At 37.6% G+C, this 468,091-nt stretch overlaps 2 protein-coding genes and 1 long non-coding RNA gene across 22 annotated transcripts; 1 reads left to right on the top strand and 2 right to left on the bottom strand.

Moving 5' to 3' along the window:
• Positions 1-87,454: 87,454 nt before the first annotated feature.
• Positions 87,455-363,371, top strand: EPB41L2 (erythrocyte membrane protein band 4.1 like 2). 20 transcript variants are annotated; one of them, XM_044000762.1, is made up of 24 exons: positions 87,455-87,592; positions 211,638-212,125; positions 214,080-214,295; positions 252,797-252,901; positions 267,374-267,416; positions 287,535-287,610; positions 295,750-295,968; positions 299,659-299,746; positions 303,594-303,746; positions 304,258-304,355; positions 310,191-310,363; positions 318,044-318,210; positions 319,611-320,252; positions 323,276-323,308; positions 325,514-325,660; positions 327,156-327,257; positions 329,693-329,860; positions 331,079-331,132; positions 331,349-331,903; positions 334,188-334,310; positions 336,843-336,941; positions 338,537-338,617; positions 346,887-347,000; positions 362,956-363,371. In XM_044000762.1, the coding sequence occupies exons 2-23, from the start codon at positions 211,652-211,654 to the stop codon at positions 346,992-346,994; spliced, it is 3,924 nt and encodes a 1,307-aa protein (XP_043856697.1). In that variant the 5' UTR covers positions 87,455-87,592; positions 211,638-211,651; the 3' UTR covers positions 346,995-347,000; positions 362,956-363,371. The 20 variants fall into 20 exon arrangements, with proteins under 20 accessions (XP_043856697.1, XP_043856696.1, XP_043856699.1 ...); XM_044000761.1 differs by having other exon boundaries at positions 87,480-87,592; positions 331,349-331,672; XM_044000758.1 differs by lacking the exon at positions 87,455-87,592 and adding an exon at positions 193,379-193,516.
• LOC122753391 lies at positions 360,681-373,582 on the bottom strand. Its single transcript, XR_006356282.1, has 3 exons — positions 373,522-373,582; positions 366,096-366,184; positions 360,681-361,058 (listed from the first exon to the last, which is right to left on the bottom strand). It is a non-coding gene; the product is annotated as an uncharacterized LOC122753391 (long non-coding RNA).
• Positions 373,583-428,158: 54,576 nt separating this feature from the next.
• Positions 428,159-428,506, bottom strand: LOC122753156 (40S ribosomal protein S26-like). The gene has a single exon (XM_044000304.1). The coding sequence runs from the start codon at positions 428,504-428,506 to the stop codon at positions 428,159-428,161; it is 348 nt and encodes a 115-aa protein (XP_043856239.1).
• Positions 428,507-468,091: the final 39,585 nt, after the last annotated feature.

The raw sequence follows: 468,091 nt of genomic DNA, 5'->3' as shown, positions 1-468,091 counted from the left end.
AGTAGTTGTCTTTAACAGTTGATCAGCATTACAACATTGTTGTAACTGTGTACAATGATCTTTCTCAAAATCATATGATATAATTTGTTTAGCATTCCCCAACTGATGAACATCCTCTTAATTTCTAATTCTTTGCCACTGCAAAAAGAGCTACTATAAGTATTTTTGTGTATATATATATGTATATATATACACATATATATATGTGTATATATATACACATATATATGTGTGTGTGTATACATATATATAAATATATATATCAAGGAGAAAAAGGAAAAGGACCTATATATATACATATATATATATATATATATATCAGTTATACATGTGACCTATATATATATATGTGTATATATATATATATATATATATATATATATATATATATATATATATATATATATATATATATATATATATATATAGGTCCTTTTCCTTTTTCTCCTTGATCTCTTTGGGATACAGAACTAGTATTGGTATTTCTGGATCAAAGAGTATGCACAGTTTTATGACCCTTTGCACATAGTTCCAGATTATTCTCAAGAATGGTTAGACCAGTTTACTAGTCCAACAATTGTTCATTAGTATATCTGGTTTTTTCCCTTATCCCCTCCAGCATTTGTCATTTCTGGTAGGTGTGAAGTAATACTTCAGAATTGTTTTAATTTGCCTTTCTCTAATCAACAGTGATTAAGAGTATTTTTTTTCATATGACTATAGATAGTTTTTCTGAAATGGATAGTTTCTGATAGTTCTTCTGAAAACTGCTTGTTCATGTCTTTTGACCATTTATCAATTGGGGAATGGCTCTTATTTTTATAAATTTGACTCAGTTCCCTATATATTTGATAAATTAAGCCTTTATCAGAGAAACTTGCTGTAAAATTGTATTTCATATTACTTCATTGTCTATGGTTCCTTTTAGCAAAATGTAGTTTCCCCAATTTTTTTTAAGTGGGGCAATGAGGGTTAAGTGACTTACCTAGGGTCACACAGCTAGTAAGTGTCAAGTATCTGAGGCTGGATTTGAACTCAGGTCCTCCTGAATCCAGGGCCGGTGCTTTATCCACTGCACCACCTAGCTGCCCCCTCTGATTTTGTTTTTCAATTAGATCTGTTTTTGCTTTTGCTTTGTCTGAAATCCTGATTGCCATCCCTGTACTCTTCATTTCAGCTGAAGCATAACAGACTCTGCTCCAGCCCTTCATTTCAATTCTGTGTGTGTCTTTCTATCCCAAGAATATCTCGTATATAAAACATATTGTTGAATTCTGGTTTCTCATGCATTCTGCTATCCACTTCCATTCTATGGGTGAGCTCATCTCATTCACATTCACAGTTATGATCACTAACTGAATTTCACTCCATCCCATTTTCCTCTATCCTTCTCTCACTCTTTTTATACTGTCCTTCTTCAAAAATGTGTCTTGCTTCTGGCCAATGCCTCTCCCAATCCACTCTCCCCCTTATTTCCCCATCCCATTTCTCTTACCCCTTTCTCTCCTATTATCTCCCTATGAAGTAAGATAGATATCTATATACAACTGAATAACTTTCCTCTTTGAACCAATTCTAATGAGAATGATGTTCAAGCTCTGAACCATCAAACATCCCCTCCACTATAAAAGTTCTTCCTTGCACAATCCTCTTTATACCTCTCTCCTCCCTCTTCTCCCAGTGCATCCCTCTTTCTCACCTCTACATTCCTTTATTGGAGATCATTCCAACATAACTGACTTACATCCATATCCTCTGTCTGTGTATATTTCTTCTATCTGGACTAATAATGTTGTTAAGAGTTACAAGTATCATATTCCTATAGAGGCATGGTGAGCAGTTTAACTTCATTGAGTCTTATGATTACTATTTTACCCTTTTCTGTTTCTCTTCAGTTTTTAAAAAATATTTAAATGTCATATTTTCTATTCCTCTCTATTCTTTTCATCCCGAATTAATGGAAGTACTCTATTTCATTAAATATCCATTTTTTTCCCTCCAAAGGACCATACACAGTTTTGCTAGATAGATTCTTTTTTGCTGTAATCCTAGCTCCTTTGCCCTCCAAGACATCCTCTTCTAAGCCCTCTGCTCATTTAATGTGGAAGCTGCTATATCTTGTGTGAGCCTCCCTGTGGCTCAATAATATTTGAATTATTTTTTTGAGTGCTTGCAATCTGTTCTTCTTGATCTGGGAGCTCTGGAATTTGGTTATTATACTTCTGGGAATTTTTGTTTTGGTATTTCTTTTATGAGATGATTGGTGGATTCTTTCAATTTCTATTTCACCCTCTGTATCTAAGATACCAAGGCAGTTTTCCATTATAATTTCTTGAAATATTATGTTGGGGATCTCTCTTTTTTTATCATGGCTTTTAGGTAGTCCAATAATTCTTAAATTATCTCTCCTCGATCCATTTTCCCAGTCAGTTGCTTTTTCAATGAGATATTTTACATTTTCTTCTACTTTTCATTCTTTTGATTTTGTTTTATTGTTTCTTAAAGTATCATAGAGGCATTAGCCTCCACTTACCCAAGTATAATTTTTAGGGAACTATTTTCTTCAGTGAATTTTTGTACCTCCTTTTGCATTTGACCTATTTTGCTTTAAACGGAATTCTTTTCTTCAGTGAATTTTTGTGTCTCTTTTACTATTAGGCCAATTCTATTTGTGTTTTTAAGGTGTTATTTTCTTCAGTCATTTTTGTGCTTCTTTTACCAAGCTGTTAATTATTTTTTTCATAGTTTTTTTTTGCATCATTTTCACTTCTTTTCCCAATTTTTCCTTTACCACTCATCTCTTTCTTTAACTTTTCCAGGAATTCTTGCTGGCCTTGGATCCAATTAACAGTATTCTTTGAGGCTTTGCTTGTGGCTGTTTTAACATTATTGTCTTCTAAGTTTATGTCTTGGTCTTCCCTATCACTGTATTAGCTTTTTATGGTCAAGTTCTTTTCTGTTGTTATTTGCTCATTTTCCTAGCCTATTTCTTCACTTTGAACTTTATATTAAAGTTGGACTCAGCTCTTCTGGGGATAGGGAGTCACTGTGTCAAGCTTCATGCTTTTCTCTGTTGCTACTTTTAGAGCTAGTTCTGGGGGGTCTGCAAGTTTTTGGTGCTTCCACAGGGTGATGTTATCCTGAAAGAGATGTGGTCACTGTTCTCCTGGTGTAACCTCTGGTCTTTACCAGGAAGGGCCTCATGTTCTCCTGCCACCATACATGCTAGTGCTCCTCTTGGCCCTAAAACTGTGACCAGGGCCCTTACACCCTTATAACTGATTACAAGCACTCTTTTCCACCCTGAAACTGTATATGGGCAATAGTCTTGCCAATTAATGCCAGCTGTGCCAGTAAAGGGTCCTCTATAATCCTTCTTTGACCAGTTGTCCAACCCTCTATCATCTCTAGGCCAAGAGCTCTCAGAGCTGGTACTGCTACTGATATCATGGCTGCCTCCAAGACTCACCATTGGTGCTGCTGTCATGCTCTGGGCTTGTGTCCGTTCCAGTGTTACAGACCTTTCCAGCAAACCTCCTAAGTTGTTGTAGACTGGAAAAATGTCTCCCTCTGATCTTTTGTTGGCTCTGCTGTTCCAAACTTTGATTTGAGGCACCATTTTAAAGTTGTTTAGAGGAGAATGTTAATGTTCAGCTGGGTCCCAGCCTGTACTCCACCATCTTGGCTCTGCCTAGGAAACTGTTTTCCAATGAGAACTCAAAATTCAATTCACATTTTATGAATAAGATCTATTTCCATTTATTTGTTTATTTCAGGAGGTGTTCTACATCTGCTAATTTCATCAGTGTGAGAAATTCCTTGATGTGGACATTCCCTCCACCAATGCAAATCACCAATTTGTCTCTACTTATAGTCTTAGAACATTGCTTGATACACTGAGAGGTTAAGTGCTTTCTTATGGTAAATCACACAGTTAGTGTTGTAGCAGATAAAGAATCTGAATCTCTGACTTCTAGACTCTAAGACCAGTTTTCTGTCCACTAGGCTATTTAGTTTGTACAACAGAAAGAATTTTTAAAGTAAAATATCTTAACAGAAAATAGCTTAAAATTCCTTTAAAAAACCTCACCAAGATATTAACTTATTCCTATTCCAAATTTAAAATCTCTTTGTACTGAGGAAGGAAGGAAGGGAGGGAGGGAGAAAGAAGAGAAGAGAAGAGGGAAGAGGGCAACATAAAATAGCAGAAAGATCAGTGGATTTGGAGTCAGAAGACCTGGGTTTTGAATACCAACTCTTTATACTTGCAAGCCATGAGACCATTGGCAAGACATTTAACCTCTCTTCACACTCAGTGTTCTCATCTGTAAAATGGGAATAATGCTAATAATTATACTACCCAACTCAGAAAGTCATAAGAAACACCAATCTTAAGGTACTCTATAAATGTAAGTCATATCCAAAAAAGAGAAAATTACCTATTTGTACAAAAAGATTTATAGCAGCTCTTTTTGTGGTGGCTAAGAATTAGAAATAAAATGAATGCCCTTCGATTGGGGAATAGCTAAACAAGCTGTGGTATATGATTGTGATGGAATATTATTTTGCTATAAGAAATGACAAGCAGGATGATTTCAGAAAGGCCTGGAAAGACTTATATGAACTGATTTATAGTGAAATGAGCAGAACCAAGAGAACATTGTGCACAGAGATAGCAATATCTGATGAAGAACTGTGAATGACTTAACTATTCTCAGCAATACAATGATCCAAGACAATCCCAAAGGACTAATGATGAAGCATACTATCCACCTCCAAAGAAAGAACTGATATTGTTTGAACACAAACTGAAGCATGCTATTTTCACTTTCTTTCATTTTTTCTTTTATTAAAGTTTGCTTATACAAAATTACTAGTATGGTAATGTTTTGCATAATTGCACATGTGTAACCCTCATCTCATTGCTTATTGCCTCAGGGAGGGAGGAAGGAAGGGAGGGAAGGAAGGATAAGATTTGAAACTCAACATTGTAAGTGAAAATGTTCATTATTTTAAAATATTTTAATAACAAAAATAAATAAATGTAAATCATTATTAACGTGGAAAAGCATCTACTCATAGCTGTGTAAATGCTGCAGCCGTATCTAGCCTACTCATGGCCCTTTGTAGTAATATCATATTCCCTTAGAAGCCCAACAAAATTAGACAAGTCTACACTCTTAATTGAGAAAGCCTTGGATCTTACAGATCAGAAATTAAAATGTTCATCTTCTACTGATCTTTATTCTCTGCTTGCTGATTGTTTTGCACAACAGAGAAGTGATATATTAAATGTCAAGTCTAGAATGGCTCTTACATTCATGCCTGAAGCCCTTTCTGTACCAACTTCACCTGCAGCTTCTTTATTTTTTTTAATTAATTTTTTTTTTTTTAGTGAGGCAATTGGGGTTAAGTGACTTGCCCAGGGTCACACAGATAGTAAGTTTAAGTGTCTGGGGCCAGATTTGAACTCAGGTACTCCTGACTCTAGGGCCAGTGCTCTATCCACTGTGCCACCTAGCTGCCCAATTGCTGCAGCTTCTTTATGGGGTGGTCATAGCTCACCTTGTCTAGATGTGACTTATCTATGTTAACTCCAATGCTGCAGGATCATTTCCTATAACACATTCTGTATATTGGGACACAAAACCTTGAGAGATGATAACCATCATATTATACTAGAGATAACTAAAGCTCACAAGCTAGTCACTTCATCATTTGGAAAATGAGAAAAATAATACCTATAATACCTACTCTGCAAGTTTATTAATAGTATTGAATGGCATGATATATATAAAGCACTCTATAAAGATTGAAGTGCTATATTGATGATGATGAGCTAATGCTTGGAATGAAGATTATATTGACATGGAGAAGTCAAAAACACTTAAAATGACAGCACATCTATAGGTACATGTTTAAATTAGATGTCTAAGGGAAGACAGATTAGAAAGCAAATACATAAGGAGCCTCTAGATAAACTATATAATCAAATGGTTTTATACTATGTAATAGAACATGATGTTTATGTTATTTGCATTAAGAGATAAATATGGAGCCCAGGGTTACTATAGTTATTCTTTTTATTCAATCAGGCATTCTGGCAGTGTTTATACTATTGTTGTAGATTTTAGTGCAAATTGCATTTGGGCCAGGCCCTTCAGTCTATTGGAAGCTAACAAGTAAGAGGATGATAAAGCGCCTTATTTGTGGTCTGTAAGTCCCAAACGGAGTCCTTGGGTAAACAATAAAGACCAGAAAGCTGCTCAGGTGGAAGACACATTTCTTTGGGACACAACTGAAGTAGGAAATAACTTAATCTGATATTAACTGTTATCTTGAGGGTAAGCTTTTGGGGGGTATACACTGTTACACCCATGCCATGACCAAGAGACTGAGCACTCAGAGAATCTCTTGCCTAGCAGCAAGTAGGGAAACATCAAATCTACCCATTTAGGTTTCAGGAAGCTAGAAAAGGGAGTTAGGGAACATAATAAATCAGTTAGCAAGTGTCTCTAAAGCATCTACTTTATGCAAGCACTGTGATAATACAAAGGAAAAATGAAACAGTTCTTTTTTCCCCAGGGTAATGAGGGTTAAGGACTTGCCCAGGGTCACACAGCTAGTGTCAAATATCTGAGGCTGGATTTGAACTCAGATCCTCCTGAATCCAGGGCCAGTGCTTTATCCACTGCGCCACCTAGCTGCCCCAACAGTGCCTTTCTTGAAGAAGCTTTACACATTACATCATATTGGGATCATATGTCCTGGACCTCTCCCTAAATGGCCCTATTCGCAAAGTCCAGCATCTAAGGGAATTGTATAAGAAAACCTCAATATTCATCTTATAAAATCATGGCCCTTAAAAGGGATCTAGTCCAACCCTGTCATTTTAGAGATTAGGAAACTGCAGCCAAAGGAGATTGTGACGTGGCCTGTGGTTCTCTACCCAATTAGGGGCCGAGTGGGACCCTGAGCTCACATCTTCTGATGAGATCATGATGCATACCCAAAGGATGGGTTACTCTCCCAGGCAATAGTCAACCCTAACATCTTCCCAGAAAAGCCTAGAGAAGAAGAAGGTGTCCAACTTTGAATGAACTTAACTGTCGCTACGGCAAATGATTGAGGAGGGAGATGATGGTGCAAACTCCCCAGATGAAGGAATTTCAGCAGAAAATAGAGGATGGGGATGGGGCTAGGAACATAGAATATAAAATGGCCGTATGTAAAAAAGCACACTCACCCACGGACTGTGACAAATTGAGATAATTTTCCGTCGAACTCAACATCCTGTTCCTTGCCCAGTGCCAAATGATTACAGCCTAAACTGGGAACTTGATAATCCCACTTTTCAACCTTCTTTTGACTGAGTTTGGCCTCCCCTTTTTGATTGATATGTGACTGATGACTCATCTGCCCTCTATACAATAGTGGCTTGTTGTACTGCAACTCTGACCCCAACCTGCACAGGACTGTCTTGGCTGCATTGTTTTCCTCCCTCTCCTCCATTTCCCCAGCCAAAGAGATAACAAAGGATACTGTTTACTTTCTTTCAGGCTGTTAGATGGCACAGTGGACAGAATGCTGAAGTCAGGAACACAGGTTCAAATCTAGTCTCAGATAGTTATTAGCTCTCTGACCCTGGCTGAGTCATTTAACTGCTGCTTACCTCTGTTTTCTCATAATAATAACACCCACCTCATAGAATTACTGTAAGAATCAAATGAGGTAATATTTATAAATTGCTTTGTCAACCTCAAAGCATTCTATAACTACTGGCTATTATTATCATTTCTCATATAGAAGCACCAGGCTTTCATTTGTTTTGTTGTCATTTCTTCTTTTGTGATCTGATAGAAATTAGCTGTATGGTCTATGAATTCTACTCTTAGCTTCTTTCCCCCCTAGAGGAAGAATTAAGTTCTTGGCAAAGCTAAGTTCTCTGGTGATCTTCTGTCACTGATCCCCATTCTCTGAATCTCTTCTGGATTCCTCCTTTCAGGCTACAAACAAGCTCAGGCCTTCCCTTTTCCCTGACCCTGATTCCCAACTCAACTCTTATCCTATCTTTCTCCTGCCCTTCACTACTAAATTTATACAAAGTTTACTTTACACTTGCTGATTCCCCGGATTCATCATTTCTCAGGCTATTGCAATTTGGCACCTATCCTCATTGCTCTCCTGAAACTTCTTTGTCCAAGGTCACTAATAACCTCTTCATTACCAAATCCAATGGTCTTCCTTCTGCCTGATTCTCTTTCATTTTTTTCTGTGGCATTGGACACTGTTTATCCACCTCCTTTCTGATATCCTCTCCTTCCTTGCCTTCTGTGATATTACAGTTCCATGTTTACTCCCATGTGACCTTGGCAAAAATATTTAATCTCCCTGGGACTTAGTTTCCTTATATGTAAAATGAGAGAGTCACACTAAATGGCCTCTGAGACCCCTTTCAAACTTGTGATCCTATGTATTCCCTTATCTGAACATCCCTCCACTGTTTCATTTGCTAACTCTTCATCCTCCTCCCATACTCTAAAGGGGATGTCTTTCCATACTAATTTATTGTCAAAAGAACTGTGAATTAGTCCAAAAATTCTAGAAAGCAACTTAGAATTATACTAAGGAAGTGACTAAAATGTCCATACCATTTGACCCAGATATCTCACTGTCAGGCCTGTACTCCAAGAAAGTCAATGATAAAAAGAAAGGCCCAATATGAAGCAAATTATTTACAGCAACACTTTTGGTGATAGCATAAAAGAAAGATAGAACAAAAGGGGCTATATGTGCCAAAAAGGTGATAGCAGCATTTTCAGGGCGGGGGCAGGGCAATGAGGGTTAAGTGACTTGCCCAGGGTCACACAGCTAGTAAGTGTCAAGTGTCTGAACTCTGATTTGAACTCAGGTCCTCTTGAATCCAGGACCAGTGCTTTATCCACTGTGCCACCTAGCTGCCCCCACCAGCATTTTTTAAAAATAGCAAAATGGAAACAAAGTCTACTCCCCCATTTGAGGAATAGTTCAACAAATTGTGATATATGAACGAAATGGAATATTATTGTGATAGAAGGAATGATGAATATGGAGAAGACAGAGAAGCATGGGAAGACATATACACCAAAATATTTATATTATCACAGTTAGAAAAAAGTTCAAACCAAATGATGTGATATTATGACAAAGTTTGGCCCTATAGAGGAAAGGAAAAGGTACTTTCCCTTCTTTGAAGAGGTGGAGGGAACATTGCATACAATGTCAGACTTTTTCCATGTATTGGGCAATTTTAATTAACTTTTTTTCCCTTAATTTTTGCTATAAGGGACAGCTCTCTGGGAGGTGAAAGAAAGGGAAAAACATTGAGAAATATAGATGGTTAAAAAAAAACACAAAAGATTCCAATAAACTTGTTTTTAAGGCACAAGTCTCTCAGTTTCTTTCTACTCTGTCCTTTGGTGATACAATTTATTCCCAAGGCTTCAATTATCAGATGACTCCTAAATTCTCTTCAGAGATGCATTTCACTATTTCCAACTTCATGATGATGCTTCCAACTGAGTGCACTGCTAATACCTAATACCTCAAACTGAACGTATCCAAAACTGAACTCATTGTCCTTCCCCCATTCAAAAATTCCCACCTCTCTCTCTCTCTCTCTCTCTCTCTCTCTCTCTCTCTCTCACACACACACACACACACACACACACACACACCTTTCTCTTCCTAAAGATGGCACCTTTATCTTCCCAGTTAACTAGCATCCCAGTTACCTATCACTTACCCACCCTCAGAACTAATCAGTCACCAAGTCCTTTCCCTTATTGTCTGTTCTCTTTCCCATATTCATCACCTACTTTCCATTCCAGCTGTAAATGCCTTAGTCTAGGCCCTAATCTCTTCACACTAAAACCAGTTAGTAGCCTCTTAACTATTCTTTTTGTCTTCAATCTATCTGCTCTCCAATTTATCCACATCATTGCCTGACTAATCTTCCTAATGAACCACTCTGATAAATCCCCTAATCAAAAACCTTTAGAAGTTCATCACTGGCCCTCCATAAACTTGCCCCAACCATCTGTTCAGCCTTATCCCATACTTCTCTTCACAGGCAGACCAGATGACTTCATCTTTCTCTCATTCTGCCTTCTGTTTATATGCTTTCATTCGCAACCTCCCTATACCTGGAACTGACTCCCCACCTCAACATTTCCCCTTATCTTACAGTCATAAGTGTACATCTTCTATCAAATTGTGAAATTCTTGAAAGCAAGTCTGTGTTGGATCCTCTAAATCCTCATCACCATGCACAGTACCTATTATGTATAAGTGTTTGTTGAATTGAATTAAACTTAGCTATAAAAATAAAGTTTAAAATTAATATAAAACAATTCATTCTAAAAAGCAGTAGGTAACTGGAGATTTTTTCATAAAATGATTTTCTTCTTATGTCTTCTTTTATAACTGTGTTTTTGTCACTTTTATTTCATAATTCTTTTTACTATTGTCAAGTTTTTATAATACAGTAAAACCCAAATTCACTTATCTGCTTTCCATTTTATTTCAATAAAGTTATAGATTTTTAAAAAATAAATTCTGGATTTTCTTTTATTACTGTATAAGTTTTAGCATGCTAGAGGGGTCCACACTTAGGAGAATGGAACTTTTGTTAATACATGGTAGCTCTTGGGGGTGGGTCAGCTAGGTGGCACAGTGGATAAAGTACCAGCCCTGGATTGAGGAATACCTGAGTTCAAATCCAGCCTCAGACACTTGACACTTAGTAGCTGTGTGACCCTGAGCAAGTCACTTAACCCTTATTGCACCACAAACTAACAAAAACAAACAAACAAATAAAATACCATGGGCACTCTCTCCCATCCCCAATGGGCAGAATTATAGTACAGTTTCATCTTTCCCACCTTTTTCTCTTATTTCACTGCTAATATCTGTCCCAGGCAATGCCATTAACTTTCACTGTCCACAAAGTTCACATACCCATCCTCATATTTTTCATTTTTCTCTTCCCACGATAGGTAGAAATTTATGTTCTAACCATAAAGTTTCATTGAAGTTTTTATGCTCAAAGAGTTAGCTTAAAAACAAACACACATGTGCTATTTTCAAAACAAGATGCACTATTAATATGAACTATTAAAAGAAACCCATAATGACATTTTCATCTTGTTGGGGTAGGATTACAACATAAAGTACATATGTTGACCACACCTGTTTAAACAATCCATCTGCCTATGTGGTAATAGCATCAATCCAACCGCATATAGATAAAGATCTTGAATTAATTTAAGAATTAAGGTACAAAACTTTTTAAATGGTCCAAGTATCAATTACACCAACTTATACTGCATATAATAAGTTAACAACATGTATTTATTCTAGCAAATCTAGTTCAGTGAAGAGGAGTCTGTTGTTTTGGTAGCCATAATTTGTTTAAGTTGTTTAATTAAGGTAGGACCACAAGTGCTCTCATAGTAAATGTTTGGTTGTAGAGAGGACAGAATTTTCTTCCTGATGTGAAATTTTAATCATAGAATTTCCCTTTTAATGTTTGTTTTTGCCTCTTATAGAAAATTAAAGTTTGCATTTGAGTTTTCTCCCCTTAAACCTCCTTCACTTATGTTTCCAGGCAGGAAAACCCCTATTTGCCACTTTTGATTCCTTCATCCTGTGACTTGGATTTATATGTCCTCCCTCTGACTCTCCAACAAACCAACTTCTCAAGATTTATTTTTTTCCACAAAAAAGGCCCAACAAACTCTTAATAGTGGTAGAGCCAGTCCTGTGTCATTGGCTTCAGATTATTCAGTCTATATTATGACTATCCCCTCATTCAAAGGTATCCCAACACTCTGATGTATTTGTGATCCATCAATGTGGACACTCCCTCCAATAATGAAGATAGTAACCCATTCACACCTGTCCATCCCATGTCATTCTTGTACACATCTACTTAAGAATAAGGGCAAAAATAAGAGTCAATATCAGCTACTCTGCTTTCCAGAGTATTAGTTGTCTCAATTTCTCTTAGTCAGAGCTGTGATTTCCTAACATTTCCTAACATCTCCTTATCATATCCAGGAAACTCTTTTAGATGACAAATTGGAGAGCAGTTGCAGAACCACAGTGGGAAAGAGAATTTCTTACTGAAAAGTTCTCAGTACTAATGAAATCCCAGGCCTAAACTAAATATCATTTTCTTATGCTCTATTTTATATATAATTACACATGTATATAATTTTGTGTATTAATTTGTATATAATCATACATGGAGGCCTCCCCCAGCCCCATAGGATATAAAATCTATAAAGGGAACTGTTTTGTATTTTGTAACCATAGCACTTAGCACCAAACCTTGTACATACTACAGGTTTAATGTTTTTTGTCTTTCATTTTCAAAGAAGACCAGTAACATCATTTAACATGTGCATGAATTGGCTTTAAGCGAGGCAAAGCTGTGCAAAGTTGTCAACCTCACTCTCTCTTCCTGGGTCATCAACGTCCAGTGGCAAGACAAAAGTCAGGATGACTGATGATGGCCCAGGGTGCAGTGGATGACTTGGCATCTTTGATGTCTGACTATGCTCTAAGTTTCTATAGCACCTGCTTTTGCTGCCCTCGTGGCCATTGGTACAAACTATTCTCACCTGCCCATTTTGCCAGGGGAAATCTTCACATGTTTGGGCTAGATATTCTCCTAACTGACAAACTCTTGTCGGTTGCTCTCAGCCTGGTTTAGCCTGTCTGCTGAGACAGTTTATTGGGGTGTGACCTCTGTGCATGCTACAGCTTCTTGAAGCCAAAGATGAGAGTTGAACATCAGATAAACACCAAAGGTGGATGAGCCGCCCTGCAAAGGGCTCAGCAAGCCCTCACACCAGAGATTTTAATTCTCCCTGAACATGTTTGTTAATTGATTGATGCTGGTCTAGAGATAGTCTTGAAAGAACACTGGACCAGGAATCAGGACACCCGAGTTTCACACAACATCATTATCATCATCATCATCACTATCACCCCCTGACATTTATGTAGTTCTTTATAGGTTTCTTTCTTTCTTTCTTTTTCTTTCTTTCTTCCTTCCTTTCCTTCTTTCCTTCTTTCCTTCTTTCCTTCTTTCCTTCTTTCTTTCTTTCTTTCTTTCTTTCTTTCTTTCTTTCTTTCTTTCTTTCTTTCTTTCTTTCTTTCTTTCTTTCTTTCTTTCTTTCTTTCTTTCTTTCTTTCTTTCTTTCTTTCTTCCTTCCTTCCTTCCTTCCTTTCGGGACAATGAGGGTTAGGTGACTTGCCCAGGGTCACACAGCTAGTAAGTGTCAAGTGTCAGAACCTGGATTTGAACTCAGGTCCTCCTGAATCCAGGGCCGGTGCTTTATCCACTATGCCACCTAGCTGCTCCCTGATTTAAACTGTGCGAAGCCCTTAACATGTATTGTTTCATTTAAGCCTGAGAATAACACCCATGAGATAGATATTAATGGTCTTATTTTCCCCATTTTACTGATGAAGAAACTTGGGCTTAATGATATTAACTAAATTGTCTATGATCACAGAGATAGTAAGCAACAGAAGCAAGATTTGAATCTATGACTTCCTACTCCCAATTGTTCTATTTAGTAGCCATAATGAATTAATGAATAAAATTTAACAAAAGGGTAAACTGAGGCAATTCTCCACACAAGATAACAGTTTATTAATGGGACAGAGAACCTATTGTTTTAGTGGGGCAATGAGGGTTAAGTGACTTGCCCAGGGTCACACAATTAGTGTCTGTGGCTGGACTTGAACTCAGGTCTTCCTGAATCCAGGGCCGGCACTTTGTCCACTGCGCCACCTAGCTGCCCTGGGTGAACCTATTAATAAACGGAGTCAGGGCAGCTAGGTGGTGCAGTGGATAAAGCACTGGCCCTGGATTCAGGAGGACCTGAGTTCAAATCCGACCTCAGACACTTGACACTGACTAGCTGTGTGACCCTGGGTAAGTCACTTGACCCCCATAGCCCCGCAAAATAAATAAATAAATAAATAAATAAAAATAAAAATAAAAATAAAAAAATAGAGTCTCTGGTCAGCCTCCATTTGTGCCAAAAGACCAAGTGTGAGGACTGACAGAGGTGTGTTTTCCTCCTGATTGGCCTGACAATACATCATTTGGACCTCCCCTGGCAAAGGCAAAACAATCCCAATTGGTGGATGTTTTAACAAACAAATGCCTTGGGGTCTAGGAATGATCACACTGCACAATAAGGCCCTTCATAATTGAAGTCTGACAAAAATGAAGAAAAAGATGGACTACAGAGTGGTGTTGGTTATTAAATAATAAAGCATAATATTAATTTTCCTTATTCCCCCTTTGATTCACTGACACTGCCTCCTCAATGTATCACTAATGTGACAATTAGAAACCTCAGGACTAACTCACCAGGGTACAAAAAGATCTAACGTTCCTAAACCCTCTATCAACCCCTTAGATTGGCATTTATTTATTTTCTTCTTCATCAGAGATCCAAGCTCCACAAAAGGAAGAAACTTCAGTTTTATTACCTATACCCGCCCTGTGATATGTTAATAAATTGCTATGTTGATATATTTAAGAAATTCAAATAACAACTAGCCCTCTTGAATCCCCTGATCTGTACAGAGCGTAAAACAGCACAACTGCATGTGTAAAATTCTGAACCCAATTTTTAGAACTTGTTATTAGAACATAATCAAGACTTTTGTATCCCATTGGAATCATTTGACTTCATTGCTTCCTTAAAACATTTTTTCAGGGGGCCGCTAGGTGGCACAATGGATAAAGCACTAGCCATGGATTCAGAAGAACTGTGTGACCCTGGGCAAGTCACTTAACCCTCTCCCCCCCCCCCGCCCCCCACCGAAAGAAATCACTCCAAATATTCATTTAAGCTGCCCATTTTCCCTTTGGGAGAATGAACTGCTGCTAAGGATCTAATCCTATTGATGAGAACATAGGTAACAGAACTCTTTGTAAGTAGATAACTGCTATGCCTAAGTTGACAAATGAATTTACCTAACAGATGCTTATTTTACTTTGATTATAATAAAAGACCTGGGATGGGATATGTAGACAGACTAAGTAATTAATTCCAGATTATATCAAATGAATTGTCTATAGTAAAGCATGTTTCATTATTAACTATGTTAAAATAAAATAGTTATTTTAGCCACACAGGCCACTGCTCTTAAACACTCTCTAAACATGAGGACATACATAAGGTAACCCTTGTATAACTTGCTTGCATTTCAGAACATGCTCGATATATGAGTTTATTTCGATGATCTAACATTACATATGAATGCATAACTACCATCTAGCAGATGACAAACCCAAATACCCATCTATCTAGTTGTTTTGAAAATGGAAAGGACTATAACTTCAGGCTCAATAAGTTAGATATTACTTACTTGCATCTTATCATAGTAATTTAGATGTCTTCCAGCATTAGTCTATTACATAAAAATTTAATAATATGTTCATATTTTCTATTGCCTACCTGCCATGATCACAGACATTTGCTCCCCTATCTTGATGTCAATTCCAAGTAAGAGTCATATGCACAGTCAATTGTATTGACAGAATGTCACTGCTAGGTTCAGAATTTTAGCAAGATAGGAAAATTTTCTGTTCAATAGGAAACATTGCACTGGGGAAATTGAGTCAGGAGAGTCCTCCCCTCGGCCCATGCAAAAAGTCCCTCTCCCAGCTTTCCCTGAGACAAAACTCCACCTATAGTTCACAGCTGTCAGCCCATAGGGCTGCTGGCATTATGCATCATTTGGCTCAATAGTATTTCTTAACAATTATAACTATTATTATCAGATTCAGAATAATATTAATTACAGTCCTGTAAGATTTAGCCTTAAACATCATGGCTTAGGGTTGGATTCAGTTATTATTACTCTCATGTTGTTGAGAATAAGTATTATAGGATGACCTCTTAATTAAGTCCCTAAGACTGGAGCTTCTTAAGATCAGGTTGTAACTTCAATATGTAACCTCAACATATAGCATTCCAGGTTTAACTTCATACTCTTCATAATCACAAATCACCACATAAATTGCTTCTATTATATAAATTTAGTAAAGGAGTGTTTGTAATACAAGAGGAGAATATCATTTTCTCAGAAATCATATTCTGGTGATACACACAATATGGGGAAGCAGCCCCTGTTGCCTGAGAGCAGTAAGTCACAGTATGGGTGGAGGAACCAAAGAGCTGGCTCACAATGCCTGAGGCTGACCTTCCCCTCTGATCTTACAATAAAAGGCTTGCTAAAAATCATCATAGCCAAGCTCTGGTCCCACAGGGAACCTTTTTAAGTTCACTCCAAATCTCCAGAAGATGAGAGATTTTCTTACCAAGTTAAGATGTGACTTCAATACAGCTAAATAGGGTTAAATATTGAATACAAACAATTTGTGTTATCAGAGCCTGTAGGAGGAAAAAAAATCATTGAAGAAAATTGAGTATGAAAGGGTGAGTAGGGCACATATAAATAAAGATGATTGAAGAGGGCCATCCACTAGAGTAATGGCATGGGCAAAATGTCTTTGAAGAACAGGCTCCAAATCTGAATATGCATAGTTTGGAAGGATGTGTTATTGTTTGTTGTTCATCCTTCATTCTCCAAGAGGACCAATGACATCACAAGGACCATGTCTTTATGTGTGTGAATTGTGTTTAAGTGAAACAGAGCTACACAAAGTCATCAGCCTCACTCCTCCAGAGTCTTTGGGGTACAGTGGCAAGACAGTAGTCAAGATGACTGGCCATGGCCCAGTGGAAGGATGTGAGTAAACTAGTCTAGATAGAAAAGGTTCATATACCAGAGTGGTGTGATGAGGCTAGTAAGTTAGGCTGGAGTCATATCGTGGAGGACTTTGAGTGATGATCTTGCACAGGCCTCCCTCACTTAAATCCAATCCAGTGCAACAAGTCATGAAATCATCTGATGTCGTGGTCCTCTTTGAGAACAAAGGATGAACATATAGAGAGCATAGTGTTTAGAACAGTCCATAATGCAATTCAGTAAATGTTAACTAAAGGACAAATAAAAAATATTCAGTTTTCTGTTTCAGTATCATCAGAGGAAAAATAACAAAATTATTAAATGTCTAATACATTTAAAAGGTAGAACCTAAAAGAGAAAACAAGGTATAAAACACTGAAATGTCATCTTTGGGAATATAGTCAGTTCTGCTACAAAGCAACATTTGAATTCTTAAAAATCACTACACAATGCAAATCACACAATAAACATCATAGGGTTTGGGGGGAAATGGGGTTGGGGCACAATACCCAAAAACTTCGTCATTGACATAAATGGATAGGAACCTAATTAAAATGGTAGCACAGTTTTATACAAGTTAAGTGGTTTAAAGATACATAAATACTACAATAAATAGTGGCAATATCTGGGGCCTCAGGCCGCTTGCTCAGTACTTGAATTCCCACAGGTTCAGGACTGGCAAAAATCGACCAGGAAGAGGGCAACCTCAGGCTACAACTTGGGAGTGGTATCGAGACCATTACTAAAGGTGGGGGGAGTAGAGTTCATGGGTACAGACCAGCCCTCCTCTCTCCACAGTTCGTGCTGCACCAGCAGATACACAACAAATATTGCGGCTAGGTGCTAAAATGAATAGAGCATCGGGCTTGGAATCAGGAAAACTCATCTTCCTCAAATACTAGCTATGTGACCTTGGGCAAGTCACTTAACTCAGTTTGCCTCAGTTCCTCTTCTGCAAAGAGTAAGCTGAAGAAGGAAATGACAAACCACTCCAGTATCTTTGCCAAGAAAACCCCAAATGGGGTCACAAAGAGTCAGACATGACTCAACAGTAACAGTGGCATTTTCCCTTGCAGAAGACCCAAGTTTGTTTGTGGAAGTGGGCATCAGAAGGGTTGTACTTAATGAATTATTGTTAAGTGGTAGAAGGAAAGTTATCTGAAATTAGATGAAAAGTTGTAACACTAGATATGGCTCTTTGTCTTCTTGTTTCTTCTCTAACTGTAAGCGGTTTTCTGCTTCCACAGATGTTTTTCCTGGACAAATTTGTGTTGTGCCCAAATTGTTCCCTTATAGATCAATCATGTTGGAACAAATTCATATTTTCAAAAGCAGCGTTATAGAAGAACTGACATTGTTCATCTCCTTAGCTTACATTAATTTCTTTATAGTCATTTTTGTTTGTTTAATGAAAAAAACAACACTGGGGAGATATACTAAAACATAGGTGATAAAATCATGGAAAGAAGTTGTATATTAATTTTATCATTGTGTTCTTCATTGTTTTTTAAAATTTCTTCCCCCCCCCAATTATCAAAGGGGAAGATGGTTGTTTTTATTTTTTAGGGGGAAAATCCTTTTTTTTTTCCTTAAAGCACGAAATTAAAAAAAATGAAATCAAAGCTCTCATATACATACCAAAAATTCTTGGCATTTTTCCCACTTTACAAAATACTTTTATAAGAACAGCTCTATAAAGTAAGTCTGATTGTCACCATTTTACAGATAAGGAAATGAAGAACAAAAAATTTTAAATGACAAGCCCAGAGTCATCTTGTTATTGATGGCAGAGCTGGGACTAGAACCATGGTCTTCTGGCTCCTAATTCAGGACTTTCTTTACTACACTATCTCAACCTCTGTTCTACTGTTCTGAAGCTTTTGAAAGGAGCTCATTAGCAGTCTGCCCTGTACTGCTTTTAAAAATAAGCAATAACCCCTAGCAGAGGGTGTTTATTGAGAAAGCTAATATTTTCTGGTTTATAGTTAATTGAATAAAATTATGATTAATAATAATGCATTTTACTAGGATGGATTAAGTTTAGCATTTGGATATACTATTATTTATAAAAATAATACATTTTTGTTTTATTGCACATAGGAAGAAAATAACCTGTTATGCTTTTGCTAATACCTCTATTTATTTGAGTTGAGAACATCTTTGTTTTTTATGTGTGTAGACAATTAGTCCCCCAGACCACGGCTTGGGAAAGTGTCCAGATTGAGGATTAGGTTAAAGACTTTTAATAGGTCTTCCTCAATATGAGCAGTGCCTTTCACTTGGTATTTCATCAAAGTCACAAGATTTCTTGGGTTTGTCTATTTTCTTTGTAGTTTTTTTGTAAGTTTTAAAAACAATTATTACAAAAGTCTATGAATTTTCACAGACTACAAAACACTAAAAATAGAATTAGAAAATATTTTCTTTTTAATAGATTAATTACAGTGCTTTCATTTTTTTTGTTTTCAGGCAAGATTTTTTTTTATACCAAAAAGAAGATATTAAATGTTGCCTCCAAGTTCATATTCAGGATTGAGAAATTTTTTCACTTTTGATTCATTAAATTTGTCTTTTTTCTAAAGTGGCAGATAGATATTCCATGTTTTTAATCTGTTATAATTTATTTCCCACATTGTTGTAGCCTTAAGTTGTAATTCTGTTCTTCCGCATGGGTATGTGTGCACAGATTCATAGCCAATGGATTTCAATATTTGGGCTATGAAATTTTCTAATCTTATGTTATCCTGAGGATCTTGCACTTCTTTTGTTAGTTTTCAGAGCAAATATCACAAAGGACTTCAATGGCCAGTTTTGCACTCTGTTTGCATTCTGATCGTTGTGATTATATAAGAATATAGTAATCTTTTTTATTATTTTTTGGATGAGGAAGGAGTTCTAAAACTTCAGACATTCGGGACATGGAATTGGAAAAATGGATAATTCTGCCTACTTCAAGTCTCTCCCTGATCTAATGCATCCTTGAATTATCCACTAAAGAAATTTTCCTAAAGCACAGGTGTGATCATGTCATCCTTCCCCTCCACCTGCTACCAAGTCATTAAATCCCAAGGACTTCCTATTGCCTCCGGCATCAAATACAAAATCTATTGTTTGCCATACAAAGCTGTTCATACTTTTAGCACCCTTTTGCCTTCTCAGTACTCTTCCCAATGACCGACCTGGCTGGCTGTCCCACAAACAAGACACTCCATCTCTTGTGTCCAAGCATTTTCTCTGGCTGGCCCCATGCTTGGAACACTCTCCCTCCTCCATTCCAACTACTGGCTTCTTTTAAGTACCATCTTAAATCCCACCTTCTATAGCAAGACTTCCCCAACCCCTCTTAATTCCAGTGCCTTACACTGTTACTTATTTCCTATTTATTCTGTATATAGCTTACTTTGTGTATATTTCTTTGAATATTTTCTCCCCCATTAGATTTTAAGCTCCTTAAGGGAAGGGATTACCTTTCACCTCTATCAGTATCCCAAATGCTTGGCACATAGTTGGCACATGATAAATATTGATTGATTGATTGATAAATCTTTTAGCTTGTAGTAGGTTGATCATGGTACTGAATCTTTGGGGACGTTTCTCCATTGGAAACAATTGCATCCCAGCATAATGTGCCCCCCTCTACTTCATAGTTACTATTGCTACCTGTATTACCCTCCATCCTATCTCCTTGATGTTTACTCTACTTTTTCCCTCCTCTACTTCAGCCCCAACCACTTATGAATTGTTAAGAAGATGTCAGGTATCATTTGAGGATTCGGTAGTGAACACTTTTTCTACAGCAGCATTTCCAGAGCAGAAGTGGACACTTTGCATTCCTACACTTTATGTCCTTAAGACTCAATTTTATGGTAAAATAACCGAGAGGAGGAAGAGGAGGACAATACAATTAATGCGATTTAGAGTTCCTGCATTCCCTGTCATGACTGCCTGAGATATTAGTTAGCATCATAACTTACAATTGCATGATGATCCCATAATAATATCACCTACTGCCTTGATTTCCCAAAATAAGGAATCAGTATGGGTACCTTGGTGCTGTGTCTTGAAATGCCACGTCCTGGACTCTATCAGTTTATACTAAGCTGCTTCTAACCTGAGAACTGGAGAAGTCTCCACATTACAAGTCAAAAAAGAAGATTTTTGCTTTAATGCTTTAATAATTTAAGGTTTGTGCCCAGTCTAAAATTACACAGACAATTAATTGCCTCAATTCTATATTTTACTTCATTAATATACCATAATATAGCACAAAGAACAGTGGATTTAGAGGCAGAAGGGAACCCTAGATTCAGGCCTTGCCTCTAAGAGTTACCAGCTGTGTGTTCTTGGCAAGTCACCAAGCTAGAGTTTCATCAGCTATAAGAAGATAACAATCTCACACTATACCTACTTTAAGAGTACTGTTGTAAGGAAAAAGCTTAAGAAATGTATTGTGAGGGAAGGTTGTTAGGAATGAACTATAAAATCATTAGAGAAATGTAAGTTTTTATTAATGGTGAATTTAGTCCAATTTTTCAAATTAAGACAAGCATTTATTTTATTTTGGTTTATACCTTTGTGCCAAATCATTTATTTCTGACACATGGAGTGTGTCAGATTCAGATTCTAAAGGCAACTAATTGGTTGTCATGGGATCAGGTTCTCACTGTGCCTCATCTCTTAACACCCCTTGCGATTTATAATAGTAAAAAATTATTTTAAAAACTTGGCTCAATCAAAAAACAATTTATATAATTTTAAAGGCTTAAACCTAAATTTTGAGGCAAAACAAGACTCCAAGATAGAAAGCTACAAGTCTCACTTTTAAAATTATTTTAAAATGTGTGTTGATATCGTTTGTTTCTATATCACCTTCATATATTTATTCTTACTCCTTTCCCTCCCCTCCCCTCCCACCAAAAAAGAAAAAAGAAAAGGGGGCCCGGAAAGTAGCTTAAGAATAGCCAACACAACATACATTTCTGGCACAACCAATGTGGGAATTTGTTTTGCTTTATTGAATATGTTGATTTTAATTTTTTTCCCATTGGGAATTGGGGGTGAAGAGGATGGAAGGTAGAAGGATGACTAGGAGGAATCACGATAGGGTAGGAAAAGAAAAGAAAAGGGAATAGAAGGGAAAGAGAATTATCAATACATCTTTTTTTTTTTTTTAAATAGAGAGAAGAGAACAGGAGGGCCAGAAAGAAGGCCAGACAAACAAGACAGCTTTAAAAGCTATAGATTCAGGGGGCAGCTAGGTGGTGCAGTGGGTAAAGCACCAGCCCAGGATTCAGGAGGTACGTGAGTTCAAATCTGGTCTCAGACACTTGACGCTTGCTAGCTGTGTGACCTTGGACAAGTCACTTAACCCTCATTGCCCGCCCCCCAAAAACCCCCCCAAAACACAAAAAGCTACAGGTTCATCTAGTTATATATTTAAAAAGAAAAGCAAATTATATATAATAGAGAGACCTACAGTTGCATGTCTAATCCCCTTTTTATGTTCGATGTATATACAATATCCCCTTCTATTTGGCATTTGTTATTCAGAATAAAAATTTAAATTATTTTTAAAAAACAGTTTTAAGATAACAAAATCTACCAATACAACAAACCAAATTCTTATCCATTCCCATAATTCATCCATGTGTATAAAAAAGGAAGAAGGGTATATTCCTATATCTCTTCTTTTGAGTCAAGCTTAGCCAACCTAAATGATTATGCAGCATTTAATTTCTAGATGTCATTCATCTCGTTTATATTGTGTATATTGAGTTTTTTGCTTTTCCTTACTTTGCTTCAAATAATGTCTTCCCATGATTCTCTGTATTCTCCATATTATTTCTTATAGCACAGAAATATCCAATTACACCCATGAACCACAATCTGTGCTTCCCAATTGATGAATATCAACTTTGTTTCTAGTACTTTGTCTTTAAAAAAAACTATCAATAGAAATATATTGCTCTGTATAAGGCCCTTCTATATGTTTGGCCTCCATAAATTGGCCAAAGCCCAACGGGGCCATAATTGGCAGTAGAAAAAAATTTTTATGGAGATAGGTTTAGAAAAATCACTGGACACCCTGGGTGCCAAATTAGAGTTGGTAGCTGCCCAACCAGCATTTCTAATACCTAGGATATCTAAAGTGGCCTTCTTGAGAAGGGTGCCAAAGGTAGAAGTTCCTGAATGGTGAAGGTATTACCTGGAGGGGCATTTTTCCCACAGCAGATCTTTACAAGGTTATGTGTCCTATATTAAAACAACAATAACAACTCAAAATAACCAGGACAATTCAACTTGGTTACTTTCTTTAGTATTTCTCTATATCAGACAGCCAGATGGCATTGAGGGATAATACTTTGTACTAATCACTTAGGAAGACAAGTAGTGCTTTAAGAATTAGACATAAACAGCCATCATCCTTTCCATTATAAGATGTAGTTGTGAAGTTTTTCATAACAAGCAAAATAAGCTTCAGTTCTGTGAAACACCATAAAGATGTGAACTATTTTAATTATTGTTGCCAATATTTTTTATCTTCAGCTACTTGCTAGATGTTTCCATTTATGTATCTTGTAGACAATTTACATTCAACATGGCCAAAACTTGCTTATTTTCCTCTTAAATTTGACCTTTTCTCTTACTTTCCCATTTTTTTAAATTCAGCATGATTTGAAATTTCAGGTATCTATCTCTTCCTTTCAACTTCCATAATTACAACCCCAGTTCAAGTTCTTGTCACCTGTTTCCTATATTATTTTAATAATTTCCTAACTGATCTCCCTCCTTCCAGAGTCTCCACGCTATAATCCACAATTCATACTTCTGTAGAAATAAATTTTCTGGGGGCACCTGGGTGGCGCAGTGGATAAAGCACTGGCCTTAGATTCAGGAGGACCTGAGTTCAAATCCAATCTCAGACACTTGACACTTACTAGCTGTGTGACCCTGGGCAAGTCACTTAACCCCAATTGCCTTAAAAAGTATCCTGGGCCATATCCAGTCATCCTGATATATATCTTGCCACTGGACCCAGATGGCTCTGGAGGAGTGAGGTTGGTGACCTTGCACAGCCTCCCTCATTTAAATCAAATACACTGCAAGTCATGACATCACCCAGATGTCACGTTCCTCTTGGGGAATGAAGGACAAACAAACAACAACTGGGCACACTATGATCCTTCATGTATTTTATGTTCCTGACAGACTGAACTATTAACTGTGCTTCAATGTGTTTCTATCTTCTCTCATTTCTTCACATCCCAGCTTTTCCATAGAACACTCCTTGACTCTACAGCTATAAGCGATTACTTTCTTTCTTGAACTTCTCATACCCATTTGATCTAACATACCTAATAATTTTCAAGTTTGCATTTTAAGATATTTGTGTATTTGTCTTATCCTCCACACTAGTTAAGAAACTTTCTAAGGTCAAGAACTGTGTTTTTCATCTGTGAATCCCCACTACATAGTACAGTGACCTGCACATAGTAACTTTTTAATAAATGTTTAACTGAATTTGATATCAATAAAATATCAATAAAATCAAGGGCCACATTATAGATACACTGATAACAAAGCTCACATGGAAGAACAGTCAAGAATATAAAGAGAAATCATGAAAAAAAGGAATTAAAAGAAGGAATTTCATCCTTACATCTCAAATTGTGTTATAAAGGAATAATTATAAGAATTATCCAATACTGGATAAAAATGGGGAAAAAGTCAGTGGGATAGATCAGGTAAGACTTAGAAGAAAATATGTACAATGGAATAGTATCCAATAAAGCTAAGAACATAAATGACAAAGAAAAAATGATTATTCAATAAAAACTCCTTGCAAAAATTGGATAGCAATTTGGTGGAAAATGTGTTTAGATCAGCTCTTAAACTATATATTCAGATACAAATCTCGGCACATAAGAGCCATTTAATGAATGTTTGTTCATATCATTGGTTCGGTATTCCCCCCAATACTGAAAACAACTTTTAATCCATACTTGTTTGTCCTGTGAAACTCTGATCCATGTCTTCCCATAAATGTGACACTAGGAACCCATCTAATATTTTGAGATGTTCTGGACATTCTCTTGACATTTCAAGGATTTAAATGGGTCATTCAGAGTGTAAAACAGTTATCCCTCTTTTGTTTTCTTTTATCCATCCCTACAGCTATTTGATGATATTCTTTCTACCACTTCTCCCTTATAATTCATACTCTACATTCTCTGTGAGGTGTTGCAGACACCTGATAGCCACTATGCATCTCTTCATTGCCCTTTAGGGGATTCTCAGCTTCAATTCTTCAAAGACATCACCAGAAGGATATTATTATTTTATTTTATTTTATTATTGGTGGGGCAATAAGGGCTAAGTGACTTGCCTGGGGTCACACAGCTAGTAAGTGTCAAGTGTTTGAGATTGGATTTGAACTCAGGTCCTTCTGAATCCAGGGTCAGTGCTTTATCCACTGTGCCACCTAGCTGTCCTCAGGATATTATCATTTTAAAAGATGATCCCTTGTTTCAAGGAGAACCTTAAAGAGCCTGGCAATTTCCACCAAAGCGAAGCAGATCGTTCTTCCCTTTCTGCTCAATTCTGCACCCAATTTGTCATCTCTTTTGGCATCTGTTCAAGGCATGTATCCTGATGGATGGAGTTCATAGGCTTGCCCATCCAACCACAGCATCTCAGAGTATAGACAGTGTATTTTATATATATATACTAGTTTTTTCTTCTATGGACTACTAAATCAAGAGGTTTTTAAAAAGATAATAGATCTCATTTAGGAAGTTTTATAATATTCTAGGGCTTGAAATATTTAGCACAATTTTATATGCAAACAGGATTGTCTGGAGGAACTCATCATCAATAGGGAGTCCCTCTTCACCTTGAACTTTATGGTGAATCTCCTTCATGACTATGGTCAATGAATTTGGCAAGCATATACTAATTCTGTCCTTTATGTGACACTTGATATTAATAACCAGCAGGGCTGTTGAATGGGATTATCTCTGTTGTTATATCTTTCAGATAAAATTTTGACCTATTTATGGAAAATATTGGAAGAGAGCTTTGAAGGCAGCATGATTTTCTCCTGAATTAAATGTTTTTATAATCAATAAAAATAAGTAAGGGAGTTCTTGTATTTTCTACATCTTTCGGTCAATCAGTGTTGGTAATGATGTGGTCTGCTGTACAACATCACTTGTGAAAGTTTCCTACATTCCTTCTCCAGAAGATTTTACAAAGGAATCCATCTTCTCAAATAGTGTTGTCATTGTGTAGCATATTTCTCCACTTGGACAATAGGTCAAGTGTTTGCTAAAGCAATTTGGGGCTCTCTTGATCACCTTTTTAGGCTAATTGACTCATATTGGTTAAACTTCAATATGAAATTTTTAAAATGAGTATCCTTTATCGACTTCCCTATTTTGATGTCAACAATTTATTTAGATAGCATAAATTAGAATTGTCATACTAGCATACCATATCTTTTCCCCATTTATATTCTTTCTTCTAGCTTCATAGTAACTTTGATCTTTGTTCTAACAAATAATGGCCTGACTGTGCATAGACATTTTTTTCTTGTTATGACCATCCTTTACTTTTTAATTGTATTTTATTTTTTCCAATTACACATAAAGGCAATTTTAACATTCATTTTAAAAATTGCGTTCCAAATTATCTTTCTCCCTCCCTCACCATACCTTCCCTAAGATGGTAAGAATTTAATATAGGTTATATATGTGAAATTATGTAAAACATATTTCCATATTAATCATGTTGTGAAAGAAGAAACAGACTGAAAGAAAAAACACAAAAAAATCAAAGTGAAAATAGTATGCTTTGATCAGCATTCAGACTCCATCAGTTCTTTCTCTGGATGTGGAAGGCATTTTTCATCATGAGGCATTTAGATCACAGTATTACTGAGGAGAGCTAAGTTATTCATAGCTGATCATAGCACAATGTTGCTGATGCTATGTACAATGTTCTCGTAGTTCTACTCATTTTATATCAGTTCATGTAGGCCTTTCCAGATTCTTCTGAAATCTGCCTGTTCATCATTTATTATATAACACAATAGATATTCTATTACATTCATATATCACAGCTTGTTCAGCCATTCCCCAGTTGATGGGCATCCTCTCAAGTTCCAATTCTTTGCCAACAAAAAAGGCTGCTATAAATATCTTTGTACATGTAGGTCCTTTCTCCTTTTTTGTGACTTCTTTGGGATACAGACCTAGTAGTTGTATTGCTGGATCAAAGTATAAACACAGTTTGATTGCCCTTTGGGTATAGTTCCAAATTGCTCTCCAGAATGATTGGATCAGTTTACAACTCCACCAACAATGCATTAGTGTTCCAATTTTCCCACATCCTCTCTAGCATTTATCATTTTACTTTTTTGTTACATTAACCAATCTGATAGGAGTGAGATTGTGCCTCAGAGTTATTTTAATTTGCATTTCTTTAATCAATAGTGATTTAGAGCCATTTCTTCACATGATTATAGATAGCTTTGATTTATTTGTCTGAAAACTTCCTGTTCATATCCTTTGACCATTTATCAATTGGATAATGACTTGTATTCTAATAAAGGTGACTCAGCTCTCCATATATTTGAGAAATGATTCCTTTATCAGAGACTCTTGCTATAATGATTTTTCCCAGCTTTCACTTTCCTTCCAATCTTGGTTGCATTGGTTTGGTTTGTGCAAAATCTTTTAAATTTCATATAATCAAAATTATCTGTATTATATTTTTTAATGTTCTGTGTGTCTGGTTTGGTCACAAATTCTTCCCTTCATAGATGTGACAGGTAAACCATTCCTTTCTCTCCTAATTTGTTTATGACATCTCCCTTTATGTCTAAATAATGTACCCATTTTGACCTTATCTTGTTATTTGATGTAAGATGTTGGTCAGCACCTAGATAATTCAAGAATGACTTCTACATAAGTAATGGATAATTTCTAAAATTATAATATAATCACCTTCACTTTTGTACTTTTATTTGGTGCTTTCCCATGTCTACCAACTTACAATTCTGTTCTTGAAGAAACTATTTGTAATGCGTGGGCATAAAACTTTAGGTGACAAGTCTTTGGTCTCTCTCATTCTTTAATCTTGACTCATATTTTCTAGTGTATTTTTCACCATTCTCAGCTTTATTTCTTCACTCATATAACAGACATTAATCAAATGCCTAGCATTGCCAGGCACTGCACAAAGTACTAGTGATAGGAAGAAAACATAAAAAAGTCCCTGACCCACAAAAGCGTGGACACGGATAAATGCAAACTACATACAAAGTAAATTTTTTTTAAATGTAGGGAACATCAGCAATAGTGGAGATTAGGACAATTCTAATCTAGGAGATGGCACTTGAGCTGAACCTTGAAGGAATGTAGGGATTCTAAGAGGTGAATATGAGGTAAGTACATTCCAGACATGGAAAACAGCCTGGGCAATGGAGACAGGAATGTCATGTACCAGGAACAGCAAGTTGACTGGTTTGGTTGTTGATCAGAGTAATTGAAGGAGTATTAATCAGTATAATCCTAGAAAGGTAGGTTATAGCTCAATTATGAGGAGCTTTTAAATATCATACACAGGAAGAAAGTAAGGAAATAAATATTTATGAAGTGCTTATTGTATGATAGGCACTTTAAAAGTATTGTTTCATTTGGTCCTCAGAAAGAGTGTTTATTCTATCCTAGGAACAATAGGGGATCATTGATGATCTTGAGAAGAATGACAGGATCAGAATGGTTCTTTCAGAATATCAATTCCTCAGTCATGTGAAGTATGAATTGTAAAGGGGAGACACTTGAGACAGAGAAACTGAGTAGGAAGCTATGTTGCAATAGAATTGCAATAGAATAAGAGAGAGGGGATGATGGTCTGAATTAGAGTGAGTGGTAATGGTGTCAATGGAGAGAATGGGATGGCTATAAGAAGTGTTATAGAATCAACAAGCTTTGTCCACTGACTGGATATGAAGGAAAAGGAAAGGGGAGAGTTGAAGAAGAGTACAAGTTTTGGAGTAACTGAGTGACTGGAAGAATGGTGTTTTTACACAATAAATATATAGGGGTGTGTGTGTGTGTGTGTGTGTGTGTGTAGAGAGAGGGGGAGAGAGAGAAGGAGAGAGAGAGGGAGAGAGAGAAAAAGAGAGTTAGAAAATAGTTTGGTTTTTTTTGGGGGGGGATAATGAAAGTGAATTCTGTTTTAACATGTTCAGCTTAAGATCTCTGTGAGATACCCAGTTCAAAAGGTTCAGTAGATATTTGGTGATGTGGGACTGTAGCTCAGGAGAGAGACTGGGACTAGATATATCTAGATATGAGAGTCATCTCTGTAGAAATAATTGAGCCTATAGAAGTTGATGCATACCAAGTAAGGGATCATGGAGAGAAAAGAGAAGGTGCAGGAAAGAGCTTTAGGATATGCTAACATTTAGTAAGTGTGACATGGATTATAATCTAGTGAAGTAGGAGGAGAATCAATAGAGAGCAGTGTCATGAAAACCTAGAAAAGAAAGTTTCCAGGAAAATAAAGTACTTAACAAGGTTAAAAAAAAACTCCAGAGAAATAAAAAAGAATGAGTTTGTAAGAAAAGATCATTAGATTTAGCATTTACATGATATCTGATGACTTTGGAGAGAGCAATTTCAGTTGAGTGATGAGTATAGATGATTTTTTCCCAAGGAGTTTGGCTATGAAAGGAAGAAAAACTATAAGACAATAACTAGAGAGGAGGAAAGGATTTAATTAGGATTTTTAAAGGCCATGTTGAGGATAAATTGCTTTTTGAAAAATCTTTTAATAGTATTTTATTTTTTTCCAATTACATGTAAAGACAATTTTAACATTCATCTTTAAAATAAATTTTTTAGTTCTAAATTTTCCCCCTCCTTTTCTTCCCTCTCTCCCTAAAACAGTAAGCAATTTTATATAGGTTTTAATATGTGAAATAATGTAATATATTTCCATATTAGTCATGTTGTAAAAGAGAAAACTTTGCAAAAGAAAAAAACACAAAAAATAAAGCAAAAATATCATGCTTTGATCTGCATTCAGACTCAATCAGTTCTTTTTCTGGATGTGTAGAACATTTTCCAACATGGGTAATTGGAAAAAATCCAATCCACCAAACATTTACTAAGTACTTACTATATATAAGACACTGGTCTAAGTACCTGTAAATATTTCAGTACTGTGGGTTACTTCTTCTAACAATTCAGGTCACAACTTCATTCACAAAATTTCAATTTGCGTTACTCTTGTCTGTGTCCTCTTATAATTCTGACATAGCAGCCTACGCAAAGTTCTAGGAACCTTCTTCTAGATATCTTGATATTGAATCAAGAAATATGCATTGTCCTACTTTAGTGGCATGACTAACTTACCTTCCTTTTTGGTTATACATCCCCTTGGATATATCCTACACAATTCTTCATTGGTAATATGGCATAGCTTACTCCTATTTTCTTTGTGACCTCTGAATTGCCCTTTGGGTAGCACTCAACTTCAGTTCTTCAGAAACTATGGAAATCCATGATTCAAAGCAAAACAGCATCACAATATGGCTAAAATCTATGAAGAATTCAATAAGGTCCTTTAAATTGAATCAGTATATGCCTAGAAAAGCATAGTGGTGTAGTAAATAGAGAGCAGGACTCTTAATCCAGAAGGCATGGGTCTAAGTCTTTCCTCTGATCTATATTGGCTATGTGATCCTGGGTGGCTAGGTGGAGCAGGGGATAGAGTGCTAGACTTGAAGTCAGGAAGACTAGAGTTCAAATTTGACCTCAGACACTTATTAACTATGTGACTCTTGGCAAGTGACTTAACCTCTCCAAACTTAACCTCATCTGTTAAATGGTAGATAATTATAGCACTTACCTTCCAGTTTTTTTTGTTAGGATCAAAACATCAAGTGCTATATGAATGCTAGTAGTTATCATTGTTATTATTGTTGTTGTTGTTTAACCTCTTGGTACCCCAGGCAATTCTCTCTAAACTCAGAGACTTTTAGTGAGTTACCCATGATCACACAGCTAGTGAAGGTAGGAGAGGCAATTGAGACCCACTTCTATGCTGACTACAAGTTTAGCATTCTTTATCCTCAGTGATTAGCACAATGCCTGGCACATAGTAGGCTCTTAATAAATGTTTATTAACGGATTTAAACCTTCCAGATCTGTTTCTGCTTATTTACTGTATCAGTCTTCTGAGCAGCTTAAAGAATGTCAAATTCACATTAGTTTATTTTTATCCGGATTTTTCAAAGTTTTATATTCCTTCTGACCCTATCCTGTGGCGGAATATGGGGCACAGCCTGCTACAACTGGGAGATTCTTGAAGTATAGAAAGAGACTTCAGGAGATGGGGAAGCAGTGAAAGGCTTCATCTAGAAACCATTTCTCCTTTAGGAAAGGGCTAAAAGCTCTGGAGCCATGGATTGGAGCAGGGGTCCAGCTACCAGAAAAATAAGGTACAAAGAAGAGAGAACAGAAGTGGGATGTGGGGTCCAGATTAAAAATGTGAATTAGTTCCAGAAAGTCACAGAAGTATGAGGAGATAGAGTATAGAGTGAGGCAGAAGTCTCAAATCCATGGAGAACATGGAGGATCTAAGTTTAACCAAGAGTCCAGGACAATTTGCCACTTTTGCATCTTGAAATTGTATGTGTGTTTTCTATGCTTGGGTACACAAGGCTAACCCTGCCTTCAATGAGCATCAGCCAGACAACTCCCCACTGCTGCTAGCTTTACCCTCACTGGTAGATATTGAGTCCAGTATTGTTAGTCCCATCATCACATTATGCTTTACTTCAGTGAAATATTCATGCATTTATTAATATTGAATTAAATTCATGAACAAAAATGTCAGCATAAAAAAAATCTCAGTTAGCTGTCATATGATTGGACACAGTGAGCAAACAGGGAGCTCCAAACTGGTAGCCTGTCTGAGACTACAAAATATCTTGCTTCTTTCTTCTTGAAATGTTTCCTATAGCAGTGAATCCTCACTTCTAGTTAAATATCCCACTGTTTTTGTTTTGGCAAAACAAAGCAGTGACTTTTGTATTGGACCTATGATTTCACTGGCATAAAGAAATCCCAATGAGAAAACTTCCATGGTACTACATTTGAACTCACAGGGATGCTACAGGTGATTTACAATTTTCAACCTATGTAATAAACAGAAATATTTGAGTTTTTCTTCTGGCCTAGCTGTACCAAGAAAAAATTATGGAGGGGCAGCTAGGTAGCACAGTGGATAGAGCACAGGCTCTGAAGTCAGGAGGACCTGAGTTCAAATGCAGCCTCAGACACTTGACACTTACTAGCTGTGTGACCCTGGGCAAGTCACTTAACCTCAATTGCCTCACCAAAAAATAAAAATTTAAAATTTAAAAAATTGTGGAGATAGGGGCAGCTAGGTGGCACAGTGGATAGAGCACTGGCCCTGGAGTCAGGAGTACCTGAGTTCAAATCCGGCCTCAGACACTTAACACTTACTAGCTGTGTGACCCTGGGCAAGTCACTTAACCCCAATTGCCTCACTAAAAAAAATAATAAAATAAAAAAAATAATAAAAAAATTATGGAGATAGTAAGGGTACCGTGAATCTAGAAACTCTGGGAATCTCTGAAATAGACAATTTATAGTCTTAGCTAATTGTTTCTCAGACTTGTGTAGGGTCAGAAGTATATGTCAGAGGTAAAAGGTGAATCCAGCTCTCCTCTATTCTAAGGCCTAAATTAAATCTGATCTTCCAAGCTGACTCCCCCCCCCAAAGTTATGTAAAAAATTAATTATTAATAACTATAACTAACCTGGAAAATTATATAATTGGATTTATGAAAAATTATAACTAAATGAAAAATTATAGGTTTTTGAGAAATTATAATTGGGCCATAAGTTCTGCTGCCATCACCATTAAAATGTAGAAATATTTTTGATGAACTAGGGCTAATTTGGGGGGCTAATCTGACTGGAGGACTAATTTGGGGACCTTTGACTGTTTGGCTATCTGACTGCGTTATTTTAATATGTGGACCATTTATAAAGTTCCACCACACTGCTCTACTCCCAAATTGATAAACTAAAGATTAAGAAGGCTCTTAACTAAATAATCAAAGCAGAGTTTATTTATGAAATACTATTTAAAACTAAGAATACAGGGAAATAAAATGTACAACCTGACTGCGTTGTGGTGCATCTCTTTCCACTGCTCTCTTTCCCACCTGCTGTGCCTCGAACTTTTTTAATACTATAAGGGCCTTAGCCGCCTCCAGCCTCAGGGCACGTTAAACTTTCCCTGCTCAGCTACTTTCTTCTAACTCCTCTTAATCTTCACTTTTTCCAACCTGTACCCTGTGCTGACAGCTTCTGTGCTCTCCAATGCCTCCTGGTCAGTCTGCCCTCTGCTGCCTTTGCTGCCCCTCTAATCTTGTCTGCCTCTCTTAATCTTGTCCACCGACCTTTCCTCCTTGCTCCTAGTCCTGCTTTACTGTTCGTCTCATCGCCCCTTTTCTCTCTTCTCCAACCTTTCTAATCTTGTCAGCGGCTGCTTGACCTCTTCTCTGCCTCGTCTCGTCTGTCCGAATGACTCCGTCCTTGTCTGCCCCCCTGAGTCTAACTCCCAGGTCTGTATATACCTTTTCTTCTCTCCACTCAAATCTCAGGGCTTCTGCGCCCCCACACCAAGCTAATCTGCTAGCCCGGGCTGTGGCTGGTGCGGGGGGGGGGGGGGTGCTCCAGCTTCATGTGCCTCAGCACAGGCTATGCCAAAGCCCAGCATCTCTCAGATACCTCCGCTCAGGTCGGAGGGAGCTGGGGGCTTTTTTCCCCCAGCTGTCTGACCTGGCATCTTGTACAGCCCATGGGGCTTTTTGACTCAGCTGAAGCTGAGGAGGAGGGGAAGAGACCCTGAGGGCCTAAGGCTTTCTAATCTCAGCCTAAAGGTAGGGTCCCCAAATCAAAATAAATTTCCACAGTTATGAGACTTACACTTTGTCATTTCAAAAGTTCTTATAATGGGCTAATCAGTTTATTGAAAATTAGGCATAAAGGCTGAGGGGAGACTTAATACCAGTCTCTAAACTTTAAGAATATGTTATATTATTATTGCTCATTATTATTGTGTGACCAATTATTGAATAAATGTCAATAATCAGATATTTTATTTTCACAGAAAACATTCTAAGAGCAAATAGACTTTAGTTACAGCAGGGAGTATGTACGTTAGAAAATAGGAAGAATGTTCAGTGTCCAATTATGATACTCTGAAGCATTTAAAGATAGTGCCACTTCTGAAGATTTTTTTCCTATTATGAAGCAACCAGTTATCTTTCAAGAATGATTCAAGTACAGTCCTGTTTAAAGCCTGAGGCAGAAAGAGATGAATTCCCTCCTACCCCTATTAGTCTGTGATATAATCTCTAATAAGGGGGTGGTTTTTTAAACACCCTGTCAACTTGTTTTGATAACACAAATGACCTTAAGTATGGAGATGATGATGTTGTAAATGTGTCTCTTGAAGTGGGTTTCACCGGGGTGAAAAACTGCTTCTTTGCAAGACTTAAGCTGGTGTAACAGGTATTCCTTCATTTGGTCTCCAACTGCAGACATTATCAGATTTGTCAAAGTTATTAATCCATCCATCCATTTGTTCAGTATTTAGTAAATAATAATTTCATGTGCTGATGTTGAAGTAATACTTAAAAGGTAGGTTGTACAATTTGGGGCATTAAGAATATCCCTAAACCTAGTCACATATTCAACTAAGTTTTGAGGCTCCTACTACAAAATCAGTGCTAATGACACAGATGATGTTGGTATTGGTCATATGTGTGTCCTGGTGCTAAGACCTATACAAAGAGGACTTACATAGATCCAGCCCTCTCTTAATTTATAGCGTTTGATATATATTAGTGAGGCAGATAAATAATTTAAGGACAGTCATTAGAATAAAAACACTACAACAAAACAAAATGTAATATTTGCGATCCATGGAGGAAGTTCTGGAGTTAGGTTTATAAATTGAAGAAAACCTGGGGAAGTTTAGAGTACCTTCTAGTAGGTTATGCCCTATAGATGGATCAGAGTGAGTTAGAAGGGTCCACTCAAGGCTTCTTGGGCAGGACTGCTCTGGTCTTTATAAAACTAATGGTAAAGGATAAAAGGAGTTTCCCATCAGTCTCTACTCTTAATGACACTACTGCATGTGGTCCACTGCCTTATCCCCAAAATACCCTAGGTTGATCCAGAGGGAGAATCACCATTAAAGCAATTAGAATTCAAAGATTTAGTATGGTGTCTATTTGCTATCAAAATTTATGAGAGGAACAACTGAGATGGCACCATTTACTTTCCCATTAAGAATCTTTGCTCTCTGTACTTTAGGGAAATGTTTGAAACAAAGTAGACAGACGTCATATCCAACCCAAGCTAGTTCTGGCACTTACTAGTGATAAGATAAATCCTTAGCTCCATCAAAGGATGGGGGAAGATGGATAATTCTTTTCTAAAAAAGATGAGGTCTAAGTTGTAAGGAAAAGACATGTAGGAGAGCTAGGTCTGGCCATAGGATAGCAGAATTTCGGTGATGGGAGGGACTTAGGAGGTCATCAATTCTCACTCCTCCCTGAGGAGCAAGGCCTTCTGCAACATTCTTGATACATGCTCATCTAGCCATTGTTTAAAGACCTCTAGTTATGAAAAATGCACTACCTCACCAAGCAAGTTATTTCACTTTTGGACGACTCTGAAACCATCTCTCTTCATCTTCCTTCACTTTCTCCTAGTTCTCTCCTCTGGGACCAAGCAAAGCAGAACAATTCCTCTTCTGCATATGGAAGTGGGTGAGGAGGACAAGCTTCTTCATGTGCTTGCCTTTGTATTTTTAGCATCCAGCTAGTGCTTTATACTTTGTAGGTATTTCATAAATGTTTGTTGAATGCAATTTATTTCTTTTTGTTTGTTTTGTTTTGTTTGTTTTGTTTTGTTTGTTTGTTTGTTTTGCTGGACAATGGGAGTTAAGTGACTTGCCCAGGGTCACACAGCTAGTAAATGTCAAATGTCTGAGGATGGATTTGAACTCAGGTCCTCCTGAATCCAGGGCCAGTGCTCTATCTACTGCGCCACCTAGCTGCCCCTGAATGGAATTTATTTCAACATGATATCTTCAAATACTTGAAGTCATCTATCAAGTCTCCCCCAAATCTTCTATCTAGAAGACTAAATCTGCTTAATTCCTTCAACAGATCTTAGTATCGCATGGGTTCAAGTCCCTCACCATTTTTGTCTGCCTTATTCGAAGTAGTCCTAGCTTCTATCTCCCTCTTCCCTTGTCCTCTGTTCAGGATTTCCTAAACTCAAGTCAATATGACAATATAGTGAGGCACAACAATCTACAGCCGCCACCCAAAATGAATGTGTGCAGAAACCTAATTTAATATGCTGTGTGACTAGAAAACAATTAGATTTTAGATAACTAATATTTTATATCAGAACGTTCCTATAGACTCATTTTGTCAAAGGCTAGGAAATACACAGAGATTGAGAAACAAAATATATAGGGAGTAGTAAGTAGTTGATATTTTAATGCAATCTGATTCTTCAAAGCTCCAAATTACCCTGATATGCATGTGTGGTCATGGGCAAATATACTGTATTTGAGGGACTAATTTGAAAGATTGAGAAGATGATCAGTCCCTCCAGCCTGTTCTCCTGCACTTAGCAGCAAATTCTCTATAAATGGATAATTTTATGTTGAGCATTACAACCACACCACAATGCTGAAAGTAATGCCCAATGTACAAATCACATAAATTCCAAAGGGGTTTAATAAAGGATATCATACAGCTAGCCACATTTCAGATGGATAGTGAGCATAAGAAACACAGTTGTCTCCAAGGCCACCTTAGATGTTTCCATCTAAGGAGTGTGCTTGTCCATGCCTGAAGAGTTCTTGGTCTTATCCCAGCCATTGACATGCCAGTACAGGCATATGTATCTGTGTAAGGGTTTCAAGGAAAATTATTTGTAGTGCAATTTGAAGCTGGGTTGTTCTTGCTTATATAAGGCCTCACTTTTGATCAATACATTCTTACCATATGATCTGACTTTAAGCATTCAGAGAATGCTGATTATTGGCAGGATACAAGGTGACTGATTTTATGGATAGTTTTTCTAAACTCATTATTGACTAATACATGTTCATTATTCTTAGAAAGATTGGACACTAATAGCTGTTATCTGGATGAAAGGCCTGTCCTAGAAAGTTTCTGCTGATTATAAAAGGATGACCTTACAAGAAGCTACCATTATTTTCATTTGTTTGTCCTTCATTCCCAGATTGGAGCATGACATCTGGGTAATAGGACATGCAGTGAATTGGATTTAAGTGAGGGAGGGCTGTGCAAAGTCACCAGCCTCCTGGATATCATCACCATTATCTTAGACTCTGGGGTGTGAGGTGTGGGGGTCAGGGGTGAAATTGGGGAAGGAAAGTCTAAATAGTAAATTTTCTTTAAAAAGTTACTGAGGAAAAAAAAGCTGTTTTTTTTATAGGCAAGTGTCCTCAAGTATCCTTAAAATTTAAAAAATGACTAAAATTGATTATTGTACTTAATTAAAATTTTTATCTACTGAAGCAGGAAATTAACCAAAGTGGAAGTTGCACTGGCAGTTTCAGCATACACTGAATAATAAATGAACCCTTCCATTGGATTGTAAGCTCCTTGAGGGTAGGGACTATCTTTTACATCTTTTTGTATCCCCAGAACTTAGGCACTTAATAAATATTCATTGATTAATCATAGATCTGGAGCTGAAGGGGACCTCAGCATTTTAGCAGAATAGGAAATAGGCACAAGGAGGTTTTAGTGCCCTAAGATTCCACAAGTAGTAAGGATCAAAGGTGGGATTTAGACCCAGGTCTTGTAACCCCAAAGCCACAGCTCTTTCCACTAAGTCATGTTATCCCATGCAAATGTTTGGTCCAGGGGGGCAGATAGGTGATGTAGTGGATAAAGTACCAGCCCTGGATTCAGGAGCACCTGAGTTCAAATCTGGCCTCAGATATATACACTTGCTAGCTGTGTGACCCTAGGCAAGTCACTTAATCCTCATTGCCCTGCAAAAAAGGAAGAAAGGAAGGAAGGAAGGAAGGAAGGAAGGAAGGAAGGAAGGAAGGAAGGAAGGAAGGAAGGAAGGAAGGAAGGAAGGAAGGAAGGAAGGAAGGAAGGAAGGAAGGAAGGAAGGAAGGAAGGAAGGAAGGAGTGAATTCACCACCATTGAACAAATGTTTGGTCCATCATTTCATCTTATTTCTATAAGTAGAAGTTTTGGCCACTGTGTGGATGGATTAGAGGGGAGAAGCAGCTGGAAGCTCAAAGTCCAATCAGGAGGTCATTGCATCCAGGTGAGATGGGAGGGTCTGAACTAGCATGCTGATCATATGCGGGGAGATGGTTGTTATGAGGAGGAAAATTCCCTTAAAGGGAATATTCTAAGACATATACTAGTCCTTGAGTTGCCTCTCCTTAAATGAATAATCCTTAAGAAAAGTGGATGGAAAGAATCATCAGAATCCCAGCTTCTCATACTGAATCAATTACCAGGCAATTAGCAACCAAAGAATACACCCCACCTCTATCGTCTTTTGGGCATTCACCCAGAGACATTAATAATTTCACCTTCCCTGATAGGGATCCCACTTTCATATAATCATCTAAAAAAGAAGAAACTGAGAAGCATGCCTGCCAAACCTATCAAACTCAGGTGAACCTCACCCAATTAGAAATATCAAAGAAGACATCAAAATGGAGAGGCATCAATTTGGGATTCATCTCTTAGCTCAGTTATCTCTGACTGGCCCAACTGGCCAACAAAAAGCTTTAATCAAGAGAATCAAGCTAACCAATATTACCTGCTTTACAGACCCAAAGCATGATAGGAGTTGGGTGTGTCCAGAAGTGTTGGGAAGTTCACATGAGAAAATAGATGCAAAATTCTTAATGGATATAAAACACTTAATGGATGTAAAGTACTTAAAGTGTCATATAAAAGTCAGTAGTTGCTGTTGTATAGTCACCAGTCCTCCAGTCTATCATCCCCCATGCCTTACTCCTGCTAAGTTCAAGCAATATTTATAGAGCAACACAGGAGTGTGGTCGCAAATCTTAATAACCGGGCTCTATTGAAAAAAAAAGTATGCACATACTTTAGAGTTTAACCCACATTATTAACACTTTAAAAAGTCTAGATAAGTCACAACACAATAAACCAAGCCTTGATTTGCAGCGATGGCTAGTTTCGGAAGTGTAAATGCTCACACTGAAAATTTAACTTGCAGCTCTTTCCAAGGGGTGAGTCTTATTGTTCTAGGTCTCCTTTATATTGTGCAGTGGATTTTTGTGACCTGGCTGAAAAATAGAAGTGTAAAAGCCTCCTAACTGGTCTTCCTGCCTCCGTTCTCTCCAATTTGTCCTCTACATAGCTGCTAAAATAATCTTCCTAATGTACATGGCTAGCTGGGTCATTCTACACTAGAAGTTCTAAAATAGGATATATAGTATTACAAAGAAAACCAATTCTATAAAGATAGAGATGCAATTTTTTGTTCCATTCAAGTTCATGGACCCTCTGACATTTATCAATGGAAGTGCCTCAGGTTAAGAACCCCTGCTTTAGAATGGCTAGTTACTTTCATGGTTTTATTGATGCTACAACAACAACAATAACACACATTTATGTAGTACTTTAAGGTTTGCAAAGTGCTTTACAAATAATATCTCATCCTCACAACAACCCTGGGAGTTAGATGTTATTATTATTGTTCCCATTTTACAAATGAAGAAATTGAGGCAGACAGAGGTTAAATAACTTGCTTAGGGCCACATAGGTAGTGATTCTCTCAAGTAGCTTTTCCTGATTCCAGCACAGCTAGGTGGCACAGTGGACAAGAACACTGTCTTGAAATCAGAAAGACTCATCTTCCTGAGTTCAAATTCAGCTTCAAGAACTTACCAGCTGTGTGCCCATGAGCAAGTCGTTTAACCCCATTTGCCTCAATTTCCTCAGCTGTAAAATGAACTGGAGAAGGAAATGTCAAACTACTCCAGTATATTTGACAAGAAAACCCCAAATGGGGACATGAAGAGTGGGACATGGCTTAAAAACAACTGAACTTTTGGACTCCGGGTCCAGTACCATATATACTGTACCATCTAGCATCCCATAATAAAGTACAGATTACTTAGATTAGCAGTTAAGGCCTTTTAAAACCTATTTCTACCCGACCTTCCAAGCTTATCATGTATTTCTTTCCTTCATAACTCTGCTCCAGTCAAATTCTCCTATTTGATGTTTCTCAAACCTTAGCATTCTCTCTCCCAACACAGTTCCATTAAGGTGCAGCATGATGCTATATTTCCTATACCTAAAATCTACCTCTTCCTTTCCCCTAACTCTTAGAAATTTCAGTTTGCTCAGTCAAACCTCAGTGCCACCTACTAGGGAAGCCTCTTTTGATCTACTTTGTTATTAGGACCTTAGCACTCCTTAAACTTCTCAGCTTACATAATATAAGCCTTCTCCCTGAGTAGAATAGTAAGTCCCTTGAGGGGATGGTCTGATATTTGTTTTGTTTTTGTATCCCCAGAACCTAACATAGTACTTTGCAAATAGGAGGGGCTTCATAAATCCTTTTTGGATTGGGTTGTGGAACACATTGCTAGTAAGTAACATAGCTGAGTTTCAAACCCAAGGGCTCTGACTTCAGATCCTGTACTACCTTTCTACCTTTCTACCACATCATAATTTTAGGTGAGAAAAGTATTAGTGAATGGAATTTCATGTCTTGGTGGGGCAGTCAATTATCTTTATTCCTATTATCTCAATAAATGCCAGATAAGTATAGCAAATATTGGCATACTATGTTACAAAAAATGTAATCCTGAATCCAAACAACGAGAAAATTAAAATAAAGGTATATATTTTTTCTACTGATAGAGAATTACCAAGGTAGGAGATGTTATTATTGATTCTATTTCCTGTGCTATTTCCCAAGGTCCTTTCCTGTAGTTGATTTATAATTTCAAATGATACCCTTCTTTTCTGAATCTGAATACTATATCTATGCTCCAGAGGAGACTGCTTTTATGAGTGAGAGAAAATTACAAATAAGCAAGCTGTCAAATATTTACTTTTTAAAATAAATACAACACACACCCAAGAGATCCTGAAATTTCCAAAGTATGCCTTAAGTTTGGTACAAATTATGCCCAGTTTCCTATATGTTCTCCATCTGAAATACTGTACAATAACTGAAGTTCAGACTAATAACCAGATGTATTGTGAGATCTTGAATCATCTTCAGGATCATTTAACATTTTTCAATTTAGTTTTAGTGTTATGCTTCTAATTTTTTAAAATTGGTAATTCCCAAAGGATATATATGGGAACTCTAAATTAACTAGGACATTCAATTAACTGGGACACACTATTCCCCAACCATTTTAAGTAAATGGGAGTTCATTGTACACTGACTTGCTAAGCTATATTGGGTAAATATGAGTTGCTGACAAACATTTGGCTGTTACTGCAATCAACTTTAGTGAATGTATAGTGAGAACCATTAAGGGAAATTGGTAACAACAGGAAGTAAAATTGGTTCCTACAATTGTAACTTACAAAATGAAAACAGTTATATATTCTCTGCTTCTTTGGAATGGGTAGTTCTCTTGAATGGAATGAAACCATCCGTGGGGAGCTGTCCACTGACAGTTAATTTATGCCCGGGGAACATTGGGCCAGGATGCATAAGAATATACACGGGTCTACAAGTAGCTGAATGCTGCAAATTATGTTGAGCTCTCTAAAGCTCAGACCCTGATGTTGGTATTGCCTCTGTGTATATGCCCCATATGCAGCCTTTGCCTCTTGCATCTGGCCCCGCAACTCAGAATTCTGTATCTCTGAAACCAGTCCCTGGTTCTGCATAAGCACCCAACGTTTCCTCATAGCATCTAACAACCATAGGTACCCCATAGGATTCTGTCTTGGGCTTTCTTCTTTTTCCTCTCAATACTACTTTACTTCATGTTCTCATCAACTCTCATGGATTTAATTATCATCTCTATGCTGATGATTCTCAAATCTACTTATCCTCTACCTGGCCTCTTTGCCGACCTCCAGTCTTGCATTTCTGACTGCTTTTCAGACATCTGGAACTAATTGTCTGGTAGACATCATAAACTCAACATGTCCAAAACTGAGCTCATTATCTTTTCCCCTTCTTATAAACTTCCCTGTTATTGTCAAGGATACTGCCATCTTTCCAGTCTCCCAGGCACAAACCCAGGCATCATCATAAACTCTTCACCATCTCTGTTGTACCTACCCCCCAAATCCCATCTCTTGCCAAGACCTGTCAATCTCATCTTTGCAACATCTCTCAACTATGTCCCCTTCTATTTTCTGATACTGTCACCAACCTGGCCTTCATTTCCTCACATTTGGAATATTGCAATAGCCTGTTGGTGGGTTTGCTTGTCTCAAGTCTCTCCCCACCCAACTCATCCTCCATTCAACCATTAAAGTGATTTTGATAAAGTACAGCTCCATCCAACTATGTCATCTCCCTTTGTAATAAACTCTACTGACTTCCTATCACTTCCAGGACAAAATACAAACACCTCTGTTTGGCCCTTTATAAACTAGTATTACCAGTATTCTTATACCTTACTCTCTGCCATGAACTGTTCAATCCAGGGGCACTGGCCTCCTGGCTGTTCTATAAACTAGATACTCTGTCTTTTGACTTGGAGCATTTTCTCTGATTGTCCCCTATGCCTCGAATGATCTCCTTTCTCATCTCCATCTACTATCTTCTCTGGCTGTCTTTAATTCCCAACTAAAATCTCATCTAATAAAGGAAGAATTTTCCAACCACTCTTAATTCTAGTACCACCCCTCCATTAACTATTTCCCAATTATCTTGTATGTAGCCTATATATATATATTTGTTTATTGTATCCTTGGTTATACTGTGAACTCTTTTATAGTACAGACTATCTTTTGCCTCTTCTTGCATCCCTAGTGCTTAGCACAGTGATTGTACATTTTGGGGGCTTAAGAAATGTTTATTGACTGGCTGATTGACCGACTGACTGATTCTCTGTACATCCTCCAGATAACTCATCAAGACTATAAATTGTAGAACTACATAGGTACTGGGGGCAGCTAGGTGGCACAGTGGATAAAGCACTGGCCCTGGATTCAGGACGTCCTGAGTTCAAATCCAGCCTCAGTCACTTGGTACTTACTAGCTGTGTGACCTTGGGGAAGTCACTTAACCCTCATTGCCCCACCAAAAAAAAAAAAAAGAACTGCATTGGTAGAGGTGGCTTCCTCATTGCAACTTCCCTACACTGATAAAATCATCTAGCCACCTGGGTATATCTATCTGGGAATTCATAGCTCTTCAAAAAAATAAAACAGCTCTCTCTCTTATTGGCTGAGAGGCAACCTGGTATAGTGGATATAGAACTGACCTTGGAGCCCAGAAATCCTATCTCTGACACATACTAGCTATGTGACTTTGGGCCAATGACTTAACTTCTCAGTAATTAAGGCAACTCTCTTTAGAGTAAAAGTCGTAGAGAAAGCACCACCCTGAATTGGTAAAGGAAGTTTCCTTATTCAGTTCTTTTTTTTGGTGAAATCACTTTCACTGGAATTATATATTCAATAATTAATGGTTGGATTCCACATTCTTACCTTTAATTCATTCCTTTTTTTATTCTCTATTTTCTGTTGCATGTTGTGGTAAAAAGTGAAAGCTTTTAACAGTTGGTTAGTGATAACTGAAGGACGCCAGTTTTTGAAGGACCACCCTTTCAGGGAGGAGACCGTGATGAACGGCCATGCGTCCGCTAAGCACTCCACTTCCGGGGTGCGAACTTAAAGGCAAGGAGAGAACGGAAGTGGTGCCTTTTCTCTCCTCTCTCGCTCGCTCGCTCGATCTGCACACACACACACACACACACACACACACACACACACACACACAGACTTTAGTTTGACAGCATGGTCCTTGGTGATCGGCTTGGTCCTCCGTAACAGCACGTGCTTGACGCAGTTCTCAGCCTCAGAGGTGGTTTTAGAATTTTGTGAGTTCTATATGGAATATAGACTAAGCTTAGACCTAAGACTATTTATTTGTATTTCTACTTTCCTATTTCTCTAATCAACATCACCTTGTTTATTGGCTAATTAATTCCCAAACAATAAAAGCTAAGTAACCCATCTCTAACTAAAGCTCAGAGGCTTCTTTCTCTTACTGGTCTGGGATATATATAAGCGAAAGGTTAAAGGGGAGTTTAATGCTCTTGTATCCAATTTTAAATCTAACAATGTCAATGACATCACTGTTTGATATAAAATTTTAGCCCAAAGAATAATTGTTTCCTCTCCAAAAGTGCTCTTTCATGCCTGTTTCTGAAAGTTCATTTTTTTTTACTAAAACAACAATGACAATAACTTTTCTCTAGCTTCTTCTGGGATAAGGCAAAATAAAATCATATTGACAACCACAAGGTATAATATGGCTATGCTTCATTTATTTGGAGGTCAGACTTATGGCAACTTCAACTATCTAGATAAGGGAGAATCCATAATTAGATGGTAAATGAAACCTAAGCAGAAGCAGCAGCAGCAACTTAAAACTAAGCAATGTCATTAAAGATAGGGACAAGAATAATACACTATGACCAGGTGGGATTTATACCAGGAATGCAAAGCTGGTTCAACATTAGAAAAACCATCAACATCATCAACCACATCAATAACAAAACTGACCAAAATCATATGATTATCTCAATAGATGCAGAGAAAGCGTTTGACAAAATACAACACTCATTCCTATTAAAAACACTAGAGAGCACAGGAATAGGTGGAGCTTTCCTTAAAATAATAAGTAGTATCTACCTAAAACCATCAGCAAACATTATATGTAATGGGGACAAGTTAGAGGCCTTCCCAATAAGATCAGGGGTGAAAGAGGGATGTGCATTATCACCTCTATTATTTAATATTCTACTAGAAATGTTAGCTATAGCAATAAAAGAAGAAAAAGAAATTAAAGGAATTAGAATAGGCAAGGAGGAAACAAAACTTTCACTCTTTGCAGATATGATGGTATACTTAGAAAATCCTAAAGAATCAACTAAAAAAATGCTTGAAATGGGGCAGCTAGGTGGCGCAGTGGATAGAGCACCAGCCCTGGCGTCAGGAGTACCTGAGTTCAAATCTGGCCTCAGACACTTACTAGCTGTGTGACCCTGGGCAAGTCACTTAACCCCAGTTGCCTCACTAAAAAAAAATGCTTGAAATAATTAACTTTAGCAAAGTTGCAGGATATAAAATAAACCCACATAAATCGTCAGCGTTTCTATACATGACCAACAAAGTCCAGCAGCAAGAGATACCAAGAGAAATTTCATTTAAAGTAATGGTAGATAATATAAAATACTTGGAAGTCTACCTGTCAAGACAAACCCAGAAACTCCATGAACACAATTACAAAACACTTTTCACACAAATAAAATCAGATATATGTAATTGGAAAAAAATATCACTCATGGACAGGCTGAGCTAATATAATAAAAATGACAATTCTACCTAACTTAATTCACTTATTCAGTGTCATACCAATCAGACTACCTAAACATTATTTTATAGAGTTAGAAAAAATACTAACAAAATTCATCTGGAAGAACAAAAAGTCAGAAATATCAAGAGAACTAATGAAAAAAAAATGCACAGGAGGGTGGGCTAGCTGTACCAAATTTGAAGCTAAAACATAAAGCAGTAGCCATCAAAGCTATTTGGTACTGGATAAGAAATAGAGCGGTGGATCGATGGAATAGGCTAGGCACAGGAGACACAGTAGTAAATGACTATAGTAATCTACTATTTGAAAAATCCAAAGACTACAGCTTCTGGGATAGGAACTTAGTATTTGACCAAAATTGCTGGAAAAACTGGAAGAACCTAGGCATAGATCAACATCTTACACCTTATACAAAAATAAGGTCAAAATAGGTTCAAAATTTAGACATAAAGGGTAATACCATAGATAAATTAGGAGAGGAAGGAATAGTTTAACTCTCAGATCTATGGAGAGGAAAACAATTTATGTCCAAACAAGAAATAGAGAATATTGTGAAATTCAAGATGGAAGACTGATTACACTAAATTAAAAAGGTTTTGTACAAACAGAAGCAATGCAGCCAAAATTAGAAGGGAGGAAGAAAACTGGGAAACAATTTTTACATCCAGTATTTCTGATAAAGGCCTCATTTCTAAAATATGTAGGGAACTAAATCAAATTTATGAGAATGTAAATCATTCCCCATTTGAGAAATGGTCAAGGTATATGAAGTCAGTTTTCTGATGAAGAAATCAAAACTATCTATTGCCATATGAAAAAAATGCTCTGAATCACTATTGATCAGAGAAATGCAAATTAAAACAACTCTGAGGTACCACCTCAAACTTATCAAACTGGCTAACATGACAAAAAAGGAAAATGATAAATGTTGGAGAAGCTGTGGAAAAATTGGAACACTAATGCATTGTTGGAACTATGCCCAAAGGGCTATGGGACTGTTCATACCCTTTAACCCAGTGGTACCACTGTTAGGTCTGTATCTGAAAGAGATCATAGAAGAGGGAAAAGGACCCACATGTACAAAAATATTTATAGCAGCTCTCTTTGTGGTAGCAAAGAATTGGAAATTGAGGGAATGCCCAACAATTGAGGAATGACTAAACAAGTTGTGGTATATGAATGTAATGGAATACTATTGTGCTGTGTAAAGAATTAATTGTTATTTGAGGGTTTTATGGCCCTATCTTTTGGCTAGAATTTGAAAGAAAAACCTTGGCGTGCACTGGCCTGGGGCTCCACAAACTGCATGGTGCTCCACCCACTGGTAGTAGCCCTTGCCATGGTGCTGGCACCTCACATCACCACCACTCGCCAATGCCTACATGGGCCTGGCAAAATTATAATGATTGGAAGCCTAGTGAGGGCAGTCATGTAACTGTCAGAGTGGCCAGCCAATTGGCTGGGGACTGTGTGGGGTGCTGGGAGAAGGGAGGTTTTTTTTCTGGCATTCTAGCTGGAAGCTGGAAGGTGCTAGAAGAGGCTGTGGTGTATTCTCAGGTGATTCCTGGGCGGTGGTGGTTTTTCAGGTTGTATAATTTCCCTTTCCCCAATTTATTTCCTTTCCCTTGATCCTACTGATCCTGTTTGTGTGTTTTGTTTTGTTTTGTTTTGGTGAGGCAATTGGGGTTAAGTGACTTGCCCAGGGTCACACAGCTAGTGTTAAATGTCTGAGGCCCGATTCGAACTCAGGTAGGTATTCCTGAATCCGGGGCCAGTGCTCTATCCACTGCGCCATCTAGCTGCCCCTGTGTGTTGTTTTTTTTAAGTTCATTCTTGTTAAAATAAATCCTGTTCTGTTTTGAGGGAGGCTGCCCGTCTCCTTCCTTGCCCCAATATTGCGGTGAGCCACTTAGCTAACACTCCCCAATTAAAAATTGGTCCCCACAGCTGTAAGAAATGATGAGCAGGAGGAGTTCAGAGAAACCTGGAAGGACTTACATGAACTGATGCTGACTGAGAGCAGCAGAACCAGGAGAACATCGTACATAGTAAGAGCAACATTGTGTGATGAACAGTGATGATAGACTTGGCTCTTCTCAGCAGTGCAATGATCCAAAACAGTTTCAAAGAACTCATGATAGAAAATGTTCTCAACATCCAGAAAGAAGAACTGTGGATAATGAGTACAGATTGAACCATACTGTTTCTACTTTGGGGATTTTTTTTCCTTCTTTTTGAGGGTTTTTCCCTTGTGCTCTGATTCTTCTTTCACAAGATGACTAATGCAGAAATATGTTTAGTGTGGTTGTACATATATAACCTATATGAGACTGCTTTCCATTTTGGGGAGGAGGAAGGGAAGGGAGGGTGGGAGAAAAATTTGGAAATAAAAATTCTATGAAAACAAATGTTGAAAACTATTCTTATATGTAACTGGAAAATAATAAAATACTTTTATTTGTTAAAAAAAATATAGGGACAAGCAACCTTGTTTTTGTTTCTCCTTCATTTTTAAAGAGGACCAATGACATCCTGGGATGATGTCTTGATTGGTGCATGAATTATACTTAAGTGAGGCAGAGTTACATGGTCATTGGCTTCACTCTCTCTTCCTGGGTCATCAAAGTCCAGTGGCAAGACAAAAGTCAAGACAACTGTCAATGGCCTGGGATTCAGTGGATGCTTGGTGTCTTTGATATCTGGCCAAGCTCTTAAATGCTCCACAGCTCCTGCTCCTGCTACCTTCATGGATGTTGGAACAAATTTCTCATCCTCATATTCTACCAGGGGAGCGCTTCACATGGTTGAGGTAAAAATTCCTCTAACTCAAACGACAGTGTTAATTACCTTCAACATGGTTTAGTTTGTCTACCAAGATGGTTTTACTGGGGAGTGGCCACTGTATGTGCCACAGATTTTGGAACCACATGTGAGAATGAGGTTACAGGTAGATATCCAAAGGGGATGAGCAACCCTGAAAAGGGTTCAGCAAAGCCCTCACACCAGAGGTGCTAGTTCTCCATGAATACCCCATACACCCCAATAAGCAATCTAATAAATTCTTAGTCCCTGTGGTCATTCACTGATTAATATTCTATAGAATATGTCATTCAAATGAATTCACATTATATTTAAGTACCTACTATATGCAAAGCATTGTGCTAATCAATCAATTGACAAACTTTTACTAAGTATATATTATGTGCCTGGCACTATCTGTTAATTAATAATAGAGTATATAGCTAGGTGTAAGAAAGACCTGGGTTCACATCCTACTTCTGACTCTTACTAGATTAATGGAACATCAATAAACAGTCTTAATCCAGTTGAACAACAAAGGAAACCCAATGGACCAAACACCGAAATGATAATTAAAAGATTTTTTTCCCTTTATAACAGTTTAGCATAGACATATTGCTTAACCTCCTAAAAGCCTCAATTATCCTATCTAGCCATACATTACTGACCTTCTTCCATCTCTGCTAGAATGCTTTAAGGATACATGAGATAGCATGTGGTGTATCATGAGTTTCTTGAAGAGGTCAAGGAAGGCAAAGATTATAGCTAGCTGAGAGTGAAGATAAGGAAAGGTTTCAAAGAAAAGGTGAGATTATGAGCTGAATCTTGAAGCATGGGCAGAATTTTAACTGCAGAGGGAGAGCATCTCTGGCAGGAGAAACATCATGAGCAAAGATACAAAGCTAGAGAATTATAGGGTGTGTTTTGGATAATCTAATTTTACTAGAATTTGGATTCCAGAAAAGAAAATATTAGGGCATAAGACTGACAAGATAGTTTTGAGGCATACAGTGCCAGGCCAGAGTCTGGATTTACTTTTTTGTTTTGTTTTTTTTTTGTTTTTAGTGAGGCAATTGGGGTTAAGTGACTTGTCCAGGGTCACACAGCTAGTAAGTGTTAAGTGTCTGAGGCCGGATTTGAACTCAGGTACTCCTGACTCCAGGGCCAGTGCTCTATCCACTGCGCCATCTAGCTGCCCCTGGATTTACTTATGGTAAATAGCCTGCCTTAGTGGAAAGATCACTAGATTTAGAATGAGGGGGCCCTTTCTTGAATTATACTTCTATTACCTACTACCTTTGTGAACTTGAGCAGGTCTACTTCTCTTGTCCTCGATTTCTTCTTCTGTAAAATGAGGAGATTGGGTTAGGTGACCTATAAGGTCACTTCCATGTCTAAAGCTATGATTCAATATGGAAGCCTTGAATATTTTTGAGCAAGGACCATATCAGAAAGTTGAATCTAATAGTGATGTACAAGAAGACTAGAGGGATAAGAGACTAGAGGTAGGAGAACCAGTTATGATGGTGAGAGGTAACCAGGTGGCAATGGGAATGGAAAAAGAAAGATTGCAAAGGTAGAATTCTTAAAACTTGGAAACTCATTGGATGTGGGGAGATGAAATCGCTCAAAATTTATGAGGTTTTTGAGACTGGGTGACTCAAAAAGAATTAACAGTTATAGGGAAGTCTGGAGAGTGTACTGGCTTGGTGGAGAGGAATAGGGGAAAGATAATTATTTAGGTTTGGATGATACTGAGTATGAAATGTTAGCTCAATATCTTAGTAAATTTAACCAGATGGCAATTAGAAATGGGGAACTGAGAGGCAGCTAGATGGCGCAGTGGATAGAGCACCGGCCCTGGAGTCAGGAGTACCTGAGTTCAAATCCGGCCTCAGACACTTAACACTTACTAGCTGTGTGACCCTGGGCAAGTCACTTAACCCCAATTGCCTCACTAAAAAAAAAAAAAAAAAAAAAAAAAAAAAGAAATGGGGAACTGAAGTTCACTGTAGAAATCTGGGGGTTAGGGATGCCAATTTGGTCTATGAGATGACAGTTGAAGTGGTGGGGGATGATGAGATCATCTAAGGAAGAGGTGTTCACCTTTTCTGCATCATGGACCTCTATGGCACTCTAAACTTATGGCCTTTTTCTCAGAAAAGTGATTTTAAGTTTTTAAAATAAAATACACAAGATTACAAGGGAAATCAATTCTACTGAAATAAAGATATAATTGTTTTTTCCCAACATAGTTGTAGACATCTTTAAATATAGCCCCAGATCCCTTAGGCTGTGGCCCCAGGGGTAAACACCCATGATCTCGGGTGAGAGGGCTGAGCAGAAGCAGGTCCAGTACTGAATCTTGAGGAATATGTACATCTAGGGAATAGAAAGGAGAGGAACCCATAAAAAAGACAAAAGAATCAGAAAGGCAGCAAGTGAAATTCCATTAGATTGTAATCTCCTTGAGAGCAGGGAGATTGCCTGTCTTTGTATCACTAGGGCATAGCACAGTACTTGGCACGTAGTAGTAGTAGTAGTAGTAGTAGTAGTAGTAGTAGTAGTAGTAGTAGTAGTAGTAGTAGTAGGCCTCCACCAGTCACAGACGACCATGGATCAGCGCCTTGAAGAGCCACAGGCCACAGTGTGGCTGTGCAGTCCGATCCGGGAGCCACAGCTCCTGAGTGACTTATAACCAGTAACTGCCGTATCCCGTGTTGTATCTACCCCATGAGGAGTAGCTGGAGTGTCCTCTCCAGAGGGCTGGCCTGGGTGAATCAATATGGAAAACATGCTGTTGTCCATGCAGCAGGTTTTCCTTCTCCGTGACATTGGTGGACCCAAAGGAGAGGTAGAGCCAATACAGTTTGGCACCAGTGCCACCGCAGGAGTTGCCAGAGGGATGTGATGTCCAACATCCAACTGCCTAAGGGACTCTGACTCCTGATTTTTCCTCGGGGTTAACTCCCAAAGCCTTTTCCATATATGGGTATAGCCTCAAGGCAGCAGAGGTTTAAAATCAGGGTTTCCTTCCCCTAGGCGGGTTGCCTGCCAAGGCTAAGGAGCCCCACCTGCCTGAAGAGACTGGTTTTAAGGCGCTAGTGACTCGCCTTCACCCCTTCTCCTGTTAGTGGAAACAGTTCTGCCACGAGAAGGCCAGGAGTTGGGCTTCGGTTGTCAGAGGCTATTTGAGACGCACGCCATTGGAGCATTTTATAGAGAGTGGGAACTTATCCCCACTCCCACCCTGGCATGACAAACCTTTGAAACCGGCACATAGTAAGCACTTGATAAATGCTAGTTGATTGAATGTCTGAGTGATCACTTGACTCTCAGGGTAGTCTGTCAAGACAGAGTAGTAGGTTAACAGAATCAAAAACTAGAGAGATCAAGGAGGACAAGAGCTGAAACTGTATTGTACATTCAGGGAACAATTATTGGTTTACAGATGATCTATCCTTTTGATTTTCCAACCATTTGCTCGTGCTACTTGTTATTTGTAATGGAAAATCACTAGACTGAGATTCAGAAGACATCTGTTCCAGGTCCAGCTCTGCTATGAACTACTTGACCTTAAGTAATTCATTTAACTTCTCTGGGCCTTGGTTTCATTAAATACTTATAGAGGCTGAACAGACTTGATGAGCCCTTAAGATCCTTTCTAAATCCAAGAATCTACCACTCTAAGTCCTTGCTTAAGTATGAAAAAATCCAGGCTTCTCCTTTAATAACTTCCTGACAACATGTGAATATTTGGGACACAGTTCTACTGGGGCTTAAATTGCCTCATATTCCAGCTCTCTGGCTACACCTGACTTCTATCAATTATGACCAAAGCAGATAAATTAAGTAAGAAGTAGAATGAGTATATTTTGTGCAATTTATGCCTCTTTTGCAAATCAAAATAGGTGGTCACAAAAGAGTTGTTATCGGGAGCCACCCTTCCCTCACTTGGGAAAGACTCTGGAAACCTTTTTGGCTCTGAGATCTAATGGAAGATGATGAGTTAGTTAGGTGTTAGGTTATGCTTTGCCAATATCCTACTGTGTGAAGCTGGGCAAAAGCACTCTAACTTCTGTGAATTTCCCCTATCTGTTGAACAGGGAATTAAGAAAAAATCCACCTAGTAAATAACTTGGACTTTAGGATTGTTATGGCACTGAATTAATGAAGGTTCTAGTCAGAGGTTTTTATAAATCACATTAGTCACATGGAAGTTAAAACCATCACAATGAGGCCATAAAATATTCAGAAAAAGCCTCCCTCCTTTATGAATAGGAGAGTCATACTCTGTATGAAGAGCCAAGCTGCCCCTTTTCATTTAGTTCAACCATAGTATTAGTGGAAAGTATTGTGTAGGTAAAAACAGAACAGTGGACGGGAGTGAAAGAGAGAGAGAGAGTGCAATGGGAATTTTCTATAACAACAGAGATGAAGCCCATGAAAATTTTTAAAAAGTGTTCTCCTTTATATAAATGTGTTTGAGAGGCAACTTGAAATAGTAGTCAATCTTGAAGAAGGGAATATATGAATTTAATTTTTTCCTCTCACTAGCTGTGTTAGGCTGCATAAATCCCTTAACTTCTTTTTTTGTGGGGCAATGAGGGTCAAGTGACTTGCCCAGGGTCACAGAGCTAGTAAGTGTCAAGTATCTGAGACCAGATTTGAACTCAGGTCCTCCTGACTCCAGGGCCAGTGCTTTATCCACTGCACCATCTAGCTGCTCCCAATCCCTTAACTTCTTAATGATTTAGACAACTCTAAGTAGTGTGGCAGATAGAAGGCTGAACTTGGAGTCCCGAATGAGATCTAATCCTGTCTCCCTCAGACACTTAGTAGAACTGTGACCCTGGGCAATCACTTAACTTCTCCTTACCTTAGTTTCCTTACCTGTAAAATGGAGATAATAATGTCACCTACCTCCCAGGGTTATTATGAAAATGTAATGAGATTATATATGTAAAGTGCTTTATAAAGCCCTTAAAGTATGATAGAAATTCAAGATACTATTATTGTTTGTAGAGATGGTGCATTGGTAGAAGGAGTTCCAACATCTGGCAGTTTCCTCTACTGGTGAAATCATAACTCCAATACAAATCCCTATAAATATACATATACATATACATATGCATATACATATACATATATATACACACACACACATATATATGTATTTTTTCTAAGCTACTTATTAGGCCATAAGCTCTTTGAAGATAGAGGGAGGGTGAATTTATTGCTAATTAGAATTTGCCTCCTCAAATATTTTGGAGCCAATTAATGTTTTGAAAGAATAATGGTGTGCTTCTTATCAGTGTGGGCTAGTTCATAGATTCTTAGATACAACAGTAGAGGGTGTGTAGTTCCCGTCTTTAAAGGCCATTATCCTCTGATAAGTATAATGTTGCTGGCAGATACTATAAAGCATAGAGATTATTATACTCCTGGTATTTGTGACTCATGCCATAGCATAATTCCAAACAGACAATGTAAATGGACAATAAGTGAACCCAATAGTGAATTGGAGGAGAGCATGAGAACCATTTGGATGCCTTTCAGAAATTGCAAAGTGTTTTTAATGAGCTCTTCCTTGAAAGACCCATCTTTTTAATAAGATCTTAACTAATTTTCCTTTTCCTTCTTATTTTCTTTCCTTCCTTCCTTCCTTTCTTTTTCTTCCTTCCTTCCTTCCTTCCTTCCTTCCTTCCTTCCTTCCTTCCTTCCTTCCTTCCTTCCTTCCTTCCTTTCTTTCTTCCTTTCTTTCTTTCCTTCTTTCTTTCTTCCTTTCTTTCCTTCTTTCCTTCCTGACTCTCCCTCTTCATTTTTGAGTTTTTTGGAGGATGGGAGAGACATGGACATGTTTCTAGGCAGCATGGAAGCAGCCAGTAGACAGGGAGAGATTGAAGTGAGAGAGTAGGGATGACAGAAGGGGCAAAGTGCTGGAGAAGAGATGAAAAAACAGGATCACTTGTCCATGTAGAAGGTTTGTCATGGCATGGAGAAGGGCCACTTTTCATGTGAGTCAGGGGAAAAGGAGGAGATAGTGCCAGAAGGCATCTGAGTGAAGAGAGCTGAGGAGTAGGGAAGAAGAGGGAGCTCTTCATGAATGGCATAAATTTTTGAAGTGAAATGTGAAGCAAGGTTCTTAGCTAAGAGTATAAGGGGAGGCAGAGCCATGGAACTTTTGAGGAGGGATGAAAAAGTTTAGAAAAGCTACTGTGGTGAGTGAGATAGTCAATTAGGGAGGTATAAAAAGATTGCCTTTCACAGACAGGGAACAGTTGAAATTATGTAACATAAATTTGTACTGGACCCAGTCAGCATGATTTTGTGATTTTCTCCAGCTTCATCCAGCAGCACATGAGTAGGAGCAAAGGCAGGGAATGGTGGGAGTAATCCAAGGTTAGGGCTTAGGAGGACAAGTTCTTTTTAGGATAAGTGGTTAAGAGACTTGAGAGAAGAAAACAGCGTAGAGTTGAATTGGTTCACCAAGATGTGGAAGGGAAGAGTGTACAGAGCATTAGGGATGATGACCTGGAAAAGAACTGAGGAGTGGAATGATTGGACATCACAGTGAAAATGAAGAACAGGGTTAGGCAGGGTTAAAAAAAAAAAGGGGAGAAGTGGAATTATGGTAGATTATGAACAGATAAAGGACTTTTAGAGTTCTGTGAGAAAATAATGATTAATGATGAGTTTCTTGGTGATGGAGGAGGCAAAAAGGGGTTGACAGATAAACTGAGGCTTGAGTCCTTATTAATAGTGCCTAAAAGGGTTAACAGAGAAACTAAGGTTTGTATTCTTACTGTAACCAAGAGGGTTCAAGTCCCTACCAACCAACACCATCAACAGAGACAGTAACCAGGGACCATTAACCATTAATAGCCATTAATATTCCTAGATGACAGAACAGCTAGAAATCAGATCTTATGTAGAGATCATAAACACAGAGACCCTCTGGTATTGATAAGTTTAAGCATGTCTTTAGGAGCATGTGCAGAAAAGGCCAAATGTGTCCTTAAGTTCACCTTATGACATGTAAACCCCAAAAACACATCTCCAAGGAAAAAGGTACCCCCCTTGGGGGTTGGTTTAGAACCCCAGGAACTCCAAATTAGGATAAACCCTCCCCTGTACTGCCTTAAGGTGAATATTAGGATAATGAGGAGATAATCAATTTTTTCCTTGCTATAAATATAACCATCTTTCTTCCCCTGAGATACCTTATCTTTTTTTTTTCTGCTATGGTATTCTCTGGCCTAACAGTATTCTAATAAAACTTAGGAAACTGAGTCACTGAGTCTTGTAATTCTTTTGGGATGTCTCATGATCAATTTGATCAATTAAATCCATCCCATCATCATTGGGGGGACCCAGATAAGTTTTAGTCCTTTTTCCCTTCCACCCCTTCCCCCTTCAGAAAGTTCAATTCTTGAGGAAATTTTAATCTTGTTCAGGGCCAGCCCAAGGGTAAAATAGAGATAGAAATTGATTCTTTTGTTTAGCTAAAAGGACTGATGGGATTAAACCCTACCTAAAGACTGGATTTAACCCTTTGCCAAAAGGTCCCTCCCATTATGTCATTACATCAAGATTTCATGGTAGAGCTCATTTTAATTTGGACCACCCCCAAGTCATGTCAACCAATGTAATTGAATGATGCTAACCAATTAGCTTTTTTTTTAAGGCAATTGGGGTTAAGTGACTTGCCCAGGGTCACACAGCTAGTGTCAAGTGTCTGAATCTCGATTTGAACTCAGGTCCTCCTGAATCCAGAGCCAGTGCTCTATCCACTGTGCCACCTAGCTGCCCCTTGCTTTCAGTTTTAATAATTTCTTTTCTTTCTTTCTTTTTCTTTTTTTTTTTGCGGGGCAGTGAGGGTTAAGTGACTTGCCCAGGGTCACACAGCTAGTAAGTGTCAAGTGTCTGAGGCTGGATTTGAACTCAGGTCCTTCTGAATCCAGGGCTGGTGCTTTATCCACTTTATCCACTGCACCACTTAGCTTCCCCCAGTTTTAATCATTTCTTCTCCCATTCCTTCCATCATCTGGAAATCACTGAAACCTGGCTCCCTGCTGATGACACTGCCTCCTTAACCCTGTCCAGTAATGGATGAACTTTAACTCATTCCTCTCAGCTTACTGGTCAAGGCAGGGGAGTTGAAAGACTTCTTGCTCCCCTTTGATACTTCTAGGCTCTCCCCCTACCTCCACCACTCAGTAACCTCTCCTCCTTTGAGGTCCATGCAATCCATCTTTATCACCCAGTTAAGATTCTGGTGTCTGTTGTCTACAGACCTTTAGCACATTCTGTTTCCTTCTTCAATGAGTTCAGTACCTGACTTACAATATTTATTTCCTCTGCCACTCCTGCCCTCAAAGTAGGGAACTTCAATATATATGCTGATGTTCCCTCAAAAACCCTAACTGCTAGCCTCTTTAACCTACTTACTTCTTAGGACCTACTTTCTCCATCCTACTTCAGCCACACACAAAGAACTCTTGCCATCATTCATAAATGTACCACCTCCATGTTTAAGAAGACATGGAACATTGTAATCTCCAGAAATCTGCAAAAGAGACATGGAATGTTGTAATCTTTCCCTTCCTGGACTTAGACATCACTCATCTTGCATAGCTAAATTCAACATATCTCTTAACTAAGTATTGTTCTGTAGGGTTCTTTATAGTTGGTTTGTGTTTTATGGTTTCAAAGATAGATCTTATATCTTCATAAAAGACTGTGAGGTGGGGCAGCTAGGTGGTGCAGTGGATAAAGCACTGGCCCTGGATTCAGGAGTACCTGAGTTCAAATCCAGCCTCAGACACTTGACACTTACTAGCTGTGTGACTCTGGGCAAGTCACTTAACCCCCATTGCCCTGCAAAAAAAAAAAAAAAAAAGACTGTGAGCTCTGTCATGTTAGAGGTTCTTCCCATGTCATTCCCCTACTCAAATATCCAACCCTGTCACTTATGGGATAAAATACAAATTCCTTACAAGGTCTGGCATTTTATGGTCCTTTACATTCTGACTCCAACCTCACTCTCAAAGAATTTCACATGATTCCTGTGGAGCAGCCAAAATGGATATTTCCTCTTCATTTTGCACTAAACTGTAGGCCATCTCCTGCTACCACTCAGAGGTACTCTCTCACAGATGGTGTTAAGTGTTAAGAGGAAAGTACTCTGGTAAGCTAATTCACACTAAGGTGTGGATGACACTTCCTAGGTGGCTAGCCTTCCTGAATGTATTTACATTTTCTTAAAAAGCACCTTATTTTTAAAAATCCATCTCTAAATGGCATACTTTTACTGTATGTGACAAAATTAAGTGAAGAACTTAAGGCAGAGTGAGGGAAATTTGGGGACAGTTGAGTGGGGTCAAGGAAATGTTTCCCATAGGCAACTGAGTAAGGTTACCCCACCTTTCCCCTATTACACTGGTCTGATAGGGAATATTGTTATAGTTATTCCATTTATACAATATCCCATTATATAACATTCTTGGTTAAAATGGATTCAGGATGTTGATTTTCCTTAAAAAGTAAAAAGAAAACAAAAAAATTGGGGGAAAGGAGGGGAAGTGAGAATGGGAAGAGAAATTAGCAGAAGTAATGGATAGAACAATGGACCTGGGGAGCATCAGAAAACCTTTAATTCAGGTGCCACCTCTGGAAATTTCTATCTATGTAATTCCTAGCAAGTTCCTTAGCCTGTATGAGCTCAGTTTCCACATATCTAAGGGAAGTTAATACCTGTAGTATCTACCACGTAGGATTGTTATGAGGCACAAATGAGATAATCTCTTCAAGGCCTTTGCAAACCTTTTTATTTTTAATATCTTTTTTGGGAGGGGAGAATGGGGGTTAAGTGTTTTTTCTAAAATCAACCTGCTTAGCATTTCTTATAGCACTATAAGAGTCCATCACAATCATATACCACAACTTATTCAGACATTCTCGAACTGATTTTTCCTAGCTCAATAAAATAATTTTTGTTGTTTAATTGGAATGGCAGGGGGCAGCTAGGTGGTGCAGTGGATAAAGCACTGGCCTTGGATTCAAGAGGACCTAAGTTCAAATCAGACCTCTGACACTTGACCCTTACTAGCTGTGTGACCTTGGGCAAGTCGATTAACCCTCATTGCCCCCCCCCAAAAGAATATCTTTCTTGTTAAATAGGAAAGGTCAACACCACTTAACCCTCATTGCCCTGCCTAAAAATTTAAAAATTAAAAAAAAATTTAATTGGCCCAAAGGGCTATAAAGCTGTGCATACTCTTCAACCCAGCAATATCACTTTTGGGTCTTTTTCCCAAAGAGATCATGGAAAGGGGAAAAGGACCCACATGTACAAAAAATATTTATAACTGCTCTTTATGTGGTGGCAAGGAATTGGAAGTTGAGGGGATACCCATCAATTGGGGAATGGCTGGACAAGTTGTGGTATATGAATGTAAATGGAATACTATCGTGCTGTAAGACACAATGAGCAGGAGGAGTTCAGAGAAACCTGGAGGGTCTTGCTTGGGCTGATGATAAGTGAGATGAGCAGTACCAGAAGAACATTGAACACAGTATCATCAACATTGTGTGTTGATCTACTGTGATGGACTATATTCTTCTCACCAATGCAATGATACAGAAGGGTTCCAAGGAACTCATGATGGAGGAGGATCTCCAAATCCAGGAAAAAAAGAACAAAAAAAGAACTGTGGAGTATAGATGCTGAATGAACCATACTATTTCTTTTGTTTTTGGTGCTGTTGTTTTTTCTATTGTGAGGTTTTTCATCATTGCTCTGATTTTTCTCTTACAATATGACTAATGCAGAAATATGTTTAATGTTATTATATATATATGTATGTGTATATATATATATATGTATATATATATATATATATATATATATATATATATATATATATATATAAAACCTATATCAGATTACCTGCTGTCTAGGAGAGGGGGGAGGGAGGGGAGGGAGGGAGAAAAATCTGAAATTGGAAAGCTTGTATAAACAAAAGTTGAGAACTATCTTTACATGTAATGGGAAAAAATAAATAAATAAAATACTTTATTAATAAAAAAATTAATCGGAATGGCACTGAAGTAGATTAGATAGAATTGTCTTTCTTATTATATTGGTTCAGACTACTTATGAAGAATTCACATTTCTCCATGTAAGGGGCTAAATTTCTAGCTATACTATCTAATATCTAATGAGTGGTCACCAATAAATTATAAGCTTTAGCAAGAGTATTTAAGTGTTTAAATATTTATTAAAGAGCATTAGGATCAGAGAGAAAGGTAAAAATCTAACTATTTCTAAGAGACCCCATCATCTCACCCACCATGGTAAGGTCAGAAACCAAAAGAGGAAGAAGCCCTCTGCCAGCATCTGCTTCCTACTTCATGCCTTCCTCCCAGAAATGGGAGGCTCCTCAAGCTGATTGGCAGGTAGCTTTGATAGACAGTACCCATGAGCAAATGTTACTTCCTGATGCCAAGGAACTGACCACATGGCTTGCCCTCAGAAGCCTTCTCCTCATGGTGGAGCTTTCCTACAATAGCTCTCCAGCAGGTGGCATCATTCCAATCATTACATCCAATTATTTAAAGCTGACTTTATTTGTATAAAAAGTGTTTTATAGTTATGTCCACATAATTCCTGGATTTGTTCTGGTAGGTATACTACCAGGTGTTTTATGTTGTCTATGGTTATTTTAAATGAAATAGCTTTTACTATTTCTTCTTTCAGCAGTTTGTTGGTGATAGAAATACTGATGGTTTGTGTATGTTTATTTTATATCCTGCTACTTTGTTAAAATTATTGTTTCAACTAATTTTTAGTTGAATATGTAGTATTTTCAAAGTATACCATCATATCATCTGCAAAAGAAACACTTTTATTTCTTAATTTCCCATTCTAATTCCTTTGATTTCTCTTTCTTCTCTTGTTCCTACTATAAGCATTTCTAATACAGTATTAAATAATATTGGTGATTTGGACATCCTTTTTTCACTCCTTATTGGAAAGGCTTCTAGCTTATCCCCACTGCAGATAATGCTTGCTGATGGTTTTAGGTAGATGCTTTTTATCATTTAAAAAAATCATATACATGTACATATACATATGCATATATATACACTTATATATGCATATATGTATACATATATATATACTTTCAAGTGGTTTTAATAGGAAAGAGTGCCATATTTTGTCAAAAGTTTTTCTGCAATATATAATCATATCATTTTTCTTTATTTTGTTATTGATACAATCAATTAAATTAATAGTTTTCCTCACATCGAACCAGTCTTGTATTCCTTCTATAAATCCCACTTGGTCACAATGTATAATCATTGTGATATATTGTAGTAGTCTCCTAGCTAGTATTTTTTTTTTTTTAGGATTTTTACATTAATATTCACTAGTGAAATTAGTCTGTAATTTTCTTTCTCTGTTTTTGTTCTCCCTGGTTTAGGTATCAGCACCATATTTGTTTCATAAAGGAAGTTTGGTATGACTTCTTCTTTACCTGTTTTTCCAAATAATTTGTTTAACATGAGGCAGCTAGGTGGTGCAGTGGATAAGGCACTGGTCCTGGATTCAGGAGGACCTGAGTTCAAACCTGGCCTCAGACCCTTGACACTTACTAGCTGTGTGACCCTGGGCAAGTCACTTAACCCCAATTGCCTCACAAAAAAAAAGTTTAACACTGGAATTAGTTGATCTTTAAATGTTTGCTAAAATTCACTTGTAAATCTATCTGGTCCTCATGCTTTTTCCTTAGGAAGCTCATTTATGGTCTGTTCGATTTCTTTTTCTAAAATAGGTTTATTTACATATTCCATTTCCTCTTCTGTCAGTCTAAAGAGTGTATATTTTTGTAAATATTCTTTGATTTAACTTAAATTGTTAAATTTGTTGGCATATAATTGAGAAGAATAGCTCTTAATAATTGCTTTAATTTCATTTTCATTAAAGGTGTATTGACCTTTTTCATTTTTTGATACCAGTGATTTGGTTTTCTTCTCTCTTTAAAAAAAAATTAACCAATGGTTTGTCAATTTTATTGTATTTAAAAAAAAACAGCTCCTAGTTTTATTTGTTAATCTAATGGTTTTCTTATATTTGGTTTTGTTGGGTTTTTTTTTTTTTTGGTAGGGCAATGGGGGTTAAGTGACTTGCCTAGGGTCACACAGCTAGTAAGTGTCAAGTGTCTGAGGCTGGATTTGAACTCAGGTACTCCTGAATCCAGGGCCGGTGCTTTATCCACTGCGCCACCTAGCTGCCCCTTTATATTTGGTTTTAATAATCTCATCTTTAATTTTCAGTGTTTCTGATTTGGTGTTTAATTGGGGTTTTTTAATTTGTTCTTTTTCTAAGATTTTAAAAATTGCATATTTAATTCATTGATCTGTTTATCCTCTATTTTATTGATGTAAGCATTTAGAGATATACATTTTTCCTCTGATTACTACTTTTGCTGCATCTCATAAGTTTTGGTATGTTGTCTTATTGTTATTATTCTCTTTAATAAAATTATTTTTTCTATGATTTGTTCTTTTATCTACTTGTTCATTAATTATTTAGTCTTTTGGGGGGGCAGGGCAATGAGGGTTAAGTGACTTGCCCAGGGTCACACAGCTAGTAAGTGTCAAGTGTCTGATGCTGGATTTGAACTTAGGTTCTCCTGAACAGGGGCAGTGCTTTATCCACTACACCACCTAGCTGCCTTCTATTTATTCTTTTTTGTCTCTCTCCCAATCCCACTTTAATGTGTATTTCTATTGTTCTTTATTAAATGTAATTTTTATTGCATTATGATCTGAAAAGGATACATTTAATAGTTCTGCTTTCCTGCATTTTGGCTATAAGGTTTTTATGCCTTAATATATGATGAATTTTTGTAAAGATTCCATGTATTACAGAGAAAAAGGTATATTATTTTCTATTCCCATTCAATTCTATCCAGATGTTTATCATATCTAGCTTATCTAAGATTCTATTTATTTCCTTGACTTTTTTTCTAATTTATTTTTATTTGGTTAGATTTATCTAGTTCTGAAAAAGAAAGGTTGAAGTCCCCCAGTATTATAGTTTTGCTATTAATTTCTAATTGTAATTCATTTACCTTTTTAAAAAAATAAATTTAGATGCTATATCATAGCATTTAGTACATATATATTTAATATTTATATTATTTCATTATGTGTAGTACCTTTTAACAGAATGCATTTCCCCTGTTTATCTCTTTTAATTAAATACATTTTAGCTTTAACTTTGTTTGAGATCATGATTACCACCCCTGCTTTTTTAAACATCAGCTGAAGTATAATAAATTCTACTCCAGATCGTAATTTTTAATTTATGTGTGTCTCTCATTTTAAAATGTTTCTCTTGTAAGCAACATATTTTTGAGTTCTGGTTTTTGATCCATTCTACCATCCATCTCCATTTTATGGGTGTGTTCATTCCATTTATATTCAAAGCTATAATTACTAACTGTGCATTTAATCCATCCCTATTTCCTTATTTCTTATTTCCTTTGTTTATCCTTCTCTCTCTCTTTATACTCTAGCCTTCTCAGTAGTTTAATTGGCCTCTGATCACTACCTCCCTAATTCCCATATCCTTCTAAGAATCCCCCCTTAACCTATCCCCTTGTCCTCCTATTTCTCTGAAAGTTAAGAAGATATTTATATCCTACTAGATGTATATGTTATTCCTTCTTTAACCCAGTTTCTGTGCTGCCAGCATTCCATTCTATACTCCCCTCCACTGTAAATGTTCTTCCATTCATGCCTCTTTTTATGAGATGATTTGTTCCATTTTACATCTCCCTAACCAATTTTATTTTTTAAGATCTTCCCATAATAATCAACTCAATCCCAAGCCCTCAATATATGTTCCTTTAAACTATCCCAATAATAATAACATTCTTAAGAGTTACAAATATATATTTTCCCTCATAAGACAGTAAACAATTTAACCTTATTAGTCTTTCATGTTTACCTTTTGTGTTTCTTCTGATTCTTGTATTTGAAAGTTTGATTTTCTATTCAGTTCCATTTTTTCCTCAAGAATGTCTGAAAGTCCTTTAACTGACTAGATATCCATTTTTCCCTTTCAAGATTATACTCTGAGTAGGTTATTCTTGATTGCAAGATCAGTTCCTTGACTCTTCAGAATATTATATTCCACTCCCTTTAGTCTTTTAATGTAGAAGCTACTAAATTTTGTGTTATCCTGACTGTAGCTCCACAATATTGGACTTTTTAGTTACTTGTAATATTTTCTCCTTAACTAGGGAACTTTGAAACAATTATAATGTTCCTATGAGTTTTATGATTTGGTGTTTAATTGGGGTTTTTTAATTTGTTCTTTTTCTAAGATTTTAAAAATTTTATTTTAAGATTTTAAAAATTGCATATTTTGAAATCTCTTTCAGGCAGTGATTGGTAGATTTTTTACAATTTCTGTTTTACTCTCTGGTCTAAAACTCCAGGGAAATTTTCCTTAATAATTTTTTTTTTTTTAGTGAGGCAATTGGGGTTAAGTGACTTGCCCGGGGTCACACATCTAGTAAGTGTTAAGTGTCTGAGGCCTAATTTCTCTCCCCCTTAAACTATGTGTATTATTCGTAATATATTCAGAAATAGCCATGAAAATATAATACATTGGACTATGGAATAGAGGGATCTGTGTTCTAATCATAGGATCACAGATTTTGAAGGCTGCCATATTCTTAAAATTGGCTTTGTTGATGTATTTCATAGTTTTAATTAAGTTATCAATCAATAAACATTTATTAAGTGCCTCTTATGTGGTAAGTACTGTGTTCAGAATACATTTTATATACTACAAATGTATCTTTAGGTATGCATTAGATCATTTTTTCCTGAAGTAATTTCACATTTCTGGGTAGAATATTTTTAAAAGGTCCAGGCTTAATCTGAGAACTTTTAACCCAATGGGAAATGGTGTTGTATTTTCACAACCATGCCTTCTAAGGTTCAGACAATAAAAGCAGTGTTTCTAATGAAAGTGCCTTCTTAGATGTAAACAGCAGGATAACTCTACCTAGAGCTTTAATAGCTTACATGTGTTTTGCTATTTTGCCTTCAACATTTTGATAATTATTAAAGTACTTTGTTGGTTAAACTTAATTTCCATTTCAATCCTCTGTTCCCTGTAGTTAAATCTGATGATAAAGAAAGGAGTTGTGAAGTTGTTACATCAAAGCATTTCAAGAAACTATAAATGGGTTGTTTAAATATAGGACTATGACTTTTCTATTATATGAAGAAGGAAACAATCGAATGGCAGATTTTTAAGCACAAAAAAATGGAGAACACTGGCAAAATTACATTTCACAAGCATATCTCTTTCTCTAAATATTTAGAAACTGGCCAGTGAACTTTATCTCCTGAAAACTCCCACTGACTTCAAAGGAGAATGTCCCTATGAAGAAGGGACAAAGGTCAGTTTCTTAACTGTCAAATCCAAGTCTATTGGTGACAAACAGAATTAAACAATTTAATGGGATTTGAAGTAAGGTCAAGGTCAAGGACAGCCTTCCATCTTCTAAGAGAGGAAAAATAGTAGATTTGTAGGTCAGAGAAAGAGAGATAAGCCTTTCCTGGGGTTAATTTTCAAAATTCAATTAAATGCAATAGGTCCTTCTCAGTTAGAAGAGGAGACAATGAAAACTGGATAATAAATGATGGAGGTAATGGAAATATCCTAAGCAATGAGAGAATCCATAGATGAGAGAAAGGGAGACGATAAAAGGGGAACTGGGGAAAAGAAGTGGTGAAAGGGAAATTTGTTTTGTTTGTTTAAGGCTGGGCAATATCTGAGTTGTAAAGACAGTAAAAAGAAAGGACTCGGAATACAGAGAGTAAATAATGAGGAAGCGTTTTGAAAATGGGCACTTTTGTGTGCTATATCTGAGGTTTTCCCATTGTTTTTCTGCCTATGGGCTCTTCATTTGTGGCTTCAGTTTCCTCTGCTTTAACCAGCATCATCTCTACTTCCTGATGTGATATAAATAATAAAACCTTGCTGGCCTTTTAGAGAAGAACATTTCTAGTAGCTCATAGACTCATGGGGCAGCTAGGTGGCACAGGGGATAGAGTGCCGGGCCTGGAGTCAGGAAGACTCATATTCCTGAGCTCAAATCTGGCCTCAGATACTTTACAGAAATGTGACCTTGGTCAAGTCATAATCCAGTTTGCCTCTGTTTCCTCATCTGAAAAAGTGAACTAGAGAAGAAAATGGCAAGCCACTCCAGTATTTTTGCCAAGAAAACCCCCAAAATGGGATCTTGAAGAATGGGAAATGACTGAAAAGACTGAACAACAACAATGCTATAGTGAGCACAATGTAATGAATGCATAATATCCAGCACCTGGAGTCAGGAGATGGGGCTTCTAATACTACTTTTACATATAAGGTTTATAATCATGGACAAGTCAACCTCTCAGGATCTCAGTTTCATCTATAAATGGAAATAATAATATTTATACTACTTATCTTCTAGGGACACTACAAATATAACACTTTGCAAACCTTTAAATGCTATGTAAATGGAGGGATTATGATGATATGATGTCCAGTAAATGGGCTTTTAGTGTAGTAAAGTAGTAGACTATGGGTTTTTTTTTTTTTGGTTGTTTGTTTTAGTGAGGCAATTGGGGTTAAGTGACTTGCCCAGGGTCACACAGCTAGTAAGTGTTAAGTGTCTGAGGCCAGATTTGAACTCAGGTACTCCTGACTCCAGGGCTGGTGCTCTATCCACTGCACCACCTAGCTGCCCCTAAAGTAGTAGACTATGGAAGGAGGTAAGACTGTGAAATTATCTTAGTAGACAGTTCTGCCTATTTAGGAAGATCTCTATTGTTTAAACAGTTAAATATTTTATTCTGAAATGTTTTAGAGTTGATTTCACCACATTTTTATTTAGGTTTAATTTCTTATCCTATCCTATGGGAATCTTTAATAAAAAAAAATAATAATCCAGGGCAGCTAGGTAGCGCAGTGTATAAAGCACCAGTCCTGGATTCAGGAAGACCCGAGTTCAAATCTAGATTCAGACACTTAACACTTACTAGCTGTGTGACCCTGGGCAAGTCACTTAACCCTCAATGCCCTGCAAAAATCAGCAGCAGCAGCAGCAGTATCACCATCATCCTCATCCTCATTGAGCTAAAAACAAAAGGAAAAAAGAAATTCCTTATTTTTCTGAACCTTCATTAATCATGTCAACTGTGCTCCTTTGGAAGGATAATGAAACAAATGATTTAGGAAAGATTTCCTTTCTTTGCTGAGGTAGAATATTTTTCTGAGTATTCATACTACACATGAATTATTTTTTTCACTGATAGTACTTTAGTGTTTAGGCATACTTTATCAACCTCTTATCATATGTAAACTTTTAAGCCCCATATGTGAGTTATTATTACTATTATTATTATCTGTGATACATAATGGTAAATATGCTAGAGTCTGACATTCTTTCTGAGGCTTGGTCAACAGAGGGAAAAATGATTTATACCTGTTGTGTGATTCAAAGATAAAAAAAAATACAGAAAACTGGTCAAGTCACTGGAGGCCATATAATAACCTAGGCATTTTCCTCCAGCAGGCTTTTCTTTTAAAATTGAATGTACAAAGTAATAGATTATACATTTCCTGAATTAGAGTGTTCTCTGACATTGCCATTGAAAATTATGAAATATGGCATTTTGTACAGGAGACCTGTGGGTACATGTGTTTTTGAAAGACAAAAATCACTGGGTTTTGCACATTTGTTGTTTTTTTTAAATGTATACAACTGTCTTCCAAAGCTGGTATTCATTTGGATAATGGTTACAAACAGGTTGGAAACACAGGATGAAAAACCTTTAGTGTTAGGCCAGTCCTAATGAACTTCACATTAAATATAGTTGACATGCTTGCTCATCTTACTATATAGAAACGAAAATACTTGAAATGATAAAGATTGTGTGTGTATAAGAACACACATGTGTATGAGTCTTTGCAGGAGTTTATTTTGAAACAATTGGGAAAGGATATATTTTAATGAATAAGTCTTACTTATTCATTAGCATAGGGAAAGGAGCTACTTACTTGGTAGCATAGGGATAGGAGCTGTGCTTGTGTTTTCATTGGTAAGAGAACACTCCCTCTAGGACTGAAGGTTGACATCTTCTCTGAAATTTAGCCAGCATCAAGGAACACAAACATTTCAAAATACAAAATGACCAAGACTATGAACTCTTGTTCCATATGTTATGTTTGTATATGCATATGCATGCATGTATGTACATATGTATGATAAATTTCACACACATATGATTTGTGTCAAAATTTAGTAACAGAATTATTCTGTTTGTTCGTCCCCTCCTGTACTTTTTTGGTTCTTAAAATATTTAGCTGATGTATATCCAACACTATCCACTAATCGACCTCCCCTTCTACACAATCCCTCCCCATTCTCCATCACAGAGAAATCTACTTTTTTAGTTAAGTATGTGTAGCCCAGAAAACCAAATAAGTATATAAACTCTGTCTGAAAATGGTTATTTCATTCTGGAATTAGTTCTGTGTCAAGAGGTAGTAAATATGCTTCAGTTTCAGACTTTTGAAGTCACTATTGCTGATTTTTTTAAATCAGAGGTTCTGATGTCTTTCAAACTTGTTTTTCTTTATATTCTTATTGTCATCATATAAATTATTTTGGTTCCACTCATTCTATTCTGTATCAGTTCATACATGTCTTCACATGTTTCTCTGAATTAATTGTATTTGTCATTTCTTGTTTCTTTACTTCCTTCCTTCCTTCTTTCTCTTTCTCTTTCTCTTCCTTCCTTCCTCCCTTTTTCTTTCTTTCTTTCGTTGAGGCAATCAAGGTTAAGTGAGTGCGTGCCCAGGGTAGCACAGTTAGTTTCTGAAGTCAAATTTGAACTCAGGTCCTCCTGACTCCAGGCCTGTGCTCTATCCACTGCCCCCACAGTTATCAATTTTTTATGGTTTAATAATGTCCCATTATATTCACATAGCACTATTTGTTCAGTCATTGCTCAAATGTTGGGCACATTATTTTGTTTTTGACCTTGGTTTTTCAAACGTCATGCTAGGGGAGCATAAGCTCTGACAAGTCTCATAATCCCAGACAGGCTTTAAATACAGCATCAACATCATCATGCTGTCTGCTTTCCAAAAAGCAACCTAGATAAGTATGTAGTAGTTTTAAATGTCCTTTGATTGGGGAATGCTTAAATAAATTGTAGCATGGGAATGTAATGGAATATTATTGTACTATAGGCAATGATTTATGTAATGAGTAGAGAATGAAAAGATCTATAGGAACTGATGTGGAGTGAAGTGAGGAAAGGAAAAAAATCATGACTACAACAATGTAAATTAACAACAAACAAAAAAAAGAGGAATGTTGCAAAATTACAAAGAATAAATGAAGCTCCAAAGGAAAGAGACAGAAGATACTACTGCCCTACCCTTTTGTAGAGGTTAGAGGTGCACAAGTATGATAAATTGCATATATTTTCATTTTTTCAACATGTTGATCAGTTTTCTGGGTTTTTTCCCCTTCTTTTGATTTATTTTGTTTATAAAATATTATTTGGCATTCTTGAAGGGGGAAGAGAAAACTAAGAAGGAGGCAGTATGTGGATCCTTTTTCTTTCTGAAGGGACAGTAGCAGAGAATGGAAAAGGGAACAGAGAACAAAGAATAAAAGTTGTAAGGCTGTACATAAACATTAGTTTAATTACTAGTATTATAAAATGTGCCAATGACTAATGAATTATAGAATGACAAAAAATCCCAATTGGAAGGGACTTCAGTGGTCATCTAGACCGATTCATTTCTGAACAAAAATCCTCTTTGACCTAGGTTACAAGGGATGAATCATCTAACTTGGGTTTGAAGACTAGCTCCCAAGGCAATCCAATGAGTTGACATGACTAAAACTCATCAATATTGCCATTTTTCCTAGGGTGGAAACAAGAACATAGAAGGAAGTTGCAGCTAAATTGAAGGATGATCACTTATGAGTTCAACTTGGATAGGGAAATACCAGTGATGGGAGAGCTGATTTTATGATGAGCCCAAGGGTAACAAGAAACATCACTTCATGGGACACTTGGTCATCTCATGTTGTGTTGTACTGAGCTTTGGAAAAAAAGACCACCATGAAGATAAGTGTATATTACCTATAAACATCTCTTTTAGAGAAAGATGAGGTAGAGAAATTCTATGAATAACTCAGTAAGATGCTAAAAACATATACTTCAATATTCAATGCTTTCATGCCAAGGATGGTACAAAATACATTTGAAAATACGTCTCAGAATTAAGGGACAAAAGAGACCAAAATCTTATAGGGAAGGGAAGTGAATAAGCATTGATTAAGTACTGACTATGTGCCAGGCACTGTGCTTTATAAAAAATAAAGCACTTTACTAATATCTTGTTTGATTTTAACAACCCTGTGAATTGCCATTTTCATCCCCATTTTATAATTGAGGAAACTGAGGCAGGTAGAGGTTGAATGCCTTGCCTGGAGTCAAACCAGTGCTCTGCCCACTCTGGCCACTACATACTCTCTCTCGCTCTCACTCTCTCTCCAGATATATTTGTATATATACATATTTGTATATATTTGCATATGTGTATATAAAAATATATAATTTATAATATACAAATGTATAATATATATGGAGAGAGATATATACCTACATATACACACATACATATATACTATATACACATATACCACATATATAGGGCACTACACATGTACCACATATAGACATATGCTACACTATACACACAAGCATGCACACATGTGTTTGTGTACATATACATGTATATACATGCACACACCTCAATTTTATTATATATACATATGTGGATGTATATGCACACACATATATATACATACATATATATATATACACACATATATACAATGCATGTCTCATATCAATATAATGTGAATACTTTCTTTAAGTAAACATTCACGGGGCAGCTAGGTGGCACAGTGGATAAAGCACCCGGCCTGGATTCAGGAGGACCTGAGTTCAAATTCGGCCTCAGACACTTGACACTTACTAGCTGTGAGACTCTGGGCAAGCCACTTCACTCTGATGACCCCCCCCCAAAAAAAAAAGAAAGAGGAAAATGAAAGAAAAGAATAGATTCCAGAGGCTATAATGCTAGAGCTGTAAGGGATATTTTATAATTGAAGAAACTGAGGCTCGGGGACCCTAAATGACTTGCCCAGGGTCAGTGGTAGCTAGACTGCTGCACTGACCAGGTTCCCTTCCTCTGATGTCACAAACTCCCAGATGACATAGTCCTTTTCCAAAGGTTCCTGCCACTACTTTCAAATCACCAACCATTTCTTCTACTTTGTCCTGATTCTGTGGCAAGAGAAATGAAGAGCAATAACTGTACAGCTGAAGAAGTCGTCTCCAGCTGTGGCTGAGACAGGCGAAACTCATTAGAGAAAAATCCTACATGAACTAGTGCCTGAAGGACAGTATATTGTTATTTTCCTTGGCTCACCAGCTTATGAAGGAATGGAAGAAGAAGAAGAAAAAAACCTCATGGGAAATCCACATGGCGAGAAGCATGGGATTCCAGGAAAAATACATAACTTCCAGGGAAAAGATAAACATTTTCCCACATTGTCAAAATATTGACATTTGCAATAGACATATTGCTAAATTCTTGATTTTCTTTAAAATGCCAATTATATATAAAAGTAACAGCTCACATTAATATAGCAGATTACATTTTGCAAGGTAATTTTGTAATAATCCGGTGAAGTAGGTAATGCTAGTTTTTATTGTCCCAACTATTCTTATGAAAGGGCAGGGAGGTGATAGGGGCCTGGAGTCAGGAAGACTTAAGTTTAAATTTGGCTTCTGACACTAAACTGTGTGACCGTGGGTAAATCACTTAACCCTGTTTGACTTGGATTTTTCACTTGTAAAATGAGCTGAAGAAGGGAAGGGCAAACCACTCCAGTGTCTTTGGGTCATGAAGAGCTGGGCACAACTGGAAGTCCAATCTGACCAATCACGTCTATGAAGAAACTGAGGTCCAAATTTATAAATGACATAGCCAGGATTAGAACCCAGGTTATGTGATTCCAAGACTAATGCATTCCACTCCTCATCCTCTTTCTATTCTTTGTAGGCTGCAGTGACACTGCTGATATATAGATGATATATAGACTGATATATCTCCATGCCAAGAAATCCATATGAACTTTTTTGTGGCTTTGTCTCTTCATTACTCTGGAAGCTCTCTCAATTTTTTTTCCTTATAGACCCACCACATCTGTGGTTACTATGTCATGTTGGTTGTTGCCATTATCATTTTACCAAATTCTGCCACCATGTATACCCTTCATAAGATCATCACACCATAAATCTAGAGCTGGGAGAGGCCTCAGAGACCATATATTTCAACCCTCTCATTTTATAAATGAGGAAACCGAGGCGATAATTTGCCCCATGGGCAGACGGGTGGTAAACATCAGCAGAAGAATCTGACCACTGACTCTGACTCCAGAGATAGTGTTCTGTGGACTGCCTTCATTCACTGCACTTTAATGACAATAGTCCCCCACTGTCACACCACTTTATATAGTTGATGAGTAGGCACCCAGCTAGGTCAGCAAAGCAGGCTAGGAAAATTGCCATAGGGGTTGGGTGCTAGGCCACTAAGTTTCTTTCTTCAATTAAAAAAAGTTTTATTTTCTTTTTGTTCTTTTTCTTTTTTATATTTTTTGCATCACTGTGACTTCTCAATGACACCCCCCCCCCGACCCTGCACTGGAACAAATACAGTCAAGCAAAATAAATAAAAAACATTTGCCTGAGATAAAAATATAAATTTTATTCTTCACTTTACTTCTACCATCTTTTTTATAGATAGGGAAGAAGCATGCTTCGTCATCATTTCCTCTGAAGTCCTGAAGGCTCACTGCATTAACTAGGAAGACAACTAAAGCCTTTCAATGTTGTTTTCCTTAACAATATTATAGCCATGGGGGCAGCTAGGTGGTGTAGTGGATAAAGCACCAACCCTGGATTCAGGAGGACCTGAATTCAAATCCAGAGTCAGACACTTGATAGTTACTAGCTGTGTAACCCTGGGCAAGTCACTTAACCCTCATTGTCTCAAAAAACAAACAAACAAACAAACAATATTATAGTCATAATGACAATTGTTTTTCTGTGACTGGTTACTTTTTTTAAGGTAGTTTCTAAGGGTGCAGTCCACTAACCAACTTATTTTCTCCTTCCACTCACACCAATTGGTTGTACATGGCAACCAGTCTATAAGGCAAATATTCTTTGGCCTACTCAAACCTTGCTGTCATCCAGACTCTGAAAATCTCTATTCCCTGGAACTAAGTGGCAACAAATCATGTTTAAAATGAAGTTGGTCAGTGGATAAAGAACTAGCTCTCGATTCAGGGGTACTTAAGTTCAAATCTACCCTCAGACACTTAACACTAGCTGTGTGACCCTGGACAAGTCATTTAACCCTTATTGCCCTGCCCTCCCCCCCCAAAAAAAAGAAGTTGGCTGTTGATTCTGCCTTGGGATTTGATGCTAAATATGGCTTTAAGGGACAACTGGTAAAAATAAAGCAAAACAAAAACAAAGCAATGTTTGAAAATCATTTATTCACACTAATAATTCAATGTATTCTCACATATGACATTAGCTTGGCAAAGAGTTTAAGATTGTGTTGATGCTAACAATCTTTTCCTAGCTTTATTTTTTTCTTGAGTTTAATATTATTTTATTTTATTTTTTCCAATTACATGTAAAGATAGTTTTCAACATTCATTTTTGTAAGATTTTGAGTTCCAAATTTTTCTCCTTCCCTCTTTCCTCCTGATACCAGCAAGCAATCTGATATAGGTTATACATTACAATCATGTTAAACATATTTCCACATTAGTCATGTTATAAGAGAAGAATCAGAAAAAAAGGAAAAAACACAAGAAAAAAGAAACAACAACAACAACAAAAGTGAAAATAATATGCTTCAATCTGCATTCAGACTCCATAGTTCTTTTTCTGGATGCATAGAACATTTTCCATCATGAGACTTTTAGCATTGTCTTGGATCATTGTATTGCTGAGAAGAGCTAAGTCTATCACAGTTGATCATCACACAATGTTGTTGAGACTGTGTACAATATTCTCTTGGTTCTGCTCATTTCACTCAGCATTAATTCATATAAATCTTCCCAGGTTGTTTTGAAATCTGTCCACTCATCATTTCTTACAGCACAATAGTATTCTATTATATTCATATGCCACAACTTGTTTAGCCATTCCCCAATTGATATGCATCTCCATATTTTACCATCATGAAAAGGGTTGCTATAAGTATTTTTGCCCATATAGGTCCTTTTCCCTTTCTTATGAACTCTTCGGGACCTAGTAGTGGCATTGCTAGATCAAAAGGTATGCACAGTTTGGTTGCCCTCTAGGCATAGTTTCAAATTGCTCTCCATAATGGTTGGATCAGTTCATAACTCCACCAACAATGTATTAGTGTTCAAATTTTCTCACATCTTCTCCAACATTTATCATTTTCCTTTTTTGTCATATTAGCCAATTGGATAGGTGTGAGTTGGTACCTCAGAGGAGTTTTAATTTGCATTTCTCTAATCAGTAGTGAATGAAAACATTTTTTATATGGCTATAGATAGCTTTAATTTCTTCATCTGAAAACTGCCTGTTAATATCCTTTGACCCTTTCTCAACTGGGGAATGACTTGTATTCTTATGTTTGATTCAGTTCCTCTATATATTTTAGAAATGAGGCCTTTATCAGAAATATTTGCTATAAAAATTGTTTCCCAACTTTCTGCTTTCCTTCTTTTTTTTCTTTTTTCTTTTGCAGGGCAATGAAGGTTAAGTGACTTGCCCAGGGTCACACAGCTAGTAAGTATCATGTGTCTGAGGTCAGATGTGAACTCAGGTCCTCCTGAATCCAGGACCAGTTCTTCATCCACTGTGACACCTAGCTTCCCCCTCTGCTTTCCTTCTAATCTTTGTTGCACTGGTTTTGTTTGTGCAAAACCTTTAAAAATTAATGTAATTGGGGCAGCTAGATGTCGCAGTGGATAGAGCACTGGCCCTGGAGTCAGGAGTACCTGAGTTCAAAACCGGCCTCAGACACTTAACACTTACCAGCTGTGTGACCCTGGGCAAGTCACTTAACCACAATTGCCTCACTAAAAAAAAATTAATGTAATCAAAATGATTCATTTTGCATTTCATAATTTTCTCTATCTCCATCTTTGGTCATAATTTTTTTCCCTTTCCAAAGATCTAACAAGTAAACTCTTCCTTCCTTTTCTAATTTGCCTAGCTTTCTCCTAGCTATCTCCTAGCTTTCTAAAGGGCAACCTGCCTCTTGGGATACGACTTTATACATCTTTATTAATTAGTGCATTGTTTTACAATGCCTCACTCAGAGAATTGGTGCCCAAGGGTGGGGACGACCACAATGGCGCTTAAGCACAACATGGAAGAGTGGAAAAAGCATTGGTAACAGAATTATTCTTTTATTCCCATATCAGGAGTCATCTGAGCTCTACCACAAATTAGCAGATTGGCTTTGGGCAAGTCACTCTATTTCTTTGAAATGTAGTTTCTTTATCTGTAAAATTACAATGTTGGGGATAGTGGGGTAGGCTGGTAAAAAAAAACAACAGAGTACCTAGGTTTAAAATGATAGTTGTGCTGCTTATTGTTCATGTATGTTTATTTCTCTGAGCTTTGATTTCCTATGTTCAGTTAAGCATCACTGATTACAACTCTGGAGGTCAATAGGACTTAGATGCAGATGAATATGTGACTAGAATATTTTAGCTTAATATCAACTTTCAGATCAATCAGCCAATAGATGAAAAGTGATTTACTGAATATCAATTGTGTGATGTTACTACCTGACATAGATAGATAGCTGGACATACACATTCATTTTCTCTCTCTCTCTCTCTCCCTCCCTCCCTCCCTCCCTTCCCTCTAACACAGGCATATGAAAAGTTAGAAACTGGAGGCAGTCAGTGCTAAATGACTCATAGCAACCAATGATTTCCAAAACTTTTTGGTGGTGCACCCTATCAGCAAAGTGTATGAGCACAAGGCCCAGCTTGTTTCACCTAAATGAAGTCTTTCTTGCTTTCTCTAGATGCAAGTTTCTTCCTCATCAAATTATCTTATATTTTATTTTGTAGATATTTTATATATATATACACATATTTATATCTCTATCATCTATCTGTATATGTATATATTTGTATGAGTGTATACATACATATATGTGTATATATACATGTCTATCAGTATATGTGTATCATGTCTATTTGTATGTGTATATATGTAGATATATTACATATATATCTAAATATATGTCTGTCTATCTATCTATCTATCTATCTATCTATCTATCTATCTATCTATCTATCTATCTGTCTGTCTGTCTGTCTGTCTGTCTGTCTGTCTGTCCGTCCGTCCGTCCGTCCGTCCGTCCGTCCGTCCGTCCGTCCGTCCGTCCATCCATCCATCCATCTATCTATCTATCTATCTATCTATCTATCTATCTATCTATCTATCTATCTATCTATCTATCTATCTATCTATTATCTATCTATCTATCTATCTATCTATCTATCTATCTATCTATCTATCTCTTCTTCTTGTTGTTGTTTTTTCTTTGTTCCCCAAAAGGACCATGACGTTGGGCTGATGTCATGACTTGCACTAAATTAGATATAAGTGAGGGAAGGCTATGCAAGGTCACCAACCTCACTCTTTCCTCCAGAGCCATCTGGATCCAGTTTCAATATGTACAACAGGATGACTGGATATGGCCCCAGATGTTTAAGGCAATTGGGGTTAAGTGACTTGCCCAGGGTCACACAGTTAGTGTTTGAAGCTGAATTTGAACTCAGGTCTTCCTGACTCCAGGGCCAGTGTTTTATCCACCTAGCTGCCCCCCCCCCCTAGCTATTTATCTATCAATCTAGACTAAACTTTTCAAGGTTAGAAACTGTTTTACTTTTATCTTTATATTCCAGTACCTAGCACAATACTTGGCACATAGTAGATATGTAATTCAATTGACGCTCATCTTCTACCAACATCCTGACTTCCCCACCCCCAAACTTCCTTGGAGCTGTTGCCACTTCTGCCATCATGCTTCTTGCAGAATTCTAGTGGGTCCTAGTCTGATCACCCCATACCTGGCTATCCTGGCTCCCGACTTGGATTCCATCTCTCCTTCAGCTACAAATTCCTTTCCAAACTTTGGAGTGGAATAAGAAAAGGAGAGAGGAACCAGTAGCCACTCTGCTGCCACAGCAATACTAAGATAAAGCAGCCTCTACTTGAAACCAGGTATGCCAGAGACAAGGACATCCTCAACTCTTATTTTCTTCAGGCACTCTCACTGATCTCTTCCATGGTGGCTGTTTAAAAGCCAGTGTTTTCTTCCTCCTCTAATTACCTATAGCACTTATCTATATCAGTGGTCCTCAAATTTGGATGTAAACAACAGACTAAAGGATGAGGAAGAGAGCAGTGAGAGTGCCAAATTTGGGGACTTCTAATGTAGTTAATAAGTGCTATAGGTATCACGAGGAAGAAAAAAGCACTGGCTTTTTAATAGCCACCATCCTTCCAATAACCCAGGTTCTCATCTTTGGAGTCATCCTTGACTCTTTCTGTTCCTTCTGCACCCCTGCCCCTTCTTGTTTGACAACACTTTTCACATACACCACCTCCTTTTTACATACCTGATCACCTCCTTTTTCAGACTAATTTTTTTTCAAACTATTCTTAACCTCTCACATAAATTATTATAATATATTCCTAATTAGTCTCTCTGCTTCTAATCTTATCTCCTTTCTAATCCATCTTCTTTTTAAATCGTAGTGTCTCTAACAGCTAGCACAGTGGCTCAAACTTAGAAGTGTTTATTGCATAGAATTTAATTGAAAGATATGAGATGGAACAATTAGAAAGATAAAGGGAGAATCAAGGTAAGTTAGAGTCACTGGGTCCAAGAGAATACTGAGTTTCTAGGAGATGGTAGTCAATAGTGTCAAATGCTGGAGAAAGATCAACAAGACTGAGGACTAGAAAAGAAAAAAATCAGGTTTGGCAATTAGAAGATTGCTGGTGACCTTTTAAGAATGCAGTTTCAGTAAGATAGCGACAGAAGAAGTCAGATTATCGGAAGTTAAGTTGTAAATAAATAGTGAGGAAATGGACTTTGTCCATGGAGGTAGACTTCATTTGGTGCTAGGTAATGAAGAAGAGAGAAATCAGATGTTAGTTAACTCTAGCAGCAGTTTTAAGTGAAATCTTTAAAAAATGTATTTATTTATCTTATTCTTAATTTATGGAATAAAATAAGCGTTTCTATGACATAGTATAATAAGAAAGATGATTACACATGAAACTCCAAATCTATTATGTTCAACTTGCTATTCCTTTTAAATATATAACAAATTTATCAAGTAAATTTCTTTTCCCCCTTTTCTACCATTACACACAAGTTCATGTGTGTATAAGCACATATATGTCTATGTAAAATCATTCTGTACATACTTCTATTTATCAATTCTTTCTCTAGATGCAGATAGTGTCTTTCTTCCTATCTTTTTTGGTTAATTTAGGTATTTCTAACAGTCAAAATATCATTCACTCAAAGTTGTTCTTAAAACAATGTTTCTGTTTATGCAATGTTCTCTTGATTCTGCTCACTTCATTCTTCATTATTTCACGCAAGTTTATCCATGTTTTTCTGTGATCATCAAGCTCATCATTTCTTATAACACAGTAGTATTTCATCACAATCATGTACCACAACTTGTTCAGCCATTCACTACTTAACAGGCATCCCTGCAATTTTTAGTTCTTTGCCAACACACAAAGAGCTGCTATAAATATTTTAGAACATAAAGGTTATTTACCTTTTTCCCTAATCAACTTGTAAATAGACCTAGTAGTGGTTTTGCTGGGTGAAAGTATATAAGCAGTTAATAACTCTTTTGGGTATAACTCCAGATCGCTCTTCAAAATGGTTGGATTAGTTCACAATTCCACCAACAATAACTTAGTGTCCCAGTTTTTCCACATCTCCTCAACATTTGTTGCTTCCCCTTTCAATCATTTTAGTCAATCCGATAGGTTTAAAATGATATCTCAAAGTTGTTTTAATTTGCATTTCTTTAATCAATAATGATTTTGAGGGGCAGCTAGGTGGCACAGTGGCCCTGGATTCAGGAGGACCTGAGTTCAAATCCAGCCTCAGACATTTGACACTTACTAGCTGTGTGACCCTGGGAAAGTCACTTAACCCCAATTGCCTCACTAAAAAAAATATTATTTCGAGCCTATTTTGTATAACCACAAATTGTTTTGATTTCTTCATCTGAAAACTGCCTGCTCATATCCTTTGACTGTTTATTAATTGGGGAATGACTCATATTATAGATTTTACAAAGTTTTTTTTATATAATTGAATTATGAGACCTTTGTCTGAGGAAAGCAAAGGGGAGACTTGTGCATGGGTGAAGATAAGGAAATAATGGAGAAGGATAGATGGAAGTTATTTGATAGGTTACTTGTTATGTCCTAAAAGTAATTACCAAAGGAAATCACCTTCTACTATATGAAAAAATAGAGGCCATCTGTTATAAGCTTTGTCTTCATCCTTTGTATTCCTTTAAGCACATTGACTTCATTTTCTTTTCTGTCCTTCTTTGCTCAAATTTCTGATGAAGAGAGGTCACTTCTCAGCATGGACATCTTTGTTTTTTTATTTTTTATTTTTATGATTTTTCTTGTGGGGCAATGAGGGTTAAGTGACTTGCCCAAGGTCACACAGCTAGTAAATGTCAAGTGTCTGAGGCCGGAATTGAACTCAGGTCTTCCTGAATCCAGGGCCAGTGCTCTATCCATTGCGCCCCTTAGCTGCCCCTAGCATGGACATCTTTATTTCTACCCTTGATTCCATTCCCTCCTGTCTCTTCCTGGAGCTTGCTTCTTCTATTATTCCCTCTCTCTCTAATCTTCAGTCTCTCCTATCAATTAATTCAAGAATGCCATTGTGTCAATTAATTCAAGAATGTCATCGTGTTTTCCATCTTTTTTCCTTTTAATGGCAGGGAGAGAGAGAGAGAGAGACAGACAGACAGACAGACAGACAGACACACAGAGAGAAACAGACAGACAGAGACAGACACAGAGAGAGAGAGAGAAAGAGAAAGAATAAACATGTCAACACTCATGTCTCTGCTTTCTTTATTCCTGTTCTCTTCTCAATTCCTCATAGAATGGGGTTTGAACCAGATGGGTTCTAAGATTTCTTCTACCTCTAAATGGTCCTATGGCTTTGGATCTTTTTTAATGGTAATTCAACTTGAACTGTTCTCTCCAATATACTAATTTTTTTTCACAGCCATCATCTTTTAAAAATCTTTTTCCAGCATTTGGCAATTGGCAACCTATTGGCTACCCTCTATTTGTTAGATATTTGTGAAATAGCTCTCTCCTGTCTGAACATTTCTTAGGTTCCTTTAATGCATTTCTGTCTATTTCTGTTCCCCTTACTTTGAGTGTTTTTTTTTTTAAGTCTAGACCCTGGGTCCTTTTCTTATCTCTATAATCTTTCTCTTGATGATGTTATCAGCTCCCATGAGTTCAATTATCGTTATGCAGATGATTCTAAAATCTGAAATCTAACAATAATCCTTTTTTCTGAATGACAGCTGTTTCCAGCCTCCTAGTTATCCCCAAATATCCAACTGAAACATAATTTGTTATCTTCACCTTTAAACCAACCTTCCTTCTAACTTTCTAATATCTGTTGAGGATATCACCAGTCATCTAGTGACAAATATTTTTCACCTTGTAGTCATCCTTTATTTTTTCATGCTGTCTCATTTCCCATATCTACCTCTACAACATCTCTTCCATCCATTGCCATCTCTCCATTCACATGATCACTGGAGAGAGATTCAGGTTGTCATGACCTCTTGCAGAGACTACTGAAACAGCCTCCTAATTGGTTTCCTGGAATCCAGTCTCTCTGCTTTCCAATACCTCTCCCATACTGCTGCCAAAATAATATTCCTTAAAAAAGTAGTCTGACTGTCACTATCCAGCTTAGAAGTTCATAGCCACGAGGATGAAATATAAACTGCTCAGCTTGGCATTTAAAGCCCTCCACAATCTGGTTCCAGGCCTCTTACACATCACACCCTTTTGTGCACTCTCCATTCTGGCCAAACTGGCCTATTTTCTATTCTCTGAAGTGGGCATTCCATTTCTTGCTATTATCCTACAGAAAGTCTTTTCTGGTTCCTCTTCATATTAGTGTAAAGAATGCTAATGATGGAATTGCATCTACCAATGTATATTAACTGTTATGCCATTTAACAGTCTTAGAGAGCATGGAAAAGTTAATTGACTTGCCCAGGATCACACAATTGATGTGTATCAGAGGCAAGACTTGAATGTAGGCCCCCTTGACTCTGTATCCATCAGGGCACACTGTTTCTTGTATTATACAAGGTACTTAATAAATATTTGCTTGTTTATATTTGAATCAAATTGGACCCATATCATTTTACAGTTGAAAGGGACCTTAGCCATCATCTTATACAATTCTTGTCATTTTACAGGTGAGGGAACTAAAGCCTAGAGAAGTTAAGTGATTTGCCCAAATTCACAAGTTAATAAGTTTAGTAGCTGAAATTTGAACTCACGTCTCCTGACTCCAAATTTAATGCTTTTCCTACAATAGTCCCTTGGCAATACTCCTTGATTCCACTGGGAATGGCCTGGATGGCACAACATCAATTCTCTCTCCCATTCTTGGATTTGTGACCTTGGCCCTTAGTATAGTGCCTGGGACAGAGTAGGCAATTAATAAAGCACTTTTGGGGGTGGGTGGGACAATGAGGCTTAAGTGACTTGCCCAAGGTCACACAGCAGTGTCAAATGTCTGAGGCCAGATATGAACTCAGGTCCTCCTGAATCCAGGGCTGGTGCTTTATCCACTGTACCACCTAGCTGCCCCAGGAAGCACTTTTTTTTGACTGGCTGATTATGATAAAAAGACAGAATAGAGGAGTGGAAAGGGCATTAGAGTCATACATAGAACACCTGGATTTTTTTTTTTTTTTAGTGAGGCAATTGGGGTTAAGTGACTTGCCCACGGTCACACAGCTAGTAAGTGTCAAGTGTCTGAGGCCAGATTTGAACTCAGGTCCTCCTGAATCCAGGGCTGGTGCTTTAACCACTGCGCCATCTAGCTGCCCTGAACACCTGGATTTTAATCCAGATCTGCCAGGAACACACAGTAACATACCCTAAGACCTTAAAAAAAATCATTTTTTGAGACTTAATTTCCTCCTCTACAAACAGAGGATAAAATTTAGACCTACAATATCGCCTCAGAAACTGTTAGAATTAGAAGAGAATTTAGAGATTACTTAGTCTACCCCAACCCTCTAACCCCATTTTGCAAATGAAAAAATGGAGATATTGAGAGATTAAATGACTGGCTGATGGTCTCACAGCAAGCAAGAAGAGATAGAGCACAGACTAGACTAGATTTCCTGAATAATAGATCAATATTCTGGTTTCTATATCACACTTCATTTTTATGTTTCGTAGGGTAGCTTAGAGAAAAGTAATATGTGAGATATATTACATTAACTTCTCAGTGTTAAGGTTCAAGCAGTCAAGTCTACTTAATAGTTGTTTTAAGTAATAGCTCATGGAAGACATCATTTGCTTTCATAAGGTCAATGAATAATTGTGCATATTATTAGATGGGGGACTCTGTGGGAGCGGATAGGCTGGGAATGGAAGTGTGGTGGGCAGAAGGAGGGTGAGGTAATATACAGAGAGAGATTGGGGAATTGACGGAGGGGTGAATCTATATAGGCTATCTTAGTGTACACAAGGATGGAGGCATGGGTGTAAGGATATTGATTTTTTGGTAAGTTCCCTGAGCAGATGTTCTCCAACTCAGAGTGGCCTCTGGCTTTTTATGAACCCAAGTCCTTATGGGGACTTTGGCCTGGGCACGGCTTCAGGGAGAAGATAATAAAACCAGTTAGTTGTTCAGTAGGCCTTAGAACTCTTCAAATAGATTTATCGGGGGACAGAAAAAAAGAGAAAGACTCCAGGGGATAGTGAGAAGGTAGGAGAAGGGGTCAGAAAGGACAGTACTTTGAGATAAATCATTTTCTTGAGAAATAAACAGAGCAACCCCCCAGGATTCACAGGAAAAGCTGATGCTTTGAGAGGAAGGAGATGAGAAGTTATCCTTTTCCACAACCCCTGAGATTTTTGGTGAAAACAAAACATTGTAGATTTCCTCTTTTGGTCCTTGGTTCTAGAGTTTTGATACTTTTAATATTTTTCCCCACTATCTTGCTTCTGGCTGAATTCAACCTACATTTTCCTTTCACTCAAGATTCAGGGTCAGGCCAAGTAGGCTTTGATAGAGTGAGGAGAGGGAAGAAGCAGATACAACCAGTTAGTTGTCCGGTAGAGCATTACACAGAAGGGAAGCTGAGGTCATTAAGCATATTACAGAAGGGAGGCATGAGGAGCAGTAAGGTCAGAGCTGTAAAGAGGGCATGCTTTGTAAAGAGGGTTGAAATAATAGTTACTATTCCCATTACCCTGGATAGGAACAAGCTGAACCACACAGTTTAGGACAGAACTCCTACTTCTTTCTCCTTCATCATGCTAGGCAGGACCTTAGGCATAGGGACTGGGGGAGAAGTGGAAACACTAGAATGGGAGTCCAAAGACCTAGGTTTGAATCCTGATTATGACATTGACACAAATTCTGCAACTGTGGACAACTATTTGATCCTGTCACTTCCTTTAAAATGGGAGTACTAATACTTGTAACTGCTATAGTCATTGGGTTATTTTGAGGAAAGTGCTTTGAAAAGCTTAATTAATTTGATCTTTCCTCCTCCTCTCCCCCCTCCACCAGCCCCAGCCTGAAGACAGCCAAAGTCATGAATATCAGGTGAGTAGATATGAACCAGACGGTGGAAGGTCTTGTAGATAATGGGGACTGACCCGAGTCTAGAAGGATCGGTAGGATTTGGATAGATAGAGAAGAGGAAGAGAGCATTCCAGGCTGAAGGCAAGGTCAGAAAAAAGAGGTGTGGATGCTAGGAAATACAATAGGTTGGTAAGAATAAGGCTCTTGTAGAGGACATTGTGAAATAAGGCTGACATTAGGTTGCAACTAGATTTTTTTTTTTTTTTTGTGGGGCAATGAGGGTTAAGTGACTTGCCCAGGGTCACACAACTACTAAGTGTCAAGTCTCTGAGGTTGGATTTGAACTCAGGTCCTCCTGAATCCAGGGCCAGTGCTCTATCCACTGTACCACCTAGCTGCCCTCTGCAACTAGATTTTTTTTTTTTAAGTGAGGCAATTGGGGTTAAGTGACTTGCCCAGGATCACATAGCTAGTAAGTGTCAAGTGTCTGAGGCCGGATTTGAACTCAGGTACTCCTGACTCCAGGGCCAGTGCTCTATCCACTGCGCCACCTAGCTGCCCCTGAAACTAGATTTTTAAGGGTCTTTTTTGAGTCAGACTACAGAGTTTTAACTTTGTCCTGCCAATAATGGGGAGCCATTGGAGGTTTATGAAGAAGATTGATGATTTAACTGGTATATTAGGAAGTTTAATCTGGAGGTAGTAGGCAGTAGAGATCTGAGGGAGAAGGGTCGAGAGGCAGGAAGTCCTTCAAGGAGTGTATTATAATAGTCCAGGTGTGTCAAGTGATAAGGTGGACATGATGAAGAAAACAACCCCAGTTATGAAATCAAACTGATATGGATAATGGGGGAGAAATTAATCATGGACAGATAGGTTTGAAAGCCTTCCATATTAGATGACAGTCAAAGTAAGGAGTGAATGAATGTTCATTCTGAGTACTTATCAAAGGAAGAGAAAGAAATCACAGGCAGATTCAATACATGGAAAGAATTAAAGGGAAGACAACTAGCCCCAAAATAAAAATGGAAAGCAGTCAGAAAGGTCAGAGGACAAAACAATGATTAAAATTAATGGCCAGATTAGGAGGAACATCAAGGAGGAGAAAAGTATATGGTGTTGACTTGGGTTTTTTAAATTTAAAATATATTTTATTTATTACATTAAAGATTTTCCAATTACATGGAAATTTTTTTAACAATAATATTTTTTCAATTAAGTTCCAAATTCTTTCCCTCCCTCCCTTCCCCTTTCCCCTCCCCTCTTCTTAAGAAGGCAAGCAATTTGATATCAGTTACACATGTGAAATCATGCAAAACATATTTCCATATTAGCTATGTTGCAAAACACAGACAAAAAATAAAGATAAAGAAAGTTTTAAAAGGCATGCTTCAATCTGCATTCAGAGTTCATCGGTTCTCTCTCTGGATGTGAACAGCATTTTTTATCATGGCTTCTTTAGAATTGTCTTGGATTGTTGTCTTGATCAGAGTAGCTAAGTCTTTCACAGTTGATAATCCTTACAACAGTGCTATTGCTGTGTATAATGTTCTTTTGGCTCTGCTCACTTCATTTTGCGTGAATTCATATAAGTCTTCCCAGGTTTTTCTAAAACCATCATCCTGGTAATTTCTTATAGCATAATAGTATTCCATTCCACAATCATATACCACAACTTGTCCAGCTCTTCCCCAATTGATGGGCATTCCTTTTAATTTCCAATTCTTTGTCGCCAGAAAAGAGCTGCTATAAATATTTTTGTACAAATGAATCCTTTTCCCTTTTCTTTGATGTCGTTGGGATACCAATATGGTATTAATTTGGAGAAAGGTCAAGGTTAGGAAAGAAAAGAGTCTTTGACTTTGGCTGAGGGAAACCCCACAAAATTTTTGGTTAAGGGAAGACCTTATCAGAGGTAAGTTTTAATCAGAGTTAAGTGTTTGGAAACTATATTGGAAGAGGAAAAGGAGTAAACTCCATAAGGAGTAGGACAGGAAAGAACAGATAGGCGGTAGTAAAATTTCTATGATGTTTTTGATAGTGAAGGGTCAGAAGATTTGGATCTAGAAGAAACCTTTGAGATCATCTAGTCCAAACCTTTATTTTACAGAGGAGAACACTGAGAATAAGAGACTTAGCCAGGGTCACTGGATAATAGTAAAAGCACTTCAAAGTTTGCAAAGCAGATGCTATTATTATCTCCAATTTACAAATGAAGAAACTGAAGCTAAGACAATCTTACAACTAGGTTATAGAATTATTGAGCATTTAAGGTAGGGTTTGAACCTAGGTCTTTGTGACTTGAAGGCTCTCTCTCATCTCCAGGTCCACTATTTTTCCCACTATACTGAGATGAGATAGTAATCCGAAGGAAGCAGTTGGTCCCCAAACATTAAGTGATTACTGTGTTCTGTTCAGGATTCAGGTTACAAAACCGAAACGATATTCCCTGACTTCAAGTAGTTCACATTCAAATGGGGGGATTGAAGGTAATTTCAGAGAGTAGGGTACTAGCAACTGGAAAAGCCTTCTGTGGAAGGTGGCATTTAAGCTGAGTCTTGAAGGAAGCCTGGAGGACTCCAAGAAATGGAGGTGAAGAGGAGAGTATCCCAGGCTTGGAGGACAGCTAGTCAGAGCAAATTCATGAAGACAAAGAAATGGAGTGTCAGTTGAGAATAGCAGGTAGGGCCAGTGTAGTTGTATTGCACAAGGAGTAAGTAAGTACAGTGCATGACCAGTGGTTAGAGTGCTGGGTCTGGATTCAGGAAGACTCATTTGCCTGAGTTCAAAGGTATCCTCAGACACTTACTAGATGTGTGACCCTAGGCAAGTCAATTAACCTTGTTTGCCTCAGTTTCCTCATCTGTAAAACAAGGTGGAGAAGAGAATAACAAATCATTCCAATATCTTTGCCAAGAAAATCCCAAATGACAACAAAAGTGTAAAAAGACTGGAAAAGCAAGAAGGTCAGGTAATCATAGGCTTTAAATGTTAAACAGAGGACATCATATTTGATCCTAGAAGCAAGAGGGGACAACTGGAGTTTATCGAAGATGAACATTATATGGTTAGGGAAGTCACATTAGTGGCTGATGAGAGGATGGATGGAAGACCGATTAGAAGGCTGGGATAGCATTAGGGTTAGGGATAGGGCAAGAAGGAAATAGGTGGCTGTGTGAGTAGAGAGGTGACATATAGGAGAAATGTTGTGAAGGTAGGAACAAGATTGGACAACTAGATTAGATTCATGGGGTGAGAGTGAAGAGTGACGACTCTGTGGTTTGCAATGCCCCCTGAGTGATTGGAAGGTTGATGGTGCCCTCCCAACAGTAATTGGGAAGGAGGGGGGATAATGAGTTCTGTTTGGGATATCCAGTTTGAGATGTGGAACTACGGCTCAGGAGAGAATCTGGCTGCATAATATAGAAATGGGAATCATTTGCACAGAGATGATAACTCTTTCTCTGGGAAGCCAAGTTCTCGAAGGATGAAGAATTAAATAAAGGGCAATTTAAAAAGCCAGAAGGGAGTATCCCATAAAAGAGAGCATCAGAGGGAGTTGTAGTACACTGGAAAGAATACTCGTTTTGGTACCCTGAGACTTGGATTCAAATTCTGAATTTCTCAATTCCCTTCTGAGCCTCAGTTTCCTCATCTGTAAAGTGAGTAGGAGATTGACTGATTCTAAGGTCCTTTTTGGTTCTAGGAACCCTACGATTTTTGCAACAGGAAAAGAAAAAAGTTTCTGTCTTGGCATCCCAGAGACTCGAACCAAGATGACTAGTGGTTTGTGCAGACGGGAGCGAGGTTGCGGAGGAGGGACTGCACCCCATCCCAGGGCTCAGCCTTTATGGGGGTTTCCGTGCCAGTGGCGTGTCCTGGAGGGGTTGGCGGTGGGGGAGCGGGAGGGGTTTCCGCTGCAGGGGGCGGGGCTTTTTTGGAGGGCGGGGCCGAAGCGCGGACTCTTCTGACGGCTCCAGCCAGGGAATTTCAATTTGAAACCTGCGGGAGGGAGGGAGAGAGGAGGAGGAGGAGGAGAAGGAGGAAGGGGAGGAAGAAGAGGAGGCTGCTGCGGAGGCTGGCGACGCGGGGCGCAGGAACTGAGCCAGCTGCCGGTGGGCATCGTGCGGGGTAAGCGGCCGGGAAAGGAGGGAAGGAGCCGGCGCCGGGGCCGACTCGTGGCTCGGCTCGCTGGGGAGGCTCTGATTTCTCCTCGGGCTGCGACTGGGAAAGGGATCGCGGGCAGGAAGCGGCGGCGGCCGGACGGTCCCCTCGCGGGGGCGGAGGGAGGGACGGGCGGGCGGGCTGGGGGGATGTTCTGCGAGCCCTGTTGCTCCAGGCCGGAGCCGCCCCCCGCTTCCCTTCTCCGCTGCGGCTCCTCTTCCTCCCTCCCTCTTTGCCTCCTCCTCCGGAGCCTCCAGAGGGGGCTGGAGCCGCGCTTGCTGGAGCCCGGGGGCGGCTAGGCGCGCGCGGCGGGCATGGGGGCCGGGGCCCCGGCGGGGGTCCGTGCGGCACCCCGGGGTCCTGGAGGGGACTGAGAAGGAGGAGGAGGAGCACACGCGCTGTGCCCTAGCCCCGCCGGTCGGGTCCGGCGGGGGCGGGGGGCGCGAGCTCGGCCCCCCAGCGCTGCCGCGCTCCAGCCTCTGGGCTTCAGCGCCTCCAGCTCGGCCAGCCAGCAACTTGATCTCATTTTGTGTGTGTGCGCATTTTTTGTCCTTTTTTTTCCTCCCTCTTTTGGAGGGGAAACTTACCTCCTTTGCCCTCTGCCTTGGCAAAGAATAGCGTCTGTGTCTGGATCTTCTTGCAACGCTTCTCTTCTCCTTCCCCCCGCCCCCAAAAAGAAAAAAAAAACCTCCCTGTGCAGCTCAGACTGTATACACAAGAGCCCCCTTCTCTTTGCACGCGCACACATATAACCCACACAAGAGCCCCCTTCCAGATATGTAATCCCTGCTGTGTGGGAGTATGTGTGTGCGCGCGTGCTCATGTACGAGTATGCAAGGAGGGGAGCTCTTGTGTTTGTATGTGTATGTGCAAGGAAGGGGACTCTTGTGTGTATGTGCAAAGAGATGGGTTCTTGTGTGTACACATATGTGTATGAGTGCGTGTGTGAGTGTGTATATATGCAAGGAGGGGGTCTCTTGTGTGTTTGTGAAAAGAGAGGGGTTCTTGTGTGTATAATGGGGTGTACACATATGTGTGTGAGTGTGAATGTGAATGTGAGTGTGAGTGTGTGTGTGTGTGTGTGTGTGTGTGTGTGTGTGTGTGTGTGTGTGTGTGTGTAAGGAGGAGGGCCTCCTAAGGCTTGTGCCCAGGGGAGTCACAGGGGAGAAAAAGGAGAAAAGCTGCAGAGCCAGCCGCAGCAGCAGCTGCCACCCTGCACTCAAGTCCCCACCTGGCTTACTAGGCAGAGGGCAGACCCTGCCTCCCAGGGGAGAAGTCGTTTACAGACTCAGATTCAACCGTACCTCACCTAAGGCACACCCCGGGTTTCTTGCCCCACCACAGCCCTTGGATGGAGAGTGGAAGAAGCCAGGGAGAGAGCTGATGAAGAAAGGAACATATTTAAAAGAAATAAGTTTTCTGTCTTTCAACCTTTCCCATCCTAGAAAGAAATGAGAGAGAGAAAGACACAGAGACTGACACAGAGAGAGAGAGAGAGAGAGAGAGAGAGAGAGAGAGAGAGAGAGAGAGAGAGAGAGAGAGAGAGAGAGAGAGAGAAAGGAAGGAAGGAAGGAAGACTCCTTTGGGGGTAGTGAAAGGGTTAGCAGCAAGTTTTTTTTAAAGGTAAAAGCAAGAAAGATGTAGGAAGGTCAGGACTGGGGGTAATCCAATAGAAATTCCAAAGTTGAGTCAATTAGTGTTTTCTGTATTTGGGGTGAGAAGAGCTGGATTCAGATCCTCATTCTACCACCGAACTTTAGGCACATTACACTCTCTCTGGGACTCAGTTTCTTAATGAGGTGCTTTCCTTATTGACTCTACATTTTTCTCAATAATCTAAATGCTAATAAAATTACTTAGATTTCTTCTGTTCAGTTTTCAGGTGCTTAAGGCAGTCTCATTCCAGCCTGAGCACTCGTGGGTTACTCTCAGTCTAGTAATCCAGGATGCCAAGTTGGAAAAATGCTGTTCCCAGCTCTCCTTGCTTTCCCAATAGCAGGGATGTTTGACTGTGGTGGGGCATAAATCATTATGCTTCCCAAGGCTCCTGACCTGCTCTTGAGGTCAGATTTTTTTGGTTTAAGTTAGAAGAGCTCTTGCACAGAGTGTTAACATTATTTGGGGGACTGTCATGAGTGTGGAACTTTAAAGATTTCATTATTTGTATTAACAACAATCATAAGTTCTTTTCCTAGTTTTCAGCAGCACTTCTATTGGAAAAGGGAATGAGCTTGAAGAGTATATGTATAGGTCCTTTCCCCCCATCTGTTGATTTTCCCATTGCACCAGCTTCTCTTTTTTGGGAAACCTGAGTTCTAGTCCCTGTTTTATCATAAAACTGGCTTTGTGACCTTGGGCAGTTATTAAACCTCATGTGTGAAATGAGTGGATTGGGCTGCATGGTCTCCAGAGTCCCAAACTAACTTTTATTTATTTATTTTAACTTTAAGCATTGTGGAAAGTGTAAAGGTCTTTCTGTCTCTGTCACTCTCTGTCTCCCTCTTTCTCTTTCTCCTGTTTTTGTCCTGTATTCCCTCTTTTCTATCCTTTCCTTGTCTTTTCTTTCCCTCTTTCCTCTTTCTCCTCCCTCATTTATTCTCTCTTCACTCCCTCTATCTCTATCTCTCATGCTACTTGAACTCTTCTGACCTTTTTTTCTTGCTTACCTAAATCCATTTTCTTTTGTTTTCCTTTCTTTCTCTTTTTTTTTTTGGCCTTCATTTTTCCTAAAGTCCTTCCTTTTCATTTTGCTTTCTGTGTCTCCATTTTATTCTAAGAATTGTCAAGAAACAGTACTTGTATTCCAGAGCAGTCCTTTGTGAATTTGTCACAGGAGGGGAAACTGAGTCGATTTCTGTACATCAGAGTTCTAAGACTTAAAAATTCTCCAGAGAAACTAATACTGCTTGATCCTATTCAGTTTCCCCTTTCAGGCTATTCTCTGGGCAAAATCACTAGACTGCTGTTTGGGCTACTGGTGGGGCTGAATTGCAATGCAATCTTGAATTGTGATAAGGGCCAACCAAGCACATCAATCAGGCTCTTAAGTTTGACACCAACTTGAATATCTGGACTGTCACCTGTCCCTGCTTTGGTCCTATATTCCAACTTGAGACCCCACCCCCAAATCTCTGATATCTATTCTCAGTCACTCTTTTGAGCCGATTAGAGAGCTGTGTATGTTGTAATACCTTGGAACAATGGCATGGATTTAGGACTAATTTAATCCTACCCAGTCTCACAGTCACTTCTTGGGCAGATTTCCCACTGAAGTCAGTAGTGGTCTTGTGTGCAGAAGGACTGCAGAGAACAAGAGACTGCTCATTTAGAGTAATGGGGAAGACAGTTTCTTTCCTTTCTAAAACATCCCTTTTTTAAGAACGACCTAGACATAATGGTGCTTTAATCTTCACCTCTAGTCTTGGTAGTTAGGGCGCTGTGTGCAAAGACTTTCAATGGAAAATGTCCTGGTGGGGAACCAGCCTTAGACAACTTCTGAGATCTATGTTAGATGTGAGGCTAGTTTTAAAAGATTAAAAGTACCAACAGGGAGAGTGGGAACATAGCCTCTTTTAAAGAGAGAATTTCAGCAAAGTGAAAGCTAGTTCATATAAAATCTATTGCTGCCTAAAGATATAATGGTCTGTCTATCTATCTAAAATATACATATCTATGTAGCTATATGTTTATGTGTATGCATAGATGTATAGACAGGTGTGTATATATAGGTACATGTATATATGTATGTGTATATGTACACACACACACACACACACCTTCAATGACATTATCAATAGACTCTCATCCCCATGAATAGTTGCTGCTTTTAGATCTGGAGTTGGAGAAGAATATTGAATGACTCTCCCAGTCATATGTGACTGATTACATATGGATCCACTACATGGGAAGATAAGACAAGGTTTTCATGGTAGTTTTGACCCAGCTTCCGGACATGAGGGTGGCTTGGTCTTTTGCATTTTCACATTCTTGTGGTTTGCTGTTTCCAAATTACCAGCTCTCAAGAAAAAAGAGTTCAGAGAACTACCCAGTTACCAGAATATAAAAATAGATTTTTAAAAACCAGAATCATGTCTACGTGTACTGCCCAACCACTTGCTTTCAAGTAAAAATACTTGCGTACAGTGATGACAAAGCAGTCCCTAACCAAAATATTTATTGGTAAAATCACTCTGTAATTAGTAATATTGCGTGTCGTTATGGGTAACACCAGGTTCCCCTTTAAATCACTGCTATCCTGTTACTGTGGCTTGAAAGCTACAGAGTGTGCATCTGTGACATTCTGTTCAGTGGGCTGAATGAAAATTGGTCTACAAAGCTTAAGGAATGTAGGTTTTTGTCTTACATACAGCCAAGAACTGTGTATTTTTTAATTGTTTGACTTGGGCTCTGTCACCACAGTGGAAAACATGAGCAGATTTTCTTTACTCCAGAACTGAAGCAGCTGCTTTAAAAGCAATGTGTGTGAAACTTTGTGAGAATATGGATTTCCAGTTTTTTAAGAGAAGACAAAATAGTTTGTAGTCCATTACAGAGTAGATGGTCCATTTGGCTTTACTCAAAAACCATGTTATTATTTATTTTGAGATAACAACGGAAATGTGTCTTCCACCCTTTCATTTGGAAACTTATTTTCAGTGACCTTGTTTGCTTTTTAGATTTAGTAGTGCATGGTCACTGGTTTTCCTTACAGATTAAAACAACAACAACAAAAAACAAACAAACCTCAAATATTTATGCTGGCTCCTATAGTCTGCAAATATTAGGAAGCCTTGTTTTTACTGCCCTCTCTCAAGTTTAAACCAAAATTATCATCTTGGCAGTTATGACATGGTATCCCTCTAAGTCCAAGGCGAACTTGGCATTGGTGAATGCCAAGGCTTAGCCAAAACCAGCATCTCAAGAGATATTCAATAAGGTTTCTAATAATCCGGATGTATAGAATAGTTTCTAATTCTTTTCTTCTCCTTGGAAAGCCCAGGCTAATATTTACTTAAATTTTCTTAACCCAACTCTCTCATATTTACTTCTGCTTTTTGAAATTCTTTCTTTCCTGCCATGGCCTAGGTCAGGTATCAGCCCTGTCCCTGATTTTTCCCATTGGAATTGATTCTACCCTCCTTTAATCTTGATTCAAGATTTGTTTAGCCCTCCTTTCCTTTGCACATAAATTCTAATTTTCATTATTTATTTATTTATTGCATTAATTACTTATATTCATGTTTTATCACTTATTTTAGGTTGTTGTTGTTGTTGAGTTGTTTCCAACTTTTCATGACCCCATTTGGGTGGGGTTTTCTTCAAACAGGGTTAAGTGACTTGCTCAGGGTCACACAGCTAGTAAGTGTCCAAGGTCAAATTTGAACTCAGGTCTTCCTGACTCAGGCTTGGCATTCTATCAACTGTGCCACCTAGCTGCTAGTGTCCTGAAAACTGAATTCAGATATATAGCAGTCAGATTTAGAAAGATAGGTACGTACACACACACACACACACACACACACACACACACACACACACACGTTGAGAGACAGGCAGAGAAAAAAAGACAAGAGTTCTCTGATAGCTAGTGGCCAGTTACTGGTAACTAAAAGAGAAATCTTAAATGTGTCTGTGAAATGGTGTGGATGTAAAGAAAAGTCCATTTTTTCAGGAAAATTTCTCAAGATTAGTAATTGTTTTTGTGTTTTAAAATGTTTAATGTGGGGGTTTCTTGGTTTGTGTGTCCCTCTTGACCTTTTCTTCCCCTTTAAACTGTTGTAGTTGGTTTAATTTTTGGTGACTTTTTTCCTCCTTTCTTTGCTGGAACCTTTTTTTTTTTTGAGTAATTTGTTGGATAGGTGTGCTACATATTCCTTCCTCAAGGGTTTCCATCCAGGTATTTCTGGTAAGTTTGACAGTTTATTTGAATGAAGATTTAAAATTTCCTTTTTAAAAATTTTCCTTTGAAATGATATAAATCTCAGGTACGCACATAACCAGTCAGCGAAGGAGCAAATCCCATACAGCCTAGTAATATTTTCTTACGCCTTCTCCCCCTTATTCCAACCCCCCCCCCTTTTTGGCCTTTTTTCCAAGTCTTGAAATGGGACTTTTGTTAGGATGGAAAGAAGTGGAAATACCCCTTTTTTTTTGTTTGTTTACTTCTTCCTTCACTTCTGGGTGGCTTTTGCTTACCTCAGAAACCTAATAGACTCATTTCACTTGAATAATTTTCAAAAGGATCTTCATGGGGATGTGGGGTAGGTTGAAGATTTAAGGGTTTGCTTCAGATTAATTGGAATAGTACCATCACTGAAGTAGTACTTGAGTGACACTTTGCATGCCAAAATCTGATAGTCTTTCTACATCTCTGGATGTTAGAAGATCATTAAAATGATGGTACCCATCTTCTAATTTCAGATAGAATTGCACCTCAGAAATGGAGTATTGATTCTAATTCAGTCCCCTTTGGCAATCATGCTGGTTGTTGTTGTTGTTGTTGTTTGTTATTTGTTCTCAAAGAGGACCAATGACATCAGGAGGGTGATGTTGTGACTCGCAAGTGAATAGGATTTAAGTGAGACAGAGCTGTGCAGAGTCCATCAGCCTCACTCTCTCCTCCAGAGTCATCAGAGTCCATTGGCAAGCATGAGTCAGGATGACTGGTGATGGCCCCTACTGGTGGCTGTAAACTTTAGCCAGGTGATCATTGTGTTTAAATTAGACCACTTAACCTGCCCCTTAATGTTTTGTCCTTAGATGAAGAGGTTAGTTATAAACTTTTGTATGTAGAAGTCTATAAGGATATAAAGTCTTAGTATACCCTTCAGCAACCTATTATCTAGGCTAATTAATCCCTGCTCCTTTATCTCTTCCCTGTGGATTGATTAATCCTCTTCATTTATTGTGCTTTAGCTATCTGTTGTTGTTCAGTTGTTTTCAGTCATTTCTGACTCTCTGTGACCCCATTTGGGGTTTTCTTGGCAGAGATACTGGAGTGATTTGCCATTTTCTTCTCCAGCTCATTTTACTTTGAGGAAACTGGGGCAAACAGGGTTAAGTGATGAGAGAAAAGACCATATTTAGACCCTTCTCAGAGCCCTAAAGGCAGAGAGTGAGTCTGGTTTCAGGCCCTACAGCTTTGTTGCCCAAACCTCCCAGCAGGGGGCTGCCTGGCACAGGAGGCTCTGAGGAGCCAAGGTTCCTGAGCCTTCAGCCCAAAGCAGGGCCTGAAGAAAGGCCTGGGTTTTGTGGGAGTTGGGCCGGACTGGGAGTTCACCTTGAGACACCCAAGGTGATTCCCACGTGACTTGGAGCTCAAGCCCTGATTTGAGATTTGTTTTGAAAGGTTATGTTTACATAAGCACTGCTTAGTGGGGAATGGGGACATTCTTACTCCAGCATAGGGTTGGGGCCTAAGGCCACAATCTGATTGGCCAACCCCCAAGTCAGGTTTTCTCTTTTGAAGAGTTATGTAGGTTAATACAGCATTGTTCTGAGGAGCTGACACTCTTGCCCAGAATGGTTAAGGCCTAGTATCATAGTTTGTAAAATCTGATTGGTGTACTGGTATCACCTGATTGGTCCACTTGGTACAATTTGATTGGTTGTTATTGTTATGCCATATGTTGATAGGGGGATACTATGTAAATGAGGAATAGTAAAATGGCTTAATGTGATTGGTTGGAGGGGACCCCTTGAGGGGTATAAATAGAGGTGAGGGATCTCACTTCAGTGCACTCTCTGGCACGTTCAGGAGAGTGTCCATCTTCTCAAAGATGAATAAAGAAGTCTTCACCCACAGACTGCTGCTTGCTTGGATTCTTTGAGCAGTAACCTGCTAGCAACACTAGAACTGCCAACACTTGAGCTGCTAACCCTCCAGCTTCAACACTAGGGCTGCTAACACTAGAGCTGCACAACACTATTTGAGCTGTTAGCCATGCTTCTAACAAGTGACTTGTCCAGGGTCACAGAATCTGAGATTCATACAATTCTGAGGCCAGGCTTGAATTGAAGAAGATGAGGAGTCTTCCTGACTCCAGCACTAGCTACTGTACCACCTGGCTGCCCCCAATTTAGTCTTAGATTTTACTAATATCATTTGGTCTTCTTCCAGATAGAGTCACTTGTTGTCCAATGTTGTAGAATTTCAGAATTGCAAAAACTTTAGAAGTCATCTAGCCTGATATATTTTTTTTTATAGATGAAAAAACTGAGGCCCAGAAAGGTATGGTCTGGCCAAAGTCATATAGTTAGTTACAGCTGGTCAGAATTCTTGGTTTTTTTAAGGCCTCTGTTCTTACTAAGCTACCTTAATTGTATTTGCAGTTAATTTTTCCTCTCTAATTGTATTTATTCCTATTAAATGTTATTCTTTTGTCACTGACCACCCTACCAAAATTTCAGTTATACTGAACTCTAAATTTGTCCTTAGATGAAATCATATTGCTGTTGAACCTAATGGTTGATAACCTTTATTGAAATTAATTGGACTGGTCTCAGGAACAAATCTAATTGTGTGTGTTTTAAAATAATTGCCTTGTCAACCTGTGGAAAACTAACTTTTCAGGAACATTTTAGTTATCTGTTTAGAAGAAGAATGACTAGGACTTGAAATGACAATTTTTTACATAATTTTCATTTTCAAATTCAGCCATTCTTTGTAACAAAGAAGGAAAAAAGCAGTTCAATAAAACTAACCAGTGTTGCCCCATTGTAAATGATGTTGACACTTGTGGTTTTAGATAACTTACTTATTACACATAGCCTTTCTTTGTCTGTGATTTGTAGGGTTTGTGGCATAGCATTTTGTAGCAAATATGTGCTTTTTAAAAGATTGACTTTATTTTCAGGGTTTTTTTTTTTTTTTGGTGTACATTTATAGAGTATCTGGGAATTTTTAATTTATATAATATCATTGATGCCACTTTTCAGTTTTTCTCTTTGTTGGTCATTCATCCAGTAGCATGCATATGGCAAAAGTTTTTGTTCTTAATTCAAATAGGCATATCTAGGACACTGCCCTGCATGGTATAAAAGAAAATAACTACTCTTGGAATCTTACTATTAAACACACCCACAAACCCTTGTTAAACTATGGATGAGAATGAAATGATTTAATGTGCAAAATTGTACATCTCATAACTTGCTTTTATCATTGATAAAAGGCATAATGAACAAAAACTATAAGGGAAAGAGCTTTTACTGATGTTTCTAGCCTTTTGAATATTTTAAAAAAATATTACCTCTTTGATAACAGAATTATCTCTACCTTGGATGTAGTAAATGTCAGTTGAGGATCTTGAAAGACTCTTACTAGTTGGTTACCTCTCTTGTTACCCTTTGTATTTAAGGTATTCTGACTAGATATAAAGCTGGAAGGGACCTTATAGGTCATCTAGTTCAATCACCTTATTTTACAAATGAGGAAACTGAGGCATCTGAAACAGAAGACTCAGGAAATTGAGTGTTAAGTAATTTGCCAGGCTTCACACCTGTAATAAATGCCACTCTTCCCATTGCATTGTGACAATTACCACTTTTAGACTTTTTGTGTATTATTGGAGACTTTTAGTGTGTCTGTTACAGTTAATAAATTGCATGATCCCTTGTTCCAAAAATATTCTTAATCATTTCCTGGATCACATATACTAGTGTGGTCTCTTGACTTCATACGTTTCAGGGCTACATCACACTGGATGAGGTATTGTTTTAGTTTACTTCATAGTAATAGTTCTGCTTTCCTTGCTTATAGGAATTTTTAAATTTCATGAAAGCTGCATTTGCCATCTTCACTGTGTCCTAGACAGTTATATCATTTATTGCATTAACTTTTTTTTTTAGACACCATTTTCTGGGGGAAAAGTGCTACAATGCCACTCCACCTCCAATTTGGAGCATTTTTCCATATGTTTGTTTATAATTTGCAGTTCTTACTTTGATAATGTTTCATCTCTTCTGATCACTTACCTTTTGGAGAATGGCTCTTGTTAGAGGATTGACAATCACATATATACAATTTGAATGTCAGACTTTTGTCATTGACGCTTGATGCAATTTTTTCCCCTTCAGTGGTTTTCTTTTGTCTTCATTGATTTTATATGTGCAAATTTATAAAAATGTAATGAAAAATTGTCTGTTTTGTCTTTTACTATTCTACTGTTTGGATAAGAAACATCCACTTAATATTTGTTATGTTCTCTTAATTTTTTTTTTTTTTAGGCAATGGGGGTTAAGTGACTTGCCCACGGTCACACAGCTAGTAAGTGTCAAGTGTCTGAGGCCAGATTTGAACTCAGGTACTCCTGAATCCAGGGCCGGTGCTTTAATCTCTTAATTTTTTAATGTCAATTTTTATATTCAATTTGCGTATCCACATTGAGCTTCTAGTATATGTTATTAAATGTTACTCTAAGCTTAATTTCTGCCAAATTAAAATTTTGATGGAACTTCTTGTGATAAAGGGAATCCTTCCCCTATTAATTTATTTTCTTGAGTTTATCAAACACATTGGCATTGTTCTCAATGTTTCTATCTTGCGCTTATTTTTCCTTTTCCATTGATCTGCTTTTTTCAGTTTTAACCAGTGCTAAATTATTTTGAAAATTACTGCTTTATAATCTAGTTTGGAGACTGGTTGTTATCTTCATGCCCTTTCATTTGTACTTTTTAATTCTTTTTTTTAAAGATTCTACACCTTTTCTTCTTACAAATGAATTTTGTTATTGTTTTGTTTAATTCTATAAAGTATCCTCTCCTTAATTTGTGTAAATATGTAAGTTCTAAAGTAGTCATTTTTATTTTCTTTACATGGTCCAAGTATGAACAGTAAATATCTTTTCAATTATTTGTCACCCTTTGTTTCTATAAAAAGTGTTTTGTACAGTTCTTACATGTATGTCTCAATAGGTTAATACTCCAGGGTTTTTTGTAGTTGTTTTGAATAAATTCCTTTTTATTGTTTCTGACCAGTTTTTTTTTTAAGTACTGTATAGCAATGCTGATAATTTTTGTGGATTTTTTTGTTTTATGTTACCTTACTACAGATCTCATTCATCTCAAATAGCTTTTTCACTAATTTCTCTAGAGTTTTCTTAGTATACCATTCTGTCATCTATAAATAGGGATAATTTTGTCTCCCCTGCTAAGGCTTATGTCTTCATTTTGTTCTTTTGCTTTTTGGGGTTATAGTTAGTGTATCTAGAACTAGGTCAAATAATAGTGGAGAAATGGGGGTAATGTTAATTTTTAATGATCACATCCATATAGAGGGTTGGACACATCAGCAGTGCTCTCCAGACCTTTATCTCTGTTGAGTGTGATATTAACTAAAATGATTCCCTGAGTCCGCCAAAAGACACGTATGCTTTCTGTTCTTTAGTCTGTTTTGTTCAAATATCAGCTGTCATTAGGTCTGTTCTGTGATGTCTAAATCTGTGATGTATATGTCTTACTATTCAGGATAAATGTTACTGCATTGTTGAGTATAGAATCCTTATTCCTCACCTCCTTCATTTTAAAAGATTTGTGATTTCACCAATATCTCCACTAATTTAGATTGTATGCCCTCCATACTTTAGGTAAATTAGTTATGTAAATGAGTTGGTGTCGCACCCCTATTTCTTCTTCTCCCCCCTCCAATCTTAGCATGCCCCTCTTCTGGTGACGAAGCAGAAAAACTTAGCTAGCCTAGGCCTCTGAGAGAGACACACCCATTTGTAGGGCCTTTCTAGCCTTGTTAGGACCTAGCACAGCTTACACTTCCCTTAGTGTAACATCTTCATGCCATGGTAATGGCACTTTTGGAAAGATGGCTAGAGTGTATGGAATGCTTTAAGGTTTGGAACATACATATATCCCATTTGATCTTCATAATGACCCTGTTAGGTGCTGTGATTATTCTTATTTTACAGGTGAGGAAATTGAGGTAGACAGAGGTTACCGGACTTTCCAAGGGTCACCTCTTTAGTAGGTATCTGAGGCTAAATTTGAATTTTTTGGTGTTTCTCCCTCTCCTTCAGTTAACAAGCATAAAAAGGGTAGTGAATGAAAATGTCTTTCAGTTTCTTGGTCGTTCCAGCAATGCTCAGCTCTTCTATATTTGCAGTCTCCTGCAATGTAAGAAGGTCTGTTCTTGATTTTTTATTTTTGTATTTTCAACTAACTAGAGTGAAAAATTATATCTTGCCTGGGGTCATAGAGCCTAGTTTAGAGACTAGAGCTGCTCCTTCTAGGTTCAGCAGCCTTCATTCTCCTACAATTCACACTTACTTGGTGTTTAATGGAATCCCCAGTCTGTTTTTTTGTGAGAGGTAAAAAGAGGATACTTGCTGACCTTTGGGGAACTTCAGTGCCGACAGGATCCCATTGCCCTTATCTGCTAGTACATGCTTAAAGCTAGGCACAGGAAAGGGCTCCCAAGCCATGAAGTAAAATATCATTGGCCAAGATGGCAGTTGTCATTATTTGTGTTGTCTTAGACAATAAGCATAGGCACAAACTCTTAATTCTTAGGCTTCTGAGTGGAACTGAACGGTCTTGTACTAAATTTGCATCAGTGCAGCATTGTCTTATAATTTGCTACATCTACAAAATTGGTAACTTCTAAAATTCAATGAAAGAAAATTATACCATAGTCCCTGGTACCTAGTAGATATAGCTTGGTAAGATTTATTGACTGACTATAGGGGAATGAGCTTATTGCTTATTATAAATAAAAGATTTCCTAGTGCTTATGGTGCCTGGTGCATAGTAGATGTTATATAAATGCTAGCAATTATTGACAAAACCAGGAAGAAGGCCTAATTAGGAAACAATACATTAAATCCTATGTGAAAAAGGAAATGTGACAAGGGCTTAAACCTTCAATTGTGGTTCATTTTTGTCCTTAGACACTGGGGCTCCATCGCATCCTGATCTTCCATTGTTTCTGTTCTAGAATTTCTTACGAATTCAATATAAATCTTCTCCAAAGAAATGATACAATTTTTTAAAAAAGCTTTTTATTAACAATACAGTGGAAGTAGTAAAAGTATGGGGAAAGTTTACTATAGGAAATGATGGATATATTGGTTTTTTTAGACATCTCCCATAGAGGTGGCATGTTTGTAGAAACATGAGTGGTCCACAAAATTGCAAAAGTATTTTTGTACAATTAATAACTCCTTATCTTATTTTTTAAGACCAAGATTATTTGCTTTAAATTATTCAGAGGTAGTAAATGTGATTGCTTTCCTTTATTTCCCCCTTTTTAATTTTTAACTAGAAAAATAAAGGTGTGGAAGATATTCTTATTTATTAAGTGTGCAGTGAAGAGGTGGATTTATAAAACTCCATGTGTAGTACAGATGTGGCTCAAGTTTCTGGCCACTTTTCTTTTAATTGAAGTTAACTCATTTTCAGCTCTCATGTTTCATACATTCTTAATGTGAAAGCCTGTGGAGCAGGCGCCTGGGATAGGAGTTTCTCCTATCTGTTGTCTGTTACTTCTTATGGTTAAGCGTTTCAGTCATGTCTGACTCTGTGTGACCCCTTTTTGGGGTTTTCTTGGAAGAGATCCTGGAGTGGTTTGCTATTTCTTTCTCAAGTTCATTTTGCAGATGAGGAAACTGAGGCAAACAGGGTTAAGTGACTTTCCCAGAGTCACACAGTTAAGTTGTAAGTATATAACAACACAGAAACGTAAAGGTTGACCTGGTGTTCTTAAACTCTTGGTTAAATTTTAAATCTTTTATTTAAAAATATGTTTTATTGATGCCTTTTTTATGCCAGTGATTTCCTAATATATTATATTCCATCTGCCCTCCCTCCAAACAAAGAAAAGTAATTATGCAAATGCTGTAGACAGACCTTAGAGTTAGCATTCTGCTCTCATAGTTCTTCCACTTGGGCAGAAGGTTCTTCCTCATCTATGTGTGGGCCCAAGACTTTAAGGCATTGTTTGAAACTACCACATTTGCTAATTTCTTACCAGTAGGGAGAATTCTTCCTGACTCTGGGTTTCAGTTTCTAGATCTGTAAAAAGAGATGGTTGGACTAGAGGACTCCTAAAAGTTTCTTCCTTCGTTTAGTCTATGATCTGATCCGCAAATCTTGAAATACTTTTTATTTACTAAAGTAATACATATTCCAGAATTCAAGTTCTTATAGAAAGGACTGATTGCCATGTTTTGTTAAATATTTGAATGCCTTTTAGTTAGTGAGATGAGTTCTTTAAAGAAGAAAAAAAGTGGCATAGCCCTGGAAGTTCATATATGTAATAGTAATGGAATATCTAAGTGTAATTGAAAACCAAAAAAAAAAAAATGTTGCCACTTGTGTTTAGCTTTTCCTCAGAACAAATTTTCTTTTTCTTTTTCTTTTTTCTTCTTTTTGCAGGGCAATGAGAGTTAAGTGACTTGCCCAGGGTCACACAGCTAGTAAGTGTCAAGTGTCTGAGGTTGGATTTGAACTCAGGTCCTCCTGAATCCAGGGCCAGTGCTTTATCAACTGTGCTACCTAGCTGCCCCCAGAGCACATTTTCTAATGACAGTATATTAGAGTTAGACCAGCTGAAAGTTTTTCATAAATGAATGTTTTGAATCTTTGTTTGCTGATCACCTCAAAGGGAAGGAGACTTATCTCTCTGGCCTTATAAGGTTGGGGGGAATATAAGTGTCTTAAACATCAAATACATGTAAAATTCAACTGTTGTGATCAAAATCTGAAATAACTTGATCGAGACGTAAGACATCTGCTTGATGGCTCACTGTTTTTGAAGTTTCACTGAAGTTTTTTCCCCCCATTCCCCCATTATTAAGTGTCTATACTTATACTAAGGGAATTAGAATAAATGGGGACCCTGACTGGGGAGTTGTGGAACATGTTCCTTATAAGATAATCAAACAAAAGCTTGTGTAGAGCTGATAGATGAAAATAATTCTTTCTGATTTAGATGCTCAGGGAATCCTTGTTGAAGGTGGCCGGTATTTGAATGTAAACTTCCCATTAGTTTGTGAGCTCTTTTAGGGCAGGGACCATGTTTTTAAATTTTATTTGTATTTCTAGTACATAGCACACAGTACATAGTAGGTGTTTAATAATTAAGGTTGACTTTCTGAGGTAAGCCTTGAAGGATGGGTAGGATTGCAGTAGGCAGAGATGGGATGCATATGGAGAACAGGATATTCCCTGTATTTCCTCTGGTTTGGAGAGTAGAATACATATATTGTGAGTTGGGGCGCAGCAAGGTGGCACAGTGGATAAAGCACCAGCCCTGGATTCAGGAGGACCTGAGTTCAAATCCAGCCTCAGACACTTGACACTAGCTGTGTGACCTTGGACAAGTCACTTAGCCCCTATTGCCCTGCAAAAACCAAAACAAAACCAAAAAACCCCCCAAAAGGCTGAGTTAACAGACATGGCTTTCCTAATACTTTTTTGATATTTGATGTCTGCTGTAAAACTTTAAACTTCACAAATGCGGGATGATTTAGAACTGAGGAGGAAACTAATTAATTAATTGATTATGTTGGGATTGGCATTTATTTTGCATTAAGACATTTTGAAGAAGTGAACCTGATTCTGAGTAATAGAATTCCCTGTAGACATTGTAAGGATCTTATGGGCAGGGACTGTCTTTTGCCTCTTTCTGTAGCCCCAGTACTTAGTGTAGTTCCTGGCACATAGTAGGCACTTAATAAGTATTGATTGATTGAAATTGCTTTTCCTTTCCATGTAACCCCTCCACCTATGCTCCCCTATGGTCTTATGAATTGTTCCCTAGCTCCGTCTTTTCCTTTCTGTCTGAAAATTAGCTCTGATCAGTTTATCTTAAAGAAAAACATTGAACTGGGAAATACCAGTTGCAGGCCCTCAGTGAACTTGCTTTTTGAACTCTGACAGATCTATAGCTTCCTTGAGCCTCTGTTTCCATCCTCTGTGAAATGGGAACAATATCAGCCCTGACTATTTTCCCAGGGCTGCTGTAACAAATGAGCTGATATATGTGAAAATGGTTTTAAAATTGTCAAGTGCTGTATAAATCTAAGATGATAATTAATTTTCTACTAACATGTTTTATACTCCTTGTTTCCCATTCTGTTATGGCTTGTGCCCTCACTACTCCATGGAAAGCACTGGTCTCCGTTGTCCTTTCTCATCCTTGGATCTAGTAGATTTCTGTTAATCTTCACCCCCCCCCCCCCGACCTTTTTTCAATGTTTCTGTCTGCCCCTTCCCTACTTTGAAGCTTTCTTGTCTGCTGGCTTTCAGAATCTTTTTCTCCCTTCTTCTCCAGTTTGTATAAAGTTTTATAAAGTTTCTTTGTCTCCTTCTAGGATTTCTTTTTTCTTCTAACCCATAAATAAATGTGGGCTCATCTCCAGACAGTCTCTTAAACTTTCATCTCTCTCTTCTTCTGGATCTTCCCCACCCCTCTCCGAGAGCTCTTCTTACTCTGTTGACTTCCAAATAACACCTCCCTGAAATGGATGAGTTCCAAATCTAGGTCTCTACCTCTGACCCATCTCCTGGTTTCCTGTCAGGCGTCTGTCTCCAGCTGGGTTTGAAATTTTCACCCGATTGTCTCACCAGGCATGACCTCACATTGCTGCTGATAGCTCTCCTCTGTGTCTCGAATAGCCAATCTTTTCCATTCCCTTGATGGTGGTTCAGAATGTCATCCCCTTATGCCTGGGTGATATGCTGGATGACTAGTCCCCTCCTTGACAGCCCTGTTGCCCTTCTCTCTTCTCTCCTAAATCCATTCTTTATACTGCAAGCAGATGGATTTTCCTTAACTGTTGATATGCATACTTGATCCTGGGCTCAAAACTTTCTGTGGTTCCCTACCCATCACAGTTTGACCCCTAATTACCTCTCCGACTTGCCTTCTTATCTGTAGGGGAAGCAGTGTGATCTATGTAATGGATCTAGAGGGCTGGAGTAAATTGCTCTATGAGTGACGGCGCACAAATCACAGATGTTCTACCTGCAAAATGGGGTGTAATAGTATTTATAATACCCACTAAACAGGGTTTATTGTGAGATTCAAATGAGATAATGCATGGAAAAGGTTTTGCATACATTAAAGCCCTATATAGATGCCAACTATTGTATTTATTGTTTGTTTGTTTGGTTTTTTTTTAGTGAGGCAATTGGGGTTACGTGACTTGCCCAGGGTCACACAGCTAGTAAGTGTTAAGTGTCTGAGGCAGGATTTAAACTCAGGTACTCCTGACTCCAGGGCCGGTGCTTTATCCAGTGTGCCACCTAGCTGCCCCCCAACTATTGTATTTATTATTGCTACTACTGTTCTTCTAGAACCAGGTTAGTTAGCATCAATGAACAAATTTGGCACTTGAGAGAGAGTGCAGGAACTGGTTTTTTTTTAACCTTTTTTTGTATAGCACTTAGCAGTACTGGCACATAGTAGTTGCTTAGGATGTTAAAAAAAACCCCAAACCCCGAACCACCCCATATTCTTTTCCTGTAAAATGTTCCTTTCCACTTGCATGGCTTTTTCTGGATTTCTTTTGCCTTTTATAGCTTGTGCTACTGATATTTAGCATATGCATTTTGGTTTTGTTATTCATTTGCTTCTCAATATAGACTATAAACCCCTTGAGGGCAGGTACTTTGTCTCCCTGCCAAGCATAACATCCTTCATTTTATAGGCATTCCCCAGCTATCTGGTTAGTGGGAAAAGGCCTTGGTATCAGGAGATCTGGGTCCTCCTACCTCTACCACTTACTAGCAGTTTGTGTCCGACATTTCCTCATCTGGAAGGTTTGGACTAAGTGATCCCAACTAACATTCTGTGACTTGAGACCTTTTTTTGTTGATAAAATTATTTCTTTATATTATTTAGCTTGTTAACCATAACTCATTTAACCATGGGCTAAGTGGAAAAACTGAAAACATTGTTTAATATTGTTACTGAACATAGTTTTTAAAGTCCAAGGATTTGGCTCATTGGATGTGTTGAGTAGGTGTGTTAAAAAGATCTCATAGGATTTAGAACTGGAAGAGACCTTAGAGATCCTCTAGTCTGGCTTCTTCATTTTCCAGATGGGAAAATTTAAGAGAGACTTTACTGAGGTCACAGAATACAGATGATAAACAGTTGACCAAGAATTGAACCCCAGTCTTCAAATGATGCATCCAGTGTTCTTTCTTTTAGCTATAAAATGGTAGCATTAGGGAAGGAATTAACTGGCATGGCTGAATTAGTAGGCTGGTAAAGTCTCATTAAACACAAAGTTGTTTTTACTAAGAATTTGGTTTTTGGAACCTAGAGTAGTAGCATATAGTGATATAGGGATAAAGTTTTGAAATACAAGTACTTTTTTCCATTATGTCTTAAATCTATCAGGGATATAATTACTCTAAAGTAAGTCTCCAGTAAGAAATACCAGATAAACATAGTGCTCTTTGTGTCTGGCATGAAAATGCACGTTTAATTTTCTTACCTGTACTCTTTGATTTTGCCCAAGAGAATCCCCAGTACATTGTTTGGTTTTATTTGCCTGCCCATCAGTCCTGACTCTTACCCATATCCTTATGACATTTCACTATAGGGTATCCATCCAATATACTAGAAGTTTTTTGTTTGCTTGTTTGGCTTTTTTTTTTTGCGGGGCAGTGAGGGTTAAATGGCTTGCCCAGGGTTACACAGCTAGTAAGTGTCAAGTGTCTGATTCAGATTTGAACTCAGGTCCTCCAGAATCCAGGGTTGGTGCTTTATCCACTGTGACACCTAGCTGCCCCATACTGGAGGGTTTTACAATTACTTTCCAACATTGCAAAGGTACTAGTAGAACAATCTGGTGTCTCTTGCTAAGTGACCAGACCATTTTCCCTTCCTGTCATAAAGTCTTTGAGGATATCTTAATTGGAGTTCTTGCTGAATTTTTTAAAAAATCTTTCCCCTTTTTCTTCTCCTTGTCATCTTTTTTCTCCCTTTTTTTATTCATAAATGCCCTTGGGAGGTCTTTAATTAGTTGTATAACTTGCCAAATTTTCTTTAGGCTGATTTTACTCTAAACGGAGATTTTTGTTTTATGAGATAATACTGCTTATAGTTGTCTGTCTTCCTCTTTCCTAAGATTTGCTAGAGAAATTTATATTCTAACCCCATGTTGGCTTTGGCAGCCATCTTTCCCCATTTGTTAAGTTAATCAGTTGTTTGCTAACCCCAATGCTCTTTGGCCTTTTTGTAGTAGCAATTAATTTATATTGCTTTATATTCTGGATGAAATTTTTATAATAGGTATCAATGTCATTTTTGTTTGTTTGTTTGCAGGGCAATGGGGGTTAAGTGACTTGCCCAGGGTCACACAGCTAGTAAGTGTTAAGTGACTGAGGCTGGATTTGAACTCAGGTCTTCCTGAATCCACTTCGCCACCTAGCTGCCCGTCAATGTCATTTCTGATGATCGTTGTCCATTTTTCATAGCCAATAGTTTGCTTCAATAATTTGAAGTTAGATTTAAAAAAATTGTACGCCAACTTTTTTCTTCATTATTCTTTCCCTTGCTTATTATGATTTTTGGTCTTAGTTGTGATGAGTTGCTAGCCTGATTGAGAACATGCAGTTGACTCAGGGATAACCTATATGTCAGCAATAAGTCTTTTCCTATCTATTAAAATGTAGTCAATTTGTCATGACTCTCAAAGGAACAAAAAAGATAAAATTTTATAGGAGTGTGCTTAATTTTTTTACTCATTTTCTTGGACAGAAATTAAAATTGTATAGCATGACAGTGAAGGATGACTGATTTTATTTTTATTTCCTAAATTGTGTTTACATTGCTGCTATATAAAGCATAGTATCACTATTCATCACCCACATTTTTATTTGGGGATTCAGGATCTTGCTTAATATCAGTAAATATCTTGAAATATTATAAATATAAAGTGGTGGGATATTATCTTGAAACACCAGTCACTGAAATTATTTTTTAAAACAAAAGCTCTCTTTTCTTATCATTTGTCTTTTCCCTTATTGAAGCATATTATAAGAAAAAAAAGATGTGGGGTCTGGGTAGTGGCAACTCACTTTAATGGAAAATTACTCAGGACTTAGGTTTAATGCTTTTTAAAGATTTACTAAACCCTTTTAAAGGGGGAAATAATAATGCCACCACAGTGGAAAATGTGGAAATATGTGCAAATTCCAGATGTTTGACTTAAGGTTGGACTGTGAAATTGCCAAGGGAGGAGGGGGTGCAGGGTATGGTAGAGGACATGAAATTTCTGCCACATCATCAAGTTGACAGCAAAAATAAAGTTTCATTTTCATTGATTCAGTGATGCCTCTGCTCTGAAATTTTTATATATGGCAGCTGTGACCACGATCCCTTGGCCCTTTCAGTATTCCCATGATCCCCTGTCACTGTTGTATCTCCATACTCTGTCTCATGATATTAAGAAAGGAAGAGAAATTGTTTTTCTTTGAAAATCCTGGAATGAAATCATTGATTTATAAAGTTGGAAAGAACTTCTGAGCTCATCTAGCCTAGCCTCCTTTTACATATGAGGAAACCAAGACTGGGGTGTCTGGAGATTGGCCTAAGTGACAAGAGTTGGGATTTGAATTCAGGTCCTCTCTCTACACACTTGTCACTTTCCCATATGATCCTGATGCTTTCTTTCTGCCATGCTGTCTGTGTGACCTTTGACTTACCCAACCTCAGTTTTTTCATCTAAAAGATTGAAGGCATTGGACTAGATGACTGCAGGTGACCAGGTCCTGTGGCACCAAGTCTTGTCTCATTACTTCTGTAGCTCAGTCTTAGGTGGCATCACTTCAGTTTATATATGATCTACTTCTTCCTCAAAAGCCCTGTGAGGTACCTTGAGGATGGTAGAGCTTAATTAAGCCTTGCCTAGAAGTTTTTTGGCTTTAGGTACTTTTTGGTCCTCCTCCTCATATCAGTGTCATCTCAAAGCTTGGGAAGAAGTGACACTGAGATTTGTGCTTATCCAGTTCATAGATCAACAGCTGGGAAAAATAGAGAAATCTTGTTTCAAGATTGAGTAGAGAAAAGGAAGACACTAGAGCAGGGGACAAGGTCTTCCAAATAAATGGCACCGGTATTAGATTTTCTTGGTACTTAAATTCCTAGGAGTTTTCACTTCTGATAAATATTGACGAGTTCCAGAATGCTTTAGTGGTTTGACTTGAAGTGAATTTTTGAAAAAAAAGTATTGAAAATTTTTATTATCTACCTAGGTATGCATGTATAGGGACTGAAACCTTTATAGGACTATAGACTTAGAGTTGGAAGGAACCTTAGAATTTGAGTCCCCTCATCTTACAGATCAGGTGACTTTGGCTGAGCCAGGTTAGGTGACTTGCTCAGTGTCATACTAGATAAAACATAGATCAAGGCCTACTATGTGCCAAACACATAGAATATACATAAAAGCAAAAAGCAAAGACATTCAACTCCTCAAGGAGCTCACATTCTAATGAGGGGAGACCAGATAATAATTTGATAATTCAGTATATTTGTAAGGTGCTTATTATGTGCCAGGTCTAGCGATACAAATAAGAAAAAGAGAGAGTCTCTGCCCATGAGGAGATTACCATCTGATGGAGGAAGACAAGATATAAATGGGAGATGCAAAGCAGAGGAAAGCCATCCTTTGCCTTAGGGGAGATAGGGGTTCGAATCACGTTTGGGATAAGTGTGGTAGTATCTGAGGTGCCACTTTGAACCCAGTATTCCTGGCTCTAGGGCAGTGCCCTGTCCATGTTCATGACACTAAAGCTGCCTTAGTTGGAATAGTTAGAGAATGAGATGATCTAGTTAATTTAGTACAATCTTACTTTTGTTTGTGTCCTTGTTAAAAATCTTTCTAATAGCATTACTTCTTGTAGTATTTCACATTCTTGTGTCATTGAGTTGTTAATGAATATTACTAATTTGCTTTGATTTCTTTGGGGGGCGTTTAGTGCCTTCAGGTCCTCATTCTGATCAGTGATCAGTCTACAGCAGAGGTGTAAAACAGCCACATGAGGCCCACAGTACTTCTGAGTATGGTCCAAACCAGATTAAGATATAATTCGGAAATATTTGGGGGCAGCTAGGTGGCGCAGTGGATGGAGCACCGGCCCTGGAGTCAGGAGTGCCTGAGTTCAGATTCGGCCTCAGACACTTAACACTTACTAGCTATGTGACCTTGGGCAAGTCACTTAACCCCAATTGCCTCACCAAAAAAAAAATGTAATTGGGAAATATTTAACAAAATAAATGAAAATAAAACAAAGCATAGATAATATTACATTTTAAAACTCCATCAATATGTAGCCCACAGGGATCATTAAGTCTAGTTATTGGCTCATTGCTATTTGAGTTTGATACAACTGGTCTACAACACTAGCTGTAGATGTTGATAGTAATAAAAGCTAGCATTTATATAGCTCTTTAAGGTTTGAGAGAGGTACTATTATTGGCCCCATTTTACAGATGAAGAAAGAGAGAGAGAGAGAGAGAGAGAGAGAGAGAGAGAGAGAGAGAGAGAGAGAGAGAGAGAGAGAGAGAGAGAAAGATTAAGTGTTTTGCTCAGGGTCGCTCAGCCAGGAAGGGGTGTGAGGCAGAGAAATTGTGTCTTCCTGATTCTAATTCCTGAGTGCTATCCAATGTCCCACCTAGCTACTTTTTTTTTTTTTTAAAGTAAGGCAATTGTGGTTAAGTGACTTGCCTAGGGTCACACAGGTAGTAAGTGTGTGTTAAGTGTCTGAGGCCAGATTTGCACTCAGGTACTCCTGACTCCAGGGCCGGTGCTCTATCCACTGCGCCACCTAGCTGCCCCACCACCTAGCTACTTTTGTTGACCTGAAGCTGTAGTCACTACAAGACACATACTGGAGTTTGTTTCCAAGTCCCTGATGTTTTGTTTCCTTATCATTTACAACTTTCTGATAAAAACAAATTGCAGAAAAAAACATTTTAGATTTTTTTCTTTGTGTGTTCTGGGTTACCAAGATTCATTTAATTGAAGAGATCTTACTTTTACCATAAGCAGAATCTCTAAGGAACATTTTATAATATTGAATAAAAATGCTTTTCAGCTGAAAAGTTTTTACCACTGAACTTATTGGATTGGTTTCTCCACATAGGATGACTTCATGACCAGTTTGAGAGGATCCTTTTCCCCTTTCTCCATCTCCAGACACCCAAATGGGAAAAAAAAATGATAGTTGCTTGGATGGATACCTCTTGGGTGGGAAATTTATTTGGTGACATGGGAATGACTCCAACACGTGTTAGGCAAAATAAGGCTTGTGATTTTATTGTCAGATGTCTCACCTTGAATGAGTACTCAGTTTGTGTTTTGTGATTTGCCAAGGCTGTAAAGAGAGAGCTGTTCTTGTCTTCTTCCTCTCCTACGTGCAGGCCCCCCTTCTTCCTTTTGGAAATCAGACTAGACTGGAAAGTCTTCTGTAACTTGTAGCTGGATATAGTATTTGTTTGCAAAGGAGAATTGTCTTCCAGATTTTCTAAGTGATTCCATCTGTCTTGATGGGGCGGACACTGTTATTTGAAGCCCTTACTTCTGGGTTGTTCTGGGAAGATTTGGAAAATGAGAAACATTGTAAGAAATTTCAATGATAATAATACTAGATCACTTTTATATAATATTTTAAGGCTTTCAAATAACTTGGCTCATAACCACCCTGTAAGGCATGTAGTGTTAGTGTTAGTCAGATGAGGAACTAAGTGATATAAAAATAATTTTATGAGGATTGAGGAATTTAACACAAGAGGCCATGTGGTTCAGTGAGGGGCATACAAGATTGATACTGCCTATTGGATATCTCAAACTGCGTATCCTGTGGACATCTTAAATTCAACATGTCCAAAACTGAACTCATTCTCCTTTCCTCCATATCCTTTCGCTCCTTCCAATCACTGTTGTTACTATTGAGTGCAGCACCATCTTCCCAGTCAGCCAAGCCTGTAACCTAGGTAATATCCTTGACTCCTCAGTGTTTCACCCTCCATCTCCAAACCATTGCTAAGTTCTGTTGATTTTACTTTTGTAACATCTCTCCTGTATGCCCCCTTCTTTCCTCTGCCACTGCTACTACTCTGATGCAAACCCTTATCATCTTAAATTTGGATTATTGAAATAGCCTGCCTCAAGTTCAATTTCAACTCAGTTGTCAAATTGATTTTCCTACAGCTCAGATCTGATCATGTCACCTCCCCCTCACCAGTAATCTTCAGTGGCTCCCTAACATCTCCAGGATTAAATGTAAAGTCCCTTGGCATTCAAAGACCTTCATGACCTGGCCCCCTCCTGCCTTTTTGTCTTCTTCTACTTTACTCCCACAAACGCTTTCATCCAGCTGATACTGGCCTCATTGCCACTCTTCAAAGAAAACACCCCATCCTGTAACTCTACATTTTCATTGTCCCCCATACCTATAAGTCTTCCTCTTCTTCTTCCTCCTCCTTCTCCTTCCCTCCTGTTTTCCTTGGTTTCCTTCCAGTCTTGGTTAAAAGCTCGTCTGCAAGAAGCCTTTCCCGATTCCCCCTTAATTCCTCCCTGTTGTTTATCTCCAATTTATCTTGTATAAATCTTGTTTTTACCTAGTTTATATGTATCCGATATTAGACTGGGAGCTGCTTGAGAATTCTTCTGTCTTTGTATCCCAAGGGCTTAGCTCAGTGCCTGCCGAGTACTAGGTGCTTAATGAATGCTTGTGGATCATGAGCCTGTTTTCCTATGTGTAAAATGAGGATATTACAGTCCAAAGAGTTCTTCTGAGGCACAAATGAAACATGAAAAGTACTTTTTAAACTTTAAAGCTGGCAGGAATAGGAGCTGGGCCTGTGATTTCATATAGGATACTCCTACCGATGCAGGTCCACATTTTTTCAGCTAATACTGTTAGTGACTTAGCAGCTGAAGCACAGCCAATATATCAAAGGGTCATCCAAGCTCTGAGGCTCTCTTTCTGTCTACTATACCATACTATCTTTGGGGCAGCCAAGTGGCACAGTGGATAGAGCACTGGCCCTGGAATCGAGGACCTGAGTTAAAATATCACCTCACACACTTTACTAGCTGTGTGACCCTGGGCAAGTGCCTTAAATGTCCAGGGGCATTTCCAGTCCTCCTGACATATACATATCTTACCACTGGACCCAAATGGCTCTGGAGGAGAGAGTGAAGTTGGTGACCTTGCACAGCCCTCCCTCACTTAAATCCAGTTCAGTGCAAATCATGACATCACCTTGATGTCATGGTCCAATAACCATACTATCTCCCTGTTATATAAAATGTCAGTTTATTATAATTTTTGAATGTGTGTTTTGCCTGTCAAAAACTTAGCTTGAATACATGAACAAGATTTGGGCCATGTGAGGGTCCCTTTCCTATGAGTTTTGTTGTTGTGTCCTGAGAGTCAAGAGACCCCTTCCTGGCTTTGCACAGACCAGATTTATGACCTTTGGTTAGTCATTTGACCACTTCTGGCCTCACTTTCTCTCATCTACAAAATGAGGTGGTTGGGCCGTTTGATTTTCTTAAGGCCTTCCCTTTACATCCATTGGTTCCCTAATAGATGAAATTATTCTGTTTTTGTTTTTGTTTTGGCTAATACTGGACTCTAAAACCTTCCCATGGTCAGTGAACTGTGGCTGAAATACTTTATAGTTTTAATTCTCCTACTTGTCAAATTACCACCATTCTAGGCTGTGCAATAAAGGACTTTCAGTGTGCCAGAGTATGGTTTCTAAAGTACAGTTGTGAAATAGAAATGTTAGGGAAAAAAAAAAAAGATCCACAGAGGGAAAGCAAAGAAAGGAGCTTTGCATTCTAACCTTTGCCTTGTGCTCCAGTGCCGAGTACTCTCCTCTACTGGATGAAGAAAGTCAACTTTGCAATGTTGGGTCGACATGCTACTGCCTTATTTCCTGGAGCTTTATTTCCTCTTATTTGAGTAAACAGTTGGGGTTCCATTGAGTTTAAAAGCATTACTCATTTTGTGAGGGATTGCAAAGGAATAACATCATCGTGCTTGCATTGGGTTTCTACGCTAGAGTGGTCATTGGCTTACATTTTTGTAGAACACTTTTCTAAACATGTTAGAATAAATTGGATTTTTCTTTTCCTTGAGTGTAATTAAATGTGAGTAACTATCACCCTCAGGAACAGCAGTTCCTTTTAAAATTTGGTGGTAGCTTTTTGGGTCAGAATCAGTGTTTCTCAGTCATATTCTTGTGCCTAAACAGTTATTAACATGGTGACTTCTTTTTTGGTGATGGTATTGGCTCTGTACTGTTAATTCTTGAATAATTGAAAGGCTTATTGAATAGTGGGCATCCATACAAATGATACAGCTGCATGCCAGACTAATAAAAAATGAAACTCTGTTCCTTAAAACCAATGGTCTTCGAAGGATAGAAGGCCAGATTATAGAATTTTGAAGGAGCTAAGTTTCAAAGCCCAATTAAATGATTGTATTATAGTCTTTTGAATTCCTTGGAAGCAATGAGATTTTTTTTTTCTACTTCAGTGTTATGCATGGTTGAGTAGGGAAATAGTTTCAGGATTCTTACTGGATATCTTTAAAATATCCATGAAGAGAGCAATTTTTTTTAAAAAGGGCTCCAAAAATATGGGCAAAAATATTCTTTATTAATGCTTCAACTTTGAAGATGATGCATGTTGCCATAACTAGTGAATGAAGTTCTTTCTGTGAATTTTCCAGATGGTGGCAACCACAGGGAGATTTGATTCATCATTTCTTTCCCATTCAAGACATTAATGAATTGTGAATTACTGTAATTTAAATCAATACTGCTTCCCCGAATGAGAAAATGCTCTGATAGCAGAACCAGGATTCTTGTTCTCTGTTGTACCAGAAACAACAGTGTCTGCTCCAATTGTATGTGAGCATTATGACAGGAAAGGTCTGTAAATGTCTGGCAAAATAACAAATCCATCATGAAAAGAGTCTCCATAAAATCTCTAAAAGAAATTTTAAAAAAGAAAAAAGAAATAAAAAAATTAAAAAAAATGTAGGTAATTGTAGGTTTTGAACCTTGGTCTTCTGACTCTTAGGTGCAGTGTTCTTTCTGAACGCTCCTCATCCTACCTCACTTTTCAGAGTATGTAAGAATAGTTTGAAGCTGATATATCCAAAGAAACTTAAAAGAAAATTGAAATATGCTTCACTCCTATTTTTTTCAGCCTTGATACCTATTGAAAAGAGGTCAGTATTGAATTTTAATGCCATTTAAAGAAGGGACTGTTGAAATTATTTTGTTGTATTGGAATAAATTTTAAAAAGTTCAGTGTAACTTACATTCAAGGTTTATAAAGTAAGGTAATGTAACTATTATTATCATTTCCATTTTACAGATGAGAACCTGGAAACTTTTTTCCCCCTAATGTAAATAGATTTTAGTTGAAATATTTTTTTTTATGATGGGAAACGACCTGTAGTTGAAGGCTTAACTGACTCTTGTAATGGTATTAATGTCCTTGAATTGTCTTAGAATGAAAAATAGGATTTCTTATACTCTGTGTTGAAACTAATTTTTTTAGACCTTTCCTAATAGTTGCCACAGTGGCTTAATTTTTAGTCCGCTGGGTTTCTCTTGAGTAATATTCTTGGAGGAAACCTTTTAAAAGATGGCATTATTGAAGATAATTCTTGTGCCTGATTGCCCTTTATTGACATTATTTCTAAGGTCAAGAAGATAAAGATGGCATTAAAGAATTAATGAGAAATGTGAGCACTAAAAATAAAAAGCCTTTTAATGAAACTTTGTGATGATATAAGCTGGGGAAGGAAGCTTAAGAATTTAAGGCAATTTCTAGAAACATTATGCTTTCACATGGTAGTGGCACTCACTTTTCTTGCCAAGTATTTTTAAAAAATTGGACCACACCTTTTTTTAAAAAATTTTTTAAATTCCGGAGAACTGGAATTTCATGGATTTAGAGCTAGAAAAAGAACTCTGAGATTTTGTAATTTTTACATATGAGGAAACTGAGCTTTAGGGAGGAGAAATGATTTTCTACAGTCACACTATTAGCAAGTGTCACATCCAGGCCTCTTCTCTTTCCAAATCTTTCAGAACTAGAATCCGAGGATCAGGGTTTGGCTCTGAAGAATAAAAACAGTTCATTTCAGCCAGTGGGCAATGGAAAGATGCTTGGTAAGGATATGATGGTAGTCAGTGGCAGGCTATTAATGAAGAATTACGTTTAAGAAGCGAGGTAAAATGTTAGTGGAAAAGGAGGTAGGCCAGTCATGTAGTGATAATGAGACATAACTGGTGAACAATTCACATATTCATTGGTGACTATACCTTGTCAAGAAAGCTCAAGGGAGTCCCCTGTCATGGGGAATCTGTCCAGTATGCTGTGTCCCATTCATATGATCTGTTGACCAAGCATGGATATCACTGTAGCATAAGGGCTATCAATTTCTTCTCTCTTATTTTTCTTACTGCACAAAGATAATCTTCTTTGCTTAAGAAGTTGTATTTTAAACATTTACTACCACCACCACCACCACCATCATTACCACCACCACCACCATCATCATCACTAGTATTTACGTAACACTCACTCTGTGCCAGACACTGTGCTAGTACTTTACAAATATCTTATTTGGTCCTCACAACAACTTTGGGAGGAAGGTGCTATTATTATCCCAATTTTACAGATGAGGAAGAGGTTAAGTGACTTGCACAGGGTCACACAACTAGTAAGTACCTGAGGGCAGATTTGAATTCAGGTCTTTTTGACTCAAGGCCAGATAACTCTAACTGCTGGGCCACCTAGTTGCCCCTTAAAAAGTAAAATAGAATCTGCTATTACTTATAATGTAGAAATTGCATGTGAGTTTAACCAGCTGATTCTAGGGTAAGATCACACAATATACTTCCATTCTGTAGAGCAGTTTGAAACTATGTCCAAGAAGTTACTAAATCATATATACCATTTGACCTGAGATAAAGAAAGAAAAGACATGGCATGTACAAAAATATTCCATTTCTTATTGTGATAGAAAAGAACTGGAATTGGAGGGGTGCCCACCAACTGAAGAATGGCTGAAGAAATTGTAATATATGAATATTCTCAGGAAGACTTTTGTGAACTGATAGAGTGAAGTGAGTAGAATCATTTACACAAAAGCAGTGCTGTTAAAAATAAGCAATTTGGAAAGCTATAAGAATTCTGATGAACGCATTGACCATCCATGGTTCAGGAGGACCAATGATAAAGCATGTTATCTACCTCCTGACAGAAGGGATGGATTCTGGGTGCAGAATATGACGTATTATTTGGACACAGGCAAAGTAGATGCTTGTTTCCCTTGTCTATGTATATTTGTTACATAATCCCTCCCCTCCATGATGAAGATGGATGAGAGGAAGATACATTTTTTAATTAAAAAAATAAAATTCAATTTAAAAAAGATTACAATGTACTACCATATATTCCTGACAATTCTGTGGTGATTCCAGACCTTTGTCCATTATAATGCTCTTGTATCATTTCCTTAAATTACAAGTATTAGTTCTTACTGATTTGACTTCAGATTGAATAAGCGTGGATCAAAAAGCCCATTTCAATTTTAATCTCTTTATTAAATATGTTCATCATCGCAACACTAGTATGGACAATGCATTTTTAGACTCCAAGGAAGGTGCAAAGAGAGATAAAAGAGATTCTTTACGTAAAGTGTCTTATTAGCTAGTAAAAATGGAAGGCTAAATTCTGGTTTGAATTACAGGAATTTATAGTCATAGGGGTGGCATGTAGTAGGCGCTTAATAAATCTTATTGATTGACTGATGTTGGAGTAGTGTCAGATGAGTCTGGGAAAGGTAAAGGGTTTCTGGGAGTGCTTTGAGTATCAGGCTATGAAGTTTTAGTCAGTCAGTCAGTCATCTTTTATTAAGCACCTTCTTGTGCTCAGCACTGCTACACTCAGGGCATACAAATATGGGGGAAAAGACCCCAAACAGCCATTGTTCTCAAGGACCTTACAGTTTATTTAAGGGAAGACATACAGAAAACAAAAAGGGAGAGGGGGAATAGGAAAGTAGGGGATGTTGGAAAAGTCTAAAGGAATGGAGCCAGCTGGGTGGGAAATTAAATTCAATTAAATAAACATATTGATTGCATACTACTGTGCTAAGCCTTGGGAATATAATTGAGGAAAAGAAAGATAGTTCTTGCTCTCAAGGAGTTTACAATCTAATAGGGAAAGACAAACACAAAAGGAGGCAGGAAAGGGATGGGGCACCAGAGGTATATGGGGAAGGGGCATCTTGTTCAGTGGAGTTTAATCCAAAAAGAACAGCAGATTCAGAGTGGAGTGAGCCTCAGAGTCCAGTTTCTGCCCTCTATCAAGGAAGTCATTTGGAGGAATTTGCTACTCTGTCCTGCCCTCCAGTCAGAGGGGAGAGGAGGCTGAACTGGATGGTCTCCAGGGCTTGAATTAGTAGCATGGTAAGGAGGTTAGAAGTGATGAGCTTATTATGGGAGAGGGCATCTGGAATCCAGGTGGGGTGGTAGATATCTTAGAATGGACTGAAGAATGATGAATTTTTAGATGCATTTGTTTGGTAGGCCCCGGGGACCATTGAAAGTCTTTGAGCAATTTAGTGATGTAATTAAATGTGTGCTAATTTGGTATATTGGGTGGACTGGAGCTTTTTACAGTTAGTGGCTTCAGTTTTATTACCCCCTTTCTCTGAGAGAACAGCTTTTTACAGGTATGTGGACTGCAGCAATCAAGATTATTGATGCCAAGTGTAAGTGATCATCTTTTGCAGTTGTGTAGTGGGGTGTGAAGAATCTTTTGTCCCTGTTGACAGTGGGAAAGTGAAACCCATAAGCTGGTTAGGCATATCCATTCTCTCTTGCTCTGGGATTTGTGTTTAGTATCCATTGTTCCTATGGAATACCTCCTTATTCTAAAATTAACAGATTTTCTTAGTGGAATCAGAACACCAGGCATTCCTGGTAGGGAAATATGTTTAGGTATTGTTGAGTGGTCTTTTCATTCATTTAAAATTGTATTTTGTCTGGTTCTGGATGAGTGCTTGATAAAAGTAAGATATGATTCCTGTCCTGACTTGTTAAACTCTTATAGGGGCAGATAATAGTATATAGAGAAATACAAATCAGAATCTGATAAACTTATATTAAGAGTATATGAGACTCCAAGATTCTATGAGCTCATATAAACTTCACAATAATGTTAGGATAAGTTTTTTCCTAGGATTTGAAACTATCCCCCTTCCATTTGTTAAGGGCTAAAATTCTAGCCAAACTGTCTAAAATATCTAATGAGTGGTCGCCAATAAATTATGCTTTAGCAAGAGTTAGACTTTTAAGCATTTATTAAGGAGAATAAGAATTTGGTAAAGAGAGAGAAAGGCCTAGATTCCTATCTATTAAAGGGAGAGCACATTTCTAGCTCCGCTCTCCACCAGAGTCCAAAGGCAAGAGAGTGAGACTGAGCGCCAGTCTCTTCCTTCCTCCTCCCACTAGCCCAAGTCACTTCCTGACGCCAAAGAAAAGACTCCCTGGTCTTGCCCTCAAAGACCTTCGCTTCATGGGTGGAACTCTTCTACAGTAAGTCTCCAGCAGGTGGCATTATTCCAATTGTTACATATTGATAATAGCTTACATTAAATGCTGTTTTAATGTTTGCCCAGTATTTGATATGCATTATTCCATTGGATTCTCACAGCTGTGTGAGGTAGGCGGTGTTATTATCTTTATTATACAGATGAAGAAACTGAGGCTGAGGGTAAGTCAAATATCAAGTAAGCCTCTGGGCAAGGATTTGAACTTGGATTTTCCTGACTCCTAGTCTGGCACTCTATTCTGTATTCAATCCTAGTGAACTGTGGCATGGTAGAAGAAGTTGGGTGATCTGGTTTTTAAGGCCCTGCTTTTGCCTATTAAATAAATGGGTGGGGTTACTTGTAAGAACTTGGGAACTACTAGGCCGAAGTTTCGTCATCTGTGAAATGACAAAGTTGTACCAAGGGAAATTGACAGACATTTATTGAACGCCTTATTAAATGGTACCAAGGCCCGTGCTGAGTGCTGGGGATTCAGATACTGAAATGGAATTATTCCTGCCCTCAAGGAACCTAAAATTCTATAGGGAGAGTCTTGTACATAGGTATATTCTAAAATAGATAAGGGGTAATTTTGGTGGGTAAGGGTCTACTAGCTGTTGGGGATCAGGAAATATTTTATGTAGAAGGTACCCATTGGGGTGAACTTTGAAAGAAACAAGGAATTCTGAAGGGATGAGGAAGGTTTGAATTCCAGGCATGAGGGGCAGACAGTGCAAAGGCACAAGGATAGGAAATTGTTCTAGGTGACAAAATACCAAGAAGGCCAGTTTGGCTAGACTGCAGGGTGAATGAATAGGGGAGTGAGGGTGTAATCAGGCTAGAAAGGTAGGGGCCAGGTTGTGAAAGTACTTAAAAGCCAAGGAGAAGAGATAATATTTGACCCTAAGGAATCTACTGGATGCTCTTTGCTTTAAAAGGAAAATAATTTTGTTAACTCACGTTATTTTTTAGCCAATCAATAAACATTTATGAAGTGCCTACTATGTGTCAGCCGCATTCCAACTTTGAAGCTCCTTCCAGCTTTAAAATTCTATTATTTTTTTGATTTTAATAAGTTAATAGGTACAAGAAATGTAATATTTAAAGCTCCTTTCATTGTGCTGGCATTGTCCTTAATTGATTATTAATCAGTTGATTATTGATTAGCTGTGGATTTGGGCTCATTAGAGATAGACTTTTTAGATAAGGATATTGGTGAATACTTTTGAGAATATTGAGGTTTTAGGGACTTCAGTGATAATTACTTTTTTTTCTTGATCTGTAAGGGTATGTAGAGCTCTTGCATGTACATGCCTTATCTGTAGCAGTTTGCAAAGTCTTGGAGATTTGCCGGGAGCAATGAGAAACAACTTGCCTAGTGTCATCCAGTTAGTATGTGGCAGGAATGAGACTTGAGCTGAAGTCTTAATGAGGTTACATATATTTAGCATTTTACTATTTACAAAGCTCTTTGTCCCCAGATGTTTTATAAATTGTCCACTTACTTTTGTCTTCAAAAATTACTCTTTCCACTGAGGTAGAGTTTTATCCTCTATTTCCCCTCCCCACATACACTTAAGTACACTGTCTTCATGAATCGGGTTGGCCAAAAACTTTCTATTTCCTGATAGTCTGATAACTTTTCTTTATGTCCAGCGACTTCCAAATTGTCTAGGTTGACTCTTGAGCAATGTAGACTGTCTGTCACCAGACCTATACTTCCCAGCTTAGTAGGACCTGTCAGATCATTTATTCGACCTACATAGCCTCCGAGAACCTAATGCTTTGCCTCCAAAATGAAGCCTTTCAGTATAGGACTTCATAGATCACAGAATCTGAGTGGGGAAGTACCTCAGCAGCCATTGAGCCTTAGGCACCCTGAAACAAAAATCTCCTGTTAGAAAACAGTCATAGTCATCCTTTACTGGAAGACCCTCATCACATCCTGATCAAATCTAGCCCCTTCTGTTTTAGGATAGCCCTAATTGTTAGGAAAATTTCTCCTCAAACGAAGCCTAAATTTGCATCTATTTAACTCTTTTGCTTTTAGTTCTCTCCTTCTGAGCTGGGTAAAACAAATGGAGGTGAACTTTGGTATGATTTTTAAAAAGTGGATAGAGGGCCTGGCTACATTGGGGTTAGGGAGACCAGGGTTCAAGAACTGCTTTTAACACATAGTGACTGAGTGACCATGAGCAAGTCACTTTAACTATCCTCTCTGTGCCCCATACTCAAAGACCATAAGTTATAGATGAATTGCTTATCTGCCCCACACAAATAAAGAACATGAATCTGTCTCCCTATATGCATATATTTATTATTATTATTATTAATATTATCATCTTTATTCTCACTAATAGCCCAGGTAGTGCTGTGAATTGGTATATCTATTCTGAAAATAATTTTAAATTATTCATATGTGACTAAAATGTCCATACCCTTTGACCCTGAAATTCCACTGTTAGTCATATATCCCCAAGTTGATCATTGAAAAGAATAGTTGCCCTTTTTTATGGTAGTAAAGAACTGGAAACAGATTAGATCTTTGTTTATTACGGAATGGCTTAAATTATGCTTTGCGAATGTAATGGAATATTATTATGCTGTAAGAAACAAAGAACATGATGAATATCAAAAATTATGGAAAGACTTAAATGAACTGATGCAAAGTGATGTTAGCAGAACCTAAAAAACCAATATATACAGTGACTACCACAATTCATATGGAAGAAACAATGCCCATAAAACTAAGTGTGGAGTTATATAAAAAACAAGCCTAGATCTCAAAGAAGAAATATGAGAAGACACTCCTCCCCCTTCCCAGGAAGCCATAGATTTCATATAATGTAAGCTTTTTTTGATGTGTTGACTGATTTTCTTCCTTTTTTTTTCTTTAGTTCTTTGTTAAAAGGGACGATTCACTGGAACTGGGGTTGGTGGTACAGAAGTAATTGGAGGCAGTATAAAAATAGAAGATATCCTTAAAATATTTCTAAAAATAAATAGCCCAGTGGAGAACAGAATTACTATTGGATAGCCACCCTTTCAATAGCAATATTTGTTGATGGCATTATCTTTTTTTGATCTTTGAGGTGCCTTGCTGTTTGAATGAGCCATGATTTTATCATCAAATCTCTTTATTCAATCATGCTTTAAATTTGAAACTCTTATTTCAAACATTGCCATATGGTTTAAGCAGATGTTTAATTTCCTTTTCTTTTTCCACTCCATTCCACTTAAAGTAAATGTCCTAAGTATAATGATCAATATTATGTGATAACACCTTCTTCCTCCCTAAGAATGACTACTTGGAAATTAAGAGTATTTCTCATCAATATTTGGGCACTGGGTTATTCTTTTAAGTTGTCATTTATTTGATGTTATGTTTGGAGAAGGGTTGAAATATGGTAGACTATACACCATCTCTGTCATTGTACTGGCTGTTACCTATGCTTTGTAAACACACAGCAGCTTCTTAGAATCCTTAGTTAATTTTAAAATTCAGATCAAGTGAGGTATTTTAGAGGAAACCTTTCTTGATTTCTTCCTCAGATGCTAATAATGCCTCCCCCCCAATTTACTTTGTATTTATTTTTAAAATGAATTTCATATGCACTCATGTGCATATATAATACATTATATTATACTAATTGTATTCCATCAACACACATATATACATACACATATCTATATGTATATACACATTATAATACATATCTATACACACACACACACACACACAGTCTCCTCACAATGGAAGTTCCTGGAGGCAAGGAACTGTCATTTTTGACTTTACTTAGCACTCAGTAGATGTTTATTAAATGCTTGTTTGATGCATTGAAACTCTTCTTTTTGGTATTTAAGCCCTTTTACATGCTGGTGCTAGGGTTCTGGGCCATTATTATCTTCCACACACTCTACTTTAGTGAAATTGGCCTACTTTCTGTCCTCTTTTCAGTCTCCTGACTGCCTCTGCTTAGGCTCTGTCTACCCCTATTTCTATAATGCCCTATCTCATTAACTCCATACTATCTCTTTTCGGAATTCCTAGCTTCTTTCAAAGCCCAGTTCAAGTCCATTGGTATGCTACCATGATTTTTCTCTAGTTACTGGTGCTTCCCTCCTCCATTACTTTGTATTTACCTGGTTTGGGTACATGTTGGCCCCTTCCCAATAGAATGTAATTTTCTTGACCCTTTCAATCACCACTTTAATTTTTTTGGCTTCGTACCCCCAGTGCTGAGATGGTTGTTGGTTTCTTAATAGTTGCTGAAAGACTGAATGAAGTGGTGCTCTTTATTGAGACCTGTTCTTGCCACTCTCATTTAGTCTTATACTCTGATATACTCTAATGATACCTTCAGACACCTGCTAATCATCTTGTGGCTCATCAGTGAGTAGTAACCCCCTTTGATGCTCTAACCACTTCAATCAACATATTTCCTAAGCTTCCCCTGAGCTCTTGCCCTGTGCTAGAGTTTAACATCTCTTGCCACCTTTGGAAGGGTTGATCCTTGCTTTAACTGTGTGGGTTAATTTATCAGGAGCCTATATTGTATACATATAATTATGGCTTTCTACAAATGCATTTTTTACAAGATGAGTCTTGTCAAGTCATTATGTAAAATGATTCCAATTAAGATAATTATTTAATACTTAAGTAAGTTTTTGAGAAACTGCCCCTCTAGAAACGCAGTGTGTTTTACCAAGTTATCATTTGAAGGGCCGTTTGCATGTAGGTTTTGTCAGGATTTTATCAAAAATGAAACAAAAGCTCACATAACTTTGTCACTAGCTTTTTTGAGTGTGAAAATTTAGAAGTAAGGAACACAGTCTCAGATGTTCAAGAGTCACATGTTCAGGGATGCCTTGTAATAATACATTTGGCTATCCTATACCAAGCAGTGTTTTTATGATTTTTTAAAAAGCAATGTAATTTTTAAAAAAACCTGACTTTTAAAAAAATTTCATTATTTTCCAGTTACATGTAGAGATAGTTTTCAACATTTGTTTTTATAAGATTTCTAGTTTCAAATTTTCCTCCCTCAGCAATGTAATTTTAATAGACTACTATAGTTGCTACAATAATTTCCATACTTTTTGGTGAGTGATATGTAAAGCTAATAAGGGGCAGAATTTTAGATGCAATCATTTTAACTGCTGAAGAATAATGCTGTGGTTGAATCGTGGAGCATATTTGTAGCTATCATGTTCTTGGCCTTTTAAAAAAATCTTGTGTGCTTGATAAAAACAGTTAAAGACCTGTATCCAGTAGTTAGTCCATTTTACTGATGCTCTTTTTTGGGGGGGGGTGAGGCAATTGGGGTCAAGTGACTTGCCCAGGGTCACATAACTAGTAAGTGTCAAGTGTCTGAGGCCGGATTTGAACTCAGGACCTCCTGAATCCAGGGCCTGTGCTCTATCCACTGCGCCACCTAGCTGCCCCGTTAGTCCATTGACTAGATGAAAAGTTGTATTCATTATTCCAAAGGAGACTAAACTTGGTAGGTGGAGGGCTACGTAGAACTATGGACTTGGAATCTGGAAGACAAGTTCAAATCCATCTTCACACACTTCCCAGCTGCGTGTCTTTGGCCAACTCACAACCTTTGTTAACTTGAGTTTTCCTCATTTGTAAAAAAGGATAGGGATAAGAATAACCCTTTACTTTCTTGGCTTGCTGTGAGGATAAAATGAGATATTTGTTAAAACCTGTTGCAAACCTTAAAGCATCATAGAAGTGTTAGCTATTGTTATGTATTATGTGTATTAGAACTCAGTTAGATCCTCCTTCTCTGACATTCTTTTCCTCTTCTCCCCAAAGTATTTTTTTTTGTAGAAAAAGGAGATAGAACAATGAAATGCTAATACAGAACATAGTCCTTGGTCATTTGAGTTGGCAACCCTAATCTATTTAAAGAGCAAAGAAAAGGCAATTCAATTTTGAATGTCAAAGAGATTTTCAGGTAATAACTTTATATATTTACAGAAAATGCAATATTCCAAACAACATTTCTAAAAAAATCAAAAACAACACTGAAGGTATTGCCTTTATACTGGTGTGAAAGATCTTAAGTCCCTGGGAAAAGCAGCTTTTATTTCAGAAATAAACTTGGAAGATTGAAATGAGAACCAGTAATGAAACCCTAGAAAACGCTAGAGTATTTCTATGGAAGTAAACTGCAGAAAAGCTTGCTTATTAACATTTCAAAGGGTAGTGATAATTTACTCTGGTGCCCCATGGCCCAGGTGAATGCTAAGGGTTTTACAAATGCTTTTCACCTCTGAGTAACACACCCTCTGAGGCTATTGAAAGGGGAAAAAAAATTATTTTTAGGTCCTGGGCATACAGAAACATTAAACTAGTCTGTGGTGCTGATCAGGTTTCAGAGAAACACTGAGAACTGGTTTTGAATCAGTTATTTGCCTGATAACTGCTAAAAAGGGGGTAGTTTGGTTGTAAGAGGAAATTCCAGGAAGGTAAGGGAATGTCTTTCTCACCTTAAAACTCGAATTGAGGAAAAGAAATATGTAAAGAAGGAAAATATGTAAGTGGATCAACTGTTTCAGTCTGTTGGTTTTTCGAGGTTCCTCACCCTCATCCTCCAATACTAGCTACCAGTAAGTTTTTACTGCTAGCAAAATTATAGGGCCAAGGGACTTGTAGCAGGTAAAGACCTTGCATATTATCTAATCCAATGGAAAGGTCCAGATGTGAATGAATGTCTTGCCAATCAAAGCCCTCCATCAACTAAGTTGAGTTCATTCTTGTATGTCTGAATGAAAGAGCATTTGAGTGTTAACTATGTACTAAGAACTGTTGGGAAACCCTGGGGATACAAATCTTGTAAATGTGGGATGTGTGCATTTATCTTTGGGACATTCAACATCCTCCAGGAAAAAGGAAGGGAATGCATATTTATACTGTGACTGTTAAGTGCCAGGAACTGTGCTAAGCACTTTGCAAATATTTTCTCATTTGATCCTCACAACAACTTTGAGGGGTAGGAGCTGTTATACCCATTTCACAGTTGAGGAAATGAGGGCAAGCAGTAAGCGATTTGATCAGGGTAACTAACACAGTGTCTGAAACTGAATTCGAACTCGGGTCTTCCTTGCTCCATGGCCAGCACTGTATGCAGTATGCTACTTAGCTTCTTCCTACAGGTAATGATTTACCATTCTAATTAGTGAAACAAATGACTTTTGGCAAAAAGAGTGAAATTCGACAATTCAGTGACAATGACCTTTTCCATCCCTTCTGATTGAGTACTTAAAAGTGTTGTTTCCTTTGCCTAAATCTCTGTCAGTACAAAATGCTCAGAAACTGCACTAATTTAGCTTTCAAGCTATTGAATCAAATCTGCTTGTTTGGTGATACATTTTTAGTTCACTTTTTTCCCCTAAAAAAATTACCTCTTGAAAGCCTGCTTTTTTTTTTTTTTTTGGTACAGTCTCTTTTCTGTGTTTCAGAGATTGGGATCTTTTTACTTCAATGCTTTCTCCCCTGAAGAACAAGTAGTCACACTGAGGAATGACCTGATCCATTAGTGACGAATAATACATGACCAGCAGGCTGCCTCAGAAAGGAAAAAAATGAGTTATGTGTGCTGAATAGGAGACAGGGCTGACCCGATGTCATATGAGGCTTATATGGGCCACTTCTTTTTTATGGAGCATAACAGTGATGCTGTGGTTCTGTTTTGTTTTTTAGAAGTAACATTTTAGGGCAGGTGGGACTACTTAAAAGAGATGTAGGCATTGCTCCAGAGATGCTTAGAAAAAAGTCATTGCCATTCAAATGTGGGAATTCAGGCAGTGAGCCATAGTGGCTAGAATGATTGGACTTAGAGTCAGGAAGATTTCCATGCAAATCTTGTCTTTGAATGATGTGTAATCTCAAGCTAGTCAATTAACCTCTTTGGGCTTAGCTTTCCCTGTGGTAAATGGGGATAATAATTGCACCTAATTCATCGATGTCTTCAGAACCATATCAGCCACAAACACAAGCCATTTCAGTGACATAGCATTTGAGTGTGAGCTGCCCACTAGAATCTGAAATCCTTGAGGGCAGAGACCATCTTTTTGACTTTCTTTGTCTCCCCAGTGCTAAGTACAGTGCCTGACATATTGTAAAGGCTTATGAATTCTTATTTTACTCATTGACTGTCACTTTAAAGGAAAAGGCTAGAAGGCTGCTTGGCCCGTATTTTAGTTAGAGAGATGATTATCATTCAGGTGCAGTTGGACCTAAGTGTTTTCAGGTTCTTTCCAACTCTGGGCTTTTGGGGATATTTAATGCTCTTGATCCCTCCCCCTTCTTCTTCAGCACCTTGTAGTATCATCAGTTATACCTTTCTTCTTGTATCTTTAATCCAGTCTTTGAGGATTTATTGTCTTCCCTCTGCAAACATACTCAGATATCCTTTATCTTAAAAAGAACCAAACAAGCCCTAAAGCAACAACCTGAAAACAACCCTAAACTGTCCTATGTCCCTGTTACCGGCATGCATGCATGCATCCATCTATCTGTCTTTGTGTCTGTCTGTCTGTCTATCTATCTATCTATCTATCTATCTATCATCTTTCTAATCTACCTATCTACCTTACTCTCTCTTTCCCTCCTTTCTTTCCTTCCTTCCTTCCTTCTTTCTTTCCTTCCTTCCTTCTCTTTCATCATTACAGAAATTATCTAGTCACTACAGAAAAACACTGGTCGTCTTGCCTCTACTTTCTCCCTATAGCCACTCTGAACCTTAGTGATATCTATAAAATGGGGATAATAAGCACTATCTATCTTTTAAGGTTGGTGTGAGGAATTTAATTGGACAAACATTTCTTAAGTGCCTACTATGTGCTAGGAACTAGGAATAAAAAAGAGAGAGATGACATATCACTTGTCCTGTAGTGGAGACATGCCCATAATACACAGATAGTTATACGGTAGAGAGTGATGGGGACAAAAGCATAGGTAATGGGGATATACCATATATACAGATAAATATAATACAAGATTGAGAGTGATAGAGAGACAAAGGAGGGATTTAAATTGTTCAGGGAGATCTTAAGAGGGAAAGACCCTTTTCAGCTAGGGTCAAAAGAGAAGACACTCTAGGAGAGGTAACAAGCTAAGCTAAGCTTTGATGGAAGATAAGGATACTGAAAGACTGAGATAAAGAGGGAATATATTTTAGGGATCAGGGTCAGCAGTCACAGAAGCAAGAGACAGCATGACAAGTTTGAGGAATGGTTTACAGTTCAGTTTGCTTGAACAAACAGTGCTTGAAGGGGGAAATAACATGTAATATGTCTGGGAAAATAGGATGAATTAAGATGACAGAGGGCTGAAATACATTGATTTTCTCCTAAAGGCAGTAGGAAAGCCTTTGACAATTTTTGAACAGGGATGTGATCCAGGCACCTGTATGACTGTTGGATACTTTCAGCAGTAGAATGGTTGACCCTAGGAAGAATGACCAAATCAATAAGTTGAATGTTAAACAACAAAAAAGTAGAGGGCACCGAATATTTTGTTTACTGCATGATTTTGCTTTGTGGAAAGGCATGGGGAAATGATTAGTGGGCCCAGAGTTTTAGGAGAGATCTGAGTTTGAATTCCTTCTCTGACACTTCCCTGGCTGTATGGCCCCCATCCTGTTTGAGTTTGGGGGGTTTGTACAAACATCATACTTCTGTTTCTTTTGTCTCAGAGACTACTTTATCTGAGATGTTTTCTTCAGATTCAGATTAGTCATGTTCACCCACCTCCTCCACACCTGCCCACACTATGCTGCTTCTCTAAGAGTAAATTTACTGTAAGAATTAAATCATATCTTGTAATAACTCCTTATGCCATGATCTCTCAAGAATAGTGTTTCTAAGACTTTTTTAATTGACTCTTCAAAGGGGCAAAAGCTCTTCATAACCCACTCCACCCATCTGTCACTTTTTGCTCAGAAAAGTAAACAGATATCAAAAAACCCTTAGGGGAAAAATCAACCTTCAAATGACCAGAATTTATGGCAAAAATAATGTTGCTTTGGGTAGACTACCAGTGAAGTAATGTCTGGTGTCAAATATCATATATTACTTATGCCAGAAAGAAATATGCACAGACTGAAATGATAAAAAAAAAAAGTCGATGTACTATTGTGTTATAAGTGATTGGTGATATTGGTGCATTTCCCAGGTTCTTTGGTCCAGTGGCAGTAGCAAAGGACAAATCTATTTTATAAAGAATGTCTGCCAGATTTTTAAGCTGTCATAACTAATGCCAACTTCACAAAAAATATCTTTGAAAGGGGACCTTCTGTTTTCTTGTCTTCTCAGCATGTCAGTTTTTGAAATGAACTGACTGCCAAAGGAAGAGCATCTCAAAGGACCAATTTAAGCTTTTCTTCGGGGTGCATTTTGGAGTCATGTTGGCATAGTTAAAATTTTCATCTGTTATTTGGCAAGAAAACATGGCAGTAATGGGTTTTTGGCTCTTTGCTTTCCTCGAAAGGATGTCATGAGGCCCCTGGAGCTGGGTGTTGGACCTGGCTAGTTCAGTTGGAGATGCCAAAAGCTTCACAAAAGCCGTCTTCTTGATTGATTGACCTTGAGGGTTTTGGGGTTTTTTTTGGTAGTTGATTGGAGAAACATGTCAATAATGATTTAAAAAAAATATTTTATTTTATTATTTATTTATTTAGGTTTTCAACCTTTGTTTAGATAAGATTTCCAATTTCAAATTTTTCTCCCTCCCTCCCCCCCCCTAGACAGCAGGTAATCTGATATATAACATTAAACATATTTCTTCATTAGTCATGTTATACAAGAAGAATCAGAGCAAGAAGGAAAAACCTCAAAAAAGAAAAACAACAGCACCAAAACCAAAAGAGATAGTATGGTCCAATCAGTATTCATATTCCACATTTTTTTTTCCCCCTGGATTTCAATAATGATTTTTTTTTTTTTTGCGGGACAGTGGGGGTGAAATGACTTGCCCAGGGTCACACAGCTAGTGTCAAGTGTCTGAGGCCGGATTTGAGCTCAGGTACTCCTGAATCCAGGGCCGGTGCTCTATCCACTGCGCCACCTAGCTGCTCCCATCAATAATGATTTTTAAAAATGCATTTTGCTTTTTAAGGAACATGTGAAATGGAGAGAGCTACTTTATGATTCTATTCTCACATTGAGATTTTTTTTTCATGAGTGTCTCTTAGCATTTAACATTGCCATTACCTGATTGAAAGACAGACTTAGGGGCAGTTTCAAAAAATTACTTCTGAGAATTTTTTATTAGGTAGGTAGACAATCTGATATTTGGAGGAAGTGAAATGATTTTTTTTTAAACTTGGGAAATGTTGTGGTTTGTTTTTTTTTAAACTTCAGATTTCACGTTCTCCAAACCCTCACCAATTTCTTAAGAGAATATCTGGATTGTAAGTAGGTAAAACTTCTGTGTCGCTATCCCAAAATGGAATTTATTTGAGAGTTGTAGGGAATTGTTCACTCCTGATTAGTTTTACGATGTGAGGGTCTCTTCTTTGGGAGACTGTCATTCGGGATTGGGAGAGCCAGGTAGGAGCAAATTTGTCATGATGACACTGTAAAAATAAATAGACTGTGTTTAGAGGCGGGAATCTTTTTCTAGTTGAAGATAAAACAAAACAGTCACTTAGTTTATTTCAGTGACTGTAAAAGGATTTCCGCAAAGACAATTTGTCGTCTTTTAGTTGTGCTACATGCCTAGACAGTGCCCAGCTTGCAAGGAGGCTGTTGTAAAAGTTGGTTTGTAAATCCCAGCTTTTTGTTTTTTTTAAAGCCTGGAATGCATTGCTCATAAAAGCATCGATATGTTCAAGGTTCTCAGGCCTTTCTACAAAGGCTTTTTAAATCCATAATAGCTGAAATGGAGTAGGGTACTCATAATATGATAATAGGTCCTATTTGTTGAGGGCTTTATAGCTTATTAAGGAGTTTCCTCACAATAGTCTTAGCACATCCTAGAAGCAGGGACTAGACCTGTGAGGTCATTAGTGGAGCATGTGAAGAACTTTTCTGCTGATGCAGATTATAACACCTGGTCTCTACCATTTAGTTTTGAGAGTATTCCAGGCTAGAGGTATCAAATACTTGGCCCACTGGCCTCCTGTGGCCCACTACACTTGAATACAGGCCCAATTGGATTAAAATGTAATTAGGAAATATTAAACAAAATAAATTAAAATACAATAAAACATAGACAATATTGCATTTTAAAATGAAGTTGATATGCTGCCTGCTGTGATACATAGGTAAGATTTAGTGGCTCTGTTTCTATTTGAATTTGACACCATTGGCCTAGGCTTTGGAGCCAGGAGGTTAAGCAATTTGCCTGTGGTGACAAAGTCAGTATGTATCAAAGGTGGGACATGATCCTAAGTCTTTTTGGCTCCTAGACCATTTCTCCATCTATTGCCATATTACTTCCCTATTTTATGTAAAAAGAAGTGGAGGCTCAGGGACATTGACTTAATTTAAAGATGTAACCTAAAATGTTGACTTAAACTATTGATTCATATTTTATAGAATATGACCAGGAGCGAACATTTGTTATACCTGCTATATGTGGTATGTTAGATTCAATTCAATAAATATTTTTAAGTGTTATGTGCCAGGCACTGTGCTAAGTACACAAATAAGAAAAAGACATAGCCCCTGACCTCAAGGAACTTACAATCTATCAGGGAAAGACAACACACAAAAGGAAGCTGAAAAGTGGGGGAGGCACAGGAAGGTACCCTGCATCTGTCGAGTTGAAACCAAGTAGATCTTGCTGATGCAATGTGGATAGTTAGTTGAAAAGTTTAGATCCCAAACTTCTATAAAGTAAGGCTTTGGAAAGAGTTGAGTGTTCTGCTCCTGAGCCCTCCAATCGGAGGGAAGATGAGGCTGAATGAATTGAGAATGTATTCAGTTTCTAGGCAGGCTAGCGTATGAAATTGATGGTGAAACTAATCAAATGACATGTTAAAGTAATGAATCAACATTTGAAACTTCCCTGGAATGTGTGAACACTTTGGTTGTTAATGATTTTTACAGGTAGTCCCCAAAGGATGGATCTGGCCCACGTCAACACAGTGCTTTGAGCCCAGAGGTTCCATTGGTAAACTATTATGTACAACCATGTTTGTCTAGAAAGTTACAGTCAGATTTTTGTCTTTAGATGTTTGGGAATATATACTCCCACCACTGCCTTCCCCTCCACTCTCAAGAAATAAGAACAGAGTGCTTAAGACTTATGAAACAAACATTGTGGTTAGACCATTAGCAGTGATGGCCAGGGAGTGATTGGGAGGGCCACACTCCTTTCTCCCTTCCCCCCACCGCATGTCAGGCATGCCATTGGCCACATGTGTTTGAATTTGCCCTGGAGTGAGGGGAGACTGGAGTTTGGGTTATATACAGGATGTGATCTCACAGCAGCAGTGGGATTTGTAGCAAGAAGGCAGAAAGAAGGAAAAAAGGAGGTAAAACCTAAGTATTAGTCTTGGGACCAGAAAGGGAGTTTCACCCTAGCTGTTCACATGTTCTTTGTATATATTCACAGACTGAATAGCAATATTCAAGAATAGTATTAGGGGTATGTATTTTGTATTTACTAACTTGTGGCTCCGGAGAAGAGGGTGAGGCTTGTGACTTTGCACAGCCCTGTCTCACTTAAATCCAGTTCACTACAAGTCACTACATCACCCCCCACCCCATGTCATGATCCTCTTCCAGAATGAAGGACAGACAACAACAACAACAACAACAACAACAACAGTTTGTGTACATTTTGTGTTGTCTTTTTCCCCAACCTCCCTGGAAGAATATAATGTTTTGAGGGTAGGGAGTGTTTAATTTTTGTCTTTATTCAGCACCTGTGATATCATCAGTGTGGGGGACTCCCCTGTGTGGAAACTTCTTTCACTGATGCACATCGGCAACTTTTCTGTAACCTTCTTGGGGATCTCAGAGGTTAAGTGCTGGCTCATGGTTGACCACACAGCCGGTATGAGTCACAACTTCCTGTCCTCTAAACCCCCCCTTGTGTCTCTGTCTTAAACATACTAGACACGTGATTTTTATAGCACAGAAGCATAGATTAAGAGCCAGAAGGGACCTTGGAGAGGCCATTAAGTTCAGCCCTTTCATTTTACAGATGGGAAGAGATCGACCCATCTCTTAAGACAGGCTTTCACAAATTATCTCTGGCCAGTCACCTGTTCATAGTCATACAAATGACATCTGTCAGTTGTATGGGCAGCTATCTGGACTGGTGATAGTGAATGAAGTGGAAAGATGGTTAGTGACTTATCCAGGGTCCCAAGCTAATTAGTGGAGAATGTTTAACTATGAGTATGTGGTTGACTATAATCTGTGAAATCCCATTTTGAGAGAAAAGTAGTTCTATGGGTCAGTAGATGCTGATGTCTTCTATTCTTGATGGCCTATTTTAAAATAGTGATCTTTCCCATTCTTCTGCTGCCAATTCCCAAGTGCTTGTAAAATTCAGTTGACTATGGTATAGATTCCTTATGTTTGTATTTATTTAATCAGGGCTAGTCACGTTCCCAGACTTCATTTTCTCAAGTGCCGTTGATACTTCCTCACATACATAATTCTGAACTGAGGTGATAGAGTTCCAGTGTAATAGCTCTAGTCTTGCCACAGTTAAGAACTTATTATCATAGAAATGTTGGCAGTCTGTTCGATTTCACATCTGTTTGTTAACATTAATTTTCTTCCTCTTTTTTTTTGCAAGGCATGAGGGTTAAGTGACTTGCCCAGGGTCACACAGCTAGTAAGTGTCAAGTGTTTGAGGCCATATTTGAACTCAGGGCCTTCTGAATCTAGGGCCAGTGCTTTATCCACTGCACCACCTAGCTGACCCCATTAACATTAATTTTCATTTCCTACCTAGATATACTCCCTTTGGACTTTTCCATCTTTCTCCAAAGCTCAAAATGAAGAAGACCCGAGGTTAAGTTCTGCCTAAAACACATACTAACTCTGTGTTCCTGAGCAAGTAACTTAATATCTGTGTCGTAGGCAACTCTAATACTATGAGATGCTTGCAGAGAAGGTACTGATTAAAAGTAAGAGGGAATGTCCCTATAACAACTGAAATCATGGTTTTCCTATCCTAATCTGTTTGACTTAGTGTTATTTCATGCCAGGTTCTCTGTCAGATGATTTTTTTCTACTGCCTTTTTTTTTTCCTGTTCTATGAGTTGCTAGAGCTTGTAATATTGCATTTTGTTTCTTGGGAAAAGACTGTTTAGTTGCTTTTACAACCCCTTATAATCTGGTTCCAACCTCATTACTCAAGAGAACTTGTTCTCCCCAAAGTTATCAGCGATCTACTGACTGACAAATTCAGGGGCATTCTTTCTCTCAGTCCTCATACTTCTTGACTTCTGCAGCATTTTGATACTTTTGACAGTTCTGTCTTTTTGGGGGTTTTGTGATGCTGTTTTCTTTGGGTTTCCTTTTACCTATCTGACCACTACCCTTTCTCAGTCTCTTTAGTTGGATCATCATCAATATATTGCCCCCTAACTGCAAGTATAATACAAAGTTTTCTCCTCACCACCGTCTCTCTTCACATTCTCTTTTTTGTCTCTTAATGATCTCATCAGTTCCCAATGGGTTCAATTATTAACTTAAGGCAGTTGACTCCCAGACCTATCTGTTTAGCAGTAGTCTCTCTCTTGAGCTTTAGTCCTCCATCATCAACTGCCTATTGGTCATTTAGAATTGAATGTCCTTTAGGCATCTCCTATTCAACATGTATAAAACAGAATTCATTATCTTTTCCCCCAAAACCACCCTTCTTCTGAATTTCTCAAGTTTTTTTTTTTTTTTTGGTCCTCCACGTTGCAACCTAGAACTCATTCTTGACTCATCATTCTTCCTTATCCCACAAACTCAAGTCAAGTCCTGTCAATCCTGTCTCTGTAATGTTTCTCAGATTTGCTCTCTTTTCTCTACTCATACTGCCATCATCTTGTTTCAGGCCCTAGACCACTGTGCCTAGACTATTGTAATAATTTCTTACTGGTCTCATTCCCACAGGTCTTTTTCTTCTCCATTTTTATCCTCAATTGTCAAAATAATATTTCTAAAGGACAAGACTGATCATGGTGCTGCTCTGCTCAGTAAACTCTGGTGATTCTTTTATTTCATCCAGGATCCACTGCAAATTTCTCTGTTTGGCATTTAAAGCTCTTTAAAGCCCAGCCCTATCCTTAGCTTTCTAACTTTATTATGGGTATTTTGGTGCTCTTATAGTCTAGCCAAATTGTGTCTTTTTGCTCTTCCTTACACCTGACATTCCATTTCTTATTTCTTTACCTTTGAATTGTCTATCCACCCCCTAGTTTCTTTCAAAGATTAGTTCTGGTGCCTGTTTCCTGACAAGACCTTTCCTAATCTTATCCAGTAGCTAGTACCTCCCCTCCAAAATTGCCTAATATTATTTTATACATATTTTATACATAACAAATACACATTATCTCCCCTGTTAGAATGAACTTTTTTGAGGGCAGAAGCTGTTTGATTTTTGTCTTTGTATCCTTAGCACAGCAACTAGAATATAGATAGGCACACTTAATGCTTATTGATTTGAGGGCTCTTTGGGCCTCTTGAACTGGATACATTTTTTAACCCTTTCTCAGAGAAATTTGTCAAGTGTTCAAGTCAGTCTTTCATTTTGGCAAGGAGTGCAAAAGTACTGTGTTCTAGAAAAGTAATTGGAATAATTGAATCTTCATTGTGGTTTACTTTACTGATGTGAAAAGTGGCCAGTTGTGAGAGAATCAGGCCTAGAACTTAGGTCTTCTGACCATTGTTCTTTAGTTAGGCTGCTTTCCACAGTTGCATAAATCACCTCTGTAAGTCAGATCTCTAAACACAGTTTGAAGACACCCTTCACAGATCCTTTTATAGAGCCGACTTTGTTACACCTTAATTTAATTCTTTTCTTAGTTGGAATTTTCAGTCATCCAAGCTTAATTAAAACAAGTCCTACCTGTGTTTTTATAGACCTCATAGGAAACTTTTGTTGTTCAGTTGTTTCAGTTGTATCTGACTCTTTGTGACCTCATTTTTAGGTTTCCTTGGCATACTGGAGTGGTTTCATTTCCTTCTCAGGCTCATTTTACAGATGCAGAAACTGAGGCCAACAGAGTTAAGTGACTTGCCCAGTGTCACCCAGGCCAAGACATTCTATCCACTCTGCCACCTAGATGCCCCTCATAGGAAACTATATACAGCATCATGATGAAAAAGTTGTTCATAACTTTTGTTAAATGCATTCCTGCATCTGCTGTGGGCAGAATTGAGTGGTTTAGTTCTTTTTGAGCATTGTATAAAAATTGCATTTATTACTCATCCCTGGGATCAAAGTTCTTAGAGATAGGAAGATGAACTTAAATCTGGGATCACTTCGTTATTGTTCTTCATAATGACACTAGGACTATGAGGTGGGACATTTTGGCTCCTGAGACACTTGGTTTATCTGCTGTTAGTCACTGTTAAATGGCTGAAGTCACCCTTAAGAGCTGCCTGCCTTTGGCAAACATTTGTGTCTCTAGGGATTTGTGAGGTAATTGGTTGAGAACAATAGTCAGGAGGTTTACTGCCTAGGCAACAGCTGAGAATGGATCTGCAGTTACTCCAGAGGGAGACTAGAACTGAGTCACTGTTTCACCCATCCTACTTTAACAGGGGAGCCAGTATGGGTCATTGTCAGATTCCATGTACTAAAATATATGCCTATGTGCTAGTGTGACACCTGTGTTTGAGCTAATAGTGTATTTCATATTTAAAAGAAGTGGTTTTAGTTATCACAAGTATCTGGAATGCCAAGAAACCATCCAGAGAAGATATTTATTCCTAGTATTTGAGAACCTTTGCTTTGCTCAGGCTTGTTTTATTAGAGGTGCAAGGGACACTAGACTTGAGCTAATCTAGAAGATTTCGATTGGGATTGGAAAGGGGCCATTGAGAAATCAAGACAAATCTTTGTTACAAACATGTATTATTAAGCAAAACAAATGATCACATTGGCCACATGAGAAAATAGATAATGTGTGTGTGTATGTATGTATGTGTGTGTGTATTGTGTGTATGTGTGTGTGTCCATTTTTTTTGAGATGAAAGTTCAATCATTGTGAAGAAATATTAAATGTCTGCTATACTATCCCTATTCCAAAGGAGTTTATAATGAATCTTTAAGAGAGATTTATAAAATGATAAAGATATGAGACCAGTTCATGGTGATTTTTCATTATAAACCAGGAAAGTTTTGAAAATCATGAGAAAATTTTTGTAAATACTTGATGCAGAGACATTTTTTTTTAAAAAGCCTTTTGGAAGTAGGATGAATCTGGCAGTGATGTGTAGGGAGAGATTTAGGTAAAGAGAAACTGGGAGGCCATTTCTATAGTTCAAATAAGAGGCTATGAGGACTTAGATTAAACTAGTGTAATAATAACAAGGATTAGATATGCTAGAGGTAAAGAAAAGATAATTCTTAAGTTGAAAACCTAAGGCAACCAGTGGAATAGTTTCACACTGACAAATATGAGGAAGTTGGAGAGAAGATCCAGTTTTAAGGAAGTATATAAAGAAGATAATTTTGTTTTTGTTGTTTCTTGAATGGTTAATTTGTGGTGATAATAGCATGTGCAAGTATAGAAACAGTCTTTAGTTATCTAGAGCTTTGGGAGGTCCAGGCTAGATGTTGCTATTCTTGATAATTCCCAGATATATAATAGCAGCATGACTTTTTTAGACAAATAGCTTAACTTTTCTGAGGCTTTGTTTCCTCATCTATAAAATGGGGTCAATAATTCATGCTCTACTTACCTCACAGCGCTGCTTAGAGGCTAAATTGAGGCAATGTAGGCAAAAGCAGTTTGAAATGTTTGGAAATGCAAAAGAAACTGAAGTCTGAGGAGTGATCACAGTTGCCAAGGGAGGGGAGATGAACTGGACTGATTCTTAGTGCCTACAGAGGAGAAAAAGAGAATGAAGAGCTAGAAGAAAGGTTAGAAGAGTGAAATAGTAGTATTACAGTGTAATATGAGTAGGGTGGTACCGAGTTTTAAGAAGTCAAAGGTTGCAAGAGGTCATGTCTGTACAAAAATATTTATAGTAGCTCTCTTTGTGGTGGCAAAGTATTAGAAACCGAGGGGGTACTCATCACTTGGGAAATGGCTGAACAATTTATAATATATGATTGTGATGGAATACTATTGTGCTGTAAGAAATGATGAAAGCAATGGTTTCAGAGAAATCTGGAAAGATGTGAATGAACTGATGCAGAGTGAAGTGAGCAGAACAAGGTGAACAATTTATACCATAATAGTAGTATTGTCGCAAGCAACTTTGAAAGACTTAAGAACTATGATTAACACAAGGAAACATGCTACTCACCTCTTGATAGAGAGGTAATGGATTCAGAGACATAGATCTATGCTTGTATGTATGTCATCAGCATCTGTCTATGTCTGTGTCTATGTCTCTGTCTATGTTGACACATATACATCCATACATATGTCTTTTGGATGTGGTCAATGTGGCAATTTGTTTTACTTGACTTTATATGTTTGTGTTTTGTTTGTCTTTGATTTCTCAGTGGAGATGGGAGGAGGGGAAGGTGGGAGGGAGAGAATATGGACATAAGAATAAAATTTAATTTAAAAAAAGGATGCTAGAGCTGATTAATAGATATTAGTGAAGTAGAGAGAGGAGAGGAGGAGGGTATTAGAGAATACCAGCTTGCTTACCAAAGAAAGAGCAGTTGGGTGTGCTCTACAGAATGACTATTAGAATGGGTGTAATTGTTGTTTTTGTCTTTTATTCTTTTTTTCCTAGCTTCACCACATTCTCTATAACAGAAATTCTAGGTTATAGAAACTAAGGAAGTGGCCCAAGAAGCATCTGAGATGTAAACAGCCTTATTATGTGTCCCTTTTCCTCTGTCATATATGGTGCCTCCCTCCAAAATCAGTTTCCTCTAAGTTGGAAGAAGCCAAATGTTCTTTGTGGGTACAGTACAAACTTCCCTTTCCTGAAAAGGAAGTCACCTCTACATATCATTAGTTGAAGATTTAAATGACTGTTTACATTTGGCAATAGGCAAATCAACTTATGGAGATCAGTCGGCTTACAATGGGAAAAAAAGGCTTTTTTATTCTATAAGGCAAACATATTTTCCATTGTGATGTTGATTCAAAATGATTGTTTTTACCCTCACATTTCATTTATTGGATACAAATATGTAAGGAATGTTCGGTCAGATATTGTTCTGTATTTTTCATTCCTGTACTTAGTCCACAAGCATTTACGTGCTTTGTATATGCCAGGCTCTGGGGATACAGAGAGAAGCAAAAGCAAGGACCCAGGTCTCAGAGAGCTCATATTCTGAGGAGTGAGACAACATGCAAATAACTGTGTATATGATGCTTAAAGAACTGTTGGGTGCACCACAGAAATCTTCCCCAGACCTTTATTTGGACTCATCTCAGCAGTGTCTAGACTTCTGATTCTTATGATGTCACCTTTTTTATTTTTGTTGTTTTATTATCAAGTAATAGAATACAGTCATCAGAGGTATATCTGGAACTCCAGATTTCTATTCTCTTCATTGTGATGATGATCCTTCTATTCTAGGCATTGAGATTATTTTTTTTCCATTCAGTATTCCAGGGCTTGATTTTATGTGTTATCTTCATCTACAGTTTGGGTGGTATTTTTGTACATCGTCTAAAAGCTGTCTTGTATTCTTCAGAAAATTTGTAGTCGTTATCCTTAGAGAGCATTCTGAATTACTAATGCTTTACATCAATTCTAAAGTTAGGTGGTGTGATTAGGAAAGAGCAGCTGGATATTTTATCAATTTAAAATATCCTCTCAGTCCATTTTCCTCCATAGGGGATTTGTAGTTTCTTCTTGCCACCTTCTCCCTACTGCCTTCCCCCCAATAAACTAGATAGCTAAAGTTATCCTATTTCCACTTTTTCTTGAATGATAGGCATTTGGAGAAGTTTTGAATATCACTTAATCATTTTTAAGTAGTGAAAGGAAATAACATAATAGACTATTGCTCCCTTTTGCCCCTTTAATTAATTTTTTTAAACATTCTTCTCCTTTTAATTTTTTAGTTCCAAATTATCTCCCTTCCTCCCCCTCCACCACCACCTACTGAAAGGGCAAACTATATAAATATTATTATATATGTATAAACAGTTATATATATGAAATTATACAAAACCTTTATTAGCCATATGACAAAAAAGCAAAAAAAGTGATAAAATTATACTTTAATTTGTTCTAAAAATTCATCAGTTCTGTCTTGGGAGATTGATAGCATTTTTTCATGATGAATCCTTTGGAATTGCCTTGGATCACTGTATTGATCAGAATAACCAAATCTTTCACGGTTGATCATTACAACATTGCTGTTATTGTGCACATTGATCTTCTTACTTCACTTTACATCAGTTCATCAATTCACTTTACATCAGTCTTGGCTTTTTTTCCTGAAATCACTTCCTTGTAATTTCTTATAGCCCAAGAGTACTTCATCACAATCATATGGCATAACTTTTTCAGCCTTCCCCTTTTGATGGGCATCCCCCTCAATTCCCAGTTCTTTACTGTGACAAAAAGAGCTGCTTTACATATTTTTGTACAAATCAGTAACTTTTTTTCCTTTGACTCTTTGGCGTATAGACCTCATAATGGTATTGCTGGGTCAAAGGGTATGCACAGTTTTATAGCCCTTTGGGCAGTGTTCTCCAGAATCATTGGATCAGTTCACCATTCTACCAGTAGTTCATTAGTGTATCTCATGCCCTTCAGCATTCATCATTTCTAGGAAGTGTGAGGTAGTAACTCAGAGTTGTTTTAATTTGCTTTTCTCTAATCAGTAGTGATTTAGAGCATTTTTTGTGACTATAGAGAGCTTTGTATTCTTCTAAAAACTGCTGGTTTATATCCTTTGACCATTTATCAATTGGGCAATAGCTCTTATTTTTATAAAATTTGACTCAGTTCTCTATGTTTGAACAATGAAGCCTTTATCAGAGAAACTTGCTGTAAATTTTTTTGATATTTCTTTATTGTCTATGGTACCTTTTTTTGATTGGGTCTATGATTACCTTTTTTCCCCTGAGATCATGATTGCTACCCTGTCTTTTTAGTTCAGCCAAAACATATTAGATTCTGCTCCACCCCTTCATTTCAGCTTTGTGTGTCTTTCTGTTCCAAGTATGTTTCTTGTATACAACAAATTGTTGAATTCTGGTTTCTAGTCTTATTTGCTTTCCACTTCTGTTCTATGGGTTAACTCATCCTATTCATATTCATAGTTATGATCACTAATTATGGATTTCCCTCCTTCCCCTTTTACTCTTATTATTTTCTCTCTTTTTATCCTTTCCCTCCTCAAAAAGTCTGCCTTGGATCTGAATACTGCCTCCTCCAATCTGGCCTCCCCCTTTTGATTACTTTCCCCATATCTCTTATTGCCTTCCCTCCTATCTAACTATACTGGACTGAGTGTGTATATTTATTTTTTCCATTTAATGAGAGTGAATTTCAAACATTGCCTCCCCCACTCATTTTTCCCTTCATTGTAAAAACTTTTCCTTAGACGTCTTTTTTATGTGAGAAAAATTTCCCCATTCTACCTCTCTCTTCTCCCAGCACACATCCCTCTTTCTCACCCTTCCTTTTTTTGAGATCATTCTAACAGAATCTATTCACATTCATGCCTTCTGTTTATAGACTCCTTTAAAGTGTCTTAATAATTTTAAAGTTCTTAGTAGTTAACATGTATCATATGTATAGTTTAATTCAATTCATGTTTATCTTTTTATGCTTCTCTTGAGTCTTCTGTTTGAATCTCAGAATTTCTTTTCATCTATGGCCTTTTCATCAGGAATGCCTGAAAGTCCTCTATTTCATTAAATGTCCATTCTTCTTCTACCCCTCCCTGAAGAATTATACTCAGTTTTGGTGGGTGGGTGATTCTTGATTTTAATCCTAGTTCTTTTGCTTTGAATGTCATATTCTAAGTCCTCCACTCCTTTAGTATGAAAGCTGCCAAATCTTTTGTGATCCTGACTGTGGCTCCATGACATTTAAATTGTTTCCTCCTGTTTGCTTGCAGTATTTTATCTTTGACTTGGGAGTTCTGAAATTTGACTATAATATTACTGGGAATTTTCATTTGGGGATTTCTTTCAAGTTACTGGTGGATTTTTTTTTCTATTTCTGTTTTACGCTCTGCATCTAAGAAGGTCATTTTTCCTTGGTAATTTCTTGAAATATGATGTCTAGGCTCTTTTTTTTTACTATGGCTTTCAGTTAGTCCAATAATTCTTAAATTAGCTCTTCCTTGATCTATTTTCTAGGTCAGTTTTTTCCCAGTAAAATATTTCAGTTTTTCTTCTTTTTAAAATTTTTTTTGACTTTGTTTTATTGTTTCTTCATGTCTCATGTTGTCATTAGCTTACACTTGCCCAATTCTAATTTCTAAGGAATTATTTTCTTTAGTGAGCTTTTGTACCTCTTTTTCCATTTGGCCAGTTCTACTTTTTAAGGAGTTATTTTCTTCAGTGAATTTGTGCCTCTTTTACTATTAGGTCAATTCTGATTTTTAAGTTGTTATTTTCTTGAATTTTTTTGTGCCTCTTTTACCAAGCTATTAAATTCTCTTTTCAAAATTTTCTTTCATCACTCTATTTCTTTTCCCACTTTTTCCTCTATCACTTTTATCTCTTTCTTTAACAGTTCCAGGAATCCTTGTTTGGCTTGTGTCCAATTAGCATTTTTTTTTCTTTGAGTCCTTGATTGTATTTGTTTTCATCTTGTGGAAATTTTACATTCTTTTCAGTTTGTCTTTGTCTTCCCTGCCTCCATAGTAGCTTTTTATGGTCAAGTTCATTTTTTGTTGTTTGCTCATTTTTTCCAGTCTAATTCCTTGATTTTGAGTTTTATGTTAAAGTTGTGTTCTGCTTTCCTTGGGGTGGAGTGGCACTGTATCAAGCTTTAGGCTTTATTTTGTTCTGTTTTCAGAGCTAATTCGGGGGTGTGCAAGTTTTTGGTGCTTCCAATGGGATGTAATCCAGGAAGAGGTGTAGTCACCAGTCTCTTGGTCTGCACCTGGGACATTTTGGGTCATGTTGACAACAGTATTACTTCTATATCTGTGACATAGTAGAAGGTCTTCTCAAGTTGTGGCTGTTTGATGATGAGCTTTCTTTAAAGCTTGTTCTCACCAACCCTACAATGAGACACTAGAAAAGCACTCAAGTGGAGGTTTTAAGAGACATTATTATTTAGAGACATTCAAGCTCTTGCTCCCTAAGTCCTTATTCATCTCAAGTTTCTCCTGAAAAGAGAATCTGTGGTCAAGCCTTTCACTTGTGTCTGACTCTTTGTGAGCCCATGGACACACCAGGTCGTACTATCCACCACTATCTCTCAAAGTCAGTACAAGCTCATGTTTGTTGCCTCCATGACATTTACCTATCCATCTCATCCTCTGCTGCCCTTTTCTTTTTGCCTTCAATCTTTCCCAGCATTAGGGTCTTTTCCAAAGAGCCTGTATTCCCATTATATGGCCAAAGTATTTTTTCTTCGGTATTTGACCTTCCCATGAATAGTATAAATTAATTTCTTTAAGTATTGACTGATTTGATTTCCTTGTTTTCCAAGTCCCTCTCAAAAGTCTTCTCTAGCACCGTAATTCAAAAGTGTTGATTTTGTGACACTTAGCTTTCTGTATAGTCCAACTCTCACAGCCTTACATGGCTACAGGAAAAACCATATCTTTGATTATACATTTGTTTGTTGGCAAGATGATATCTCAGCTTTTTAGTCTGCTGTCCAGATTTGCCATAGCTTTCTTTCCAAGGAGCAAGTGCCTTTTAATTTCATGGCTGTAGTCACTGTCTGCAGTGATCTTTGAACCCAAGAATATAAAATCTGACATTGCTTCCACTTCTTTTCCCTCTAGTTGCCATGATTTTAGTTTTTTTAATGTTAAGCTTCAAGTTAGCTTTTACACTCTCCTCTTTAACCCTCATCAAGAGGCTTCTTAATTACTCTTCACTTTTTGCCATCAGAGTGGTATTGTCTGCATGATGGAGATCAGTGTTAACTTCTCCTGGCAACCCTAATTTTGGCTTTTGATTTGAAAAGAGAATAACAGAATCAAAAAATAGAAGAGCATTGTGTCTTTGTCCTGGTAATTTAGGAAGCAATTGGGTATGAGTGAGGGCTTCCTAAAGGTAGGGACACCTGAGTTGAGCATTGAAGGAAGCTAACGATTCTAAGAGAGAACAGGTGTTGGAAGGATTTACATGGACTGATGCTGAGTGAGATGAGCAGATGCAGGAGAACATTGTACACGGTATCAACAACATTGTGTGATGATCAACTGTGATGGACTTCACTCTTCTCAGCAATACAATGAATGATCTAAGACAATTCCAAAGGACTTATGAGGGAAAATGCTCTCTATATCCAGAAAAAAATAACTGGAATTCTAGATGCAGATTGAACCATACCCTTTCTACTTCTTTTGTTTTTCTTTTTTTGAAGTTTCTCCCTTTTGTTTTGATTCTTCTTTCACAACATGACATGTAGAAATATGTTTAATCTGATTATACACATATAACCTATATTAGATTGCTTGCTGTCTTGGGGAGGAGGAAGGGAAAGGGGGAGAAAGAGAAAAATTTGGAACTAGAAATCTTATAAAAACCAATGTTGAAAACTATCTCTACATGTAACTAGAAAATAATAAAATACTTTTATGATAAAAGAGAGCACAGGTGCCATGAAGATGCTATACCTTTACTTAGTGGGTCAATGATAGGTCTTTACCCAAGGAGCTCATGGTTAGAGTACTAAACAATTGACTATGGTTTTGGTGAAAATGGGAAGTATCTCTGTTTATATACATTTTCCCTTGGCTTTTGAAGTTCAACATTTCTTATTAAATAAAAATAAAAATAATTGGCATCATATATAAACTGGAATAAAATTATTTAGACCTTTCTTGTTTTTAAGTTTTCTTGGCTTATGAACAGATATATCTTGGAATGATAGTCATTTAAATCCGGAATGAAGTGATCCTGATAAGTTTCAAAGAGGAAGTGTAACTTGCTTTCCTTTAAGAAGACAATATGTAAGAATAAGAGTTTACATTTATATAGCACAGTTAACTTTTGAATGGTAGTAGGCACTTAACAAATGGTAATAATAATAATAATAATAATAATGATAGCTAACATGTATATAGCACCTACTGTGTGTTAGGAACTGTGCTAATTGCTTTACATATATTATCTCATTTAATCCTTATAACAACCCTAGGAAGTAGGTTCTATTATTATCTTCATTTTGTAGATAAATGAGACAGAGGTTAAATGACTTCGTCCAGCATCACACAGTCAATGTGTGATTTTTTTTTAAGGGAAAAAAGTAATGTTAGCTTTTTATGTAAATGGATGTTGGTATCTCATTCTACTGCAGGCATTTAGAGATCTGTGACCTCATATTTTGCTTTCTTAGCCAGTTATGTTTCTTTCTTCTATGGAGATGGTCAACTTTCAATGATCTATGTCATGTAATGATGTTACCTGGTTTGCTTTAAAATTCTTTCTGGCCTAATTTTTCTTGGCAGTGTTTTATTAATAATTGCTTCAGCAGGAAGGTATGAATACATGTCACTGTGAATACATGTTGAATACATGTCACTGTCAAGTCTGGCTACTTGAGAGATAATTTAACCACTCTGTGGTGATGATGTTGTAGTTCAGAATATTCTTTGAAGTAGAAACATGGTTTTAATTACAGCCAAAGTATTTCTAACACCATCAGCAGGCTTGATACTTCTCATTTTCTCTAATATTTCATTATTTCTGCTGATGCCTTCTACTTTTATGAATAAATTTCCAGGCACTTGGATAACTGTAGAGAAAGAATCACAGGATAGTAAAAAATAGGTTGAACTCATAGGGATCATCTAGTCCAGTCCCTTCCCAGAGTGGGGAAGTGATTTACTTTTTTGTGTGTGTGAGGCATTTGGGGTCAAGTGACTTGCCCAGGGTCAGTAAGTGTTAAGTATCTAAGGTCGGATTTGAACTCAGGTCCTTTTGAATCCAGGGCCGGTGCTCTATCCACTGCACCACCTAGCTGCCCCCGGGATTTACTTTTTTTTATTTAAAAAAATTTTTTGTCACCTTCTTGTGAATTGCATTGTTTCATTTGGCCACAACAGGTGGGGCTCATGTAACTGCATCATAGATTTAGAACTGGTTTTGCTAGGTCATCTATTGAAGTTCTCTTATTTAAAGGACTAGGAAATTGCAAGATGAACAATCACCCCATAATTTCCCTCCCTCCCTCCTTCCCTTCCTTCTTTCCTTCCTTCCTTCCTTCCTTCCTTCTTTCTTTCTTTTATTTTTTGTGATTCTGGGTTTTCATATGTAATATTGGTTCTGCTTAAAACAAGATAGGATTTTTTTTTGGGAAAAAGTCTTCTATACCTTGTTTTTTAAAACCTGTGAAATTGGTTCTTAATCTTGACACTATGCTCTGTAGAAAAGCCTTACTGATGCAGCATCTAGAACTGAAAAGTCTAGGTAGAATGAAGGCAGCCTTTTAATTTGAATTGTGAATACTGGAAAGGTTTTTAATTTTCAAAGCTGAGATAAGTTTTAAGTATAGGTCCCCTCCACCCCCAACACACACATTTGCCTTTTCCACATCTTGTAAAAATGCTCTCTTTTAAAAAACAAAATACATCTTTTAAAGAGATTTAAAAATTCCAAACAAGGAAGATGATCTCTAAAATGAAAGGGAGTAGAGAAAAGGAGCACTCCTTTCCCACATGTGTAGCTAGCCAATTTGGAGGTTGCTGTTCTCTAGCCACAAAGTACTACAAATTGTTCAGGCCTTTTGGCAGCATAGCGGAAAATTGCCCTTTTCCCCCTTTCTCCCACACAGTTACAGAGAATTCCTCGCTGTAACCCAGCTTTTACAAACTCCTGGTTTCATTGAAGCCAAACTTACAAAATTTCTCATCTAGGATCATGAAGGGGCTCTATTGTTTTTCCAAAGTATAAAAAGTCAACTTTACAAGGATACTTAAAAAGTACAAACTAAACAAGTCATAAATACAGGTTCAAACAACTCTTCTGGTAATAAAGACATTTGATCAGGGTAAGAGAGGAATAGAAGCTGGTGTGATAATTGATCCTTTTCCTCCATAATATCTGTAGAGTAATATTTTATTATTAACACTTAGAAATAGTTTTAAATCAGTTTGGTTTTGCAAAAGCTTTCCTCAGGATTAAGAAACACAAACAGGTGGTATAAAAGAGCTAATTTAATTGATATCTTAACCTCAAATTCTATGAACTAGAATATCCCTTTCCTGAATCTTTACAACACAAACTATAAGATACTGGGGCCACTGGGTGACACAAGTCGATGGAGCGCACCGCACTTGAAATCAGGAAGACTTGATTTCAAATCCAACCTGACACTTATTAGCTGTGTGATCCTGGGCAAGTCACTTAATTTCTCAGTTTCCTCATCTGTAAAATGGGAGTAATAAATAGCACCCAGGATTGTTCTGAGGATGAAATGAGACAATAATTATAAAGCACTAGCATAGTGCCTTGCAAAGAGTAGGTGCTATAAAAAATGTCAGGTATTATTATTAGCTTTTATTAAATAAATGAAACACAACATCTTCCTAGCCTTCCCACTCCATATTCCTGGAGTAACTTCGTGGCAGGTCTTCTCTTGCTGCTGCCAACTTGTTTGGAAGGCAGGAAGGAAACAAGCATTAATTAAATGCCCACTGTGTTTGAGACACTGTGCTAAGCACTCAACATTTGATTTTTATAATAACTTTGGGAAGTAGTATTAATGATATCATCCCCATCTTACAGTCAGAAAACCAAGGCTCTCAGAAGTCAAGGGTCACACAGCTGATTGAGACTGGATTGGAACTCAACTGTTTCTGACACACATCAGTGCTCTAAACACAGTACCATGTGGGTGTTTGGAAATTTACCTAGTAAGTACTTAAATTTAATTTCGAGGTACTGTCACTTTTCAGTCACTCTCTTTTAAGTTTCCCTTTTCAGCCATTTCCAAACCATACCACCTAACAGTCATCCTTATTCCCCTCTTGGTAGAACTTGGATGCCGAAGGTTACCTCCCCCATTGCCCACCTGTTGCCCCTTTGTAAGTTGTTTCCCACCATTATGTGGTAAAAATTATTTGTGGTAAAAATTATTATTGGAGTTTTAGCTGACTCATTTGGAAGGGGCCACACCTGGCCCACCTTGAAGTTACATATGCTACTGAGGTCAGAAGAACTCTCCATAGGCAGGTTTTGAAGGACCTCCCCTTTTGGGGGAGGAAAGATTGAAGTTCAGCTCCCTGAAGGGAAGCGGAGGCTTCTTACGGAACGCGAGAGAGCTCTCTGGCTTCTCCCCTTTCAGTGGTGCGAGCAACTGTAGACTTTCCAGGTGTCGGTGAGTTAATTACAAAAAACCCTAAATTCCTTTGAATTAGCTTAATTGGAAACAATCTGGGGATTGCATAGGCTAAGTTTAGAGTTAAGAATGTTTATCTGTATTTCTTTTTCCTGTTTTCTTGTCTTTGATTTTTATTAGTTTCACCTCTGTTGTTTAATTAATTCCCAAGTAATAAAATCTGATCCTTTTGTGAATTAAAGCTTAAAGGCTCCTTTCTTATTGGCCTGGGAGAAATATCTAAAAAGGGCAGTTCAGAGGGGAGGGCGGACCTAAAAGGTCCCTCATATTTCTGGGACCCCAATATTCTGGCGAGTCACCCAATTAATACTCCATTCATCAAATTTTGGCCCTCACAATTAGAATGTAAGTTCCCCAAGGTCTGAGGCTTGCTTGCTTGTACACATGTCAATAGTCCTTAATGCAGTACTTAGCACCTTGTACATAATAAAAAAATTTTCATTTTCTTAGTTTTTTTATCCATTTGTTCTCATTTACTTTTCATTTTAAACATGGCATGGACTCTTCCCTCTAGTTCTGCATTTTCACTTTGCATTATTTCATAAAAGTTTCCCAACTTTAAAAATTCTCCCATTTTATCCAATCTTAATCAGCATTTCATTATATTACTGTATCACAATTTAGTTAATTATTCCCCTATTATTGAATTTTTAGGTTACTTTTAGGGTTTTTTTGTTTTTGTGGAGGGGAGCAATGGTTACAAATACTTTTTCTGCCATAATAGTGCTTTTTTGTTGCTGATGACAATTTTAGGGAATGTTGCAAACAGGAGTTTTTGGATCAAAAGGTATGATTACTTTTGTAACATTTATTGAGTACTGTTGAGTAGTCTCCAACAACAACAGTACAATTACAACAAGAACAACAATAGCTAACATTTACATAATGCTGACTCTGTGCCAAGCACTGTACTAACCAACCAGGTTCTTGCAGTTCCATTAGAAGTGAATGAATGGGGCAGCTAGGTGGCACAGTGGATGGAGTGCCGGCCCTGGAGTCAGGAGTACCTGAGTTCAAATCCAGCCTCAGACACTTAACACTTACTAGCTGTGTGACCCTGGGCAAGTCACTTAACCCCAATTGCCTCACTACAAAAAAAAAAAAAAAGAAGTGAATGAATGGAGGGCAGCTAGGTGGCATAGTGGTTAGAGCACTGGTCCTGGATTCAGGAGGACCTGAGTTCAAATCCACCCTCAGACACTTGACATTTACTAGCTGTGTGACTCTGGGCAAGTCACTTAACCCTCATTGCCCTGAAAAAAAAAAAAGAAGTAAATGAACGTGTGATTTTTTTTGCCACAATTCCTCTAGTGTTGAGTTGCATTGTTTTTAGCTGTTTTTGTCCATTTGGTGAGTTAAAGTTATTTTAATTTATATCAGAGAAGTGATTTCCTCTTGCCTGACAATTTCACATGATTATAAACTGTTAGAGGTGTATTTTGATGATCCTTATAGTTTGAGTAGACAATGTACCACGTCTTTAATGGTCTTGTTTATTTATTTATAGAGACATGGAAGATGGGGTTACCTAGCTTATTAACATATTTATGGTGAACATGGGAATTATGTATGTAATAAGGAGCATCAGTCATTGTACAGTTAATCTATTTAAACTAACTTAAACATAATGAAAATAATAGGCATTCCTTTTGTATAAATATAGACGAGTCAAGTCATATACAATCAGCCTCTTCCTGGGAGTATGTCTAGCTTTTCTAGTTGTACTTATTCTGGGAGCCCTACCTCCTCTTTGGAATTCCTTCCTACTCTCCTTTGTCATAATATTTCCTTGATAGAAAATTTTTATGATAGCATGACCTTGTGAAGATTCTGCAAACCAGAATTTGAGATGTAACAGGTGTCAGAAGTCAATTAGTCTAACCCATCTCTGAATATGAATGACTTGGCAAGTGATTATTTGATTTCTCCACAAAGACTTCCAAACAGTAGGAGCACACTGCTTCCCAAGGCATCCCATTCTACTTTTGAACAGTTCTCATTGTAAGGAAAGTTTCCCTTATATGGAACCAAAGTTGGCTTTGAAACTTCTATCCACTATAAGTTTTCTGTCCTGAGGTGAAGTAGAATAATCCCAGTCAATCAATATATCACTCAATCAATAAATAAACATTTAAGTGCCTCCTATATTTCAGACACTGTGTTAAGCACTGCTACTTCCAGTTGAGACCATTCCACTACTGTCATATCACTTCTTAGGATTTCTCTTTTTCCAAACTAAGCACAACCCAGTTTTCCTTCAGTTGATCCTTGTTTGGCATCTCAAGTCCCCGTCCTGGATTTTGAGTATATTTTAAATATGTATATTTATATTGGATTGAGATGATGAAATTTAGTTTTGACATTCTTTCCTATCCAATTAAAGTACTGGGCTTAGGTATTATATGGGTCAGGACTATACTTTTTCTCTCAAATCTGACTTTTTATCCAAACTAAAGTGCAACCTAACCTATGATCACATGCTTCTTTAATCCAACAAGCATTTATTAAGTGCTTATTGTAGTGCCCACTGGATTACTAGTACTGTGTTAGGGACTGGTAAACAAAACTTTAAAAACTGAAAATAAATCCCTGCCCACAGGGAGCTTATATTTTACTGGGGGAAATCAACATATACATAGATAAGTAGATAGAAATTATATATGGAGGGATTGCTAAAAGTTGGGGATATCAGGAAAGGTAATTAAAAAAACAACCATCAAGCCCAAAATGCTGGGGTGATATAAATGAAGAAAATGTATTTAGTTGAAAGAAATATAAAACTTTATAGCAAATGCATGTTATATAATAAATTTACATAAAAATTTTCACAGTATATTCTGTATTTTCCTTTTAAAGAGCTCATTTTAGGGATGTGGCCTAAATTTGGGGATAATCTATATTTGGAGAAGTACAGTAACCTAATAGAATGTTAGGTTCTTACTTTCTCCCCTTCTCTCCCTTCCCCCTTCCCCTCTTCCTTTTCTCAAAATTAGACCATGTTTAAGAAATTAAGTTTACATCATTATTGGAATGGTCAGTAGCCAGTTGGAAACTGGAAAGGTTTTCCATAGAATACTGATTTTGATTAATCTTTACTTCATCTCCTCTTTATCAGCTCCTTAGGCCTGGGCATCAGAATGCCCTTGGTTTTGTGATTAACTGCAGATGACTTTTTGCCACATTGGCTGCCTTTGTTTTCTGCATATGATTCATCAGTGGGATTTTAAGCTAAATGGGACCCAGATGAATTCCCACTTTTTGAGCAGTCTTCCCCAATTTTGTATTAAATGGCATGGTTCACTTTATTTTTAGAAATTGAATAAGTCACGGTTGTTGAGCACTCTCTCCCTTTAATGTCTGAAGTGGAAGAATGTGAATGGATTTTGTGGGCCACTGTGGAAAGCTGAGTGAAGCCTGTGAGTTCAAGTTCAAGATGAGGTTTGCCAAAATGCCCCTGTCTGACCTGTAAAATGGTTCTCATCCTGGGCTCTTCTGTGGGAGTCTGCCAAGTTAAGAGTCTGCAAGTGGTGAGGCAGAAGGGCTTTATTAGGATTTTTTCAAAGGACAGTATTAGGTAAAGATTTGTTCAGCTATCCTTCCTATTAAAAGTAAAGCAAAATTTGGATAGTGTGACGATGTGGACAATTGAAAATGAGGACATAGTTCTCGTGCTGCCTACTTAAATTGTGAGTAAAATGGAAACAGCTTTGATTACACATACAAATTCTAAGCGCTGCTCTTCTACTTTAATAAAGGGTTTTGCCCAATCTTAATTCTTATCTTCCTTGATATAATTTATCTTCCTTTTTAAAATATAAGTGAAGAATATTCAAAGCTTCTTCTTAGGAAAATGAATGAAACATTAAAGGATGTTTTGATTCAACAAGATAAGAACTCTGAAAGATGGATGGGTCTTAGTTTGGAATTGACTGCTTTTGTTGGGGGGGGGAGAGAGAGGAGGGAGTAAAGGAGAGAGAAAGAGGGAGGGGGGATAGAGAAAGAGGAAGAGAGGGAGGGAGGAAAGGAGAGAGAGAGGGAGGGGGAAAAGAAAGGAAGAGGGGAGAGAGGAAAGGAGAGAGAGAAGAGGAAGGGGAAAAACAGAAAGAAGGAAGAGAGAGGGGGAGGGAGGAAAGGAGAGAAGGAGAGAGAGAGAGAGAGAGAGGGGTGGTGATGGTGGTGGTGGGAAGGACAGGTTCCTGTATGGCTGCCAAAAAGCTTGAACAATTTGTAGTCGCTTGTGGATAAAGAATAACTTCTCTTAGGAGAGAACAGCAGCTCCTGGACTGGTTCTCTGGTTATGTGTGAGAAAATTCTTTTTTTTTTTCCCCCTTATCCTTGTAGGTTTTTACAGAAAGTAATATTAAAACTTTAACTGAATAAAGCCGTATCTCAGCTTTAGTAGGGCAGTGTAGAATCCTTGGGCAACATCCTTTGAAAGGAATATGTGTAGAATATGCTTTAATACTTTAAAATCCGAAAGAAAGAAAAACAAAACAAGACCAAAACCACAAAACAGCAACAACCCAAATCCCAACAGATCCCAGTCCTTCATTTTGCTCCTGTTTTATTCACCAGTGTAAAGCAGGACAACGTGTACTTTTCTAGTTAGGAGTTATATGTTTTTTAAAGTTTTTTTCAACTTCTTGAGCTATATATTTCTGTAGATTTCTTTTAACCACATGAATTTGATTATTCAGTGTGTCCCCTCTTTGTTAGCTTGAGCAAGATGTTTTGTATTACTTGCACATTTAGAAGAATAGTAAAATATATGAGATCAATTAAAAAATTTGGATGGCTAAAAATTTTTCAGTACACATCTGGCTATGTGCAACTAATCTAGTTCTGACACTTTTTAGGATGATGAGTTTTCCATCACTCTTTCTCACATGACTGCTGTTATTGTCCATATCTTATTGTATTTAATCATTGATGGACTTTGTGTAGCCTGAACTTGGAGGTATCATCAGATACACCTAATTGTGGGCTGCTTTTAAAACACCTCAGACTTACTTAATTGTAGAGTTAGAACTCAGTTTTACTTTTGTCCTATCTAGAATATCTGGGAGCAGCTAGGTGGCACAGTGGATAGAGCACTGGCCTTGGAGTCAGGAGTACCTGAGTTCAAATGCGGCCTCAGACACCTAACACTTACTAGCTGTGTAACCCTGGGCAAGTCACTTAACCCCAATTGCCTCACTTAAAAAAAAAAATTGGCCTCAGACCCTTACTAGCTCTGTGACCCTGGGAAAGTCACTTAATCTTCTTAACCTCAGTTTCCTCATCTCTAAAATGAACTGGAGAAGGAGATGGCAAACTATTTCAGCATCTCTGCCAAGAAAACCCCAAATGGGTCACTCAAAGATCTTTTATCCTTTTTGTATATGAATACAGTTCAAAGTCTATTTAATGTTATGTGCGACATTTCTTGAGATTATTTGTGTCCCTGTATATACATGCACACACACACTGTTTTCTTGCATACATTTTTCTACAAAGTAGAAACCTTTTACTTTCCATACATTTTCCCCTCAAAATCTTGTATTACTTTTCTAATTTTGTTGTTGTTTTCCTAATCTGCTGTAATCTACTACTTCACTTTGCTCCTGTGTAAATAGCTCCTCCATCTCCTCTCCCTTAACAGCTCCTTTTCCCCCCTCTTTTTTGTGTGGGGCAATGAGGGTTAAGTGACTTGCCTAGGGTCACACAGCTAGTAAGTGTCAAGTGTCTGAGGCTGGATTTGAACTCAGGTCCTCCTGAATCCAGGGCCGGTACTCTATCCACTTTGCCACCTAGGTGCCCCCCAAAAGCTCCCTTTTTATGTTTTGTGTCACCCTATTAGAATGTAAACTCTTTGAGGGCAAGGACTATATTTTTCCTTATATTTTTTATTGCCAGCTTTACCACAGTGGCACATAGTAAACACTTAATAAAGTCCTTTAATTTCCTCCCTCCCTTCCCTCCTCCTTCCCTTTCTTCCTTCCCTCTGTCCCTCTTTCTTTCTTTCTTTTTTTCTTTCTTTCCTTCCTTCCTTCCTTCCTCTCCATTTCTCTTTCTGTTTCTTGCTTTCTTTCTACTCTTTTTCCTTTCTCTCACTTTCTCCTCTTCTCTTTCTTTATCTGTCTCTTTTCTCTTTCCCTCCCTTTCTCTTCTATCTCTCTTTGTGTCTCTCTCCCATCTCTGTGTGTGTCTCTCTCTGTGTTTCTGTGTCTTTGTCTCATCCCTCCACCCATCTATCTTTTTTTTTTTTTGGGTGAGGCAATTGGGGTTAAGTGACTTGCCCAGGGTCACACCGCTAGTAAGTGTCAAGTGTCTGAGGCCGGATTTGAACTCAGGTACTCCTGAATCCAGGGCCGGTGCTCTATCCACTGTGCCACCTAGCTGCCCCTCCACCCATCTATCTTCCTGGTAATGGAGATGCATTTTTTTCTTTTGTCTCGATATTGCTCTGGGCACTTGGGGTAGTGATATTTTAGTAGGTGGTACTTCCTCCAGAGAAATACTCTTCCCCCGGGGCACCCTCTAAATGCCTGATTGATGCTCTGTAGTCTCCTGTTTGTGACCTGGTCTAGTAAACAGTAGCACCAAATCCTAAGTGCTGCTTTTTGTTTCTCTCCTGAGAGTAACACGAAAGGCTTTTTTAGAGTCTGATTCAACCTAGAGATAATTATGGGAAAAACAATTTGTTTATGAGCAAGGCCTTTCAGCAGCAACTCAGCAGTGCTTATCTCTCGTGGCCATGCCATGGGACTGGTCGCTTGCACATTGCACATGCCTGACTGCGCTGATGTTTAAATGAATGAACAGATTGTGTTTGGACAGTAGCCTGTTATGACTGATGACAATTCAAGGGACACAGCAAAATTGTGAGAGAACTGACCCCATGAGGAAGGGCATCTCAGGTAGCAAGTCATATTTACTAAATATCAGTTGAATAAAGGAGAGGAAACTGTAGGTCATATTATGATGGTAATGTGAATCCTTTTTGCCACTTGTGAATGGTTTGCAATTTTGTGCCTCTGTGTGTGTGTGTGTGTGTGTGTGTGTGTGTGTGTGTGAGAGAGAGAGAGAGAGAGAGAGAGAGAGAGAGAGAGAGAGAGAACGAATTTATTAACAATCTGATCTCCATATGACTTATATTGGTCAGAGTTCCTTTGTATGTGTTTGGGTGAACAGTATAGACTACACACACACACACACACACACACACACTCTAACAATCTCACTTCCTTGTTCCCATTTTATTTGTTTTCCATGAGCTAATCCTCCACTCTACAATAGCTACACAGAAAGATGGTTCATACACTTGATCTTGCTATCAGCTACAGATATTCCACTTCCACTTTCATGAACTTTAAAATTCCTTTTTCTGCTCACAACTTGTCATTCCACTTCCTCTGTCTTTCAACTCTCCTTTTTGTAATGTCCAATCTATCCATCCCTCATTTTTTCCCAGACTCTCCTCTGAACCAGCTCTTCTCCCCTTCCTGCCTTATCGTGACCCCATTGGTGAACCAATTTAACTCTCTACTGTTGTCTTGAATAACTTTGTCCCTTTATCCTATCCAAGAGTTTGCCCCTGCCAAACTCCAGTCTTGGATCACTCTGACTATGCTTTGCTTCTGCCCCTACTTATATGCTTCTGAACAAAGCTGAAGAAAATCATGAAATCATGCTGTTTGGATCTATTACAAATTTATGTTACATAATTTCAATGGGACTTCACTATGGCAAGGAACTCTTTGTATTTCCCTAATAGAGTCACTCATTACAGCAGCTCTTCTAAACCTTTTCATCCCCCTTATGGCTCCCCAGTGTTGGATACCCTCAACTAATACCCTTGCCTCATATTTACTGAAAAAATGAAGGCCATTCACCAAAAGCTCCTTCTTCCCTCTTCTCCATCCATCTTAACTCTTTGCAGTCTGCCTTCTGATCTCATCACTCAAATGAAACTGCTATCCAAAGTTACCAGTCATTTCTTGAATTGACTAATTTAATGGCATTTTCTCCATCCTTATCCTTCTGGATCTCCCTATAGTCTTTGACATAGTCGATCACCCATTTCTCCTTGATACTCTCTTCTCTCTAGGGTTTTGTGCCCCTGCTCTCTCCTGGTTTTTCTGCTACTTGTCTGATCCTTTTCTTTCTCCTTTGCTGGATCTTCATCCATGTTACACCAATTAAGGGTGAGTATCCCCCAAGCCTTCATCCTGAACCCTCCTCTTCTCCCTCTCCATTATTTTACTGCTTATGTTATTTATTCCCATGATTTCAGTTTTTATCTTTATGCAAATAACTCTGTGATCTAGCCCTAATCTCTCTCCTGAACTCCAATTTTGCATCTCCAGTTGACTGGATGTCCTGTTTAATATATACAAAACTCTATCCCCACCCCCAATACCCTCACTTCTTCCTAGCTTCTCTGTTACAAAGTATATCACCACCTTTCAGTCACCAAGGTTTACAACCTAAGTGTCATCCTTGACTCCTCATTCTCTTTTACCCTCATATCCATTGCTTGCCAAACCATATTGTTTCTACCTTGGGTAACATCTCTTCAGTATGCCTCCTTGTTGTCTTTAACATCATAGCCGTCATGGCGCAGGCCCTCATCACCTCTTGTCTAGACTGTTGCCTCAAGTTTCTCCCTCCTCTGATCGATCCCACACTCAGCTGTCAAATTGCTTTTTCTGAAGTGTATACCAGACTGTGTCACCTCTATATTCAGTGATCTCCCTTTCCCTATTCTGGAATCAGATATAAAGTCCTCTGTCTGTCTTTAAAAACCCTTTGTAACCTGGTTCTTTCCTAACCTCTCCAGTTTTCCTGTACTATACTGTCTCCATGTACTTTGTGATCCAGTTACATGTTGTCTCTTCCATTAGATTGGAATCCCGAGGGGAAGGAATATTTTTTGCCTTTTCTTTGTATCCCTATTGATCCCTTAGCATGGTGTCTTGCACTGTAGGTGCTTAATGAATGTTCCTTAACTTATAGCTTGCCCCAGGTCATAGGGAAGAGTGTATCAGAAGTGGAATTTCCCTCTAGAGCCATTGGTTTTGCCAAGATAAAATTTTAGTTTGAGTAATTTTTTTGATTCTCTGGATTTCTTTATTTTTTCTTGTTGTTAAGAACTTGTAAAGGTGCTTCTTAATTGAAAAAAAATGTATGTGTTAGGGGGCAGCCAGGTAGTGCAGTGGATAGAGCACTGGCCCTGGATTCAGGAGTATCTGAGTTCAAATCTGGCCTCAGACACTTGACACTTACTACCTGTGTGACCCTGGGCAAGTCACTTAACCCCCAATTGTCCCCCCCCCAAATGTATGTATTGAAGGAAAATTATAAGATAATGGAAAAAGACTATTTTGAAAATATTAAAATTATAAATTAGCTTTTATTGCCATCCATAAAGAGCATTTATAAACTTAGTCCCATTTAAATGCACCAATGTTCAATATTTGAAAGAATAATATTATTAAATATTTAATCAAATAAATACCTGTTCCTTTATTGTTTTGGGTTTTTTTTTGGTTAACTTGAAATTTATGTATTAATTTATTAAAAAGGTATACATTTGGTCAGCTCTGTTTCTGTGCCTATGGAAGGAAATAATGTGGGTAATGAGCTGACACCAACAATTGTATGATCTTATCCAATAACAAACAGTTTTAGGGATAGTATAATATTATGAAAAGACAATGATAGGAGAAAGGGGGGCTTCAATTATATCCAAGTTCTGTCACTGGAAAGCTGTTTGACTCTGGATAAGTCCCTTAATTTTCCTTAAAGTACTTAAAATAAGTACCTTATTTTATTTTTTCAATAAAATGTAGGATGTCAGACTCTTAAGATGCTTCTCATCTCTGAGATTTAGTAAGTCTTCAACAGGTTGACAGTAAGAAGTGACTCTGAAGTGTTCTCAGTCACAGGGGAAAACTATTCTGCATTTTAAAAATTGCAATGAATAGTTCACCAGGTGAATGTTTTAATGCATATTGTGAATGGGGAAAGGTATAAACTCTCTCTTCAGCCTTGACTTTTTTGGGTTCCATGTCTCCCATTCCATGTTTGACATGTATCCCTGGATCTCTTTAAATTAACACATCCCCAAATTGAGCTGATCACAGGATCATGACTTTAAAGCTGAAAGAGGGACTTTAGAGGTCATCTATTCCAAGTTCTTATTTTACATTTGAGGATAGTGAAACCCAAATATGTGGATGACTTGCTCAAGGTTACACAGGTTGTAAATGGTAGTGCCGGGATTTGAATCCAGGGTCCCTGACTTGAAATTCAACAGCGATTCAGCTGCACTATGTTGTACCTTTTCTCCTAAATCTTCCTTTTCCCATAACCCTCTCATTTTTTGTGGATGACACTTTACCCACTCACTCAGGTTTGAAATGTCAGAATCACTCAGGATACTTCCTCCTCTTTCATTCCCTGTATTTCACAATGTCACATCACATTGTCAAATTTTGTTGATTCCATGCCCATCACTACTCTTTTTTCCTACTGTGATTGGTCCTATCCTACCCTAGTATGTTCAACTCAAGTGCCTCCCTCCTTAGTTAAGCCTTCCATGAATTCATGTTATGTTCCTCTCTCCACCTTACAAGTAATCATTCCATCTTTGAAATTCTCAGGCCACTTTGATTTTTTCCTAGGCATTCAATCAGTAATACTCTAAGTTACCTGATTGCCATTTGTGCACATGCCCTTCTTTCTTTTTAGATTACAATTTCTTTAAAAAATACCTTTTTGTATTATCTGCACCTGGTACCCTGCTTGGTACATAGTAGATTTTTTTTTTGCAGGGCAATGAGGGTTAAGTAATTTGCCCAGGGTCACAAAGCTAGTAAGTGTCAAGTGTCTGAGGCCAGATTTGAACTCAGATCCTTGTGAATCCAGGGTTGGTGCTTTATCCACTGTGCCACTGAACTGCTCTGCACCACCTAGCTGCTCCATAGTAGATTCTTAATATTTGATGCTGAATTAACTTGAAAGATGAGTAGGTAGTGTGATTTTTTTTTAAATTTCAGAAGAGATGAAGCATGGGATTTGGGAAACCAAGAAAAAAAGGAATGTATATTCTTCCTTTGCTTCTAAGTGAGCAGCTACTTACCTAGACTATAGATCCTATGAGTTCTTTGCCTCAGTTCTCATCGCTCTAACTGGGGCATAATCATGTCTTCACAAGGTGATTGTGAAAGCATTTTTGAAAAGTCTACATATCTCTGAGAGAATTTGAAGTTCAAATTACATTAGCCATAAAATTACAGAACTAACCATCCTTCTTGTTTGTGTTTATAAGTGCGCCAAATATTAAAAGCAGGGCTGACAGCAGCCAAATTTTGACCTCCCAAAGTCTGGATCTTGATCTTGGGTATTTGTGGTTTATATAAAATGTTCCAGCTTGCTTGGGTAATCCTTGCGTGGACAGCTTAGAGGGATGTGTGAGATTCCCTTCTGGCCCACAGAAAACAATATGTTATAAGTTAAATAGCATTGGGTGGGCGTTGAAAGAGCCGAGGGATTGTGGCTGTCGAGAATCTTGCCAACTACATTCCAGGGACAGTTCTGAGCCATGGTTTAGAATGACATCATGTCCTCGTGTACCAAAACATTTCTCTCTTTTTCCTCTACCTTCTTTTTGTTACTTCCTTTAAACATTTTCACAGATTATTACTAGAATTTGTGGTGCAAAATTGAATTCTAGTGGGTTGGGATAGCTGTACAGAATGTCTTTTTAAAACTTCATAATCTCAGAAATTCTAGTTTTAGGTTACTTTGGTTCAGTAACTCCCAAGGGATTTTTTTTTTTTCTGAGGGGTTGGGGAGGGCACTTCAAACTGGGTGGGAAAAATAGCAGAAGAAAAACAAAATGTTGAATTTTGCCATTATGCTCTTGAAGTCTAGTCTGTGATGGACCCACTTCCCCAACAGAAAATTCCCAATTCCCAGTAAAGTCTCATTGAAGTTGCAAATTAGTTCAAAGGTTCAGGCCCATTGTTCTAGTGTTGGCTTTATAGATGGTGTGAGGGATTCTAGAATTTTAGAATTGGAAGGAACCTTGGAGATCATCTATCATGGAGTCTCAGGGTCGGGAGAGACCTCTGAGACCATTTATTTATTCTATGGAAGGAGCTAGGAGACTACCAATTCTTTATTGGCAGGAGGGCAGCAGGGTGCAGTAGAGAAGAGAGAGCATTGGATTATGCAATTGAAGTGTTTTTTGGCTATAAATATTTTTTGTACAATTTTTTTCTCTTTTTCACAGTTATTATTGTTCACTGTTTCCCTCCATCCTATTCCCTTCCCCATGATATTTGCTCTATTTTCTATCTTCTTTCACCCTATCCCTTCTCAAAAGGGATTTTTTTTTTGTAATGCAGTTGAAATTAACTTCACCTCTATGGTTCTCTTTCCTAATCTGTAAAATGGTAATCACAGTAATTTTATGACATGCATAGTAGACAGAGAGGCCCTCAGAGTCTGGAAGTCCTGCTTTTGACATAGATGGGTTGTGTGACCCTTGATAATTCACTTAACATCTCAGTGCCCCAAAGAAAATTTTTTACTTTTATGTTGCAGAGGAGGTTCTAGCCTGCCTTGGCAGAAATGATTCCCTCATTGGATGTTTCCTACATCAATAAAATCACATTTTCTGGTAAAAAATAAAAACAAAAAAACCAATAACACTAATCCAACCAAATTTACACATGATTGTAGTGAAGGTGTTTTATACACCTTAAAATATTGTATAAATGTGAATGTAGAAGAATAGTTATTAAAAATGAGGAAACTGGGGCACAAAGAAATCTATACAGGTATGACTGGTATAGTTTCATCAAATTAACTGCTCCATGTTCTGGTTTACCTTGGATAAATGATGATGATAACTAAAATTTGTACATTATTTTAAGTTTTGCAAAGTACCTCACCACATTTTATGTAGTTTGTTCAGGCTTGGGAACAAAGTTTAAATGACTTAACAAAAGGACTACCACAAAATCAAAGTTGATAGGCTCAAGATACATGGTCCGTTGGCCCTTTAAAAAACAGAGTTTTGTTAACTTCTAGGATCAAATGAGAGAGATTGTGAAAAACAGAAATTTGTACATTTTATTTTTAACATTAAATAGGTTTTTATGGATAATTTTTGTTTTTATGTCACTTTTATTTCCAAATATAACTATTCCCCCCTGCAGTCATGCCTTTTAATAAAATGCTTAATTATTATTTTTGAAATTTAAGTTCAGAATTTAAGAAATATGACAGTTGAGCAAAATACGCCACTTGCAATGTTCCACACCCATAGTTTTCCATCTGCAAAGTAAGGTGGGAGGAACATTTTCTTGTATGAGGGCCAAGCTGGATTGTTATAGTTACATAATGTTGTATTTTACTTTTTAACAGAAAGTTTTAAGCAGGAGGAAGCAAGAGTGTTTCAGGAAGTTAAGTGCTTAAGTGACTTGCCCAAGGTCACAAAAATAGTAAGTAACAAACCTGGAATTTGAATCAAGGTACTTTGATTCCATATGCATTGTTCTCTGTACTGTACCCTGCTGCCTTCCTAACTAAAAGAATTCCACAGGAATCTCCTGGCTCCCTCCATAAAATGGGAATGTTGGATTAAATGGCTCTCAGAGGTCTCTTTTGGCTCCAAAATTAAGTGATAGATGATTTCCAGGATTCTTTCCAGCACTGAAATTCTATGATCTCTACTACCAGTTATAAAAACAGCATTGGAACAGTGGGCCTGAACTTTTGAACTGATTTTCAACCTAAATGAGACTTCATTGAGAACTGAGAGTTTTCTGTTGGAGAATAACACAGACTGAACTTCAATATCATAACACGGAAACTCAATTTTGTTGTTTTTCTTCTGCTGTTATTCCCACCCAGTTTGAAGTCCTCAGTTGCCAGTCTCTGCCAGTGCCCAAACCTGGAATTTCCCAATCTTAAATCACAGCTCTAGGCCCACTCTACTTAATTCAGTTGGATTCAATAAAATTTTAAAGCACCTACTATGTACCCGATATTGTGCTAAGTGCTGGGGATAGAAAAAGAGGCAAAACACAGTACCTGCCCTCAAGAAGCTAACAATCTAATGGGACAAAAACCTTTAAGTTTCAGCTAAAAAGGTCCATCTTTTTAGAAGCTACCAAGACTTTCCTTAACCTTAGGCAGAGTAATATTCCATCACATTGGTGTGCCACAATTTGTTTCATCATTCTCTAATTATGGGGGACATACACTTTCTTTCCAGTTATTTGTCACCATGAAAAGTATTGTTTATTTATTGTGTTTTATATGGGATATTTGTTTTATATTTGCCGTCTATAGAGCATGCGTCCTAAGTACCTTACTGTATGGCAGGGAAACATGGACTACATACACTAGACAAGAGAAGAAGCTTAACAGCTTCCACATGGTCTGCCTTCAGCTCATCCTTGGCATATCTTGGTCAGATAGGATCACCAACTCAGAAGTGCTCCAACTTGAGCAACTTCCGAGCATCTACACGCTACTGAAACAAAGACGGCTGTGCTGGCTCAGTCATGTGCACTGCGTGCAAGATGGGCGCATTCCTAAAGACCTACTCTATGTCGAGTTAGCCTCAGGCCAAAGACCTGCTGGATGCCCCCAGCTTCACTATAGAGATGTATGCAAGTGAGACTTGAGGGCTCTGGGAATAGACACTGGCAGCTGGGAGGAGATGGCCAAGGACCTCGCCTGATGGAGTTCAGTACTCAGGAGCAGCTTGTGTGCAGCTGAGATGGGCCTCCAAGGTCTGGAAGAAGAAAAACGAATGAGACGCAGGAACCGATGGGCAACAGAGAGCGCAGTTTTCTGATGTCCTTGTTGCGGAAGGAGTTGCGGCTCCCGTATCAGACTGCAAAGCCACACTGTGGCCTGTGGCTCTTCAAGGCACTGATCCATGGTCGTCCTTGATTGGCAGAAGCCTACAATTTGTTTTTATCAGTGACATCCTTGAGACCTATGACTGGCAGTGTTATCTTTATTTCCAAATTGCTTCCCCAAATGGTTATACCATCTGGCAGCTCTACCAACAAAGCATTTCAGTATGGCTATCTTAATACAACCTCACCAGCACGGACTGTTCCCATATTTCATCATCATTGCCCATTTGCTGGGTGTGAGATGAAACTTCAGGATTATTTTGATTCATTAATGGTTATGATTCCTCTTCCTCTCCTTTTGTGCTCCTCCTTTCTACCCCTATCCCCCCATATCAATGTCAGTGGTCTCTTATTCTTTTCACTATTCCCCTTAGCTAAACTATAGCTCAGGCTCTTATCTTTTCATGTGTGAGCTGTTTTGTGATAACGTCTTAGTATACCCAGTTTACTCCCTCTTTCCCTAAATCCATTTAGGACATCCACTGCCATTATTGTCCTACCCCCCAAAAAAGCACTACTTATGTCATGATACTCCCTTGCTTTATAAAATCTTCAGTGAATCCCCTGTTGAGATAGAACCAAATTGTTTACCCCAGCATTAACTCTGATCTTTGCTTGTCTTAGATTCAGTGACTTCTCGGGTTTCCTTCCAGCTGCAGGTCGAGGATTCTAATCTCTCAATACTTCCCTACACAAACTCTTTATATCCCTTGTTAACGATGATGATGGTGGTGGTGATGATGACAATGCCGTTCACAGTCTTGGCGTGCTCTCCTCCTCCTCCTTCTTTGTTCCACTTCTGCCCAGCCTTAAAATTACAGCTCACTTTCCACCTGTCCAATAGTCTCTCATGATCCATTCCAGTCACAGAATCAAAGGACTTGGAGCTGGAAGGGACGTCAGAGAGTTACCCAGCCAACCTCCTTCATTTTACAGACAAAACAACTAAGACCTAGATTGTTGTTGTCTAATCATTTTTCAGTTGTGTCTGACTCTTTGTGACTCTGTTTTGGATTTTCTCGGCAGAGATGCTGGAGTAGTTTGCCAATTCCTTCTTTCTGATTTTACAGATGGGAAAACTGAGGCCAACTGGGTTAAGTGACTTGCCCAGGGTCACATAGCTAGTATGTATCTGAGGTCACATTTAAACTCAGGAAAATGAGTCTCCCTGACTCCAGGCCCAGAACTCTGTCTACCACCTAATTGCCAAGATCCAGATAAGTAAAGATAAAAAGCCCAAGGTAACACAGTCAGGATTTGAATTCAGATTCTTTGACTCCAAATCTAGGACTCTATGATTGTTCATTTCTCTTAAATCTTATGTGTGTGTGTGAATATATATGTGTGTGTGTATGTAAATGTACATGTATATGTATATGTGTGTGTATATCTATATCTATATCTATTACTATTAAGGTGGAAATTAGTCACAACCTTTTATCATCTTCCATCCTTACCATTATAATTTGACTTTTCACATAACAATAGTAGCCAGCATTTATGTAGCCCTTTAAGGTTTGCAAAACATTTCACATAATTTATCTTACTTGCCCCTCAAATTAATTCTTTGAGGTAGGTGCTATTATTATTCCTGTTTTCCAGATGGGGATACTGAGACTGAGAGAGGTTAAGTGTCTTGCAAGGGTCACATATGCATTCTGTATGGGAAGTAGAATTTGCTTAGGTCTTCCCAACTCCAAGTCCCGTACTATCCTAATGAATATTTAGCTGCCACATATTTCTCTTTTCAACTAGATTATAAGCTCCTTTAGGACAGAGTTATTTTGTTCCTTTGTATTTCTACTTCCACTCCCACCCTGCTACACACCTATGGAGTCTCACATGCTTATTATAATTAACTCAGAAGTATTTACTGAATAGATTTCTCCATGTTGTTCAAGCTAAGATAAGTCATGTTCTGTGTCTTTTGGGGACCTCTTCTTCAGGGAATATTTAGATGGCATTAGCAAAACTAGGATTGATGTATACAATTTAATTTCAAAATCAGCAGCCAGTTATTCATGTTATCAGAGGGGAAAAGGGGTGTATGAAACATTGACACCCTCATAAGCATATAAACATATTCTGTCTCTTTTGTTCCTGTTCCTTTTTGGCATTGCTTTTACTTTTTTACAATTTGGGGTTTTACTGGGGAAAATTGTTGGGTAGGTAATCTGCAAAAATTATGTCAATTCTCACTTTTCTTGGAAAACAAAAATCTTCCTATGTAAGGAATATCTAGCCTATTGAATTGTGCAGGAAGAATTCCAAGTAAAATCAGTTTGTGCTTTTAATGGCTAGAAGAAAATGGGGAGTGAGTAGAGAAAATCATTTAAAATTTAGAAAAGATATAGTATACTCTGTATGTATAACTTGAGAAAGTTATGTGGGGCAGAAGGTCAGGAAAGCGAAAGGTAGAGAAAAAAAATCAAAAGAAAAAAAGAGCATAGCTGAATATTAGGATGGGATGGATCTGAATATTATCTGGCAATTGTATTAGAGTTAATAGTTCTTTTGGTCCCCAGCCAGAAGCTGTTCAGATAAAGGGTGGGGAAATCCCTGTGGAATGACAATTTAAGTATTGGAGAAATATGAGGAAATCTAGTCTAGGTTTAAACAACATTGTAAGAATTACCATCAAACAATCCTATTCCTGTCTGCCTTATATTAAAAGATGTACAAAATAACTTGGTTCCTCATTCCTTAAAGATACATATCTTCACTTGGTTATATAGGATTTGATTATTTTTAAAAAAATTTTTGATAGTTCAGTATTTTATTATTTTCCAGTTAAATATAAGGATAGTTTTCAACATTTGTTTTCATAGGATTTTTAGTTACAAATTTTTCTCCCACCCTCCCTTCACTCCTCCCCAAGAAAGAAAGCAATTTAATATAAATTATATATGTGCAATCACATTAAACATTTCTGCATTAGTCATATTTTGAAAGAAGAGTCAGAACACAAGAGGAAAATCTCAAAAAGAAGGGGAAAAAACAGCCCCAAAGTAGAAACAGTATGATTCAATCTGCATTCATAAACCACAGTTCTTTTTTCTGGATGTTGAGAACATTTTCTATCATGAAGTTCTTTGAAATTGTTTTGGACCATTGCATTGCTAAAAAGAGCCAAGTCTATCACCATTGGTCATCACTCAATGTTGCTGTTTTTGTGTACAATGTTCTCTTGGTTCTACTCCTCTCAGTTAGCATCAGTTCATGTAAGTCCTTCCAGTTTCTCTGAACTCCTCCTGCTCATCATTACTTTTCACATAGATTTTTTTTAAAACTTTGTGTTCTAAATTTTCTTCTTCCCTCCCTCCTCGTCCCTCTCTATGAAATCCAACAGTTCAATGTCATACATGTGAAGTTATGCGAAACATCTTCTCATTAGTCAGTTTGTGAAAGAAAATAGACAAAGAAAGAGGAGCTAACAAATTGTACTTCATTCTGTATTCAGATACCATGAGTTCTTTCTCTATTGATGGTCTGTGTTTTTCATACATCCTTCTGATATCATCCTGCTCATCATTTCTTTCACAGTTACTATTGCTAACTGTGATGATATTTACTCTATTTTCTATCTTTCCTCACCCTATCCCTCCTCGAAAGTATTTTTCTTTTTAATGCCCCCTCCCCCTCCCCCAAACTTTGCCTCTCCCCTCCTATCTCCTTCCTCTCCCACTTTCCCTCAGGGCACAATATATTACTATACCCACTTGAGTGTGTATGTTATTCCCTCTTTTAGCCATTTCTTTTTTTCTTTTAATAAAGTATTTTATTTTTTCCCCGTTACATGTAAAGATAGTTCTCAACTTTTGTTTATACAAGCCTTCCAATTTCAGATTCTTCTCCCTCCTTCCCCTCCCTCCCCCCTCCCCTAGACAGCAGGTAATCTGATATAGGTTATATATACATAATAACATTAAACATATTTCTGCATTAGTCATGTTATAAGAGAAAAATCAGAGCAATGAGGAAAAACCTCAAAATAGAAACACAACAGCACCAAAAACAAAAGAAATAGTATAGTTCATTCAGCATCTATACTCCACAGTTCTTTTTTTTCCCTGGATTTGGAGATCCTCCTCCATCATGAGTTCCCTGGAACCCTTCCGTACCATTGCATTGGTGAGAAGAATATAGTCTATCACAGTAGGTAAACACACAATGTTGATGATACTGTGTACAATGTTCTTCTGGTTCTGCTCATGTCACTCATCATCAGTCCATGCAAGACCCTCTAGGTTTCTCTGAACTCCTCCTATTCATCGTTTCTTATAGCGCAATAGTATTCCATTACATTCATATACCACAACTTGTCCAGCCATTCCCCAATTGATGGGCATCCTATCAACTTCTAATTCCTTGCCACTTTTAGCCATTTCTGATGAGAGTAAGGTTCATTCACTCCCCTGCTTCCCCTTCTTCCCCTCTACTCCGTAGGCCCTTTCTTTTTTCCTTTTATGTGAGCTACTTTTCCCCAGTCCGCCTCTCCCTTTCCCTTTCTTCCAGTGAATTCCTCTTACCCCTTAACTTTATTTTGAAGATATCATCATGGGTCGGATAGGTGACACAGTGGACAAAGTACCAGCCTTGGATCCAGGAGGCTCCAAGCCCATATCCTGCCCCAAAGATAAGCCACCCCACCCTACCTGCCCCACAAAAAACAAAGATAAACAAAAAATAAATGCTTTACAGATATCATCCCTTCACATTTAATTCACACCTGTGCCCTCTGTCTAAGTATATTCCTTTCAGCTGCTCTAATACTGAGAAAGATCTTAGGACTTAGAAGTATTATCTTCCCATGTAGGAATGTAAACAGTTTAATCTTTTAATATTCCTCATAATTTCTTTTTCCTGCTTACCTTTTTTATGCTTCCCTAGGGTCTTGTATTTGAAAGGCAGATTTTCTATTTAGTCCAGGTCTTTTCATCACAAATTCCTGAAAGTCCTTTTTTTCACTTAAGTCCCATTTTTTTCCCTGAAAGATTATAATCAGATTTGCTGTTTAGGTGATTTTTGGCTGTAGTCCAAGTTCCTTTGCCCTCCAGAATATCACATTCCATGCCCTCTTGTCCTTTAATGTAGATGCTGCTAGATCTTGTGTTATCCTTACTGTAGCTCCACAGTATTTGAATTCCTTTTTTCTAGCTGCTTGCAATATTTCCTCCTTGACCTGGGATCTCTAGAATTTGACTGTAATATTCCTGGAAGTTTTCCTTTTGGGATATCTTTCAGGAGTGGATTCTTTCAACTTATATTTTACCTTCTGCTTCTAGAATATCAGGGCAATTTTACTTGATAATTTTTTGGGAGATGATGTCTAAGCTCTTATTTTGGTCATGGTTTTCAGGTAGTCCAATGATTTTCAAATTATTTCTCCTGGATCTATTTTCCAGGTGAGCTGTTTTTCCAAGGAGAGATATTTCATATTGCCCTCTAATTTTTTATTCAATTGGATTTGCTTTACTGTGTCTTGGTTTCTCATAAAGTCACTAACTTCCATTTATTCAATCACAATTCTTAGGCAATTATTTTCTTCAGAGCTTTTGTATCTCCTTTCCCTTTTGGCTTTTCAAGCTGTTGACTTTTTTTCTCATTACTCTCCTGCATTGCTCTCATTTCTCTTTCCATTCTTTCCTCCCTCTCTCTAAATCTACCTTCTATCTCTCTTATTTTCTCTTCAAAGTCCCTTTTGAAAGCTTCCATGGCCTGAGACCAATTCATATTTTTCTTGGAAGCTTTGAATGTTGGAGCTTTGACTTCATTATTATCTTCTTCTGGGGGTGTATTCTGGTCTACTCCTCCCCGAAAGAAGCTGTCTATTGTCTGCTGTTTTCTTTGCCTGCTCATCTCAACCTGGAAGCAGATGTCTGATTGAAATCTGGTTTTCTATGGTCAGAAGCTTGGTGTGCCTATGCCCCTCCCTCACTGGATGCCACCACTTAATTTTGCCCACTGGTTCAAAACCAGGGTGCTTCGCCCCAACACCAGCAGAGACTGCAGCCACTTCACACTGGCCGACCACTGAACCTCAAGCCACTGGCACCAAAGATTCTGAGACGTTGGAGGTGTGGTTTGTTCTTGCCTGGGTCCAGACTGGATTTGATTCTTCTTAATCAAGTCTTCTTTTCTGTTTCTTTGGGTTGATTGCCTAAAATTATCTTTGGGTGTATCATATAAGATCTCTGGCTTTAATTGCACCTCATCTCTAACATGAATGGATGAGATAAGATTATTGCTAAATTCCTAAATTCTTTCTTTGAATCTAGCCTGAATTTTAGCTAATATGCTTTTTGCTTACAAGTGCTATACTAATGTCCTTATAAAAGATAATAAATTATGGGAAGCTAAGGGTTTTTGTTTTTTAAAAGATTGACTTTCCCATCTCACCCAGGCTGGAATTGCAGGGCTCACCCATAGCACAGTCCCACTATTGATTATCATGTCAAATTTGACCTTCACCTTTTTCTGACCTGGACTGTTTCCCTCTTCCTTTGTCAGTCTGGTGGCTCTCTGCCTTTGAAGAACTCACCATAGCATTGTGTTGGTGTGGCTTAGATGCACTGCAGCTGAAAACTCTCAAGCTCAAGATATTCATCAGTTTCAGCCTCCTTGTAGGCAGGTGTTCACCTCTTGGCCCTGGTAGTCAAGTTCACAAAACTCCATTGTTTTTCAAGAACAGTGATAGGGCCTGGTGTAATGGAAAGACCACTAGATTTAGGGTCAGAGATCTTGGGTTTATATCCTTGCTTTAGTACTTACTACCTCTGTGATATTAGATATGATACTAAATTCTTGGCCCAAGTTTCTTCATATCTATAAAATGGAGAGGTTGACTACATCAGTGGTCTCAAACTCAAATAGAAATGTTGCCACTAAGTCATAGACAAGCATCCTTTGCCTGCAGCATTTGATTTACAAAATCACATGAAATTATATTTTGTATTATATTAAATTATATCTATTATATTTTGTATTTGTATTATTGTATGTTCTATTGTATTTTTATTTAGTTAAATATTTCCTGATTACATTTTAATCTGCTTTGGGCCTTACTTGGCTGGGGTTCCAAATTTCCATCCCTTCCAACTCTAAAGGGATGTAGGTATGCTTGTCATACCTACTGGGTATGTTCAGCCTAGGGATGAGAAAACTCATGAGCAAGGCATAATAACTGTTCTGACATTTGCAATAAAGATTAGATTGATTCTGTTTGGCCTCAGAGCAGAATTAGAAATCACAGGAACAGGAGATGCTAGGTAGAGGCAGCTAGGTGGTGCGGTGGATAGAGGATGAAGTCCAACATGAAGTCAGGAAGTTTCATCTTCATGAGTTCAAATCTAGCCTCAGACACTTGCTAGCCATGTGACCCTGGGCAAGTCACTTAACCTTGTTTGCCTCAGTTTCCTCATCTGTAAATAAAGCTAGAGAAGGAAATGGTGAACTACTTTAGGATCTTTGCAATTTGGAACTAAACCCCAAAAGACACCAAACTGTTCATACTCATTGACCTACTGATATCACTTTTACCCCAGGGGAGATCAAAGAAAGAGAAAAACAAATTATATAAAGCAAATATCTATAGGAACTTTTTTGGTAGAAACACAGTACTTAGAACGAAGTGGTTGGCCGTCAGTTGTGAAGTATTAAAGAAATTATGGCATAGGAATATAATGGAATATTATGCCATTGGAATTGATGAAAGAGATGGTTTTAGGGAAACCAGTAAAATTGTATAAGCTGATGCATAGTGAAATGAATATAATCTGGAAAAGAATTTATACCATAATAACATTGTTTAAAAAAACAAACAAACCCAAAACAACACTTTTTTTTTTTTTAAGCGAGGCAATTGGGGTTAAGTGACTTGCCTAGGGTCACACAGCTCGTAAGTGTTAAGTGTCTGAGGCCGGATTTGAACTCAGGTCCTCCTGACTCCAGGGCCGGTGCTCTATCCACTGCGCCACCTAGCTGCCCCCTCCAAAACAACACTTTGAAAGGTCTAAGATCTATGATTGTCAACAAGTCAATGGCCAACCATAATTCCGAAGGATTGGTCATGAGATAAACTTGTCTCCTGAAGAGAGAGATGAGTCGAATGAGGTATAGATTTTTGGACATGGTTTAGTTTGCTTGACTATGCTTATATGAGGCCTTTATTTTGGGAGGGGGTAGGAGTTGTGTTACCAAAAAAAAAAAAAAAGAAAAGAAAAGAGTAGAGGATTATTTCAACATTTAAAAAATGAATAGAAAAGTCTAGAACAAAGGTCAATAGGAAACAGAGAAGCAGGACATCTTTGGAGATAATGTGCTGAATGCATTATATGTTTAAAAAGAAAAGCAAGTCATTCATAATATTAGATTTTCAGCTTCATGTAGAGTTCTATTTTTGTTTAGTGTTGTATATGGAAATGCTTATCTTATTTGGCATTGTTTAAATTTAGAAAAAAAAAGAAGAGAAAAGACAACAATAAATAAATTGTAGAATTGCCAACTGGGTTGTCCTTCTGCCCCCATTGAGTGAGGGTCAGAGTGGTATAGTAGATATAGATAGGCAGATGGTCTTGGAGTCAGAATAATCTCCATTCAAGGCTTGCCTCTGACAGGTACTGACTGTGACACCCTCCCCCGCCCCCGGTTGTTTTTTAACATTGTTGTAGTAAGAATGCCTCCACTAGAAGTCCCTATGTCAATGAAATCAGTTCTGACCCCACCCCCCCAAAAAAAAAAAAAGATTAGTGTGAGGCAATTATATGTGTTTTTGGTTCAGTTTTCATTATCCTTGAGTTTTAACTTCCATGTATGGCAATGTATCATGCAAATTGTAGTTGTTATCTGGGGTCCTAGTAAATTCAGGATAATTTTAGGAATATATTTTATTATAGGAAAAAGAAAAAAACATTTTAGAGAGAAACTGCATGTTTATATTTGTTTGTGTGTTTACCAGGATTATTAATCATTATTTCCTGACATGAAACTGGGCTGACTATCACATTAGCTCCTTGTTCTTAACTGTGTCAGCAGTGCTATTTAAGGCCTTTATCCCAATCAAGGTGTCCTTGGATTGTACGGGAGCAGTAAGGCTCTGCTCCTACTATGGTGATAATAGTACATGAATCGTCAGAGGCTGGGGCACACAATTCCAGGGAGATTAATGGTTTCACATCAGATCCAGTAGGGTGGATCCGTCCATGTGAGTTGGCATTTCCTTCAGAATACTTAGTTTATGTGATGTAGTGTATCTTGATATTTTTGTTTATAGTTTTGTGGATCTAGAACTGGAAACATTCACAGCCTATCTAACAGGATGTCTGTATATCACAAAAGGGAAATGAAGAAGAGCGTACATAGTTTAGCCAGTGGGGATTTGACAGAGTCAGGCCAGATGGTACAGATTTTTGGTTTCAAATATTTGGAAAGACTATGTGGATGGTTTCAAGTTTCCAGGCAAATTATATATCCTTCATTTTTGCTTATATAGGCACAGCCCTGTAGTTCTGTGTAACTTTGTACAAATTAAGTTTGAGGCTAGAAGGAGTAAGAGTTATATATAGTGTATGCTAGAATCCTAGTAACTGTATATACTGAGACTTCCACTCACCTCTTTGATATGATTCTAATACTGCCTCAAGCAGGGAGGGTGAAGAGCTGTGTCCTTTGCCTCCTGACCAGGATACATCTTGATTTGGTAAAAACCGAAATACATCATCGTTAATGATTTTTTGTATGTTGAGCATTTTTGTATTATTGATGCTTTTATGTGAATGTTAGGTTTAAGGGGCAATGTGTAGTAGGGCTGATTATGAAAGGGGAGAGGTGCTATAAAGAAACCCACATGTGTTATTGATTGGAAAAATGTGTTTTACTTGATAGACTAATGGGTAATAAATTCATCCCTGATGTATAAAAGTTGGTATTCAAAATGAATGTTCCAGTCTTGTGTAAATATGAAAAATCAAGTTATGGACCATGCACTTAGCACTGTGTTCCATCAGGTCCATAAATGTGTATTGATTATTATGAAGTATACCCATATATACTTAACATCTAATATCTATTGTAGAATGGCATTGGGTCTATTCCTTTACGTATCCTAATACCCACAAAGAGTCCTTTTAAGTAAAAATGTCAATCATTCAGTTCAATGTCGAATTTCTTAGCTAGCCGCTCATATTTGTAAAATAAAAGTGTTTGAAAGTTAGATGATCTCAAAGCCCTTTTCAACTAACTGTTGTATTCTATGATCTTACTTCAAAAAGCAAGATCCTGCTTATCCGGACACATACACATATAATGAAAATATCAAGTATGCATTATTTTATGTCTGTTTCCCAATGATAATAAGTCAAGTACCTTGTCCTTCTAGAATCTTGAAACAAAGTTCATCAGCAAAAGAGAGACTAAATTGGGAGGTGAAGATAGAGCTTATTTAGGGATTTGCTAAGACAAATCTTGAAGATAATAAAGACTTCATATTACTGAATTTTTATGCAAGAATTTTATCAGCAAAATGAGGGTGGACAGATTTGGATGTTTTATAGAATATTATAGAATTTTATAAAATGTAAGGATTTTATAGAATATTAAAGATGACCATCTTTTATAGTAAAAAAAATGAGGTCTCATGACTAGGACCCATTTTCTGTTATGTGGAAATACTGGTTTATATCTTTTAATGTGATTTTCTTAAGCATTCCTTTCTGAAATTCCATTAAAATGAAAAGAATTATTAACATGATTATTATAGGATAGATGAATAGTAGCAAAGATGATCATTACTACTATTATATCTACTATTTACCAACCCCCAAAATCATTCCTGATTTACGATTAGTCAGAATGGCATAAAATTTACTATTGAGCATTGAGCATTTTCTTTATTTTATTTTTTAAGGCCTGTAGGAACTGTGGTATAGTTGAAGGAACATAAGGTCTGGCGTTAGAAAAGTCCTAGGGTTCTGTTCCCAGTACTTTCTTGTTGTGTTTCTATGTAAAAATAGTTACTTAGGGATTTACTCTCTAAGCCTCAGTTTCTTCATTTGTAAAATATGGAAAATGCCTGTAGTGTCCATCTTACGAGATTGCTTTAAGTCTCCAATGAGATAATATAATTAAGGGTGTCTTGTCCAGTACACTATATAGGGGATTCATATTTAGATATGTGTTAGAATGGATATAACGACTGAGGTTTCTTCCAGGTCTGAGATTTTGCTATTCTAAAAATTCGCTTGAAAGTAACACCTCGTGAAGATAATCAGAAGGACTGAGCACATGTTGCTTTTAATATAAGTATAGAAACTTTGGCTTAAGATGTTCTTATAATATACAAATTTACTTTCAAAAAAATTTACTTTCATGTCATGTTTAAATATTCATGTTGTTATGTTGACTTAAATTTTTTTTTAATTTCTCAAGATGTTTTTTTCTAAGAATGATTTCAAAGCCATTTCCTAGAAAAATGTTTTGAGCTTTATTGCATCATTAATTTAAAAATGAAATGCTTAGGCTTGTCCATTTTTTGGCATCATAAATATTTATTAAGTGCCTGTATTATGTGCTAGACCCTGTGCTAGGTGCTAGAGATAAAAACAATAATGAATTACACTATCCCAACTTCCACGGAATTTAATAGAAAGAGTGTGAGACACTGAATCAGGAACACCTGAGTTTGAAGGCCACGTCTGACTCTTATTAGTGTATGTGTTTCTGGGCAAGGCACTCGAATCTTTCTCGGCTCCTCATTTTCCTAATCTGTCAAATGGGCATAATAATACCTGTAGTATCTGTGACAAAGGGTTATTTTCATGGAACTCAAAAGGTGAGAGATATAAAACGCTTTGAAAACTTTAAAGTTCTTCATAAATGTCAGCTATTATTATTAATTTTTATTTGTTCTCCAACTCTCAACAAAACAACAACAAATGACCCCAAAGTGTTTTATGCTTGGGCTAGTTTTGCTGGAACAACGTGGAGGAAATAGCTATGGAAATCTGTTTTGTTTGTCTTAATTTCCTGTGGACGTTATCCAACAGCAATATTGGAGCCAAGAGAGTACATATGAAATCATAGGTTAGAGGCTAAACCACGCCCTTACAAAGAAGAAACTGAATAAGTATGTATGGAGTTAAGCCAGGATTTGACAGTTTGGCATGTCGACTTTCTAGTAATTGATGTTGTATTTTATTACAGAAGTCAAGCTGTATGCTGTGCACTCATTCCTCAACCACTTACTGAGACTGTGTATGATATAGCTGCTTGATATACTACATTAACGTTCATCACTGAAGTAGGTACTAGGGTGTTCCCAAAGTCACAGTGAAGTTTTTAGCTTAATAGCTGACTCAAACTTTAATAGCTTAAAACTTCACTGAAGCTTTGGGAACATCCTGTATATATATATATGTGTATGTATAGATAGATAGATGATAGATAGAAAAATGGTAGCTGGATGATAGAGATGATAGATGATAGATAAGTAGATATATAGACAGATGTTAGCTAGATAATAGAGATGATAGATGATAGGTAGATGATAGATATAGAGAGGATAGATGATAGAGATGATTGATGATAGGTGGATAATAGGTGATAGATAATAGATGATAGATAGATAGATAGATAGATAGATGGATAGATAAATAGATGATAGATAACACACACATAGTTCTTGTTAGAGCTTCACAACAGCTCTGTGAGATAGGAACTAGAACATAAGGAATGATCATTATCTCAACAAAAATTCTAATATTTGATCCTTTAATCTTGACAGTGGTCAAAGGCTTGATTTAAAGAAAGGTTAAATTAAAGCCATAGCTCTCACTTAGGTAGGACTTTTTGTGTTTGCAAAGTACTTCTTCTCAAGGACCCTGTAAGACAGGGAGTACAAGTAGCATATCCTTTTCGACAGATGAGGAAAGTGAGTCTCAGAGAGGACGAGAGCCTTGCTTGGGGTCACGTGGCTAGTGAATGTCGAATTGGGCTTTGAAACTGGGATTCCTTTTGAGGGTAGTATGGTATAGAGAGAAGACAAATGGTTAGAATTCTGAATGCCAGTGTTCAAAGCTTGGCCCTACCCTTTACTAGCATTCTGATCTTTGGTGTGGGCTTTTATGTCTCTAAGTGATCTTCAAAATTAGGAATTTGAAATCGATGCATTTTAAAGTTCCTTTTGGCTCTAAATTTGTAATTCTCATGTTCCCTCTGGCAGAAAACAATTTTATATTCTCCGAATAAATGCACTATTCAGGATTACTACTGCACTTACTGCAGAATAACTGCTAGGGCAAATTCTTTCAAAGTCTGAATGAATTTGTCTTTTAGAGTTTCAAGTAGGAATGTTAATATTGAATATGAAAATGAATATGAATAATTGGATGTCTGAAAAATATTTGGTCTTTGATCGGGTCCAAGACTCATAGCAGCCTAGTAGATGGCTCATTGGATAGAGCACTCACTGGGCCTGGAGTCAGGAAGACCTGAGTTAAAATCCAGACTCAGATACTTACTAGGTGTGTGAATCTGGTCAGGTCTTTTAACCTCTGCTTGCCTCAATTTACTCAACTGTAAAATGGAGATAATAATATAGTATTTAGCTCCCAGGGCTCTTGTAATGATCAAATGAGATATTTATAGAGTTCTTAGTACTATGCTTGGCACATAGTAGGAGTTTAATTAATGCTTATTCTCTTCTGTCCTTGTGCATTTATTTTTTTGGTCTTTAAAAAATAGTGCTGTAATAGACTTCCTACCACCAAGTTTGTTTTGAAGATGCAACAGTTGAATCTTGAGAAATGTTAATGAAATTGACTCTTAAAAGCATATGTTTAATTTTTAAGTGAAAGCCTATATTATATATAAAGTCTTTTTAAAAATTATTTTATAATCTGTTTATAAGTGTAGGGTAGAGGAAAGAGCACTTGGGGCCTACCTTGGAATTCTTGGCTCTGCTTTTGTTAGCTGTGTGACCCTGGGCAAGTCTCCTCCCTGAGTCAGTTTTGTTACCTATCAAATGAAGAATAATAATTCTTCTACTTGGTACTTTAAATCTGTTAGGTAAATGGTAAAAATATTATTAGTCTTATTTTACAAATGAAGCTGAGGCTCAGAGAGGTTGGGACTTGCTCATGATCCTACATCTAGGATTCTATGAATTTATCTGGAAGTAGGATTTTAATCCAGATCCCTAGAATCAGTTATGCTTCCTGTCTTTACAGGACTATCCATATATTAAAGTAGCATTTGAACAAAAAGACTGTCCACAGTGCCTGGCACATGCTTATTGCCTGATTCATCATTCAGCTCAAACCCCACAAACTGAGGTTGAGTGTAAGTGATCTGCCCAGATCTCATATGTAGTAAGTAACCATTCTGGAATTAGAACTAAAGTCCACTGGTTCCAAATAGAAATTTTCTTGATTCTAACCCTAGCTCTTAAGCCACTTTGCCTAGTTGCCTCTTATGGGAGTGAGGTAATTTCCCTAATTTTCCAGGAGATCTAAGTTTTGCACTAATATTTGAAATGTGTCTGGGTTTTTTTTTAAAGCAATACTTAAGCAATAATTTATTTTATTTTCTTTGACAGAAACTTGTGTGGCTTGAAGTTTGTTATAATTTCTCCCCAGACTCCCCCCCACATGCTCAGTTTTGTTCTGTGTTAATTTTTACTGCTCTGTTTCCGTTACTAGCCTTATATGTAGCATCCTAGTGGCAAACATTGTTCCCTTTGTTGGGGCCAAAGAAGTGCCTTTATAACTGGGCATGAGACATGCTACAGATGACAGTTTTGCAACTCTGAAAAATGTGTTCCTCTCTTCCTTTGTACTCTGGTCAGGGCTGCTTTGAATGTTCAGTTGTGTATGTTTAAATTATGGCGTGGCATTTTAATGAAGTTGCATAGATAGCCTGACAGTGATGCTCATCTTAGTTAGATAAACAAAACAAAATATGTCTCTTTTTTTGACCTAGTGCAGATGGGTTGTCAGTTTCTTCCTTCTTCATCCTAGTGATCTTTGTGGTCACACTACAGACTTTTTTGTAGATTTTTTTGGGGGGTGGTACACAGATATTTGCTAATGTAATATGAACATTAGTTACATCTGACCCATTTAACAAGAAAATATTATGCCTTTCTCCAGAGCTGGCTTTTCAAGTTTATCGTTTTTGACTGTTAGAAATAAGCTTCTTGCTTACAAGACTTTTGTTTCTGAGTTTTACATGTTCTAACAATATTTCAGGTGGCAGCTATGCATTCCAATTTAATAACCTGCCTTATCCATTTAATTAAGCGAAGAATAAAAAAAAAATCTGCTCGGCAATTTCCATCATGAAATCCACTTGAAATCGAACTTTTAAGTTGCCAAATAATAACCTCTAAAGTAAATGCCTATAAACATAGAGAGCATTCGGAGAGGCTAGGTGATTTTGGAAAGGGTGCCAGGCTCAGATGAGCCCGACATTGTATATACAGTAAATACTTCCTTTGTGCTGGGACTTGTAACTCCTGTATCACAATTCACTTCAGAAATGTGAAGCAAGATTCCTTTAATAAGGAATAACCCCTATTAAGAAAATAATTGAATAATTGAATTCTTCAGAAGGAGATTACTATGGCTATATCCTGAATGTTATGCCTTGGGACACCCATCATTTAGATATACTTAGTGGAAAGGTCAAAATTAATAGAAGGTTTGGCAGCTTATTGCTTGCAGATTTAAGTAGCGAAAGAGTATGGACTATCCATTCTGGGTATTCTCTGGTAGAATGAATGCAAAAGAACACGTAAATATCAAGAGAAAGGAGGGAAGGGAATAAGTGTTTATATTATAAAGAAACATTTAATTGTAAAGCAACTAGCCCAGTGCCTGCCACATAATAAATGTATGACTATTAACTTATTATATAGGACCTACTATGTGGCAGGTAGTATACTAGGTATTTTATAATACTAACTTATTATATAGGACCTACTACGTGGCAGGTAGTATACCAGGTGCTTTCTGAATATTCTCTCATTTGGTCCTCAAAACAACCCTGAGAGGGTAGCTGCTTTTATTATTGCCATCTTACATTTGAGGAAACTGAGGCTGATGGAGGTTAAGTGACTTACTTGGGGTCATACAGCTAGTAAGTATTTGAAACTAGATTTGAACTCGGGTCTTCCTGACCCCAGGCCCAGTGCTCTAGCCACTATGCCACCAACTGCCTCAGAAGAAGCCATTGAAACAAAATAAAAACTGAATACATGCAAAACTTAGTACAGTGGTTGAAACACAGTTGATGGTTCATAAGTGTTTATTGACTGACGAATTTGACTTTGACTTGTTTGAGAAAGCTCATTTGCTTTTTAGTCTCATCTGTTTTATTGATAATTTTTGTCTTCATATTATGATAATATCTGGAAGAACAAAAGACCCTGCAGTCCCTTCCCTCAGGTTGCTTCCTCCCTTGTAATAAGTAAAATTAAGGAAAAATAGGTAATATTGTGATTGTAAATGACCGTGTAGCCAGCATCCTCTCACCTGCCTCTCGATAGTGATGAGGTAAGTACATTTCATCTTCAGTCCTACACAACCTCCAGTGATTTCTCAGTTATTCAGTTTGATTTCCTCTTAGTGATTTTTTTCATTTACATTGTTAGAATCATTGGGTATATTCTCATGCTTTTCTCTATTTCTCCTATTTTCTGTCTTCATGCACCAAATGATACTCTATTACATTCAAATACTGTGACTTCCTCAGGAAGTCAAAGATAGAAACAAAAGTCCAATATAGACCAAAATCTTTCTAGCGGTACTCTTTTCAGCAACAAACAAAACAAACTTGGAAACAAATTGGGTACCTATTGATTGGGGGGAATGACTGAAAAAGTAACTGATTTATATGAATGTAATAGAGTACTATCATTCAGAAAAAAGTGAAAAAATATGAGAAATTTAAACCTACATAGTTCTGTATGAACTGATGCCTCATATCCTCTGTAGTGATATTTCAGGACTGAAGGGTATGAAAGGGTTAGTCATTTTCCTTGCCTAATTGCAAATTGATATCCAAAATATTTGGACTAGTTTGCAGCTCTGCCAGCAATGCATTGGTATGTCACTCTTCCCAAAACACTTCCAGTGTTGCTCCTTCCTCCCATCTTTATAAATGTTTACTGGTTGATTGAACAGATATTGAAATAGTCCCAAATTTGTCCTAGAAACAAAGCCCCTGGGGCAGCTAGGTGGCACAGTGGATAGAGTACCAGCCCTGGATTCAGGAGGACCTGAGTTCAAATCTGGCCTCAGACACTTGACACTTACTAGCTGTGTGACCCTGGGCAAGTCACTTAACCCCTATTGCCCGGCCAACCCCCCCCCAAAAAAAACCAAAAAACAAAGCCCCTTCCTTTTTCACAACACCAACCTAATTTTTTTGATGTTAAATGACTGTGAATAATGGCCCAGTTGGTCAATTAGCATGCATATAAAATGCCTAATATATAGCTTCTGAAGAATCAGGTTGAGGATCACCCAGAGGGCAATAGTAATAGATTTGAGTAGGCTATATGAATAGCATAGGTGCATCATTCATCCTGGTTATCCTCAAAATATTAAGAGATTTTGAGGAAGGCCAGCCCCAAGATGTTGGTTGAAACCCTTGTAGTGAATTTCTGAGAAGATATTGAGGAGGATCCACAGGAAGAGCATTCGTGGATCCATTGTGAATCTACTCACATTGAGATCACTCATGTATCCCTGCATTATCCCTGTATAGAGACAAAATTAGCCTTGAAAAATGACCTTATAATTGGAACTGTACTTATTTTATTTTTGATTCCAAGTCCTCTCCCTTCACCTCCTTCCCTACCCATCGAGAAGGCAAGAAATATACTTATTATACATATGAAGTTTAAAAAAAATATTATTTTCGGGCAGCTAGGTGGCGCGCAGTGGATAGAGCACCAGCCCTGGATTCAGGAGGACCTGAGTTCAAATCCGGCCTCAGACACTTAACACTTACTAGCTGTGTGACCCTGGGCAAGTCACTTAACCCCAATTGTCTCACCGGAAAAAAAATGTTATTTTCAAGTTGGAGCTGAGCTTAAGCAGAATGGCTAATTCTGGATGTAGTTGGATCCCCTTCACTAGTGGCCTTCAAGCAGACTCTGGATGACGACTTGTCCTCACTCTCATTCACTCTGTCTATTCACTCAGTTACCATATCATCTTGTTTTTTGCCTCTGTAACATTTCTTATTTACTTATCACTACTCTCCTAATTCCTACCCTAGTTCAGGACCTTATCTCCCCGCCTCCTCACCTGGACTCCCTCCAGTAGGCGCCTCATTATTCTCCCTGCCACTAGTCTCACTGAATCCCAGTCCATCTTCCACACAGTTCCCTGAATGACTTTGCAGTAGGATAGATCTAACTTAACCCCTTCCTCCCACCATCAACAAATTCTGGTGGCACCATATTATTACATACTCTAGGATCAAGTATAAACTTTGCAGTTTGGTAGAACCATTGTCTTTCTTATATTTTCATCACATGTTCTGTAGTCCAGCCACATTAACCAACCTGCTTGTTGTGCTCAGAGGTAACTGACTTTTTAATCTCCAATTTTCATACATTATGCTATCTGCTTTTCCTAATAGTCATACCCTCCTCACTTCTACCTTCTGGATTCCCTAGATTCTTTCAAGATTTAGTTAAACACCATCTTCTATAAGAGACCTTTCCTTATCTCCTCCTTCCAACTCTCCATTCTAGTTTCTTCCACTCTAAGGTTACTTTTCTTCTATTCTATTTAGTTTCAGGGACTTTCTTCCCCTTCTTTTTCTTTGTATCTTCCTTGTTCAAGACAATACCTGACACATTGTTAGCACTTTGTAAATGTCTGTTGAATGATTTTGCCACATTGTAATCAAGTTTCTCTTTTGGGTGTAAGTTGGACTAAGTGGCTACTGATGTCTGTTTCAGCTCTAATTTATCCCTCCCCCCCATTTTAAGATGTGAAAGTGAAATATCAGAATTGTTTTAGTTTGCTTTTCTTTTATGTTTTGCAGATTTTTCATTAAAAACAACAACAACAACAAAATCATTAACTGGGAAGACACCATATTCAGCCAATAATTGACAATTTTGTGTGCATATCATATTAATTTCCATAAGACTAAAATGGAAGAAAGAACTATTTTTTTAGATTTTCTCTGGGATCACAAAAATACAAAATGAACGTCACTGACTAGATTAATTGTCATTCTGACATTTTACAGATGGAGAAGCTGAGAGCCAGGGAAGCTAACAATCCCTTCTTCCCCACATCATATAGCTCATAAGTATCCCAAATGGGATCCAAACCTTGGTCTTCCCAGTACTCTACCTGCTATATCACACTGCCTCTCAGTTAGGCCAATGAGCAAGGCCTGGTTGTCTTGATGGAGCCCTCAGGCAATCAGGATTAGGGAATATAGGAATACAGGCAGATGCTAAGCATATTTTCCTTGTCTGTAGGCCCTCATCTGATTGAATTCAGGAAGGAGATCCCAGGGAGCTATTTGAAGGAGGTGAAGTGTGTGCTGAGATGGTGCTCCAATTCATCTCTCCCTTCCTCTTTGTAAATATGTATGTGGGGTGGAGGTTGTCCCTTAATTTGCTCAGTACCCTCAAGTGCCCCAGTGTGATTACCACCTGAGACTGGGTATTTTCAGAAGAATGCTGTTAACAAACAATAATAAAACAGCAAGAACTGATCCCTTGTCTGATGATAATAATTTTCTTCTACTATGTATCTTTGTAAGGGAACATTCCCTTAACAGCAAGAATAACTACTCTGGTTAGTTTTGTCTCTTAAAGCAACCTACCCAGGAGCCCAATTTTTATTTCCTCATTTAGCTTTAGTTGTAGCATCTAATATTGCTAGTTGTAGTGTTCTTAATTAATTCTCTCTTGCTTGTGGTACTACTGTAGTATGTCTATGTATGTGCTCGTGTTTGTGGTATTGTACGATTAGGGGTTTTTGTTGTTGTTGTTTGTTTACTAATTTGTTAAGTGACTGCTTACAATGTTGAGTGCTTACAGGCCAGAAAGATGCAAAATGCAGACTTTTACAGTAGCTTTTTAGCAGTGTCACCTTTTGAAGACAAGATTATATAATTCCCCCCCCCCGCCCCCAGAGATGGAAGGAGGCAAAGATCACATATGGAACCATCGTATTTTTCTCCTTTCTCTAATGACATAAGAGTATTATAACACATACAGACTTGATTATATTGAAACAACATTGGATAGTGGTTGATATAAAATGCTTTGTTTAGTGGCTAACGGTCTTGGTCATCATATGGTTCTAATAAAATATTTCTTTAATTGAACTGAATTGAATACTTTAGGCTGTTACCAGATTAATCTTCCTAAAATCCTCTTTCTGTCTTGTCACTTTGTTGAATAAAACCCTTCAGTTCCTTCTTATAATTTATAAGTCAAATTCAGTCTTGTTAACCTGATCTACCATTGAACCCTTTCATAACTTTTGTGTTATATTGAACATATAACATACACCAATCTAGCTAAAGGTGTGTGTGTATACATAAAAATTATTATAGCTACTTGAAAATGTCGTGTACACACACACACACACAAGCACACACACAAGCACACCCCTTTAGCCAGATTTATTATTTCTTTATACATATTATCCCCTTTTGGGCCTCAAATTCATGCTGTCATCTTTCTCATTTTTTTAATAAAAATATTTTATTATTTTCCAGTTACATGTAAGGATAGTTTTCAACATTTGTTTTCATAGGATTTTTAGTTACACTTCCTCATTTTGAATGTTTTTTACTTATATCAACTTATCTATTCTTCAAGGCCCTCTTCATAACCAGTTTCTTCCATGGAGAGGAAATTTTACCCCTGAAATTCCTTTGTTTCTGACCTTTTTGCAAACTATCATAACACTTCTCATTCTGTTTATTACACCCTCTTTCTTCCAGAGCCATCTGGGTCCAGTGGCAAGATATACATCAGGACAACTGAAGATGGCCCCAGATGTTTAAGGCAATTGGGGTTAAGTGACTTACCCAGGGTCACACAACTAGTAAGTGTTTGAGGTGAGGTTTGAACTCAGGTCCTCCTGACTCCAGAGCCAATGCTTTATCTGCTACACCACCTAGCTGCTCCTAAGGAATTGTAGGGGCCTTACAAATATGAGTTGGTAGAGAATATTCAAGTAGCATTAGACAACTTATCAAGTCCAATCCTTTAACTCAGTTGTCACCTATAGTTCTACATCATATGATAACATTTTCAAGTAGCTATAATAATATTAATTTTTAAAATGACTATGATTTCAACAGGCCAGTGTGATCTGATAGCACCAACAACATAATTTCTAAAACGGTGACCTTAAAACTAAGATAGCCAAGTCCATTGTCTAGTAAGTGGTAGTTAGCATACTGAATTGTTGATCTTTCCTTGTTGGCACAGAGATTTTACTGTTCAGTCTACCTAGTTTTTAGAAAATAGTCCAAGTAGGACACTTACCAAGTAATTAGTTTGATTTATTTCCTTCTATTGTGTTTTTATTTGTTAGAATCAGCTTTTGTTGGAATAAGGGAAGGACTTTATACTCTCACTGAAAGAAGCGTAGTCTGGGAACATTTGAGAAACTGTGACACCAGTGATAAACTGCAACTCTCCTGTACTCAAGCTTTACATTTAGAAGTATCAGGACCCAGATTTAGGAAAGATAATCATGTGTCAGAAGGCATAGTGACAATAAATCAGTGCACTGGTCATTGGCTTAATTTTCACTGTAGAGGTAATATTTATACAGGAATATTTATAGCTGTTTCTATAGAAACTCAGTCAAAAGCACATCATTTACAACATTTGGAATTAAAGGCTATTGGTACTGGAATACATTTTCTAATTTATAGTGGACTTACTCATAATTTGACTTCATTTTGATTTTTATTTCTCTTGCTAATTTACAGTGATCTCAAGTTTGGAAAACTATCTGAATGAATTTATCATGGTTTTATTGATCTAGATTGGATTAATTTAGTGTAACTCAAGAGTTGTTTTTTTTTTAAATTAAATTCTGCTAATCCAAATATAACGCATTACTTTTACAACCTGGATAATTCGATTTTAAGAAGGAATTACTGTATTTTAAAACAATTTATGTTCAGGTTTTTTTTTTTTTAACGGACCTCATATGCTGTTTTGTACTTTTTCCAAGTTTCATCCGCACTCTCTCTTTTACTACTTGGCTATATTAGAGTAACCATGAAGCCCAGAAATTCATCTTTTTAAATGAGGCCAGAATTTGGGGAGCAAGAATGTAGGCATCCGAAAGGCAGATCCAAGGGAGAGGGTGGGGAGGGTGGGGAGGAGAGGGGAAGGAGACCTGACTCTTGTTTTGGCTTGCTGGAGGTTTTTACTTAAAGGGGAGCAATGCTCTTGGACTAGTTAGAGCTGAAGTGGCAGATGTATTACAGCTGTGACCCTTTGGTTTTGCTCCAGTGATAGTATTTGTGTGCACTGTCAGGCCACTTTAAAGACTCACCCTGGATGTGATTCAGCTCTATAAAGGGAGTTTTGTTTTTCTAAGGTTTTATATGTTATCATGTGGTAGTGGTAGTGGTGATGGTGGTGGTGGTGGTGGTGGTGGTGATCCTCCGTTTCTAGCTTCTTAAACAGGCATTTTAATAAGATGCATGTTGCGCGGGCTGAAAATAGGAGACTGGTTTATGATTATTGTTTCTGTGTAAAATATATGAACCTGGGCCCCTGGCCAAGTCCTAAGGTATAAACACAGCTAGCAGCACATTCTAGAGGCTGAAAGTCATCTCTGAACTCCGATTATTGTGTTCCTTTATTGACATTAAGGTCGATTTTACAGTGCCTGGCAAGTAGTAGGCACTTAATAAATGTTGATTGATTGATTTCATTTAGAATCTTTAAGTTAAGCTATTCTGAGATAGATCTCATAACGTTGCAAGGCCAGTCATTAGTGTGGTAAATTGAGTGGTTCAGGAAATTTCATCCTAAATTTTAAGTAGTTTGCCTCATCCTAAGTATAACATTTGTGAAAAGAATTGTTCAGTTTGACATTGGAGCCCCAAACCTCAGATTTCCAAGGGCCATATAATCTACCTCGTATCTGAGCAAGAATCCCTTCTACAACACATCCAAAAAAAGAGTCACCTATCCTTTGCTTTAATACCTCCAATGAAGAGCCATAGCCCCTTGCTCCCCAGATTCCCCATTCCATTTGCAGAGCTCTTAATTGTTTAAGAGGGTTTTCACCCTACATCAGGCTTGATTTTGCCTCTATAGCCTTTGCCCATTTTCCTACTTCTGTTTTGGGGCCAAACAGAAGTATGTTCTCTTTTTCAGCCAAATGAGATACTGTTTATAAATCAAGTGCTGAGGTATGGTGCCTGGCCCACATTTAATGCTTAATAAACACTTATTCCCTTTCCCCTTCTTTGAGATGATGGAGTTTAAAATGCTGAAAGAGAACTATCAATGACTCCTCGTTAACTTTCACCAAGATGAACATCCTTGGTAACTTTAAATGATGTAGCATGATCTGTGACCCAAGTCCTAAGAAACTTATGAAAGGACCGTATTTGCTCACTTACTTCTCTCCCCCTGCACTTGTATTTTCATGTCAAAACTGGCAAGTTGGTGGGCACGCTATCTGGAATGAACACCTGGCTTCTAATATACTACTACATTAAAGAATAATTAAGGGAGAAATTCAAATGAAAAACCTGATGAGTGAAGATAAACATGTGTAGTTTGTTATCCTGTGACACTGAAGGAAGAGTAAGTATTAAGAGCAAAGTAATACTAATATTAAAGATTTCATTTCTTTTCAAGTTCTAGGTTTAGGAAATAAGTTTTTCAAAGGCCAGAACAAAAAGACTGATTTATGGGCCAGGATTTCTAAGAATTAGAAGTACATTAGAACCTCAAATAAATGCCTGGATATAACCATCAGAATGTGAGCTTCTTGAGGGCAGGGACTGTCTTTTGCCTATCTTTGTATCCATATCCCCCAGCACTTAGCATTCATAGTACCTGTCACTTAGCAGAGGCATAACAAATGTTTATTGGTTGACTGACTGAACATAACAGTGACAACTCAACAAAAGGTAGAGGAGAAGATGAGATAAGAATGAAGGGGAGGTGAGATGGGGAGGGGGAGATGGAATTGATGAATAAATGTTAATACAATTTTAACCCCCTCTGCAGACTATGCAGTGGCAAATAGCTAAACATGGTGGACTCCAGAAAAGACTTTTAACTGTTAAGTGATGACATTCAATACGCATTTATTAAGGCAATACTTATTAAACCTTTACTATGTGCCCAGGTATTGTGCTCCTCTGGGAGCTTACATTCTAACCAGGGAAGAAAACAGATAGAAGGTGGTGCTTGAGGTGAATTTTGAAAGAAGGTAAGGATTCTGAGAGGCAGAAGAGCGAGGAAGGAGAGCTAGCCAAGGGAATAAGTTCAGTAGTCCAGGCAAAAGGTGATGAGATCAGGAACAATAGTGATTGCCCTGTGAGTTGTAAGGAACCAATCAGTGGGAGAGATGTTGTGGAGGTAGACTTGGTAAGACTGGGCAAACGAATAATTATGCGAAGGTTAGTGTGTGAATTTGTGCTTATTTATCCAAGCAATATGGGTAAATCTGTGTAAACCCTTTAAAGCTGTGGCAATACAGCATATTTAGTGTCATCTTATTATGGGGGACACATTGGTACACCTTTTGCCCACGTTGTATGGGGAAACAACAGAGGTCTTTGAATGCTTGTTAGTCTTTGAATTTTAGTCTAGTGAATTTTATACATCTGATGTGGATCATAGGAGCTACAGGTTCCAGTTGTTTTAAATAATTGAAGAGAGATGGTAGAATAAAAACATTTGGAAAGTACAATGAAGACATAATTTTTGGACTTGGCCATTCTGAGAATTTGTTTTGCTTGACTATGCATATTTATAACAAGAGTTTTGTTTTACATTCTTTTGTTTTCAATGAAGTGGAGGGTGGGAAGGAGAGAAAATCTTTAACTGAAAAGATAAAATTAAATAAAAGAAAATACAATGATCATCATTTTTGTTTACCAGACTTATTACTCTGCAGTGTATGCCACTGTCTAGAGGCAGATTAACCTTAATCATACTTTTGCCCAAGTCCATTTTTTGTACATTTTAAAAAATATAGTTTGGTATCAGTAAACATTTCTGGTCTCTTTTTTAAAATTCAGGGGTTCTTAAAGTAGGGTTCTTGATTTATTTATAAATATTTTGGTAACTATTTCAACATAGTTGTTTTTTCTTTGTAGTCTCATATATTTTGTCTTATGCTTTGAAAAACATTATTTTGGGGCAGCTAGGTGGCCCAGTGGATAAAGCACCAGCCCTGGATTCAGGAAGACCTGAGTTCAAATTTAACCTCAGACACTTGACACTTAACTAGCTGTGTGACCCTGGGCAAGTCACTTAACCTTCATTGCCCCACCAAAAACACCTACAACACCAAAAAAACATTATTCTAAGAAGAGATCCATAGGCTTCATCAGATTGCCAAAGGAGTCTATACCATAAAAAGGTTCAGAGCCCCTTTGTTAAAGGTGGCATGGAGGTGACCTTGGTTTCTCAAAGTCCCTGCTGGGACAACAGACTTTGTCAGGACCTTTCTTCTAAGCTGAAGAACCTTCCAGTCAGGTCTTGTTATGAGCATCAGAAGGTTTGAAGAAGCTCATGGCTTTGATCCAAGTCGTGGAAGGAGGCCTTCTGTGAAATCCCAGATGCCCCAGGGGTATGGCTGGTCAGGAGCCCTAAGTTTGTTTATAAAGTCCAACTTTCCTACAATCCCTGTGCGTTCCTTTTTACTGTTTAATGAAAATAAGAGGTCATCAAGTTGGGGGGGGCTCCAATTCCATTAGTGTCGTTGCACTTTCTAGCCTTATGTGATAAAGCCTGTGTGAGTCTAGTAGTACAAATAAATATGTGCTGAAAAACTTAATTTTGCTCTTGGTTCATGTGCAGCCATGCAAATTAATGCACACTTAGAGCCTGGGAGAAATTTAACTGGGTTTTAGGAATGAGTTGTGTGGGTAAAGAATGGCTTTAGTAGGAAAAAGAAGAAAAAGTGATTGAGAACTTTAGTACTGTAGTTCTTTAGGTCCCCGATATCTGTTGTTGCTAGATACATCATGTCTTTTCTACTGTGGAGGGCTCGGGGTGGAGGTAGGGGCAGAAACACAAAACAGCAAAGTTTTTTCTAGTTGAAGAGGCATAAAATCTTTGGGAAATGTTCAGTCAATTGTGCTGTGAGATGGTTGGTTGATAAGGGAGGAGGATCGAGATTCTTGGAGCGCCTGACTGAGGACTTTTTTTTCTCCCCACCGAGCCTCAACTTATGCTGTTTTTTCCTTTCTGTGAAATACAGAGGTGCTCTGAGACAATCCTTAGTGATATGCCTTAAAATTGTGATGTCAGTATTTTTTTTTTCCATGTGGAGTGGATAATTGCTTTTCAGATGGAGGCTTGATGAATAGAGGTGGGAAGTGTGAAGAGGAGGGAAGACTGAAAGAATCTCTGTCTCACTAATTTTCCTTTCAGTGTCACTGATGACTTTTGTACTTACTCTAGCATTTTCCCAGCAATGGTCTGTGGGCCGAGAGTGACCTAGCAGATTGCTGATGGCCCTCGTCATCCCCCTTTCCTGTCTCTGCCTTGTCTCTGTGTGCCATAAAATGGGGGGAGGGTTAGAACGAATCAGACTGAAGAAACGTCAATCTTCAATTTTCCTGTGACAAAACTGAATTTTTAAAAACCCACCTATGATAGTGTGATGTCAAATTCAGATCTGTCATTTTAATCATATCCATGACCCATGAATGTTCTTTAATAGATGGAGGCAATTATTACATGGACAGCTAGGTAGCAGAATGGATAGAGTGCCAGGCTTGGAGTCAGAAAGACTCTCCTTCCTGACTTCACAAATCTAGCCTCAGACACTTACTAGCTGTGTGACCCTGGACAAGTCACTTAACCCTGTTTGCCTCAGCTTCCTCATCTATTAAATGAGCTAGAGAAAGAAATGGCAAACCAGTCCAGTATCTTTGCCAAGAAAAACTCAAATGGCGTCATGAAGAGACAGACAGGACTGAAAAACGACCAAACTGGTGACCAACACCATATCAAAGAGAAAGTTTTTTAAAAAGGCAATAGAGTTTGTAAAGGTGAATGATCAATTCAGTAAAATAGAATTGAGAAGAGAGAAAAATACGCATGGCAGAGTAGTGGAATGCCACCAATAAGTAATTGCTTTGGTGATAAATGTATAGTTAGAATAATTTTGACAATCTTATTCTCATAACTTCTATTGAAACATGCTCTTGCTTTTTATCATTCTGTCCTAAATTTGCCTTCCTTTTTGCCTGCCACATTCTTTCTCTATGACTTGGTATGTGAGACATCTTTCCTGCTTAAATATACAAAATATTCCGCTTGTGATAAACTTTTGCCTTTTATTCTGTAATTTTGTAAACATACAGACAAGATGAGTCCCCCTCCTCCCCCTTTTTTTTCTAAAGTTACAGTTTACTCAGCATGAGCACTCGTGATTTTTGTTTTTTGTTATTTTTGTAAAAAAACATTTGAAGAATTACCAAGGATATTTTCCACTGCAGCACAGTGAAGTAGGCAGAGGTATATAGGAAGGTTATAAAAAAGAATGAAGTTATGAATATGAAAATCTGAGTCTTGGACTTGATGATGATGTTAAAATGTAACAGAGCTTCTTTAAGGAAGATATAGGAATAATTCTGCTTTTTGGAGTGTACCAGCAGAGGATTGTGTAAGATGTTAAAAGAGAAAATTAGTTATTTCTTAAGTCTCTCTTATAAGATCATAGGTTTGGAGTGCTAAGGGATCTTAGGGACTATCCAGTCCATGTCCTTCACTTTACACATAAGAAAACTGAGGCTGACATGACTTGTCCAGGCTCAAAAGGCTATTAACTTATGGCATAGGATTCAAACTCAGTTTTTTCTTGTTATCTGCCCCCAACCAGCCACTCCCTCCTCCCTTGAAATTGGCTCTTTCTCTCCTTCCTTTCTCCCCTTTTAATGGCAATATATTTCCATTGGTCAGAAAGTCACAGCCATATATCTACTTTTATTCAAATAGTCTTTGGGTCAGTGTTAGTTGATAGCGGTGGATTTCATGTGTCATTATTTATTTTGGATTATAGATCTACAGTGATGACCTTTTAGAGCTCTAAACCCTTTCACATAATGATAGGTCTTTGTTGTATAAAACTGACTCTCATGTGACCTAATGTAAAAGTATTATTTTTGCAATAAAACGATTGGTATGTATATAGTAGGTAAAAACGATTATTTAAGCTAAGAGTTTGAAATCATTTGGGCATCCAACTATGGTCCTTGTTTCCATGGTACCTACTGTGGTGTTAAAGCATCTCACACCATGGCATAGTAGTAAGATGAGTGGAAGTTAGCAAGATCTCAGAGGTTATTTAGTTGGAGCACCTTTATTTTGCAGATGAAGAAACTGACACCAACACAAGCAAGGTTCCCTAGGTCACACAGCAAACTAGCGGCAGCCAAGACTAGAACTTTGGATTCAGTGTGTTTTACACACTGGCACAGGGGCCATTGTACTTGGACCCATGGCTGCTGCCAGGCAGTGAAATGTCTTTGAATGTCATCCTCCAGAGGCAGTGTACTTTTCTGGGAAAAGTGAGTATGAGCCCAAGGGGAAGAGAATGCCTTACAACCCACTGCTGCTGCTGCTGCTGCTGGTAGTTTGCCCTAGACTGTGAAAAGGGGGTTTCTTGTGGCTTTGAAGCATTTCCTCAGGAAAAAAAAAGCTGTTTAATGACTAGAACCCCCCTAGTTATTGGTCTGCTGTATTGCATACCAAAGAAATAATCAGAACTTACATTTTAAGTATATTTTTAAAAAATCAAAGCGGCAGGAAATTGATTCAGTGCCATTATCTTTTTTTTTTTCCTAAGTGAGGCAATTGGGGTTAAGTGACTTGCCCAGGGTCACACAGCTAGTAAGTGTCAAGTGTCTGAGGCGGGATTTGAACTCGGGTCCTCCTGACTCTAGGGCTGGTGCTCTATCCACTGTACCACCTAGCTGCCCCAATTCAGTGCCATTATCAAAAACTGCCTTTGTGTGTACGTTGTAGGGTAAATAAATAGATGAAATCTGTTATTAGTGGAGAATGAGGGTGTGAAAGATGATTTGATGGTACCTTGTTTGTACACTCTTTTCATTGCTATTAGTAGGGTAGATTTTAGGAACCAAAACATCCCCCCCAAAAAAGGGAGAAAAAAGAAGTCATCTCTCTAAAACAAACAAACCAGAAGAAATTCCCTACTGTAGTAGAATGCATTACCCTTGAAAAGGGACAAAGTTGTCCCATTCCAACTGCCTTTATTTTAGCTAACAGAACTGATAACAGGAAAAGAGTGCTCTCTTGGACCCATGAGAATTTCCTTGCTGAGGAATGAAATGAATTGGAAGCAAACTGGGGGTTTCCACTGAGCATGCCCTTCTCCAGCAGTGTCAGGGTTTGGGTGGGGTTTGTCGAGTTCATTAAGCTTTTCAAAGAGACTGCTGGATTTCCATCGGCTTGCCACAGCCCTCTAATAACAGGGAACAGCAGACAACTGACTTGATGTGCAAAAATAAAACCTACGTATGTATCTTTGAAGGGGAAATTTTTTAGGAAATTACTTTTGGAGGGCCTTCCTTTAGGAAGGAAGTTTGTTATGAGAATTTGAATCAATACCCAGAAGGCTTTATAATATTGTCTCTAGCCAGGGTAGATCAGAAGGGGGGTGCGTGTTGTTTGATGAGGGAGTTGGCAAACATCTCAGTGGTGTAGGTCTGTTTGAACAGTATATATTATGTTTTACCATTCTTTTAGAAGCCAAAGTTGTTTCATGCCACCTGTTTGTGTGTGTAGATACAGATGGTGAATTTTACTAAGTTGCCTTTAGGTATAGCAGTTTTCTAAAGTTTGATGAACAGTATACGAATGGGAAAACTCACCTGTTTATATGTTTTGTTTGCATTTTACAGTTGATTTTGTCATGGATATCAAAAGTCACATTAAAAATACAGTATTTCTTGACCTCAACAAGGTTTACTGAACATGTAATATTTCTTGCTAAATTGAAGTGTATGCTGCCTTTACAGAATATTTCTCCTTTTTCTTTGCTTTAGATGGAAGGGGTGGGGTAGCGAACTCACAGTCACCAAGCTGAGCTTTATAGTTAGCTAAGAAATCAGACAATAGCTCATTCAACTTTATATTGAATATATTATATATCAGTATATATATATATATATATATATACATATGTCAGATAATATATCGGTAAATTGGTGATGATTATCAGTAATATCATACTGGATGTTATGGGGTCGGGCATTTGTCATACAGTAAATGGCAAATACCGAAACAATGATGTTTATCCATGCCCTTTTACTTTCATTACTGAATTTCTAGTCTATTCTTGACGATGAAGAAACATGAATACTACTTCTTTTGTTCAAGCTCTGTCATCCGGATTCTATAGGAAAGCCAGCTTGATTTCTGGATCTGCTCTTCATTTTATTTACAAATTCCACCTATATGACATCCTTACTGTCATCAAGCCATGCTTTGATTGTTGCCTTCTTGCCAAGACTGAAAGCACAGCCTTTGCCATATGCATATGTGTATATGGTCACTACCTGGGTCATTGTTTATTATTGTCATGGTAGGAATTTCTCCTGCACCTCAGAAGTAATTACTGCTATTTCTTCTGTGTGTAGGAGGGAGGTTGAAGTCTTCCACATTTTGCTCTGATGATCGCCTGTACCCTGAAATGAGTAACTCTCTGGAGTAGGGACTTTTAAAAATGATATCATCTCTGCTTACTGCAGAGCCAGCCAAAAAAAGGGCCTCTTATTAGAATTCATACCATACGAACATGTGGTAATTATGAGGCGTTTTGCTGACCAGTAATGTAATCTAGGACTGAGGACATGCTATAGAGGATAGAAATCTTGAGTTCTCTTGACTTTCATATTCCTAGTTTGACTTGAGCTTTGAAAAGTTGGAGCTCCTATCACGTGATATCCTTCAACTGCCACAAGGCAACAGTATGTCACCCATCACAATGTCACCTGAGGAATTATTATATTTTACTTTTCTGAAGTGTCAGCTAAGCCCTATATGCAGTCCTTAGAAGGAAATGCCCTTGGCTTTTCTAGTTACTCGAACATATTCAAGGTGGCTAAAGAAGGTGTTTTGGTATTAATAAGGAAATCCAGTAGTAGTGTTTAATTTCATTTTTTTAAGTGTGAGGATGGAAAGAGCCCCTTGGGCATTCCAAATGTGATATGTGTAATTTCATTACAGTTACGGTGTTTCCTTTCCTGCCCTGGGAAAATTGCTGTTATCATTTTCAGACTTTGGAAGAAGGTAACAATAGCACTCTTGTGGCCCCATCTGCTGACTGACCAATGGAGTGGCATTAATATGGGAATTGGCTTACCTTGAGGCAGCAAGATACAAGTTAAATCTGTATATTAATCTAGAACATAGGTGATTTTTTTGTATCATGAATTCCTTTTGTCCTAAGAATCCCTTCTCACAATAATGTTTTTAAATATATAAAATAAAATAGATAGGGCTTACAAAGGAAACCAGTTATGTTGACATAAAAAATGTGTTTTTCTCCTACCCAAGTTCAAGGACCCTCTGAAATCTAGCCAAAGATTCCTAAATGATCTTTGTACCCTGATCTGGAAGAAGTAGTATTTATTATTCCTTGGCTTTGATCCCTGTCAAACTTGTATTTATTTTACTGCTCCTTTAATTCTGTATCTCATTTAAATCCTCAGAAGAGAATTGGCAAAGATGGTAAAGTTTAAAAAGTGAATTATGTTTTATTGATGTTACTGAGGTATTAACGCCCATTGACACAAGAGCGCCTGAGCTTGCGTATTAGAGCATTTGGAAGCTTGAGCTCTGTTGAGCTCTATCCAGCCTGGCCGACTTGTCATAGTGTGGGAAGTTGATTGGCTCTGACAGCCTTTTGTCATATGACCTCTTAAATTGTTGACTCTGCAGCCAGGACACTTATCCTCTGCAGTTAACCTTGATGGATTTGTAGGGGGTTTGGGGAGGACCTTGTTAGCTGCTATTGACTGTAGTATTTTAGATTTGAATTCACACTGACATCATGTCCTACATTTTAGATTTTTATTAACAGGTTGTCATTGGAATGAATTGATATTTCCTCCACTAAAGTTCTACTCCTACTCTCATTGTGTGGTGGAGATGATTCTGTCTTCCCAAAGGCTATGCCAGTAGATCTCAGGTTCTCAAGTGCTCAGCTAAAAAAGTCTCTGAAGAGCATGAGCCCCAAAGGCAACCTATGTCTGTCATTCAAACCTATTGTCTGTCTGCATCAACAACTGAGCTAAGTTAGGAGATGCTTATCTTGGGCTTGGCTGTTGGAGGTTGGATATTTGTACCACATCCCTGATCCTGGGGAGGTTATTTGATAGCTCTTGATTTCAAGTTTCCTTATCTGTAAAATGAAGGGGTTAGATAGTAAAGTCTAAGGTCCTCTCCAACTCTAAATCTGTTATCTTGTGATCTCATGATATGGTGTTATGATCTATGACAGTACAGGGAATTCTCTTACAGATGGAGCCAACAAACTTTGAGTATCTTTTTTAAATTTAAAATTAAAAAAATCGAGTATCTTTTAAATACTCTCATCAAGCTTGTTGAATTATTTGTGTTTATTTGTGCCTCTGACAATGCAACTTCCCTAATTTTTTTTATGTTGGAGGGTAAAATAATATGGGTTGCTTTCAAATCCACCCAGTTCTCTAACTTAATTTCCAAATATGTAATTGGATGGCAGAATAGGTAGGTGGTACAGGATAGAGCTCCAGGACTGGAGTAAGAAAGATGTATGTAGTTCAAATCTGGTCTCAGATACTTACTAGTTGTGTGACCCTGGGCAAGTCTCTGTTTGCTTCAATTTCTATATTTGTAAAATGAACTGGAGAAGGAAATAGCAAACCATTCTGGTATCTTTGCCAAGAACCCCCAAATAGGTAATGAAGAGTTGGGCAGGACTGAAACAACTGAACAACAGCAACCAAAATTGGCTGGTACATTAATTTATTCATTAATTTAATTTATTTAAACATATTCTAGAATTTAACTTTCCTTCCCACTTCACCCCTCCTCCCTTTCCATTAAACAATACAAACCCCAAACCAAATCCGGATAACACATAGCAATAGTACAGCAAAACTGATTCCCACACTGGACATGTCTCAAAATTCATGTCTCATTCTAAATTTTAAATCTATCCCCTTTCTGGAACCAGGTGAGTGTTGTGTTTCAGTTTTAGTAATTAGGACTCATGATTTATCATCGTATTGATCAGAGTTCTAAAATTTTGAAAATTGCTTTTTGCTGTAATGTTCATGTGATTTTATAAATTGTTCTTTCCCCCGGCTCTTCTTACTTCACTTTGCCTCAATTCATGGAGGTCTTTCCAGTTTCCTCAAAAATTGTCCATTTTGTCATTTCCCATGGAGAAATAATATTGCATTAAATTTGTATACTATAATCTGTTTATCTGTTCCCCAAAAGGTGGTTCCTCCCTTATTTTCCAAGTTTGGGGGCTTACCCAAAGAATTGCTAAAAATATTTTTGTTTACATACAAGTCCCTTCCCTCTTTGGCATATAGGTCTACTCCTTATATTGCTAGGTCAAAGGGTGTGCAGATTTTTATAACTTTTGGGGCATAGTTCCAAATTACTTTCTAGAAAGGCTATGCCATTTCACAGTTCCATATCCATGCAAGTTGAATGGGTTGGAGGTTCTCCCTGAAAAAGAGAACCATTTGTTTCAATACCAACATTTTTCTTGTGATGACATATGATTATATCATGGATCACTATTTCTTTCTTTTTTTTTTAAAGAATGAATTTAGTCTCGATGACTTATTCTTTTTTTATTATTTATTTTAAAATTTATTTTGCAGGGCAATGAGGGTGACTTTCCCAGGGTCACACAGCTAGTAAGTGTCAAGTGTCCGAGGCCGGATTTGAACTCAGGTCCTCTTGAATCCAGGGCTGGAGCTCTAGCCACTGCGCCACCTAGTTGTCCCCGATCACTATTTCTTAAAAGAATTGAAATGATGAATGATACATATATTCTTGTTATAGTATCCTCATGATCTAAAGAGAAAGCAAGGAAGGTGTCTCCCAGCACACTGGGAGAACCCCCTGTGATAGACTTAAAGTAGGATGTGTACAACAGTTCCCCAGCATGAATGGGTTGTGTTTTATATCATTGGGGACAGTATCCAAATCAGTAAGATCACAGATTCAGTTGAGTAGTATTTTAAGAGGTTGCTCTTGCTATTACTGTTTATTGTGGTTTTACATACACACATGTACACACACACACGCCCAATCTGTATTCCCCTTAGCTGGGCATTTAAAATTCTTCCACAATCTTGACTGCTGCATTTCAAGCCATATTTCATACAACTCCCTTTCATGAACTCTTATAGACTCCTTGCAAATCTTCCAACTCAGTACTCCATTTCCCACTGAAATGTATTCACCTAAGCAGTTTTCTATGCCCAGAATAAATTTTCTCATCACTGTTTCTCCAAATTCTTATCCTTCTTCAGCACTCAACTTGGGTGCCACTTCCTCCATAAAACCTCTCATTCCCCCCACCCCCACTTCCAGTAGTTAATGTTCTCTTCTGATTTTCCTTGTATTAGATTTAGTTGAATAGGTATTATATTACTTCAATAGAAAATAATCTCCTGAAGGACATCGATTTTGTTCCTCTGTAACTTAACTCTGTAACCTTACTCATGTTGTTTAGTTGTTCTCAGTCATGTATAACTCTTTGTGGCCCCATTTGGAAGATGAGTTTTCTGGACTCAAGGCCCAGCACTCTCTCCACTGTGCCACTAGCCACCTTGCACATAGTAGGTGCTTAATGGTTTTTGAAATTTGTTGAATTGTCCCCAAATTTAAAAGTAGGGTATTGGTGGCTATATTATATGTAAAGAAGAATCAGGGGAAAAATACATTTTTGTTTAGTTCTAATGATTAGCCTATTCTGAGTTGAGTATGATTAGATTCTGGTTTAATATATGCTTGTTTATTGTTAGTAAGGATGTGCTTGATGAGTCAATTACAAATGCCCTCAAAGTAGCCTAGTTTTTAAAACTCATACAAAATTTTATTCTTAGTCTCTCTTCCTTAGCAAGTGGTGAATAATGGTGATGGGAATAAATGCCTCTGAAATCGTTACAGCAGTCATCAAAAACGATATTTGTTGATAAGCCAAGGGATTAGAGTCAGATATGACATTCTAATAGGATTAAGTAGCTTTTTTGCTCCTAAAATTTAGTAAGTGAGGCAAGCATTTTTAAAGTTTAAGGCACAGTGCTGAACCAGGGAGATACACAGTTAAGATACAATATGTAACCTCAGGAAGCTTATTGTCTAGTGGGAACATAAAACCTGTACACATTTATAATAATGAGAATGTGCTTTGGATAACTACAATGTGCTAAAAGATCTGAGGCTTTCCCTTCAGTTCTTCACATGAGGGAAATGGAGCAGATGTGATTTAGGGGAGAGGTAAGGACAGGAAGTATCATATCTTTGTTCTTGCAATGACAACTTTTGTTTCCTCTTCCCAAATTATCGACTAGGAGGAAGTTGCAGAGTACTATTTGTGTGTGTGTGTGTTCTCCCATTTCCCCCTCCCCAAATATTGCTCTAGAATATTCAGAGCCTGACTCCTAGCCTTCTAGACTATACAAATAAATAATTTCCTTAGCCTGCTTTCATGTAGGTCAGTAACAATGAAGAGTGGATATTTGCCCTTTTCTCTATAATTGGTGGAAAAGAGAGGGAAAGAGAAATCTACCAAGAATGCTTAGCATACGGGAGGCACTAAGGAAAAATAAAATCTCTCCTTGAGGGCAGGGATATCTAATTTTCCCATCTCTCATGCTACAACAGACTTGATTCACTTCATTCCACTGCAGAACCCAACTGATTCTGTCTCTCCGAATTGATGGTGGGCAAGGTATTGTCGGGTTATTTTTCATGAAATTTTCTCATTTATAGTCTGACAGAAATCCATTTCCTCGAGGAGGTAGAGACAGTCTTAAATCATTATACAGTAGGAATTAAGTTTCATTTCATACCTTTCCTATTTAAAGACTATGATTGAGTTGGATTAGACCGAACAATTGAATCAGATTCATTTTGGGGGCTCATTTTTGCCCCCAGAGCTATGTGGTAGGGTATGGAAGTAACATTTCAGTTATTCATGGGACGTATTTTCCCTTAATTTTCTATTTATGTATTATTTCTCTTTAATAGAATATAAGTCTCTGGGGGACAGGGACTCTTGTTTGTCTTTGAGTTATTATACATTATTCCCTTTATAGTCCCTGGTCTAGCCAAAATGGCCTTCTTTCTTATTTGTTCCAAACAGCACTCCATCTATCATCTCCATGCCTTTGCACAGGCTGTCCCTAATGCCAGGAATTCAGTCCATCCTCACCTTTTCCTCTTAGAATCCCAAGTTTCCTACTATATTTGACCTTTTTTGATCTCTGCAGTACCAGTTCATTCCTTCTTGAATTACCTCATATTTAATTTGGATTATTTCAGATATACTTATGTATACTTATTGTTCCCACCCGTAGAATTAAATTTCCTTGAAGCCAGGTCCTATATTCCTAGCACTTAGCACAGTGTCTGGTACATAATGTAGTTCATGAATAACCATTGAATTCAATCATATTAAAATTGTCTCCAGCATCTTTATCATACCAAATGTGATTGGCCGTGGCTACAGTCTTTGTAAGCTCTGTTGTGTTGGTTGTTTCCTGTAACTGTTCACATGAAGAAAGTACTTATTTCTACACTGAGATAACCTTGAGTCAGAAGTATATCATTAAAAAGCATTTAACTTGGAGAGACGTCTAAAATCTAGGATCATCTTGACAATCATGTACTTGAATTCAATCTGAGGGTTGGAGTGACTCAGAGTGAATAAGGCTATATGGAAATCAGATAGCAAACTTATGGTATTATTTAACATTTAGCAAATAGTTATTTAAGCAGCTTCTGTTGGGGGAGTTAAAAAGTGTAGGCAGTACATGGTTCTTGCCCTCACATAGCACCTACATGTCTTGTTGAATGTTGGTAAATGATAACTACTCTGAGCATGGTGGGCATGATGTACAAAACCACAGAGTCAATCAATTCCTGTGGAGACTAGTTGTCTTTACTCAGATTTGTGGCTGAATGAACACTGGCATTCTCCCCGTGATCATCTGGCTCACAAATGCACAATGGCCTTGAAAATGCAACTGAGGGTGAGGAAAAGTAACAACATACACATGGATTTACAGGGAAATGTGTTTTTTCATGATTATATTTCTATAACCTATGTCAAATTGCTTGCCTTTGTAATGAGGAGGGGGTGGGGGGAGAATTTGGAACTCAAAATTTGAAAAAAGAAAGTTAAAATTGTTTTTAAATGTTATTGGGGAAAAATAAAATATTAAACTAAAAAAATCCCAAAATATACACATGGGGTCATTGTTACTTTTATTCACATACATTTGAATAGTATTTCTCATTGCCAAAGTGAGAAGAAGCAGGATGTGCTACTTAACAAAGTATTAAATGCCTACTATGTGTTAGACACTAGTAGGCAATTGTTATACAAAGAAAAATGGAGAAGGTTTGCTTTAAGAAGCTAACATTCCACTATTGCACACATTGCTACAGTTTAGTAACAGTGTCCCATGATTGGAATGATTGCTGTTTGCTGATGCCTCTGGTTCACATATGATGAAGAGTGTGTCTCCAGGACTCAACCAAACAGGTGCTTGTGTGGTCCCTTCATTGGTACACAGTTCTGTTGTCACCATACTTGATATGGCATGCAGATCTTTTTATTTAAGCAAATATGATTTTTATTTGATTTATCTTAAATTAGGTCCTTTTGAAAATAAGTACTCCACCCTAAATGGGAAAAAAGGACCCCTTGCTCAGGTGAATGTTGAGTACTTTTTTCTTTTTGAGATGTTGGGATATGAAATTTATAGTTCTTTTAATAAACATTAAGTAGAGGTGTTAGATTTTTGTCTTTGAGCTCAGGGAATGTGAACATGTGGAAAAAATGACAAGTTTTCAAGACCTTGGTATTTAAAGACAGGTGTGCATAGGCATATAGCCAGGTGATGACTAATGATTACATGTGAGTTTCCCATATAAGCTTCATTATGCTTATGGGTTCTTTTTTGTTATTTTCTACAGATTATGCATAGAGACTAATAAAGTAAAGTGTGACATACAAAATAAATGTGAAAAATGTGTTGCAATGCTTTTAAAAATCTGAGGTAGTATCAATTTTATATTTTTTTCTAGCAAGATAATTCCTCAGTGGATAGAGTGCTGGGTCTAGAGTTAGGAAGACTCATCTTGAGTTCAAATATGGCCTCAGACATTTACTAGCTTGTGACCCTGGGTAAGTCACTTCACTCTGTTAGCCTCAGTTTCCTCATCTGTATAATGAGCTGGAGAAGGAAACAACAAACTACTTAAGTATCTTTGCCAAGAAAACCACAAATGGGTCATGGAGAGTTGCACAGAACTGAAAAATTTGAACAACAAAAGAAAGATAACTTTTATTGAACCCCTGTCTTGATCCAATTTTCTTATTTTTAAAATATATATAATAACCATATAAAGCTAGATAGAGTAATATTTTAATATTATTTAATATATCATATACACTATAATATATTAGAAATATACTAATTTACCAGTTATCTACATTGGAGTGGCTCAATAGCAACAACAACTAACATTTATATAATACCTACTATGTGCCAGATATTGTGCTAAGTGCTTTATAATTATTATCTCATTGGATCCTCCAACCACCATGGGAGTTAGATGCTATTATTATCCCCATTTTACAGATGAGGAAACTGATGCAAACAGAGTGACTTGGCCAGGGTTATAAAGCAAGTAAGTGTTTGAGGCCATATTTGAATTCAGGTCTTCCCATCTCCAGGCCTGTTGCTTTATCTACTGTGCCACCTAGCTTCTCTTAGATATTAATTGATATGTTAACATCAATTTGTATATTGAGAATATATCTATACATGCATATATATGCATATGGACACACAAACATACATACACACATACACTACACACACACACATATGGATGCATTCACACTGCTAAAATGTAATCTAGCTTCCCTGATAATCTAAATTGGTAGGCCTCCCAAATCCATTTGGAGTTGGGAGTCTCCAATTTCAGGGCCTATCACAAACAATACTTCATAGAAAATAATGAAGACATACTATAAATAATTGCCTTGGGGAGAGTTGGGAAGTTGTCTGTCTTCTTCATGTCTTCTCCCTGCTCAGAACTCCCTTGTTCTTCATCCAGTTGTTAACAAACTGTTTCAAAGATAGACCAAAATTGCTGCTTGAGCTAGACATTTTGTTTTACAATATTTTTTTACACATTGCTTGGTTCGTGGCTTTTGGTTTAGAAGGCCTCATTTTGGGGATGTATAGGAATCAATGTAAGAGCAGGGACTTTGGTTTGTTGTTTTGGTTTTTTTTGCCTGACTTTGAATCCCCGGCATTTAGTATGATGCCTGGCAGAGAGTAGACACTTAAGGAAATGCTTGTTAACTTGTCGACTTTATCTTCTCTGTTTAATTAAGTCAGTAGACTGTAAAAGATTCTGTTTGCAACATCTATAGGATAATGAGACCTGACTAAAGCTGTGGTACAACTATATTCCATAGTTCAACCGACTCTTTTGCCACTCACCAGAAACTCATAGTTATTAAATCCTTGCCATTAGAGTAGAAAGGAACCTCAGAGGTAACAAGTGGGGTGGGGCGGGGGCAGTATTGAGAATTTGTTTTTTTATATAGTCTTTAAGCCTATTTAATCTTTTGTTTCTCTAAGGCAGGCTCCATCTCACATCTGTAATTAGTTCTATGGAAATATGACTTGAAGCAAAATCACAGTAAGGGGGATTGTTTCTACAAACAGAGCAGAGCAGAGTGGAGATACCTGTAGAAAGCTTGAAAACTTTATGTGGGAGTTTTCTTGGTATATGAGATGTAGGTGGATAGGTAGTACAGTGGACAGATGACTGGGCCTGGCGTCAGATACATATCCACTGTCAGACACTTACTAAGAGTTGTGAGCCTAGGCAAGACATTTAACCTCTGTCTCAGTTTTCTTAGCTGGGCAGCTAGGTGGCACAGTGGATAGAGCACTGGCCCTGAAGTTGGGAGGACATGAATTCACACCTCATCTCAGTTACTACCTGTGTGACCCTGGGCAAGTCACTTAAGCCCAATTGCCTTAAACAGCTGGGGTCATCTCCAGTCATCCTGATGTCTATCTTTTTTTTTTTTTTTTTTTTAGTGAGGCAATTGGGGTTAAGTGACTTGCCCAGGGTCACACAGCTAGTAAGTGTTAAGTGTCTGAGGCCGGATTTGAACTCAGGTCCTCCTGACTCCAGGGCCGGTGCTCTATCCACTGCGCCACCTAGCTGCCCCCCTGATGTCTATCTTGCCACTGGACCCAGATGGTTAAGGAGGAGAGAGTGATTTTGCACAGTCCTGCCTCACTTAGATCCAATTCAGTACAAGTTATGAGATCCTTCCTGATGTCATGGTCCTCTTTGACAATGAAAGACCAACAACAACAACAATAACAACAACAACAAAAACAGTTTCCTCATCTGTTAAATGGAAATAATAATAATACCTACTTCTCAGGGTTGTTGCCAGGATCAAATGAGATAATTTATGTAGACAGTGTCTGGCATTTAGCAGGTGTCATAGAAATATTTATTCTGTTCCTCTTCTCTTCTCCTAACACGTAGCAAACTGACAAGGTTTTGTGGGGTATGGCAGTTATTACATCTTTAAGCCTCTGTGTGGTAAATCTTTAAATTTGAGGGTCCCGTAATTTTACTCTGTCCTTTATAAAGACAACTAATTAATTAATTATATGATAGTATAAAGAGTACTGGATTGAGAATCAGGAGGCCTGAGCTCTCTGCCTCGTTCTGCTACTAACCAGTGGTGTAATCTTAGACAAGTCACTAAATTCAGTTTTACAAATATTTAATAAATGCTTCCTTTGCACTGACCAGCCTGCTATGCCTCCAGTATACCCCTTTTTGTCTCCACTTCATAAAAATCTCTTGTTTCAAGGAACAGCTGAAGCACCACTATTTATATTATTGATTCTCAAAGGGTAGTCCATGGACCTGAGAGGCTCTTTTATGGGGCCCACAAAGTCAAGATTATTTTTCTTAATAATACTGATGTTATCTATTCATTAAAATACTTCTCGCTTTTCCAACTACAGTATACATTTGTGTGAAGCTGGATTTTCTTTATATATTTAAATATATATTCTTTACATATTTCTTTCTTTCTTTCTTTTTTTTTTTTTTGGTGAGGCAGTTGGGGTTAAGTGACTTGCCCAGGGTCACACAGCTAGTGCATGTCAAGTGTCTGAGGTCAGATTTGAACTCAGGTCCTCCTGAGTTCAGTGTTTTATCCACTGTGCCACCTAGCTACCCCTACATATTTCTTTATATATTTATATATTTCTTTATGTATTTATGTATAAAACAGCATATCTCAACAGCTTGACTGCAGAAGTAGATATGAGAATCTGTATCTAGCTGCCTTTTATTAAGCCATACATTAAAGAGATTTGCAAAAATATATAAAGCAGGGGGCAGTTAGGTGGCTCAGTGGATAGAGTACCAGCCCTGGAGTCAGGAGGACCTGAGTTCAAATGCAGCCTCAGACACTTGACACTTACTAGCTGTGTGACCCTAGGCAAGTCACTTAACCCCAATTATCTTACCAAAAAACCCCTAAAACAACCCCCCATATATATGTATATATATATCAATATTCTCACTAAATTTTTTGAAAATGTTTTTTTCATTACAATGCAGCTGGGGGGCAGCTAGGTGGCTCAGTGGATAAAGCACTGGCTTCGGATTCAGGAGGACCTGAGTTCAAATCCAGCCTCAGACACTTGACGCTAGCTGTGTGACCCTGGGCAAGTCACTTAACCCTCATTGCCCCCCCCCAAACCCCCAAAACCAATTCTTATTTTCTGTAATGGACTTATGTAAAATGAATTAATGCAAAATATCTAATAAATTTAAGTTTTACTCTCTAATATGGTAAATAGCAATAAATATAACCCACATTAAAAACTCTTTGGGGTCCTCAATAACTTTAAGAGTGTAAAGGGGTCCTGAGACCAAAAAGTTGAGGAACTATTGTGCCATACAAATCTTTTTTTTCATCCATCACCATCCTCCAAGTGCCAGTGCTCTCCTTCCCAAACTATCTTGTATTTAACTACTTGGCATTCATTTGTATGTATTCTCTATGTACTTATGTATGTCCTTGTCTCTCATTAGAATGGATCTCCTTACCACTAGGGGATTGTTTAATTATTTGTATTTACATTCCTAGGGCTTAATACAGTGCCCCCTGCATATAGCACATCCTTAATAATCTTTGTTGATTTATGAATGGATGACTTTATTAAGTTCTTACTATATGCCAAGCACTGTCCTGGGGATGGCTATAAAAAAAAGAACACACTTCTTGTTCTCAATGAGTTCACAATCCCTAATTGAGGAGGAAAAGAAAATCCCTAATGGAGGAAAGAGGTTGGTAATAGGACAAATAGAAAGACCCAGAAGTCCTAAGGAGTCCTCGGGGATATATCAGGATACCTGTCTTACAGCAACAGCTCACTACCATTGGGAAAGGGGGCCTATACTGGTCAGAGCGGAGAGGGGATTTTAGTTCCTCCTGTCAGGGTAGGGATGGAGGTTCCTTGCCTAGGTAAGGAGGGAAAGGGGGACAGCACATTGTCAGGAAGGTTGAAGTTTAAGCTCTTGAGGGTAGGGAGGGAGAAGTTGAATCCAGCTGTTAGCTATTGCTGTGGACCTCCAGGTGCCCCGGATGCAGTCAGAGATTGATTGATTCCTCTGAGTAGGGATATAAAAGTGAAGTAGCAGAATTCCTCCCTTTTAAAAGTCCCACTCCTTGGAGAGTTGGGCACAGAAGAAATAAGTATCGAGACAACTATGAGAAGGTAAATCATACACATGTAGAAAAATTCTAGCTCATATGAGAAGTTAAGGAAGGAGACCATCCTTGTAATTGATTATTAGCATTGGATTCATTGAGAAACCAATAGGGACCTGTGAAAAGTGGAAGTCGTAAAAAAAAGTGGGAGTTGCTTTTTATTGTTTATAAAATTCCTCCCAAATTTAAGATTCTCTGCCCACAGGTTTATGGTTTATTGGGATTTTTAGATAAAAAGGAAGCTCAGCTAGCAGCTGAGTCCATTCCCCACGCAGGGACTTTATAAATAACCTCATTCCTGACCACCCCTCCCAATCCTCACTTTCCATTTGATAATTTCAAGACTTCTGAAAATTTGTCAAGAAATTCAAAAGATTTTCCTCTTCCCCCAATTATTGGTAATTTCTAGTTAGAAATATTTTAATATAAGTTTTTTTTGGGGGGAGGCTTATCATGGATGTATATTATGTTTTTTAATCAGTGGCAAATTTTTAAAAGAACCCACAGAACTAAGTAGTATATGAACACGGTGAAGTTGATAACTTGATAACTAACTAACCTCTTTTTTGAAGAAGAATGGTTTCATATTACAAAGCTGCCCACCTAACCAGTACTGTTATTTTATTAATGGAAACTTCTGCATGACTGAAGGTTAAGTGATGCATGCTTTTTCTCATGGTACTGTTACAGTAATGAAAACTTTTTATAAACACAGATGAAGCATGCTAACATGCTGATTGTGTTGAAACCACATGATCGCCTAATGAGCTTGCTGTTAATCTCCAATCTTCTTTTTAGCTGATGATAAAAAGGCAAATGGAAACGTAGGAAATATTTTACTTAATATATAACTGTACAAATAATAGATTTTTAGGGGAAAGCAATTAGAGATTGGTAGGAGAAAAAAGGCCTGGGAATTAGTAGAAATTTGAAGGTATGATTTCTCTCCCCATCCTGGCTATTCATACCTTGGACTTGTCACTTAGTTATCTAGACTTCAGTATTCTCATCTGTAAAGGGAAGGGGGTGGGGTGGGGTGGATGAGATGATAACTTTAAAAATTGTAGGATTCTATAGTCCTAGGCGAAGCAGCTGAAAGTATTGCGATTGTATAGAGTTAGGGTTTCTTTTAAAAAAAAAAACCCACCATAGTAACAATTAGGTTTGAAAATCTCGGGCAAAAAAAAAAGTTATTGTATCAACAAAATAATTATTGAATAGCCTTTATTATATAGCACTGTAAGACTCATGATGACATAGTTATTTACCTTTGACCTTTTTAACTGCTTTAAGAATTTGTGCTCTAATGTTAACAGGATGCTATTCAACAGTTCAGGTGAAAATGCTTAAAATGGCGATTTTTTTCATTTTTGTATATTTCTATTTCATTGGGTCATTGATTTACAAACATTTGGTAACTTGATTTTAAGATGAATTTAACTGAAGTTGCTTTGTACAGTTTTACCCTGTAATGAAATAGCTACTTCATGATGACTTCTTTTTTTTTTTTAAACTTTTAATTCACATCTGGCCCAGCTAGTTCTAGGTCCCCATCCATTAGCTCATTAATGCCAAGGCTGAATAAAATCTCTTCACGTGATTTTTCTTGTGATATGATCATAATCTGAAAAGCTAATCTTTTTCTTTGTCACTTACGTTGGATGACAGTCTGCATTTATGCTCCTCCATATTTCATAGTTCAGAGTGGCATTGACCTTCTTTAAGAATGAGTCAAAGGGGGGCAGCTAGATGGTGCAGTGGTTAAAGCACCAGCCCTGGATTCAGGAGTTCCTGAGTTCAAATCTGGCCTCAGACACTTGACACTTACTAGCTGTGTGACCCTGGGCAAGTCACTTAACCCCCATTGCCTGCAAAAAAAAAAAAAGAATGAGTCAAGGAGAGGCAGCTAGGTGGCACAGTGGATAGAGCACCAGCCCTGGATTCAGGAAGACCTGAGTTCAAATCCAGTCTCAGACACTTAACACTTACTAGCTGTGTGACCCTGGGCAAGTCACTTAACCCCAATTGCCCCCCCCCAAAGAGTCAAGGAAATAAACATTTATTAAATGCTTATTGTGTGCCCAGCACTGTGCTAAGTGCTTTACATATATTATCCCATTATAGCTTCACAGCCACCCTTTAGTTAAAATATTATCCTTTTCTTACAGTTGAGGAAACTGAGGTGGACAGGTTAAGTGCCTTGCCCAGAGCCTATAGCTAGTGTGTCTAAAATTGAATTTGAATCCAGATCTTCCTGAGTCCTGGTTTAGTACTCTATCCCCTGTGCTACCTAAGTGCCCCTAAGAAAGATAAAGTACCTCTGCAGATTATTTTGTGGGGTAATAAACGAATTCATAAGAGAACCTTTTTTGAATCATGAAACAATTTCACATTTCAGAGTGTGAATAATTTCCTAGTCCAGAATAGATTTTATGCTATACTGCACACTGAAAGCAAATGACACCTGCATATATTTAATATAGCAATAAGAAACTTGAGGACAGTGTTTTATTGCTGTTAAAATATTTTGGCAAATTGTCAACATTAGCCCTTTTTTAGAGACCTAAGTCTCATAATGGGATTGTTGGTTATCAGGTAAATTTGGAAGAGTGTTGAATATTTATCCGTAGTACTATTTTGATTTGAAAAGTCTGTGTGATAAGATGCCCGTTGATATTTTATGGTAAGGCAAAATTGGTGACAGAACTTGGGAGTTAGGTCTGGATTCTGATCCTGACTTTGCTATTAAATTAGTTTTGTAATCTGAGGCCAGTCATTCTCTGTAGGCCTTAGTTGCTTCATCTGTAAAAGGGAGGTGTTCTTTCACTATAATTTCCTGTAATCGGTTCAACCATGATACAGTTAACTTCAGACAAAAAATATCTAGTCTCAACCTTGAGTGAGATCTACTGTATTAATATACAAACCAGTGCCCTTCCAAAAAATAAAATCAGGGTGTTGGGGAGTTAGTAACGATGAAGGGGTTTTGATATTTCCAAAATTGGCATAGGTTGGAATAGAAGGAAAGATGTTCTAGAATGGATTTTAAAATTTGATTTTAAAAAAATATATAAAATTTCTGATTTTATAGTTTTCTTACCATTAAGGAAGTCAGTAACCATTTATTAAGTGGATGTCATGTGCTAAGCATCAGGGATACAAAGAGAGGTAGAAACACAGTCCTTGCCCCAGAAGGAGTTGGCATTTCAAAGGGGATGACAACATGGAGACCTATGTACACACAAGATAATTATGGCATATAAAATCATCTTTCATTTTCTAATACTTCATATCTTTAGAGAATTTGAGGTTTGCTTAAAAATGGGCAGATTGTAAAATTTAAAAGTCTTAATACTTGTAATTGTCCCCAGCAGAAATTTCAAGTTGTCTTATAGAGAGGAATAGAATAAAATTCTAATTCTTTATATAGGCAAAACATCTTTGCCTTTTAAGAGTTCATTATAGTTATTATTTGGATTTGAAATAGGATGAAAGAAATTTCCAGTTTTATAATAATAATAATAACTAGCATTTATAAAATACTATGTGCCAGGCACTGTGCTAAGCATTTTACAATTATCTGGTTTGATCTTCAACACAAACCTGGGAAGCAGGTGCTATTATTATCTTTACTTTACAGATGAGGAAAGTGTAGCAATCTGAGGTTAAGTGACTTGTCTTAGGTCACACAGTTAGTGTCTAAGGTCATATTTGAACTCTGATATTCTCGACTTCAGCATTTAGGAATTAATTTGTATTCATATAGAAGAAGATACTTGAAGATACTCAGGGGAAGCTTGGCTTGGTGGATGGAGAGTCAGCCTGCCTCAGAGTCTAGAAGATCTAGGTTCAAGTGCTTATTCTAACACATTTTGTTTTATGCATTTTGTCCTGAGAAAAGGTCCTTAGGCTTCCCTAGACTCTCAGAGGGGTCCATGACATAAACACTGCTCAAGCTAACCATAAGTAATTGCTACTCCTGTGAGTAATAGATTATTTTAAAATCTCCATTATCTCTTTCCTGAAAGTAGATTTCAACATTCTTCCTGGAAAGGGGAAATGAAATACAGGGAAGTTGCTCCCCAAATATCTGTAGTTTACATCTATGGCCCATGTGACCCTAGGCACACTTAACCTCACTTAACCTCAGTGCCCCTAGGTTACTGTCTAAGACTTTAAGTATCAGACAATCTGCAGTGGTTGAGGATTTCCTCAATTAGTAGTTCCTTCTACTACTCTTAGGTATCAACAAGAACTAAACTATCAATCAGTCAGTCAATAAATATTTATCAAGCACCTACTATGTGCCAGGAACTATAGTAAACATTAAGAAGAACCTGAACTCACTGATCTATTTTTAGGATTCTGATGCTTTGGTACCTCTGGTTCAAGTGTGCCAAACTTCAGGGTTGCTTTCATCTGTTTTTGTTCATTTTGAGGGGAGGAGAGTGGTTAATGTTCTCCCCTCCATCTCTCTGCATGACCCTCTCCCTTAGGTTAATGTGGAGAGTAAATGCAAAAGTAACACTTGTGCTTTGATTTTTTTATCTTTAGCATCCACGGTGACCATGACTACTGAAGTCGGTTCCGAGTCCGAAGTGAACAAGCAGGCTGAGCAAATAGGATCAGACGCCGCCCGGGAGAAACCTGATGAAGAAGCATCAGAAAGTCAACAGAATCCATCCTCGGAACCTGGGGAGGAGAAAAGTCCAACGTCTCCCACTGCAGCTGTTAGCAAAAGTAGCCCCCGGAGTCAGAAGAAGGAGAAGGATCCCTCAGAGAGTCGGGGGATCTCTCGCTTCATACCCCCATGGCTTAAGAAACAGAAGTCGTATAACCTGGTAGAGGCCAAAGATGGAGTTGAAAGGAAAGAGCCCACCGAGGCTGTCGTGGAAGAGCCCGTAGTTGAAAAAGATGGATCTCTTGCAGAAGAAGGGAGCGTGGCCAGGGGTGATGGGGAAGAAATGCTTGAAAGAAAACGGCAGGACGTCAGAGTCGATGATAAGGATGAGAAGCATTCAGTCAGCAGTGCTGAGACACAGGTATATTTTAAAAATATGATTTGGAGCAAAGAAAGGGATGACTGAGTGATGCAGCCTGAGAAATAAAAAGGACTTACCAGTTCTTTAAACATTCAGAATTCCTCTGGTCTCTTCAAGAGCATCCATAATCCTTTAGGAACTGGTCTCTACCTGGAGACCCTTAAGAATAGGATTATAGGATATAGGAGCCTTAGAAATTATCCAGTTTAATTGCTGTATTCTGCATATGAAGGAAACTACTGTCTAGGGGAGGAATGTGACTTAACTAAGTATATACAGCTAGTGGCAAAACCTTGTAAGCCCTTGGGCACATTATTTTTTTTTATTGTCTCCTTTAGCCCTCAGTTTCTTCTTCTGTAAAAGGAGAAGAATTGGATTAGATAAAACAAGATACATTGTCTCTAAGGTTCATTCTGCTTTAATTCTGGTCATCATCTGGTTGGTTGACTCCAAGGCTTTTCCTCTTGTACCACTCAGTGATAATTTTCAAATTAAGGTAACTTTTAAATTAAGTTGTAATTTGGGATCAATTTGAGCCTGCTTCACCTTAGTATAATTTAGATGTTCATTTGAATAAAAGGAAGAAGGCAGCATGGTACAGAGGAAGGGACACTCATTGGCTCTGAATCTAGGGGGTCTGGGTGCAGATCTTAACCTCTGTCACTTACTACTTTTGTCACCTTGAACGATTCACTTAATTCCTGGACCTTAGTTTGATCATTTCCTACCTGTAGTAGGAGAATGTATGAATAGATGGCCTTTTAGGCCCCTTCTCATGCTAGATCTTTGATACCTTGAAAGTAAAACAAACCTAGAAATTCCTGTTGCTCCTTTGTCAATTTTTTGGCATTGCTACTCAGATATTTTGGCTCTGTAAATTAAATTTCTTTCTTGTGGTTTGAATGATTAATTTTTAATTATCAATATGTTTTGCATTGTAGTGACTTTAGAACTTTATTCTTTAATGCCAAAATTATAGATGGAATTAGCTGACAGATAGCAAACAAAAGTTATTTGGGGAATAATTTCCCTGTATTTCATTGCCCCTTTCCCAGAGGAATGTTGAAATCTACATTCTGGATAGGGATAATGAGGACTTTAAAATAACGTTATTTACAGTGGTAGCAATTACTTATGGTTAGTAGCTTAGTGCAGTCTTTTTTCCCCCTATGTTTTTCTGTATTTTCTTTTTTCCCAATTACATGTAAAATAATTTTTAACATTTAAAAAACCCCACAAAACTTTGAATTCCACATTCTCTCCCTTCCTCCTCTGCCCCACCCTGGAGAAGGCAAGCAATTTGATATAGATTATACGTGGGCAGTCATGCAAAACATGTTTTCATATTAGCCATGTTGTAAAAGAAAACACAGACCAAAACAAGAAAAATAAACTTTAAAAAAAAAAGGTATGGTTCGATCTGCATTCAGATTCCATCAGTACTTTCTATGGAGGTGGACAGATAGCATGTTTCATGAGGAGTCCTTTGGAATTGGCTCAGATCAGTGTATTGCTGAGAAGATCGAAGTCATTCACAGTTGATAATAGTACAGTGTTGCTGTTACTGTGTACAATGTTCTCCTGGTTCTGCTCACTTTACTTTTCATCAGTTCATATGAGTCTTCCCAGGTTCTTCTCTAAGATAGTTTCAGAACAGTTGTTCTTAACCTTGTTTATGTCATGTATCCTTTTGGAAGTCTGGGAAAGCCCAAGGACCCTTTTTCAGGATAATATTTCTAAATGTCATAAAATAAAAGCATAGTATTACAAAGGAAGCCAATTATGTTGAAATATAGTCATCGTAGCATTAAAAAAAATCAAACCAAACCAAGTTCACACATCCCAGGGTTAAGAACCTCTAGTTTAGAGGTAATTAAATTCATCAGAATGGTTACTTTTGGGAAGTTTGGCCTTTATTGTATTCTAATGATTCATTACATTGGTTTCTCAACAGCCTGCTAAAGAAGATAGTAAAGAGATAGAAGTGGCAAAGGTGGAAGGAATCCGGGAAGACAGACAAGAAGGGGAAGCAGCTAAAAGGGAGACTAAGGAAGTTCAGACTACTGAGCTCAAGGCAGAGAAGGCAGCCCAGAAGGCTTCGAAGAAGATCAAAACGGTGCCGTGTAAAGTGATGCTCCTTGATGGCACGGAATACAGCTGTGACCTAGAGGTAAGGCAGCAAGCTTGGTATAGAGACCCTTATGTGCACCGTGAAAGCAGGCCTATAGTATTCCTCGATTTGCTGGATGGTGCAACAAATACAGTTTTGGTTGGTTGTTCCTTTTTCCTTTTCTTTCTTTCTCCTCCCCCACCCCCCCCTTCAAAGTTCTAATGAGATGGTTTGATACAAAGTCACATTCAGAGGACCAGAGAGAGTGAAAAGTTAGAATTTTCTCCATGAACAATTAATCTTCTGAGCTTTAGGACATACCCATAAGATTATCCCTGAAGGAGAAATTTCAGAGCTAGGTAGACTTTTAAAATTGATGCAGTTTGAAGCAGTGCCACATCTTAGAATGTGAAACTGATAAGCACTAGCGTGGAATGGCACAGTGTTCATTTTATATTGTTCAGCTAATGAAACACCCATGCTTTCAGAGCACAGAATGCATAGAATTGTGATTAGTTCCAATTAAAGCTAATTGTGGGTTTTGGTTTTAGTTTTTTTTTTTTTTTTAAAGATACAACAACTTATTTTGTAGGATTTGATTTTTTGGTTGTTTTAGATATTTTAACTTAGGTTTTCTAATCTGTTTAAATGTTTATCTTTTTTTCTAATTTATTTGCCTTTTCAGTTATTAAGAGCAAGAAGTTGTCATGATGAAAGACTTGTGTGTGTGCTTAGCTATTTTGCATTTTAGGGTTTAATTTGCTGGAATTATATTTGTTTCCATGGTATTTAAAGCAAAGAAAGTAGTTTGGAAAAATAGCATATGTTGTTCAAATACTCATACCATCTTTGTTTTAAGGTTGCAGTAGTAAATTTGTAAAATTTTATCTCTACTTTTGGATTGTTGTGAGGATAAAATGATAAAAATATTTGTAAAGCATTTTAAAACAACCTATCTATGCTAGCTATTAGTAAGTTAGAAGGGCAGCCAGATGGCTCAATGGATAGAGCATTGGGCCTAGATTCAGGAAGACCTGAGTTAAAATTTGGCCTCAGACATTTTATTAGCTGTGTGACTCTGGGCAAGTCACTTAACTGTGCTTGCCTCAGTTTCCTCATCTGTAAAATGAGCTAGAGAAAGAAATGGCAAACCATTGCAATATCTTTGCCAAGAAAACCCCAAACAGTGTCATGGAGAGTTTGAAAAGACTGAAGGACAACATTAGTAAGTTTAGCATTGTTTTTGTTGAAGTAAAGTATGAGTTTCAGAACTCTGCAAGAATTACAGGGAAGTATTATAGATTGATTTTTTCAGTAAGATTTTTAAAAATAATTTTGACACTTTATTTTACATAGTACCAGGGAAAATTTTTCTAGTCTACTCATTTTCAAGTATTTTTTAAATCAGAGCTTTGTTCATGGTAGAAAAAGAATTGAAAAAGCCTAAGCTTTCCCTAACCTGCCCCTAAAACTATGAATTTAACTTGCTTGTATTACGCTTTTCTCAACTCAACTTTGATGTGTTTTTTTCTATTTTTAAGCCCCCCCCATGACTTTCCTTCTTTCTCTCTTTCTTTCTCTCTTTCTCTTTCTTTCTCTCTTTCTCTTTCTTTCTCTTTCTTTCTCTTCCTTTCTCTTCCTTTCTCTTCCTTTCTCCTTTCTTTCTTTCTTTCTCTTCCTTTCTTCCTTTCTTCCTTCCTTTCTTTCTTCCTTTCTTCCTTCCTTTCTTTCTTTCTTTCTTTCTTTCTTTCTTTCTTTCTTTCTTTCTTTCTTTCTTTCTTTCTTTCTTTCTTTCTTTCTTTCTTTCTTTCTTTCTTTCTTTCTTTCTTTCTTTCTTTCTTTCTTTCCTTCCATTTTAAAAATGAGTAGTGTTTCACAAATGTAAAGGCTTTAATATCACTACCAAGGATGTGGTTAAAATGCCCCACTTTGGAGTGATTTTTTGGCATCCTTTAGATGGTGGTGGGTAGTAGGCAGCAATAGGCCAGGAGCTGTCAGAAGTGGGAGTTGGGCTAGGAAAACATGGAGGGCAAAGCAGTATGCTAGTCACACATAGGAAAGCTGGTTGGTACAGAAAAATGAATATGCAAATATATATTGATTCCAGAGGTCAAGGTCAGGGTCAGAGTACAGAGTGTAAGATTAAACCAGAAATCTGGTGTGGTGTTTCACTTAGCAAGCCTGGGTTGTGGGTATTCACAGAGCCAAATTGGGTAGGAAATCATGGGCAGAACCTGAGGATCAAACCAAATATGAATGAACAGAAGTATAGTATTTAATCTCATCCTCTGAGCCATTCTGCTCTCTTGTCTTGTTATTTGGCATCCTTTAAAAAATAAATTTTTTTTCAGTTAACAGAACCCAATTTTTTCTCCCTTTCAACTCTTATCACTACATATTAAAAAGGTAAAAAAGAAAAAACAAACTTTATGCATATTAGTTACAAAGTTAAGCAAAATCAATTCCTGTGTTGGCCATATCCAAAAAAAAGGTCTCGTTTTTCATCCTGAGCCCATCAGCTCTCTCTCTCTCTCTCTCAGGAAATGGGCGGCATGTAAGCATTCATCTTGATATGGGCAGATAAAAACTGACAGAAGTGAATATTGTTCAAAGTGAGAAGATCTCTGCAGATGCATGGAGCTGATGTTTTTTAGCACAGCTAGAGAACAAAGTCACCTGGAAAGTCTTCTCAGGTCTATCCCCTTGAAGCTGTAATTGGCTAGCTATTTTCAGACCATCTAAGAGGGCAATAGGTGATAGGTAACTTTTTCTCTCTTTCCAATTTATTTAGAAGGTCTTTATTAGATGTCATCTTCCTGACTTCAAATCTGGCCTCAAGACACTTAGTTAACTGTGTGACCTTGGGCAAGTCACGTAAGCCTGTTTGCTTCAGTTTGCTCATCTATAAAACGATCTAAAGAAGGAAATGGCAAACTACTCCAGTATCTTCGCCAACCTAACCCACCCAAAGAAAACTCCAAATGGTGTCACAAAGACTTGGACATGACTGAAACTACTGAAAAACAAAGAAAAAGTGCATTTAATAAGAGAACAGATATTAGGTTGGTTTAGCTTTCTAAAGAGTTTGCTTTTAAGTATCAAACTTTGGCAGATTTTATGATAGTCTGATAATTGCTTCTGTGTATTTTTATAGATTTAAATAGAGGATATAGCTGGCACTGAGCAGGCTAGTAGTAGTCTCTGATACCTCAGGTTTGATGTCAGCCTCAGACACTTAACACACACTTACTAGCTGTGTGACCCTGGGCAAGTCACTTAACCCCAATTGCCTCACTAAAAAAAAAGAAGAAAAAAAAATATAGTCAGTCAGGATGCCATTGATTCAACTGAGCATAAATAGCATCCCTGCCTCAGTGTTGCTCACAGTGGTCTGTATATCAATCACTGAGGAGTGGCTGGAGTTCCCAGTACCATTTTTTTTTTGTACTTTGATAACCAGGAAGCTACTTTTTTTTAATTAAAAAATTTTTTTAATTAAAATTTTTTAAGCTACCTTTTTTTGTTTTTTTTTTTGTTTATTTATTTATTTTAGGGCCAGGCAATGAGGGTTAAGTGACTTGCCCAGGGTCACACAGCTAGTAAGTGTCAAGTGTCTGAGGTCGGATTTGAATTCAGGTCCTCCTGAATCCAGGGCCAATGCTTTATCCACTGCGCCATCTAGCTGCCCCAAGCTACCTTTTTAAAGGAAAAACTAGCCTAACTTGCTTTAAGATATTGCTGCCACCACAAAAGGAAACTGAGATGGAGAATTATTAGCGTACTATATTATGTGAAACTGCTACTGATGACCTTCAGCCTCGGGAAGCTGAATGAAATGAGGAAATAAATTTTCTGTTACTTGATGATTTTCATAATGAGATTAATTTCCATTTTTTCACTGGCACTAATGACTTCAGAAATCACTAGTCATATTGTTTTTTCAGGAGTCCAGCTTGTTTCTTTGCTTACTGGGTATGTAATTGTAGTTTTTGATATTATCCTATTTATAGAAAATATTCAGTACGGAGGGTGTGTGTATATGTGTGTATTAATGTCCAAGTATATAAGTACATAAAATACTGCTACACAAATGAAGGTTAGCAATTGTTCTGCAATTACATTGAGGAGAATACCAGAGGGTACATTGGAGCCAAGAGGAGGGGTCAAGCTAGATTCTACAAAGAACTGATTTAATTAACACAGCATTTTCAAACTTCCATGTTTTGTGTGATGTGAATAGGGGCCCATATAAATTTTTTTTTTTTTTTTTTTTTTTGCGGGGCAATAGGGGTTAAGTTATTTGCCCAGGGTCACACAGCTAGTAAGTATCAAGTGTCTGAGGCCAGATTTGAACTCAGGTAGTCCTGAATCCAGGGCCAGTGCTTTACCCACTGCGCCACCTAGCTGCCCCCCCATATAAATTTTAACGTTCATGTTGTTTTTCTTTCCAAATAGTTAAATATGGATTTATTTATAGCACTTTTGGAAACAGTTTTTATTATGAAAAGAGATATAGTTGGCTTGAATGTGCTTAAAAATTTTTGTGCTCCATGTTATCTTGAATGAGTGTCCATTTCCACCAACTCATGGGACTAACTTTTATATTTCTTTGGCAATATACTTAACCCCAGAGCATTTTGCCCAAACTAATGTGGGAAATGCTCAATTAAAGGGGGGCAGCGACTTTATACTTAGCACTTTGCCACTTCCTGTGAGGTGTATCCAAAGAATATCTTTGTCATTCAGGAGCTTGTGATCTTTTGGGAGAAGGAACTTTAATCCACTAAAGTCCTGTTCTGATGCTTCATTCTGGCCTGGTGGTGATTCCTGGTGCTTCTGCAGCTCTCTCAGAGAAGTATTAGCTGTGAAAGCTGCAATGATTTCAATTATGGGTTGAATGTTCCTCATCTGAGGATCATCCTCCTTAAGTTTGGGGAAACCTCATCACCAGAAGTGAGAATTGAGGACATTGAATTGAAGTATTATTTTCAGCTACTCGAATTCATAGAGGGATTACAATCTGCATCAGTAAGGGAAGAGTACCTATATTGTTGGCATCTTTAATGAATGACTGAGATGCATTATATTAAAGAAAGACAAGGCAATACAAATGGAAGAATATCCATAGAAGTGGAACAAGAGAAGGGAAGGGTATTGTGGTTTGGAAGGTCACAGGGGATGGTTCATGGAGGTCTGCAGCAGTTGATTAACATGCAATTTCCAGAAGCATTGGTCTTATTGATTTGATTACTGTTCCTGGAGCAAAATGTAGGAAGAGGAAGGGGGACTGGGGGAGTGGGGGGGGATGGGGTGGGGGTGGGAGTGGGAGTGGATGTGGGTGTGTAGGGGTGACTTACACAATGGCCAGGGTAGGTGATTGGCTGAGATGTGAAGCATGGCTTGCTCTGAGACTGACTACATATATGGCTTTGTGAGATTGTGCTCACTTACCTCACCATCACTGATCAGGACAGCCCAGGACTAAGGAGCTCCAAAGCTGAGTAGATTACTTCTTCCCATGCATGGTCTCTGGAGGTCCAAGTGGTTTGAAGATTGCTATGGCATGAAAGATGGCAAGAAAATGGCTGGTTGATAAGTTAATAGGCATTACTTAAGTGCCTATTGTATACCAAGCACTATTGCTAAGTGCTAGATTGGATACCCCAATGGAATATGAAGCTGGATCTGGATGTGAATGAGTGCTTGAAATCTTGAAGTATATGTGTGTGTATGCATATGTGTGTGTATGCATATGTGTGTGTATGCATATGTGTGTGTATGCATATGTGTGTGTATGCATATGTGTGTATGCATATGTGTGTGTATGCATATGTGTGTGTATGCATATGTGTGTGTATGCATATGTGTGCGTATGTATATGTGTGCATACGAAAAAGTTAGCAACACAAAACAATGTACAATAGTGTTAAGCAGAACGAAATGCCATAAAACATAGGATAGATCAGAGGTGTCAAACCTACCATCAGCTTGTGGTTTTTGGCTTTTTGCCCCTTTTGCTTGGCTGAATATGTAATTAAATTAACAAGTCTTTGTGAAGGGAAACAAAGACATAGGTATTGCTGTAGGGGAAATGCTATAAAGGGAAAACAAATATGCGATCTCTTTGAGATCACTCCTACTGTGGGCTAGTGGGCCTAGTAGGTAGGAATGAGGTCATTGTTGGCTGGAGTTTATTGGTGTAGACTTTATGGAAGAGTTAGCACTTTGAAAGATTGGTAATTGGAGCTTGCTAGAGGGCATTCCAGCCAGAAGAACAGCACACACAAAAGCTGGAATGAACTTAATTTTCTTAAGAAGCACTGCAGAGACCCTTCTGGAGCACAGGCACAGGGTACTAGCATAGGAGGCACTTGAGTGAATAAATCAGAACCAGGTTTTCACTCCATTGGCAAAGTAATTTAAGTTTAAAATTGATCTTAAAGGAAGTTGGAACCATTTTAATTTGAGCAGGCAGGGTAGTGAAATAGCAGTGATCCCAAGACACTGGTATTGTAAACCCAGAAAAGCAGAGAATTTAGACTAATAAATTTATGTTGCAGATAGTGTCAAATCTTGAAATAATTCAGGGCCATGAGTTGAGTAATAAAGCATCTTTAGTTGAGATAAGAGGGTAGCAAATCTGCCACCCTGGGGGATGTCTCACCAGCCCACTCATAAGAAAAGGTTCTTATGCTTTTAGGAGGGGAAGAGGGAGGGGGTTGTATGAGATAGCAAGGCCTGGTCATGACATTCCAGTGACCCTTGCCAATCCAGACAAGGAAAACCACTTCATTCTGACTGTTTTGAACTTTCATGCCAGGAATCCCAATAGAAGAGGGCAATTACATTAGAAGCCGAGATCCAGCTTAAGCTAGGTTCCTTTAAAAGGAAAAATCTCCGGGTTGGGGTGGGGGGATTTAGGGTATGGTTTAGCTCAACCAATTCAGAAGTAAATATCTTAAGAGCAAAAACATAAAGACATTACTGAAATTCTGATGTTAATGGGATCATTAAGGGAGTGGCAAGTAACATTTGGTATTAACAATTTTCTGTCAATAGGTATGTTATAGGAAGGTTTTAGGAACATTCATTATATAAAGACATGCAAATCAGTTGCGATTCATGAATTTCTGCATTATGTGTTTCCTGTGAGCATATTAAAATAGATCAATTTCTTACAGTTACTTTTATCCAACTCAGTACTCTGTGGTGCAAATGACAGATTAATATAACACTAATTTTTTATACTTAAGATTTATAATTCTCTGAGATAGTATTGATTGGGGTATCTAAACCCCTGTTATCTCATTCTGGCTCTTTGCATCTCCCTCATCCCCTAATTTCCTCATTAGCTCTGGTTTCCCAATTTTCTCTCTCTCTCTCTCTCTCCCTCTCTCTCTCTCTCTCTCTCTCTCTCTCTCTCTCTCTCTCTCTCTTGCAGGGCAATAAGGGTTAAGTGACATGCCCTGGGTCACACAGCTAGTAAGTGTAAAGTTCTGAGGTCAGATTTGAACTCAGGTCGTCCTGAATCCAGGGATATTATTTTATCCACTGCGATACCTAGCTGCTTCTTTTTTTTTTTTTAATAAGTATGTTAGTTAATAGTGTTGTATTTCCCTTGCATCTTGGCCTTTTTCCCATCCATGCTTATAGGTGCCTCTTAAGACTGCCTTCTAGGTAGCATCTGCATCTCAGGTGCCATTATGGATCTTGCTGATAAAAAGTTTACAAATAAGAGTATAGAATTTACACATTCAGGAATCCATTATGACACTAGCGTGAACATACATTAATATAGAGACTAGCAAGGAGTTGAATCTGAAGTTATTCTTTAAAAATCGTAGGACTAGATGGTAGGAAGTGAGAATTATCAGAATCTACAATACACAGTTATATGGCAACAAAAGAAATAGGTAATCACCTACAAAAAATATAAAATTCTTAAATGAACAGATCACCACTTAGAGATCTTAAATGTTCCAATGAACTAAGTATGAGAGAACAATTTCCTGGTCAGATGTGTTTGCAGAGAAGCCTGTCAAATTTTTAAAGATAAATTAATACCTATGTAACATGTACTAGTTTTAAAAACTGAGAGTAAAAGCACCTTACCACACTCCTTTTATGAGCCGAATATATTCTTACTATCTAAACCAAGGAAGCATATAGCAAATAAAGATAATTAAAAACCAATATTAATGAATATAAAGTAAAGATTTTAAAATAAAATCCCTTCTTAACCCTTCCAAAAACTCCACCAGACCTATAACAATTTAACAACCAAAAATTCACTGTGGTCAAAGTTGTAAATATATTAGAGATGCAAGATATAATTATCTTAAAGATAAAAATATCTACAGCCACATCATTTCATTTATAGATGTAGAAAAAGCTTTTGGCACTGAATAAAAATTTTCTATAAAGCCAAAAGCTACAATTTTATGCAATAGAGAAATAATAGTAGCTTTTCTAGTAAGTACAGGAATAAAATGAGATTACCCCCTTTCCCTATTGTTATTTGACATAGTTCCAGAAAATTGTTTTAGTAATAGGAATAAGACGAAAAAAAGGAATTAAGCGCACAAAAATAGACCAAAAAGACAAAATTATCCCTACTTGCTGATGACATGATGGTTTATTAGAGAATAAACCAAGACGATGTTAAGTGATTCAATTAAAAGCTTCATCAAAGTTGTAGACTACAAAACAACCCTACCCAAATCACCACTATCACAATATAATAACAAAATCCAAGAGGCAATTGTAGAAAGGGGCAATCCATTCAAAATAATACAGAATGTATAATATATCTGCTTGTCAGTCTATGAAAGCATAGTCAGTATCTGTCTAGATAACAATTTATAAAGGGAACAACTTAAATAGTTGGAGAGAATAGTTGGTGTTCATGCCTCAGCCATGCCAATATCATAAAAAGACAATACTTCCAAAGTTAATTGTAGTTAAACTATCAAAGTTAAACCAGTTAAACTATCAAAGAAGTCAGTAAAACGGTAGGAGAATTCATTTGGAAGTTTAATAGTTTTAGAATACCAAGGGAAATAATGAAAAAGTAGGAATTAAGGGCAAATGGTACTTCCAAACTTCAGATTATATTATAAAGTAACAATCAACAAACAGAATAGACAAGGAAGAATTAGAAATAATTAAACAATAACTGTCATGTTAAACCCCTCAACATAAATTACTCATGAAATTGTTCCCTATTTCATATGAAAAATGGAAACCTAGAAAGCAATCTGAAAAAAATTAGATTCACCCAACATCTTCTACTATATTCTACAACTAATTCAAAATGAATAATCTGAATACTAAAGATCTTACTATTAAAAAACACGAGGGGCAGCTAGGTGGCGCAGTGGATAGAGCACCGGCCCTGGATTCAGGAGTACCTGAGTTCAAATCCAGCCTTAGACACTTAACACTTACTAGCTGTGTGACCCTGGGCAAGTCACTTAACCCCAATTGCCTCACTAAAAAAAAAACAACAAACAAACCAAAAAAACCCCACTAGAACAGAAATATCCCATATCTTTCCTACTGGGGTACAGGGAGTAAAATCTTATTTAAACAAAGAATATAGAGTTGACTAAAAAGGATATCTATCTATCTAGATATAGATGTAGATATAGATGTAGGTGGTTATACATACATATATATATAATTTTGATTACATGAAATTGAAAGCTTTTGCACAAACAAAATTACTGCAACTAGGATGAGGAGAGAAAATCATTGATTGAGGGGGGGGAATCTTAGTTATCAGATGTTTCTGAAAAAGTTCTGTTATGCCGGATATATAAAAAAACTAATAGACCCCAAACCATTCCCTAGCAGATACATAGTCAAACACTTGAACAAACATTTTCCAGAAATAATTACAAATTTTAATGTAATATGAAAAAAACCCACTCCAAATCACTAATAATAAAAATCCAAATCAAAACAGTTCTAAGGTTTTATCTCACAACTAGCAAACTGGCAAAGATGATCAAAGGTGAGGTTTGTCAGTGTTGGCAGGATTGTAGAAAAAAGGGTTACGTTAATTGGTCCAGCTGAAACAATGATTCTGGAAATTAATTCGGAATTAGCTTAACAAAGTGATTAATGCACCTAATTTAACCCAGATGTTTCACTACTATATATGTATACCCCAAGGTGGTCAATGACCAAACACTAAAATATTTGTCATAGCACCTTTTCTGATTGTAAAGAATTGTAAATGAAGTAGAGAGGCCTGTTGATTGGAGAATGACTAAGCAAAGTATAGTTGAGAAAATATAATATTATACTACTGTGGTTTAAGAAATGAAAATGATGAGTGCAAAGCAAAAAATTTCAGTAAACTGATTCAAATTATGATGTAAGCTGACTCAGGAAAAAATGCACATTTACATCAAGGTAAATGCCAAAAAACAAAACCACAAATAACATGTTAAAATGATACATGAGCAAAATGTAGGGTTTTTTGGTTATAAATAAATATAAGTAAATATCTCAATCATCTTTCTTGTTTTTATACCATTGTTTCTGATTTTCCCTTAATTAAACCCTCCCTTAACTTCAAATTCTGCATCAGTTTACCTAAATGTGCCATTTGGGACCAATTTTTAGAGTTATTTGGTATTTGGCTTACTTATTAAAAATCATCTATCTACCCATCTACCCACCTATTTTAGTGGATAGTTATTGTTTTTTCCAATTACATGTAAAGATAGTATATCGCAAAGATTTTGAGTTTGAAATTTTTCTTCCTCCCTTCCCATCCCCCTTCTCCAAGACAGCAATCAATCTGATATAGGTTATACATGTGCAGTCTTGTTAAACATATTTTTAAATTAAATGTTGTAAAGAAACAACAAAAAGGAAAAGCCATGAAAAACAAAAATTAAAAAGATAAAAATAATATACTTCACTCTGCATTCAGACTCCATAGCTCTTTCTCTGGATATGGAGAGCATTTTCCATCATGAGTCTTTTGGCATTATCTTGGATCATTGTATTGCTGTCTATCACAGTTGATCATCACACAGTCTTGATGTTACTGTGTGTAACATTCCTCTGGTTCTGCTTACTTCACTCAGCATCAGCTCATGTAAGACTTTCCAGGTTTTTCTGAAATCTGCCTGCTAATCATTTCATAGCACAATAGTATTCCATTACATTCATATACCACAACTTGTTCAGCCATTCCCCATTTGATGGGCATCCCTTCTTTCTTTCTTTCTTTCTTTCTTTCTTTCTTTCTTTCTTTCTTTCTTTCTTTCTTTCTTTCTTTCTTTCTTTCTTTCTTTCTTTCTTTCTTTCTTTCTTTCTTTCTTTCTTTCTTTCTTTCTTTCTTTCTTTCTTTCTTTCTTTCTTTCTTTCTTTCTTTCTTTTTTTAAATTAAGTGAGGCAATTGGGGTTAAGTGACTTGCCCAGGGTCACACAGCTAGTAAGTGTTAAGTGTCTGAGGCCAGATTTGAACTCAGGTACTCCTGACTCCAGGGCCGGTGCTCTATCCACTGCACCATGTAGCTGCCCCGATGGGCATCCCTTCAATTTCTAATTCTTTACTCAAAACTTTAAATGAATAGATAATTACTTAAGTACACAAAACTGCACATGTATAACCTATATCTGATTGCTCACCACCTCAAGGAGGGGGTAGGGAAGGAATGAGAGAGGGATAGAATTTGGAACTCAAAACTCTAAATAAATAAATAAACAATTTCCACAAAAAGAGCAGATATGTGCGTGCGCGCGCGCGCGCGCGCGCACACACACACACACACACACACACACAGAGGTTTATTTTTGTGAGTCCTTTTCCCTTTTTTATGCTCTCTTTGGGATACAGATCAAATAGTGGTATTGCCTTTGTTTTAGAGTTCATTTACATAGTTTTCATCATTCTGTGCATTCTATTTCTCTTTATTTCACTCAACATCAGTTCAGGCATGCCTTCCCATTTTCTAAAATTTGTCATATTTTTCATTTCTATTTCATCCATTCCCTTCATTGAGTATAGCCATTCCCTTATTAAGTGGCACCTACTTATTTCCAATTCTTTGCTACAACAAAAATTGCTGCTATTAATATTTTTCACATAGCATATTTTTTAATACCATATCTTTCTGACTTTTACCTGCTTGGGTTCTGTTTTCAGTATACAATTGGCTCAAAGAGTATGTGTAACTTACCTCCCTCCCCCTTTCAAATTGTTTTTGAGTGGTTGGATTAATAGATCAACAGCAGCATTTCAGAGTACCTGACTTCCGTAGCCCCTGTCATATTGGTTGCCACTGTTATTTATCATCTTTACCGATTTTCTAGGTTTAAGAATATACTTATAGGGGCAGCTAGGTGGCGCAGTGGATAGAGCACCGGCCCTGGATTCAGGAGTACCTGAGTTCAGGTCTGGCCTCAGACACTTAACACTTACTAGCTGTGTGACCCTGGGCAAGTCACTTAACCCCAATTGCCTCACCAAAAAAAAAATATATATATACTTATATTTTATTTTGCATTTTTCTTAGTGTTTCAGAGTGTGTTCATGTGGTCACTAATAGTTTGTAATTAAAACAACAACAACTATCCTTTGATAATACATTGATCCTTTGAAAGATAAGGAATCTTTTTTACAAAATAGAAATAATTTAATTTATCACTACTTAGTTTTATATAGGAACAAGTTTACTGCAGAAGGTGTTCATTTGCTTGCAGAAACAAGCACAAAACCATCTGTATTTGTCAGAAATCCTGGAGTTGGATTTCAATATGCTTCTCAAGGCTAGCTAGGCATAGTTTACAGCTAAGTAAAACATGAAATTTGAATTCCAAATTTATCCAGCAGTAGTAAAGTGGATATATGACATTTAGATAAATTTCATGAATCTTGTATTCCTCTTTTGTAAAATGGGGATGATACGTACCTTACAATTGCGAGGATTAGTTGAAACAACATAGAAAGTATTTGGTAAATATGTTACTGTTACCACCACCACCACTACCAGAGTTGATAGCCATAAATAAAGGAATTCAGTATATACTGTAGTAAAGTGCAAGTTTCTAGTTTTTTTCTTACCCCCTTCCAATATGCCCATCCAGGATAACCTGAAATCTCATTATCGTGCTGATTAACTCAGCTTTGGATACTCAACACTTTCTCAACTCAGCCTCTTCTTTCCTTTGGTTTGGAGACTTTCTTTATAGAAGACAAGGATTTGAATTTTCCAGCTAACTCTTTAACTTTCCATCCACAGTTCTATTTGGTATGGTCTATAGGGAACAGGATACCCTTTCCCCTGGCTAACCTCATCCTCACCACTCCCTTTCTAGCTTTCTTTTGTGTGTCTTCTGCCATTTGATTGTCAGCTCCTTGAGGGTTCGGACTGTTTTCCTTTTTATTTGTATCCCAGCCTTATTAAAGTGCCTAGCACACAGTAGGCTCTTAATAAATGCTTATTGAAATAGGAAAAACATGGATCTTGTCACTTCTTAATCTTTTTTGAGTGATTAAATGCCTTTCCAGATCTAAAAGAGTAGACCTTTCTATCTAGGTCTTATTGTTTTAACAGAAAGAATGCTAGTGTGCCTTCTGGATGAGCTATTGATTTGCACTTCTAAGACTCCCTAGGTCACTTTTTTGAGTCAGGAACTGTGCTAAGTGATGGGGGTTGGGTACAAAGACAAAAAGGAAATTCTCAGAAACCCATGAAGAGAGCAAGAATATGGTCAAGGCTTGTTATATTATTTCAGAACTTGTAGCTAAATGTTCAGAGTGTTTTAGTGGAGGTGAATTTGTGAAGGAGTATACGGTAAAAGCTACTGAAATCCCCAAAAGTTAAAACTTTTCAAGATATTTCATTGTTACAAAATGCTCTTTCAGAAAGAATGAACAAAATTGCCACTATCCATGAAAAACTTAAAGCAAAAGTAGAAAATTGTCTTGACTTTTTTTCATTGCAATTGATGAAAGTCCGGATGTTAGTGGACTGGCTTAATTAGCCATATTTATTCACACATGTGACAGAGCTGTAAAGAATAATTGCTTGATGTTCTTTTCTTTGTGATTTCTTTTTCCTATTTACCTTTTTATGATTCTCTAGGGTCTTGTATTTGAAAGTCAAATTTTCTATTCAGTTCAGGTCTTTTCATCACAAATGCCTGAAAGTCCTCTTTTTCATTGAAGTCCCCTTTTTTCTTCTGAAAGATTATATATGGTTTTGCTGGGTACATGATTCCTGGTTGTAGTCCCAGTTCCTTTGCCCTCTGGAATATCATATTCCATGCCCTTTGGTCCTTTAATGCTGCTAGATCTTGTTTTATCCTTATTGGAGCTCCACAGTATTTGAATTCCTTTTTTTTCTAGCTGCTTGCAATATTTTCTCCTTGATCTGAGAGTTCTGGCATTTGGCTATAATATTCATGGAGGTTTTCCTTTTGGTATTTCTTTCAGGAAGTGATCAGTGGATTCTTTTAATTTTTATTTTAGCTTCTGTTTCTAGAATATGAGGGCAATTTTCCCTGGTGTCTAAGCTCTTATTTTGGTCATGGTTTTCAGGTAGTCTAATGATTTTCAAATTATTTCTCCTGGACCTATTTTCTAAGTCAGCAGTTTTTCCAAGGAGATATTTCACATTGCACTCTATTTTTTCATTCAGTTGGATTTGCTTTACCGTGTCCTGATTTCTCAAAAAGTCAATAGCTTCCATTTGTTCAATCCTAATTCTTAGGCAATTATTTTCATCAGACAGCTTTTTTATCTTCTTTTCCATTTCACTTTTCAAACTGTTGACTTTTTTCTCATGACTCTCCTGCATCGCTCTCATTTCTCTTTCCATTCTTTCCTCCCTCTCTCTACATCTTCCTTCTATCTCTCCTACTTTCTCTTCAAAGTCCCTTTTGAGAGCTTCCATGGCCTGAGACGAGTTCATATTTTTCTTGGAAGCTTTGGATGTAGATACCCTGAGGTTGTTTTCCTCTTCTGAGGGTGCACCTTGATCTTCCTTGTTGCTGAAGAAGCTTTCTATAGTTCTGAACTTTCTTTGCTTGCTCATCTTTCACTTGACTTTTAACTCCCCATTGGGAGGCCCTTCTTCTAAACTACACTACTGTCCCCAGCTTCAGAGGGTCCCAGGTGTTTTGGTTTGAGGGAGGGCAGGTTTTTCTCTCTCTCGCCTGGCCTGTTCTCTGATCCGAAGATAACCTCAAGCCAACTTGCTAGTTAACCAGCCAGCAGAGCTATGGTAGTTTTTAGCTTCCACAAGCCTGTACCCCTTCCCCACCTGGACCTCCAACCGCTCAGGATTTCTTCCTGGTGCCCCATTGGGATTGGACAGCTGAATTCCTCCCTAGGTCATCCTGCTGATACCCCTGCACTCCCCCCCCACCCCCCCACCCCCCGTCAGCTGTTCAGTCCTCTCAGGCTACCGCAAGCTTTGTTCCAGAAGATGCTGGTGCTGCAGCTGATTCAGAGGCTGGGGGGTTGAGTTCCTCTGGTACTGAGTGCCTGGGGTCTCTGTTGGCGCAATTGCGAGGTTGGACTTTACTCACAGCCCAGCATAGCCCCCTTTAATCTATGTAAAGCTGGAAAATAATCTCAGCTCATTTTTGTGGGTTTTTTTGCTCCAGGGGTTCTTTTTTTGCTGCTTTTGGGGTAATTGTATCAGGAGCTCTGTGCGTTTAATGTCTTTCCTCCGCCATCTTGGTTCTGACCTGCCAAGTTTTATTTACAGTATGGTTTTGAAGGAGCAGATGGACCAGCAAGTTCAGAACTGAGTGGTTCTCATGGCACTCCAGCATCAGCTAGCTTTACCTGAATACCACCAGGGGCAGGAAGCTTGCTACCTCCAGAAGCAGCCCAGTGCCTCTGGGCTAGAGCCCACAACTGCTGGTCTAACCCTCCCCTTTCTCAGGTCCCCAGTTCTATGCCCCACCTGCAGTTGTATCTGCTACCTCACACAGAATGGGGAGGCCCTCCATTCCCAGGGCCCTCATCTTCCCAGCCTTAAATTGTCCATGACCTCATCCTCCATCAGAGGTGACATGCCCTTCTACTTTATCCAAACCCCTAGGTTTCAACCCAGCCTCCCATTCATCATACTGCATCAACTACTGAAACAAATAATGGCCTTTAATTAAACACCTACTGTGCAACAGATGCCAGGGATACAAAGAAAAATCTGTGCCCTCACGGTGCTTGCCTTCTGTTGGAGAATGAAAAATGTTCACAGATTTAAAAAAAAAAGAAAAAAAAAAGGAAATTTTCCCTCATCTCAAGGAGTTTATATTCTAAAGCAGGGAAAGACCACAGGTACAAGTATAAATGCCTACAGAATGTATATAGATTGAACACTGAGGAGTCTGGGAGATTAGACACTAGGAACCGAGGACATCAGGAGAGGCTTCAAGGAGAAGATGGCACTTGAGTATGGAGGGGATTTTGAAAGGCTGAGATGATTTCTCTTATCTCATGTCATGTTGGACTCATTGATTTTTAAGATAGAGAGGAAGTGGGGCAGCTAGGTGGTGCAGTGGATAGAGCACTGGAGTCAGGAGTACCCGAGTTCAGGTCTAGCCTCAGACACTTAACACTTTCTAGCTGTGTGACCCTGGGCAAGTCACTTAACCCCAATTGCCTCACTTAAAAAAAAAAAGATAGAGAGGAAGCATATGTAGTGCAAAGAACCTCAGACTTAGAATCAGGAATACCTGAGTTAAAATCCAGTCTCAGACATTAGCTGTACAAGTTACTTAACCCCTGTTTGCCTCAGTTTCCTTTACTGTAAAAATATGGATAATAATAATAACACCTACCTCATCAGGGTTGTTGTAATGATCAAATGAGGTAATATTTGTAAAAGTGCTTAACACAGGGTCTACCATATATTAGGTACTATATAAAAAAGCTTATTCCCTTCTACCTTCCTCCTAATTGGGAACATTAACCCCAGAGGAGAAGTTATTAGTAAGACTTGGATAGCATCATAATTAAAGCTAATAATTGTGCCAACTCTTTTCTCTGGGAGTTTAATAGTGAGGTTGTTTTAGCTAAGAATTAAGTATGATTAGATATACTTGGTATCATGGAAATGAAGTTAGAAAGAGCTGGATTTCTTTTCCATCGACTCATTGGGTGGCTTGGGGGAAAAGTCACTGAATCTGCCTTTGTATGGTGCCAAGGCTACAAAGGAAGGAGAGAGAATACTTGCTACCCTTGTTATAACCCTTGGTTCTTTAGCAGTCATCCATTTCCAGGCTCTTATTTTTAATACTTTGCTAAGAGTACATTTCTACAAAGCCTTACAAATACAACTGTATTTGGAGTTGCTCACATGTTCCTTTGGCTTCTCAGAGTTGTCCCCACGTGTCTGCATCGAGTGAGAATTGAGGGTATTGTTTCTGCCCACGCTGGAATGTAGGCACCATTTCTATTGGGTGTTCTGAATAAGGGGGAACAGTAATAGTGGAGGGCCTCTTCTGCTTTGTAATTCATTACTGATAAGAACTTTTCTCTGAAGAAGTCTGTCTTAAGATTGCCTTGGGTACATGTGTACATTTTTACTCCATCATAATCTGTAAGCTATGCTTTAGATTTGTAGATTTCCTTTTGATTCTTCCTTCTTCCCATTCCCCTACCCCTACCCCTACCCCCATCCCCAACAATGATGCTTAGAAAATTTCAGTGACTTATCGTTACCTACAGGATAAGATTCAGGCCTCCTCAGCCTTCTCATTCAAGGCCCTCTGAAAATGTAACCGCAACCACTCTATCTCTTTCTGCTCTTCTTCAGTTCAGCTGCTCTACTCATTATTGCATGAACACATCTTGGGTTTTCTTGAATTTTTTTGTTTATACCCCAACTCCCTTTACTATAGTGGAAAAATCACTGGATTTAGAGGCAGAGGACCTAGTTCTGCCATTTACTAATGACTTTGTCAAGTCACTTTATCCCTATGGGAATTTTTTTTTTCTGTTTTAATTTTTTTTTTAAGTTGGGCAATGAGGGTTAAGTGACTTGCCCAAGGTCACACAGCTAGTAAGTGTCAAGTGTCTGAGGTCGGATTTGAACTCGGGTCCTCCTGAATCCAGGGCCGGTTCTTTATCCACTGTGCCACCTAGCTGTCCCCCCCTTTTTTTTCTGTTTTAAAATCATGGTGGTGTATTAAAGGTATCCTATGATCTCAGGCCAATCTTTGTCCTTTCCAACTATCTGGCACATAGTAGGCATTTAGTAAATGTTTATTGAATTGGAAAAAAATAGATCCTGTCATCTCTTAATCTTTTTGGAGTCATTTAAGATGGATTTCAAACCTTCCTTTCTCTATGAATCCTTCCTGGTTTTACTCTAGCTTGCGGTGATCTCTCTGTCCTACAAATTCCTATAACACTTGACTGTCAGGGGATTTGAATCTGGAAAGGGCAATAGAAGTCATTTTATAAGTCAGGAAACTGAAATTCAGAGAAGTTAGGTGATTTGGCCAATATACCAGTAAAATGTTGTGCTGTCCTTTTGGTAATTAATTGAACAATGCCTTGTGCCATCTTTTCTGTTGAATTAATACCTATCACTTGTGTGGTTTTAACTTTTCCCATGTCTTGTCTTAACATCTGGATGTTAGTTCATTGAGGGTGGGGCCAATATCTTATATTCTCCCCATCCCACCCACCCCAAACAATATTTAAATGCTTTATGCTTAAATGTACTTAATCACTATTGTTTTTATTTTATCCCATACTCCTTTCCACTTATAAAAATGTGAAGTCATGCCTACTATTTACTATGCCTCCTTACATCATATTTGAAAAGAACTTCTTTTCTTTAAAAAAAGATGCCTTCATATAACTCATTCTATGTTTTTGAGGCAACTCTTTCCCCCTATTCCTTTCCCCCCGACTAGCTTTGGAAGAATAGAAATAGTAGCTACTAAGAGTTTAGAGGGGAGCTTTGAAAACATTCATTAATTTTAAAGAGCATTAAGCATACTTGGGAAAGCAGTGTGTAATGATTGGAATGATGCCACCTACTGGAGACTTGCTGTGGGAAAGCTCCACCATGAGGAAAATGCCTCAGAGGGCAAGGCCATGTGGCTTTTCCTTGGCGTCAGGAAATGACGTTTGCTCATGGGTGCTGTCTATCAAGGCTACCAGCCAATCAACTTGAGGAGCCTCCTATTTTCTGGGAGGAGACAGGAACGAGGAGAGGGAGCCTGCGTGGAGAGCTCTTGCGTTTTTGGGTTCCTGACTTGGGGGTGGTGGTGGCGGCAGCAGAGGACTTCACAGGAAATTTGAGGAAAAATAGGAATGCTAGGCTGTTGGAATTCTGTTCTCAATCTTTTTCTTTCTATTTTCCAATAAACCCTTAAAAACCTAAACTCGTTTTATCAGTGATTTTAGTCAGTTTCCCCCAAAACTGGGGGAACAGATTAGAATCCACATTTAGAATCTTAAATTACACAAGTGGTAAAATGGGTGGAGAAGCCTGTCCTAGAGAAAAGCCAAGTTCAGAGCTGTTTTTTGACTTGGGTGACCCTGACCAAATCACTTTTAACTAACCATTGCCCCAGGCAAGCCTGTCAGAATATAAATTTCAGGAGAGTTACTGATCTGCTTTGAAGAAGAGAGGCTACCCAGGATAAGCTACCCACACCAGTAAATTCAAGTCTAGATCAAAAACATCATTGGCTTTTTTGTTACTGAAAAATTGGGAGAAGGGACAGTGAATCAATGCAGTCCCTCCAGGTACCTTTCTCTCAATTTCATTTTTATTTTTCTCTCTCCTTACTTTCCGTAGCTGTTCTGGTTTTTGTTTGAGGTTCCAATGTAACACTTAGGTGAGATACCAGAAGAATGAACCTAGTCTGTAGAAACTAGACAAGGTAATCTGGTCCTTCTTCCTTCTGGATCAAATGTGTTCAACACTAGAAAAACCAAACATGTCAAATGACACCAAAAAAAACCCCAATTTTACTTTAAAACAAATATAATTCTTCTTCCTCCTTTCTCTATTTTCTTTACCTTATGGGTTAAAAAATGCATTGCATTTATTGAAACAGTTGGTCCTTTAAATTTAGGTCTTTCTAGTGTTAAGCCTTAAATCTGAAACTTTAAAGGAAAGGAGATTTTATAGTTATCTGTATAGATATCTCTATCTCTAACTCTAGTTCTCTTATCTCTATCTTTACACACACATCAATACACATGCATACACAGGTATATAAACACCTACCTCTTAATCATTTGGTAAATCATAATATCTTTATCTTCATTTTTCTACTATTCTGCTTCTCTAAATATCATGGATCTTTTCACATGCAAAGCCTTTTTTGAAATTCATTACTTAGAGGTATTTTGCCCTAAGATAATGAGAAGGTGATAGATTAGGACTCAGGTTTTCACAGATTTCTTCTTTACCTTTCATCGTCCTCCCCTCCCCCCAGCATCAGGAATGGAATGGCTATGAGAATTAATCTCTCCAAATTTGATAGGTTTTAGGGAGAAGGAGATGTGGCTATTTAAAATAAAGTACTCTAACTTCAAATTCATTTTTTTTTCCAACTGAAGAATGTGACCCATGTGAAGATCATGGAGAAAGTAAGTCCCTAAAGCTTTTAGGTCATGCAATCATTAACAGAAGCTCTTTGTTCACGCCATCATCTTCGCTTTTTCTGTTTCTTGATCTCAGTTTTGTTCCCCTTTACATCATGGACTTTTCTCAACAGGCAGCTCATACCATTTTGCTGAACCTATTGTGTTCAGAACACCTCATTTCTCTTTATTGCCCCATTCCTTCTTCCTGTTATCTTTCCTCTGGTTTGCTCAAGAAAAGTTATTGTTATGTATTCCCATCCTCAGCCTGGAGATCTCATCATGCTTTAAAAAAAAAAATCTTTTATTTATGGAAAAAGCTGAGGAGCTTGATGGGTCACAAGAATTTGAGAAATACTTCTATAAATATATTTCTGCCTTGTCTTCAAATGCTCTCTTGAGAATAAGAGCCATATCTTTTGTGCATTCTTTACACTGCCTAGCATGTTGCCAACACTCAGAAATAAAATCTCCAAGGCACAATATAAACATGCACAGAATGCATCATTCAGATTTACAGTACTATAGGAATATGTAAAATATTGGTCCTTTGAGTCTGTATGAAATAAATGTAGTGTTTTTTTTAAAGGCTAGCTATATGTATATGTGTATAAAGATTGTGTGTGTGTGTGTGTGTGTGTGTATGTGTGTGTTGGTAAAATCCATTGGTACATTCATTTCTATGCTATAAGTGGTGTTGACCATTGTTGGTTAAGATGAACCAGAGCGTATTTATATTTTCCATGGCTTGCACAATGCTGATGAAAAGTAATTGTCATTGTTGTAAATACCAAGAACTCACTTAAATGTTTATTGTTTCTTTTTGTTTTTGTCACCTTCCTTTCCCAACATATTTTTCTCTTCTCCCCCCATACCTTTTTTTAATATAATTTTTTTTTGGTGGGGCAGTTGGGGTTAAGTGACTTGCCCAGGGTCACACAGCTAGTAAATGTCAAGTGTCTGATGCCAGATTTGAACTCAGGTCCTCCTGAATCCAGGACCGGTGCTTTATCCACTGTGCCACCTAGCTGCCCCCTCTCTATACCTTTCAACAAAAAATACACAAGAGGAAAAAAGGCAAAACTAACCAACCATTTAGCCAAATCCCATATATTCTCTGCAATAGAACATACTTAGAGTAGATGAAATACATGAAGCGATTAAGAGGGCATTTTGGGGTTCTCTTGGTGGCAGGTGGGATTCTCTTAGAGGCAAAGCTTCCATGGTGAAAATTCTCTTCACTGGAACTGAAAGCCATAGACAGTTATCTAGGGCAGTGATGTCAAACACGGGATACAGTCTGGGCAAAAGCATGCAGATGGGAGAGGCAGTGCTATTTGTGAGAAAGACATTAGTTTGGCTAGTATTGTAGAGTGCATAGGAAGGGAAGTAACACTTAATGAAGACAGAAAAACAGAGTGGGGTCAAGTTGTGAATAGCCCTTAAAGTGAGAAGGAATTGATAGTTTATCCTATAGCAGAGTGGGAACCAGTAGTGCTTTTTGAGTGGAGAAGTGAGATGGTCAGGTCTTCATCCAAAGCGAATCACTTTGGTAGCTCTTTGGAGGTTAGATTGGAAGCCAATTAGGAACCCATTGAAATAATCCTGCTTAGAAGTGATGCAGGATGGGGCAGCTAGATGGCGCAGTGGATAGAGCACCGGCCCTGGAGTCAGGAGTACCTGAGTTCAAATCCGGCCTCAGACACTTAACACTTACTGGCTGTGTGACCCTGGGCAAGTCACTTAACCCCAATTGCCTCACTAAAAAAAAAAAAAAAAAAAAAAAAGAAGTGATGCAGGTCTGAACTCTAAGGGTGTGGTAGTGTTCTGTTAGTTGAGATGGGGTTGGAAGCCAGGGATGTTGTAGAAGTTGAAATGGAGGAGATGTTTTCCATGACTACTCATGTATAACTTTTATTGAATTGCTTGAGTTTTAGGGGGTAGGAAGTGGGAAAGGATGGAGGAAGAGAAGTTGGAACACAAAGTTTTAAAAAATTGATGTCAAAATTTATTTTTACATGTAATTTGGAAAATAAAATTCTAAACAGAAAAAAAAGCTGAAATGGAAATATTTGCCAATTGATAGGATATATGGAGTTAAGGAAAATGAAGAGTCAAGGGTGACACTGAGGTTATACACCTGGGAAACTGGAAGAATAATGGTGCCTTTGACAGTAATAAGGAAAATTGGAAGTGGGTAGGGTGTGGGGTTATAGTTGGCAGATGAGATACAAAATGGCAAATGCATAGAAAGGCACAAAATGGTGTTAAGTGAGGAAGGAATCAGATGGTGTTATAGAGGCCTACTTAGTATTACCCACATATGACATTCTTTCTATTTCCATGCCTTTGCTTGACTGTGAAGTGTTTAACATTTATATTAATAGCATGAATAAAGGCATAAATGGCAAACATCACATTGGAGGATGTCGCGAAGCATAGAGGGTAGTGGGGACAGCACACTTGATAAATGTAACGTGAAATGACAGACAAAAAGCAAATTCAATCTTTGACTTCATTTTGTAGTATATATTCTAGACCTCACATTTTAATAAGGACATTGGGAAACTAGAAAGGATCCAGAAGAGAGGGTAACCAGGATGTATCATAAACTTTCTTGCTGGTTTAGGCCTAGCAGATTTAGGCTTGATGCGAGGAAGGCATTTCTAACAATTAAAGATATTCAGATATAAAATGAGAAATCCTAGAAGATAGGTTTCTTACTCAGTATGGGCCTTCGACCATTTTTTGGTGGATGTTTATAGAGCAAGACCTGTTTTGTGTGTATCATGTACTCCTTTGACAATCTGGTGAAGCCTATAGACCATATCTCATAATATTATTTTGTTGGCTACCTTCCTAACTGAAGGGAATCTCAAATTTCATTTTGAGGTTAGTAAAAATAATGATGTAATTGTTTTCTCTTCCAATTTTATGAACAACTTGAAATTTATCCATGAACCAGTATAATTCTTTAATTCTGTGCTAATTGGTACTTAATGGTGGAAAAAGGAGAAAATTAAAATGGTTATTAAATAATTTTGTGTCCCTATTTATCATTTTGCATTTTTAGCAAAAAATTAATATAAAGTAGTTATAGCAGCACTCATGTGGTATAATTTTTTGGTGTCTTTATTAAGCAGGTAAGAAAAATACATAAAAAACATAAAATTTAATATGTCTGCTGGGAGATTGTTTCCTTTCTCTTTTAAATGTAAAAAGCCAGTTCTATGAGATCATCTGCTAAATTTCATAAATTCTTTTAGGATGAGAGGGTATAATACAATGTGAGTATGGGTACAATAAAAAGTATTTTGGACTTGAGATATTAAATATTTTAGAATAACATTAAGTAATTAAAATATACATATCATTAAGTCATTTCATACTATGCTCCATATCCTGTGGTGTTTTAATCCTTTCAGAATATTTTCATATGTGCTCTTCTTTAAGATCCTGGCTCCCCTCAAAGATGACAGGGGTAGGGGGCAGCTAGGTGGCACAGTGGATAGAGTACCGGCCCTGGAGTCAGGAGTACCTGGGTTCAAATCCGGCCTCAGACACTTAACACTTACTAGCTGTGTGACCCTGGTCAAGTCACTTAACCCCAATTGCCTCACTAAAAAAAAAAAAAAAGATGACAGGGATAACTCCCTCTAGATGTCATTAATACATGGTAGACAAATGATGTCCTTGATCTAATAGATTAGTCCAAAACATCCAGTTGTCCAGTAATTTGCTCTCTAAATTTCCAAGGACGTTTTCATTGTCTTAGTTCAGATACTCCAAATTAAAAATGCAACTGCAGGTATATGAATGGTGTTACTGAATGAATGTGAAAAAAAATTATTAAGCACTTACTTAGCATGTGTAAAGCACTGAGGGAAAAGCAAGGCAGTCTTACCAGCTCTTCAGAAACTCACATTTTAACAGGGAGAGACAACTTCCATTGTAAATTTTAGCTATAAATTACTTGGTTGTGTGACAAACATTTATTGTTCTGTTATTTTTCTAAGCTCAGAATGGGCTCCAGTGATATCTTGATATATTGTTTTATGTACCTTATGTATAAAATAAACTTTCTCTTTCATAAATAGATTTCTTTAGCATCAATTATAAAATAGATATGCAAAAATGGAATCAAATTTCCTTTTATTTCTAAATCATAGATTTTTCCTCTAGGAAAAAAAGCCAAACCTTTAATATAGCTCCCCCACCCATTAGACTTGCTATCTGGGGGAGAAATCAGAATATTTAATAAATATTAATTTAATAAATAAGAAATTAGCTGTTTTTTTTTATTGTGAATGTGTACAGTAATTGTAACTGAGAACAAAATATTGCCTCGTTGAGGTCCATAATGTGGTTTTTTTAACGAATGGATTAGAATGATTTATAAATAATGCCCATTTTTAGGATGATATATTGTTGCATACTGCATGAATTCTTGTTGAAACAGATGATTCAGTTATAGTTGGACTTCTTTTGTTAAAGATTCTGTCCAGATCCCCAAATTTTGTTCATAGGTTTGGGGCAATTTTTTTTCTTAGTACAGATAATCTGTAGGTCAGTCTTTGAAATGGAAGGATAGAAAGAAAATAATCATTTATATAGCACTTACTTTGTGCCAGGTACTGTGCTCAGTGCTTTTTACAAATATTACCTCACTAGAGAATCACAGTAACTGTGTAAAGGCAGGGGGTCACTATCTCCATTTTAAAGTTGAAGAAACTGGGGCTAAATTTTTCTCTGAAGCTGACACAGCTAATAAGTGTCTGAGACTAGATATGAAGTTAGGTCTTCCTGACTCTAGGCCCATTGCTCTGGTCACTGTCATTGTGCCACCAGCTGACAAATGGACAAAAAACTAGATAATAAAGCTGTCTGCTAAAGCCCTGCTTGTGATTTGGTTATCATTTGGGCTTCTGAAGCAATGTCAGTGGAACACAAGCTCTACTTGGTGCTATATATCAAAAAGGCCTGCCAGTGAACCCCTGTGTCTGTTTTCTGAGAACCAGCCCAGTCAATTTTGGAGAAGCTTATTACTAAACACTAGAAGTAGAAGGTTGGCCAATAAGCAGTTAACTGTTTTCATCACAGTAACCCGGGAAGAACTGGCTATTAAATTGTACCTCACACCAGTGAAACCAGATCTTTCAATGCACTGAAGTTAAATACAAAATAGCAAAGATTAAACTAATGGGTGTTACAGTTTGTAATCTGTCTAGGAGATCACATGTTGGAGAAACCACATCTTTCTATCTCTTTGTTGGTTGCCTTAGAGAATTTACTCTTTTTTTTTTCTTGTCATTTTTGAAGATAGTAGAGATTACTGACTATAGGAAGAATAGGCCTTATTCATATGGTTAGATGATATTTCACTTATAAATCCCAATTCGGCAGATTTGGGGATATCTGTCTTTTTAGTTAGGAAGCTCAGCTCTTCTTTGGAAAGCTGGGTCATGGAACTGACATGATTTTTTGAACATCCTTCCCATTAAATAGAATTTCCAATTGGATGCGGTGGCTTTGGTGGCACCTGCTTCAGCAAAACTAAGGTTCTTCTTGCATCTGTCTTTGTTTTAATGCCAGGTTTCTTGGCATCTTTTATAGTTTGTCATTATTAAATTTTCTGTAGGTCCTCTGGAAAGCTAGATTTACTCTTTAGGGAATTTTAAAAAATGTGCATGTTTACTGAAGAATCTTACAGATAAGGATTCATGGAACTTTGGGATTCACAAACTTTGGGGAAAAATCATTACTTTCACTAACATTTGGTCTTTTTTAATCCTGTACATTTTATTTTATACATTTAAAAATAGGATTCTGAGGACGGGTCAATGGGCTTCACCAGACTATCACAAGGATCCCTCCCCTCCCTCTCTCTCCCCCTTCTCTCCCTCTCTCCCCCTTTCCCTCTATCTCACACACACCCACACCACACACACAGAATTTGGGCAGAGTGCTTTGTATATGAAAGACACTATCCCTTTACCCCCAAAGTGAAGAGAGAGCCCAAAGTTAAGAAATAGGCAAATACGCAAACAAAAAAGAGCCCAACCACAATGAGTTGCTTGGGTGATAGGGAAGAACAAAACTCAAACTCAGGAGAAGACAACGACTTGAAAAAATGTGTAAGCAAAACCTCAAAGAAAAAATGCAAATTAGACACAAGCCCAATTGAGGGGGCAGCTAGGTGGCGCAGTGGATAAATCACCGGCCTTGGATTCAGGAGTACCTGAGTTCAAATCCAGCCTTAGACACTTGACACTTACTAGCTGGGTGACCCTGGGCAAGTCACTTAACCCTCATTGCCCCCCCAAAAACCAAAAACCAAAAAAATCCCAAAACAAAACAAAAACCAATTGAGAGCAGTAGAGGAAAGAAAAGGAAAAGTTAATTAACAACATGGTTTTAAAAAGGTACAAAAGGTACAAAATCTTACTAAAGAATGTAACTCTTTGAAAATTAGTCTTGGCCAAATTCAAATAGCTCCATGAGACATCAAGAAATAATTTCAAAAGCCTGAAAATTTTTAAAGAAAATGTGAAGTATCTCATAGGAAAAACAGCTGCTCTGGAAAATAGATCAGGGAGAGATAGTTTGAGTCACTGGACTACCTGAAACCATGAACAAAAAAAGGGAGCCTAGATATATTTCAAGAAATGATAAAGGAAAATTGTCCAAATATCTTAGAGCTGGAGGGCAGAGTTGAAATTGAAGGAATTAACTGTTTATCACCTAAAAGAAACCCCAAAAGGAAAACTCTCAGGAATATTCTAGTCAGAATCCAGAGCTCCTAGGCCAAAGAGTCATGGGAATCATGATCTCAGAGAAAGCAAGAGAATCTAGGATCACATCTACACTATGATGAGGCCAATGAGTAGGACGTAATTGAAGAATTAATAATATTAATAGAAGTTTAAAAAGCATGTAAAGTTTTAAGAACTGTTTGTAAATGAGGATTCATCTAGTTGGGTCAGAATTTGTAATTCACAGAGAGTGATCTGTGACAAGGGATAGACAGGCAGGTTGGTGCAAGATGGGAGAGTGCCTTAATCACCAATGTGAGGAGCCTCCACTTTGGGTAATGGGAAGCTGTTGAAATATTTTTCTTTGTTTTTTGGCAGGGCAATGAGGGTTAAGTGACTTGCCCAGGGTCACACAGTTAGTGTCAAGTGGTTTTTTGAGGCCGTATTTGAACTCAGGTCCTCCTGAATCCAGGGCTGGTGCTTTATCCACTGTGCCATCTAGCTGCCTCTGTTGAAATATTTTTAAGTGCCTTGCTATATGATCACATCTATCAATGTGAAAGATGGCTTGGGGGATGGGGTGAAGAGGTTGAAGGTACTTTTCAAGTAATTATGACTTGTCAAGAATGACTTTACTTAGTTTTTGCCTTGAATGCACATCACTGATATTGTCCTGTTATTTTACTAATAATATAACTTGAAGACCCAGATTTTAAATTTCATGCTAATTGGGCAGCCAAAACTCTCCTTAAATAAAAATTCAGCTTTTTTATGCTCTTGAAAAGTACATAAAACATGTTCCCTCTAAATACACTTAAAAAAATTCTTTTGAATGATCATACATGTTTAGGGCCATTTACATTTTGGTGATAATACAGATTGAGGGGCAAGGATAAAAAGAAGTCCTTGAGGAACACACAGACACAGACACAGACACAGACACACACACCTTTTTTATATTCAAAATAAGGACTTGAAGGTATAATGTTTGTGTTTTTCCAGTTACAATTAATTCACACTAGAGTAAAAAATTGGATAATTTCAATGTGTTGCACAATGCTGGCAACCTAGTAGCCATTATTTACTTGAAACAGATGAAGATTTTGTTGGACTTCTTCCTATACCGCATTGCTGTTCCAATTAAACTTTTATTACAAAAGACATTTAAAGGAAGCCTGCAGAAACACATTTTATGCACGGCTGAACAATTGATATGGATTAAAAGTGACAGGTTGTGGGTTTTATTGTTCCTTATAGCTTTGGTAAATCAAAATCAAATGGTCTTGTTCCTTATTTGTAGGTGTATACACATGTGCAAACATATACGTATACATTTTTGACATAAAAGATTGAATTTGGGTTTGAATAATGATCCAGTCATTCTACCCTTATTAAAAATGAGTGGGAATATCAGAGCATGACTAATTTGATATTCATCTATAAGACTTTATTATTTATGCTAATTAATGAGGTAGTTGGTCTTTTTATAGCATCTGAACCTCACATTATAGTTTCAAGTAGTCAGTAGAGGAATATGTATCTTTTTCTTGAGTTATACTCCTAGTGTATTATATAATTACCATTAATAGAGTACTTCATGCTTTACAAACTGCTTAATTTAGAACAATCTTATGAGTTAGATGTTATAATTATAGTCATCCCTATTTTATAGAAAAGGGAGGGGGCAGCTAGGTGGTGCAGTGGATAAAGCACCGGCCCTGGATTCAGGAGGACCTGAGTTCAAATCCGACCTCAGAAACTTGACACTAGCCGTGTGTGACCTTGGGCAAGTCATTTAACCCTCATTGTCCAGCCCCCCCCCTCAAAAAAAAAGTTAGCCGACGCCCAAAGTTTAAGTACTTTGCCATAAGGTTGTAAACTAGTCTGGATACCAGTTGCTTTACTCAATTCAGCAGGCTGAATTCATTAAACTCCAAATACTTAAAAAAAAAAAGATAGTGAGGATATAAAGATATAAATAAAAGACTGTTTCTGTCATCAAGGAAGATAATCCTCCTTACCTTAGACTCTTCACTCTGTAAACCTACATTCCACCTCCTACCACTCACCTTGCACTTTCCATATTTTTGAACCTTCCCCTCCTGTTATCTTGTGTATACTCAAGGTGTCCCAAGAGTCTTTGTGTAGGTTTAATAAAAGTGTAATAAACTAATTAAGCAGAGAGAATGTTAAGAGCCTTGAGGGCAGAGAACTATTTCTTTTTTTCTTTTTTTGGCATCCCTAGTGTCTAACATATAATGCCTGGTGTATAGCAGGTACTTAAAATATCTGATTGCAGGGATTTAGTCTACAATATGTAAATATATAAATTCAGTATAATTTGAGAAGAGATAGATCACTAATATAGCTAGCTGGATCCAGAAAGGTCTCCTTTTGTAGCCCTTAAACCTTGTTGCATGTTTAAGTTATTATTGTTTATTAATTATAGGACAGTATCTTAGACCCATTGTGGTTTTTTGTTTTGTTTGTTTTTTGCGTGGGGCAGTGAGGGTTAAGTGCCTTGCCTAGGGTCACACAACTAGTACGGGTCAAGTGTCTGAGCTCTGATTTGAACTCAGGCCTTCCTGAATCCAGGGCTGGCCCTCTATCTACTACTGGGACACATAGCTGCCCTCAGACCCATTGTGTTTTAAGGCAGCATTTCGTAAAGCCTGCGGCAGAAAAGTGAAGAGTATAGAGTTTTTCCAGCTGAATTGCTGGAGTTGCTTTTAGGATTGGCTGAGGTTTCTTCTAGCTCCTCCCCTGAATCTTTGGGCTAATTCAAAAGTTCTAGAGTGGAACCCAGGTGAGGGGAAGCCTGGTAAGTGTCTGACCTAGGAAGGTTCTGACAGGCACCTGAGAATACAAAAAGGGCTCAGTATTCAGTATTCAGTATTATCATCAGTATTCAGCAGTAACTTTAACTCTCACTCCTCCCCCTCTCTCCTTCCCTCTCCCTCTTCCCTCTCCTCCTCACTTTTCCTTGTTCACTTTTTCTCCACTTCTCCCCTCTTCCTCTCCCCTTCCCTTTCTCTTCCTTTTTCTCTTCTCCCTCCCTTTCCCCCACTCTACCTAGTTTTGAAACCCTCCAAAGAAAATTTACTGGTTTTTGGAATCCTGAAAAAGCTGTTTTACAAAAATCGTGGTTGTGGACCAGAGATTAGCTTTGGGATTGTGTGTGGGTGTGTGCGCTTTGAAATGGAAAATTAACACTTTTTTTTTTTAATGACCATGCCATGAGAACAGTATTCAGAATTACAGCTTTGCTGCTGTGTTTATTTCAAAATAGGGGCAGGTTTGTTTCCTGGTTTTGGGAACCAAAGGAATTGCACTTGTGACCAGAGCTAAGCTGCTTCTTGTTTGTTAGGGAGAATGAAATACTTAGTTAACTTGTTCCAGAATTGATTTTGAGAAGTTATTAAAATATATGAAAATTTAATGTTCTCATTTTGGTAGACGGAGACAGAAAAACATCTTCTTTATCTATGAATTTCTATCCTGCCTTGTATAGCCATGTATAGCCACTATCCCTATAATTTATAGTATAGCATGTGCCAAAAGCATATGTTCTCTGTGCAGCAGGCATTTATATCATTAATTATGCTTGCTAAATATTTTGTGTCTTCATCAAGTTCAGGATGTCCCCAAAGTCATAGTGCAATTCTGTGCTTTAATGGCTTAACACTCATTGCACTGAAACATTTAGGACATCTTGTAAAAGCATAGAAATTGCTGACTATACCATATTTTCATTTAAGGTCACTATAGAATAGTTTGTATGGTGGATCCATTGGCAGAATATTCTGGGCTAGTGTTTATATTCTTTTTTTTTTTTTTTGGTGGGGCAGCGAGGGTTAAGTGACTTGCCCAGGGTCACACAGCTAGTAAGTGTCAAGTGTCTGAGGCCATATTTGAATTCAGGTCCTCCTGAATCCAGTGCTGGTGTTTCATCCACTGCGCCACCTAGCTGCCTGTTTATATTCTTTTAATAGCCACTTTTTACTTTAATTCTTGGCACCTTAAAACAGATTGAATTGCTATTATGTCCTTCATGTTAACAGTGCTCCAACCTTCTATTTTTCCACTGTTCTGTCCTTTATTCTCCAAACACTATAGAGTAAAAAAAATGGTTATAGTTAAAAGCTTGGTAGAAACACTAAATTAACTGTGAGCTTTTCTTCTGTGTTCTTCTCCACCTTCCACTTTTTTAGTGTTTTATTATATATACTAAATTATCATGAAACTGAAAATTGAACAAGAATTTAGGTAAGATCATAGAATAACATTTAAAGATGACAAAGATGAAGAAGGGGGAGGGGGAGGATCATTGTAGGATTAATGTTGTTGTCAGACCATCTCAAAAGCCCTGATATTTCTTGCTCTGTACAGTTCCATTTGAATGTTTCTCCCCTCCAGACTGAATAACAGTGTCTCAGTTGTTTTGTTTGCTCTGCACATACCTTTCTCCCCTTGGCCTTTGGTATTTGTATAGTATAGCTTTGAGTTAGGGCAGAATACATAGCTTGAAGATCGAGCTGTGTGTGTATTCCATTGTGAGCTTTCCGTCACTCTTCTCCTAAGCGCACAATAACTGTAGTGTCGAAGGAGCCTACACAGAGACAGTTGATGGTGGTTTTATGGAATTGCAGTGGTGTGTGGCATCTGTAGAAATCTGCAGGCTAAGCAATTGCAAAAATTCCTCTACGCCGAGAGGCCTCCAGAAATGCCATGTTTTGGTCCCATTCACGAATGCCACAAATAACAGGACAGGCATGGAAGACTTCACTCAAGTTCAGAGGCTTTAGACTGCTGATCTTCAGTATGATGCCAGCAACCGATTTCACTGCCCTTTATTGAGAGAAATTGTTTTTTCAAAGCAATCTCACCACCCCCTGGTGGAATTTCACAGCCTGGTCTGGAGATCTCTCTGTGTCTCTCCCCCTCCCCCTCCCCTCTTCCTCTCTCTCTCCCTTCCCCTCCTCCTCCCACTACCACTTCCCTCCCTCCTTTGTTTCTTGTATAATGGAACTAGTGCCAAAAATCTGGTAGCCAGAGAGTAGAAGGAAGATTTGCTTTTTAATTATCCACAATCAAAACATATGAAGATGCCTTGTTTACATTGTGGGGAGTTGGAGAGTTGGGGTTGGGGCAAGAGAAGAGAAATAGACAGTTAAAACTGTTGTTATCTGATATAGGGAGCAAACTCTCTTGTGTTGGACTTTAGCAAGTTTTACTATCAGCCATATGCTCTATTTTCCACCCAGAATTAAATCTGGAAAAAACAACAAATGCATACCCCCCCCCCCCAAATTTCACACATTGACACAATTGTGTTCTAAACAAGTGTAGCCTATTCAAAGCAAGTGTTTTGATAGCACAAAGTCAAAACAAGCCCCTGCAGCCCCTTTCTTCCATCGCGAGTTTTTCCTAGAACCTCCGTTGTGAAGAGGGGACTAACCATCCTTCATTCTCTGGTCTTTTGCCACCATTCCCCAACTGCCTCCTCATTATGCTCTTCAGTCATGAAGAGGCTGGAACAATTCAGGTACAAGCAGGGTGATAACAGAGATAGCACTAACTTGAATGTCAGGAGACTGGGTTCTTAGCTTTGATACCAAAAGGCTGTAGAAAAAGTATCCAAGTCACAACCTTTCTGGGCTTCAGTTTCCTCATTTGTAATATTCAGGTGGTTGGACTAAATAATCTCCAATATCTTTGTCATCTTTAAATGTCATTCTATGATCCTACTTACCTAAATTCTTGTTTAATTTTCAGTTTAATGATAATTTAGTATGTATAACAAAAATCTAATTTTAGAGCTTGCCTGTGATCTTTGGCCAACTCACTTAACTTTTTTTACTTGTCATTTTCCTCATCTATAGATCATTTTAGGGAGTCTTCGTTGCTTTTTATAAGACTAATTCTGTTCAACTGTGTGGCCCTCCAAGTGAAGGGAGAAAGAGGTTGGCTGCCAGTTGAGAAGAGGTCCTCCTACAGGGCTGAAATTGCACTGGGTACCACCTGGAATGACTTATGCTTCAGTGTGCCCAGCAGGGTCTTCCACTCAATTTTTCTTTCAGGGGAAGTGATCCTGAGTTTTCTAAGCCTCTGCCAGGAGAGCACAGATTCTAGAAGACTGTCCCAAGCTTCTTATATGGGCTAAGTTAAAGATTGTATGTCTAAACAGCTATGAGCTTGGAGCATAAAGTTCAGAGACCCTTCACCATAGAGTGGTGCTTTTTTCAGAGGTATGGGAGAAGGGAAGAACTAGGGATAGACCAGAGCTAAGATCATTCATTAGGGCAGAAAAGGCTTAGACTCTGTGTTGGTTAAGGGAATATTCTCTGTTGATGAAATCAGGGACTATTGATGTACCCAGCATGCAGTAAAATCAGTTCAAGCAATACTTAATAAGCACCATTCTATTAATAGCCTTTGTAAAGTAAGGTGCCTATAACTGAATATGCTGTAATATGATTTAATATATTACAGTCTGATAAAATACAGATGCCATCTGCCTAAGATAGAATAAAATGGTATGATCATCTTTCATGTTCTGGACACTCTTAATTCCAAGTTAATTTTTTTGATTGCTATTGACTAGTATTCACCTTGCAATCCACTAGAACACCTGAACCTTAATCCACACAAACTGTTGTCTTGACGTGGCCCCTCTACTACTCATATATTCATCTCCAATGGGTTTTTGGTTTTTTAATGTAAATTGAATGATGAGTTCCTTTCCCATTCACATCAGTCTCTGTCTCCTCCCTTTATTCTTCCTTGTCAGAATTTTCTTCAAGATCATCCTATACCCATCTTGTACCGACTCCTCATAGAATTTTAGTCCATGGGGCTAGTATTCCTCTGAACCAGCTGAAATCTATTCTTACCAAAATATAGGGTGTGTGTCATACTGGCTTTCTTTCCCTTTTCTTGCAAATTCTAAAATGAATCAGTCACTTCCTCCCCAGCCACCTAAATGTTAATAGCTGTTATTATTTATTCATTACTTCATCTATTTATTAATTTATGTGTTTGCTTGTTTATCTGTGACTTACTTAATTACTAACTACATTATCACCTTGAGAGAGGAGCTGTTTTTTTGTTTTTGTTTTTGTTTTTGCTTTTCTTTTTACCCCTGGTGCTTAGCCCAGAAGAACAAAGGCTTGTTGACTTGATTTTCCCTCTAATTATAGTTGTTTTCTAGAACCATAAATTTCCTGTTTCTGATGGCTGTAATTTGCATGTTTCCCTCAGAAATTCTTGGCAAATAATTATTTGGCTCTGGAGTCAGAGGACTTGGCTTCAAATCTCATAACAGACACTGCCTTATGTGACCTTGGACAAATCACTTCACCTCCTTGGATCTCAGTTTCCTCATATGTAAAATGAAGGGCTTTTTCTAAATGGCCTCTGAGGTCCTTTATAGCTGTAGCTCTATTAAGCCTATGAACCAAACCTTTATCACTGAATACTTTCTTAAGAAATACATAAGTACTTGACTCATTAGGTTGCCCTGACTAATAAAAATGGGTCTTTAAATTTCATTAAAAAACATCTCCAGGGGTGAATCCTAAACATATAATTGAGTCAGGAGCTATAATAATCTACTACTAAAGAAGAATTTCTTGGTTGCTTGGAATGCAGAAAGTGAACAATGATCCCTTTTACATGGTACAGTACTTGTAGTGTGCTTTATTATAATTGATGTTAATGTGTGACAAGGATGTAGGTGGTTTATTGAATATCTTTTTTTTAAATATCTCTTTGCTATTTGTAGGAAATCCTTGGTCTCCTCTTGAAATGTATAAAACAGGGATTTTACCAAATATTTGAGAGAGGGTGAGTTGTTATTCTTTTTTAGATAAAGAATCATCTCTACTTCTTAAAATTTAATGAACATCTTTTGTAAGCCAGAGAGTGTTTTAATCACATATGAATGTTAAAAGGCATTTCAGCATGATTAGAAAATACATTGTTGAGGTAACTGGCAGATCCTACCCCTGTAACATGGTAGGTAGACCATTGAAAGTTTTCAGAAGCACCTGACCAAGGTTATATAATTATATAATATTGTATATTATATTACTATTATATAGTTAGGTCACAGGAGACATTCAGGCCCAGGTTTTCCTGATTCCATGTCTAACACTCTGTCCATTATGCCATTTGGCCTCTCACGTCAATTTGTAAATTGCATAAAAATTGGAAATATGTTTATAACGAATTCATTTTCTTCGAGTTGGGAGGCTTGTACCAGTTTGAAATTTACCAGTCATTTGGCCTACTGGAAATTAATTTATAATCTAGATGATGAATATATATTTAAATAGTATACATATACAGAGAATGTATCCTAATGCACTTATGTATGTATATCATGTTCTTCCAATCTAAGTCTTACAATGAAGTTATCATTGTGAACGTTAACTGTAGTACTTGACTAACAGCCTAATATGGCAGTCTTCTTGTGTTTTCTTAAGATTCTGATGCATATTTAAGTGTCATCATCAAAAACTGATGGGAAGGGGGAAATATCAAATCTCTTTGTCTCAGGGCTTCTAGGAATGAATTTCTGACCTCTGACCAAAATAAGGCACAGGCTTTTTTTTTTTTTTTTAAATAAAGGGAGAGAGAAGACAAATGAGAGTAAAGTACCAGCTGCACTTAACTTCTATGAGTTAAGTTCAGTGACATTTGAAAATGAAATCTTTTTAAGCTCTTACCCACTGTAATGTGTTTAGGAAATATTTTTGAACTTTATTGTACTAAACTGTGAACACTTGGATAAGATGGTCTCACTCATTTAAAAAGTACCAGAGGCTGTTTTCCTTTTTCCTCTTTTCTCTTGGAGCCCAGCAGAGTGTTTGTATAAACTCATTAACGAAAAGGAGGAGTGTGTCTGGCTTTACTTCTCCATTGGGTTTTCCCAGGGGGCACACATCTTAATTGGAAATGAGCTACCCCTTTGACTGTGTTCTGTCATTGATTGGACAATAAGCTTTTCTATGGTTGTCAAAGGCATTTATGTTCCTGTTGATAGCAGTCTGCTTAAATAAAACAATCTATTTGCCAACAAGTGTATGAAGAGTATATTAAATGCTTGAGAGGCAGACAGTGTAATACCCCATTCCCAATAAATTTACCCTTTTTGAATGAATACAGGAGCTATATTGTTTTGTTGGGAATTTTAAAGGGATGTTTCTATATAGCTGATTTAAAAATCTTTATATTCTGTAAATATGAAGGAACAAAATCGATCCTCCATGCTTGTTGAATTTAGATGGACCTCTTTCCGCAATCACATTGTCCAAAAGTGATTTTTGTTTTGTTTTTTGAAAGGGTAGGGGGTGGGGAGAGAAGTGTCCTTGGGGGTATGGCATGAGTTACCAGTGTCTTTGTACTTTATAGCACAGAATAACTTGGTTGTTGCTGGTGGTAGTGAGTTGAGAGACACTGAGCATATCTCTACCCTAAGCTTCTCTCTCTTAAATCCTTCCAAAAATTCTTAATGTTTCTTTTCATGAGTTCCCTTGGGACCCGCATCTGGTACCTAGGAAATGGGATACATTCCTCATCTTTTTTTTTTCCCTTTTCATATTTTCTGTTGTATAAGTCAGTCAATACACAGAATTTGTGTCTTGGTGTTTTATGATGAAATAAAAATGAAAATTTGGGCCAAATCCCATTCTATTGTGTCCCAGAATGACCACACCCAGAGGTTTATCTTCTATTTTGTGTACCATGTTTTTGGAAGAATTTTCTCAAGTTCTAGTGCATTCTTGGTACAGGGGCCATGGTAGCAATGTAACTGAAGGTCATCCTGTCAGAGAATCAAGTGAAGGATCTGAGAATGGGAGCCCAGAATGTCTCTCCCAGAAAAGAGATGCCTTTGAAGGATCTGATAGTCTGATAGCCTTTTTAAGGACTGCTACGCATTCAATTAAGGAGAGTAGACTTCTTCTTGGCTTTAGATTACAAAATTAGAAATTGCAGAAAGGAAGATTCACATTTAATGTAAGGAAATATCTTCTAATAATTAGTGCCATCCCAAAGTAGAATGGGCCATTTTGGGAGGTCATAGGTTCCCCTTCCCTGGAAATCTTCCATTGAAGTCTATTTAACTGTTTGAGACCACATAGAAGGGATCCCAGTTCAGGGACTAGTTAGACTTGGTGACTTTGGAGGACTTTTTCAACTTTGGGATTTCTTTTTTTTTTTTTTTTTGTAGTGAGGCAATTGGGGTTAAGTGACTTGCCCAGGGTCACACAGCTAGTAAGTGTCAAGTGTCTGAGGGTGGATTTGAACTCAGGTACTCCTGACTCCAGGGCTGGTGCTCTATCCACTGTGCCACCTAGCTGCCCCAACAACTTTGGGATTTCTTGATGATAATTGTCAGTGATGATGATGATAACAATAACTAATGTCCTTAAAAAGGACCTGTGATCTCATCAGTTTAGTTCTTCCCCAAGTGAGGCAGATCATGACCCATTCTGTGTGACTTTAGTCCCTGTTCTCCTAAAAATTAGCCTTGGTGGTGGAGTGAGGGGTAGAGGTGGGGGTCCATCCAGCATTCTGGGCTTTCATTGGTGTTTTTACCTCTCATAGCCATATAACAGCCACCATAAAATATTAGCATTACAAAGATGGTCCTTTGCTTTCATGTGATTTTTTCCATAGTAAAAGATCTCTTTGGTTTTCTGAAATCAATCCTGGCTACTTTCCCTCCCCTTTTTCAACTCACCACTGACTATAAAGTACTTTGAAGTGTGTAACTCCATACAAGAGTGTCCCAAAAGTCTTAGTACAGTAACACTTTTGGGATACGTTGTATATTACTTTAGTTGATCTTCATAAGCATTCTGTGAAGTTGGTGCTGTAAATTCCTATTTTACAGATGTGCAGACTTGGGCTGTGAGAGGTTAAATGAGACTTTTGCTTTGGGTCCCAGAGCTAAACAGCATATGAAACAGGGTTCAAAAAAATCAAACCATTATATCAACTAAGCACCTTTTGTGTAATAATCCTTAAAATAAAACAAAGCAAAAATGCATGGATGAATTGGCACTTGATCTTTTTTTTAATCCATTTAAAATCTTGCATGTAAAACTATATTCTTTATACTTTTGTTAATATTAAATTTGTTTTAGAAAGGTAAGAGATCACTAAAGGTGTTCATTTGTTTTTCCCCCTTTTCTTTCTCTTTTTTCTTCCAGAAACGAGCTACAGGTCAAGTACTATTTGACAAAGTATGTGAACAACTCAATTTACTGGAGAAGGACTATTTCGGGCTTTTATTTCAAGAAAACAGTGATCAGAAGGTAAGAAGAATTGTTTTTATTTTGTCTCTTTGGGAAAGGTAATACTTTCTCTTTGAAATAGTTTATTTTGTCTTAAACAGACATTCTTAGATTTTATTTCTTATTCATTGAATTTTAAAGGAAAAACATAGTCAACAAAATGGAATGTCTAATCTGGCATTTATCACCAAAGATCAGAAGGAAGGATGCAATGATGATAGATAAAGTTATATTGCAGAATGCTTTTCTTCCTTTTCACCTTTACCTTGCGGCTTCTCTGGCTTTCTTTAAGACCCAGCTCAGATCCCACTTTCTGCAAAAGGACCCACTTTTGCAGAAGGCACTTCCAGCTCCTACCCACTCTTAGTTCCTTCTTGCATTTGTACCGTATATATTTTGTTTGTACTATATACATACTTGATTTCATGTCTCTTCCATCAGGATATAATATCCTTGCAAGAAATCTGATTTTGCCCTTTTTTTGTATCTGTATCACTTAGCAAAATGCCTGACACATAATAAGCACTTACTTGTTTACTGACTAACAAGGACTAAGATCTAGGAAGGAATATTCCATCATCCTGTCAACCAGGGTTTATGCAGGTAACAAAAAGAGGGAGGGATAAAACAAACACAATGGGTGAAAGAATCAGGATACAAAAAGATCTTGACAGATAAGAGTATTGGGTTGAATCTAATAAGTAAAATTTAATAGGGATAAGTATAAAGTCTTACATGTAGGTTAAAAAAAATTGACTTCACAAGGAGAATATAGGAGAGTATGGTTACATAGCGGTTTTTCTGTGAGTTAATTTGGATATTCTAACAGAAAACCTAATAACAGTCTTAAACTGTGTTACAAGAAGCATGTCTCCTAAGAATAAGGAGATAATCCCTTAATAACCTAGAGACCATCCAACCTTCCAGTTGCTGAATGGCTTTAAGAGGTGTAATAAACTTGGAAAACCTAATGGAATCCATTAGTCTGTTGTCTTATTTTTTTTTACTCTGTATAAATTATATATTATTGTTAGGAATCATAACCTGGTTATAATCTATTATGGCTTGGGATTCGTATGATATAAACTGTGGTTTCTTGTACACCCCAGCTCCTGCTTGGTTTGTATAACTGGAATTCTTGTACTTTTAAAATCGACTTTGAAGGCTTGAGAACACCATGCATCCAATATACAAACAAATTAATCTTTCTATGATTGGATTACTCTGGGGGATAAGCCAGTTATGTCTTCCAACTTAATTGCTGTCATGCCCAAGGGATCCTGGGACCATAGGATTAATAGTGGATAGGGGAACGGTTAGGGAACTGGCAGCTTTTACCAGATGGTAAGTAGAGAGCTATGTGAGGCAGGCCCGGGATGATAGCCAGGCCATGCTACCTGTGGAGCATTTCTGGGTGCAAGTGGGAAATTGACTGGATAGGGTTGGGGTGGGGGTGGGGGCTGGAACAAAGTAAAAACCAGGCCAGGGTTGGTAAGCATTGGGAAGGCCGATTGAGAAAGAAAAGTAGGGTGGTTAAATCATCAAAAATCAAGGATTGGGGCAGGAGTAAGGAAGGGTAATTGAAGAGGGGAAAAAAAAAGCATTCTCATGTTGTAGCATTGGGAGGAGAAATGAGGTCCGGCAAAGTTCCTGCAGATAGAGGAGTCTCTTGATTGTCTCAGATGGCCCTTGAGGTAACTCCTCTCATCCTTAAAGGAGTGCCTCTCAGCCAAGCCTTAATACCTAGCTAGAATCTAAAACTTCCTTAAGTAACTCCATGTAGAAACTGAAGTGCAGGCACAGCTGGGTGGATCAGTGGATAGAGCACCTGCCCTGAAGTCAGAAGAACCATCTGAATTCAAATCCAGTTTCTCACACTTACCTAGCTGTGTGACCCTAGGCAAGTCACTTAATCCAGATTGCTCCCCTCCCAAAAAAAAAAAAAAAAAGAAAGAAAAGAAACTAAAGATCTGGTCTCTTAACTGTGACCCCATATTGGCACATTTCTCTATCTTGGTTTTTGTTTTTTGTATGGATGTATTCAAGCAACCTCTGTTGTAATCCTTACCCTGTATTTCTCATCCCTGAATGGCTTATAAAATTTCCTACAAGTGGTTTCAAGTATTTAAAAATCTGTTTCAGGTAGCTAAGTGGCGCAGTGGATAGAGCAGCAGCCCTGGAGTCAGGAGGACCTGAGTTCAAATGCGGCCTCAGACACTTAACACTTACTGGCTGTGTGACCCTGGGCAAGTCACTTAAACCCCATTGCCCCACAAAAAAAAAATCTGTTTCTCATTTCAATTAGGAAGACCTTGGTTCAAGACTGGTCTCTTCCATATATTAGCTATGTGACTCTAGGCAAATCACATAACCTTTTATTATTTTAGGTATCTAAGTTGCAGAGAAAATGACTACTGGTGGTGATAGAGGCTATTTCCTCACCCCAGGACTTCCAATGTCAATGAAATCATGAGTCCAATCCCTTTCCTTACTATTTGCCAGGCACTATACTCGTTTTGGGGGATACAAAGACATAAATGAAACATTTCCTTCCCTTAAAGAATTTACATTCTGTATTTCCAAACAAATAATCTGCCCTCGTAGTTCAGTCATTTTTCAGTCAGGTCAGACTCTTTATGACCCCATTTGGGGTTTTCTTGGCAAAAATACTGGAGTGTTTTGCCATTTCCTTCTCCAACTCATTTGACAGATGAGGGGAAAGAGGCAAACTTGCCCTGAATCACTCAGCTAATAAGTGTCTGAGGCCAGACTCAGGTCCGCGTACTCCAGGGCTGGCACTTTATTCATTGTGCTACTTCCCTGCATTAAATATTTGCCTACTGAATTTTATTTTTTATATTTTCCTCCTTGATTTTCCCCCTTATGTTAGATTTCTGTGCAGAAACTTAGTGTGTCTATCTGGCAATATTTTGCAATAATTAAAGAAAAAAGTCATAAGATTTTCAACTGAAATGAAAGAGGTATTAATAAATGCTTTTTTCATCTCCTCCCTTCTTTCTTTCTTTCTTTATCTTTTTTTTTTTTGTGGGGCAATGGGGGTTAAGTGACTTGCCCAGGGTCACACAGCTAGTAAGTGTCAAGTGTCTGAGGCCCTATTTGAACTCAGGTACTCCTGAATCCAGGGCCCGTGTTTTATCCACTGCGCCCCCTAGCTGCCCCCTCTCCCTTCTTTCTTGGTCTTTATGACACTGTTCTCTCCTAGTTCTTGCCTTATCTGCTATCTGACTATTAACTGGGAGATATGGGATGTTAGCTAGTGGGGATGAACAGAGCAAGTGAGGGTTTTTTGAAGATGGGGGAGACATGGGCATGTTTGTAGGTAGTTGGGAAGCAGCCATTAGACAGGGGAAGATTGAAGTGAGAAAAAAAAGGGATGAAAAGCAAGGTCAGTCTCTTGGAGATCTAATGGAATGGGATTACTTGGTGTGTAAGATAGGGTCACCTCTTCATTTGAGGTAGGGGTGTGGAAGAGGAGATGGTAGCAGAAGGCATCTGAGTGATGTGAAATGAGGAGAGAAAAAGGAGCCTGAAGTGAATGACCTCGATTTTTTTTTTTCAATGAAATACAGATTTCAGCATTAGGATGTTGAAGTATCTCTAGATCACAAAAAGCACTACCACTTTCCCCGGGTGAGACTTTGATTTGTTTTGGCAAAGGCTTGTTATTTATCATTTCAATTTATCATTAAAAAAAGGCCAACCAAGGCCACTGTTGTTTGTATGAAGATTTTCCCATTGAAATAAAAATCTCAAGCCTACCTTTGATGTAACCAGAGTTGCTTTTTTTTCAGCAAGACACTAAGTTGGAAGAATTTCAGTTCACACTGTGTATAAAACATCTATTTCAGTGTTAGATCTTTTTAATGTCTGTTGAAAACCATTATGTAAATTCTGCTATGGAAAATGTCATTTAAAATTGTGGTGGCATTGAACAGCAATGCTTCACTCTAGAGGTGGATTCTATGTCCATATAACTCTTGTGTTCATTTCTAAATTTCATTAAGAATTTTGGACTTGCTTTAAAGGACAGATGTTGCCTTGAAATTTTGATGTTGGCATTTGGCCCATGGATTGTTATATAGTTTTGCTGCATGGTGTATTGGAAGAGAAATTCATTAGAGGTGTTAGTTGATATTAACAGCTAACTTCCTATAAAAAATAATTAAAACACATTTAATGGTTACATCTTTTAAAAAAAAATTGGCAGTAGACTAAAAGTAAAAATTATATAAGAAGAATAAACTTTCCTTTGACAATACGTACATACATTGCACGTAGGTCTCATTTTACCTTGAAATACCAAAGATTCGGTTATGTAAACATTCCAGAAAGACAGATAGATGTAGCAGAGGAGGCTTCCTATTTCATGAGAGCTAAGAACACTGAACCTTTTTGCCTTTGAATTAGGGAAAAGGTACGTTTTATTTGCTTAGTAAGACCCTTCTATAATTAACTAATAGTAGGGCCTTTGGTTGAAGAATGCCAGTCTTCTGTTTGCTTTTAACCTAAGCAGATATATGCAAGTTGTTAGACTGTTTAATAATCTCTTATATGGTTTTCTTCCAGTATCAAATGTTAGTCACTATTTTCCTCCCCATTTCTTACCCCAAACTCTCCTGATAGAAGCTATACTATAATTCCTTATATTTCCATTTAATTTACCTCATGTTTTGCCTGATCTTATGAAAATTGTCTGCAAGCAGTGTTTATCTTAAGTTGTTTCAAAACACTTTTAAATTTGGAGAGGCAAAAATAAAGGAGTTGGCAGAGTGGGTTTCATTGTATATGCAGAGGTAACAAACATTATTTCATGGGACAGTTATTTGTTTTCTTTAAGGTGTGCATAATTAGCATAAGGAAAAACAGCCCCAGGAAAATAACTGTAACTTATAAACCAACATCTGTTTCAAAGTATGCAATAGGGAAATTCCTTGAACTCAAGAATCTTCTCCAAACTTTCATACTTAATGCAAAGGAGAGTCCGGGGGAAGATGGAAGAAAATAAATTGGAAAGCAGTCTTGTAGATTATACAGAGAGAAATCCCATAGCTATATATCATTATTACTTTAAAAATTTTTTTTTAATTTATTCCATTAAATCTTTCTCAATTACATGTAAAAAAAATGTTGACATTCATTTTGTAATATTTTGACTTTCTCTTTCCCTCTTTCCCCTACCCCACCTATTGAGAAGGAAAGCAATACAGTATTGCTTGGACATATGAAGTCATGCAAAACATTTCCATGTTAGCTCATGAATATTTTGTTAAAGAAGTAAAAAAAGGCCTTCGACGTAGTAAGCACCTCAAATCATGAGGCAGGAGCATAATTGTCTTAGGCTGAAGATGACTGGTTATTGATGTGGGAACCCTTTCCACATTAGCTGTCTATGTGGATAACACCAGCTTGTCATAGGTTGTCATAGATTAAAGGTTAAAATCAACACATAATAAGAAGAAAGGATTAAAAGATCTTTTATGCTTTCATCTAGTCTACTCATTGGAAAACAAAAACAAAAACCTGATAAAGGTAGAAACAAGGTGGCCTCTGACACACACTAGGGGGAAATAAAAATGGATCTTGAGCAGATGAAGTCTGGAAGAGCAGTTGGACCAGAAAAGTAAAATAAAAAGAAAATCTGCCTTAAGTGAATGGAACAGAAGTATTGATTTGCAAGATATCTGAAAGAGGGGAAGATACTAAACAATTAAGGGGAAAAAAGTCATGAATGAAAACATTTTTATAAGCATTTGGTTTTAGAATTATTACCCAAAAGGGGAGACCAAGAAGACAAAGGGAACTTCTAAGACAAATGTATGCTTTTTCATTTTTACAAAATCTTTATGTGAGCAATCTGTACGATTATCAAATATACCTTTGATGGAAAATTTGAGAAGGGAGTAGCAAGTAGCCTTTTACAAATGATACTTTACTGAAGACCAAATCTTTATAAGCTACACAACTCACCAAAAATTTTAGCGAATACACAGTGCCACTTAGCTTATTGTTTGTGTAAAAATAATTATTCGATTCACTAGAGGCAGCTGGATAGAGAACTGGGCTTGGAGTCTGGAAGAACAGAATTCAAATACAGCCCCAGATAACTGTGTGATCCTAGGACAAGCCATCTAAGCTCTATATGTCTGTTTCATCATCTGTAAAAATGGGAATAATAATAGCACCTACTTCTAGGGTTGGTGTGAGGATAAAATGAGATCAGATTTGGAAAGTGCTTTACAAACCTCAAAGTGCCATATAAAGCTGTGGGGGAGGGAGGAGCCACATTAAAGGATCTTCATAAAATCACTAGAATTGACTTTAAACAAGTTTTTAGCACAGAACAAGAACCTTTGGGCGCTTGAGCATACAATAAGTATTCTCAGTGTCTACTCTATGTCACATATTCGGATAAAACAAGATTATGCTGTCATAAGCCTTTAAATGAGAAAATGAGGAATAAAGGATGTGGTAGACCCAAGTATATTTATTAACAATTAATATTAAGCCAAATGCAATATTGAACTGATACTATGGGTCTGGGGAACCCTCCTGTTATAAAATAGGCAAGTAGCAACCACTGAAGTGGCAGATATAGCTGCTGCAAAAGTGAGACACCTATTCATTTTTCCTGGGGAAAAGCAGGGACATCAGTGCAATTCCATCCTCTGCAAGGACCCTGAATATTTCTGATTCTTCCTAGGGAGTGGTGGTGCACACAACAATATACCCCTAGGCTCCATTCTCTTTCTTTTTAAGCATAGAAAAGGTTACTCCTTTTGTTTAGCATTTCAAACTCTTCTATGCCTAGTCCTTTCCTGTCCTTGCCTTCTGTCACTCCCTTCCACACATTGTACCTTGTAGTCTCTGGGTTTTGTCCTTCCCCTGGCTATTCACCAAGCTTGGCATGTTTTCCTTTCTCACCTCTACCTTTGAGCATCCCTTGCTTCCTTCAAGACTCAGCTGAGATACCACCCTCCTCCACCTTTTGCCACCCACCAGCTGCTTGAGTGTATCCTTTTAAGTCTACCATCCATCTACTTTATACATGTATGGTATATCTAATACATATGTAAAGTAGATTGGCCATTGGCTCTGGCCAGCAGGGATCCAGTGTATTTTACTTTGTGGGGATATATTTAGATAGAGAAAGCTAAGTGGGCCAATGGACTGAGCATAGAACTTAAGAGTAAGGAGGACCTGAATTAAAATCCTACCTCAGAGAGTTATTAGCTTTGTGACTCTGAGTAAGTTGCTTAATATCTCCGTGCCTCAGTTTCCTCATTTGTAAAATGAGGATAATAACAGTACCTACCTCACAAGGTTGCTGTGAGACTTAAATGAGTTAACGTGTGCAAAGCCCTTTGCAAACCTTAAAATGCTATGTCAATGCTAGCTATAGATATGATCTGGGATTTGACCTATATCCTTTTCTGAGGGGATTTTGATTTCTACCCTTCCAGAAGGTAAGAGGAGACCCTTGGCTGAACCACCCGTATTCTAGGGGGTGGATCAGGTAGGATCCAAGTAGTAGTGGCAGGGTTTACCTCTTTAATTCTCTTGTGGGGGGGGGGGGGCGGTGAATGGGTATAGAATTAGACCTATTTATTATTTGTCAATTATTGGTAGTCTAGTGGTGTGATGTTCTTTAAGAGTAAGGCTCACTCAGCCAACATAGTCACCTCAGTCTGTGTGCATCAAATGCCACAAAAAGCTAATTGGATGGGCAGCTAGGTGGCGCAGTGGATAAAGCACCGGCCCTGGAGTCAGGAGTACCTGGGTTCAAATCTGGTCTCAGACATTTGACACTTACTAGCTCTGTGACCCTTGGCAAGTCACTTAACCCCAATTGCCTCACCAAAAAAAAAAAAGCAGCTAATTGGAGATATTGTATAGATTTGAGTAGATGATAAAATACACAGCAGTAAATGAAATGAGCTCTGTTTGATTCAAGGGTAAAATCTTACCTCAAGCAAGAAGTGAGGGATCTCCAGGATGAAGACCTCTCTTAGCAGATTCTGGGGAATCGAGGGAAATGCTGGTGGTTGTTCCCTCACTTATCTGTCCTTTCAAGGAGGTCTCACATCTGTCATTTGTCCGTCATCCAAAAGTTTTCACCTTGACTCTTGTCAGTATCTCCAGAACTCACCTTTTCTCTTTCCTCAGAGGTCTCTCACATCAAGGGCTCAGAGGTCTTTCAGAATCATTATGCAGCGCCCCAGGGCTGTCCTTCAGGCAGCTGCTCCCAGCCAACTTTGGACAGGGGTGAGATATACATGTACATATATACATATTTATATAATGTATATATGTATATACATAGATCTGTCTTTAGTCTCTCTATCAGTCTCTTAGTATCTCATATCAGTCTCTCTCTTTGTCTCTCATATCATCTATCATCTGGCTACCTATCTTTCTATGTATTTATCTATCATCTGTCTACCTACTTATGTATCCTCCCTCCCTCTCTCTCTCTCTCTCTCTCTCTCTGACAGACACACACACACCTCTCTGTTTACATATCATCTATCTCCCTATCATATCCTGTCTGTCTGTCTATATATCTCCCCTACTTCCAGTAGAATCTGAGGAAACTGTCTTTTCCCTTCCTTTGTATCCCTAGTACTTAGTACCATTCCTGGAACATAGTAAGTGTTTAATAAAGGCTTGTTGATTGATCGGCAGTTGAGGGGATGTTCTGGATATCACTAGGATATTGTTGGATCTCATGACCCTTCTCACACTTTTGTCCTTGAAAGGTTGTAGTGCTTGGAGATCTCCATGCTTCTTAGCAGGAATGGAATATATTTCATGGAAGAGAGTGTGATTCAAAGGAGGAGAGATGAAATGAACTAATTAGGGCTTATTCCTTGGAGTGCTGCTTTTCTATCAGGTGCCTCTCAGAGTTTTTGATTCTGAAGGATGCAGGGTCGTGCTCATAATATTTAACAACTGGTTTCTGGGGCACGGGTGGGGACATTGTACGCGTGACACACTGTTAAGTTTAATGTGCATTATTAACATTTCTCCATCATTTTCTTAAGTCTGAACAATCAACAAAATAATAAATCATTGATTTATAGTGTTTGCAGATTTCTGAAACGTAAATACTCACATGGAAAATTTAACACCCTACTCTCTGTTCAGGAGCTGGCTCCAACACACACCTGGGTGTGACAAGTAAAGAGACCTCTGTCTCCTCTCAGCCCCATCGAGAGGTGATCATTCAGAGATGTTGCTGAAGAATTTGGTTGGCTTTGGGGCATAAATCAGTGGCTTTTCAGTTCTGTGAGTCAGTACTCTTTGCTATGCAGAAACTGTCATTTAAATGGCACTAAAATTTTATGTCCTTCAGTGATATGGGACTGACAGCAGACTGTAAAAGGTGACACATGGCTGGGATGTCCTAATTCCCTGGGATAATACAACCAATCTTTTCTGCTTGGATTCTCCTGCTCAATATTCTATCATCTATAGGACTACTATGATCCATCACCACCCTATATCAGACTGGTTTCTACCACCCCAAACTACCTGCTTAATGAAAAACTGAAGGATTAGAGGAATCTTTTCTGTAGGTCTGGATGGCCATTTTCATTTACTTATTTCCCATTCTTTGTGATTTTTCAATATCTCTGGGTTTCAGTTTTTTTATCTGGAAAATTAGAAGTTTGATGAAATGATCTCTAAAGGTCCCTTCCAGCTTTAACTCTGTGATCTAGGATGATGGATGTAGGAATAAATAATTGTTTTCTCTGGGCCCCAGCTCTTCCTCTGATTCATTTTCCCCCTGCAGTAGCTGTTACCTCCTCAGATTAAAACACCGCACACCCCAACCCATACTCCTCCCTTCCACGTCCAGGCAGTGCTAAATCCTGAGTGATGGGGCTTTTCCCCCTTTTCCCTCATTCTTGTGCACTCATCACAGCTGTCCATTTATGAGCCAGCTGTTGTGCTGGTCTGCAGCTGCAGGGTGTGGAGAGTGAATGCTAAGCCCTCTTCTGAGTGCAGAATTCGAGCTGCTCCCTAACCTAACACCAGGGCTCCCTTTAGAGGCTGTCCCATTGACCTTTCGCATCAGTAATCCATGCAGCTGGGGAGTGCAGTATAACATAAAACCAGACTGAGTTCAATGGCGTGTTTATTAGGATTTTTTGTTAAAGTGGCTAATCTAAAGTAGAAAGATGTGCATCTCTGGATCTTTGAAATCTTTCCCAAACATTCCTCAAAATGTAGTTCAGCTGATGTTAGCAGAAGGAAAGTCCAAACAGGCTTCATATGTTATTCTTAGTTTCAAAGTATTTTTCCCTTGCTCTCCCACCCCGAAAGTGTGAATATGAATAAGTTAATGTTCTGCCTTTTTTCTAAAAGTTTGAGAATTCAAAATTTTTATTGCTTATTTTTTTTCTTTGTGACTGTATAAACTTGTATTACTGTTGTTAGGTTGTTTCAGTTGTGTTCTATTCTTCATGATCCCATTGAGAGTTTTCTTGGCAAAGGTACTGGAGTTGTTTGCTGTTTCCTCCTCCAGCTCATTTTACAGATGAGGAAACTGAGGCAAACAAGGTTAAGTGAATTCTTCAGGGCCACAAAGCTAGGAAGTATCTGAGGCTGGATTTCAACTCAGGTCTTTCTGACTCCAAACCTGGTACTCAATCCCCTGCACCACCTAGCTGCCTCTCCTGTGTTGCTTATTTAAATATAATTTAGCTATTCCTTCTAAAGCTTAGTGGAAGGATAAGATCCAAATTGTGGCTAAAGTAACATAAACTGCATCATAGCCTCTCAAAAAGAAAAAGAAATGAGATTAAGTATGAAAATGTGTAGAACTAGATTTTCCAGAAAGGAGGAGAGTGTGAGCTAAATTTGTCAGAACATTAGGGAGAAGCTTGAGACTTGAACTTGGCTTTGAAGGATAGAGTTTTGTTAAAAGGAGGGGAAAAGGGAAGACATTCTTGGAAAAACAGGATAGCATAGAGATGAAAATGGGCATGGATTTTGTCTTGACACCTAGTAGACTGTATAGTTAGAATAGAAATTGCATACTGTCAATAATGGGAAATAAATTTGTAATCAATATTGTGTTATAGTGGGAATATGATTATGGAAAGCCTTAAAATTAAAGGTAAAGTAGAACAATTTTGATTTAATAGATTTATTTGGGCAAAGGAATAAATAATCCATCTTTGTTCTGTTCTCAGTATTTAAAGTCATATGACCAGTTAAAGCATCCTAATTACCACTTGCATGAAGAATTGAAATAGCCTCATTATTGATCTCATTACCACCAGTATATCCCCCCTCTTCATTCCTTCAAATTGCTGCCTAAATAATCTTCCTAAGACCTAGGAGTCCCCTCTCATACCCCTGGCTCCCTCTTGCATGTAGGACAAAATAGAGACTCTGCTCTGACATTTATGGTCCTCTACAAAGGAAGACTTTTCTAATCTTATTTCACATTGTACTCCTTTGTGAACTCTCCATTCTAGCCACACTGGCTACTAACTGTTCTCTAGACCTAACATGCCTTCTTTGACTTCCTTTGCATTTGTGCAGGTGTCTTCTATGGATGGAGCACATTTTATCACCATCTTTGGTGTTTGATTTCCTGTCTTCTGTCCTGACTTACTTTAGGTGTGACCCTGCCTCAGTGAATCCCAGCATGACTCCCCCTAGCATTAGTGTTCTCTTCTTCATCATATATTACTATAGCACTTGGTTTGATACTTTGTACCTCCTTCATTTCCAGTTTTCTAAAATATAATTATCTGGGTACGTTGTATTATTCTGTATTAGGTAAGCTGCTTGAGAGCATTGCTTTATTTTTTTTCTTTGAATTCTTAACATTTAGCCATAGGTTCTAATAAGTGTTGAATTGTTGATGGGAACACAGTCCAGGAAACTCTTGACTGAAGTTACAGAAGAAAAAGGAGTCAGTTTGAATATTTGGGGTGGGAGGTGGGGGTAGGAGATGGCAAGGCAGCCAAGTGAACATCTTAAGTGATCAGTCAAGCGATGTCAGCTTGGCCCAGTTCTCTGTCATACAATATTTGGCTAAAAAGAGGATATGGTAAAGTCTAGCTGACTTTAAGTAGTTGGATGGAAAGAGTAGAAAAAAGGAACCGGGTTAATTTGAGATTTTTTAAATTCAGTTTACTTCAGATTATGTGAAGGTAATGTAGGGAAACAATTTCTGATGTATGTATTGGGAACAGCTAGGTATGGACCTGACCTCATATGTTTGCTGTATGGCCCAATTTGGCAGGTCACTTAACTTTTCTCAGTTCTAGTTACTTCATCTGTAGGATGTCTATTATTGTAATAGCACCTGCTTCACAGGATTTTTGTGAGGATCAAAGTCTATAAAGTACTTTGTGAATTTTTAAGTACTATATTAATGAGAATAATTATCATTCCTCTACCTTCTCCACCTCCTCTTTTTCCTTCTCCCCCTTCCCCTCTTCATTCTCTCCTTCCTCCCCTTCTTCCTCCTGTCTTCCTCCTCCCTCATCCCCCCTCCTCTTTCTTTCCTTCTCCCCCTCCTCCCTCTTCCTCTGTCGTCATCATCCTTCTCCTCCTCCTCCTCCTTCCTTTCCCCCTTCCTCCTTGTCCTTTCTCCTTTCTCCCCCTTTCTTTCCTTCCCTTCTCTTCTTCTCCCCTCCTTCCTTCTCTAGTACATATTATATTATTAAGAAGACTAAGAGGAAAGATTGGAGTCCTGGGCTTGATCTCTGATTTCCTAAATGTTCCTACATTCTATAACCTTTGTCTCATATTCTTATTTAGAAATTGATGATAGTAACTTCTGCTCTACAACCAGGCTTTGTGTGACTAGATCAAAATATATGAGAGCATTTAGAAGGACATAAGAAACTGCATTCAGATATAAAGAAGTCATCCTTTGAAATGTGGTATAATTGATTTATAGTTACATGTTTAGTATAGAAGTTGTATGGTGGATTGAGAACCAGTCTCCAGGCCAGGAAGATCTGGGTTTGAGTCCCTCCTCCATCATACACACTGTTACTCTTTCCCTGGGAAAGACACTTAATCTCTAATTACCTCCTGTCATCTCTTGAAGACTTTAAATTGCCAAGCAGTTTCATATCTTCATTGATAGCCCTAGGTTCCTTACTGGAAGTTCCCTATAGTGATGAAATCTTAGGTCTAGACTCACGCCCCCCCCCCCCGAAAAATAAAACCAAACCATCTGTAACTTCTGCTTTATAACTTCTGACTATTTATATGTGAAATTTTGCATAAAGCATGCAGCTACTTATAAACTGCTACTATTCATCTCTAAACTAGCATGCTTTGTCTTAAAAGCCAGATGTGTTAGTCTACCCCTCCAAAAAAATCAATGACTTATTTTTGTGTAGTTTGTCAGAGAATGTTGTATTTTATGACCAGTTTATATTTGGGGAGAGAACAATCAGTTCCAATTATTAAATCCTCCTTTTGACTTCATATTAATGTAGAATACTAGAAGAAAAAAAGATATATATGTATTTTTTTTCTTCATACAGAGAGAGTCAGGGGTAGGTATATCTTAGACATTTTAAAATAATTTTAAAGATGTTTTTATTTACTCTTTTTCTCTTTACCAAACTTAATATGGGTAGGGTGCTGGATTTTCTTAATATGCCATCTGGGCGATCATCATATGGTAATCATTATAAGATCCTCTGCTATTTGTTTCCTTATCTACTACCCATATTCTAGGTTTCAACCAAAACTGGAAAACATCTATTCACCCCCTCCCTCCAAAGCATACACTACATACTTTCTTACCTTCCTGTCTTGGCTCAGGACTATCTTTTGCTTCTTTCTGTGTCTTCAACTTTTTTAGCTCAGTGCCTGGCACATGCTGGATGCTTAATAGGTGTCTATTGACTGACTGAATGTCCTCTTTATTGCCTTTAAAATCTTAACTATCCTTTAACACCTAAGCCTCCTGCATGGAGTCTTCCCTCAATTTCTTTGTCAGCCACTATCTTCCCCACTTAGACTTTCCATATCATGCAGTAAATATCCAAAGTACTTGTTTAATATTTTGTAGTAGTTAATGATGTTTTATCAATTTCCTAGACCATAAATTTTCCTGTCACAAAACTAGGTCTTGTTTAAAAGTTCTTTCTCCCCTAGAACAAGGCACAATGTAGTCATTTAATAAAATGCTTGAATGAATGAATCTGTGAAACTTAATTTATCCAAATCCCTGTATGTTCTATATAATTAATTTTATATCAAAGACAAAAGAATATGGTATAATTATATAATTGTGAATCTAATCTAACCTGAGGAGCAGAAGACTTCTGAAAGTTATTTATTCTTTCTATAACTTATGTGGTTCATCTTGACTTGAACTTTATTATTTATACTTTATTAAAACATGCTGGGCCATTGTACTTTCCTTACTCCCTTTTGTGTTAGAATACTGAAGTGCTAATTTTTGTTTTTGTTTTTTATTTAAAGAGCTGGCTGGATCCTTCAAAGGAAATCAAGAAACAAGTTCGAAGTAAGTATTTAAACACGTGTCAGTGAACTTAATCCTCATATGTGTTTTACAGCTTATAACAAAATATGTAAGAATCTAGATGAGAAAAATAAATAAAGCTATCAGTATTGTCAAATGCCCTGCTACAGTGATTAATTGCTTTCATTCAATATTTATATAGTTTTAGAGAGTTAAAATGTAAATTGCTATATATTTTCTTACTACTGTGCTTAGTCTCTTTAAAGAAAGATGCACATTCATGTTTGACAACTGAATATGGATTCCTTGTCTCCAACATAGCAGAGGGTGTAAAGTGGTGCTGGAGTGATTTCCGCAAAAGGACAATTAAAAAATTAAAAAAGATGTACTGGGATGTACTCTGAAGCCACTGTGGTCAGTATTCTTGGTCTGCCTCCTCCTATGGTTCTTCATTTTCTGGGTGCCACCTGACCCTCTTTGTATGATACTGAGCCTTCACTGGACCCCACAAACTCCCTCTTCCTCTTCCCCTTCTATACTGGGATTTTTTTTTTTTGCATTTGTGGGAACCACAGTCTAGATTCCATGCTGATTCTCTGTTCCCTTCTTTTGCTTGGCTTGTGGATTGCCGACTGAAGAAACCCACTACTCTCATATCTTTGCCAAAAAAAACAAAACCAAACCCAAATGCATTATAAAGTAACTGAAAAAGTAGAAATATATGAGGTATAATATATATGTAAGTATATATAGGATATATAGTATATACATATAGTTATTATATATTATTCTATGCAATTTGTATATGAATATATAATTATATATTATTCTATTCTATTATTATAACATATATAGTATAAGTGTATAAGGTATATAAGTATAAGTTAGTATAAGTATAGTTGGAGAGGAGAGAGAGACCGTGAACCAGCCAAAAATTTAAAGTGAGGTCAGGTATGAGTTGTACTGGATTGGCCACTGAGTTCTCTTCTGACTCTGAGATTCTGTGTTTCTCATGGGTTTTTTTTTTTTTTACTTTTATTCAGATTATTTTTGTATGTCATACATTTCAGAGTTTTAGGTTTTCTAAATCTTGGAAGACAAGATTCTTTCTGATTATGAACTGCTTTTTTATGGTCTGGTTGTTATTGAAGTGTTCTGGGAGTTATTTTTAAGACTTTTTGCCCTTGTGGCTTGGCAAGAATAAGGAAAGTAACAAATAGGATTTGACTATTTCAAACAAATTTTGAGCCAGTTCTTTAAGTGATATCCTGAATTGTCAGAATCATGAAACCCAAGGAGGAATAGAGTGTATATGTATGTTAGCTTTCATTTCCTGCTTGTTTTGAAATCTTAGTTTTAAAACTGCCCTTTATTCTTTGCCCAGCTTCTGTCAGCACTGATGAAAATATTTTTGTTTAATAGGCAAGTAATAAAGGTGAATAATTTAATTTTTGAGAGGTAGTTAGAATAGTTGGCACTCTGCTTGTGTTATTTAAATGTGTTGATGGCTGTATTCTTATATTAGGACATTGATTTAATCACATGTATGTTTGCATGTACTTGTACAAATACATATTCTGCATTTATATGTTCATTAACATAACAGTTCAGGAACATGTGAGCTTTCAGCTTCAGTAAGGCATGAAAAATTCCTCCTGACTTAGAAATATATTCTAAAAAAAATAAGCAAATTCCTTGGACTAAATATGGCTTTATGAACATGTTTACAAGAGATTTAGGCCCATGATTAAACCCTGGAATCCATTAGATGAGGGGGCATTTAAGTGTCTTGATAACTTTCATAGTGTCAGCAGAGGATTATGGATTAATTGTCAGTGTGAGAAGACTGACGTCATATGTTGCTGTTTAATACTTATTTATGCCTTGCACAGTAAAAGAAATCCTTAGAACACAAGTCAGGTGGACTTTACTGAATTTTTCTGTGTTTGACTGAGTAGTGATAGAAAATTTTAGTACTGTGCCAGAAAACCCTATGACGTTGACATGCTGATTCCTTTACTTATCTAAGCCTTCAGGTTTGTCTCCATTGAATTCTCTTCTTCCTTCTTTCCCTTAATGTAGTTTAATAGTCATCAGTTATTGGTTCCCAGGCTTTATCTCACACCCTCTCCTGTTCTTTTGGCTTTGATCATCACCTCATTCTGTATCACTTTATTTGCAATAGAATAAAGGTGACACTGAAAGATCCCTCTGCCTCTATACCGGAATTCCATATCTATTCCAGGTTTTGACCTCTTTTGATCTCCAGTCCTAATATTTTCAATTGTTTTCTGGATTATTTTTTGTACTTGCATGTACCGTAGTCTCTTCAAACTCTATGTGTCTAAAACTGAATGAATTGTGTATACCTTTGTTCACAAACCCACATATCTCCCTTCAGTACACACAAACTGATTCCCTTTCTCTCTCTTTTCTATAAATCACCAAATTTTGTCACACAACCTATTCCTTCCTTTCCATTCTTACTGCTAGTACCCTAGTCACTTTGTCTGATTTATTACAAAATTATTGTAGCCATTTTCTTTGACATTACTGTTCAGTCTCTTTTGAGGCATCTTGCCCACCACTAGTTAGATGGAAATGTCACTTTCTCGGTGTACAATTTTTTATAATGGTTTCCTATAGTTCATAAAAATGTTTGGACTCTAACCTATCATTTGAAACCTTCTAGAATCTCCTCCCAACCTACCTTTTCAGACTTTTTTTCACCATCTCTCACATCAAGGATGTCTTTGATGAACACATAAGAGAGGAACAGATTTTTGCAAAAGATTATAGTAGAATCTATCTTTCATTACTTCTTATATAGGATATTTATATGCAGTGATATTTGTGGCTGAGTACAAACCATTGACTTGATAGAGCAAAATGCAGCCTTTAAGACCCTCTTCTAACAAGAAACTTCTTATGTATATTGTAATAATTTACAAGATTTTATGATTTTTATGACTACAGAGATAATTTTAGTTAACATTCCTCCAGGGATTGATGTCAAAGAAAGCCTAAACTATCAGGGACACTGTCACTTATGAAACCCAAATTGAACAGAGATTCCTGATAAATGTTGAAGTCCTCCAGATCCGTTTGCAAATGAAATTTTAGCACCAGGAAATTGAAGTCCTATAAAACTAAAGGATCTTCTTAGGAATATCTATAGTAACTCAAAAATTCAGTCTAATAATCCAGAGAGAGAGATCTAAGTGGATCAAGAACTGTCCTTTTTTTAAATGAAGTTGAAAATGCAACTAGTCTACTATTTATCCAAGCTTGACATTAGAAATTAATAAGATTATGTAGCCAGAATTGAATAGAAATAGAATGTCATGGTGGATCATATTGGAAAAGTCATGTAGCACTTTTGTAGTTGGAAAAGACATCAAAAATTTGTAAAGGGAAAAGATACACATGAATACATAAAATAAAAGAATGTATGCTATTTATCAGTAAAATAGAAAAAGAAGCAGATCTACTAAGCAATATAGCTAAGAATTACATCTATTAGAACCAGAGTAGGGTTACCCTCATTTATGACTTCAGAAACCCATTGGTTCATCTTTCGGTGTTCCCCTGCATGAGCCCTGTATTCCAGTCAGACTAATACTCCCATTCTCTTCTCAAATATACTCTACCTGGGGCAGCTAGGTGGTGCAGTGGATAAAGCACCGGCCCCGAAGTCAGGAGGACCTGAGTTCAAATCCGGCTTCAGACACTTGACACTTACTAGCTGTGTGATCCTGGGCAAGTCACTTAACCCCAATTGCCTCGCCCCCACCCCCTAAAAAATGTACTCTACCTATTTCTGCCATCTTCTAGGGGGTGGCTAGGTGGTACAATGGACTGTTCCGTCAAGGAAACATTTTGTTTCTTGAGGAACAACAGGGGGGACTGTAACGATTGGAATGACGCCACCTGCTGGATACTTACTGTAGAAGAGTTCTTGGCGGGAGGAAGTGACGCAGACTAGTGGGAGGAGGAAGGAAGAGACTGGCGCTGACTCTGGGGCTCTTTCCTGAGGATGCTGGCGGAGAAGGGAGCTAAAAATGTGCTCTCCCTTTAATAGATAGAAATCTAGGCCTTTCTCTCTCTCTTTACCAAATTCTTATTCTCCTTAATAAATGCTTAAAAGTCTAACTCTTGCTGAAGCTTATAATTTATTGGCGACCACTCATTAGATATTTTAGACAGACTAGCTAGAATTTTAACCCTTAACAGGACACAATGCTGGGCCTTGAGTCAGGAAGCCCTGAGCTCCAATATGGCCTCAGACACTTACTGTGTGATTCTAGGCAAGTCACATAACCCCAATATCCTCAGTTTCCTCATTTGTAAAAAGAGAAGGGTAAACTACTTTGGCGCCTTTGCCAAGAAAATCCCAAAGGGGCTTACCAAGAGTTGGACATGACTGAACATTTCTGCCTTCTTGCCTTTGCTTATGCTATTCCTCCTGCAGGGAATAAAAACCCTCTTCCACACCTCATGTCTGGCTTTTACCAATCTTCGGGGCTCTGATGAAGTCCCGTTCCTTTATAGGAGTTATTCCTTGATCTCTCCAGCATCCTATACTATTTTCTTCTATTTTTTAATGTTTAGGATACTGGCATTCATATTCAGTTCAATGAATATTTGGGCATCCTACTATTTACAAGACCCCTATATTCATTTTAGATAGGGAAGAAAAGGTAATAGCCGTTCCCCTCAAGGAGATTTCATTGTACTTAAGGGATGAAACCTGTATTATACATAAATCATTTCAATTTGGGAGTCAGTGAGAAAACTGATGAACCACTCTTATAGCCAAGAACTGGTTTCAAATACAGCCTCTCTGACATGTATACTAGCTATGTGACTGTAGGCAAATGATTTAACCTTTCAGTGCCTTAAGATAAAACAGTGGCTAATCTGATCTTTCAAGATAGATACCTTCATATGTTTAACAATTCAATAAATGGCTCTCATATTGCAATTTAGAAGGTTTGTATTGTAGATAGCTTTGATGCCAGACGTTACATCAAGCTTGAAATATGATTTAAAATGTAGAGTGTGGTTAATGGTCTCCTTTTTGACAGAATTTATATTGATCATGTGTTCTCTCTGATCTGTTTATCAATACCAGACAAAAGAATCCAAGTTTACTTGTGTAACAGGTTCAGTTATATTTGGGCCATTTTATATATCTTGGTTGAACCCAGAAGCAAATGTTGAATTATTCTTCAGGTCTTCTGGGAAACATTAGTTCATTAATGTAATATTTTGGTAACTATATGTCAAATAGAGCAGAGAAAATTGGTTATGCACTTACAAAGAATAGAGCCATTGAAGTCTTTCAGAGAGGTGAACAAGAGAACTTAAGATCAATACAAGATTCCTGAAACTCAAAGGAAGAATCTTTGGAGAACAGGTAGGGAACGTCCTTCCTCATACTCACCACGTGATCCATGACCATAAAGCCTAGGCCACAGTGCTGCTTCCAGTAGAAGCTTCCATCAGACAGTTTTTTTGTTTGTTTAGGAGGTTCACCAAGAACTATTTTTCTAATCAAATTCCTCTTACTGACATCCAACTGACTCCCAGCTCGTTGTCAGAACTGAAGTAACAGATAAATTATTTTGTACTTTTCATTTGTGTAGCTACTGGTTCTTGGGTTGATGAGTGGTTTTTGTTTGTTTTATCCCTGGGTGTAGCTTCCTAGAATATTGCTTCGATATAGATTCACAATAGAAGCCTTCTTTGTTAATCCTGCATTAATAATTAACATGTTAATATTATACTAATTTTTTCTCTTTTTTTGGTGAGGCAATGAGGGTTAAGTGATTTGCCCAGGGTCACTCAGCTAGTAAGTGTCAAGTGTCTGAGTCTGGATTTGAACTCAGGTCCTCCTGAATCTGGGGCCAGTGCTTTATCCACTGCACCACCTAGTTGCCCACTAATTACTATTAATAGTCAAATTCCTCTAATAAGAAGGGTGGGGGTCACTTTAGCACACTAATCTCTTAAAGGGCATTTGATATGTGGCAACAATCGATTAAACATCCTACCTACAGTCAGCAAAACTGTATACTTTGGTTAAAGTAAATCCTTTAAGTTTAGGGATTCAGATCCAGATCCCCTGACTCCAAATGTCATCATCTTTCTACTGTGCCATGTGTTTGTATCCTCAGTCTCCCACAGGGCTTTGTATCTAGTAAGTGTTGAATAAATATTTGTTGAATGTAATGCTTTGAATTGGATAGCTTTAGACTAGAGACCAGAAGAGACAATTGAGTACTCCATACAGTCATCTCATTACATAGAAACCATAATAAAAAGCTAAGAATCTGATACTGAAGACTTTTAGGACAAAAGTTTCTATGACTTGAGTCTAATTATCTGTATGTATTTGTATGTGTCTTGGTGTGTCTTATGTACAACTGGTTCATGTATCTTCATATATGTAATGTAAAAATATATACACAGGCATGAGCAGAGCTACTAATGTCTATGATTATACATGCATATGATATGCCCATCACTTTTTATATCTCTTATATACTCTTCGTATTCTAATTTGTATCCAAGTTCCTTGTGTATCTGACTTATATCTCCAGCAAGTCTTTGTGTGCCTAGGGGGAAGGGACCAAATCTCATCTGCATTTGTAAGACCATCTGGGCTAACATGGTACTTATATAATGGACCTTTAATAAATGTTTGTTGAAACTAATAAATATAAAAGCCAGTGACAGAGAAATGGCCCTCTGCCAGCCCCATATCTAAGTGGTGGTGCATTTTGTTTCCCATTGGCACTATTAGTGTTTTTCACAGATGGAAATCTCTGAAGCCTCAATACTATACATACAGTAAATTGTGCCTTACAGGTCCAGAGAACAGCTAATCTACTATTTGCTTTTTAAAGGGATTTCTGGATTTTTAAAAAGGAACCTAATAGGGTTAGCATATAAAACTTAGAACCAATTTTAGACTAACAAGGGGACTTATAGTCAATGCCTTCATTTCCCATGTGTGAAAATCAAGGCAGAGAGGTTAAATAACTTAGTCATACAGTTCGTTAGAGGCAGAGAACAACTAAGAGCCCATGTCCCCTTTTTTTCTAACCTTGTGTTCTTTCTTTTCTTAACACGTTGCTTTGCCAATAAATTATAAATAACTCAAAGCATTTATACTTGAGCTGCCCACAAGGGACCAGACACAGTCACAGAAACCATTCTCGTAAGGAATTCTGAAAAATATTATGCTAATAATAAGGGATGAATATTTTGGGGGGCCTAAATAAGATAAATATTATGACTAAATGAACTGGGTTAATGTCTATATAGAGAATGTCCTTCTGAGCATCAGCTTGGTGTGGTAGATAAAGTGTTACCCTTAGAATTGGGGAGACCTAGATTGAATCCTGCACCAGACATTTAACTAGCTATGACACTGAAGACGCATCAGTTAAATGCTCTGAGATCCAGTTTCTTCTGCTTCTCTTAAATGGAGATAAAACAAGAACTCAAAAAATTGCAAGGATCAAACAGCAGGATAGTGTAGGGTGCTTCGCAGACCTTAAAGTACTAGATAAATGTCTGCTGTTATTGGTAGTTCATGAAGACAGGAGCCGTTTTTGTTTTGTCTGTGTCTCTGGCACTCAATGTGGTGCCTGGCACATGAGACACAATAAATGCTTGTTGAATTGAATTGAGATATAGATATGGAATGCAGGCCAGACAAAGCCCTCTATAGCATCGCACAGTTGGTGGTACAAAAAAACAACTAAAGGAAAGTAAAGAGTGACTTAAAATATCTATCTATCTATCTATCTATCTATCTATCTATCTATCTATCTATCTATCTATCTATCTATCTCTGTCTAGAGAGACAGACAGACACAGAAAAACATTAAGTTTATAGAGGGTTTGAAAAAGCCAAAACATACAGAAGTCTTAAATTTCTTCTTGGGGAATCAGTCTTATCACCACCCAAGGAAGAATATTTTAAGTTATTCAGGAGTGTTATTGAACTTTTTAAGATCTTATTCCTTATTAACCTTATCTTTAGCCCACAACTCTGAGCTGAATTATGGAAGTAACCTATAAATAGTAAAAAGACACAAGCTAGCCTTTATGTGGCTCAGACAGTGACTCTCTAGTATGGAGAGGATGAATCTGACCCCCCAGTGGGGATACTATGAATCATGTTAATTGTACAGTGTTGGGTTTTGCTTTTTTCCCCCCTTCCTCATTAAGAATGTGTCTCATGTTGCTTCTGAAGTATTTTGGAGGTAATAAGAAGCCTCAACAAAATGCTAGACTTTTCAGTGTGGTACACTGACTAGTATTAGTAGGAGACAGAAAGTCCTGTCAGGAGCAAAATTTTTGCCAGAACAAATTTACTTTACCTCAAGATGCTAACAGTGTCAGTATTTCCAAATGATCGCCCATTTAAAATCCCTAATAACCAACCTTTAAACATTTTTCCTATTATTGTGGCTGGAGTGGATTAGATTGTCTTCAGGAAATTTCAAAACTTCCTCAATGAACCAAAATTCTCCCATCTTTTTATTTTTATTTTTTTATTTTATTTTAATTTAATTTAATTTTTTTTTGCACAGGACAATTGAGGGTTAAATGACTTCCTAGGGTCACATAGCTAGTAAGTGTAAAGCGTCTAAGGCCATATTTGAACTCAGGTCCTACTGAATCCAGGGCTGGTGCTTTATCTACCGTGCCACCTAGTTGCCCCCTCTCCCATCTTTTTAATATCAATGTTTAATTGTGATGGTTGAGAAACACTGTAGTCTCTAAAGAATTAAAAATCAATAGTGAACAAAGGTGGTGGATGTGAACAGGCTGTGACACCTAATAAAAAATACTCAAGATAAAAACATATGAATAAAAAAATCCATTACACAAAGAGTTATATAGATAGCTGGATAGCACAGGCACTCTGCTTTTACAAGATCAAGACAAACTGAAGAAGGTCTTTAGTATGCTGGATGGACTTCACGTAGAAAATTCAAAGGAGAACGTGGACAAGAATTGCCCAGAGTGGGCAGACAAGGATGGGTTTCGATCTTTTCAGTTGAAGGGAATATCCACATTGAAAAGGTGATGTGTCTACTTGAGTATGCTGACAGTGAACCAAATATTCTAAGCATTTGCTCTTTTTTCTACACATATTAACTAGTCAGAGGTGAACGATGGTGAGGGAACTATTATTGTTATTCTCCATGACTATAGATGAACAATTTATAATTTCTATTCAGAAAGCATGAACTGGGGCCTCTGGGAGGTCGAGTCAGGCAGAATTTGAACTTGGGTTTTCCCAACTTCAAGGCTGGCCATATGTCCCTTTCTCTCGTACGAACTTTAAAGCACTGTATAAATTTGAGATCATCATTATTATTACTGTAATTATTAAAATATGGGTGTTGAACTAGATTATCTGTAATATTATAAAAACTTAAGGAAGATACATTCCCCCCCAACTCTTTTTCCCTTTAATGACTTCAGATATAATAAATACATATTTTTATTTAGTTTGAGATCATAGTTATATTTGTTCTTTTGTTGTTGTTGTTCTTAAAACAGCCTTTCTTCCTGTCTTTTAGGGGCTGGGCACTTTATGTGGCACACATCTTAGCATCTCTGTCAAGTAAATCTAGCATCAAAAGGAGGCAAATTCTATAGACTTTGGTCTTCAGGTTTAAGGCAGAGGTTTTACACTGTTTATAGGCTAGTCTTATAGATGTAGTCAGTATGAGCAAAGGCCTTTTCAGTTAGCAGTATTGGGGACTTTGGACTCTACCAGTGTCTTTTTTGGGGGGGGTGGGGGAGTGGGGGTGGGAAGGCAATCGAGATTAAGGGAGTTGGCCCGGATTACACAGGTCTGAGCCTGGATTTGAGCTCGTGTCTCCTGACTCCAAGGACTGTGTCCTAGTCGCCCCTCTTTTAGTATCTTAAAGGTGGTCAGTGGGAAAAATGAGTAGGCTTTGTTCTGCTGGGTTGCAGAGGGCAGAACTATGAACAGTGAGGTGAAGTTAAAGAGAATGAGATTTAACATTTTAATATATTATATATAATGTTATATGTTAAATATATACATTAAATTATATATACATGTATTTATAATATATAATAATAAACGTTGCTAAAGTACATACTATGTACTAAGCACCATGCTGAAAGTTTTACAATTATTCTTTCATTTGATCCTTACAACCCCCCTGAGTGGTAGGTGCTATTATCATTCCCATTTTACATATGAGGGAACTGAGGCAAACAGAGGTTAAATGATTTGCCCAGGTTCACACAGCTAATTATAGGCCTGACAGTCTGTAATACCTAGCTGTAAGCATCTAATAAGTAAAACTTCATTAGTGGATGGCTAAGTGATCTGTATGATCACTTGTCAGGGATGTTGTAAGCGGGTAGGGAAGGCGGCCTGTTTAGAGCTTATTGACTACAGAGGCTGTCTTTGCCTTTTTTTCTTTGTATATCCTGGGCTTAGCACAGTTCCTGGCCTGCTTAATAAATACTTATTGAGGGAGCATCTGGGTGGCACAGTGGATAAAGCACCGGCTCTGGATTCAGGAGGACCTGAGTTCAAATCTGGCCTCAGACACTTGACACTTACTAGCTGTGTGACCCTGGGCAAATGACTTAACCATCATTGCCCTGAAAAAATAAATAAATAAACAAACAAATAAATAAATGAATAAACAAATAAATGCTTATTGATTGACTATATAGGAATCTTATAATTTACAATGCAGTTAAAGCTTCTCTAACAACAAAGGTACAGGCCTGCTTTTAGCACACCTCTGGGCAAGATTTAGGGGATATTTCCCTGGCATAATTAAGAAGTGTCCATGCGAACTTCGTTTTTGTTTTGTTTTGGGATACTGGATCTCTTTGTTGCCCAGCCTATAGAAGGCCAATGACCATTCATAGACCTCACTGCGGATCATCACAGGAGTTTTGTCCTGCTCCATTTCTGGGTTTGGCCGGTTCTCTCTTCCTCAAGCAACCTGGTGGCCTCCTGTTCCTTGAGGCTCACTATATTGGGGCTAGACTTAGTGCAGACACTCTTTTGGCCTAGCCCAACTCCTTAGCTAGAACTCCTGAGCTGAAGAGTTCCACCATTTTTATCCTCCAGTGGGAACTATACCACCATGCCTTAATGGCTAAATACTTTTGGAGCCAGTGGTCTTCTAGTGGCCTAAAAACTTGTCACAATGAAAAAAGAATAGGAAATGTTGCCTCCCACCTAGGAAATTTTTCTCAGTTGTATGTGGGTGGTCCTTATATGTAACCACTTTTTAACTTGGTCTTAAATTTTTTTTAAAGCTTTAGTAACTTATTGATGGAAGTAGAATAGCGTTTTTATAATAAATGTATCAACTTAATGAAAGCTGTCTGGTTATTAAAAAAGACTATTCTATTTCATGAACTCCCATTATGTTCTGATTCTAAAAACCAAGATTCTTTCCAGGAATGTGGCTTATGGGGAAAACAAGGCATGAATTTATAATCCAGCATCTTTGGTGAAAAAGGAAAAAACAGCTTCTTTCTTCATGTGATTCTCGAGTCTGTTTAGACATGATTCATCTATTGAAAATATCAACTTGTTTCCAGTCTGGAGTTTGCTTAGGAAGAAGCAGTCTCCAATGAATTACCCTTTAATTCTCTATTAAAGACCAGATTCTTCAGATGAGAGAGGCCCAGTGATTAGGAATGACACTGGAATTTCAGTGAATGAAATGAACAAATTCCATTTCAGACTAAGAGCTAACTCTAATGTGTTAATGTGAGGAAAAAGCAATTTGCATTCTTTGAGGAAGAGCTCTATTGGTGAAACTGATAAAGGAAGGCAGATATAGAAAATGCATGTTTTTCTTTAGTTCAGGATCATAGGTTGTTATCTTTATTCAATTTGTGGTTTTTAAAGAAGTCTTTCTTCCTTTCTACATCTCTATCTATTGTTGTTCTTCAGCCCCTTAACCGGTGGTGGTTGTGGTATGATAAGCAGGTATCCATCCACATTTCATAGAACAAGGGTTAAGTTCTAGCTTAGAAAAACTGTTGTTCTCCCCCCCGCAGCCTCCAAAGTCACACTTTTTCATTTTATTGTAACTTTGGACTCTAAATTCACTTTTTTATTTTTTTTAAATTTTTTAGTGAGGCAATGGGGGTTAAGTGACTTGCCCAGGGTCACACAGCTAGTTAAGTATTAAGTGTCTGAGGCCGGATTTGAACTCAGGTACTCCTGACTCCAGGGCTGGTGCTCTATCCACTGTGCCACCTAGCTGCCCCCTCTAAATTCACTTTTTCTCTTACATTTTTTCTTTTTGATACTTGGTTAGAAAAATCCTATCTCCTGAAGGCTAAGGATAAGGCTGCTCCCTTGAGGTGTGGCTCTGGTTTGATAAAGCAAAGAGCTTGTTTTCCAGGACTTTTGCCTCAGGCCAATGTATGTTGTTTTATTTTGATGTTATACTGTATAGGATGTGCTGGCCAGTTGTGGTTGGTCCTTTGTTTTTGAAGAGGACCATGACATTGGGAGGTGATGTCATGACTTGCAATGAATTGGATTTAAGTGCAGGAGGGCTGTGCAAGGTCACCAACCTCACTCTCTCCTCCAGAGCCATCTGGGTCCAGTGGCAAGATATATATCAAGATGACTGGAAATGGCCCCAGATGTTTGAGGCAATTGGTGTTAAGCGATTTGCACACAGGGCAGATGTGGTTCTACCACAGTGGTGAAAGGAAGAAGAAACCTAGGGGCCTGGTCTATTTATCTGCATGCATTGTATTTGGAAACTTGGTGAGTGTAACACTCTCTACTGTACCCAACAACAGGAAACAGATTTGAGGGTTCAGGTTAGGGGCAGGTCTGGAAATGGAAAGGTCTGTTAGCCTACACAGAGCAAGGTAGCAATAACTCATGGTTTTAGACAAAAAAGAGATCTTAGAGACAATCCAGTACAAGCCTTTGTTCGACCAGGAAGCTGACACTCAGAGAGACTGAATAACTTGCATAAGATCACACAGCCAAGAATTGACTGGGCTACAACCAAGAGCATAAACCTAGAACTAGAAGGAAAGTCAGTGACCGTCTAATCCAAGTCCAATCAGCCTCATTTTATAAAGGAAGAAAATGGGGCCCTGGTCCACACAGGTATTAGGAGGAGAGGGATATTTGACTCCAGAGCAGTCAGACTACAAACTATAAGAGTCTCTTTCCACCCACACTATGTTTCAACCATTTATGATGTCTTGCTATTTTGATAGTGCCATTAAGGAATTAAAATCAGTGTTTTACATTTTGAAGGATTACGTTTGGTTTTGATTTGGTGAATGCTATATTTATTTATATTCCACCTCCTTCCATTTCCCCCAACCAGATTTTTTTACTACCAAAATTGGGGGGGAAACTAAGTCTCTGTTGGTACTGACAAGACAGTAAGAACAATTAAAAATGGGGGAAGGGGGGATTTGTAGCCCTTAGACTTCTTTCTCAAAATTTTATTTGGGATGGGAGAACAGTGAAGAATAGTATGTAGGTAAACATGGTGATCCCCCAGAAGCTCAATGAAATATATCAAGTGAGGTTAATTTAAAAGGAAACCTTGGCTCTGTATTTACCTTTAGGGTGATTTAAAAAAAAAATTTCCTTCCAGCCTTCATAGGTGTAGAGATCAAGATTGAAACTAGATCTTTAATTCCACTGGTAATGTGAACTCTCAGGTGAGGAAATTCCTAACTAATGCAGATCAGTACCTTCTTTTGCAACTTAACAGTCATACAGGGTTATTTAGAGCATAGGTGCCAGACGTGCTCACCCACAACATCCCTGAGGGCTCCCAAACCAGATTAGAATTTAACCAAATATAACAATGAACAAAATAAATAAAAAATACAGTAAAACATAAATAATGTTGGTATGTGGTTTGTCACAAAGGGATCATTATATAGTTTAGTGACTACTGTTTCTATTTGACAGCACAGATCTATAGCCCTGAGTAATTAAAGGATTCAACCAGTCTTCTCTGCTGTGTCTCAGTCCACAAAGATGTTTAATTCTTAGCCTATTTTCATCACTTCATTAATTCATTAATATTACATTAAATATAGTGACATGCCTGTTGAAAGTAAGGAATGAGTATTACGATTTACATGTTTAGAACTTCATAGGCACCAACCATGATCATACTCAATGAAAGTCAAGATTAAATTGGAAATATTCATTTCTTTAGACTGGCCACTAAAGAAATGATCTGCTTGTTGAAGATAAAAAGAGCTTCAGGACTACATGTGTTTTTTAGATAGATAGAAAACCTACTTTAATGAAGAGATGAGTAATTTGGGAGTTGGCATAATTTTGTTAAGCTGGAAGAAAGCTTCTGATATTTTTGGTGCTTAAAGTTATTTTATAGAACAAATAAGTTTCAGTAATCCTCTTGTTACTTGTTTCATTCTGTTAATTTTATTAGTAAAAATTTTATCATAATTAGTACCAAAGAGAATGTTTGTTCAGTTCCTGGTTTGACTTTTTACAAAGTTTCTGTTGTTGAAATAGAAATTAATGAGGCTTTATTTATTGTATATAAATTTCGAAATACATTCTATGTGTGAGGTGTGTAGGTATGCTGGCATCATCATCTTCCCAATTATGAGATGATTGAGTACTTCAGGAGCCCTCTTATGCCAGTTAGTCATGTTTACGTTTTAGAGGTATCTTCTTGATACCTGAGTATGGTGTCCTCTTATTGCCTCTGGTTCATTATTTCTGAGCAAGGGATGGAATTTTTCTTTAAAACATTTGTCATTTATGTCCTTGAGGTCATCTAGTACTCTATACCATGAATAGGATTTTTTTCTGTAATATCTCTGACAAGGGGACATCCAGTCTTCACTCAAAGATTTCCAGTCAGAAGTGGCTTGCTGCTGTACCTCCTAAACAGTTGGGCAGCTGGGTAACTCAGTGGACATTGTGCTGGGCCTGGAGTGAAGAAGACTCTTCTTTCTGAGTTTAAATTTGGCCTCAGACACTTACAAGCTGTATGACCCTGGGCAAGTTGCTTAACTCTTTTTGTCTCAGTTTTCTCATCTGTAAAATGAGCTGGAGAAGGAAATGGGATACTGCTTTAGTGTCTTTGCCAAGAAAACCCCAAACAGGATCATGAAGAACTGAACATGAACATGACTAGAAAATGACTCAACAACAGCAATTAAGAAGTGTTACCTTCTACTTAGCTGAACTTTCTAAACATTCCTCATAGTTCTGTCTCTTGGAATCAAATAAAACAAATCTCTTCCAAATGTCAACCTTTTAAATACTTAAGGTAGCTGTTTGGTCTCCCCTTTAAATTTTCTCTTTGCTGGTATGAACATCACAGGCTTCTTCAACTAGCCTTTCAAAGACAGGATTTTGATTCTACTTTAATTTCTTGGCTTGGCTTTCTAAGAGTTTATCCTTACTTCATCTCTGCTCCAATTCATCAGCAAATAATCATAATGCTACTCAAGCTCATCTCCATATTGTATAGTATTTACCCCATTTCCAGTTAGTACTGGCTTTCTTGTTCTTCCTTGCTTTCTTGATGTTTCTTGAACATGATATTCCATCTCCCAACCTCCACCTAGAATGTTTTTCTTCACCTTTGAGTCCTATCTTCCTTCAAGATGCAATTCAGATACCATCTTCTTTGATATACCTTTCCTGGTGTGTACCCCCATTCTTGTTCCCCCCACCCCATCCCCACTAGTGCCATCACTCTGAGATTATCTATCATTTATACTGTGTCTATGCATATTGTCTCCGCCATTAGAATGTGCATTCCTTGATGATAGAAAAACCATTTTTGTCTTTTGGGGGGGCATACAGTAAGCACTTAATAAATGCTTGTTGGGCAGCTAGGTGGTACAGTGGATAAAGCACCAGCCCTGGATTCAAGAGTACCTGAGTTCAAATCCGGCCTCAGACACTTGACACTTACTAGCTGTGTGACCCTGGGCAAGTCACTTAACCCCCATTGCCCCGCAAAAAACCAAAAAAACCCAAACAAAAATAACTGCTTGTTGACTGAAATTTTTTACTTTTTAAAAACTACTAACTTTCCTTTATCTTTGATCTTTGTTGGAAACCCTCTTATTGTCTTCAAAGAAAAAACTCTAGAACTATCAAATATGAGTGAATCTTACTATCTCTTCTGTTCTTTGAATATGCAAACAAACCAAAAAAAACCAACCAAACCCACTTCCACATTCTAACCTGCATCTGCTCACTTTTTCACTTTCCATCTCATTTCCAGATGGCTCCTGTTCCCATGTAAGCCTACCATCTCCTCAGTGACAACTTTATTCTCATGCCTGTGGTTTCTTTACTACCTCAAACTATGATGAATCTTTCCTCCTTCAACCCATGAAGTCATCCTCTTACATCGTTGAATCACCCTTATGTTCCCCCAGTCCCCCATTCATATTTTAGCTTTTTGAGGAATATCGAGCAATTGCTTTGTTTGCAGTGATGTCAGAATTGGCATCTACTTTGAATTTCAGATTATGCTTGATAGTAATATTTTTCTCTTGAAGCCTTTATTCTTCCTTGATGTTTCTGGATTATTTAGATAACTGTTGACCTTTTGGATATATTCTCCATCTGGTTGCATGACAATATATTCTCATGACGGCCCCCTCCTATTTAGTGCTTTTCTCTTCCCTTTAGTGGTCCCTCACTCTCCCTTTTCTCTCAGTTGTGTATCTTCTGTCCTTGGCCTCTTTTTGCTCCTTCTACCCATAATTTCCCTAGAAAATCCATCTATTTCCATGGGGGAAGGATGCTTATTATGATTTATAGGCTTGTAAGATCATAGGTCAAGAGCTGCTAGGAACTTCAGAGGCTTTTTATTTAGTCCAACTCCTTAATTTTTACAGGTGAGAAAACTGGGGCCCAGAGGAATAAAGGGACTTGTCCCTTTGTGGATTTGACCACACAGGTAGCAAGTAACAGAGCAAGGATTTGAACCCAGTTCTTCTCACTCCCGAGCCAATGTTCTTTTTATTGTACCACACTCTATCATCCCAAATCTGTATCCCTAGCACTGAACTATTTGATGAAATTCTGTCAGATGTTTCCAAATATCTATTTGATAGATCTACCTGGATGGCCCCCTGATATCTTTTTTTTGGGGGGGGGCAGGGTGAGGCAACTAGGGTTAAGTGACTTTCCCAGGGTCACACAGCTAGTAAGTGTCAAATGTCTGAGGGCGGATTTGAACTCAGGTCCTCCTGAATCCAGGGCTGGTGCTCTATCCACTGCGCCACCTAGTGGACCCAGGCCCCGATATCTTAACATCAATATGTCTGTAATTGAACTTATATTCAATTCCCAACCCAACCTTATATACTCCCACTCTCCATTCCTCTTGCTATGTGAGTCATCTTCACAGTTACCCAAACATTGTAACCTTGGACACAGTGACTCCTAGAATAAGAGGACCAGGGTTCAATGTCCACTTCTGTCAATTTACTACTTGTGTGACTTTGGGAAAATACCTTAAGCTCCATGGGCCATAGTTTCCTTATCTTTAAAGTAAGGGTATTGGGATAGAGGGCTTCAAGGTCTCTTCCAATTGTAAGATAGGAGCTTATTCCCTCTGTCAGACATTTCCTCCCTCAAACATGTAATAATTTGCCAAGTATAGGATCTCAGATTTAGAGCTTGAAGGAATTTTAAAGGACACGCCTTCTTCTGATACCCTCATTTTACAAATGGAGAAACAGGCCTTGAAAAGGTCGCACACAAAATAAACGACAGCTCGATTTTGAAATCAAGCCCTCTAACTTCAAATCTAGCATTATTTCCACTACACACACCACATTGCCTTCTCAACCATAGCAATTTGTCTTATATCTTTATTTACTTATTTGCATTTCCATTGCAACCACCATGACTCTTCTCATTTTGAGTATTGAAATAACTAATTAATTCTTTACCCTGATCAGGTCACTTCTGCAGCAGGAACAGGTGTGAACCATAACTGTTAATCTGGATGATATTTCTCATAGCTCATTGATTAAACTTTGCATTTATCCCATTGGACTTACAGGTCTTAACTTACATGAAATTATAAATTCCTTAAAGGCAAGAACTGCATGTTTTAAAAACATCCTGTCTCTTAAGCATAAACAGTTTTTAAACTAATTAACATTTCATTGTACCATTCATTTTATGATACCTAATGAACATCTATTTTTCATTCATATTGGCTTCTTATTTGTTTAATACCATCATACTGCTGAGAGAAGGCAGTGACACTGAAGAAGGTCCTGTGATTGGGGAAGAGATAACTATGCTTGATGCTTGTAATTGGTCTCCCTCCCATTTTTCCCCTTTACCTCAGTTTTAATTTTCCTTGACTTTTCTGCAGTATTTGTTGCTTCAGACATTTCCCTCTAACTTCTCTTGGATTCTGATATTAGTTAAATTCTCCTGTTGCCTGTACTCCTATTTCTATTATTCCTCCTATATATCCTTTGTTGGTCTCTCACTCCCCTCCCTTAAATGTGTATGGAAAGAGGACATCCCCAAGATTCTTTCCTCGGAACTTTTGTAGACAAAAGGTGGCAAACACATTGACTTTCTTGACTTCAGTTAGCTCCGTGCAAGTATATCTCTGTGTATTTCTATCTACACTTACCATCTACCCCAACAGCAATAATTCATTCCAGCACAAAATCATGGACCTACTACTGCTATGATGAAAGGAATGTAAATATCTCACCTTCCCCATTCCCCATTCTCTTACTGACTCCTTTAATTTCCTTTACCCTTTAAGTTGTCTTTGATGTTGACCTTGGGGTGTGGGAGGATGGACAGAGAGTGCAAAGGCAATAGGTTGAATAAGAGAAGATTGAAGAGATTCCTCATATCCAGATACCTTCAGCTAAAGTCCTTGGAGGAGACTTAAATTGGCTCTGCAGTGTTGGATTTTTTTAAGACAGTCAGGGTTAAGTGACCTGTACAGGGTCACACAGCTAGTAAGTGTCAAGTGTCTGAAGTCAGATTTGAATTTAGGTCCTCCTGACTCCAGAGCTGGTGCTCTATCCACTATGCCACCTATTTGTGTCATAAAAGGAATTCGTTAGGACTAATTCTTTGCCTATTGACAATATTCTTTTCAAAATTATTTCTGGCTTTGCCTTTTCAAGCTACAAGGTTGAGGAAGACAGTTGCCATCAATAGGACCCACACATTGAGTTATTGATGAACTGTTAAAATCCCTTCTTTAACACCTTATTATTTCTTCTTCACCTCACCTTACTCTGTTCTGTCATTTATGAGCTTCATCATCATTGATATCTTCCTCCTCATCATCATCAGTGGCATTTATATAGCATTTATAGAATTGCAAAGCACCTTACCAAGTATTTTATCCTTGCAACAACCTGGGAGGTAATAGCTATTATTACCCCCATTTTACAGATGAGGAAACTGAGGCAGACATGTCAAGTGACTTTCCTAGGGTCATACAGCTTGTAAGTGTCCAAGTCAAGATTTCAATTAGAGCCTTTCAGATTCTAAGTCCTGTACCCTGTCTATAACACCTAGCCTCTTTTAGGGACCTCTTTCCTAGATCATCCTTCATGGCCTTTTATCATTTCCAGAATGAATGTTAATCCTTTGAGCACTCATCAACATTTTGGAAATCTCAGAACCTCTTTTTCTTTTTCTTCCCCTGACCCCAATCCCCTTGCCTCAGCCTAGTCCTTAAAGAGACAAAATGAAGCATCCAATGATCCTACACATTCTTTTTTCTTTTTAGAACTGAATTCTAGAATCTGTATAATACAAGTAATTGTTATAGGCCATAGTAAGTTTGTATACTAGGTTGCCATAAGAAATCTTCATAAAGAAGTACTGATAAATTAACATGAGTCACACCAGGTTATTAATGAGGTTATTCCATATCACTATTGTTTCTTTTTTGATTCTTAGACCTTTTTATAAATGGTATTCATATTTTGGTTTAATTAAGTGTTCAGTACTGAAGATGTAATGTACTTAGATGACTCTTTCCTCCTCTTTGGAAATTGTAAAAGGAAATCTATCATCCAGTCATTGACATTGTTAATAAACCTGCTACTTAATCATTACAGATCTTCCCTGGATATTCACCTTTAATGTGAAATTTTATCCTCCTGATCCTTCACAACTGACTGAAGACATCACCAGGTACTTGCATTTTAGAATAAATTTCACTTTCAAACTAAAAATGATAGTGTTCAATTCTGTGCTTTAGAGAAATGGGAATTATTTCAAGAGAAATTGTAAAAAGACAACTTTTTAATAGATACTTTTATTGAGATTTCTTTGGAACACATGATAAAATAAGTACCTTTAAATTGCTGAATAGCTTAAGACCTTAAAAACAATTTTTCTCTCTTCATAATTGTACTTTATGTCTTGCTTTACAGTATAGTATGATAATATTATTGACCATTAATCTTCAAAGTTGATATCGCTGATAATGTGGTTTCTTTTGCCACATTTTCCATCAAAATAGGATACAAAGGGCAGGGGAGAGAAGAAAAAAGCGGGGGGGGGGAAGGAATTTATATGATGACTTTGTTGTATATTTGGAAGGAATAGCAATTTGTACATGTGGTAGTTTTGTAGTTTCATGTGCCATCATCAGTTTTTATTTTACTGTGTTATAGAAATGCTTGTTTTGTTCCATGAATTTAAAATAAATTTTTAAAAATAGGAATGTAAAGCTTCAGTGTTTTGTAATGCAGTGACTTTCCTTGTAAAATCAGTGTATTCTGCTCTGTAGTCTAGTGGCATTTCATAGGCCAGGAACTGTTCAATTAGGCTTTTTAAAAAATCCTATAGAAGAAAAGCCTAATGGAGAGATTTAGTGATTTAGATGTGTCATATAATCGTTCAGAGTTTGATGGGCCAGCTATTCTTTTCTGATGATTGCCCAGATTACAATTACTAACTCTCTTCTTAACCATCTACCTGCAACTTGACAAGATGGTGGCCAAAAAAGACTGCAAAATTTCTTTTTCTTTAGATTTTATAAATAGGATGGATTCTCATCAGTTTGCAGTAGTTTAAGAAAGTAATAGTGAGGGAAGGAAATAGATTCCTTTGCCTTCCAAAGTAATCTTTCATTCCCTTTCAGTTTCTTCTTTCTGGTAAGTTAATTTTAAATATTGTTTCATGCTAAGTCACCTTAAAAATTCCATAAATAAAGTATATCTTGATTTTATATCGTAGAAAAAGGCTATGAGTTTGCATCTTGACCTAACTACTTGTTACTGTGTGATAAATTAAATTTATATCTCTAGCTCAATTTTTTTTTTTTATAAAATGAAGGGATTAGACCAGAGATGGTATCTAAGGCCTTTTTTTCCTTTTTGCTTTAACCCTATGAATAGTGGATATACCCTTAGAGCAGAGGTTCTTAACCTGGAGTCCAAGGACACCCAAGAAATCTGAGAATAGGTTTCAGGAGTGTCTGTGAACTTATTATTATTTGATGGTTGAATTCTGTAACAACTAGATCCTATATTTATTGTTTTTCCATTTCTATTCTGAGTTTTGCTTCAGTTAGAGACAATTTTGTTCACCATCCATAGTATTGGATGGCTAGGTGATGCAGTGGATACAGTGCCAGGCCTGGAGTTAGGAATGCTCATTTTCCTGAGTTCAAATATGGCCTCAGACACTTATGAGCTGTGTGACCCAGGGTGAGTCACTTAATCCCTATTTGCCTCAGTTTCTCAACTATAAAATGAAATGGCAAATGACTAATAGCTTTGCCAAGAAAATCCCAAATGATATCATGAAGAATCAGACATGATTGAAATGACAGAACGATAACACCTTCTTAGAGCTTTTTTCCTTTTCAGTTAAATTTATCAAACACTTTCAACTACTTGCTGTGAATTAAGCACTGAGAATTTTTTAGTGAAGCCTATGATTTCTTTGGTGCACAGAGCTCATGGCAAAGAAACAGCTAGGTGGTAAGGTAGGTAGAGCATTGTCCCTCAAGTTGGTTAAACCTGAGTTCAAATCTCACCTCAGGCAGTAACTGTGTGACCCTGAGCAAGTCACTTAACCCCAATTGCCTTAAAAATCCACAGCCATCTCCACTTGTCCTGATGATATAGCTTGCCCCTGGACCCAGATGGCTCTGGAGGAGAGAGTGAGGTTGGTGACCTTGCACAGCCCTCCCTCACATAAATCCAATTTACTGCAAGTCATATTACCTCCCCATATGCCTGTTCTCTATCTACTAGGCTAAGTTGGCCTCCAATTCAACATCTCCAGATGCCTTTCAGACATCTCGAATGGGATGTCCTGTAGACAATCTTAAACTTGTATTTTTGAAGTCAAATTCATTGTGTTTCCCCCTAAATCCTACCGCTCCCCCTACCTTCCCTATTACTGTACAGAGCAACACCATCCTCCCAGTCCCTCTCAACTATCCCCATAGCCAAGCTAGTTGCCAAGGGCTATCAATTTCACCTTTGCAACATGTCTCAAATATGCCCCCTTCTCTCCTCTGACACTGCCACCACTCTGCTGTAAGTCCTCATCATCTCATGCCTGGACTATTGAATAGCCTGCAGGTTGGTACCTGCCTCAAGTCTGTCCCCTCTCTAGTCCATTCTTCATTAAGCCACTAAAGTGATTTTCTTAAAACACAAGTCCAAGCATGAAGCCACTCAATAAACTCTAGTGGCTTTCTGTTACCTCCCACATCAAATACAAAATCCTCTGGCATTCAAAGCTCTTCATAACCTAGCCCCCTCCTACCTTTCCAGTCTTCTTTTATGTTATTTCCTGACACTCTTTGATTCAGTGACCCTGCCTGGCCTCCTGGCTGTTCCACAAACAAGACACTGCGTCTCTGAGTTCCAAGTACTTTCTCTGGCTGTCCCCCATGTCTGGGAAGGCTCTCTCTCTTCTGCTCTGCCTTCTAGCTTCCTTTCAGTCAACTAAAATCCCATTATTTTTTTACAAGAAACCTCTTCCAAGCCCTCTTGATTCTAGTGCCTTCACTCAATTATTTCCTATTCATCCTGTGTATAGCTTGCTATGTATATATTTGTTTGCATATTCTCTCCCCTCTTAGATTGTGAACTCCTTGAGGGCAGAGACTATCTTTTTCTTCTTTTCCTATCCTAAGCTCTTCACTTAACATAGTGGCTGGTACATAATAGGCAGTTAATGTTTATTTATTAATTGATTATGCTATGCTGCCTCCTTTATCATCATCATCGTCATCATAGCAAAAGTAATAGCTAATGTTCATATAATGCATTAAAGTTTACAAAGTACTTTTAAAAATATTATCTGTTGTCTCATTTTATCCTCACAATAACCCTGGGAAGTAAGTGCTATGTATTATTATCCCTACTTTATAGATGAGTAAACTGAGGCAGAGAGGGCCTATATATCTCTATCTCTATCATTTCTCTACTAGACAAAAAATGGTTACAGCATTGGTCTTATATGAGATTCATTATTCTAGTTGTGAATGGCTTAGGTGTGTCTGTGTGTGTTTGTCAGGTTTTTTTTTTTGAGGCTTTGCACATGGCATAAAATAATTGCTGTCATCTTCCTTTGCCTGTAGGTCTTGGAAAAATATTCACTGTATATTTATTTGACACAGTTTGCTAAGGCCCATTCTTGCCTCCTTTTGCTGTCACATATTGGCCATGGATAGGTACCCAAGGGGCTGTAATGCTAGCATGAATCACTGATGATGCAGATTCCTCTCCAGGAGTGCATAAAAGGCTATGCGTCTTGACTTTCCCAGCTTGTAGCTGAAGGGGTGGGGGTGGGGGTGGGGAGATGCACCATTACTAATCCAGCTCTGATCTGGATTTGCTTCAGCTAGTAAATAATGGCCTTTTTAACTGCGTAGTAAGCTGTTGGAGCATTGAATCCGACACGCTGACATGCATAGAATACAGAACTTCTAAGCAAGAGTGCTTTTAAATAATAGACCTTAATTAGGGCTCAGTAAACCAACACCCACTCTGTATACATACACACTCCCTGCTGTAAATTGTTGGGGGATTAAAATCTCTTGGTTATAGTTATTTTATAGTATCAGTAAGTGCTTTGGGTCTTCATGTAAATGGGCTTGAAAAGCAACTCTGTCAGCAATTAAAAGAGTTATAATCCTGAACGGTACACAGAAGGCCTGGTTTATGGGCAATGTCTGTGCAGTTCTGAAAAGAGCCACTTGCTTGTGTGTCCTTTGTTAAAGTGTTGGATGCTGTGCTCTGTGGATCTTTGTGGTTTTATATTGCACACCTCTGTGACACACACACGTGCACACACACACACACGTGCACACACACACGTGCACACACACGTGTACACACAAACACACATACACTTTCTGTGCCTGGCACCTGTTTAAATTCAGTGCATTTTTACAGGATTGGAATGACAAGTGGAATATGTACAGAATCCAGCAATTTAGAAGGCTTTTATGAAGGTGGGGTCACTGGGGAGGGTGGCTGCTTATTCAGAATTGTTCTTAAGAAGCATAATTCCATCTGTGTGAAGTTTTCATGGCCCAGACAAATGTTTGGATTGGCCTGTTTGATGCTACTCCCTGTATGCAACATTCTATCTCCTGTTTCCTTTCTTTTGCATGCAACCTGGAGCTGTACCTGTCATCTAATTGGTGCTTAATAACTGCTTATTAAATGGATGAGTGAATGAATGAATGAATGAATTGTGAGAAAGCAAGGGAAAGAATATATCTGAAAACTGTACAGAAAGAAATGTAGAATTGCAAAGATGATACCCAAGATTGTGGATGTGAAGGAGTTCGTAAGAATGGCATAGGAATAGCAATAACAAAACTGTGAAAGGCTGAAGGTTTTGAGACAATAACAGGCTTTAGTATTAGGTGCCACTAACACCATTTCCCCTGGGTAGGGGGGGCGGTATCTTATAACAAATGGAAAATATGCAGAATTGGGCAACGAAAGGGACCAGTCCTTGAAATGTAGCTTAGGAGAAAAATAATAAATACTTGGTAGTTGAAATATAATGTTTCAGTTAACAAATATTTATTGATCCATCTTGAATAAAATTATGGAGGAAGATAAAGGAAGGGAGGGGGTATCTGCTCTTAATCTGGTAGCAGTAATAAAGCTAATATACAATTGTAAGCTTTTTGAGGGCAGAGAAGACTGTCTTTTGCCTCCTAGTCCTTAGCACAGTGTTGGGCAAATACTAGATGCTTAATAAATGTTTCTTGATTGGTGATACAGGACAGAATATGATCTGTCTCCTGAACTACTCTCCTTATCAATTGTCTGTTAGACATTTCCACAAGTGTTCTGCAGACTTCTTGGATTTAACATGTCTAAGATGGAACTCATATTCCCCCCCAAAACCCATGTTTTCTCCAAACTTCCTTATTTCTGCTGAAGCACAGTCATCCTTTCAGACATCTTGGTTTATAACCTTGGAGTCATCCTTTATCCTCCCCCTATCCCTCACTTCCATATGTCATGTGTCAAGTCTTCTTTATTGTACCTCCATAGTATTTTTCATTTCTGTCTTCTCTTCTCCATTGACACAGACTCAACTGTAGTTTAAGTCCCCATCACCTCTTGGCTTCTATGCTTCTAGTCTCTGGACATTCTACAACCCATCTGTCACATGGTTGTCATGCTGATATTCCTAAATCATAAATCTGACCCTACTGCTCCCCTATTCAGATGTCTATATCATTGCCTGTTGGATAAAATACAAACTATTCTCTGGCACTGAAAGCCCTCTACAACATGATTGCCACCTACCTCCCCAATCTTATACCATTTTATTCCCTTTCACATACTCTTTTTTGCAGTCACATTGGCTAGCTAGCTATTTTCTTATACTAGAAAACCCATTTCCTGCCGTGGTGACTTTGCCGAACTGATCCCTCTGTGTTTGGAATAGTCTCCTTCTCACTCTTTGCATGTGCATCTTGAAGCTTCTAGTTTCCTTTCAAAGCACAGTTCAGGTGTCAGCTCATGCAAAAAGGCTTTTCCTGGTGTCCCCTCCTAGGACTGAGGTAATGTTCCTGATGCCTTCTCTTACTTGACTTTACTTTTGTACTTACTTATCAATACACATGTTTTATCCTCCCTGGGAAGCTCTTAATGGGCAGGATATGTTTGTTTTGTTTTGGGGCTCTTTATTTTCAGTGCCTATGAAAGTGATTTGTATCTAGAAGGTACTTAATAAATGCTAACTGCATGGAATCAAAGAAAGATAAGTGTTTTGCTATACAACACTGAAGGCCTGGTTGAGATAAGATGCTCTGACACTGTTGCCATGAATGGAGTAAGTACTGAGGGTATTTTGAGAAATTATCAGATTGTGACTAAAGGGGTAGGGGGGAATAAGTATTTGAAATGGTTAACTGTAGAGTCAAGACTATGAAAATAAGATTGACTGGAGCAACAGTGGTGGATGGAGGAATGGGTGGTTGTGGGGGGAAAGAGGAAACAGATAATCTGTTTAGGAGAAGTGAGACAGAGAGGGGGGGAGGGAAAGAGAGGGAGAGAGAAGGGAGGGAATGACATTTTGATTAGAGAATGGGATCTCAGTTTAGAATTGAGGAGGGGGTCACATTAATTAAATAATGATGAGCACCATGACCACCACTATGGGTAGCTTAGGGTAAAGTTAGTAGTCCACAGGAATTGAGGTCATTGAACTGGGAGACTAGAGTGTTTGAGGGTGCTTGTTCAGTATATATTAACATATATATTAGAATTTTTACTTACAAGGGCAGGAACTAGTTTGGAGAGAAAGAAATTAAGTCAGGTGTTCACTTCCCAAGGAGTGAGTTGGAGACCAATAACTAACAGTACCTAGCTAGGTTCAGGACTACTTAATGTAGATGGACAGGTTGCCTAGTGATGGTAATTTGAAGAGTCTAGAAGTTGCTTCAAGGAGCAAGGGACATACCAGTTTCTTCTCCTTTTACACAGTATATCAAGGATATGAAATATAGAGCTCTAAGCTCTGATGAGAGATTCTTAGAGACAGTGAGGTATGTTTGTACAAGAAGATGGGAAGAAGGTAAAAAGAGAGCTCAAAGATGAAAGAAAGTTTTATTCTCCCTGGGAGGAGGGAGCAGCCTTTCTAAAGGCTAAAGAGGAAAAGGAGTGGGGAGTGGGAGAATTGAACTGGAGACAAAGAAAGTTAGTAATGAATGGCAGCTATCGTCTGAGAGATGAAAGCAAATTTGTGGGGACTAGGAGAGTAGGAACAATAAATGTGCCAGCCAGAGGATAGTGTTGGTGTAGTATTTCCTCTCTTAACAACAGTGAACTGGTTCAGACTTAAGGTGTAGTTCTCTAGGGACTGGACAACAATTTAATAGTTATAGCCAAAGATGGTGGTGGTTGGAGATAACGCACACCTATGTAATACCTATGTAACACATATGTAATATAGTATCAATAAGAATTCACAAGCAGGATGGTTTCAGCAAAACCTGGGAAGACTTATATGAAATGATGCAAAGCGAAGCAAGCAGAACCAAAAGAACATTGTACACAATAATAACAATATTGTATGGTGATCAACTGTGAATGATTCGACTATCCTCAGTAATACAATGATCTAAGACAATTCTGAAAAACTTATGAAAAATACTTTCAATCTCCAGAAAAGAACTGACAGAGTTAGAATGCAGATTGAAGCATACTTTTTTTTGCTTTCTTTATTTTTCTTTTCTTTTGCAATATGGCTAATAATAGGGAAGTTTGTTTTGCATGACTGCACATGAATAATCTATATCAAATTGCTTGCTTTCTCAAGAAGGGGCAAGGAGAGAATTTGGAACTCAGATTTTGAAAAACAAATGTTAAAAACTGTTTTTACATGTAATTAGAAAAAATTTAAAAAATTAAACCATCGTGGGGCAGCTAGGTGACACAGTGGATAGAGTACTGACCTTGGATTCAGGAGGACCTGAGTTCAAATCTAGCCTCAGACACTTGACATGTACTAGCTGTGTGACCCTGGGCAAGTCATATAACCCCAAATGCCTCACCCCCCCCCAAAATTAAACCATCATATCAGCAGTACATAATAAAATTTTATAGTTTGCATTCTGTTGATTCTATGTACATACAGTACATGGACAGCTTGTACAATTTATAAGCAAAAGATGTGGAATTGAGTATTAGCTTGTAAAATTGAATTATTGTCATAAAATATTATCTTTGGTATGAACATTTATTCTTAATGTAATCATGTTTGAAGAATATTATTCAAAGTCTGTAAGTACTGTGAAAATAAGTGATTTTCTTTTTTTTCCCTCCATAGATATTTCCTGTGCCTTCAACTTCGACAGGATATTGCTTCTGGCCGCCTACCCTGTTCTTTTGTGACTCATGCTCTCCTTGGTTCATATACACTGCAAGCTGAGCTAGGTGACTATGACCCAGAGGAACACAGCAGTGATTACATCAGTGAATTTCAGTTTGCACCCAATCAAACTAAAGAGATGGAAGAGAAAGTAATAGAGCTGCACAAAACTCACAGGTCTGTCCACTTTTATGCTGGAGAGGGAGAATGGTTAGGGTTAATTCTATTTACCTGCTATTAGCTTAACATCTAGATACTGACAAATGGAATATTTTGGCTTAGGGTAACCACCCTATGAATGTCTTAAGGTAAGGCTATCTGACCAATTCCTAATGAATGAAGAAAAAATGTTAAATGAATTTTTATTTTTTGAAAAAGCTAACTGCATCCTTTGCATATTTCATTTTTATATTCATTTACAAATATCCTCTACTTATCCTTATTAACAATATTGTTTTAAGTATTTAATTTTAAATTATTTGTTAAATAGGTTTGGATAAATTATGAACCTTCAATTTGTGTGGGAATATATGTGAAACATAAATGGCTGCAATATATATATATATTTTAGTGAGGCAATTGGGGTTAAGCGACTTGCCCAGGGTCACACAGCTAGTAAGTGTTTAAGTGTCTGAGGCCGGATTTGAACTCAGGTACTCCTGAATCCAGGGCTGGTGCTCTATCCACTGTGCCACCTAGCTGCCCCCTTGCAATATATATTTGATAGCCTTTTATCTTGGCCAAGGAAGATCAGAAATAAAGCTTCCTGAGGAAAGTTCTTTCTCAGTGCCTTCTTGTGATATGGTGGTGACCCTGGGTTCTTGAAGACTGTGTTAGAATATTGTAACTCAGCCAAAAACTAAAGTTTCTCTCATGCTTTGAAAGGCTTTGAGTAGTATTGGACACAGTCTTAGTTCAAGGACCAATTTCAGAGATTTATCTCCAGTAGGCCAGCCATTAGGTGATGAATTCTTTGGGAATGGCAAGGGCAAATGATAGCCCTTAATACTCTCTGGCTTTCTTACATTCCTAGTGTGATGGCAGAAAAGTGGAAAAATAGGGCTCAAGGTGTGTTAAGGAAGAATCATACAACTTTTAGGAAAACTATAAATGTCTACTGTAGACTCTGTAAATGTGAAACCTTTGACTAGTGACTAGCAAATTGATATTTTAGAAGAAATGAATCACATCATATTGATCATATTGATAATATTCCTGTGATCAATTAACCAGAAGACAAAAGGAAGTTGTAGCTGAAGGGAAAGATGCTTCATTGGCTCTTCTTGGAGAGTCACTCTGAAGAGTTGGTTTTTTCCAAATGCAATAAGAAACAATGTTTTTTGGGACACATTTCTATCTTCTAGTGCTTATATTGTGCATAAGCGAAAATAGCATAATGAGAAACTTTGTACTTTCTCCATTGCCATCTATTGCAATGGATAAATTGGAAGAGAAACTAACCCCTAACCCAAAAAAAGATAATTGAGAAACATCTAACTTCTGACCCATTTGCCTGTTTTCTCATCTTTATAAAATCTAAGAAGGATCTACACATGTAGTAAGGATTTTTGATGAAAATAAGAAGGGAAAGAGTCAGGTTATTTCAGTTTCTTACAGAAGCTCATATTTTTACAGTTATATATTTGACTGAAGGATGTAGATATTATGATGTCACCTTGTGTTTACTCTTTTCTGAATTTCAAAAAGAAAAATAAACATGTTTTAATCAGTAAAGTATACTTAAGGAGAAGTTCCTCCTCTCTTTTCTGGCATGGTCCTCCCTCAGCCTCTAACCCCTTTGGCTGGCTATTGAAGACTTTTAAATGTATAAAATAAATGCATTAGACTACAAAGGAAACCAGTTAAATTAAAATACAGCTGCCAAATATTAGTTCATGGATTTTCCTTAAAAGCTGCAGCAAGGAGTCTCTCATACATAAATAAATGATAAATGCAACCTCTGTTCAACAAGTTTCTAATTATTAACATAAAGGTAGGAATGACAAAGGAAGATAAATTCTAACAGAGTATTTTCCACAGCCATGGAGAGTGAATCCAAAGGAAGAGGCAATCATTGTAGAAGATGGTAGGGAATGATCCTTTTTTTTTTTTAAGTGGGCCAATGAGGGTTAAGTGACTTGCCCAGGGTCACACAGCTAGTAAGTGTCAAGTGTCTGAGGCTGGATTTGAATTCAGGTACTCCTGAATCCAGGACCGGTGCTTTATCCACTGCGCCACCTAGCTGCCCCAAATGCTATGCAGATTTGAGGGCTTGTTATTGTTTTGTTTTGTTTGCTGGGCAATGGGCTTTAAGTGACTTGCCCAGGGTCACACAGCTAGTAAGTGTCAAGTGTCTGAGGCTGGATTTGAACTCGGATCCTCCTGAATCCAGGGCCAGTGCTTTATCCACTGTGCCACCTAGCTGTCCCGGAATGATCCATTTTTGCAGATACCATATTGTACACTGTACCCCTCAACCCCAGAATGTTATAATGCTTTCCCAATGAGATCCATGGCTACTTAAAAGAACTTGTCCCTTAGGACATTGATTCATCCATTAAATAATAAATAGATTTTTAAAAGTCTAATAGACATGCCCTGTCCATTGAATTAGTTTGTCAGGAATCTCAATATACATATCAGAAATAGATGGCTGATTGAGTAGGAAGAGGAAATCTAGCTGGATTGCCGTTGGGAATTTGCACAGTGTGCTTAATAATCGCAAGTAGCTATCTCCAAGCAGATATGGAAATCTCTCTTTTTTAAAGCAAATGTTTCCCCAGTGATGTAGTATGTTCTGAATATTAGAACATCACAATTTCATAAGAATCAAAATTATAAGAGACAGAATTCAATCAGGAGATTCAAGTTTGGTGCAAGCAGTAGGTTGCTACACATTTTCATAATTAATTATCATAAAATATGGAATGGAAATTGAAAAGGAGGTAGGATGGTCTTGGAGTGAGGGGCAACAGAGAGACAAGCCTGACAGCTGCACTAGTGCCACAAAATGTAGAGAGACCCATCAGAAGGTTTCCAACAGTTGGCTGATCTCCATGGGGGATCTTTGCAAAGAGGATATTAATAAGAATTCTAAAGGAGGAAAATGTGTTATCTTCCCTAGTGGATATAGTGCTTATATCAGCGTATAATAATATATCCATTCAAGTACAAGGAGTGCTATGAATTGAAGATTTTGTACCACTAGAAGTAGAAATTAAAATGTTTGAAGGTTTTTTGTTTTGTTTCTAAAGCACACCAACAGCAGAGAAAATAATCTGTGGTAATCGATACTGGCATTGATTTAAGTAATATAGAATCTTGAATTTCACTTATGATATACCCATAATAATTATCTCATTTATATAATGGCTTCATGTTTTCTAAGTTTCTGGATATATTACATTTGATCTTCAGGATAGTTTTAAAAGAGCATTGAGTGACTGAAAACACTTCTTGAACAATCCACATTCTTTTATTTATCTCTTATTGTAGTTTAAAAAATTAATTTGGTCTTGCTTTGGAATATCTGACTAATTTTATTTTCAAATAATCTAATTAAGAATAAAATGAGGGATTTAACACTTGTTCACCTGGGACAGATTTTAAAAAAAGTAGTTAAGTTGGACTTGGATGACTTAATGAGGTTTTATTTTCCATAAAATACAACCTCTTCAGAAAATTCGGACTGTGGCTTCTTTTTTTTTTTTTTAACAAAACAAAACAAAAAATCAAAACTATGTTTAGGATGTCATAATAAGAAAAGAAGATTAAAGTGTAGGGAAAACATGATTTGTATATATTTCTATAAAACTGAAAATGTTTTTTGGTCATGGATTTTATTCCTATTTTCCTTGTGATTCTTAGGGGCTTGTCTCCAGCACAGGCTGATTCTCAGTTCTTAGAAAATGCAAAGAGACTTTCCATGTATGGTGTAGATCTACATCATGCCAAGGTATTGTCAACTATTTTTTTTAAAGTTTCATTATGAATGTGATGTTCTAAAAGAAATAAAGGCATTGAACCCTTCTTCATAACAAAGAAAAACAGTTCAGCAAAACTGATCAATAGTGACTTTATCTGATATGTGCTAAATTTTGTCTCACTATTTTCCATTGGTTTAATCATCTATTCTCTGAATCCAAGATTGATCATTGCAATGAATCAATTTGTCTGCCTTTTCTTGTTTTTATTTACCTTATTGTATTTATTGTGTTTCTTTGTCTCTTGGTTCTGTTTACTTTATCTTGCATCATTTCATGCAAGTCTTCCCATATTTCTCTGAATTCCTCGTATTCATCATTTCTCAATGGCACAATGATACTCCATTCTATTCTCAAGCCATATTTTTTGCAGTTGCATCCCAGTTACTAAGTACCTGTTTTCCCTATTCTTTTTTTTCATTTTTTATTTTTTGTTTTTTGGCGGGGCAGTGGGGGGTTAAGTGACTTGCCCGAGGTCACATAGCTAGTAACTATCAAGTGTCTGAGGCTGGATTTGAACTCAGGTACTCCTGAATCCAGGGCTCTGGTGCTTTATCCACTTCGCCACCTAGCTGCCCCTCCCCATTCTTTTGATAAGCACAAAAAATATGGCTAAGCTACCCTCCCAACTTTCCTGTCTGGCTCCCTTCTCTCCCTTCCTCCTTTTTTCCTTTCTCCTTCTCTTCCCTGTCTCTTCTCCCTTTCCTTTTTTGATACATACCCAGTAGTCAGATGTCTGGGTTAAAGAACATAGTTTAATGACTTTTCTTACATAAATTACAAATTGTTTTCCCTAAAGGTTGTACTATTTCATAGTTCCACTGACAGTGTCTTATTGGATCTGTCCTTATACAACACCATTCATTTCTGTCTTCTATCATTTTTGTCAAGTAAATCTATTTTAGAGACTGGGTGTGCTTGTGTATAACCTAGTACACCACTCCTTAGGCTCTTTTTTGAAGAGATAAAGGATTTGAGCTTTAAAATAACCTAAGCAGCCTTAGAGAATTTGGGTAAAGTTAAAAAAAAACCACAAGGAGAGAATAAGCATTTCTATAGCGACTAATATGTGCTGGGCACTGTGCTAAGCACGTTAATTGATTTAGTGTTCACAGAACCACAGGAGGTCCATAGAAAGAAAAACATGTTTACTTAAAATCCAACCACCTTTTTTTTCTTCCAATCACCTTTATTAATACATCAGATATTATCGTTTTGGACATCTTCAGGGTGGATGCTGAACTCATATGGAAATCATTTCACATAAGGAGGATTGCTTTCTCATTTATGATGAGATCACATTTATTCATTTAATAAGCATTAACCACCTGTTATGTGCAGAGAACTATGTTAGACATTAGGGAAAGAAATGCAAAATTCAGATAAGATAAAATTTCCACTGTTCTGGAGCTTGCGATCCTAGCATGCACCAAATTATATTAAAAGTACTGCAGAACAGAGAGCTCCCTGAGATGAGAGGCTGGGTGGTGGGGTGGGTGTCAGCAGGATTCAGTAGGAATATTAGGGAAAGCTTCATAGAAGAAATAGACCGGGAGCAGCTAGGTGGTGCAGTGGATAAAGCACTGACTGGCCCTGGCTTCGGGAGGACCTGAGTTCAAATCCGGCTTTACACGCTTGACACTTAGTAGCTGTGTGACCCTGGGCAAGTCACTTAACCTTCTTTGCCTCAGAAAAACAGAAAAGAAATAAACCTTTAATTTGGGCTTTAAAAGAGGAGTAAGAACTTAAAAATTTGCACAGATAACCTCTTGTTTCTGTGGTCCTGGCAAGTAATTTTTGGCAGCCTGATTTGGAACCCAAGTGGTTTGTATAGAGATTATTCTCTTTTATCCTCGCTGCTAGTATTTTTAGGCCTTTTTGATAATTCTTTGCCAGAAGAGAGTGAAAAACACACCACATGGGTTAGATCCCTCCCCCCCAAAAAACCCAACTATTTTAAGATGGATGGTTTAGTGCATTTCTAAGTATATACATGAATTATAGAAGAATAATTGAAGAGAAAACATTTGGCAATCAAAAGTCATGAAATGCCATACCACTACATTTATTTTTGTTTTGTTTTGTTTTGTTTTGTTTTTAGCGAGGCAATTGGGGTTAAGTGACTTGCCCAGGGTCACACAACTAGTAAGTGTTTAGTGTCTGAGGCTGGATTTGAACTCAGGTACTCCTGACTTCAGGGCCGGTGCCCTATCCACTGAGCCACCTAGCTGCCCCCTACATTTATTTTTATTTATTCATTCATTCATTCACTCACTCACTCATTCATTCATTCATTCATTTATTTATTTATTTATTTTTTAGTGAGGCAATTGGGGTTAAGTGACTTGCCCAGGGTCACACAGCTAGTAAGTGTTCACATAGCTGCCCCGGTTCACCTAGCTGCCCCTACATTTATTCATTCATTTATTTATTTTTTAGTGAGGCAATTGGGGTTAAGTGATGCCCAGGGTCACACAGCTAGTAAGTGTTAAGTGTCTGAGGCCGGATTTGAACTCAGGTACTCCTGACTCCAGGGCCGGTGCTCTATCCACTGCTCCACCTAGCTGCCCCCATTTTTTTTTAAAAGAAACATTAAAAGCTTTTTTTTTTCCAGTGCCATCTTGAAATATGAATTTTTATTTATTGGATTAAGATTGAGACTAGTGATAGTTTTGGAATTTGGTTTGTTTTGCTTGCGTGTTGTAAGGAACAGAACCTGTATCATATCGCTTATTGATTGTGAATATGTGATGGCTCCGCGTAATTTGGTTCAGTTTAGTTTTTTTTTTAATGAAATCTAAGTCTATTGCTTTATGAAGTATTAATGAATGACATATTTACAGGATTGTACATCTTGTATCTCATATGATATTGAAACTGTCAGGCCATGTTGCTCATTTTTGTCTCAACTTCCTTGGTCCCTTTAAATCTTTCTGGCTGATAGTTATTTCAGGTTGTCTTCCTTTTCCAAACAAAAGCCTTAGAGGGAAGCCAATATGAGTGAACTCAAGAATAGTTTTCAATCCTTTAAAATGTGCCAGCCAAAGGAATGTTGCAATGACAAGTGGATGTCAGCATTGTATTACTGGTGACCTGCTTGGAAGGATTTGGGGATTCCATTACACTAGGGGAAATTGCAACTCTCAGCTTGCCTTGAAGGGAAGTTTGGAATGAATGATTGTTTTTGCAGAATGTAATACTGAGATCATCTCCTACCTGTCAGCCAAAATGATTCATTGATGGTTTAAAAAAAAAAGACACTAAAAACCCTCTACCAAAATGACTGAATTCAGAGTCAGGGCTGCCAAGCATCCTTTTTGTCACCCTGCCACAGTAGACTGGTAGATATTCCAATAAACACACACATTTTATCTTCTTGCCCCTTTCTCTGTGGAAAATCTAGCTCCATTCCCCCTCAAATCTCCCCCATTCTTGCCCTCTTAACCCTTACGAAGGAGTTCAATAATTCACTCAACTTATGCCTCTGAAAAAGTACTGAAGAGGCCTGAGATTACAATAGCTCTTTGAAAAATAAAATATGATCCTTGAAAATGGATAGATGCTAGGATGCGCCATGTTTTCTATGGTTTCAATCTAGTTTTCTGCTCTTGCTGTTATTTAAAGGTGAAATCTGTAAAAATCACCATTTCTATTCTTCACTTTAAAGGAGCTAGTTAATGGAATGACCATATATCTAAATGAGAGAACCTATGTAAAGCACTTTGCAAATCTGAAAGCACACTATACGTACTAGCTATTATTATTTTTGTTATTATTGCTATTGTTATTAACTAGTATTTAATACTTTGTGTTTGGTAGGATTCAGAAGGTGTGGACATCAAGCTGGGTGTATGTGCTAATGGGCTGCTTATTTATAAGGACAGACTCAGAATTAATCGATTTGCTTGGCCTAAAATCCTGAAAATCTCCTACAAGCGCAGTAACTTCTACATTAAAGTCAGGCCAGCAGAGGTAAGCAGTGTGGAGCCAGTTTTCCTTAGTGTCTTTAATTAGGTAATTCACTATTTCTCAGTTTTAATTGCCCTTATAGTAAACAAGTTCTTTATATTTTAAAATGACTTCTTTCTTACAATAATTTAAATCTAATGAATAGTTGGTCATTTACCTAAAATGTTTTTTTTCCCTATGTTAATCCTTTCTCTAAATCCATTCCTGTAATTAGAAAAAAAGCAATAAGAAAACAATATTAAAGTTATGTGAAAGGATTGATAACTTCCAGCTATCATTGAAATATAATAAGCTTATCTGAGTAGGTTTATATGTCTATTAAGATAGAAAATTCTGTTGTTATTATTTCAGTGCAAAGATACCATCTGGTGTAGTAATACTATTAAGATTAAGAGAACCAGCATTTTCCCTTTCTCAAGAGAGGAGAATTACTATTGATAGAAACCTAGAAGCCCTGGTACTGGTCAGTGATGAACTTTTAAATGTGCTAATTTGTTTTGTGGATTCATTCCAGCTGGAACAGTTTGAGAGCACCATTGGGTTCAAACTGCCAAACCACCGGGCTGCTAAAAGGTTATGGAAAGTGTGTGTGGAGCATCATACTTTCTACAGGTAATTTTAGGAGATACAATTGGTGGAATTACTCTATCAGGAAAGAATATATGGGTTAGCTTAATCTTTCTTAACTATGTGTGGATACAGTTTTCTCCCTTTATATTCAGTTGAATATAAGGTAGGTATTGCAGTATGTAGTTCATAGAGTGCCGAGCCTGGAGTCAGGAAGACATCTCCCTGAGTTTAAACCCAGCCTGAGACACTTACTAGCTGTCTGACCCTAGGCAAGTCACTTTCACCCTGTTTGCCTCATTTTGCTTATCTGTAAAATGAACTGGAGAAGGAAATGACTAGCCAAGAAAACCCCAAATGGGGTCACAAAGAGTCAGACATGACTGAAACAACTGAACAACAACAAAAATTCATGGTATTTTAATTGACGTGTCAGTGTACGTGCGCACGCACACGCATTTAAGCTCTTAGTATTTTTTAATCATTGACTTTACCCTAGTTTGTTGAATGAATATTCCAAGGCCTAAAAGAGGCTTCCTTTTGCCATCTAAAAAAAACCAAAACAAAACAAAACTGACTTCTAAGTAATGAATTTGTTTAGTAATGATGTGTGCTACTTCTATCCAGTACCATTTCATTCAAGCTTCAGAGTTTCATCTCAAAAGTCTAATTCTCTTATAGTTATTTCTGAGGCAGTTTTGTTCTGTCTCAGCAGATGATACAAAGCCTTAGATATTTTCATCATGACCACTACAGTGAAGCAGTAAAAATGATAGATTTCTTATATCCCCTCCTTTCTTCCCCAGTGCCTCCATAAAACCTATTTTGGGAGTTTATTTGTAAACATCAATTTAAGATCTCAAACCCTGGAAAAAATATTTTATTTAAACTTTTTTTTGTAAATTTCATTGGCCTGGGGGCAGTAGGTGGTATAGTGGATAAGGCACCGGCCCTGGATTCAGGAGGACCTAAGTTCAAATCCAGCCTCAGACACTTGACACTTACTAGCTGTGTGACCTTGTGCAAGTCACTTGACCCTCATTGCCCCACAAAAACAAACAAAGTTTGATTGGACTTTCTATAACTAATAGAAATGTTAATTTTTCTATTAAAAAAAACAACTAGTAAGTTTTTTTTTTAAAGGAAGGGGAGAAGCCATGAAAAGAATAGCACTTTTCACTTATAGGCAATTAAAAAATAGGTAGATTTTTCCATTGATATCAAATCAGACAGAATACAATGCTACTTTCTCTGCACATGGATATATTTACTAGAGGGATGCTTTTTGAAAACTTTCACATCACATTTTGTTGGAAAATTAAAAAAAAATTGAAGAAACATGAAATTTTGCAGTTTTATACTCAGTTGCCTCCTAGGAATAAGGCATTAGCTAGTTGTTTCCTAACAGTTTTTAAATGGTCACACTGATGCTAATGTATGTGACTGTGACTTTATTAATCAATAGGACTTTAAACATCCCTTTTATTTCTTTTTTTTAATGCGAATCTTTTGCATTGTTAAATATTTTGCCAATTTAAATATATACCTTAATAGATGAAATGTGTCTAAGTAGATTTCCTTTCTAACTTCTTCCTTTGCTCTTGCTCAAGGAAATTTTTAGAAAGCCATATGAATTTTAGTGATTTTATCTTAGAATATCTTGGATATCTTAGGATACTTTAATGGCTGATGGATATATTTTATCACAATATATAACAAAGATGGCCTAGGAGTGAAAGATGGCCTGTTTGAAGAAAACAAATGTTTTGTGACCCAGACAGGATAAATATTACTGAAATATTGTTGATTCGTGCTCTCTTTATGTTTTCTAGGAAATACTTCAGGTAGGTTTATATTCATATTTGCTGACTATAACACCTTTTAATTAAAGAAGCAGCTAATCTATTTCTGTGTTCAGTTCCGACTGCTTTGTTCTTGTGTTGATCAGCCTATGTATTGATTCAGAGGTCTCTGGACACAAGAAAACACTTGGAATAGTTGAGAAACGATTCCCCTGGGACTTGCTATGTCATTAGGAAATTTCTAGTCACATGTGTCAGTTCCATTCTGGAAGTTTGTGCATGAAAATACAATATCCATTGAAACAGGAAGCTTCAGAGGGCTTTTTATCCCAGTTTGAAAGACTATAAATTCAATTGTGCAGAAGTTATGTCTTTTGTGGGGTTTTTTTGTACAAGATGATGACTCACAACCTCATGCAAAACCCAAAACATTTCTCTATATTTTTAGGCCTGAGAATGGATCTGTCATGTTTACAAAATGCCTTTAATGAAATGTACCTAGGCAGAATTATTGTAATGTGCTTTGAAAAGAAAACCATTTTTCCTGACCAATGTAAAGAAATTGCATAGAAGCAACATCGCGGGTTGTATAGGATGCTCCTTATTTTCACATGGGCCTTTTGATTCAAGTTTTTACCTAATTGTGCATCCTGACCTGTGTAGGTTGTATTCCACTGCCTTCCTCCATAATTGAAAGGATTTCTTTGTGTTCTTTTGTATGATCATTTTTCCTATTTAAACTATTGTATAATTATACTTAATTATGGTGGGATTCCAGTATTAAATGGGAGAAGGATGACTCAGAATCACCTGTTTCTTTCATATCTTAATAAAAGGAACAGGAAGGGAGGGAGGAGGGAAAGAAGGTGAGAAAGAGGGACAGACAGACAGACAAACAGACAGGATATAGTTATAGACCTGGACTGTGTTGGAAACACCCTAAAAGAAAAACTAAAATATTGTTTATAAATGTCTTAGAATTTCCCATATGGTTAATTTGAAAGCTATTTAACTCAACAAGTATTCATTAAACACCTACTTTGTGCCAGGCACATGTATTTGGATATCTTTGTATCTCTCTCTCCCCCACCCCCCACCCCAGTTCTGGAGATAAAAAGAAAGACAAAAACAGTACCTCACATCTAGAAGCTCACATTTTAAGGGAGGAGAGAGCATGCCAACATCTACGTACATACAAGACAAATACAGGGTAATTGGAGGTAATCTCAGAGGGAAGGCTCTACTAGTTTAGGAATAAGGAGGATGGAACTGGGAAAGAGGTCTTGCAGGAGGTAGAATTTAAGTTGTATCTTGAAGAAAGCAAGGAAAGCCACAAGGTAAAGTTGAGAATGAAGTAATTCCCGGCATTGGAGGTGGCCAGTGACAAAGCATGGAGTTGAGAGAAGGAATTTTACATAAGGAATAGCAACAAGTCCAGTGTTGCTGGCCTTTAGATTGTAAACTCATTGAGCGCACCGATTGTCTTTTACCTCTTTTTGTATCATTAGCACAGTGCCTGGCACATAGTAGGTAATTTATAAATGTTTATTGTATGAGTGAATGAATGAATGAATGAATGAATGTGGAGGGGAGTAAAGTGTAAAACTGGAAAGGTAGAAGGGGGCCAGTTTATGAAGGGTTTTAAAAGCCAATTGTAGTTGCAGCTAGGTGGCACAGTGGATAAAGCACCAGTCCTGGATTCAGGAGGACCAGAGTTCAAATCTGGCTTCAGATACTTGACACTTACTAGTTGTGTTGACCCTCAGCAAGTCACTTAACCCTCATTGCCCCACAAAAAAGCCAATTGCAGGAGTTTTTCTTTGATCCTGGAGGTAATAGGAAGCCACTAGAATTTTTGACTAGAAGAATGTTATGGTCAGACCTGTGCTTTAGGAATACCTGTTTGTCAGCTGAATAGATGATGGAATAGAGTGAGGAAACATGAGATAGGGAGACCAACTAGAAGTCTATTACAGTAGGCTGGGACTGAGGTGATAATTGAGTAAAAGGAACACATAGGGGGCAGCTAGGTGGCGCAGTGGATAGAGCACTGGCCCTGGAGTCAGGAGGACCTGAGTTCAAATCCGGCCTCAGACACTTGACACTTAGCTGTGTGACCCTGGGTAAGTCACTTAACCCCAGTTGCCTCCCCCCCCCCCAAAAAAAAAGGAGCACATAGGAGAATTGTTGCAGGTAGAACCTACCTTAAAATGCTATATAAAATCTATCATATCATTATTATTACTATCATTATTAGAAAATTAGAGGCCCAAAACAGTAGCAATCACTCAAAACTGGGTTATCAGATTTGGGGCCAAAAATTCAAAAATATAATTCAGTTTGTCTTAATAACTGGCTTGATTTTGATGTTTGGCTATTCTAGAGACTTTTTGGCATTGCATAGGATGAGAACACTGAGCATGTGGAAGGCTGCCAGGGGCTGCTTGGCACATTGACATGCTCAATCTCTTACTGCTTGGAGGCACTTTCTCATCACTGATGAACAGGCACTAGAAGAATTCTAAAATTCAAGCAGAAATGGGACTAGAATCCTAGTAGAGCTGTGTAGAATCATAACATATATATACTATGTCTGAGAGGTAGGGTGGCCTTGGGCAAATCATTTTGCTTTTCTGAGCATCCATTTTCTCATCTGCAAAATGGAAATAAAAACACCCACCCACAGATGTTGTAAAGATCAATGAGATAATGTAAGCAAATTATTTTATAACTGTAAAGTGCTGTCAACACGTTAATGGCTGTTGACAGATGAAGGAAAATGTCTTTGCTGCATTGTTCTCACATTGTATAAAATGGTTGGCGAAAACCCATTAGTTGATGGAGAAATTCAAGAACTGCTTTCAGGCTAATTTTGAATTTCATAGTTAATCTCTTTGGCTTATTCTTGACCAGATTGTAGTAGCTAGTATTTAATAGTGCTTTCATGTTTGAGAAGTGTACCCCAAGGTCACACTTCTGTGTCAGAGGTAGGATATGAACCCATATAATCCTAAGTCTAGGTCCTACACTCCACTCACTATGCCATATTATCATAATGGATATATATTTGAATTCATAGCCTAGCATTCCTGATATAGTCTGGCTAGGTTACACAATTCTCATGTACTATTAGCCCAAAAGTTTTGTGGAGGTATTTTTCCCATTTAAAATTGTATCAGTGTATAATAGTCTACAATGTTGACTTTATCATTCATTCTGTGAACCCAGAGCTTAAGTGATGGAATCGTTCTGGCAAGCAAACATGTTAGTCATCTGTGCTGGTCTACTTTGATTCTGTTCTTTTTTTTCATGGGAAAGAATTATTCGATGGAATAGATCCAATGAGTTGGCTGGTCTTTTTGTAGGAGAAAAAACTCCAGACTTCATGAATAAAAAACTAAAAACAAATTACTTGGCAATTTTATAGCTGAGAGCAAAGATTCAGTCATTAAGATCATAGCCCGGTAGCATATAGAATCATAGGTGTGTAAGACCACTGTGATGATGTCCTTGATTCCAGCCTTAGATATTTATCACAGTTCAAAAGCATAGGAAAGAATGTTGAGTTTTATTCATTTTGGTAGAAGCAATTGGAGGTGGCTCCATGGATAGAGTTCTGGTCTTGGAATTGGGAAGATCTGAGTTGAAATGTGGCCTCAGACACTAGCTTGTGTGACCCTGGGCAGTGACTAAAACAGGTCTGCCTCAGTTTCCTCAACTGTAAAATGAATAATAGAGTTTACAGGGCTTGTGGGATCAAATGAGATAATGTTTGTAAAAATGCTTAGCATAGTACCTGGCTTTTAAAAAAGGGTTTTAAATTTTCTTTTCTTACTGTTTTACTTCTTTATGAGGAAAATAAAATGGGAGGGCTGGGAAGATTTGGTTTTCATTTATAAGCTTGCTTTAGAGCACATAATATTATTTGCGAGTGATTGTCTTCTCTGTTTTTAAAACTGAGTAACCATACTCTAGTTGAAAAGTTAGATGTTTAGTAGAGGATAAAACCTTTAAAAATTAGTTTTCTTCTGAACTGTAGCTGTAAATTCTAATTTTCTTTTATTTGTGTCCTGTATAGGCTTGTATCACCAGAACAGCCACCAAAGGCTAAGTTCCTTACTTTGGGATCTAAGTTCCGATATAGTGGCCGTACTCAAGCACAGACCCGACAGGCAAGCACCCTCATAGACAGACCAGCTCCATATTTTGAGCGTACCTCCAGCAAACGGGTCTCAAGAAGTCTTGATGGAGGTAAGAAAATAAATAATTATGGAGAAGAAATTCTTATTCTTTTTTCCATTATAACTCCTTTGGCAATCTGGCCAACTCTATGGGTCTCCTTCCCAAATAACGTTTTTAAATGCATAAAATGAAATATATAAGATTACCAAGAAAATCAATTATACTGAAATCAATTATTTTTAAGTTCACAGATTCCAGGTTAAGAAACCTTCTGAATAAGTACATTAAGCCCTGTTGTTCAGATAACATGGTTGGTTTTATCAGGTATATCATCAAAGTTGTCAAGTTTTAAGGAATTAGAAAATTATGAAATATATTAATGGCTCAAATGTTCTTTCTTTTTTTCTTTTCCTTTTTTTGTGTGTGGCAGGGGAGGTTAAGTGACTTGCCCAGGGTCACACAGCTAGTTAGTGTCAAGTGTCTGAAGTAAAATTTGAACTCAGCTCCTCCTGAATCCAGGGCTGGTGCTTTATCCACTGTGCCACCTAGCTGCCCCTGGCTCAAATGCTCTTATATAATTCAGTATTTCTTATATTTGAATGGTATTTCATGATCTTTTTTTTTCCTTAGTGGAATTATTGCTAATGATCACTAAGTCTCTGTGATACAGAAGTGACTGCTAATAACAATTTCCAGTTGACCGGAGCCTCAGTAACCTAGAATTTGCTCTAGCTGTTTTGGCTGCAAAATATTTTTACTTCTATGAGACTTCAGTATATATGTAAATAGTGGTAAAATTGTAATCCCTGGCTTCTGTATCAATGACATCTTTCTGATAACATAATATAAAAGGGGTTGACATGTTCATAGTATGAATAGCATATGCAGCACGTAAAACTGCAATATATAATGTGGGATTTGATATTTTTGTTAACATGGAGTGAGATCGTATAATTTAAAGATGCAGGTTTTTCACTAAAATGTTGATGGATTAGTAAAATATATGGATAACAATATAATTCTTGTCCTTATATTTCTGGTTCAAAAAAGTACATATACTTTAATGTGCAGTATCTTAAGATCCATAATCAAGTCAAGGCTGCCATTGCTATTGGATAAATTGTATCATTCTGCTCCCCTATGGCTTTGCTCACCATCCCTGTGGTGATTTTCCAAACCAAAAAGTTCTAAATTGTCCCCCATGCCCTGGGTTGGATATCTCCCTGTATTAGTGAGCTTCTCAAAGGTGAGACTGATTCTATTTTTGTTGTTTTTATCCCCATCACTGACTGCCTGGCACATTGTAAACACTTAACTTTTTTTGTTCATTCATTCATCTGTGTTCCTTCCCTTACATCCTTTCTCTTTCTCTCTTTTTTTTTCCTTCACTTTCTTTTCTCTCTCTTTTTTTTTGTTTCTATCTTTTCTTCTCTTTTCCCAGGTTTCTCTCACGTAGAAGTAGGTTGCTATTGCCTTTCCCCACCTATGCAAGAGTAAGATTATAATAGGTACAGATAGTTTGTTACCCAAAGAAATACAATCTCCAAATACAGTTTACAATCCGTGAGGGAATCAAAAGTGGGATTTAAAATCGGTAGTCTCGCGTGTGTTTTGTGTGGGTGTATGTATATATGTGTATGTATACATGTATATGTATATATGTATGTGTGCACGCATACACATACACACACACACATATACATATGTACATATATACATATAATTGATTGCTAGTTCTCACTGGAAGCCAATAGGATTTATAGAAACTAAATCACTATAAATATATTGTTTTGTAAAAGCACCTTTTTGATAACCTTTGTAAAATATGAATACAGTCTTCATTTAGATTATTCACGTTTCTCTAATGCTCTAAAATTTGCAAAGAGCTTTTCTCACAACACCCTGGTGAGATAGTACAAGTATTATTTTCCCCCTTACAAAATGAAACTCTGAGAGTTTAGGTAATTTGCCAAGGTCACAGAGTAAGTCAATGTCTGAGATGCGATTTGAACCTAACTCTCCTGAATCTAACTTTCTTAAAACACTTTTTCAACATGGATTCCCTTATCGCATTTTATTAGTCCAGTATGTAAAACAGAGGATACATAAGGAGATTTCTTAGGTACTCAGTATCCCAATATGTTAGCAAGCATTTTAAAAGCACCTACTATGTGCCAGGCAGTTAACTAAATTATAGGGGACACGAAGTCAAATGAAACAGTCCCTACCCACCATTTTCAACAACGCATTGTTCCTAAATCCTCTAGCACAGAAATCATTGGAGAATCTGCCATTTTTTTCAAATTCTGAAACCAAAAACTGCAAAAAGGTGTTCTAGAATAAATGATTGTCCTTAAAAATAAATTTTTTCAGCATGATTTTACATTTAACACTAGAGAACTTGTTAAACCACCCTCTAATTCTTTAGTTGAGACATTCCTTTCAAGCGCCAAAAGTTACTTGTTTACTCCTTCCACACAGAATGCCTACAGCATGGGAAATTGCTATTCTTTGGTGTTCTGACTTAAAATGCTATTTACCCTGGAATATTGTCTTTCTTTGAGTCTCATTTTAAACTATTCTCCATTGCCGCCAACCAGATAATATTATAATAATAGTTTACCTCTTACAAAGCACTTCTATGTGCCTTATCTTATTTGATCTCCATGTGAACATGTAAGGTAATCTGGACAGGTACCTGTCCTCATTTGTTTGAAAGAGGAAAAAACTGAAACTAAGTTAAATTAATTAACTTTCCCAAGGTCCTATAATTAGTACATTGTGGATCTTGGACTAGAATTTTATCTATTCTGCCTCCGCATCCAGTGGTATCTTTATACTGTCATGATGGGCATATGAGGCATCTCACCTCCTCATAGGGAAGCCCACCATCTTGTGTGGCCAGTAAGCCCAGAGGGCCACAGTAGATGTGTATCTGAAAACAATGAGTTTGCAAATAGAAGCACCAAACATTACACAGTGGTTCATTCTTTTTTCCCCTTTGTGTTGAATGCAATAAATCATCAGATGGGGTGTGTTCTCAAAAAGACTATTGTGGAAGATAATATAGAGGGCTTTTCATGCAGATGTATGACTAGACATACAGTGAGCAACTTGGGGGTAAAGTTACCTTTACTTTCTCCAAAACAAATTTGAACTGTAGCAAGCACTCCCCTGCCCCCGTACCCTCTCCCCACATTTATCAGTATATGTTCTAATTGACAGGGCAATTGGCTTTTTTTGTTTTTCTTTATTTTAGAAGCATTGCTGATTCTCCCCCTGTGTATTGGGCTGAGTCTTGGCCCAGTTGTGGAATGCTACCATTTTAAAGGACTTTCTCCCCCTCCCCCCCCCCCCCGCCCCTGATTTCTTGTCCCAACAGGAAGGAGTTTTCTATTTCTTTGAGGACTAGTACTTGCCCACTGCCTGAACTGGAGTGGTGCCACCTTATCTTCCTAGGTGATCTTGCCCTAAGTCCTGAACACTCACAAGTTCCCCAAATGGCAGCATCCCTGCCTTCCCGCTACCATCACCACCACTACTCAGCTCGGCAGAAGGGAAATCAAAATCTTTACTAGATAAATCTTTATTAAACTCATTTGCATCCAAGCCAACTTGACTTAAAATGAACTATTTCCAAAGCATTTGGTCATCAAAGTTCTAGTTTCTGTGTACACAAGGAAACTTTGAGAAACATGGGTAGAAGCACATTGATAAATTTTGGTGTCTTCCGATATTTATCTTCAAATATTAAATGACAAATGTTTGTAATAAAGTTGGAACATATTGCATGGATGTCACCTATATTAATTTGTCTTATGTATTGATTTGACCCAGGAAGGGGAAGATGGGAGGAACTTGATCTTAAATGAGCTAAAGCCAAAGAAGCTCTTGTAAAGCAAGTGAACAACTTCTCAGAATCTAGCAAATTAGAACCCAGAAACTTGTAAATAAAGAAGGAAAAGGGAATTAAAAATAAACACTTTTTAAAATGAGGATACAAAGATTTAAAATATTTCTTATTAGAAAGATAAATAACATTCAAAACATACTGCACTGGGGGAGAGAGGGGAGGGATGGAGAAAAATTTGAAACAAGAAATTTTATAAAAACAAATGTTGAAAACTATCTCTACATGTAACTGGAAAATAATAAAATATTTATATGGAAAAAATTTAAAAAAATACTGCATGACCCATTCTCCATTTCATTTTATACAGGTTAGATAAGATGAAAATTGAATACTCAAGGACATCCTCAAAGGAAAAATTAAACTCAAGATGTAAGCCTAAGTTGAGAGTTGGGGATGGATAAATCATTTGTTGCCTCCTCATCCCCATCTTTGCCATAGTAATGATGAGTATAGGGGGATGGGATATGGAAATGGGATGACTTGTTCTCTTATCAATATCAAAACCCTCTCCCTCTCCCTCAATAGCTGCCTACTTTGTGGTCTAGTATTTTAATTGTAGTAAGACTAGGTGCCAGAAAATATGGAGTCTGGGACCTAATTTGTTTAAAGACTACCATAAGTTTCAGGAAAAGGGTGCCAACTGCATTGGCAGAGGGAGTTTCCTCATTTGGGAATTCCCCATACCATTGAAATCACAGCTAGAGAGGCTCTAGCCCTAGCCCTAGCCCTGTGAATATCATTAAGTATTAGTTAGAGATGTTTAGTTCTGTCTATCACAGTGAGCTCTGTAACCTTTTTAGTCCCAGTTTCCTTATCTATAGAATGAGCGGTTGGACCTAGATGGCTTCTAAGGTCTCTTTGAGTTCTAAATCTACAATCCTACTAGAAAAAAAACTTAGTAGGAACAGGATGGGGCATTGATAAATTCTCCAGTGTCCCTGTGACAGCAGACAGCCTCTGGGGTTCATGCCATATAAAGACCAGTTAAGGGACTGGAGAAGAGGTGACTTCAGGGAGGCATGGTAGCTGTTTTCAAGTATTTGAAGGGCTGTTAGATTCATTCCACTTGGCTCCAAAGGACAGAGTAAAACAATAACAACAAAAGCGTACTCCAACTCGGTACCAATAAGGAAAAGGAAGATGACAGCAAATGCTGGTGGTTGCATCGATTCCATGACCCATATTGATATTCCCTTCTAGCACTGAGTCAGGTTGTCTTTGTTAGCTCCGTGTCTGTATAGATGCTATGAGCTCGAAGCTGCACAGAGGCAGATTTAGACTTCATTTCAATGAAAGCTTCCTAACAATTAAAGTTGCCTAAGAGTGCAGTGGACTCCTTCTGGAGGTAACAGTGGGAGCCCTTCCTCTCCCCCCGACTATGTGGTTGTTCAGTCATTTCAGTCGTGTCCGACTCTTCATGACTCCGTTTGGAGTTTTCTTGGCAAAGACGCTAGAGTGGTTTGCCATTTCCTTCTTCAGCTCATATGACAGTTGAGGAAACTGAGGCAAACAGGGTTAAGTGACTTGCCCAGTGTCACACAGCTAGTGTCCGAGTCCAGATTTGACTTCAGGAAGATGAATCTACCTGACTCTAAGCCCAATGCTCTATCCACTATACCACCTAGCTGCCCCACTGTAGGGGGAAGCAAAAGCTAGGTAACCCTTAATCAAGTCAAGTTGTAGAGAAAATTCTTAAGGTATTGGTTGGATTATATGATTTCTGTGATCCCTTCCAGCCCAGATTCTGTAAACCCCTCCTATGGGCTCTTTGACCCCATTGTGGAAAGCTAACAGAGGAAAAAATAGTTAAAATATCCACGCGGAAATTGCTTCAATTAATTGATCATAGCCGATCCAATAAGTATTTATTGAGTTTCAATATTGAATTTTTCAAGGCTAAGATGAGAATCTCTTGTTCTGGGTGTTGCTACTAATTTTCTGAATCATCTTTTGCCATATGAAAGGCAAATACTTAAGGATGACCCACAGAAGCAAAGTGTTTGAGTAAACAGATAACAACCACAGACCAGCTTTGGTATTAATAGTTTTGGTTTCTCAGGTCCTTTCCAATTGAGAGTAGAGAATGCTTTATCTTTTCAATATGGGTATGAATATTTTCAATCTCTGCCCCAGTTCTGTTTAAAGCATTATCTACAAATTATGTTCTGATCCTTTTCCCTTGTGTTACATACTCAGCTAGTCTTAGAGCTCCTCCTGTTGACCAGTGCTATATTAAAACAAATTAGGCCTCCAAGATTGATCTGAGTGACTGATGATGATGTTAAGTATAGCGTATTTTAAGCTCAGAATGATGTTTTAATGCTTTGTCTACAGAAAAATAAATGTATCTTGGCTGTGACGACTCTCTGGAGATTGATTCTATAGGAATTTATTTAGCATTTAAATATATACCAGGGGCCTACGATGATGTAAGTGAACTGATCCCTGATAAAGTTTACCTTTTATCGAGGTTGGAGGGCAGGGCCAACATGTACATGGGAGTATATATACAGATTACTCCCCATGCAGGAGGTGAGCCTTGGCCCAGGCCTGGAAGGAAGCTAGGGATTCTATGAGGTGAGGAAGAAGAGAATTCCAAGTATAGGAACAGATTGTGCCCCGACATGGAACTAGAAACAGCGATGTTGTGTTGGATGGGAACAGGGAGCAGGCCAGGTTGGCTGGAATGTGGAGTGTGTGAAGAATAATGATCAGGGAGAACCGTGTCATGAAGGGCTTTAAATGCCCAGCTTAGGAATTGGTATTTCATCCTTGAGGTTGCCGAGAGCTGCAGGACCTTACTGAGCAGAGGATTGATGTGTTTGTACCTCTGCTTTAGAAATATTGGGGCAGCTAGGGGGCACAGTGGATAAAACAACAGCCCTGGATTCAGGAGGACCTGAGTTCAAATCCGATCTCAGACACTTGACATTTACTAGCTTTGTGACCCTGGGCAAGTCACTTAACCCTCATTGCCCTAGCCCCCCCCCCAAAAAAAAGAAAAAAATATCACCTTATGAGCTTTGTGGAGGATAGGTTGGAGAAGGGAGAGAGTAGAAGTCACAGAGAAGAGGTAGGAGATAATACAGTAACCTAGGCTAGAGGATGAAGGCTTGATCTAGTGTGGTGATTGTGTGAATAAGAGCCTACCATGTGCCAGGCATTGTACTAAATGCTGAGGATACAAAGAGAGGCAAAAGACAGTACCTGACCTCAAGGAACTCCATCTAATAGGAGAGAAAACACTCCATCAAATGTGTACATACAAGCTACATATATAGAATAAATAGGAAGCAGTTTACAAAGGGAAAGCATTAGAATTAAGTGGTTGGAAAAGGAAGGGAAGGAGAAAAATTTGGAACTCTAAAATTTATGAAAATGAATGTTGGGGGCAGCTAGGTGGCACAGTGGATAGAGCACCAGCCCTGGAGACAGGGGTACCTGAGTTCAAATCCGACCTCAGACACTTAACACTTACTAGCTGTGTGACCCTGGGCAAGTCACTTAACCCCAATTGCCTCAAAAGAAAAGACGTTGAAAACCACTCTGACATGTAACTGGAAGAAATAAAGCTATGTTACCGAAGGGAAAAAAAAAGAGTGGTTGGTTGGAAAAGGCATCCGTTAGAAGGTCAAATTTTAGTCTGGACTTAAGGGAAACCAAGAGACAGAAATGCGGAGAGTGCTGTGTGTGTACGCGTGTGTACACACACATATGCATTTCCTTTCTTTCATGGACATAAATGCAGACAGGTGTTTCTAAGTTTCTAAAGTCCAGCCTATGGTATTTTGTAACATACATGATATCAAATATAAATCCATGTTCTTTTTCCCTAGCACCCATTGGTGTCATTGACCAAAAGGATTTCTCTGGCCCTGCTGGTGATGTTTCTGTTTATGGCCCTGGAGTTGCCAGCCAAGCCACATTTCAAGATGGAGATGGCAAAAGGGAGGTCAGAAGCCCAACCAAAACTCCACAGTTACAGTTTACTACTGAAGGAAAGGTATGATCAATTAAAATGACACGATTTAAAAAAATACTTCCCTATGCTGGAAGTTCTGTAATATTAGAAAAATCAGAAATCAAAGCATCTTGAGATTACCACATCATTTTCTCTGAGAGATTTCATTGCCAAATATGCCAAAAGATTATGGATTTGGAGGGGTCCAGTTGGACTCTAGACTCTGTTCATGGAGCAACATGTTTTATAAATTCCTGCAAGCTAGTAACTAGATTCTTGATTTATCTTCTTGAGCCCTCTAATGACAAACACTGTGATGGGTTGTCCATCTGCATTGAGTTTTTGTTGGGGAGACTTCAGGATTTCCCATGACTAATGGTCATGTGCTTTTTTTTTCATTTTTCCCTCATGAATTAAGGCTGCAAAATATGACACGATGTTGAGCTTTGCCTCATGTATGATTTTGTATATAGGCTTTTGAGTGCCTTCTGAGAAACATCTGTACAAAGTTTATTAATCACTTCATTCTCAACAGAGGAGAATTTCCACTTAGCACTTATATTTTCTAGTTATGTGCTCCAAGCGGAAAACTTTTAAGATATAATTTCCAAAAGCGATCCTGTATTTTAAAGATGGAGGTTGAATGGACTGAAGAAACCAAAAATCAGTCATTTACCAAAACTAAAATGTTGGGATAGATTGCTTAACTCTTCTTTCTTAGTGAAAAGATGAATTTCTCATGTTATCATTTCGAAGAATTTGTGACAGTCGTGGGATCATGGTTTGTAGATCATTTGGTTTTTAAATATCAAAAACTCTGTTAACGAGGGGTACCACTTTAAGCTATTAGGAAGTAGCTAGTACCACTTTCAGAGCTATTCAAAGCAGTCAATCAGGGAAGTTCATCATCAGGTCTCTAAAATGGTCAGCCTCATTTTTTTTTTTTGGTAGGGATGGATCAATTTGAACTGAATTCTACTTTTTTTGGGGGGGGGGTGGTCAGTTCTTTATATTTACAAGGGAAATTTTAGGAACTTTTCAGGTTTGGCAGTCCCACCTGCTTATCCTTCCTGTGCTATTCTGAACCTTGGCTTTCCTGCTAATGCTTTGAATCTCTATTGGTACCTATCTGTTGAAAGTAATTACAGTATGACTCAGTGACTCATTCACAGTCAGAAAAGCTTTTTGTTGCCATCTCTAAAATAATATTTAAATCATTAGTCATCTAATATTTTTATATAATAAAAATAGCCCAGTTAGTCTTTTAAAAAAACACCAAAAAATGGGTCATTTATTTAACTATTGGAAATACTCTCCATTCTGTTAGGTAAAAGTTTTCACTAACTATCCATTTCTTTTTTCTCTCCTCCCTCACCCCCACCTCCCATGCATTTCTTTTCTTCCCTAAAAACATACATTTTATTTTATTTCATCATAAATAGTTCATTTCCATATACCCACCATCACCACCCATCCACTGTGTTTCACCTCGATCTGCAAACCTATTGCCAATCCCTGAAATGGAAGTGCTTTCCGACATTTCAGAGGAAGACCTCTTTGGGGAGGTGGATCAAACCACACTCGAGAGCTTGGAATTCAATTCTCTAAGTGAAACCTCGGGGCATGGTGATACTGAAGTATCCCCCCTTGATTCTATCTTGGATCTTCCCCTATCCCCAGCTAAGCACTGCTGTTCTTCTCCAATCCATGGGAAAACTCTTAAAGGTGCTGACTACCAAGATACTGAGTTTGGTTACTTTCCATTCAATTTCTGCAAATGCTTTCCCTCTAACTTCCCTTCACTGCTTGATGAAGATGGGTACCTCACTTTCCCCAGCCTCCCCAAGGTTTGCGTCTCCTTCCTCCCTGCTGACCTACAGCATTATGTTCCTATCACATCGCCTTCATTTATTCCTTCTTTTCTCCTCATCTTTGGGCTGCTGCTTTCTGCTTTCCAGTCCGTTCCTTTCTCACTCACCTTTTCCCTTCCTCTCGCTCTATCTCTCTGCTACCTGGAGCCTAAGACAACTTCATTAAACACCTCTTATGACAATGACCTGCATGACAAAGCAGAGGAAGAGGAGGTGTGTAACCCTGTTGTTTAATTGCTTCTACATAGACTGGAAATCGTCAGCTTGATGACATCGAATATAAACTTGCTTATAAACTCTCTCACAACTTCAGAAAAGTAGAACCTCATTCATTTTCACAAGTAAATATATTCCTGCATGAGAAGTGAATGTAAGAAATCTGTTGATTGCTGGCCTATAGCCATAGCTACCTAACCCATACATGATTTGCTAGTAAATTTGGGAGTACACCCATAGGCAATCCTGGTAATTAAAAACCAAAAACAAACAAACAAACTCTGCCATTGCTTGAATGATTTATATTGGCTCTATTGAAGGATTATTCTTTCCTTCTCTTAAATAGACACAATCAATGAGTGCTAGGTCTTTAAAAACGAAATTTGGTTTATACAGGGTGAGCCAGAAGTCAGGAAGGGGCTTCAATCTGTACTTTTTGTTTCTAATTTGCAATTCATAGCATCATATACAGTATTTATAGGAAATAAATACGTATGCATATAGGAAATAAAGAAAAATAATTTTCAAAACGTTATTAAAACATCAGAACCCTTTGTGACTTTTGGCTCACTCTATATGAAGAATCTGCTGTGTAGACAAATGTTTACTTAGTAGAATTTCTTAATTTCATTCTCCCCTCCCTCCCAGCCTCCACCCTCCTTGTTCTTTGAAGATTTGGTCTCCCTATCTTATCTCAAGCTAGAAGTATAGCCGACACTAACGAGCTTGATAACACTGCTAATTGTCAAGGAAGCTTTGACCTGGTTTCTGATCTGGTCTGGTTTGTCTAAGGCTTCTCCACCCCAAACACCTCTCTGGAGTTCACCATATTCGTGCTAGACTTGGTGTAAAACACCTGCTGGGCTTTTAACTCAGAACTCCTGTGCTCAAGAAATCCACCAACCTCATTCTCCCCTAGTAGAAAGTACTATACACACATGAATATGTTCACTTCTACTATTTCTGGATATGGTTATCCTTTTTTGGCTTTAAGAGTAATTGTGGCTCCTCCCCCCCCCTTTCTTCTGTCCCTCCCTAACCTTTAAAAAAAGTATGAGATTTATCGTACAGTATTGATTTCTCTTAAATCTGCAAGATGTAACCACAGCCATAATCTTGAAACACCCTAGCCCCTTGTATTATTGGACTTTGGTGGATTTCAGACAAGTTATTTACAAAAATCATCCATGAAGATTAAATTTTCAGTGCTGGGTAGTCCAAGAAGGGAAAATGTTATGTTGTTATTATTTCCTTAGCATAGAATTTTAAAAATAAATTTATTGGTTTTTTAGATAGTGTGGAACATTTTGGTGTTTTATCATAGGACTGGGAATCTGGCAATTTTTTTTGCCTGATTGTTGGTTGACTGATAATTTTTTTAAAATTATACCGAAATTAACCAACCACTATTTTGTAGAGTCAGAAGATGCAGCATATGACTTCCTTTTGATAAGTACTATTGGTTAATTTAGTGCCTTCATGTCATTGTTTACTATAAGCAAATAGTGTTTACTGGCTATGAAAAATTGGAAACATTTATTATAGACTTAAAATGCAAATGTGTACAGAATACTATAATTTTAAAATCAGTCTTGTGTATTGTGAAAAAAAATGGTATTGTTGAAAGTCAGCTGAGTGAATAATCCAGAAATGTTAGTGGTTAAGTGTTTAGAGTTAGGTTGGGATAGATCCTAATCTGATTTTTTTTTGGGGGGGGGGTAGGGGAATTGTTGGACTTCAGTTTCCACATATATAAAAAGACAATACCTTCTATTTAGCTTATGGGTGTGTTGTCACCACATGACAAATTATGCAAATCTTCTTGAGCTTCTCAGAAGATGGTGCTGTTTAAATTCAGGATGGTCTTTGTATTTGCCATTAGCCAGATACTGAGTTTCTTATACTCTGAGATACTTCAGTACATTATGATTCATATTTTAGCAATTACATGCTATCTAGTTTTCACTTTTTAAAAAATTCAGGCTTCTTAGACTCTGCTATGTGCTCTGCACACAATAAACCTTGAGTAAATGTTGAATTTTACAATAATGAAGCAAATGTTTGCATCCTTAGAGAAAAGAGTGAGAAAATAATATTGTTCCTTTGATAGCAAAAGTAGTGAACTTCTCCACTTCTATTTCTCGTTTGAGTCTTTTTTTTCTTCATTTGTTTGCAAGGATTTCAAGATTTCCAAATACATTCTCTTAGGAAGCTAGTGAATTTTTCAGATTTTCCTAATGTGTGACATTATTGAGGTTTAAGATTATTTCCTCCAAAATGAACGATTTTTCTTTTATGATGTTCTTAGTTGTCCTTTATAAAATATCCTAACATTTTATTTAAAAGCGGAAGCTTTTAGAAAAGATAAAAAATAAGCAAGTACAAAGTGTTGTTTCCTTTTTCAAATATAGCATTCTCAAATACTTGACAACACATGGAACATTTATCCCTAAGAAAAAAGGCTAAATCCCAATTTTATTTCAAGTCATGTATTCTCTCTCTAACTAGCTAACTAAATTGGACATTTGAAATTAGAACTGATTGGGGGAGGATTATGATGTAGTTGAAAGAATGCTGGATTTGGGGTCTGAAGACCCGAGTTTGAATCTAGATTCAGCCATTTAGTGCCTTTGTGACCTTGGACAAGTCGCCTCAGTTTCATCGTGTGTTAAAGTTTCTAGTTATGGTGTCCAATGAATTGTGCTGGTTTGCACTCTGTCCAGCTTCATTCACATATGGGAAAGGCATAATTTGGGGGCTAAAAGAGAGAGAGCAAGACAATGGAGTTTCCATCTTGACCATTTCATCCTTGCAAAAGATTACCTCAAACATTTGTACAACTACCATAGGTGAAGAAAGAACAGTGTCTTAACGTTTACAGCTGCTTCTGAGACTGAAACAACGCAGGTTGGTAAAGTTAGAACTGGGTATTTTAACAGTAAACAGAACTCAATTGATTGGATTTAGAAGTCACACTAATACTTCATTTTTTCCCGGTCATTTGCTATGTGCCCTTTTAGGCGGGGACTGAAGAAGAGGAAACACAGTTGGAGGTGGTGGATGCTTTTTTGTTTTTTCCCCCTTCCTAAAACTAAATAAGTCATAGTTGCCGCTTGCCATTATTATTGTTTGGGAGACGCTTGCAGAGTTTATTTGTGAGGTTGATTTGAGTGGTGGCTTTGGTTTTTGCTCTCATTTATTTTTAAAGTCTCAGATTATCAAACTCTGGCTCATTTCTGGTGCTTGTTGATACATTTATGTTTATATTTGCCTTTTTTCCCCTCTGTGTGTGATTTAATTTCACAGAAGAATTCCTTGAGAGTAGAAGGGGAAAATATTTATGTCAGACATAGCAATTTAATGTTGGAGGTTTGTATAATCTAAGAAACCCATTCTGTTTTCATGGCTGCCAGGCTGCTAAGGATGGGAGGTCACTGAAGGCTGGCTGGCAATCCTTTATGAGCAAGCACAGTGCATGAAATGCATGGGGAAATGCAACTTAGGAGTGCATGGTGTCAATCTTGTTCTCTTGCTTCTAAGAATATATCTTTTGGAAGTTCTTGAAGTGGCAACTGGGAAAAAATATCAACAAATGAAATTTTGATCAATAAACCTTTAAAAAAGGATGTGGGTTTGTAAATAAACCTACTTGTCTCTCTACAGATATCTTCATATAGATTTTAAAGTATCTTCTATTCAATTTGTGTTCCCATCAACAGATATAGGCTGTCTAAGATACTTGAAAATTCATCACTTTACCATTTAACTGGTTGATCTTTGTCCACACTCTTTTGTGTAGAAACCTTGGAACTGGGAACATAAACATAAACATTTATTCAGACATTCTCTTGGAAGCATGATAATCGATAAGATTTTATTGATTAAAAAAGCCAAGAACTGAATCATCCTGCAGGGACCACTGTTGAATTCCCTGTGTCACAGCAGAACTTAACTTTTTTTCCCTTCATATTTAAGACAGACTATATGATATGTATACAAGAGGTTTGCAAATCAAAGTAATCTGACTAACTAATCTCTTTGGTTGCTTTTTGGCAGCTTTGATAATTGCTAGAAATGTATTATTGCATAACTTACTAAAATCCTTTGAAGTGTAATGCATAACATTGCTTTGAAGAAATCCAAGAAATGTGCCTGATCTCAAGCCACAGTAATTTTTCCATGCCATGCAAAAGTGTTAGTTTTTGTTTTTTAGTTTTTCTATTTCTTAAAAATAGTGATATGAATCCCTAAAACAGCTACTGTGCTTGTGCATGAATATGGAATACCTAATTTTGGGAGATGCATGATGGTTTGCCCCTCTGTATCAGGGAGAAGGACTAAAGACATGATAGAATACAATTTGCTCCTTGAATTTTGAAAATTAAGAACCACTCTTAAAGCTAAACTAAAAGCATTTTGCTTAGTAGCTACTATTTACTCCTATAAGAAAGATTTGCTGCTCTCAGAATGAGCAGCCATCAAACTGGAGTAGCCCAGTTTTTGTTTTGCCCTTGCTTGGTCACACTTGGTAGCCTGTGATGATGGCAGAATGCTGCTTGTGTACTTTATAACCAGGGTATGCTTGGTTTTAGACAGATTCCCTACATAGAATCCCTGAGCAAAGATGTAACCATAACCCCTGGCAGCAGCTACTTTCATAGTTTTAGCTCATTAAGGTATCAGAAACAGTCTTTAGAATTTGCAGACTGCAGAAATGCAGTCAGCTCTTGGTTATTTTGATTTTTATCATAATTTTTTAAAAAAACATGGCACCATCCCTCCAGCCTCCCACTATATGATCAAGAAATTCAAATCAATTTAAAAAATTAACCAAAAGCAAATTATTAGGGTTGAAGAGAAGGAAGAAGAAATGGGAATCATGATTCATTCCAATTCAAACAAAAAAAATTAGGGGTCATAGAGTTCTTTTGAAATATTCAGAATCTTTAGCACAAGTAATCCAGAGATCACTGTAGTTTCTTAGAATGCAAAGGGGGGGGGAAGGAAAATTTAGAAGCACCTTAAATATGAATGGGGACAAGAAAATTAGCTGCCTCTTTTTCAAATTTTGACAGATGGTAATTCGTGAACAGCAAGATGGCTTTTGAGACTTGGCATTTTTCTTGTTTTTATTTTTTCAATTAAATAAATTTGCTTTGTCATGTTTTTGTTTTTATTTTTCCTACTGGGTTTTTTCTTTTGTTTTTTGTCCCTTTGGATTTTTTTTTCTTTTTTCTTTTTACGTTGCACATTGCTAGGACCTGGATAAGACCCAGGACGACATACTGAAACATCAGGCTAGCATTAGTGAACTCAAGCGCCATTTTATGGAATCCACACCTGAACCACGCCCCAATGAGTGGGAAAAGCGGCGTATCACACCTTTGTCCCAACAGACACAAGGGGTATGTCATTAGATACTTGTGAGCATGTGTTTTGTTTGGGCCATTCAGTAAAATTCAAAATGTCTGGCCTGCTATGTTGAAATCTCCATCAGGAAGGTATGAAATATTTCCCTTTCAATTTTTTAAGTTGTTCTAACAATTTCTTAAAATACTAAATATATATTAACAATTTTATATTCACAGACCCCATTCTTAGATATGAGTGTGAGAAGATAGACCAATATTTTTCTTTAAAGTTCAAATAGTTGCCACATGGTTTATCCAAAATCATTGAACCATAAATTAAAGACTACAACAGGATATTGCAATAAGTATTGAGGGTTTAAGAGTTTGGTAAGAAGTTTAATAATTAAAGACAGTAAATAAGAAATTTCTATTTTTATGATATTCCTATGACTATCTCTTAGCTAACAGAAGTAACGAAATGCATAGAACTTCTGTACCTATCTATATTTTGAAGTGAGGACTTAGTGGTTCCAAAACATTTTCTACCAAGGTTATCTTAACATACTTTGCTGATCCTTTTGTCCTCATTACAAAATAAGAATTTAAAAAAAATTACTCTTTTTATCATGTTTCTCGTTTCTTTCAATAGACTATAACCCCATTAAGTACAGAGACCATTTCATTTTTGTCATTTCCCCAGAAACTATACTGGTGCACAATGTATGTGCTTTAATAAACGCTTTTTGAAATGAAAACAATGAGCCTCCATTTGTTCTAGCTCCTATTGTGATGCCCCAACAACCACTGTGTCACTCACAAATGACCTTCATGGGCATAGGTATTAAACTTGGGGAGGCAACGATTTATTATGCTATTCATTCTGGGTTTTTTCTCTTTTTTAAAAAAAATGTGTAAATATAGTATCCCCTCCCCCCAACTCAAATTTTCTATTGAATTAATTGCAATATGTCATAATTCAGATTGAAGTTTACATAATCGCAACCAGTTGTGGTCCAGATATTTGATATTTCCATATTTTGAAAACCAAAAAATATATGAACTATGCAACCAGAAGCTTTATGAAGTCAGAAGAAAAATTCATTTATCTGAGAAGTAAATGAATAAAAATAGATGAGCAATAATACTCCATTTTTATAACTGAAAATTTTTAGTTTGTTAATTAAGTTTTAAGGCACATAGGTGGCTGCTTAGGATTGCTGTCCATGACTATTATATTCTTCCTTTCAGGTACTCTGAAGTGGTTGATAAAATGAATTCATTGTTTTACAGTAGGATGGATATCTTTTGTTAATGTATAATAATAAATGTATGTAAATAATGTATAATAATAATAATAAGTGTAATAAATGTATGATGTGATGGTATGTTTGTATATTAGATTAAGAAGGTAGAAGACTCCTCAGAAACCTACTGTCTCATCTCCCTGAAATGTTTGTTCTACTCACCTACAAGATTGTTTCATGTCTGTGTTGTTATAGGTATTCTGTATTTGCGTTGTGTTAATTGTGTTCAATGTTTAAAATAATAGAGAAAAGATCACCTTTTCAAAATGGATATTTTGCCTGTGAAGGACAAGCAACAGATCCCAGCAGCCCCGATTGTTGAAGAAAAAGCTCAGGAGACAGACAAGGTGTTCACCTTGCATCCTTGCATCTACCCTTGCTTTTTTCCCTTTTCTTTCTCTGAGCTATTGGAGGCCTTTTTCTGCTTCTGTGAACTATTTTTTTTTTTGAACCGCTGTAGGATAGGACTTTTTTTAATTTTTGCATTTTAAAAGTTACATTTTGATAACTACCATATCAAAACAGTCTTTAAATAGCAATGGTCCTTCGTAAAATGTGTTGTTGGGGTTTTTTTAGATCATGGTTTATGCATTGAATGCATAAGTGACTATCATTCAACATGGCATCCAAAGCAATCCCTGGATTTCAGTGAAGTGACTAGCCCTTGGAAAAAGCATGACTTCTAATGAAAATGCCTGATGTTTTTATAGCACTTCCAAGCATTGCATTGACATTGTCAAAGTGGTAACTGTGGAAGCTAAGAGATGGGAGGGACTGTGTTCAAAATTAGGACTACACTGGGGTTAAATTTTCATTAAGCTAGAAAAATAGTAGTGATATACTATGGCAGCCCAGTGATGGGGCCTACCAGTGCTAGTTGACAAGTTAGAATTCCCTCACTTTCTTTTTCTTATTTCTAAAGTGCTTTTTGTGTGTCTTATGTATTGCAGAGCAAATGTTTACCTTGTTTTGAGGGCTGTTAGCATCAGTCTGCCATGTACAGATCACCCAATGGGAGTATGCAAAAGAAGTAGCATTGTCTTGCTTTTGGGAAATTTAGTCTGTTTGAAGGGATACTTGGAATTACTCAATCCCCTTTGCCCAGGAATAACTTAGGAAAAGGGAGTATTTTGTAGAAAGTCACTTTTCTCTAGGACTGATTAGTTCACTTGGTTGGAACACTCTGCTAATGAGCACAGGGTTCCCGGGTTTAATTCTCATGGATTCTGTTACCCCTCAGTAAACTAGTTAGCTGTTCCTCTAACACAGAATGCATTCATAATTCAGGGCAGACATTAATATAATTCCATCAGAAAGAATTTAGAACACATGGCCAGCTTGCTAATGGTGAGTCAACAACTTTGAGCGAGTTACTTCACTAGGGAAGGTGGTGCCTCAATTTTCTCCATCCATAAAATTAGAGTTTGTACCAATAATAGATCTCTAAATACACAGCTTTCACATTCTTTCAGTCTAACTTTATATGCAAAGAGGTTTAGATCAGTTTTAATGAGATCAAAAGACTTTTACAGTGACATCTTTAATGATGACATTACAGTTAAGTGAAATGGTAAAAGGAGGAATAGCAATTATTTTTTCCATGTTGGACAGGGGTTAGTTAATTTTCCATTATTCATTTAAAAGTCATATCCTTTATCTTTGACCATACAAAATATGGTGTTAGAATGTAGCCATTTACAACTTTAAATTGTATTTTCTGTAACAATGGGGATTTAAACTTTGTCATTTTATCCAGTTTATCCCCAGAAATTAAACAGAATTCTTTTCACCATTGTATGTTTTTTAGTCTGAAACCCACCCATTCTTATATACTTAAACTTTGCTCAACACTCATTAGGTGAATGCAGGTAAATGAGCATTAGAGATGTAATTTGGATACTTGAGATCTAGTTCTTGCTCTCACACCAGTTCTGGTAACTTGGACAAATATCCTGATGTTTTTGAACTTCACTTTGCCTATCTCAAAAATGGGGTGGGTGTGATACTTGCAATATCCATCTTAGAGATTTGCTGCAAGCATAGCATGCTACAAATTATACAGTGCTAGGCAAATGTAAGCTTTTATTATTTCTTGAAGGTGCTTCTCATTTTCTTCTCCCTCCCCTTTCTTGGTTTTCATCATCTGCCTGCAAAAGCTATTTTATTAGCGTCTTCTGTTTGGTACTGTGGAAAGATCATCCTCCCTGGAGTCTAAAGACTTGGATTCAAGTTATACGTGTGATACTTAAGTGCCTTTGTGACCTGGGGCAAGCCACTTAATGACCACGGGCAACTAAGCCCAAGAATTTGCAGGATGATTAATCCACGTGCCATTTCTTTTTCAGGCATATATAATTTGTTTGTGGTTTCCCTTCCATATTGTCCCATATTTTCTGATTCTTGAGGCGGGGAGGGGGGTTTCCAATTGGATTCTCAGCAGTTCTTTACAGTATTAATTTACTCATAACATTTACTGAATGCTTACTGGGAGTAAACATGGAATGTTGGGGGGCCAGCAAGGAGTCTAGCCTGAGGCAGTGTTCAATTTGGGAAGTAGTGGACTTTATCTTACAGGCAATATAGAGAGACATCAAAGATTTTCAAGCAGGGGAGTGAAATGGTGAGGCCCAGAGAAACCTTTCAGAATGAGAACTTCTTTCTTTCTGTTTTATACTGTTCTTTTTGTTTCCTGTCTTGTGTAACCTTTCCTTTCATAGGTCACTGTTGTCTGTATCCTCTCTTTCATTGTTAATTCTTTGCTTTCCCTTTTCTGACTGTCTAGAGCCTAGAAGAGGAGATAACATCAATTTTATTTAGTAAAGAGGGCTTTTCTGCTAGCATGAAAGCCACCTTCACATCAACCGGCATTCGGACAGCAGAGGGCTCTGTTGTGAATTATAGTGTACCTTCTGAAATGCTTTCTTCCTCGCCCTTCTCACAGTTGCTTGAGGTGCATTTTGCTTTTTTTCCCCTCTCTCCTGTATTTTAAAGCCACATGTGAAGGAATAGGATTTTTGAAGATTCACTTGGTGGGGAGGAGAGTGGGTTTTTATCAGTGAAATATATTCCATTTAGGAGAAATAGTATTAATGACTATGATGCATGAAAAAAGAAAGGTGGGTAGAAGAGTGGGTATTTGGTTCTTAGGACATAGTTCTATTCCCCTTGGTAGTTAGGTATTTGGGAGCCATCTTGGGAAAGCAAAGCATCATCCAGTGGTAGCATTATCTTCACCAGTTATCATGGCAACAGTCTCTTCCTCCTAATGTAAATTTCCTTGCCTTGAGAAATGAAACTGTGCCCCCCCCCCCCGCTGAGTGAGCAAGTTTTTAAAGGAATAAAAGCTCTTTAGGGAGAGAAACATCCTGAAATAGAAGTTTACCACAGCAGTGATCCAAATACGTCATATTGTAGAGATTCCAGTAGTGAAATAATCAAGTTTTTTTGAGCACCTGATGGGTGTCTTGATTACTACCCACCAAAAGTAAATTGTAATTGTCCATAAAGACTCTTTAAGGATATTGGGGAGTTTATCTGAAACATTCAAAGCTGTTTCAGTTTCATTTAGGTGTAGAACATTATCATTCACACTATACTTTCTAGGGTCCCTTTTTGCTATTCTCCACCGAAGCCTGTATGAATTAATAACCAGATGTGGAATTTATCCTTTTTTTTAAATATTAGTGGAGTTTGCTAAAACCAAATCAGTTATAAGGCATTTCTTCAAATAAGAGCATTTTCCTGACATTGCCTTAATTTAGGTCAGGACTCTTGAGGCCAGAGTGTTCCTAACCCACAAAAACACAAGATTGTTTCCAGAGTAGTTGAGAGAAACCCTGAAGCTGTTACTGCTCTCAGATCAGCTGGCTTTGGTAGGATTTTAGTGTTGATACATCAGCTTAAGATAGTAGAGGTGATGGGACTTCCTTGTAGGATCGAAAGGGGCTTTGCCTGTTTTGTTTTTTTGAGGGTGGGGTGGTGGTGGTTAATGAGTTAGGTTTTGAGGCTTCTAGTGCTTGTATGGACTGCACTTTGTGTGATAAGAGCAAAGGGTTCCTGAAGGTGTTGTTGCTTTCTGTTCTGCCTTTTGTTGTGTCATATTTGTTTTGGTGGATGTTGAGGTAAAACATTATTGATTTTGTGTCCTTGGTTGCTTTTTGTTCCACAGAAACGTGCTCCCACAGCAGAAGGGCCTTGTTCTGGAGCCAACGATGCTGTTAAGGTTCTCCCATTTTTCCATGTTAATTCCATTGCCTGCCATGTCTGATCATCCTCACATTTTCCCCCTCTTCCCTTTCAGTCAGCCCATCACAATCATCCTTGTTTTTCTCCATGACATGAACCTGCCGTCAGTTGATTTTTGTTTTCATCCCTCCCCCCTTTTTTTTGGTTTATTCATATATTTTTTGTTTTTCCTCATCCATTTTTTTTTGTATAGAGTTCACATGAGACTCTGAATGTAGTGGAGGTGAAGAAGCAGGCAGAGTTTGGGAAAGAAGAGAGAGTAATCACAGAAGGCGTGAACGGTAGAGACAAAGTACCACCCGGGAGTGATCCTGGGGAGATTCGTAAGGTGGAGCCCCTGACACACAAAGACTCCCCCTCCCTGTCTTCAGAGAGCAGCAGCAGCAGCAGTGAAAGTGAGGAAGAAGATGTAGGAGAGTACCGACCCCATCACCGGGTGACCGAGGGTACCATCCGGGAAGAGCAGGAGGAAAACGAAGAAGAGGTGGAGGAGGAGAAGGAGGAACGGGCATCAAAGGTAGTACAGTGTGTGGAAGCAGTGCCAGAAGCCAGCTCAGTAAAGCAAATCACAGTAGAAACAGTGGTCCAGGAAAATGTAGTTTCCCAAAAGGTCTCTGGAGAGAAGAGTTTAAAAGAAGGAGATGAGCAAGACATGAGAGAAGAAACTGAGGAAGAACAGCACAAAGTAAACGGAGAGGTGTCTCATGTTGACATTGATGTTTTGCCAGAAATAATTTGTTGTTCAGAGGTAAATGGGAGTGCCAAATGGGAGCTAAATTATAGAGCTATTTACCAGGTCAAAAGCACCTGCTTTTCTTCTTCCTCCTGTCCTCCCATTTCTTGTTCAGGGATTTCAGCAAGATTCAGATCCTTCTCTCTCTAATGGAAGGGAGAAACCACTGATGAGCAGGGAAATTTCTACCAGCTTAATTCATGGTTTCTAGCTTCTTTGCCAAAACTGGATGACCTGGTAGGGCAAACTTTGCTACAGCCACCATATCATGCCCTTTATTATTTTTTCTTTCCTTTTCCACATTTAAATTTTTCTTTGCATGTTCTAAATATTTCCAAATATGTCTTGTCTTTGGTCTCTGCTGATTCTTGACACTAAATGTCCTTTAAAAAAATTGATTCTATAAGAAAATTGATCTTTGTTTGAATGTGGAGAAATGTGGTCCAAAGGGTGAGTGGTTGTGTTTTCTTGCTCTTGTTGTTGGGTTTGGCCTTTGCAACTAAACCTTCTCTCAGTCTTCAGCTTAATGTCAGATCTACTTCTTTCATCTCCCAAATAACTACAGTATTATGATTGGAGTGGAGCTAGGGAGAGATTGTCCAGGTGAAACCATGTTAAGGAGGGTAGCAGTTCTTATTACTGCCCTACTCTGGTAGCATCTCCTGGCAGTTTCAGAGCATTGCTTTGGGATGTCATCATGGTATTTGTGCTTTGAAGGTTCTGTGGATTATGTGCTTTGTCTAAGAACCTCCTTCCAACCCTCAGAGCAGCCAGAGAGCCTCTTAAATCAGACCACTCCCTCAACCTTAATTCTGTTCTACATTCAATTCTGGATTATTTGCAGCAAGATTAAATGTTTTATGGATTGTCTGCAGCAGCTCTGTGTCTTTCCCTTTTCTCCCCCTGTTGCCATCAACTTCCTGGACTTCTAGTAATTCTACTTTGGGTGGTCCAAATTGTTTTGTGCTTAAAGGGGAATATTGACTCTATGGACTGTATATCTCTGCATCCAGAGTTGAGTTAACAAGACGTTTAGATTTTTTTCTCAGATATTTATAAACATAGCTTCCTTTTGTTAGGGCATATGATCCTCAATTGACTATATATTGGGTTTTTGTTTTTTTTTTTTTGGTGAGGCAATTGGGGTTAAGTGACTTGCCTAGGGTCACATAGCTAGTATGTGTTAAGTGTCTGAGGTCGAATTTGAACTCAGATCCTCCTGACTCCAGGGCCAGTGCTTTATCCATTGTGCTACCTAGCTGCCCTGTATATTGAAATTTTAATGAGGATTTTGGTTCTATTTTCTTTTTAGGTTATGCTCTTATTTCACGAACATGCATTTTGAGAGCCTGTGACTTTATTTTTTGTGGCATTATTATTGTTGTTGTTTGTTTTTAATATGTAGTTGTTAACATTTAAACAAACACAGATAGGCCTTTGGGAATGTGATTTCTAAGAATTAATAGTGCTGCTACTTTAATTTACTTCCAAGGATACATAGGCACTGCAGATCCAGAGCTGAGTCTAACGCATGCATAATGGACTAAAATTATGGCAACTCACAGGGCTGTTTTAAAGCACTCTGGGGAAGAATTCTAGCTAAGCATAATGCAAAATGGATATAGTAGCTTTCTTCTGATCCCATTTAAAATTTAACTGTTGTGATGTTGAGAAAACACAGCTTTTCTTTTTTCTTTAAACAAAGGACTCTGTGGTTAATTCTCAAGAAAGCAACATTTTCCTCACTGTACCCTTTGTACATGGGAATGATAAGAAGAATATGGGGAAAGAGCAAACACAAATTCACCTGAGCCTCCACAACATCTGCACGTGAATGCACCTTTATACAAACTGTGATACAAGCAGTGAAATCTTTGACATCCGCCATATTGACTTGTAAAAAGTGGTCAACTTATAGAACTATAGCCAACTATTGTGGATTTCATTCAGCATAGGTTCTTGCATTCTGCTATTACTTGCTTAAGCCTAAGGGGGTGAATCAAGGTGTGATAGGTTTGACACCTTCTTGATTGAGGGAATGTGTTCTCAGTATATTAGATTAGATGAGAGATGTCAAACCACTTGTTTTTGTTTTTGTTTTCCTCTCCTTCCTTTCTATTTTATTTCTTGCTGTATTGGGGGGAAAAATGATTTGCTTAAATGCCTTCCCTGCTGATTCTTTTTGCTCTCCTGTGTGAATGCATGTGTGGATGTTTCTTCTGACTATTTTGGTGGCTCCACTAAACAGCTTTATATGATTACCTTTAGAATTTATTGTTTCCTTCCTTTTTCACTTCAGCCACCAGTGGTAAAAACAGAGATGGTAACTATTTCTGATGCTTCACAAAGAACAGAAATCTCCACCAAGGAAGTCCCAATTGTCCAAACAGAGACCAAAACCATCACTTATGAATCTCCACAGGTAAAAAAAAAGTTGTAAGATTCAGTGGTTATACAGAAGGGGAAGGGTAATACTTAAATATTTTTGTACTTTATTTTGTCTTATTTTTCTCTGATTTTTCTGGTGATTTACATGTTGATGATAGTACCTTCCCTTCAATGAGGAAGCTAGATGTGGTGTCATTGGTGTCAAAACTCAAATAGAAATGCATCCCTGTGGGCCAATACTTACTTAGAAAACTACAAATTTAATGTTATCATCTAGGTTTCTTTTCCTTTTTGTTTTTTAAACACTTCCCAGTTACATTTTAATTTGGTGCTTGAGTATGTAAGACTTTCTGTAATATGAAACACATATTGCAACTTGTTTGTCAAGCATATATTTTTAAACTTGAGGTTTTTCTTCAAGCAGGATTCATGAAAGTATTAGAAATGAGTGTAGGGGCAGCTAGGTGGCACAGTGGATAAAGCACCAAGTCCTGGATTCAGGGGGACCTGAGTTCAAATTCGGCCTCAGACACTTGGCACTTACTAGCTATGTGACCCTGGGCAAGTCACTTAACCCTCATTGCCCTGCAAAAAAAAAAAAAAAGAAGAAGGAAGGAAGATAAACAGGGCTTCCCTCCAGAGGTGACAAATATGCAGGAAGTATGCAATATTTCAAAATGTCACTATTTAAAGCATACAAAATAACGATTTTATCCTATAAGAAGTCTTAAATTTCTGAGACAGGAGTTAATAATTATGTATGATAATTTATACTCTTAATCATTGCTTAGTGTAGGGTTTGTTTTAAATATATAGTTTTTGAAATGAGAGTGTGGGCATATATTTGATATTAACTACAGAAACATAAGCAGCTAAGTTTTTTTAGGCAATATTTCTGTTTGGGTAGAGAGAGGGGGGAAGTAATACAGAGGTTGTTTTTCTAAAAGCCAGCATAAAAAAGTTTGTTTTTTTGTTTCTACAGTCAACCCATTTCACATGTCAAGGATTTTAGCCCTCTCAGTCCACTTCACTTTTTACCCTGGTATTGATTCTTATGTTTATGTGAGTGTCCTAGAATTGAAGTCACATTAATTGAATTTCATAAAATGAAGCCTACTAAGTGTGCTGAATTACCATCTTCACATTGGCTTTCTTTCTCTTGTCCTTACTAATGTCTCTGCCTAGAGTGGGTAGCCCTCCCACCTTTGTGTCTCTTTTCTCCTTGTTACTATAAGGCAGAAGAAAGTCTGTGAACCTCTGGGAGAGCCCCAAGACCGTTCAAGGGGCTCCATGAAGTCAAAACTACTTTCATAATAGCACTAGGATATTATTTACTTATTAAAATACTGCTCCCTCTTCCAACTGTATATCTGAATTTTCTTTATATGCTTCATCTAAATATATCACGACAGATTGAATGCAGAAGAAGCTATGTTCTAATTAATAAATTGGACATTAAGGAGATTTGCAAAAATATTTAAAACAATGACTCGACTATTTTTTGTTTTAGAAAATATAGTTATTTTTCATAAAAAAATTATGGTGTCATGTCATGGATTTATTGTTGTTCTTCAATGAATGAATAAATATTTTACAGACTTTTCAGTTTTAATTTCTAACAAGATAAATATCACTAGATCAGTTGCCCACATTAAAAAAAAATCTCTTTGGGGTCCTTAATAATTTTTAAGAGTATAACAGGCTCCTGAGATCAAAGTTTGAGAACCACTGTTATAAAGTGTTTGACAGCTAGTGTACCAAACTACTACTTAAGTGAAAATTAGCATAGTATTAACTATATAGATGTAGAAATAATACAGGCACAAAGTTCCATCATAGAACCTAGCTAAGAATCAAGTCTTGGAGAGTTGGAAGTGTTTTGGTCTTGGTTTTGGTTATTTTTTAGATTGCCTATCATTTGAGATCAGCCCATTGCCATCCTTCTCTCTTTAAGAGGTCTGTTTTCTTTTAAGTTCCATCAAGTACTCTCTTTATTTTCCCCTGGTCACGTAATAAACCTTTATATTTGCTTTCTGACGTTTCTTTCCATCAGCTCAAGTGGGATGGTTTTCTGGGCACAGACCTACCTTTGTGTCCTGAGACCATAGGACTAGCTCTCTAGAACTAGAAGAACTAGAACTGGGTTAGAACTAGAAGTAGAACTGGACCTCAGATGTCACCCTCTCTTTTACAAATGAGGAAAACTGAGACTGTCAATAACTGGTCCCCCAATTCTTGAAAACCCTCTCACTATTCTAATTCCTTACTTCTAGGTTCTTACTGATTATCTTCCTGTCTTCCCTTTCCTTCATCCCTTACACAGTTTTATTTGGTAAACCCGATTTCTACCATATCTTTATTCTATAATTCAACCACCAGACAAACTCCTGGCCAGTGGCTTACCCAATACAAATTGCTGTGTATGAACACATTTATTTCTATAGACTCTACATGTTTGTAACAGAAATATATTTAAAGCTACTTGTTCAGTGGGGAGTGTTTTTTTCCCTTACAACTAATGCTCAAAGTTAAGTACTTTTGATTTTTTCCCCCAAACTATCTATAGATTGATGGTGGGGCTGGTGGTGACACTGGCACATTATTGACTGCACAGACCATCACTTCTGAATCTGTGTCTACAACCACAACCACACACATCACCAAGGTAAAACAATTAAAATGAATCTAAAAAGAGGGTCATTTTGTAATAATTTACCTCCTTTGAAATGTGCTTTTTTTCTTTTCCCACCCTCCTACTATGTAACTTCAAAGTGATAATGCTAAGAAGAGTAAAAATACCCTAATTTCATTTCCATCACCTAAGAATTCAGGTTTTGAAGTAAAATTTATCTATATCACATAGACCTCCTGAAAGGGTGAGAGGATGAAGATATTAAAAAGTGTATTTGTTTACAAAAATGTGGCACCATAGACTTTGTACGTATAGCTTAGTCTTCGGAAACAAGGAAAACAGTGATTGAAAATATTGCTATAAACAAATGCTTTGAATCATGTATTTTTGGTAAAGTCATTTTGGTTTAACTACCACTGTGATCATCTGGTAAAAACATATACTCAAAGAATTTTTTTTCCTAGAGTTATTTTCCAACCTTTTTTTTTTTTTTACTATTCATTTTTTTCCATATCATGTTAGTGTTTTTTAAGATTTCAAAATATTCTTGGGCATTTTTCCTTGTCCCTAGGCACATTTGCCAGAACTCTATCATTTTTAAAAAAATCTTAATAGTATTTTATTTTTTTTCCAGTTGCACATAAAGTTAGCTTTCAACATTTGTTTTTATAAGATTTTGAGTCCCAAATTTTTCTCCCTCCCCCCTCCATAAGAAAGCAACCAATCTGATATAGGTTATATACGTACAATCATGTTAAACAGATTTCCACATTAGTCATGTTGTGAAAGAAGAATGAGAACAAAAGGGGAAAACTTCCAAGAAAGAAAGAAAAAACAAAAATGGTGAAAATAGTATGGTTCCAGCTGCATTCAGATTCCACAGTTCTTAATTCTATCATTTTAAAAAAGATTCCACTTTCAAATCTCATGCTATCCTGTATAATGATGGTTTTTGCGCCAGAGTCCTTTAAAAACACTGCCCCTTGTGGTTTCAGGAAGCTGACTCAGAGATTCAGACACTTAAATGTTTGTTTGCCTTTGAAAGGACTATGTGACATGGAGCTATGTTGCCTGTAATAAAATATCACAAACTGTTTGGCAGTAAGTAGATTAACAAAATCCTTGACATTCCCTGTGAACTTACTAAGATATGGAAACATGTGAGTGTTTTCTCCCATGTCCTGCCCTTTCCACCCCTCTTTCCATTCATATCCACATCAACTAAAAAGTGAATTGGATCAAATAAAATGTTTTAAACACCAAAGTGAAACTAATGTGCTGAACCCCCAACCAAACCCCAGTACTTGTTTTAAACCGAATTTCAGACCAAGCCAAAGTTTGCCCATAAAGTAACAACAAAAACAGCAGCCTAGTTTATATGCTTATTCTAACTTCATCCAATTCTGGACAAGTACATCTTAAGGCCCACTTCACTTGGAAACTTATTCCATCTTTGGGTACAACAGTGCTTTGTAATAACTTCAAACATAGAGTCCGTTAGCTTCATTCTCCCAGTAGGGTTGAGTTGCCTGGTAATAAAATATATTGCATCCCATTCACTTATTTTTGATTAAAGAGAAATATGTTTTAGTGATTTATTCTAATCTATTTTCTCTTATGGCTTTTAGACAGTAAAAGGCGGAGTATCTGAAACAAGAATTGAGAAACGAATTGTCATCACTGGAGATGCCGATATTGATCATGACCAGGTAAGTCCATAGGTTGTCGAAGTAGGAGTTTTCATATGTATTCATATAGGTTTGCATTTTTCCAATACCCAATTATCAGAAAATCTTTGACTCAAAAATCCTCAGCAGTAATTCTCATATTTCATCAAGGAATTGTTTCAGCTTACCTTTGTATATCCAGTGCTTATTACAGTGCCTGACACATAGCCTGTAATAATAGCTTGTTGATTGATTGACTAATGATTAATGATTAGTTCTATCTCTTCACCTACCCATACCTTCCTTCCCATGCCTGCTTGTTACTTCTCATAGTAGTGGACTGATAGAAAATAAGTCTCTGCCTGAAGTCTGTTCTATAAAATAAATATTTATCAAACTGTATTAATATGTACCTGACAATTATAGTTTGACATTCTTCTCAAAACACATATGAAAGAAAACCAAACCAAAATGACTTTGAAAAATAAAGCAGAATATAGATACATATTTTAGGTGAATAGCCTGATTTCTGTTAGGCCAAAGATTCTTAAGTTAGCCCCCCGTTTCACAGTCTGGTATGTCCTGTGGACTCTTCCTCAGAATAATATTTAAAAAGCATCAAGTAGGGGGCAGCTAGGTGGTGCAATGGATAAAGCACCAGCCCTGAATTCAGGAGGACCTGAGTTCAAAACCGGACTCAGACACTTTACACTTACTAGCTTTGTGACACTGGGCAAGTCACTTAACCCTCATTTCCCTTTAAAAACAAATACAAACAAACAACAACAAAAAAAAAAAACAAGCAGAAAAAAGCAGGGGATTATGAAGAAAACAAATTATATTGAAATATGCAGTTAGCAACTTAAAAAAAAAAGAAAGAAAACAAGATCATGGACCCCAGTTTAATAATAAATAAGTTAGACCTTTCTTAATTTTTCCTTGAGCCAAGGGTACATCGACTAGTACCTATTTTTACACTATACTTAGACTTCTTAGAATTTCAGCTCTGTATAAAAATAAGTGTTTAACACTGAATAAGTACAGTAAGTAGAATGTTATTTTCCCCTTACTGTTACTTCCTGTACCTTTGAAGCCAGAATAATCTATCATATCTTTTTGGTTAGTGTTAGGCATTCACATAGTTGTATATTTTTTTGTTCTGCTTTTTGTTTGTAAAATGAATGTACCATTGATTGAAATCTCCCTATTTGATTTTGCTTGATGATTTTTATGGGAAAGCATTATTGAAGAGCAGTTGGTATGGCAAGTAAGACCATTATTTGTTGAACAGTAATTTATGTGTCAAAAACAATGTATGTCACCAGCATTACAAGAATTAATGGTAACATATTCATGATGGTTACTAATAAATTAAATTAATTAAATTAGCTGCTGGTGTGTTTCTTAGCCACAACTATTTGAAAAGCTTATTTGAAAAGTATTTTTCTATACACCTGAAAAATTGTGCATCTACCATCATCTTTGTTTTTATCATTATCTTTGTTAGTTTTGTAGGAAAAACGGAACATTACATTAATTGAGTCTGAGAAAAGCATGAATGAACTTCTAGTGTTAACTTGTGGCCACATAAATGGTTTTCAACAGGTGGCATACTGGAGACATTTAAAGGAGCTGAGTAGGTGATGAGAATATTGGATATATGTGGTGTTTTTAATTTGCTACATTTACAGATGCCTGAGCTCTTTTACAGAAAAGTGAAGTATGGGGGCAGCTCACTGGCACAGTGGATAAAGCACTGGCCCTGGATTCAGGAGGACCTGAGTTCAAATCTGGCCTCAGACACTTGACACTTATAGCTGTGTGACCATTGGCAAGTCACTTAACCCTCATTGACCTGCAAAAAAATAAATAAATAAATAAAAGTGAAGTAATGCATTGCTTATTGCTGTAGCTTGGGTCAGGGACAAATCAGAGTTAAACAGCTGTAAATGAATAGAATCTGACTTCCAAAGTAGGGAGTTTTACGGTGATTAGTATTATAAGAAGACTTATGGTTTATGAAAGCATGTATTTGTGACGAGGGGTAAGGGTGTGTGTATATATGATATATAAGTTATACACAGTCTCATTAACAACAAATAAATGTATAAGTGCCAGCTGTGATCAGAGCACCTTGCTCAGCAATGAGGTGTTAAGTACAAGGTTCAGATAAAACCTAATTCCTACCTTCATGAAGTTTATAGTCTAGTAGAGGGGTAAGACACAAAGCTGGAGAAACATAATACATGGTAGCACACTATAAATGCACTAGAGTCCTAGGATTTGAGTTGAAAGGGCTGTTAGTTGCCATCTGGTCCAATCTATACACAAAGTAAATCCCTACTATAATATATCTAAGCAGTGGTTGTCCAGCCTCTCAAGGAGGGAGAAGCCAACCCTTCTTTAGGCTGCCCTTTCCACTTTTGGGTGGCTCTAATTGCTTACAAGCTTTTCCTGATATTGAACCTAAATTATTCTCTTTGTAACTTTCTCCCACTGCCCCTGGTTCTATCCTCTGAGACCAAACAGAACAAGCCTAGTTCATTTTCCCCACATGATAGCCCTTCAGATACTTGAAGGCAGCTATTATATCCTACATACATGCACACACACATACACATAGATATATGTACACACTTGTGTATGTATATATGTATAGGAAACAATGTAAGCAAAGGCACGGAGATAGGAAAGTATGGAATACATGTGAGTGCTGGTCCCTTATATGAAATAAACCTAAAAAGATAGGATTTTACCAAATTATGAAGGATGTTGAATACCAGGATAAGAAGTTTTCATTTTACCCAAGAGACATTAGGGAGATGCTAATGGGTTCTGAGCAGAAGAATGGTGTGGTCAGATCTATGGATTTAAGAAAAGCAGGGAGGAGACAGTGGTCACGCTAAGGGGTAATGATGGTCCAAACTAGAGTGGAGGCAATGGTTCCTCCAAAGAAGGAATAGAGTGAAGAGAGATTTGGGTATAATTCACATGGATAAGTTATCACAGGGAAGAGTCAGAGAAAACCCCAGGGTTACGGCCATGGTGTCATCAATAAACATAATGAAATCAGAAGGAGGAGCAAGTTCTGAGGAGAAGATAATAAGCTTAATCAGCGGTGGACATGTTGAATCTGATGTACCTATGGGATTCCAAGGTGGGGAGATATCCCCGTAGCATTGGGAAATGCAGGTCCTGGGCTTGGGATAACTTGGCATTGGATATATAGGGTTGGAGTTATCTGCATTGATGTGATAATTGAAACTGTACAAGAAGACTAAATTGCCAGGAGAGTGAGGGTAAAAAGAGAAGATGGAGAGAGAAGGCCAAGCCCAGAACCTTGAGAGACACTCCAGTGCACTGAATACTTTTTAAAATGCCTGCTATGTTTAAGGCAACCATGCCAAGCATTGAGGTTACAAAGATAAAAGGTAGAATGCTACCTTCCTTCAGGAAGGAAGCACAGTGCCTGGAACATATACGTTAAGTACTTATTAAATATTGATTGTTTACTTGATTGATATTATTTATCAGTAAGACAAAAGCTAAAAGTGAAAAAAGCATAGCATATTTGATAATAGACTTTAGAGCAGGAAGGGTCTTCAAAGACCATCCAATTCAACCCCCCCCATCTTACAGATGAGGAAACTGAGGCTCAGATAGTTGAGGTTACTTGCCAGGATCACACAGGTGGTAAGCAGCAGATCTTGGATTTGAAGCAAAATACTCTTGCTCTTTCCACCATTCCATTCGAGTTCATATTTACCTAAATTCCGAGGAAGGATGCACATTCCTATCTTTATATAGAGAGTGTTGGGGGAGTGCAGAGATGGCCATCTCCCAGTTATAAAAGTCAGACTCATCCACCAGTGTGATCCAGGAGCCCTTCCCTGGCTCCTTTCGCAAAGATCTGAGCTACAGAGAAGCCAATAGAGGGAAACAGGAGGGTTAATCAGGAGGGAAGATTACCAAGAATATGATATTTGGAGAAGCCAAGAGAAGAGAGTATCTGGATATAGGGTGATGGTCCACATCCAGATCGAGGAGAACGAAGGCAAGTTAGGCACCGAGCCAATTTTCTTAAAGTGGACAGAAGGGAAACCAAATTCCATGTGGTTGAATGGGCGGGGTTGGAGAGAGGAACTGGAAGCAGCAGCGTTGGGCTGCCAGATTTTTAAAGCTATAAAGTAGCACTTCTTCTTGACTGTAACCAGAGGGCATTCTTTCCATTTGAGCAGTGTGTCCCTGGGAAAGGTATGGAAGTGATTATATGACCTGTCAGCTCAGGTTAGTGTGAGTGAAGATCCTGCACTTCCCAGCTTCAGATGAGGGAGGGCCAGATTCCTGCCCTTTAATCTTGCCAGTCCTATAGGCCAAGTTCTGGGGTTGCTTCCACAGTAAGGTCGGGAAGAGTTACCCCTGGAGATTTCTTTGTCCCCAAGCAGAAGTTGATTTTCCTCCAACCCTCTCCAGTTTACCCCTGCAACCAAACTCCTTAGATCTTCAACATAGCTCCCTTCCCACAGGAATTTTAACTCAGAAAAGATTTCAGCAGTATTCTTTTAGCCTTTTTTTGGTGTTTACATGAAAGTTCTAATCTAGGATTCCTATTTTGCAACACATCTTAGTGAAAACCAGATATGCAGAAATATAAAATGTATGTGCCAAATAGTACATATGTATAACTTTAATATTTGGAATGTGATATAATGAAATATTGACATTAATTACTGTTTAGGGATACTTCCACTATTATATGATGACTTAAGATCTTGTTTTGAAATTGGAAATAAATACACAGTTGAGGAAAATATCTTAGACTCTCAGGTTTTCTGATAGGGTCATTTAGTTCAGCTCCCTTTGTTGGCATTGTTCAGGTATTTTTCAATCATGTCTGATTTTTCATGACCCCATTTAGCACTTTCTTGGCAAAGGTATTGGAATAGTTTGCCATTTCCTCCTCCAGCTCATTTTACAGATGAGGAAAATGAGGCAAATAAGGTTAAGTGATGTACACAGGGTCACACATCTACTAAGTGTCTGAGGCCAGATTTGAACTCATAATGAGTCTTCCTGACTCCAAGTCCAATACTCTATGTACTGAGCCACCTAACTGCCATCTAATCCCCTTTAATGGTAGGCAAATCCATTCTAGAACTTTGCCTAAAGCAGTCATCCAACCATTCTCAAGGCATAGATATTACTACCTAACGGGACAGCCCCTTTTGATTTTTTAACATCTTTTCATTGCCTTTTTTTAAGCCTTTCTTAAATTGCACCAAAATCTATATGCCTGTAGCTTTTATACTCACTAGCCTTCCCTGAAATCTGTTTTTTAAAAAAGTCTAAACCGACTGATTTAATTTTCATTTCTTAATTATAATGTAGCATAGGCTTTTTTAAGGAAATTTAATTTCATGTTCTATTGTGCTTGTCTGTTCTTGAAGTCCATAATTAAATGACCAAGCTGTTGAGAATTAAACATCCTTTCATTGCTGATGTTGGGAAGCTCAAGTAGTATCTTAAATAATATCACAAACCTCTTTCCCAGATCTTTTCTAAAACCTAAGGGTACGTCAATAGTGAACAAATACAAATCTGTAATAAAGAAATAGAATTCTGTATTCACTTGGTAATTGTTGTTCAGTCTTTTCAGTCATGTCCAACTCTTTCCAACCCCATTGGGGAGTTTCTTGGCGGAGATACTGAAGTGATTTGCCATTTTTTCTCCATCTCATTTTACAGATGAGGAAACTGAGGCAAATAAGTTTAAGTGACATTCCTAGGGTCACAAAGCTAGTAAATATCTGAGGCTGTATCTGAACTCAGGAAGATAAATCTTTCTGATTCCAAGCCCAGTTTTCTATTCACTGCACCACCGGGTTCCAAATACCAGAACCCCACATCATTCATTCTATGTTTTTTTTTTTTTTTTAGTGAGGCAATTGGGGTTAAGTGACTTGCCCAGGGTCACACAGCTAGTAAGTGTTAAGTGTCTGAGGCTGGATTTGAACTCAGGTACTCCTGACTCCAGGGCCAGTGCTCTATCCACTGCGCCACCTAGCTGCCCCTATTCATTCTATGTTAAATTTTCAAATCTTCATCAGGGAGGAGACCAAACAGGCACAATAGTTGATCTATCCCCACAGCAAGTTGCTAGGAAATAACATCCAAATTTGTGATTCTTAAGTGTCATTTGGACATCCGAAACTGGATATAGATTTACTTCCTCACTCTTTCCCTGATTTTCCCTCTCTCCCATCACACACCCACATCACACACAACCAAAAGATTTTTAACATATTACTGTATCTGTGTTCCTTTCCAAACCCACTCCTCTGCCTAATTTTTCACTTTATGCTGATGGCACTAACATTTAAATATATTTAAACTTCTTTTAATTGTACTACATTTTCCAAATCTGTTTTTATAGATAATACTCTTTGTACAGAATAACTCACAACTCAAATCATTCTATAAAAATTAATTTTTTGGCATTATGCAGATGCCAGTAGACTTAGTGAAGTAACATATGGTATTGGACATATTGTCATGCTACATTTGGATCCATGTTTTCCTAATAAGATATAATAATCTATCCTTGGTTGGATTTCTTTCCAACTTTAAAAATTAAAGAAAAAATCATTAATTTTGATCTTATGGAATTCTAACTTGTACCACGAGATTTCCAAGAGTAGTACTTTTTGTACTTCTCATGCCAAAAATCCTCTTTTGTGTTTTCCTTTACCCCCCAAAGTTTGGATGCTTTTTTATGTGCATGGATAAAGAAGGCTTATACTGAACACTGATTTCTGAGTGTCATACTGAAAAGCGTTGGACTAAGTAAGCGATTTCTAAGATCCTGTCCAACTCTTGCATTTTATTATTCTGTCCTGATTAATTACCTCTCTGTGCTTTTCTGTATTTCCACAATAAAGGGGGTGGTGGGGTGGTCTGAGGAGGAAAGCAGGGAAACAGATGTAAAGAATTGTATTGTTGATTTTTGCAAAGAAGCATTACCAGACATGAGCACTAGGGGGCACCATAACCCATTCTTTCTCTCCTGTACATGCATACACGGACATGAGCCTCTAATTTGGAGAAGTGTGGCAGCACACTGTGCAGTTTGGAATCAGCCAAACCTTTAAAATAAGTTTTATTAATGCTTTTGATGTTTTTTTAAACAATCATAGATATTTTCCAACATATTTGTACCATTCCCATCCCTAATAAAATCCTCTTCATTAAAAAAACAACAACAGTTAAAATGTAAAAACCCACTGATTTTTTGATAGCAAATGGAACATGGAAGGTAGTGTAGTATAAAATAAGCTCTAGAGCCTGAAGTCGTGGGTTCAAATCCCACCTCTGATATTTGCTACCTATATCATCTTGAGCACTGAAATCACTCTTTTCATTTCCTTTGTCTGTAAAATAAAGCCATCCAGCTAGATTAAGCCTTTGCTTATCTTTCCAGTTCTAGAACTAGAATTCTCTCATCCATATCCTTAAATGCCTTCCCTAGCAAGGAAAGGGTAGTGTGCTTATATCATCATTGTTTTCTAAGACCAAGATTAGTCATTCAATCTGAGCGTAGCTGCCTGTTGACTTTTTTTCATTTAAGTCTTTGTGGTCAATTTGTATATTGTTCTCCTGGTTCTGCTTGCTTCCTTTACTCTGCATCAGTGCATGCAGGCCTTTTTATTGTTTCTCTAAATTCCTCATATTCATCATTTCTTATGGCACAGTAAATTACTGTTACATTCCTATGCCATTATTTTGTTTGGCCTTTCCCAATAGTCACCCATTTTATTTTCCCTTTTTTTTTTTTTTTTTTTGGTGCTACTGCAAAAAGTGTTTCAATTAATACTCTGGCGTGTGTGTATTTATATTCATGTAGTTACCAATAGATAAGACTTTTCTTTCTGTCTTTGATGACATTAGGGTCCATGCCAATAGTGGGATAGCTGTGTTGTCAAGGGACATAAATAGCTGTTGTTGTTGAGTTGTTTCAGTCATAAAAGACTCTTCATGGTCCCATTTAGAGTTTTCTTGGCAAAGAAAGTGGAATGATTTGCCATTTCCTTTTCCAGCTCATTTTTACAGATGAAGAAACAGAGGCAAACAGGGTTAAGTGACTTGCCCAGGGTCACACAGCTAGTCAGTGTCTGGGGCCAGATTTGAACTCAGAAAGATGAGTCTTCCTGTTTCCAAGCCCAGCACCCTCTCCACGGAGATCCTTTTAAAATATTGTTTTCTAATTTGAACACTGATAGACTAACTCCAATTATCTGTTTTCTACCCCTGTTAGGCATTGGCACAGGCAATTAAGGAAGCCAAAGAGCAGCACCCTGACATGTCAGTCACAAGAGTGGTGGTGCATAAAGAGACAGGAGTTGCAGAAGAAGAGGAAGAATAAATTAAGGTAAGAGAACCTGCCAACTCCAAGGTCATTTTTATGGCTCTTCCTTTAGAACATGTTAGATTTAACTCCCTTTTAAAATGTAATCTTTCAAATTGACCTGCTTGGATGATTTGCATTTACTTATGCACCATGTGACTTGGTAGGTATACCTGGGTAGCCCTCAAGACAAATGAGGCATTTCCAGCAATTTTGTGTGTGTATGTTTGTGTGTATGCACGTATGTATGTGTTTAACATGCCTTTCTAAAACTCTTCAGTATAAGACCACTGACTTGACCAAAAATCCACTTTGGATATGAGGTTCAACACAGTTCATGTTTTATTCAATTAGAAATCTTGCAATAAAGGAAGGTAAGAGAATTCTACTAACTCCAAGGTCATTTTCATTTAATTCCAGAAATCTTGAAATCTGACAAACACATGCACACACACACAGATGCAAATCTTTCCACAAAAATAGTACATATATCCTAGAAAATTAATCATAAGTCAAATTAGACATAAAATGCATTTGCATAAGTATGTATAGTGGAAAGTATCCATACCTTAGGAATAAGGAGACTTTATTCTACTTCAGATTCTTCCTTTTTAACTACTTATATAGCCTTTGGCCAGGTCTCAATCTCTCTACACCTGGTTTTCTTGAACTGTAAAAATCGGGTTTGTGATGAGACCACAGATATGAAAAGGGCTTTGAAAAGTGTTAAGTGCTTTTAAAATATAAGGCATTGGGCTTTTTTTAGGCTGGATTCTCTGAGCCAGTCACAAATACAAAGGTAAAAGTCTAGTGACCACTTAGCACTGGTAAGACTCTGACTTCATCTGCATGACTTCTTAAAAATGAAAGTAGCCCTGTATAAAGGGGAAAAAAGGCAAGAGCTTCCCTAATGAATTCAAAATATTACAGAAACTGAATGTATACAATTTTCTGCATGACTCATAACTTGCTGTTTCAATGATGATCCATCTGCCACATGAAGTATGATACATCTGTGAAGCATCATGTTAAAAATAAAACCCACAAAAAAATTAAATTAAATTAAACCACCTGTGGCAAAATTACCTCCTGATCTGTTTTTTAAACCCAGGTTTTTCAGATGTTGCATTTACTGAAGGCAGGATAGATACATCTAACATAACTCTTTCTCCTTGTGGATCCCTATCTGCTTTTCTGAGTGCATCCTTTTCCTTCTTCAGTTACAGCCTTTTCATAAACACTCAAATGAAAAAAAGTATTGAATTTCAAAAGAAGTATCCAGAGAGATGGTTCCTACTTTTCCTTACTCATTCTACCTCTTCTCACCTGTCTGTCTCTTTCTCTGTGTGTCTGCCTCTGCCTCTGTCTCTGTGTCTCTGTCTCTCTCTGTCTCTCTGTGTCTGTCTGTCTGTCTCTCTCTCATATCTCAGATTCCTTTCCTTCTTCTCCAGTTAATTTCCCCTTAAAACTCCTACATCTTCTCTCCCAGCTGCATCTATTGTTATTGAATTATTTTCTCTCTGGGTTTCTAAATTACAAAAAAGAAACAATAGCTCTTATTTCTTTTTTCCTTTACTTCAGTTCTGATAAATGTAAAACAAGGTAGAGCAGCAGAGTTAAAAAGAATAAGTTATGCTCCAGCTTGGGAGCATCAGATAAAGTGTCTTGGTGGGGGGGGGGGTCACTTGAGCCTTAAAGGGAGAGAAGGATTTTAACATCCAATGAACAAGCATTTATTAAGTGCTTACTGTGTGCAAGGCATTCCACCAGGCTCAGGAGTTAAAAAGGCAAAAGTGAAACAGATCCTGGCCTTAAGGACCTTGTGTCCTGCAGAAGGAGAACAGTATGACGCATTCCCAGTTGTTGTTGGTCCTTCATTTTTTTCGAAGAGGACCAGTGACATCACAGGTGATTCCTTGACCTGTGTATGAAATGGATTTAAGCAAGGCAGAGTTGCATAAAGATAAAGTAAATATGGTGTAATTTCTGGAGAAGAGGCACCAGTTGCTGAAGAAGGAAATACAGAGTTAGGGGAAGGCATTCCAGGTGTAAGGGAATAGGAGAGGGGATGGCCTTTGTGAGTCCATGGAAGGCGAAATTTGGGAAATAGCTAGTAGTCTAGTTTGACTGTGATGTAGAAAGCTAAGGTGAATAATATGAAATAAAGTTGGAAAAATTGGTGGGTGGGAGCCAAACCGTGGGAAGCCTTGAATGTCAAGCTAAGGAGTTTGTACTTTATTCTAGAGACAAAGGAATTCCAAGGTAAGCCCTCAGGGCTCATGTGGAGACCTGGAAGGCTTATCCCGTACAATTCTATTTCTTTGCTTTGGTGATTGTTGATAAGGAAAATTGTTCTCAAGTGTTCTTAGCAATCCCCTGGAAGCAAACACATTTTGTTGTTGTTCAGGGTTTTTTTTTCTTGGCAAAGATACTGGAGTGGTGAGCCATTTTTTTCTCCACCTCCTTTTACTGATGAGGAAACTTGACCAGGGTCACAGAGCTAGTAACAGGCAGGATTTGAATTCAAGATTCCAAGGCCAATACTCTATCCATGGCACCACCTAACTGCCTCAGGGAAGGACTTTAGGGGAATAACAATTGGCCTTCTAAGCCATTGGAACACCATTTAGGAAATTGTTATATTCATCCATTTAGGATATAAACATATTTGGTCAAGTTTAAATGTTTTACTTAAGTGAATTGGTCTGTTTGCATGCCCCCCCCCCCAGTTTTTCTGCTAATCCATTAAGGCATCTACTTTTAGGTAGCACCTCTCTAATTGGGCAAGCCAATTACAACTTTAATTGGGCAAACCAATCCTAGCTCTACTTTTGTTACAGAGGAGTAGCGGGTAGGCTGATATCTAGAGGACAACAATGCCAAAGTAGACAGAGACAATAAAAACCAAGAAAAATTTAAGCACTGTAGTTAAAAATATAGATTCCTCTTCCCAAGATGATGCTGTCTCATTTCAAGGAAGCTCTGAACCTTGGATGAGGTACTGTTGAGAATTCTGACACTCAAGGTTACTCTGGCCTTTCAGCCATGGAGAAACAAGGGAAGGATAAAAAAGTCATCTCATGGATCTTGAGTGGGAATGGATGTTAGGGGACATTAATACAACCCCTTCATCTTATAGATGATAAGATTGGGGCCGGAGACTTACTGTTCAATTTGTCCAAGGTCCACTAACTCCAGATCCGATGCTCTTTCTATTGTCCCGATAATAAATTAATTCCTGTATTCTTTTTAAGTCTTTTCATACCAGTCTCCCATGACTTATACCAGAAGAACACATTTAGGTGATAAAATAGGACAATACCGCTATCTTACAGCTATGTCTACATTGGCTGGATATTTAGCAGGGGCTTTTAATCTGGGGCCTGTGTATTTTTTTTTTTTTTTTAGTGAGGCAGTTGGGGTTAAGTGACTTGCCCAGGGTCACACAGCTAGTAAGTGTTAAGTGATTAAGGCCGGATTTGAACTCAAGTACTCCTGACTCCAGGGCCGGTGCTCTATCCACTGCGCTACCTAGCTGCCCCGGGGCCCATGTATTTTGATGACTATTTCAGTATGATTAGTTTCCCTTGTTAGCCTGTGTCTTTTATATTCTGTGTGCTTAAAAATTATTCTGAAAAGGGATCTACAAGGCTTTACCGGCCTGCCAAAGGAGAGAGAGGATTCATAACAGACAAAAAAGTTAAGAGCCCTCATTTTATAGACTTGTTCCAAAGCCACACACTTAGAGAAGGTAACTGAGCTTAGTGGTTCTGTCTTTGGCCATGGAATGGGAGGAAAGCCAAGTAGAGACAAGAACCCATGATATTAATCCCATTAGCACTGTGCTTTAACCAACTGAGCTCATCAGTCACACTTTGAAGTAAGTCCAACTAAGTCTCAAAGTAATTCATAGGAAGGATGAATAAACACTATCAGGAGCTAATTTCCAACCCTTATCTTAGCCAATAATTTTACCCTCTTTGTTTATCTAGCTTTTATCAAAACTATTAATAAATGCTATTTTAGGAGTAAATATTAATCCTGTGATTTCATGGAATTCCCAGATCAGAAAACTCTAACAATACAAGTCAGCACCTTCTCTACAATTTACCATCTAAACTTCTTAAACTATCTGTGATTGTGACCCCATATGGGGTTGTGTAACTGAATGTGAGGGTCATGAAAAAATTGGCAACAGTAAAAGGTTACGTATACCTATTTAATATGCCAGTATACCCAGGGTCACATAGAAATCTCTTGGGCAGAAAGGGGTTGAGAGTGAAAAAGTTTAAGAAGCCCTGTCTTGGAGCACCTAGAGGTTAATTGCTTGCTCTCGCAAGTGACACAGTGGATGCAGTACCAGGCCTGGAGTCAGAAAGACTCACCTTCTTGAATTCATTAAAACCTGGCCTCAGACACTTACTTGACATGTGACCCTTGGCAAGTCACTTGACCATGTTTGCCTCAATTCCCTCATCTGTCAAATAAGCTGAAGAAGGAAATGAGAAACCATTCCAGTATCTTTGCCAAGAAAACCCCCAACAGGGTCATTAAGAATCAGACACAACGGAAACAACTGAACAACAACAATGGGTCACACAGCTAGTACGTCTCAGGTACACAATTTGAATTCAGGTCTTTTCAGCTTCACAGCCTAGTCACAATCCACATTGCCTCTCAAATACTAATTTTCCGAGTTCAATTTCCCTTCCACTGCTCTATTGTGTATACCCTGATGGAAGTGTGAAAGAGCATCAGTGCTGCAGGAGTTATCTGGAATGCGACTTTCCAAACAGGAATCACTTCCTTGTTCAAACCAGCATTTCAAAGGAAGGATCACAGTAAAGATGCTGGAAAATGAACCCGAAAGCCAAGCAGAAAATTAGCATGAGGAATCTAACCTGACAGGAGCAAAGAATCATTTTGGCTGAAGTAACCCTCACTGATCAGGAGATGCTCATTTACATGTGTGCTCTGATTAGCCTTGCCCCCACCTTTGAGGAACAATGCAAATCTATTGATTTACCAAATGACTGTTTTTCAGATTATGAACCAGCATTTTCTCCAGCTTGCTTGTATTAGTCTCATTCTTGGAATTAGGATGATATGGAAACTCTAATACACTTTTAGTCAAACCCCACATGAAGCCTGACTCAAGAATAGAATCTAGAGTAAATGGGGGGAAAATGGAAGGTAGTTTTGATTTTATAGAGTTTTTTTTTTTCCCCTAGTTTTCCTTGGTAGGAGATAATTTTAGTGTTTATATGTAAGTCTAGTAAAGGCTCGCTGAGGTTCCATTATGGTGCATGTAAACCGTAAAAGAGACCTGAAATCAGTAGACACTGACACTGGGCAAATCACTTCATGTCTTTGGGCCTCTGTTCCCTCATCTGTAAATGGAAGGCTTTGGGCTCAGTGACTTCCAAGGTCCCTTCCAGCTTCAAATCTATGATCCTGTAGACTCCCCAGTGAGGTTCCCTATGATAGGTGATAAGTTGGAAAGATGACCTAAAGGTGATCTGAACCTACAATTCTATAACTATTTTAAATATGTATGTAGACTCTGAATTCTACTGATTATTTTGGACCTGGTTTTCATGATCTATGTAGGTGGCAATGTCTCTGATTATTCATCAAGGGGAAAAAAAAGAGGAGGGAATGAAATGTGAAATTATCAAGTGTTGCATAGCAAATGGGGGCAATATTTGGTTGGGAATAAAGTTGGAAATATTGTTTAAAGGAGATTCTTGTCTGTATTCTCCTTACATTCCCTTTCCTTATGCTTATAGAGAGTTGGGTGGTTTAAAATGTTTTAAAAATTGGCTACTTTCATTTTTGAAAGTTCATTTCATATTATGTAATTCATACTTATGAAATGTTCATTTCATAAATTTATTTGTATATGTGATTTATATATACGTGTGTGTATATACATATAGTTGTACACACACAGAGTATAGGCTGGCTAATAGAGGATGACATAATACCTGTGTGATTGCTTAAGTACCAGATAAATTATTTCAAGCATGGTTTTAGTAATTTTAATAATTGTATAGTATTATAATGCTTTATTCAAAGTGCTTCTCATATCTATAATTCTCCTTTTTTGCTAATAATAATCCCATGAAATAATTAGGATAGGCGTTATCTTCTTTTCTTCCTTCCTTCCTTCCTTCCTTCCTTCCTTCCTTCCTTCCTTCCTTCCTTCCTTCCTTCCTTCCTTCCTTCCTTCCTTCCTTCCTTCCTTCCTTCCTTCCTTCCTTCCTTCCTTCCTTTCTTTTTGGTGAGGCAGTTGGCGTTAAGTGACTTGCCCAGGGTCACACAGCTAGTAAGTGTCAAGTGTCTGCTGACAGATTTGAACTCAGGTCCTCCTGACTCCAGGGCCATGCTCTATCCACTGTGCCACTTAGCTGCCCCATCCTTTTCTTTTTAAACAAGGAAACTGAACCTCAGAGAGTTTACTTCCCCCAAGTCAGAGATTGGACCACAACCCAAATATTCATTTAGTACCACTTTTTTTACTCTATATAATAATGCCTTTTCCCTATAGAAAAGTGTCCATTGAGAACAGTTTACATCTCTCAAAGTGTGTTTGAAAGGAGATAAAAGTCTTTTTCCCCCACTTTTAACCCTGGTGTGTGGCCATCAGTGAACAACTACTGACTGTGGTTTTCGGCTGTGGGGATAGACTTATTTCAGTGGTTATACACATGATGCTTTTTCCTATTATATTTATTGTTGGGGAAAAAAATTTAAGATTTTTCAAATGTTTTATTTTAAAGAGAGGCCCCTAAAGATCTGAATCCAACTGAAATGCCCAGAAGACCTTCCAAGCACTATTACCAAAGTGGATTCCCTTTGAAAGCCTTGCCACTTTGCCTAAGGCTTAGAAGTAGCAGTGGAGAGAGAGAGAGAGAGAGTGTGAGAGAACGAGCAAGCTAGCTCCTAGGATATAAAGCATGTACAGTTTAGTCAATGAAAGAAAGGAGAGAAAAAAGGACCTGACTTTCCCTCCCTACCCCCTTCAATGCCTTTCCTTCTCAAGCAGACAAAATTATAGATCAAAGAAGGGGAAGAGACAGAATGGGGATGCCCTTTCTAGAGACAGAGCCTCAAAGCTCCTTTTGTAGTTAACCTGATCACATGATCTCTCTGTCTCTATCAGGGCTTCTTAAACTTTGTCCACTTGTGACCCCTTTTTGCCCAAGAAATTTTTATTCTGCCCCTGGTATATCATTATATAAAATAGGTATACCTAACCTTTTACTGTTGCCAAACTTTTCGCAACCCCATATGGGGTTGCAACCGACAGTTTAAGAAGCTTTCGTCTATATCCACTCCTTTGGAAAACAAATACGTTTTCTCTTTAAATTTTTAGAGTAGTTTATTTAACTCTCACCAAATGTTTCCAGAACCCTGGAATTATCTACTCTTAGAGTTGGGGGTAACCTTTCCTCACCTTATACCCATCTTACAGGTGAAAAGACTGAGGGCCAGAGAATGTTGAGGATTAACCCAAGATCACATGGATAATTGGGTGACAGTGCTGGGCTTCAAACATTCAAATTTTTTGATCATAGGAGTATGGATTTAGAGTTCAAAAGAATCTTAGTGGTCATCTCTGCCAACTCCATTTTACAGATGAGAAACTAGAGGCCTAGAAAAATTATTATCTAAGGTAGGGATTTCTTACTTGAGGTCTATAAACTCATTTTTTAAAATACTTAATTATATCTTAATATAATTGGTTCCCTTCATAATCCTGTGTCTCTTATTTTATTCACTTTATAACAGTATTCTGAGGAGTCCATATACTCTACCAGACTGAGAAAAGATGTTTATGACATATTAAAAAAAAAATTAAGAACCCTTGGACTAAGGTCACACAGTTTAGAAAATGGAAGAATTGGGATTCACACCCAAGTCCTTGTATTCCACATCTGATTCTTTTCACTGTAATCATCTGTAGCCCTTATTCCCATGCTTATTTTCTTTCCCTGCCAAGGAAGATACTTCAGAGTAGTGTTTTCACTGATTCTTTTTTTTTTTTTTTTTTTTTAGTGAGGCAGTTGGGGTTAAGTGACTTGCCCAGGGTCACACAGCTAGTAAGTATTAAGTGTCTGAGGCCGGACTTGAACTCAGGTACTCCTGACTCCAAGGCCACTGCTCTATCCACTGCGCCATCTAGCTGCCCCCTTCACTGATTCTTAATCCTTCACTTGGAAGGACCTGGCACTACTCGTTTTAGAACATGGTCATTCTTGCATGCAGGTTCTAAAATGCCATTAAACTCACCTGTTTTACCCAGTGTTTCCATATCATATATGTTTAAACCACCATTTTAGAAGTATTTGTCCCTGGGGACGAGGGAAAGAACACTGATCTTGGAATTGGGAGACCCAGGTTAAAATTCTGGCTCTAACTTACCTAGCTTATATGACCCCAATTAGTCACCTAGCTTTTCTGAGCTTCAGTTTCCTTATATGTAAATGACAATTAATAATCCGTGCTTTACCTACCTCATGGTTTTATTGTGAGAAAATTTCTGCAAATCATGAAGCACTAAGTCAGCTGCATTCTTGATGTCTGTGCTTTTTAGGATAAATCACCTCTCTGCGTGTCAGATTCCTTTCTCTGCTTATTTGCCAGAGATTTCCATCTAACATACTGAGAAAATTAAGTACAGATGTACTATGAGAGCTGAAAACGAAACTGGAAACTAGCTATATTGACAAAGAATTTGGTCCTAACAGGGAGGTGATGGATTAAAGTCTGGCTGAATTGGTATGTTTGTATAGTGTCCTAAAGGGGGAGATAGAGGCCAGGGAATATGTATGTATGACTATCACATGTACAAGTGTTTGCCTGTGAAATTGGGGGTATGGGGGTAGGGGAAGGGAGGGAATAAAACTAGGTCATGGAAACAGTGTTGTTTTTACTGGACCAGAATTCAAACCAAGGCGATATATTCCAACATCTGGGATCTCAACCTAAGCACAAGAGGACCGTGCAGATGTTGGTGAACAGTACAATCACATTAGATTAATGAATACTCCATATAAAGATAAGGAAATTAAAGTGCTTCTACAACCCCCATAGGAAGAGACTCAAACTTTAAAAATGATAAGAGTTGATGAAAATCCTAATAGTGCTCTTAGGTGAAGAAACCATTACTTAATTTTCACTTTGAGACATAGGTTGAGCAAATTGAGATTGTTTTTCTCCTTCACTGAAATAAGAAAATATGAGCTACTCTGTAAATTTAAGTCCGGGAAATAGAAGCATTTCTTTATCTGTAAAATGAACAAATAGATTATTCCAAATGACTTTTAAGATGAGATTCTAGGCTTTTAGTTTATCGCTTCCTTGGCTGCATGCAAGGCAGATCACTGAGGATGTTGTTTACTTAAGGGTTGCTGCACTGACATTAATGCCCTATCCTCACATCAGTAGATATGTTGTGCCTAAAGGTGAAGATAGATAGTAGACAGATATACACACATATATAAAACCCATATATGAACATATGTGTGTATATATGCACACATACTTGCATTTTCATTGGGATAGCTCTACATATCAGTCAACCAGCATTTCTTAAGCCCATAACAATATGCCAGGCATAATGATGCAAATTGATATAAATACAGAAATAAAAGTTTCTGCCCACAGGGAATTTACATTCAAATGCAGAAATAACATGTTCTTGGGGGCAGCTAGGTGGCGGCAGTGGATAAAGTACTGGTCCTGGATTCAGGAGGACCTGAGTTCAAATCCGGCCCCAGACACTTAACACTTACTAGCTGTGTGACCCTGTGCAAGTCATTTAATTCTCATTGCACCAGGAAAAGAAAAGAAAAGAAATAACACATTCTTTTTATGTATGTGTGTATGTAATATATGTATTTGTATATGCACATTTACACGTATACCAAACACAGGAAGATACTAGATGCTGGGAGAATTAGGAAAGACCTCCTTCAGAAGGTGATACTTGTGCTGAAGTTTAAAGTAAACCAGTTAGCCAAAGTGAAAGAGTTGAAGCATTGAAAGCATGGAGGTTGGTTGGTTGGTTTTAGCAAAATCACTTTGGTAGCTATATGGAGGATGGACTTAGCTGACTAGACTTTAGGGAAGAAGATTGAATGGTAAGTTGTTGTGCTGGGTTGTCTAGGTAAGAGGTGATAGGAGCCTGACTCAAAGGTTCTTGCCTTGGTGGAGAAAAATTCAAGAGATTTGTAAGCAGGATTCACTCAACTTCTCCTCCACTCCCAAATCCACTGACACAGTAAATTAATGTTTCACCTAGAAAGGTTGGAGAATGAAAAGTTCTATCTAGTGAATATTTGGATTGACTAATAGATTTTTATTTAATTGTAATAGCTAATACTCATAGGTACCCAGGTGAAAAAGACTTATGAGGAAACACATTAAGACAACTGAACATAATTCTATTACTGTTTGAAGGTTCTTTTTTAGTGCCACTTATTTTTATATACATTCAAAGGTGTGTATGTACATATATACATATATACTTAAATAATGGGAGAAAACATTTTGCTTTGGTTGTTCGAATTCTGGATCAACTTCTAATTTACATTTATAATTTTATCCTCTCTACTCCTATCTCCCTTTCGGCCAATATTGTCTGTTCTACTTCCACATCATCACTCACATCTGTTCTCTTCTGTACTTGCATACACTTTCCCCTAAGCCTGACCTTCATCACCTCCCCTGGACTATTGCAGTGTCTTTCTAATTGGTCTCTCTTGGTTCTAGTCTCTCTCAACTCCAGTCCATCTTCACATAGCTAGAAAATTGATATTCCTAAAACATAGGTCTGGTCATGTCACTCACCTGCTTAAGAAGCTTCCTGGGTAATTTACAAATTCCTGCATTTGTATTCTAGTTCCAAACGGTGTTTCCAAACTGACTTGTCATTACTCTGTTCTAGCTTCTGCTGTCCTATGTTCTATCCAAACTGGACAACTTGCTGTTTCCCATACATGACAAGTTGTCTCTTGGCTCCATGTGGGCTCTCCCTCACCAGCCTTAAATGTCCTCTTTCCTTACCTTAGACTCCCTAACTCCCTTCAAGGCTCAGCTCTACTGAGTCTTCCTGCAGGAAGCCTTTTCTCATTTCCTATTTGTTAATGCCCTTCCCATTACTGTATATTCACCTGTTGTTTCCATGCCTTTGCCCTGAGCTCAAAAGCATGCTAGTTCCCTGAGAAGAAGGGCTGTTTAGTTTTTGTCTTTCTAACCCTAGAACCCAGGGTAAGACTTACATAGAATAGATGCTTAATAAAGGTTTACTGAATTGATTAAATGTTTATCCTGTATATACCTGGAATAATAGATTTTGAAGCTTAAGAGTCTGTACCTTTCTCTTTGTTTTTTTCTTTTTTGTGGGGCAATGAGGTTTAAGTGACTTGCCCAGGGTCACACAGCTAGCGTCAAGTGTCTGAGGCCAGATTTGAACTCAGGTCCTCCTGAGGCCAGTGCATTATCCACTGCACCACCTAGCTGCCCCCTTGTACCTTTCTCTTAGTGCCTTGTTTATTGACTTACTGGGAGCAAGCTTGGAATCCATCATGTGGTGGTATAGAAATGCATGTTTATAATAGGGACTCCTTACAAAACAAAGTTGTTTCTTTTGTTTGGGGACCTATGTTAGTCTAAACTCTATTTTCTTCTATGGAAGACGTTTGAAGAGTCCTAGAGCTTTAGCCAGACACCGATCAGACATTCCCAGGGTTCGTTCCTCCTGATAGGGCATAGAAAAAATTTTAGTTATAATGGAAATACAGTTAACATTTGAGGAAACAAGATACCTTGTATAACTGATAAATCCAAATAAACCTCATATTGGCTATCCCTTTTACACATTTCTTTCTCCTCTCACCAAACCACCCCAAACCCTTTTTCCAAAGCTCCTCCTCACCAGAAAAAAAATGGATTGGCTTGAGTTTTCTCCTTTGATCTCATCTATTCTATCCTCAAGTAGGTACTAATGAGTAAGTGATTTAATGATTTAAAGACAGGAAGTGAGAAAAAAAAGAATTAGCATGTAATAGACCCCTAATGATCACAAGTCTGGATTTTGAAGGAGGAGCTATCTTTTGGAGACCTAAATATTGGAACTTCTATAATTTTTTTCAAATATAAATTTTAACCTAAGAAAAACTATATTTCATTTTACTTTGGGACTACGGTCCTTTGAAGTTATTCAGAAAGAGAGTCTATAATTACTTCTCAGGGACTCTTGGAAAGGAGCTGAAATTCTTGTTTATGAAACTCAATGTGTAAAAGACCCCCTTTTCTGAAGCTCTCTTTTCCTTTAGTGGCAGTATTTTATCCTTTCTTTCTTCTTCTCTCTTTATTTTTTCATCTGATTCCTTTTTCTTTTTTTTTAACATAAATGCAACACATCATCAAACAAATATTTTAATCTACAAAGAACTAAAAGGAAGGTTGCAGAAGAAACCATGAACTTCTGTTACAACATACTTTTTAGGTACTTTTTAAGAGACAGTATACAGCTGTGTGTACATATATATGTATATATACATACATACACATGTGTGTATATCCAAAAGTCTAGTCTTTTTTTTTTTTTTGGTGGGGCAATGGGGGTTAAGTGACTTGTCCAGGGTCACACAGCTAGTAAGTGTCAAGTGTCTGAGGCCGGATTTGAACTCAGGTCCTCCTGAATCCAGGGTCAGTGCTTTATCCACTGCACCACCTAGCTGCCCCAAGTCCCGTCTTATTGCAGTTTTAAGTAATTAAAACTTTTCTCTCTTCCCTTTTCTTTTCTCCCCTTCTCCCCCTCCTATCCCCCTTTCTTTTTCTCTCCTTATACACATGCACCTGTACACATACACATATGATAGGGACTGAATGTGAGGAAGTTTCCATTCTAATGCAGGTCAGCCTCTTTGCTACTTATATTTAGAGATTTTCCAAGAGCATTTTGAGATTGTGACTTGTCCATTGTCACATAGCTGGTATGTGTGTGTGTGTGTATACACATATCTAAGTATGTATATATAAGAATATGTATGTTTGTGTGTAAGACTATGTATGTGTGTATATGTGCGTATGTGCATATATGTGTGTGTATATGTAAAAATATAACAAAATTATTCTGTGTATTTATTTTTTCTTATGTGCGTTTTTATCTACTCTCATGTTCAGAATTACATCTTTAATCTGTATCCAAGCCTTGTTTTTGTTTAGTTGCTTCAGTCATGTCTGACTCTTCATGATGCCATTTGGGATGGTCTTGTTTGTTTTTTGTTGTTTTTTTTTTAATTTAGTGAGGCAATTGGGGTTAAGTGACTTGCCCAGGGTCACACAGCCAGTAAGTGTCTGAGGCCGGATTCGAACTCAGGTACTCCTGATTCCAGGGCCGGTGCTCTATCCACTGCGCCACCTAGCTGCCCCTATTTGGGGTCTTCTTGACAAAGGTATTGAAGTGGTTTGCCATTTCCTTCTCCAACTCCATAATAAATAGATGAGGAAACTGAGGCAAACAGAGTTAAGTGACTTGCCCAGCATCACACAGCCAGGAAGTGTTTGAAGCCAGATTTGAACTAGGAAAGCTGAGTCTTCCACACTCCAGGTCGGGCATTCTATCCACTGTACTACTACCCCCCCTCCCCCATCCAAGACTTAGGCTGATATTTACATTAGCCAACTGGGCAAGCTTGTCGAATTAAACTTTATTTTGTGACTTTTGCAAAAAGTAAAAATATCACTTTGATGATACTTTCCATTCCCCAGTATCATCCAAAATATGTACCAAATTGAAACACAGTAGTCTTCCCCTTCTAAATTTCCAAATTCAGTTACTAGGAAAGAATAGTTAGAGGGAATATTCTTTGAGCCCCAGGCACAACACCTTGGAATTATTTCTTCCTTGTTCTGAATTTTCATATTAATCGCCAAGTTAGTTATTTTGTTGAAGTACTTCTCAGATGTGCCGTTTCTCAATTCCTATGGTCCCAGGGCCTTATCAACTTTTCATTGGCCCTTCTTCAGAACTGGTCTTCATATTCGCCAGATTCTCTCCAGTCATTCCTATTTGATTGTAGATAAAGATATAATTAAGTGCTTACCATGTATAAAAGGTTATCAGATAAAGCCTATTGTTTTTAATTTAGCTTTCAAGGAGAACTCATGTTCGAATTTGAAGATTCATGTTCAAGTGCTGCCTGTCACAATTACAAAAGACCCAAGTACTAATTTATTTTATTACAAGAAAAAGCAGAAGGGGGCAGATTGGTGGCACAGTGTATAAAGCACTGGCCCTGGATTTCAGGAGGACCTGAGTTCAAATCCGGCCTCAAACACTTGACATTTACTAGCTGTGTGACCCTGGGCAGGTCACTTAACCCTCATTCCTGAGAGAGAGAGAGAGAGAGAGAGAGAGAGAGAGAGAGAGAGAGAGAGAGAAGAAAGGAAAAGAAAAGGAAAAAGCAGAAACTTGTTCTTGCTCTCTTGTAGAGAGAACAAAGGGGACGGACAATGCAGGCAAAGCCTTGGGTATTTAAGGATGACATCAAAAAGCAAAGGTTTCATGGGAGGAGTGGAAGAGGGAAGGAATCAGTAGGGGATAGCTGGAGTAAGAAGAGGGAGCAGGAGGTCTGAGGAACTGTTGGACCATGGAGGGAGGATGTTCTGCTTATCTGAAAGGGTCCCAGATGTATAGTTCATCAGTTTGGGTTAGACTAGCTAGAGTTAGATTTGTAGTAGACTTGACTTTAAGAGCACACTGAGAGTTTTAATAGAGTTCAATTGCAAAATACATGTATTCATATATATATATGTGTGTGTGTGTGTGTGTGTATATGTATATGTATGTATATATACACATATATACACACATAGACATGCATATATACATATACACAGACACACACACACACACATATATATATGTGTGCATATATATGTATATATTTTTAATATGAAATTTTAGATGTCATTTGACTTCTCAGTATTCCCAGGCATCTATTCAATACTAAATTGCAGAACTAAATTCCCTATCTGTATTAGAGTTTCCTTACCTGAGAGTTCTCTCTATAACAAAAAAGAAACCAATAAAAAATACCCTAATCACTGTTAAGGGCTAAAATTCTAGCTAGTCTGTCTAAAATATCTAATGAGTGGTCGCCAATAAATTATAAGCTTTAGCAAGAGTTAGGCTTTTAAGCATTTATTAAGGAGAATTAGAATTTGGTAAAGAGAGAGAGAAAGGCCTACATTCATCTATCTATTAAAGGGAGAGCACATTTCTAGCTCCGCTCTCCACCAGAGTCCAAAGGAAAGAGAGACAGAGCACCCAGCTCCCCCTTCCTCCTCCCACCAGCCAAAGTCACTTACTGACACCAAAGAAAAGACGCATGGTCTTGTCCTCAAAGACCTTCCTTTCGTGGCGGAGCTTTTCTACAGTAAGTCTCCAGCAGGTGGCGTCATTCCAATCGTTACATCACGACATGGTTCTATCCCACACACTTGCAATAGGCACATTTCTGCCATTGTATATTTCCATTAATTTCCCCATTCATCTTCATCTGGGAAAATCCTACCCATCCTTCAAAGTCCTGATTATCCTTCTTCACAAGCCTTTCCTAATAATTCCAGCTGACAGCAGTTTCACCATCCTCTGAACACCTCTCACACTTACTTTGCCATACTTACTACTTTGTCAAGTAGTCTAAAAGTACTAAGACATACCCTCTTGTTTTCTAATTATTTTAAGTGTTTGTGTTTTATCTCCCTAAAAATAAGCCTTTTGAGGGCAGGGGTTATATTTCATTGCTAATTTTTTATTAATGGTGTTATAGAGCAGTGCTGGTTAAAAGGATGCCCAAATAAGGGCTTTTTAAAAAAAGTGCTGCCTGTAATGTTGAAATTTGATAAGTATCGATGTCTTTGTATCCTGAATAAACTTTACCTCTCTCTTCTTTCCCAGAAATGCTCTTTTCAAATTACATTCAACTCTGTGAACATGAAGAATTCTGACCATTCCTAGTCTTGATGCCACACCACTACTCCAATGAATTTATACCACAAGCGGTAACAATGACCAGGCACCTGAAGATTAAAATGCCAACACCAAACCTTACCTTAACATCTCTGGTCTATACTGTTTCCTGACATCTTAATTATTATTCATCTTTTTTTTTATTTTGTATAACCACTTCCTAATATTCTTAGTTTTTATTTTTTTTATTTTTATTTTTCAAAGTTTAGGATTTGTCTTTGACTTTGTGTACAACTACCTGCTAATTATGCCTGCTTTCTGAACAAATGATAGTGAACAAAGCCAGCCTCAGCTGTCAGGTGCTGTTCACTTGAACAGGTGCTGTTGTACAAAAAAAGGAAAATTTCTGACTAATTTAGATAGGGGATCCCCCCCCCTCCAACTTGACTCTTGTCAATTGAAATCTTACTGGAATAATTTACAGATTTTTCAGATTGAGGTCAATATACTGCCTAAGATAATATTACAAAGTAGGGTGGTTGTTTTTTAAAAGTTTCCTACATTTTGAAAAATTTTGGTCATGTTTGAGAATTTCACTTGAGATATATTTTATATTGAGCCCTCTCAACTCTTTCATTCCAAATGCTCTTTACTTTCAAAAGTAAAGAGGCAGATTCTCCAGACCAGAGAGAGTCATGAAGGAGGCTCGTGAGCACAGTTTTTAGAGACCTTGTTGTATTCCAGTGCAGATAATAATACTCAGCTGGTTCTCAGACATGCAGTCTCCTGAAACATTCCAGAAGAGAGAGGGAAGGAAGGAGAGACATTTCTTCCCTCCTGTTAAAAGACATAGGCAGCTTAAAACCTTAGTGCTTTTCTCTTAACAAGTCCAAATTTCAAAATCTTCCATTATTTGCACCCTTGTGTAGAATGCTTGCTTTTTATTAAACCTCTTTGTCTACATGTTTAAAAAAAAAACACAAAACTGACCCTCTTTTGTTGCTGAGAAGGTAGATCTGTTTCAGATAGTGTGTCTGATGATTCATGCAGGTTTTAAAGGATGCTGAGGGAAAGGGATGGGTGCTGGGTGGTTTAATGGTGGTGATAAGAAAGCTAGACCAATCAAAGCTATCACCAGAGACACCAGAATGGGGATTTAAGATTAACTGTGTTGAAATTTCATTTTGTTTTTGTTGTTATTTTGTTTTGTTTTGTTTTGTTTTTGGCTGTTGACTCTGTCTATAGTTACAATGCCAGATTAGATTTATAGCAGCTTGAAATTGTATTAAAGTGATATTTTGCTTTCTGTAATACTGTTATAAAATAAAATTTGTTTATTCTCAAAATTTGTTACCTCTCTTAATCTTAAAGGATTGGAAAAGAAAGAGTTGATGTTTTTAATCACCTCCCCTGAAAATCTATCTCTTAGGGTGTGAAATTACTAAACCTTTGTCAGGTCACCACTATTTCAAATGGGTTGAAAGCTTGTCACCGTGCCATTTAAAGTATCCAATTTTAGTTAAGTTTGGTTAAATAATCCACATTCATTTTCATTTGCTTCAATGGATTGGGGCTCTCCTTTCAAGAAGAACTCTACTACTGAATCCTTCAATAAATGGCCTTTCATGCCTTTGAAATTATTTCCATTGATCGTCACCTAGGAAAGGGGATCAACTGACCAGTTACTCAATAATAGATTGTTATACAAAGCCATTCCACAGTGGATCATATCAGAATTGGTGGGTTTACCACAAATATTCCATTTTTATTCCTCATTCTCATTGAGGACAGCTTCTCTGTTGCATATCCTCCTTCCTATGTTATATGACTTGATTCTTTTAGGCAAATTTCCACAGTGGTACTAAAGGGTCAGGACATCCCTCAAGTTTTTGTTTTATTTATTTACTTTTTTTAATCAGGAGGCTCTTTGAGTGGAAGCAATTAATTTATTTAATTTCATTTGGATTTAAAAGATTGAGTACCTTTTGGCATGATAAAAGATAATATGGGAAGGTTTTCATGGTAAATGCTCCTTTACTCCTTTGTGAGAAAATAATTAATAATGGATTCCTTGGGGGACCCAGGGATCAGTTTCTCAGTCCTTTCTAACCCTGACCCCCCCCCCCCCGAAAGTCCTGTTCTCCTTGACCTCTAGCTCAGTGAAGGACTGATGGGATAAAAACCACACCTAGGCAATAGACTTTGCCTTTGTCCTTCAGCAAGGGTCCTTTACATTCTTCTCCCTGGTGTCATCTATAGAATTCATTTTAATGTGGACCACCTTCAGGTCATGTCAACCAATAGAATTGAATGATGCTAATTAGCTTTGATCAACCTGCCTCTATCTAAAGAGGATAAAAACTCTTGCAAGAGGCCAGGAACCCTCTTTTGGTTCTTGACTTTTGGCTCTCTAGCTTGTAGGTCTTCCAAACTCTCTTAGATCTCCTTGAGCCCTCATGCTGTATTTTCTACCAGACAGTGTGGGTTTGGAGAAGGAGAAGGAGGAGGAAGAAGAGGATATCTAGCATGGGTGCTTTAAGACTTACAAAATGCTTTACAAATATTGTATCCTCAGAACAATCCTGGGAGGCAGATGCTATTATCATATGCAAACATAGGCTAAGTGACTTATCATTAAACAAGGTCCCCAAGAATCAAGCTTCAGGTTCACCAAACTTGGAAAATACAATGATACCTGAAGTCAATGTATAAATAAAGATAATTCTGAGTGACTGCTGTTCAAGGAAATATTTGTATAAGAAACTGATTTCTGTTGGTCCCACAAAATGTTTCTTTCATTGATGTGAAGTGGATCTGCATATAGTAAATCCCATCATACAAACTATAAGCCTAACTTTTATTCCCCCAATAAGATCAATAAGAATTAAAGCAAAGCAATTAACCTTAATATGAGATTATTAATGAAAATATAAATCGGAAACAGTGTTGATCATGGGTTTAGAGCTAAAAGACCTTAGCCCATCTCCTCATTTTGTGCATGAGCTGAGGCCCAGAGGCTTGCTCACACAGGTAATAAGTTTGAACTCATAACTTCAGATCCAGTGGTCTTTTTCACTGTCCCATATTTCTTCTCCATGATGTTGATGATAATAGTACCATATACTCACCTAATAAAAGTTTTATTATTTCATTTGATCCTTACAATGCCACTGTCAGAAAGGCAGGGATATCTATATTTTTCATGGCCCATAATAGTCTGAAAGAAAAAATTAAGTAAAATCTTTAGTCTGTGTAGTTTGGTCTTCATTATTATTAGCTTTAGAATTTCCTTTTGATGTGACCTATTATTTCTCAAGATACAACCCAGTAGCATTTAGAAATTAAATGCATGAAAATTATTCTTTCTTTAAACTGATTTCTGTACTATTGTGTTGTAAAAAATGTTAAAGGAGATGGTTTCAGAGAAACCTGGCAATACTTGTATGAGCAGATGTAAAGTGAGCAGAATCAGGAGAACAATTTCCATAATGATATAATGACTGTAATATTGTAAAAGAAAACTTAACTAGTGAACCCAGTGGCTAGTCAGGATTCCAAAGGACTTGTGATGAAACATGATAGAGAAATAATGGACTCTAGGCTCTGGATGATGGGCAGAGATGGTGTAGATTAGGCATATTTTTTCTTTAAATATGGCCAATGTAGAAATGTATTTTGCTTAATTATGTATATTTGTTGCAAAGTTTTTTTTTTCCCTTTTTCACTGGGGATTAAGGGGAAGAGAGAAAGAAGGTGGGTTTTTCATTGGAAAAAAATAAATTTAAATTAAAAACAAATTTGAATTCCCCATGTTTTATAGGGGAATGGATTTTTCACTGTCAGTAACCAGTTGCTTAGGGATATTTGGTCAATCTTCCACATTCTTGTTTAAAAAATCCATGAAATATAAGTTCATACCAAAAAGACACAATAAAGGAAATCTAAAGGAATAAAAAAAAGATGGCGCTTTTCAGCCCTGTCAATTTCTAGGCATTCACTGCTTAAGGGAAATGCCATTTTATACATTCTGATAATCAACTCACCATCCCCTAAGCACTAACGACGATGGCATAAAGCAGCAGGGGCTTGAGGAGGCATCATGAACATTCTACTAAAATCTGACCCTGAAGTTTGAAGCACCAGAGAATTGGTTTTCAAGGCCTTTGCAAGCAGGCTTATTAAAATATGATCACTACCTTCACTGATAGGTTATTCTGTCAAAACCTTACAGAGTTAAATTAGGATTACTTTATTTCCTGAGCATGAGTCTCCATATTTACCTTTAATGGCTTCTAAATTGCACCTAAAATAGGCTGAAGGTCTCAACCTGGCCAGACTAATAGGTATAAAATAAGGCAGTATAGCATCTTGATGAATAACAAGTAAATGTTTTAGAGATCATGCCCTGGTTTAATTTCCCATACCATTGAATCCATTAAAATCGAGGATTTATTTATCCTGGCCATGAACTTGAGGCTTCTGAGGAGTAGTAATAAGATTAGGTTTGCCATGAGAGCTGAGAAAGATGAGTTTCAAAATGGTAATTCGCCTTGAAGCATATTTTGTCACATACTGTGGGAAGAAATCAGTTCATTCAGAAAAAGAACCTGACAAATTAACCATGAGGGGGGAAAAAATGGAAGCCTACCGCCATTCTCATTAGATGCATAACTCTTTCAGACTCCCTTTCATACACTCTGTGGTTCAGTCAAACTGGCCTCCTTACTATTCCTTGTACACAATATTTTCATCTTCTGCTTGCATGACTGTTCCTAAACTTATTCTTAGAATCCCTAGCTTCCTTCAACATTCAATTCAATCAGTCCTACCATATCCTGCATATGACATTTCCTGGTTCTTTCCAACGATTAGCACCTTCCAGAATTACTTCATTTTTTGGTTTACATTTTCCTTTTTGTGTGTGTGTGTGTGTGTGTGTGTGTGTGTGTTTTAGTAAGGCAATTGGGGTTAAGTGACTTGCCCAGGGTCACACAGCTAGTAAGTGTTAAGTTTTTGAGATTTGAACTTAGGTACTCCTGAATCCAGGGCCGGTGCTCTATCCACTGCACCACCTAGCTGCCCCCTACATTTTCCTTTCTTGATAGAATGTAAGCTCTTTGAGGGCAGGAACTTTCATTTTTATCTTTGTATCTCAAGAACCTAGAACAGTGCCTGACACATTACAGTCACTTAATAAAATATTGAATGATATTTTACAGATGAAGAAGTTGGCCCAGAAAAGGGAAGTGGCTTACCCAGAAATGATATGGGTTTGTATTAAACTATTCATACTACTAAAACATACTTTTGTGAAAAGTAACATACTGCTGAGAAAGTTTGTGATAATGGAATAGTTTTTTTTTTTCTTCGAGCCTGTCAGTGAGTTGGAAAAGGATTTTATTTCTAATTTTGTGTCCTCAGAACCTAGCCCAGTACTTGGCACAGGGTAGGCATAAATATGTTTGTTGAGACTACAATAGTTTATTCAAGAAATTATTCATTATGACAAAGTTAGAGTCATATAAGGGATGCAAGAATGATCCAACATTAGAAAATATTTAACATAATCATATTAAAAACAAAAATATCCCTAACTATATGATTATCTCAACTGATGCAGAAAAAGCCTTTGGCAAAGTACAAGGCTCATTTATACTGAAAACCCTAGGAAACATAGGCATAGAGGGATCTTTTTAAAATATCAAAAGTATCTAAAGCCAAAAGCAAACATTATATATACAATGTGAATACACTATGAGCTTTCCCAATAAAATGCAAGAATAAGGCAAAAATGTCCTCTCTTCCTACTATAATTTGACATAGTTTTATAAATGCTAGTAGTAGAAATAAGACAAGAAAAATAAATTGAAGGTATAGGTAAAGAGGAGATAAAATAATTCCTATTTGTTGATGACATAGTGGTATACTTAGAAAATTCTAACAACAAAAATATCAATTGAGAGAGTGAACAACTTCAGCAAATTTGTGGGCTCCAAATAAACCATCAAAAGTCAATAATATTTCTAAATAACAAAATCCAGGATGCCATCATAGGAAAATCTCATTCAACAAATATGAAATGGATACAATATTTGGGGATCAGTCTACCAAAGCATACAAAATACTTACATGGAATAATTTAAATAGTTGGAATGCTATTCAGTGCTCATGGCTGAGTTGTGCCAATATAATAAAAATGATTATAAAACCAAAGTTAATTAGTTTTATGCTATACCAGTCAAACTATCAAGGGGGTACTTTCTAAAACTTAATAAATAGCAAAATTCATTTGGAGAAACAAAACTTGGAATATCTAGGCAAATAATGAACAAAGTAGGAACAAAAGGGGAATAGGACTTTTAGACTTTATAAAGCAGTGATAATCAAAACCATTCATATTGGTTAAATATAGAAAAGAACATCAATAGTATAGACTAGACAAGAGGTAATCAGAAGTAATGGAGTTCTTTACACCCCCCAAAAAATAAATTAGGAAAAAATTCCTTATTTGACAAAAATTTATAGGAAAACTATAAAATATTCTGGCAGAAATTGAGCTTAGACCATAATTTTATACCATATTGCACAATAACTTTAAAATGCATACATTACCTTAGTATTAAAGATGTCAGTTTTTAAAGTTAGTAGAAAAGTAGATTATATTATATACTCAACCAATCACAAAAGAGAATCAAAATAAATAATTTTGAATACATGAAGTTGAAAAGTTTCTTCAAAAAATTATTGTAAATCATTGTATTACAAATTATTGCTGTCAAATGGGGAAAAACACGTATATCAAAATTTTCAAACAAGAATTTTGTACCCAACACATATGTACAATTCTCTATCTGTATTTTTGTATGTATAAAGATCGAAATACCATTCCCCAATAAATGAATGACTAAAGGTTAGGAATTATAAATCACTAACAACCATATGAAAAATATTCCAAATTACTAATAACAAGAGAAATTCAAATGAAAATAATGCTGAGGTTTCACCTAACACCAAATAGATTGGTTAAAATGACAAATGATGGGGTTAATAAATGTTGGAAGGGTTGTGGGAAGATACGCATACTAGTGCATTGTAGATAGATCAATGAATGAATGCTGCCATGAAACAAACAAACAAAAAAACCAATTTGGATAAGCACATATCCTAAAGAATTCATTGCTTAGAAGAAAATCCCTACAAACACCAAAATATTTGTAGCAGCACTTTTTGTGGAGCAAAGTACTGGAAACAAAGTAGACACCCATCAAATGGGCAATGACTAAACAAAATGTGTTGGAATATAATGGAAATTTACTGTTCTGTAAGAAACTATTTGATGAATACAGAGAAGCATGGACAGATTTACATGAACTGATAGTCAAGTAAGTAGAGCTAAAAAAAAAAGATGACCATAATTATGGAAATCAATAACCACAATCACAAAACAACTAGAAGAGAATATTGTAAAATGACAAAAATGAGCATGGAGCCAAAGAAAAGATATAAGAAGACACTTTCCACCCCACCCCCTACCCCATCCTTTTGCAGAGGTGGGAAGGCCACTAGTGTGGAACATGGCATTTATTTTCAATTCTTTTTTATGTATTGATCAGTTTTGTTTATTTTGTCTCTTCCTCTTTTTTCCTTATTAAATAGTGTTAGTTATATAGAATGGTTCTCTGTGAAATGGATACATTTAGGGAGGAGAAATGTAGATAATATAAACATCGAATATATCAACACAAATTCATTTTTTAAAATTCTTGATTCATTTATTGATTAAAACATATGACCTTCATTTCAGAAGGTGCAGTGCTAGCTAAAATTTGGATGGAATTAGCTAGGACAATACTTATAGTCTTTACCACCTTGGAAAAGGGCTTGAAGTACAGGCTGAAGACCTTGGAATCATCTATTGAACATTAAGAGGACAATAAGAATCTCTAAAAGGTGTAAACTGGTTATCTCTTGGATGGCAACAAGGAAAATAAACAGGAGAAGGGTCATCTAGAAAGGAGTGCAGCAATAGTTCAGACCAAGTGAGGAAGAGTGCATAGAAGAAAGTGCTATGATGTGGTAACCAATTGGATAGTCAGAGAAAAAAGTAAAATAGGGGGCAGTGACATTCTAAGCATAGCCACAACCACTACGATAAGAAAAAATAACACTGGAACGGGGAGACTGCTCTCATTTAATTCACCAAGAAATAAACAGTCTCTCTTTGTGATGCTGATGAGTCTAAAATTCTTGGGACGTTTTTCAGGTTATCCCCATGTCATTTTTATGAACCTTAAAACAGTTGCTTCAAAATTTGGAAAGCACTTTGTGAAACCTCAATAATTCATCCTGAGCAACATAAAGACCTTAGAGAACATAAAAACTATCAACATCAGAGGCTACAGAGATGTTTGTGTAGCTGCTCCTTCCCTCTAATAGTTTCTTCAATTTGGTCCCTAAGTGTTTTGCATAATTGCATATAGTGATTACAAATGGATGGAACAATGGAATCTTTTGAACTTGCTTGCTTTTCATTGAAAATCTATGGTATCCCCAAAAAACAAACAAACAAAAAGAAAATCTATGGTATTTTGCTGCTTATGGACCTGTAACATAAAATATTTATGAACTGATTTCAGTAGGAATTGTTTTTACCGGTACCTCATTGAGCAGGAACAAGAAAAGCCAGATGTCATTTGAAACTATAGAGTTGAGCCTATTGCTGGGAAAATATAATTAAAAGACTTTTGCTTTATCCCAGTGTCTGAGGTGTACCCTAACATATTTTCCTTGCCCAGCCAGAGGTGACAATTTCATATCCATATATCAAAGTTAAAGAATGGGCTTCCATGGTTATAATTTATATAGGAAATATAGTAACACCAATGGCTGAGCTACAGGTTTGGCTGACAGCTGCTTGGAATAGGAATAAGAAGCTGTCTTCCTTGCCTTCTGTTAACGGAAGCATTTTTAAATAAGCTGATTTCCACCAGGGGCTAAAATGAGATCTTTCCCAGAACTGAAAGAATATTGCTATTCCTTCCATATGGCGTGAACACTGTTATTCTAAATAACCTCAGTCTGAAAGCCCCAGTAGACATTTTCATTGTAACCCAGCATTAATAAAACACAGAAATGAGTCTCTTCCGTTTAACAGTGAGTTTTATATTATGCAAGAAGTGTAAATGGGGGACTAATAGCTCACTGGATATATTTGAAGAATGCACCAGAGGAAAAAAAGCATATCATGTGATTAAATACTCTTCAATCCCCTTCCTGCTCTAAAATTCTGTGGCTCCATCAGATGCTGTTGGGGTATAGTGAGGCTTTGGGGTATAGTGAGGCTAGAGATTCCTCTTAAAAATAATGTTTCCTCTCCTTTGTAAAACTACCATCATCCTAGAAGCAAAAACCCCTGTGACCCATGTCACTGAAAATCATTTCAGAAATGTAAATGACTTTCACAACTAGTCTAATGAATGATTCATTGTACAGAGTTTGGATTGTGTTGAGATTGACACTTAATGGCAGCATAAAAAATCTATTCTATGGTAATTAGAAAAATTGTGAGACGCTTTCAATTTAACAAATTCAAATAACCAATCCTATTAAAATCTACTACATGCTAGCCACTCACTGGCTGCCGTATTGAGAATGAACCATCCAGGTTTTCTGTTTAAGAGGCAAAGCTTTAAATTTGTTTTCCTCTCACCAATATTGTGGGTATCCTACTGCCTCTCCACCACCAACCCTCAAAATATGATAACCTCTCAGGTCCCCCTCAGCCTTTAGGATTCTGTGATTTGGAGTTGGGTTACAATACAGTGGAGACAACAATGGTAAGTTATACAGTTAATAAGTAAAGTGATCAGTTCACTGTTGAGAAATTCCATTTATTTTGAGGAATTGCTTTTTTTTTTCCACTGGGGTGTTCTAATTTAGGAAAGCACAAAAAGGAATGCAATACATGCAGCAAGATTGTAATAATACTATTAAAGTAGAAAAATATTGTTTAAAAAAAGTTCAACACAGGAGAGAAGGCATCAGGTCCAGTCTTGGATGAGGTTGTACATAGAGCTTTTTCTGACCTTCTCATCTTTTGCTAAATATCTGATGTTACTGTCACGTTTTCTTCACATGTGAAATCAAAGTAATATCCTGTGCTTCTTTTAGATGATGTAAATATTAATTCAAGAAGATATGCACACACATATACATATGTGTGTGTTTTTTAAAAACATAACACACCATTGAGACTCTCCAGTATGAATGGTATTCTGTAAATAATGTGTATAATTACACTTGTCCCTGGGAGTTATAAAACCACCAAACTCAAATAGACTCATTAGATATTTTCTTCCCTGAAGCCAAGTATTGAAGAAAGAGGGAGAATTCTTGTTAAAAATTCACACTCTAATTTAGTAAACCACTGTAGATGGTGCATCAGAAAAGCTTTTGTTTAGCTGAATCTCACAGAAGATAAAAATAAAGTGATGATGCCCTGCAGATGACAGTTGCTGTGTATATATTGGATGGCACATAGGGCAAACCTCTTACCATTTTGTTTCCCTCGAGGTTTTGTTTTATATACCTAGATGTGAGCAATTTGTTGCTGGTTATCTGCCAGCCCAGCACGTATCCCTTTAAACTCATTTCCTTTTTGTGGCTGATCTCTGCATGTCATGTTGCTTCAGTCTCTGGTACTGGAGATAGTCATCTTGCTTAATGTCTCTGGGATCAGAAGCCTGGGCCACTTCTGCATTAACTGTAGAGAGGGAATAGCCATTGTTACCTTGGAGAGAACAGAAAGTGCTGTTTGATTCACAGACTTGAGTTGTTAATGACTAAGCAGAGAGAATCCAGACATGGCTGGCCCTGAAGTTCCAGGTCAGAATTATACCAATGCCTGGGTCTCCAGAGCATGCTCAGGCTTATTATGCATCCTTAACATGCCGAAATGGACAAATTAGTATGCCTTTCTTTTTCTGCTCTCATTCCCTCCCCATCCTCTCCCAAAAGAAATTAGTCACATTTCTAAAGAATGGGCTTGATGAAATTACCAAAGACAAAAGAATTGCTGCCTGCTAATTGCATTCTATGTTAGAATTCTTTGCTTCACCATATATTATTTCATACTGCCTGTGCACATTGCATTTGTTCAAAGCCACATTTCCCCTGTGTTACAGACCCTAAAGAGCCCCTTAATTACTGGGTTCAAGCTCTCTATCCTTTGGTCTAGTTTGGTCATCACAGACTGTATTGGAACTATTATCTCCTCCAAACCCTTTTGTCTTCCAGGGCCATCTATCACACCCTTCCTTACTATTTACCTTCTCAAATGTATTTCACCTTTATCAGAGAGTATTTTTTTTAAGTGAGGCAATTGGGGTTAAGTGACTTGCCCAGGGTCACACAGCTAGTAAGTGTCAAGTGTCTGAGGCCGGATTTGAACTCAAGTACTCCTGACTCCAGGGCCGGTGCTCTATCCACTGGGCCACCTAGCTGCCCCTTATCAGAGAGTATTAAAAGCCTTTAGGTCGATCCTGATGTTTAGGCTCAGGACAGTGTTGTCCTATCCTCCAGCTGCTTACAGATAAAGAAGAAAATTACTGAAATAGCTAAAAAACATAAATAAAAGTTTTGTTTTTTTAAGGGTTCCTACTAGGGTGGAGTGTGGAGGGGCATTTGTTTTGAAGGCTCAAATTTGTTTTTGTTTTTTAAAGATGGTTAATTTTTTTCCTGATCTGTTTTAATAAAGAAAGGCTTCCTGCAGGAGGAATCATCTAAGGTGTTGTTGTTATTGTTTGTCCTTCCTTTCTAGAAGAGGATCACAACACTGGGAGGTGATGTCATGACTTGTGAGTGAATTGGATTTAAATGAGGCAGGACTGTGCAAAGTCACCAGCCTCACTCTATCCTCTACAGTCATCTGGGTCCAGTGGCAAGTTATAGATTAGGACCACTGGAAATGGCCTCAGATGCAATGAGAGATCTTGGCCTTTTTTCATCTAAGGTAAACACTGAATAAAGGGCTAGGAAATAAATGGCAGATATCATGGAGACTGTCCAGAGAGTGAGATTATACAGAAGAGAGAGCTAAGGATGAAATAGAAGGACCAGGTCAAGAACATCTGGTTAATCAATCATTCATAAAAAATTGATATACCCAGCAAAATTTAAAGCCTTTGCAAAAGCAAAGGGATGGGAAGTATTGTTGCATATAAGGAACTGCAAATAGGCAAATTTGGCTAGAATGTAGAATATAGGAAGGAAACTAATTTCTTCCAACCAGGCAAGGCAGGCTGGAGCCATATTGGAAAGAATGTTACATGCAAAATAGAGGAATTTTTATTGTATTCTAGAGGCAAATAGGAACCATTAGAGCTTCTTAAGAAGAGAAGTAACATAATCAGACCTAATCTTTAGGAATATTAATTCCTAAATCTGTGTGTATACACACATATGTATCTTTGTCTGTATGTATGTGTATACACACACACAGATGCTATTTGTTGTTCAGTCATTTAGCTGTGTCCAATTCTTCATGCATGTCCCATGGATCATACTGTCCATGGGGTTTTCTTGGCAAAGACACTAATGTAGTGTGCCAATTCTTTCTCCAGTGGATTAAGGCAAACAGAGGTTAAGTGACTTGCCCTGGGTGACACAGTTTACTAAGTATCTGAGGCCAGACTTGAACTCAGGTCTTCTTGAATCCAGGCCCAGTGCTCTATCCACCTAACTGCTTCCATATATGCTATAAGAATATTAATAGTATATGAATGTGATGGGAAATTATTGTACCATAATTTAAATGAAATGGATAAGTTTAAGAAGATCTATATGAACTGATACAGAACAAAATTAGTTAAACTAGGAGAACAATTTATATAATGACAACCTTAGAAGAAAAACAATTTTGAAAAATTTTAGAGCTATGATTAATGTAATAATAAGCCTAGAAGACTGGAGATGAAACATGCTACTTATCTCCTGCCAGACTGGTGATAAACTTTAATTTAAAAAAGATGTATGTTTTCAGGTGTGGTCAATATGGGAATATACTTTGCTGGACTATGAATGTTTATGATGAAGGTGCTAGTTTTAGTTTAGTTTTGATCAAAGGGGGCAGTGGTTATATAAATGTATATGTATGTGTATATGTATATGTATAAGTATACATACCCATACCTATATGTACACACATGTTACATATATATACATATATACATACATATATATGTATGTATATATACACACACATATATATACACACACACACACACATATATATATAATTTTTTAAGGAAAGGTGATGTGTATAACCTATATCAGATTACTTGGTGTCTTAGGGAGGGGAGAAGGAAGGAAAAAAATTTTGAATTCAAAAATCTTATTAAAAAACATTGAAAACTATCTTTACATTAAAAAAGTATTAAGTAAAAATAAATTAAAATAAAATAAAAATAAAGAAAGGTAATAGAGGCCTGAACTGGGGTGGTATTTATATAAGTGGAGAGAAAGGGGCTGATATCATGGATATTATAGCGGTAACTGAGGAATGGGCATTGGACAGGATGGGGGATGAGAGGCAGCTGAGAGGAAACAGTCAAGGGTGACTCCAAGGATAAATTTTAATCTCTCTTCCTATGGACCATTGATTTTATAAATATAAGAAGAGGCCTGAAATAATCTTGGTCTGCAACATGAAGTCACCAATCTAGACCTTGGTAAGGACTGAAAAAGGAGAAAGGAGGAATCCACATAAAAATGTTAATTTCCAAACATAAAGGCTCTTTGTAAATCACAGTGTCAGAAAAGGCATCTCACTGTGATGTCTCATCTTGTCATTAGCAAATTAAAATTGATTCATCTTCAAGCAAGTCATGGAATCTCTCCCTCACTCCCACCTTATAATCTACTAGGACACAGAGGTTCTTCAATTCATTTCAACCTAATAAGCAATTCTTTTGCTTCTCCCCTCCAGGGGGCTAAGCTCCATGGAAGATTAAATAAAAAGACAGCCCTGCCCTCAGGTCCTGTCTAGCTCTAAATCTATGCTTTTATGACTCTGTAACTGATTGGTGACTGATTGAGTGAAGTGACTGCAGAAGTGAAAATAGCCTTGAATTTAAAGATCAGAAAAATAGCCTAATTAATCATTTAATCTCAGTGCCTCCTGTTCTACTATTAAGATGTGAAAATTCAACAATATTTTTAAAGGTCCTTCCATCTCTAGCATTCTGTGTTTTTGTGAATTTCTTCTTAGAGCTTGGCATAGTAAATGGTACACAGTAGGCACTTAATAAATGTTTATTGAGTGATTGATGGATTCCAAGGCAACAAATATGGAATTATGAGATGGCGTAACACGAACCAGAAGTACAAGTGCTAAGTAAGGGATTCAAAATCTAGTCAACCTAGGCAAAGGCACAAGGACAGGAAATGGAATGGGATGTACAGAGACAAGATAGTAAGCCACACAAAGTCTAAAGAGGTCAACCAATCTTTATCTATTAGTCTTTTCCAACCAACTAGCCTTGCATGCTAGATGCTGTCAGAGAAGAAAATATAGTCTCTGCCTTTGGGGAATTTTGCATGGAAACATGACTTATATGCTTACAAAATAATCAGAGAGCAGTACAAGAGAGTATGTGTGATCTCGTCTATATTCCATGTATTACATTGTATATTTAATATCAGTATAGTATTTAGCATATTAGCTTATATACCTCTTCAATGTAGTACATTGTATTATAGCACTAGATATACTATTCTATCATGTACTATAAGTGTATATATACATATATGTATGTATATTTATTTGTATATATACATGTATATGTGTATATATATGTATGTATATACACACACATATAAAGTTATAATCAACAGGCTTTGAACTGGGTGACTGGAAAAATGGTGGTATCCTCAATAGTAATAGGTAAGTTAGGAAAAGGGGGGAGTTTTGGGGAAAAGATAACAAGTTCTAGATTAGATAGTTTTAAACATGCTGAATTTAAGATGTCTATGGGATATCCAGTTTGTGATATCTAATAGGCAGGTCTGACCATTTTACTCCCACAACTAAACTCCAGTGGCTCCCTATCACCTCTAGAATCAAAGACAAAATCCTCTAAGTGGCATTCAATGCCTTTTATGACCTAGTACTGCTCCACTACCTTTCCAACCTCCTCACACTTTATATCCCACCAATATACTCTTAGATCCAGTGACACTGGCCTCCTTATTCCAAAAACAAGACACTGTATCCCTTGGCTCTAGGTTTCTTCTGTGGCCTTCTGCCATGCCTCAACATCTCCTCTCCCTCAACATCTCCATTTCTTGGCTTCCCTGACTTTCTTCAAAAGCCAATTAAAATTCTAACTTCTATAGGAAGCCTTTCCCAGTCTTGCTTAATTCTAGTGCTTTCTTTCTGTTACTTATTTCCTATTTATCCTGTATAGAGCATGTTTATACATACTTGTTTGTTGTTTCCCCCATTAGATTGTAAGCTTCTTGAGGACAAGGACTGGTTTTTTTGCCTTTGTTTCCCCCAAAACAGAGCACACAGTTCCTGGAACATAGTAGGTGTTTTATAAATGCTTATCGGGGGCAGCTAGGTGGCACAGTGGATAGAGCAATGGCCCTGGATTCAGGAATACCTGAGTTCAAATCCAGCCTCCGACACTTGACAATTACTAGCTGTGTGACCCTGGGCAAGTCACTTAACCCCCATTGCCCTGCCAAACAAACAAAAACAACTTTGGTTATATAAATGCTTGTTGACTGAATGAATGATAGTTGAAGATGGGAGTCAGAAGGTCAGCAGAGAAGTCAGGATAAGTAGATTTGAGAATTATTGCATAGAGATGATAATTCGATCCATAAGATCAATTAGCGAAATCATATAGAAAAGACAAGAACCCCGTTGGATACCTACAGTTAGTGGGCATGACCTAGATGAAAATCTAGAAAAGAAGACTGAGAAGGAAGTAGGAGGAAAAACCAGAAGAGGTGAGTGTCATGAAAACCTAAAGTTTCAAGGAAAAGAGGGTTATTGACAGTGTTAAAAGATGAAAAGAGATCAAGAAAGATAAGGACTGAGAAAAAGCTATCATATTTAGCAACTGTGAAATTATGGGCAGCTTTGGAAAGAACAGTTTTGATTGAATGATGAAGTCAGAAGCCAGATGAGAGAGTTAAGAAGAAAACTAGAAGAAAGGAATCAAAGCCACTTACTGTAGGCAGCCTTCTAAAGAGCTTAGTCTCCAAAGGGATGATATAGAATGATAGCTAGCAAGAAAGGATGAATAAATTGAGGATTTGTTGAGGATGGGGAACAGGAGCATTTTTATAGGCAATAGAGAAGTAACCAGGCAAATCAAAGATAAGTAAGAGAGGCAGGGTGATAGAAGAGGTAGTCTGTAAAGGAATACATCATGAGTGGCATGGCTGAAGGAGAAAGTGGCAGAACACACCTGGGTGATATGAGATGAAAGGATAGGGGCACAAATGACCTCAATTTTTTTCAGAAAGAGAGAGACAGAGAGTGAGAGACACAGAGAGCGAGAGAGAGCAAAGAGAGAGAGAGCGAGAGCGAGAGCGAGAGCGAGAGCGAGAGAGAGAGAGAGAGAGAGAGAGAGAGAGAGAAGGCAGTGAGTGGTGTGAGGACAAGTCTAATTTTTAAGATATTATTTTCTTCAGTGAGATTTTATACCTCTTTTTCCACTTGGCCGATTCTGCTTTTTAAGGTGATATTTTCTTCAGTATTTTTTTTGTGTGTGTGCCTTTTTCACTAAGCTGTTAATTGTCTTTTCATAATTATCTCCCTTTGCTTTCATTTCTTTTTTATTTATTTTTTTATTTTAGGGAGGCAATTGGAGTGAAGTGACTTGCCCAGGGTCACACAGCTAGAAAGTGTTAAGTGTCTGAGGCCGAATTTGAACTCAGGTACTCCTGACTCCAGGGCTGGTGCTCTATCCACCTAGCTGCCTCTGCTTTCATTTTTTTATGTATTTTTCCCCTACCACTCTTATTTGATTTTGATAATCATTTTTTTAGCTCTTCCAAGAATTCTTGTTGGACTCATGTCCAATTCACATTCCCTTACCCCGTTCCCCCACCTCAACCCCTTTGAGGCTTTGCTTAAACCTGTTTTGACTTCAAAGTCTTTTTCTAAGATTGTGTCTGTCTTGTTCTTCCCTGTCACCATTGTAGCTTCTTATGATCAGATTCTTTTTTGTTATTATTCACTCATTTTTCCACCCTATTTTTTGATTTTGAACTTTATGTTAATGTTGATCTCTGTTCTCTGTGGGGGTGGAGGGGTACTGTTGAAGCTTCAGGCTTTTTCTCACTGCTGTTTTCAGAGCTAGTTCTTGGGGTTGAGAGTTTTCAGTGCTTCCAAGGTTGTGTGATGTGCAGAGAGGTATGGCCCTCTTGAATTGAACCCTGGACCTCACCTAGGAAGGGCCCCCGATTCCTTGGGATTATGATTGATACTGCCCCTCAGGGCTTTCACTCCCTCTTAACTAAAAGTGATCCTCCCTGCCCTTGAAGTATGACCCAGAAGTGGGTATAGGCAATAGAACTGCCAAACAGCATCTGGTCTTGTTTCTAGTGCTTACAGTCTCAACCAACAGTGGTTCCAGACCAAGAGTTGTGTTCCAAGATGGCACTGGCTGCTTACAGTCTCTTTATGACCAGTTGCTAGGTCCCCTTACCATTTCAGGCTTGGGAGATCCTGGAGCTGCTGCTGCTTCTGCCACCACTACCTACTCCTACACTGATGTTTCATCCAGGCTTTTGGATTACTGTACTCCTATCCATAGGAAACTATGTGGTGCAATGGCTAGAGCATTGGACCTAACTTCAGGAAAACCTGATTTCAAATTCAAATTCAGTCACTTACTAGCTGTGTGACCCTGGGCAAGTCACTTAGCCCTGTTTTCCTCAGTTTCCTTATCTGTAAATTGAGCTGGAGAAGGAAATATCAAACCGCTCCAGTATCTTTGCCAAGGAAACCCCAAATGTGGTCACAAAGAGTCAGACACAACTAAACAACAACAATCCTAACCAGCCATCCCACAGCTTCCAATACCACACTAGATGGAAATATTTACTCAATATTAATTTTAATCTTACATTTGTTCATGCCTTATTCCATTGCTGAAAACTAATATTTATTCATGTAGCTGAGTGACAAATCACCTATTCATATATGTCTACAGCAGTGTTGTCTGTTTTAGAGAGTAAATTGCTGAAGGTAATAACGTTATTTAATAATGAACAAAAGCAGGGGCAGCTAGATGGTGCAGTGGTTAAAGCACTGGCCCTGGATTCAGGAGTATCGGAGTTCAAATCTGGCCTCAGATACTTGACACTTACTAGCTGTGTGACCCTGGGCAAGTCACTTAACCCCCATTGCCCTGCAAAAAAAAAAAAAAAAAGAACAAAGGCCATACTCACACTTTGATGATGATTACTAACTGTGGACTTTTTGAATATTTAGTAACCTTTAAAGCAAGTGCTTTGATTTAAAAAAAAATCAAGATCCTAGATGTTCTGGGAGGAGGGTGGAGGTACAGGAATTTTGGGAACATCACAAAGAATGGCCCACCCAAAATGGCCTACGCATTTGTTGGTGGGAAGACTTGGTTCAGGGAGACTTTTCAGAAATTCACTACAGCAAATCCAAGAGCTACTCTGGGTTGGAGCAACAGAGTGACAAGCCCAGGAAGTCAAAGAATTTTCTTGCTTACTCCTTTTAAAAAATGTTCTCTGCATCCTAATTAAATTGAAATGCCCCATTACCTCCTAAGATTTGAAGTGGTGGGATGAATGTTGAATAATTAGACTGCCTTCACACACTTTCCATCAGGCCTTCAATTGCTTTGCCTCTCTGGTCCAATGGACTTGGGCAGACATAGTTGAGAGAGACAGGCCATTCCCTGGTTAGAATTCAGAGCTTCTTCATTCTGTGCCCCCACCCGAGGCCATCAACTTCTTGACAAGCCAGCTAATCTGTCTGTGGCACTCTCTTTCCAGTGACAAAAAGGAGATGATTGCACTTGTCACAACCCTGTTTTGAAGATTAACGAGATAACGTTTGACCATCTGTTTGAGATCCCGAAATGGAAGGTGCTATATAGAGATACAAACTGGTGATATTTTATTTTAGGCTGAATGATCTCATTTGCCCTGAGACTGAAGAGGCTGTTACTGCTTGCCTTTAGGGGAAAAGGAACATAAAGGGAATGGCAGCTAAAGCTCTGTATTCTTACAGAGGCTTTCAGATGAAGGAAGAGCTAGCTCTAACTCAGTTTATGGACAGGCTACCTGCTAATCTCATGATTTGAGATCCTTTACAATCATCCTAACTCACACCCCTTTATCTCATTACATAGTAAGTCAGTGGTGAATTTTCAAAAGCCTTCCCATCAAGCAGTTTCACTATATTCATAGGCTCATGGGTGTGGAACTGGAAGGGTCCTCAGAATCCATCTAGTGCAATCCCTTCATTTTGCATATGAAGAGACTGAGGTTCAGAGAGCAAATTCCTTTCACTAACACAAGAAGCAAAGGGTAGAGCCTGGGCTTAAACATAGATTTCAGGAATCAGCTTATTCTAGTGTTTTTAATATAATATTGTGCCATCTACAATAAGGATGTTACTAATAAGAATTTGATCAGGACTCTTAGGGATTATTTTGCTTTGGGAGAAAGTTGAGAGAATAAGTATAACACTTTAGAACCACAAAATCTCACAGTTAGAAGGGACAGGGGGAGAGGGGAAAAGAGGAAGGGAGGAGGAATACAATTTGGAACTTAAAACTTTAAATAAAGATGTTTATTATTTTTTAAAAGTTAGAAGGGGGCAGCTAGGTGGCACAGTGGATAAAGCACCGGCCCTGGATTCAGGAGGACCTGAGTTCAAATCCAGCCTCAGACACTTGACACTTACTAGCTGTGTAAACCTGGGCAAGTCACTTAACCCCCATTGCCCTGCAAAAAAACCCAAAACAAACCAAACCAAAACAAAACAAACAAAAAAAAAGTTAGAAGGAAAAAAATTAAAAATAAAAAGTTAGAAGGGACTTTAAAGATCACACAGTCCAACCCCTAAATCAGAAAGCCCCTCTGCCACATCCACAACAGGTGATCTTTCAACATGTACATGTTATGGTAGAGTGGAAACTCCTTGATGGAAGGGAATGGTGCTATTTCTTTGTATCCCAACACTTAGCACAGTTCTTACCACATTTGTTGTTTAGTCATTTCACTGGGTCTGACTGTGATTCCATTTGGGGTTTTCTTGGTAAGGATACTAGAGTGGTTTGCCATTTCCTTATCCAGATATTTTTTTTTTTTTTTTGCGGGGCAATTGGATTTAAGTGACTTGCCCAGGGTCACACAGCTAGTAAGTGTTAAGTGTCTGAGGTCAGATTTGAACTCAGGTACTCCTGAATCCAGGGCCGGTGCTCTATCCACTGCGCCATCTAGCTGCCCCTATCCAGGTCATTTTACAGATGAGGAAACCGAGCAACATGAAGTGACTTTCTGAGGGTCACATAACTAGTAAGTGTCTGAGGTCAGATTTGAACTCTGGTCTTCCTGACTCCAGGCCCGGTGCTCTATCTACCGTGCTACCTAGCTGCTCGCTGACAAGAAACTACAGGTGCCCAAGTGTGCACATTCTGGTCACTTTGGACTCAATGGTATGGAATATCTCTTCCTGCCCTAAATCTATGATCCTAAAATCTTCTTCATTTCATCAGATTAGAGTCCTATGGGTTTATGGGTGTTAAGGGCTAAAATTCTAGCTAAACTGTCTAAAATATCTAATGAGTAGTTGCCAATAAATTATAAGCTTTAGCAAGAGTTAGACTTTTAAGCATTTATTAAGGAGAATAAGAATTTGGTAAAGAGAGAGAGAAAGGCCTAGATTCCTATCTATTAAAGGGAGAGCACATTTCTAGCTCCACTCTCCACCAGAGTCCAAAGGAAAGAGAGTAAGACAGAGCACTAGTCTCTTCCTTCTTCCTCCCACTAGCCAACGTCACTTCCTGATGCCAAAGAAAAGACTCCTGGTCCTGCCCTCAAAGACCTTCGCTTCATGGGCAGAACTCTTCTACAGAAAGTCTCCAGCAGGTGGCGCCATTCCAAATTGCTACATGGGGGAGGGGATAGAGATAGAGAAGACATCAAAGAGCTTTAGTATAGAAGATCACTCATCCCTCAAGGGTACATATCAACTTTTTCAAGGGCCCTACTGACTGAGTGCTTAGCTCTAGCTTGAATAGATTCAAGATGGAGGAAGAGAGGCCGCTCTGATAGTCTCTTTGATTTGGCACCTAATTGATCAAAGCCCTACACTGAAGAACGTTCTCTGCCTCCATTAAGTTTTATCAGATGACCCTTTTCTGGTGCTATAATCCTAAAGTTACTTTCCTCAGACAAAATGAAATCCTAGCCCTGGTGATGCCAACCAGAACGGGACTTTGGCTTGGGGAGATATTCTCAGTATACTCAGCTGCAAAGTACAAAAAATCCCAATATTTTATTCAAAGAATTGTTGTCCCTCATTTGCTGAACTCCTTGATTCATCCACTTGTTAAGCCCTGGACTGCTGAGAATGAAAAAGGCTCTGAAAGCAGAGACTCATGAGTCTCAATTAAAAAGTAGAGATGGGGGGGGGGGCGGGGAGGGTCGGCAGCTAGGTGGCACGCAATGACTATTTTTTTTTAAGTGAGGCAATTGGGGTTAAGTGACTTGCCCAGGGTCACACAGCTAGTAAGTGTTATGTGTCTGAGGCCAGATTTGAACTCAGGTACTCCTGACTCCAGGGCCGGTGCTCTATCCACTGCGCCACCTAGCTGCCCCGCAATGACTCTTGAGAAACAAAAAGGAAAGTAGTGAAGGAAATGGGGAGGAAAGAGGAAGAAAGAGTTCCTTTCTGATTGCTTTGGCACCCATCTTGAGTTCTAAAAATTTCACTAGCCATTCATTGAGTATTTAACAATGGGCAAAGGCCCTATGCCACATTCTAGAGGAAATGCAAGGAGACAGTGCCATGGTTATTAGTGCAATACAACACACAGACTATATATATAAAATTCAAAATTGAACATAGAGCATGAGTTAGGACTGGACGTGTGATTTCATTACTATAAGGAACATCTAGGATGGGGAAATTCCTTCATTGATTCACCTGCTCTACAACATTTAGTCTTGGAAAAGGGGTTATTAACATGGGTTCCATGAATTTTTTTGCTGTTGAAAAAATATTTTCATAATTTGATTTCAATATAATTTGTTTCTATTATAATATCATATATTTTATACATTTTAAAACATTTTGAAAAGGGGTTCATAGGTTTCACTAGACTGTCAGAGGGTCCCAGACACAAAAAAAGATTGATTCCCCTGTTTTAGAGAGTCATCTAGAGCAATGAGAGTAATATAAGAGGCAGGAATTAAATGCAGGTCTAAAATACCTCTAAGACAGGCAGCTATGTGGCCCAGTGGATAGAGCACGAGGCCTGGAGTCAGGAAGACCTGATTTCAAATTCGACTTCAAATACTTAGCTGTGTGACCCTGGGCAAGTCACTTTGCTTATGTTTGTCTCAGTTTCCTCATCTGTATAAGGAACCTCTTAGGATTGTACCTCTTAGTATTGTTTTGAGTCAAAAGATAGAATATTTATAAAGTACTCAGCACAGTGCCAGTCACATAGCAGGCACTATGTTAATATATGTAACTATGTTAATAGTTAACTGTCATTAGCTATTATTATCCAAGGCTGGATCTATATCAGTGGCATGCTGGAGCCAACTCAAATGACTGAGCTGGATGACTAAATGCTTAGTGTGAGCATTTACACACCAAAAATCAGCACATGGTACAAATCAGGGGTTGATTTATTGTTTGGATGATTTCTAGACTTCAAAAAGTGATGGAGAAAATATTAATAATGCAAATTAAATTTAAAAGTGTTCCATGTGGAGTTCTACCCATCTTGGAAAGCTAGTGGTTAAACATTTATCAGAACACCTCTGCTCTATCCATCACACCATACTGCTTCAGTGAAGGCATAATGGAATGCAGATAAAATGCTATGCCAGTCCACGGTGGGGGCAGGAAAGAGGAAAATGACATTTGAGCTGGCATATTTCAAAAATTTAAAATTCACAGAGAAAGGAAGGCATGAGACAAGTTAGGGACAAAGAGTCTGGTTTGGGTGGGGCAATAGTACAAAAAGTCAAGAGTGCTGAACAGCAAATCATTTGGGGACAGATGTGGGGGGTGTGTGTTTTGTTTTGTTTTGTTTTGAGTAGGAATCACCCAATGTGAATCAGCTCAAGACAACACACTACTTAGGTCTACATAGTTAAGAGGGAAGAGGAGACATGACTTTGAGTGTATGGCATCTCTGCCCTTTATTCATCTGCAACACTGCTGTCCTACTAGTCAAACTTATGCTAACTCCATCCCACAAATCCACTCCTCTGATGACTTGAAGCTCCTTGGACTTTCCAGCCCCTAAGATGCAGCAGCGCTTCACCTTGAAGCCTTAGTCCCCCACTGGAATCCATACACTGGAAGTAGCCTCTTCCACAGCCTCTCCCTCTGATTGGATGGTTCCTTCCAGAATCTCAATTTAAGGAGGGAAACTAGGCAAGCCATATCTCATTCCTTTCCTTGATGAATATGCCGCTAGATTCATCCCTCTCCCCATTTTTAGCTTCCTTTTATGTGTTGTCCTCCCCATTAGAATGTAAGCTCCTCAAAGGCAGGGACTATCTTTGTTTCTACTTGTAATTGTATACCCAGCACTTAACAAAATGTGCTACGGCACATAGTAAGTGAATAATAAATTCTAGTTGATGCCTGCCTGTGAAGTTCACCCTTCCAAAGAGAACCAGGTCCCCATGGGCCCAAACAGCAAAAGTCTCTTCTCTGGGGTCAGTCATATCACAGAGCACAAAGACAGGGTCAGCCCCTAAGCCTGGATCACTCTCAGGCATGTGGGGGGGTCTTTCAGTATTCTTAACCAGAGAAGCAAGTGGAAAAGTCATCAGGTTTGTACAAGGGCAAGAGCAGTTCACCCCCTCTCCCCACGGAAGCCTAGTCTCCCAGATCACTGACACCTCCTTTATAATTGAGACTTAGTACTCCAGAGATAGCATTGCACCAACCAGATAAGAGAGACTGTTTTGTATTTCTAGATCTGATGGATGGGGATAGATATAAATTTAGGCATAGTTAGTTCCTAGGATAAGCAGAAGAATCAATGATGTTGATTACTCTACAAATCAGTTAATTGGCAAACATTTAATAAATACTTATTATTTACCAGTCACTGTGCTAGGTGCTAGGCATACAACAAAAAAGTGGAAAAAAAAATCTCTTCCCTCAAAGAACTAATAGTTCAATCATTCAAGACAATATGCACATGTGTAGGTATATAAAAATACATTGTTGTTCAGTCATTTCAGTTGTGTCTGACTCTGAGATCCCATTTGGAGTTTTCTTGGCAAAGATAATATAGTGGTTTGCCATTTCATTCTTCAGCTCATTTTACAGATGAGGGAACTAAGACAAACAGGGTTAAGTGACTTACCCAGAGTCACACAAAAATACATATACAAAACAGGATCAAGAAGAAAATTTTCCTCTTCATTTCAATATAACCGGTTTCTTTTGGAATCCTGTGTACTTTATTTTAGGCATTTAAAATTATTCTGAAAAAGTGTCTAGGACATAAAACAGGTTATGAAACTCCTTGTTCTAACTGAATTCTAAGAAGTGAGAAGAAAAATTATTCCTTTCTTTTCTTCTTTCCTTCCTTCCTTCCTTCCTTCCTTCCTTCCTTCCTTCCTTCCTTCCTTCCTTCCTTCCTTCCTTCCTTCCTTCCTTCCTTCCTTCCCATTCATCACCAACTTAGAATACTTCTGCAGAACATCCTGAAGGGACTATGGTTTGAGTTTTTTATAACAGGTAGTTGTCTAAGTAAAAGTACAATAACTTCATGGGAAGGTGGCATTTCATATAGTAGAATTTTTCTCCCAGTATGTTGTCCAGATTCAGGGGGAAATGTAAAAAGCAAGATTCAATGTCATATGCAGAGACTGTCTGCCTCAGCCCCAATACCCTGGTGTCACACTGAATTAACTGACCTATATTAAACATCACATAGAGATCAGTGACCTTGAAGTCCATAAGGCTATTTTGGCATGTTTGTGTGCCTTATTTAATGCTTGGTAGACTTTTAGAGAGGATCAGGGTTGGTTTTTTTTTTTTTAATCTAGCCAAAGAGGCAGCTGGAGAAAAAAAAAATTGGGACAGATAAAAGTATTGTCATTGACTGTGACATGTTCATCCTTTTTACCATTCCTTGGGGCCATCTAGATGCAAGGAAGACTGGGCTACACATGAATGATAGCTTCTATTTCAGTAGCTTTGAAAGAGAGACTTGGAAATGAGTCTGTTTGCCCTGTGTAGCTATTAAATTGATTTGGTGGGTTTTGAGGGGGAAACCACTGGTGTTTTCTATCTTCTATTCCCTTTTCTCACAATTCTTCTCCAGGACTCAATAATAATGAATGGCTGGATGGTCAAACCCCTAGCAGGATGATCTTGGGAATAGCGATGCCCAAAGTGGCCTAATAGGAAGATGTAGCACAAATATCATGCACAGTTTGGTTGTATCTGCGTGGGTCATTCAACCCGACAATTATTCATAAAGATGAGATATAGAACATGAAAGACAAAGGAGATATTTTAGCATACTCAATGTAACATTCAATTATGACTCAATTATCTGTGTGATTCATTTCTTGAGATGTCTTGAATTTCTAAATTTATATTTTATGCTACAGAATTAAGTAATTAAGGCAATTCTTATATTCCTATGCCAGGTTAAGAAATATTAATTATTCACCAGGAGACATCATTTAGACTAAAGAAGTCTTATTATTTTTTTAACACTTTAATGGCAGCTAAACAACATATTAGGAAGTTTTAAGAATGATTATCTCCTAATCCTAAATTCTGCATGTTTGCAAATTATGATCAAAATGGCTACCATAATATATGTATCTCTATTCTGTTTGTGTTTATGAAGGTTCAGAGCAAAGATTCTTAACCTGGGGTCTGTGAATAAATTTAAGGGAAATCTATGAATTTGGAAATGAAAAAATGATATCTTTTCAATATAATTGGTTTCTCATGTATTTTATGTCATATAACTAAAAACATATTTGGTGAAAGGACCCATAGACTTCACCAGGCTGCCAAAAAGCTGTCTGTGACACTACTAAGATGAAGAGCCCTTCTTTTTGAGGTAAAGTGTTACAGTGGAAAGAACACTACTCTTCAATCAGAGAACCTGCTGAATCAATTTCATCCCCTAATACCTATAATGCTTACCTGTAGCTAAGGCAGTTTTATCCTCTGCAAACTCAAGGGCTTAGACTAGATGGCTTCTGAGGTCCCTCCCAAATCTAGATTGGGGAATCTCATAAATCAGTATTATTATTAATGTTGCATTATTGTTATTGTTATATATTAACCAGCATACTGAATCACAGTCCCAGCCCTAATTACAATAGAATAAACATTTATTTTTGATTGCTAGGATACATATGCCTATGGCTATGCCAAAAACACCTTGGGTTTTCTAAGCTTTTTGTTTGTTTTAACCATAAGATCCCTCTGTCTTGGGAGGTTTGCAGATTTGTGGCTTGTTTTCTGTCTTCTTTGTCTTAGCAGTTAATGAATGCCTACCCCAGGCCTGCATCTCAGGAGATATATTCTCAAACAGGGATTCTGAGGACCAGGTTCTAAAGATCACGGAGAGATTTCAGGGAATCCATGAACATGATGGATCAGGAAGAAAATTTTCCTCTTCATTTCAATATAACTGGTTTCTTTTGGAATCCTATGTACTTTATTTTAGGCATTTAAAATTATTCTGAAAATGTCTCTAGGACATAAAACAGGTTATGAAACTCCCTGTTCTAAAACCCTGGAAATCTGCCCCATTACATTTCTAGGTATTCTGAAAATGGGCTTAATGCAAAGTAATTACAAATCAAAGTAGGTACTGTAGGTGCCCTTTGTCCTCTCAGAAGCTGGGCTAATTGCTTTGGCCTCGTGTCCCTTGTCACTGAGCAAAGCTCCTTTACCATCCCTTCTCCCCCTTAACCCTCCCCCCAACTTTGGAATAGTATTTCACTTACACTCGATCAATTTGATCCTGAAGTAAGCAATGAGAAGGAGCAGCAGCACAGTCACTGGCAGAAAGATGCCAGTAAACAGGAACCAGCCTGGGAGTTCTTTCACAAAATCTTCCACTGGAGACCTCATAGCCAGTGGCATCAGCATCTGCAGACCTCAAGAGCTGAGCCCAGGATCCAGTCTGGAATGGACAGACCCCTCAGTTTTAGGCTGGGTTTCCACTTAATGTCCTCTCTCGCCTTCGATTTGTGGATCCCATTGGAGCCTTCACTGGACTTTGGCCTGTTTAAACAGCCCCATGATTTCTAAGAGGAATGGGGTGGAGGTGGGGGAAGTTACTCTGTAACTCAACTGCAAAGTTTTAGGACTGAAACACCTCAGGACTTCCCAGTGCTGAGTCCTTTATCTGATGAGAGTAAAGATGAATGGGAGAGGAAAAGGGGGGTGGGGTGGGGAGGTGGGGGCAGAGATTGTCACAGGCAGGCTGGGGTTCTTTTGTGTTGTTATTCTGGGCAAAAAAAAAAAAAGTTACCTGCCTCTATTATTGCATTATCAGTCTTCAGGGAAAGAAAGATCCCCCCCCCCACCCTTTACAAATTTCAGAACTAAAATGACATAAAGAAAGGGTCCATATTTCTAACCTCACCTGATGTAGGAAAAATTGGCTATTCCCATAGACATTCAAAATGTAAATCAATATATTTTAAATAAAGAGAATAGGAATAAAACCAGTAACATCTCTCTCTCTCTCTCTCTCTCTCTCTCTCTCTCTATATATATATATATATATATATACATATAATTTACAAATATTTCTATATCTCTACCTCTGTCTATCATCTATCTATCTATCTATCTATCTATCTATCTATCTATCTATCTATCTATCTATCTATCTATCTATCTATCTATCTATCAAATTTCCCCACAGGGACTGTCTTGTCTTTATTCTCTTCTCTAACATCCATTTAACATTTTTTTAATTAAAAAATTAAGGGGCTCCTGCCCCTTACCCACCCATTGAGAAAGTAAGCAATACGATACTCATTATACCTGTGAAGTCATGCAGATTATATTTCCATATTAGCCATGTTGCAAAAGAGAAAGAAAAATAAAGAAAATGAAAAAGGTAGTTCTATTTTATTTTAACATTTTTAAAATTTTGAGGCGTTTTTAAATGTTTGAGATAAAATTCTTCTTTTCCTTATTACCTTGAGTTTGTGATGTGGAAGTGTTAGTGAGAGGTGGGGGATTTAATATTAAAGGACCTAGGCTGGAATCCCACTTCTTCCACTTACTACCTGTATGACTTTAGGAATTTGACTTAACTTTTCTGGGTTTCTCTTCATTTGTAAAATGAGGAAGTTGCATGAAGCAACTTCTGTGATAGGACCTCTGTCTACCAGCATTCCTTCTTCTCCTCCCAAAAAGGATTAATTTTTTCTAAAAGATACTTTTACATCTCCTGATGCATCTTTCTAATCACCTAAGGACATTAAAAAGTCCCACTCACATGGAATAAGGGTCCAGGTGCCATACAATATTAGCTTTAAAAATATTCCCAGGGGCAGCTAGGTGGTGCAGTGGATAAAGCATTGGCCCTGCATTCAGGAGGACCTGAGCTCAAATCCAGCCTCAGATACTTCACACTAGTTGTGTGACCCTGGGCAAGTCCCTTAACCTTATTGCCCCACAAGAAAAAAAAAAAAGAAAGAAAAAAGAAAAATTTTCCCAGACTTTGGCACAATGCTTAGCACAGAGTAGCCATAGTGCCTTTTTTAGTCCCCAGATCAAACCCAAGCTTACAGGTTGCTATTGACATTCCTGTCCCTAACAATGTCTAAAATCTAGCGCAAAGTCCTATGAATCTTTTCCTCTTATCAGTTAGCTTGGGTTGGACTTCACTCTCTGTTCTACTCACTCATCTCCCATCAACCTCAAAAGTCTGAGAGGGCACTTCACAACATATATCATAATAAGCCTCAAATAGATACGCCCATAAATGTGAAAGATCAAATTATTTTTTAAAATGGAGCCAAAGGGGAAAAAATTATTTCCAGAAGAATGAGTAGATATGCATTCATTCAGATTTGTTCTAAATGCTGTCTTTTCCACGCATCCACCAGTAGAAAAAAACTAAGGAGCTAATAACATAATTTGTAAGACCTGTGGACTTTCATTTTCAGTTTTTAGAACTGAAAGCACTTAGAAAGTTAGTAAGCTTCTAATTTCTTTTATCACGGATAGGGATAGAATGTATAACCAAACAGTGGGTAGATGATATTTTTAAAAGACAATATATATGTCTAATAGTAGCCATCTGTAGGCAAGGAGGAGGCAGTAGGGAAGAAAAAAAGAAAAGAAAATTGATGTGATAACTTTATTATGCATTTAAAAGGCATAAAAAGTTGTACATAATAGATTTGGTATTTCATTTGCAATCATCTTCGTTGTTTCTTTACTGTGTTATGTAAATGCTGGTTTTATTTCATAAACTAAAAATAAAATAAATAATCAAAGAAAGAGAATAGTTTGATTACTGAAAATCAAAAATGTTTTTGGATGAACACAACCAATGCACTTTGAATAAGAAGAGGATTAATAAATGGGAGGGGGAAATCTGCACCAAATGGTTGATCAAGGTCTAATATCAAAGATATATGGTGAGTTGACACAAATATGTGATTAAGTGTCATTCCCAGGGCTGCTAGGTGGCACAGTGGATAGAGCACTGGCCCTTGGAGTCAGGAGGACCTGAGTTCAAATCTGACCTCAGACACTTGACACTTACTGGCTGTGTGACCCTGGGCAAGTCACTTAACCCCAATTGCCTCACCCCCCACCCCCTCAAAAAAACCCCAACAGAGTCATTTCCCCCTAAAATAAATGGTTAATGGATGAAGGCAAAAGGTTTTTTTTTAATGCAAGATATCAACAACTATATAAAAATAATTCTTCAAATTACTAATAGATATTTCTTATGACCAGTAATACTGTGTTTCCAGCAGAGTACTAAGCACTGGGGATACAAATACAGGCAAGCAAAGTCATTCCTGACCTCAGGGAGCTTCCATTCAAATGAGGGAGGACAGCAAATGCTAAATAACTGAGTTTGAGATTTCACCTTATGGAGAGTCAGGAAACCAAGATCAAACTGGAGCTATGATGCCAAGATGATAAATGATTCTAAATAGTGATTGTTAGAGGAGCAGTGGAAAGATGTGTGACAATTCTTATTGTTCCTTTCATAGCCTGCCTTCCTGCCTGGAATGATCACTCTCTTCGTCTTCCTCCTTTCAAGTCCTATGTCCCACAGGAAGCTTTTCCAAATCCCTCTTAATTGTTGTGCCTTCCCTCCACTGATTACATCCTATTTATCCTGCATACAGCTTGTTTGTACATAGTTATGTATATATTGTCTCCTCCATTAGACTGTGAACTCCTTGAGACAAGGTTGTTTCCTTTGCCCTTTTTTTTTTTTTTTTTTTTTTTTTTTGGTATCCTTGGTGTCTAGCACAGCACTGAGCACACAGGTAGATAATAAATATTTGGTGAATTGAACTGCATGGACTTGAATTCTACCTAAAACTCCTTTCATAGCTCTCCTTTCCAGTCAAACAGCCATCATCCGGATTAAAGTCCTCTTGCTCTAACCTGGGCTATTATACTAGGCTCTTTACTGGTCTTCCTACTGCCTATCTTTTCCTCTTTCCATTCATCCCTTCATATGGCTGTCAAAATAATCTTCCTAAACATATTTGTCTGGCCTTGTCGCTCTCCCATTCAAAAAGCTTCAGTGGTCCCTCTACCTTTTTTCTTTGGTCCATTCTAGCAATTTAATTACAGTCTGTAATTTTTACTCTTGCATTTTCTCAATTGTTTCTTCCTTATATTTGCCCTTTTCCTTTCCTACTTGGCGAGATTTGGCTTTCTGTTCAAGGATCTTTTTGCAATCTTTGTCCAGTTTTAGCCTTGTGATAACCACCTTGCTGGGTCCCTCTACCTTAAGGATAAACCACAAACTCAGCCTACCTTAAAAAGATCTCCCTAATTTGGCTCGAATTTCCTTTTTGATTGTTGTTTCATACAGCTCCCCATATAAACAGGCTCTATGTTCCAGTTCTCCTCCATGTATAGGGTAGGCTGTCCTCTATGACAAGAATGAAGTCCCTCCCAATCTCGAACTGTTGAAATCTTCATTTTCCTTCAAGTCCCAGCTCAGGGATCACTTTCTTTATTAAAACTTCCCTGATTCTCCTCTCTGAGAGTGACAAGACTAGAGAAGACAAGTTCTGACAGTAGTGTTCAGAATTAACCAATCAGTTATCTGACATCCCCAAGCTGAAGCAGCTTGCCCCCATCTGTATGATGTAGACCCCACTTTCTCCAATGGCACTCAATTCAGATCCATTCTCAGGAAAGCTTGGCTGGCATTCCTGTACAGTGAACCAAATAGGCAGTTACCGTGTCTCAGGAGTGGCATCTTAATTTCAGAACACCCAATTTAACACAGCAAAGGAGGAAATCAGCATTTATTGTACTTGTTTGCAATCTGGAAGGCTTTTTTTTTTCTTTTGGATTTTGTCACATTGAGTGACATGGCTTTTAATACTTGTGTGTGTTTCTGAGAAAGCAAGAGCTCTGGAACTTGCTCAGTCTCAACCAGATATGGATGTTTAAAATGCCAGTCTCCTTGGTACACATCTGAGCAAGTGATTGGACTGGGGGATGAATGGAATTTCCATCTCCTAGGAGGAGAATGCATCTTATGTTCTTTCTTCTAGCTGAAGTATTTTGATGATCCTGGAGCTTATTTAGAAGGGTTCTGTCTTGAGAGTTCACTCAAGTATTTCCTTATTTAGGGCAAATATTTTATCATTGGATCCTCTGGAAATAGAACTATTAGGGACTCTTGGGCTAGCCATAAACCAGAATTCTAGGACATGTAAACTTTATCTGTTAAAGCCTTAGATCCCAATCCTTTCAAATTTCTGTAGATCAGTTGTTCTCAAAGCATAGGTCAGGGATCCCTGGGGATCCCCAAGACTCTTTCAGGGGGCCCACAATGTCAAAACAGTTTTCAGAGGAGACTAAGACATTCCAATACAGAAAACAGATATAATCCACATAAACAAAAATTGGGGGGGTGCGTGTAGGGGGGAATACTCAATAATTTTTAAGAAAATAAATGGTCTCAAAAAGTCTGAGAACCACAGCTAAAGATGATACCTACTAAGTAAATTTTCTGTGAAAAAATGGAAGACTTTGAAATGCTTTGCCTATTTGATGATTTCCTAGTACTTCGACCTGAAAGAAATCCAGCAATTAGAATAAGTGATTCTTATTTGCGGCACTGTTTTTCATAATATGGTGAGAATGCCCATTTATATCATTTACTTTTCAAATTTGAATTAAATGGGGGATCAAACTATCCCTGCTATTATCTTTCTTAGTAGATGTTAACCTTTTTGCTTTTAACAAAGAAGCAAAATTTTTTTTTAATGATGGCTACCCATTGGGAGAAAAATGAATTGAGGGAAATTTTCATTTCTTTCTTTCTCTTCTCTTCTTAACTCTTCTTCTTCTTTTTTTTTTTGGTAGGGCAATGGGGGTTAAGTGACTTGCCCAGGGTCACACAGGTAGTGTCAAGTATTTGAGGCCGGATTTGAATTCAGGTCCTCCTGAATCCAGGGCCAGTGCTTTATCCACTGCTCCATGTAGCTGCCCCCTTAACTCTTTATAGTCTGGCTTCTGACCTCATCATTCAATTACTCTCTCCAAAGTTCTCTTAATTGCCAGATCCAATGGCCTTTTCTCAATCCTCATCGTTCTTTACTTCTGTGCATGCAGTCTTTGACACTGTTGATACCTTCTTCTTGATATATTTAGAAACAAAGATACAAAACAAGAAAAAAACCATCAACAAACCATTTGTTTAAATTGAAGAATTGTAGATGCCAGCACTGTTTCATTTTGTAATCACATAAAGTCCAAATCCAATAGACTTTTCTCAGTTTTAATTCTCTTTGACCTCTCTCCAGACTTTGATCACCTTTTCCTCCTTGATGCTCTCTGGGGTATCGCTCTCTCCTGATTCTCCTCCTACCTATCTGACTGCTCTCAGTTTCCTTTGCTGGATCCTCAGTTAGTCTCTACCCTTTAACTATAGGTGTCTCGCCAGATTCTGTCCTGAGTCCTCTTCTCCTCTCTTTCTATACTACTTCACTTGGTGATCTCATCAGCTTCCATGGATTTAATTACAATCTCTCTTGTTCACAATTCTCAGATCTATCTCTTGCCCCAACCTCTCTGCTGACCTTGAATCTCACATCTCCAAATGCCCTTTATACATCTCACACTGGATGTCCAGTAAACCTTTTTAACTCAACATACCTGAAACAGGACTCATTATCTTGCCTCCTCAACTCTCCACCCCCTCATAATTTCCCTATTACTATAAGAGTAGAATCCTGCTCCCAATTCTCCAGGCTAGCAATCTATGAGTCATCTTGGACTCTTTTTTAAAAAATGTCTTGGGGCGGCTAGGTGGCGTAGTAGATAAAGCACTGGCCCTGGATTCAGGAGTACCTGAGTTCAAATCTGGCCTCAGACACTTGACACTTACTAGCTGTGTGACCCTGGGCAAGTCACTTAACCCCCATTGCCCCGCAGAAAAAAAACAAAAAACAAAAAATGTCTTTGGGATCCTCAATTATTTTTTTTTTAATTTAATTTTTCTGTGGGGCAATGAGGGTTAAGTGACTTGCCCAGGGTCACAGAGCTATTAAGTGTCAAGTGTCTGAAGCTGGATTTGAAATCAGGTCCTCCTGAATCCAGGGCTAGTGCTCTATCCATTGTGCCACCTAGCTGCCCCCTATCTTGGACTCTTAACAATCTCTCACATACAATATCCAATATCTTGCCAAGTCCTGTCAACTTTGTAACATCTCTCAAATACTCCCTCTTCTCTCCTATGACACTGCCACTGGTAGAGGCCCTTATCACCTCATACCTGGACTACTGCAATAGTCTGCTGTTGAGTCTGCCTGCCTCAAGTCTCTCCCCACTCCAAGCCATCCTCCATTTAACCATCAAAGTGATTTTCCTAAGGGTCCAATCATTTTATTCCACTACTCAATAAACTCAAGTAGCTTCCGATCACCTCCAAAATCAAATACAAAATGTCCTCTTTGGCATTCAAGGCCCTTTATAACTTACCCCTCTCCTTCCTTCTTATATTTAACTTCCCACAATATTCTCCTTGATTCAGTGACACTGTTTTCCTTGTTGTTCGACTAACATAACACCCCATTTCTCAGTTCTGGGCATCAATCCTTACAAGTACAAGCAATGGGGGGCAGCTAGGTGGCACAATAGATAAAGCAATGGGCCCATATTCTATAGTTTGCTGACCTCTGTGCCAGACTGTCAAGATCCTTTTAAAATCCTTACTCTGTCATGTACTTTGTTAGCTATTCTCCTTTGTGTAGCCACCTACACACTTGAAGTATATATAGAGAGTAACGATTGGAATGACGCCACCTGCTGGAGACTTACTTTAGAAGAGTTCCGCCCACGAAGTGAAAGTCTTTGAGGGCAAGACCAGGAGTCTTTTCTTTGGCATCAGGAAGTGAGTTGACTACTGGGAGGAAGAAGGAAGAGGCTGGCGCTCTGTCTCGCACTCTTTCCTTTGGACTCTGGTGGAGAGCGGAGCTAGAAATGTGCTCTCCCTTTAATAGATAGGAATCTAGGCCTTTCCTTCTCTCTTTACCAAATTCTTATTCTCCTTAATAAATGCTTAAAAGTCTAACTCTTGCTAAAGCTTATAATTTATTGGCGACCACTCATTAGATATTTTAGACAGTTTAGCTAGAATTTTAGCCCTTAACTATATATATATATATATATATATATATATATATATGTATGTATGTATATGTATATGTGTATATATATATATGTTGTCCATGTCTTTATCCACATATTGATAAAAATGTTAGCCAGCTTGGGACCAAATAGAAGTCCCAGGGTACCCTATTGGAAACTCCTTTCTAAGTTGCTATTGAATCCAGGAATCCATCTGATTGTATTATTTAATCCAAAGATTCCACAAAAATAGCATGAGATGCTTTATCAAAAGCTTCACTAAAATCTAGGTGAATTATCATCACAATATTTTTCTCAGCTACTAGATTAGGAAACTTGTTTTAAAAAAATGACATTTGTCTGCCATGTTTTTGCTAAAGTTATGCTGGCTATTGGCAATCTCTGCTCTCTATCTAGATGATCACCAGCCATCTCTATTGGACAACCAATAGATGGCCAATAGTTCATAGAAGCTGTTGATTTCCCACTAAGGGGCTCTTTGAAAAGTACACATTTGACTATATCATCTTTCACACACCCCCACTTAATAAATTCTAATGGCTCCTATCACCTCCAAGATCAAATATAAAATCATTTGCCTTATGTTCAAAGCTCTTCATAGCTTGTTTCCTCTCACCTTTCCAGTTTTCTTATACCTTAGGTACCCCACTACACACTAATTCAGTGACATTGGCCTCCTTGTTCCTTGCACAAGATCTGCCATCTCTAGACTCTGGGCATTTTTACTGGCCATCCTCTATGCCTAGAATTTCCTTCCTTTTCATAGCCACCTCTTATATTCCTTGGTTTCTTGCAAGTTGCAGCTAAAATCCCACCTTTTACAAAACATTTTTTTTTTTTAGAAAGGCAATTGGGGTTAAGTGACTTGCCCAGGGTCACACAGCTAGTAAATGTTAAGTGTCTGAGGTCGGATTTGAACTCAGGTACTCCTGACTCCAGGGCCAGTGCTCTATCCACTGCGCCACCTAGCTGCCCCTACAAAACATTTTTACAAGAAGTCTTTTCCTGATTCCCCCTTAATGCTACTGCCTTCTTTCTGTTGATTATCTCTAATTTATCCTGTATAAGGCTTATTTGTGCAAAGCTGATGATGGACCAGGCCTGGAAAACTTTTATATTTATGAAGCAGATCATTTATGTCCCAGGAACAATTTATTTATTTTTTCTTATTAAGGAAGCCTCTTTGATCATAAAAAGGGAAAATGGACCCACATGTACAAAAATGTTCATAGATGGTCTTTTTGTGGTGGCAAGGAATTGGAAATTGAGAGTTTGCCCATCAATTGGGGAATGGCTGAACAAGTTGTGGTATATGAATGTAATGGAATACTATTGTACTGTAAGAAATGATGAGCAGGCAGATTTCAGAGAAACCTGGAAGGACTTGCATGAACTGATAATGAGTGAGATGAACAGAACCAGGAGAACATTGTACACAGTATCATCAACATTATGTGTTGATCAACTGTGATAGACTTGATTCTTCTCAGCAATACAACGCTACAAGATAGTTCCAAAGGACTCATGATGGAAAATGCTCTCCAAATTCAGGAAAAAAAAAAGAACTGTGGAATATGGATGCAGATTGAACCATGCTATTTCTTTGTTTTTGGTGCTGTTGTTTTTCTTTTTTGAGGTTTTTCCTTTTTGCTCTGATTCTTCTTTTACGGCAGGACTAATGCAGAAATATGTTTAATGTAATTGTACATATATGACCTATATTGGATTGCTTGCTGTCTTGGGGAGGGGGTAGGGAGGGGAGGGAGGCAGAAAAATTTGAAACTAGAAATCTTATCAGGACAAATGTTGAAAACTATCTCTACATGTAACTGGAAAATAAAATACTTTTCTCTTTTTTTTCTCTTTCTTTCTTTCTTTCTTTCTTTCTTTCTTTCTTTCTTTCTTTCTTTCTTTCTTTCTTTCTTTTTTGTGTGAGGCACTTGGGGTTAAGTGACTTGCCCAAGTCACACAGCTAGTAAGTGTTAAGTGTCTGAGGCCAGATTTGAACTCAGGTACTCCTGAATCTAGGGTCGGTGCTCTATCCACTGTGCCACCTAGCTGGCCCTATAAAATACTTTTGTAATTAAAAAAAAAAAAAAGAAAGGAAGCCTCTTTGCCTATATTACTAAAGTTTTCCTAAACACATATAAATGAGAAAGTGATTTGATGCCATGTGTAATGTTAGACAATGTATTTAAGCTTTTAAAACATAAATTAGTACTTTTTTAAACTTATAATTTTCATTGGAGAAAAAAACAACAGTCCTTATTTCTGTAACATCAAACCACTAAATCTACAAGGATTATCTAATGCCTTAATGTGTCTAGTCTACAGAGGAACTTGACTGGAAGTTCACATGAGTATTACTTCCATGTTGATTTTCCTAAAATGCTGGTCTGACTATATTACCCCCTACTCAGTAAACTCTCGTGGCTCCCTATCATCTCCAGTATCAAATATAAAATCCTCAGTCTGACATTCAACACCCTTCATAACCTTTCCCCTTTCTACCTTTCTAGTCTTCTTACACTTTACTCCCCTCCACATATTCTGTGATCCAGAGACACTGGCCTCTTTGCTATTCCTAAGATGAGGCACTCCATTTCCCAACTCTATGCCTTTTCTTTGGCTATCTATCCCCCATGCATAGAATTCTTTCTCCTCATTTCTGCCTCTTACCTTCCCTAGCTTTCTTCAAATCTCACCTGAAGTCCTACCTTCTACAATAAACCTTTCCCAGTCCTCCTAAATTTTAGTACCTTCCCTCTCATATTTCTCCCAATTTATTCTGCATTGATCTTGTTTACACATGTATTTTTTACATGTTGTCTTCCCCATTAGACTGTGAGTTCCTTGAGAGCAGGAATTGATTTTTGCATTTCGTTTTAGCCTTGGCCCTTAACACAATGTGTTGCATAGTAGGTGCCTTATAAATGCTAGTTGACTAGCAGAATGATTGACTGCCAATAGCCAGAGAGATTCATTTGCAATAAAAGAAGCTGTTTGCCTATTTAGTACAGTAGCATCAATTTACTGCATTAATAGGTAGTGTTAACCTACCAGTCCATCACCGGAACAGTCTTGCTTTGGTAGTTACAGGGAAATAACAGATGTTTGTTAGAAAAAAAAAAGGGGGGGACCCACAAGCTCATTTGCATGGTTACTGGAGGCAATAGTGAGATTAATGTAGGTTGTCAGCAATACAGGTTTAATTTGAGTTGAGTGAAAATAGCATCAATACACATCACCCTTTGCCATTCATTCCTACTGAATGCTGATTAATTTACTCTCATTTTGCCCCTGAATGCTGCCATGCAGTAATGAGTTGTAGCCATCTGGTGATCCTATTTTCTCTTTCCCATTCCCCCTAAAAAAGAATGAGAGATGGGGAAATTCTTGTCATGGGATTCCATCCAACTTCTCTGTCTCTCTGTCCTTATCTGGGATAATGCAAAAGATGTGTCCACCTCTATAATGGATTCCTAGAGAGACAAGAGTGACTGTTTTGTCTTTGAATGACTGCAATTTGGTGTAAATATTGTTGCTAGTGTTAAGGTTGATGAGCAAAAGCACAATAAATACAGGGGATGCTGCTTAGTAATGTCTGTGTGTTAGATATGAGTGGGAGAAGATGAAAATAAAGGTGAAAGGTGCCAATGAAAGTTGAATTTAATTTGTTGCTCCATCAAATAAAACACCTTTTAAAGAAGGATGGAAAAAATAGCATAGTTAACAATGGTTTTTTTAAAATTGGAAGAGCCAATGTTAAGCATCTGCTCTGTTATCTGGGAGTAATTAGTAATACAAGCTCATAAGAGGCTAAAGGATATTAGTTCAAACTGCCTCGTAAAAGAAAACAGGAATAATTAAAAAAAAGAAAATTAAAAAAAAGAAAACAAGAATAACTCAAGGGTATTATAGAACAGACATTACAAACTTGTGACCCTGAGGCTTGTAAACTTCCTGAGTGAGGCCAGAATCAAATAAAAATATAATTGGAAAATGATTGACACAATAAATAAAAATAAAACACAACCTAGATGATGCTAATTTGTCATTTTCTAAGCCAATATGCATCCTGGAAGGATCTGTTTAGATTTGAGTTTGCCACCACTGTCTAGAACCAGATGAAAAATGCCATTAGAAAATTATCAACAAGGTAAATAAAAATATAATATAGATCATGTTAATTTGTGGTTTTCTAAGCCAATATGCAGCCCTTTGGGATCTGTTTAGATTTGAGTTTGATACCACTATTGTAGAGTAGCTTACAGACCTAGAGCTGGAAAGTGCTTTAGAGGCTATCTAATATTAAACTCTTATTTTCATCGAATCATAGAATTTGAAAAGTTGGAAGAAACTTTAGAGGCCATCTCATTCAGTCCATACCTAAACAAAAAGTCCTTCTATGACATGTGGATCATTCATCCTTTTATAGATGAAGAAACTGAGGCCCAGAAAGATTGAATGATCTGACTTAGGTCATGCAGGTAACATGACCATTCCATCAGATCTGAGATTGAAGCTTTTCAGTCCAGAACCAACACTCTCTCCACCATATGACAATGCTGACTAATTTATTCTGTTATTATGGGAGACTTCTATTTAAAAGATGATTGTTTAAAAGAGACAGACACCAGGTTACCATTGTATGGAGCTGTCTATATTCTGATAGGCATACATTTTGCTTTCAAGTCTTACATTTTTCAATGTTTTCTTTACAGAAACCCTCGAGTTTTCACCTTACTTTGTTGTATTTCATCTCGACTTTTGTCCATTAGAGTGAATACTACGGTGTTTTTCTATATTTGGATTTCTGTAATTCAGAAAGAACATTCTTAGATATTGCAGCTAATTCAGTTTCAGCTTTTCAAGAGGTTTTTTCTTTTGCAGTTGATATAATAGCTGGCATTTATATGGCATTGTACATATACTATCTCATTTGATCCTCCCAACAACTCTTGTGAGGTAGGTGCTATTACTGATAAGAAAAGTGAAACAGAGAGAGGTTAAACAGTTTACCCAGGAGAGTAGTGTCTAAGGGGGGATTTTAAGTCAGGTCTTACTGACTCCAGGTCCAGAGTTCTTACCTACTCAGCCACCTAGTTGCCTACTGTGTATGGATATATGACATAATAGGTGCTTAATAAATGTTTGCTGACCTTAATTGAATCATGGTATTGCTCTTTTTCTAATATCCAACATGACATTTGTTTACAAGATGATAGATTTTTTTTTTTGCCAAAGTAATCGGGGGCAGCTGGATGGCACAGTGGTTAAAGCACTGGCCCTGGATTCAGGAGTACCTGAGTTCAAATCTGGCCTCAGACACTTGACACTTACTAGCTGTGTGACCCTGGGCAAGTCACTTGACTCCCATTGCCTTCAAAAAACAAAACAAAACAAAACAAAACAAAGTAATCAAATAAAGGCTATTTACTAAGGGGTTGTGAGCTACATTGGAGGAGCAAAGGAGGGAAGGGAATCCCATATCAGAGATTCATGGGATCGAAAGTCGCCTTGCCAACTCCCTCATTTAACACATGCAGTAATTGGGGTCCAGAGAATTTATGTGACTTGTCAAGTTCACATGAGTAAGTAGTGTGTTGTTTAAAATTTTAACGTGTGGTCACCTTAAATTAGAAGCTTTAGCACCAGTCTTTGGGCATTAAGCATTTATTAAAGCATACCAAGTATTCATTGGAGTTCAGAAAGTTAAGAAAAGGTCTATCTAGCCTAGAGTTCCAGCCTGGTCGGGTTCTTTCTCAAGTCCTCCACCATGAGCCTGTTTCAACCACAAACTCCATGTGAGTATTTGGCATGCTTTAATAAATGCTTAATGCCCAAAGACTGGTGCTAAACCTTCTAATTTAAGGTGACCACACATTTAAATTTTAAACAACACAGTTTGGCAACCACGAAGAGGAAAGCTGAACCCAACTGGGTAAGAAATTTCCCCTAACCCTAACCCTTTAAATCCGAAGTACTGCTAAGTACTGGCTGTTTTCTATTTAAATTTTCAAATGGGTTTTTTCAACTCCCTAAGTACTCAGTTTCTGATTTTAGTCTGTTTAACCAGACAAATTCAGAAGTGGAAGGTTTAGGAAGGCTAGGATTTCCATGCTATAAGAAATCTATTTTTGATCTTTCTCTTTTTTTACTATCTTATATCTTTTAATAAACCCTTAAAAACCTAAACTCATTTATCAGTGATTTTAGCCAGTTTCCCCCCAAAACTGGGGGGGGGGAGACAGATTAGAACCCACACTTAGATTTTTAAACCACACAGTAGCAAAAACATGATTTAAATTAGTGATCTTTCCATTGTACTTCATAGTGGTGCAGTGGATAGAGTTGCAGGCTTGGAGTCAGAAAAACCCGAGTTCAAATATGACCTCAGACATCTAATAGCTATGTGATTCTGAGAAAGTCCTTTATCCTGTTTGCCTCTGTTTCCTCATCTATAAAATGAGCTGAAGAAGGAAATTATAAACTACTCCAGTATCTCTGCCAAGAAAACCCCAAAAAAGTTCATGAAGAATCAGACAAAACTGAAAATGACTAAACAACAATTCTGCTATCACAAATCTTCAAAGGACTAAACTATTTTCTAATTATTCAAGAAGATAATTACAGGACACATTTCCTTTATTTCTGAGATGAAAAATATTTTAAAGTAATATCAGTGTCATATCCCTCTGATTGAGATGCTATCTTCATAATAATCTAGCCTAGATAAAAGTAGAGAGGCTTGCCTTGTAGTTTGATTAGTAGATAATGAAATGGAAAATCCCTCCCTTCCTTTTCTTAAAATTCAAAAACGGTAGTTATGCATGCCCCTTCTCTACTTCCATAATAACAGTATTAATTAGGCAAAAAAGTGTAGGGAATTATTCAGTTTTTAGGCCATCTTTAAACTTTAATTTTTATTGGTACTCTAAAAATGAGATCAGTCTAATGACAATACTATTGGTATATCTGAATTACATCAGTGCTTACATTCTTGCTATAAATGAAACCAAAAGGTTTCTAAAAGTTGTAGTGAAATAGAAAAAAAGATTCTTAGCAAGTATGGGGGATCTGAAGTGGATATTCCTGAGGGTGGCAATCAATTCTGATTGGTTAACAAGGAATGAGAGGTGGGCTTATTCTAGTGAGGAGCTGAGATTTGTGACTTCGATTATGTCATTTACTTCCAAATCACCCCCAGCCACAGGGGATCTAGACAAAGGATCTATATTCTCCACCCAAGTCTGAGTAGAAGACAATGAGCCTGGAGTTTCACCTTAGATTAAATTCCTTGTAAAGTTGGAAACCTAGGTTGCGGAGAATGTTAATCCTACCTGCTATCATCAGTCCTGTCCTTCAGAGTCTGAGCCTTGAAAAGAGGACTTTAGAAAAAAGGGGGAAAACTCTGGATTTCCGCAAATCATTGCTTATTAATAATCATTCCTTTCAAGTCTTACCGATGCTCTCTCTGCTGTCACTGTTGCTGTCCTTGGCTTCTGCATTTGCTGTGGTCTGAGGTGTTTGAGAAGCAAATAATCTCTTCAATTTTTTTCTATGAATGTTTTGAATTCCTCTTTATTTATTGAACATTCATCTTTTTTCAATTATGGTTAAGTTTAGGTTTTCAGGATAGATCACTCTAGACTGCATCCTGAGCTCCATTTGCTTTCCAGAATACATCATTTCATTCCCTCTGACATTTTCTGGTGGGTACAAAATAGCATTCAAATGTCCTTTTCTTTATATTTGAATGTCTTTCTCCTGGTTACTGGCAAAATTCATTGTTTCTGAATTCAATGGTTAAACTTAAGCATTATGTATCTTGGAGTTTGCCACCTTTTATTATTTCTGGTTGTGAACGATGTACTTTCAATTGGCATTTCCTTTTCTGTGTTCAGAAGTTCTGGGGAGTTTTCTTATATTATTTCTTGGTGTGTGTTTTTTGACTTATCATGTTCTTCCAGGAGACTTATTATCCTTAGGTTGTCTCTATATATCCTGTCTTCAAGATCAATATGTTTTTGCTTGAATTGAGAACATTTTCTTTTAGTATTATTGCTTTTCTTCTTGTAGACAGCCTTTCACTTCTGTGTATTTGCATTCCCTATCATTGCCTCTCTTTTGATTCTTTGATGAGACTTGCTATTATAGAATCAAAATAATCTATTCTACCAGTTCTATTTTCTGTGCAGCCCCAAATTTCTGTCCTCATAATTCCAATTTCTCTTTTTAATTGTTTAGGAACAAAATGTTGTGGTTCCATGTTTTCCTCACATTCCACAGAGTCCTCTGTCTCATCAAGTGTTGAGCAACTTTCCTTTGTTTTATAGTATTGATTCATAGTTCTGAACTTATTTATTAGATCTGGAAGTCACATTTCCTTCTGCTATTAATGTTTCCCAGTTAGCTTATGCTAAAAGTCTCTGAGTTTTCTTCTTCCTGAAATCTTTAGTAATTTCACTCTTTTTCTTCACTACAATTACTCATTTTCTGACTCCCTCCTCTCTGATGGTAGTTTCCCTAGGGGCTAGGTCTCAAGGCATCTCAGCCACTATCCAGTGCAATTCATGGTTCACCAGCCTAGATCTCTACCCCAAGTGACTTTTTGGGAAACAGAAATAGCCCTAGTTGGATCCTGGACTCTTTTGCTCAGGCTTAGTAGAGTGTCACATAGCCCCACACAATGCTTCCTTGCCTCAGTGGTGTCCTGTCCTGTTTCCTCTGTTCCTCAGTTTCTTTGGACCAGTGATTCAGAGCACTGTTAAGTTGGTACTGGAAGGTTTAATTTCTATAGTTTGCAGCTTGCAATTCTGAGGTTCTGGCAGATTGGGGAAAGATCTTTTTGCAGCATGCAATGCTGCCATGGTGCTGGCTACCAAAGCTCCAGGAGACTTCCACAGTCTGGGCATTGGAAAGAGGGAGGGGGTGGAGTTGGTTGGGTTTTGTTGCAAGCTGATGACTATAGTTGGTTATTGTAACTTTAGTGTAGGTGGTACAGTGAGCCATAGATGAGAGGGTGAATGTGAATTAGGTGTTGTTCATGGTTGTTGTATTAACCTTCTTTTGGGTTCCCTAAGTTGCTATATCATTAGTGTGTAATTTGTTTTGGAGAGATTTGAGACATTATCAGAGTCAGGATAAGTAGTCATCATTCCTGTTGGTCATTTGATCTGGAACCTAAGTGACTAATTCTTAAAAATGAAAAAAACGATATGATCTGGGAGAACTGTATTGGGTACTCTGCTGACAGAGCTCATTTGATGTCTGGATGAAACATAGATCTACAAGCATTAATTAAAAATGGAACCTTTCCTGAGTTAAAATTCACCCTGTGTGACCTTGGGCAAGCCACTTCACCCTGTTTGCCTCAGTGTCCTCATCTGTAAAGTAAGCTAAGAAGGAAATGAAAAACAGTCTTGTATCTTTGCCAAGAAAATCCCAACTGGGTTCATTTAAAGTTAGACATGACTGAAAAATGACTGAACAATAACTTAAAATTCTCATGCTTAAATTTTTAAAAACAATGAAAACAATACAATTAATATATGAATGAATTCATTTCTCATCATAAATTAGAATTGTAAAGGATAGATACCAAGATTAGCTACAAAATTTTAATAAATCCTTAATTTTATTTTAAATAAAATATATTCCAAGAAAAAATTGTGGATTGTCTTTTGAAAGGTGAGGAACATGGCAATTTTTTATGTGTATGTAAAGAAGGACATTATTGCATAAAATTTGGAAACCATTGGCCTAAAAGAAAGCCCCCTGATACAGAGATTGTGTCCTTTGTGGAATATTTGTTAATCAACCAATTAATTAATTTACAAGTTTATTAAGGGCCTATAGTCTTTCAGGCACTGTTCTGGGTGTTAGGGATACAAGTACAAAAAACCAAAACAATTCCTATTATCAATGAGAATATATTCTAATGAGAGAAACTCCGTGTAATTATAAAAAATGTACAAGATAAATATGGTTTTTATCTACACACACACACACATACATATATAAATAAATTAGTTTGTGTAAATATGTACATGGTAGTTTGAGGAGGGCACTAGCTGTTTGAGGATACAGGAAAAACATCATGTAGAAAATGATGCTTGAGTTCTATCTTAAAGGAGGAAGACTCTTTGAGGCAGAATTAAGAAGAGAGGGGCAGCTAGGTGGCACAGTAGATAGAGCACCGGCCCTGGAGTCAGGAGTACCTGAGTTCAAATCCGGCCTCGGACACTTGACACTTACTAGCTGTGTGACCCTGGGCAAGTCACTTAATCCCAATTGCCTCACTTAAAAAAAAAAAAGAATTAAGAAGAGAATTCATTTGGGCCAGCTAGGTGGCCCAGTGGATAAAGCACCGGCCCTGGATTCAGGAGGACCTGAGTTCAAATCCGGCCTCAGACACTTGACACTTACTAGCTGTGTGACCCTGGGAAAGGCACCCAAATCTCATTGCCCCACCTTAAAAAAAATTAAAAAGGAAGAAGAAGAGAATGCATTCCAAACATGGGGAATGGCCAGTGCAAAGCTATGGAGATGAGATAAAATGTTGTTTGTGAGGAAACTAGAAAAGAGCATTTTGGCTAGATTTTGGGAGGACGAGTAATATTTAATGAAACTGGAAAGATAGATTGGGGCTAGGTTGTGAAGGGCTTTAAAAATTAAACAGAGTTTATATTTTACCCTATAGTCAATAGCCACCAGAGTTGTTTGAATAGGGCAATGATATGGTCAGGATTAAGCTTATGGCAGCACTGAACAAAATGGCAACATTTTGTAGAATGGATTGGAGTGGTAAGAGACTTGAGGCAGGGAGACCAATAGGACATGTTTTATCAAGTTAGGTGAGAAGCAATGAGAGTCTACAATAAAGTAGTAGTTGTGTGAGAGAAGAGATAAAATGAGATATTATGAAGATAAAAATGGCAAAATTTAGTAACTGATTGGATATGTTGAGTGAGGAAGAATGAGGATTTCACTCATGTGAAGTGAGGTTATCAACTTGGGAGACTGGAATGATGGTAGTGTCTGACAGAAATAGGAAAAATTGGGAAGAGAAGAGGATTTAGGAGAAAAGATTCTGATTTCAGTTTTAGCCATGTTGAGCTTAAAATATCTATGAGACATTCAATCTGAAATGTCCAATAGGTAGTTGGTAATATGGGGTTGATACTCAAGGGAAACAGTGGATTTGGATACCTAAATCTTGGAGTCATCTACATAAAGATGATAGTTAAAACTATGAGTGCTGTCGTTCCTCAATTGAGAAATGGTCAAAGTATATGAACAGGCAGTTTTCAGATGAAGAAATCAAAGCTATCTATTGCCATATGAAAAATGCTCTAAATCATTATTGATTAGAGACATTCAAATTAAAATAATTCTGAGGTGCCACCTCACACCTATCAGATTGGCTAATATGACAAACAAGGAAAATAATAAATCTTGGAGAAGCTGTGACAAAATTGAGGCACTAATGCATTGTTGGTGGAGCTGTGAACTGATCCAACTATTCTGGAGATCAATTTGGAACTATGCACAAAGGGCTATGGGGCTGTGCATACCCTTTGACCCAGTAATACCACTACTAGGTCTGTATCTCAAAGAGATCATAAAAAAAGGAAAAGGACCCACGTGTACAAAATTATTTATAGCAGTTCTCTTTGTGGTGGCAAAGAATTGGAAATCAAAGGAATGCCCATCAATTGGGAAATGGCTAAACAAGCTGTGGTATATAAATATAATGGAATACTATTGTTCTAGAAATGATGAGCAGCCAGATTTCAGAAAAACCTGGAAAGACTTAAGTGAACTGATGCTGAGTGAAATGAGCAGAACCAGGAGAACATTATACACAGTAAAAACAACATTGTGGGATGGTGAGCTGTAAAGGACTCATGATAGAAAATGCTCTCCACATCTAGAAAAAAAAGAACTGTGGAATCAATGCAGATTGAACCATACTATTTCTACTTTTTTTTTGAGGTTTTTCCTTTTTGTTTTGAGTCTTCTTTTTGACTAATGCAGAAATATGTTTAATGTGATTTTACATATATAACCTATATCAGATTGCTTTCTGTCTTGGGGAGGGGGGGAGGAAAGGGAGAGAGGGAGAAAAATTTGGAACTCAAAATCCTATAAAAATAAATGTTGAAAACTATCTTTTACATATAACTGGAAAATAATAAAATACTTTTATGATTTCAAATCAAAGTAAAACAAAACTATGAATGCTGATGAGATTACCAAGAGAGATAGCTTGAAGGATAAGAGAAGTTTAGGACAGAACCTTGGGGAACACCAACAGTTTAAGTTGAGAGATGTGGATGGTGGTCTGACAAAAAGGAGTCTGAGGAGGTGGGAGGAAAATGAGGAGAGAAAATAATCATGAAAACTCAGAGATCAAGATCTAGGAGGAAGGTGTAGTCAATTGTATCAAATGCAACAGATAGAGAAAGATTAGAACTAAGGTGGAAGAATATAAGTGCAATGAGATGATGTGGAAAGACTGATAGTCATACCATTGGAAGGGGTACAGACATCTATGACATAACTGATGTGAGATTTAAAATTGGATACTAGAGCATTAACCTCCCCTTTCTAACCTTTCCCTTCTTTATCTCCCAGAGTAGTAAATGGAAGAAGCCTCTGGTTTCTAGTTGGAGCTTTTATTGTTTGGAAATCACAAGGTGATGTTGATTAGAGGGATAGGAAAGTAGAAATACAAAACAAATAGTCTTAAGTCTAAGCTTAGTCTATATTCCATATAAAACTCACCAAAAGCCCAAGGCCACCTTTGGGGGCGGAGAGAGCCGAGTCGAACACGTGCTGCTACGGCGAGCCGGGCCGAGTCCAACTCCAGTCAGCATCTGTGTGTGCAGCGCAGTCATCAGACCAGGAGAGCAGGCAAAAGACCCTACTTCCATTCTCTCCTTGTCTTTTAAGCTCGCACCCCGGAAGTGGAGTGCTTAGCAGCCGTACTGGTGTGCGTAGCCCATGCATGGCTGTCGGTCTCCTCTCCGAAAGGGTGGTCCTTTAAAAATTGGCGTCTTTCCGTATTCACTAACCGACTGTTAAAAACTTTTTACCACACTGATCTATTAAAATATATAGATGATAGATATTATTATTTTAAGTGATATTTGTATAACTGGCATGCTTCCTTCAGTCTCATAGCACTTAACCTTTTCTAGTTCCTATTTACCAGTAGGAACCCCATAGAATTCTAGGATCATCTTTGGCACTTTATGAATTGTAAATATATTGCCAGGAAGAAAGAAGGGACTTAATTAACTCTAGCTGAGTAAGAGGTATTTTGAGTATATACTTCATGAAGTTCCCTTGGATGAAAAAAATAGGGATTTCTACTAGTCACAACTGAAGCATTCAAATTGAATGAGCCCCTGTTAAGTGAGTGCCCTTATGGTTGGCTTGTTTTTTTAAAGTACATTATCCTTTAGAAAGAAATGCCCTTTTCTGTGTGTAAGGCAAAATTAGGTGAACTCAAAGCTGTCCCTACATGAATTAAGTATTAAAAGTCTGATTATTATACACATACACACACACACACACACATATAAATATATATACATACACACACACACATACATATATAAATATATAAAATATATGTGGACTCCTAACCAGGACATGGAGCTTTGGTAAACTACTTCAACTAATGACATATCCTTAGTCTGAAGACCACTGGACACTGGATCTGAGAGAAACTCAGAAACAAAATGTTTGCCAAGCAGATGCAAACTATGAAGGCTTCTGGCAAGTCAAGGAACAATTCAAATTCCTGCTTCACAAGAAAAGGCTCAAACAACCTCTCGATTTTGTTAATTCCTGAGGGCAGCATAAACCTGATGATGATTTCCTGAAAGGAAAAGATACAGTCCAATATGAAAAGGCCACAAGAGTAGTCTGGCGGGCTGGGGTGTGAATCTATTCATGAACTGCAGAATGACTGAACTCTTTCATTTTCTGCCAATGAGAAAACTTAACTGGAATGAGCCTATTGTGTCTCCATTAATGACAAATGTCATGACTCCTTGGATATTGCTCCAAAAGGAAAAGAAATGTTCTATGGCTTCTTTGGAACTTCAGGGCATATTATTCTAATTAGAACAAGAGTTAAAGGTTTCTGTTATAGCTTAAGCAAGAAAGATATAATGAATTTCACTTGATTTTGAAAATGTTCCATTGTATTGCACACCAAGGCCTGTGCAGTTTTCAAAACTATGACCTTCTTTCATTATTAGCATGTGCATTTCTTTATCTTTTTCCTCCTACTGTCCTGGTTCTGTTTTCTTTCTCCCTGCTGGGTTCTTGTATTGCATCACCCTTTCCCTCTTTATTTTTTTGTTACCATCATGTATCAACGTCCTGCTGTTTCTGCAAAGCCCTCCCACAGCATTTATTTTCTAGCACTCTTCACCAATCAGTGTATCATCAAAGGCAAACACGACTCTCTGGGGTTCTGGGATAATAGGATCCAATCAAAGGCATTAAGAGAAATGTGTTCTGCAATTATTTCCATTTGTTCCTGGTGGTGCCATTCTTTTAAAGGGGAAACATCTTTAAAATGAAATGGATGGCTCAGACCAGCTTCCAGTTTGGAAATCCAAAGCAGGAGAAAAGCAACGGGTGGCAAAAGTGTAATGAAGAGGGGAAAATAGGTGGTGCAGTGGATAAAGCACTGGTCTTGGGTTCAGGAGGACCTGAGTTCAAATCCAGCCTCAGACACTTGACACTTCCTAGCTGTGTGACCCTGGGCAAGTCAATTAACTCTCATTGCCCCACCAAAAAGAAATGTGTATTGAAGAGGTACTTAAACCAAACTTCACATGAGTTCTCATTTTCATTTGACTTCACAGCAGGAAGGGATTTCAGAGACCTTTTAATCTAATTCCTTTATTTTACAGATGAAGGAAACCCAGGCTTATATTAGTTAATTGATTACAATGTTTCCTGTGGGGCTGTAATAAATAGGAAGTGCTTCTTAGCTAATAAAGGTGGAATAGTGTAGAGCCAGCAGTTGTATTGTGGAAAGAAAATTGGATTGTGGGTCAGAAGATCTAGGTTTAAAATCTGATTTCTATGGGCTACCTGTGTAACCCTGCATAAGTCACTTGACTTTGGGAGTTTCAATTTCTTTGTAAAAATGGGAATGTTGGACTAGAAGTAGGGGTTTTAATCTTGGGTCCATGAGTTTTTTAAAAAAATATTTTGATAATTGTTTCTTTTTTTTTTGATAATGGTTTCTTTCACAATCCTATGTATTTGATTTTATGCATTTAAAAATGGAATCATGAGAAGGTGTCCATAGGCTTCACCAGACTGCCAAAGGAATCACAACCCCAAAACAGTTTAAGAACCCTTGGACTAGAGGATCTTTCATTTATCTTCTAGTTTTAAATCCTTTGAACTTGTATAAGTCTCCCTTTGGGAACCTACATTTGATAGAAACTCTAATTACAAAAGAAGGGCCCATTGCAAAATATGATGCAAAGACAATCACAAAAATATTGTTTCTGTTTTGGGAAACTTACTGGGCAGATCCTATGCATAAATATCACTTAACAGTTAAGTTCATTTAAAAATATTTTGGAGTTGAAAATATGAAGCAGACCATCATTTAAGGTTACCTGAAGGAAGTGCTTTCCACCTTTTTCTTTCCTGTGTACCTTATCTTTTCAGTCATAATTAGAGGAAGCATAGACAAGTCAATTTAAAGTTCAGTCCATCAGGTAAAGCATCTGGAATATAAATGAAGTCTGCTTGAACTCTGGTGCTCTGTCTTATACCAGATTTGTCCTATTTCTGGCTTTGAAGAACATGTCAAAGTAGAAGTAGTGAAATTAATACTTTAAAACGTAATCACACTTTATTTGTGATCTTCCTAATTTTATTGACCAGAACTATGACTAGGACAGGGTCATCAGGCCTTTTTCCAGGGTACTGAAATTTAGATTGTACTAGCAGCAGTCCTTCAAGAGCACAGATACAATTAAGTTTAACACCTAGTTAATAAGAATAATTAGTTAAAGTTGGAAAGATCCACATTCAAAGTGAGTGCCTCCTTAGTCTTGCTATACTTCTTCCTCATTCATTCAGACCCCTACCCCTGGTAGTGGACTTTCCAGGAGCAACATTGATGTATATTGTGTGTCAGTTACTCTGAACTCACTCGTCAACTCCCATTTGTGCCTGTGTCCCAGAGGTCAGTTGACTATATGTCTCCCCTCCAGGTTCTATCATTAGGTAAACCTGAAGGGCTGGGATTTCTAATGTTGTTTCTCATGAGCCCCCATCTGTTGTGTCCTCATTCCTCAAGATCAACCAGTTGACATTAAATAGCTTTTACAAGAGGCTATTTACTGAAAAGGTAGAGTAAGAATAGTAGTTACAAAATAACCCTCCCACCCCGCCCCCCAAGGCAGTGAAACCCAACCCAAATCAAGGGAGCATATTTTCCTCTCTCAAAGGATATATGGTGGGGAGAGTTGTTAAAGACTTAAACAAAAAAGGGATACTCATAATTCCTGGTTTATGGATTCTTTTTTCCCCTTCCTGGAGCCCCCATTTACCTCAAAGTAAAGTATCTCTTGCCTTGGGATGGCTCCTAGAAATATGTGGTGCCTCAGTTGAGAGACCAATTTGGGTCAAGCAAGGCACTCATCTGCTATGTTGGTGCCTTAACAAATTTGGATGCTGCTGTGGCTGTAATCTTTGGTAGTCCCTACTACCTACTGATTCTGATTGCAGAAGGGACCTTATGGCTCTTTTGACCTTTTCACTACAAAAGAGTTTTCTGGGTAGAAAATAAGGTTTAACACTGCCATTCCCAAACCCAGCAGATCACAGCAGTCTTCCTCACTCAAAAGTCTCTAGGGAAGAGAAGACAAGATTGTTCAAAACTCTTATAAGCACACTTAACTCTGGCTGTGATATTTAAGAAGGTTCAAGAGATATAATTTCTGGATAGATAATTTAATCATTTTATTAGGAATATTATTGTGCTATAAGAAATGAAAAGCAGGATGACTTCAGAAAGGCCTGGAAAGATATGCATGAAATGATATATTGTGAAGTAAGCAGAACATTGTACACAGAGACAGCAATATTGTTTGATGAAGAACTGTGAATGACTTTACTATTCTCAACAATACAATGATCCAAGATAATCCCAAAGGACTACTGATGAAACATACTATCCATCTCCAAAGAAAGAACAGATATTGATGGAACAGCCTGAAGCATGCTATTTTTCACTTTCTTTCATTTTTTTTTCTTTTAACCAAGTTTTCTTACACAAGATGACAAATATGATAATGGTTTACATAATCATACACGTATGACCCATGTATGATTGTTTGCCACCTCAGGGAGTGGAAAGCGAAGGGAGGGATAAAAATTGGAACCCAAAACTAAAAATAAAAATGTTTATTTAAAAAAATAAATAGTTAAATAAAAGAATGGCCATTTGGCTTATTTTCTTAGACCAAAGATAATCATTGTGGCAGAATCACAGTTTCCATACCCTTCTAAAGAGTTGGTCAACTAGAGGCTCGAGTGACTGTTGGACATAGAAATTTTCTCCTCAGACCACCCTCAGCCTTGGGCTATCTAGACAAAAGGATCTGTCTCCACCCAAGCTTAAGTAGAACACAGTGGACTTCCATACCTTAGATTAAATTCCTTGTAAGGGGGGCAGCTAGGTGGCACAGTGGATAGAGCACTGGCCCTGGAGTCAGGAGGACCTGAGTTCAAATCCGGCCTCAGACACTTAACACTTACTAGCTGTGTGACCCTGGGCAAGTCACTTAACCCCAATTGCCTCAACAAAAAAAATTCCTTGTAAGGTTGGGTGGGGTCTGACCAAGATGAGAAGAATTAGTGCAATCTCATTATCACTAATGTCCTTCAAGAGAAATTAAAATCAGGACTTTGGAAGAAGTGGCGGGGAGACTCTAAATCTCCCCAAGATATTGGTTATTAATAACTATTTCTCTCATGGCTCAGCCTCTCTTGTGCCATCAGTGCTTTGGGTTCCTTAGACAACCAGAACATAGCCCATACTAGCAGCTCAGGGCCACAATAAACCTCATCAAGCCTCAAAGTATTCCATTAAAAGCAGGCAGAGAATACTGAGCCTTCTCTGAAGTGCCCTTCGTATGGAAGAGCTCTTCTTTCACGCATTCCTGGAATGGCAGCTGAGTATATTGGGGGGAGGAGGTACCCAAGGGGTGTTACATTAAGATAGCTTTCTTCTTCCAAGTAGCTACAAGTAATGTAATATCCTTTGAAGCCCCATCTGCCCACATACCCTCCTACCCCCTCAGTGACCTAGAAGTATCTTGAGAGTCTCCCTTCCCCATAAGCTTTTCCTACTACTTATTTTAGGTGAAAAAACTTCTAGTTATTCCTTTCCTTTTGGCCTATGTCCAGTTTCATTTAGAAAATTCATTATTATCACCCAAGCAAGTAAAATGCGTTAGTAGTAATCAAATATTAGATAGAAAAAAAGGGGGAAAAGTGAACTTGAAAACCTTTGTTCTTTATTTTCTGATCATAAGATTGTCATCTCTTTTTATCTTGGCTCTCTGTCGGGCAATGATGTTTGTTCCTCATCTTTTATATTCTTATTGGAAGGTATTGTCTCATGTACCTTTGCTTAAGAAGGAGTTTTTCTTTATGGTAAAAATCTTGTCACCTAGTGTTGAATAATTCCAAGTTCTGCCATCCTCAGAGCTACTAATTGCCCCCAGCTGATGAAGAAGACTGTTTTGGGTACTTTGAAGTTCCTCATACTATGAAGTTAAGTATAGTGAGTGCCCAGCAACATAGCTAAAAATCAAAAGATTTGTCTGTCTTTGGCAATAGGAAGAAAAAAGAATAAACAAAGTAGCCATATGATAATAACAATACATAAATACACAACAAATAAATGAATAACTAACATTAACTTATGTGTCAGGCACAGTCCTAAGCACTTTAGAATTATTATCTCATTTGATCCTCACAACAAGGAGCTATTATTATCTCCATTTTATAGGTGAAGAAACTCAGACAGACAGAAGTTAAGTCACTTGTTCAGCTGAATTTGGACTCAGGTCTTCTTGACTCCAGACCTTATACTTTTTCCACTGCTTATTATTGTTTTTGATCTTCGCAAATAATCATGGTCATTCATTGATTCAATTGGCTTAAAAAGTTTATTTGGGGTATGTTATTATTGCATGATTAAATGAAAAAAACACAAAAGAAAACATAATTCAAGCCATGTAGGTGAGATAATTTTTCTAGATAAATTACAAATTAATTATATTTTATTATTGTACAATGTTTTATAAATATATATTATATATGTCATATACAGTTTATGTTCATGTAAATATGACTATTATTATTGTGTGGAACCCATATACAAGTACCATGTTGATAATTTTTATCCCTTTATATTTAAAATATGAAACAGACTACTATTTTAAACAATTTTTTAACCTGAAAATTAATGAAACCATCAATATAGGAGAAATAAAGTCTTTAATTGGGGCAGAGGAGCTATAACTCAGAGTTTCACAAAGCAAGATGCTGGGAATACCCAAAGATGGGGACTGAGGACAGGGTTTATATGGGGTAGCAGAACAAAGGGAACCATAAGACTGCTCTTGAATATAGAAACTACTTAACTACTTAAAAGGCCAGAGTGAAAAGGGCAGTGCATTCTAGATATGGGGCATAGAGGACAAAGGCAAAGAGTTGGGAAATGGAATGTTATGTATGACAAACAACAAATTCATAAATACAACCATCTCCCCTTTATGACTCATTACATTACTTTATAATCATCTGAGTAACAATATTTTATAATTTGAAAAGTATTTAATGTTTTCTTCTCTTTAGATTATTCTCATATTTCTTCTTCCCTACCTATCCAGAAAGCCATAATCACTTTTTCTTTTTATAGTTGATGTTGGTATAGTAGAAAGCACTTGGGAAAAAGTTAAGTTGTCTGAGCCTCAGTTTCTTCATCTGTAAAACAAGGTTGATAATACCTAGCATTACTTTATTTTTTCCCCCCTAGCATTACTTTATTATTTTGTGTGTGTGTGTGTGTGTGGCGGGGGGCAATGAGGGTTAAGTGACTTGCCCAGGGTCACACAGCTAGTACTTAGTCAGAGGTCGAATTTGAACTCAGGTCCTCCTGACTCCAGGGCCTGTGCTTTATCCACTGTGCCACCTAGCTGCCCCCCAGCATTACTTTAAATAATTGTTTTACAGATTAGACCATACTCACATATCACCCTCACTTTACGTATCATTTTGCAAACATCAAAGTGATATGTAAATGTGAGCTATTATTATTACAAACCAAATAAATACTAAAGACCTTTCCCCATAAATGAGGGAAAGAGACCTCTGTTTGTGCTAGGTATTACTAATACTTGATGTAAGGTTTTGGTTGATTTTTTTCTGTCTCTATTGCTAGACTTGACAGCTGCCAATAAAACACAGATTCTGCATAAAAAAATGTCTTTAGATGCCTGCCACTAAAGATTTATGAATGTAAACAACTACTTACTCAGAGAATCATGACAGACAGTTGATTTATTTAGAAATTTGGGAAATCTAATCAAAATTTTTCAGCTCTTACCCTGTCTTCATCAAGAAATTTTCAGATGATTAAATTTCATAAATGGTTTTGAGAAATGTGTTTGTGTTTGTGAGCGTGCACATTTGGATCTAGACCTATGATTTCACTAATGTAGCACACTCCAAGAATAGAACTGGATTAGGAGTTGGGATGACCTGATTTCATATCTTGCTTCAGATATTTACCAAGGCAAGTTCCTCTGTATGCACAAGTGATCCCAGTTCATTCCATCTTCTCTAGTGTATCTCTCCCTCTCTCATCCCTACTTTCTCCTTAATTTTCAATCTTTTTCTGCCTATGGACATCTTTATTGTCTACAAACTTTCCCAAGTCTCTCCCATTCTCAAAAGCCCCCCTCACTTTATCAATCTATGCATCCCCACTAGCTATTGTCCTATATCTGTCCACCCTTTCATGGCTAAACTCTTTGAGAAGGCCTTCTACAATAGTCTTCTTCATTCTCCTTTACTTTCTGCAGTCTGACTTCAGACCTCATCATTCAACTTAAATATCTCCAAAGTTACCAGTGATGTCTTAATTACTAAATTGAATGAACTTTTCTCAGGCCTCATCTTTTCTGACTTCTCTTCAACTTTTCACAGTGCTGATCATTCCCTTCTCCTTAACATTCTCTTTTCTTTAGTTTTTAGTTTTTAGGGTTTTTTTTTTTAATGATGCTCCCTCCTTTCTCCTCCGAACTGACTGTTCCTTTTCATCTTCCTTTTCTGGATCTTCATCCAGATCATGGCCACTAACAATGGATAGCCCCCAAGGCTTTGTATTTGGCCCTATTCTCTTCTCCATCTTTATTATTTCACTTAGTAATCTCATCAGTTGTCATGGATACAATTATTTATACAGATGAGTCTCAGATCTATTTATCCAACCCCAAACTCTCTTGAATTCCAGACTAGTAACTTCAACTATCTAAAGAGAATTTTGAAAAGGGCATACCACAGACATCTTCAACTCACCATGTCCAAACTGAGTTAATTGACACCCCTTCCTCTACTCTCCTAAAAAAACTCCCCTCTTCACATCTTTCTTGTTACTGTCAATAGCACCACCATCTTCCTAATTACTCAGTCTTGCAATGTAGGTGTCATACTTGACTCATTTTCTCTCCCTCCTCCTATCTAATCGATTTCTAAATCCTGTTGATTCTTCCTTCGGAGCATCTCTCCCATGTACTCCCTTCCCTCCTCTGACACTGCTACCACTCTCCTGCAGGCTATTATAACAGCCTATCAATGGGTATCCTTTCCTTAACTCTCTTCTCATCCAGTACCTTGTCACTTACCTGTCAAATTGATCTTCTTAAGGCCCAATTCTGACCATGTCATCTCCTTCTTTCCCAATTTGTTAAACTCCAATGGTTCTCTATTACTTCCAGGATCAAATACAAAATCCTCTGTTTGGCTTTCACAGTACTCTTTTTTTTTCTTTTTTTGGCAAGGCAATGAGGGTTAAGTGACTTGCCCAGGGTCACATAACTAGTAAGTGTCAAGTATTTGAGGCTGGATTTGAACTCAGGTCCTCCTGAATCCAGAGCTGGTGTTTTATCCCCTGTTCTCTTAATATGGACCCTTCCCACCTTTCCAGTCTTCTTATACCTTATTCTTCTGCACATATAGTGTGTGGTGACACTGGCCCCCATTTTGTTTCTTTCACAAAACACTAATTTCCCAAATCCATGCCTTTTCACTGACTGTCCCCCATTCCTGGAATGCTCTTCCCCTTTGTCTCTATCTCTTAGCTTTCTTAGCTCCTTCAGGACTCAGCTCAAATAACAGCTTCTGCAGGAAGCCTTTCTTCCCAATTTCACCCCCAGCAACTAGTGCTTTCATCATCTTAAATAACTTTATATTTACTCTGTAACTATTGTCTATGTGATGTAGGAGGTAAAGAAGGGGTTAACAGACAAACCTAAGACCTGAACTCTAATTTAGATTTGAGTTCTGAAAGGGATTAAAGGATAACTTAAGACTTGGGCCCTCATCAAAGTCAGGGTCTAGGTTCTTGATACCTGGAGGTCTGGTTCCTATTAATTACCCCCATTAATCACCACTAATAACAAAAACATAAAGAGGCAGGTCATAGAGACCTTAACTACAACAAAAACATAAAGAGACAGGTTATAGAAATCCTAATTGATAAACGTTAATACCCAGAAACTAGTCCTGAGAATGAAAAACACAGGGACACTCTGACCTTGGCAAGTTGAGGTAACGTACAGAAAAGGTCAAATTTGTCCCCAGATTCACCTTATGACATGTAAACCCCCAAAACACACCTCCATGGAAAAAGGCACCTGCCTTGGGGGTTGGCTTAAGCCCCCAGGAGGTCCAAATTAGGATAGGCCCTCCCCTGTACCTCCCTAAGGTGGAGATTATTATGAGACTGATAATCAATGCAGCCATACTATAAATATAACTGTCTTCTCTTTCCCTATTGGAGAGACACCTCCATGGTGCTCTCCCTGTGTTCACTCACAATATTGCAATAAAACTTGGGAAACTGAGTCACTGTCTTGTAATTCTTTGGGATGTATCACAATCAATATAAATTAAACCCACCCCCACATCATATGCATGTACCTATTACATTATCCAGGACCAGCGTTCTATTCAGCTACCTAGTCTCGCCCCCAATAGAATGCCACCCCCACTCCCCATTAGAATATGAGCTCCCTGAGGGCAAGGACCATTTTGCTTTATATTTTATCCTAAAATCCAGGCACAGTGTTTGGCACACTGCAGACAATACGTACTGACTGACTGATATACATAATCATGGGTTTCTCCAACTTGTAATAGTAGTCTCATTTTTTTTTTACCATTGCTCTGTGATTTTAAATAATTTTAAAAAATATTTAATAACATTTTAATAATTAAATTCTTTCCTCAGATGACTTAAATCAAAGCCAATCTTTTGTCTTATTTTAATTAACACAAATTAATAAAAGTAACTGCAATCCATTCTGGCACCTGTATTTGTCATGTCTGTATTAAATAATTTCATAGTGTGGCAGACCTATTTTGATTACCCTAGTGTGAAGTGACTTTCTCCTTTTAAATTCCATGACCTCTAAAATGCAATGAAATTAATGGAAAAGGAAATTATAATGTCCAGAGTCCTGTGGAATAACTCCATAGGAATAAACTTCAGAAAAATTGAGTAGCAGCATACACACACACATGAATTATATATAAATTTATAATCATATATTAATATAATATGTAATATATATGATTTTATGAAACTTGAATCAGAACTATTCTCTGTTTATACAATTTAGGTGTATACCTATCTATATTTTATGTTTATACATCTTTTTTGTTATAGAGATTTCATTTTAGGCCTACTATGTTTATTCAATAATGTGATATTTAATGAATATAATTACACATATACACACTGCATTCATTCAATAATATGGTATTCAGTATCACAGATATACTGTAACGATCGGAATGACACCACCTGCTGGAGAGTTACTGTAGGAAAGCTCTGCCATGAGGAGAAGGCATCTGAAGACAAGCCATGCGGCTTTCCTTGGCTTCAGGAAGTGACGTTTGCTCGTGGGTACTGTCAATCAAGGCTACCAGCCAATTAGCTTGGAGATGTGTGCATATATATGGGATGTTGCCAGTTTTACAGGAGGTTCACTCTCTTTCGTGAGGACTCTCATGGAGAGTAGAGCTAAAATGTGCTCTCCCTTTGATGAATCTAGGCCTTTCTCTCTCTCTTCACCAAATTCTTATTCTCCTTAATAAATGCTTAAAAGTCTAAACTCTTGCTAAAGTTTAGAATTTATTGGTGACCACTCATTAGATATTTTAGACAGACTAGCTCAAATTTTAGCCCCTTAAAATACACATATGTATATGTGTATATATACAAACGTTGTTCAGTTGTGTTCAACCCTTTGTGATCCTGTGGACCATAGCATGCCAATACTGTCCATGGGGTTTTCTTGGCAAAGATATTAGGGTGATTTATCATTTTCATCTCCAGTGGATTAAGGCAAACTAAAGTTAAGTGACTTGCTTGGAGTCACATGGCCAGGAAGTGCCTGAGGCCAGATTTGTACTGAGGTCTTCCTGACTCCATGACCAGTATTCTATTTAGCTACCTAGTTGGACCCCCCAACCCCCACACCGAATATACACATACCACAATGTGTGTATAGATATACATGTAGATGTAGATATTCACATAGACATAGATACATACATGTATGTTTACATACACACATGCATAGATACACATGCCACGTTGTATATATGTGCATGCACATACAATACACATATTCTATCTTTATCATATATGTGAAGATATATACACATATATACAACCTCTTTCGATAATATGGTATTCAGTATATATGTATAAATATATATACACACACACATATGCATAAGCACACACATAATATGGATTTCAAATCAAAAGGATTTAATAATTTTGATGAAGTATGAATGTTATAACACCTGTGTGAAGTACATGATCAAATGAAATAAATAATACTATTCTTATTCAATAATATAGCATTCAGTACCCAAATTTATACATATATATCAATAGGCAGATATCTAAATTATGTAAACAGAGAATAGTACTGATTATGTACTTAATTCAGGTTTCATAAAATTCATATTTAGCAAACAATACACCCTATATTTGGACCACCATATGTGTATAAAACTCCACAATCTTTTGGTTTGGTGCTTTGAACTGAGGCATTGTTACATTGTAAATTGAAACTAGATACTAGTGAGTCAATAGAGTTGGCTTCAGATTGAAGGTTTCCTAGTGTCAAATCTCTGCCACATTCTAGTTGTTTGACCCTTGGCCCTTTGGACAATTTTCCAAGACTAGAAGTTACAGAGATGGTGCTGTGCTACATTCATAGGGAGTTTCTCTCCTGGTGCTTCCAGAACCAGGAAAATAACAGTTGAGTAAAAGAAAAATGGCAGTTGACCATTAAAGCACTGGGTCATGACAGGGTATGTTTTAAAATAATCTGCTTTATTTTTAAATGCTCTCAGTGGATGAGCTCAGGTTCTTTAGTTTGGCATTTGACTTAAAAGTACAAGGGACTAATGCCAGACAACACTAGAGTTATTTTTATGTCATGTTTTTAATAGATGTGTTAATAAGATTATAAATGATAGCAGCATTGTTGGCAGACTGCTTCAAAGTAAGTATAAAAAAGAAAACAGTTTCACTGACATTCATAGCCTTTAAATATCCTGCACTCTTGAATGTCATAGGGCTGACCCCGGGTAAAAATGTAGATAGAGCACTTGTTTGTATTTGTAGTCAAATGATCCAAGAATGTAGATTGGAAAGGGATCTTGGAGATGATCTATCTACTCCAATCCCCCTTTCTATGTCCTCCTTTTAATGAAATGTAATTCAGCAAAGTTTTCATAAATGCCTACTGAGTGCAAAGATTACATTTATGCAAACATTATATGATGTTACATAAAAGTTAAGATAAAATATATTCTGCTCTCATAGAGCTTCTGGTCTAGCAGGGGGACATGGAATATAGAAAACATGAAACAGGGGATAGGGACTTGACCAATGGTTTCATTGGTATTGGGAACTCTCAGATGAAGAAACATTGGAATGTTCCGTGCAACATATAGTCTCAGAGAGTTGCCAAGAGCAAAGTTTCTTAAACTGTGGGTCACTACCCCTTATTAGGTTGTGTAACTAAATGTGGGGGGGGGGTCAAAAAATTGGCAACAGTAAAAGGTTGTGTATATGTATTTTATATACCTATATACCTGGGGTTGTGTGAAGATTTCTCTGGTGAAAAGGAGTTGCAAGGGGAACAAGTTTAAGAAGCTCTGGCCTAGAACACTGAGAAACTATGTGACTTGCTTAGAATCATAGATAGTATGGCAGAGATGGGACTTGTACCCAGGTCTCTCTGGCTTCAAGGCTCACTTTTTTATCCTTAATACTTTTTTTAAAAATAGAATTGTATTTTCCAAAATATATGTAAAAACAAAATTTTAACATCAATTTTTAAAAAATTTTGTGTTCCAACTTCTCTTCCCCCCCCCTCCATTCGCAGCCCCCACCCACAAGAACTCAAGCAATTCAAAATAAGTTATACATGAGTAGTCATGGAAAAATTCCCATATTAGCTAGTTGTGAGAGAAAACAGTAAAATGAACCCCAAAACTTCAGATTAAGAAATTGTCAAAGAGGAAATGAAAAAAAAATTTTTAAATGTGTTTCCATCTGTTTTCAGATACTATCAGTTCTTTCTCTGCAGATGGGCTGCGATCTTCATAAGTCCTTCAGGGTTATATTGGATCATTGCCTTGCTGAAAATAACCACATGCTTCCCTGCAGATCATCCCCCTCTATTGCTGTTATTTTGTATACAGTACATTTCACTCTGCTTCAATTCATGTAGGTCTTTCCAGGTTTTTCTGATAGTATCCTGTTCATCATAACCTGTATATAGTACCTTAAGCTTGACAGAGAATTTTCTTCATAAAATCCCAGTAAAGTAGGTACCATACATTTTGCCATTATAATCAATCATCATAACTATTTCCCTCCATCCCACTCCCTTCCCATGACATTTACTCTCTCTTCTTTTTACCTATTCCTCCTCAGAAGTGTTTTACTTCTGACTATCCTCTCCCTCACTCTGCACTCCCTTTTTTCACCCTTCCTTCCTAATCTTCTTCCCCTCCTATTTTCCTTCAGGGTTAAATAGATTGCTCCTCCCAATTGGGTATGAAGGCTATTCCCTCCATGAGCCCACTCCAATGAGATCAGGGTCCCTGAGCAAAATCTTTGTTCTAAATTGTTCTTCCTCCCTCCCTCCTCAACCCTCCCTCTGAGATCGAGCAATTCAATGTATCATACTGGTGCAGTAATGCAGAACATCTTCATCTTCATCTTCCTTGAAAGTGTTTTGCTTTTTACTGCTCTCTCTCCCAATCTGCCCTTTCCTCCTTCACCTCTTTCCCCCTCCCCTTTTCTCCTTCCCCCCTCCCCTCAGGGCAAAAATATATTACTATACCTACTTGAGTATGTATGTTAGTCCTTCTTTGAGCCAATTCTGATGATATTAAGGTTCACTCACCCCCCAACTCCTTCCCCCTCTTCTACTCTTCTCCATAAGCTTTTTACTTGTTTCCTTCATGTGAACTACCTCTCCCCAGACCATCTCTCCCCTTCTCCCTCCCACAGTTTATTCCTCCTACACCTCAACTCTATTTAAATGATGTCATCATGGATTAGTTAGGTGGCACAGTGGACAAAGCACCAGCCCTGGACCCAGGAGGCCCCAAGCCCAAATCCAGCCCCAGACATAAGATACCCCACCCTGTCTGCTCTACAAAGAACAAAACATAAATGCTTTACAGATATAATCCCTTCATATTCAATTTAGCCCTGTCTTCTGTGAATTGCTTACTGAGATAGTTCTTATGATTTCAAAGTATTATCTTCCTATATAGGAATGTTAACAGTTTGATCTTTTAATATCCCTCATGAAGTCTTTTTCCTGTTTACCTTTTTATGCTTCTCCAGGGTCTTGTATTTGAAAGTCAAATTTTCTATTCAGTTCAGGTCTTTTCATCACAAATGCTTGAAAGACCTCTTTCTCATTGAAATCCCATTTTTGCCTCTGAAAGATTATACTCAGTTTTGCTGGGTATGTGATTTTTGGCTGAAGTCCCAGTTCCTTTGCCCTCTGGAATATCATATTCCATACCCTTTGGTCCTTTAATGTAGAGGCTGATAGATCTTGCTTTATCCTTATTGGAGCTCCACAGCATTTGAATTCCTTTTTTCTAGCTGCTTGGAAGATTTTCTCCTTCACCTGGGAGTTCTGGAATTGTGCTATAGTATTCCTGGAGGTTTTCCTTTTGGGATCTCTTTCAGGAGGTGATTGGTGGATTCTTTCAATTTCTATTTTATCTTCTGCTTCTAGAATATCAGGGCAATTTTCCCTCACAATCTCTTGGAGGATGGTGTCTAAGCTTTTGTTTTGGTCATGGTTTTCAGGTAGTCCAATGATTTTCAGATTATCTCTACTAGATTTATTTTCTAGGTCAGCTGTTTTTCCAAGGAGATATTACGCGTTGCCCTGTGTTTTTTCATTCAATTGGATTTGCTTTACTGTGTCTTGATTTCTCATAAGGTCACCAGCTTCCATTTGTTCAATCCTAATCTTAGGTGGTTATTTTCATCAGACAGTTTTTAAATCTCCTTTTCCATTTGGCTTTTCAAACTGTTGACTTTTTTCTCATGACTCTCCTGCATCACTCTCATTTCCCTTTCCATTCTTTCCTCCTTTTCTCTACATCTTCTTTCTATTTCTCCTACTTTTTCTCCAAAGTCCCTTTTGAGAGCTTCCATGGCCTGAGACCAGTTCATATTTTTCTTGGAAGCTTTGGATGTTGGAGCTTTGACCCTGTTATTATCTTTTTCTTCTGAGGTTGTATTGTGGTCTACCTTACCCCCAAAGAAGTTTTTGATGGTCTGCTTTCTCTGCCTACTCATCCTGGCTTACTATTTCTTTTAACTCCTTCTTAAAGTGTGGCTCTGCTTCCAGGACACACTGTTCAAGCTACAGCGTGGCCCGGGAGATGGTTGGGCTTCTTCTCAGCTTGCCAGGTCTCATTTTCATTTGATTTTAAACTCTCTCCTGGTGGGGGGTGGGCTGCTTCTCGGCTCTGTTCCTGTTCTCAGCTTCAGAGGGTCCCAGGTGTTTGGGGTTGAGGCGGGGCAGGTTTTAATCTCACCTGACCTGTTCTCAGGTCAGGAGATAACCTCAGGCCTATTTACTAAGAAACCAACCAGCAAAGCTTTCTGTGGTGTGGTTCTCAGTTTCCGATGAGACTGCTCCCCTGCTCCCCTCCCCCACCTGGGCCTTCAGTCGCTCAGGATTTCTTCCTGGTTGCTTGCTGGGGTGGGACAGTCTAGTCCTTCCCCCTAGTCCACAGGTACCCCTGCACTTACCCCCCAGGCCAGCCGTTCAGACCGAATGTGCACTCGGTTCCAGAAGATGCCGGTGCTGCAGCTGATTCAGAGGCACTAGGGCAAATTCCTCGTGTGGATGTCGGGTGTGTTGGCCAGACTGTGGGGTTAGGCTTTATTTGTGGCCCAGCACAGCCCCCTGAAATCTACCTATAGCTAGAGAAAACTCTCAGCCAGTATTTTTGTGCATTTTTCTGCCCCGAAGGTTGTTTTATTGCTATTTTGGGGGCGATTGTATCAGGAGCCCTGTCCATTTAATGTCTTTCCTCCACCATCTTGGCTCTGCTCTTTTTTTTTTTTTAAGGTAAACCAACCATTTTATTTTCTTCTGATTAGTTCAGGAATTTTGATAGGCAGAAAGATCTTTACATTGGCTTTGGAGGGGGTCTGGGGGCAGTATCAGTAGGTCTGAAGCAGGGTGGGGGTGTTCGATCCTTTTGTGCCTCACAAGACAGATTCCTCACTACCTTGCTGTGGATTATGCAGCTCACACAGTAATGCAGTTTCACATACAGTTTGGGGAGCACATAAGAGTCGAAAACACTAGCCTTGAAGATGTTCCTGATGGCCTCGGCTTCCACCATGTTGCGGATGATGAACTTCTTGTTGGACTTGTCCTTGGGCACGCAGCAGGCGCAGTTGGTGAAGCGGATGGGCTGCATGTGGCCACGGCCCTTCTTGGCGTGCCTGTTGTTCCTCCTCTTCTTGGTCATCTTGTAAGTCAGAAGCTGAAAAAGCTATCCTTAATACTTTGATGCCTGTCATAGTAAAAAACAGAACAGTTGATGATAAATGAACAAAAATAGTTTAAAAAAGTGCAAAATAAGTTTCTTGATGAAGTATGAGGGACATATGATTATTACTAACAAGTAATCAGAGATGACTTTGTGGGGTTGAGGTGGCATTTATATTGGATTCTATGGCATAATAGATAGACAAATAGAATAGTAACCTTCTCTGGCTTCAGATCTCTACTGCCCCTATGCCACTCTCTGCTATAGCTCATAGGTACCCAGGCTGACCTGCCTCAGTGCTATTCCATGCTCTGAACACCTCTATTTTCTGCCAAAATGTACCTGTTATTCCTCATTCCTGCCAAGTTCATAGCTAATTACTCCGTTTAAAAGGGATCTGATAAACTAATTTATCATAGGGTATCAATCTTTTGGATAGCTAGGTGGCACCATGAATATAGCATTGGACCTAGTATCAAGAAGACTCATCTTCCTGAATTCAAATCTGACCTCAGAGATTTATTAGATGTGTGACCTTGGACAAGTCACTTAACCTGATTTCCCTCAGTTCTTCATCTGTAACATGAGCTGGAGAAGGAAATGGCAAACCACTCTAGTATCTTTGTCAAGAAAACCCCAAATCGGGTCACAAAGAGTTGGACATGACTAAAACAAATGAACAACAAATTAATCTTTTAATATGGTAGGTCCTCTCAGGGGTATTTGGATTTTAATAAAAGAGTTTTGACGACTGAAATGTTTTCATGGAGTGGAATGCCTCTCTAGCAGTAGAATTTTAGTAGTTAAGATAGACTGGGGGGGAATCTTTTAGAAAGGGAGCAATTCGGGGAATGTCAGGTCAACCAAGAAGGCAGTAGTTTGTTCTACTTAGTGCAAGGCCAACTCTGCTAATATATATTTTAAGATAATACAGTGTCATTATTGCTGGAATTTCAATACTTTGGCCAGCAGTAGGCCTGAATTGAAACTGTAGGAAAGTATCTGGAAGTACATTATTGCTGCACAAGCACTAAGCAGTGAGATTCTCTGTAAGCAAAACGTGAGATGTTTCTGATTCCAGGTATCCATCTATTTGTCTTTGAGAATAATGGCACAGTCACTAGCCCCAACACAGAGTGGTCAGAGGCCCAATGATCAGCTGTTTCAGCTATGGGTACCTGGTTTGGTTTCTTTCCCTCAGTGGTATATTCCACGATCCCAAATTGATGTTGTCCCTAAACATCCAAGGCCAAGGCCAAATGGAAGTATTTGAATTGTGTCCTCTGGCCGTCCCTGAGAAATTTTGAGTTCTGGGGTAAAAAAAAAGAGAGAAAAAGAAGAGGCCTTCTACTTATCTTGTCTGATATCCTGCCATGGATGCGGAGGAAAAATCATATTTTCCTATTACTTTTATTGCTCTATTGCTTATACTATAGCTAGTTCTGTAAAATATAGGACTCCCGCTCCTTTTACCTCCCCTCTACTGCTTGTAAGGGACAAATAATGAGCAGTGCTGAGGGCAATTTGCTACTGGTAATACCTTTCTGGCTCTGACAGATTCCTTCTTCACCAATATTTCCCAGCCACCTTCCTCTGGAAGAGGCCCTTTAATATAGAAGAAAGAATATTGGCTCTGACCTGGGTTCATTTCTGATGAGCACTGCCTGTGTAATCTTGGGAAAATCATTTTACCTCCCTGGATCTTAATTTATTCAGCTATGAAGTGAGGGGATTGGACTAGTTGGACTATGGGGCCCTTTCCAGATCTACATATTTCCTTGGGGAGTGGTGCATTCTCTGCAGTCTCCTCTCAGTCAGTCATTACTTACCCAAACCTAGTTAGAAATAAGCCAACCCAAAGATGATGGAAAGAAGCCAGGAAGTTGCCTGAGTTCTCCTGAGTTTCCCTCAGAAACTGCATTAAATAAAGCCTCTAAACATATTCTGGAGCTACATAAATTACAAAAAGACAGAGAGACACAATCTTCCAACTTGAGATAATTTAGAAGACTTCAGGAAAGTTCTATCTCACTTGCGTAAAAGGGGAGCACAGCACAGCACAGTTCAGCACAGTGCAGAGGGGGTCTGGGCAAGTCAGCTCTTGGACACAGCACAGATCAGCAGCTGAGGTCCTTTGGTCCTGGCTCAGCAGGCTGGTGGCATAGCAGGCCAGTTGTGAGACCTTCCAGCCCTGGCTGAGAGGGCGAACTGACAGCTAGAGAATCACCCAGAGCATAGGCATGACTAGGCCAAGCCATCCCTACGCAAGGAGCAAGCCTAGGGCAGTGAAGAATCCATAAGCCATGGATGCCTCAGAGCAGAAAGCCAGTGGCCAGACACCTATACCCCAGCACAAGAAGCTTGCAACAGTGGCCTCTGTGTCACAAGGGCAGACCTCAACTTTAAAAGTCAAAAATTGTCTAAAAGATGAGTAAGAAATAGAAAAGGACTCTTACCACTGAGAGCTTCTGTGGTGACAGAGAAGACCAAATTCAAATAAGAGAGGTAGAAGAAAAAATGGGAAAAGAAATGAGAGAAACAAGAGTTACACAAGAAAATTATGAGAGAAGAGTCAACAGTTTTGAAAAAAGAAGCAGAAAAATTGCCTGAAGAAAACAATTCCTTAAAAATACAGTTGGCCAAATGGAAAAGGAGGTGTAAAAGCTTACTGAAGAAAATAATGCCTTAAAAATCAGAATTGGTCAGATGGAAGCTAATGACACTATGAGACACCAAGAACACATAATTTAAGGACAGATAATTTAAGAATTATTGGACTACCTGAAAGCTATGATTAAAAAAAAAAGAGTCTAGACACCATATTCCAGGAAATCATCAACGAGAACTGCCCTGATGTTGTAGAATCAAGAGATAAAGCAGTCATTGAAAGAATACACTGATCACCTCCTGAAAGAAACCCCAAAAGGAAAACTCCAAGGAATATTATAGCCAAATTCCAGAATTAACAGGTGAAAGAGAAAATACAACAAGCAGTCAGAAAGAAACAATTTAAATATCATGGATCCACAGTCAGGATTACACAGGACCTGGCAGCTTCAACATTAAAGGATAAGAAGACTTTTAATATGATATTCTGGAAGGCAAAGGAGCTTGGATTGCAACCAAGAATCAACTATCCAGCAAAATTGATCATTCTCTTTTTGGGGAAAATAATGGATATTCAATGAAATAGGGGACTTTCAAGGTTTCCTAATGAAAAGACCAGAACTGAACAGAAAATTTGATCTTCAAATACAAGACTCAAGAGAAGTATAAAAAGGTAAACAGGAAAAAAAGGTATTCAATAAGGTTAAACCATTTACATCCTTATGTGGGAAGATAATACTTATAACTCTTGAGATCTGTATCTCTATTTGGGCAGATAGTGGGAGTATACATAGAGGGTATAGTTATTAAATTGACTTTGATGTGATGATATAAAGAAAATTAAGGGGTATAAAGAAAAGGAGTATATGGGGAGAAGAAGAAAGGGGAGGTGGAATGAAATAAATTACATCACATAAAAAGTTGCAAAAAACCTATTACCATAGAGGGAAAGAAGGGAGGGGGTGAACATTATTTCAACCTTACTCTCATCAAATTTGGTTCAAAGAGGGAAAGACATTTATACTCATTTGGGTAAAGAAATTTAGCTTATCCTTTAGGGAAGTAAAAACATAAGGGGAAAAGGGGAGGCACTGATAGAAGGGAGGACAGAAGCAGGGAAGGAAAGGGGAAAGAAAGGGGAGGGGGGCTAATAAAAGGGAGGGCAGACTGAGGGAGGCAGTGGTCAGAAGCAAAATACTGGGGAGAAGGAATAGGATGAAAGAAGAAAAAAGGTACAAACAAAGGGGAAAATAGGATGGAGGAAAATACACAGTTAGTAACTATAACTGTGAATGTGAATGGGATGAACTCTCCCATAAAATGGAGGAGAATAGCAGAGTGGATTAAAAAACAGAATCCTACAATATGTTGTTTACAAGAAACACATTTGAAGCAGAGTAAAGGTAAAAGGTTGGAGCAGAATCTATTATGCTTTAGCTGAAGTCAAAAAAGCAGGGGCAGCAATCCTTATCTCAGACAAAGCAAAAACAAAAACAGATCTAATTAAAACAGATAAGGAAGGAAACCGCATCTTGCTAAAAGGTGTCATAGACAATGCACTAAGTGGTATAGCATCTGAATTCTTAGAGAAGTTAAATGAGTTATAAGAGGAAATAGAAATAAGCCAATACCTCATCACAAGTTTGCCAGTGACACATTGCTATAACCCCTTGCTTACTGAACTCTATCAGCATAGAACTAAGCATTTAGTTTAAAGGATATCAAATAATATATAGAATTTCTTTAAATGTCCTTGTGAAAAGGGCACTGGGTTTGCAATCAGATGAACTGTGTTTAAAACCTGGCTCCATTATTTACTCCCTATATTACCTTGGGTAGGTCACTTAAGTTCTCTAGACCCCAGTTTCCTCATTTGTAAAATAAGAAGGTTGGACGAGGTAACCTCTGTGGTCCCTTTCAAGTCAAGATCTATAATCATTTAAAATAATCACCCATTAAAGTTGTGATGGCTTCTTTATATTGCTAATTGCATTTGTTAGAGTTGTGGTTTAAAAGGAAACATACACGCGTGCACACCCCCCCCCCCCCCACACACACGGTTTTACTCTCAAAAGAGATCTCGAGTTTGGGAGAGGCACCACAGAAGGGAGTCCATGCTTCTCTTAGTTAAAATAAAACTTTAATGTATTTAGTTTTTGTATTAAAAAATGTCACCAAAACCTAGGAGTTGCTTCAAAAATATAGATGTGTTCTGTATCACCATGCAGGAGATATAATAGAAGGATAAGGTGACCTGGATACAGCTGGGACAGGTGTACGCAGATGACTCCCAGGTGGCAGGAGAAATGCTTTAGCTGTCCTACTTTGTCACAGGACTTACTTGAAGTTGTTATGTATCCCACGGAAATGAGAGGTAAGGGGGAAAAAACCATTATTAAATCACCCTTATATATCAGAGGAATAAAAATCAGTGAAGATCATTGAGCTCAAGGCAAATACTTTGCAGAGCAAGCAAATCATGCAGCTTTCTTTTTTCTTTCTTTCATGTTTTTTATTTTCATGGTCACTGATGTAATGGATTTCCTCTTCAGAGATAGGAGTAAGGTTAGTCCTTGACTCCCACTAAAACTGTCTCTCTGAAGTACTCCTCATTCTTTAGATAACTTTGTTTATGTGGCCAGGGCATGCATTTGAGTGCTTTTTCAAAACATGTTAGGAACTTTATCACTACTTAATATTTCAATTTAATTTTTCCAATTGTCTTGTTGAAAATGAGAAATGTTTCACCTATCCCACTTTTATTCTATGCTATTGACAATGTGAAAAACATTCAAGTATTTGATTTGGTACCAGACTCAGGATAACTCACATCCTACTACTATACCAATTTGTACACACTTACTTCTACCCTGCCCAGAATAATGTACTATATAGCATTTTAAAATGATCTTATGAAAGGTCTTTATATTTTCCAACCCACACATTTGTTAGAATGCTATTTTTCTGCCAAAATTCCAGCAAACATGTGAATTTCCGTAAAATGTACTTCCACTAGACATTAGTGATGATCCTTGAAACATTATATAATTAATGAGAAGACAAGCCCTTGTGGTAGTCTGTTGAAATAAGCATAAAACCTTCCAATAAGGGAATGTTTTCTCTAGGGAAAGACACATATCAGTGAAATTGAGGTTATAAATCATGGCACATTAGGAGTGTGTAATAATTGAAGATAAAGGAAGTCAATGAAAGAATAATTTTCATTAAAGTGATTGATTGTGAAATGTTTCTTCATTTGTTACATTTTTAGAACCCATTCTATTACTCTTGTGCTGGTTTTAGCTGACATGATCCCACTGAAAATATGAAATGTAGTTACTACACTCATATTAACTCAATATTATCTTAATAGATGGTAGATTCATTTTAAAAAACTTTTATTTTAATCTTGAGGTTTTTTCTCCCAATTCAATCTAGCAAGCATTGCTGCTGTGCCTGTCCCTGTGCTAGATGCTGGGGATACAGACAAAAATGAAATAGTCCCTCACCTCAAGGAGCTTACATTCTATTGGGAAATGTACTATTTTCAGGCTAAGGGATCATTTTTTTCAAATCTCTCCATTACTGTGTTAAGCCCTGTTTAATATATATTATTTTCTTTTAGGTCACTAAGTTAACTAATATTAAATAAACAAGCAAATAAATAACATTTATATATTGCTCTGATTCACAAAGCACCATCTCCTTTGATCCTCATAACAACATTGCAAAATAGATGCTATTACAAAGATCAATTTACAGTGGAAAAAACTGAGGCTGAAAAAGGTTAAGTGACTTATCCTGAAAAAGCTAATATCACCATTCACACTTTCGAAACAGGCTTTCTCACCTGAAGGAAGTTCAGAAGTTTTGAAAATACTATACTAATTATGAAAGTTGATATTTTACTTAAAAAGAAAAAAGGAAGGGTAGCTGAATTGTGTAAGTAATGTAGGTATGAGACCCCAGAGTATCAAGCTTGTCCCGGGACTTGAGTTCACCAACAAGGGAGCCCCTTCCATAAAGGCAGAGATTCCTCAAAGTAAGTTTCCATGCAGCTTACATATGCTTAAACCAAAAAGAGGAGGAAAGCCTTCAGGCAAAAGGAGGCTGTTGGTGGATATTGCAAGGGCTGGGTGATTAGATGAGATATGTGAATGACTAAGCTTATTCCTGAAGTTAGGAACCTTTGAAATCTTTTTTTCTTTTAAATTTGTCTCTTTATTTCCTAAATCAGTCACATAGCAAATACTTAGGTACTACCTGATGCTGTTATTTTTGTTCAGATTCTCATCAGTTCTTACCTGGGCTATTTAAAAAATAATAATAAACATTTTTATTTATAATTTTTGTTCTAATTTCTATCCCTCCTTCCCTCCCTCTCCTCCCCCCCCCAAGGTGGTAAGCAATCAGATATAGATTATACATGTACAATAATGCACAATATTACCATATTAGTCATTTTGGAGACAAAAACTTGAAGCCTTCTTGAACAGATATTATCATACAAGAATGTTCTTGTGTGTGTGTGTGTGTGTGTGTGTGTGTGTGTGATTGGGGTCAGGAAAATGGCAAGGAGGTCCTTTAATTGTTGTTGTTCAATCATTTCAGACCCTTTGAGACCCCATTTGGGGTTTTCTTGGCAAAGATATTGAACTTTTTTTTGCCATTTCCTTCTCTAGCTCTAGCTCATTTTACAGATGAGGAAACTGAGGCAAATAGGGTTAAATGACTTGCCCAGGGTCACAAGGCTAGAAAGTATCTGAGGTCAGATTTAAACTCAAGAAGATGAGTCTTCCTAACACTAGGCCTGCCACTCTATACACTGTGTCATCTAGTTGCCCTTTAATTTGTGTGCTATTGCTTAATCCAAGATGTAGGGAATTGTGCTCAGTTTGTGATCCACAGTTAAATTGTTAACCAGAAACACAACATTAAATTGTTAACCAGGAAATTTTGAAAGAAGTCAAGGAAAGGAAAATAAATTAGAGGAAAGAGCCCAAGCAGTACTTTAAAACTTCTTCAAAAGATCCACAATTTCCTTATGACAGCTGCTCCCTCTGTTTATGTAGATTATAGGCTGAAACCCTTTAGAAGTTTCAATATCTAAAAATTAACCCCATATTTTTCCCCCCAAATTAACCCCATAATATTTCTCATGATGAGATTCTCTGAGCTTAGCTATGCTGATTCTCAGACACCCAAATAGTTTGTTGTTGGGTCCATACCCCACAGTCTTCTACCTTGGTAGGATCTACTAAAGTTCTACTGGCATAGCATTAAAAAATCTGGGCCCCCTCCTAGGCCAGGACGAGGCATCAGAAGAAGATTTTGGTTGAAAGGGTAAGAAATAAAGGGGAAAATGTCATAGGATATATTGGATCTTTCAGGAAAATGCCATATAAATAAACTATATTAATGGATGACAGTAAGAACCAACAGCTGGTTATGGATATCCTAAGTTTGCCCTAGTCAATAGGAACCATGTAGATTTGTGACATTAAGGTTCAAAGCTATGAACAGAGAGTTTTCAAGAAAGGAAATATCAATAATCACTTGAAAATGCTCAACATTACTAATATTCCAAGAGAGGGATATTTAAGCAATTTTGAAGTGCCATTTTACACCTATTAAATTGACAAAAATAATTAAAAACACAGAAACAATGTTGATGGTGTCATGGAAGAATAGATTTGCTGATTTATTGCTGGTGGGATTAAAAACTTGAAGTTCTGATATTCAAAAACAATTGTAAAAATAGGCATAACTTTTGATCCAATAGTTTAATATTTGAGAATATATCCTTTAAGAAGCATAAACCCCCCCAAATAAAAAGAGCTATCTGAAGATTTAAAAAAAATAACAGCTTTATATAGAATTGTTAAACATCAGAAGTAACCTAATTATTCAACAACAGAGGAATTGTTAAATAAATTATGGTGCATTCATATAATGGAAGACTACAAATCAATTAAAGCCAATAATTTATGCATCTACTTCCTTTCTCCTCACTAATTATATTCATACCTCTGTAGTCTTGTCTTTGGACCTCATCATCAACTGAAACTGCTCTCTCCAAATCATCTTTAAATCATCAAATCTAATGACATTTTCTCAATATTCATCCTTCTTGACCTCTCTGTGTCCTTTGACACTATTGATCACTTTTTGATACTCTCTAAATTTTTGGGACACTGGTCTTTCCTAGTTCTATTTCTACTTGACTTCTTTTCATTCTTCTTTGCTGAGTCTTTATATAGATCAAGGCTATTAACACATATGTTGTCCCCACTTCAAAGCTCTATACTGAACCTTCTTTTCTTATTCCTCTATACTATATCATGTGGTGATCTCATCATCACCCATGTATTAAATTATTATCTCCATGCAAATTATTCTCAGATTTAATTATCTAGTCTTACCCTCTCTCCTGACTTTCATTCTTGCACCTCCAACTCCTTATTGGAAATCTCAAACTAAATGTTCCATAGACATCTTAAATTCAATATGTCCAAAACAGAATTTATTATCCTTCCCTTCAAGCTTTCCTTTGTCTCAACTTTCCTATTATTTTCAAGGGCACCACTACCTTCTCAGTCACCTAGGCTTGTAACTTAAGTGTCATTTCAATTCATCAAATGGCTTTCTAAGACTTCACTTTTAATCTTAAGGGTTATGATTGATTGAGATATGTTCTTGCCTAGTTAATGTATCGAATCTCAAATGTGTTGAAGTAGTCTTGACCTCCCCCTTGGAAATGTAAATTCTTTGAGATCAGGGACAGTGTTTAATTTGTCTTTGAATCCTCTAGGCCTAGAATAATGCCTAACATAAATAGGTATTTAATAAATTCTTGTTGAATTATATTAGATTAATTACATCAATCAAAACCAGATGTATGTTCCTGGGCAAATCATTTAATTCTTCTGTGCCTCACTTTCTTCATCTGTAAAATGAGGAGGTTGTATTTGAAGACCTCTAGGGTCTCATTCAGCTCTAAATTTATGATTCTATGTACCAGTATTGATTGAGCATTTTGTACCTGCTTAGCAATGTACTAGGCTTTTTGGGAAGCATATAAGCATAAGATTTGTTCTCAAGGAAATTAAAATCTAAGTGGGAAGATAAGATGGAGACACATAAACTACAGCAAATAGAATACCAGCTAATAGACAGGATGACAGGAAGGGATCTTGTGGGTTTTTTTGTTTGTTTTTCTTTTTGTGAGGCAATTGGGGTTAAGTGACTTGCCCAGGGTCACACAGCTAGTAAATGTTAAGTGTCTGAGGCTGGATTTGAACTCAGGTCCTCCTAAATCCAGGGCTGGTGCTCTATCCACTGAGCCACCTAGCTGCTCCCGGGATCTTGTTAATGATCAAAGAAACTGAGGCAAAATGAAATTCAGTGACTGTACTAAAGTTATATAGGAAATTATTATCAAAGCTACCATTCAGACTCAAGATCTCTGACTCTAAATCTAGTCCTGCAATTGCTATAGAAATCTAGCAAACAGAGAAAATCAGTGGAGCCTGGAATAATAAAGTAAAATGAAACAAGCTAGGTCTTCAAGAAGGCAGGATTTGGATAAGTTGAGGGCCATTTAGGTGAGTAGGGCAATAAAAGTCAAGGCCCCAAAGTAGGAATGAGCATGGCATGGGTATAGGATTGTGAAAAGACCCCTTTCCCCTGAATATAACAGAGAGTAAATGTTTTGGAAATAAAATTAGATAGTACCAAAACTGTCCATCTGCTTCATGTTAGCCAAAAACTGTCAGAATCAATTTGTCAGGCTTCTATCCCTACTCCAGTTCATGTAAACACAGGAGACTCAGACTTCTCAAATGAATCAACTAGGTACAAGTAAGTCCTTAATTAATTTGGGAGGAGGCAAGTGCTTTGATCAGTGGTTAAAGATAGAAATCCCCACACAGGAAATATATTTCGATTGGCCAAAATAATCAGACAGATTTCTGAGCCTATCTTTTCTAAAGAAAGACAGTTCAGAAATATGCAATCCAGAAGTAGGATAGTATAGTGGTGGGGAAGTTCTAGCCAAGTCTCCCTCTTCTCCCCACCAACACCAAGTAACTTAGTGAGCTCCGGAGATCTATCAAAGCCATCAGAAGTTCTACTGGTGACCCATGGGTGGTAGCAATGCCCATAAAAGACAACAGTAATGTCCTGAAGTGTCTGCACTAGAAACTGAGAAATACATCAAGAAAAAAACTAGAAAACAAGGGAAGACAGCATCAGGTCTCTACAAAGGCACCTATCTTCAGAGCCCTGAACAGAGATGGCCATACCCAAGGGGAACTTTGTGAGGACCCCAAAGAGTGAAAAAAAAGACTCCAAGTGGCCAGGAGATGTGTTTACTCCCTTGACTACAAGTTTTCTCCAGGTCTGAGCCTCCACTCTCCAGGAACCCTCTGTGTGGAAGGGGAACATATGTTTGCATTTGGGAGAGAGGCTGATTGTGTAACAACTGTTCCTGCTATATCTGCTTAGTAAGCACCATTTCTGTAAGTTAATTAAGTTAGGCAGATAATGAATGAAAAGAACACTGTAGGTGGGCTTGTGAGTAATACTACTAGGCACCTCAACTCCTCAGCATTACCTTTAGAACCCTGAGGGAAGAAATAGTCAGCTGTATTCCTCCCTGGGAAGAAGTTGTCGGGCAGAGTTCCCTCTTACAGATAGCTTTCTCTCTGACCCAAGTAATTTTCAACTTCTGTGAAACAAATCATGAAACAAAAGATGAAGATAATCATGCAGCAAGGTAAAACAAAAACACAAAATTTAAGTCTGGGTTTTTAAAAATTAAGCAATAGAATGTAATATGAAGGAGGAAACACCTTTAAGTTAAGATCTGTCATCTGGGAAGCTAAAGTCTTTTCTCTTTCTATCAGGGCCAGATCAACAAAAGAATCATTTCTCTTGATTTGGTCTCTGATAAACCAAATGAACATTTCCTTTTATTAACAAAAAAAGCATTAGGCTTTGGCTTCTTTGGAGAATTAAAGACATACCTTTTCTGGAGATGAAATGCACATCCTATCTCCCTACTCTAGGGAGGTCTTTTTAAAAGTTGCCAGACCAAAGACACTGTAACAACATTAATTCTTAATTTTTATAGTATATGTGGGCTTCTACAGTAGATTGGATGCAACAAAGACAAGTACTAAGCAGTCTAATTGGAGATTACCAGAAGTCATATGTTGCCACTGCTTATCATGGCTTTATATCATCAAGATTTTATCTTGATACATTGTTCTTGACTGTGGATGGCTGGGGAAACACTCTTGAAATGCAGCATTTTCACGCATCTTGTCTAGATAAGACCTGATATTTCTTTGATTTAACTGTGACTGCTGAGTTGCTGTAGTCTGTTAAAGTTAGCAACTTGGCCTCTAATCATGCCATGGATCATAGTGCCCTTTTCTCTTAAGATTCCAACCCCCCCCCCCATTTCTCTTGAGCATTTATTTCTCTCCTTAAATGCCCAGTTTGCTGAATGAATTCATGTAACTATCCTGGTTTTCTGCCTCACTAGATTTGCTTGCTCATATTTTTACCTTACAAGTCCTTGGCCACAATTCAATTTCCGTTTTTCAAATTCAAACATAGTTTGGATGTTCATTGTAGGATCTTTCATGACAAAATGCCATGTGCTCAATTCCAGAGTATGCTATGATATAGAATAGCATCACTTGTTATAAACTAATGAATCCTTTAGAGTGCTTCCATGCCTTCTTAAGATATTAATGACATTAAGGGAAAAGGACCCACATGAACAAAAATATTTATAGCTGCTCTTTTTGTGGTGGCAAGGAATTGGAAATTGAGGGGCTGCCTATCAATTGAGGAATGGCTGAACGAGTTGTGGTATATGAATGCAATGGAATTCTATTGTGCTGTAAGAAATGATGAGCAGGCAGATTTCAGAGAAACCTGGAAGGACTTGCATGAACTGATGATGAGTGAGATGAACAGAACCAGGAGAACATTGTACACAGTATCATCAACATTATGTGTCGATCAACTGTGATAGACTTGATTCTTCTCAGCAATACAACGGGAAAGATAGTTCCAAAGGACTCATGATGGAAAAGGCTCTCCAAATCCAGAAAAAAAAGAACTGTGGAATATGGATGCAGATTGAACTATATTATTTCTTTTGGTTTGGTGCTATTGTTTTTCTTTTTTGCTCTGATTTTTCTCTTATAACATGACTAATACAGAAATATGTTTAATGTTATTATACATATATAACCTATATCAGATTACTTGCTGTCTTGGGGAGGGGGAAGGGAGAAAAATTTGAAACTAGAAATCTTATAAAAACAAATGTTGAAAACTATCTCTACATGTAACTGGAAACTAATAAAACACTTTTATAATTAAAAAACATATTTCCGGCATTAAAAAGCATTATCAAAGTCTTTTAAAATGTTATTGGGGGGGGTCCAGCTAAGTGGCAAAGTAGATAAAGCACCAGCCCTGGTTTCAGGAAGACCTGAGGTCAAATCTGGTTTTAGATACTTGGATATTTGACACTTACTAGCTGTGTGACCCTGGGCAAGTAATTGACACACACACACACACACACACACGTTATTTGGGGTTAGATTTTCAGGAAAATAGTGTACTGTAGCAGAATGAACATATGATTTGGGAATTAGGAAACATAGGCCTAAATCCCAGATATGATGCTTAATTTATCATCCTGAGTTAGTCATTTGACCTCTCAAATCCACAGTTTTCTATTCTGAAAAATAATGATTGAATTAACTATGTTATAGCATTGTTATTGAGAAAATTCTGTGCAAACCTTAAAACTTATAGGAAAGTGAATTCTTATTATTATTGCTTGAAGTGGGTTGAAAATTCAAGATATCCTATATATTAATTGCCAAGGCTCAAGGGCACAAAGATTTCATTTAAGCACATCCCAAAGTTATGGATTTCCATCATGGACCACTAGTTCATGAGAAATTATTTGGGGATTTGTCAAAAGCAGGCAGTCATGTATGGAAATTTCAAATATATTTTGCTCCTAGAAATGTTGAGGGTCAAAATATCAATAGTGGCAAGAGAAATAATGAATTATTTTACTGCCTTTTTCATCTGTGCCTCACTTTCCATTTTCATTGATGCCACTCTCATTGAGATTTTATTGCCACTTGCTAGAATTGTAACAATATTTCAAATACTTCAAAAGGTTTATGAGAGAATTAATGTTGGTACTCACTTTAATGCTGCAGTTGGCAGTCTATCCAGGACTACTCATTCAGATACTTGTTGGTGTATTCTTACAAAATGAGATCAGTTTCTAAAAAGCCTTGAATGTCATAGTAAAGTGCTTAGACAACTCAGTAATTAATCTCTACACTCTCACTATATGCCCATGAAACTATTAACTACAAATTGATTTTGTTGAGAATGTTTCCTTGGATTTTTATTCATTCTTTTGGTAATTCATTCATTAATTCATTCATCTATTTATTTATCCATCTATTTGTTTATTTATCCATCCATTCATCCATCTATCTATTTTTCTATCTATCTATCTATCTATCTATCTATCTATCTATCTATCTATCTATCTATCCATCTATTTATTTATTTATTCATTCATTCATTGACTTATTCATTCCTTCATTCATTTACTTACTCATTCATTAATTCATTCATTTTGTGGGGCAATGAGGGTTAAGTGACTTTCCCAGGGTCACACAGCTAGTAAGTGTAAAGTGTTTGAGGCTGGATTTGAACTCACATCCACATAAATCCATGGCCAGTGCTTAATCCACTGTGCCACCTAGCTGCCCCCACCCTTGGGTTTTTAAATGGGATGGTTCCATGTATGGTCTCCCTGTCTTCAGTTATACTCTCTTTAATCTTTACTATATAATGCTGCCAGATTAATTGTCCTAAAGTACCATGATTATTTCATGACCCCAAAATCTTCAGTGATGCCATCCTTATTTCCTATGAGACCCCAAAAGGAATCTTGTGCTTTAGCCAAACTGAACCCCTTCCTTGTATTTGTCGGAGGTACCATGGCCTGTATTATGGCATTGAATCACAGAATTTAAGAGCTGAATGGACTTCTGTGACCACCTAGGCCAACTCATGCACAAAAAGAATTCCCAATATAACATATTGGACAAGTGACTATCCAGTCTCTGAAGACATTCAAGAAGAGAGAACCCACCACCTCTTGAAGCAGCTTATTCCACTTTGGACAGTTCTAACTATCCAGAAGTTTTTTTTTTTTCCTTTTCCTCCATGGCATCAAACCCACAAACCCAAACCTGCATTTTTATGAGACACCATTGCTCCTGGTTCAGCCCCCTGGAGGCCAAAGACCATGCCTAATCACTCCTTTACACAATAGTCCTTCAGATACTTGAAGACAGCTATGATGTCCCCTGAGCTAAACATACTCATTCCAGGGTAACCATGCCCAGTTCCTTCAACTGATCCTTATATGACATGGACTCAGTGTCATTTCCTGTGCTGATTGTTCAACTCTGGGTATTCTTCGACTATTAACATCCTTCTTAAACCATCACACTCAACTTAGCATAACATGCCAGATGAGGCTCAATGAAGGCGAATTACAAGTGGGAATATCATCTCCCTATTCCCGGAAGTTGTGCTTCTTATTCTTAGTTCAGCCTATGATTGCATGTGCTGCCACATGTGAGTTTGCAGTTCAGTAAACTCCCCAGATCATATTTGTTTTAAAGAACAACTGCTGTCAAACACTAACTCCCCTCATCTTGGACTCGTGAAACTAATTTTTTTCGTACCACAAAGTGAGACTTCACACTTCTTACTATTGAATGTCATCTTATGAGATAGAGACTAATGCCCTAGCCTGGATGTGCTTAATCTTTTTTGTGTCCTGGATGTTTTTGGCAGTCTGGTGAAGTCTATGGACCTCTCCTAAGAATAATGTTTTTAGATGCATAGAAGAAAAGACATATGAAGACAAAGAAATCCAGCTGTATTGAAATATAGTTAGCAGAATATTTGAAAAATAATTCACAGATTCCAGGTTAAATCTGCTTCTGGATGTTAAGTTCCTTTTGGATTTTTATTCTTTCAGCCAGTGTGTTAACTTCTGCTCCTAATTTATTATATAGGATGATTCCTATTATAATTATATGTGTAATAATATAGCCCCCATACAAGATTAAAAAAAATAATTTTTTTTTGGCTGGGCAATGAGGGTTAAGTGACTTGCCCAGGGTCACACAGCTAGTAAGTGTCAAGTGTCTGAAGCCGAATTTGAACTCAGGTCCTCCTCAATCCAGGGCTGGTGCTTTATCCACTGTGCCACCTAGCTGCTTCCCCCCCACCCCCCAATAAGATTTAAAATTTCTAAAGGCTGGCCACTATGTCTTACTCATCTTTGTCTTCCACAGTGCATTGAACAAAAATAGGCATTCAATAAATACTTGTTGAATGAATAAATTAATTCTCTATTATTATTTTTGGCAGATGGTTGTGGCAGGAAAGTCTGGGAACTCTGTCTGTTCTCCCTTTTTCAATTTCCATTCAGGTCAGAGTTTTTTAAAGGTCTCAGAATAAAAATCATATTAATATAAGAGAGGAGGAAAAGTTGAATTGAAGCAAACCATTTGATTTATTGAGGTTATAAAATGTCTGTGGTATAGGAAATTTTCTCTGGATGGACTAACTCAGTCCAGGGACATATCCCTGATGGTGTATTTGTTGAACTACTTTATATATTGTTTAGTTAGATGTTAGAGTATAGTTTTTTTTAAATGAAGTTACATAGTAGAATGTTTCATTTGTTATTCTATTTTCCTATTTGACAAATCTTAATGACTATATATAAGGCAGTGTTTTTTAAAGAGAGAATAGACATAGCTACCCTTGCCTCATTCTTAAGTTCTGTCAACCTAAGGGACAGTTATCTTGCCCAAAGTAGGTACTAAATATTTGTTGAATTGAATTAATTTGAAATTAAATTCATTTTAAGTAGTAGCCTCAGGTCATAGGGACTAGAAGCAGGATGGGACAGGTGAGGAGGTAGATTATGTTTGTGAGGAATGCTAAAGGAATGGTTAAGTCTCTTTTTGGCAAGAAGCATCTATGGTCCTACTGAATCTTAATGCCTTCCCTCTTAGAGTACCCCCAGTTTTTCCTGCATATATTATGTTTGTTCATAGTTATTTGCATGTTGTCTACCCTTTGAAACTTTTAACTCCTTAACGGTAAGGAATGCTTTTTGCCTTTGTTTGTATCCCCTCACTTGGCACAACTCCTGGCACACAGTAGGTGCTTAATAAATGCCAGCTGAGTGTGCTATATGAGCCAAAGTTCATATTCAGTGAAGTTCAACAAACCAAAGGGATGGGTTAACACTGTGAATCCTGAGTACAACACTGAAGCCAAAGAACAGGGTGTCAGCTAATTGTTGAGTACAAAGTTAGTTTCTTGAGAGCCAGTCTAGGCTGGAGGGCATAAGCAAAACCCTAAATCTATTCGCAGAGTTTGACATCCAAGATGGCAACCAGGCACAAGAAAACAGGTGGAGAATGGACCTGGACAAGGAGAAATTGGGAACAGTGTCTCATGTCCTGGGATAGACAAGCAAGTCAACAAAGAAAGCACAGCAGGGATATGATTTTTGATGCTAGGACAGAAGGTATTTGGCCTCTGCCCTGGTTTTAAACAGCCTACTTTGTGTGAGCAGGCAAATAGTATGAACGGCTTCCCAGAGTGAGAAAAGGTTTCACTGGTGTTTATGTATGGCTGGAGATTTTAGCACCAAAAAAAGGCTGGGATTTCTGGGAATTTTTTTTAACAAATCTCATATCAAAAAGTCATCTAGTCCTTCCTTCTGCTTTTAGAAAAGGTAGAACAGGGGTGGCTAGGTGGTGCAGTGGATAAAGCACTGGCCCTGGACTCAGGAGTTCCTGAGTTCAAATCCGGCCTCAGACACTTGACACTTACTAGCTGTGTGACCTTGGGCAAGTCACTTAACCCCAATTGCCCTGAAAAAAAAAAGAAAAGGCAGAACATACATTTTTATAATAGTTATGAACTTCTCACATTCTTGGCCTGTGAATATGTGAGCAAGTTCTTTTTGGCTTAAATTTTTAAAGGAGCCAAGGATAATTTTTAGAAGCATAAAAGTTTTTTCTGTCATTTTGACTCTTTGGTCTCTGATCCTGTCATTTCTAGATATTTAATTCAGGGTACATAGTAATCATAGGAAAAATTGAAGGAAAAACTTTTCTTGGTATAACTATAGTTATGATGGTTATGCAACTTTGGGTCATTTACTTAGCTTTATAGGGCTTCACTTTCCTCATATATGAAAGGAGAGGATTGGATTAGAGTGATATAGCAGATCCCTTCCAGCTTTAAATAAATGCTATCATCTACATTGCCCATAAAATATCTCTTGGTCCACCACTACTACATCCCCTGCTGTCATCTCTTTTGCTGCTATTTGCCTGTTTACCATAACTTCTACTGTGTTCTGTCTGCCTCTCATTACCTCAGATGCTCTTTGTCCTTCTTAGTTCTGTTATTCACAGAACTTGACTTTTGTTGTTAGAGACAGCTAGTCAAAACATTCTTTTCCGCTATTTTGCAGTCCAGTCTCATAGTATGTCTTCAATAAAGTAGACTTAACTGCAGATCACCTCCTGTTTTGTCCTAAACTTTCAATTTCATTCTCGTACCCTACAGTTGAGAATATCAATCTAAGTATCAAATAATCAAGTCTTTAGGGATAGAGATAGGGATAAGGAATGGATCTGTGATTTCTCCTGGAGAAGTGGCAAATGAGGAAACTCCCTTTACCAATATAAGTGGGCATCTTCCTTGCAACTTACAGTCTTAGTTGTCTAGAGCACTGAGGAATAAATGATTTGCCCGGCCTCACACAGCCAGTATGTGTCAGGAATTATATGCATGTTATCCTGGCTCTGAGTCCAGCTTTCCACTCCTTATGCTATGCTGCCTCTTAATCAAGTCCTTCCTATAATGAATTTCCTCTTAAGGAAATGTGGATTTTAAGTATTTAAGAAATTACCCTTTTAATTTTTCAATAAGACATATCAGAGATATGTCTTCACACAGGAATATATTAAAATCATTCTTTTTGCTTTTAATAGTTGTGGGAATTTTGCTCCCTGACCTTCTATTTAAAAATAAAAAAAACCCCAACATCCAGTTGTAAAAGTAAATACATTTTTGGATAAATATTGAATTGCATTGCTCTAGGAGTTCCTTATTAAAAGTCTTTGTACAATATCCCTGAAAAAGAGAAGGCAAATCAGTTTCAGGCTAACATTGACATTATTCCATTTGCACTAGTCTATTTTTGAATTCAACTTATGTTGCGCATTTACAGTGTGTCTAAGTTTCACATCCCAAAGGTCTTACAGTTTTTATAAAGATGTCCTTCTTAGCTCTTACCCATTCCTTCTACTTCCTTCACTAGATATTTAAACAATCTCATTTTGTTTGTATATTTCTCCTGACACTGGATGACATTTGCCATATATGGATGCTGCTAAATGCCCTTGAGTCCCTGTACCTTATCAATTTTTCCCAGCTGGGTTGGCACTATTCCTTCTTTAAAAAAAAGAAAAAGTATTCCCTAAAGAATTTGTTTTCTAAGTTTTATAGAAAAAAGTGCATTTTGATCTATTTTGAACCTGTCAAAATTATTTTTTTAACTCTTGCAAAAAAAAAAAAAAACAACCAACCCAACACTATTCACCTTGAATTTAACCCTAGTAACCAAAGTGCAAGAATACACATTCTAAATTTAGATTGTTTATTTGGATTGGGAAGAAGTCACTGTGTTTTGTAAGAGTTTCTATAAGGTTTTTTTGCTGTAATCACTGTCCTCTCATGACCTCTGACTCTGAAGAGTTGAAAATGTATTGTTTTGAAGTTGAACTGCTCTTTGGGATCATTTAAAATATTTATTAGAGGAAAAGACATTTGGGTGAGGATACCCACTTTCATGTCTTCAACCATCTCTGCAATGAAGATGACTTCCCAAATAGAAATTTCTGGTCTTAACATTTCTCCCAGTCCCCAGTCCCATATATCCTATTGTCTTTTGGACTTTCTATTTGAATGTCATGCCTCTACTTCAAATTTAACATGTCCTGAATTCCACTATGAGCTAGTTCCAATTATTAGGAAGTGTTTTCTTACATGGACAAGAATCTAGTTTTATTGCAATTCCCCCTCATTAACTTAATATTTTATAAGGGGTATGCTTATGAAGCTGATGTGAGGACATCTTAGAAGAAATGGACAGATTACTTGATCTTTTGCTTACTTCTATGAAAATTGTGAATATTGCACATTTCTTTCTAAATTATCTGAGAATATGCAAATGGATTTGGTCATTGTACTGGAGGAATTAATATATATTTACCTTAGTAATCTCCCTGAGCTAAATGATTGCAACTTTGAGGGGTACATAGAAACCAACATAATTTCTATGACATTTTGAAGTGAATCAAGTATTTTGAAATATGTATATACATAATTAAAAAAAAATTCTACCCTCTGGGGACAAGATAAACAAGTCCAACATGTCTTTTCCAGGACAAGCTTTCAAATACTCTAAGGTAAGATATCATGCAAACACATGATAAGTCTTCTCATTTCAAAACTAAATACCCCCAATTCATTTAATCTCTTCTTTTATTGCATAATCTCCAATCCCTTTAGCAGTGCAGCTCAAGGGGTTTGGTTTCCTGTTGGCTTTCCTTTTGTGTCTATGGTAATGTGTTCTTTTCAGAAAGTCTTATGTTATGGGCCTTTAACCAACTGTACATCTCAGTAGCAGAGAACATCTATTTGCTGAGCAATAGATGATTCCATGCCACGAGTCAGATTTGACCTTGATAATGTCTTGCGTATGTCTGTGATGGGACCCTGACACAAACCACTGTGAGCTAGGTGGCACTGGGCCTGGAGTCAGAAACTAAGTTCAAATCTGGCCTCTGACACTTTATACCTGTGTAACCCTGCAAGTCACTTAATCTCTATCTGCCTCAGTTACCTTAATTGTAAAATGCAGATAATAATTACATCTACTGCCCAGGGTTATTGTGAGGATTAGATGAGATAATATTTGTAAAGCATTTAGCAAAGTATCAAGCACATAGTAGTTAAATTTTTTTCTTCCTTTCTTCTTCCCTCTTTTCTTGTCTCCTTCCTTCCTTCCTACATTTTTCCTTCCTTCCTTTCTTTCTTCCTGTCTCCCTTCCTTCTTTCCTCCTTTCCTTACTTCCCCTTCAAGGAGCAGGCCTGAAGGAGATAGAATTATTATCTATTGTGAAAGTCCAATTTGTCTTGTTGTCCAAGCTGAAGATCATTCTAATGGAGCTAGACAAAAGGGCTGTCTGAGGACATGGGTAATATTTTTCTAAAAGAAGAGCCTTTTAGCCTCTCAAACCCTTATAATAGTATTTGTTAAAATCTCTGAGTTCTGCCCCATAGAGAGCATTGAAAAGAGGGCCTTATTAAAAAAAAAATGTTAAGGGTAGGATGACTTCCCCATTCATAGAAGAACCTCAAGGCTCTTCTCTATCTCCCTTTAAGTAGGATTGATGGGTCCACCAAGATGTTAGCTGAGAACTAGCCTCTTCCCTTCTCCCCCACCCCTGTACCCCAGTATCTAACAAAAGCAGATATTTAATAAGTGCCTACTATGATTTTGCTTGGTGCTAGGGATACAAAGATAAAAACAAATAAAAAATCTCTACCCTCAAGGATTACTTAGGGGCAACTAGGTGGTGCAGTGGATGGAGGACTGGGCTTGGAATCAAGGAGACTCATCTTCATGATTTAAAATCTGGCCTCAGAAAGTTACTGGCTGTGTGACTCTGGACAAGTCATTTGACCCTGTTTGCTTCAGTTTCCTCTTTTGTAAAATTATCTGGAGAAAAAAATTATGAGCTACTCCAGTATTTTTGCCAAGAAAACTCCCAAATGGGGCCATGAAGAGTTGGATAAGAATCAACAACAGCAATAACAACAATACTCTCAAGGAGCTTACATTGTATGAGGGAATTTACATTCTACTGGGGAGCTTATATCCTCAATGAATTGGTTTGTTGGATGGAGGAATTTATAATTATCCTAAATATTTAAGTGTTGGAACAGAGCTTTGTTTTTGTGCCCTAGGCAAGGGATTCTTGGGTGTTACTGCTTACAAAAGGCAGCCTTTCACTATAAAAAATTTGATGGAAGATCATAAAATAAACATCTATTGGTTGTAGAGAACAGAGTTTTCTGCCATTAAAAATAGTTGCATTTATAAAGAGTAATTCTTAAATGTGTCCTTCTTTATAATGAGAAGCAGACTAATCTGGTGGATGGTGATTTTTGTCTTGGTGTCAGAAAGACCCAGATTCAAATTCAATCCTTTACACACTTCTGCCTGTGTGACCCTGGATAAGTCATTTAATTTTTCAGTGCTCTAGGCAACTCTTGAATGCTATGGATTACACTGCTAGTTTACTCATGAGGGAATTTGTGGGTATTTTATCAATAAAATCATAGAGTTCGCCTCTATCCCTATCCTTCCTTACTATGGAGAAAAATAAACCATTAAAACACTTGTTAACAACTTTCTGGTAATGAATATCTCATAATTTAGGCTGCTCTTGACAAGGCAGACACAAGGCCTTATTCAAAGTCTTTCCAGCTTAGTAGAACCTATAAAAGCTTTCTACAAGAGAGCATAGACTTTGAGAAGTCAGAGTTTCCTTTGTACTCTATTGAGGCATCAAAGGATATTGGGCTCAACCATATTAACAGTTGCAATTGTAATAGGAATTGTCTTATAAATAGTAAATATTCCTGATGTGGAGAAGGGTTAGTCATTTCCTTGGGTGGGTGGGTGGAGGGAGGTAGGAGAGTCCTGAGCACTTAGGGCCTGGATAGGTTTATAGGATGCATCTGGGATGAGCAGAGCCAAGCTAGAGGCAGGAACCAAATATTGGAGATTTATGTGAAGGTGACCCTACAAAGAGTGGAGGATTCGTAATGAGAAAGCACATAACCAAGCTAAGTAAAACCAAGACAAAGGTGTAGATCAATAAAGACAGAGGTTAATGGCAGGTAACTGAGGCCCAGGCAGGGATTAACAGCTAGAACTGGGACTCAAACCCAATCCTCTGACTCCAGATGGATTGTTCTTTGTTCTGCTTTGGTCATGAGCAGCCTCTGGGAGGGGCACTGAAATACTCTGCTTGTGAGGGGTGCTAACACCAAGGGGGAGTATCTGGTGCAGCTGTATGATGGAGGTGGGATTGGAATGGAGGACAGACAGGTCATGTACTAGATGGATGAGGTGGGGAAGGCAGGAAGGGAATTGTACTGGATTGGTCTTAGATGGTTTACCTAATGGTAAATGTTACAGCTGGATTTACATTAAGAGCAATATTATAAAATGATCTTATGAAATGTCCTTGGTCTAGTCAGTTTAGTACAGGGTCTGCCTGTTTAATGATGACTATGTTAACTAAGCCTCTGGGAAAGAAGTTCTCATAATTAAGTTATTGCTGTTAAAATTAAAAAAAAATCTTCAAAAAGCCCTTGAAATAGTGTAACCTCCATGCTTCAGCAAAAATTACTTCTGAACGCAGCTTTCATTTGTCTTGACCTGCTTGGAGGTAAACAGAACTGTATACTCCAGGACTGCCTACTCTCTTCGCCTCCTTCAGCTCCAACAAAGCACAGGAGGGTTCCATAATTTTCAGTTTGTGATTGATTGACTGATTGTATTTTAGCATAGATGAGTTTGACAATGTGTTAACTCAACCAGCCTTTTATCTCTAATAACAGAACGAAAAGCTGTTTCTCCTGTTCTGGCAGCTGCAAATGGGGAGGGGAAGTGGGGAAATGAGGGTGGAAGGCTGAGATCCAGAACTTTCCCTAGGGAGTACAGTAGGAAAGATGCTGTAATTTCAAGTCTGAGGACCTGGATTTTAATTCTAAATCTTGCACTTTACTAAGAATGTGACCATGGGCAATTTACATCACCTCTAGTGATCTCAATTTCTTGACCTATAAAATAAAGGGGTTGGCTTAGGTGACTTCTAAGGTCCCTGTCTGTCCTTCTGCAAAAAAAGAATCTTCTAAAATATGTTAGGCCAACTCTATTATGGAACCTAGGAATGTTTCCTAATTTATTCTGTAAAACAAAGTGCTTTTCCACAAGTGTAAGTGACTTCTAAGCAATTTTTGCCATTTTGGGTTTGTCTATTATCTCAAGGTTAAATATCTGAGTTGTTTGTGAGAAATTCTCAAATAACACTGGGAGACTTGAAAACTATCACTTGTGATGAATGACATAAAAACAAACACCATATCTAGGCTTTTCCTTGAGCTTCCTGCTAGCAGAGTTAATCAGTCACACAGGGCTTAGGGTTTCTTTGAGGGGTGGTTTACTCTTGTTGTTAAGCAACATAAAATGAAGGACAAAATGAGCAGATGGGAAGTCACAATACGAAACTTAAAATGACATTGGAAGTAATGTAAGGAATCTACAGAACTACAGCTGGTTCACAGGGAGGCATTTAATTCTACCAACTGGCTGCAAGCATTTGTTGGTATGGTATGATATGCAGTATTCACTCGTATGTTCTTGTTTCTCTAACACAGATTTTCAAGGACTTTCATCTAGGTACCAGTGTAGTAAAAACATCTGCAAGCATTCTGTCCAAGGGGCAAAAACTGATACCAACAAAAGTTAAAAATTCATGGAATTTGTTGGGTTAAATGGGGACCCAACTGGCCATCTTGTCTCACTTCCTTTCCTAATTCTATGACTTAAGTAGTCCCCCAAAATACATACATACACACAAACATACTCTCCTTATGAAATGCTTTTTGGACATGGCCTAGTTTTCTGGCCCACCTCAATAGAGTTTGAGTCTTTTGAGATAAAATATATGTAAAGAATTTTCAGAGAACCAGTGGAACTCAACCTACAATGTGGCATACCCCAAACTCTAGCAGCTTAAAAGCTGCTTCCATTTACTAGTTTGGGAGATAAATTAAGGGAAAGGTTAAGTAGGGGAGATTTATGATCTAATATCCAATTTTAAATCTCACAATACATACACACATACATACATACATATATACACACACATACAACAATAGTAGCTAGCATTTATAGGGCACTTTTAGGTGTGCAAAATGCTTTGTGTATACAGATTATTCCAAAAATCTTAGTGCAATTTGAAGCTTCAATACCTTAGTAGCTGTTAAATTTAACAGTATTGGGTTAATAGCTAGAAGCTATTCTATTTTAATAGAAGTTTTAAGCTTAAAACTACACTAAGACTTTTGAGATGCCCTGTATTTTGTTTTATCCTCACAACAACCTTGGGAGCTATTATTATCTCTTTACAGTTGAAGAAACTGAGACAGAGAACAATTGAGAGTCCTACACCTAGTAAGCATCTTAAAGAGTTTTTGAATTCAAATCTTCTAGACCCAAGTCCAGCTCTCTTATCCACTATGCTACCTAATAGCCAAAACCGAGACTCTGTAAAAGATAATTTAAAAGATTGAAGCTTACTTGAAACAAGGTAGTTTATTCATGGAGAGAGCTTCCTGATATTAGTTCAAATGTCTTGAGAACATTATATGGTTTTTTGAATGGTATTCCTGTTCTGATTGTTGATTTGTAGTGATTTGCCGCTTTAGGCTTTCTGGCATTATGGATATTGTACTCTTTGGATTCCCTCTAAGCTCTATTTTGATCCTCAACCTTTCTCTTCTTCTTGGAGATTTTTTTTTTCAGTATTGTGGGAAAAGGAAAACAGAAGCTCTATTTCTGGTGGCCAGTATTATTGCCAAATCAGATGCTTATATTTTCAATGTAAATTCAAAATGGGGTATGTTGGAAAGAGCACTGGGTTTAGCATCAGAAAATGTAGGTTTGCATATGAGGAAGTAAAGGAGCACATGACTAGGAGTGTGCTACTTAGCTTGACCAGAGTTGTAGGTGTGGTTTTAGCCAGGTTCTTTGGAGTATTTGCTCTCGATTTGTACTTTCATTCTTCCTTTCCAGTGAGACAGGAGTAGGTAGCTGTTGAAACTGGCTTTCTGTTCTGACTTCCTCCTTTTCCAAAGAATGGAGCAGTAGGGGAGCCTAGGACAATCCCCCATATTTTCTGTGGACAGAGGGTAGTAGTACATGGCTACCTTTCTGGTAACCAGGATAGTGATCATAAATTTCTTTCTTTTCTTATCTCTCTCCTATCTCCTAGGAATTGTAAGATCCATATGTCTTTTTTTTTTAGTGAGGCAATTGGGGTTAAGTGACTTGCCCAGGGTCACACAGCTAGTAAGTGTTAAGCGTCTGAGGCCAGATTTGAACTTAGGTACTCCTGACTCCAGGGCCGGTGCTATATCCACTATGCCACCTAGCTGCCCCCCATATGTCTTTTTGCTAAGATAGATCCTATTGACCCCAGAAGAGCTTTGTTAATTGTGTGGCTTACTGTAACAGTTTCTATTTCCATCATATAGAATCATTTTTGAGAAATTGGTATGTTTATTGTTGAAAGAACAGTTCACTTGAGCTTGCATGTGTTTGGTAGATTGATGAATGCATTATTGAGCCAATAATTGTACCTATATTCTATACTTCTTACAAAATATCTCTCTATGGAATAATTTTCTGGGGTTCAGCTTTGTCAGAAATGACTCTGTCACTTTCTTATGTGACCTTGTTAAAATCAATTAATTTCTTTCAGCCTCAGTTTCTTCATCTTTAAAATGAGGGCATTGACCTATTTGATCTCAAAGGTCCACTATTCTACAGTTCCATGAGATAGAAGAGGGCATCAAAGGTAAACTTCCCTTATTTTGTAATTTTACTTTTGGCCATAGTAGCAACTTCCTGTTTCTCTTGTTCTCTCAACACTGAAAAATCCATTGAAAATCGTTTTCAGTAGGTTGCCAGTGCCTGGCCTAGACCCTAAGATCAATGCCATTATCAAGAATCCTGACTAGACTTGGATACAATTATCCAGTTTATTTTCAGTCAGTTCAGCCAGACAGGATGTGCCCATTCTTGATAGGATCAATGTAGCTTCATTAACAGGAAATTCTCATCTATTGTGGCTGGTTTTGATGTCTACATCTCCTGGCTAGTAACAGTCACAAAGCTTTTCAGATATATTTGCAGGGTTCTGAAAGGGAATGAAGACTGGAATTGACCTTATTTGTCATTTCCAAAGATTTGGGGAAGGGATAGATGAGGGAAGAAGAGAGAGAAGCAAAAGAGACCTGTAGTAAAAACAAGTTAGCTTACTAAAAATTGTCATGTTTTTTAAAAGGCTATTTGTGTGTGTGTGTGTGTGTGTGTGTGTGTGTGTGTGTGTGTGTGTATGACACGCTGAAGAACCGTAGAGACTTTCTGGCCTAATTCAGTTCAGCATTTTGGATTTAAGAAAAAAACATCCTTAGTAAGGTATTCCCAAGGCAGTTCTAAAAAGGGAATTTTTGTGAAGCAGTTTTTTGATCAATTGAAAAGATTAGTTTTGCCCGAGTTTAACTAGGTCATTCTTTTTCTTCTCTTCTGTCTCAGCAAAAAACATACTGTAACAAAAGGTAAAAAAAAGACAGCAATGCTGGGTGTTTTTAACCAGAGTTACTTAATTGCCTTTTGTTTTTAACAAATAAAAACTGCAATAGTAATAGTAATAATATAATAATAATATCTAGTCAAAGGTTAGAGTACAGGCACAGTGCTATACTTAAAGTAGGCACTTAATGTGTCCCCCAACCCCACCTCCACCCCCTTGTTTTATATTGTAAAGGTCACAGGATTACAGATTGATTTAGAGCTGGGGGGCGGACCTCAGATGTCATCTAGTCCAATCTCCTCATTTTAAAATTGAGGAAATTTAGAGCACCGGCCCTGGAGTCAGGAGTACCTGAGTTCAAATCCAGACTCAGACACTTAACACTTACTGGCTGTGTGATACTGGGCAAGTCACTTAACCCCAATTGCCTCACTAAAAAAAAAAAAAAGTGAGGAAACTGAGGTTCAGAGAAATGAAAGGACTTACCAAAAGTCAGTTTGAGATTTGGATAACAATGTGATTCAAACTAAGGTCCTGTGAGGCCTGAGAGTCAAGGGACTCAGGTTTGAATCTCTGTTTTTCTACTTTTTTTTTTAATGTCTTTGTAAGACAGAGGCTAGTGGTACAATGTATGGAACCCTGGGGCTGGAGTCAGGAAAGTCTGAGTTCAAATCTGGACTCAGTCACTTATTAGCTGTGTGACCACTTAAATTCTCTTTAACTCAGTTTATTCAATTGTAAAATGGGAATATTAGTAGAACTTTGCAAGGTGCGGATGAAATGAGATAATATTTATAAAACATGCTTAGTAAAGTGCCTGCTACAAAGTAGGTATGCTTTAAATGTTTATTACTTTTTTTCCCCTTTCCATTTGTAAGCTCTGGGCAAGTAATTTCTCTTTTTTGGGACTTAGTTTCTCACTTCCATAAAATGTCTTGATTCTGTGGGTCAGTAGGATCCCTTTTAGCTCTAGATGTTATTATCTTATGACCTGACAATTTCATATTTCTACAGCATTTTTTGGATTACAAAATGCTTTTCTCACCAAAATGTCTTCACTCTCACTTCTCATGAATGCCTTTTCCCATAGTCTATATTCCAACCAGATTCTACTACTAACTCAAGTACTCAGTGACCTCAGGTTACCATCTCCTGCTTCTTTGTATATACTACATGCCACTTGAGGGCTCTCAACTCAATTGCCATTCTTTTTTTTTTTTTTTTTTAGTGAGGCAATTGGTGTTAAGTGACTTGCCCAGGGTCACACAGCTAGTAAGTGTTAAGTGTCTGAGGCCGGATTTGAACTCAGGTACTCCTGAATCCAGGGCCGGTGCTCTATCCACTGCACCACCTAGCTGCCCCTCCATTGCCATTCTTATAGACATATTTTAGATCCCAGATCAAAGTTACATCTCAAGGCTTTATGGGTACATTGGGAGTAAACCTCAACTAGTGTGCTTTCCCCTAAGGTTATCCACTGAGAATCAATTTAGCCAACCTTAAGTAGCTTTTAGAGAGGGGCATTTACTAAGGTGGTACAAAAAAAATAAGGGATACAAAAGATTACCCCCAAATTCTGTGGCACACTGTTCTAAAACCTTAAGGGAATAATAACATTTGTATGGGGAGATTCCAGGAAAGAGGTCAGTATGATTGAACCATAGTTTGCTAACAGCTGGACAAGAGCTTGGAGAAAAAAAGAACCAAGATTCAGCAAGATGGGCTAGAAGGGGGGCAGCTAGGTGGCACAGTGAATAAAGTACTGACCCTGGATTCAGGAGGACTTGAGTTCAAATTCAGCCTCAGACACTTGACACTTACTAGCTGTGTGACCATGGGCAAGTCACTTAACTCTCATTGCCCCGCCCCCTGCCCCCCAAGAAAGGATGGGCTAGAAGGGTAATAATAACAACAAAATAATACTTCAGTTACATGCAATGTGCTCAGGCCAGAGCACATAGGGTAGGGAGGAGATTTTATGATTATTTCCATTGCACTTAAGTTTGTGAAGCACTTTACTAAGTACTTTTATATCCATTTTCTTATGTACTTCCTACTTTGTTATGTAAGGAGTCCAGATACTATTATGTCTATTTAATAGATAAGTAAACTGAGGATAAGTGCCCTGCCTACAATCACATAACTATTAAGTGGCAGTGATAGGCTTCAAATCTTCATATTATCCAGATTCTTTGCTTTCTACTGGACTATATGGCCCTTGGGAAACCAATATATTTTGTTTTAATTTTGTTGTCCTTTTTTAAAATGCCTGCCCTGTGACTCTTGTACTTGCTTTCATCTATGAGCCATTACCCAACTGAAATTAAGATTGTTGACCCACAAGTCCATGTCTTGTTCTGGAGCTATATAATACCACCTGGTGATTTGGTAGCTTGTCCGTGTTGGCCTATCCCAAAGTCGACCATTTACATTTCAAATTCTTCCTTTGAGAGTGGAGAGTTCTTGTAATACTTATGCAGTCTTTTAAACTAGCTAAATCATTTATCAGATTGTGGTTAAGGAACTGTAAGGAATGATTCTGTCCTCAAAAGAGAACATTGCAGAGGAACAGAAGTTCATTTCAAGGTATGAGTCCTTTGTGAATGAACTAGGTTTTTAAGAGGCATTTGAAAGTGGGGTGGAAAGATTTTAAACAATGTAACTTGAACAAAATAATTCATCTTAGTCAAGATTGTGTGATGTAACTATAAAGGGGATACTTTGGAACACAAAAAAGGTTGCTTCTGAATACTAATTTTGTAGTCTGCTACGTGTGTGTGTGTGTGTATGTTAAGGAAAACTCATTAAAGAAAGAGGAAATATCTTTGCTGCTAAGAAAGAAGTTCTGCCTCTTTCAAAACATCAGGAGCCATAAAGTATTGTAATAATCCCAGGGTTTTTCCAAAGATAAAAGGAATTTAAATGATAAAGAATTGGCATACTAGATGGATGAATGTTCAAAGTTCAAATGGACAGGAAAAGATCTGGATCAGTGATTTTCAAAGGCTATACTACTTGTATTGGGACATTTTGAATGCTATGTTACTGCAGATAAAAGGAAATTTATAAATAATTTTGTCTAATATGTATAGGACTTGGATTTTGGAAGTTGAAAAGCTCATCACAGAAAAATGAAGTAACCTAAGTGTTCCCTTTATAATATGTGAACAAGGACCTTGAATGAATTATAAAGAGGGCCACTAAATAGCTACACCCCACCCCCAGGGTGACCTTTAAAAAGTAAGTTCAGGCAGGCCAAGTGAAAGCCAAATTCAAAGAGGGTTCAAGCTCCCAATAAGACAGGTGGAAAATATACAAAACTACAGAAAGGGAAACTGAGAAGCTGTGTAGAGCTGGGAGAGTGGACACCAGACACACGCGCGCGCACACACACATACATACACACCCATAAATGAAATTGTGTCAAAGGATCTATAATTTTACATTTAGAGATAGAGATAGATATACATAAATATATCTATATATACATGCATATATAGGTTTATATTTGTTTTTATATACTTATATAAATATTTCTCTATATCTCTCTCTCCATCTCTCTATAATCTATCATCTATTTATCTATCTATCCATCCATCCATCCATCCATCCATCCATCTATCTATCTATCTATCTATCTATCTATCTATCTATCTATCTATCTATCTATCTATCTATCATCTATCTATCAGATGCAAGTTCTGAAAAAACTATTAATAAGGTTTAACTAGGTCAGTAGTTTTCAAACTTTCTTTTTGGATCCTCGTACAATATTTTTTGCCATGAGGAAATGTGGCACATTGAACATTGGCAACATTAAGGGACAATTGGGAGACCCAATATGCAGTTTTCTTTCAATAACTAGCAGCCATTTTGTTGAGTTCTTGGGAGTTCAAGGTTTGAGATAGTTTGAGGTTACTGAGTATATGTAATATGTATCATATATAAACATAAACATAAACTTATATTTTTATATATGTATCATTAGATACTTGTTGGTCCAAATGTAAAATTGTACATCTTTGGACACACTTTCCCAGAGTACTTATACCAGTAAACTCACCTATGCAATGAGTGAGTAGCCGAATGGTGGTAGGGCAAATAACAGTTATGAACAAATATGCCCATCACGTCATCCCACTACTGCTACAAGTATACATTTAATGTAACTATTATATATACTATGATAAGTATGCAATTCACAAAATAAATAACCCTTGCCTATTATATATGTTCACTAACCTCAAAATATGTCAAACCTTGAACTCACAAAAATCTGAGTGGGCCCTGCCCATATGCATTTAAAAAAATTTTATTCATTTAATTTTTAATTTATGGAAGAAAACAAGAATAAATAAATAAAACAAACCACATGGTTTTTGAACAAGTATCAAGATGAAAGGAAGGCAAGTCTGGTAGCTAGGTGGCACAGTGGATAGAGAGCACTGGGCTTGGAATCAGGAAGACTTATCTTTGTGAGTTTGACAGTAGCTGTGTGTTATGTGATCCTGGGAAAGTCACTTAACCCCATTTGCCTCAGTCTCCTTATCTGTAAAATGAGCTGGAGAAGGAAATGGCAAGTCACTCTAGTATCTTTGCCAAAAAATCCACAAAGGGGGTAACAAAGAGCCTGGCATGATTGAAATGATGGAACAACAATTAACAACAAGTCCAGTAGTGATATACAGGATGGTTTGAAGTATGGGAGATAGATTGGAGTTAAGGAAAATGCTGAGAAACTTGATAGAGCAATCATTATACCTATAAGATAAGGAGAACCTGGACTGGGCTTGTGGCAGATAAGAAAAGACTCCTGAAAACTAATCTAGTTTGTTTTGTGCAATTATCTGGCCATGACACCATTCCCGGTTTTCCTTTTCTTGTCAGTCAGATAGAGTTATTGAGGTCACTTCAACTGCTGAGATTGCTCTGTTAGTGTCTTAGGGTTACTAAGAGAATACTAGGATCACCTACAGCAAATACTCCAAGGGTTCTGTAATAAGCATCTTTTCATGAAATTCTATGTAAAAGCAGATCAAAAGGAGATGTACTACTGCTCATTTTCTCTACAATCAGCTATCACTTCCAGTCATTCTAGTGTATGTAAGGGTGGGGGGCCAAAAAATGAATTGCTGCACTCAGGGTGAAATGTTTAACAACCAGCTTCTTTTTTAAAAAAAATATACATAAGACACACACAATCTAAGTTCAATCTACATAATCAACATTTTATCTACTGTTTTCTCCAGTTTAGTGAATCGACAAAACTATAAATCAACCCCTGATTTGTAGTGTTTGATAATATCCAAGGTATAATACTCACACTGAAAATTTAACAATGGAGCTTGCTCCAGCATACTGCTGAATAGAGTAACTAGTAAACATTTTTATCCCTGATAACTTTATCAGGTGAGAAAATCTCCCCTGAAATCAATCAAAGACATGAAACTAATGTATTCCCTATTATATGCTGTAGGTCTTTTATAAGATATCAAGCTGGGAGCAGGTAGGTGGTGTGGTGGATAAAGCAGCAGCCCTGGATTCAGGAGTACCTGAGTTCAAATTTGGCCTCAGACACTTGACACTTACTAGCTGTGTGACCCTGGCAAGTCACTTAACCCCCATTGCCCCGCAAAAAAAAACCCCAAACAAATAAGATATCAAGCCAATTCAGAACCCTGCATTTGAATGTTGGGCAAACTACAGGAAATAGTAAATTCCAGGACAGCCTCTGAGAGGCTGAGAGGGGATTGCTTGGGGTTTGGCAGGGAAGAGGAAGAGAGTGTCTGTTTCCTTCTTCCTCCTTTGGGAGGAGGATGACCTTGTGAATTTCAAAAGGTCTGAAAAATTTGGGACTTGCCATCAGCAATAGAGCTGTGTCCTTGGAGCAGTTGACAGCAGTATTTGACCTGGGAGTCAAGGACCAATTAGACATGCTGAGGAAAAGCAGCTTCAGGAGACTACTAGGAGCCCAGGAGAAAGCTATGCCATGCCTCAGAGGATTTCATGAGGATCCCACAAAGTGGAGAAAAAGACTTTCAGTAAAAAGACATAATGAGCTGTGAGTTACTCTCCCCCAACCTACCTTGACACATGTGCTGAAGTCTGGACTCATTTTCCCTTGGACACTGTATGTTGAAAAGTGTGTTCCCTAGTTTGTGTGTATGTGTGTGCATGCATTTATATCAACTAGTGTTACCATTTGTTGTTCAGTCATTTTTCAGTCTGACTCTTTGCAACCCCATTTGGTTTTTTTTTAGCAAAGATACTGAAGTAGTTTGCCATTCCTTTCTCCTCATCCTCAGATGAGGAAACTGAGGCAAACAGGGTTAAGTGCCTTGCCCAGGGCCCACAGCTAAGAAATATCTGGGACCAAATTTGAACTCAGGAAGAGAAATCTTCCTGACTCCAAACCCTGTACTCTGTCCACCATGCCACCTAGCTGCCCCACAGTTCTTGCCATACAACATTAGTAAGTACTTGTTTCTAAAAACTATATTTGTCTCACTAATTGATACCAAATGACAATCAATGGGTGAAGTACAGTCAATGAGGGAATGTTAAAACATTAAAAAGACACTTTCCAACCCCATAGGGTTCCCTTAAACCCCAAAGGGAGAGGTATCAACTGCTCAGATGCCTTTTGGGGGACCAGACTATCAATGAGAGTGGGGTTTGGGAGAGAAGTGTGTGCTACACCTCACATTGCTATCAGATCAATATTGCAGAAATACAGATATGATCATGCCATTCTACTTGTCAATTACTGTTGATGCCTATACCATAATGCACAAGCCAAATACCATATGTATTGATGGCCCTCTGCCATTTGATGAAAACTTACTTTCCCTCCCATATTTATCTTTTCATTAATTCTCTTTTTTTGGGGGGGGTTTGAGAGGCAATTAGGGGTTAAGTGACTTGCCCAGGGTCATACAACCAGTAAGTGTTAAGTGTCTGAGGCTGGCTTTGAACTTGGGTCCTCCTGAATCCAGGGCTGGTGCCTTATCCACTGTGCCACCTGGTTGCCCCACTAATTCTCAATTAAAAGTCTCCAGTATGGTCAGAACGTTCTACTCACTACACTTGTGCTCATGTAAAAATACATGGACCATTCAATTGGCACTTAAACACAGAATACAAGAATCAGATGGACTTCAAAAGCCAACTAGCTCAATCATAGACGGGCACAGAATATGGTGTACCAGCAGACACAGGGGGAGCATTCTCACTGGTCCCCGTGGCAAAGGTTGTAGCATTTCCAGTTCATTCTATGCATAGTTATGAGTCTAATTCATACCTAAACAAAAATGGCCTCCACAATTTGCTCAACATTTGGCTAATCTAATTTTTACTTGAAGAACTCTAGTGAGGTTAAATCTACTGCTTCCAAGATCAGCCCTTCCCACAATGGGATAGCTCTAATTAGGATGTTTCCCCCGTGTATATCATGCATACCTCCACAACTCCCATTCATTTCCTTTTCTTCTGTCCCCTGTCATTAAGCAGAGCAAGTATTATTTTTCTCCTACTCAACAGCTCTGAATATTTGAAGACAATTAGCATATCCCCTGCTCCCCACAAGTATTCTCTTTTATAAGCTGTATGTTTGATTCTTCTAACTAATTCTCATATAGAATAGTCTCAAGATCCTTGACCACTTTGGATGACTTCCTTAGGATGTTCTCCAACTTATCAGTGTTAATTTTAAAGTAGAATGCCTAGAACTGAATACAACACTCCTAATGTCTTCTGACCAGAGCAATACAGTGGCATTAGTACCTCCTCAGAGCTGAATATTGAACAGATGAACACTTCATGTAGCCCAAATTTGGGTCAGTTTCATTGGTTACTATACCACACTGTTAATATTAAGCTTGCCATCCAATAAAGCCCTGAAATATTTTTAAAATTGGTAACTTTAATTATTAAATCATTTTCATTTAGGAATAGATTTCCCCTTTCTTGCCAAGGGAGCCATTCCTTGAAATAAAGAGTAAAACAGAAAAAGATTTTTTTAAAAAAGCAGATCAACAAATCTAACCAGCACTATCTAGCAAGTCTAACAGTATATGCAGTGTTTCACACATGTTTCCTTGTCACTACAAAGAAGGGAGAGAGGTGCATTTTCTCATCTCTTCTTAGGGGTTAAGCATAATAGTTGTAATTACACAGGGCTGTTTCTGTTCTTTCCTGTTGTAGTTTATATTATTTTTTCTGGTTTTATCTACTTTTTTATGCATCAGTTCATGTAAATCTTACCATGCTTCTCTGAATTCTTCAGTCATCATTTCATATAGTATAGTGATATTCCATTATGTGAATGTAACAAAAATTGTTTAGCCATTTGCCAGCCAATGGATATCCACTTTGTTCCCATTTCTTTGCTAGTATGTAGAGAATATTTCCTTCTCTTTCTTACATAAACTTGATGTATTTGCCTAGCAGTGGTCCAAGACTTTGGATTTTGTAGTTACTTTTAAAGAATAATTTCAAATTACTTTATTTTAGTATCTCTTTGTAACTGAATACTATGCTTCTCTTTATTCAGCCTAACCACAGAATGGTTAGACTGATTCATAGCTCCCCCAACAATGTATTAGTATGCCTGTCTTTATGTTATCCCTCTAACATCAACTATTTCCATATTTTGCAATTTTTGCCAATTTTTGGGGTGAGGTGAGTTGTTTCGATTTTTGCAGGTTTCTTATTATTAGTGACTCAGAACTATTTTTCATATTGCTATTAATAATTTGAAATTATTTTGCTCCAAGATATTTTTTTAGTCAAAAAACAGTTATCTAGTCATATTTTCTTCATTTGGTGGTTATGAATTTGATTTTTTGAATTGAGATGTAAGACTTTATATTTATTTGTATTCAATTTCATCTTATACTCAGCTCAACATTCCAACCTCTCTCAATCTTTATTTTATTTTATTTTTTTTATTCTGACTGTCAACTGATGAGTTAGTTTGTGAATTTGACAAGTCACTTAAACTTTTGGCCTCATGCTCCCATCTGTAAAATGAGGGGATTAGATGACCTCATTAGACTGGGAGCTTATTTAGAGCAGGGAGTGCTTGTCTTTTGCTTTTATAATACCAGTGTTTAGCAGAGTGCCTGGCACAGAATGGATGCTTAATAAATGATAGTTGACTGACTGACCACTAAAATCCCTTCTAGCCCTAAATCTATGACCCCATAGTTTCTAGCTCTATGACAACTGAATTATATACAGGAGACATTTGCTATATCCGGTCCTCTAACTTGTTCTCTAGACACAGATGCCTGAGTCAAATACCAATATGGGGTAATATAGACAGTCCCTAATTTAGGAGTAGGTTAGACATAAAAATGGGTGGCAGGGTAATTGATCTCCAGAGGATAGTCCTCTTCCTTTTCCTAGCCCTACTCTTCTAGTGGCTACTATCCTGTTTACCAACTAAGAATATCAGGGAAATACTTAGCATTTATACAGTGCTTTAAGGTTTACAAAGTTCTTTACAAATGCTCACAAAAACTCTGAGAAATAAGCACTATTATTTATTATTCCTTTGTTTTAAAACAGATAAGGAAATGGAGGCAGATAGTAATTGTTATTTGCCCAGTGTCACATAGCTAGGAAATATGTGAGGTTGGATTTGAACTCAGGAATTCCTGACTCCAGGTCCAGCCTTCTACCCACTAGACTAATTAGCCTTGGGGTTACTTGTTCTTGTTTAAATGGAGAAAAATTGCTTTTTCTTATTCCTCCTTTGAATTTCTAATACATTTCTGCACTTGGCACACTGTGCTTTGTTTTTTTGTTTGTTTGTTTTCCTGAGGTTGGATTTGAGCTCAGGTCCTCCTGATTCCAGGGCTGGTCCTCTATATACTGCGCCACCTAGCTGCCCCTCTCACACTCTGCTTTGTAATGTAATTGTTTGTGCCATTTCCCTGTCCTTTATTTGTAAGCCTCTTTAGGGTAGGAACTAAGTTTTGCTTCTCTTGGCATATTGCCTTGTACATAATAAGGTATCTTCAAATATTTGGTTTATTATTTAAATAATTCTGGAGAGAGGAACTGTATGGAAATAAAGTATAATTTAGTACTAGGACTGGAATTCTAGTCTTAATTTGGCCACTCTTATTTGAGTAAATAATTTTACATTCCTGAGCTTCTGCTGTGTGTGCCCCCTGCACCATAAGTCCATGAGTCTCTCTAGACCTTGCTATCTACCCTGCATCTATAAACTCATATTATGTATGTGTATGTGTACACACACATGCACACTCACAGCACATGTACATACACACCTGTGTATAACTACACACAACACATTTGTACACATGTACATGTATACATACATACATATATGTGTATACACACACATGGTCTCCACTTATAAGAATGTGAACTCCTTGAGAGTTTGGATTGTTGTACTTTTCTGTTTGTCTCTCCAGTGAGTAACACGGTACTTGACACATGGTAAGTTTTCCATCATTCCTTCCTTCCTTCATTCCTTCATTCATTCACTCACGAATTCATCTAGTATACCTTATTTGGGATATTGTAAACAAAATCTTTATTAACTAACTCTTCAACCTTCAAGTAAATTAATTATCTAGGAACTTTTTTGTGGTTGTGATTAAGCTTCTTATGTATTGGTATTTTACTTCTTATGTGAGAATATCTTGTTTCTAACTATTTTGTCAGTTTAACAAGGATAGAGATTTTTCCTATACTTCTCTGAATTCACCAAAACATATCATTTATAGGTTCTCTCTCTCTCTCTCTCTCTCTCTCACACACACACACACACACACACACACACACACACACACACACACACACACACACACATCCACTCATGAACACACACATATACATGTAAATAGATGCTACCTATGTATGTATATATGATGAATAAAGCAAAAAAATATCAATTTTTAAAAAAATAGATTTTTAATAAACATTCTCATTCTAATAAGGTACTTTTTATGCTCAAGGCACTATGCTTGAAAATGAAAATGAAAATGGAAACCAGCAGTCATTGTTCTCTAAAAGATTATAGTTTAATAGCAAAAATAAATACAATAAAAAGTAAAATATAATGTGATAAGGATAAAGGAGAATTTTGAGATAAGTACTTCAGACAATTTAAAATAGAAATTAAGAAAGGAATAAAATCTCTCTTTGGAGACAATTCAAACACATTGTTTTTCATATGTTTTAGTAAAGTAGGGCTGTCAATATTTTTTGACTAAATGTTTCATGAGTAAGTGACTAAAATGCCTTCAAGTATCAAGGAATATGATAGAACTTCTTTCCTTTATGCCATAAAAACTAAAAAATAACTACTTTGCTTCATTAACTTGTACTTTATAAAATTGGTTTGGCATTTCACTATTGAATATTAAGAAGAATATTTTAAAGTATTTTGTACAAAAATAATATTGTAGAACATTAATTTACTGTTGAATTTTCCTTGAGAAATTTATTTAAGGTTCTGACTCTTGAGGTATCAACATATACATATATTTTATAGATGCATATATATGCACATGTATATATACATACATGTACATGAACATATATATAACACACATTCACACACATGCATATATACACATACACAAAGACACACATATATACATAATGATAGATGATAGATAGATAGATAGATAGATAGATAGATAGATAGATAGATAGATAGATAGATAGATAGGAAATACTGAGATTTTGTAGCAGTACCAATACTGGGGAATCAAGAAAAGCCATGGAAGAAGAGGTACCTGAGGTTGGGAATGAAGAGATAGACTTCAACCTGGGGACATATGGAAACAGTTCATTATAGGTATGGAGGGTGAAGAATTTTAGTATCAGAGAATTTAGAAGACTTGCTCAACACCAAAATCAGCTAGTAAGTCTAGTAAGTATCAGATCAGGTCACTGAGCCTAGAGCATTTCACTCCTAGACCAAGAGTCATTAACATCTCTATATTTATAGAGTGTTGTACTAGGTACAAGAAGGGAAAGCTGTCCTTAAGCAGAGCCAATTCAAAATCATTAAAGATGGTGATTTGGAATAGCTTTAGGTAGCAGAAGGGACAGATGAGAAGTACCCTACCATGGAGAAAAGAATATTGGACCAGAATTCCAGAGGTCTAGGTTTAAGTCATTGCTCTTACAGGTATTATTTCACAAATTTGAACTTATATTTCCTCATCCTTTAATGGGGATTATACTAAATGGCCCCTAAGGTCTCTTTCATATAAAAAATGTGATTCTAGAGAAGTTGGGAGATTAAATAAGTCTTTTGAGGGGCAGCTAGGTGGGGCAG

The sequence above is a fragment of the Dromiciops gliroides genome, chromosome 4 (genome assembly GCF_019393635.1).
Source record: "Dromiciops gliroides isolate mDroGli1 chromosome 4, mDroGli1.pri, whole genome shotgun sequence".
Lineage (NCBI taxonomy): Eukaryota > Metazoa > Chordata > Mammalia > Microbiotheria > Microbiotheriidae > Dromiciops > Dromiciops gliroides.
Note: the sequence above shows the minus strand (reverse complement) of the source record. Positions and strands in the feature narration are given on the sequence as shown.

What these genes read in the sequence shown, in the direction of transcription:
- LOC122753156 (XM_044000304.1), bottom strand. Translation starts at nt 428,506, where the DNA reads ATGACCAAGAAGAGGAGGAACAACAGGCACGCCAAGAAGGGCCGTGGC.
- EPB41L2 (XM_044000762.1), top strand. Translation starts at nt 211,652, where the DNA reads ATGACTACTGAAGTCGGTTCCGAGTCCGAAGTGAACAAGCAGGCTGAG. An exon ending in AGTTTACTACTGAAGGAAAG is followed by an intron (nt 318,211 to 319,610) that starts GTATGATCAATT and finishes CATCATAAATAG; the next exon opens with TTCATTTCCATATACCCACC. An exon ending in ACAAAGCAGAGGAAGAGGAG is followed by an intron (nt 320,253 to 323,275) that starts GTGTGTAACCCT and finishes GTGCCCTTTTAG; the next exon opens with GCGGGGACTGAAGAAGAGGA.